The sequence below is a fragment of the Dendronephthya gigantea genome, unplaced genomic scaffold (genome assembly GCF_004324835.1).
Source record: "Dendronephthya gigantea isolate DGI-Jeju-01 unplaced genomic scaffold, DenGig_1.0 000005F, whole genome shotgun sequence".
Lineage (NCBI taxonomy): Eukaryota > Metazoa > Cnidaria > Anthozoa > Malacalcyonacea > Nephtheidae > Dendronephthya > Dendronephthya gigantea.
The window spans coordinates 3,447,583-3,881,657 of NW_021163015.1; the positions used below are offsets into that span (position 1 = coordinate 3,447,583).

General features: G+C 37.3%; 72 protein-coding genes, 4 long non-coding RNA genes and 1 pseudogene across 119 annotated transcripts; 40 read left to right on the plus strand and 37 right to left on the minus strand.

Moving 5' to 3' along the window:
* Positions 1–9,003: 9,003 nt before the first annotated feature.
* Positions 9,004–14,412, minus strand: LOC114515824. The gene is made up of 9 exons (XR_003686249.1): positions 13,037–14,412; positions 12,787–12,896; positions 12,175–12,242; positions 11,962–12,071; positions 11,732–11,781; positions 11,423–11,471; positions 10,205–11,282; positions 9,470–9,596; positions 9,004–9,109 (listed from the first exon to the last, which is right to left on the minus strand). It is a non-coding gene; the product is annotated as an uncharacterized LOC114515824 (long non-coding RNA).
* Positions 14,413–24,225: 9,813 nt separating this feature from the next.
* On the plus strand, positions 24,226–27,383 carry LOC114516169 (sideroflexin-2-like). The gene is made up of 11 exons (XM_028535571.1): positions 24,226–24,308; positions 24,776–24,954; positions 25,044–25,214; positions 25,294–25,392; positions 25,467–25,542; positions 25,615–25,700; positions 25,830–25,957; positions 26,102–26,151; positions 26,262–26,311; positions 26,401–26,448; positions 26,560–27,383. The coding sequence occupies exons 2-11, from the start codon at positions 24,776–24,778 to the stop codon at positions 26,657–26,659; spliced, it is 987 nt and encodes a 328-aa protein (XP_028391372.1). The 5' UTR covers positions 24,226–24,308; the 3' UTR covers positions 26,660–27,383.
* A 423-nt stretch (positions 27,384–27,806) lies between these two features.
* On the plus strand, positions 27,807–29,220 carry LOC114516170 (protein phosphatase 1 regulatory subunit 3C-like). The gene has a single exon (XM_028535572.1). It carries the CDS (start codon positions 27,910–27,912, stop codon positions 28,645–28,647), a length of 738 nt encoding a protein of 245 aa, XP_028391373.1. The 5' UTR covers positions 27,807–27,909; the 3' UTR covers positions 28,648–29,220.
* Positions 29,221–29,601: 381 nt separating this feature from the next.
* Positions 29,602–34,998, minus strand: LOC114516251. Its single transcript, XM_028535674.1, has 9 exons — positions 34,689–34,998; positions 34,412–34,498; positions 33,321–34,136; positions 32,496–33,248; positions 32,252–32,299; positions 32,128–32,169; positions 31,901–32,023; positions 31,266–31,805; positions 29,602–31,095 (listed from the first exon to the last, which is right to left on the minus strand). Exons 2-9 carry the CDS (start codon positions 34,479–34,481, stop codon positions 30,488–30,490), a joined length of 3,000 nt encoding a protein of 999 aa, XP_028391475.1. The 5' UTR covers positions 34,482–34,498; positions 34,689–34,998; the 3' UTR covers positions 29,602–30,487.
* Positions 34,999–36,132: 1,134 nt separating this feature from the next.
* LOC114516224 (fibroblast growth factor receptor 2-like) lies at positions 36,133–46,905 on the plus strand. Of its 4 annotated transcripts, none has more exons than XM_028535643.1 (17): positions 36,133–36,805; positions 40,819–40,983; positions 42,197–42,232; positions 42,406–42,678; positions 42,895–42,930; positions 43,101–43,373; positions 43,465–43,809; positions 44,123–44,173; positions 44,281–44,775; positions 44,873–44,983; positions 45,052–45,272; positions 45,368–45,490; positions 45,568–45,638; positions 45,728–45,768; positions 45,882–45,978; positions 46,048–46,153; positions 46,252–46,905. In XM_028535643.1, the coding sequence occupies exons 2-17, from the start codon at positions 40,887–40,889 to the stop codon at positions 46,501–46,503; spliced, it is 2,628 nt and encodes an 875-aa protein (XP_028391444.1). In that variant the 5' UTR covers positions 36,133–36,805; positions 40,819–40,886; the 3' UTR covers positions 46,504–46,905. The 4 variants fall into 4 exon arrangements, with proteins under 4 accessions (XP_028391444.1, XP_028391447.1, XP_028391446.1 ...); XM_028535644.1 differs by lacking the exon at positions 36,133–36,805 and adding an exon at positions 40,071–40,171; XM_028535646.1 differs by lacking the exons at positions 42,895–42,930; positions 43,101–43,373.
* Positions 46,906–47,052: 147 nt separating this feature from the next.
* LOC114515754 (putative pre-mRNA-splicing factor ATP-dependent RNA helicase PRP1) lies at positions 47,053–51,688 on the plus strand. Of its 2 annotated transcripts, XM_028535046.1 has the most exons (13): positions 47,053–47,182; positions 47,913–48,108; positions 48,294–48,478; positions 48,579–48,711; positions 48,817–49,062; positions 49,239–49,493; positions 49,681–49,939; positions 50,068–50,259; positions 50,338–50,460; positions 50,532–50,722; positions 50,925–50,975; positions 51,089–51,207; positions 51,275–51,688. In XM_028535046.1, the coding sequence occupies exons 1-13, from the start codon at positions 47,130–47,132 to the stop codon at positions 51,378–51,380; spliced, it is 2,109 nt and encodes a 702-aa protein (XP_028390847.1). In that variant the 5' UTR covers positions 47,053–47,129; the 3' UTR covers positions 51,381–51,688. The 2 variants fall into 2 exon arrangements, 1 of the variants encoding a protein (XP_028390847.1); XR_003686245.1 differs by lacking the exon at positions 51,275–51,688 and having other exon boundaries at positions 50,869–50,975; positions 51,089–51,137.
* A 221-nt stretch (positions 51,689–51,909) lies between these two features.
* On the minus strand, positions 51,910–58,039 carry LOC114515755 (shootin-1-like). Of its 2 annotated transcripts, XM_028535047.1 has the most exons (19): positions 57,057–58,039; positions 56,865–56,917; positions 56,618–56,678; positions 55,767–55,861; positions 55,573–55,656; positions 55,399–55,477; positions 55,240–55,316; positions 55,091–55,172; positions 54,920–55,014; positions 54,511–54,546; positions 54,134–54,280; positions 53,990–54,044; positions 53,797–53,895; positions 53,617–53,728; positions 53,482–53,531; positions 53,165–53,268; positions 52,897–52,959; positions 52,542–52,812; positions 51,910–52,402 (listed from the first exon to the last, which is right to left on the minus strand). In XM_028535047.1, exons 1-19 carry the CDS (start codon positions 57,157–57,159, stop codon positions 52,314–52,316), a joined length of 1,755 nt encoding a protein of 584 aa, XP_028390848.1. In that variant the 5' UTR covers positions 57,160–58,039; the 3' UTR covers positions 51,910–52,313. The 2 variants fall into 2 exon arrangements, with proteins under 2 accessions (XP_028390848.1, XP_028390849.1); XM_028535048.1 differs by lacking the exon at positions 54,511–54,546 and having other exon boundaries at positions 57,057–58,038.
* A 585-nt stretch (positions 58,040–58,624) lies between these two features.
* On the plus strand, positions 58,625–60,606 carry LOC114515757 (nanos homolog 1-like). The gene has a single exon (XM_028535049.1). It carries the CDS (start codon positions 58,807–58,809, stop codon positions 59,554–59,556), a length of 750 nt encoding a protein of 249 aa, XP_028390850.1. The 5' UTR covers positions 58,625–58,806; the 3' UTR covers positions 59,557–60,606.
* A 1,287-nt stretch (positions 60,607–61,893) lies between these two features.
* Positions 61,894–63,878, minus strand: LOC114516111 (carbohydrate sulfotransferase 5-like). Its single transcript, XM_028535490.1, has 2 exons — positions 63,802–63,878; positions 61,894–63,711 (listed from the first exon to the last, which is right to left on the minus strand). Exon 2 carries the CDS (start codon positions 63,701–63,703, stop codon positions 62,174–62,176), a length of 1,530 nt encoding a protein of 509 aa, XP_028391291.1. The 5' UTR covers positions 63,704–63,711; positions 63,802–63,878; the 3' UTR covers positions 61,894–62,173.
* Positions 63,879–64,105: 227 nt separating this feature from the next.
* On the plus strand, positions 64,106–65,792 carry LOC114516112 (serine protease HTRA2, mitochondrial-like). Of its 2 annotated transcripts, XM_028535493.1 has the most exons (6): positions 64,259–64,340; positions 64,504–64,700; positions 64,783–64,977; positions 65,065–65,097; positions 65,174–65,436; positions 65,510–65,786. In XM_028535493.1, the coding sequence occupies exons 2-6, from the start codon at positions 64,509–64,511 to the stop codon at positions 65,673–65,675; spliced, it is 849 nt and encodes a 282-aa protein (XP_028391294.1). In that variant the 5' UTR covers positions 64,259–64,340; positions 64,504–64,508; the 3' UTR covers positions 65,676–65,786. The 2 variants fall into 2 exon arrangements, with proteins under 2 accessions (XP_028391292.1, XP_028391294.1); XM_028535491.1 differs by having other exon boundaries at positions 64,106–64,700; positions 65,510–65,792.
* LOC114516113 (protein RTF2 homolog) lies at positions 65,695–66,842 on the minus strand. The gene has a single exon (XM_028535494.1). It carries the CDS (start codon positions 66,773–66,775, stop codon positions 65,834–65,836), a length of 942 nt encoding a protein of 313 aa, XP_028391295.1. The 5' UTR covers positions 66,776–66,842; the 3' UTR covers positions 65,695–65,833.
* Positions 66,843–67,345: 503 nt separating this feature from the next.
* LOC114516278 (transmembrane prolyl 4-hydroxylase-like) lies at positions 67,346–73,131 on the plus strand. Of its 2 annotated transcripts, XM_028535706.1 has the most exons (10): positions 69,398–70,288; positions 70,547–70,625; positions 70,723–70,904; positions 71,187–71,248; positions 71,337–71,371; positions 71,458–71,641; positions 71,820–71,877; positions 72,000–72,112; positions 72,378–72,468; positions 72,673–73,131. In XM_028535706.1, the coding sequence occupies exons 1-10, from the start codon at positions 70,058–70,060 to the stop codon at positions 72,946–72,948; spliced, it is 1,311 nt and encodes a 436-aa protein (XP_028391507.1). In that variant the 5' UTR covers positions 69,398–70,057; the 3' UTR covers positions 72,949–73,131. The 2 variants fall into 2 exon arrangements, 1 of the variants encoding a protein (XP_028391507.1); XR_003686282.1 differs by lacking the exons at positions 70,723–70,904; positions 71,187–71,248; positions 71,337–71,371; ... (3 more) ...; positions 72,378–72,468; positions 72,673–73,131 and adding exons at positions 67,346–67,512; positions 67,676–67,821; positions 67,926–68,060; ... (2 more) ...; positions 68,564–68,832; positions 68,941–69,095 and having other exon boundaries at positions 69,333–70,288; positions 70,547–70,616.
* A 102-nt stretch (positions 73,132–73,233) lies between these two features.
* Positions 73,234–75,118, plus strand: LOC114516260 (protein FAM204A-like). The gene is made up of 5 exons (XM_028535684.1): positions 73,234–73,488; positions 73,749–73,842; positions 73,976–74,015; positions 74,086–74,188; positions 74,315–75,118. The coding sequence occupies exons 1-5, from the start codon at positions 73,336–73,338 to the stop codon at positions 74,552–74,554; spliced, it is 630 nt and encodes a 209-aa protein (XP_028391485.1). The 5' UTR covers positions 73,234–73,335; the 3' UTR covers positions 74,555–75,118.
* On the minus strand, positions 75,043–76,332 carry LOC114516261 (protein phosphatase 1 regulatory subunit 3B-like). The gene has a single exon (XM_028535685.1). It carries the CDS (start codon positions 75,937–75,939, stop codon positions 75,313–75,315), a length of 627 nt encoding a protein of 208 aa, XP_028391486.1. The 5' UTR covers positions 75,940–76,332; the 3' UTR covers positions 75,043–75,312.
* A 2,699-nt stretch (positions 76,333–79,031) lies between these two features.
* On the minus strand, positions 79,032–80,524 carry LOC114516010 (protein phosphatase 1 regulatory subunit 3B-like). Its single transcript, XM_028535355.1, has one exon. The coding sequence runs from the start codon at positions 80,261–80,263 to the stop codon at positions 79,562–79,564; it is 702 nt and encodes a 233-aa protein (XP_028391156.1). The 5' UTR covers positions 80,264–80,524; the 3' UTR covers positions 79,032–79,561.
* Positions 80,525–85,400: 4,876 nt separating this feature from the next.
* On the minus strand, positions 85,401–88,701 carry LOC114516195 (nuclear transcription factor Y subunit A-4-like). Its single transcript, XM_028535600.1, has 4 exons — positions 88,306–88,701; positions 87,040–87,186; positions 86,748–86,902; positions 85,401–86,623 (listed from the first exon to the last, which is right to left on the minus strand). The coding sequence occupies exons 1-4, from the start codon at positions 88,585–88,587 to the stop codon at positions 86,518–86,520; spliced, it is 690 nt and encodes a 229-aa protein (XP_028391401.1). The 5' UTR covers positions 88,588–88,701; the 3' UTR covers positions 85,401–86,517.
* A 331-nt stretch (positions 88,702–89,032) lies between these two features.
* LOC114516196 (U4/U6.U5 small nuclear ribonucleoprotein 27 kDa protein-like) lies at positions 89,033–90,663 on the minus strand. The gene is made up of 9 exons (XM_028535601.1): positions 90,526–90,663; positions 90,202–90,282; positions 90,050–90,131; positions 89,940–89,975; positions 89,786–89,824; positions 89,665–89,705; positions 89,507–89,583; positions 89,366–89,430; positions 89,033–89,283 (listed from the first exon to the last, which is right to left on the minus strand). The coding sequence occupies exons 1-9, from the start codon at positions 90,569–90,571 to the stop codon at positions 89,229–89,231; spliced, it is 522 nt and encodes a 173-aa protein (XP_028391402.1). The 5' UTR covers positions 90,572–90,663; the 3' UTR covers positions 89,033–89,228.
* A 255-nt stretch (positions 90,664–90,918) lies between these two features.
* LOC114516059 lies at positions 90,919–93,018 on the minus strand. 2 transcript variants are annotated; one of them, XM_028535419.1, is made up of 3 exons: positions 92,828–93,018; positions 92,102–92,254; positions 90,919–92,018 (listed from the first exon to the last, which is right to left on the minus strand). In XM_028535419.1, the coding sequence occupies exons 2-3, from the start codon at positions 92,220–92,222 to the stop codon at positions 91,036–91,038; spliced, it is 1,104 nt and encodes a 367-aa protein (XP_028391220.1). In that variant the 5' UTR covers positions 92,223–92,254; positions 92,828–93,018; the 3' UTR covers positions 90,919–91,035. The 2 variants fall into 2 exon arrangements, with proteins under 2 accessions (XP_028391220.1, XP_028391221.1); XM_028535420.1 differs by lacking the exon at positions 92,828–93,018 and adding an exon at positions 92,475–92,649.
* A 202-nt stretch (positions 93,019–93,220) lies between these two features.
* Positions 93,221–99,290, plus strand: LOC114515758 (DNA-directed RNA polymerase II subunit RPB2). The gene is made up of 22 exons (XM_028535050.1): positions 93,221–93,377; positions 93,604–93,830; positions 93,968–94,080; positions 94,190–94,733; positions 94,907–95,103; positions 95,185–95,304; positions 95,398–95,868; positions 95,937–96,048; positions 96,151–96,305; positions 96,382–96,580; positions 96,653–96,821; positions 96,905–97,001; positions 97,071–97,165; positions 97,239–97,360; positions 97,489–97,569; positions 97,662–97,709; positions 97,796–97,885; positions 97,962–98,069; positions 98,146–98,259; positions 98,394–98,554; positions 98,737–98,932; positions 99,029–99,290. The coding sequence occupies exons 1-22, from the start codon at positions 93,359–93,361 to the stop codon at positions 99,128–99,130; spliced, it is 3,540 nt and encodes a 1,179-aa protein (XP_028390851.1). The 5' UTR covers positions 93,221–93,358; the 3' UTR covers positions 99,131–99,290.
* Positions 99,291–99,704: 414 nt separating this feature from the next.
* LOC114515759 (ras-like GTP-binding protein YPT1) lies at positions 99,705–100,973 on the plus strand. The gene is made up of 2 exons (XM_028535052.1): positions 99,705–99,996; positions 100,222–100,973. Exons 1-2 carry the CDS (start codon positions 99,786–99,788, stop codon positions 100,653–100,655), a joined length of 645 nt encoding a protein of 214 aa, XP_028390853.1. The 5' UTR covers positions 99,705–99,785; the 3' UTR covers positions 100,656–100,973.
* Positions 100,974–101,138: 165 nt separating this feature from the next.
* LOC114516027 (PC-esterase domain-containing protein 1B-like) lies at positions 101,139–104,198 on the plus strand. Its single transcript, XM_028535374.1, has 4 exons — positions 101,139–101,240; positions 102,142–102,256; positions 102,357–102,436; positions 102,516–104,198. The coding sequence occupies exons 2-4, from the start codon at positions 102,175–102,177 to the stop codon at positions 103,842–103,844; spliced, it is 1,491 nt and encodes a 496-aa protein (XP_028391175.1). The 5' UTR covers positions 101,139–101,240; positions 102,142–102,174; the 3' UTR covers positions 103,845–104,198.
* Positions 104,199–104,385: 187 nt separating this feature from the next.
* Positions 104,386–118,818, plus strand: LOC114515808. 3 transcript variants are annotated; one of them, XM_028535121.1, is made up of 37 exons: positions 104,386–104,735; positions 105,493–105,651; positions 105,730–105,809; positions 105,956–105,992; positions 106,161–106,266; positions 106,390–106,429; positions 106,535–106,592; positions 106,673–106,754; positions 106,842–106,963; positions 107,040–107,197; positions 107,289–109,941; positions 110,073–112,764; positions 112,914–113,192; positions 113,302–113,351; positions 113,431–113,546; positions 113,663–113,760; positions 113,892–114,005; positions 114,081–114,236; positions 114,318–114,419; positions 114,526–114,708; positions 114,898–115,431; positions 115,527–115,915; positions 116,056–116,131; positions 116,205–116,300; positions 116,377–116,423; positions 116,508–116,551; positions 116,624–116,698; positions 116,841–116,896; positions 116,974–117,044; positions 117,182–117,236; positions 117,407–117,480; positions 117,598–117,660; positions 117,736–117,792; positions 117,939–118,058; positions 118,134–118,187; positions 118,287–118,367; positions 118,435–118,818. In XM_028535121.1, the coding sequence occupies exons 1-37, from the start codon at positions 104,520–104,522 to the stop codon at positions 118,522–118,524; spliced, it is 9,483 nt and encodes a 3,160-aa protein (XP_028390922.1). In that variant the 5' UTR covers positions 104,386–104,519; the 3' UTR covers positions 118,525–118,818. The 3 variants fall into 3 exon arrangements, with proteins under 3 accessions (XP_028390922.1, XP_028390924.1, XP_028390923.1); XM_028535123.1 differs by having other exon boundaries at positions 114,904–115,431; XM_028535122.1 differs by having other exon boundaries at positions 114,321–114,419.
* A 706-nt stretch (positions 118,819–119,524) lies between these two features.
* LOC114516353 (5-hydroxytryptamine receptor 1A-alpha-like) lies at positions 119,525–137,009 on the minus strand. 8 transcript variants are annotated; one of them, XM_028535797.1, is made up of 5 exons: positions 136,992–137,009; positions 136,567–136,692; positions 132,142–132,357; positions 124,104–124,234; positions 119,525–121,440 (listed from the first exon to the last, which is right to left on the minus strand). In XM_028535797.1, exon 5 carries the CDS (start codon positions 121,362–121,364, stop codon positions 120,225–120,227), a length of 1,140 nt encoding a protein of 379 aa, XP_028391598.1. In that variant the 5' UTR covers positions 121,365–121,440; positions 124,104–124,234; positions 132,142–132,357; positions 136,567–136,692; positions 136,992–137,009; the 3' UTR covers positions 119,525–120,224. The 8 variants fall into 8 exon arrangements, with proteins under 8 accessions (XP_028391598.1, XP_028391597.1, XP_028391599.1 ...); XM_028535796.1 differs by lacking the exon at positions 136,992–137,009 and having other exon boundaries at positions 136,567–136,968; XM_028535798.1 differs by lacking the exons at positions 136,567–136,692; positions 136,992–137,009 and adding an exon at positions 133,482–133,712.
* A 205-nt stretch (positions 137,010–137,214) lies between these two features.
* LOC114516076 (cytochrome c oxidase assembly protein COX15 homolog) lies at positions 137,215–140,219 on the minus strand. The gene is made up of 10 exons (XM_028535442.1): positions 140,026–140,219; positions 139,692–139,754; positions 139,502–139,595; positions 139,202–139,388; positions 138,857–139,043; positions 138,424–138,594; positions 138,175–138,256; positions 137,932–138,086; positions 137,736–137,849; positions 137,215–137,626 (listed from the first exon to the last, which is right to left on the minus strand). Exons 1-10 carry the CDS (start codon positions 140,086–140,088, stop codon positions 137,483–137,485), a joined length of 1,260 nt encoding a protein of 419 aa, XP_028391243.1. The 5' UTR covers positions 140,089–140,219; the 3' UTR covers positions 137,215–137,482.
* Positions 140,220–140,272: 53 nt separating this feature from the next.
* Positions 140,273–143,660, plus strand: LOC114516074 (tRNA pseudouridine synthase A-like). 5 transcript variants are annotated; one of them, XM_028535440.1, is made up of 15 exons: positions 140,273–140,352; positions 140,492–141,014; positions 141,261–141,354; positions 141,438–141,506; positions 141,622–141,688; positions 141,765–141,865; positions 141,961–141,988; positions 142,071–142,149; positions 142,221–142,269; positions 142,388–142,481; positions 142,592–142,662; positions 142,742–142,786; positions 142,865–142,939; positions 143,006–143,076; positions 143,167–143,660. In XM_028535440.1, the coding sequence occupies exons 2-15, from the start codon at positions 140,503–140,505 to the stop codon at positions 143,273–143,275; spliced, it is 1,464 nt and encodes a 487-aa protein (XP_028391241.1). In that variant the 5' UTR covers positions 140,273–140,352; positions 140,492–140,502; the 3' UTR covers positions 143,276–143,660. The 5 variants fall into 5 exon arrangements, 3 of the variants coding, with proteins under 3 accessions (XP_028391241.1, XP_028391242.1, XP_028391240.1); XR_003686263.1 differs by having other exon boundaries at positions 140,314–141,014; positions 142,865–142,928; positions 143,167–143,194; XM_028535439.1 differs by having other exon boundaries at positions 140,316–141,014; positions 143,167–143,659.
* A 6,561-nt stretch (positions 143,661–150,221) lies between these two features.
* LOC114516392 lies at positions 150,222–151,936 on the minus strand. The gene is made up of 3 exons (XR_003686291.1): positions 151,771–151,936; positions 151,410–151,585; positions 150,222–150,274 (listed from the first exon to the last, which is right to left on the minus strand). It is a non-coding gene; the product is annotated as an uncharacterized LOC114516392 (long non-coding RNA).
* Positions 151,937–152,749: 813 nt separating this feature from the next.
* LOC114515912 (enolase 4-like) lies at positions 152,750–156,519 on the minus strand. Its single transcript, XM_028535229.1, has 11 exons — positions 156,372–156,519; positions 156,241–156,285; positions 156,061–156,144; positions 155,600–155,835; positions 155,253–155,514; positions 154,946–155,074; positions 153,963–154,019; positions 153,699–153,863; positions 153,502–153,627; positions 153,147–153,407; positions 152,750–152,941 (listed from the first exon to the last, which is right to left on the minus strand). Exons 1-11 carry the CDS (start codon positions 156,513–156,515, stop codon positions 152,750–152,752), a joined length of 1,701 nt encoding a protein of 566 aa, XP_028391030.1. The 5' UTR covers positions 156,516–156,519.
* Positions 156,520–159,193: 2,674 nt separating this feature from the next.
* On the plus strand, positions 159,194–160,329 carry LOC114516181. Its single transcript, XM_028535582.1, has 2 exons — positions 159,194–159,385; positions 159,674–160,329. Exons 1-2 carry the CDS (start codon positions 159,207–159,209, stop codon positions 159,897–159,899), a joined length of 405 nt encoding a protein of 134 aa, XP_028391383.1. The 5' UTR covers positions 159,194–159,206; the 3' UTR covers positions 159,900–160,329.
* Positions 160,330–162,409: 2,080 nt separating this feature from the next.
* Positions 162,410–164,080, minus strand: LOC114516175. Its single transcript, XM_028535577.1, has 4 exons — positions 163,876–164,080; positions 163,091–163,201; positions 162,790–162,951; positions 162,410–162,591 (listed from the first exon to the last, which is right to left on the minus strand). Exons 1-4 carry the CDS (start codon positions 163,934–163,936, stop codon positions 162,515–162,517), a joined length of 411 nt encoding a protein of 136 aa, XP_028391378.1. The 5' UTR covers positions 163,937–164,080; the 3' UTR covers positions 162,410–162,514.
* A 3,465-nt stretch (positions 164,081–167,545) lies between these two features.
* LOC114516268 (tetratricopeptide repeat protein 14-like) lies at positions 167,546–169,946 on the minus strand. Its single transcript, XM_028535695.1, has 9 exons — positions 169,857–169,946; positions 169,637–169,728; positions 169,505–169,539; positions 169,291–169,434; positions 168,851–168,919; positions 168,580–168,699; positions 168,381–168,503; positions 168,119–168,242; positions 167,546–167,675 (listed from the first exon to the last, which is right to left on the minus strand). The coding sequence occupies exons 1-9, from the start codon at positions 169,873–169,875 to the stop codon at positions 167,610–167,612; spliced, it is 792 nt and encodes a 263-aa protein (XP_028391496.1). The 5' UTR covers positions 169,876–169,946; the 3' UTR covers positions 167,546–167,609.
* A 55-nt stretch (positions 169,947–170,001) lies between these two features.
* LOC114516269 lies at positions 170,002–170,746 on the minus strand. Its single transcript, XR_003686281.1, has 4 exons — positions 170,558–170,746; positions 170,363–170,472; positions 170,194–170,279; positions 170,002–170,086 (listed from the first exon to the last, which is right to left on the minus strand). It is a non-coding gene; the product is annotated as an uncharacterized LOC114516269 (long non-coding RNA).
* Positions 170,747–171,165: 419 nt separating this feature from the next.
* LOC114516105 (CDK2-associated and cullin domain-containing protein 1-like) lies at positions 171,166–173,324 on the minus strand. 2 transcript variants are annotated; one of them, XM_028535481.1, is made up of 8 exons: positions 172,979–173,324; positions 172,786–172,888; positions 172,588–172,683; positions 172,326–172,422; positions 172,077–172,166; positions 171,854–171,989; positions 171,677–171,738; positions 171,166–171,603 (listed from the first exon to the last, which is right to left on the minus strand). In XM_028535481.1, the coding sequence occupies exons 1-8, from the start codon at positions 173,110–173,112 to the stop codon at positions 171,572–171,574; spliced, it is 750 nt and encodes a 249-aa protein (XP_028391282.1). In that variant the 5' UTR covers positions 173,113–173,324; the 3' UTR covers positions 171,166–171,571. The 2 variants fall into 2 exon arrangements, with proteins under 2 accessions (XP_028391282.1, XP_028391283.1); XM_028535482.1 differs by lacking the exon at positions 172,786–172,888 and having other exon boundaries at positions 172,979–173,070.
* A 1,286-nt stretch (positions 173,325–174,610) lies between these two features.
* Positions 174,611–178,196, plus strand: LOC114516360 (WD repeat-containing protein 54-like). Its single transcript, XM_028535810.1, has 8 exons — positions 174,611–175,442; positions 175,928–175,990; positions 176,140–176,209; positions 176,365–176,421; positions 176,708–176,915; positions 177,148–177,310; positions 177,432–177,497; positions 177,777–178,196. The coding sequence occupies exons 1-8, from the start codon at positions 175,230–175,232 to the stop codon at positions 177,906–177,908; spliced, it is 972 nt and encodes a 323-aa protein (XP_028391611.1). The 5' UTR covers positions 174,611–175,229; the 3' UTR covers positions 177,909–178,196.
* A 141-nt stretch (positions 178,197–178,337) lies between these two features.
* Positions 178,338–180,413, plus strand: LOC114515806 (fibrinogen C domain-containing protein 1-A-like). 2 transcript variants are annotated; one of them, XM_028535119.1, is made up of 5 exons: positions 178,338–178,445; positions 178,852–178,939; positions 179,010–179,136; positions 179,206–179,635; positions 179,853–180,413. In XM_028535119.1, the coding sequence occupies exons 2-5, from the start codon at positions 178,874–178,876 to the stop codon at positions 179,854–179,856; spliced, it is 627 nt and encodes a 208-aa protein (XP_028390920.1). In that variant the 5' UTR covers positions 178,338–178,445; positions 178,852–178,873; the 3' UTR covers positions 179,857–180,413. The 2 variants fall into 2 exon arrangements, with proteins under 2 accessions (XP_028390920.1, XP_028390919.1); XM_028535118.1 differs by having other exon boundaries at positions 179,206–179,700; positions 179,853–180,409.
* Positions 180,414–180,440: 27 nt separating this feature from the next.
* Positions 180,441–191,821, minus strand: LOC114515804 (regulator of G-protein signaling 12-like). 4 transcript variants are annotated; one of them, XM_028535113.1, is made up of 17 exons: positions 191,649–191,821; positions 189,650–191,377; positions 187,200–187,227; positions 186,953–187,101; positions 186,656–186,742; positions 186,413–186,559; positions 186,158–186,316; positions 185,752–185,835; positions 185,301–185,400; positions 185,066–185,098; positions 184,790–184,887; positions 184,525–184,704; positions 184,307–184,389; positions 184,106–184,229; positions 183,847–183,937; positions 183,222–183,572; positions 180,441–181,719 (listed from the first exon to the last, which is right to left on the minus strand). In XM_028535113.1, exons 2-17 carry the CDS (start codon positions 191,270–191,272, stop codon positions 180,584–180,586), a joined length of 4,473 nt encoding a protein of 1,490 aa, XP_028390914.1. In that variant the 5' UTR covers positions 191,273–191,377; positions 191,649–191,821; the 3' UTR covers positions 180,441–180,583. The 4 variants fall into 4 exon arrangements, with proteins under 4 accessions (XP_028390914.1, XP_028390913.1, XP_028390915.1 ...); XM_028535112.1 differs by having other exon boundaries at positions 189,650–191,426; XM_028535115.1 differs by lacking the exon at positions 180,441–181,719 and adding an exon at positions 182,533–182,747 and having other exon boundaries at positions 189,650–191,784.
* A 375-nt stretch (positions 191,822–192,196) lies between these two features.
* Positions 192,197–194,802, minus strand: LOC114515805 (E3 ubiquitin-protein transferase MAEA-like). Its single transcript, XM_028535117.1, has 9 exons — positions 194,725–194,802; positions 194,331–194,516; positions 193,915–194,118; positions 193,720–193,842; positions 193,568–193,644; positions 193,330–193,438; positions 193,100–193,233; positions 192,817–193,006; positions 192,197–192,569 (listed from the first exon to the last, which is right to left on the minus strand). The coding sequence occupies exons 1-9, from the start codon at positions 194,761–194,763 to the stop codon at positions 192,468–192,470; spliced, it is 1,164 nt and encodes a 387-aa protein (XP_028390918.1). The 5' UTR covers positions 194,764–194,802; the 3' UTR covers positions 192,197–192,467.
* A 164-nt stretch (positions 194,803–194,966) lies between these two features.
* Positions 194,967–204,420, minus strand: LOC114515785 (attractin-like). 2 transcript variants are annotated; one of them, XM_028535085.1, is made up of 28 exons: positions 204,121–204,420; positions 202,884–202,973; positions 202,586–202,699; positions 202,350–202,487; positions 201,975–202,153; positions 201,809–201,871; positions 201,523–201,719; positions 201,199–201,436; positions 200,873–201,053; positions 200,474–200,625; positions 200,299–200,383; positions 200,120–200,184; positions 199,871–199,993; positions 199,608–199,696; positions 199,382–199,514; positions 199,090–199,254; positions 198,734–198,901; positions 198,535–198,609; positions 198,192–198,257; positions 197,944–198,034; positions 197,696–197,748; positions 197,405–197,484; positions 197,134–197,218; positions 196,849–196,997; positions 196,704–196,768; positions 196,471–196,549; positions 196,251–196,340; positions 194,967–196,119 (listed from the first exon to the last, which is right to left on the minus strand). In XM_028535085.1, the coding sequence occupies exons 1-28, from the start codon at positions 204,324–204,326 to the stop codon at positions 195,889–195,891; spliced, it is 3,450 nt and encodes a 1,149-aa protein (XP_028390886.1). In that variant the 5' UTR covers positions 204,327–204,420; the 3' UTR covers positions 194,967–195,888. The 2 variants fall into 2 exon arrangements, with proteins under 2 accessions (XP_028390886.1, XP_028390885.1); XM_028535084.1 differs by having other exon boundaries at positions 199,382–199,526.
* A 4-nt stretch (positions 204,421–204,424) lies between these two features.
* LOC114515913 (mitochondria-eating protein-like) lies at positions 204,425–207,459 on the minus strand. The gene is made up of 6 exons (XM_028535230.1): positions 206,620–207,459; positions 206,136–206,502; positions 205,835–205,994; positions 205,539–205,755; positions 205,214–205,387; positions 204,425–204,980 (listed from the first exon to the last, which is right to left on the minus strand). The coding sequence occupies exons 1-6, from the start codon at positions 207,457–207,459 to the stop codon at positions 204,696–204,698; spliced, it is 2,043 nt and encodes a 680-aa protein (XP_028391031.1). The 3' UTR covers positions 204,425–204,695.
* A 1,567-nt stretch (positions 207,460–209,026) lies between these two features.
* Positions 209,027–214,008, plus strand: LOC114515786 (heat shock 70 kDa protein 12A-like). Its single transcript, XM_028535087.1, has 6 exons — positions 209,027–209,576; positions 210,294–211,145; positions 211,522–211,743; positions 212,035–212,206; positions 212,619–212,747; positions 212,858–214,008. The coding sequence occupies exons 1-6, from the start codon at positions 209,226–209,228 to the stop codon at positions 213,838–213,840; spliced, it is 2,709 nt and encodes a 902-aa protein (XP_028390888.1). The 5' UTR covers positions 209,027–209,225; the 3' UTR covers positions 213,841–214,008.
* Positions 214,009–217,073: 3,065 nt separating this feature from the next.
* On the minus strand, positions 217,074–221,362 carry LOC114515988 (leucine-rich repeat-containing protein 27-like). Of its 2 annotated transcripts, XM_028535321.1 has the most exons (11): positions 221,221–221,362; positions 221,000–221,130; positions 220,714–220,772; positions 220,545–220,630; positions 220,416–220,467; positions 220,184–220,249; positions 218,264–218,633; positions 217,909–218,000; positions 217,697–217,823; positions 217,498–217,621; positions 217,074–217,248 (listed from the first exon to the last, which is right to left on the minus strand). In XM_028535321.1, the coding sequence occupies exons 1-11, from the start codon at positions 221,359–221,361 to the stop codon at positions 217,135–217,137; spliced, it is 1,362 nt and encodes a 453-aa protein (XP_028391122.1). In that variant the 5' UTR covers position 221,362; the 3' UTR covers positions 217,074–217,134. The 2 variants fall into 2 exon arrangements, with proteins under 2 accessions (XP_028391122.1, XP_028391121.1); XM_028535320.1 differs by lacking the exons at positions 217,074–217,248; positions 217,498–217,621; positions 217,697–217,823; positions 217,909–218,000; positions 218,264–218,633 and adding an exon at positions 218,853–219,812.
* A 120-nt stretch (positions 221,363–221,482) lies between these two features.
* LOC114515989 (collagen alpha-1(XXVII) chain-like) lies at positions 221,483–224,489 on the minus strand. Its single transcript, XM_028535322.1, has 5 exons — positions 223,888–224,489; positions 223,106–223,189; positions 222,971–223,006; positions 222,622–222,859; positions 221,483–222,283 (listed from the first exon to the last, which is right to left on the minus strand). Exons 1-5 carry the CDS (start codon positions 224,017–224,019, stop codon positions 221,649–221,651), a joined length of 1,125 nt encoding a protein of 374 aa, XP_028391123.1. The 5' UTR covers positions 224,020–224,489; the 3' UTR covers positions 221,483–221,648.
* Positions 224,490–225,300: 811 nt separating this feature from the next.
* Positions 225,301–227,812, plus strand: LOC114515990. The gene is made up of 3 exons (XM_028535323.1): positions 225,301–225,543; positions 225,781–226,068; positions 226,185–227,812. The coding sequence occupies exons 1-3, from the start codon at positions 225,473–225,475 to the stop codon at positions 226,936–226,938; spliced, it is 1,113 nt and encodes a 370-aa protein (XP_028391124.1). The 5' UTR covers positions 225,301–225,472; the 3' UTR covers positions 226,939–227,812.
* A 107-nt stretch (positions 227,813–227,919) lies between these two features.
* Positions 227,920–230,184, plus strand: LOC114516045. The gene is made up of 3 exons (XM_028535397.1): positions 227,920–228,256; positions 229,026–229,340; positions 229,414–230,184. Exons 2-3 carry the CDS (start codon positions 229,027–229,029, stop codon positions 230,177–230,179), a joined length of 1,080 nt encoding a protein of 359 aa, XP_028391198.1. The 5' UTR covers positions 227,920–228,256; position 229,026; the 3' UTR covers positions 230,180–230,184.
* Positions 230,185–230,333: 149 nt separating this feature from the next.
* Positions 230,334–234,547, minus strand: LOC114516044. The gene is made up of 7 exons (XM_028535396.1): positions 233,951–234,547; positions 232,565–233,050; positions 231,987–232,204; positions 231,444–231,829; positions 231,080–231,216; positions 230,921–230,992; positions 230,334–230,764 (listed from the first exon to the last, which is right to left on the minus strand). Exons 2-7 carry the CDS (start codon positions 232,827–232,829, stop codon positions 230,664–230,666), a joined length of 1,179 nt encoding a protein of 392 aa, XP_028391197.1. The 5' UTR covers positions 232,830–233,050; positions 233,951–234,547; the 3' UTR covers positions 230,334–230,663.
* Positions 234,548–234,567: 20 nt separating this feature from the next.
* LOC114515914 lies at positions 234,568–240,206 on the plus strand. Its single transcript, XM_028535232.1, has one exon. It carries the CDS (start codon positions 234,912–234,914, stop codon positions 240,204–240,206), a length of 5,295 nt encoding a protein of 1,764 aa, XP_028391033.1. The 5' UTR covers positions 234,568–234,911.
* A 1,687-nt stretch (positions 240,207–241,893) lies between these two features.
* Positions 241,894–245,920, plus strand: LOC114516047 (SH3 and PX domain-containing protein 2A-like). Its single transcript, XM_028535401.1, is given in 13 exon segments — positions 241,894–241,987; positions 242,480–242,560; positions 242,846–242,921; positions 243,002–243,078; positions 243,158–243,261; positions 243,335–243,366; positions 243,444–243,572; positions 243,666–243,776; positions 243,897–244,014; positions 244,177–244,334; positions 244,424–244,461; positions 244,854–244,948; positions 244,951–245,920. Coding segments are annotated over 13 exon segments (2,040 nt in total). The 5' UTR covers positions 241,894–241,915; the 3' UTR covers positions 245,900–245,920.
* A 160-nt stretch (positions 245,921–246,080) lies between these two features.
* On the minus strand, positions 246,081–247,062 carry LOC114516046. The gene is made up of 2 exons (XM_028535398.1): positions 246,822–247,062; positions 246,081–246,745 (listed from the first exon to the last, which is right to left on the minus strand). Exons 1-2 carry the CDS (start codon positions 246,922–246,924, stop codon positions 246,102–246,104), a joined length of 747 nt encoding a protein of 248 aa, XP_028391199.1. The 5' UTR covers positions 246,925–247,062; the 3' UTR covers positions 246,081–246,101.
* A 2,152-nt stretch (positions 247,063–249,214) lies between these two features.
* On the plus strand, positions 249,215–255,354 carry LOC114515915 (dual specificity protein phosphatase 4-like; the record flags this gene model as incomplete). The annotated part of the gene is made up of 4 exons (XM_028535233.1): positions 249,215–249,308; positions 249,684–250,025; positions 252,452–252,835; positions 254,274–255,354. Coding segments are annotated over 4 exons (1,182 nt in total), but the record flags the coding sequence as incomplete, so codon positions are not given.
* A 442-nt stretch (positions 255,355–255,796) lies between these two features.
* On the plus strand, positions 255,797–259,590 carry LOC114516066 (endoplasmic reticulum-Golgi intermediate compartment protein 1-like). The gene is made up of 14 exons (XM_028535429.1): positions 255,797–255,878; positions 256,527–256,588; positions 256,666–256,738; positions 257,079–257,170; positions 257,267–257,300; positions 257,485–257,537; positions 257,633–257,670; positions 258,094–258,138; positions 258,306–258,365; positions 258,453–258,513; positions 258,613–258,713; positions 258,872–258,911; positions 258,996–259,078; positions 259,204–259,590. Exons 1-14 carry the CDS (start codon positions 255,859–255,861, stop codon positions 259,309–259,311), a joined length of 870 nt encoding a protein of 289 aa, XP_028391230.1. The 5' UTR covers positions 255,797–255,858; the 3' UTR covers positions 259,312–259,590.
* Positions 259,591–260,899: 1,309 nt separating this feature from the next.
* Positions 260,900–263,273, minus strand: LOC114516002 (fumarylacetoacetate hydrolase domain-containing protein 2-like). Its single transcript, XM_028535345.1, has 7 exons — positions 263,052–263,273; positions 262,405–262,621; positions 262,264–262,323; positions 261,975–262,137; positions 261,789–261,897; positions 261,563–261,650; positions 260,900–261,472 (listed from the first exon to the last, which is right to left on the minus strand). The coding sequence occupies exons 1-7, from the start codon at positions 263,210–263,212 to the stop codon at positions 261,410–261,412; spliced, it is 861 nt and encodes a 286-aa protein (XP_028391146.1). The 5' UTR covers positions 263,213–263,273; the 3' UTR covers positions 260,900–261,409.
* A 111-nt stretch (positions 263,274–263,384) lies between these two features.
* LOC114516280 (nucleolar protein 56-like) lies at positions 263,385–266,345 on the plus strand. Its single transcript, XM_028535707.1, has 9 exons — positions 263,385–263,455; positions 263,523–263,724; positions 264,005–264,371; positions 264,447–264,634; positions 264,758–264,909; positions 264,992–265,092; positions 265,219–265,367; positions 265,542–265,823; positions 265,930–266,345. The coding sequence occupies exons 1-9, from the start codon at positions 263,453–263,455 to the stop codon at positions 266,136–266,138; spliced, it is 1,653 nt and encodes a 550-aa protein (XP_028391508.1). The 5' UTR covers positions 263,385–263,452; the 3' UTR covers positions 266,139–266,345.
* A 13,625-nt stretch (positions 266,346–279,970) lies between these two features.
* Positions 279,971–281,196, plus strand: LOC114515830 (sprouty-related, EVH1 domain-containing protein 2-like). The gene has a single exon (XM_028535154.1). It carries the CDS (start codon positions 280,117–280,119, stop codon positions 280,942–280,944), a length of 828 nt encoding a protein of 275 aa, XP_028390955.1. The 5' UTR covers positions 279,971–280,116; the 3' UTR covers positions 280,945–281,196.
* A 2,309-nt stretch (positions 281,197–283,505) lies between these two features.
* On the minus strand, positions 283,506–295,458 carry LOC114516193 (fibroblast growth factor 8b-like). 2 transcript variants are annotated; one of them, XM_028535597.1, is made up of 5 exons: positions 295,087–295,458; positions 294,943–294,979; positions 294,652–294,811; positions 285,254–285,357; positions 283,506–285,173 (listed from the first exon to the last, which is right to left on the minus strand). In XM_028535597.1, the coding sequence occupies exons 1-5, from the start codon at positions 295,122–295,124 to the stop codon at positions 284,724–284,726; spliced, it is 789 nt and encodes a 262-aa protein (XP_028391398.1). In that variant the 5' UTR covers positions 295,125–295,458; the 3' UTR covers positions 283,506–284,723. The 2 variants fall into 2 exon arrangements, with proteins under 2 accessions (XP_028391398.1, XP_028391397.1); XM_028535596.1 differs by having other exon boundaries at positions 294,652–294,814; positions 295,087–295,457.
* A 1,509-nt stretch (positions 295,459–296,967) lies between these two features.
* LOC114516077 (eukaryotic translation initiation factor 2-alpha kinase 3-like) lies at positions 296,968–303,085 on the plus strand. Of its 2 annotated transcripts, none has more exons than XM_028535444.1 (22): positions 296,968–297,502; positions 297,850–297,979; positions 298,117–298,197; positions 298,290–298,406; positions 298,513–298,637; positions 298,723–299,024; positions 299,116–299,346; positions 299,442–299,571; positions 299,706–299,790; positions 299,881–299,958; positions 300,071–300,123; positions 300,198–300,320; positions 300,408–300,554; positions 300,854–301,202; positions 301,274–301,346; positions 301,509–301,639; positions 301,794–301,850; positions 301,958–302,060; positions 302,142–302,212; positions 302,286–302,387; positions 302,479–302,541; positions 302,691–303,085. In XM_028535444.1, exons 1-22 carry the CDS (start codon positions 297,354–297,356, stop codon positions 302,841–302,843), a joined length of 2,853 nt encoding a protein of 950 aa, XP_028391245.1. In that variant the 5' UTR covers positions 296,968–297,353; the 3' UTR covers positions 302,844–303,085. The 2 variants fall into 2 exon arrangements, with proteins under 2 accessions (XP_028391245.1, XP_028391246.1); XM_028535445.1 differs by lacking the exon at positions 296,968–297,502 and adding an exon at positions 297,542–297,634.
* A 694-nt stretch (positions 303,086–303,779) lies between these two features.
* LOC114516078 lies at positions 303,780–306,557 on the plus strand. The gene is made up of 3 exons (XM_028535446.1): positions 303,780–304,657; positions 304,738–305,890; positions 305,974–306,557. The coding sequence occupies exons 1-3, from the start codon at positions 304,259–304,261 to the stop codon at positions 306,273–306,275; spliced, it is 1,854 nt and encodes a 617-aa protein (XP_028391247.1). The 5' UTR covers positions 303,780–304,258; the 3' UTR covers positions 306,276–306,557.
* An 89-nt stretch (positions 306,558–306,646) lies between these two features.
* Positions 306,647–309,794, plus strand: LOC114516231 (peptide chain release factor 1-like). Its single transcript, XM_028535654.1, has 13 exons — positions 306,647–306,864; positions 307,099–307,193; positions 307,274–307,375; positions 307,467–307,568; positions 307,679–307,751; positions 307,929–307,986; positions 308,078–308,147; positions 308,338–308,385; positions 308,471–308,575; positions 308,664–308,719; positions 308,857–308,959; positions 309,057–309,203; positions 309,279–309,794. Exons 1-13 carry the CDS (start codon positions 306,771–306,773, stop codon positions 309,555–309,557), a joined length of 1,332 nt encoding a protein of 443 aa, XP_028391455.1. The 5' UTR covers positions 306,647–306,770; the 3' UTR covers positions 309,558–309,794.
* LOC114516230 (stimulator of interferon genes protein-like) lies at positions 309,354–311,452 on the plus strand. Of its 2 annotated transcripts, none has more exons than XM_028535653.1 (2): positions 309,354–309,441; positions 309,803–311,452. In XM_028535653.1, the coding sequence occupies exon 2, from the start codon at positions 309,891–309,893 to the stop codon at positions 311,172–311,174; it is 1,284 nt and encodes a 427-aa protein (XP_028391454.1). In that variant the 5' UTR covers positions 309,354–309,441; positions 309,803–309,890; the 3' UTR covers positions 311,175–311,452. The 2 variants fall into 2 exon arrangements, with proteins under 2 accessions (XP_028391454.1, XP_028391453.1); XM_028535652.1 differs by having other exon boundaries at positions 309,360–309,452.
* A 488-nt stretch (positions 311,453–311,940) lies between these two features.
* On the plus strand, positions 311,941–336,930 carry LOC114515783. 2 transcript variants are annotated; one of them, XR_003686247.1, is made up of 3 exons: positions 311,941–312,030; positions 312,471–312,624; positions 336,863–336,930. It is a non-coding gene; the product is annotated as an uncharacterized LOC114515783 (long non-coding RNA). The 2 variants fall into 2 exon arrangements; XR_003686248.1 differs by lacking the exon at positions 336,863–336,930 and adding an exon at positions 317,995–318,276.
* LOC114515775 lies at positions 312,024–314,553 on the minus strand. Its single transcript, XM_028535075.1, has 4 exons — positions 314,385–314,553; positions 313,364–313,702; positions 312,919–313,126; positions 312,024–312,762 (listed from the first exon to the last, which is right to left on the minus strand). The coding sequence occupies exons 1-4, from the start codon at positions 314,414–314,416 to the stop codon at positions 312,190–312,192; spliced, it is 1,152 nt and encodes a 383-aa protein (XP_028390876.1). The 5' UTR covers positions 314,417–314,553; the 3' UTR covers positions 312,024–312,189.
* LOC114515776 lies at positions 315,256–317,806 on the minus strand. Its single transcript, XM_028535077.1, has 3 exons — positions 317,358–317,806; positions 316,582–316,917; positions 315,256–316,138 (listed from the first exon to the last, which is right to left on the minus strand). Exons 2-3 carry the CDS (start codon positions 316,902–316,904, stop codon positions 315,376–315,378), a joined length of 1,086 nt encoding a protein of 361 aa, XP_028390878.1. The 5' UTR covers positions 316,905–316,917; positions 317,358–317,806; the 3' UTR covers positions 315,256–315,375.
* LOC114515773 lies at positions 318,921–326,448 on the minus strand. 6 transcript variants are annotated; one of them, XM_028535073.1, is made up of 7 exons: positions 326,343–326,448; positions 323,980–324,052; positions 323,223–323,714; positions 323,080–323,112; positions 321,830–322,980; positions 320,116–320,436; positions 318,921–319,975 (listed from the first exon to the last, which is right to left on the minus strand). In XM_028535073.1, the coding sequence occupies exons 5-7, from the start codon at positions 321,991–321,993 to the stop codon at positions 319,201–319,203; spliced, it is 1,260 nt and encodes a 419-aa protein (XP_028390874.1). In that variant the 5' UTR covers positions 321,994–322,980; positions 323,080–323,112; positions 323,223–323,714; positions 323,980–324,052; positions 326,343–326,448; the 3' UTR covers positions 318,921–319,200. The 6 variants fall into 6 exon arrangements, with proteins under 6 accessions (XP_028390874.1, XP_028390870.1, XP_028390871.1 ...); XM_028535069.1 differs by having other exon boundaries at positions 323,080–323,115; XM_028535070.1 differs by lacking the exon at positions 326,343–326,448 and adding an exon at positions 324,387–324,479 and having other exon boundaries at positions 323,080–323,115.
* LOC114515770 (HEAT repeat-containing protein 4-like) lies at positions 327,115–332,170 on the minus strand. The gene is made up of 13 exons (XM_028535066.1): positions 331,714–332,170; positions 330,340–331,580; positions 330,144–330,258; positions 329,732–329,902; positions 329,490–329,650; positions 328,992–329,183; positions 328,804–328,908; positions 328,578–328,676; positions 328,414–328,485; positions 328,243–328,338; positions 328,070–328,172; positions 327,816–328,005; positions 327,115–327,695 (listed from the first exon to the last, which is right to left on the minus strand). Exons 1-13 carry the CDS (start codon positions 331,763–331,765, stop codon positions 327,173–327,175), a joined length of 3,120 nt encoding a protein of 1,039 aa, XP_028390867.1. The 5' UTR covers positions 331,766–332,170; the 3' UTR covers positions 327,115–327,172.
* Positions 332,758–335,046, plus strand: LOC114515780 (fructose-1-phosphate phosphatase YqaB-like). The gene is made up of 3 exons (XM_028535082.1): positions 332,758–333,326; positions 334,109–334,256; positions 334,574–335,046. Exons 1-3 carry the CDS (start codon positions 332,915–332,917, stop codon positions 334,653–334,655), a joined length of 642 nt encoding a protein of 213 aa, XP_028390883.1. The 5' UTR covers positions 332,758–332,914; the 3' UTR covers positions 334,656–335,046.
* On the minus strand, positions 335,090–337,030 carry LOC114515777 (DDRGK domain-containing protein 1-like). Its single transcript, XM_028535078.1, has 8 exons — positions 336,848–337,030; positions 336,459–336,584; positions 336,279–336,388; positions 336,084–336,185; positions 335,880–336,002; positions 335,741–335,779; positions 335,522–335,627; positions 335,090–335,443 (listed from the first exon to the last, which is right to left on the minus strand). The coding sequence occupies exons 1-8, from the start codon at positions 336,954–336,956 to the stop codon at positions 335,262–335,264; spliced, it is 897 nt and encodes a 298-aa protein (XP_028390879.1). The 5' UTR covers positions 336,957–337,030; the 3' UTR covers positions 335,090–335,261.
* A 45-nt stretch (positions 337,031–337,075) lies between these two features.
* On the plus strand, positions 337,076–339,480 carry LOC114515779 (schlafen-like protein 1). 2 transcript variants are annotated; one of them, XM_028535080.1, is made up of 9 exons: positions 337,076–337,122; positions 337,490–337,630; positions 337,718–337,929; positions 338,004–338,100; positions 338,201–338,273; positions 338,408–338,516; positions 338,694–338,814; positions 338,938–339,021; positions 339,171–339,480. In XM_028535080.1, exons 2-9 carry the CDS (start codon positions 337,517–337,519, stop codon positions 339,216–339,218), a joined length of 858 nt encoding a protein of 285 aa, XP_028390881.1. In that variant the 5' UTR covers positions 337,076–337,122; positions 337,490–337,516; the 3' UTR covers positions 339,219–339,480. The 2 variants fall into 2 exon arrangements, with proteins under 2 accessions (XP_028390881.1, XP_028390882.1); XM_028535081.1 differs by lacking the exon at positions 337,076–337,122 and adding an exon at positions 337,123–337,255.
* Positions 339,481–342,285: 2,805 nt separating this feature from the next.
* On the plus strand, positions 342,286–346,883 carry LOC114515772. Its single transcript, XM_028535068.1, has 15 exons — positions 342,286–342,455; positions 343,536–343,673; positions 344,007–344,094; positions 344,183–344,257; positions 344,342–344,430; positions 344,531–344,641; positions 344,765–344,891; positions 344,978–345,057; positions 345,223–345,303; positions 345,445–345,559; positions 345,634–345,710; positions 345,794–345,860; positions 346,037–346,125; positions 346,242–346,319; positions 346,552–346,883. The coding sequence occupies exons 2-15, from the start codon at positions 343,542–343,544 to the stop codon at positions 346,621–346,623; spliced, it is 1,281 nt and encodes a 426-aa protein (XP_028390869.1). The 5' UTR covers positions 342,286–342,455; positions 343,536–343,541; the 3' UTR covers positions 346,624–346,883.
* A 104-nt stretch (positions 346,884–346,987) lies between these two features.
* LOC114515771 (sushi domain-containing protein 2-like) lies at positions 346,988–353,634 on the minus strand. Its single transcript, XM_028535067.1, has 14 exons — positions 353,386–353,634; positions 351,912–352,223; positions 351,535–351,660; positions 351,121–351,283; positions 350,446–350,700; positions 350,051–350,297; positions 349,730–349,965; positions 349,499–349,646; positions 349,153–349,391; positions 348,833–349,041; positions 348,527–348,743; positions 348,329–348,451; positions 347,849–348,115; positions 346,988–347,681 (listed from the first exon to the last, which is right to left on the minus strand). Exons 1-14 carry the CDS (start codon positions 353,584–353,586, stop codon positions 347,347–347,349), a joined length of 3,078 nt encoding a protein of 1,025 aa, XP_028390868.1. The 5' UTR covers positions 353,587–353,634; the 3' UTR covers positions 346,988–347,346.
* On the plus strand, positions 347,937–356,141 carry LOC114515778 (proline-rich protein 5-like). The gene is made up of 5 exons (XM_028535079.1): positions 347,937–348,080; positions 348,161–348,211; positions 354,099–354,316; positions 354,582–355,342; positions 355,800–356,141. The coding sequence occupies exons 4-5, from the start codon at positions 354,794–354,796 to the stop codon at positions 356,118–356,120; spliced, it is 870 nt and encodes a 289-aa protein (XP_028390880.1). The 5' UTR covers positions 347,937–348,080; positions 348,161–348,211; positions 354,099–354,316; positions 354,582–354,793; the 3' UTR covers positions 356,121–356,141.
* A 160-nt stretch (positions 356,142–356,301) lies between these two features.
* On the minus strand, positions 356,302–362,921 carry LOC114515781 (annotated as a pseudogene).
* On the plus strand, positions 362,814–369,108 carry LOC114515769 (protein FAM184A-like). Of its 2 annotated transcripts, none has more exons than XM_028535064.1 (14): positions 362,814–364,115; positions 364,422–364,603; positions 364,728–365,219; positions 365,302–365,423; positions 365,493–365,643; positions 365,728–365,940; positions 366,016–366,297; positions 366,447–366,631; positions 366,708–366,854; positions 366,957–367,074; positions 367,234–367,341; positions 367,414–368,246; positions 368,324–368,659; positions 368,737–369,108. In XM_028535064.1, exons 1-12 carry the CDS (start codon positions 362,945–362,947, stop codon positions 367,594–367,596), a joined length of 3,354 nt encoding a protein of 1,117 aa, XP_028390865.1. In that variant the 5' UTR covers positions 362,814–362,944; the 3' UTR covers positions 367,597–368,246; positions 368,324–368,659; positions 368,737–369,108. The 2 variants fall into 2 exon arrangements, with proteins under 2 accessions (XP_028390865.1, XP_028390866.1); XM_028535065.1 differs by having other exon boundaries at positions 367,414–368,111.
* Positions 369,109–375,432: 6,324 nt separating this feature from the next.
* Positions 375,433–377,651, plus strand: LOC114516362 (cell wall protein IFF6-like). Of its 2 annotated transcripts, XM_028535812.1 has the most exons (5): positions 375,433–376,019; positions 376,182–376,443; positions 376,540–376,685; positions 376,892–377,299; positions 377,430–377,651. In XM_028535812.1, the coding sequence occupies exons 1-5, from the start codon at positions 375,687–375,689 to the stop codon at positions 377,448–377,450; spliced, it is 1,170 nt and encodes a 389-aa protein (XP_028391613.1). In that variant the 5' UTR covers positions 375,433–375,686; the 3' UTR covers positions 377,451–377,651. The 2 variants fall into 2 exon arrangements, with proteins under 2 accessions (XP_028391613.1, XP_028391612.1); XM_028535811.1 differs by having other exon boundaries at positions 376,182–376,685.
* A 435-nt stretch (positions 377,652–378,086) lies between these two features.
* On the plus strand, positions 378,087–382,432 carry LOC114515918 (mucin-17-like). Its single transcript, XM_028535236.1, has 7 exons — positions 378,087–378,165; positions 380,198–380,251; positions 380,385–380,683; positions 380,920–381,226; positions 381,395–381,850; positions 381,942–381,995; positions 382,063–382,432. The coding sequence occupies exons 1-7, from the start codon at positions 378,126–378,128 to the stop codon at positions 382,425–382,427; spliced, it is 1,575 nt and encodes a 524-aa protein (XP_028391037.1). The 5' UTR covers positions 378,087–378,125; the 3' UTR covers positions 382,428–382,432.
* A 114-nt stretch (positions 382,433–382,546) lies between these two features.
* LOC114516266 (DNA mismatch repair protein Mlh1-like) lies at positions 382,547–385,356 on the minus strand. Its single transcript, XM_028535692.1, has 5 exons — positions 384,241–385,356; positions 384,046–384,172; positions 383,743–383,849; positions 383,109–383,653; positions 382,547–382,946 (listed from the first exon to the last, which is right to left on the minus strand). Exons 1-5 carry the CDS (start codon positions 385,331–385,333, stop codon positions 382,686–382,688), a joined length of 2,133 nt encoding a protein of 710 aa, XP_028391493.1. The 5' UTR covers positions 385,334–385,356; the 3' UTR covers positions 382,547–382,685.
* Positions 385,357–385,459: 103 nt separating this feature from the next.
* LOC114516262 (PAN2-PAN3 deadenylation complex catalytic subunit PAN2-like) lies at positions 385,460–392,825 on the plus strand. Its single transcript, XM_028535686.1, has 32 exons — positions 385,460–385,677; positions 385,962–386,128; positions 386,207–386,327; positions 386,561–386,635; positions 386,703–386,821; positions 386,905–386,980; positions 387,069–387,140; positions 387,270–387,414; positions 387,482–387,564; positions 387,641–387,714; positions 387,940–387,990; positions 388,073–388,169; positions 388,244–388,307; positions 388,384–388,452; positions 388,641–388,735; positions 388,839–388,967; positions 389,039–389,188; positions 389,348–389,391; positions 389,512–389,648; positions 389,773–389,867; positions 390,025–390,126; positions 390,211–390,356; positions 390,513–390,615; positions 390,738–390,881; positions 390,967–391,026; positions 391,108–391,198; positions 391,301–391,461; positions 391,613–391,698; positions 391,873–391,930; positions 392,018–392,197; positions 392,289–392,382; positions 392,581–392,825. The coding sequence occupies exons 1-32, from the start codon at positions 385,540–385,542 to the stop codon at positions 392,748–392,750; spliced, it is 3,396 nt and encodes a 1,131-aa protein (XP_028391487.1). The 5' UTR covers positions 385,460–385,539; the 3' UTR covers positions 392,751–392,825.
* A 172-nt stretch (positions 392,826–392,997) lies between these two features.
* LOC114516263 (protein FAM193A-like) lies at positions 392,998–400,246 on the plus strand. 3 transcript variants are annotated; one of them, XM_028535689.1, is made up of 25 exons: positions 392,998–393,309; positions 394,043–394,096; positions 394,204–394,291; positions 394,387–394,439; positions 394,604–394,678; positions 394,760–394,869; positions 395,014–395,056; positions 395,225–395,291; positions 395,401–395,461; positions 395,710–395,763; positions 395,836–395,995; positions 396,073–396,200; positions 396,360–396,437; positions 396,509–396,596; positions 396,665–396,712; positions 396,787–396,815; positions 396,917–397,187; positions 397,308–397,635; positions 397,846–398,018; positions 398,101–398,181; positions 398,313–398,486; positions 398,571–399,111; positions 399,207–399,238; positions 399,404–399,459; positions 399,558–400,246. In XM_028535689.1, the coding sequence occupies exons 1-25, from the start codon at positions 393,202–393,204 to the stop codon at positions 399,649–399,651; spliced, it is 2,994 nt and encodes a 997-aa protein (XP_028391490.1). In that variant the 5' UTR covers positions 392,998–393,201; the 3' UTR covers positions 399,652–400,246. The 3 variants fall into 3 exon arrangements, with proteins under 3 accessions (XP_028391490.1, XP_028391488.1, XP_028391489.1); XM_028535687.1 differs by having other exon boundaries at positions 398,310–398,486; positions 399,558–400,245; XM_028535688.1 differs by having other exon boundaries at positions 394,390–394,439; positions 398,310–398,486; positions 399,558–400,245.
* Positions 400,247–400,297: 51 nt separating this feature from the next.
* On the plus strand, positions 400,298–404,982 carry LOC114516265. Of its 2 annotated transcripts, none has more exons than XM_028535690.1 (5): positions 400,298–400,635; positions 401,689–401,837; positions 402,483–403,242; positions 403,349–404,040; positions 404,131–404,982. In XM_028535690.1, the coding sequence occupies exons 1-5, from the start codon at positions 400,499–400,501 to the stop codon at positions 404,589–404,591; spliced, it is 2,199 nt and encodes a 732-aa protein (XP_028391491.1). In that variant the 5' UTR covers positions 400,298–400,498; the 3' UTR covers positions 404,592–404,982. The 2 variants fall into 2 exon arrangements, with proteins under 2 accessions (XP_028391491.1, XP_028391492.1); XM_028535691.1 differs by having other exon boundaries at positions 401,689–401,831.
* A 44-nt stretch (positions 404,983–405,026) lies between these two features.
* On the minus strand, positions 405,027–414,763 carry LOC114516267 (ventral anterior homeobox 2b-like). The gene is made up of 4 exons (XM_028535694.1): positions 414,508–414,763; positions 412,244–412,312; positions 409,322–409,593; positions 405,027–405,299 (listed from the first exon to the last, which is right to left on the minus strand). Exons 2-4 carry the CDS (start codon positions 412,270–412,272, stop codon positions 405,052–405,054), a joined length of 549 nt encoding a protein of 182 aa, XP_028391495.1. The 5' UTR covers positions 412,273–412,312; positions 414,508–414,763; the 3' UTR covers positions 405,027–405,051.
* Positions 414,764–434,075: the final 19,312 nt, after the last annotated feature.

A 434,075-nucleotide genomic window follows, 5' to 3' on the forward strand; every position in this document is an offset into this window, starting at 1 on the left:
TCTTTGAACATTTTACGATAAAGATTTACTCTGTTATCTGCCGCTGTTGGAAGATCCTTTGCCTTTGAACATTTTACTATAAAGATTTACTCTGTTATCTGCCGCTGTTGGAAGATCCTTTGCCTTTGAACATTTTACTGAAGATTTTCTTTGTAATCTGCCGCTGTTGGAAGATCCTTTGCTTTTGAACATTTTACTATAAATATTTACTCTGTTATCTGCCGCTGTTGGAAGATCCTTTGCCTTTGAACATTTTACTGAAGATTTCTTTGTAATCTGCCGCTGTTGGAAGATCCTTTGCCTTTGAACATTTTACTATAAATATTTACTCTGTTATCTGCCGCTGTTGGAAGATCCTTTGCCTTTGAACATTTTACTGAAGATTTTCTTTGTAATCTGCCGCTGTTGGAAGATCCTTTTTCTTTGAACATTTTACGATAAAGATTTACTCTGTTATCTGCCGCTGTTGGAAGATCCTTTGCCTTGGAACATTTTACTATAAAGATTTACTCTGTTATCTGCCGCTGTTGGAAGATCCTTTGCCTTTGAACATTTTACTATAAAGATTTACTCTGTTGTCTGCCGCTGTTGGAAGATCCTTTCCCTTTGAACATTTTACTATAAAGATTTACTCTGTTATCTGCCGCTGTTGGAAGATCCTTTGCCTTTGAACATTTTACTATAAAGATTTACTCTGTTATCTGCCGCTGTTGGAAGATCCTTTGCCTTTGAACATTTTACTATAAAGATTTACTCTGTTATCTGCTGCTGTTGGAAGATCCTTTCCCTTTAAACATATTAATATAAAGATTTACTGTGTTATCTGCCGCTGTTGGAAGATCCTTTCCTTTGAACATTTTACTGCAGATTTACCCTGTTATCTGCCGCTGTTGGAAGATCCATTGCCTTTGAACATTTTACTATAAAGATTTATTCTGTTATTTGCCGCTGTTGGAAGATCCATTGCCTTTGAACATTTTACTATGAAAATTTACTCTGTTATCTGCCGCTGTTAGAAGATCCTTTGCCTTTGAACATTTTACTATAAAGATTTACTCTGTTATCTGCCGCTGTTGGAAGATCCTTTGCCTTTGAACATTTTACATTGAAGATTTACTCTGTTATCTGCCGCTGTCAGAAGATCCATTGCCTTTGAACATTTTACTATAAAGATTTACTCTGTTATCTGCCGCTGTTGGAAGGTCCTTTGCCTTTGAACATTTTACTGAAGATTTACTCTGTTATCTGCCGCTGTTGGAAGATCCTTTGCCTTTGAACATTTTACTATAAAGATTTCCTATGTTATCTGCCGCTGTTGGAAGATCCTTTGCCTTTGAACATTTTACTTTAAAGATTTATTCGGTTATCTGCCGGTGTTGGAAGATCCTTTGCCTTTGGACATTTTACTATAAAGATTTACTCTGTTATCTGCCGCTGTCAGAAGATTTTTTCCTTTGAACATTTTACTATAAAGATTTACTCTGTTGTCTGCCGCTGTTGGAAGATCCTTTGCCTTTGAACATTTTACTATAAAGATTTACTCTGTTATCTGCCGCTGTCAGAAGATCCTTTGCCTTTGAACATTTTACTATAAAGATTTACTCTGTTATCTGCCGCTGTTGGAAGATCCTTTTTCTTTGAACATTTTACGATAAAGATTTACTCTGTTATCTGCCGCTGTTGGAAGATCCTTTGCCTTGGAACATTTTACTATAAAGATTTACTCTGTTATCTGCCGCTGTTGGAAGATCCTTTGCCTTTGAACATTTTACTGAAGATTTTCTTTGTAATCTGCCGCTGTTGGAAGATCCTTTGCCTTTGAACATTTTACTATAAATATTTACTCTGTTATCTGCCGCTGTTGGAAGATCCTTTGCCTTTGAACATTTTACTGAAGATTTTCTTTGTAATCTGCCGCTGTTGGAAGATCCTTTTTCTTTGAACATTTTACGATAAAGATTTACTCTGTTATCTGCCGCTGTTGGAAGATCCTTTGCCTTGGAACATTTTACTATAAAGATTTACTCTGTTATGTGCCGCTGTTGGAAGATCCTTTGCCTTTGAACATTTTACTATAAAGATTTACTCTGTTATCTGCCGCTGTTGGAAGATCCGTTGCCTTTGAACATTTTACTATAAAGAGTTACTCTGTTATCTGCCGCTGTTGGAAGATTCTTTGCCTTTGAACATTTTACTATAAAGATTTACTCTGTTATCTGCCGCTGTCAGAAGATCCATTGCCTTTGAACATTTTACTATAAAGATTTACTTTGTTATCTGCCGCTGTTGGAAGATCCGTTGCCTTTGAACATTTTACTATAAAGATTTACTTTGTTATCTGCCGCTGTTGGAAGATCCTTTGCCTTTGAACAATTTACTATAAAGATTTCCTCTGTTATCTGCCGCTGTCAGAAGATCCTTTGCCTTTGAACATTTTACTATAAAGATTTACTCTGTTATCTGCCGCTGTCAGAAGATCCTTTGCCTTTGAACATTTTACTGAAGATTTTCTTTGTTATCTGCCGCTGTTGGAAGATCCTTTGCCTTTGAACATTTTATTTTACTCTGTTATCTGCCGCTTTCAGAAGATCCTTTTCATTTGAACACTTTACTATAAAGATTTACTCTGTTATCTGCCGCTGTTGGAAGATGTTTTGCCTTTGAACAATTTACTATAAAGATTTACTCTGTTATCTGCCGCTGTTGGAAGATCCTTTGCCTTTGAACATTTTACTATAAAGATTTACTCTGTTATCTGCCGCTGTTGGAAGATCCTTTTTCTTTGAACATTTTACGATAAAGATTTACTCTGTTATCTGCCGCTGTTGGAAGATCCTTTGCCTTGGAACATTTTACTATAAAGATTTACTCTGTTATCTGCCGCTGTTGGAAGATCCTTTGCCTTTGAACATTTTACTGAAGATTTTCTTTGTAATCTGCCGCTGTTGGAAGATCCTTTGCCTTTGAACATTTTACTATAAATATTTACTCTGTTATCTGCCGCTGTTGGAAGATCCTTTGCCTTTGAACATTTTACTGAAGATTTTCTTTGTAATCTGCCGCTGTTGGAAGATCCTTTTTCTTTGAACATTTTACGATAAAGATTTACTCTGTTATCTGCCGCTGTTGGAAGATCCTTTGCCTTGGAACATTTTACTATAAAGATTTACTCTGTTATGTGCCGCTGTTGGAAGATCCTTTGCCTTTGAACATTTTACTATAAAGATTTACTCTGTTATCTGCCGCTGTTGGAAGATCCGTGGCCTTTGAACATTTTACTATAAAGAGTTACTCTGTTATCTGCCGCTGTTGGAAGATTCTTTGCCTTTGAACATTTTACTATAAAGATTTACTCTGTTATCTGCCGCTGTCAGAAGATCCATTGCCTTTGAACATTTTACTATAAAGATTTACTTTGTTATCTGCCGCTGTTGGAAGATCCTTTGCCTTTGAACAATTTACTATAAAGATTTCCTCTGTTATCTGCCGCTGTTGGAAGATCCATTGCCTTTGAACATTTTACTATAAAGATTTACTCTGTTATCTGCCGCTGTTGGAAGATCCGTTGCCTTTGAACATTTTACTATAAAGATTTACTTTGTTATCTGCCGCTGTTGGAAGATCCTTTGCCTTTGAACAATTTACTATAAAGATTTCCTCTGTTATCTGCCGCTGTCAGAAGATCCTTTGCCTTTGAACATTTTACTATAAAGATTTACTCTGTTATCTGCCGCTGTCAGAAGATCCTTTGCCTTTGAACATTTTACTATAAAGATTTACTCTGTTATCTGCCGCTGTTGGAAGATCCTTTGCCTTTGAACATTTTATTTTACTCTGTTATCTGCCGCTTTCAGAAGATCCTTTTCATTTGAACACTTTACTATAAAGATTTACTCTGTTATCTGCCGCTGTTGGAAGATGTTTTGCCTTTGAACAATTTACTATAAAGATTTACTCTGTTATCTGCCGCTGTTGGAAGATCCTTTGCCTTTGAACATTTTACTATAAAGATTTACTCTGTTATCTGCCGCTGTCAGAAGATCCTTTCCCTTTGAACATTTTACTATAAAGATTTACTCTGTTATCTGCCGCTGTCAGAAGATCCTTTCCCTTTGAACATTTTACTATAAAGATTTACTCTGTTATCTGCCGCTGTTGGAAGATCCTTTGCTTTTGAACATTTTACTATAAAGATTTACTCTGTTATCTGCCGCTGTCAGAAGATCCTTTGCCTTTGAACATTTTACTGAAGATTTTCTTTGTTATCTGCCGCTGTTGGAAGATCCTTTGCCTTTGAACATTTTATTTTACTCTGTTATCTGCCGCTTTCAGAAGATCCTTTTCATTTGAACACTTTACTATAAAGATTTACTCTGTTATCTGCCGCTGTTGGAAGATGTTTTGCCTTTGAACAATTTACTATAAAGATTTACTCTGTTATCTGCCGCTGTTGGAAGATCCTTTGCCTTTGAACATTTTACTATAAAGATTTACTCTGTTATCTGCCGCTGTCAGAAGATCCTTTCCCTTTGAACATTTTACTATAAAGATTTACTCTGTTATCTGCCGCTGTTGGAAGATCCATTGCCTTTGAACATTTTACTATAAAGATTTACTCTGTTATCTGCCGCTGTTGGAAGATCCATTGCCTTTGAACATTTTACTATAAAGATTTACTCTGTTATCTGCCGCTGTTGGAAGATCCATTGCCTTTGAACATTTTACTATAAAGATTTACTCTGTTATCTGCCGCTGTTGGAAGATCCATTGCCTTTGAAAATTTACTATAAAGATTTACTCTGTTATCTGCCGCTGTCAGAAGATCCATTGCCTTTGAACATTTTACTATAAAGATTTACTCTGTTATCTGCCGCTGTTGGAAGATCCTTTGCCTTTGAACATTTTACTGAAGATTTACTCTGTTATCTGCCGCTGTTGGAAGATCCTTTGCCTTTGAACATTTTACTATAAAGATTTACTTTGTTATCTGCCGCTGTTGGAAGATGTTTTGCCTTTGAACAATTTACTATAAAGATTTACTTTGTTATCTGCCGCTGTCAGAAGATCCATTGCCTTTGAACATTTTACTATAAACATTTACTCTGTTATCTGCCGCTGTTGGAAGATCCTTTGCCTTTGAACATTTTACTATAAACATTTACTCTGTTATCTGCCGCTGTTGGAAGATGTTTTGCCTTTGAACAATTTACTATAAAGATTTACTCTGTTATCTGCCGCTGTTGGAAGATCCTTTGCCTTTGAACATTTTACTATAAAGATTTACTTTGTTATCTGCCGCTGTCAGAAGATCCTTTGCCTTTGAACATTTTACTATAAAAATTTACTCTGTTATCTGCCGCTGTTGGAAGATCCTTTGCCTTTGAACATTTTACTATAAAGATTTACTCTGTTATCTGCCGCTGTCAGAAGATCCATTTTCTTTGAACATTTTACTATAAAGATTTACTCTGTTATTTGCCGCTGTTGGAAGATCCTTTCCCTTTGAACAATATACTATAAAGATTTACTCTGTTACCTGCCACTGGTGGAAGATCCTTTACCTTTGAACATTTTCCTAAAGATTTACTTTGTTATCAGGACGTTTTCCGACGAGTTGATATAGCCGGAAAAGTCGGCTTGTGATATTTTTTTTTCCGGCTGGTCTATTTATGGCTTTGAAATCAGGTATATTCAGTATTTTATGCTTGTTTTAATGGTGTGTTAATGTAGTGAATTTTTGATGTATTGTTGCTTTTTTGTTTCAAATAACAGAGGTTTTTTCTTCTTTTTTTCGTGTCTTTTTTGCATACTATTGGCGCAAAACGCAGGAAATCGCATATGTGGGATCCTAGATTTTCCCGGACCCGCGTATATTTATGCGAGACGTACGATTGTGCACTGGTCACGAAATTACCTAGATCCGCCCCTGCTTTAACCTCCTGTGTTTTGCCTTCATGTAAGTCAATGATTTAACTGTTACTTGTTGTTTTTTATAGGCGATGAAGAAAGTGAAAATGAGGAAAAGGGTGTATTGAAAATAATGATTTGCTGGTAGAAGAGCCTGCCATTGTGTCTTCAGACGATAACAATTCATTTCAAGGTTTGCCTTTTTTCGTAAAGTTAATATAATCGTTGGCGGTTGGTTTTATTTAATCAATAATAAACCTACTAATAAGTAGCTAATGAGCTTTAACGGTCAAACAATGGGTGAATGTCACTTCATGAGTCTAAACATAGTCATAGACAAGTAACATTAAATCACCGTTTTGCAGAGAAGAATCGGAGAAATTCAACGTTTGGATTGCCTTGTTGTTAAACTTGGAAAACTCATACGGTACTGAGCTCAATTGTGAAAGTATTTCAGAGAGCATTGGAGCCGAATGAACTAAAAGAAGTGTTTGTCTGATATCTACGTTGGATGTGGTTGGCTCAGATAAATTTTGGTGCTTGGACGTTGTGACAATCATATGATGACAATAGCCCTTTTGGGGGGTAGCGGGGGGTAGTCGTATGCCATTTGTCACTGCTGATGGACGCCGCTGTTAATATGTGTTTGCACATGTTTGCAATGCAATGCTTGATTTCAAACACGTGCAAACCTGGCAGCATGTGGGAAAACTTTACTCCTTTTACTGGATGATATTTCAACGTATTAAGTATCAAAAAAGAGCAGATATTTGGTCAATTTATGTTGATGTTTTGGCGAAGAACGAGGACTTGGCCGCTTCGAGGTAGGTTGGGCAGCTCATGTTATGTTTTAACACATTCTTTTGGCTACAGGGGCCGGTTGTATCAAGCCCGTTTTTATAGCTCTCAACGGTGGAAAAGTCAAAATTGAATAACTCTCTCGAATAAGTCAATTTAAATATTATGCACTGAATATGTATTTGTAAACAGTGTCTTTGTATTAAGGTTAAAAACATTTAGTTTGCTTGTTGGAGAGAACAATGGACTTGCTTTCTATTTTGAACTGTATTAAGCTATTAAACGGGCTTGAATGCTTGATATATTAAGAACTTACTGACTGAGAGTGAGGTCTGTACGGTAAAATATCAAACCGAGGTCGTGCCGTATTGACCGAGCGATAGCGAGGTCAATACACCAAGACCGAGGTTTGATATTTTACCGTACAGACCGAACAGTCGAAGTCAGTAAGTTTTTTATTATATGGCATAATTCATGCAGACATTGTAATGATTAATTCTTTATGAGTAATTTTAATGATAAATATCTCATCTGGGCACACAACACCAAAACATCGAAAGTGAAAAAAAACACTCTATTTTGTAAAATATAAATTTATTATTTTTATTTCAAATTCATTATTTTACGTTTAAGAATTTAATCTGTTTTTCAGTTTAAATTTAGTCAGTTTTTGCCGTGAGTTTTGCCTTGTTTTCACAGGGCAATAAGAATTGCGTATTGCCCGTGGGCAATACGGGGAAATCCAGACCTGTCAGCAGCCAATCAAATTGCAGAATTAACCAAAACAAACGCTTGCCATATAATAAAATATATTATTAAACCTGTCCCTGAACTTTCTTTGCCAACTGTATCCGCGTTTTTTACATTTGCGTTCAGTTTTACACTCCTACTTTTTGCCATTTCAGGCGTCTACTCGTCGTCAATTTGCCTTCGAAGAAGATGAAATTCATCTTCAAAAAAGATTTCGACTTTGAAAAAACATGATGATGATAGTATGGTTGAAAACGTCAAGAAAATGACAGAAGATTTTGTGCGAAACAAGGCTGGCTAAAGGTTTGATCACATTACAACTTTTTCTACCTTATTAAACTTTGACATAATATAACAACTAGATGGATATAGAAAGGAATTTTTGAGTTTTGACAGTTTTTTTGCACATTGAAAGATATTTGAATTTGGAACACCCTGTTTCATGAAGTCAAAAGAATCGAGAGTTGGCTTAACCGAAGCAGCCTGTTTGTAAAAAACCATGAGATTGGGAAGTTGTGAGACAAAACTGTCAAAACAAAACAAAAGGATGTATTTAAAAGATAAAGATATCATTGATGCTCTTTAAGGTATGACAAAGTGTAAATATTTGTTGTTATGCTGGCATATATTCCTCTTTCAATTCCTATTTCTATACAATATGATTTTGAAAATTTGGCCGAATTTACTTTCACAATCAGTTTTACATTTGAGCATTTTCAAAAAAGTTTGATTTTTGAGCATTTTGGATTAAAAGCAACTGAATTATTCTCATGTCCATCTGGTTGCATTGCTGGCCGGTTATTATTATATAATGACTTGATTATTGTTATTTTTGATATCACCCATTTTTTATCATGATCGATTTTCAAATGGTCCTTAGTATAATCCTTGCTTTTAGATTATTGATCATTGTTTAGCAAAATTTGTAGTACTTTTTATTAAAAAAGGCATTTTGCACTAGCTCTTTATAGTATCAAAACCTAGACCTCGTGATATTCACATTTTTCGTAGGTATATATAATATATATACAATAATTTCTTCATGTGTCACAAATGTGATATTGATTTTTGACAATTTAATGAGATAAGTGTTGAGATGAATGTTTAACTCATAATAGGTTTATCACAAATTTCCCAACTCAACATAATACATGTGCTCATGTCAACTACAGTGTGGTTTTAAGTATTTTCGGTAAAATGTTTATGTGACCATAGCATGTGATTATACATGACAGATTTACCTTCTTAAACAAATAAGTATTAATGTTTATCAATGTGTTCTGCGTAGAGTAGAGTCTTAATTAAGGAATGTTTTAATCCCTGCTGAGACAGAAGCATTGTAATCAATAAGGGTTAGAGTGAATTTCTAAGTATTGCTGTCTGTAACCATGCAAATGAATTGTCATTTAACCTGCAAACATGAATAAGAAAAACACATAAGAATAACATTGAAATATTGTAGGATATTCCAAAAATATGGAGACAATTAAAACAAAATATTAAAGTACATTTATACTGCTAGTATGTAATAACCACTATAGCAGGTATATGCTCTAATTGAGTACTTACACCATCGTACGTTGTAAATTGTGATATGAATCAGCCACACACCAGATCAAATATTGTGATCGTTCCTGCATGTTCGTAGGATAAACTATATGATGCCACAATTACAATAAAAAGCAATTTACAAGTCTGATTAAGCGCTGTATTAGCATTGTTCAATCGCTGTATCAGTGCTACATCACCTTTACTTCTAGTGTATATATTTTCCTCTGATTTTTTAGTGGGGTTAGAATTAGGTTATAATTGTTAATCGCTATGGCCTAAAATTCTTAGAATACAAATAACATTAAAAATTATCTTGGTATATTTCAAAAACATGGAAACAATTAAAACAAAGGACTTAAAACAGAGGGAATTAGGCTAGGGAGAGTTGCACCTTCTTCGATGGTACCTACTAGATTTCATAATTGAAGAATGTTGTTCAATTACAATGCCTATATATAGCTACCTTCAATGTCCACAACTTTGACACAACTCTTTGACACAACTTATTCACTGCCACCCCTTACGCTTGCCTTCCATGTTCAGAATGCAGCAGTGAAAAATCTCCCAGTTAGTATTGGAGATTTAGTATTCTAATAAGTATAACAGAAAAAATATATAAAAGATTTTGTCCCACCCACTTCTAAAAATAAATTAATTTTATAAATTTTACTGTAATTTTGCTATAAATTTTACTTCACAGCCATTGGTTTATTAGGAATAATAAAAATAGTTGGGGTTTTTTTAAGAAATGTCCAAGTTTAGGAAATCATTGCGCATTAAAACGTTTGACACAGCTTTTCCACTGCCTTCTGTGTTCAGAAAAAATATTGTAGTATATTTCAAGAACATGGAATCAATCAAAACAAAATATTAAAGTACATCATTACTACTAGAATGGAATTGTTCATTGTTAAGTGTTTCCATTTATTAACTCACAGTGAGGATTAATTAACATACAAAAACTGATTTAACAGAACGTTAACTCACAGGATAAACATACAAAACTGATTGAATTAACAGAAAGATAACTCACATGATATACATACAAAACTGATTGATGAAAATGAAAACAGCTAATGTAAATATAAAAGGTAAAATAAAAAGACCATATTGAAGGGTGCAGGGAATTAGGCTAGAGAGAGTTAAGCTTTTCGGATGGTATGAGTTTAATTATAATGTTCAATTACAATACCTATACCTTTAATTTCTGGTTCACATGGCTTTTCCACTGCGACTCCTTGCGCTTGCCTCCCCGTCATACGAGATCTCATACTTATCTAATAAGAATAACAGTAAAAATTATCATAGTATATTTCAAAAACATGGAGACAATTAAAACAAAATATTGAAGTACATCATTACTGCTAGAATATGGGATAACTACAACAGGAAATATGACTGTGATATACATGTGTACCTTTACCCGTAACGTTGCACCGTAAAACCGGGTGTGTCCGTGTCCCAGAGACCATTAGCAAACTAGCACTTGGGTACTTCAGGCTTGCACCATCGTCGTAATATCAAGCAGTCCCACACCAGTGAAGTTTTGGAATATATATTTCCTTCTATGTACAGCTTTGTATACAGGTATATCTCTTGTTAGTCTTGTATATTTCTCTCTTTTTTGTATGTAATTGCGCGAGCGTTTGTATAGTGCTCGCCCTCCTTAGATCTGACGTAAATGGGGCGCAAACTATGGTAATACAATCCGATCCTCCGATAACTAAGATACTGCTATTACCATAGAAGGCAATTCATTAGCTCGAGTTAGCGCGGTGTTAGCACTGTTCAAGCGCTGTTTTAGCGCTGCGTTACTTGTACATCTAGCGCAATAGTTGTTCTTCTGACTTCCGTTTAAGCTGTGTTCTAACGCTGCCAGAAGTACGTCATCAATGCAAACCGCTACGTCGTATAACTGCTGAGATTATGCACTATACTTATACATACATACATATGCATATTCAAATCTACGCTACACCTTAATCAAATGCTAGTTGTTAACTTTTCATGTCTACAGGCCCGGCCCTTTCAAGAAAAGTTATATTTATTACTTCGCCTTCTGCAAAAAATGCTTGATACAAATTTTATAATGGCTATCATAAGGCTAGATTGTTATAAGCAAACAGAAAACCAAATTTGGGGTTTTTCTTGATATTCCTGAATTATTTTGAAAACATTTTGTTTTTGGCTTTTTCACTGCCACCCCTTGCGTTTCCCTTTTGTGTCCAGGAGGCGATTGTTGAAAACCTCCCCGTCATACGCGATCTCGTACTTCTCTAATAAGAATAACAGTAAAAATCATTAAATTATCATAGTATATTTCAAAAACAGGAGACAATTAAAAGAAAATATTAAAGTATATCATTACTGCTAGAATGTAATAACCACTATAGCAGGTATATTGACTGTGGTTTACCTTTATCAAATGCTTCTTTTAGTTTATTTCTTTTCCTTTTCCCCAGCCGCTAAGGAATAAATTAAGAGATGTAATTTAGTTAAACTAACTGACATGCACAGCTGGGAGTATTCATAAGAAACCTGTGTGCATCCGGAGGGTGAGACCCAAGGCCAATAAATGTATTATGGAATATTCAAAATATCAAGTCTATATATATCCAAGGATGCAGCCATGCAGGGAATTAGAGTACTAAGGGTAAGGGAGCTAAGTTGAGCTCTCTCTTGTAATTGAAGAATGTTGTTTAATTACAATATTAAATGTCCACACCTTTAATTTTTGTTTAACACGGCTTTTGCTTTATTAAGTTGTTCTGGTTGCTAAGGAATTAAGAAATGTATTGAGTTAAATTGTATTATGGAATATTTAAAATATCAAGTCTATATATATCCAAGGCTGCAGGGAATTAGGGTACTAAGGGTAAATAAGGGAGCTAGCTGAGTTGAGCTTTCTCTTATAATTGAAGAATGTTGTTTAATTACAATATTAAATGTCCATACCTTCAATTTGCGTTTAACACGGCTTTTCCACTGCCACCCCTGGTGTTTGCCTCTTGTGTCCAGGATGCGACAGTTGAAAACCTCCCCATCATACGCGATCTTGTACTTCTCTAATAAGAATAACAGTAAAAATTATACATGGTATATTTCAAAAACAGCTGCTAGAATGTAATAACCACTGTAGCAGGTATATTGACTGTGGTTTACGTTTACCGAACACTTCTTTTAGTTTATTTATCTCCGCCCCCTTCAAGGTGACAAACATTTGGTACTTTGGCATTCTGCAAAAAATGGTTGACACAAATTGAAATGGCCATCATTATAAGCTATAAAATGTTAAGCAAAATGATCTTAATATTCCACCAAGGCCAGTATTTTTTCATTTCATGGCAGAATTATTTTGTATTTTTTAACAATTGTGGTAATTAACCTTTTTGAGATCTTTCCCGTTTTCCCGAATGATCTCTGATCTATTATAGTTTATTTAACTGTACTATATAATATAGGGAGCCGCCTTATGAGAACTTGTGAATGTGCCATGCGCGTGCGTATAGCGTGCAATTCACGTGAAAAGTTAATATAAACTTTTAAGAGAAAAATGGAAGATGGAAGACTGGAAGTATTCATATATAGGCAACCTGTGTGCATCCGAAGGGTGAGATCCAAGGCCAATAAATGTATTATGGAATATTCAAAATATCAAGTCTATATATATCCAAGGCTGCAAGGAATTAGGGTATTAAGGGTAAATAAGGGAGCTAGCTGAGTTGAGCTTTCTCTTATAATTGAAGCATGTTGTTTAATTACAATATTAAATGTCCCTACCTTCAATTTGCGTTTAACGCGACTTTTCCACTGCCACCCCTTGTGTTTGCCTCTTGTGTCCAGGAGGGGACAGCGGAAAACCTCCCCGTCATACGAGATCTCGTACTTCTCTAATAAGAATAACAGTAAAAATTATTAAATTATCATAGTATATTCCAAAACCAGGAGACAATTAAAACAAAATATTAAAGTATATCATTACTGCTAGAATGTAATAACCACTATAGCAGGTATATTGACTGTGGTTTACCCTTGCCAAACACTTCTTGTAGTTTATTCATTTCAGCCCCCTTCAAGGGGACTGACATTTCATACTTGGGCATTCTGCAAAAAATGGTTGATACAAATTGTAATGGCCATCATTATAAGCTAAAATGTTAAGCAAAATTATCTTAATATTCCACCAAGGCCAGTATTTTTTCATTTCATGGCAGAATTATTTTGTATTCTTTAGCAACTGTGGTAATTTTGCAATTTTTCCTGTTTTCCTGAATGATCTCTGATCTATTATTTTTTTAACTGTACTATATAGGGAGCCGCCTTATGAGAACTTGTGAATGTGCCATGCGCGTGCGTATAGCCTGCAATTCACGTGAAAAGTTGTTATAAACTTTTAAGAGAAAAGTTAAGTGTGGGCTGTGTGGCCGCTTTTATCCATCCCCGACTACAATTCTGTCCTTAATTATACGTGCTTTAGCTAAAAAATCTAGGAAAATGTCTGATTTAAATGTTTTTTTGAGGTCAAATGCAACTGGCGAAACGGCAGAGGAGAGCGCGCACGGACGCCCGTAGTCGCTCTCAATCATCTCTTTCTCGGCTTTCTTGACAAAAAATACAATTAAAACTATGATGGAATAAAACATTGTACGTGTTCATGATTCTGTACTATGCATAAGCGTTTTTTTTTCACCAAAAATTCCTTAGTTAAAAGAATTATTTAGGTCCTTCCTTGCTTTATTTCACTACAAGTGATATAAAAGTACAGCGAAATACCATTTTAAATATATCTTACTTTTAGTACGAAAATGAGAAATTTGTAAAATAAATTCAACTAAACCAAACAGAATATCATATCCAAGCATTTCTTCGCGAATAAAAAACGGACAACAAAGAATATTTGTAAAAATTTAACGTTGCAAATTTAGGAAGACGAGCGAAGCGAAAGCATGGAGGAACATGAGGCCGAATTAAACACAAAATTTAATCACTTTTATGCCATGAATATGGAGTTCTTTACAATAAACTATAAAACACCAGAACATACCTCTTTTTTGTCAGCGTCAGGATTGACTTTAAGTCTCTGTGAAAGTGAAGTGAAGTTTTAAACTTGGAAAACGACAAAAAACGACTCGCCTTGCCTCGCCCAGTGATTGCATTGCAGAATGAACTGGCCTCGCCCGCTAGGCTCGTGTCACATGTTCAAAAATACTGTCACATGACAACGAATCACTAATCCTATTGGACAAATGTTAAAAATACTGTCACATGACTACGAATCACTAATCCTATTGGACAAATTATTATTCTGCTGTGGCTGGTTGTACAAAAGCTGTCATTCCTAGGCTGCTGAAATGGAGGACAGTATAGATGGAGGCTCATTGTGTTGCAGGACGCTATGCCATCAGATCATGCAATAAAATAAAATAATATATAATATAAATAAAATAATATAAGTAATATAATATACAAGTAATATAAAAGTTGCGAGGAATCTATGCTTCATATTTCTATATCTAATGTTATGTTAATAGTAAAGCACGGAGACTGTGGATTATTTAGGAATAGATATATATTAGTACACAAATATCAGCTATTTGGTCACTAATTTTTGATAATTTTAATGTTTGAAAAATTTTCTTAGTCTCACTCTTTTCGGCACCGATCAGAAGCAGCTTCAATGCCGCTCCTCACTTCTCCATCAAGACGACAACCTTCGCCAGGTGCATCACCATTTATGCCTCATTCTGCTGTTGTGTAAATTAAAGAAAAAGTTGATTTAGGGACACACAATCGATTAGAGGATTAACTTATAAATAGTGACTAAAACTGTTTAGTTAATAGTTTATGAACTACAAGAAGTTAATTCACACCACGCGTATAGAATAGCTCCATTTTCCGTAGCCATTCTTGTCTCCTGCTCCGGCAAATAATTCGGCGAAGAAATGAAAGGAGGACTAGATAGGAAAAATCAGCATCGTTCTACTTTTCTCTAGGTATATAACTGGTATAAATAAGTTACTTAATCTCGCTTATACTAAGTATTTATAATTGTCCGGCGACCTTCCATTGATTGTGCACACTACCAGAATACGATGAGTGTTAAAAATATAAACGTCACTAGTCTCAAACGCTCGTATAAACGACTCAGGAACGGCAGAAAAGTTGATGCTGGACACCAAAATTTAATGTAAAATTTGGTCGTGAGGCCGTTTATACCAGAACTTCTCAATAACAATTTCAGCAACACTTTCTTAGTCACTTACTCTTTACACTTGATACACTTGATTTAGCTTTAATGCTGCTCCTGACTCCTCCATCATTCTTACCACTTTTGCCAGAGGCATCACCATTGATGCGTCATTCTCCTTTGTGCAAAGTAAAGAAAATACCACAACTAATGCAGTGATTTATTATTCATTATATAAGATATATAAAAAAAATAAAATAATCATATAATATAACATAAGTAATATGATATACAAGTAATATAACAATAATTTGTAGTAAATTTAATGTTCGGGGAACGAGATTACTATTTACTGCATGTGTTTGAAATCATTACCTTCGGACAAGGGAATCTCCATTTATCCGCTCCAAATCCATGGCTGGAGTAAATAAATACAGCGTAGCAGTTGGGCTTTAGTAATTTTTTGAATTTTTCTAAACAGGCCTTCAACAGCTTAACTGTTTTTGGCCGGTATTTCAGGATGAGCTTTTAAGAAAAAAGTGAAATGTAAAGACATGGCTATAATTATGCATGAAGTTAATGGCCACATATAAGTGTAAACATCTGCGCGATACTGCGCACGAATTTTTGCCAAGAGTGGAGGGGCAGGGAAGCACTGATAACTTTTTTAAAGTCAATATGATAAAATGGCCGAGTCATCTTACCTCGAAGAGGATTAAGTTGTCCCTTTATTAAAGTGGATACCAGTTCTGCCTTCTGTTCCATCCCGAACATACAGGCTGCGTTCTCTCTGATTTCTATGCATATCCTTTCCAGTATTTCGAAATCCTCTCCAGTATTACCAGAATGTATATATAGTATCGTATAAAATAAAATAATACATAATACAAGTAATATAACATACAAGTAATATAAAAGTTGCGACGAATCTATGCTTCATATTTCTATACCTAATGTATGTTAATAGTAAAGCTCTATCGATATCCTCTCCAGTATTTCGGTTACAGACATTTCCCACCGCAAACCAAAGAGTAACGCCCTTGGAAAAACGTCGGTCTACGAATACTCGTTCGAACGGCTAGAAAACACAAACAAAACTTCTGAGTGCTGTTGAGTGTTATTGACTTGGAATTGCTTTCTCAACATGATTCTCAGGCCTTCAACGGCTTAACTGTTTTTGGTCGGTATCTCAGGATTACCTTAAATCCTTTCCGGACCAGCGTATCTCTGACCATCTCAATGTCTGCCCATTTTCCGGTGTCAACTACCGCTTTGGAAATGATCATGGCTACCTGCAGTATTCGCGGCTGGTTCCTCTGGCGGGATGACTGGTTCCTCTGGCGGGATGAAACATTTTACCCGGACTGCTGTAGGCACGTTGTATAGCCTGCACGTGTTTCTTATTGCTGTTTCACGTACTTCTCTCTCCCCCATTCTGCATCCGACAACAATGGAGAGTCTGTGGTCTCCTCGACTTCGGTTCCATATTTTAGAAAAAAATTCATTGTCATTCTCCTTTGTGCAAAGTAAAGAAAATACCACAACTAATGCAGTGATTTATTCAGGATATATAGTATAATATAAATATAAAATAAAATAATCATATAATATAACATAAATAATATATAATATACAAGTAATATAACAATAATTTCTAGTAAATTTAATGTTCGGGGAACGAGATTACTATTTACTACATGCATGTGTTTGAAATCATTACCTTCGGACAAGGGAATCTCCATTTATCCGTACCAAATCCATGGCTGGAGTAAATGAATACAGCGTAGCAGTTGGGCTTTAGTGATTTTTTGAATTTTTCTAAACAGGCCTTCAACGGCGTAACTGTTTTTGGTCTGTATCTCAGGATTACCTTAAATCCTTTCCGGACCAGCGTATCTCTGACCATCTCAATGTCTGCACATTTTCCGGTGTCAACTACCGCATTGGAAATGATCAGGGCTACCTTCAGTATTCGCGGCTATATTAATCAAACACGATTACATCAAATAGTCCTTGTTGTGGTTCCTTGGCTGGTTCCTCTGGCGGGATGACTGGTTCCTTGGCTGGTTTTTCTGGCGGGATGACTGGTTCCTCTGGCGGGATGACTGGTTTCCTAGCTGGTTCCGTGGGCATATAAACGAAAATTAAAACAAAGACTCAAAAAAAACATTTCACTGCACAGTGTTTAAGGCGTAGATGCAGTGAAGAAGCTATTTTAGTGTCGTACCTGACGACAAGGAGTCTTCTTCTCTTCCTCTTAACAACTAGGCCGCTTCCTCTTGTTGATTTTTGCCTTTCTGCAAGTCTCTGAAGAATAAAAAGATGTTCTTTAGTCAAACTGACATGCACGTGTGTGCGTGTCTAGGGGGAGACCCCAGCTTTTACCGTTTGAAAAGCAGGTCAGCACTTTTTCAGCACTTCGGGATTTAACCCTCGAATCGGTACCCGAAGGCTGTGCTTCGACATTCTGTAAAAAAGGTTGATGAAATTCGTGATAGAACTATGTTAACTAAAAACAGGAAATAATCCGCCAGTGCATGCCAGTGTTTTTTTTTTTTGTTTTCCTAAATTCTCCCTTCGAGTTAAGCCCTTCGAGTTTAACCATGGCCTTAACTCGTTTGTGTTTAAAGAATGGCTTACCTTCCATTCACATTGCTTTAAAGTTGTTTTACATCCAAATATTTGTATAAAAAGGGGATAATTATATATTGAATATATAGTGCAAACGTCTAAAATTGATTTGCTTTCGACTTTCGGAATTGATACAGCCGATTCAGGTTGAGCGTTTAGCGGAAGTGTTGATGACGTTCGTTGTGGGCGTTGCAACGTGACGTTTCTAAGGGGCCAATTACACGTTTCTATGCAAAGAACGTTGCGTCGAAATATAAAGCACATGCTATGCGTTGTATATATTTTCTCTATAAAAATGTCTTTAATTCAGATTAAAGTTGTGTACAATTACTATTCAAGTAAGAGGATAACACCAATTTACATATTGGACGGAGAATTAGAGAGCTTTTCGTTTGAAATGTTTAAAATGCGTGTACTTAAAGATGTCCCACACTTGGCGAAAGCTGCTTCTTTGCGTTGGACCATAGACGATGATGGACTTGAAGTGGACTTGTCGCCAAGTTACTTCAATGTCCAAATGAGAGGAATTTTAGAAAAAGAAAAGAGCATTAGAATATACGCGATCGAATTCGAATCACCGATAGTGACAACATCTACATCGTCTTCGAAGGAAGCTTCTGGTATAAAGTCATGCACGATCAGCGCCGATGTCAAAAAGCCAAACCTAAAGCAAAATATACGCGCACGAAGGACATTAGTTCTACCGGAGCAAGATGAATCGAAGCTGGATTTTGTCTTTGGAGGAGAATCAGACGTGGACACGGACGACGAAAATACCGAAGAAAACGAACCACGTATGATGCCTCTTGAAAGGTACGCTTTGAAACAAAAAGAGACGATAGAAAAAATTTCGACAGAGCTACAAGAAGGAACTCGCCAATTGCAAAAGTTTGATGAAAAAATTCGTCGAGCATCGTCCCAAAATGAGGGAAGTTTATCTACGTGTGGGATTGTCACATGAAACTTGGCCACACAAAAAAAATATGTACCTTCTCTCCGTGTAAATCCGCATTTTCTTGTGGCATTCTGTCCAAGCACATGAATGAAAAGGCCCAACGTACAGCTATAGAAAGAGACATTGGCCGTTTGCGTGTTAAATTGAATAAGGCACGAAAGGAAGTGGAAGATGCCGGTCGAGCTGCGGACAAACTAACTCATTCCGTTGCCAAACGAATTGAAGATATTGTTATCGCCGAGCAACCAGACAGATACGTCAGTTTTGGGCTACGAAACTGGGCACTATTAAATAAGGATGTGGCTACTCTACAAAAAAATCTCAAAGGGAAGCTCCCCTCACGAGAAAATGTTATGAAACATATTCATGAAGTTGTTAAAAATACGTCGAATCATGAGAGTAAACCAAAGCAAAGATCTAGTTCCACGGCCAGTAGGGCGCCGGTTTTGAGCGAGACAGATCACAGGATGAGTTCGCACAAGCGTCTTTTGGCTGAGAATTATGGCATAAAATTTCCTAGCAAAGGAAAGACACAAACATCATCAGTCATCTGCTCTGGTGACGAGTTGAAAGGCTTCAAACTCGCACTTCAACTTCAACAGGAAGAAATGGAGTCCCCACCAAAAAGTTCAATACCAATGGAGAGTAAGGAGAGTTCGACGGCGTCGATGCAAAATACACGCAACGACCGAATCATGATAGATGATGAAAATTCCAATCCTGTCCCATTCCAAGAACCCTTCGGCTCCGAACTAGCATCAAATGATCCAGTTGCGGTAAAACGGACAGTCGAGAATATCGAATTTGAAGCCGACGCTGCAGCTGCCCTGCTGCAGTTGAAACGCCGCCGAGAGTCACAGTCCTAGACGTTGAAATCGACATTTACAGTACAGTTGTACAGGTATAAAGACAATATAAACGTAAAGTAAATTTATATTATTAGTTGGCTCATTTTCCTATTGCAAACAGGGCGAATTTGATAAGCTTCAAGACGGACTAATACGTAATGTTTATATTGTGTTTTTTTGTTTAGAGTAGTCAGATTATAATAGTCAGACTCAGACTCTCAGATAAATGACTAATGGAGTTTGTTTTGACAGGCACTTCGTTGCTTAATTAACTCCAAACGTTTTACCGTAAAATAACGCCATTTAACAATTGACGTAAAATAATTTCATTTATATAGGCTCCTTGATTGAAAATAATAGTTTTGAAACATGTCTATCCTATTGCATTAAATAACCAGTAATCTCATAAAAAGATTGCATGTCACCAGGTGTTATGAAATTAATAGCAGTGTATAAAGCCTCCTTTAAGTCCGTGTTTGTCATTTCCCAAAATCTGTATTTGAGCAAATATTTTAATTTGCCAAAAATACTCAGTGGGGTTAAAATCCGGGCTGTAAGCGGGCATATAAACTAACTCGATGTTCAAATCTTGAAGAAATTCTCGTAGAACGCGTTCACCTTCGTAATGATGTATTGGACAGTTGTCCATAACAATTGTATCGCCGACTTCAAGACATGGTCTGCCTGTTGCTGGGTTTACAGAAGTATATGCTTCTTCAAAAAACCTTAGAAATTCCAAAGTGTTAGACGGGCCATCTATTACATTCATATACGTTACCCCGGTAAGAGCACACATGAGATTTACAGTTGTGTTTGATGTTTCACAGTATCGCTTAATTTCAATTGCCCTTTCTCCTAAAGGAGCGTGTCCGTAAAATCTTGTGCCGTTGGTGGGTAACTTAACACCGCATTCATCAAAATATTTCAGGGTGTAAGGATCTTTTTCGTGTAAATAGTCCACAAACAATTGTGTGTATGCCATGTTTTGCACAGTAAACCTTTCCTGTGCCACGTGAGTTACTTTTTTATAGCTAAATGCTTCGCCACTCGGCATTCTTTTTCGAACAGCATTGCTAAGAGCTGTGGTTGAAGTACTTCCAAGGGGAAGGTCGCCAACTTCAATAAGAATATTTTCAATTTCCGAATAACTAATCGAAGGTTTTTGTGTTTTCAGGACTTCAATTAATTGGAGATCTCCGTCTGAAAGACCGCTTTTATTCCCCCCACCATGTTTTAGAGGGCTTAAAGACTTGTCCTCGACAAACTGCTTCCAAATTTTAGAAACAACTGGAGGGGACAAATTTAATTCATTTGCGATATCGGCATATCGTCCGCGAAAATGACCATTAGTCATATTTCCACCCCTCTCAATAATCTTATCAATAATAGTAGCTCTTAAATCGGATGACAAAGCTTTTCCTGGCCTATACGACCGCCCTTTACTGCTAACCTTCCACATTTTGTTTATGTTAAATATAGAACAACAATATAAATTCATAATTTCGCGCCGCGCCTCAAAAAAACGCAACGTTCTTTGCATAGAAACGTGTAATTGGCCCCTTAGAAACGTCACATTGCAACGCCCACAACGAACGTCATCAACACTTCCGCTAAACGCTTAACCTGAATCGGCTGTAATTTGTCCTCTGAAAAACATGCTTTCTTGCCTTTGATCCCGCTAGTCAATAATGTAAGTCACTTACCGGTCAATAATGAGTTTCCCCAAATTACAAAACAAGTAAGCCTAAAAACAAGTAATTCTGCATCGTGCGGGCGTTTATTACTAAGGTTTAATATTATGGTAACGTGTGTATAAGGTTTAATATTATGGAACTGTGTGTGTGTGCGTGTCTAGGGGGAGACCCCAGCTTTTACCGTTTGAAAAGCAGGTCAGCACTTTTTCAGCACTTCGGGATTTAACCCTCGAATGCGCACCCGAAGGCTGTGTTCCGACATTCTGTAAAAAAGGTTGATGAAATTCGTGATAGAACTATGTTAACAAAAAACAGGAAATAATCCGCCAGTGCATGCCAGTGTTTTTTTTTTGTTTTCCTAAATTCGCCCTTCGAGTTTAACCAGATCACGTTCATGACACGCCGTTTTTGTAATGCCTTAACGTTGTGTTTAAAGAATGGCTATAGCTATATACACTATTTTTTTTACCTTCCATTCACATTGCTTTAAAGTTGTTTTACATCCAAATATTTGTTTAAAAAGGGGATAATTATATATTGACTATAGTGCAAATGTTTAAAATTGGTATGCTTTCGACTTTCGGAATTGATAATTTGTCCTCGCGTGATGATTTGACTTACCGGTCAATGATAAATACTTGCCTAAAAACAATTAATTCTTTCGGTGTTTAGGGAGGTAATAACCACTGTAATAACCACTATATTGCAGATACTTGCATGACCATTGTCATAAATTAAGTAAACAAGACTAATGTAATAATATACCAATTTCATGGAACGCCTGTTTTAAAACCTCTTCATTCAACCCACGAATGGGTACCCAAATGCTGTGCTTCGACATTCTGTAAAAAAGATTGATACAACTCATGATACAACTATATTAGCTAAAAACAGCAAATAATCCGCCAGTGTGCATGTCAGTGTTTTTATTCGTTTTCCTAAATTCTCGCTTCGAGTTAAGCCCTTTTCGAGCTTAACCCAGACCAGATACACATATTGTCAAGCGAAAAATTAGCTAGCTATATTTTAACTGCATGTGGTCTAGTATATATTTATATTTATTCATTTTATTTTCGTTAAAATCATGATTTTCTGGTTTTTCGTTCTGTTAATGACTTTGTGCGCATATAAAATAATATAACATATAAAATATAATATAATATACAGTATAATATAGATAAATGTGCTATATAAAATATAGTACAGAACTTAATGAATATCGTCACGTTAGGCATTATTTCTCCTTTCACATGCACGCACCCCTTTTATCATAAGATGGTTCATGTTACGTGTTTATTCATGCAACTTTTTCTTCATCTTAAAGTATTATATTATTGTTATAGTAATAAGTAATAACTGTCATAAGATTAATCATGTCCACTTATTGTATGGTCTACATAAGTTTCCGATGACAGAGCCAGCCGGTCGGATTTCTATACTACAATAAAACTTTTATTCCTGGGTTTCAACATGTCAATATCCAGGTCATGTTTTGGTACTGATGTTCTGAGTAAAATGCCTGAGTTATATATTTAGATATTAAATTTATGATCTAATTGCAAGGAGTACCCCTGGACCAACTTGTATTAGAAAAGTTAATACAATCGAAAATCGTTAGCTTTTATTACCTTGCAATGCTCCCAGATGGACTTATGAAGAAATTGATATTTCACGTTATCTACCAAAAAAAGACTAAAGTTAAACGCTGTCAAAAAATTGAGAGAATAATTCAGGCTCTAGTCGTTGCAACATTGTGCGCCAGTCTTGGTATAAAAAGATCAATGCCAGTTTTAGATATTTTTCTCATCACAACATTTGATACATTTTGTCAACCTTTAACTATCTGAATTATCTGGTGTTCTATGTGCTTCCTTATTTGTGTTCGTCTGTGGTCTTCTGTGAATGTATCTGTGTTTTTTTATAACTTAACTTGATGTGTGTAATCGTTTATAATTATCTTTGTTTCTTCAGACTTAACCTTCTTTCTGTTCAATCAGTGTTGTATTGTGTTGTATGTTTATCCTGTGTGTTATCTTTCTTTTCAATCAGTTTTGTATGTTATCTTTCTGTTTCAGTGTGAAGTTATCTTTCTGTTAAATCAGTTTGTATGTTTATCGTGTTTTAATCTTTCTGTAAATAAATGGAAATACATGTTTATTTTGAGTTTAGCTTAAAGTTTAATAAATCATTCAATTTGACTTGTGCGTGTTTCTTTGTAATTTTCTAATTTTCTTTGCTGGTGGGATTCTTCGACCGGACAGTTATGCGTTCCAAACCGATGGACAGTTTTTTAGGGTATCTGATCTGTTTTCACAGAAGATTCTTTGTGTAAAACCAGCCTCACAACGGCAACGAATTATTCCCAACGGCAACGAAACGCTTGGTCTTAAACCCCTCATACTAGAGTCTCGGCCAGCAAGAAGATAGGCAATACGAACAAGCCCAATCTCGTTCCCCGAGCCCGCGATTCCTCTGGCGAGAAAACGAAGGCTCTGGGATAATCCAAACCAGAAATGATTCTGATTGGTTGTTCACGCCGTTTTAATTTTGAAATACAAAAAACCGTTACAAATCGCAAGCCAGGATTTCTGGCTTCCGGTTTGGATTATCCCAGAGCCTTCGTTTTCTCGCCAGAGGAATCGCGGGCTCGGGGAACGAGATTGGAACAAGCCTCTTTGTCATTTCCCCCGTGCCCCATAGTTACTGGATTGGTTAATCAGAATCATGCATTTCGGGCCACGATTTTCACCAAAATGCACGTTTTCAAAAAACGAGCCACCGTTAGCCAATCAAAACTGTTTCAATTAACCAATCAGAACGGCTGCTATTTCCGCAGGTGTGAATTGTGGGCGTGAATCTGGCGTGTGAGCGGCGAGAGGCTGGAAACCAATCTTTTAAGTAAATATTTTGGTTTATGTTGCAATTTATTAAGTGAAACTGCTTCTGATTCAAGATTTCAATTTTGCAATAAGAAGAATAGATCAGAGGTAATTTAATATGAACATTTATTCTTCCAAATTTGTTATTTGAAATGGTATTAAAATTTCATATCTGAGATTTAACGATTCGTAAATGAACTGATTTATAGCTACATGTAGCTCATCTGTCTTCATCAGAAAAAATCTTTACACGTGGCATATTACTGAATCTTTATTTGCAATCATTTGAGCAGTGTTTGCATGTGGTTAATTTAGAAGTGTTTGTTCCACATTATGATTAACAGACTAAATAAATGTAAAGAGTTTGTTGTGTTTAAATTATCCTCCTGCATGCCAACCTATAGTCCACCCTGACCAAGCTCTGTTCCTCTGCCTACTCTAAAACATGTCCTTAAGATGGTATTGATAAATTGTATGTGCAGTAAAACTAAATGAAACAGTCATTGTATATTTTCTTATGTCTTACTGTTCTCACTTATAATTGAGTGACCATGTATTTTTATTCTGACTATTAGATGAATACAGCATCAACCATTCAAGAGGAACCCAAAAGGATAGATCTTGATTCCCCAAGATGGGATCAAAGCACATTTTCAGGACGTTTCCAACATTTTGCTGGGATCACAAACATGCTGCTTTCCTTAAAGTCTGATAAAGAGTTAAATGATGCTCAAAATCTACTCAATTTATACAGGTACAATAAATATTACTTCATGGTTTTCAATATATTGATTTGATCAAAATGAAAACATAGCTAATGCAAAACCTTCTTTGGGCCACAAGGGAGAAGAAAGAACCTCCAGGAACAACAGAAGATCAAGTCTGGAATGCAAAAACTCTTTATGAATCTGCATTTCATCCTGACTCAGGCGAAAAGATGAACCTCTTTGGACGGATGTCATTTCAAGTTCCTGGTGGTATGCTGCTTACTGGTGCTCTGCTGCAGTTTTACAGGTAATTTTGCATTTTGGTTGCATGTGACAACTAATTATATCACTGAAAATTAACATTCAATAATTTTATATCATCTTAGAACTGTGCCACAGGTTGTATTCTGGCAATGGGTTAATCAATCTTTCAATGCTTTGGTGAATTACACAAACAGAAATGCTAAATCATCAATTACTGGAAAGTGAGTATGTTGAGATTTACACAGGGTAGTTTCATTTAAAGGAAATCACAGAAATTTATTTTAAATTGATTCAGGCAGATTGGTGTGGCATATGTTTCCAGTACAACTACAGCTGTTGCTGTATCAGTTGGACTCAATTCACTTGTAAAGGTAAATAAATATACACTTACCATTCCTGGAGTAAAAAGATAATGTTGGACTAAACTAGATTTCATTTACTAGCGTGCTCCACCTTTGGTTGCCCGATATGTGCCATTTGTGGCTGTTGCTGCTGCTAATTGTGTGAATATCCCATTATCTAGACAGAGGTGGGCACTCTTGTCATAGCACTTGTATACTAGCAAATTTTGGGCCTCTTCTGAGAAAATTCATTTTGAATAAAAAGAAGTGAATCCTTAATTGTAATGTAGCTTCATGGAAAAATCATTCATTTTCAGTGAAATAATAAATGGAATAAAAGTGTATAACAAAGATGGCGAAGAACTTGGCCATTCAAAACGTGCAGCTGTTAAAGGAATTTCACAAGTTGTCGAGTCGAGGATTGCAATGGCTGCCCCAGGAATGCGTAAGTAACTTTGATTGATACTAAGAAAATTATGCATGGTATGACAGATTTAATTTTCCATGCTTTGAAAGATATCTAATTTCGTTTGAAACAAAATCATTCAGGCAGTTGAATTTTCACAAATTGAATTTTAATATCTTGTAGTGATAATTCCTATTATCATGGAAAAACTAGAAAAATATCGATGGATGCAGGTAGATTTTGTGTTGTGTAATTTATAACTTGTTAACTATAGAAACCATTCAGTAAATTCATTAGAAAAAGATGACCTAATTAATCTTTGGAAACAATAATTCATTTTCAGAGAATAAAAGTTCTGCATATGCCAATTCAAGTTCTTTTGTGTGGAGTCAGGTAAAAATACAGTGAATTTTTTTTCTTGTATTGCATCTAGAGTAAAGCTTTGCACTAAAGCAAAAACTAACTTCTCGTTTTCATGACAGTTTGACGTTTATGGTTCCCGCCGCCTGTTCACTATTCCCACAAAAATGGTACGTACAGGTTGAAAACAGGTTGAACGTCTCCAAGCATTAACACTTTGTTGTGGTAGCTAGCCTGATATTTGAGTGTTTGATATCTAAAATGACATATTTTTTATTCAGTTCAATGAAAGTGGAGCATCTTGAGCCAGAACTTCGCGAGAAAATAAAAGAAAGTAAAAATGCGGACATTGATACGGTGTACTTCAACAAGGGACTTTAAATGAAGCAAGGGAAGTAATAATAGTAATTTACGTCAATTAATTTACACGTCTAAACTTTATATATATTGATATAAGCCAGTGGCAGTGTAGATAGCGTAGCAGTCAAGATTAGCATGATGACGTGATGTGACTATGGTAGAAGAAGGGGAACTTTTGATTGAACATGTCAACGTTTTTGTTTCGTTAGTTTGGATTGTCTATGCAGTTTAGTTGCGTTTAAACTTGCATTTTATGATGACAGTGTCAAGGGGGTCAATTTCGTTTCTGAGATCTGGATAGTTGTCAACGATAGTTTAAATCTTCAGATGTAATAGGATCCTTCATCATCTGCACTACCGCAACTTGCCCAATCGTTTCCATCTATCAAAAAAAAAGAAGAAAATTGCGTAGAAAATTGCAAGTGTAAACTACTAAACTGCTTTAATCACTCGTGACCGCTGTTTGTGAAACACAAACAGTAACTAAATGACAAATGTTTTTCCTGTCGCATTTAAATGTCAAAATGAGGAATGAGGACAGAGGACGTACTGCAAATAAAGCGACCATCACACTAGAACTAAACTAATTTAAAAGAGAAGAAATATAACAATTTTTAACTTAAATAGAATATTCAAACATCGTAAGAGGAAAAGTAGAAAATCCTTTACAAGCACACAATTTGATGAAATATAAAAAACGCAAGGAAAGCGAAACGAATTGAGTTTGCACAATTCTGATTCGAAATTTGTTTCGGTTCACATTTCCTGGTAGGCTTGCTACATAAATTATAGAAGGTTTTATAAATGTAAATTTAGCTCTATTATGAGTGATTTAGCAAGTTAGTTCCGGTTTTCAGATTAGGCTATTGTTCCTCGGCAACCTTTAACCCAACCGTTCTCCGGATCTTGAAGTAAAAGTACTTGAAAACACGGTTGCCTGGTAATGCTGAAATTGGTGTGACGTAGCTCGTGTCCAGCTCGTGTGGGTAATTATTTGAGTAATTGATATTTGGCAAGCTCTCCTATTGGCTGAAATAACAATAAATGAATATGTATCAAGCAAAGTGTGCCAATGATCGGAAGGAACCAAGTGAAGGGACTTCCCGTGTCTATTTGCACGTTTTGAATGTTTAAATCATCACGTGATTTCTTTATTTCAACACTTCAAAATAAAATCTTCGTGCTCGGTGCGGGGTTGTATCAGGCCTGACAAGCAAAACAACATATCGGAGATTTTATAAACCTTCAAACATGTGAAGTGTAAGCACTTAATGATGGCTACGGCCACTGCATCGCGCAACTTCAAATGGACTGAACAGCCCAGAGATTTGTTCAAACAGTTTAGCTGCAATAACAAACCAGCTCGAACTATCAGACCAAACAGCAGCTTTCCGAAAATAACACGAAGTCTTAGCTTCGGTTCTCCAACCTTTCCAAGGCGAAAACCGTCGCCTATCAGACATAAGTCAAAGTCTGTGCATTTTGCCGACTCGAAAGGCCTCGATCTTGTCTCCGTTTTGACTTTTAGCGAAGAAAATGAACTCCGCGAACAATTCTCAAAGATTGTTTGTCCATCTGTGGGAGGTCGGCAGAGACGCGGGCATGATTCGTACAGAAGTAAAAAGAGCAACGATTCAAGAGTTGATAAACTGTCGGAGAATCTCATCAGACAGCTAGCTTGGCAGAAAGTTTGCGTCGAGAAAACTGAGCTTGAAAAAACTGGCCACATTCGGGGAGAAGTCTTTGTTGCGAATCTCGCTTTTGAGAAGCAAGTTAAAGCCCGTTTTACTCTCGATTCTTGGCAAACTCATGACGAAATTGAAGGGGAATTTCTTTCAAATTGCACCAAGGATGTCGATAGGTTTGTGTTTAAGATTCCCATCCCAAGAGACGATGCAATAAAGAAGTTTAAAGTTGAATTTGCCGTGAGTTACACGGTGCTCGGGGATACTTTCTGGGACAATAACAACGGATTTAATTACCATGTTTTGTTGCCAACACATAAATAGTAATCTGAATGATGTGGATATAATGTTTCATGATGTAAATGTTAAGAAATAGTTTATAAAGTTAAAACCTCGACGAAGTCGTGAGAACATTGAATAATGTAGCAATTAACGTGGTTATATAATAATGTTAGTAATTTGAATTGCACAGGCTAGGTATGTCTTTATTACACTTGTAAGATCAGTTAAAACCCGGTTTCCCATTTTCACTAATTGAGAAATTTAATCTGCTAACGGAGACATTTCGGGCTGGTTTCCATTTAATCGTATAATTGTCGTGAACATGTCAAGGCGGCTGATGTGAATATTTCTGTGTGCGTGCTGTCCAACAATGGCTGATCTTTAAACAGAAATAAAGACAATTGCATCCGGACTATTAATCATCGGTGAAAATGGCTTATCACGACAATTACGACGTCGTATATAGCCGTAGATAAGAAAGACCTTAGTACTAATTGTTCTGGTTGTATGACTTGCTACTGCCCTAAATTGCTTAAGTCAATCACCGCTTGTATATATATAGACTTTTATAGTAAAATAAATCAATTATGGATGACTGGGCTGTATGAATATCGTTTCATTTGTTAAATATTGTACAATTACGTATTCAAAACAACAATATCAATGCTTTAAGGCTTTGAGGTGAATATCGCCAATACCCGAGATTTTGTATGGTTTTGGAACGAACTTGTAAAATCACGTTTGAATCAAGTACGAATATGAAAGACGCTATACCTGCCAACACAATAATAACAAAGATTAATTTAGTATTCTTTCCGAGACCCCGGCAGCCGCAGTGGCTTTGTTTTTACATAGAATAAGCAAACTTTTGTAAACGGATTGTTGAAATTTTTTGCTGCAAAATGCTGACTGTTGTTTTACATTTGTTTCCACGAATGCGGAACTCTCTTTGAGTGAGTGTTTCCTGAGATTTGTTCATGGCAATATTGAATTCATCGTGTTGATAATCGTGAAGTCAAACTTTGAAGCTTTTGCATATAAAACAATAATGATGAATCTAAAGAAGGAACCCCGTTGGCAAACAAGTTGTTTTTGTCTAGATGAAAAAATTTCGTCTGCTTTTTTTATTTAATGATATTAAATGATTTGAATATTTTTTCGTGCAATATTCATCTACCCTTGCGTACCATCACCAATACTTTATTCATAAATTGTAGCTCGTAACTAACAGTTGAGGATACATCTGAAGTTGTGGTTAAAGATGGCCCCAACTGTCATAAAAGGTTCATTATCGCTTATTCTCGTAAATACTGTTAATTGTCTTTGACAGTGACAATACTTTGTCCATATCTTAAGTGTTTTGATATTTTGGCTTTAGTTTGGGTGGTATTTTAAGACGAGTAAAGCAATTGAGCCTGGTGCATTTGAGTTAGTTTTTCTATCGAAATTCAGGTTCTTCACTTCTTCCAAGTGTTTATCATCAAAATGTTCTGCCTGGTTTTACATATGCTTGTTTAGTATCATATAAAAACAAACTGGATAATGAAAGAACAAAGATACAATGTGAACTTTGTTTTGAATGTTCAACTACTTCATCTCTTCATTATTACGCGGTTAGCACTCAACTCTTTTAAAGATACGAGATTGAAACTTTCTTTGTCTATATTGCTGAATAACAACCGGCAATGATCGTTATCTCCCGGCCTGAAAATATGGTAAGTATTAGAAGAATGGCTGAATACATTAGAAGCAGTCATTTGCAACGCCTTCATTTTTCACTATTTACCTAATCTCGCCTATTTTCGAACTAATCGGTTTGACCGGATTACCAGATCGTGAAATTTTACAGGTTTTCTTCATCGAGTCGATGGATGAACCCAATTTAGTCCAACGGAACATGGACCGTGAACGACACCAACTTAGGATGATCTGGACAATATTTCATGATGTACGATATTTCAGAAGCTTCGAGCTCCCAGTTATATAACACAAATTCGTCCATATATCCTCCCGGAAACTGGACACGACTTCCGTCTCCTCCAATCTTAATCTCGCTCCAGTCCTCTGCTATAGGGACTTTTTTTGCGGTCTTTGTTAACGCTTTTTGGTGTCCATCGATGAATATCTTCGCTTGACCCTGAAGTGAGTCAAATGTTGCAACAATATGAACCCAGACGCCTTCTGGAACTACGGCTTGCGTGGTCGCCATATTAAATATTGCGTTATGATCTTTATTATGCCCTTTCCATTGTAGTTTTCCATCCGTCACAAGGAGTTCGAGTAGCGTCGAATTTGAGATAGATTCTGTGACGCTGAATAAGGGATGCGCGCCAATAGTGGAGTTGAGATTAAACCATGCTCCTACAGAGATGGCTTTTGTCGGTCTGTGTTTGAAATGTTCCGCTTTGATTGTTAACCGAGGATTGCTCTCAGCGTTGAGGTCTAGGCACGAGCCACACTTGTCACAACCGCTGTCCATCACACGCGCGTCTGCAACACACAAGACATAACCTTGGTTATAACTGACTGTGCCATGGTTGGTTTCACATTGTTTAACTTCTTAGTTCTATACCTCTGTATAAAAACGCATGCACTAGATCGTTACCCAGGTCGTAAGCCTGGTTTTAAAACTTTTCACAAGTTAAATCTGGTGCACTAACCTCCCTGAAGTTGAGCAATATTTTGCAAACCCGACTGATCAAACACCAGGCCTGCTGTTCTGTTGATCTTCTGAAAACCATAATGTAAAACCATTCTGTTGAACTCGCAGTTATCGTATAGCGTCCTCACTTCTTTCGGGTCCAATGCCCGCGCGAACATGTATACCTCATCAACTGCTATCAAACTGTCGTCCCCAAAATCAGGCCCAATTCCTGCGGGTGTAAAGTCCGCGGGTACCGTCTCCTGTTGCCTGTTGACTTTCTCAGTCTGTAGTTGCCCGTCGACGTAAATCCGCGTGATGCCGGTCGAGCTGTTGAAGGTACCACAAAGGTGCGTCCAAACGTTTTTGTGTACAAGTGGGTATTGCGTGTGCGTGTTAAACTCGCGTGATTGTTCCGAATCTCGCGCGAACCATTTGACATAACCTGTGGCATTGGTGCGCACCCACATTGCCAGAGTGATAGCCTTCGTTGGTTTCTTGTATTTGTTCGTGAAACGCAGATTACCAGAATTCAGAATCAAGGCTTCCCCACATGAGCCTGTTATAAGAAACGTTGGAAGAATAGTTCATCAACTATATCTTGGTCATGACAGCAGAGAAAGTGCCGCTAGGCTGGCTCTAGGAGGCACTTACCATATTTTCGGGACGAGGCGTGAGCTCTTCCCAAGACTGAGGCATCGTTGAAGTGGCCTGAAAGATCTTTCACCAATTTATCATTTCGTTGATCAAAACTGAGGTACATCGCTGCATCTTTACCTGGGAAAGAAACAGAAATAAAGTTGATAAATTTCTCATTTTCTTTCAGAGAGCTGTCCTGGGCTAACAGCAGCTACAAAATGATTAAACTCATCAGTTCTTACCCAGTGAACGAGCGACGCGGCGTTCCTGTATCTTAACCAAGGCTGTCAAAATCAACAATAATTTACTTCTTAGGTAAGTCGTAAACTCGTCTGTCATTCTCAGAACTGTGTTAGCTTGACTTACCTCTGTTTAACTTTCTTAGAAGTTGCGATGCGATAGAGGGCCAGTTTCCTAGAAAATGTAGGCGTTAAAAAAATTAACCACCAGAAAACTGTTTCACTTTTTGTCTATTCCTTTTCGTCATTTCCTAACCTAAGACAATATGAGAATTCTGGGAATAATACTGTCAGATTTAAACGATGATAGTAACTAAATATGCAAGAGCAGTATTGTGCTGATCATGGATTATAGAGAGATGGTATTTTACCCTCGTCTTTAGTTGTATTTATTGTTTTCTTCAACTCCATATCTTTCTCTTTATCGGCGTGATCATGTTTCATTACATTGCGCCATTCCTTGCCTATCGTGAATGGCTGACTAGCTCCGGGCTTAGAATTGAACTTTTTAAGAACACCAGAGAGCCGTTTCTGTAAAAGCGTCAGTGATTTCTCACTTGGTTTGTTTTGTGCTATTTTGCCTAATGATTCTTCTTTTTTCTGTAGTTTTAACTTCGACTGTCCTTGTTTCTTCTTCATCTTTCCTTCCAATTTTGAGATAATGTTTGTCAGCCTTGACTGAAGTGTTTTGAGCGTTTCTTTGTCGATTTCATCCTTTTTCTCCGACTCCATTTTTACCTTTTCTGTGTGTTTCGTCTCCGATCCTGTCGAAAGCTGGTCCAATTTTATTGCATTTGCATCATCGTCTTCGCGTATTCTCGCATTAGAATTGACTATTTTAGTATTTTTCAATCGTGTTATTTTATCATCAAGAAGCCTCAAAGGAACTTGTGTGAATTTGATAGCATCTTTTTCTCTTTCTTCTTCAGGTATCAGCTTAAACTTGCTTACCTGGTTCTCACTTGCTGTAAACCGGTTTGACTGGTCATTCAACCTGACAAGCAAGTTTCCAATATCGGGACCGCGAAAGGCGCTTGTGGTGTCGGGTGATGTCTGGGTTGGCGTTGTCACAGGTAAATTAGACCGTGATGTTCCCAAGATTTCGGGCTGTACTAATTGAGGAGCTAGATAATATAAAGTTTATCATCGGAATCGAGTTAAACTCTTAAATATATGCATTTTGAAGGTTCACTTACTTTGTGAAACCACCGCAACAGATGGTGGTGAAATTAATGGTGTTTGAACCTTCACTGGTACCATTGCTACCACTCTGTTACCATCTATACCACTAACGTCACTCCTTGCACTCAAATCACCAATAGTGTTCTGTGCTGGTACAACAGTATTTAATGTTTGCAGCGGTACTGTCTGAAGACCAGCAACAGAACCAAATATAGGTAATGATGCCTCATCAAGTGAGCTGCTCTCCTGACGCTTTACCCGATACTCCTGGCTCTGCGTGTTCTGTTCGAGTATTTCAGCTCTTCCAGGCAAACTCGTGATCTTTGCAGGCATGCTGTTCCCAAAATCGTTAGTTTTATCGTCATCAGGTTTTATATAAATTACGCTGTCGTATTTTATCAAAGCATCAGATGGTTTATTGTTTGCCTGATGATATGAATGTCGTATTCGGCGATGCCTTGGTATCCACTGTGGAATTTGAAATCTTTTTGCAGTGTTGTATTCTTGCTTCTTGACATTCTCCACGGGAGGTTTTGCTGCTCCTAAATCAACAAAGTACACATTGGGTTTTGACAGAGCGAAAGAAATTGCTGGTTTTTCGTCGTCACTCTCTGGTAGAGCTTCCGTCGACTTCTTCGTCCCTTGTTCTTCCTTCGCTGGTAATATTGTTAAATGCTCCTTCTTTCTCTTCATAATTATTTTGTTTTCATTTTCCAAAATTTGTGAAAAAAATTTCTTTGCATCCTTTTGTGGAATCTCACCAATCACCTTGTCAAGCAACTTGTCCAATCCATTTTGTTTTTGTTTGTTGACTTTGTTTATAGAGTTCTCTAAAGAAATGGTATATGATACGTTGTCAGATCGAGACATTGGGAAAGAACGTCGCACAGAAGTTAGACTCTCGGAGGTATAGTTATTCATGGCACTGTATATAACGTTTGGTTAGGAATTGTGTGAGATAGCTATTTAGATAACAAGCATCATCATATCAGTTCCAGCGATTTACCATAATTAATGCATGCATCGGCAAGCGGCCGGCTTCTTCAGTAGCAAAAAATTAATAGAAATTAATATCTGATTTTTTTTTCATATCGTTGTAACTTACTGGATTGTGAAGAAAAGGCTTCAGAAGAACATATCACGACAACTATGGCAAGAAAATTGGCGATCTTCATTGTCCATATGATGAAATCTAAAACAATCAAGGTAAGTCATCTGGCTGCATGCATGTTGAAATAACTTCAGGGAAGAATAATTCATTAAAATGTCCCTGAACGCTTACGCTGACGATAACAGTCACAAAATACAACGTTGGGGCTGTTTAAATAAGTCTTGTTTAATTTATGAAAGGTATATGATTTAAATGTAATATATAAACTAACCTTTAGTAACTTCTACGCCGGTACCATTAGAGAGTAGTCAGATAAGCTAGGTACGAAGTTCATAAGCTAACGATCCTTTATCTTAACCTCATGGTTTTCAAGCCATATTTTCTGTAATAAAGTGCCTTACTACATGTAATTATATTTCGATCATTTCGTTGCATATCATAAAAGTTCAAGCCTTAACGCTTGGTCGAGCTAACAGGTATTCCTGTCACCTTTCCGGGATATTCCGATCAACTCCGACAGTTATAGGATGTGTCTTATAACACTGTTCCAATAATACTCAGTTACAAGATAATGTTTTCAGTATATAGGATTGTTTATGATGTCACGGTGCATCTTCTGATCTTTTTAATGCATTCACTTGCTCTGAATTTGCATGATTGACTGACTGAATTTTGAGCTGTATTAATGGTTTGTTTCCATAAGACTGATTTGTTGACATATCCGGCTTTGAAGAAGTGTAGTCAACATATTGAAGTGTCTATTATTGTTGGACGGGCGTATATAGGAAGCTTCGTTTCAATGAATTTTGTGTCCCTAATATATATAAATATATTTGAGCGTTGATTTGTAAACTCGTGCGTACGAACAAACTTAATGATTGAATCATGCAGTGTAATTGTTTTACGAATCAATTGTGTGTGTTCAAAGTGACTTAGAATAGGTCTATGAGTATATGCAGTTCCGTTCTCCATATAGGAACAAATTAGTTCAAATCTTTCTATTTGTTTTTATTTAGCTGTTTCACAGCATGCATGCATGCATGAGGAAAAGGTTTAATGCAGAGCAATGGAAATCTCACTTGAACATGCTCCAATTGATCGTATCTCGAGGATGTTTTTCTCCATTGTTGATTATGCATGGTACTGGCAAAATTGATGGGAAATTGATTTCTTGCATGCATGCGTCATCCAAGATAGAAATTACTTGATCTATTATTAACATGACGTGAACTGCCTGTTGAGATCCGATGACTACGAAGCAAATGCTCGATCACTTACTGGGCTTGTGGTAAGTGCATTTCATCCAGAGAATGATGGATTGTTCATGATCTCCAAATGAAAATTGAGATACTTAGTTGTAAGTATAGCTCGTAAAATATTAAAATTTACTTATGCTATAAAAAGCTGTCAGCTTGAAGTTAAATTTAAGTGGTAAAAAATTCGTAAACATATCCTAATTGACTTGTATTTCTTGACAAGCGATTTCCGTCCAATTTTATTATCTTCCACGAAAATTAATCACGATTCGTGTAATGAAGGAATCATCTTCAGCCAATTAAATGCAAGTGACGCGCGTCGCAGGTGCTGCGAGTGATATTCTAATCATCCTTAGAAGCTAATTGAAGCGATATTTTAGACACAAGCTAATTTGAAATTATAAAAGTGTTAAGTTGGGATAGTCCGCTATAAGAATGGTTTATGAGAAACAATCGTTTAATCATTCAAAGATATCTAACAGAAATATCTTTCACTGTCGCATATATACCATGAAGTTAACCAATTGAAATGTCTTTTTCGTGCAGGATCAGTGCATGCATGTGTTCTGCGCTGGCGATGATTTACGAGTGTATTCAGTGCAAAGCTTAGCTAAATACTTGTCTAGAAGAGGAAACGATTTTATTTGGATAAACAATCAAACAAAAGCATGCATACGGAATGTTTTGCAATATTTCCTTAAATCTACATCGGAATTATCTAGCTATATATAAGCGTTTCATATATGGCATTCGTAATATGACTAATATCCCACGGTATATACGCATGAAATGTTTTTTATATATACGTCTAATTGAAGTTACCGTTCTGTTGCATACATGGGAAAAAGAAATCTTTTTACTGAAGCACGTGCATTGAGAGGAGCACAGCATGAGACTAAAAGCATCTTTGTTAGGTGTAGGATGAACCGGAGATATCTCAGCATGTGTTAGACTCATATCGTAACCGTTAACTGCGCAGCCTCCATCAACGGGAGTCCTCGACGGGCGATTATAAACTTTATTTTTCCACTCAAAATCAAATAGCAACAAGTTCCGTTCACGTTCACATCTAGAGCGAAGATTTGGTTATCGGATTAAAGTCTCTCATCGTGAGCGCCGTTACAGTACGCGGGTACGTCTTAGTGGTATGGTTTGTTTATAATTATAAATATTATCCTTTTTTAATTATTCTTCAAGTAAAATCATAATTAACTTTAGTATAGAGTTCAGGAAAATAATTGACATCAGTTAGAGGAAACATCAAGACAGTCGTTTTTATATAGTTATGACATAGTACCGTAGTAATATGAATGGCCATAATGAAGTGGTAGTTTTGATATGGTAAATTACTGTAAGGAACGAACTTCTATAACTGCAGTGGTTATTTTCTCATCTCTGACTCAAGTAGTATAAGAAAACGGCCATAGTCTTCAGTATACATACACTTGAAAAACAAAGTTGGTCTTACAGTCTCTTGTATAAGAAGCTGTCCCAGACGAAATATACATTGCTGCATGTGTATATTCGTCTTGATAATTGTGTACGAATGATGGGAATGTCTGCATAGTGTGCACGATACAATCTTAGTCTTAGATGCAGCTAATTGATTTCGTATGGGTTTAATAACCGTAATCCTGAATTAAGTCCAATTTTGTAGGAGTATATATATGACAAAACAAAGAATAAGTGATTGTTAATAAGCGGTCATCGAGAGATTATCTTCTTAAGACGTGAAAAAATACCCTGTGGTATGTTACAATTATACCCTTCAGTTGCAGTTCATGAAGCATTTTATTTGCAGTGCGCAGAGATTTGAATATACATTGAGTCCATGCATGCACTAATATGATACTGTCCCTAGTATATCTTAATAAGGCTTTACTAAATATAATGTATTGTATGAGGCTCAATATCCAGCAATTTTTCTGCAATCTTTAGCCGGAAATGCCAAAGGCCATGTTTTACCTCGGAATTACAATAAATTTGTACTGATGATTCCCATAGGTTTAGGAATATCCGTAATGTTCAACCTTTATTGGATAGTACGGCATGTGTTACTTAGCTTCAACATCTAAGTGTTGGATAACTTGGATCGACTCATTTATAGAGTTCTCTTGTTAAAATCTTTCATTTTTTAGCAGCCTCTATTCTGTAATGTCCCCTCCTCCATTTCCTAATCTCATCCGTTATCTTTGAATTGACCTAAAACGCACATGGTTGGGTGTTCAAAATCCCCCGCTTCAACTAAGTTCATTGTATTTAAAATTACAGTCAAGTACTTATAGTGCATTACTAAATACGTCCTTATATATATTGTTCCAATCATAACGTAAAGATAAAATCTTCACTTTAAAATTCTGGAGCAGGCGAATAGACCAAGAATTACTGGAGCAAAACATAGCTAACGGTTTATTTTTAAAATAATAACTGAAACCATTTATCAATCTAGTGTTGAACTATCTCACTTTGACAGCTTCGAAATACAAATCAATTTAAAAAGAGTGACCAATTAATTTGAACTTTTTGTTAAGCTTTTAAAGAACAATTGACGCGTTTCTTTCATATATAATGGCAAAATAAACAGTTAAAGTTATTTAATTATTTAAGCATGTAGAATGCTATAGATTCACATGCAGATGGCGAAGTGAACGCGAATAATAATATGCCTAATTCTAAATCAATGTTTAATCGTATAAAGTTGATGATAGAGTAAAACAGTATTTTGTATATATTATAGCGACATTATTATTGAATATTTTGACGTTTCCAAAGTCAACCTGCTCCCCCCCGCGTCGTCTCGCACGCACGTGCGTCACTAAATAATTTTGAAATTTAAACTTCTCCCGAAAAGAGGAGTGGCGAACAGTTTATCTCGTTAACGGTTAAATGTATTTATTTTACCGCCATTTTCATTCACATCCTTAATTGATTCTTTTTAAAAATGTTCTCATTTTTTACTAATTTGCAACATTCCTGTTTATTTGAGGCAATGTAAAGTGATCATTATCTATTTCACTCCGGCTTTAGTGAAATGATTATAACCATTTTGTTCTACATGAGTATCTAAGAAGATGATATGATGCCTCAATTTTTGTAAGCTATTGAATTTAATTGACCATCACCACAAATGATTTTTTACTGTCATTTCTGTTTGTTATTGTGGCAACTTTTTTTCGTACCTCAGGGTTCAATTTTAACTGTACCTGACTTTGGTTATGTTGATGTTTGGCGCATGCATAGAGAAGAAATAGAAGAGTAAATTTTGTTTTTTTAAAAAAAAAGTACATTTAAGGCGCGACATGAGTGCATTCGGAACCTGTTAAGCTCCTGGGTGGTTACTGGTTTGTCCTGCAATAAAATAATTTGGCACGCAAAACGTAAAAGAAGAATTTTTCAATCCGAACACGATTTATTCATTCGTTTCACACGAGAATCGTTGAACTAATCAGTTTCCTTGTGGACAGTTTTGTAAAGTTGACAGTTATAGCCTCAGGCGAGAGCTGAGTGTTTGCATGACATATTGACAGGTCAGGTAGGCTGTAGTTAAACAGGACTTTTTCAAGGTCACTACATTTACAAGGTCAAGTTTATTTGTCTCATATTTTCACAGTTTTCACGCTCGATTATATTTCGTGATTGTTCAGTTTTCGTTGGTATTAAAAGGAGCTATTTCTTGGACTAAGTGTCTTCTCAGGCATTTGTAAAACATTCAAAACTTCACGCAGTCTGGGCGGGCCAGACGGTTAACAGGCGCCAGTCATTTCTGCCACAAGATAAAAATACTCTATAGTGAAAAATACCTTTATATAGATTAGTGTTCTGTCTTATCTATGACTATATCCCACTATATTCTAATCTATAACTACGATTTATCATGCATGTATATATAGATTTTTATCCTCCTTGTAAAGTGTAAAACATAGCGGAATTAGGCTATCAGGAAATTGTACAACCATTTCTATTCACACTGTATAATTATGTAATGGAGAAACCACGAAATAATGTCCTTTATTTTGTCTTATTGATACACAAGATTCAAGGGTTTTTGCCAATCAAAACACAAGCGTTGTTGATTGCAGCCAGACAGTAATGCAAAGTCATTCTTATTACAATCATTGACGTTAAATAATTGATCTTGTTCATGATTTGCTTTTTGGCATTTAACTCTTAAGATGTGGAATATTTTGCATATATTTATGTCGACCTTCCTAACTAATTCATTGAATAGTATTTAGCAATTAGTTAGATTACTTATGACTTGGCTTGCTTGCGGTTTTTGTAAATGCATTATGTAAAGTTCACGCAAATTGTCCGTGCACGTTTTGAGCAATTTCATTGTCTGACTAAGCAAAGCCAGCGAAGCTTATTAATATATACTGACCCCTGACAGACGTGCATGCATGGTCGTGGGTGAAATATCGCACCCCAACGATGAAACATTTTCTGAATTGGAGTGACTCGTGTATGTGATTTGTATGAGAAGAAAGATTCTACGAAGGTAATCTTTTTCTAAGTCTGTTCTGCAACGTATTTGCGCACACATGCAGTATATGTAGGCTGAGTCTGTATTATTAATTAGTTTCATGTTTTCAAATGTTTTGGCGCAACAGCGAGGCTGTTTGCTCCGTAATATACTGTCGTTTTGAAAACATATTGGCGAAGAAATTTTGCAATTTCTTTGCGAAAAAGGTTTTTTTCTTTCATTCAAAGTCTTCGACCTTTCATTTGTGGAGATGTTTATATATCCGGAGTCTCTTTTTTTCATTACCCTTTCGGCTGCCATATGTGATTTATAAGATACACCGTACTCTGCAGTTTATTAATCAATATTCATCTTCAATAATGTTTATCAGCTAGTATAGAAATAAGCTCGGTTTATAAAAAGAGTTAGTTAGCTTAGACGCGTGATAGAGCGCTGTACATAGTTGTACAAATAAGCTTAGTTTAGGTTTCGTCTTGTGATAACACTGAAGCAATTGGACGCGGTCTTTGACTTCTGATCAATCAAAGAGGAATGGTTTGAAAATTGTTGTACTTTCGGGCTAACAGTTACCGTATATAACCAGTTCAAGTATTACGCTTACACTACATATGATAGTCTTGAAACTTGCATGAATCAGGCTTACACACGTCTCTGCTTTTCAGGATTAATTAAAAGAATTAAAAGATCCCGAAGATCCTGTTGGAATTAAAGGTTCCAAAATTGTTGATCAATGATGAGAAGACGTAACGTTACGCTTGCTTCAAGCACACGAAATCTGGTCTTGTTGGGATATTTTTTCATTTATTTCGTCTTCAATATATTTGCAGGTAGGAGAAATTACTGTAATATATGAATAAGCTAAATGTCTCTCGGGAATATAATTTAAATATCAAATTATGATATTGGATGGAGAACACGGAAATCAACTGCTTGGAACATATTAATTGAAAATCCCTGATCCTAATTACGGGGGATCATATTTCCAACGCTCGTATGGAAATTACATTGGTCGTCCAATCATACAGAAAGCCTGGGAGTATTCTTTGGTTTTATGTTTTGGAAGACTTACCCAGCAATAAACGTTATATCTGGAGCTTTTATACGTTTCACAGCCTTTCCCGCGGTCTAAACAACGCGAGTTTTTTCCTATCATAAAAAACCTTGTGTTTCGTCTTTAGAAAGAGGGATGTCTTATCTTGTTTTTCTGAGTTTACTTAATCTTCTTGTCTGATTTTGCGGTGTCATTACTGTCTTCGCATCAAGTCAAGCGAAATCTCAACTGATATCTAACATTAATATTTGAAATTTTATCCAGACGGGCAAATGTGGGGAAAAAAGTTGTCTGCCTGTAAAAACGTGGGCCCAACACAGGGTTTTAATTGTTGCTATAATCCAACATTCGTAAATATCTCTTCGTGGTTAACCCTCTTCATTTATAAGTTCATTTAGGTCTTACTTATTTAAATTTAGTTGTGCATAATAAATATTGAGTACGGTTGTTTTCCATCAACAAGGTTATATGAACGCAATTTTTGTCCCAAGACTCGAGTCTTGTAAATATCTTGTTTTCCAAACGCTTTATCACATGAACATCCATATTTTATATCAATGGCAGATGTTTTTTTGTTTTGGCAATGTTTGCCTTGTGTCGAGAATGAAACTGTGTCAAATATTGATCGTTGAGGTACACCGCACTTCGTTTGACGTTAGACAACCTTCCTCCCATCTTATTAAATATTTTGATGTAAATTTACTTTTTCGTGAATATATTACGTCCATGCAATGGCTTGGTCATATAGCCTTTCTTTGTACACAGATTAGAAGTTACTTCATCATAATTCCGTACTTAGTTTTGCATGAAATGTCGACAAATGCTTTTATATGTAATAGAAATCAAATTAATTCATTTCATTCCATGCAGTGACCACTGTCCACTGCAATTATAGTAATATCATCTGAAGTTTGCATGCGTGTATATAGTGGATATATTATGACTTAAAAATCACTTTCAGTTTATCCATTTTTTATATTCTAATTCAGCTCCAACGCCGACTCCCAAAGCCATGAAACCTCCAGGTAAGACTTCAGTTTCTTGGAAAGCATCTCGTTAACTTCACCCATTCCTTTCAGTTGTTCAGTTCATCTTTTAATGCACGGCGGGCCGAATCACGCCTCCTGAACATCCACGTTCTTGCAACGGCGCTGTTTGTAATCGATTATTATATTCAAAATAATATTTATTTTTTCAGTATTTCTCTCGCAACCTGGCCGTTATGAGTACAATCTTTCTTTGCCTCGCTCAGAATCAACCACGTTGAATTGCTCTGTCCAAAACCCATCAGAAACAAACATCACATGGTACAAAGTCAGAGTGAGATCAAGAAAAACTTCTATTATCCACCCGGGGAAAAACGATCTATTCATAAAAAAATTGCGAAATGTGAAGAAAACAGTAGAATTCAAGTGCAACGTTAGTAATTCAGCTGGTTACAAGATACGAACTTTTAGGATAATGGTTCATCGTAAGTATAAGAAGATACTCATTTTAACTTGTCTATGTAACTCCCCATTTCAATAATCCATTTTAAAAGGAATCTCTTATTGATTTTGTAAAATTTTTTGTAACAAAACCACTCGTTCAAGATCTTTTTAACGTGACGTTGCATGCGTGTGCATAGTGGATATATTATGACTTAAAAATCACTTTCAGTTTATCGATTTTTTATATTCTAATTCAGCTTCAACGCCGACCCCCAAAGCCATGAAACCTCCAGGTAAGACTTCAGTTTCTTGGAAAGCATCTCGTTAGCTTCACCCATTCCTTTCAATTGTTTCATCTTTTAATGCACGGCGGGTCGAATCACGTCTCTTGAACATCCACGTTCTTGAAACAGCGCTGTTTGTATTCGAATTATTATATTCAAAATATAATTTATTTTTTCAGTATTTCTCTCGCAACCTGGCCGTTATGAGTACAATCTTCCTTTGCCTCACTCAAAATCAACCACGTTGAATTGCTCTGTCCAAAACCCATCAGAAACAACCATTACATGGTATAAAATCGAAGTAAAATCAAGAAAAAATTTTACTGTCCAGCCGGGGAAAAACGATCCATTCATAAAAAAGTTGCGAAATGTAAAGAAAACAGTAGAATTCAAGTGCAACGTCAGTAATTCAGTTGGCTACAAAATACGAACTTTTAAGATAATGGTTCATCGTAAGTATAAGAAGATGCTCACTTTAACTTGTCTATGTAACTCCCCATTTCAATAATCCATTTTAAAAGGAATCTCTTACTGATTTTGTAGAATTTTTTGTAACAAAACCACTCGTTCAAGATCTTTTTAACGTAACGGTACAAGAAGGAGAGACGGCGAAGTTTGCTTGTCTTGCTGCCGGAGATGCTTTGCCTCATATTAAGTTCGTTCAGACACTCAACGGCACAGATTACGAAGTGAGAAAACTTCATAAATTTGAAAATCGTACAAGAACACAAACCATTTCGACGAATAAGAAGATTGAGTTTTACAAACATTATTTGTGGATATACAACGTGACTTTGAACGATACAGGGAAATATGTATGCAAGGCTGGCAATTCCATTGGAATCACAAGAAAGAATTTGTTTCTTCATGTTGTGACAGGCGAGACTGGTGAGTATTGACCAAGTACTAAAATACTGTTGTTTAACTTTATTTATACTACCTAATGTTACTTCACCAAACTCATCTCGCTGGTTATAAATCAAGCAATCTTGGTTGACCATACAGAACAACTTTCATTGTCGTCTGTGGGTTTATAACACATACCACCCACCACTCCATATTAAATAACAATTGAGGAGAAAACTGGATAATTTGTCGTCCAAGGTCAACAAAACACACGATAAAAAACCTCGTAAATCAACTCTGAAATCTAGTCTATCCGAATTTAAATTATGCTGATGTTCAACTTCCTAATTTTTAGCCACAGACGTAGTCACGAAGGGACTGACAACTTTGGGCGATACAAAGTCATGTAAGTCTATACAAAAAAAATCTGCAGGTCGTTTTGAGGAAAGCTAAATTCCTCTTGGATCAGAATGGCTGGAAAATACCTTGACGCTATTTTCTTTTAATATTCAGCTACAAGATCCACAACTCCTCACCAGGCTTCTGCGAAATCATTGCCGTCGTCTGGAATGAAGAGCTGGGAACTGGGTATTGTCATAAGTGTGGCCTTGGTTTTTGTGTTCGCATTTGTTGGAGTTTGTATTCTTTACCGCTGGCATCTCAACCGAAGGCTTAATAAGAAGGAGCAAGAGATTCGTATTGCGTATGAAGCTGAGAGCAAGAGCCTTCCCATGTCTCCTGCCAGGCGTTTCCTAGCGATGAACTCCGCCCAGTCCTCCTCCGGCTCTCTCACAGGCGAATTTATTTTTCGCGGCAAAGTTGGTAGCTATGGCGACGACTTTGCGCACATCAGCATACCGCTGGATAGGAAATGGGAAATAAACAGGGAGCAGTTGAGGGTAGATGGACAGCTTGGGGAAGGAGCATTTGGACGAGTTCTCAGGGCAACAGCACTTGGTGTTCCTGGTATCCCTCAGAAACACACGGTGGCCATCAAGACTTTGAAAGGTGAGACTATTTGATACAACAGATTTCTGCGCAAATGGGTAAGTCGTCAGTCAACCGTTGCAACACTAATCGGCGACTTTCTATTTTGCGTATCTAGAAAATTCCACTGAAGCTGAACTGGTAGACTTGCTTTCAGAGATGAACATGATGAAGAATATAGGGAAACACAAAAATATTGTGAATCTCATCGGTTGCTGTACACAAAATGGTAAGAATTCTTTTGCATTCTAAGGAAATGATTAAAGAATATTTATATCATGGAATTTCATTCGAAAGGTCCTCTTCTTATGGTCATTGAGTATGCAAAGTTCGGCAACTTGCGACAATTTCTACGGGATCGCAGACCAACTCATGGAGAGTTTATTGACACGTCCACAGAAGAAGACAGCTCAGCAGACGGGGAAAAACGGAACAGCGAAGACTCCATAACTTTATCTGATCTTGTCTCGTTTGCTTTCCAAATTGCGCGAGGAATGGAATACTTGGAAAGTAAAAAGGTAAAAAGATACTTCTAATCTATATCCTCTGGTTGTCCACTCAGTTCTGAAAACAATTCTAAGCTTGACTAGGAAAGAATGTTTCTAATTTCTAGTGTGTTCATCGTGATTTGGCTGCGAGAAATATTCTTGTGTCTGAAGACAAAGTTTTAAAAGTTGCTGACTTCGGTCTGGCTCGAGACGTACACGCGATGGATTATTACAGAAAAACGACGGATGTAAGATGAAATATTTATGCACCTGAATATACACAAATCACAAATAATATTCAATAATGTCTTGATGAATTATATAGGGTCGTTTGCCGGTCAAGTGGATGGCCATCGAGGCTCTGTTTGATCGCGTTTACTCTTCCAAAAGCGACGTGTAAGTTGCGTATATCATCAGCTGTTCCAACATGCGCAATCTAGTGATATTCAAATAGTTTCATTCAAGTTGTTTTTTGAATCTTTTAGATGGGGCTTTGGTGTTGTTCTGTGGGAAATAATGACCTTTGGTAAGCTTAATATAGCGGCGTGCAAGTACAGTTTGGTCGTTTGAGCAAACAAGCAACGTTGAACAATGTTTGCTAAAATTTGAATAATTTTAGTTCTCTTTCTTAATTTCAAGGTGGCACTCCCTATCCAAGCTTGCCAGTGGAGGACTTGTTCGAACTTCTTCAGTCAGGATACCGGATGGAAAAACCTCATAACTGTCCAAACAATATGTAAGCAAATAATCATGGCAAAAACTCGGTTTTGTGAATGCAATTACTTTATTCACTGTTTCTTTCTAGTTACGAAATTATGCAGAATTGTTGGGTAGAGAACCCTATCAATAGACCAACATTCACACATCTCGTTCAAATATTTGACTCCATTCTCACAAATCTTTTATCCTCGGTAAGAATTGCTCTGGATACATTCCTTCAGATACCGTGTATTTCAATTGGCCAAAAGGCGTAACATCGCCTAAATCTCATTCCTATGTTACTCCACAGCAATATATAGATACTGGATCGTCAACATGCGAGAGGTTGTTGTCAGGAGCTAGTGATGAGTCTACCAGCGAGCAAATCCCGCACTTGATTGCTTTATCCAATGATAGCGTCTTTCGTCGAGACAGTGAAGCGACACAAGAGGGATACACAAGGCATAAAGGACAGCAAACTTCTTCCACATCTGATAGTCATCCTTCGTCTTCGTATGAACTGTTATCAGCGAGGTGTGCTCCTCATGAGAGTGATGTCTAATGCCGTAATGAAAAGTTGAAATGGTTTGGCACTTTGGCTTCTGTTTCAAAGAAACGACAGAGCCTAACACAGTGTGCAATCACGCATCATCACAAGACCGTCTCTAATCTTCTATAAACCAACAAATTTTTTTCAGAAGATTTATAAAAGAGTACACTTGTGTGGTGTCTTAAATTACTCCCACATCATGATTTAATACAGCTTGATTTAGGTCGATAACTGATCATAAGTTGGTAATTTTTAGAATATGGTCAGATTCCATCTTCCCAGGGCACAAACGTAATGGTCAACTTCAGAAGTAATATTCAGTAATGCGTCGCATGAACCTCTGTATACTCATGCTAGTGCTTGCTTGTGCACATATCCTCAAAATATAATCTTTCTAAATATTGTAAATAAAATATATCCCTAATGATATCGTTTTCGATTGAGTTTACAGTTTATACTGAGGTCAGAAATGATTCTAAAATTTGCATATTTTCCGCTTTCTTCGCCCAGTCTCCTCTGTCAGCGCGGCCGTGGACGGAGAACTCTGGGAAGGTACTCGATTTCGAAAAAGATTACAGAAATTTTGTACAAAACGTGGTCGAGGGAACTCTGCCCTCGTTTAAAAAAACACTCTGAGAATGTCTAAGCGAAGGCTTGATGTCGACGATGTTAAGAAATCGAAAGAGATGGCGTAAGTATAAAGTCGTTTACTTTATCATATCTGTTAGATTTGCTCACAAAATGGAAATAGAACGAGTTCTTGTGCAAATATCTGGTTTTACTTTACCGGTGAGGTATAAAAACGTTAAGTTGGTGTTTGATTTTATAAAGATAACATACCATTCATTTTGAGTTTTCTTGCACGGAAGCTGAAAATTTGTTTAGGAACCTAAATCATGTTGAACGCCCTTTTTGGAAATGAATGTATTGCCATTTATGTCAGTTGTTTCTGTGTTTTGAATGACTTGTGTCGTGTGATAGTTGCCAGTCTTCGTGTCATTGCTGTTTTAATATAGAAGTTGTTTCTATAAGGAATGCTTGCACTGCTTTTTTGCAACATGCAGGACAGGCACTAGCCATTGCTTGTTTAGAAAATGTTCTACAAGAAGTGTTTGTTTTCTGCATTGTCACAAAACATTGTAACAACATCAGTAAGTGACAGTACCTGTTGACAATGTCTTAATAAGCCCAGGTCAAATGAAGGTGTAAGTTGATGCAAATCAATAGGTTGTACCTGCTTGTGTCCATCAACTTCCAACTTTATTAATTCACATCAAATGTGAGCTGTATGAATTAAACTGCAGATCAAACTTTAATATTTGTCAATGGGTGCTCAGAGTAAAGTGCAACTTTCATCTCACATTCTTGCATGACCAGAGTCATCCAATCAATAAAACACCTCTGTTTTGTTTCTTGTTTAGTGATTTTGAAAATCTGAAGTTAAAAATTAAACTTAATCCACATTCTGGCCGGCCCTACACAGATAGATATTATGAAATCCTTAAGAAACGTCTTCAGTTGCCGGTGTGGGAATATAAAGAAAGGTTTATGGATATGCTAGATAAAAATCAATGCATAGTCTTAGTTGGTGAAACAGGGTCTGGGAAGACAACACAGGTAATATTGTAATCTTTTACCTCTGTAGTTCATTCTTAGGTTGCAGTTTTAACTTCCGTTGAAAAGTAAAATCATATAGTTATAGGTGGAATGAAATACTAGTAATCCAACAGATCTTTCTACAAGGAATAACAGGGGAAGTTTTGAGACTTAACTTGATTGATATGAAATATTTCATTGTAAAGATTCCTCAATGGTGTGTGGAAGGCAGAAAAGATCAGCGGAAAGGTGTAGCTTGCACACAACCCAGAAGAGTGGCAGCCATGAGTGTTGCACAACGTGTTGCAGATGAAATGGATGTCATTATTGGCCAAGAAGTTGGATACAGCATTCGATTTGAAGATTGTACAAGTGCTAGAACAGTCATGAAGTAGGCATTGCCATTCTTTATAGCATTGTCTTTGAGTAAAAATCCTTCATACAATTTTCTACATATTTTTCCTAAAATGAATGGGGTTTAACTTCTACAGATATATGACTGATGGTATGCTTCTTCGAGAAGCAATGACTGATCCACTGTTGGATAAATATGACTGTATTTTGCTTGATGAAGCTCACGAGAGAACTTTGGCAACAGATATACTCATGGGATTACTGAAAGAGGTATGATGTACTCTATTGCTTACAAAATCCAATCTACTTACAATTTAAATGATACCATATCTTTTTGAAAGTTTTAATGATATCTCACATTTACTTAATACTCAGGTTGTTGCACAAAGAAAAGACATCAGAGTAGTCGTCATGAGTGCCACACTTGATGCTGGCAAGTTTCAAGAATACTTCAACAATTGTCCATTATTGAATGTTCCTGGACGTACACATCCTGTCGAGATCTTCTACACACCAGAACCTGAACGAGACTATCTTGAGGCAGCCATACGAACTGTTGTACAGATTCACATGTGTGAAGAAGTCGAGGGTGATTTATTGCTTTTCCTCACTGGTCAAGAGGTGAGAGTGACCTATTGATTTGGTAGATGTGATTGAGTGGATGGTTAAATAAAATCAAGGCCCGCAATCAACAACTAAATGCTCTCACCCACTCATCGTAAAAACTAAGCTGCGAACTTGCGAGTTTTATTTTGTGGTGGGTGGAAAAGATCCTTAAATCTTTCAACTGCTTCTAGGAAATTGAGGAAGCTTGCAAACGTATCCGAAAAGAAATAGATAATCTTGGTGGGGAAGTTGGGGAATTAAAGTGTATCCCACTGTACTCCACATTACCCCCCCAGCTACAACAACGCATTTTCGAATCAGCCCCAGAGAATCGTCCAAATGGTGCAATAAGTCGCAAGATTGTTGTCTCAACCAATATTGCAGAGACATCATTGACTATTGACGGTGTTGTCTTTGTTATTGACCCAGGATTTTCTAAACAAAAGGTTTGTATTTGGTAATATTTTTACATAAAATATTCATCGCGAAGTTCGTACATTAGCGTGCTAGAAAATTACTCATTTATCTATTTTTATTTATAATTTATTATGGAAGAGAATCTTTGAATCCTGAGGGTAAAAATGAGCATTTTGTTTCGTTCAAATATTGAAATAATTCCATCCTATTTCAAAGGTTTACAATCCTCGTATCCGAGTGGAATCCTTGCTTGTGTCTGCTATTTCCAAAGCAAGCGCCCAGCAACGGGCAGGAAGAGCTGGTCGAACAAAACCTGGCAAATGTTTTCGTTTGTACACGGAGAAAGCTTTCCAAACAGAGATGCAAGACAACACGTATCCTGAAATATTGAGATCAAATCTTGGGACGGTTGTTTTACATCTTAAAAAACTTGGAATTGACGATCTTGTGCATTTTGATTTTATGGATCCGCCTGGTATGTTCCTTCACTTGTTTTCGATCAAACTTATACAGCAAGTACTCGCTGTTTTTCTGAAGAAACTCTGAATCGATTTAAACTTTTTATGCGATGCAATAGAGAACAATATTTACTGTTTGTTCTAGCGCCAGAGACGCTGATGAGAGCCCTGGAATTGTTGAATTATCTCGGTGCGTTGGACGACAATGGTGATTTGACGGAGCTTGGTTCAATGATGGCTGAGTTTCCACTGGATCCTCAACTTGCCAAGATGGTCATCGCAAGTTGTGAATTCAACTGCTCCAACGAGATTCTCTCTATAACAGCCATGTTATCAGGTGAGCATATCCCTGTTTTAACTACGAAGATATGTCTCATGTGGTCGTGTTAAGATACTCAATGTCTTTCTTTTCTAGTTCCACAATGTTTCCTTCGTCCAAACGAGGCTAAAAAGGCGGCAGACGAGGCTAAGATGAAGTTCGCTCATATTGACGGAGATCATCTGACGCTTCTTAATGTTTACCACGCTTTCAAACAAAGTAAGTTGGAAATATCCTATCACTACAACTATTTTATCTTCATTCACCCAGCATGTCATGATCACGTGTAGATCACGAGGATTCGCAATGGTGTTACGATAACTTCGTGCAGTTCCGTTCGCTGAAGTCAGCCGACAGTGTCCGAGATCAACTCGTTCGAATCATGGATCGTTTCAATCTTGCCCGACGTAGCACAGACTTCAACAGCAAAGATTATTATATAAACATAAGAAAAGCACTTGTATCTGGATTTTTTATGCAGGTATTGTAATATTGTTATATTCCAGGGGGGTAACACTCGCTTTTCATTACTTGTAAGCTAAGCCAACTCCCGTCCCCTCCCTTCTTCGGTACCTCCCGGTTACGTCATGGCGAGGATCTATATAAGTTAGCCAATGACGTTTGTAGTTCTGTAGATGATTACTGACCGTTAAATATCATTGCACGTGAACTCTGCGAGACAGGTTGCGCATCTTGAGAGGTCTGGCCACTACTTGACAGTCAAGGACAACCAGGTAAGCGTTCTTCAATAGTTCAATTTACTCTGTCGAATCGATTCCAATTCGTACCAGGCGAAACAAAACGTGAATAAGACTTTCTTAAACCGTTGTGAGTATCTTGTCTTTAGGTTGTACAACTCCACCCGTCTACTGTGTTAGACCATAAACCTGAATGGGTGTTGTACAACGAGTTTGTTCTTACAACGAAGAATTACATCAGAACTTGTACCGAAGTTAAACCCGAGTGGTGAGTTTGGTTTGACTTGTCGAAAATGGCTTTTCACTTGTCTGAAAACTTGTTTTCTTCATCCTAGGCTAGTGAAGGTGGCCCCACAGTATTACGACATGAGGAATTTCCCGAATTGCGAGGCAAGGAGGATCTTAGAACGTGTTATTGAAAGACTCATGAAAGGACGTTAAGGTGTAGTCGTTAACAGTTTCATTGACTTTGCTAAATACTATAGCAGTTGTAATATTGTTTATCACCTGATACTCTGCTTGAATCTTGTTTCAAGAGGATCGTCAAGTAGACTGCTTGTTCGGAAAGTTCTTATATGTACTGAGACAATATTGTAGATGGCATTTATTTTCACTCCATGAACAGTTCGGCTATCGATAGTCCACCTGCCGTTCATCGTGAAATTAAATGCATCTAATTCATTTCAAAATTCTGTTCAAAATGCTTGTCCATACGTGTCCTGCTGGAACTAAACGTAATTCCTTGATTCCTGAGCAATGGAATGGCAGATTACTACCAGAGAATAAGGGACACATAAACACATTTTTCGCTCGTTTGTTTGACGAATCTTGCTTCTCTTGCTGAAGTCAGACTAACATATGTTGTGTATGAGAAGTTTAATGCTAAATTGTTTGTACAGCTAGTTCAATAATCTCCATAATACACCACTTCAATAAAACATAACGCAAAGAAAAATACATTGTGGGCATAAATATTATTACATAGAGTTCCTCTCTGTTTTACAGAGCGTATATTAAACATTAACATCAATTGATTCAATATTCAATATGGCGTTCACAAAACTTTAAATGGCGAACCCTGGAATTAATGTCAATGTTTTTACAGAAATGAATGAAACATAAATCTAAAATTTCGAAAGGTCTATATTTCAACTTCGATGGAGCAGCCAGGACATGCTCTAGCTCACTAATTTTTTTGCCTTTTGAAATGTTTTCAACAGTACTGCAAGAACGTGAAATTGACGTTTGTCAACCCGCAATTCGTATTCTTATTCTTATAAATTCCAGCAAATCTGGGCAACCATTTCACCAGGAATCCGGCCAGTTACAAGCTTATTCGGGCCTGCGATATAATTAAATATTTATGTAAAAATTTCATTCAACTTTTCCATTTTCCGTCTCGTTACCGTCTTGTCCATTCGTTGTTGTTTCTGTGGGACTTTTCTGTTCTGATTCTTTATTATCTGATAAAAAAAATTAATGTACAAGCTTTGGTATAATTCTAAACAGAGGCTATACTAGACCTTGTAGCTTTGGTATACGACTTCTCTACCTAAGGCTCGTAGCCAATATTCGTCTGTCATAGCGAGTGACTTGTCATACCTCTCTCAGAAGCAGCTTTTCGTTTCTTCATCAACTTAAACAAATCTTCATCCATTTCATTTTCATCCTCTAACATGTCCCCTGTCGATTGACTCCGAGGTTTGCTACGTAAAGTCACTGATCTAAAGTCACTTTCTGGACCAGTCGATTCTGAACACGATCTAGGTTTTCGGTCGTTTGCTTTGCGTAGTTGTACACCAAAATTGACCGGTTTTTGTCCCTCGTTCTCTCCTCCATTCGCGCCTTGTGTTGGCGGCCGTTTCATGGCTTTCTACAATGAAATACGATTTCAAAAAAAAAGTTTTTTCCTTTGTCATATTTGACCATGATCCAAATCTTAAGAGTACACACTTACGAGAACGTCTCTCAGGTTTTCCATAGCTGAGCCATCGCCGTCTCCTCCCTCAGGCGCCGTGGCCTGTCAGAAATGAACAAATTTTTACACAAACTAACATTTGATTTCATTCATGCAATTTCTATATTTGCATTCATTGTACCGCAAACAAACAAATCATTTCAAAACAACATGATTGAATCTTGTTTGGTCAATGGTAAGATCATTATTTACAAGATTTTTAGAGATATTACTGGGGATATTTTGTATGGCAGGTGATAATCCTAACCTGGCGTTGAACGGTTTTTCTGAGTTCAACTTTTCCACACCTGATTCTGTCCATCATCTCAGACATCGCTTTTATGCGTGGATCTTCCTTTGTTTGTGATTTACCTAATGAACAGTTGAAGACCTCTCAATCAGTTTTATCAAAAGACACAACAAGAAAGCCGTGAACAAAGCGGGGGACTGGTGAGAAATTAAAGCAACTTATTAGATTGTCCGTGGTGAGTATAGTTCCATCATCACCCCCCCCGTAATGGTCATCAAATGAATCTATCTGTACTGCAATTTGAGAATGACCAATTGAAAGAATTTATGTTTTACTTTTTTTCAGTTGCTTTTTTCCACCGGAGCTGACAATTCCAACAAATTTCCTGTGAAAAAAGTGCTGTTTCAACGATACGTTCAATGAAGGTAAATTCATATGATTTTCAGTGTTCGGATAACGTTGCAACTTACTTCAGTAGCTGTGATGGTGCGGGGGGTGGAGGAGGTGGAGGGGGTAATGGGGGTGGTGGAGGGGCCTCGGGGGCTTCTTTAGCTTGCTTCAGAAGCTCCTCAAATTTCTTGGCTGTAAGCAAAAGAGATGAAAGTGAATTTATTGATCGGAGTAGGAAAGTTCAAGTAGTTTGCGCTAACCTTTAGCCTCTGCTTCGCTCGCGCGTGTTTGAGCTTGAGTCAATCGTGCCTCCAGTGTCTCCATTCCTTGTGCAAATGTGTTTATCTTTTCTTCCAAACCTAAATTGTTTGAAACCAGTGAATAACAAAAACCATCCCAATACGGAAGGCGTGTTATGATTTCATGTTCTGAATCTTGAGAGTTTATACTCACTTTTCAATTTGCACACATCATTTGACGAAGCCAGTTCATTCTCGAGGTCTTTTACCTGAGATTTGACGATGAAGAAATCATGGGTCACAGGCTGCCTCATCCTAACTGCGATTCATCGCTGAAAATTGAAAGTTTATTCTTTACCTTTTCATCAAATTCTGTTCTTTGTTCATGCAATTTCTTCGTGAGATTACTTATTTCTTCCAGAGCTTCTTTCAACTTATCTTTTCCCGAGAGTTCTTTTGAAATCAATTCACTCTGTTTTACCGCAGCTTCATGTTCCCGATTCGCCTGGAATTGTTGAAAAAGAAATGAATGAAGTTTTCTAACGAGATTTCGTATCGTCGTGCATCAGTGTTGAGAGTTATAGTAGGAGGAAATGATGGAAAACACTAGGAGGATGGTCAATCTTTTTTGCATTGATTCTCTATTGCAGTTCGTATTTCTCCCCTGTGAAACGAATCATTGTAGATTGCGGTTCAAATTACTTCATGACGCCCGTGCATGCTGCGAATACTTGCCGTGGGGTTCCTGGTCTCACCGGGTTCTTCAGACTCCTAAAATTGGAATTAATCAGCTCCATTCCTTCAAAACGGTGCTGATTGTGCGAGTGAAGTGCGTATTAACTTAATTTCCTCCAGTTGTGTGAAGAGCAGCGAACAAATGAACACTTTTGAACAGTGTTTGATAGAATACTCCTCACTAAAAAGAGTTCAGCTTTCCGCTTGGATCAGATGGAAGGAACACCAAACAAGATGACTTTGTTGTCGTCTTCGTTTTGATCGTAATGCAAAACAACCATTAATGATTTCCTATCCAACTTTTCTGTCTTTTCAGACAGGTCATTGAAGACGAAAACCCGTTCGTTGTTTCCGTCTCTAATTTTTCTATTAGACGCATTTAGTTTTTAAAGAAATGCCTTATGCCTACCTCAGCAGCTAGTTTTTCAGCCTGGGCTCGACATTGCATTTCCACAGCATATTTCCGCTGTAAGTTTGAATAATCATCCAGAGCAAGCAGGGAAACTGCAGGAAGAAGAAATAGCATTAAGTGCCTCGCACAATAAATGTGTTTAAGCTCATGGAACATAGGTATCTTCACCTCGATTCAACTGTTTGAAATTTGCTCTGTTATTCTCTAATTCCTCCTTTGTTTTCTTGTGTTCTTCCGTTTCTTTACTAAGCTGTAAAATATACAAGTTATTTGATCTCCATATACAAGGAAGGATTGATTGAAGTATTCCTACAAACCATTTCTTCTGTGTGGTGTAATGTTTTGGTCAGCTCTTCCATCTTTATTTGAAGCGACTCTACTTGTTCTTTTAGACCTGTTTTAAGCAAAAATTTATCATTTTTGCTCTGTGATAGCATACTGAAGGATTGCTGCTTCCCATTAGAATAAATAACTACCTTCAATTTGTTTGTTACAGACCCCATGGTCATCTGTGGAGGAATCGTCACTTACATCTGTTTTACCTGAAAGCTCTTCCTATAAGATAGAAATACATGTTGACAGAAATCACAGTTGAGTTGTTGTTTTTAAAGCTGCTTCTGTGAAATCAAACTACTGAGAGATCTACAAACCAAATCAAAGTCAACAGCCTTAGCCACCAGAGTATTCAACAAGATAGTACTTTGTCTTTTCAGTTGTTTATTCTGTTTGACTTGCTATGAAAAATATTAAGATATTTAACATAAGAAACATAGTGTTTAACATGTTACACCTGTCTGAGTTATTCTCTCCTGGCAGAATAGGCAAAGGTTTCAATGATAAGTACCTGTTTAGCATATTCTTCTGCCTTGTCTCTGCATTCCTGTTCAATTTCAAACTTCCTGTGAAGGTTGTCATACTCACCCAAAGCTTCACCAGATACTAAAAGATTGCCAAGTTTTACTATATTAGTTGTAGTTTAAGAATTTGTGCAGCCTTGTCTCCAGCACCTACAATTTGCCTATAATCTTCTGATGAGGATGAATTTTGCAACAGGATATCTAGCATGCTGGACAAATCAATTGGATTAATGAATGCTCTTCCTCATACCAGGAAAAGTTTTTAAAATGATATTTCTAAACAGTGTGCATACATGTTTTAAAGATTTTCACTTTAATTCTTCTACACTTAATTAATATTCCCAATGCTGCAGTAAGTAAACAAAATAAATATATGGATAATTATGGGCTTAAGATATATTACTTTGGCTTGCTTTGTTAAAACTTTGCAAAGTTCTGAATTGCCCAAATGATTTGACAAAATAAATAGTTTACACTAGCTAGGTATATTCAGGGACTTGTATATTGGGTGAATAGAGTGAAATACAATATTTAATTGCTAGAAAATCAGTTTGGGGAACCCCAATGCACACATGCGTCCAATTAGTGAGGCGGCAAGCTTTCACATTACGTTAATAATTAATGCGTGAACTGTTAATAATTTACTAGAAACCAGATGATTTTTTTTTAAAAATATACTTATTACAAATCTTGATGATATAAATACCCGCTTCGGGCTATAAAATCTGACTAAAATTTGTTTTATTGCTCATTTGTAGGGAAATATTTGGATCCGTGTTTATGCGTTTCCTTGTGAAAGTGATATTGTATAAACAGTTGATATAAATTTTTTTCCAACCTTCCTTGAGTACGTCCAATTCCTTTTTTGTACGTAAATAATTCTCACGTTCTTCCAAATACTGCAAAAAACACGTCGAAATTTACAAGAACGATAGCTCAGCAACGTGGGGAAACTAGCTCGAGGACATCTAAACATTCCTACGTTGATTCATCAGCATGCAAGCATGCATCGATTGCAACACTGACCAAAGGGGTAACAAATAAAAGCAATAAATTAAGATTCGAATCTTGTATCAAAATCTAACCTTGCTATAGTTTTCTTCACACTTCTTCTGAAGATCCTCAAACTCGCTGATAGCTGTAAAAGAAGGCGATTTTTTAGCGTCAACAGTAAAGCCTCATTCTGACTTCCGCGTTATGATCTATTTGACAAACTTACGCTATATTATTATAGATATATTGCCGCAAGAAATCGATTTTTACTGCTGATATATTACCCTTCAATGAAATAATCCTCAGCGTGTTGAATTTGCCTTCGTAATCGTTTTTGTCCGCGTTTTTGCTATTGCAAAGCTTGGAATCCTGTTTCTTCGACCCCATGATTTCAGATTGCGATGAAACGAAACATAAAGTCACAAATCACAATAACAAAGGCTTGGAATATTTTGCAGCGACTCTGAACTTCCGGTTCGAAATTGATCAAATCAGTTTGCATGCGTCAGCTCCGGGGGGAGTGCTAACTTCATCTTCATGGAATGTCAGGTTAATAACTGTGGGTTAATCAAGTGCAGAGATTCCTAGAAATCTGCCAACTGAAATACTCCTTATATATATATACTGGAAGAAACCTAGCCCTATAAAATCTCAATTATACTCTATTGAATAATTTTAATTCAGTGTCCAACCGGAGCTATTCAAATCACAATAAATCAGACTTTACTAAAGGTCGCATTACACACTACTGACATTACTATTTTTATACACATTGTGCGATTGCACGTTTCTCATTCTTTCAAGTAAATGCTTCATATGGAAATGACTAGATCTAAGACACGATTTCTAGTACAACATTTAGGATGTTTTCCGGCGTTTTTGTGTTTGTACCTGAGTAAATCATAAATATTACCGTAAACAAAATCTAACTTCGGGTATTGACGTTGCTTTGAAAACAACTCAAACAGAAATATTCTATAATTTCGTTGTTTTGAAATTCAAAGAGCGACTCTGAATCTCTGATCCTTTGACCTATTGTCCGGTTTTTTTGACACACATCACGGCAAAGACCGGATTGATGTATTTGGCAAATAGCCATAAATACAAGTCAGAATTTGCGCAGTCGTGGTTAGCTTTCTATCCACATAGCATCGCTAATTATAGAATGCAAATCCTCGCCTGAAAAAAAGCTGTTCGCGTAAGTGCAATTTAAACACTGTAAGGTGGTCCTTTAGTTTTATGCAACTGTTCTTTGTCGACACAAACCCGCAGGAATCAGAGCTGTATCATGCGATAACAAATTAATACCTAAAGATCGAATTTCCTGAAGCATTTATGGAGGGGCTGTTTGAATACGGCATATGTATTTGTGATAAGGGCTACCTTTATCATCATCGATCGCTATTAGCTTTGATGCATAAAGTTTTATTCGGACGGATATGCAGTGAGTTTGTTTGCACCAAAATTGCAGTTGTTGTTTTGAAATGAACAAGGAAAGCGGAAGCCATTTCAGTGCAAACTGCTTTTAAAATTCAAAAAAATTGAAAGAAATAATCGCCGATCGCAATGCTTTGGCTTGGGGATTAATTTTCCCTGGTTTTAATGGTTATTTACCTTTCATAATCCCTTTGCTTTGTTCATGATTGGTCCATTTTAATTAGGGGTGTAATTTGAAGGATTTTTCGGAAGTGATTGACGTGAAAGAGCGAAAAAATATTTATTTTATTTTGTTGCAAAAAATATTTTGCCGCGAGAACCACTGGAAGAACTGTACTGCGCACGCGCGTGTATATTGAGCATGCGCTGTCATGGAGATTTTCATTGATAAAGAGCCCACGCCTCCAATGATATGGTCATTGTAGTGTGGTCCTGCTGTGAACTGGAAATATTCGCATTTCCCGCAATCGTAATCTGAAGAGGCTCAGCGAAGGCGACGATATTGCTTTGGAGTTAACAACTGTCATCAAGTTGACGGTCCGCAAGGCGAGCGTGTGTCGAAGTAACCGAGGATAGACAACTTACGATCCAAGAAGAATGTCGTTGAGTGAACTAGTTTTGAAGACCCTAATGCCAAGTAACTTTCTCGATTCGGACGACGATGATGCGAAATCGATAACGGACAGTGTCTCGGGGCTTAACAAGAATGAGTTCAATGTGTTTAATGATTACTTCGGACTGATAAATCTCGTGCAAAAGTGCAAACAAAACGCCATTCCGAGTAGCGAGATGGGCTTTTTCGAAGTCGATGAGTTCAGCAGATTTCCTCGGCGCGATCGGTTCGACAGTATCGACTCGGAGAATTCGTCTTCTGGCAGCTGCGATTCCTTCACAGATTTGGGATTGACTGTTGGCGACACCAGTGGCTTTCAACCATTTCCCAACGCGAGTACATTTCCTGGTAGTGGCAGTACATATCGACGAAGGGCTGATTCCTTGACAAGCTTGTCTCGTCGCGGGAAGGGAACAACAGCAACGTCAAGTCTCCCTCGTGCTTTTAATACTCCGTCGGCAAATCTACCTCAAGTTTGTGTGTTTTGTCGTAACAACGGGGAGCCTGAAGAGCTATATTCATCGCACGTTTTAAAAGGTCCTGATGGCAAAACAACCTGTCCGATCTTGCGAGCGTACACATGCCCTATCTGTAAAGCAAGTGGGGGTGATTCTCACACGATCAAGTACTGCCCTCAAAACCAACAACCTGCGCCAGTATTTGTGAATGGAGCACAAGTTACTCGTGTGGGACCACGGCCAAATCGCACTGTCGGACACAGAAAGACCCGCTGATGTGATCCGTCGCTGATTTTTACATGACGAAAGTCACAGTGAGGGTAATAAAGCTTATAGCAATAAACTCTTGAGGACTTTTACAACCACAATATCGCATTATGATCGCCAGAGCTTATTGCTGGCTAAGCTTTTTTATTGAACTCGAGAATTTTAAGCGATAAATGAAATTTTAAATCTTGAGAATATTTTGAAATTATTTAGCCTTTTTTATATATTTAGTTACTGTAAGTATAACAATTTGTAGCTCGGATTTTAGGGCACAACATGCGGTTTTGTAAAGCAAGTATAAAGCATGTATAATTGAACATATCTTTGAAGTGTTTTGCCTTGGAGGCCTATAGAGCTTTCCGCTTGTGAAACTAATTCGATATCCGCTCATTGACTTTTCCAAGAGTCGGCAATATTATTGTATTTAAAATTTTTATAATAATTTGAATGATACTAGGTACCGTTGTTTTGAAAGTAGAGAGGTATATATACTCTACTAAAATGACCTACATTGAATATTTGAAATATAAGAGTTCGTTAGATAATTGGCAAACATAAGTTTATTTATTCACTTCTAAAATTTCATAATGTAAATTCCTTAGGATGTCTGCTTTGTGTCAGTAACTTTGATCGCTTTGATTTCTCTGCAGTTATTGAACACGATCGTTCTGTCTTTTGAAAAAGCGGCTCTTTTGAACAGTGAAATAAATAACCAAAATTTTATTGTTGCAAACTACAACGATTTCGATGAGTTTTTATGTACAGACTTTGCACCGCACTAAGGAAGTGAAATAATATATGATAGAAATTTTGTATTGAAGAATTGTTGTAAACTTTAAATATTAATGTTAGAATTTTATTGATATCATGTTTTGTAAAATATTGACAATACTTTTTATTGAGTTATGTAGGGGCAATCTTTAACTGTTTGAACTCTTTTAGAAGACCCAGTTTAACTTTTTATAAGAGAATTTATATAAGAAATGAATTGTTGTTAAACAGGAAATAAAGGTAAATTTTGTAATATGGTAAATGCCTTCGCTTTCGTTCAAATAAATATTTTAATGGAGGTTATTATGCCGTGAATATTTTTCGCGTTCTGGTCCTATATCACGTTTCGTAATTCCTGACAGCATTGTTTACTTAATATTTCTTGGCTTTTGACGGACTTGCTGGTTTGAAGTGTTTTTTGTGATTACATAAACTAGACAGTAAGATATTCTTCATCGATCCGCTTAGGGGGTCTTTATATTCGGAGGTTGAGAGTTTTCGCTATAATTTTCCTGTTTCGCACACTACTTGTGTAAATTCTTATCTTACGCAAGCTTGTGAATTTGTGCCAAAGTCCTTCTTTGGTCGTCGTTGGGTCCGAAGGTACTTGAATGAAATACAATGCCAATTACAATTCTACTTTGCAAATTTTCTCCTATTAGTGTTGACATCAATTATTACAAGTTGTCATTTACGTATTTTAATGTCGGTTGGCCATTGTTTTCGGTGTGGTCGCCTTTTCTAGCATTTTCATATCGAGTTTCTTAAATGGTTGAGATTACTTCGGCATTTTATAGTCTGGTCATTGTCTGCGAATTTCCTTTGACGGAGAAAATAATTGTTCACATTTCAAGAGTTTTCCGACAGCAGGATGTAACGGATGTAACTTCATACTAAAAATCGAGTTGTAAATATTCAAATTTAATAAATATGCCGACTTGCTGAAAGTGTTATTTGAACGTAAAAGTAATGTCTTAGCAACGTCTGGTCATGGTAAATCCTATTTAAAATTTTGTGCATGTCATCACCTCAGAATGGGGCATTTACTTTTAGCCTTGAATGCAGCTAAAATCTAAAATCGTTATGAAAACAACTCGACAGTCTCGATGGGAAGCATAATAGGCCGTTACTACGTTTAGAATTCAGTATACTGTGCCCCTCCGCTATTACGATAGAATAGAAGGGAAAATTAGTGAAATTTCAATGTTTTATTTCAGTGAATAACCCGCATACCAAGTATTTTTCCTGCCGGTTTCTCTGATTAATAAATTAATTTTACTTTTAAGTTTATTATAATATTGTTTATATTCCATTGTTGCTTAGAAACCTAAAACTCTTTTAACCTTTCAGTCCAGTAAAGGGACCGCAAATTTTTCATTTTACAGTGAAAATAACGAGTCAGGCACTGCTTATATTTTAAAATTTTCCTACACACATAGCATTTCTTATAGTTAGTGTCGCAGTATTTACAACATTTAAAAATGTTAAAATCTAGATTTTATATATGATATATATAATTATATATATATATATATTATATATATAATATATAATTATATATATATACGTCCTGTTTTGCCTTTGTCTGTCAAAAGGTTGGTAAATAAACGCGACCGGAACAAAGGTCATTCCAAGTTAATTTGCATAATTTCCGCTCACTCGTGCGTCATTTCCAGGGCCATAATTTGAAGTTCTAGAATATCATTTGTCCAATATCCATTAACTGTGGTTATATGGAGAGTTTGAACTAAATAAAAGACATGTTTTCATTTCTGTATAAGCATGAGAAAACACCTTTATCGGCACAGAAAACACCTTTTTGAGAACTAGTTACCAACTATAATTTTAAGAGTTTTTACCATTTAATCACAGAATGGTTTAAAAAGGAAGGCCATTTATAATTCTCCTTTAAATCCCGTATTTTGTTCAAGTACAAAGGCTTGGTCATGTCACCTAATATACTTTCAGAGCCGTTGGTCGGTATGTACCCGAGGTACTTCATGATACGTGAACACCTTGTTTCGACGATTTTCAGTAATTGCTTGGGTATTTTCTTTCGCCACGAGTTAATCGCCAAGGTGGCATTTCGCGAAAGTGAAACTAGAGCCCGCTTTACAGGTTCGCTGGTTTTGCTTCGAATCCATTTGAATACCTCTTTCGACGGAGAAATATGAAGTTCTCGGAATAAATGCCGAACCAATCCTTCTGGATCTGTCGCCAGTTCCTCGTAACGAACTAATTTAATCCGATCAGGGTTGAGCAGAACCTCCCCGAGACTCAGTTCAATCGTATTGCATAAGTTCTTTACAACCTCGTCAGCTTCTCCACTCTCAAGAGCGAACTCCCGGCGGTCGCGCGGAGCAACCCAACCCAAATGATAGCGAGAGTAAATCATTGCTCGTGGATCACGAACTAAATATAGTACATAGACTCTCCCATTCCATGGGATCCTCGGTACCTGTACAGTAGGCTGAAGACCCATAGATGAAGATAGAACTGAAGTGATGTTTAAACTGCTGACGCTTAAAAGCCAGGACAAGTCAGCCGGTTCTATACGTTCAAGGAGAATTTTCGAGGCAACATTTACATGTTTACGACAAATATTGTTCAGTACCTCCGCAGAGATACCTTCATTGCACAAACTCCAATTTCGATTCGCAACAAAATTCGTTGCTTCATCGTATGTGGTTTTACAGAACGGCGGCGATACAAGAGACCTGGACGCCGCACGCCAGAGAAATTTGCGCGACTGCGATTTCAGGAACATATCATCTTTAAACTGACAGTTGAGAACAGCGTTCACAACATAGTCAACGTTTTCAAGATAACTATCAGAACTTTGATCCACAATGTTCTTTAGTTGTCTCAACGGCTCGTAAACAAAGAAGAAATCTGGATGTGAGTTGAAAATTCCTCCAAAGAATGATGATCCAGATCGCCCATGCGCAACAATAATCACTCTCACGCCGCTTGTGGTCTTAAATTCAGTTGTTTCGTCGCCATTCCTAAATTCTTTCGACAGTTTTTGCCACAGATCTGGTCGCTCTTTCTTCGAGATAATTGGGGGGTGGGAAAATGTCTCGGTACTTGAATAACTTGGATGGCTCGTCTGGGCTGGTTTATTGGTCTCAGCCTGCTGAGGTTCTTCAGTCGCTTCTTCTGAACTGGGATATACAGTTCTGACATTACGTGTCCGAATATATTTTGGTGAACGAGTTCTTGTGAAAACAGGGAAAAACACTGAAAGGTCTTGTCTAAACCCTGATACTGAGTAGTAAATTTTGTTCTTCAGTATTGTAGACTTCTCTTTTAGCGAAAATTGAAAAAATATGTATATTCCCGATGCCAGCAACAGAACTAGGCCAAATCGAAGTTTACGACGCATCCTCTGACCTGTGACACGAAATGAATTAACAGACTCTCGACTGAATATTATTATTTAATTATATTTAAACAACACTAATTGTTATTCATTCACCTCACCTGATTTGTTTAATTCCCGTTATCAAACTCAACTTTATGGCTAAAAAAATAACAGTTATAATACCACAATGAATAAGTACACTGTACAATCACTTAGGTACAATGTGTACTTGTTCTGTTGTTTAAGCCACAGCGTCAACTCGCGCAAAGATTATGCAAAACAATAGGTGACTCTCCCACTAAAAACCACTTCATTTGCTGACAGACATTTACCATTTTAGCATGCAATCTTGAAACCAGAGCCCGCGATCCATCGGGGGGATTAACATGTTGTGCGCGCAGTGGTTACCAGGCTCATCGCGAAATCGAACATGGCTGTTTTTGAATGGCTGGTAAAATTGTTCACACGTGCTCAGGTTCCTGGAATAAACTTCAAAGCAGGAAAGGAATTTTTGAACACTTGTCATGCTTCAACAAATCTAAAGCTTCGAGTTTTGGTCAACTCCACGAACAACAGAATTGAAAAATATGACAATATTTGGAGCAAGTGTGTGCTCTGTTTTGGAGTTTGTTTTGGAGGATTCCAGCTTTTTGATTGGGTAAAAACTAAAAACTTTCGAATAAATTGCACCAGTTTTATGGTACATGCAAAGACCAAAAACTTAAAATCAAAGCAGTTTAATTTTGTTGCTGATGTTGTTGAGATAATTGCCCCAGCTGTGGTACATATTGAAGGTCACGGTCGCCATGATGGGTTCCTAGGTCGCATGATATCTTCATCATCAGGATCAGGGTTTTTGGTATCCGAGGAAGGTCTGGTACTTACCAATGCACATGTTGTACAGAATATGAAAAATGTTACAGTAACCCTTGCAGATGGTTCATCCCTTGTTGGTGATATTGTGAGTCTCGATCCTGCAACCGATCTGGCAGTCGTACAGTTACGAAATCCAAAACAGGTAAGATTCTGACAGGATTGAAGTTTATGAAAAATTATCTATTTTAAAACATAACATTGATTAATGATTTTCATTCTTTTAGAGAAAGTTTGAGACAATAAAACTTGGTGATTCGTCAGTGATCCGACCGGGTGAATTTGTTGTGGCAATGGGTAGCCCGCTACGTCTGAGCAATACTGTAACATCTGGTATCGTCAGTACGGTCCATCGCGCAGCTGGTGACCTGAGTCATCGTTTACCTCATGTTGAGTATATTCAGACAGATGCAGCTATCAATGTATGAATTTGATTGTTACTGTTTTTCTTGGAACTAGAACTGATTGAAATTGTCATAGTTGTACAAACTAAAATGTTTAGTTCCTAGGTTGGAAATTCAGGCGGACCTCTTGTCAACTTGGTAAGACTGCTTTGGTCATCCCCATTTATAGAAGGCTAGGATATTAATAACCTAAGTGAATTTTGAATATTTTCAGGATGGTGAAGTGATTGGCATTAACTCAATGACAGTAAAAGATGCTGTTGGAATTTCATTTGCAATTCCTGTCAACATTGTAAAGGAGTTTCTTGAATCAACCAAGCAAAAGAAACCAAAACTTGGCAAAGGTTATATTGGCATTCACATGCTAACACTTACACCTGGAATTATTGATGAATTACTGGGTAGACTCTCTGGTTTTCCAAATGTCAAAAGTGGGGTGTTCATACCAGAGGTCATCTACGACTCGCCGTCACACAGGTATTTGTAGTTTATCAGCTCATAAAATCTAACAGCATAGGTATTGGTAAAACCTATTCTCATTTCTTCATAGAGCTGGTATTTACCCTGGAGATATCATAACAAGCATTAATGGAACAAAGGTGACTAGTTCTCAACAAGTCTACGACTTTGTTGCAAAGGGAGATTTATTGACAATTGAGATTTTACGAGGGCTCAAACGACTAAGGGTGGTTGTACAACCAGAAACTGTACTGTGAAGGAATTGAAAATGTATAATTTCTCGAACAAGCTTATTTATTTCAATATTTAACATGTAATAAACTAGGCTAGTCCTCTAAATAAGCAACACAAAGTTTATTAGTTTTTAACAGCAGTTTAATTAGTATCTGGTATGCCCTCAATATATACAAGTTCTTTAGCAGTGATATGATTGATATGTGACCCAATGTGCCTTAGATTGTCCAGGTTTTTCTTTATGACTGGAACTGAATAATGACTTGAACACTTTGCTTGCATCAGGATTCTCAGCAACAGATTTATATTTTGAGTAAGCATGAGTGTCTCCATTTGAGGAACTTTGTGGTTTGGTAATTGTTGATGATGATATCTTGGGTTTAGATTTTGGTTGTTTCATGGTTGACTCAGATCTCAAACTATTTGATTCAATTTGGGAAACTGGTGTTGGTGTATCAATTTTCAATTTCTTAGAATCTTTAGAAGCATCTAAGGATTGGCCATTTGCTCTCTTCATCTTTTTTGCTTTCTTCTCCTCCTTTGCTTTTTGGTGGCGTTCAAGCATTCTCTCCTTCATCTTTGTAAGATCTTGCTCATCTCCATTGATAATAACCAAATCTTCTTCCATGAAAGGTGTTCCACAACTGTGACATGTGGTAGAAGGCACCTCCTTAAGTCCACGTTCTGAGAACACACATCCGCATTTCCAGGAAAAACAGAAACGGTAGCGGCCATTCATTTCCAGACCAGAAACAGGACAGATAAAGTTGGATGCCTGGAAATCAAGGTAGGAATCTGCCGCATGGCCATTGGGTTTCCCGTCCCTTGGTTCTTTCGAGATCTTTTTGGTCAAAACCAGTTCTTTAACATCTTTAAGGCTGCGGATATGTTTTGCAATATCGGTTGTGGCTTTGGATTTATCCAACAGATATTCCAACACAGATTCCTTACGATAAAGATTGCCGAGTTCACAACATACAATTGGTTCACAGAGTTCTTGTTGTGTGATAGCGCAGTGATTCCATTTGGCATTTAACTCGATTTCTTTATCGACTTTTTCCGGTTTTTTCTTTTCACGAACAAGTTCGCATCTCTTGGGTATCGTTCCACCATCGCAACCCATGGTTTGGTCTTAGAAAATAGTGAAAAATTCGGCAAAAAGAAAGTGTAAAATATATTTGTATTTTGATTGACACAAAACAACATGAATTTGGCGAGGAACCTGGGGATAGAGAACAAAGATGACGTCACTGTCGTGATCTTTCTGTATTTTGAACATTTTGAATAAGCAATTTTTAATATATATTAATAACTGAAATTACTGTGAAAAATACAACTGCAATATCCTCGTTATTAGTGTCTTTCGTGCCTGAAAAACTTGCTAAATTTCTTTGCTAATTGTGCTCGAAAATATATAAAATATGTCACAATTTTTTTTAAATTTTAGGTAGGTGTTTCCAGTTGAATTTACTGCAAAGTTTAATTTTGGCAAAATTTCTGCCATAGTTAAAACTTTTACGTTTAAAAAAGTTTAACTTTTGCGCTTTGATGCTCAGTTAATAGTAAACAAAAAACAGAGTTTATAGTTGAAAAAGTAATATTGATGAACGAACTTAATCCAAACGAGACTATTCTTTGAGAAAAATACCCAAACTTCAAAATATAGAAATTTTCAGGGGGGTTTTCAGTGATGCTCATGGAAGCATAGTTGTAAACAAAACAAGATGGAGTCCTGTTTGATTGTTGAAAAAGAAGAAGAGAAACTTTCCAAGAAATATAAAGCTTTCCGGGAACATACTGAAGCTTCCTTGGAAGATACGTTAAAGCATCTTTCTAGTCTCCGTGAAGAATTATCTAAAGGTGCGGGAAAGCTTTATAAATTGGTTTTTTAACTAATTAAACTGGCCTTAATTTACTAGTAAATTTAATAGTAATTGTAATTGACGTTTTGATGTGAGTTGTTTGTGATTATACTATGCTTGTTTTTTCCTTAAAAACGTTTTGAACTTTCATACATGTTTAGTTGATACTGAAAATGAGTTAACCAGTACACAGCTTGAAATTCTTGGTGAGATTTCAAAGAAAGTGGATAACATAGTTTCACAAGTTGCTGGTGAGCATAAAGATCTACATGGCGCTCTTTCAAGGATTGGAAAATCAATTGATAGGGTGAGTTGGGATAATTGATAGGGTAGAGTGAGTGAAATTTGTCTAGCAGTAGGACTGTAGTTGGTTTCTCTAACCAATTAACATCCATTTAATTAAACATCTAGAATTTTGTTCAAGACAATACTGGTGTTAGCCAGCCTGGTGTGTTTGTTGGGGAGAAATTCTCAACTTTAAATGAAGTTTTATGTCAACATTTCTTTCGCCAAGGAAGGCTGGACATCGGTGAAAGTTTGGTGAAGGTAATTTTGCACAGTTTCTCAATCCACATGCGGTAATCTGGGAGTTCAATCTTACATGAATTAAACTTTACAGGAAGCTGATCTTGATATCGATGAGACTAAGAAACTCCCATTTACGGAACTAAACTTCATCCTTGATGCTTGTCGCCAGAGATGTTTGGACCCAGCCCTGAGGTACGGTATTAACTCTTTATTTAAAATAGTATGTATTGATCATTTCATGATTCATCCCTGAGAGTTCCTACCACTTCTATTAATACACACGCAGGTGGTGCCAAGAACACAGGACACAGTTAGAAGAGAAAGGAAGTTCGTTGGAGTTTAAACTTCATAGATTAAAATACATCAATCTATTAATCCAAGGCAATATTACAGCTGCTCTTTGCTATGCAAACAACTTTGTACCATTTTCAAAACAGAACTCGAAAGGTTGGTATTTGAAAGGAAGAATCCCTCTTCTATTAATTGGCTCTAGCTCATTATTCTCTCCATTTTTTTTCCAGAAATCCAACAGTTAATGGCATGCTTAGCCTACTGTAAATCAGGCATAGAGAACTCCCCTTATGCAAACTTGCTGGATCCTGTGCATTGGAGTGAAATTTGTGAAATATTTACCCGTGATGCTTGTGGCTTGCTTGGCTTGTCTCTTGAGAGCCCACTAGAGGTGTGTGTTTTAGCAGGTTGCCAGGCTCTACCTTCATTACTGCAGATAAAACAAGTGATGCAGCAAAGACAATGCTCTGGTGTTTGGACGTCAAAAGATGAGCTACCTGTGAGTAATACTATCGTAAAACTACCCTGCTAAAAGAGCTTGCCTTATGGTTATTTATCATCTTCTTGTAATTGCCTTATTTATTCACTTGTTTTATTTTCTTTCAAGATTGAAATTGATTTGGGTTCAGAGCATCGTTATCACTCGCTCTTTGCTTGTCCAATATTACGTCAGCAGTGTACGGATAGCAACCCCCCACAACGCCTGCAATGTGGTCATGCCATCTCAAAGGATGCATTAACCAAACTTACCAACGGCAACAAGTAAGTCATGAGAAATACAATTGTCAAAACAGACCCATTTAACCATCAGCTTGCAATGCACCCAAATGTGGCTTACTTTAGTATTTTACTTTGTCTATTGCAAGATGTCATCAGTGGTCGAAGACTACTGTACTACTATCAGCTTATAAGATAAGGGAAATCAAGGCTTTTGTGTATTTTTAAGAAGCGCTGCTTTATTGCATGAATAAAATATGTTTACAATATTTGTTTTGCTAGGATCAAATGTCCATATTGTCCGAAGGAAATGTCGCCAAGTGAAGCTAGAGAGCTCCACTTCTATTAAAAGCAGTAGAAACGTATCATCATCTTCATATGGTCGTCATCTTCTTATGAAACGTCTTGCAGTTCACATGCAGAACGCGTTAACAACAGTATAGATAACGTTTGAGATGCCTCATCACGGTATATTGTTGCTAATGCGTTAGTCCAGGAGAGACACGACGATGTAGAAATATGGTGATAATTCCAAAGTTTTCGTCAGAACTGCCGATTGTTAATGAAAATTGGCTTACCGTGTGCAGATTGGCTCAAGAGACAGTCATTCTTACCAGACCTCCCGCCTTAGCGCTAAGAAGCGGTTTAAAATGAAAGCGAAAATTCGTCGTTGGCACGTTGCTGTATTTTTTATGCTGTTATTACAACAACAACGTCTGGGGTAATGAATGACTGATGATAAGAATATATATTCTCTAAGCCATTGATATATATTTGCATGTAAATTGGGCATAACTTTGTATAATCACCTGTCAGTTTGAAGTAAAAATGTAAATTATATTATCGCATCTAATTCTTCGTCTTCCTCTCTGGACGAAAGTATAATTGCCCTGTGTAGATATACTGCGATATATTCTACTGCATGTGGGTAAGTTTTTTGTGTGTCTCTGGGTTCGGGTGTACCTGCTCTGACAGATATCAATAAAGCTCATCTTGCTCAGCCAACTATGAAAACCATATTTAAATTCTCGTCGTCGTTGCGAATTTTATGGCCGAGTCTTATTTTATTCATGCATTTTGCTAACTCTGTTTCAAACAATTCAACAAAATGTTATCGACGTTTTAAATACACTTTACCCTCGTGGTCAAAGTGTGATGCTGGAAGAGGTAGCAACGACCAAACAGCGGATTTCAATGATAAAGAGACGATGCGATTGCCTCGTATTGATCCAGTCAAAGTAAGTAAAGTTTCTTTATTTTTGTTCTGAAATTACTCATTGTGACTCCAACTAGAATACGAGTTCCTCGTCTTTTAAAACGTCGTTGAAATTAACTTATTTCTGTATAATTCGTACAATTAACTAATAACTCAGCCTTGACACATGCAGAAAGTCTAGGCAATTACCATTTTCTGATAATGTAATGTACGCCTTTAAAGTAAAATGGCACGATTAGTTTATGTTTATGCATGTAATTAATTGTTTTTTTTCCATCAGATTGGGTTTATCAGAGAAGTACAGCATAAAGATATAATATATACGTTGAAAACGCTTAGCCTAAGACCACCAATATTTGGTAAGAAAACAGTTAATTCTTTATTTCATTGCGTTCTTGTTTCGAGCTTGAAACGAATACAATATTTTTCCTAGAAAAAGTTTTCAAATTTTCGTAGAAATTCAAAACTTCCTCAGTGATGATGAATGCGATATGATTATTGAAATGGCGAAGTCGGACGGAATGGTAACCAGTGAAACTTTATGGAGTAAAACTGACGAGGTTCTCTCAGAAGGAAATTTTCGTGCTGTTTTCCAAAGCCTAGATGTCAATAATGATAACGGTCTTGATTATCATGAAGTAAGTGTTGACAAGAACTCCTTCGCTTCGTCAATGAAAACCTTTGGTTTTTTTCATTTTGTTCACATCTCTCCTGCAACATCCGGCTTAGTTTGATTATTATTACTTGATTTACCTCCATTTCTTTAATACCTGTTTTTTTACCTGCTTTTTTCAAATTCCAAATTTTATACTTGTTGGTTTCAATCTTTATCTTTAACCTTCCTCGTGTCGCCGCAAGCTATAGCGATAACAGCTGTATTTGTTTTATTGTGTGAGAAAAACAAACTTTTCATATTCCAGTTAACTTCTGCTGTGTCGGGTATCAAAGATATTCAAGTCGACAAAGATGATTTACAAGAAATGTAAGATCTAAAAACAGTCCTCAATATGTTTAGAACCTTTGTAGTTTCTCGTGCATCATTAAGATCAGATTATTCCTTTGAATTTTAGGTTTCAAAATTTCGGTCTTGATTTCTTTGATGATGGTATGAAAATCATTTGAAATAACTTATAATATATGATCATGATTTACCATCGTAAAGATAATTGGGTAAAAACTCTTTTGTCATAGATAAGGTCACTTTCAGCGAATTTGAAATATTAGTAAGCCCTGATGTTTATGAACAAATCAAGTCTTACTTGGTTAGTTTGGAAGGAAGAAAATCAAGCATAAAAAGTCGCAAAAGTTTCTCCACATTTCTGGATCCTTTTACCGACAATCATCGACAGGAATTCTTTGAAAAACTTCACCAGAGGTATGGGCCATGTATCTTTTTGTCAATAGGGTATAACCTTAAGCTTTTCATTTCTCGTCAATGACCATAAAAATTGCCTGGTCGATAGCCGAAATGAGCTTGCATGCAGCCCTAACTTTGTAACGTTGAGTCTCTCCTCCTCCTAGTGGATAAAAAACTCTCATATTTTCCATTTTAGAATTGCCAAGGTGACGCAGTTACCGATAGAAATGATTAGAAGCAGTGAAGCCTTACAAGTGAGTTCTTAGACAGTTAGACATTTCACGACATTTCAATTCGTACTTTTCACCTACAACTCACGTCAGTTTGAGATCACAAGTGGCAGCTAATTTTAACCAAGGGATCGCATCGTTTTTAGGTAATCAAATATGAAGTCGGGGGTCATTATCACGCCCATCACGACTCTGATGATGGCGAATACGCTCCATGTTGTCACTTGGTGTCCGGTGATGAGCTCTGCCGACCTTGTAGGTGAGACTTGGAGGAAAATATATCCTCTTAGGGTCCAATTGGACCTGAGTTAATGAAATCTTTCCAAATTCGTTTCATCTTATTATCTCATCTTCTGGATTTTCACCTATCACTAAAGCTTGAGAATTTTTGCTTTCCACTTTCCAGTTTCGACGATCCTCTTGTTTCCTCTGGATCCACGGCTATCAGTCTGGATCCCGCATTCCAATATTTTCCTCGTGTATCTTGACTATTCTCAATATTCTAACGAACCGTCATCTTGTAGATACGCGACGATGTTTTATTATTTAAACGAGCCAACAAAAGGAGGAGGAACAGCGTTTCCGTTTGCAGATAACATCACCTACGATATCTCGGTAGTAATTCTCAATTATTTATTTGTTCGCTAATCGGATGTGCTGAAACTTCACCTAGGGTTTTACTGGCTTGTTTTCACATTTACAAAGATATTTTTAAGAGAACGTTAAGTGATTAGAAGTTAATACAGAGCTCTGAGCTGTACGATTTCTCTGGGGTGAAACGAATGCAAAATATGAATCTGTGGTGATATGTTATTTTAGAAAACTACTCGTGATGAAAAATATCGTCTAAATTTGAGCGATCATTGTGATAAGGCAAATCTCGTGTACATGCCCAAGAAAGGGGCAGCTTTGTTCTGGTATAATCACGTGATTGATGACGACACTGGTTGGTTGGGAGAACTTGATGAAATGTCAAGTCATGGTGGCTGTGACGTCATTCAAGGAGTAAAATGGGCGGCAAACAATTGGTTCAATGCCGTTGATGATCGCAACGCTGACCTTGAAGTTTGGAAGAATTACGGAAATGCTCATTAAATTACTACCTTGGTTGGTCAACCGACTTGGGAAGTTGTAACTGCGACTGCGCTCAATTACTCTCATACCCAGGTCTTTTCACACGCAGCACGCGGAAAGACCTGGGTAGGAGGATGCGATGAAACTTTTTGGCGTAAAATTATAGCGTAATACAAATTTTGTCATTCATTTTCATTAGATTTAATCATGTACTCTTCAGATTGTTTCATCTTGCCTAAAATTGATGTATTCGTGTATTCAAAACTTGGTCACCACGTGATCTTAAATTGTAACATCTTATGATGGTACTCAGTCTCTTAAAATTTGCGCGGTCTATTTAAATGGAGGCATTTAAACTTTAAAGTTTGTACTGCTTTAAACAGTAAAAAGAACGAGTCTCAGCTTCTTATGTACTCGCAAGTTGCACCGCCAGAAAGCATTTCTTTCACGGAAGATGAAGAAAGAGATGTTCGTGAAAATCTTTGTGAACAAGGAAAGGAGAGTTTGACAGATAAACATTTGAAAGAGAAGCCCTCCAATGTTGCAGCAGAGAAATGGCTGGTATTAAAAGTTATGAATAAACCACCGCAATTAGTGGTTGTAAGAGGGGATGTGGGGAGGGTAAACTGGAGGGAGGGAAGAGGGGTGAGGGAGGCAAGAGAGTGAATGAAAGGGAAGGAATGCAGGGAGGGATAAGGAAAGGGGGAGGGGATGGTTCCTCCAAGGATAGAGTGTTGGGGGGGGTTGCAATAAAGAAATAATGATATCAATACAGGAAAGGATTTAAAGATGAGAATCTTGTTCATCTTTGAAATTATTAGAAATTTCAAAAGTTAAAAGAAAGACGGCAAGAAATGTGCAAAGCATTGCCTGAAAAGACAAGACGGAAACGGCCGAGGAAGACCATCAATGATGGTCAGTGTTGAAACAAACCATAAATCATTTTAATAAAGAAAATCTTTAGTTGTGCAACAGATCATCTAGCATTTTGCTAATTGAGGGCCGCACAAACTATTTGAATTTCAATACCTGTTTTTTGTTACTCAAGATGATGCATGCAGTTCACAAACAGTAAAGAAATCCACCAGGTGAGAGTTTATTGATCTTTTATATTCCCTATATTTATTGTGATTCTAACTCTATCTAAACATCTTTTAGGGAAATACTGAAAGACAACAGAGAACCTTGGAGTGAGCTTTCCTCAAATATCGATGCTAATATTCATTTAAATCAAGATAGTACTTCAAAACAAAAATCAAAGGTTAATATTATGAGTTTTATTATATATTTTAAGCTCAGTAAAATGACTAATGATTTTACAAACCTGTCTGTCATCACTGCCTGTTAGTTGGATTAATTTTACTTTATTTGTATTGGTTCCACTTAGTCAAAGCTGGAAGAGAGACTAGATGAAGCCCTGATGGAGGGTAATTTCTCTGAAGCAGAAAAATTAAGTGATGAGATATCTGAACAAGAACTGAGTGTAAAGATTGCAGATGCCATTGAAGTAAGAGAATACAAGAAACAAAAAGAACTTGAAGAAAAACTGAAAAAATCTAAAAAGAAGAAGAAATTGCTTTGGGGATTTGAACAGAAAGAGAAGTGGGAGAGTAAAGGAAATATGTGAAGAGATATATCTAAAGTTCCGTATTAAAAAAACTTCAAACGTACGTGATGTGGATCTTAGTTGTTCTTTAAACATTGAACAGAATTGATTTTTTCCGTGTGTCTACGTGCGAGTGAAGCTCCACGAAGCAGCGTCTTTGGATCAAGCGATTAGAAAGAAACCATAGTGACGGAAATAAAACAAGAAATATTTGACAAGATATTTGACAGCACGAGAGCTCGAGAGAGAAAGACTTTGTTGTATTATTCAGACTTGCATAAAATTTCTTGTTACTGATCTCAGAATGGATTTTACCCGTCTTAAAATGGCTGTATTTTAATAAAGTGAAAGAAGCCATTATGATTCCGTGGGTTTGTGTCTGTCTGTCATTATGATTAACGGCAAACGATGTTGACCATTACTAGCCCACGTGAACAGCACTTAAACTTCACGTGCAGCCAATGTGATAGAACACTTTCTAGATAAAATTGTACATACACGTGAGCGGTAAAAAAAAAAATTTATTTAATGACACATAAGTTAAGCAGTTTAAAACGCAATTCCCTACCTACGCATCCTAAAAGCAATGAATAAATAGTTTCTAATTTTTTTAATTCCTTAGAATATATAATTTCTTAGTTTTATTCCATGCACACCAGGAAACAGGATACTTCACCTATTGACGTAAATCGCCTGACAGTCTGTTCTGCAAAAAGCTTTGTGACTCGTTCAGCCTCAAGGACTGTCAAAGGCCACCGGTGATCTATGTTGCAATTCATTCACGCTGATCGATATATCAACCTGTAGTTATCACCGAAGTTATTATCCCAATAAATACCCCAGTTCACCTTGTAGCAAAATGCAAACTCTAATTTTTGCCCACATGAGTTCTCTAAGTTCGGAACTGGTCGAGGAATATGAAAGAAGAACGTATCTGTGTCTTCTATACTAGCGCCTGGAATGAAGCTCGCCTTGCTCTCTTCAAACGTCTTCCAGGAATCGAAAGTGTATCTCACGGAGACGTCTTTCTCAAATGCTATATTCTTAACTTGTAGTCGACCGTAGACTCCATTCTCGTTGCAGTATGTTTTCTCTAAACATATATTATTCTTTTGAATGTTCTCTTCAAATTCTCTGGCTGGAATCGGTGATTTGTAGTTGAGTAAGGTCGAAATTTCCCCATTAGATTTAGCTTGTCTGAAGCCGATGAATGCCGTTGCCAATCTTCTCCATTGCTCTTTCTTGCTGGGAATATTGAGTGACGTTCTTTCCTTCGTGAAGAAAAAGGTTGAAACGAGCGCAAGTCCTTTCGTATCGGCAAAATGAACAGACTTTCTACTTCGTGTGATATTCAAGGTAGAGTCAACATTGGTGATATGCCTCGGTGAGCAGTTAACTGCAGTCATATTGATTTGGATGAATTTCTACTGCTTGGCTCTCCGCACTAGTTTGATTGACGGCAGTCTGCTGTGAAGTAACATCACTTTATAACTTCACTTTGTTTTGTTTCTTCTCGAAATGTTTAATATTTCTTGCCCAAGTTTGTTATATAACGATGTGTAATTATATAATGTCATTTGTGCCAATCACCAAGCGTTTTTTAAAGTGTTCCCGTGAAAGACACGCCGTGCGCATTTGCTCCCTGCCTGCTGGGATATTCAGACTAGCGTGGGAGGTTACTATGGTGAACTTCATATTTTATTGTTGCGAATATGGCTTTTCGGAATTAGTGTCACAACAGGTCAACTTTGGTATTGCATTCCCTCGTCAGGTCTGACCAATTACCAGTGGAGACACAGGCATTTGATTAATCATTAATCAGCCTCGTTGTAGTGTTTGTTAGTGTAGCCATACCGAACAAAAGGCAGTAATTCATATCATTCAAGAATTTGTTACCTGAAGAGAAAGGTTAAAAAAAATTGTGATCACATCTATTGGTGACAAAAAGCAGGAATTTGGAACTTCCAAAGATTCATATTTTCACGTTCTTAAATCTCAGGCGGGAAGATGTAAAGTTTCCCTGGGCGCTTATGATGCTTGACTAATGCTGAAAAACATATAAATCAATACAATATTGTCTTGTATTCTTAATATATTCTCCAACATGACAGATATAAATCAGTTTAATCGCACAAAATGTCAATAGCGGTCCCCCCTTAACTTAAGTGTTGTTGTACAACGTTTTCTTTAAAAACTGACCTCCCTCGCGACTCGAGTATCGCCGAGGGAAATTTCCATCATCAAAGTGTGTCCATGCTTCCCCTATTCCTTGTTTCTTTGTGCATAATACGCTGTAAATGACTGTCTATTTTTTGAGAAACTGCGCACGAAGTTAAAACTCTTGGATATAAGCAGATGTCAGATGTAAAATCAGTACTGTACTTGACTGATTTTCCGTTTAAACCGGATCTGGCTTCTTTGCCACTTATCCTATTTGTCCGATTTATTCAAACAAGCAGCTTAAAATTCGTAGCATTCCGGAACCGTTGTAACCAGAACCTTCTGAATGATTATTGAAGAGTGATTTGGAAACAGGGAATAAAGCTCCAAAACATTGCTGAAACGTTATCTAAATTGATATTTCTGAAATACCTCGTAAAATGAAGTTCATATTCGTGTAGGGACTTTGCCTTACTTCAAAATTAGTTTATCCCACCTTTTGCCCAAAGATGGAACCGTTTCGTTAAAGCCTTCATTCAAGACTAGCGAGTCATCAAGTCATAACGATCTACATTACGCATGAGCAGAAAACTTCATGCAGTAATAATTATTATCAACCTTAATTGCAATTTATATTTAGATCATAGGTATTAGATTTTGACGACTTTTTAATTCAATGGTTTCATTTTCCTACTTTCACTAGAATTGCAAAATATAACAAATACCTGCACGAATGTTAACATGTGGAAAAAGCTTTGGGTAGCTATATAGAATATTGGTTAATTATAGGAAAGTTTTTTACCAATGCAATCCTGCTGTGCGTGCGCTCAGTCTAATGTCAACTTTTATATATTCTATAAATATTGCTGTTTTTGGATTGCTTACAAGATGGAATCATGGAATCAGTATAATATGGGTCATAGGTTTGTTCATTCGCAGATTCACTGAATGTTCGCTTGTCCTTATACTATTATGAGTAACAGCTTCCGAATAACAACACGTGAATATTTATTTTACTCAGATCAAAACATGATAGCATCAACATGCACGCACGCTTTTAAAGCGTGCTATTTAAAGCTAGCTATGCGGCATTTTTGAACAATTAAAAAAATGATTTTCAATTAAGCTAGAAGTCGTTGAATGTTTTTTTATAGACCAATAATATACTCCATTTAGAATTACTCTGAAATTATCAGCGCCAACATTTCAAAACAACAGATTCCAGGCGTGTTTCTACGCACGAATATGTTCCACTTTTTCTGTTTTGAAATATTATATTTCTCAGCTGCTTTCACAACTGCTGATATAAAGAATCAGAGCCATAGTCTGTATAGATGTCAAAACAAACGCATTATACACAAGACCTTTTTTTAATCGGAATGCATTTCTTTGCTGCACATTGTTTAACGCATGTCGCAGTTGAATATAGTTCGCTGCATGCATCTGGGTTTTTTGCTTCTATTTCTAAGTCTTCTATTTCTTGAACTATTTCTTGAATAGATGCATGCTTTCACGCGGGTCTAATATTGTCGCTATGACAGCACATTTAAAGAATAAATGCATGGAAAATCTCAGACAAAACTTATCAGATGAAACGGAACTATTGTATGCGGTGATAACTAGTTCACTTTTAACTTGTATATAAAACTATATATGAATGATTCATTCTGTTTGATGCTCAGGTATAGAACTCTCTCTCTTCCCAATTCTGGCTCTCTGTGGAGTGCAAGCATTACAAGACTACGTGGATCTTTTTTTTTATCAAAAACACACGGCACAGCGCAACATGTTTTAGGATAACTAGAAGAGTTTGTAGAAATGCAGATAGAACTGAGTTAGATTGTGAGATATATTGGTTAGTTTTAGTTGTACAGTAAACTCATTCACCTGCTTTTATTTTTGTGTGCTGTACTGTACATGCATGTATGCATGCATGATGCGCAGTCATAGATAGCGCAAGTATATGCAAGCTTGATCTAGCCATTCTTATGTCTTGAATGTAATCAATGTATCCCCTCTTCTTTCATGTAAGGATATATGCTGGCGAATGACGTGGAACAAGAATTAAAGGAGAAACGACTATCATTAGCAAACATGTGAGTTATCTAACAGCAGACATTTTGGTCGTTATATACTGATATAAATTAATTTAGAATCCTAATGAACTTAATTGCAAAATGAACTGTGCTAAGAGACAGACTCATGCAGTGTAGATCACTCATTCACTAGCAAGCATCATTCATTACACCAGCAAGCATGGAAGAACTAGAAATCTTATTCGGTTATTTCATTTCGCTTTACTCGACCTTCCGACCAATTAGTTTACACAATTTTACAGTCTTCAAGATTGGATAAAGCGGCAGATGGCCTTGGAAGTTAAGGATGTCATAAAAACGAGATGTTAATAAAATAAGAAATACAGATGCGCATATCTTATATTAAAAAGCTAGCCTTTAATCAATTTTAACACGTCTTCCGGAGCTATATCGATGTTTTTCTGTCCACAATCTTCAAAGCACCAAACCTTATTCTCTAGTAGCAGGCCAGGTGAAGCGTAAATTGATGACATTTGTTGACTTTCAAAGCCGAGGGATTATAAAGGACTTACGCCAACTTTTCTTTTTGCTTATTTTATTTACAAAACTTTAAAAGGCTTTATGATTATGCAGTTACACTGGGAAATTTCAATTCTATACAAAGCTCTATCTACACAAATGATATCAACTTGAGTTCACACTCGGCTGTCGTATCTCATTCTTTCCGCGACATTCAACAAGAATTTTCAGTCGACGATCATTCTCTACAACATTACACATCTTCACTCACACAATAACTCTATATTATACTATCATTCATTGGGCAATAATCCTAGATATTTCTATCAGGAAGATCATTATGCAAAGACAGATCCGTTGTGAGTTTCGTAGTCTTGTAGTAGACCAAACGATAATTATCGCCGAAATTGTTGTCCCAAAATTCTTGACCACAAACCCGATAACGGATTGCAAATTCCATCTTGCGGTCAGTGCCAGTGGTTGTCTTTGGCGGACGAATATGGAAGAAGAAAGTGTCTGTGGTGTCAGTACTTGCTCCATAAATGTATTTCGCTGTTTCCTCTTTACTTGACTGCCATGCATCAAAGGTGTATCTCACAGATACGAGTTTCTCATACGCAATGTTCTTCACGCGAATTCGCCCGTAGATTCCAAACGTGTAGCAAATTATAATCTCAAAGCAAACGTTTGTCGTTTCAACTTTATTTTGAATCTCTTTATACGAGGTATTTAAAGTAAAGTTGAGCAATCTTGCTGCAGGTTGACCTGGTTCACTTTGCTGTTTGTTGTCTTTTATTCGTGTACAGGCTGACCTACGACGCGTCACAGGAGGCGATAGATCATCTTTCGTGAAGAAGAACGTCGATGTTAAAGCCAGACCTTTCGTATCTGCAAACGATACCGACTTGCATCGTCTTTTTTCCGTCTTCTTCTCAATCTTATGAGATATTTCTTTGTTGTTCACTTCAAGATCTTTCGAAAGCCTACAAAACACGTCCACAGAACTGACAACCATCACATAGCAAATTCCTGTATGACTGATGGGGATCTGTTTCTTTCTCTGTACGCAAAAACTGATCACTTGTGTCGTGATTGTCCTTCTGTACGAGAAAGCGCTCAGATCTTGGCAGACCCTTGCCTAACCTGTACTGCCAAGTTGCACGATTTTGACATCCGTATTTAATGTAATCCTCAAAATGTAAATAATACTCTGGCAAAGGTCTAAAATTTATTCATGACACGGCATTTAAATATGAGTGGGGATCGACAGTCCAACCAATCACATCCCAGAGACGTGTTCGCCCCCACGTATCCACGCATATATTGTTTTAGATTCTGGAAAGAAAAATAGCAAGAATCGTTGAGATGTTTCATCGATGAACGTCAATGCAGTTCAATGCCCCACAGGGGTCGTATTAACTTGATCGAGGCGCTATAAACACTGCAAAATTATCGATAATTTAGGAACAAAAATACATGCACGGCTTAATTTAACGTAAGTGCAAATGATTCAGGTTATATTTGAAGTACGCATTCGACCCCGTTTAGCGCTAGCAGTTCCCATACCTAAGCCGGGCGTACACGAAAGATATTGGCAGAGCTTTCGATCTTAATAGGGAAGTTAATTTGGAAACTCCGAGAAATCTTTTCACACAAAAGCAGCTGCCAGCCGCGTTCAATTAAATTATCTGCTCCTCAAAATAATCCGCACATATGACTAAAACCTGCTGATGCCATAACGTGTATACGCTAATAACTGCCGTGCAGCACAGCAGCAGCACTTTTAGCACACAAAATATCGTGTACTACTCTGGATTAAAGCCAAATCATGTTATTCGACAGTCAATATCAGCTATGTATGTACTCTTTCACTTCTTTACAACCGCAGCTCAGACTCTCAGTTGCAGCACGAAGAAGACGAGTGTCAGGTGCGAATAAAGAACGATGATTCAAGCTGCTTGGAGGGTCTTTCAAGGCGCATGTCGTACGACATGACTTGCAGGATATTTTTAATACCATGGAGAAAATATCACTCGGATGTACCATAAATATACAGGAAGTACTTATGATTATGACGAATATTACAAACGGAGTTTAGCGGCATGATGAGAGAATGATAGAACTTAAATAAGGAACCATTACGCTTTGACAAGTGAATTTGAATTATTTGATGCACCTGAGTCCTAACCTATTTTCGTATTGTGAGGATAGCGCTGCACCACAAAGAACTAGATCATCGCTGTTTCCCATTAAACAGCCAGGCCGGGCAGAGAGAAGACTTTTTTAACTTGTTATTGAGACGAACACCAGAAAGAAAAAACAAACTTAAGAATATAATCCTTTTTCTACTTGACATGTTGTCAAGAAGAAGTGGTCAATGAAATTCACGGCCCACATGCACGCACTGATCTGGTGCTGATTTCCCTTCAGAATTATAAGACTATAAGAAAGACTATATGTTCTGTAAAAAACGAAAATTCTCCTCTCATCTTGCCGCGTCGTGTCCGGTTTTTTTAGACTTTAAATGGTATGGTGATGATCTGATCATCTGTTGCATTACGTGCTTAGAAAACACTAACATATCCTCCTGTCACCGTTTATTCGCACCTGAATCAGCTTACATGAAGTCTTCCTGTAGAGATGGTCAGAAAAGTGATATCAGTGTAAAGTCTACTGCTGGGCACAAACCACTGAGCTACACGGCTAAAAACGATCAGGTTGATGCAACATTGATATGAACAACATCGAACAATGTTGTGCTGCCCACATTGTTCAGAGTTGTTATCAACTTGGAACAATATTGTTGGAACTGAATCGGGTGTAACAATATTGTTCCAAGTTGATAACAACTCTGAACAATATGGGCAGCACAACATTGTTCGATGTTGATGCAACAACCTGATGAGTTTTTAGCCGTGTATAATATAATTCCTGGAGGACCGGCTCGCGACCAAAAAGTGAAGCAAAAAACATGGCGGATTTCGGCGTTTGCTGACGCCAGATTGACGCCACTGGTTCCTATTCGCCATGGTAGTTACCACTGACCAAGGCTCAATTCTGAGCCCGCTACAAATGCACTGGTCCCCCCTGGTTTTTGTTAAAAATAGTATTCAGTTCTCATTATTATATTTTCCGAAAAAAATTTAAACGTCAGTCAATATTTTTGAACTGAAAACTTTTTGATGAGATATCGTTCGACGTTTTTGTGAAGATATGAAAGTCGTACACGTTACTTCTGTCAAAAACAGGAAACAAATACCAGAGTCCAGATATATAATAAAACTTCAAGAAATTTGCCGAAACGAAAATGCAGTTGACTGACAGGTAAATATATTATTCATAAATTTCATTTTTTCGATAAAATTTCACCATTTTTTTTCGTTAACAGTCTTTAGATAGATGTCGTTGCTTATATATTTTAATATTTGACCAAAAGACGGCGGCACGAGAAGTCAAATGTATAGTTTGAAGTTTGAACAACTACTAAAAAGATTACCCTATAGTTTGGAAGTAATTTATTTTACATATTACATACATATATTACAGGCATTTTCTTCCAAAGAACGCTAAAAGGTAACATAATGTAAATTCAAGTCCAAAGAAACAGAGGCTAAGAATCATTGGGAGGATGAAGATGTGCAATTTCAACCAAGGGTAGCCTGCCTATTTGTTTAGCTGGATTTCATTAGCCAGAAGAAATAGTTTTTCTGTACTGAACTATATCAGCATATATCATGTATATTGATGAGCTTATTAGCTTATACCTATAAGGATGAACTATTAAATTGAAAGCTTCCAGGAGTCAGCACCATGCAGTGGTCAACACTATAATTGTCTGACTGCACAGGCTATGCTCTCAGGGCCATAGCTAGACCGCTTAATTGGGGGGGTGTATATTTATATATTCATGTTTATATACCATAGGAACAATAGCATACAAAAGAAATCATTCGGGCATACGACGAATATATGAATATGCACCCCCCCAATTAAGCTTCTAGCTATGGCCCTGTATGCTCTTTCCATGGTATAAAACCAATAATTATGGCCCCTGTGCAGGTCATATGCTTTTCTATATTTGCAAATGATAATGCAGAGGCTGCATTAAGGAAGATTAGAACCAGGGATGTTTATAGGCCAAGATAGCCATGGTAATTATTATTGATTATATGCAAAAGGGGCTAACCAGCTTCTGTCAGATTAGCCTGCAATGACTGGAAAGGTTCTTTGGAAATGAAATAAACAAAGGCTTACCAATTGTAATATTTATTTTCTTTTAATAAAACATTGTAAGTTGTAAAAATAATAAAACAGTTTCTGTATTTAAGAATGTGTGTAGTTCATGGGTATAATAGTATGGTTGTCTGAATTTAATTCTCCAGAATTTTGCATAACATGCCTCCACTTGATCTACCAAACCCTATGTTATGCCTGCAAAAAGAAAGATATGTCAGAGATTAACTGTATGTATAATACACCCTGTAAGTGTTGACAAAATTAGTACAGATAATTTAGTGTCAGCCACTGAGGCCATGATGATGCCTCAGTTGGAAGTGTGAGTGAATTTAGGCAAGTTATTCTCAGACCTTGCTCCTTCAGATTATATTTTTGTTCCTATTGCATCCTTTATATACTTTGATCTAATATATCTTGTATGATTTTTCATGAAAAGATGGGCTATAGACACATTGATGATTGATCTGGTTAGACCTTAGTTTTGGCTCAACTACATGGATTTAAATCAGTGTAAAATATAATGGATAAACAAATATTAATAGAAATATGTTTAGTTAAACAAATTAAATGTTAGTAAATTTATCATTTCTGTTTTCAGATCTTTCATAGCCGTCGAACTACGAAGCTATATTTTTTACTTGACGTTCAGAGTTCAAACATCAAAATTGCGAAAGCCTTTTTAAAACTCTTACCTGAGTGCAAATCGCCAAAAATTTCCTCTTTAATGAGTAAATTGCGGTAGGAACAAGCAGAGCAAATAGCTGCTTCTTTGTTGAAGTTGAAAAGAACCAGCAAAAAAGGAAAAAAAATCATGTTTTTGTTCAAAAACAAAAAATTTCGTAAAAACAAAATCCTGTTTTTATCGAAAACCAGGAGGGTGCTCGCATTTTTTCATGCTTTGGATCGCGGTTGGTCAGTGGTAACTACCATTGCAAATAAGAACCAGTGGCGTCAATCTGGCGTCAGCAAAGGCCAAAATCCGCCATGTTTTTTGCTTCACTTTTTGTATTTCAAAACATTAGGAGCCGGTCCTCCAGGAATTATATTATAGCTCAGTGGCACAAACCCGCAGCAAAACACGTACACCTCGACGTCCAACTGTGGCAAAACACTCATGCACGATTATCTACGCCTCCATGTCACGTTTTCTGCATCTGAGGGATTTCGAAAGGTGAGCCTACGCTAATGGTAAGGAAATCATTACGATAGTTCGGGTAGGACTAGTCTCGCACCTGGGCTTTCTGCCTGTTTTTCGCCTACACATACAGCTACGGCTTTCATCAAACCAACAACCAAATCAGGATGATTTTAATAGGTGATTTGTAGAGGCGAACCTTAACAATGACTTGGTCAGGTAAATTGTTCATACTGAACAGTGAAAAGATTCTTTGTTGCATTCAAGAATAACTATTTCAGATTTGCACTTAAGATTGTATCTTCATTATCATCCCAATCATATTTTTTTGCAGTATGTAGCTCTGGAAGCCCAGACCCAGCTGGTGTAGCTATTCTTTGGACTGAATGTAGTTCTAGTGTTCGATAAGCCAGGACTATTTTTACTCACATAAACAACTTTATTGAACCTCGAAACAAAAACAGTTTAATTTAGACAAATGTAATTGCAGGAACGGTTAATGGGTTTATTCCATTTTTTTATGATGTTATCGATATAATTTAACTTCTGACGTACATAAGCAGACTCGTCTGTCTGTCGGCTAAATTTAGGAGCTCAATATCCGTGCGGTTTCTGTTCTTTTCATCCCCGGCAATTCAGAATCTTTCATTTCAATTATCGGGAAGCAAGCTTATGCGTCAATTACGATTGCCTGACTGACGTTAAAAGCGACAAGACGTGCGAGAGATCACGACTGTTTTATCAGGCTATCGCAGTGTATTATAGAATAAAGTATTCATTTTAATAAAGAGTGGTGTTATGGAAAGACTTGATTTAGTTTAGACATTTCGGGGTTAACCTCCAGGCGTTTATCAGGCAATTAATTTTAATTGAGGAGGGGGGGGTTGCTGCCCAATTTTTAATCGGGGGCGTCTTTGTCACGCAGGCTGGCAGACTGCAAGTAGGGAGTGTCCACGTTCACTCAGTTTTCCCAGCAGTATAGGATGTGCAGAAGGTCTAGCGCAGTCGTATGCATCTCTCCGCAAGTATGTTTTATTCGTAGTCTTCTTGAGTGTAAAACAGAGAGAAATAGGTCTAAAGGCCTAGTGTCTAGGCTGGGGACTGGGTACGACGACAGACACGCTGTGCCTGTGGTTTAACCTGGAATTATTAATATTGTTTTACCTCAGATGTATCTCACATAATAGTTGGTCTTATTTTTCACTTAATATAACTGAACGTTTTATGAATACTTTACATTTATAATACATTGATCTGATAAGGCAATATTACACACCAAAGTAAACTTTGATATGAACCGTAATATGAAAAGATCTTGCTGGTAACTGATCATGCAGTAGTGGTGTTTCAATGGTACTAATCAATGGTATACTGGCTGGAAGGAGAGTTTCTACATCCCCAATTTAGTTCTATGGCCATCACAGAGGAGAGATGATACAGAGATGTAAAGAAAATGTTCTGAAAGAAAGAAAATTCCTGAGTGACTCAAGGGTGAGTGACTCGTGTAGTATGCTAGTTTCTCGCATAGATGGTTGTTCAACACAACAGCAGCCAAAATATTGGACACCAGCATCAAATATTGGTTATTGGTTAGTGCATTACATCTCTGCATCATCTCTACTCTGTCCCCACTATTATTATTATTGAGAAAGCTCTCAGAAAAGATATAAGCTTATAATTATAATATGTTCCATATAATAAATGTTTCTGAGTCTTCAACAAATGTTTCTACCCAATGCCTTCCTGTAGAGAACTGGCAAGAACACAATGAAAGTTCACTTGTGATATTATTATTCCTTAACTATGACAACCTTTTGTACTCCTCAGAAGCATTGCTCTTACAATAAGACTCTTAAATATATCATCAATATATACATTTATTACCAATGTTCATCAACTTATGTGTTTGGGTTTGGTATCAATACTTGTTCAGCAGCTGTCACTTGTGACTGAAGAGCTGCCGTTGTCACTGGTACCTGCATATTGGCCACTGCAAGTGGTTGACTAGAAGTTAATAATATAACAGAGTTAAGCATTTAGGAAATAATTTCATTTATAAAGGTTAATAATATATCTCATTTAGCATTCATCAAGCTAACTGTCACATGAAACAGAACCAACTTCATACCTTTCTGTTCTGTTCTGATTTGTTAGATCAATTGTCGAGGGATCATTATGTAAGCCGGACATATTCAAAAGGTCACCAGGTTTTGTAACAAACCTACCACCATCACTTCTCTTGCGACGACATGCATGCATGTGTCGAGACTCATGCAAATATTTCTAGGAAAATGAGTGTAAGTATTTTGAGTGTCAAAATACAAGATAACTAGATAAGATGGGCAGTTAGGGCAATATTTTTGAGGCATAACTCTGTCAACCACACTATGCAAGATTAATTAGCAAAAAAACTAAAGTACCTTTCTTTGTTTTGGGATTTTGCCTTCCGCTTCGAGTTTCGCTCTTGCCTGACGACGTTTTATAATTCTGTGATACTGCTTGGCATTTACGTACAAAGGCTCATCTAAGGTTTCCATAGCAACCGGCAGTCGCTGTGCGGCAAGGGGCTAAATGTATGAAAATTTAAAATCATGTAATTGCTACCATTGGGAGTGGTCATTATACATAGTCTATAATCTAACCATTCAATTTGTTCACATTTATGACTGCTGTTTTTATTAAAGAATAATATGCTGTCTGTGCATCTAAAACGGTATTGGTTTGCTATGCTTCTGAATGAATTATGAACTAGGGTTTGTGTCCAAAACATATGGCAAAATTTGATCAATTTTTAAATTATTGGGGTCTCCATTGATAAGTAGAAAAGAATGCAAAAAACTGTTATGCTCTTGTATACTAAGTATACTAAAATACTAAGTGTCATTCTAGACAAGGATGGGAAAAAATAATAGCATTACAATGTGGAAAAATCTTCATTTGGTTGAAAGTGAAACATGATGTGAAATAAATAATAGGGGCTTATTCGAATATTAATTAAGAATTTATGCCAAAGGCATAAAATTCATGTCAAAATGAAAGCATTTTACCAGCTTTTTAACCCTAAAATTTCGCCCAGCTTATGATAAAAAGAGTTTATATTTGTAGGGAATCTTAGGCGTTTTTAAACGATGGCAAAATGTGTATTTGTTCAGCTGGCATTTCATATATAAAGCCCGCACAGCGAACGCCAAGAGAATTTTCATGGCCGCGATAAACATGTCTGAAAATACAATAAATGGAACTCAAACTTCGGCGATAAAGGGGATGTGTTTTTGTAATTCGCTCTCCTTGACACAAAACCTTTTATATTTATCGCTTGATGAGAGAAAAACAAAGATTATCCAATGAAGATGAAGAAGATCTTGGATTGGTACATTTCACACAAGGCGACATTCGACCAATGAGCGAACATTGAAAGAGAAGCTCATGTCTGGATTGGTTCTCTCATTTTGGTTAAAATTCTTTAACCTGTTCAATGTTTTCATTACAATTCAATAGAAACACAATGTTTAACCGTTTTACGCTAAAAAAAGCGATCAAACCGTAGTAGATTCTTGTAGAAAAGAGGCTGTCGCTTGGACGCGAAAGCGGATGATATCTTCCGCGTCGAAGTTCTCATGCAGGCCTTTGTCTCAAGGGATAGTTTTTGGCAGAATTTAAATGGTAATAACGTTGTTTTTACTCACAACTGTCAGCTGTGGGTTGCCATTTGGGAGAGCGCTTGTTGTTAATGTTCCAGTCACAGGATTGTATTCAACAGAATTCGCAACAAAGCGTTGATCGGGAGCAAACATTTGTATGTGTTGTGCTTGACTTGGATCCACAATGTACGTGAGGCTTTTGTTTTGGTCTTGTGCGATAAGATTCACGGCTGTAGGATGGCTCACAGTTGTTGTCTGTGCCGTCGCCGCTACAGTGCCTTGCTGGGCAAAGTTGATCTGAGGAGAAGATGCGGTGACTGTCTCCATGTTTTGTAGTTTTTCGAAGTTTTTATACGAAGCGCGGTGGGAGCAAATTTTCTTTCGAAGCCAATTACTAAATGAGCGTCATCAAAATTACCAAAACAAAGAAAAAATTACCAAATTTTGTGGCAATAAAAATTACCCGTAAATCCAGGAATTTATGGTAAAATTCGACTATGAAGCATTTTTTAGCCTTTATAATGTTCAACAATACTAACTTTATTTGCATGAGTTTTGACAATATTTTAACCAAAAGTCTTGCTTGTTATCCCACCCACCTTAAGGCATGGGATTCCACTACTTAGGGCAGTGGGTCTTGCTATTATGACTATCTCTAAGTGTATCCTTAAAGATTATCCTTTATGAATAATTCTGTTTACTATCATACTATCATAGAAATATTTCTCTAAGTTAAAATTAATATATAACCACAAAGGAAAGTTTCTGTTTTTTTATCGATTTATTGATATTCACATTTTTTCAAACTATTTTACATAATTTTGCACAAATGTACCAATAATCACTCCCATCCTTCACCGCAAAGGTTACTATGAGTGTCCAGCTGTATTTTGTAGTGTCTTCTTTTGAAATAAAATACAATATAAAGTGTGTTGTATCGTCTTATATACATCAGAGGAAATATATAGTTAGTTGACATAATCCAATGGTCGGTTGAACCCTCCTCTACGGTTCATATACTGTCTGGAAATAGAAAATATAGAGGTTTACATTCAGTACCAGTAAAGGCTTGAGTAAATGTTCAGTTTCCATTTGTGATTTTTACCTGTATTTTCTTGGTTTAGTTATGTTCACATAGCTTGCATTTGCAGCTCCTGATGTGAATTTTCCCTGAATATTTAAGGATTGAGTTGAAATCAAATACGAAATGTTGAAAGTAATTTTAAAATAATTTGCTACATCATACTTTAGTTGTATCAAAATTAGAGAATCCCATGATCTTTTTCATCTCGAGACTTTCTTTGTCATCTGGCTCGGCAGCTTCTGAAGTGCAAGTTAAAGGGAAGTGTAATAGTAAATCCAATAGCCAAATATTTCTAGAAATGATTTGATATTATTGCACACCTTCCACATCCATTTCAGCAGGACCTTTTTCGTCTTTATCACTGGAATGGGAAACACTCTGATTCCAAACATAGCTGGGATATATTTTATGGAATATTTGGGAAAAATAAGTACACATTACCGTGGTTTATCCCTTCTATCTCCGTCGTCTTGTGGTCGGCTAAAGAAGCAGGTTGACAAGGAATTGAACAACTGAAGTAAAAATTTCCCAGCAAGAAAATTGTCTAGCACTAGTTTATGAAAGGATATACTAATATAAAATGAGTCTGGCTGACCTGCTGTGAGAAGGTTTTCTTCGTGGTGATCTGGATCTAAAGTAGTAGTTTATATTTAGTTGGAAAGAAATCACATGGTAACAAAGTGTTAAGTATAATGGACCAAGCACCTTGGTCTTCTTGGAGACCGGGACCTTCGCCTTGGGGATCTTGATCGATGTCTTCTAGGTGGTGAGCGACTGCGTCGTCGTTCTACATAAATCAGACTTCATTAATTGCAGTTATGAAAAATGGTTGGAATATGGAATGTTGACAAGAGTACCAAAATCATCACGTCTTCTGTCCTTGTCTCTTGGTGGATCTTTGGCATCTCTCTCTCGAGAGTGAGATCTCTTTCTTTCAACTATGTTGATAGAGAAAGCATTCATAATAAATATGCTCATATATACTCATAAGAATGCATCCGTATTATGTAAGGTGAAGGCTGACAGCAAAGTTGGACGCACAGTTATTCAAGATGTTAACGCAAACTTATGATAAAGTGGAGATGACTTGACAAAATGGAAAGTCATTTTCATCACCCTAATTATGAAACATGAAAAATAACGACATGTTGACTTTTCGCAGCCTTTTCTTTAACTATTACCTCTCTTAGAGTCCGGTGAACGACTACGACTTCTGCTGCGAACCATTTCAATAAATAAAAAACAATTTTTTGGTCAAAAATTAAGACTAACACACGCTTTTATAGTGTGCCTGTTGTTGTGACTTGACTGGTTCCCAGGCCCAGGACTGCCGCTCGGATTAACCTCTGGAGGATCTAAAATACCCCACGTTCCCCCACGTCTCAAAGTTAGGTACATCCCTCCCTTCGGGCTACCTAGGGGTGAAGGTGCGGTGCGGTGGGGGTGCGTGAAAATACGGTGAAGGTTTAGGGCTGTTTATAACGATCTGTTTTCTTACCCTGTTCTCGTTTTTTTGGTCGCCGTAATTGCATCCAGAAATTGAAACTTTACGTATATCAAGATTTGAAACAAATTTACTTAGCCTTCAAAATGCTGCGTTTTAAATTAGCAAGAAATTGCCAGGACTATTGTCAGTATTATATCTTTAAGTTACGCACATAAGTTATGTTACAGTAAATATTTAAATAACATTACGTTCGTCTACTTGACAAAGGGCTTGACAGTAATTCTCTGCGTCCATAATTTGGACTAAAGGCTAAAGATTTACGAAAATACAGTGGAGTAATATTGTCTGGATGTGTTCTAGGAATTTGACTTCTAGAATTCAGTGATGAATTGAGTGAAACATCGTCTTTTGTTTTCCTTGTAAGGTGAGGAAAATGTAGTTCTTTCTGTGGCAATGAACGAACACTGCTGTTCATTGAACTGCTGCCGTGACCATCTCTCAAATGTCTCTGAGCAGTTGGTGGTCTACTAACAGGGGTGGTATAGTCCTCTCTGTGTGGTCTATATTGTTCTCTGAACACTGGAGCACCTCTCTGCTGATGAGCCCGTGAATTTGGATCAATTCTCCTCAACACCTGCGCACCACTTGGAGGTCTTGGTGTTAACTGAGTATGTTGCAGTTGCGATTGTCTACTAGTGGTTCTTTGCATTGGTGGGCCTCTAGTTGCACTGAGTTTCTGATACTGTGGCGACATCATAGCAGGACGAATCATGTCTAAATATAGCTTGTGATTCACTCTCCTTCTTTTATCATTCTTGGCATCACCTGCCGAGGATCTTGGTAGAGTGTTAGCCTTTGTTTGTCTTGCAGGGAGATGATAGTCCATGGGAGTTCTGAGACGCGATGGAACCGTCATTCCATACTTTGGATCACGAGCAGGAGTTTGGTGAAGTAAACTCATGTATAAGTTTTGTTTTGTTTTCTGTTGTTTAGGGATGATACCATTCGATAGGGTACTCCTCTGATGCGATGAGTTAAGAGTTGATGAAGATTGTGTAGGTTTTTTAAGCACAACATAGGCACTTCTTGGTCGTGCTTGTCTGGCATAGTTGCTATGGAGGTAATCATTATGTGCTATGGTCTGTTCTTTAGGTTTCTTTTCCAATATTCGAATTGCAGTTGCAAGCAGTGAAAGTGGTTGTTTCTTTGGGACCAGTTGCAAGTCATCTGGAAGCAACATTGGACAAATTGTTTTCAGTAAAGTATAAGTAAGAAATAAGACTTGTGCTTCTAGGTAACATCAGACAAACCTGGAAAGGGTTTTTCATCACCATCATCATATTTCACTACTTTGTCAAACTTCACCTCAATTGGTTCAGAAGGTTTGTATTTCTTGGCAGCTGCATAGTTAATACTTGCTGTTGCACCCATTTCTGCTTCCTCACAACAGAATCTGTTAAAATCTATTAAATATTTCAATTGATTTAAACCAGAAATGTAATTCTGCTTATTTAAACTATCTACTTTCCTTAATCTTATGTCCCTAACAACCAAAGTAATACCCTAAGCCTGTAAATATTATTGCAATATAGGCGACAAGGAAGAATGCTTTCATAAACTGAATGTATAAAGCTTAATTTGTAACATGATGTAACAAATTAGAACGCACGAAGTTGCAATTACCGCAGGTGTTGTAACAGATTTCGTTGAATGTCTTTTTGCTGAACACCTAATGTTTGTTTACAGAACGCGTTCTAAAAAAGTGTACTTAGTTCAACTTTAGCATTAAATTACGAATAAAAATGATAAGAAATGATTTGAATAACTATCTATAATTGTAAGACAAAACGTTTGACGCGTGACTGTTAAATCAGTGAAACATTCCGACGTGACGCTTCTAGTTAGCAACAGTGATTACACGCCAAACAACACCAAGGCTATACAAACTACCGGCAAATTTATACAACACTGCGTTTTCTACTGAAGTTTGTACTTTTTCTTCGCGATAAACTTGAGAAAACTCTTAGTTTACTTACCGCTTCCTCTCAGGGATGATATAACATGGATCGGTTGAGCAATTAATGAAAAACAATCATTTTAGTTCGATACAAATCCGCAATCTTTTGTTGTCTACAAACGCGCAAAGAACATGACCTTTCGCATGCAACATCGGTCAAAAATGTCGCGACATTTTGCAGACGCAACTGGAAATTCAGGGATTAATTTATCAATGACTGCGCTGCATGGCCTGCATGCATATGCTTGGAAGAATCTCTTATTTTTTGCAAACTTTTATTATTTTGCAAAGCTTACAACTATTAGTGTTTTGTGTTTACTAGAAAAAAAGTTTTGCACATTTTTGTCCGGAAATTTTTGCCGGTTGTGCTCCGAGCTGGTGACTGGAACGAGTGTTTATAAATAGACATTTCAGTAACATTTGAAGTTGCTCGTGCTTGAGGGGAAGTTGTTTGTCGAGGTATTCGTTGTTTTCTTTGTTTTTTATGGTTAAAATAGCAATCTAAGGAACTTGTTTTGATCGCAGAAGATCCCCAAGACATCTCGGAATCATGTTTGACCCAGATGATGGTAAGTTACCGTTGAAATATATATTTTATATGATTGCAATAAGGCTGCACTAGTCAGTAGCAAATTATGGTTGAAAAGAACAGTTTTAGGTACTTTTGGTGCCTGGAAAACATCTGAGTGCTTCGTTGGCTGTTTTGTTACGGTATATTTTCGAGTAGATATCTTTCACTGCAGCTATTAAAAAGTGAAGTGATAGATTTTACCCAGTTTTTTTATGTAACTTCAGATGGTGCATATGGTGATGAAGAGGGTGAAGAAATTACCCCAGATTTATGGCAGGAGGCATGTTGGATTGTCATCAGCTCATATTTTGAGGAGAAAGGCCTGGTCAGGCAACAACTTGATTCATTTGATGAGTTCATTCAGATGTCAGTTCAGAGAATTGTTGAGGATTCACCCGAGATTGAGTTGCAAGCGGAATCACAACATATGACTTCAGATATGGAAGAACCTGTAAGTTTATTGTCTGCTAGGGTAACAAATCTGACTGTTTAATGATTTATTGTGCATTTTATTAGGCAAATCTTCCTTGTCCTAATCATTTAGGCCCTTTACCAGTTACTTGAACATCATGATTATTTGTATTTTAGCCAAAGTACACCTTGAAGTTTGAGCAAATTTACCTTTCAAAGCCAACTCACTGGGAGAAAGATGGTGCTCCCACAGCTATGATGCCTAATGAAGCAAGACTTCGAAATCTGACGTAAGTTGGAAAACTAATCATGACCCTAGTGTGATATTTTATCATTAAAATCATGTCCTGGGATCAACTTCAGAGGATGCGAGAGTTTTCTTTCATTTCAATAATTTAGGTACTCTGCTCCGCTGTATGTTGATATTACAAAGACAATGCATAAGGAAGGCCAGGAACCTCAAGTCCAAGAAAATGGCAAAACATTTATTGGGAAAATCCCAATCATGCTTCGTTCTACGTACTGTTTGCTAAGTAACCTCTTAGATCGTGATTTGACAGAACTTAATGAATGTCCATTAGACCCTGGTGGTTATTTCATTATTAATGGATCTGAGAAGGTTCTGATAGCTCAAGAAAAGATGGCGACGAATACTGTTTATGTGTTCGCAAAGAAAGACTCGAAGTACTCCTACACTGCGGAAATTCGGTCATGTATTGAACATTCGTCTCGGCCAACAAGCACAATGTGGGTGTCTATGCTGGCTAAAGGAAGCCAGGGTGGAAAGAAGAGTGCTATTGGTCAACGTATTATTGCAACATTGCCTTACATCAAACAGGAAATTCCAGTTATGATCGTGTTCCGAGCTCTGGGTTTTGTCGCAGATCGTGACATTTTGGAGCATATTATTTATGATTTTGAAGATCAAGAAATGATGGAATTGGTAAGTACTTGTTGCTATGCTGACACACATGTGACCTCAGTGCAAATACTGTAAGCATTTATTGAATACCATACATTTTGCAACACTGCATGTTTGTGACCAGATAACATGGTTAACTTGCATTACAAAGTCATGGTAAAAAAACTATAATTTTAAACTTGATTTTTTTTCAGGTGAAGCCATCCTTGGATGAGGCATTTGTTGTCCAAGAACAAAACGTTGCACTCAACTTTATTGGAACTCGTGGAGCAAGACCAGGGGTGACCAAAGAAAGACGTATCAAATATGCGCGCGAAATTCTTCAGAAGGAAATGCTTCCCCACGTTGGTGTGAGTGACTTCTGTGAGACAAAGAAAGCTTATTTTCTTGGGTAAGAAATAACATGAAACTTCAACCAACGTAACAGCGACAGCCATGTCCTGATATGATGGTTATTTATATTTGTTTTCAGGTACATGGTCCATCGTTTGTTGCTGGCATCTTTGGGAAGAAGGGAGCTTGATGATCGTGATCATTATGGCAACAAGAGACTGGATCTTGCTGGACCACTTTTGGCTTTTCTTTTCCGAGGGTAAGCTACCATAAACCTGCTTCATGCAAATATAGATCACGCAAGTGTTCCACTGATATACAATTCTTACAATTCCATCTCTTTTTCCTGCAGTTTATTTCGTAATCTCATGAAAGAAGTTCGTCTTTATGCTCAAAAGTTCATTGATAAAGGCAAAGACTTTAATTTGGAGTTGGCTATTAAAACCAAGACGATTACAGATGGTCTGAAATACTCCCTTGCGACAGGAAATTGGGGTGATCAGAAGAAAGCCCACCAAACGAGAGCTGGAGTATCTCAGGTCTTGAATCGTCTCACCTTTGCGTCAACGTTATCCCATTTGAGGCGTCTTAACTCACCTATTGGTCGAGAAGGCAAACTTGCAAGACCTCGTCAGTTGCATAACACTCATTGGGGTATGATATGCCCAGCCGAGACCCCAGAAGGCCATGCTGTGGGACTGGTGAAGAATCTAGCCTTGATGGCGTATATATCAGTCGGTTCTCAGCCCAGTCCTATCTTGGAGTTCTTGGAAGAATGGACCATGGAGAATCTGGAGGAAATTACACCATCTGCAATTCATAAGTAAGCTAAGTGTTAGTTAGTTTTATTACTGAGGTTGTTTTCCAACCAGATTCCGTTGTGTATTTTAGTGCTACCAAGATCTTTGTGAATGGATGCTGGGTTGGAATCCATCGAGATCCTGATCAACTTATGTCAACTTTACGAAAACTGCGACGACAGATGGACATCGTTGTGTCAGAGGTAAAGAACGATTCAGAATATTTTTCTTGTCTTGCCATCAAGGTGTTCATCCACACAACTGGATCTAGTTGTTTATCGTCTCATTTCTCATCGTTCAATTAGGTTTCAATGGTACGCGATTTCCGAGAAAAGGAGATTCGAATTTACACCGACGCTGGTCGTATCTGTCGACCTCTATTGATCGTTGAGAACCAGAAACTGCTTTTGAAGAAGCAACATATAGAAATGTTGAAAGAAAGAGAGTACAACGAATATGGGTAGGTATTACGTCATCATAATACGTCATCATATGACGTGTCATCACATTACATCATCGTTATATTTCGTATTCAGGTGGCAAGACTTGGTAGCCAATGGCGTTGTGGAATATATTGATGTGAACGAGGAGGAATCAGTGATGGTTGCCATGACGCCAGAAGATTTGATTGACAAAGGCGTGATTTATTGTTCAACCTACACTCATTGTGAAATCCATCCCTCAATGATCCTTGGTGTCTGTGCTTCAATTATACCATTTCCAGATCACAATCAGGTGCGTTTTTCTATGAGTTTAGCTCAACTCATACCAGAACTTCACAAATGAAACGATAATTATTTCTCTCAGTCTCCTCGTAACACATACCAGTCCGCTATGGGTAAACAAGCCATGGGAGTGTACATCACGAACTTCCATGTACGTATGGATACACTTGCACATGTCCTCTACTATCCACAAAAGCCGCTGGTTACCACTCGTTCTATGGAGTATCTTCGTTTCAGAGAGTTGCCCGCTGGTAAGAACTGCCTGAACTGTTATTATTCAAAGATGATTGGTAGCATAAACAAAATTAAAATTAAAGTGGTGATTGTTTCCAAGGTATTAACGCTATTGTTGCAATCGCCTCTTACACTGGGTACAATCAAGAAGATTCTGTCATCATGAATGCTTCGGGAATTGACCGTGGTTTGTACAGGTACGAAATGCAGTCAAACGTATGCCTTATGCCGGGTTTGTTGTGTGACATCGTAATATTTCGTCCTAGGTCCGTGTTTTATCGTTCTTATCGCGAACAAGAATCTAAGAAGGGTTTGGAGTCGGAAGAACTGTTTGAAAGACCTTCCAGGGAGGAATGTCAAGGTTTGTAACAATGTTGAATGCAGGTACTGAAGTTTTCACTGCTTTCAAAACGTTGTTTTCATTCGTACTTTAGGCATGCGCAATGCAATCTACGACAAGCTTGACGACGACGGACTTATCGCCCCAGGAACACGCGTCAGCGGTGATGATGTTGTCATTGGTAAAACTATGACACTTCCAGAAATTGAGGACGAGGTGAGATATTTCTGTCTATTTTCCTGGAACGTTCAACGTCAGAATACCTAGTATATGACAATACCTACATAACATAAAACTCCTTTTTGATAATTGGATAAACGTTTTTTTTCTGTTATTTTACACAGTTTCAAAGCAGCAACAGACGTTTCACGAAGAAAGATGCCAGTACGTTTCTGAGAGCGAGCGAAACTGGCATTGTAGATCAAGTAATTATCGTTTTTTTGTTCTACGCATTTTGTATTTAAAGAATTGATTAAAACTAGAAAGAGATTGTAATTTCTCCTTCGTTTAAATCCAGGTTCTTGTCACAATAAACCAAGATGGTAACAAGTTTACAAAAGTCAAGGTACGCTAATTCTTAATTACCTTAAACCGGCCTCATGTGTCTCTCATCTTCCATCATTTCTTCTGATTCATCCTTCATTTTATCAGGTTCGGTCCGTACGGGTTCCTCAGATTGGGGATAAGTTTGCCAGTCGTCATGGACAAAAGGGAACATGCGGGATAACCTACAGACAAGAGGTGGGTTGATAATGTTGGACAATCGCTTGATAATGATCATTTTAAATACGATTTTTATTTTTTTTTTCAATCTTAGGACATGCCATTCACCTGTGAAGGAATTACACCTGATGTCATTATAAATCCTCACGCCATCCCAAGTCGTATGACAATCGGTCATTTGATTGAATGCCTTCAGGGAAAGGTAAGCAATGGCTACAAAGTTCTCACGTCGACATGGGTCACTATATAGATTGAGTATATTTTGCGTTATTTTGTAGGTCTCGGCCAATAAAGGAGAGATTGGAGATGCTACGCCATTTAATGATGCTGTAAATGTACAGAAAATCTCCCAGCTTCTTGCTGAGTATGGCTACCATTTGAGAGGAAATGAGGTGAAATATTCTGCATTTAAAAAGGCTTTTTATCATACATACATTGGCTTCGAATTTTCAAACTTTGTGAGGGTGGCAAGAGGCGAGAATCGCTTCCAGGCTTGAGACTCATGGGTCTTGTTGTTTGTGTTAAGGTTCTATACAACGGTTTTACTGGTAGGAAAATGAACGCTCAAGTGTTCATTGGACCAACATATTATCAGCGTCTCAAACACATGGTGGATGACAAGATTCATTCTCGAGCAAGAGGACCCTTGCAGATACTCACGAGACAACCCATGGAGGGTAGATCACGGTAGGTTGAGATGTTCGGTTGAGGAAACATTTTATCCATGTTTCTTCCCGTGAGCTTGCAGAACGCTGCACTACAAGAGTTGATTGTGTTACTCCAAGGAGTTTGGTTTATGATTCATGCATGCTGTAGTACCACTGGACCAAAGAATGACAAGATTTTAATGGTATTATTGAATATTTTAGCGATGGTGGTTTGCGTTTTGGTGAAATGGAACGGGATTGTCAAATCTCTCATGGCGCAGCTCAGTTTCTTAATGAACGTTTGTTTGAATGTTCAGATGCATACAGCTGCCATGTTTGTGATCTTTGCGGTCTGATTGCCATCGCAAATCTCAGAAATAACACATACGAGTGCCGTGGATGCAAAAACAAGACACAGGTAAAAATACCATTCTCACGACAAAAACACTCACCCCAGGATAGAAGAGAGCTGAAGTATCAATTCTTTAACTTTATTTTTACGTGTTTTGTTTAGATTTCTCGTATTCGTATTCCTTATGCGGCAAAGTTGCTCTACCAGGAGCTCATGTCAATGTCAATCTCTCCACGTATGATGACTGTGGAGCCTGTAAAATAAATTTAGACTTGTTGTAATCACCAGTAACTTGTTTTATACCACCAGAGACCCACAAGTCTCTCAAAAAACATTCTCAGAAAACCTTTCGTTTGACAGTAATTCGGTAGTTTTACAAATTCTTCAACAGGTTTACTTTATGAAAGGTTTGTTGGGGAAACGTTGCAATAACTGAAATAGATATATCTAACAAACAACACTATAACCTTTTTAGCATATTTGTTGAGAATTTATGTAAAAAACAAGTTGTCCTTGTCTTTTGGATTAGAGGTTCAGTTTTGACAGATTACTCACGAGTTAGGCTCTGTTGGGATTAGATCAGTGATTTTATATAGGATTACGGATTATTTTTTATTCCGAAAGAGGATTACAGAACAATAGGGTAGTATTTTGTATTTTAATTTTGTTATGGTTGATTTCTTGTGACATGCAATGTAGATGTTTTCATTTCTGGGGTATATTTGTACTCCTACCAGACAAATATTGGCAATTTTTGTTGTAAAAATAATTCGAGTGCGAAATTTGATTGCCCTCTAAAGGCTATGTTGGGTTCTAATAAAAAAATCGAAACCTAAAACCATCTCTATATAAACGTGTTTTCGTTCACGCAGAGACGTATTAAATATAAATTTGTGAAAGTGAAAATTACCTACAATTTATGGATCACAACCAAAATAACCACAAGGAAAACGAGTATTTATTTAAAGTGTTGATTATAGGCGACGTAGCAGTTGGGAAATCTTGTATTTTGAAGAGATTTGCTGAAAATGTTTTTGACTCTAAATATGGCTCAACAATTGGAGTGGACTTCAAAGCAAAGAAACTAAATCTTCGTGGGAAATCTGTCAAGCTACAGATTTGGGATACAGGTATATTTAATCTTATATCAGATATCTATGAAATAGTGGTTTTTGTAGAGGGTATCTGCTATCACAAGGTCACAACCCTGAAAATATTCAACACTCAAAAAATTAAGGGTGATTTTATCAACTGACAGTGACAACGGTTAAAGCTGGGTTGTTTGCTTTGGACCAGATGCATTTTAACCAACCATTCAATAACAGAGTTCTTGATGTTGTTACATTTTTTTGTAGCTGGGCATGAGAGATTTCGAAGTATGACGTCTGCCTTCTACCGTGGGGCTCATGGGATTGTGTTGGTTTATGATGTTACAAGGATGGAAACTTTCACCAATATTCCAAAATGGTTGAAAGAACTTGATCTTCAGGACTGTAATTGCACGGTTAAAATTTTGTTTGGAAACAAGAGTGACCTGTCTATAGAAAGAACCGTACCCAGAGAAATGGCTTTTAAATATGCAGATGCTCATAATATGTTCTTGTTTGAGACAAGTGCAAAGACTGGTGACAGTGTGCATGAAGCATTTGAACATTTAGTGTCTAGAATGCTTATACTTTTTCATGAGAAGGAGACTTCACCCAAGAAGCCACCATGTTCAGCTGGTGTTCTGCCAACATGCATATTGTCAGGACAGGAAAATGTTGCACAATCTAGTTGTTCATGTTAGAAAAATATTTGTTTATTGATATTGTACTATAACAGAGTGTAGTGCTTATTTTTTGGGCAAAATATTTTAAGTATTTTATAGTACAAATCAGATTATCTTCTTTTGACATTATTCATGAGTAAGTCCCTATTTGCCTCAGTTTCATCACCAATTCATATATACCACCATGATAAGGCTGAATATATTGGAATATGGTATATCCGACCATGGTAGTGATGGTACTGAATGTTATGTTCTGGAATATGGTAGCCTTTTGGTAGGATCTTCATAACATAGAAATACGGGGAAAACAAACAAGACACTTGTTAAATATGATCTGCTGAGTTTAATTCAAATTACATTTCTTCAGTAGTGTTTTCATTTTTTTTTAATTAAATTTGAACGATTTTTGTTTATTGAGTTTTTTTGGCGCGAAAAGGTTTCATTTTGGATTCTGATCACGTGAACAGGGTTCTCAAATCTCAAATCTCAATCGTACGCATCGTCCGGGTCGAGTGTTTCATCAAAACATATTGTAGAAGGTGGCACAGAAAATAGTATTTTTGTGGATGAGGAGACCTATTTTATTCCGTTTCGGGGATGTCGGTAAGTTATAAGTATAGTATAAACATATTTAATCCATTAAAACCCAATAAAGTGATGGGTTTCCGTACGAAAATCGAGCAACTATGTCCAAAGTCTGTAATGTGATCTGTGATTCGGCATGATTTGGCACAACATATTAAATCTCTGATTAATAGCTATTTTAAATACTAAAATGGTTATTTCAGGTTCGTGGGAAAGTGAACGATGTCTTTCTTGTTTGTCTTGAAACACTTGCGTCAGGGAGTGTTGTAGTAAAAAGTCTAAAATGAAAATGATGTTATATCTAAGATCTGAGTCGTGTCACTTGATCAGGATCATGTGTCATTCATCATATTTCATTAAAAAGTATTGCACAAGCGTGTGGAATGAAGCCTTATCTCTGTGGGATATAAACACTCTTAACTTTAGGAATGTCCTTTTTTGATTAGCTTTAAATAATTGTATTTCCATTGTGTTCTATGGGGCAATACCTTGCAAAAATGATTACAAAATAAACATCTTGAGAAATACCACAGAATCTCAACATTGTTAAGCTCATTGTTGCCATTTGTTGGTAGCATAACACATGCATGATGTCTTCCCACACATAAAAATGACAGCACTCCTTATAGGTTTCACAAAAATCTTTAGAGATTGATTTTTTAATAGTCAATCGAAATCTTACTAAGATCTTACTAAGATCTTTAAAAAAAGCACAACACCGGCCAACTCATCTTTTCAATAGCAAAATGTATGACATCCATGCATCTTTATACCAGGTGTGTGATAAGACCAGGTGATTTATAAACTAATTATGCCTTCAGGAGGTGGTCATTATTAAACAACTTGCTACTGTAGCTTTGCTGTTATCAAAATATGCTTCTCAGGAATAATGAATGGCTGATCAATTTTACTCTTATAGAATTCCTAGCCTGTGTTTGTGGTGTTTTGTACGATGGCAGATGTTGGACATTTCACCTCTGAGGATATACAATTGTTATTTAAAGATAAACATGTTGTTGTTATCGGTGATTCAGGTGGGTGGAGGTATTTCAGTGTTTAAAAGGGTTACCTTAGGGTCATATCATTCAATTGAGAATGCTTTTTATTGCAACTAAACATGGACACTTTTTATAGTTCAAAGGTCTGTGTACAAGGATCTAGTTTGTTTACTAAGAGAAGACAGGTTATTAACACTTGAGGAATTAAAAGAAAAGGTTTGTTAAATTGTTATGACTTTACTACTCTACTTCCACTCAGCCAACCAGTTACATAGTATTTGAATGGTGATTTTAGGGTGAGGAGAGTTTTCAAGAAGATACCCTAGTTGAGGGTGGTGTCAAAACTGGTCTTCACAATGGTACAAACTACAGAGAAGTGCGCAAATATGAACAGGATAAAACCACGATAATGTTCTATTTTGTGACACGGTGTTATGGGGAATATATGCAGGATATTCTAGATGAGTTTAAACTGGATCCACCTCATGTTATCATAATGAACTCTTGTCTTTGGGATCTTCATCGTTATGGAAAAACTGCAAATGCAGAATACATCACGAACATTTCAGAACTGATAGATGCCATTGATCTTGCTGTGCCTTATGAAGATCGACTGTTTATATGGAACGCTACCTTACCTGTGAGAGAAACAGTCAAAGCAGGTTTTCTTCCTCCTGGTGTTGATCACACTTTACCAGCAGAAGACATCCGCAAGGCAAATCTCTATGTGCGGGATCAAACCAACGAGTATGGAAACAGATTCATCTTTCTTGATCTTCATCAGACTTTTTACAAGCATCTGTACCTGAGAGTAAAGGATGGCGTCCATTGGAACGATTTTGCTCACAGAAAAATAACTTGCCTTATACTTAGTGAGATTTCAAAACATTGGAATTTTGAGTTACCATCAGAATTATCAATGCCAAATGAGGAAGCAACATCTGTGAGCAATGGTTGTTCCATGAACGCCCTCCCACAGTCCAAGCAACCACGACCCCTGTTAGATTATCCTCCCCCAAGAAATGGTTATGTTGGGAATGGTCCCATGATGAACGGTGGTCCTCCAAGAAGTGTGTGTTTTCCAGGTAATTCTAGGTGTCCTCCCAGACCACCTGCCCTTGGGCAGCGTGGCTATCCTGGCCCAAGGATCAGGAGTCCCCCTGTCCTAAGGAATGGTACCCCAGCTAGGTCAGGGGCTTCTTCTCACCCTATGCAGAACGGCCATTTCGAACCACGGGCCTCATGCGTAGGGGTTCGTGGTCCAAGAAATAGCTGTCCTCCTGGGCCCCCTCCCCCTAGATTCCGAATGAATCGCCCGCTCAGACCTCAGGGGGAGAGTCCTGTAACTAATGGTACTTTGAGGAATGGTCCCTTAGGAAATGCACACATGAGAGGTGGTAGAGACCGTCGTGGTAGATCTCGCAGTGCTACTGTAAATCCTGTTGGTCCCAGACACCCTCCACCCCGCAGATGGTTCAATGGTCGTCCGCGTTTTCTCAATAACAATGAGTATTTGCCTCCTCGATTCAATTTGAATGAGACCTTTCCTCCAGCCTTTCCTGGGAAACGAAAATATATGGAAGAAGATGATTTTCACAGGCCCTATAAATTTCCACGCAAATGATTGTATTAAAAATGACTATAGAGAGTATTTATTATGTAAAAACTTCTGTTTTGTTAAAGTTTTGTTTGTACAGACTGAAAAAGTGAATTTCTATTCTTTGTTTTAACGAAGAATAATTCATTATTTAGAATCACGATTCGTGTGACAAAAATGAATGTACTTTGTGGTTCAGGGATAAGTTTGCTTTTGTGTTAACAACCTTTCATTTGCCAATGGATTGCATTCTGCATGGTGTTTTTTACAAATCCTTGACAGATGAAATGGAAATTGGAAAAAATAGAGGGTTAAATGGTACAGCAAATAGTTCACGTTAAGAGGAGAAAAAATCTCGAATGTTTTATGAGTTTATTAATAGCGTCAAAAGTTGTAGTTTGATTATTAATAAATGTATTTATATTTTTATAAAAATTATTATCTAATTTTTGACCATTGAGTGTGTCTCTCAAGGAAAATTTTCTTTACCCCCAAGGAAAATTGTTTTGATTGGTGGAAGCAATACTGGTGCTCAGTCCCGAGGTATCGGCTCGGTCACCAGAAAAAAGTAAACGGAACGGTTCACTGAATAATTTTTTGAAGGTTTTTGCAAAAATATATAAAATAAATGGCTAATATTTAGCGATCGCGTTTGTTGTTTACGATCGTTGTGAGCATGATATGTAAAACGTACGTTCTGGCATGAGTAGAAACGATGAAAGGGAATCAAGAGATTTATACGAACAACGAACGACCATGTTTCCAATAAGACAAGAGCTTGTTGGTAAACGATTTATCGTGATCAGCGAAGAGGCAAGTCGCCGCTCTGCAAAAAATCCTCACTTTGAAAATTATAATTGGAAACAAGGTTATGTACGTGCTTGTTCAGTCCAAGATATTCAAGACAAGGAGTTACAGGTATTTCAAATCTCCGCTATTACCTTTTTATTAACCACGGCAAAGCAACTGGAAATAGATACGATGGCATTTGGGTTTTTGTAAAAATATTATATTCAGCAGTAGTAGGAATTTCTGTTGCGTGTTTGAGTTACTTTTTGAATGATTTTATTAAGCAGGAAATGGAGTTCTTTATCATAGCAGATACAGCTATATCTTTAGGAGAAACACGAGCTTCAAGAGTGTGTGTGCATGCATTTGTGCACATACAAATCTTGTCAAGTGTAAAACGAGATTACTTGAACGTTTACTGCAACTAATTAGCAACATAAGAAGTATCTACTTGAGAATTTCACTGCAAGTTGCATGAGGAAATGCATTATTGTTGTTTCTGTATTAACCTAGCTGTGAACTGTGTTAAAAGACTGTTTACTTCTAGTTGCAATTAAAATTTTGAATCATGTGTAAGCTCAGATATTTATTTGAGCTCTGTGATTGCATTCCAACGCCAAGACATTTTGATTTCCCCCTTGGGAACAGGATGATCCTGCCTTGTGAGAAATAATTTCTATTCCAGAATTACAGTTGCTTTACGTACTTTCTGAGCATTTATTTTCCAATTGAAATTCTCTACAATATTAATGCTGTGACTTGACAACAAACATTGAATGCTTAACAACAAACCAACATTCACAGATTAGAATGAAGAGACCACATCTTTGGTCCATCAAAGTAAAAGATATTAAAATAATCCTCATTTGTTTTTTTTTTGCTAAAGGTGCTGGTTGAGTTTGATGGAGCCAGTTGGGAATATAGGCAATGGATAAAGATCTATGAACAGACAAAGGCATTCTTTGTTGAAAAGACTTTAGTTTGGGCTACAAGAGTTTACCACAGAAATAGTAGTCATCGAAATGCTATACCCTGGCCTGCTTTGGTAAGTGTAAATTGCCTGTGCTTTCCATTTTATGGGTTTTCATAAAAAACATATTACATAATGATTAATATATTCCAGCTCTTTTTTCCTTTGGTTGATTACTTGGGACTGGAGGAAGATCCGAAACATCCAGTTGAATATTTTGGTGACAAACAGTTGTAAGTGTCCTGATAATGTTAATATAATTTTGAATACCGTTCTGTTAACCTTCAGTAAAGCCAGCAACCTCTTTAATCTGTGAATAATTCCCTTAACGTTGCATGTTTGTGATGGCTGATTCCATTTTTTCACTTCCGTTTTGTAGGGTTTTTCTAAAGGAAAATGAAATACAGTGGTACCAGGTATTAGGCATGTTTGAGAATAATACAAATGCTATTCATTTTATCCTCAATTGTACTTCATTGGACTTCACAATATATTCTGCTGAATCCGCTAACGTACATTTACTGCCTGGTAATAAAATATTAATCTCTGAGATTATTAAGAAATGCATTAATCTCTTAATCTAGGATTGTGATGAAAATCTAAAGAAAGTAAACTGTTTGAATGCACTGGTTCAAGGTGACCTAGATGGGTGGCAAAGATTGCAAAAGACACAAGCTTGTTTGATGAAAGGTTTGGAAGATATTCTGCTCAGATTATGAAATAATCCTTATGTATTTGACGTTTACATTATGTCTTATATGTATTTAAGTTTACATTCATACTATTTTGGCATAACTAAGTGTGTTTTTTTAGGTGCACGTACATTGACTGGTGCAAGAGTGACGGTATATAGGTATGACAGAGCGTTTTAAACCTAATGATAAGAGCTTGTGTTAGTCTTTGGTAACATATTGCCTGTTGGTTTACAACTGAGATTAACTTTCTGTTGAATTACCAGATTGGAACTACGTCAGTGGTACACAGGATGTATTACCGCACATAATTTGACGACCAGGGTAAGTTGATATCAATCTGGTCTTTAGAGTTATCTAACTGACTCTAGTTTCCAAGCTAATCTATTTTTTTCTTTTCTCAGGAACTTCATGTGATGGATGATAACGTTCTACAAACACATCCTGTTCACCCGGCGCTGGTTCAGATCAACCTCATTGCTAATAGTATGTTGGGAAACTCATTCACTTGCAGCCCATTTACTTGACCAAAATAAGTTGATTATCCATGTTGACTTTTGATTTATCTTCTAGATGATGAACTGCATCAAATATTACTGGGTGAACAAATAAAAATGCTTCCCACAAGAAGCCAAAGAACACCTCAGATATATTTTCAGTCAAATTGTCCACAGCAGAAGGCACCACATGGAGGGGTGAGACTACTTTACTTACTCTAAATTCCTACATAGATTCCTTCACTGTTAACAAAATTTTCATCATGTTTACTAGAACTGGCACATGATGCATGAATTGAATAACTCTCAAACCAAAGCTGTCTGGAGTCGTCCTTCAGTTGTGCATTCTGTCAGCCAAGGAAAAGCTGCCTTTGGTAGCCCAAGTGGTGGTAATCACGAGTTTAATGGTAACCAGAAAACCTCAGCTCAAAGGTATGGTTATATTTGGGATGGTATGAATCCACCTTGAAAATTATCTTTTATCCATTATTTTTTTGCTAAGAAAATACATGTTTCATTGCAGCGTTTGCAAGCAGAATGCCTCATTGAGTGCGGAGAAAAATACTGAAATATTGCCTGGTAGCCATTCTTTGTCAAAAGTCAAAGTTCATAAACCAATTCCTGTCGTTCTGAAACCATCGGATAACCTTCCCTATTCCCATTACACCCCACAACATCCTCAACCAAGCAGCTCCCCCCTCCTGTCATCCCTAAGCACCCCACCCTCTCCACTTCAAACCCAGCATACCCCCTCTCCTCTAAGTGGCCAGCTAACACCCTCACCCCAGTCAATGAGAAACCAAACCCCTCCCCTAAACGAATCTCCGTTTAGCATATCATTATGCGACCAGCCCTCTGCGCGTGCAGCGGCAGAGAAAGGATTGGGACGAGCTGGAATTCGTGAGAATAAACGAACCAATCGCAACTCTCAAAATTCCCTGATGACGTCATCGCGGAAAACGAGTGTAATTGAAACACCAGAGAAGAACAAAGCTAACTCCAGATTGGTCTGCAGTCCTCCATCCTCACCTTCCTCCAATAATAATACTGCTAATGGAAACTCTCAAGGTTTTCCCCCCGGTGTGGAGCCCACACCCGTTGCCACACCGCCGTCGACGTGTGAGACTCAAAATGGTGGGCATCCAGCGCGCACCTCTTCCTCTGACTCGGACACGACCTCGAGAACCGCTGCTGTGAATACACCCGGAGTTCATGCCTACCGGAAGAAGAAGTCCGGGAAGAATTCAGCTATGGGAAAAGCAACCCCCCCGACGAGAGTGGTTCCAGCTGATGCCCAGAAACAACCTGCCAAGAATCAGAAACATCCACTTGAGAAATTTCGCTCAAGTCGTAAGGAAAACGGGAGCATGCAACTAGAACCCGTGGAAAAGCAGGGGGATAGCAGAGGATCCGGAGGAACACAAGCTGATAGCACAGAACCCAGACGAACGCAAGTTGATAGCTGTGGGTCCAGTGTCATTCAAGATGAGAGCACCGGATCCAAAGGAACGCAAGTTGATGGTACAGGATCCAGAGGAACGAAAATTGAGAACACGGGATCTAGAGGAACGCAAGTTGAGAGTATAGGATCCAGAGGAACGCAAGTTGAGAACACGGGATCTAGAGGAACGCATGTTGACTTAATGGGGTCTAAAGGAACGCAGGTTGATTTAACGGGATCTAGAGGAACACAGGTTGATTTAACGGGATCTAGGGGAACGCAGGTTGATTTAACGGGACCTAGAGGAACGCAGGTTGATTTAACGGGATCCAGAGGAACGCAGTCCGAGAGTATGGGGTCTAAAGGAACGCCAGTAGAGTTTACAGGATCCAGAGGGACGCTAGCTGATAGCACAGTACCGAGAGAAACGCAAACAGACAGCACGGGATCACGGGGAATGCAATCCGGAAGCATGGGACCTCGGGGATCGCATGTTGAGAGCTCAGGATCCAGAGAAACACAACCGGATAGCACGGGACCTAGAGGAACACTAACAGATGGCACAGGATCTAGGGAGGCGCAAGCTGAATGCTCGGGATCTCGGGGGACTCATGTCAACACACCCTCCTGTTCTCATCTCCGAACCATTGCAGAAATTCAGCTGGAATATTTGATATTTCTTGAAGCATTAGTGAGATTTCAACACAGAATGATTATGGAAGCTATTAACACAATAAATCAACCCATAACAGAAGAACAGTTCTTCTTCGTCGCTGACTTCTTTTGCAAGTTAGTCGAAGGCAACAGGCATACGGAGAACATATTTCGCGAAGCTAATTTCACGCGACAAGAGAGACAGCGAGTGGAGCATCAACGACACCAGCCACAAGCCGCTTCTCCCAAACGCGTTGTTACTTGCTTGTCTGACGAAATCAAGGCGAGGTTGAGATCCGCGCAGGAGGCTGTCAGCAGGGAACGTGAGCAAGTTTTGAGTGTCGTTCTCCCTAATTTCGATGAAATACAAAAGAAAGAACAGCAGCAAAGAGAGTGGGAGGCTTTCAAGCAACAACTTCAAAAACAACAGAAGGCTTTTCATCGTGAAGGTATTCAGAAACAAAACTCGTTCGAAGAAAGAATGCCTTATCAGGCACAGTCTGATCCACAAAATAATCTTCAAGGCTATCAAGATAAAACACGAAATCAGGGAATAACAGGTTCCCTTGGGGATAACTTTGCCCCTCCGTTCCCTTTCGATCCCCCCAACCAAGTACCAGCAGAAATGATTGAGCGACAAAGAATGCATGCGCAGCAACCAGACGAGGCTCCACAAGCTGTTGAAGCAACCACGACTCAAGCTGGTAGTATACACTCGCCCATTCAGGAAGGATGTACACTTCTTCCACAACAGCAAACGAGGTCAGATTTACTCGGCGCACCTCAACACCTCCAGCAGCTGCGATCATCCTTACTACTGCAACGTGAACAATTATACGAACAGCAGAAATACGAAAAGGTGCAAAAAAGAATGCTGGATGAACTTTTCCAAATGAAAGACGTCGAGCAAAAGACAGTCCTTCTTCAGCACATCGTACAAGAACTACAGAGTCAGAAAGCTTCATCCAGAGATGTATTGAAGTCACCGCCTACCATCAGCACTGGCTTTGGCTGTAGAACGACAGAAAGCCAACTAACAAAAGTTCAAAGTCGCCGGATTCAGAGCTCTGCTCCACGACAGGTATGTACTCGTACGCTTGTACTAACCCTGTATATTACGGGCGATAGTTCTTTAGCTTAACAATCAAATTTAGGCTTAGCGAGATCAGCAAATCTCGAATTCTAATCTCTGCACGATTCTTTCTGTTGTAGGCAAATGAAACGCCAGCTCCGCAACCTGTGTCGACAGCCACTGACGCTTCATATATCTCAGCAGAACAGCTTTTATCCAGTCTTACAACATCGCCATTGAAAAAACCAAATGTCTGGAGCATTGCTGATACTATCGGAGTTGGATCGAGTGGAAGATCTGAGACACAATCCACACCAGCAAGTGATAAAGTTTCCAGGAATCCTGACCAATCAAGCTCTTCTGGATTGCATACAGGAAATGCTGATTCGAATCTAAGTGGAAGCACGTCGCCACGTCATGACGCAACGCTGGGTGTGGATATAGCAGGTGAAGTTGGAACTATGATGGATAAAACAACTAAGGCGAATGATAGTCGCGCCAAAAAGAGAAGAACGCCATCTCTCGTTGTGTCCGATGACTCGGAGGAAACGAGAAAACCAAAACGTCATCGAAAGAACTCCAAGAAAAAGCACGTCTCTGAGAATACAGGTCATTCTCACCACCCTGATTGGATACCGCGCAGTAAGCAAATAATGCCTGTAAGGAGCGTCCCCCCGGGGGAGGAAGTAACTTTAACCATGACAAGCGATGATCGTGATGTAAATCCCGTCAAAGCGAACTGCACGCAGTATTATCCCAGGTCGATATCCAAAGGTATCGGATTTGTTCCAATTGAGCCTTCTACAGAGGCCAGTACCTCGTTGCTGATGACAACAACAGCAAGCCAACCGCTTGACGTCTTGGCTTCAATCAGTGCGTCATTAAGAACAAACGATTTACCTCAGAGTACACTAGACGTTACCAGAACAACTGCACGTAGTGTGATTCAATCAGTTCCCGGGAAGAACCGACTTTCCGCCAACGAAAACCGACAGCATTCCGAGCTTTCTCCGACACATGTCCGTCGTGAACAACATGCAACCGAGGAAGACCGACAACGTACCGATGGCATTGGTAAGACTACGAACGCTGTCCGACAGGGTGTCGAAAACATTCAAATATCCAACGCCAGAGGTCAAGCTCAAGAATTTGGAGTAAGCGCCGATCCTAGTGCGACTGTAAGCGAGAAACAAACGTCGTCTGTCGGAAAGAAATCGGCAGGAGAATCTGGCCAGTCAGCCGCATCTGAAGGATCGCATATGGCAGTCACTGGTAGTAATCTTGTTGATCTGCTCATTCAAGATAAACGACAGTCAATTCAGAACCCAATGGAGCAAGTAATGACTATCCTTGATTCGTCAGGAAAAGATAAAACTCACGACGTTGTTAATAAACAAAAGAAACGAAAAAGAGACAGACAGAAAAAGGATAAAAAGTCGGGAAACAAAGACGTTGAAGCCGCCACTGCTGAGAACAAAGACAGCCTACCGAATACCGCTTTAAACATGTCTCTGCTGTTTTTCATCGCTAATGAAAAGAAAAATAACTCGAATAATGTTTTCCCAGTCACAGAACAGCTTGTACAGTCGATTTCAGAACGTGGAGACAAAACTAAACAGAATTCTTTTCCTATCAACGATCTTTCAAATCAGGACAGTTCCAAACCAATAGATCCTACTTGTGCTGTGATATCACAAGATGTTCAGCCGTTTAATGTCGTTGATAATTTACTCGCGTCGACAGAACTTCTCATTTCAAAAGAAAAACAGAAGAAGAAAGAAATCGACGGTGTTTCGAAGGCGAAAAGGAAAGAGAAAAAATCAAAACACGATGGAAGTAAGACCAAGAAATCCGCCGAGAAGAAATCAGTGGAGAATAAAACAAAAGACAGTCAAACTGATAGAAAGGGAGACGCTTTAAAAACTGACAAGAGTTCAACGAAATTCGCAAAGCCAAGTAAAACTGATGACAAACAAGTCAGTGAAGAATGGAATCTTGACCGGCTGGGCAGTGGTAGTAACTATAGTGTTGAAGGTGAACTATCTGCTGGCGTTAATGCTGACGAAATATCGCCGAGTATGAGCGCTGAAGATACGGTCGTGATAGAAATTTCCCAACCAGAGAATAATATTGAAATTTTGCCCAGTGAGGGTGAACTTGGAGAGGGTAAAGTGGATGTCGTTAGTTTGGATGCAAGTGTAAAACCAACCGAAGCTGTCCCACTACAACTATTGGACACCGAGGTTGAGGATATTTCTCAGAAATTAAAGGAGAGCAAACTGGAACACAACAAGAACGTTAACGATAAGGTTGAAACTGTTGTTCAAAATGTTGCACCCGAAATTCCAGGAAAGTTTGCGTTTATCGGTTCTCCCAAGAAACAGAAAAATGACTCCACTAAATCGCATGGTAAGAAATCTTCAACCGAGAAGAACCGAAAGAAATCAACGAAGGAAGCGAAAAGTAAGAAAAATACCAAGAAAACTGACAGGAAATCAGATAAGAATAACCTCAAGTCTTTGGATAAAGAGAAAGAACAGACTCGTGTGAGTTCCCAGGAAGTTGTTGTTCAAGTCAACGGAATATTGACTCCTCCAGGAACGGAACAGGAACGTCCAGGCGTAGAGCTTGGAATAGCGGACGCCATCTTGAAAGAGAATGGACTGGAGAAAGAGCAAGGGGATATCCTGTTTATTAACGATCAATCTGTAAAGAATATTGTGAATGCTGACGATGAAAATGATGACGTGTTCTCGGAACGGCTTTTAGACCGGAAGCGAAAACGCTGTAAAAGTCCACAAGAAAATAATTCAGTTCTCTTGGAAAATAATGGTACGGATTATCATGTTTTACATTAGCTCTAGTTTCAAAACCGTTCGGGATAAACTATTCTTAAACTTCTATTCTACAAATGCATTTATTGCTAAAACTTGTTTGCTTGCTAGACGATTAACCACAGAATATCCTCGGATTTATTTCAGATATTGTGTGCAGCGTTCTTGGCGTGAACAAGGAAACCACCAGCGCCACAAACAGCCTGGTATCGAGCAAGAAAACGGGCTCTAAAAAGTCGTCTGAAAATGGCGAGAAAAAAGAAACAAAAGTTCGAAAGAAGAAAGCCAAAAAGGACGAGGAACCGAAGAACGACAGCGCCATTGCCATGGAGACGGACACGTCAGCGGTGGATAACTCCGTGAAACAAGAGGAGAAAAAAGAGTCTGGTGAAGAGGCTAAGAAGAAAGTTAAAAAACCGAAAGAAAGTGAGTGTTGTGAGAGACGAATGTTTGCCGGAAACTTATGGTTGACCAATACGTGTAGGTTTCATCATTTGAGAGAGAAAAATTTGTTAAAAACTGTTCTTCTTTATAGAAAAAGTTCGAGAGAAAATACCGAAGGAAGAATGGGTCTATTCACTCCAGGTATAACTGCGTGCTTGAGAATATTTCCTTTCGTTTGATGCTAAAACTAATCAGTTTGTGTTGTGTATTTTTATCGTAGCGAGGTAGTTGTAAATCTCTACCGACCATGCCTCAGTGCCGCGAATGTCGTAATTACGAGACGGAAGAAGAAGCGGTTCTAAACAAGAGTTGCTGTCGTTTTGACATGTTCAGAAGGTAGGGAAATACTGCTGCTTGTCTGTCGAAATATCGCTATATATAAATTCCTAATTGGATGCAGAATCCATAACTTGACAGTAAATGTCTCTACACTCTGATTTCTATTGCTTCAGATGTCGTTCAAAGTCGAACAAATTCGAAATGGCTGGTTTCTCGTCTTCGGAACATACCCACAGTGATGATTTTCTACCTTGGGTCGCTGGAAAGGACAGTAAGTGGTCACAAGCTTTGTCATTCCTCGACAAGTTTCTGTCGTGGTTTTGTTATGAAAGCTTCACCTTTCTCACGCGTCTTTTGATGGTGTTAAACTTCACGAAATGTTTTCTTTTTCATCTATTTTAGTCAGTCAATTTCTTTCGTTGGACGTCTCCAAGTACATCTTGTTGAATGTCGGTGATGAGTTCTGCAATTTGGTACAACAGGAGGAGAAAGCATTCTCCTGGGAAACTAAGAAAGGTGCATGAGGAAATTGAACGGTCATGAAAATGTTTTGACAGACTTCTGACAGCTTGCTTTTCGTCTCTATTGCAGACACGGTCGCGTGGAAACGCGCAGTTCGTGGAATTCGCGAGATGTGTGATGCTTGCGCGACAACGATATTTAACGTACATTGGGTCTGTCCGAAATGTGGCTTTGGCGTCTGTTTGGATTGCTATAAGACGAAGTTAAACATTTCCATCGCCCCAGGTAATTGAAGGATGCATCTTAGATGAAGTCGATTAAACAGAGAATATGTTTGCTTTCAGCTTTGTTTTGTTATATTACTAGCAGAAGCTGGTCGTGCGAAGAGATTCTTATGGGTAAGATGCTCTGCAAACACAAGTCATCGCCCTCAGCGCTTGGTCCTAACTCATATCATTCCGAAAGAAAGTGAGTAATTAATATATTTCCCATGCTTTTTTAAAGGATACAGCTAAATAGATAACATCAAAAGGCTTTTATAGATAGATTAACGTTGTCTTTGTTGTCGTTTTAGCTCTTCATGAAATCGATGAACAGCTACATCAAGCTCGAGAGTATTGGGGGATTGGTGAAAACTGTCCGTGCAAAGGTCAAAGAAAGAAGCTGAAAGACAGCGCCACGATAAAGGAACTCCGTGAAGATGAGAAGGAAAATATCGTTGACAACAGCGGTGAAAATTGTCCCGTACCAGAGAAAGGTATGCTCTATATATTGACGTGCTTACTTTGTTTATAAGTGCAGCAAACTTTTGATGAATAACAGTTATATGTAGCGCCATATGTGGCACAGTTATTTTGTTGATTCGTGCGTTTAACATCCAATCATCACGACATTGCATGTTTCCGTGCATCCGAACTGTTCTCTGAATGATTTAACATTGTTTTGCTTTCAGACAATGTCGAGCTGGCAGATAAGACAGAACAGAAATCCGAACAACCAATGGAGGTTGACGCTATGAAAATAGACGGAAAGAAAGACGAGGAGTCGTTAACAGCCGAAGATAAAAATGGCGAGATTGTAAAACCTGAAGTTCTGGGTTCAAATGAAAGTGTTGCTATACAGTTTGAAAGCATTACTGGGGAATTACCTGAGGATGAGACCAAAAAACAGCTCGAAGTTGACAAAATATCAGAGCAAGAATGCTGCGCTAACGAGTCACCCGTCGACGATAAAGTGCTTCAGTCAAACACACAGAAAATATCAGGACAAAGTGAGGAACCGCCATCTTCAAACGTGTCTAGCAAACCTCCTGATGTCTGCGAAAACACCGAAGCTTGCGAAGAGGATAGCTGTGATGTGAGGGTAGATAGGGATAATATTGGTGCTTTGGGTTTTCTCATGGATTACGAATCACCTGTGTCCTCTCCTGCCGCATCACCACAGCCAAATATGGACTTCGAAGAGATCTCTATCACTCCAGGTAAACTTATACTTAAATTATCGTTTGACGTTTCAACTTTACAGAAGGAATCATCATCTATAGCTCTATAATATTTTAACTCTTTCCATCAACAGCAGAGGAAGCGCTCCTATCACGACCTTCTACAACCCAGGGAGAATCCTCGGTAATGACCAGCACATCTTTGGAAACAGCCGTTGAACCTTCGGTTGCAACCGACACGACGTCGAAACTCGCCGATGAGAATTCCCCAATTATCGGTGAATGCTCGGAAGTTGTTGTGGAATCGCTAGCGATGACCTTTGAAAGTTTGACGAGCGAAACATCGGAATTGACCGGCTATTTACCGGCCGTAGACGATATAAACGTTCGTGTTGCTCCGAGGATAAGCGACGAGATTCCGGCGCCACATTCGTGGATTTGTCGTCGGCCAATGCTGAGACTTCATGATCCTCATCATGAGGGAAACCTCCTGGCTTTTCAGTCGAGATGGGAGAAAGGAGAGGTAAGCAAGGATAAGGCAGGATAGAACGTGTTTAATAGGGGTAATATTGCCGAGATTGTTTATGAAAGGTGTGTATGGTTGCGTCAAGCAATCTCAAATTTATTTCTCGAGTATTGAAGCTCACATAACTTTTCTTTTAGCCCGTTCTTGTTAGTGGCGTGGACAAGCGAATGACGAGTCATCTGTGGACGCCAGAAGGATTTGAAAACGAATTTGGTACGACGACACTCTCAAAATCTCCCAGTTGTAATAGGCTCGCGTCTAAAACATGATATGATCTGATATTTAGGTTCTGAGAAGGCTGATGTTGTGAATTGTAAAACAGGAGGAACACTGGAGAAGATGGAGATTGGAACCTTCTGGCGAGGGTTTGAAAGTGTTAAAGGTATTTTATTTTAACGCATTTAAAAACGCTGCAATGAATTAGATACGAGGTTTAAATATATTTACCTGTATTTTAGATCGTCCACTGGATAATAAGGGAGAACCAACTCTTTTGAAATTGAAGGTACTGAGTTTTATCTAAAGATAATGAGTCTTTCAGGAAAATATTTTGTAAAAATCAATGTGCATTTTCTGTTTATCTGTCAAGGATTGGCCACCTGAAGCTGATTTCGTTGAGAAAATGCCAACAAGGTTAGTTGAAGGTAAAATTTGAGTTGGTTGTTAACAAGCGAAGTAAAGTTAATGTCAACATATTGTTTGTAGATTCAAAGATTTAATGGATGCTTTGCCTCTACCCGAATACACAAGCAGGGATGGATCAAGAAATCTTGTCTCAAGGTACGAAATATTGATCCAAGATCCGCGACAGGACTTACTCTATGTTCCCTTTCATGACTTCGTATCAGTAATGCTTGTAGTATTTGTATAGCTGTACGAGTTTCAGATCGGAAAATCGTCAAAAAGATTTTCATTTTTTTAGGCTGCCAGACTTCTTTGTCAAGCCAGATCTGGGGCCGAAGATGTACAATGCTTATGGTAAATAGATTTCCCGTTCTTGCTTTAAGATATGTGAGGTATTATTAAAACGGCATTCCCTACTTTCTCTTCATAAGGTAATGCAGCATTCCCAAGCGCCGGAACAACCAATCTTCATGTTGATATGTCTGATGCAGTGAACGTTATGGTTGGTCGCTTGTTATTAATGCTTGGATTTCATTTTCAATTTCTGTCTTTTGAGAAATGTGAACGAGCGTTGTGAATGCTCTGTTTCGCAGGCGCCCTTACACCTAAAATTTGACACAGAATTACGCTTCTTGACAGGTTTATGTCGGAGTTCCTTTTGATGACAGAGAGTATGGCGAGCAGGAACGAAGGGGTAAGTTAGGAACATCGTGGTATGTTCGTGTCAATTGACGTTCTGTGTCACTGTGTGACTGTGTACATCAGGGGATATAAGACAGTTCTGGGAGAAAATTTAGGACAAAATTGCTCAATTGCTAAGCATATCGTACCCAGCCAGACTCATTCATTTTTATTGCTTTTTAGATTCTGTTGCGTGTGTTGACGTCGCTTGTGACGAAGTTCAGCAACACAGAGCTCGGAATGGAAAAGAGAAGTTGGTAGGTTTTTAAAGCTTTGCTGACCGCCTAAAGAATGTAGTTTTGATAGAGTTTCATGGATGTGTTTTTGGTGTGTTTCTGTAGCATAAGTTAACTACCGGTTTTTCTTATTTCCAGGGAGCATTGTGGCATATCTTTGCAGCTGAAGATGCAAACAAGATTCGAGCTTTATTTCACAAGGTACAATGTCACTTGCTGTTCTTGCATTTCTGTGTGTGGTGGTATTCATTGCTAACTATCATTCATTTCCATCAGGTTTGTTGTGAGAAGAACATGAAGTATCCAGCCAGCCATGATCCGATACATGACCAGGTATATTGTGTTTACTCAGGACTCTGACTCCCCCCTCGCCCCTCGCCCAGGTCTCTCCCCGGCTCCCCCCCCAGTGTGTACAACAGCCCTCGCAGAAAAGCAGGATTGAAACAACTCGTTTTAAAATAGAAATGTCGTTATTGTAGTGTTTTTATCTGGACGAACCGCTGCTTAAAAGGCTCAAGGACGAATACGGAGTTGTTGGTTGGCCGATTGCCCAATTCCTTGGTGACGCCGTATTCATTCCTGCTGGCGCTCCACACCAGGTAAATACACTAACCTGCGAACAAGTTGATTGTTCTTCTGAGCGCAGTTTCTACACGCATGTCTTATTCTTGCAGGTGCGAAATTTGCACAGCTGCGTAAAAGCTGCAGAAGACTTTGTTTCGCCTGAGGTAGGTTTTGCATCCGACATGCTGTTCCGTTAAGCTCAAGATATTTCACTCTCAAACACGACAATCATTCTTACATCTTCTTCAATTTACCACCACCAGCACGTTGGCCATTGTTTTAAATTGACCGAAGAGTTCCGACATTTATCCGACAAGCACACGAACCACGAGGACAAGTTACAAGTAAGTTCTGCAAAACTTTTCATCGCCTGGAGTGCGCGATAATTAATAAACTCTTCGTCAATTTCAGGTCAAGAATATTATTTATCACGCAGTCAAGGACGCAGTGAGTGTTCTTCGACATCACGAGTTTCCAAGGCAACAAGAAGAGAGTGTATAATGACGTATTAGTGCACAAATGTATATTGTATAATAATCAAAAAGCTTTGAATATATTTTTGTACAGACTTTAAGCATTCGCCATCTACGCAAACTTATATATGACAAGTATAAAATGTAATATTTATAAACAACACTAGGCATATTCAGTATCACGTCACAAAAATTGTTTTATCGCTTGCAAAATTTCTGCATATTTGAGAGGAATTTTGGTGAATGGATCTTATAATATTAGCCTCATTAGCTATAATATACTTCTGTCGTTTCCTAATCTTATTAAATAAACACTACACGATGGGTAATGAACTTTTTAAAAAAAGATGTGAATTTTTTTGCTAGATATTTTACGCGCTATAGTTGTCTGTCATTGCTCTCCACTTGAGAAATCTGAGCAAATCCCACGGCAGACTTTCATTTTGTCTAGATTTCTCTAGCAATCACAGACATAGCAAGAACAAAAAAAATTAAAAGGAGGATTACTATGAAAAATGCCATAGATGGGTAAAGACTCACGGTAAATTTGCCATAAATCACGTAACGGTTGTCGGAAGTGCTTTCTTCATCACCAACAACTAATAATACATCGCGGACTGTATGAGACCGGGCGTAAACATCGTGGTTCTCATTAGAATTTTTAGGTCAACCAGATAGAATTCCTCATTTATTGTTCCAATACAATTGCCGAATTGGGGCTTGTTTTAATAAGGAAGCTATCGTGTCCGAGAGTCACTACGGATACATGAAAACAATGGATAATTAGTTTATACATTTGCATTCCTAATCGTTAGGTACAGTACATGGTCATGGAAAGTACAGCTTCGACCTTCGCCACGAAGTCAGCCTGAGTTTTACTACGTTTGAACTCAATCTTTGTACATTTAATTCTTTACTTGAGCCACCAAAGCGTTACACAATGTTTTCTTTATACGTTTTGGATGGATGATAGTTGGAGTAAAGGACTCGAGTGATGAAATAAAAGAAAGAAATCAAGTACTCGCATATCTCAAAGCAGGCTCGGTAAATATAAATTTTATTACTGAAACGAATTCAAGAGTTTACATATAATAAAACTGTACAACGTGTAAACACACCAGAGTTTAGACTACGAGTAGGTCACACTTCTGCCATAACTGCTAAGTTTAAACGCTTGTGTTCGTTTAGTTCAGTTGTACTTTGCAGAGTCTGGTTAGGATTGAAGTGCAAAATATCAGAAGACATATCTCATAATCAAACTAAAATCTAAAGCTCCTTATTGTCAATATTCATATCTGTGTTTCTTCGCATGATAAACGACTGCTCAGAAAGCTTAATTCTCTTCTTTTTAAAATCTTCTTGGCTTCGGTCCATAATGGCCGCTTTATCTAACATTCAGTGAAGGGTCAGACACAAAACATATGCAAATGAATGCTTCACTTTAAATCCTCGTAGTTAGACAATCTCTGAGGTAAATCGTGCTGGGATCAGTGTCCTCGATAAAATCGCACAGTCAAAAGTCAAGTGCTCGTTTAAAAGTGTACAAGATTTTAACCTAAGGTGATGAAAGTTCACGCAGCGAGTGAGTGTTCGCTATTTATTAGCAAAACAACAAGACGTCAAAGACGACGTCGCATCACGACTGAACTTCGAAAGTATTATCAGCAATCCCAGCAACTCTTGCGCATGCGATGCCTTCTGTAGCAATGATATCTCAAGTGTTTTGCCTCATGAAGTAAAACTCCCATGAGCTAGTGTACTAGATTTCCTTCGTCTTCCTGCAACAGACGCCAGCATCGACGATGATCTTCTGTCCAGCGCAGGTAAATCAGACTCGTTGATGTCATCACGAATCCCGACCCTAAGAGCGCACTGCAGTAAAATACGGGTGAAACCATCACGAAAGTCTTTGTTCATTCTGGCGTAAATCAGCGGGTTTAGGACGCTGTTGACATAATGAAACCATTTCGCAGCAATGATAATATCTTGTCGTAAGGACGCATAACAACTGCGGCAAATCGCGTAGAAATTAAGCACGAAGAATGGGCTCCAACATATAAAAAATGCCGAGATAACAATACCCAGTGTCTTCGCTGCTTTTATCTCTTTCCTCAAACGGAACTTCTTCGTTGTTCCACCATTCATAGGAATATCAATCTTCTTGACTTGTTTACAAGCCACGCGAAAAATCATGGAGTACATTATGACCATAATCAATAGCGGAATAAAGAAGCCAATGACGGTGAACATAACCTCGAACACAACAACCGTATCTTGAAATATACCACGCGATGCAGCCAGTAATGTAGCGAAGACCCACATACAGGCGATTATTATGATTGCTCTTCGTCCGCCCATTCGTTGGTAATAACGAAGAGGCGAAGAAATACAAATATATCTTTCAATACTGATACAAGTGAGATTGAAGATACTCGTCAGTCCGCAAATAATGTCAGTTAGAGTCCAAACAACGAGCGCCGACCTGTCTATCTTCTCCCAGTTTGGATCTGGCCCAGTGACAACGTGTATTGCCCACGTAGGCATTGAAAGCATGCTTATTAAAATATCACTGATTGCCAACGACACCACAAAGTAGTTTGTAACTGTGCGGAGTTTATGGTATCTTCGAAATGCTATGACGACCAGGGAATTGCCGAAGATTGAGAGCGCCATTATGGCAAATATTATGGTTGCGCTGATGATTTTGTACGATTCGGAATAAGTTTGATGGGGTGGGAGTGTGTTGTTCCGACCTGGGGCGATGACGGTCGTGTTGATCAGTGTGTTGTTGCTGAGGGTGGTAGGTGTGAAGGTTCCGAATAACTCCGTGCTTGTTGCGAAAGATGATGACGTTGCGTTTTCTGACATGGTCTGGTCTAGTAGCAGTCTTTCACTTAGTTTCTTTCTTCTGATTTGAACACTCTCTTAGAACTTGTCCTGAATGCTAGTGAAGAAAATAAATGCAATTAGAAATACGACTTAAAGCTCTGCAAGTTAAACTCCAGTTAAACATCAGTTCGTTTATTCTTTTAGGATTCCCACCCTGAATTTTTACCGCGATTTATCACGACAATATACGAAAGCCTTCCTACCTAAACGGACTACAGTACAAGCTTCTTCAGAGAAACGATTCATTTCAGGTTCGTAGGCGTAGAATTCATTATGTTGTTATGACTAAAGTATTTGCCAAAATCCTTTTTTCTGATTACCCAACCAAGATTAAATTTTTCTTGTACTCAACGAAACGTGACAAACTGAATCACTATCGCAGGGTATTCAAGAGTACACTTTGGACGCTATAATCATTAGCCTTTCTTCATGTATTGTGCCTCTCCATCAAATATTTGGCATCCGGATATGATTACTGTTTCTAGATTGTAAAACCAATTAGCAGTGGCTTGATAACCATGCCAAAAATGGAAAAGCAGTAGAACGCAAAATAGCTTTTAGCAAAAACAAGTGTTTTATAACGCATTTCTTGCCTCATTTTAAATTCGTCATTCTTATCTGTTATGATTGACAAGTTTATATATCACGTTATTATGCATCCATTTATCAAGACGACAAAGAAATTAGTCTGCTTGACTTTATCTACGCTTCCCCGGCAGTGCGCTGGATGACGAAGGAATGTTCGCAAATTAAGTTATATTTTTGTGTCTGTGCAGCTTGGAATTGAGCAATCATTTCAAGTAAACGTGGTGGTCATTGCTTTCGTTCAATCTGAGTGTCACGGACTTCAAAGCTGCGCATTTCAACAATGAGTATCGTTTTACAGAGTACTTCAATAATTTCAATGTGTATTTTTATAGTCCATTAGCGACTTGTTAGTGTTATACACATCCGATATGCTCGTGTGAAAATCATACAACGTTAAATATTATTAAAAAGGTTTCTGCATGCTTACAAACAGTAAGTTCATAGGAGGGGGGCTGTTTATAGTTTGCGGGACACAGAACTAACCACACATTATTACACAAAGCCAGTTTGCGCGCGCAAACTCCGCCTACATTCGAGGGAATTCCAAATTCCAGGTGGGTCCTGAAAGCAGGCTGTTACTAGTGCCTTCCTACTGATATTTTAGTCAAACCGTGTCCGTTGTAACTAGCATGAACTAATAAAATCATCTGGCAAATGTCATGTTCTGGATTAATCTGATTTTTTGGTGTTATTCTGCGACAGATTTCATAGTCTGATCACGGAAGCTTTAATTTTCTTCATATTTACCAAAACCAACCCTGAGTTGATAATGTTGTATTGAAATTAAGCTTTCTATCAGCTTTTTAACAATTCTTGCCGAAATGCGTTCCTCGACTGCTTCTGTGTAAACTCAGTGTTTGCATGCCTGCTCTGATTTCACGATAATCAAAACTCACACCACATGTCCAAAATGATTGTTCCTTGCCTCAGTTTTTTAGTTTTCACGCGATCTTTGACATGCTTGAGATATTATATAGGGCACAGAATCATTTATTTTCTACGGTATTTTGAGAAAACACGCAAACTTTGCGCCCAATTTACTAAAATCAACGCCATTTAACGCAAGGCCTGGTTCGAATTAACTTTGTTGTTTTTCAACTATTCTGAATTCTTGTTGCATCTTTATCATGTAATGTTAAAGCACATTTTTCAAGTGCACTCATTTAAATATTTTGCATTGCCTGTTTTGTCTCGCCATAGAAATAAAAGTTCATAAATTGTAGTCATGTTGGAAAAGCATCTCACCCAGCATGGGCTGAGCTGTAATCATCAGTAAATACATTTAAATGTAGATTTGATTGGATAACTATTAATGGTTTGTGGAAGTTCTCCCTGTTCCCCATCAGGGTGTATCATGGACCATTAACTATAGATGATGGAAATGCCAAAGACTGTAAAGCAACGTACTGTCTCTTTTTGCTTTTTGAAATTCAGAAATTGTAAGCTGCTCCAGGCAAATATATAGGTATCAGAATTACTGATATACAATTATTGTTATGCACGATTTATGAACGCCTTTGGCTTGCGAGAGGAAACATCTTTAGTAATTAGTAGATAAATAACAATCATATAAAGTTCAAAGCTAATTTCAAAAAGTCCCACTAGTTAAATGAAAGAGTAATCTCTCGATTGCCTGAGCGATGTTGGATGTTGCACTGAAATAAATAGCTACCAGAAACACTTCCATCCTCAATAATCTAAGCAATCTCGTTCCAAAAACAAGAGGAGGAAATGTAGCTGTGATGGCGAATTAAACAAGGCTAGCGATAAATTAGGCTATGCTTCCAATAGACAGCTATACGATCTTCAACATTAGACTGGATAATGTTTCTCTATAAAGTCCTGTTGTTTACGGAATTTTCAAACCATAAATTTGGTTTGCACATTCTGATGTATTGTAATTCATAGTGGCTCGACTATATATATATATGAGAAAATTTTACTCCGAACAATAATATGAATAATATGGCCTCATAAAATAAAGCAATCACCTTATGTTTCCGGACCATATAAAAAAAACAGTCAGGAATGTGTAGTTTGCTTCAATAGAGTATAGTGAAGGGCTATGGTATATAAACAACTTATTACAAACATCATTTGCAAATCAAACATGGATTAAACTTTACTGACCTGAGCTCCGTGGGACAACGGCTAAAACATCGTATATAGAGAGCCGGGCTTTTTTTCTTAATCCAGTTCTTAGTTTAGTAATCCACTTCAACGAAGGATCAAAATCTTCATACAATTCTTTACTTTAATTTCTAGGGAAGAGAGTTGGAAAACGTAAGCCAAAAACTGCGGAACAGAAAGCGCTCCACCGGCGCGAGATATCCTGATAGCAAGAATAATATCATCAAGCTGCAGCGAGCCTATTTAAAATAGGTGTTTTATCGCTGGGCTGAAGATTGACGTACCCAAATGATAAGGTAAGTTTTGACCTCAGGTCAACACATATTAGGCATTCCTGTTTGGCGCGCATTTAAAGGCCTCGATCGACTCGCAACAGCTGACAGAGACCCACATTAATTAGCTCGCTTTCTGCGTAATACCGCGAGTTTGTTTTGCGCACAGATAAATGTTTGATATCCTAAATGCGGATCCGGTCTGTCCTTCTTGCGGCTGTTCCCACGAATAATATAACACCAGTGTGTCTTTCTACACGCCACAAATGCTGCAACTATAGAGTCTATAATTACCAGCAGGAAAAGCAAACAGTATATCTGATGCATAAAGGATAGAGTAATGAGATTGAGAGACGATTCAATCCTGAAAAGATTAATTTAAGGAAAGAAAGTTCACTTATTTGGAATAGTTTTTTTCTCCGTTTTCATCTCAACGCACCATTCTCAGTTTCTCACGATTTATCAGCTTTGGCGTAACAAACAAGATGACCCATGCTCTATATAAAACCGCATATATTCCTTGCAGACATCTGCATCGCTGGCGATCTTCCATGCATATAAAAATTTTAAAAAAATGTTACAGTCGCATACCAAATCTCCTGCGATACTTTGATCTACTTTATTATTGCACTCCTTATTTATCCTTCAAAGAGTACAACTTTAAGTTGTTCATTTTTTTAAAGTTTTTTTAAGGCAGTTTCCGAAAATCTTATTGGCACCTGATGTTAGCAGGTGATAGCATGAAGGATACTAGTTTATGTAGCATGAAAGCTTTTTTAGGCATATGTGACAACTTATACATAATTTGTGGCTATTTTGAGCGAAATATATCGAAAGGAAATAGCCTTGCATGAGATGAATGTCAAACTGACCCGATTGATAGATATGCCTCTTAATTTTCGCGTCTGCACATGGATTTTGGCAAAATTATACTCATCTCATTCAAGGTTTTAGTCTAAGAAGGAAAGGAAATTGACAGCATAAAGACGGATTTAAAATTATTGTGTCTAACTTTGTTATACGACAAACACACTTTAGTATATTTGGCACCATGTAAGCTGCAATTAAAACCCAATAAGATTTTAATCCATTTCAAAACCTCAGGCTAAACGTTTGTTTGAAGGGTACACACCCATTTTGGTTAACCTTGAAATTTGTCCACGAATTAAACTACGCTAAAAAAGCATATTTTGTTTATGTGTACATGTTTCCTAGCTCTATATCACCACAGCTCTATATCAAGAACTTACTCATAATACTATTAAAAAACTGAATATATATTAAACCAGAAAATACCACTTCCCCACGCAAGGCCTAAAAGTATTTACCAAAGCTCATCTGAAATTCGTAAATTTCTATTAACCAATTAGAGTTTGACATTGGCCTCTGATAGAAGAGATAACTTGTTTAATTTAAATCAATTTTTATCAACAAACAGTTTTTAGTTTTCATGCTACGTGCATGGAGTCAAACCAACGCAAAGACTAGCTAACTGCAGTCTATACTCCGTAGAGAAATGTATAAAATGCTGCATTATGTAAAGTGAAATGAATTTACAATTTTATTTGAATTCACACAAAGGGTATATCAACTTTTCATTTAGAAGATTATTATATACGCCTACAAGGGTTATATTAACTAACGTCCTACGCAGTTTAATTCAAGCTCTCATGCATGCACGGAACCCGACATTGAGTGGAGATCTTTTGAATTAGGCTCTAAAATTAGTGCTCTAGAACGCCACATTGTTTTGATATTGCATGTGAATTGATTATGACTTGAAAAAAAACTTTCGCTCGCAGATGTCTCGTGTTGATACGTTACTTAAAAAGTCTGTCGAATTTTGGTTGCGAAAACGCGCAACGGAACGCACTTTTACATAACATGCGTCAGCTTTGCCGTGCATGCATGGCAAGAATTTCACAAGCTTTTAACATCATTTTAATATAATTGCATTTAGTTTTAAAAAAATGTTATCTACGTTGTGTTTCTAAACAGATAAGCCGAAAGATATTATGAGGTGTCCTTCAGGCGAGCGTATATATATATACACTGTCTATTACAATGCTTTCTGGAAGGATATGTTTGAGCTACATACTCTATATATAGTATTGATTTAAACCTCGTTTTCGCCTTTAAAGTATATTAAACGCCAATTAATAATCTTTTAAAACGCAATATACGGATCAGTTCAGTTCAATATTTATAATGGGGAAATACAGTTCAGTCAACAAGAAAATGAGCATTTTTGTCTACCTCTGAATTTGTTATGAATTTGTTATTTTTTCAGGTTTATAACCGTAAGAATTATCTTAATACATCAATGAGAAAGTGTTCCTCGTAAATTGAGAAACACAACCCTTCTCTTCTATTTTAATAAAAGTCTACACTTTTAAAGGTCAGTCGAAGAATTAAGACACATGCAGCAACTAAGAGTGTTGTAAAAATTAATATTTTCTTTCACCATGGACGCCTATTATATACGCATTTTCAGTCGAAATTAAATACGAATTTCCGTAAAAATTGAATTCGACCTTATGCGCCTATAATCCTGCAGAAAACAAAATAGGGCCTAAACTATTTATAAGAACATTTCAGCGTTAAGATCTGTAGGTGTCTAGAGAGGATAGCTGTGCGACCTGCTGAACTCTGCTGGATTCAACCTGATTCGATGAGATGTGCATAAAATAATTTATTAAATTTATCTTTTGTTGTAGTGATATTAACGTTTCGTAATTAAACGACATAGAATTTGGTGAATATTACGGAAGATAAGCTTTGTTGAGATGACTTTTAGAAGAGATTACATGCACTATTCAGATTATTTTTAATAAGAAAGTGACTTCAAATCCTTTCCCAATGAATTAAGCGCCCTAGAGAGTTTGATCTATGAAATGAAATCTTGATTCATGAAAGCAAAAACTAACCTTCGGCTTAGCTCTAACAAGGAAATCAATCAAACGGCAACAATAGAACGATTCCGATAGATCACTGCTTCGATTCCCTCAGTATCTTTGCCTCAGTGCGCTGATTATGTTTGTAAGAGAGAAAAGCTAAGCCAGTGTTTTCATTCTTCTACAAATTTGCATGCAAAAGCTCTCTTTATTCTGTTCGTGCAAGTGATTCTCATCTTAAACGTAAACTATAAATGTCCTGGATTTCGGGGGAAAGCCGATAAGGAATAATCTCAGTTTAAAACCTGCAATAATTTTCTCAAAGCGTAGGGGAAAATAATGATGGGCAAATTTGAAGAAACAGGAATGGCAGAATATTATAGAAATAATAAAGTATATCTTGTATTAATGTCGGCGACATGAATTTGCTAACTTTCGATCGAAAATTAAATTAATAGACTTGCAATGAAATATCTTATTACCACGCATATTGTGAGAATACTGACTGAAACAGTAAAATACATGACTTACACGAAATTCATCGATGACTAGCGTCCTCTGTGATAAGCAAATCTAATCTACTTGAACATTGATTGCTCTTCAATAAAGTTGTTCCCCGACGTCTGCAATGGCTATGCCAAGCGCATGGATGAAGCGAATATTTGTAATTAAAATTTATAACGGTGACAATGCGCACAAAGGGCTTGTCCCATAATTTATAAGTGATTGCCACTCAAGAGAACAATTAGTATTGAAAATCTTTTCAATCATGTGGCAATCATGTCGAATCAATATTTAGCCTTGTATAGAAATCTATTTTCTGTGCATATATACGACTCTATGGCTCATTAATTCACAGCCTGAACGCGCTTTTCACTGTGCGCAATGCATCATGTCGAGGTTTAAAACACGTCACAGATTCACGATGCTCTGCTGCGCATGTCATTACAATCGGTCACTAATTCCCATACCACAATCATGATACAGAACTTGAGGTCAGATCTGCGTATGTATGATCTGTGTTTTTACGTCTGAAGGTGAGAATATGTCTCAGTCCTGAAATTGAAATCGTGTTTTTAACTTATTACAAGATCAAATAAATCAGATTATTATCGAATTAGTTGTATATAGTGGTGCGATCATTGCGTTCTAATGGGCGATTGGCGAACATAATGATATCATGCATGGATCCAGGACCCGTCACTAGCGCCATGATCGGGAGGGGGCGCATGCGCAACAGTCCTGTTGAAATCCTATGAATGTATCGTATGAATATTTTCAAGCTCCTAGTCAAAACTGGTATCACTAAAACCTAAAACGCCTCGAAAACAATTACAAAGTCTGTCTTGGGTAATCTCTGTCATCATTCCTCGTGTCAACCTACTGCAGAGCGTTTGGTTTAAGCATGGGACGTCAGTGTTGTTGAATGTTGACCAAAAGCACTCCAACTTATCTCAAGTATAAGTGTAATTATATACTTAGTTTCTGTCAAAAGTAGGACTAATATTGCCAATCACTGAGTCCAGAAATAGAGCGACTAGCAACACAGATGTTCAGATTCACACGCGGATTTGGTGGCGAAGGAAATCCAAAAAACATGCGTATAGAAGCTTCAAGAGAAATAAAATTTTTTGTTTCTTCAATATTAGATAGACCTTCTCCTGGCTAGGTTAAAATATAAACTTATTTGCGCGAAGTTCTGATGCAATCTACGCGTGACGACATCGGGTGAAATATGAATTGCAAAACAACCTTAGTGATGTCATCATGGCAGAAGAAATATGATTCAGCCGGAGCGTTATCAAACGGTATCAGATATATTAAAACTCTGATAATCCAATACATGAGTTGTATTAGTTTCGTATTAAAATGAAAAACAAAAAATTAATTTAAGGACGTGCAGAACGTCGCTTGTTCGCGTGTCAAAACTTGTGGTAAGGAATTGAAACACACAGGCTTTGAGACAGTCAAAATAACTGGTTTGCTAGGGTCAGATTTTAAAGACCATGAAACATCAGTAGATGTAGTCTTCCCTTCCCAGTTATATTCCTGATAGCTCTCTTTTATTTATACTTAAGATGTCGATAAGAGTTGCAGAAATAGAACTGCATTAATCATGTGACTTTTATGTTCCGTTGATCCTATGATTTATACGATATTGTGGTCACATAACAGTCTACATTACTTTCGTCCCATCTTTAACGAAGTTTGCTCATTTTGTCACGCCTATATAATTCCTTATACGATAAGTTTCGATTATAGCCTATCGATAATCATTGCGCCGTTTTGCAAATATAGATATCAACATAAAAAAATCAGATGTAGTAAAGTTTTGATGTGGCTTCAACATGTAAAATATTAAGAAATAGTAGGTTTTAGTTTTAAATACAAAACAATAGAGAATAGAAAAACTTTGGTTAATACAAGACAATGTAGTCAATCAATATGTAAGAATCCGTACGGAGCTGGTAAACTGCAACCTTAGGTCGCCGTTTTGAGACTTCTCATGAATATATTAGGCAAGTGATGAAACTATATTATATTATTTAGAAATGTATATATAGCTGCAGGGTATAGAGCTAGTGCACTCACATGTATTCATCACGGTAAATAATGGTGCACTTACCAATATGATGATATATCTCTCTGTATTTACATTATATTAAACCACGTTGAAACAAAATTGTACAGTACATGCTCAAGGAGACATCTTGCAGACTCGCAGTTTTAAAGATTAATTCTAATTGCAATTCCTCGACATTTTATTAGATCGGCTTGGTTTTGTGGTTGCCATATCTTTGCCAATGTCTGTCAATTCATGCCAAATATCTGCCGACATTACTTTTTTTCCTAAGCTGTTGCTTGCATACTTATAGGATTAGTTGCTGGCGGTGTTTTTAATGATTCATCTTCCAACACAACTCATTAAAGAGTCTAGCTATTTCTGTCTTCTATTTACATTTCTAACCATATACTGATATAGCTAGCGAAAAACAAGAATTTCTTTTTCGTATCATCGTTTTGATCGATAAGAATGATCTAGAAACAATAGATGTTTTCTTTTCAAACTGACAGATGCTGAAAGTTTATATCCTCTCATATATGATCATTGATTTGTGACTAAATTTCCCAAGATTTCAAGTGCATGCAGCAGCATTGTTATATCATAACACGAACAAGCTGCTTGTTGTGAAACTAGTTCCTATTTTCCTTAAAATATAACTTTTGAAAACAATGTTGAGTGGATTAATTTTTTCTAATTTTTTCTGTATCGGTGTCATATATTGACGCGGTGTTTTGAAACGAACCGCGCAGGGTTCCTATTATAGATAATTATAGTTTGATTATTAAACATCCAGGATAGATTAGACGATTATATATACAAAGCTCAACGTAAACTCTGAATGTTTGCCCGCGGGAAACTCCGTACTCAGTTCCACTCGTATCTGGCTCAATCTTACTGGAGTTTTTTTTATCCTCAGCACCTGCTGTGATTAAAGATATACTATTTTTCTTTTGCATAAAATAAGTTGATATTCACTCTGATTTCCTCATGCAAACAATCTTTGAGGCGATCTCAATGAGCCTTCAAACAGCTGAAGAGTTAAGGGCCTATCAGAATTATTGAATGATACAAAATATTCGCATCTTCGAATTTGATAGGGGCTGGACTTGGATAAGAAACGATATCAGATGAAAAGGTTAAAAATAAATTGCTTAGACTATCAAGGAAGATGTATCCATAAACTCCTACACCATTGTTATGATGAAAACAGAACAGAAAAATGATAATGATTTTAATATTCATATTGATTAAGGATAACCATTTAGGCAAATGGGCAGCCTGTATGTCAAGATTTCTTACGATTTTACTTCGTTTTCGACAGGATATAGCAAACCTTGTCCTGTGAAAAGCAGGTTATATCTCAGTCAATTATAGGAAATGGCGATAGGAAATGCATTTAGGATGAGTCGTATAATCTTCCAAGTCAAGTTTAGCTCTTGAGACATATAACTTTAACAATTTTTTGATCCCTCAGAGCATTTTATCCCTACAAGAATTCACGGCTCGTTATCTTGAGTGTGTACAATCAACTGGGTGTGCAGCAAACATTGATATCAAAAGCTCACGCGTGCAGTACCTGAAAATCCTTGTGTAGAATAACGCCAGAGGCATTGGCAATCATGTATTTACATTTATCTCTGCGTCCAACTTGCAATTTGTGACAGATCTCTTGCGTTAAATGTCAGTTGTAACTATTAAAAGCTTCTAATTTGATTCATTAATTCTAATTTCGTAGATGAATAGAACAACATTTGTTCATGCGCATGATATGGTAATTAGACGACGCTGCAATTAAATTAAACTTCTTTACCTCATCTATGCGCAGTATTTTTTAGGATTACAAAATATTTAAATTCATTTCGTATAAGAGGATTATAACCCTACGTAAGCAGAACACTGGTCTTTGTTTGAGAGGGTGTTGTATCAGTTGATAAGACACTCCACTCATCCCATATTTGTGATTTCGAATCGATCCGCAGTGTAAAAATATTTGAATGCTGTCAATTCTTGCAAGACGATAGTGGTTTCGAGAATTCGATTACATAGTTCGTTCTTATCACAGGATTTAGCTTAGAAAATCATCTTAAACTGACGGCGCGTTAAGAAAACTGACACGCTGAATTAACTAAACGAATAGCTTGGGCGTTGTGCTTCATATCGTATCCCAATTTATGCCCTCAAGATTTATTTTGTGGTTATGTCGTGTCCTATATATTCTTAGAGCTAAATTATCGTGCAAAAAAGATTCAGCCTAGCTTAAAAATTTTGGAACACTAGAAGAATGTATATCTAAGTGCAAGACTTACCTTAGATGAAATATTTCTCCGCACAGATTCAATGATAGCTGTTCGTCTCCGGCTGTTTGCAATTAAATGATGCCTAAATCCTCCCAAAGTCTTATATATATGATGATATGTCAAGATAAGTCGAGTACACCTTGTGTTGATTGAGTCAAAACATCCTGCCTCTATCTTGTTTTTCCTTTTAAAACTGGCATAATCGTCCCAATTGCAAAAAGTGGGCTGAAAATATGAAGAGAACTGATATATATATATATTATTTCTCGCCAGATTAGCCCTGTGGAGGTGATCAAGTTCACCAGCTGCAGGGACTTACTCAAGATTTTAAACAAGATTGCATGGCTTGCATGTCATTGAAAAATATAGAGAACGTTGGGTTAATGTTGTAGAATAATTGTGCAATTTATGTTAAAAATTCGTCAATAACTCAACAGTGTCGCGACAGACTTATATATGACATATATCTCATATCCGAGCCCTTATTTTTGTGTTAAAAACATTAAAAATTCATAGGATTTTTGGCGAATCCTGCCAGGCATTATATGTCACATGAAGTGGCTTTAGCCCTGATAAAATTCATCTTTCACGTATTATTAGTTAAAAAAAGAATATTTCTGAGCCGCTTTTGCAGACAGTTTTAATAATTCTGCTGTTGGTGTTCTTATCCCAAATACCACTCGTGTCTCAGCGCTGGTTTTTCCCTTGCGTTTTCACACTATTAACCAACATCAAAAACTCGCTCTGATGTCTCAGGTCATTTATTGAATAATACAGATATGTATATGAAATCCGTTAAAAGAAGATGGCAAGAAATATCTCATTCGACAAAGCTATTCCATTCCAAATACGATAGCACAGTTTCAGAAATGAATTTAACACCACGTTATATAGTGGCTTGCTCACTGGGGCCCCATACACGGTTATTATTCTAGGAACCTTTATATCATAATACAAAAGCATAGAGTAGGAATGAGAATGAAAATATGTGTGAGATTAGAATATACAGCGGTGACTAAAAGTCTAGAAATTTCAACACTGAAATTTCAATTCATAATGATTTGAATTTCTGGTTCAGGTCATTTAATATGCTTCACCTGCAACCGGATCAATGAAAGTATATCAAGAGACATTTACGGGGATATATTACCGCCATAATGACAATCCTATAATATTTAACGAAACAAGCGACGAGCCAAACTGGGAATTTATAAATTACAGTTTTCAAGCATGCTTGTTCTTCTAATTGGGTACTGATAATAACGCCTCAGATAATGACTCTATCACTGCACATCTAGATTTTTATCTTGTTTTGCAAAAGCCGCATAAATTCCATTTGTAAATATTACCTTTTTTGATGGCAGAGTATCCGGTGATCAGAATGGAGAAATGTGACTGTGAGAGAACGCAGATGCCTAGATTTGGTTGTTATGATGTTTCTTAGTGCGAGACGACTCGTTGTCAAAGGAAATGTTAGCTAATTATATTGCTACAATTTTGATTATTCGGATAATGTAATCTTATATTAGTGCTCAATATGACACCGCAGAAATTGGTGTTTAAGACGTTTCAACCCGAAAATCTAATCGCTGGTTCACAATTGTGCATTTCTGTATCGCCCTATCAAAGAGAAACCTTTTGAATATCTTAAAAAAGTTCAATTTTTTTTCTGAATACGCATTCTGCAATCTTTTGACAGCTCATCATACACATCTGACCGCTGTGAAATGGCCATTTTGAGGCTTAAAGTATACACAAAGTTATTAATTCAGACGATTCGTTTTTACCGTGAGCAAGCTTCAAATTTTTTGTGCAAGACATATTTTCTTGAATATTTATAAATCTTTTTCCTCACCAAGTTTGAAGTCTAAGTATCGAGAATTGCGGCTAAGCCTATACCAATTTCCGCGGTGTCGCTCAATATCCACCCATTCACGGTCATTCTTACGTAGACCAATGGCCAAGCTTGGGCCTTTAGGAACGAACGACAGCAGTTAATTCGGGACAAAATGAATAGGAAAGAAGTCGAAACATGAAACACCAGAGCCATGTAGTTCACAGCCAAATATTCACTACGCAGTGTCGAGACTAATCTAGTAGGTTTTCATTTCCCCCCCTAACACCTCGAGCGTTCTCCACCCCCTGAAAATGTTTATCATTGTATCAATTCTTTCGCCTGCTATGGTCGTTACTTCGTTCAAACTCTCTTTTCCAGATGTCTGACTGGTGCTAATGACGGTATAATTAGAAGAGAATCGTTTGTCTTGATAAGTGGCGCGCGTTTTTCTACCTATGTGTTTCCATCTGAGGTTGTTTCATCGTGTCATTATCTCCACAGAGAGCCTAATTAGCATATTGTCCGTTAGCGTACTCAGGCTTTTCTTAATAAAGGTTTGTGACCTTGAAATCCGCTTACAATCTCGCCAAGCTTTATTGATAAAGCTCTGCCTTAATATGATAATATAAGAGTTTTAATCCTCACAAACAATTCCCCACTTGTCGATGTTTTTGTTAAACGGCGCGATTAGTACGATTTGAAAAAACAAAACAGTTGGATCTAACAACCGAGCCGTTATCGTAGATATATTTGTTGCGACCATGGTATCTTTATTGTTCCAACGACGATCATGCCTGCAGCCTGCCTGAACATATCTTCCAACTGACTCAGCAATCTCTTCCAGAAAATTTCTTTAATTAGTACATATAGAAGTGCCTAAGATTACATCGCAGATCTGATCTAAATACGTTGACATACTATTTCTCATTTATTCAAAAGATGCTCGGATCTTGAGCAAGAACGAATATTCAAGAGGGTGACCCGTGTCCTTAAGAAACAATTTCCTTTCACAATTTTTCGCGAGATCACACCAATTAATGTTAACACAAAACCCGCGCCACCTTCATGACAGCCGACTGTATTTGACATCACATCGGTAATACTTTGTAAACAAATTCAAGCCGTGAAAATATCCAAACCAGCAAATACAGGCACGAAAATTGATTGAGCAAGCAAACAAGCACAGTCACACGTTATAACAAAGTGTCTTCTTTAAATAGAGGGAAATTTTCATGTGAACGGCATTCATTTTGCAGTTTAGTCACGAAAGTTAAGGTCACTGCTAGTGCTAGTGAATTCCCTCTATGAAGTATACTCCCAAACAGTTTTCATGATAATTTGAGACCTCCCAGATTCATAGCACTCTGGGGTCAGATATATAATAGTTCACAAAGATATATATAGTTGATAGTTCACCATCTAAGTTCATCCTGAAACTGTCTAATCACCTCTCCTTTGAACAGCCAAATATTTGATAGTTTCGAAAAACTTAAACTGAGTTAACAAAACGAGCATGACCAGAAAAAACGGAACTCGATGAAAATAATGATAGATTCAATTTTTCCGAAAAGGAAGCTTGAGGCTCAACAGTTATCAAAATGATCCGACATCTGATAATACCCAAGTCTCGTTATATGCGCCAGTTCAAAATGCGAGAATAGTTAAGATTTTTGTAATTCTGCAATTTCTAGTGGATTTCTAATCATAGACAGCCAGCATTGGTGAACAAACGAACACATGATAAAGTTCCTCTATTTATCACATGCGTAGAAACGAAGTCGCGGGATGTACGTACGTCGGGAATTACGATGTAGACACAAACGTTTATTTTTTAATCACGTAATTGCTTTTTTCGTTTAAGAAGTGGATCTTACTGAGCGGTATTCCTAAATCCTAAGCGAGCAGATATATTTTCTGGAGCGCCTTTTCGCACCGGAGCATTCATAGTTTTTGAAAGAGAACGTAAGCCGAAGACGGTGGAGCCATATGTATTATCTAACGTCATTTCGTTTTTTTTGTCTCTTTGGCTTCATTTTATTGAATGTCTCCTGGTTGCTCTCTGGTTATACAGTCCTCCTACTGTGAATTACATTACGCTTGTTTTATTGTTGAGTATCTAGAACACCAGAGGCCATACCATGTTTGCGCTGTTTGACACAGTCAGCATATTGCGAGGTCTTTTCCTGGCTATTTCAGCAATGTCAATACAACTAAATGAGTTATTCTGTAATCATTGTTTAGGCCAGATCAATGTAAATATGTAGATAGTGTTTTCTATATGATAATAATTAGGTGGCTTAAACAGTCTGTATGGAGATAATATAGCGATATTACGTTGCTGAACATTGATAGGCCCATGGCTTAGTCCGAAATATTGTTACACATGGATTTTTCAGCTTCCGGAGGATGTTTTAAGCAATCTAATGAAGGAAATAACGGACAAAGGCAATATACAAACATAATTACATTACCAAAATGCAATCATTTAGATACATTTTCTGTGTTAGACCGCAATACAACGCAGTGAGGTCTTCGCTGAAAATCGCTGCATTAACGATAACATTAAGATATGCTTTGCATGCACCTGGGCAACATACCTCTTTACCAAAACAAAACACTTTAACGCGCCACCAAAATTCTTTTTCTATCTTTAATGTCGAACTCCACTTCTGGAGGCTAGTGTTCCTTCTTTGGTAGTGCTAAACTATCTTCGTTAATGAGTCCTTAGAATAATTGATCAAAAAGGCGATTACTTTGCGATTAAGTTGCTCGGTCTCTGTTTAGTTTCATCGACAATGAGATATTATCACAGCCAGGGGTAAGGCGGTGTGGAAAAGTTATGCACAGCACGTTTTCAGTACCAGATCTATGCAGTATGCGGTTGTTCGTTGCAAAAAGAAGGTCTAAAGGTGCACTGGTGAACGTTTAAAATTCTTAACGCTTCGGAAATTTCTCCTTTTGCATTTAACCTCGTGCTGAAGTGAAGCAAAAATTCAAACACAAAACATTCCTATCAAATTACCTTAGCTTTCGTGTGGAGGCGTGAAAGTTATCTAAATTCACAAAGAAAGGAACATAACAAGAAACTGTCCCGCCTGTTAAAAGGCGATATTAACCACTCAGCAGTGGAGAAGGCTCGTTATTTTAATCCGTTTAAAATACCACAGTTGTTGTAATGGCTCGTGTTCCCTCGGCTGTGGCCTTTACCTTGCCAAGAAACACACACACGTTTTAAAACGCTCTTGTTTCTCAATATATTTGTTTTTGTAGCTTTTAAGTTTAATTCGCAACAGGAAACGAGAGTCTGAAACGTTCATATGAGCTTTGACAATTCCATTAATTTTTTTACAACGCTAAAATTTGCGGTATTTGGTTATTAGGATGATAATTTTCGTCAAATGCCTTAACACTATAAGTTTTATTTATGAGGTCATGTTATTATTTTTTTTTCTTTGTAACTACACAATAAGAGTTCCTTATTCAGTCAAACACCGCTGTTATTGTCTCTTTAACTTAAATTTTCGGCAACAGCTTGTTCTTTTTAATTTCGTGTCCAAACCAGAGAGTAAATGTGAGGAGAGCTAAGGAGCCTGATTGATGTAGCGCGGCCAGAGGAACTGGAACATAATATAGCAAGGTTGATATTCCGAGCAGCACCTGTAAATGAATTTAGAAAAATCAGACTTAAACATGGAAAGAACCAGATTCTGTAGTGAAATAATATTATTCATTCTGAATGGGCTAAATTGTGTTTATTGAAACACACCTGCACTCCAGCCATTGCAAGGGTACTGTTAACTGCAAGCCTAGCTCGACGTGGTAGATCCACAGGTCTAGCCAGTGCCCAGAGACCGACCACAGCAGACAGTGTTACCATACCCTGGAAATATAAATCGAGATGTTTCGAAAGCCTCGAAAACGGTCAAAATACTCTTCTGTACATAAGATAAGGACAACTTTACCAGAATACGATGATCGAATTGCACTGTTGTTGCGTTTTCAAAGAAGTTCTTAATCTTAGGTTTCATCACCATCAGATCGTCTGGAATCCAGCGATCAGCAAACTTTGGAAATGAATTATAAACCAAGCCTGCATCTAAACCTGCTACAAATGCGCCTAGGAACATAATAAATATTACATTTTAAATTACTAGCTCAATTCATTACTGGTAGTTTCAAATTAACACATAAAAACAGGTTCGTACCTGACAAAGCTGTAAGGAAAACAAGCGTAAGGGCGCCATGTGTGTATATGCGAAGACGTTTTAGATTCTTCGTGTTTGCAAGCTAAAATATCAAAGAGTTACATAATTTTAGAATGGTTTAATTTATTCTTTAGTTGTATCACTACAATAGTGAGGCTAACTTCTTGAAGAACGCTTCTAGCCCTCTACGGTTAAATTTCACCTAAGGCGCGCGTTATTGACGGGTTGGTTTTCATCTGATCCACTGACCTGCTGTGCTGGAACAAGATGAGTTAACGCCTGCCAGAACATCAATGAATAAAGTGCAAATGCTGATCCAAGATGGGCTGCCAGACGGTATTGACTAACACGGGGTATCTGAGTTTTGCTTATTTTCTCCTCATCCAAACCACTTTTCACCATATACCAGCCAAGTAGGCCCTGAGAAAGTATTGATTGCTCGCATTTTACCTCAAATCCTCGTACTTTCCTAACCAATTTTTAACAATTTCACAACTAGTACTTAGGGTTAGGTATGTGATCGAACGACAAACAAGCCCGCGCCAGTGAGAACGCTGATGATAACGAAATATGAAGACTGGTATAATTTATAAGATATTGTGCTAAGTTTTCAGGTTTATTTGAACCACAAACGATTCTCCACTCTTTTAAGTTAATTCGATCCTGTGATGTGGAAAACTACCTGGAATGCTAACAATCCTCCATAAATAAACAGCCTGGGCCGTAACGATTTTGAGACCCATCCCTTGTACGCAAAAAAAACAGCAGGTAGAAAGAAAACAGCGCCAATTGAACGACCCCACATTCTGTGTGCGTATTCCATGTAAAATATTCTCTTGAATTCTGATAATGTCATTCCTTCATTTAAACTAGCAACGTAAATGTGAATATATATTGGGATTTTATATTAGTAAAAAACTGAATTTTCTGATCAGTTGGCATGTGTAATAAGGGTCACCTAACAAGTGATCTTAGGGAGAAATCCTGGAGTTTTGTGTTCTTATAATCATCTGTATTATTGACCTACTATTTGTACTCAGGAAAGTTTTGATATTTCTTGAACTCTTCTTCCCATTCTTGCTGACTTCTTGGTGGCTTCATTCCTTTAATAAGATGCCAGTCAACCATGGAAAGACCAGATTCTGTCAACCTTGTCACACCACCCAACATGACAGCACCATATACCATACCACTGCATCCAAGCAACCAATAACCTTCAAACACAAATCTTTTGTTTAACCCAGTATAACCAATGCAAGCATACTTAGAGAAATTGCAAGCAACGTATGTCAGCTAGGAAATCGATCAACATAAACCTTGTACAAACCTATAATTTTTCTAGTTCGTTCATTTTGAATAGCGTCGGTTGTGTTTTGTGTTGTGTACCATTTGCGAAGTTGAGCAAGCTTGTTTCTAATTGGCTGATATTATATAAACAAGGAACAAGTTGCATAAAATATCATAGATTGGTGTATTAATAAATGAATATATTGAAATTCAAACCACAACAAGCATACCAATGTTTTCCTGGCAGCTTTTGAGATGAATGTGGTGAAACCGAAACATCTTTGACTGTTGACCTAACAGACAATTAGAAATTTGGATGAGCCCAGAGGGTGGGGCCCAGCATGATTGAGGTCTACCCTGGGATAGTTACACAAATGCATAGTCAAGGTGGGGGGTGCTTATGCACACTGATAAAATAAAATAACCATAGATCCAACATGCCCATTGCCACTGGGCGCGCATATAGTGTCAACTATATTCTGTTTCCCCACAGCAACATTACGTCACGTATTCACCCCAAGAATGACGTAATTGTATAGTCATAAAAACACACATGAAGCAAACCTGTCTGATGTAACATCTTTGCATTAGTAGCATAGTTCGCGTACGACAGCTGCTGAATATCATAATGTTTTAGGAAAAGAGCCCAAATAATGCAGGAAATCTGAGAAAGCTACGCTCTGAAACCTGATAACTGTCGAAATCGTCCTTCCGAAATTTGTTTACAACCACACTTCGTAGTCTTCGTTTGACAATTGACGCAGTACAGTGCAATCATATAGTTCAGTAACCTGTGATATATGATGACATAAGGGGACATATGGGGACGTATGGTGATATAAAGTGTTATATGGTGCCAACACACGTGCAATGAGAAGAAATGGAGGAAAGGTTTGAATTTAAGTTTTAGTGCAATTGAGTGTTGTACCGCTTAAAACCTTTAAAATTAACAATCGTGGATATATATATTTGCCGTACTGAGGAGATTTTCAATATTTTTACTCTGTTCTAATATTGCACTTTTAAAAAGTTGGAGAACAAATGGAGTGTGGAGCACAAATGGAGAACAATAATAGTGCAAGTGAAGAACAAGAGAATGAGAACAGTTTGAAAAGATCTATTGATGAGGTTGAGGATTGTGCAACAAACTCTAGTGAAAAAAAGATAGATGTAAAGTTAGAATCAGCAGCAGAGATAAGCGTCAGTTCTGTAGAACAAGCAAAGTGTCCCAGTGAAATGGAAATAAATGAAACTACAGAGAGTAAAGATGCTGAATCAAAAATAGAATGGGAGAGTGAGAAGAGTATAAAAAGATCTATTGATGAAGTTGAGGATTGTGCAACAAACCCTAGTGAAAAAAAAATGGATCTAAAGTTGGAATCAGCATACACTGCAGAGACAAGCGTCAGTTCTGTAGAACAAGTGAAGTGTCCCAGTGAAGTAATTGAGACTAGAGAGAGTAAAGATGCTGAATCAAAGATAGATTATAGAAGAAAAAGGAAATGTGTGCTACTATTGTCGTATTGTGGGAAGGGTTACAATGGCATGCAAAGGTGAGATGGTTTTAATCCTCATTGGCGTGCGGCAGCTGGGGCCTTGCATGGCAGGAATATAGAGGGAAAGAGATATATGAGACATCCACTTAATGTAGATAGGCTTGCCATCACATGGATTAAGCTGGATGAGTTAACTTGAGTCAACCACATAAGCATTGTCAACAAATTTGCTTTCATTAAGACCATACCATATCTTATAACCTTTATCAATCAAACCTTATCTTAAAACCCTTAACATTGCAGAAATCCTGGAGTAAGAACAATTGAGGAGGACCTAACCAATGCATTGCTTAAAGCCAGAGCAATTTCAGAGGATGCATCAAGAAATTATTCAATTGTGTGTAAATATGTACTTTAATTTGGTTAGCATTCAACACTGTTTCATGGCGTCTTTAATTAAAATGTTTGAAATATTATTAGATGTCGTTCCAAAGATGTGCAAGAACTGACAAAGGTGTTTCAGCAGCGCGTCAAGTTGTTTCTTTAAAGATAAGTATAAACTGTAAAATAATCTTTTTTCTTTGTATAAATATTGCAGTCACCCATAAAATCATTTGTTATAAAGAGTCCCATTGTGTTATCTTCTAATTAATATTTTCAGCACATGGTTCCCTACAAAGAGCTAATTCCTGAAATCAACAAACATTTGGAACCACAGATACGGGTATTTGGTAAGCTTGAATCAAACACATATAACCTCATTTTGTCCTTCGGTTTAATACTGTGTATTTATATATTTTTTTCTAGCTTTGAAACAAGTAACGCGTGGCTTCGATTGTAAAAGCAGATGTTCATCCAGGACATACAAGTACATTTTGCCGACATTTGCGTTTGCACCAAGTTATGCTGTAAGATTCATAAAACAACATGCTTTTTAAAACTTAATAAACATTTCTCCCAATCTTTTATAGACTGATTGTAATCTATTATCCTTGTTTTTTAGCATACAACAAAGTATTTTAGGATGACAGGTACAGTAATGTATATATAAATGTCCCTTTCTGCTATTATATATTTTCCTTAGAAATCATTTAGATTTTTTTTCCATGAAAGATGAGATCCTAGAGGAACTGAATTTGGTACTGAAGACTTATGAAGGCACAAAAAACTTTCATAACTTTACATCAGGAAAGTAAGTTATCAGCAAAAATGACACAGTTTAGGCATGTCACAGTTTTTTAAATCTAAGTGTTTATCTTGTAGGGATTTCAAGGAGGAAAGTGCCAAAAGATACATAATTCAGTTCAATGTGGTAAGCAACATTTATTTCTTGATTTTATAAAGTACACATTTCTGCACAAATATTTGTCAAATGCTTCAGCCTAGCAGTGGTTAAATAATTGTTCAATTTGATTTGATATTTGTTTCAGGATGGTACACCATTAGTGGAAGGTGACATGGAGTTTTTAGTCCTTAAAGTTCAAGGACAAAGCTTCATGCAACACCAAATTAGGAAAATGATAGGTTTGTAATAAAGAAGTATTTTGATAAAGCTAGGGGAGTATATATATATTTTTACAAGAAAAATACAGTCCTCACATGGTTACCATTTCCAATCAATTGTGTTAACTTAGGTTTGGTTATTGCGATAATGAAGAAATTCACTGACGTGGGTGCTTTACAAAGGGCATTCCTGCAGCCAAAGGTAATTTTTAACAACATTTGATTTCCTCTTGAAACATACCTAACTTACACTAGGAATTAATGATACAGTTTTTTTACAGATGGACGTTCCAAGAGCTCCTGGCCTTGGGCTTATTTTAGATCAGGTATGTATATCATTCTTCAGATACTAAATTCTATTCCTAAATACAACATGGTCAATATTTCATAATTACGTTCTCCAGGTTTATTTCAACAGTTACAATGAAAGGTTTGGACATGATGGTCTTCATGAACCATTAGAATGGAGTGAGTGTGAGGTATATATTGTTATATTATGTGTCTTGCTTCTTTTATATTGGATCTCATAGTTTCTCCTTTTGCAGGACAAAATTGAGGAATTCCGAAAGAAGTATATTTATAATGATATTATAAAGACAGAAACAGCCACTAATTCGTATCCTTGTTTTACGTTTTCAATATTTCATAGGAAAAAATATTTTGTGTGTTAACTTTTTCTTTTTTGACCTTAATTGTTCTAAATCAGAATGATGAAATGGTTAGGCACACTGAAGCTTCATACATTCAACAGCGACAGAATGACGGAACTGACAAAATCAGAAGAAAACAAAACAGCAGAGACAGTGAAAACTTAAGCTTTAGAAGACAGTTGTTAAAACAACGTTGGGTGGTAATTCAGCTATTGAACCATGTAGAAGACATTTGACATAAAGATATTTGTACTGATTATCTGTATCATATACACAGTATATACCACACAAAAGTGATTTCTTTTCATTTAAAAGTTTCCAAATGAAATAAATAACTATAGTCTTCCGCCACCAGAACTGATGGAGCCCTGAGTGGTTAAGCTGATGGCCTATAATGTGGAAAGCAACCTTTTGATTTTCTAACCCGATTATTATTTCATTTATTATTCTTTAGAATTGAAGGTGAAAAAAAAAATTACATCGCTTCGCTATCAGCTTTGCTGGCCGAGTTGTAAAGGTTTGTCAAATTCTTATTTAATTTCAAAGATAAGCCTTACCATTTTGGTCAATTTTGACGACTTTTTGAACTGTTCAAAAACTGTCTTAAAATGCTAAAAATATCTTTCTAAGACTAATATCTTTCATTTTAGAGCATATTTGGTTGGTTTTTGGAACATTGAAAAAGTCGTCAATTTTGACCAAAATGGTAAGGCTTACCCCTTACCATTTTGGTCAATTTTGACGACTTTTTCAACTGTTCAAAAACTGTCTTAAAATGCTAAAAATATCTTTCTAAGACTAATATCTTTCATTTTAGAGCATATTTAGTTGGTTTTTGGAACATTGAAAAAGTCGTCAATTTTGACCAAAATGATAAGGCTTACCCCTTACCATTTTGGTCAATTTTGACGACGTTTTGAACTGTTCAAAAACTGTCTTAAAATGCTAAAAATGACTTCCCAAGATTAATATCTTTCATTTTAGAGCATATTTGGTTGGTTTTTGGAACATTGAAAAAGTCGTCAATTTTGACCAAAATGGTAAGGCTTAAGGCTTACCCCTTACCATTTTGGTCAATTTTGACGACTTTTTGAACTGTTCAAAAACGGTCTTTAAATGCTAAAAATGACTTCCTAAGACTAATATCTTTCATTTTAAAGCATATTTGGTTGGTTTTTCGAACATTGAAAAATTCGTCAATTTTGACCAAAATGGTAAGGCTTACCCCTTACCATTTTGGTCAACTTTGACGACTTTTTCAACGGTTCAAAAACTGTCTTAAAATGCCAGAAATGAATTCCTAAGACTAATATCTTTCATTTTAGAGCATATTTGGTTGGTTTTTGGAACATTGAAAAACTCGTCAATTTTGATCAAAATGATAAGGCTTACCCCTTACCATTTTGGTCAATTTTGACGACTTTTTCAACTGTTCAAAAACTGTCTTAAAATGCTAAAAATGACTTCTAAGACTAATATCTTTCATTTTAGAGCATATTTAGTTGGTTTTTGGAACATTGAAAAAGTCGTCAATTTTGACCAAAATGATAAGGCTTACCCCTTACCATTTTGGTCAATTTTGACGACGTTTTGAACTGTTCAAAAACTGTCTTAAAATGCTAAAAATGACTTCCCAAGACTAATATCTTTCATTTTAGAGCATATTTGGTTGGTTTTTGGAACATTGAAAAAGTCGTCAATTTTGACCAAAATGGTAAGGCTTAAGGCTTACCCCTTACCATTTTGGTCAATTTTGACGACTTTTTGAACTGTTCAAAAACGGTCTTAAAATGCTAAAAATGACTTCCTAAGACTAATATCTTTCATTTTAGAGCATATTTGGTTGGTTTTTCGAACATTGAAAAATTCGTCAATTTTGACCAAAATGGTAAGGCTTACCCTTTACCATTTTGGTCAATTTGACGACTTTTTCAACGTTCAAAAACTGTCTTAAAATGCTAAAAATGACTTCCTAAGACTAATATCTTTCATTTTAGAGCATATTTCGTTGGTTTTTGGAACATTGAAAAACTCGTCAATTTTGACCAAAATGATAAGGCTTACCCCTTACCATTTTGGTCAATTTTGACGACGTTTTGAACTGTTCAAAAACTGTCTTAAAATGCTGAAAATGACTTCCCAAGACTAATATCTTTCATTTTAGAGCATATTTGGTTGGTTTTTGGAACATTGAAAAAGTCGTCAATTTTGACCAAAATAAGGCTTACCCCTTACCATTTTGGTCAATTTTGACGACTTTTGAACTGTTCAAAAACTGTCTTAAAATGCTAAAATGACTTCCCAAGACTAATATCTTTCATTTTAGAGCATATTTGGTTGGTTTTTGGAACATTGAAAAAGTCGTCAATTTTGACCAAAATGGTAAGGCTTACCCCTTACCATTTTGGTCAATTTTGACGACTTTTTGAACTGTTCAAAAACGGTCTTAAAATGCTAAAATGACTTCCTAAGACTAATATCTTTCATTTTAGAGCATATTTGGTTGGTTTTGGAACATTGAAAAAGTCGTCAATTTTGACCAAAATGGTAAGGCTTACCCCTTACCATTTTGGTCAATTTTGACGACTTTTTCCAACTGTTCAAAAACGGTCTTAAAATGCTAAAAATATCTTTCTAAGACTAATATCTTTCATTTTAGAGCATATTTGGTTGGTTTTTGGAACATTGAAAAAATCGTCAAAATTGACCAAAATGGTAAGGCTTACCCCTTACCATTTTGGTCAATTTTGACGACTTTTTGAACTGTTCAAAAACGGTCTTAAAATGCTAAAAATGACTTCCTAAGACTAATATCTTTCATTTTAGAGCATATTTGGTTGGTTTTTGGAACGTTGAAAGGGTCGTCAATTTTGCCTTCAAGTATTAAAATGTATTATTTTATGACAAGTATCAAAACACTATGCGGTGGCCTAGTGGTTAAGGCTACCGCCCCACGGGGTTGTGAGCGTAGGTTCGAATCCTGCAAGGAAAAGTGCAATTTTTCCCACTTGAATTGCTATTTAATTTAAAATTCTGCAAATAGGATTAAGTAAATAAAGAACAAGGGCATTTGATAAGTGATGCTGTGGCCCAGTTGTTAAGGCTACGGACTACCAGGTTGTAAACCTAGGTTCGAATCCTGCATGGGAAAGGTTCGATTTTTCCCATCGAAGTTATTCTTTAATTTAAACTTTATCGAAAAGGATTAGGTTAAATAAAGAACAATAGCTTTCGACAAATGATGCGGTGGTCTAATGGTTCAGACGTTCGTCTCTCAATCCGAGGACTAACGTTTCAACTCCTGGCAATGCAACAAAATTAGCCTGAAAAATTTCGATGTGATTTGGAATGTTTAAAACAGTTAAAAGACTTCTCGGTCTTTGCAAAAGACCGTAAATTGAAAAAAATTTGAAATATAAAAACCAAAAAAAATTTATCGCCTTCAAAAGTACCTGAAAATTGAAAGAAAAGCACAAGTAAAAAAGGTTTTAAAAACACGTGTCTTCTAAAAAGCCTGAAAATGAAGAAAATCAGACGGAAAAAAAATTAACAATTTCCCGCTTTTAAAAAACTCATGTTTACTTAACTTAATTTTTTTTCACGAAAATTTGACAGGGTGATTTTCTCGAGCGTGAAAAAATTTAATTTTTTTCACTTTTTTGAAATTCTCTTAGATTTTTTTTTTACGAAGATGCATTTTGTCTTGGGCTACCTGTGTCTGTCTTGGGCTACTGTGTCTGGCTTGACACGGTAGCCCAAGACATAATACTTCTTCTTAAAAAAAAAATCTCGGAGAATTTGAAAAAAGTGAAAAAACCTCTTTGAAGAAGAAGTATTATGTCTTGGGCTACCTGTGTCAAGCCAGACACAGGTAGCCCAAGACAGACACAGGTAGCCCAAGACAAAATGCATCTTCGTAAAAAAAAATCTAAGAGAATTTCAAAAAAGTGAAAAAAATTAAATTTTTTCACGCTCGAGAAAATCACCCTGTCAAATTTTCGTGAAAAAAAATTAAGTTAAGTAAACATGAGTTTTTTAAAAGCGGGAAATTGTTAATTTTTTTCCGTCTGATTTTCTTCATTTTCAGGCTTTTTAGAAGACACGTGTTTTTAAAACCTTTTTTACTTGTGCTTTTCTTTCAATTTTCAGGTACTTTTGAAGGCGATAAATTTTTTTTGGTTTTTATATTTCAAATTTTTTTCAATTTACGGTCTTTTGCAAAGACCGAGAAGTCTTTTAACTGTTTTAAACATTCCAAATCACACCGAAATTTTTCAGGCTAATTTTGTTGCATTGCCAGGAGTTGAAACGTTAGTCCTCGGATTGAGAGATGAACGTCTGAACCATTAGACCACCGCATCATTTGTCGAAAGCTATTGTTCTTTATTTGACCTAATCCTTTTCGATAAAGTTTAAATTAAAGAATAACTTCGATGGGAAAAATCGAACCTTTCCCATGCAGGATTCGAACCTAGGTTTACAACCTGGTAGTCCGTAGCCTTAACCACTGGGCCACAGTATCACTTATCAAATGCCCTTGTTCTTTATTTACTTAATCCTATTTGCATAGCAATTCAAGTGGGAAAAATTGCACTTTTCCTTGCAGGATTCGAACCTACGCTCACAACCTGGTGGGGCGGTAACCTTAACCACTATGCCACCGCATAGTGTTTTGATACTTGTCATAAAATAATACATTTTAATACTTGAAGGCAAAATTGACGACCTTTTAAACGTTCCAAAAACCAACGAAATATGCTCTAAAATGAAAGATATTAGTCTTAGGAACTCATTTTTAGCATTTTAAGACAGTTTTTGAACAGTTGAAAAAGTCGTCAAAATTGACCAAAATGGTAAGGGGTAAGCCTTACCATTTAGGTCAAAATTGACGACTTTTTCAATGTTCCAAAAACCAACCAAATATGCTCTGAAATAAAAGATATTATTCTTAGAAAGATATTTTTAGCATTTTAAGACAGTTTTTGAACAGTTGAAAAAGTCGTCAAAATTGACCAAAATGGTAAGGGGTAAGCCTTACCATTTTGGTCAATTTTGACGATTTCTTCAATGTTCCAAAAACCAACCAAATATGCTCTAAAATGAAAGATATTAGTCTTAGAAAGATATTTTAGCATTTTAAGACAGTTTTTGAACAGTTGGAAAAAGTCGTCAAAATTGACCAAAATGAAGGGGTAAGCCTTACCATTTTGGTCAATTTAACGATTTTTCAATGTTCCAAAAACCAACCAAATATGCTCTAAAATGAAAGATATTAGTCTTAGAAAGATATTTTAGCATTTTAAGACAGTTTTTGAACAGTTGGAAAAAGTCGTCAAAATTGACCAAAATGATAAGGGGTAAGCCTTACCATTTTGGTCAATCTTAACTATTTTTCAATGTTCCAAAAACCAACGAAATATGCTCTAAAATGAAAGATATTAGTCTTAGGAAGTCATTTTTAGCATTTTAAGACCGTTTTTGAACAGTTGAAAAAGTCGTCAAAATTGACCAAAATGGTAAGGGGTAAGCCTTACCATTTAGGTCAAAATTGACGACTTTTTCAATGTTCCAAAAACCAACCAAATATGCTCTGAAATAAAAATTATTCTTAGAAGATTTTTAGCATTTTAAGACAGTTTTTGAACCGTTGAAAAAGTCGTCAAAATTGACCAAAATGGTAAGGGGTAAGCCTTACCATTTTGGTCAATTTTGACGATTTTTTCAATGTTCCAAAAACCAACCAAATATGCTCTAAAATGAAAGATATTAGTCTTAGAAAGATATTTTTAGCATTTTAAGACAGTTTTTGAACAGTTGGAAAAAGTCGTCAAAATTGACCAAAATGAAGGGGTAAGCCTTACCATTTTGGTCAATCTTAACTATGTTTCAATGTTCCAAAAACCAACCAAATATGCTCTAAAATGAAAGATATTAGTCTTAGGAAGCCATTTTTAGCATCTTAAGACAGTTTTTGAACAGTTCAAAAAGTCGTCAAAATTGACCAAAATGGTAAGGGGTAAGCCTTACCATTTTGGTCAAAATTGACGACTTTTTCAATGTTCCAAAAACCAACCAAATATGCTCTAAAATAAAAGATATTATCTTAGAAGATATTTTTAGCATTTTAAGACAGTTTTTGAACAGTTGAAAAAGTCGTCAAAATTGACCAAAATGGTAAGGGGTAAGCCTTACCATTTTGGTCAATTTTGACGATTTTTCAATGTTCCAAAAACCAACCAAATATGCTCTAAAATGAAAGATATTAGTCTTAGAAAGATATTTTTAGCATTTTAAGACAGTTTTTGAACAGTTGGAAAAAGTCGTCAAAATTGACCAAAATGAAAGGGGTAAGCCTTACCATTTTGGTCAATCTTAACTATTTTTCAATGTTCCAAAAACCAACGAAATATGCTCTAAAATGAAAGATATTAGTCTTAGGAAGTCATTTTTAGCATTTAAGACCGTTTTTGAACAGTTCAAAAAGTCGTCAAAATTGACCAAAATGGTAAGGGGTAAGCCTTACCATTTTGGTCAAAATTGACGACTTTTTCAATGTTCCAAAAACCAACCAAATATGCTCTAAAATAAAGATATTATTCTTAGAAAGATATTTTTAGCATTTTAAGACAGTTTTTGAACAGTTGAAAAAGTCGTCAAAATTGACCAAAATGATAAGGGGTAAGCCTTACCATTTTGGTCAATCTTAACGATTTTTCAATGTTCCAAAACCAACGAAATATGCTCTAAAATGAAAAATATTAGTCTTAGGAAGTCATTTTTAGCATTTTAAGACCGTTTTTGAACAGGTCAAAAAGTCGTCAAAATTGACCAAAATGGTAAGGGGTAAGCCTTACCATTTTGGTCAAAATTGACGACTTTTTCAATGTTCCAAAAACCAACCAAATATGCTCTAAAATGAAAGATATTAGTCTTAGAAAGATATTTTTAGCATTTTAAGACATTTTTGAACAGTTCAAAAAGTCGTCAAAATTGACCAAATGGTAAGGGGTAAGCCTTCGAATGAAGCAATAGGCAGCAAACACGTCGCTAAAGTTTTTAGTCTTTATTTGTTTCAAACTTTAGCTATTACAAAGTTCAAGTAAATAGCAAGTGTTGACTGATCTCCATCACGTCAACGCTTCTTGTTCTTCATTCGATACTATTCTAAGAAAATGACAGAGAAGATTTAGTTGACGAATTTCACAATACGAGGGGACCCCCGGGGGACTTAGTGCATGTGTCATGTAAAAAAAAATTGATTTCAAACTTCAGCTATTACAAGTTAATTAAAGAAGATGGTAACAATCTAAGAAAATGACTGAGAACATTTAGTTGGCGAAATTCACTGTACGAGGTGACCCCCGGGGACTTAATGCAAGTGTCATGTGAGAAAAAACACGTCACAACAGTTTTTCGTCTTTATTGATTTCAAAATTTAGTCATACAAGTATAAATGAACTGAGTATAAATAAATTCATATAGAGGACCCATGGACTAAATTAGAACTGAATAATTATTTTTTAAAGAAAATAAAATGACGCTAAACACTTTCAAGCACATATATGTATATACGTATTAAATGTATATAAAGCACATATAATTATGCATTTTATTTCGATTCTTGTGTGCGTGTGTGTGTTTATCCTAGTTTTCAAATTTAACAAATATAATCCTAACTTCATTTTCAATATAATGCAATAAAATATCATGTTCAATAGTACTATAGATCAACTTAAAAAAGCTGGGCTGCCTCTGCGGTAGAGCGCGTTTTACGAATATACGCACCTATGTATTAATAGACACGAAATATCGTTTATAATTTATCAAATATGCCGAGTTATCATTCTACAGACTTATACCCGAACCTAATTTTTATATCATATTAAAATTTAAGGGGCACTCGCCCACTTATCAGCGCGTCCAATCGCAAAAACCCTCGGTAACGAGGTTGGTTCAATCGCTTAATGCGCACCTCGCTTAAGGCGATTTCATGTGCAAATTTTCACATTGAAAATGTGCGCACAGCGCGTTAAATACATGCACATCATGAACTCATGATGAACATACGTGATGATACATGATACAAACAAACATGATATAAATCGTAAGCACACAACAACACACTTCCCCTGGTGGTCCACAATACGTGGAAAAATAAAAACTAGCAAATTTTTCATGCAGTTCTCATAATATGCTTTTTCATCACATTACCGAACTTCCCTAAAACATGCAACAATTTTGACAGGTAAGGCACGAGAATATATATACCGCACTTTTCACCACCAGGGGTTACTCTAACCTTATAACGTCTTCCTTTTACTTGAGTTGAGCCGTATGTTGCTTGTAATAATCCACAGTTAATAATCCACAGTTAATAATCCACAGTTAATAATCCACAGTTTATAATCCACACATTGATATAATAATTACCAAACGTGGTAATGGCCAGGTTGAGGCCTTCACGGATTTTTCGATCTGAAACGGAAGAGAATATAAAAGATGTAAGTCTTTGATATATAAGTATAATCTTTCCAGAACATTTAATGAAACGAAACAGAGCAAAAAGCAACTTATCAAACGCTCTGGCTAAAGCGACCTCATGTACCATCAACAGTATAATATTTAAAGCAACAAAGCCTGGTTCATTAATAAACTAATACCTTCTGCAGATCGACTTCAGAGCAATACCAGACGATACAGAGATAAGAATTGTTGAAGATGCAAATACAGATTGATTTAGTTTAGTTTTTATAAATTCATCAAAGCGAGAAATCTTTGCCTTTTCACGATGACTGCCACAACACAATGTGCCATTGACAAAGTGATACTGGTGATGCCCATCCTGAACACGCGTGCGTGTCGTGTCACTAAATCTGCTTTCCTATTGGCTTTACGTTGTTCATCGAGGAATATACAGTGCTCTCATTGGCTGGAAATATGCAAATTTCATTGGTACAAACATCGCCGAGAATTCGTGTTGTTTCTTCACTTCGATTGTACCCGAGCGCTCGTTATAATTCATCAACAAATTTGATTGTTAAATGCAATGCAGAAATTAGATTATAATGGTACCAGAGTTGGCAGATTAGCTAGCTACCTGCTTTGTCCTTTTGTTCTATCCTTTTGTCTCCTTTTAGTTTTCTTGACAACAGTTGTAGTTATAATTAATTACCGCATGTACAGGCCTAGGGGAGACCGATTGCTCTGAACTGAAGCGTTGAGTATAAATGATACGTCACAGAAACAATACACTGTGGCTTATTTGAATTTCAAAGACTAGCGCGGTTTTTTGAGACTCGTGTATTAAAAAGTTTTCTCTTCGAAATCTGCACTGTCAGGGATTTTTTAACCTTTGAACTATATTTTCCGGCGTTGTTTGAACGCACAACAAAGAACCTATAACCCTTCGACTCTTTGTCTGTTCTGCATGATAGCACTAGAAATACCAACCAAGGGATATCCCAAATCCGTTTACACTACAAAAGTCAAGTTCAAAGAAACATCTATAAGCAGGCTAGGAAACAAAGACTACTCTCTGTCGAGCTTTTCTCGTCTGAAACGAGCTGTATAAATGATTAAAAAGGTTATAACAAATTTTACAACAAAATCGTTGATAAGAATCGTAAGATTTCAAGATCACTATGTTTCACTCTTCTCCGTCTCAATCTCAGTTTGAGGGCTTGTGGTGTGAGGTAATAATGGTTCTTTAGCCACAAGAAGATCTCGTTTGTTCAACTCGTTTACAATCGACAGCAATCGGTTGTATTTTCCGATGTTTTCTGACCTCCCAGGACCTCCAAGTATAAGAAAATCAGCCTCAACTGCAACAGCCTAGAAAAAGAAATATCTCGTGAATTCGGCTCCATTCTGTTCTGAAGCTCTTGAAGAGAAAGAATTCGGTGTTCTAAACATTGCTGGGTTTTCGTCAGTTTTTCTATGTTTTTCCTTTTCAAAGAATAAATATTATATGTGCGTGTCTGTGTCTTAGAGAATATGGCTCTAACAAATGGAGAAGCGAGCGTTCCTACTCACTCACCACATCAACTATAAAACGTTCATCTGTGTCAACTTCATTTGGAGAAATGAAAAGGATTCTGGAACAATCTTCGATAGTTTTCGTTTGTTCCAAGAACTGGTGAATTGTCGATACGTTTTCTGTTTTCACAACGTTTCCAGAAACGAATCCTTTCTTTAAAATCTTTCCAAAAACTTTGCAATTATTAGAGAATGTTTCTTGGTTGATTAGAAAACAATTTCCTCTTATTCTCTCGCTTAGTTTTCCAAATGATTCACGGTCCTAAAATGAACAAGTCTTCGATGTATTTTTACATATTCAATGAAAAAGGTAAAAGCAGAAATAGTGACAGCGGAAAAGTGATATTTCAACATACCTCAGGAGCAAATGGATCCACCAGAACTTTAATCTCAGGATAATGATCACACAAATCGACATAAAAGTTGATCAACTCATCACAAGATTTAAATGTATTTGAAGATACCTCATACTTCTGTTTATCCTAAAGCAGTAAAAGTTCGTCGTGAATAGTATAGCTATGAATATCCCAACAGTAGTAATGGTCAGTTTTACCTTGTCATAAATATCTTTACATGCACAGGTTATGGCAACAGCCACATCTTCCTCAAAGCTGTATCCTGCAGCAGAAATCCCATCACGAATAAGATCAAGGCCTTGTTCTGCTTTATCCACAGCAGGAGTTAAAGCACCATTGTCTGCCATCATATTTGATATTGGCTAAAATGAAAAAAACATTTCAAATAACAGTTATTTAAAATATTGCAGTCACCTCAGTGCATGTAGATTTGAAATAAAATTTATTCAATCTTTAATTACCTTTTGTTGTACAATCAACTCCAGCTGTTGGTAAATTTCTGTCATATTTTTCAAAGACTAAAATAAATCAATTATAATAACTTGTAGGTACACCACGTAAGTATTAAATACTGCAAAGCTTTCGGTCCGTTAACCCGGACCTTCATCAGTGCAATTACTTGAATACACGTTTGCGCGTCACTTAAATATCATGTTAGTCGTGATTAGTTTGCTCGCGCTATTAATTAAACGGTTTCATTTAATTAAGTTCTAACTAATGCGCGCGCCCTAGACAAGTATTTGACTAAGAGACACCGAAAAGAGCACGCCACGTACTATTAAGTGGCTTTCCCTCTTGGACGATAGTTTGATGTTTATAAATTTCAATAGATTCTCTCATTTTACGAGAGACAGTAAACTTATCGTTTGCTAAAATGGTAGCATCGTTCCATTTAATGCGATGATCATAAGTCCATGCATGGTGAGCTACTGCAGACTTATCCAGTTTACCTTTCTCGCAGTTCGTCTTATGTTCTTTAAGACGTATTGAGAGATTTCTACCGGTCTCTCCAATGTAAACCAAACCACATTCACATGGAATGCGGTACACACCAGGTTTCTGTTGTTCATCGACGCCATCCTTGTGTGTGTAAAGAGCGCGAAACAATTTGTTATTGCTAGAATGGTAAACTTGTATTCCAACTTCTTTTAAAATCCTAACGATTTTATATGAAGCTGGGCCAATATATGGTAAACAGACAGAGGATAACGTGTATTCAAGTAATTGCACTGATGAAGGTCCGGGTTAACGGACCGAAAGCTTTGCAGTATTTAATACTTACGTGGTGTACCTACAAGTTATTATAATTACTAAAGTCGCCATGCAATCATACAAGAAAATTATTAAAATAAATCAGCCGGAAATTAAAATAAACTAATTAGTACAATCATAAGTTATAGCTAGTTCAAAACCATATCCACCAGTGACATATACAATTGCTAACCTGCATTGCTGGTGTATTTTTCTTCATAAAAATCATCACATCTTTGAACATGTACAGCTTTCCTGCAGTTCTTCTGTCACATCTTAACACATTCATCAATGGTGTGGGCAATGAAAGAGAGGTTGGCTCCTGCAATAAAGGACAATCTCTGAGAGTTGTACCATTTTATCTCCAAGAGAACATGCACATTGTTTCAGAGAACATGCATTTGTGTTCCAATATAACCAAGGAGCAGCTTTGCAATGTCTCTAAACAACTTTACATCAAATGTGGTCTAATATGTTCACCAACACACCACAAACCGTACCTCATTATGTATTGTTTTATACAAATATTGGTACAGCTGACATTTTTGTAAATAACTTGCAGACTGAACAAGAGCCATTGATATAGTCAGGATGTCCAAGTGAACAGCTGGTTCAGTAGAGCTGTCTTCCTCTGGCTCCATTTCATCATTTGGAAGAGCTTCATCCTCCTTTATCACCTTTTCATTTTCAGATGAAACGTCTTCTTTTACACACATTGTTGAATTTTGAGCTATATCTGTCAATCTTTGTGAGATGATCTCCCTTTGCAGCAAGAGTGAAAAAATCAAATTTAAATTTCTTTAATCCACTGGTACACACTAACAGAACATCAGAATCTAACTCTTACTCTAAAGTTTTGTTAATTTCTTCTTGATCATAAAGTTGACACCCAAGAAGCAAAGGTTTGATAAAATCATGAATATTTTGAATAACTGCTTGTATTCCATCTTCCGGATCTTCTGGCGAACATTGTCCATCTGTTTTGGAAAGTTTAGAATCCACAGGAGCAGGGCTTTTACCTTTCACGGCAGGTTTTGCTTCGGCTGGTTTACCATCCCATGGTGCTTTACAGCTACCCAGGGTCTGGAATAAATTTGAAACCTTTTGGTAATCTTTGAAATATATTGCTTGGATAATCTGACCTGTAAAGATTTCATGCACAAGGTTCCGCTATAAATTACTTTCAAATTAACCACAGTTTGTGCCTGAATTATTATTGATTGCATGGTGCCTGCAGAATCCTTGCAAAGGAGAATTGACAATATGTTATTGATTGAGAATGATCATGAGTATAATTCCTCAACAAACCATGATATTTCCATGAACTAAAGCCTGAATTTCCACTTGGAAACTAGGATATCGTCTGGTACTGAAGACCTCTGAAGTTATTACCTACAATAGATCGATTAATAAAATCATATCACTGAGGTACTAACCAAAGATATAAAACAATAGACTAGTTCAAAATTTGATAAAACTGAGACTCACATTTGCTATTGTCGGCGGTTTGGATTCCCTGGCAAAATATTCTGCCTAAAACAAAGTGTTAAAAAGTTTATATTTTAAAAAGAGCTAGTAAAGACCTGTGCATGACCTCCAGTTTTATGAAAATTCCATACCATGTAACCAAAGATATCATCAGGCCTTTTAACTACTACATCGTTTAGTAGTCTTTGAAAGCGTTTTGGGACTTCGTTGTCTTTTAAATATCGAACTGCAGCACGTTTTCTGTCAAGATATTTTGCTTCGGTTTCGGCCGCCATTTTGAAAGCGTCAGAGTTTGTCATGGCAACCATGGGTAGGACCGCAGTGTACGTGTATTACGGACTCAAGACGACCAGAAAGTCAGCCACCATCGATTATACCAGCCACGCTCCATGGTCGAGCATACCGGAAAATGGTATATTCGACCATGGTCGAGTATCCCCGTATAAAGGAAAGCGCCCATAGATACTGAGACCTTTTTCGAGACCTCACCAGTTACCCCATATGCTCTTAATTAACATTTCGTGCATATAAGATCATATAGATCAGTGGCAATCTTTGTTGTAGTTCTTCATCCCTCCCCTGATGGGGGCGAGCCTGCTTAAAATGTTGAAAAACAGACCGATTGAAAATGCCAAGGATGCCTGCATCTCTTTGCATGCCATATTTCACGATTGGTGTGCTTTCTTCATTTAGAAACGCGCCCTTGCTGCCTGCATGCTGTTCAAAAAGTCATGCCGCGAACATCATGTTGCAATGTGTCATTTTTAACTTAATTTTGAAAGAGAAATTGTTTATGGCAGCAAGTGAACAACTTTTTCATCTTGTTTAATGTGATGAGTGTTGTTTTGTATCAACTAATCTGACAGAGATAGTTGAGACTTCTGCAAAAATGATTCCCTGCGGCCTGCTCTTAACCTTAGCTATCGCTACCCCATGTAGAGAAAATACAAAGATTAGAGTTACTTTGAACAGAACGGTGCCAAACAATAAAATCTTGGCCAATCACCACTTTCCACCGTCGTCTAGATGTCAGTGTTTACTCATGCAAGAAAATAATTCGGATGCAAATTTTGTGAAGCTCCGCATTTATTGCTTGGACACGGAGTCGATAACAGTCTGGAAGAAAAGTCTTTCCAGAATATACTTTTGATTCTGATTTTACAGTCCTGAACTGACAAGATATGAAAATGAAGTGTATTCATCTTGTTTTTGTAGCGATCGTTACTCTTTCAAATGTATTTGGCATTGTTGCAGAGGAAGACGACTGGATCTCAATGAAGAAAAAAGATCTTTGCCCAGTTTTACACAAAGAAGCAATGTGTACTGACAACATCATCAACTTTGACGATGTTGCTGAAAGTATAAAGAACATGGGAGAAAAAACACAATAGAAGACGACCAGGCCAAGGAAGGTGAAAAGGCTGCCAAGTGCGGGGATCCACTGAAAAATGCAATCTGTTCGAAAGACCAAGTCCGTTATGTCTGGAGGACCGTACATCAGGTGATGACAGTGCTGAGAGGCGTGTGTGTACAGACCTTTACAAGAAATGCCCATCAATTTCGGACCGAGAAAATTTGGACTATACAACCGAATGTGTTAAATATCTGAAAAGAGAATTTTCTGACATGACATGCAAAACAGTCGGAGGTGATTTTAAAGAGGGAGTTTGTCCCCGTCCAAACAGAAAGGTAAGATAACGCAAGACTTAGCTAGATCAGATTTTTCGTTCGTTGTTACCGTAAGTCATTTAAAGACAAAAGAATTCAACCGTAAAGAATTCACAAGGAATGCTGGTTGCTTCAGTAACTTAAACAACACAAGTACATTTTATAATGAGTAAGCAGACGTCTTGTCTCTTTTCTCATTAAATATAATTCTTTTACTTGACCGAATTTTGTTGTACAATTCCTGCTCTGCGTACCAACGATCATGTGGCCTCATCCACCGCCAAGTGCCAATATATATTCTTTTGCATCTTCCGGAGTATGACGGACGAATTGACTTCATTTTCGATCCTAAAATGATCAGTTTTGTACGCAAAATATGTTTTTTCACACAATGAGCACGCAGGTGCCTATTTTGAACAAGTTAACTGAATGACCAGGCAATAAAGCATGCGACTTTGACTAGTATATAGCAGTCGTTCTGTTTAGTTTACTTTTCTAAATCCGTTTGGACAACAAACAAAGAGCTTTGAGCCTATAAATAGTTTGATATTGTATGCAAGTAATTTGCCTATGACAAACATTTAGGAAAACAGTTCCCCTTTTAAAAAATGGTTTCTAATTATTCATATAGCGTCAAAATCATTCATATAGCGTCAAAATCATTCATATAGTGTCAAAATCATTCATATAGTGTCAAAATCATTCATATAGCGTCAAAATCATTCATATAGCGTCAAAATCATTCATATAGTGTCAAAATCATTCATATAGTGTCAAAATCATTCATATGGTGTCAAAAGTTAGACTTGTTACAGAGATCTCATCGCAATGTCCCACTTCCGTCGAGAAATTCAGAGCATGCTCTTTCACTGACCAATATCAACATATAATAACATGAGAGAACTTAATTAATGCATTTGCATATGTTGGCCTCAAGTTTGAAAACAGTTAAGATCAACTGATTAAAAGCAGCTGCAGACAGAGCATTTTACACTTACACCAATATTTAAATTTAAACACATTGAGGCACGATATAAAATACCCGCGTACTAAACAAATTCATTTCCTGAATGACTGGCTATATAGCATATACATTAACTCAGGACTTTACTCTGCACTGCAGGAGACTGCAGAGAAACCTCATCATTGAAACATCAGTAAGCGTTTCAAAACAGTTTAAGTATATCACGCTGAGTATACCAATCAATTATTTACGAATCCCTTCACTGATCGCCTCTTATTAATTTTTCAAGATGCCAGAAGCCTACATCCAAGTATACCAGGCACAAACCAATGTCATGAAACCGGTGAAAGACTTGCTTGATAAGGCAAACGATATAGTTGATAATGTTTGGGATGATAATTGTCTGAAAACTGTGCGAGAGTTGCCGTGTATGCCAATATACTGCTCAGAAAATGATGATAATATTGTTGAAATGAAAAACAAGAGAAAGGATTGCACTAAAGCTATGGAATGGTGAGTTGCGGTTGGTATAGTTTGTAACATCGGGAGGGAAACTAAAGGTTTGGGCAAAAAGAAACTGGTTTACTGCAACTAAAATAAACGCTTTACCTATCATAAAAAAACAACAACACATTACTGGAACACCTGTTGAGTACTGACTAAATTTAGCAGCAAAGAGATGCTCAATATTCCAAGAATGCACAACCTGACGCCATTTCGACTACCTGACTCCACAACCTACCCATGCATGCATTGCAAGTCATTTCATTGTTAACTTAAATTCTCATCTCAATTCAACAGCGTTTCCAAGTCAACAGAAAAGTTAAACTCGATCACGGGAAAAGCGTTGGAAAGTGTGGTGGATGAATTACGTGATGCCATTAAGGATAGCTGTGAAACCATCATTAAAACCTTTGAAGATCTTAGCAAGCCATCAGCCAAAGAAGCTAGCGGAGTGTCAGATGTACAGATTACGATCTCCTTAACCTTAGTCCCTGTATTTCTTTGCTTTAAAATGCTGTACTAACAATATTTTGCATCATTTTGACTTTTAATTATCATATGATATCATACTGTAGTTTTTACATGCAAGAAGCATCTCTGTCGTTTAAAAAGAAATATGAGAAATAGCTAGACGATGTAAATCGTTTTAAAAACGTTTTAATTGGCATTAAATGCTCTTAGTTAGAAGTGGATCTTATAGAACCGCAGTATTCATATAGCATAAATACTTTATATATTCATCAAGACTGACACGAAATTCTTTATGTGCAGTTATTATGATTATGATTAGTAAATGACTACTACTAGGGAGAAAGTAGGACATTTTATATAACATATCTTGTGATCCTGCATCGTGGATAACATCAAGCGCGTCAAACATAGTTTCACAAGCACAGGGAAGTTTGTTCACTAGACAAAAAAGTAAATTTAAATAAACTTTTAGATATGATCTATATAAGCTCATCGAATTCTTGCTGTTCTCACATTGCTTTGCAGTAGCCCACCGTAATTTGTGATTCTGCGCATTGATTCATTGCGCAAAATATGTTAAAATTAATGACGTCACTGTAGTAGCTTGACAGAACTCTTCGCTGCGCTTTCTCTCTTTCTCGCGTCGCAACAACTCAAGGCGGGGTCTTTAATGAAATTGCCTTCAGCTCGCAGTTCAAGTCCAAGAAAATATAAAAAAAAAAATGGGGAAACTTACTGAGGGGTCAGACCTTTTACATCCATTTCCCTGATTCACCGAAGACGCAAAGATTAGAAAAAAGATTAAGAATATTTGGAGCTGTAAGTCAAGCTTTCTCAGATCACAGCCGCTGCCTGCATTTCAGTGATGTGTATTTGTTGTTGCTGTGTCACTTTTTGCCTTCACATACTTGTGATATTCTGTGACAAATCTTAAACAGGTGGTTGACAAGTTTTTCACAAAGATATAAATTTTGTGATAACAACGGAACAACAACGTCTTGAAAACAGAGAATACGAAACGCGAGGCAGACAAGCATCAAGACATAACACAATTAAAACAAAATATGTAAGTAAGACTTACTTATCAAAGATGGTTTCCCTGGTTGTCAAATTCAGGATGGATTAAAAAACATTTATTCCGAGTAAAAAGCAGACGAAAAAGACTTCATATAAATACAGTTTCGTAATCCTGAAATACAAAAAAGTAAATAATTTGGAGTATTTCCTTGTTCACTGTCATATATATTCCTCTAACAGGCAACTCGTTCTAGCTCCGTTCTCAAGAAAGTCAATTTGAAATATTCTTGCCAGTATCATGAGATTATCACAGCTGCAAAAAATTGGGGCATCAAAATAAAATCCCTGCCTGCTGTCAATCAATGGCTAAGTGATGTTGAAAAACGAATGAAAGCTAGTGAAAAACTCAGAGAAACACCTCGTGTCAGACGACTCAAAGGGACCTTTATTAAAGTTGAAGATTTTCATGGGTAAGACTGAACTATGAAGGGATATCTCAGACCACGAGGTGGACATGTTTACATGAACAATATTAGAAAAAGATTATTGTTTTTTCAGGTCGTATAGACCGTTGGTGAAGGAAATGATTGAATGGCCGACACTTCATATTGATTCCCGGCCTTGTCCATTTGACAAAGGAACTAGAGCAAACCAGATGAAGCACAAAGGAAAGATTTCGAAAGGCAAGCTCAAGCAATCAGGTTAGCATAATGAATGCTGCCTCTATCATGCAAGTAGATCACAACCAATGCCATGTTATCTGTCTGCAACGTGGACGTAAAGAGATATTGCAGTCTAATCCTACGGTTTCATAGTGCAAATTAAAAATGCAGACAAAACAAAGCCAGCGCGGTATGCCAAAACAAATTAACTTTGAATTCCCAAACAAACAGCGGCTGTTTTTATGTCTCGCTTGCGCCTCGTAGACTTGATGCATCTTAATAATTTGTTATTGCCAAAAGCCTTCGAGTAGGCGAGTTTATTTGCTAAATTTCAAAAGAATGCATTGTCTATATTCTCAAGCCTGCGGGTCAATTAATCTATAAGAACTATCACAAAGGAGTCCAACCAATTATTGCTTCTAAAAATACTGATATTTTTTCCGCAGGATATTGTGAGCCTTGTCAAGTGACGTACGAAGATCTTCTTAAACATCTGGATGGATACCAGCACAAAAAATACGCGAGAAATCACGCCAACTTTAAGTCCCTCGATGCGCTTATTCGCCGAGGACCGAGTATCGAGGATTTACGAAAGGCGACGAATTGAGAACGGCCGTACGTCGGAAGTAGACGGCTATAAGGACTAATGCATTGCGCAGAACTTGCTGAACAAAATTCAGATTCCAATGAGGATCGCATAAGATCCGAGCCCGCAAAACTGCAACGTCAGTTTGTTTCAATGTTTCAAATTATTATTCATTGATAAAATATTATGCACAAATTTAGTCAGTGTTTCGACCACTGATCTCTACATACATTTTACTCTAAATGTACAATATGTTGAACTAAGACGTATAACTTTTCTAGGTCTATAAAAACACTTCAGATGATGTTTAGGTCAGTGCACTGGCGTGATCATGCGTTTACCCATGCATGCTCGCCATGGTTCACGCATGGTAGTCGTTCCGTTCTCAGAAAGGAAGATGTTTTATTTTCCAAGATACCCAGCCCCAGGTATACCTATTCCCCAAAAATTGCTTTCTTTCTCCTTACATGTCCAATCAGCTAAAAAAGGCATAGAAAATTAGCATTCTTCACCGGCACCGAGAAATTGAACCCTTAACATGTTCATCTCGAATTTAACATTACATATTATATATATATATAGCATTGTATACTATAACCTAAAGCATGATATCAATAATCACAGCAATATTTCATGTTAACAGAAGAGGTAAGGTACAAGATGAACGGCGTACTTACAAGAGCAAACATGAGGAGCACAGCAATTCTGATCCTTACAAGATTGTCCATACAAACTGCAACCAAGATCATTTATGATGTCGATCGGTGGCTGGATAGCTTCGCCTGGTTTATTATTAGTCTGTGGATTGTCCGTGCCAAAAGCACAGATCTGACGATCACCTGAAGAACAAACGGAACGATGTCAGAAACCACTTTCAAGTTTCAACCCAACGAATTCATCGATTGGATCTAAGCTATCCATCAATTGCCTTTACAAACATATGCATGCGTGAGACTGATAAAAACGTTATTTGCTTACCAGTATCAATGCATCTCATGTAACCACAGCATTCCTCGTGTGTCGTACAATTAACAAACCAGCCAGTGCAATCGTCATCATCATCTGAGTTTGCAAAGGATAGTACACCACCTTCATGAAGAGAAATGGATGTTTTAGTTTTGGGGTATGGTATAATCTAAGAATAAACCCAAGGCAAAGGAACGAACGACCATTATATAAACACAAATCTTTTATCAGCTTAATTAGGAAATCTTGAGAGAAGAGTTTGACCACAAATTACGTCTTTGATGCCTGGATTACCTGCCTGACGGAATATGAAGAACGGGTTGTCCCCAAAATTACTCGACAGCGCGGAAATTGCTTCAATCCTCTATGACTACAATTGTCACGCAATCGAAGTTGACATTGTTTTCAACAGAGATCAAACATATACTTTTGAAACTACAAATTCTCAACCGCCATTTGAAGGGTCCATGCTACCTTGTTATGCGTGATAATTTGTCGAAGATGATTAAAACTCAGTCACACTTTTTTATTGCCACATAAAGGTCTCAAATTTACGCAAACGTTTTGTCCAATTAAGCCGAATAAGACAATATTCTTGCACAATTTGTACTAAACAATTTGTACTTGATTTAGTATTTGAACTGAACACGGTTTGAAACACGTTAGAGCTTGTAAAATGACAAATTTCGCACATATTTTATGGAGCTGTCGGTTTAACACCTATTTGGTCGTAATAAATATGTTTGATCGACCCTTTGAGTCTGGGGTAAATACGATAGGAAAGAGGCTACACTTACCATATGTGATTGCGATGATTTGGAACAGGACAAGAACAGATAACTTTGCCAACATTTTCATAAAGTTTTAAACAACGAACTTTCAGTTTTCTTACTTCTCTTTACTTGAAGTTCTTCACACAACTGATCAGAGCCAAAGCAGACTCTCTATTTATACTCTCCTAAATCCTCAGGAGGGTTACCATTGACATGTCAAAAATGTGCCATTCCCGCAGATGTTTGGGTTAGGCATGGTTGACGCACTTGAGAAGATCAAATTTCTCATTTGTCGCACCCAACTCTCGTCAAATGAACAGTTCCGTTCCAAATTGAAAACGTCTTTTGTCGCCATGTCCATGATGCACGGCTATCAGTCCAGGCTAAACTATGGCTAAATAAAGCTATTTCGCTGCTCCCTATTAAAACAAATGCAGAGACGTGTATCAGAGCAAATTTACTATAGAAAACACAGGGAAATCATTCGCATCATTTAAATTACAAACCTTTTCCAAATAAGGCATGCTGTAACTAGTGTTTATCGGAAGCAGTGTTATTCAGGAAACACATGTTGACATAACTTTTGTTGTTTGTTGAAAAAACGTTTGCACGTTTGCAAAAACGCGGCAGAAAAAACGATCCAAAATATTTAATTTCAAGTGGACACTATATAGTTCCTCTTCTGAACCTCTGGTGAGAGTCTTCCTTAAAGTTAAAATCCAACGCAAAATTGCTCTTAAAAAGCATAAAAAGATACAAAAAATAAGTCAAAATTGCTGTAAACATATTTGTGGACATTTACCTAATTAATTCCTTGATGAGGAAGCAGTTTCATCTCAACCTCGTACCCAGAATCTGAAAAACATCCAGGGGTTCAATGTAGATATACGAAGACAAGTCACTACATAAATATCACACACACTGAGATAAGACTGGCTAGTGAAACCACAGAAACCTTACAGTTTAGTACAGTCCTGAAGTAAGCATCGTTATCTATAGACTATAAAAAACAATTTTATGATCATCCCATGCAGTACTTCAGTCAAGGGGATTATTAGGCCATAATATAGCGGCTTAGTTCAATTTTCCAAACGTGTAGATTGTAATGTGTATTTTTGTACATGATCAGTCTTTAATCTAAATATCGTAACAATGCACTATAAAAACTTTTTTTCATGATTTTTCTAATCAAATTATTTAACGCACATTGACTTATGTCCACAGTGACAGAGTCACTATGTGCATTAAAACTGCTGAATGGATGGCGAGTTAACTTTCTTAGCATCGCCAGTAATATGGAGACAAAATTTCTATTATTGACATTGTGGTTTTCGGGTTTATACGTTGTATAAATGAACTGTTTTTAAGTGGCAAACATATACGATGTTTATTAGATTAAAATGTGCTTGTATTGCGGCCGCTGTGACTGCCAAAGAATTTTCTATTGTTGTCTGATAGCACTCAGATTTCAGAGCCTCACCGGTCGACATTATAAACTTAACCTGATGATAACCTCTCTATAACATCGCTGCGTGACCACAACGACGTTCTGTGATGAATTATATAATTAGATATTACTGTTTTTCCGCGTATATTGGACTTCCAGGCGCTGCTAGAACATCCGACTTGCTGGCAAATATTTGATTTACGAATTTTGAAACGGAATACGTACTTTGCGCACTATATCATGACACCTTACAACACACGTCATTTCACAAAAATCAACGTCTTGTGTATGATTATTTCAATATGTGAAACCTTTACTGCGACGCTATACTTGTGACCCTTAAAAACGTATTCTTATTCATCTGTATAATAACTGACAGCGAAGTTTAATTCTTGCATCTCAATTCGATAAAAGTACGCACTGTTGTCTCTGCGTAATTTCATTTCCACGAAAATAATTTTACAGCTTCAAAAATGGCAGTAGAAATTCTCCTTATAGCTAGAATAAGCCGCTGATACGCCGCTCTATTTGATGGACTGTTCTATGAAAAATATACACGCATTAGTATGGACTGATGTGATGATTCATTCGCATATCCATCCATCATCACTTATCAATATTTCGCAAGACGGAAGTGATTTTATTGATAAAAAAGGGAAGAGCGTCATTATGATAAGCAGGATTATTCCATGACGATCACTTGAACTTGTTCATTGATCCATTACTTCCGATATTTTATCCCCTTCTTCGATTCAACGACTTAATGCGTATAATAGGATTGGCAACGACCATGGACCGTCGACCAGTCTTGTGACTCCTGCCTAGCTTCGAAGCTACTGTGTGTGGTTCATAAAAGAAAAGTTGTTGCCTCAAATGAGCAAGAATCAAGGCGTATAAATTCAAGTATAGGAAGAGATTTGATATGGCATTTTATGTATTTCATTTTAATATTTCATTCGTGACGTTTCTCAACATACTTGGTGCAGGTGTGACAGAAGAAACGGAAAGACAAACATGTTGATGTAGACTAAGGCGTCTCAGTCTAAGGGCTCATAATGCACTTGCTGAAAGATAGCAAACACGATATATGTTTGAGTCACGATGACAAGGAACATATTTGACAATTCACAGACAAAATTATTGACAGCGATAAACAATACATATCATCATTAGTTCAATGATATTATTAGTCTACTACAACCTTAGATATAGTGTTTAATTCCCATCACTTGAAGTTTTTTCCTACGTATCTCTTTGACCACAAATGTCTTTACTTCTTTGCCGTCTTTCATCATACCTAACTGAACCTTGCTGACCACTTCTATCCCTACTTCTCCGTCTTCTACCCTGACCTCCATCACTTGGTTTCCTCGTGCTACTGTTACTTGGACTTCGTTGTCCTTCTCTATCCCTAACTGTACCCTGCCGACCATCACTATCCCTACGCGCTCTCGTGATCCTAGACTTATCACGGCTCAAACTACTGCTTCTTGATCGCTCTCTTCCACTTCGATCACTACTTGTCCTTCTTCCACCCCTCTCTCCCCTAATTACCCTGGACCTATCCCTATCTGAACTATTGCTTCTCCTAACACTGCAACCTTTTCTTGAACTGCTGCTTCTTCTTTTACGATCTCGTCTTCTTCCGTCCCAACTCTCTCCACTACCAGCAGCATCACTTTCACTTGTTTTCATTCCACTACTTATAGCACTCCTTCTCCTCACCAGGCTCCCATCTTCTTTTCCACGAGATCTACTTCTTGAACGAGAGGCCTGGAAACAGTCACGCCTACTCGCAGGTGACATTTCTTTAGTTACATAATTTTCACTCACAATTACATTCCTTCCTCCAATGCTCTCTCTTATTTCCCTTATTTGTTGAACAGGATCAAACAATTGTTCTTGAAATCTTTCTTTTTTGTCAAGTTCGTATGGCTGTGAAGTGGACGAAGAAGTGACATTTGAATGCATGGCTTGAGTTTGACTGTCTGTTGTGGAGATTTCTTTTTTCTCAAGTTTTTTAGGCGAATTCTTCTTCAGGTTTCTTTCAATCCATTCATCACCAGAACAATCCTGACTTCCTTCACTTGCTGTACTTGTTGTTTCACTGTCGCTTCTGCGATGCCGTTTTTTGCTTTTCCCTTTCTTAACCTTCTTCTTCTTTTTCCTGCAACAAAATTCCATTATATCAATCAAAGAGTTTCGCCAAATCGCGTAATCAGACGGCTCCAAGTTTGAGCAAACCCACCTTTTCTTTTTTCGCCGGCTCTTGACGACGTCCGGGTCCGATTTGATTAATTTTCGTACATGGTCAAATTTTCGACCTTCTTGTCGCGAACTTGCAGCTTTGCGGAGCCCGACTCTCTTCCTCCGCCAACTCCGAGAAGCAAAACATTTTTAAACAAACACAATCCGAAATTGTTGAACGAGAAATAAAGACAGCGATATACGGAACAAAAACAAAACATTTACGAGTATAGTTCAAAACAGAAGAGGAGTAAAATTGTAAAAGATTACCAGAGTATACGTGTAGACACAAGTTGATTATTGGGGATACAAGATGATGCACAAACCATTCATACATGCGATAATACAAACCACGGGAATTTGCGTAATTCAATCATGAATTAGTCGAATATTTAGCAGCCACCATATCATGTCATAGAGTTGATGAAATGATGATAATTTTCGATAAATTCCAGGCCAAGACATCGTTATCGAACAGGAGGTAAACGCCAGTCAGCAGAGAAAAAAAGGCAAGATCAAATCAGGCTGGGTTATAAATGTATGAGTCATTACATCAATCATGTTTTGCTGTACCTTTGCTGCTAACGTAGATTTCAACTCGTTTAAGTGTTCCTGGCTTTCTGTACTGCGAGGGTCCAGTTCTAACACTTCCTCAAACACACCAATTGCGTCTTTTATGTTACCAACATCTTTTAACCTTTATGAAGAAGAAAACGAGTTATTTCAACAAAATACTGTATGTTTAAACACTTGCATGGTGATGCATGCTAATAAAGAAACACATTAACTCGTTTAGATTTATGTATGTGGAGGAACGACTGACGGTTGAACTAACCGTGTTGCTTTCTCGAACAATGTTTCTATGAGATATTTCCTTGCGTTGTGATGCTTTGGATAAAGTTTTAAGGCTTCCTTGAAATTTTTAATCGCATATTCCAACTTGTTTTGATTGGCGTACCTAAACGACAATTGATTTCTAACGAAAGACCATTCAATATAAAGCAATGATAGCAATGAGATTTCTCAATTCTTACAGCGCTCCTCTGGCTACCAATGCCTCGCAGTTTTCTTCGTAAATCTTTAAAGCATGATTGAAATATTTCAAAGCCTTCTCGTGGTCTCCGTTTTTGAAGCTTTCAACACCAGTCGCGGTTCTAAAAATGGACGAATGATGGCGAATGATTATCACCAAAATGTAGTGTTCATATCACCCTGGTTTTCAATTATTTCTTACACATGGTGACATTAATTACGACACGATTTTGAATTATTTGACTTAAACTTTAAAATCAAAATTACACTAACGTCTCCATCGACCATTTTTTAGACTGTTGTTTTCTCAAACTCTCTGCTTCGTTGTCAATAAACTTCCATCTGCAAAATAAAAAAAATTGTCATACAAAGTCAGCATCAGTGGTCAGCATTTGTGAGTACGTCTGCCATTCATGCATGACAAGGGCATTAAGGGGCCAGGAGTTGGCCAGGAGATCATTAGCGTTAGGTATACTCAAGGATAAACAAGGGCATGTAGGCATCAAAAGATCATTAGGATCAAGGACACTCATGGATCAACAAGGACACTTAGAGATCTAGAGATCATTACGGTCAGGGACACTCAGGGGATCAACAAGGACTCTTAGGGATCAACTTAATAAAATGGTCAAGAATACTCATGGATCAACTAGGGCAGGTCAGGTGCACACATGGATGCATGAATAAGGACAAATAGGAAGTAATTCTCATACCGTTGGCACAATCTCAGTAATGAGTTTGGAGGTCTGCTATCAATTCCCAGAATGTCAAGCAAAGTTTGAACATTTGTTGGATTAGAAAAACCAGGATCTTTTCTCAAATGTTCATTATACTCCATGTCATCAAATGATTTGGCTCTATGAGACAGAACAGAATATTCATTTTCTTGTAAAATCATTTTGTCACGTTAAAGAAAACCTTTCTAACCTTAAGTTCTTTTCTTCCAAGTCCTCAATAACCCCCTAGACAGATATTCCAAATTTCCAATAAACGACTGAAACATTCACATACGAAAATAGTTCAACACACATGTACAAAAAACAATTTCTGTGACTTTACCAATTCAATATCTCCATATTCTGAGGGGAGCTTTGAAGAACGAAAAGATATAGCGATTCTTTCCTCATCTTTTGATATAGAACAAATCACGCCTGGCAAAAAATTTAAATCTTAGAATAAACTGATCCTTTTGAACAAAGTGTTTGATAGAAGAATATAAAACTACAAAATGCAAAGTAGAAGGCATATTATATGTAACTAAATATCCTATTATTCTGACCTTGAACAATGTCATCCATATCAAAGTCATCAATTGGATCTAGATGTTCGCGTGTTTTGTGATCTTTTTCCAACTCTGATTTTGGACATAAAGCCTATTATAGTCAGAGAACCATATATTAACAGATCATAATAGCACAGCAACAAACCAGAGAAAGGATCCTTCACAAAAACACCAAAGGGGCGTTTTCCAACAACTTTTCCAACAACAATATCACCAATTTTTAATAGCTGATCCAATAAGATTGTGAATAAAATCCTTGTTAATGAATTGTTCTGTGTATATAAACTGTTCTCTCAAGGAACAAGGTTTTGTTATCACCAATTGTTCTTATTACCTCAAAAATCTGAGCTCTTCTTTCCACAACTGATATTTGCATTCCACTCTCCAGTGGAGGGAGGGGAAATGCAAAAATACTGTAAACTTAACAAAATAGAAATATATCTCAGTATTTTTTAAGTCCAATCATCATTTGGAGGCCCAATTTAAGTTATTTAACTACATACCCTCCTGAGCTCTGTCCACATTGTAGTCAATTCCACTTCTCAGTCGTTCCTTTCCTTTTAGTTTGAATAATAAGTCTGCTTTTGATGCGACAAAATGTTGGATTTTGTTCCTAAAACATTATCAGCTTTAATATTTCATGGCAAAAGGTATAGGGGAACATTGCCACTGCCATATTTAATACATTTGCCCCTCACCTGTATTGTCCGTCTTCTAAATAAGTCATTTGTTTATGCACTACTAGAAAGGAAACCAGAATGAAATCAGCAAACTGCGGTTTGTATTTCCTTTCTATTACAAGACAAGCATAAACTATGTTCAGGAAATATCACAAGATGACATGATTTGTAGTTTATATAAATCAGATTGTAGATATTTCTGCAAAGCCATAGTAACTCAAATTATGCGTGATAATTTGAACGCGAGAAATTTTTCGGCAACTTGTCAATATGGTGTAATAATACATAATTAATAATTACATTAATACTGCATTAATGTAAAAAAAAGGTCATTTCCTGTCATCCACCGACATCTGCCGTCATTTCTCGCGTTCAAATTATCACGTAAATTTGGGCCCCCGGAGTGACTGACCATCACACCAATACAGTGACCAATACCACCAATAGCACCATGACCATTATTTCCACTGGCAAGACAAATAAGATTAGACCATGCACCGGAATTGGATGGGAAGTAAAGCATTATGGCAAAAGTGGGGCATTACATGAGGGGTATTTCACCCAGTTCCCATAGGTCACTGACTGTTCGTCAAGCCTAAACCACTGGAGAATAAATTGATCCCTTGTTATTTTGAATATAATTTCTTTATCACACACCACCAACATTGTTATACATGATGGCCTGATGGCCGACTGTGATTACTATTAATGAGAACCAGACTTGAAGTTATATTATCACCATTACAACACTTATGGTGCTTAAGTTTTAATATTACTATGCTATCGTCCAAGAAATATTTAAATCTTATGTATTTCCAATTCATATTTTCATATGTCCACGCTATGTTATATACTCTGCTTATGCAGAATAAGGAGCTGATTTTAAATAGAAGTATACATTTATACAGACGGACATATCGAGGATTCTTAATCCAATATTAGCACTTGTCTATTTACACATCAAACCACTGAATCTGTCAGTTGGCATATCCATTACACTAGTAAATAAGAAAATCACTGCACTTGTAATGTTTATGTCATTGGCTCATATTTCTTCACGGGACCTTAAAAGACAAAAAAACTTTACAGGTTTTGCTACAAAATAGCAGCTTAGAAAGGTTAGGGAAATAAAATTACCATCCATTGATATTTCTGCAACATCAATGCTTCGTTTAAGTCCAGATTCTTCTCTAAAATCTCTAAAAAGAAATATATATGTTAATTTATGTATTTGTTTTTTGATACTAAACAAGCTTGCCAATATAATCACTGATATAATCGATGATGTTGCTTTGTTAACTTTGATAATTATACCTTAAAAATTCTTCCTTATTTCGTAGGGTTTCTTGCAATGCTTTTGTTTCCTGTATCTCCTGATCCAAGGAGCTTGCATGACCAACAAGATTTGGTATAAACCGGGAGAATAAATCTCGGTTCTTTTCTGCAAATTCTTCCGTTAGAAGAGATAGATACAAATATATTTTACTTTCAGTAAAGCCGAACAAGTTTTCTAACCAATGAAACAATACTACTTTACCAGGTTTAAGCATGTAAAGCCCTTGGACAATTGACATTAAGATTTTTGGATCAGATGAAAATGGTTGAGCTGCACTGTGATTGAGAATATCTGAAAATGGACAGTTGATATTTAATTAAATTCTTCAATCTAATTTAATTATTTTACGATATTTAATTACGTTCACTGCTTTCTCAAAAATGTAAACTGACAGGCAATGAACTAAACTGACAGGCAACAAACAAAACTGACAGGCAATGAACATCATACCAAAAAGTTTCTCATTATCAGCAATTGATGCTGAAAATAATGTTAATAACTCAGCCTTGAGTTCACTGTTTTTCTTTGGCTTCACATAAAATCGATTCTACAATAGAGCAAATGCAGCATTTGATAACGGTTTACAGACTGCATGTAAATGCTCAAAAGCATGGTATTATAGACCATCATGAATACATCCAGGTGGATAGCTGTTATTGTTAGTTATTGCAGTACTGACCCAAAGAGAAAGGCCAATATGAGCACATCTTACCATGTAATTGAATATGGCTGCAATTCCTTCAACGCTTTGCAAATATTGTGACATTATATATGCAAATCTGTTCAAGTACATGTCTATGGGTTGGCTCTAAAAAATGCCATAAATGTATTTATATATATATCATGAGAAATCAATCAGAGAGCTGTGCTACATACAACAAATCCACAAAGTACAAATAGTTTTTAAAACCTCTAGTTCCTCCCTGATTCTGGCGAGTATATTACTGATTAATATCATCAAATTTCCATACAATCTTTCTGAATGTTGCTGGCACACGCATTTGTAAACAGCACTATAACGATATGCAAGCATCATACAGAAATCGTTTACAATGATTACAATTTACAAATCATTTTAATATTGAAACGAATGTCATACATACCTATACGTTTCTTCATATGATATTGGGATGAATTCTCCTGGGTTTTGCTGCAAAATTAAGTTGATAGCGGACTCCAGTTTGGGCCAGTAATGGCTATGAAAGTCGTCCTCACTAATGGAAAAAATTCCTGCCATTACGGAGTAATTCTTCGCAACATTTTCACAAAATATCCGCGCAAATTCCAAATGAATTGAAAAATTTCTTTCTTTCCAAAAACGAAAGCGCTAAACTGTAATTACTGTTGTTTTTATTCCAAATTACAGATGACTTCTATCACAACAGGCTCAAAAACTGTCATCGGACCACTTTCCTTTAGAGGGGAGGCTAAGGGAGGCTGGGAAGGGAGGGGAGGCCAGGCCAGGGAGAGACCCAACCAAAACCAACACCGTCATATCATGGATAGTTAGTAAAAGAAATAAAGAAGAATAAAAATAGAAAAATACAACAGAATCAACGAAGATAAAAAAATAAAAACTTGTGAAATAAATACATACAATTTAGGCCCAAAGTGTACCGGCGAATCAAGCGGCTATACTAAACACAAAATTAACAAAACATTTTAGTAAACTAAGCCGTTCACTCATTTATATTGACTTTCCTTTCGAGAACGATGACTATTTTGACGTTAAAAACCAACAAGGATTGTTTCAAAACACTAAAATTTCTAAAAGAATATAAAAACACTAAAGTTTCTCGCTAAAAACACTTAAAAAACGTTTAGGTGTTTAAATCTTAACATTTCCAAGCGTGTGCCTTATTAGTCGTTTTCTGTGCATATACTTGTTAGGGACCGCCCCCCCGAGACCAGGAAAAGCTTAAATACGTTAAATTTATCTTCGCTCTCAGGGCTAGCCACTGTAGCTGATTCGTCTATGACGCTAGGCTTGTGGCAATGCATACTCTGTTTCTCACTGAGACGTAACGGTTAGGTGCACATACATCATGGTCTGGGGGCCGTAGTGCATCTCCCCCCTAGACGGCCGTTAAGATGTGAGTTATGGGGGGGAGTTCTTCCTATAGCAACCGCCTTGCACCTTTCGTAGTTGTAACTATGCTGAATATTGCAGCCGGTTGTATAACCAGGTTAGATTGTGGCATAGGCTGGATGATCTCTTTTGCTGGGTGTTTTTACGCTCTTTCCAAATTTCTTTTTTGGCGTGCTTTCCAAGTTTTTCTTTTACATACAAGAAAATACTGTTATTAAACATATATGGAACTGATATGGTTGGAAAAAAAAATCATATCGACTAAAAACCACCTTAATTAACCCCTGAATACTCTCCCCAGTCTCTGCATGGCTGAGTCACAGGCTGAGTCTCTGAATGAAACAATACCAGACAGAGATCATTCATAAATATCAAACATTCGTTTTACATCTTCATCAATCTTACAGCAGTAAAACAGCGACAAAGACATTCAGACAGTCAACTCTGCATTCTAGTTAGTGCCTTCAGCCCCGAGAACTGTCAATCAAAAGTCTCCTCTGTGTCGGAACTGTCTCGGGCTTGTCTCGTACTAACTGACTGAGGAATCCCTAGGGGGACAGGAGAACAGGGAAATTTATACCGAAAACCAACTTTTTTGTTGAAATCAAGAGTGAAGATAACACTTTAATATACCCATTACTTTTTTTAATGGGGTTATGCAATAACCAAGGTTAACAACGAGGAAACCGGTCAGTGACGTCAGGTAACCACGTGACCGAAGGGGAGGGGCGAGTGGAGGCAAGGTGCGGAGCAGAGCCCGCAGAGGGCATTAACAACCCGTCGGCGAACGAGCGACAACGTCGACAACAGCAGCTTGTGGTAAAGTGCTATTAGTAAATTTCTTTCTTTCTTCTTTGGTTTACTCCCTTCATTTGCCTGTCTTTTCCACCAACAAAGTTGGTGTGAAGGGTTAGCTCTCGGCGTGGGGAGGGGGTGCGTGCTCAGCTTAAGATACCGTAGGGATCTCAACCTGGCTCCAAGTAACAGCACTCGTTCCAAGCCACCCCTCCCGCGAGCGACGAGCTAACACCTAACCATCCAATCGGGTAAGTAAGATGGACGAAGGTGTTAAATACAATTAGTGGATAAGCTGGAAATAATTTACTCAAATATTCCCAATCTTCCTTGTCCGATAGTTTCCGATTGTGGACCGGGAAGCCACGGTTGTGAACAGCAACCAAGGTTCATAAACAACCAAACTTCTAGCATTTTTATCTTTTTACATCTTTTCATTTTCCCGTTATTTATTGCAAAATTTTGCGAGGATGTACAAGAAGCAGGCATCGATGGCCTTAAAAGGCACACCTTCAATGCTTCCTAATAATATGGCTACAAACAAAACGAAGCATTTATCGTATGCAGTTGTACACAAGTCTGTTGTTTGTGTCAACACGATAGTCGCAGCTGGTTCATCGCCTGTGCAAAAGCAGATTGCATGCAAAGGAGATGGCTCAGCAGGGAATGTTACTGTTATGCAGGTGCAGATTTTGTCTTGATTTATGGCTTTTTATTAGGTCTCCTACAAGTGGAATTATATCAGGCACATTATGTTATGGAAGCTAGCCCAGGGCAGGTGGCAATTTCAAGTCTGTGCGCATTATGCTTTGTGTTTTATCGAGTTCTGGAATAAATCACTATTGCATATGCAATTTATTTGTGAGTCAGCATGGTTGCTGCTCACACAAAAACATTAGCTTCCATTTATGAATTATTTTTACTACACTGAGTACACTCTATCTAATGCCAGATGATTTTGTTTGTCATTGGAAGGGTATTGTTACTACTGTGCTACAGTACTACCAGTTAATGATTACCAAAACAACTCGTCAATATATATAAACCTAAAACTGACAAGTTGCCTAATGTCGCACAAGTCCTTCTTCCTCCTGCTGAGCTGTAGATAAAGATAATGGTTCATCTTGTATGAATATACACCCCAACAACTCATTTACAATTGCTTTAGGCCAAGTGGTGTCATGTATCAGGCAGAGACATCCTGGTAATTGCTTCTGCGAAAGGAGTGCAGGTAGCATAAATTGCATTAGTTACAATTTTCGTTTTTTTAAATATTATACAGACAAGATGCTACATAGGGGTATACCAATCAATCGTTTCGACAAACTGTACATTAAGAGCTGAGGCTTGATCTTCATCCCTAAATCATTATTTTTTAAGATGTATGAACAAGATGGTTCAATTATGATATTCTGGCATTCCGTCTCCCAGCAACAGCTGGAAAATAAATGTAAGTTGAAGCACAGAATTCTTGCACAAAATTGATTCTCTTGCTGACCTGACATATGTGAAACCTAACTCTCTGGAAACTTTTTGTCATCTTGTTTCCAGTAATAGCTTAACTAGTAAATGTATATTAAAATTTATAAAACCATATTTTTACAGCATTCTCATATTTTGCAAGAGGAATTTGTTCTACCTTAAATAAATACCTGTGCATTGGTAAGGCTTGGTTGTAATATTAATGCTGTTGCTGAAAAGAGCTTTATCATATTTCAGTCAGCAAATGCAAATCTATCAAAGCATTTTGCATGATAAAAAGTGAAATCAAACATGCGTATGTCTTCCTGTAGTGCCTGTAGCAATGGCACCTAGGCACTGATTGCAAAAAAGATATCATAGATTTTCATCAACTGGTTTAGTCAGGACACAAACACAAGCTTCACTTCCAATTCTCATGTTCATTTCCTGTGTTATGTTCAATTTCTCTCACCTATATTCTCTGAAGGAACATGCACTGGGTCAATTCTGGTGTTTGACATTCCATCGCAAGGCACAACGATAACTCTACACAAAACCTTAGACCATCATAATGTTGGCATCACAGACCTAGCAAGTGTAAAGGATAAATTAGTTTCCGCTGACGAGGATGGTAATATTGTGGTGTGGCAATGTGATCAGACAATGAAGAAAATTACAGAAATACGAGGCTCAGGGTAATTTATCCTTCAAACTTCTCATGGCCTCCTGCTTTCAACATTTGAGAGGTTTATTTATGATATATTATGGCCATCAATCCTCGTCATAGGACTACTCTGATCTTTGGGTAGTGGTCGGAGGTACCACTTTCCTGTCCCCCCTTTCCTACCCCATCTACCTGGCTCAACGTACATTTTTGAATCTTACACTGGCACACGACATCCCAACATTGCAATGTTTTTACTTCAGAACACCATGTACAAGTCTTGCTCTGTGGAATGGCTTCATCCTAGCAGCCTATAGTTCGGGGCATATTCGTATATACGACTTGGCTCTTGGGATACTGAAAATTGAGATATGCGCTCATTCGAGATGCATCAATTCATTAGATATCGCGTCTGAATCTTGTCTGGTGAGTCTTGTCCACATATACACCTTCATATCCTCATATATTCCTTTTTCTCCCATCTATCATCCACTTCATCCCAAACCCGAACTCCTATCCTAAAACGTGTCATCTTGTTATTTCACAGCTGTTATCAGTCAGCGAAGACTCCTTCGTCAGAGTTTGGGCGTTACCAAAAGACTCATCTAACAAGGTTAGTAATTGCTACTCTCGTAATTGCGACATGCGCCAGGCTTCCAAACCAATCTCACAATTGTAGCAACAGCGCAGTGAGTGTCAAGCAATCAAGCTAACTTAAAAGGTTTACGATAGAGAGATCGCGATACTATCCAAAAAAAAACCTGTATAAGGTCTGCGTTATAACGTAGTTTGCTAACGAGGCATGTTTCTGATTGGCCACTGTACTTCGTCTATACTAGATAATTGTACACCGATCTAATAATTGATGCATTTGGTATTTCATCCCAATTAGGTGGAGTTAGTTTTCCAAGCTCCTGTGTCGGACAGCCAGCTGTGTGGTGGACGTTTTCTAGACGACGCTGGTCAATCCTTTGGTGTCAGCGGTTATGATTTAGCAGAAATAGTTGTCTTTGGCAAAAAATAGCTTATAAACATTGAATTAAACCTTTCAGCATTGATCTTTCTTATTTCGTCACAAGAATAGATTATTTATCCTATCAATAAATTCTGTAATTACAATTACAATCTATACTGTAATTACAATGCATAGAAGAATACTCTGGATTGTGTAAACTATTTTAATCATGCGAGCATAAAATGTTTAGTCGTGGTGACTTCTATAATATGGTATTTTAAATTTAGGGAAAATTAAATTATACACTAGAGAAAAAATAAATTATTGTGTATACCTGAGTTAAGAAGACGTTTTAAATAAACACCTTTAAACAAACACTTGTCTGGTAGTGTGATTATTCTAAGAAATTTAAATGAAAGCTGAGTTTTACGTAAGAATTGAGCACTATTACACTCGCAGCTGGATAATGGCTTAACTACATAACTGTCATTACTCCAGACCAGGCGACTGTATCAGGCTAAATAACTTTATATTTCTGTTGATGATCAGTTAAAAGACTCACATCTTGCTCTTTTCGATTTCAAACAAGACATAAAGATATTACAGGTATTTATAATTGATTAGTTAAACGTGTTTATTATCTTGAGAATTGAGAAGATTCATATCCCCGTAGTTTTCTTCAACGTTTTGCTATTAGCCATAACGATGGCCTAAGATACATAACACTTCTTGAGTTTAAACTGGCTTGCCTGAATCGGGAGAGTTTGTGAGAACTCACCTTGCCTTTGCCCTGAGGTTGAAACGTTTGAGAAGTGTTTTCTGTCCATTTGAGCAATTGTTATATCACATTTGATTAAAAGTTTATAGCTCTGATTAATAATCACAATGCGCTGGTGGGTATCGCGCTGAACAGCTTACCATATCGTCTTCATTCCGCTCCAGAAATATGCCCAGAAACAATCATATTGTCAAAGCTAGTTTTTTCACTTCATCACATTCAATTATATTGTAGAAATCTATCAGATAACGTCGAGATGAATCTTATATTGTCTGTTGTCGTGTTTACCTCAGTGATGTCATACACATCAGAACCACTGAAGGTAAGTTTGCCCTTGTTTTTTCTCCAGGAAGCTTTGGGTGATTCTGTATCATCGTAAATCTTCTCCACAGGAAAATTCGTATGTCAACCAGCTCATTGAAAGCTACGAGAAAAAGATGGATGCGGATCTCGCCAATTTGAAATCTCAAATACTCAACTATCTTGACAAGAAAGAAAACATAGCTTGTCTTACAACAGGTTTGAAATCCATTTACTTTCATTTCACAAATATAGATTAGAATACTACCTTATTCCTTATTCTGTTAGTTCCACCAACAACCACTCCTAAACCAACTACTGGTCAATCAACCACTCCTAAACCAACTACTGGTAAACCGACATCTGACAAACATACCTCGACAACAATGCAACCTGTGCCAGGAAACAGCAGTTGTGCGACTTTATTTAAATCTGGTGAAAGGAAAGATGGTGTTTATACCATCAATCCTGATAATCTCGGAGCGTTCCAAGTCAGATGTGATATGACGTCTGATGGTGGCGGATGGACGGTGTTTCAAAGAAGAGTGAGCGGTAGTGTTGACTTCTATCGTAACTGGCAAAATTACTCCGATGGTTTTGGTGATCTTACTGGGAATTTATGGCTCGGCTTGGATAAAATACATCGTTTGACAGAATCAGGGCAAAATGTTCTAAGGGTGGATCTGATGAACTTTGATAACGAAACAGCCTATGCAAAGTATGTGACGTTTGCTGTGGCTCCAGAGTCTAGCAATTATACATTGAGTGTTGATGATTATTCAGGTAAAAAGAAGAGAATATAACTCCCGGAATATATGTAAATTACTATAACTCTTCTCGATTATATTATAACTTATCATACACAATACAAAGACTGATAATGATCCCATATATCTGCGCTCCAAGCTCTAAGTGCAATTATTATTCGTTACAAGGTAATGCTACTAACTCCTTAAGTTATCACGACGGACGTTATTTCTCAACCTACGACAGAAATGATGATAACCGTTGCGCTAGCGGCTACAAGGCAGCGTGGTGGTTCTATGAATGCTATCAGTCCAGTCTGAACGGTCTGTACTTTAGCGATGGACGTAGTTCTGATTTTGGAATAAGATGGAATGGATGGTCACTAAATTCTCTGAAAAAAGCCGAGATGAAAATCCGTCCTGCTTAAATTTAGCACGACGACAAAGTTTTTTTCAGGAACTATATGAAATGCTCATTTTCTTTATGTCTACTCCGTCAAAAGTCGAAAAATTTAGATGAAAAGATAACGATTCTCGTGTGCTAGTCTAATATTTGGAACATTTAAATAACTATTTGTAAAGATTTTAAAGTTTAATTATTGAAAAATGTGTTCTAAGCATTTTACCGCATAACCTTTCATCTGTGTTCCAAGAGTTGCAATTATCAGACAAGGTGTAATGTATCAAATATTTATAAATCTATTTCAATTTATATCAGTATAAATGAGGCCCCCTTATATGCATGAATACATTTTATTTACACAATATAATATTAAGATATTATTTTACAGGACATGATTGGTCATATTTGTTACAGATTATATCTGGAAAATAAGATTTGTAGAAATTTCATTTTAGATTCTTGTTAAAATAATTCTTTGAAGTTATTCGTGAACGTTCTCCAGCGTGTTCACGTAACTTCACACAAACGTGACACGGACATTCACCTCCTCGTTCTTTTGTTCACTCGCTTCCCAACAAACTCGGGGTTCGACGGCGCGTTCATTGATCGCGGAGTTTGTTTGGCCGAGGTGCTCTGCCGTGGAATAGGAGTTTCCAGGGGGGATAAACAAAGGACACTTTAAAGGGGTGCCATTTCTTGGGGACGAAGTGTCAGGAGGAGGATCTTGCTCCGGGGTTAATTGGGAAAATAATCGCGAAGGTTTTAGTTCATCTCGTAAAAAGGAATTATCAAGTATCGCTCCACGATCGTTACCCGAAGTTAAATCGCGAGCTGCAGACTGCTCGGCGAGCGTGCGCACATGCCGTCTAGCGGTCGCCATATTCTCGCAAAAATACGGACCCTCCGAAACCGCGCGATCACGGAGAGGTACGACACTTCCCGACACGGCAAAGCGATCAGCGTTCGTTATTCCTTTAGGAATAATCACTTCGGTTTTTTGAAAATTTCCACCTTCGTCATCGGTCGTGCTTTCGTACCCCGCGTCTCCTGAACGATCCATTTTATTTGACGCACGCATGCGATTCTTGTTCAATGTGTTGGAGACCCAAACCACCTCAGTGTTGTTATTTAACGACGTTTCGCTTTCATAATGATAGCGATTCCGAGTTCTAAGTTCACTGACGCCTGCTGGATCATAACAGCGGTCATCAGGATGAGTATACGGCAAAGATCCTGCTCGTAAGCGGCCAGCGGTTTCATTTTGTGTACTCTTGAAAAATCGCTTCCGATCTATGGTCTGAGTTTCAGTGACCGTTTCAATGTGAACCTTTGCGCGGCCTTGGGCCGAACCTGACCAATTTCGTGTAAATCTTGAGAGAGTTTCGCGGGAACCCTCGTTGATAACTTTTGGTCGAGATTCTCGTAGTTTATTCACCCAAGTAGCGTAACTGGGGGGCGACGACGTTGTTTTCTGCAATGGCTGATGTACTGACCGGGGGGAGGGAACGCCAACTGAAAAAGGACTGGGTTTCGTCTTTGATGGTACATCGTGAGTTTTCAGGAAATCTGGTAGTTGGATTTTTTTATGATCGAGGAGCCCGCGTTGATCGTCCATGCGGCTGTTCTGGGAGCGGTGAAGGAGAACAAAAAATTCTGGAATAGGAAGATCGCGGTGGTAAATATATACAAAAAGGAATGTTGATGGATATCTGATGTTTCATGAATCAGTATCCACCAAAGTATGTTAGTAACCCAGAAATCAATCGTAATTACAGTTGGAAAATAGTAATTAAAAGCGCTGAATCAATAATCAATAGCAAATCAACGCAATCAATTGATTAATCATCAGCGTAATCTATTATTGATCAATCGCAAACCAATGCAATCAAATGTTAATCAATAGCAAATCAACGCAATCAATTGATTAATCATCAGCGTAATCTATTATTGATCAATCGCAAACCAATGCAATCAAATGTTAATCAATAGCAAATCAACGCAATCAATTGATTACTCATCAGCGTAATCTATTATTGATCAATCACAAACCAATGCAATCAAATGTTAATCAATAACAAATCAACGCAATCAATTGATTAATCATCAGCGTAATCTATTATTGATCAATCGCAAACCAATGCAATCAAATGTTAATCAATAGCAAATCAACGCAATCAATTGATTAATCATCAGCGTAATCTATTATTGATCAATCACAAACCAATGCAATCAAATGTTAATCAATAGCAAATCAACGCAATCAATTGATTACTCATCAGCGTAATCTATTATTGATCAATCACAAACCAATGCAATCAAATGTTAATCAATAACAAATCAGCGTAATCATTTGTTAATCAATAGCAAATCAACCTCGCATGGTCAAATATCACAGACCCTACTTATAAACAAAAATTCAATTAATAAATTAGTGACTGAATATTATTAGCAACACATTTATTACAAGTCATTAGTGGAATAAATTATTATTAGTATAAATTACATCGTTATTAATAATTAGGAACATTAATGATTATTGGAATCAAATTTAAACGACTTTCTATTTCTATACAAGAGAAAGTTATTTTACAATATTTTATATCTTTCTTATGATAGTTTGCTGGAAGTAAGTTACAAGAACGATAAAATTTTCTTCACAATAAATAGTTACCCATCGAAATCTAAACAAAGCAGGAAATAGATTATCAACGGCAATTTAAAAACATAAATATGATCAAATACCAGCGACTCTTCAACATTATAAACGAAAGTACATACAGGTATTTATATAATACTTCGCAAAAAGGCTCAATCGCTTTTGAAATTGAAGAAAAATTTGCTTGTCATCAGGATTGGTTAAAAAGTACGTCTATGTAGATACCATAGCCACTTGTCCTAATCCTATCAATCAAACTGATAGCCTTATCATGTTGGAGTTTGCTTTGTATGTTTTGATCGGTGTGTAAAGCCAAACAAGCCAGCCTTGTCGCAAAGGAGTAAACTGCAGTTTCACCGTATCGTTTTTTAGAGTCTGGTATATTTGTTTAATCAAATGAAAGATATAAAAGATTGAAAAATAACTTTTTTAAATGTGTTTTAGGAGTGGATAAATGAACGGATAAGAATCAACGAGGTAAAGCATCGAGATAACCTACCTTCAGTATTTTTCTTGTCTTCTTGAAGGTATGTGCGAAATGTTGATGTACTTTGTGTCACGCTTCGAACACTTCTCTTCGTTTTCCGAAACAATGCTGGACTCCGCGAGATTTTATCCTGGCCAGCTACAGTGAGAGCTTCTCGACTGCCGGAGGACTGCAACTTAACGACGGGGACAAAAACGCCCGTATCATCAAAACGAAACCCCGACATTGACTGACGTTTACCTGTCATGATTCCTTCAAATACCTTGTGATCGATCGCCGTTATCGACTTGGTTGGACTGTTTTGAGCGTACGCTTTTGCAAGATGTTCTTTAGCAGTCAACGCTGGTTTCACACTGCTTGGAACTGGATAAAAATACGAACAACAACTGTACAAAACTATCCAGAAACTATCGAGTAAAAATCGTTGATAATTGTTAGGCTCATGTATGAACCTTGATGCCTACAGACCGAGGCATTTGGACACAAAATGGATTATCTTAAGGCCGAGTTATCTTATTGAAATAATCTTATTTACTGAAGAGAGGTTTATTACCTCCAAACTATCCTCCGAAGGGGATCTGTGAGGGCAACATTTCATCACTAAGATTAGAATAATGCTAAGCAAGAAAGTCCTTACTGCTACTGACTGATTTTTCCCTCACAATCACGTGTTGTCGATGAAGAAGCGACACTGAGGCACTGGTGCTGAGAGGCTCGTTGCTCGTGCGCTAAAATTGACAAGGAAGATTTTTAATCACGTGTCATATCTTTGGTTTCAGAACTCCCTCAAACAAACAAACAAGTTACAATCGAATCTTTGTCTCTGGCATTTCCTAGTGTCTCACAGCATTGACTTACTTCCAGAGAAGGTCTGTTCGGCTATCATTGTGACTTACCAGATAAATGTCGTGTTCTTTTATATCCAGACCAGATTGCTGAAGAATCGGTTCTAAAATTTCTTCAATGCTCTTTTCCTCGTCAGCCTGGATGCCAATGGTCCGATCTTTAGGAAGCTCTAGCCTGAGGAATGAATAAACCATTTGATTCAAACACATTATTTTGAAACACATTATTTCCGTATAGAATTTGTGCTGTACCTGAAAAGGATTTTCTGCTTCAGAATAATTTCCTTGTTGATAAATCGAGTGAGCTTTTTCTGAAGATCTTCTTTTGTCAATTTCTACAAGAACATGGTGAAAGAGAGTCATTACAATAAGAGACCGGCCGTAAATTGAGCTTAAGTATTGAGCTTAAGATAACAGTAATAAATCATCAGACTTCATGCTCTCAGAAGAAGGCACTCATCAGAGCTTACCCTATCAGCGAGATATACATCTAGGGACGGTAGAGAATATTCCTTGTTTTCGCATAACTTTGATAGACCCTCTTTTAAACTTCGTGTACTTTTGCAGAATAGATACATGAGCGAGCTGTCTGGTAAAATAACTTTACATGACGGTGGAGCTTGTTCTTTGCCGTCAGAATCATTGAGGGCCTGTAACAGATGAACGGTAAAGATCGTTATTTTGGGCCGTCACGTGACGGTCCTCTTAAAAGACAGACTACCAGTGAAAATTCACCTCATCTGAGTTGGTGATGTTGGATGAAAATACTGAGTCAGATAGCGATGACAGAGAGCTTCTTGTGCTGCTGGCTTGACTGTCAGAACTGCGATTTGCTGAAGAAAATGAATCGTAAAAGATTAAGAATATAAGGAAGAAGCTACTGAAACCAATGTGGATTGGCTTTGTGGACATGTCAAAATAACTAACCCAAGAACTCAAATTATTGTGGCGATGCAAACTTATTCATATCAAATTTGAATAAACCCACTATCTTAGCAAGATTATACTTACTATGTCGTTTAGGTTGGTCACTTTTCAATCTCCCTAGATGAAATATTAAAAGAAAATGAAGAATCTCGTATAGACCTCAGGAATGTTCAACGATAAAATAAATTAATTAAAGAGAAAAGAGTTGAAGATCGACTTAAAACAACAACAATGAACTATAATATGTAAGTTAGCGTTCACGAGTTCAGACTGTCTGTAGAGTGAACGTTCTGTTGTGAAAATGAATGAAAGCGACTACCTCGCCAAGGAAGAATCGATTTCTTTTTACTATCGTCAGTCTCGATGCTTGTTTGTGATTTCGGGGCTGCCTTTCGACCTTTTCCTTTTGTGCTGCTGAACTAAACAATGTCAAAAGTCACTGTGATAAAAAATGATGAAAGAAAAAGATGTTTGTGTTGGTCCTGCGGACGAGGCTATCAAGTTATTTAGAATTTAAATTGGAGTTATAAGATTTAGTTGTTGAATTTCGGACGTCCCAACTCGAAAGTAGGATTTACAGACTAAAAGATCGTTTATTTCAAGCTCAACAATTTAGACACACACATTTGACTATTTATTTCTTAAAGTATAGTTATTAATGGTGTGGAAAGAGACGACGTTTGGTTAATCATTAATGTTGAAATAAATACATGGTTTGGTTTACTAAAAGATTACAGTTCATATCGTTTAGTATTTTATTATTAAGTTACCTTAGGCGAGTGATGAATATTAAGATCATCGTCCTTGAGACAGTCATCAATTTCAAGGTCACCACATTGTAATGTAAGTTTCACCTGGTAATATTTGACAATCAAGGCAGCGTAATTTATGGTTTTTACCGTTTATTCATAGATATTTAATTTAATGGTTATGATATTTTGTGTCAGGCAGTAATTTAAAGATATTATAGTAAAACTGAGCTACATTTGAGCCTTCAGTAATGTAATCTCTCACATATTTATTCCCGTTTCATCTAAATACTTCCAACAACATACTTCATTCAGATTACTGCTATACGAGTTCAAACGCGGAGAGTTACGTGATGTTTGATTGGCTGGTTTGTTTTGTGAGGCCAATCAAACCTCGTGTAACATATTACTTCAGTTCTCAACTCACCATTCTCTTCAAAGTACTCGTTCCCTCCTCTTCTTCCTTCTTTTCCTCTTGGCTCACAACTGGCAATGGCTTCCCCTCCATCTCACACACAACACATTGACGGTAAAGCTCGGATTTTAAAAACCGCGCATAACTGTCGAACTTCATTAAAGTATAAACCTATGAAAGCGATAAAAGCATGGACCTTCAAAATGCCGGAAATCGATGGAATACGAGAATGACAAGAAAGCTGAAGTTGGGATTAAAACAATCTACCTGATACTGCAGAGATGAGAACAACTCTGAAGATGGTGTTTCTAGATTACCCTCAACATCTTTGATCGCTGTTGAGTCAACGTTCACTGGTAAACTCGCGCAGGGTTTTAGATGTTCTTCATAGATCTCTTTAGCTTTACTCGTCAGCTTTGTGGATGAGAATGGAAAGTTAGCACCTTGAGTGACCTCATACAAGACTGTTGACTTAATGAGACTTAAACAAAAAACAAATTTGTCACCAACCTCCTTCTCATCCTCAAGAGTCTTGAATTTCTCACACGCTAACCAGAATATCAAATTCTCTTCACTGAATTCCTTCTTCAGAAAACTCTAAAAAAAGAATGAAACTTGACAGTTGAACGACTAAGGAAATCAGGAGATCAAGAACGACCAATCACCCACACTCAATTCCACACAATGATGTGGAAAAAACGCCTGTTGCCTGCACTGCCTGTAAATGATCGTGCTCAGGAAATGTTCTTTTTTCGTTTGAATATATCAGAGAATTTGTTATTCGTTACATGTCTATCATTATCATACCCTGAAAACGTCTAAACCAGTTTTGTCTTCCAACAGGCGATCAAAAGAAACCGCCCATCTTGCAACCTTTCCCTCAGCACGAGGTTTGATCGTGTTTCCAGCAAGCACAGTTGATGATGATGCATGGTAAAGTTGACGAACTCCATTACCTAGAGAAGAATGATAGCAGAAGAAAATAAAATTTGTGCTTGTTATTTCAAAGGCTGAAGTCAACGGTCTTGTTTCCTTGGTATAAAACATATCTTACCAATCTGTAAGTCTTGAGAATTATAGCACTATACAAAGATACAACAATAAAACTTGTAAGAATATTTCCATATATTCATTAAAATCCGCCAAAAATTACCGTCCTAAGGACGTTGGAATTATTTTCATACAATCATTTTGGCTGCGTCCATCATTATCAATTTACGAAGCTCACACAAATTGTCAGAGTAACAGAAACTCTTCAAAATATTCATTTTCTTTGTTTTGACAGAAGAAACGAGTTTTTACCGAACCGTGTCCTTTTTTTCCATTTTCTATCGTCAAGTATTAGTGACAATCCCAGTCACTCTACTTACTGTGATTTTAAAGTGGTCTATCTCTGCAGGGAACCTTAAAAAAAGCGAGCTTTAAAAATTATCCTGCTGTTGTGACTTGGACGACAGAGATCTATGCTAAGCTTACAGCTATTCAAATAAACACAAAAGGAAGTGTGTGTTGTGTATACGCAAGGAGCAGTTGCAATGGAATCTGTTTCAACCTCTTTACATAAGAACATTTTGGCGTACATGCTTAAAAAGGTTTTGGTATGGATGCTATTTTATAGCGCCGGACTAACTTTTTCACATTTCGCTAAGCTGAAAGAAGCTCTATACGCATGTACTATACGTTTTGGACAAAGCTAGCCAGGATTGGAACTGTAGAGACCATTATTATCTAGCATATATCTAAAGCCAAGGATTAATACGATGACAGATTAATTATGTGATTATGTTGTCACCAAACGAATATAGATTTTTCGAATTCAGCAGGCAGATTAGTTTATTTTATGAGCCTTCGACGTAACTTACAATCTATTGCTAAATTAAATGAATATAGTCGATGACGGGAAATTTAAAATGACACAGATCAATGCAAAATTAAAACGCATATTGACGGATGAAAAATGTAACAGAATGTAACAAATTACTGTCCCTTTAAAAACGAACAAATTCTTGTTACAGGTGTACTGTATATATTCTTAAAACATCGCACAGCGATCGCTTTATTCTTTCATACAAATGCTGTTGAACCGAGCGAGGAAAGTATACTTGAAACTAAATCTCTATTTTGCATGAAGTTGTTCTTCATTTTAAATATTAATTTCAATTTATTCTGAGATGCAATTACGGAAAAACATTTGGGTTTTAATTTGCTTCTAAAAATATATGCAAACACGCTCTTTTATACGTGACGATTCCGGGTTTTGGCCTATCAATAATGTATAATTTAAACCGCTTCCTTGCAGCTTACGCATTTAGCTATTTAAGTATTTAAGCGATTTTTGTATGGATAAGACAATACAAAATAAGAAGACGACACTTGACATTTTCAAGTAACCTATTCAAATTCAGGAAATATTTGACTATTAAGAGGTGCATTTTTAAGTGCCATCAGGTAATTATCAGGAAGTAATGACTTATTCAGTAGGTAGGAATATAGCAAATTTATTAGCTTCCCAATGGCATAAACATAAAAAAAATAATTCCACTCTGGGCATTTTTTCGATAACTGGTTGCTAAGGAGAGTTTACAGAAGAAATATATCTGTGAAAATGCATAGGAAACAGCACTATCTTACATTTATCATAATATGGATCAAGACCAATTAACAATTAGCAGACCTTGACTTAATGCTATAGCTACTTTACTGTGTTTGAATACTACAAAACATGGCTTTAGAGTTCTGTGAAAAATTGAAAGCACTTTAAGGCCCAGTGGAATGCTAACTGATTTAATGATATAATTGCCAAATTACGAGTTGCTAATTAATTTCATATCTGGACATGTTTAATAAAACATTGTGTCTTATTTTAAAGCAAGAGTGTACATAGTTTAGTAAGCAGTGATCATTCAATAGGGTAAACTAGTATTATTAGTGGTATAATTTTACTCCAGTATTCAATGGGCAAAACATGAAATATTCACTTGCACCACCATATGTCAAGGATATTTTGATAGGATAATGTTACAGGTTAAATTGAATGACATTAAACCTCATACAATATATTCCTAAAAAGTTTGAAACTATACAACATTCTAATTTCACAATGTTTAATTTATGGTAGGAATTTCAGTATGAAATCTATAGGACTGATTTTTTTCCTAATGAAAAGGAATTCTCATATTAGCAATCTTACAGATTTGCATTGCTTACCCACTGTTTATTTAGGAATGATGCATCATAAAAAGCAACTAATCTAAGCAAGGGTATCTAAGAGTTAAAAAGGAAATCCTATACACCTTCTATTTTGACATTTACAGAATGAACACTTATAAATTAGGCCAGTTATCTAGGTATGGGATGCACTCTCAATTTCTGACCAATGGCTATTCTTGGCTGGTGGGGGAAACAACTCAAACAAGGCAATAAGACAAATTAGGATAAGTAATGGCCTTGTCCTATGATTGTGACAGTCTGATGTTTGAATGACATTAAAGAATAATACCTTACCTCAACTGTTTGTGTTGCAGCCACCACAGCAGCAGCTGCTGCTTGGGCTTGTAGTGCATTCTTCACATTACTAGCAAGAGAATGTGACCGTTGATGAATCAGTGTCTTATGACCAGTTCTTGAAACCTTTCCATGTTCATGAGGTTTGAAAAACTCTCTGCCAGCCATGTTGGTGTTCTCTGCACTTGATGTTGTAATGCTGTTGTTATGATGTGATGTGTGAATTGTAGAACCAGATTGCTGGATAGTTACTGCCTGCTCTTTACCACAAATCTCTAAGTTGTAATCTTCTTTATTACGATAATCTGTTTCCTTATCTTTCATACTAGCCTCACTGTGTAAAGGTAGTAAATAAAGACACAGAATTTGCTTGGCTTCCTTTCCATCCTGCTGTGACTTTATATGACCGTCCAATAAAGAACACAAATGATCACTTTTAATTAATTCCTGAGGGGTAATAACCCCTAATTCCCGCAAAATTTCAACTTCGGTCCCATAGGAATTTACGTTGGAATAGTCAAAGTTCGTGGACGCGATTTGCGTCAAAGATCGTTGTAAAATATCTTGGAGCGCGTTCAGGATTGTGTTGCTTGACGTAGGGAAGGATCGCTGACAGCTTCCGGTCGTGGGGTCACACGGCAGCTGAAAACTATCCATCAATATTTTGTGGTTTTCATGACGGACAAAGCAGGGTTTGATCACAAATACATGACAAGAACAATTTAAGTTGCAATCTGATGTAATTGCAACATCGTTATCGATCGACTCGTTCGAAGCATTCGAATTTAAATCCGCTGTAAAAAGAGCGAAAATTTGTTTGTTCTCACGGCAAATGCCAAAGTATACTAAGGAATTTAGGGAGCTCATCATAATGATTTGTTTGCTTGAATTCCTGACATAGATTCCCGAAGAACCGATCTCTAATAAAACCCACACTGAAGAGCTCTTTTTCACGTGCAGATGTGTAACAGAACCCATAGAACAATTTGTTATCATGGGTCGTTTTATCGAGCCCAAATACCCCACTAGAACTTTCAGGGAAGGCGATTTTTTGGACAAACCATTGTTCAATTTTAAATTAAGTGTTATAGGTGATGAAATATCGGCAGTCAGAATGGTATTTGTGCTTGTTCTGACCGGCGAAAAGTTCGCTTTTAAGTCTTCATCACTTGCAACATCGTAGCCATGTAATACAGTCAGGTCGGGACCTTTCTGCTTTGTTGATGTCTGAACGTCCGGTTCCTTTAAACCTTCGACTATGCGATCGACGGCATGCGACAAATCGTTGCAATTCCTTGTACGCAAGTCTTCGGATACAGACCTGTGAACATTATGACCCGATTTCAAAGTTTTGGCCCCTAAAAGTCTACGAATTCTTAGCTCAGTGACTCCGTCGCTACCGGGTGTAATAAAAGTCGCTACACAATTATGTTTTAAATCTTCAACATTGACTCCATTCACTTCAATAAGTTCATCGCCCTCTCGAATACCTGCTTTTTCCGCTGGGCTGCCATGTTGAATTTTCACAAGTTGACAAGGATATTGACCGATCAGAGTGAAGCCAAATCGATCGTCGCCATCAGTAAGGACACGAAACACTTTAGTTCCATGTTTGGTACTCATTTTTTGTCTCCATATTATAAGTACAGTAACCCAGCTTCCATCACACTCGAATAACTCTTTTAAAGTGTTGCGGATATTGCTGGATGACTTCGTAGTGACACGCCACTATGAAGGGCGAAAATATATCGAATGAAACAATCGACGCTTTGACCACCTTTGAAGGGATATTGAATTCAGGCTTTTAAAGTAGTTCGTGAGATTTTGCGACGATAACAGCAACAAGCAAACGGCTAGTTTATAGTCATTTAAATCGCCAGCATGCCCTAATACAAACAAAATATTCAGCTGTTCTTTTGCCAACAAAAGCCAATATCGCGTCTTTGTCAGAGGTCAAGATATATTATAGTAGGTTTTTTACACGTGAATAAATATTTACCGCTTGATTTTTGTCACTCTAGGAAGATTCTTGAACTATTTTTTTATAAAGGCCAACAGATTTTTCAACTCCTCCAATAGTACCCCCTACTCGATTTCCGAGGCCAGGAAGAAAAACCGTTGACAGATTTGGATGAAGATTTCAAAAATTGTTGTGCATAATAATCGACAATAATCGACGCTTCTTGACTAACTTGAGATTCAAGAATTAATATTTCGATATTAATAAAGCGGCCTCACAACTTTATAATTGCTCTTTCAAACGTCTTTTAAATATTGACAAAAATCAAAACATTGTCGTTGCCAGAATATATCTGAATAGGCTTTGAGCTGCGAAAGTATTTCGAAAATATTCATGAAATTTGATCGATCCTTCAAAAATATGTGAATAATAATATGCATGGGTTTAAATCTGGGGACTTCCGCTAAATCCTTCCAGGCCAAAAAGAATTGATAAAATATACTTTTATAGAACGATGAACCATTGCAAAAGTAAACTCTCGTGAGAATAGCGCCATAAACAAAGATTTCACAATAAAATATATTTACATTTTTAATCCAGGTTACAGGCAATTTGAGAGCAAAGGAAAGAAACACTGTATGATCTATAGTGCTACTATCCAGTTTCTTTAGATATATACAATGTAATTTTTTTTAAATCTTTGCATGCAACTATGAGTTCTGAGGAACTATCTGAGATGATGCATTACTTTGTCATGCCTTGTAAGATGAAAATATGTTGAATATTAAGAGTCACAACATTCTTTCTTTTCCAACAGTAATCCTCCAAAAAGTGTTGTATTCACTCTGACATTGATCTTTACATGACAAACACCTTTTCAGCTTCTTCCATTTTAAATTGTTCCTTAGTTTTTACGCAGGTCACAATGTCATTGTTGTTCTTTGCCATAGCAAGAAGAGACTGCGAGGAAAATAGAGAAGAAATTGAAAAAATATCAATTGCTATCAAAGATTTCATTGGCACAAAATATATAGGTTAAATGACATTAATTTTTTTAACTGATTAATATCATTGTTTGCTTAGGAGAAACCGGTTTCAAGTACTATCTAAACATTTTAAGGAAGCACTTAAAAGAATGAATATTTAGCAGTAGTTCTGTCCTATCTCACTTATCCTCTTTCACTGCTATTATCTTAATATTACTCACATTTTCCCCATAAACATATCCATTTGGTAAAACCATAGGGGGGTTATTTTCATTCATTACTTCACCAGAGATTGGACAGACCAATCTTGACTGAGCACAGTGTGAATATGGTAGAGTGCTTGCTAACTCAAATAGTTGTTTTGAACATACAGGGCACTCAGTACTTGTGTGACCATCTATACCACAATGTCTGAACAATTGTTAAGAAAACTCTCTTGTACTATGTGATATTTCTCAGGAATAACTTCACTCATATCACCTTTTTACATTTCTTAAAGGATACGGTGTTTTAAGAGCAGACAAACCAGTCTGTAATGTCACTGATAATGTTGACTCAGAGCTCAAATGATGCAAAGCAAAGTTATCTCTCTTAAATTGCTTCGCAAGCTCATTCCATCTGTTTATGTCGAAAAAATCCTGGAAAACAATGGTATATGGAAACGTCATCAATAAATCTTTACATTCCTGGGGGAAATGAGTTCACAAATGGCAACAGATGGATGTAATAGATACCTTGTATTTATCACAAACTGTTTCTGGTCGAAAGGCCAACAGCGCCATAATCTTCCGTAGCTCCTCGGGAGGTGTAACATCAACACTGCCGAAATGTTTACGAGCATACCTGAAAACGAGAATCATCAAGAACAGTTATTCATTTTAAGTAAATTTATATTTACAAACTTTATCTCACATGATTTATATACAAACACAATTTAAAAAAGTCAATCATATTCAGAAGAAGAACAAGTACCTAACTGCCTCTTGTCTCTCATTTGCTCGGATAAATTCAATAAATTCTTGTGTTCTCACATTGAACTCTAGTGTACTCTTGAAAAAGAAACATTAGAAAATCATTATAACACAAATATTTGTACACTCTGATGTCAGACAGGAAAAACATACCTTCAACTTTCTTAGCCTTGATTTGTGTTCATGGCACCATGTCAAGCATGGTGTTGCATTATGATCCTCCAGTGCTTTTTCTACTTTATTTGCTGTCACAAACAAATCAACATCTACCAGTTCCTATGAAAAAACACAGATGCTCTGGCTTCCAGTTCTATTTGCAACAACTAAAACTTTTTGAGAATTGAATACCTCAATTTGTGCATCTCTTGCCAATCTCCCAGCGCTCTCATAATATCCAGCTCTTAGCAGATGATCAACAAGCATTCTATCGAGGCGTTTCTTTTTCCATAAAAGCATGGAACCCTTTCCCTCATCTGTGTGCTCTTTGAGATGATCCAGGCGGGTGTGAAGATGGTTGGTGCACTTCTCTTCAGCAGAGACACATTCCTCAGCCTGAAAGCAATTATTGAAACTATTTTAGTATTTCCAGCTTAGAAGGGTAACAAAAGCTAGTTTTTTAGTTTAAGAGAATTACCAGTTAAGGTTTTATGGCCTCAATGAATGAAATCTACCATAGGTAGCCCAGAAATCTACACACAGAAAAGCTGACCATATCGAAGGCTGAGTACAAACAGATTTCTGGGCTACCTATGAATCCACATTACCTTTCGCTTCAAGACCTGTAACTCTTCAATGACCCGATCAAGAATACCAGTGACATCAGAGACTTTGACTGACTCTTTCTTAACAATGTTTGACAGATCTGAATTAGCAGTCAAGACATGAGAGACCTCACGATCGATAATTTTTTGCGCAGTTCTGAACTTTTTATTCAAAACCTCGTACGGAACCTAGAGAAGAAACAATTTAGACGCATTCTTGCATAAACGTTTTCGATGCAATTAAACAATGAATGATAACTGTCACATACTTCTTATTTGACCCTGCAAATAAGTAGCCCGGACGATTCTTTTTACATATCTCAGAAATACCTTATATCATCTAATGTATTTTAGCCTTTTTACGACTTTTCAAAGGATACAAAAGTGAAATATTTACCTTCAAAGTTGAGTATTCAAGTGTTTTTACATCAGCCATTTTTTATCATTCACTCTCAGGCCTTCGAGTTAATCACGCTTCTCTCAGTTCTCTGGCTGTCACTCGTAGGGGATTTTCCCTACGGTGGGGGATAAATAAGTATTGTTGAGGATCCACCTACGGGAACACAGGTATTTTGTAGGGGAACTCAGGGGGGGTGCGTGAGAAAAGATATGCAACGCTCCGTAAAAAAAGACACAAGACACATTTCAAACGTTTCTAGTAATTTTTAAATATTAATATAAATAAGGATAAAATTTGCTTCTATGCACGCATACATAATACATCATTTAGTTCAGTCACACTTATCAATTCATTGGGCTTATCGCGACCTAATTACAGCCATTACCTATTATACTGTTATAAATTTGAATATAGAATTATATCAAAAATATGAAATAGTAATATGCGCTATTTATATGGAGTTCTAAGGGACATGCGCGGGAGTACAGGAACTGCAGTGCACGAGGAGGGAGGGGAGAGAGGGTGCCCTTTATTTAAGAAGCCCCACCGCAAAGAAGGTAGAACCCTGGATATGTACGTGAACCTCCTGAGGTATCTATCGTTCCCCTCTGGCAGTAATCCTGCACTCCTGGTGTCCCAACCTGGGCGAAAACGTGAACTATTGATTTGTGAAAATAACTCATCTGCCTCTTTTGAAACAGCACGCTTTAGATTTTCATGCTAGCTAAGAAAATTTACATCGATGAAAATAATTGGAAGGAGAATATACATTAGAGGCGTTTCTTCATTACTTACACTCGTGAATACCCCATGCAATGATTTAAAAAATAAAACATTAGGATGCTCTGTTGTAATGGATCCATTATGGAATGTGTGTTTGTCCTTATTGTTTGTTTTCTATCTTGTTTTTGCTTAGCGGAGAAAATCATGCAGATGAGAGTTTTAAGGTTATAAAGAGTAGCTTGAGTCGAGCTGTTGCCTGCAAGGGAAACGTCTCATGAATCTGGGCTAAAACCCTGCCGCAGTCTTGATGCACGAGTCTTCTAACCATAAATATATAGATTTGTTATGCCTTGCAGGCCCTTGATATGCAAAAGGACTAAACACAATTCAAGTGGATCTATTACAAAGAATGCATCATAAATTATTCCTCAAAATATTTTAACCCGGTGTAGAGCGAAAAGGGTTTCGTCTTCGTTTGATATTTTTCATATAGTTTACCATCTTAGAACTATGATGTTCACTATAATTGACCAACGTACTCCCCAAACAAAGAGACGCTCCTCCACTGGAGGTCTCCGTCTGCGCACAAACTGGTAAGCGGACTAACACCGTGACGACAGCGGCTTTGCTTCCTCGGCATATCTCTGACGTCAGTGGCGATGGTTTACTCTGGTAGAGAAATTTATCAAAAATGAGCAAATGTCGAGGAATGTTTCAAAAAAGTTTCAACGGCTGATCTCAGAGCTTGGTACAATCACTTCATAGGTCGAACTGCAAGTCATTCGAGTATTTAAACCAACCTTCATAGGGACATGACCTGGTTTATCGACACAGATGGGAACAGACGCAAACGGGCGATTGGTCATATAAACTAATTCAACATTTCGTCTCTACAAGAAACAGCAGAACACAGGGTTAGCCATTAAAGTTGTAGCTACTGTAGTTAAGGAGAGAAAACATAAAGCATAATAGCATAATAAGTTACTTCAAGCATGGAAATGCGTTTTCAAAATCACTCACCCTCGTCCTTCTGAATGTGTCAAGGAATACTTTCGCTTTCCAAAAAACGACAGCGAAAAACAACAAACCAATGAAGCACCTTAAAAAAATACGACATCAAAGACTGAGAGTTTATATGGAGAAAAAAGGGAAGTTTTTTAGAGAAGGGATATCATGTTTTACTATAGTTCAGTTATGAACTGAATCCACAACACTGCAACTTAAGACAGAATATATAAAGTCATAAAACTTACGCTAAAAATATTATGAAGAACTTCAAAAGATTGATTCCATTCTCGTTGGGCTGGTGAACTGATACCTGGGAATAAAATATTTGGTTCAGTCCATAAACGAATTATTGGGGTAATTTCTTGAATGAATTAGATCGTAAGTACTCACAGAAACTGATGAATATTGTGGAATATTGTAAACGTAGATTTTAAAATGGAAATTGTTGGAACCAAATGGATAGTTATCCTTTGAAAACTTCTCTTCATATTTTGATGTTAACTCTACGTTTGTTATATGAAAGACCTCTTCCAACACATCTGAAATTGAAAGATATTGAGTAAGACTTCACATGAGCCCGGTCACCGAGATTTAACGAAGCGCGTGTAGTGGACTTTTGAGATATTGAGTAAATAACACGGATCATTTAATGGTGAAAGAATTGATGAAACTCACCACTTCCAATGGAGACATTCAGCAAGGCAGGATGGAGCGGATCCCCCTTAACAATGCTCACACTCACAATTGTATTCTTATCATCCTAAAATAGAGAGAAGTTACAGTATGTTGCAATGTCAAAAAGGGTTCAGCAAGAATGTTCCCAGACACAAAATATGGATGAGTGTCAGGTCAGCATCGCTTGTAGCTAAGATCTGTATACTTAATAATTTCTCCTTCGATACTGAATAATGAGAATATCCTTGGTTACAAAGCAGTTGTTACAAACCTCTCTTGGCGAACAAATAAAATTGAATATTGTTTTTGAAGAGACATTGATCCTGTATAAGTAATCAGGCGTAAGACGATCTGTAAAAATATTTTGAAAATATCGAAATGAGCGGATATATTACAAGCGTTTCGAGAACGTTTCTGTCTTGTTAACCAACGCACGTAACGAGCTATTAAACAGCTCAGACAAAATATATCATAATTGCCGGAATAAAAATCTTTAGAATGTCATAAACAATTTTTTAAAAAGAAGAAAGACATTGTTGAACTAAAACATTGATGAACTCACAGTAACAATAACCGCCGTTGGTTGAATTTCCATCATATTGGCTTGATTGACACCTTAACAGAAACAATTTATTATAGTGGGAAGGTGATGGATAAATGGGGTGGTTAAAGAAGATGTAACATAACAATATAGCGAGGCACAGCTTATGGAAAGAAAATACCACTGTTCTCTGTGGTTAAAGTTGTGCATTGATCTTGATCCAACTCGTTGTGAAGAGCTCAGAGAGAACTTCTGATATAAATTCTTACTTTTCACAGTGATCTCCTGTTGCACCTTTCATGTTGCATGAACACTTTCCTTCTGAATCACAAGTATCTGCATGACCGTTGCATTGACAGGCTATAATAAAGATTGATACATTGATTGACTGAAACCGTAGTGATTATCCCTTCTAATTAGGATGTTCTAATGTTCTAATTACCAATTATGTTGTTCTTATGATGAGTACCAGTGTTCTTAATTTAGATGTTTTCTCTAACATCTGTAACAAACTTACGTTTGCATTTCTCGCCATTAAGTGATTTACCATAATACCCATAAGCACAAGTTTCACATTTCTCTCCTACAAATTTGAAGAAAGAGTGATGTAAAGACATCCTTTATGAAAGAATCGACTTTCTTAGGGCGTTTTCTTGGTCTCTAAACCTCAAACAAGGGTAAAAAGTATAACTGAGCTCATGCAAGATAAACGGCGATCTAGTGGTTGTTTGCATGCATTAGAGCTTTTTGAAAACTGAAAATAAATCCTTTTATCGTTGCACTATCATGGAACCATGAGAGAGGAGGATTACAAGACGACACACACCTACACACACATGCATGGTTTTGTATGATTTTACCTGTTGCATGATCACGACAGTTCAGACAGACACTGGAATTGACAGAACAATTGCTATGCCCATTACATTGACACACTGAAGTTAAATGCATGAAAATACGGATGGTTAAATAACGTTGGATTGAATTTCACTTCCCCAAAGATATACCCGTTCTCAAAGCTCAAATGATATAGGGAAACTACATGTGCCCACGACTTACATGGACAGTCAATAAAATGCCAGTAACCATAATTCGAGCCATCTCTAGGACCGCTTGCGCTTCCTTCAAGACAATCACCAGCTCCACTTCTCATCGGAGTTTCTCTCCAACCACAGCTGGGGAGTGTCAGACAATCACGACAAGTAACCATACTCTCACATGTTATAACTAAACGAGAGTTTGTTAGTTAGTCCATTGATGAACACCATATAAAACGAACTACTCATCAAAAGCCAGCATTGATGGAACATGTGAATAGATCCTTAACAGTGGCATGCAGATATCACCAGAAATACACCACCACTCAATCTACAAGATCTCAGAGAGCAAGTCATACAAGCTTAAAGACTACTAACCTTCATGATCGCTCTTACGAGTTGTCCATTCAAAACACTGTCCATAAGGATAATAAACAACGTACATATCATCATGAACACAGCGCTGAATATTCTCGCACCAAATACACGACCGAGACACACATGTTTGCGGTGATTTGAGATCAGTACATGTGCTGCTGCAATCTATGGGAAACCATGTGGAACAAATATTTTAGACCTTGCATGACTCGGTCAATTCTGGAGGTATAAAGGAGGCGGTAGAAAAGTCTATTGCTAACAGTTTCTCCTCGAGAAAACAAGGTTCCCTTACTGTGATTATTTCTGTCTTTTCGACATCCTTTGCTGTCGTTCCAGTAACATCCAGCAGTCTTACAACTGGCACAGTTGGAGAAGAATGGACAAATATCTTCAGAGATTATCGGACATTTCTTGCTCCCGTGTGCCTGTGAAGACACCTAACAATTCAGTCGTTAGTTTATTATTCGGGCAGATAATTTTATGGTCAATCTTATATAGCGTTGCGATTAAGCTTTTACCTGACAAGTCTCGTTAGTCCAGCCACATTTAGGATTGGAGCTACATTCATCACAAGATTTCGTCTCATTGCAAGGTGTTTGATACATGACTAAAACACAAGAAGAAATTATGTTTTTATCAGAAAATGTCTATAGCATCCGCCCCTTTTATTCATGTGCAAACTTCATGCGAGTGGCTGAAATCAGGTTCCTGAAAAGAGTATATAATGTTGGGGATATTTTATGAGAACATTCGGTGAGTTAGAACTCAGTGAAACTAATACCTGGACATTGTGGAGAAGACTTTAAACTTTCCTTGTTCACGCATTTCGTTTTGTTCCAATAGCATCCAGCAGAAAAATATTTTCCCATGCACTCTGATTTGTTTAATATTCGCTCACAATCACCTGTTAGAACAATCAAAATAGCAGCAGAGAAGTGACGGGGGTTCGTCTGTCTCTTGAGAATAAGCTTGCGGTGAATCGCAACTTTATCATCGACAGAAACATATTTCAAATATTTTAAAATCATACCGTGAGTGTAGGTTAATACGTCATTGAAAAGCGCACCATTGAAACCGCCAAAAATATACATTGTTCTACGCAAGAATGTGAGTATTGTAAGACAACAAGAAGGTTGTAATACCTCAAGGTGTAGTCTAGAAATGAGAATTTCCAATGACACTAATGGACAGTAAAATATGACCACTAACCTTTCTTTATCGACAGCTGTGTGTCCATAGCGTGCCATAGTTTGAACAACTTGTGGTAGATTTTCAGAGTACCACTTTTGACAAGCTAAAAGAGTTGTTATATATTTCTTAAATAATCTGTTTTTTTGGTATAGTAACAATACATTTTACAAAGATACAAAGAAAGATAACTCACTCAGATCATATACGTGAAGTTTTGTCGTGTGACATTTGGCTGGGTGGGTTTTATAATCAAGATAAGGGTTTCCACCAAAAACAACCATCATGCGATCAATTAGAACAGCTGAATGGAGAGTCTGACGATATTTACTTGCCGCTAATTCAGCCCTGGAGAAAAATTAATTCAAAATGTCGAAGATAGTTTTTTTTTCACTACTGTTAAAAAACTTTGATGGGTTTATCTAAAGACGTAAAGTTTATAGAACGAGGAAGACCAAGGAAGACGAGGAATAATTTTTTTTGCATTCCTAAAACATCTTGTTTAAGGCAGTTTATAAGAAATATGGAATATTTGTTGCACAGACAAGTCGTAACTTTCATCATTCAAAGTTCCCCAACAAGGTTCTGCATTTACCAAGTTCTAGAATGTGGAAAATAAACCATCAAGCTATCCGAAGCGACGAATGAATTCTTCTCCATGACAACACCACCATAAACATAGATTCGTCTGGAAAACGGATCGTAAACACTGGAGTGACCATGTCGTGGATTACCACGAGCTGATGTGTCTTGAATTATGTTCCATTTAGCGTTCACTAAAGAAAGTAAATTGATTTTAAGACTTTTTTACGTGCAGAATTCTATGCCATAAAAAAAGAAATCAAAGATGACTTTATGTTTCTCATTTCATAACTTGAATTAGCTCAAATATCACTGGCAAACGCTTCTGCGCAGTCTTACCAATATCATATTCCTGTATTCCAGGAAATAATCCAGTTTTAGTTAAACCAAAGATGACAATCATTTTATCCTCAACTAGTGTAGCAGTATGACCAGTAACAGCAATGGGATGGATTGATTGACTGGAATTTAACAGATCTGGATAACTCCATTGACTAGAGTTTGTATCAAATACTGCCAGCGTATTCAATATTCTTGCATCTTTAATCCGTTCACCACCAAATACAATGAGCTTTCCCTGGAAAATGTAAAAAAACTTATGTTCAGAAAGAAACTAATCTCAAATGTTTTGAAGCGTCTGTGAAGGAGAGAGCTGGAACTAACCTGATAAACAATCATTGAATGACCCCATATTAATTCATTCTCTTGTGTCAACCTTGACCAAGTCTTGTCCTTGAGATTGTATTTGTACAAGTCTTGGTGTTTACGTTTAGGGTCCGAGAACCTGTATCCATTATACACCCACATGTGATCCCCAATGATCCCAGCTGTGTGCGAGGATCTTGGAGGAATATCAACATCTGTACATAGAGGATGAGAATTTCCTTGTTATTTAAAAGATGATGAATGAAAAAACATGGTTTAAAATTGATATTGATATACAACTTGCCTGACTTTCTTATTTTTAGACTGGTCCAATAAGATGATGTGACAGATTGACTGCAATCATCACCTGTAACGAAATTACCCACAGAAACAAAAATTACCTTACATTTTCATTTTCACTTGGCTATAGGCATGAAACTGATGATAGAGATAATTAAAGATTTACCTACCTGTAAAACCGTCATTGCAAACACAGATTCCTAATGTGTTATTACAAACACCATTCGTACATGAAGTACTTGAACAATTTCTTCTCATATTACAGAGAGCACCAGTCCAGCCAGCATCACATGTACACAGACCTGCTGTGGTACAACTCCCATTGAGACAAGGACAATTTTCTATTATTCTGAAAGATATTAAAGAAATAAAAAATTTACCTTAATAATAATAAGTGGTACTTCACAGCTAAAATTGTCTAACATTAGATGGAACAAAATGCATACAACAAACATTCACAACTAGGTGCTTCAGAAATATAACAGGGTAAACATATGATTGATATGATGCCAGATGATTATAGACTATATTCAAAAATTTTATACCTATATGAAATATTGAATCCTTTTCTGGCGACTCCAAGGTCACTATAGAAATATATGAAGGCTTTTCCAGATTTTGCAATGATTTTTTGTGGTATCCGTCCAAGATGAGTCGAATTAACATCACTTGTCAAATGGCCACTGAAAAAGATTTAATGTTGACAGGTATCTAAAGCTGATATGTGATGCAACTTGTCTGGAAATAATCATTTCCCAGCTGATTTGCACAGCTTCCTTACTTTAAAGTGGCCAGGAGAGGTGAATATGTGGAGTCTCCATCAAAAATATATAAATAATCCCAATTACACTCGGTAAAAAATTCCTCGATTTGAAAATGGATGTTAGCATTCAATCTAAAATACAGAAACATTGAAGTAATATGTTAAACATATTTCAATAATATTAAATAAACATCTATCATGATTTTTTTTCGAGACTAATTGGGGGAGAATGATGCTTATCTTTCAAGGAAAATCATAATACAGCGATGCAATTTAAATTTTGTGTAAATATTGAAAAATCCTTCATGGTATTTACCTATTTCCAGCATCAATTAGCCACATAAATTTGGAATGAACAGAATAATCACCAATGCCTTCTGTTATGTACCCTGATTCACTAGTCAGTCTAAAATATTAAATGATAATTATGAATTAATTCCAAAAATATTCTTAAAAGCCATAATTAGTGCTTCAGTTTTGCCATAGGATACCTATACAAGATGAGTGTAAAAATAGTGCGTGGGTAAATTAATTTAGGTATATAGGAAAGTATTTCTTGATATATAACAGATAAAAGCCTTTTAAGTGCATAAGGAACTGTTGAACAAAGCCCTTTTTATAGAGATAATGACGAAGGAAATAATAATATGGAAATCAGGCCAAATTATAGACAAAAATCATCTAAGCTGTGAGTCACATACTATATTACATAACCAATGTCAGTATACCCACATAGGTTATCATAATATCTTTATTTCAAAAACTCCACCTCTCAATTTACATGTACTTTTAAACAGGTAATTCAGTCTTGTGACACTATGTCAAAAAATATTCTACAGTATTTCTCCTGACAATATATCAACACCGATGTTGCATTCATTCCCCTTGCTTTCAAAAAATAGTTGTACTAGTTTTATTACTATTTGTAAGAAGAACAAAACAGATTTGCAGCATTGGAGATATTTGCAACATGATTGATACAAATTATGTCAATGTCAGAGAAGACCTGCAGAAAATGATTCAAAATATAAACTTGACAGCAAAGTAACTCATCGTTGGATAGTCTTCAACAATAATATTTTAAACAAACACTCAGTCTTTATTTTTCCTTTTAAAAAATTAATTAAGCATTTCAGAAATGTTTAATAAAATCTTGAACAACTGTCAGCCAGAAATAAACTATAACATTCAAGTTTAAATATAAAAACAATAATTTTAAAGCGGTATTAGCCCAGGGTCCGAATATCATATTCTATGTATTGTATTAACAATATATACAATATAAAATATAACAAAATTGTGTTCTTTGAGATGTTTAATAAAACAAGTTTAGAAAGTTGAACGTTTCGACCACTTTGTAGTAGAATTATCTCAAGTAATAATACTCAAAATTGCAAATTTTGAACAGTTAAAAATGCAATTACTTTTAAAACTGTAGCTGATTTTGAGTGTTTGGCACTGTTTGCCGAGCAGTAGGCAAATATTAGGTCAAATTTAATAGACGAACTATGTCGCTCAAGCTTTTAAATTAGTAAAGAAACAGGGAGAAGTACCTTATCCGTCCAAATTCGCATTTTTTTCCCCAATATCCATTATTGCAAACGACTTTGCAACCGGTTTGTTGTGAACATTTGGCATTCGCTACGACCCGTTCACACTTACAATTAGCCGTGGACGAAGATAACGAGTCTATTTCAACCACAATAATGAAGATTGAAAGCAGTAAGCCATGGTTTTTCGGGAGGTTATAACACCACATCCCTCTGATTAAAGTTCTTTTATTCCACGATTAAATTTCATATTGTTGTGTTGTGTTTTGTGGTCAATATTACAGACACACACCATATTGTCAGTGAAATATCATTTTAATATGCAATATCGTTACCCTAATGACGTCATGTATTTTGCGCTGCGCAATGTATGCAGAATATGATGGCATGGACAGATTTGCGGCAAAAACTAACCAATGAACTCTACTATAAACGAAATTATCAAAATATTAATGTTGTGTTGAACAAGCTTTACAAGTCCGTTCGACACGGAAGAAAACGAGCTTCGCAAAATCTGCCCCTTGCTGCGACATAGCTATTCGTCACTCCTTGGCCTGCAGTGGAACGAGGGGCGAAAACTACGTTGTCACAATGCCTTTAAATAAGACTGCGTTTGTCTGGCTGTCTAATAACGCTGGCCAGACATGATATCTTATTGCGTTGCGATCTTTATCAGAGTTATGAGATTTGCTGTGGCTTGATGACGTAAAGCTTGTATCGTCGTAACTTAATATCAGCGGTTGAACACGAGTTGAAATAGTCCATGAGAATCGTACACAGGCCTCCGCGAAATGCCGTAATTGCTGACACAAAGAGAGCTCAGAGAACTCAAACATTGTTGATAATAGTCCATCCAATACTTCCTAAATAGAAAATCAGTACGTTCATTATGAACTGTCTGGATGACGTGATGAAACAGTACGAGTGACTATAACAAAACCTGCAACGATAATGCCTATAGTTCAAAACTATACTTCGGGCATTGAAATCAGAAAAGCCATGTTCAATTTTGGCATCAAAAAAGATGGTGGCGTAATTATCGTTCCAGGTTTTATTACAATTCACTGAACAGTATATCGTATTATGTTCAGCTTACATCAACAATATGTTTGAGATCAATTTCACTTGCAGATTTCCTAAACTGAAGTGTGATCTCGTTTTTTAAAGAAGCATACTCGTCTTCGTCTTTTTTCTCCTGTTTGATTCCAAGGAGAGCGTAAATCTTCATTTTTCTGCTCTCAAGTTCTTGTCCAACAAGATGGAAAGATACCTAATAAAATTCTCTTTTCAATGCCATTACATTCTCAGGTAAATCCTACAATCAATTGCCTGTATTGGTTGAAATCAAATGGGTCAAATTCACAAAATTGAGCTCGATTATCAATCACTGAAATCCTAATTGGTCGAGTTGAAAAACTTACCACCATAACTGCAAATGTTATTTGTGATTTGATCTCATCACTTCTCTCGAGACAATTCAAACTCCCAATGTCATCCAAATCGTCCATCGCCTCAAGTCGTGATTGAGAATACAAGTCATCATATTCCCTAATCAGTTGTTCCGTTCGTGGAAACTCTGCAGAAACGTTCTCAAATTTCTCGCTTTTCAACAAATGGTTCTTGGCTTGTGCTGTTAATCTGGAATATGATAACATGAAACGAATTACAGAAAATTCCCTATTGCTGCAAACCAGCCACACACACAGTTTTATGTTACTTTTCCAACAACTGTTCCTCGCGTTTCTTCAAGTTCTTTACCAAAGCTCGTGTTTCTGTCAGTTGTTTATCTTTCATTTCCAGTTTCTCTTTTAACTTCGACTCTTGAACTTCACTCTCGTTCTTGTGATGAACTCTTGGTAAAATTTCTGCTCGCTTTTCTAAAAACAAGATCAAAGACTGCATTCGCAGGAACCAATCAAGTAAATATATACAAACCACATGAATCGTGAATAATTTGAAGAAATAAATTTGGCAATTAAAGGTCATTCTTTGTTACCAGGGTTCTTATTCTTCTTTACCTGAGCCTGGCTCTTTGCAAGAATGTGTCCTTAGGGGCCGTCTCGCTTTCAAACGTCGGTAAAACGGTGAGGGCGTCGTAACGTCAATCTTCAGGCCATTATTAACCAGCCCAGTTTGTGTGTCCTCCGTGGTTGGCTTTTCTTCCTTTTTGAAAGTACATTTCTCGTCGTCCTCCGTTCTAGAAATACCATCGCGTTTTTGGCCAGATTCCTCAGTCTCAATTAAATTTGCTTCATTTAAAGACGCTACTGATGAAAGAAGTGTGTCGTATGAATTTATAAAATGGCTGAGAATTCTTTCCAGTTTGATATGAGCGAAACACGGACTTGATATTTGTGAAGAGAGCTCAGATATGGCATCTAGAAACTAAAACCAGAAAATATTATATAAATTTTAGAGCGAAACGTTCAGTTGGTTTTAGCAGTATGTTGGTAATCATACAAGAGATGATGACACAAACTGTCACAAAGAAAGGAAACATACTTTATTGTCATTCTCGACTAGTTCTTTTAAATTTTGAAGCAAGCGTGGCCCTTGTTCAATATCCTCCTTGCAAGGTTCAATAACATCCAGTACAGCCTGGTTAAACACCAGTCTCTTGCGTACTCGCTCCACACTTCCTCTGTGTGAGGTAACATCTGTGACCAATGACTTTGAGCGCGTGAGGTGACTGGAGTTGTATCGTGTTTTACTGGTTTTCCTTGGAGTATCGTGTCCCCCCTTGTACACCACTGTACATCCTTTACCCTCACTGTGCTTCCTCTTGCTTACTCTGATAAGAGACTCAAGATTATGAATAAAGAAATGATATTTTGTCAAACAAGTTTGAAGATTGCTTTTGATGTCATCCACGTCGAAACCGTAATCCGTTATCAACGTTTTGCAATTCTGATAATGTTCAAGCGCGGATTTTAACCTGGTACCATAACTTGTTAGTTCCTCAACAACGCTCCTGTCCATTGAGAATGTCACCTGCATTATGTGACCAATCAAATCTTCGCATTCCATGTTCCGTTCCAACCCACCAATCAAAGCATTTTCAACCTCAAATTGAATAAAGTTTCTCAAGAGAAAATCCACCTTAAACACATGGCGTATTATCAATCTTCCCTCGTCTTTGTCGGTCGCAAACAACATAAACTTTGCGTATAGCTTCTCTAAAAGTACCAAACTTGTCGGCAAATCCTGATTCAGAGATTTGAAAGGTAAAACTTGCAACGCATCTTGTAAATCATCGTAGTTTTGAATCACTGCAAGCTCTTCCAGGGCATCCTCGTAGTTCTTTTGTTTTAAAACTGCGATCAAAGTTGCCCACTTCGTCATGCTGTGGTCAAAACGTGAAACTGAATGAGAAAGATGTTGTGAACAAGCTGACTACAGAAGCAGTGTAGTCACATTGTGACCAAAATACTAAGCTATATATCTTCGATTTACCTGAATTAGAGAATATTCCTATCGTTACAAAATTATGTAAATATGGTTACACAAAAGCTTACGGATTTTCGGTTTTAAATTTCGGGATTTGTTTTCCCAAGGATTAAATGATCTCGTGGATATTCATCGAAAGCTATAATCAATTTTCACATCGTGTGTGTTTCCGAATTCACAATCTGCTTAATTTCAGTTCAAACTTTTCCTAACAAACAATTAGAGGTTTACATCGCTTGTCAGTGTTAACTAACGGATACTTTAAACAGTTAGAAAAATTCCCATTAATGGCTTTTCTTCCTTAAAACATGCATCCGCTACGTCGCTATGAAACTTTCCTGACTACATCGATACCCACCTTGATATTAATACGAGTAAATCATCACTAACATGACGAAGCACTCAATAATCAATCGAGTTTTTTTCGCGACCTGTTCCTTCCATCGTCTTCACTACAAAAACCCAACTGGTAGGACAACAAACGAGGCTTTGCACTACGTTTGTCTAGCTCAATGGTATTTATTAATTACACTGACGCCAGCGTTTACGCAAACATTAATTAAGGCGACTCGAAATGGGACCTAGGAGTCGCGGTCTTTAAAACTGAGGTCGGCTATTTTGCATGTGCACCGTGCACACATTCTTTGTATTCTTTTTTTTGGCTAATTGTTTTTGATTCGCACCTTGGCAACAAAAAACGGCAACATTTTTAACAATATAACCAGGGAGCAGCGTCTTCAAACAACTTAGCATCAAATGTGGTATAACAACTGTTATAACAACTCTCCTGACGAAGGCCCTCAAGGTCGAAACGTCGAGAAGTGTTTTGTCTATTTTAGGCAGTTGTTATACCACATTTGATGCTAAAGCATCCTTAACAGTTTGATCTATTAATAGTCATTTCTTATGCATGTCTTCAAGCCAAATTTTCCAACAGAGATGAAAGGCTTATTTTCCAACAGTATTTCCTGCCACCTCACCGTCGTCTTGGAAAGGTTAACCAATTCTGTCGTTGCTCGTAGTCTGAATTCCGTAACCATTAAAACAAACTTCAAATTTGATGCAAGGCTGGCAAGAGCAAAAGACTCTGGGTAATTGTTTAAAAACAGAAACTGATTCATTATTAAAATATCACGCAATACATCATAATATTCAGCACGTTAAATATGTATTATGACAAAGATCTTATTCAGAAATGCAAAAACTCATGCTGGGCGCTTGATGAGACTGCCAACTTTACAGAAAACTTTACTAAATCTAGTTGATTCCTAGCGCTTTGTCCCCAAACTACCATCTAATTAATGGATCTTTCTACAAAAATAAAATTCATTTAAAAATATCCATTTTTTTATAATTTTTAGAATGTTAAATGTATGGTTATAAATTATACTTTTGTTAATTGACAAATTTAGCCAGCAGGATACCAGTGTTTATTTGTGCACCTTAGCTGTGCTTAGCAAGATTAAATCCAGAGGTTCACACACTCGCGACATCTCAAGAAAGCGTAAAAGATCATCTATTATATCGTTGTTTGCTAAGCTAACAGCCAAGTCATTTCGCAAGGAGATTACGAGTGATTAACGATGACAATCGGCTGTCGTGATTGATAAACACTAAGATATTTTCCGCGTTGTTTTGTGTGTGTGAAAATTAAGTGAAATATGGAACCTGATAAAGGAGGGACCACATTAGCGACAAGCTACCCCTCTGACGGTGAAGAATTTGATGCTGAAGAAATATTATCAATTTCCTCGGACGAAGAAGGACTAAAAGATCAAAAAAGGTCGGACGAATCTTGGACAGGTATTGAAGACAGATTGACGTTGCCAAAAGATGAGATAGATGGTGATTCATCGCTGTACTCTGTCAGTGATTTAGAAGAAGATAACAATTCTGACATAAGCTTTGCTGATGTACCATCTTTGATCACCATGGAAGAAGAACACGATAGGAACTCAAACGTCTCCATTTCGCGGATAGTTTCACAAACCAGCCTTGAACATTCCAAGGGGGTAAGCTAAATTCCTTAATCACACTCCTAACAAAATATTCAAATAGTTTTCGGTTAGCTCGTTGGAAAATCTATCTTTCGTTCAAATAAAATAAACGAAATATGAAATTAAAACCAGCCATAGGACATTCTTCAGGCGATTACAGACTTTACAACCAATTGTCTGTAAATAGACTTAATATTGCTTCTTTAATTCTCCTGCTGAAATCTCAACTATATGTTGTTCAGAGAAATCTTGTAGCTTATAAACAGCGAATGGGTTTGATGCCAGATCAGAATTGGTCAGGTATTTAAGGGGTCATGCAGTTTAACTCTCTCTCTACTAAGTTGTTTCGTGTTTTAAATTAGTAAGCATTCTCGTAATCAATCATGCATGCGGCTGGTGACAGATAAATGATAATTGTCACAAGAGTTTCATAACCGGTCACGATTTCTATACGGCTATAACGACTCCAAACTCCATCAAAACGAATCATTTTATTCTGATTTAGGAAAATAAGACGTTGAGCTCATCTCAGAGAGGAAAAACGTTTCTCATATGTTAAATCAAATATTTTTATTTTGATATAAAATATTTTCAACAAATGTTATATAACTACCTCCTCAGATAAACGAAAAGTTATACAGTTGTTATACGACATTTGATGAGAAGGTATACGAAGTGGTTACAAGGGTTCTCTAGAACAATTCTGGAATATTTCGAATATTATGTTTTCAGATTTTGTCAGTCTCGAAACAAACGCATTCCAGTGAGAGTTTGAACGAAAATGAGGAGACGATTGAAGCTTGTCTTGTGGGAGAAATTTTGAATGAAGACAAGCCTGGAGATACCGAAACACAAGACACAGAAGACGATGATATCGTCCAGGAACCACAAATACCAACTATGGAGGCAACTTTGCAAGCAAGCTCTTCAAAATCAAGCATGGAAAACGAAGACAGTGCATCTCCTGCAGAGTATCCACTATCAGAGGCAGTCATTTGGAACAGTAATGATTCAGATAATGTAAATGAGAAACACTACACCTCCACAGACATTCATCAAACTGCTGTAAACACGGAATTCGTTGAGACAAAAACATTTTCGGATAGCAATGATTCTGTGCTAGATAACTCGACAGACGGCGAGGGATCCAGTCATAAAGAAGTTTTTATTGACTACACAACAAGTCTAAAACGTAAAGGTTCACAAAGCAGTAAAAGTTCAGAAACATCGTCTGTCGATCGTGACTCGATGCAAGGTTCCTACGATTCTGGTTTACCAACACGCGATGCGATAACATTATCAAAATACCTGGTCATAGCTGCGATTGATTTTGGCACGACATATAGCGGGTATGCCTTCGCCTTTACCCGTGACCCTGAGAGCATTCATATGATGCGGCGATGGGAAGGGGGGGACCCTGGAGTTAGCAACACGAAGACACCCACCACCCTGCTTCTGACACCTGATAAACATTTTCATTCCTTCGGCTTTGGCGCTAGAGATTTCTACCACGATCTGGAGCCGGCTGAAGCGAAGAAATACTTGTACTTCGAGAAATTTAAAATGAAATTGTATGATAACGAGGTATATATTTTATTTTCATTATCATATTTTATCTGGGTATTAGATAGGAATGAGCTAAACGGTTTTTGATTTAGGAAAATGAAAATAGATTGCTATTAGAATGAAACTGATGTACAAGAGCATGCAGAGATTAAAATCCCGGATGTCGATAACTCGAAGTTTCCGAAACCGCTTGTTCAAATGCATGGAATTTCCTGATTCGACGATTTCTTTTCATCTTGACAGGAAACTTGTCAGATTTGTTTTTTTATTTTCTAAATTAACCAAAAGAGGAGAACACACCGATATGCTTAAAGATTCATCTTAATTCTTAAATATAAGAACATTTCGTTCGTATTAAGAATAAATTTACGAGTATTACCACTTTTTTTTTCAGAGTCTAAGCGAGGAGACGGAAATTAAAGCAGCCAATGGTAAATCCATCAAAGCTATCGATGTCTTCAGCTTTTCACTGCGGTTTTTCAAAGACCACGTCCTGGAGGAATTGTCGGATCAAATGTCCACAAAGCTTGTTTCTAATGATATATGTTGGGTGATTACAGTCCCCGCAATATGGAAGGCTGGCGCTAAACAGTTCATGAGAAAAGCAGCTTACAATGTAATTGTATAAGTTGATCAAATGAGGGGCTGTTTACATGATCCCGCTTAGCCGAGATTCAACGAAGCGTAAGATGACTTTGAGGTATTGAAATGAATATATAAGATGATCCTGGCAGTCGTGTAGTCATTCCAATAATAACATGTGCTTGTTTGGTTTCATAAAGACTAATTTCAATACCTCAAAATCATCTCGTGCTTCGTTGAATCTCGGGTATTTAATCTACGAAGCAAGCAAACCCTTCAAGAGTTGGGGTGAAGAGACTAACACCGTTTTGATGAACTTGTTTAGGCTGGTCTGACAGAATACGACAATCCAGAACGAGTGATCATCGCGCTGGAACCAGAAGCTGCATCGATATTCTGCCGAAAGCTGCGTATGAGAGACTGTGTTCTAGACGAGGTGAAACGAAAGTCTGTGGTGGGGGCGATGATGGACTGGGAGATTGGAAGCGAGTTTGAAGGTACATCAGATTATGACTGCACAAGAAATGTGCGCGAAAAATTCGTCTGTGGCTTGTGAGAAAAAATTATTCTCAGTGGACAAAAATGAGCTCAGATGGGAATTGAGTCGACTATTATGACTCTGGGGCTGTTTACATAAGCCCGGTTACCCGAGATTCAACGAAGCGTGAGATGATTTTGAGGTATTGAAATGAGTAGATAACATGATCTTGGCAGTCGTATAATCACCACAACAATAGCATGTGCTTGTTTGGTGTCATAAAGACTTATTTCAATACCTCAAAGGCCTCTCGTGCTTCGTTGAATCTCGGGTAACCGGGCTCATGTAAACAGCCCCTCTGAATGTTAGAATGAATGTTGATCAATTTCGTTTCATGATATTTTATCGCAGAAATCTTGTTTTTCTCACAGGAAAGACAAAATACGTGGTTGTTGATTGTGGAGGAGGAACGGTTGATCTGACAGTTCATGAGCTCGATAATGATTCTGGAGTGTTGAGAGAACTCCACAAAGGAACTGGAGGACCTTGTGGTGCTACTGGTAAGATATTCTTGTAAAGATTTCACTACTAAGGTGTTGCATGAGGTAGTTTGCAAAGAAAGACCGTTTAAACGTCGTGGTTTATGAAATACATAATGATCTTATTACAGGCGTTGATGATCAATTTGAGACCCTACTCAAGAAAATATTCGGCAAAGATTTCATCGAGCAATTCAAATTAAAACGTCCGTCAGGCTGGGTTGATCTTATGATTGCGTTTGAGGCGAAGAAACGAAACAGCAGTCCAAGTAAGAACAACTGGATGAATCTAGGAATGCCTTTCTCTTTCATCGATTATTATAAAAAAAATCACAAAACATCGAGTATTGAATCAGCTGTGAAGAAATATAGCAATCCTAACGTGAAGTGGTCGAGTCAAGGTATGCTACGGTTAGCTCCTGAGATCATGTATGAACTATTCAATCCAGTTCTACAAGACATTGTAAGACATGTTCGGGATTTATTGAACAGCCCGAACGTGAACGACGTGAAGTTTCTGTTTCTTGTTGGTGGTTTTGCGGAGTCGCCGCTTCTCCAACACGCAATACGCGACGCATTCTCCTCCCAGGTGCGAGTTATCATACCAAATGATGTCGGATTAACCATCCTGAAAGGTGCGGTCTTGTTTGGCCTCGATCCAACTGTGATTAGAGTCCGACGCTCTGTGTTGACGTATGGGGTCGGCGTCCTTAACAAATTCATCCCGGGGAAACATCCCCGGGAGAAAATCGTGCGTAGAAACGGGATAATGTGGTGCACAGATGTCTTTGATAAGTTCGTGATAGCGGATCAGGCTATCACCCTCGGAGATAAGGTCACACGGAGTTATGCCCCTGCTAAGAAAGGTCTGAACTACACAACGCTCAATCTTTACTGCACGGAAGACAAGGAGGTGATGTTTATAACGGACGACAATGTGCGCAAGTGCGGTCAACTGAGAATTGAGTTGCCTGAGGTAGAAACCGTTGACCAGGATAAACCACGTGAACTGCAGGCGACAATGACATTTTGGGATACAGAAATTAAGGTCAGCGGTATGGACGTACGTACTGGAAAAGAAGCGCGCGCACGAATTGATTTTCTAACCAGCTAATGTAATGGAATACTAACTAGGATGAGCCTTTCACTGCCATGGGCAAAATGGGCTTAATGTTCAAATATATACTACAGCAAACATTATATTTCCATGTTCGCATAATATATACATTACTACAGACATAGTATAGGGAATGTATGAATTAAATCTCTTTATAATTTTGTCTTTAGTATGTATATGTAATATTCTACAGTTTTAATGTGCACTTTTCTTTACAATATTAACAACTGATTGTCTGCAAGCTTTAACAGGTTGATTGTTTTTCTTCTTGTGAGCCAATTTGCAAATGAGAAGCTTGAATGAAATATTTACTAACATTATCTTTCCATTGAGATTGTAAACGTTGCAGTGTTGGCATGCATTCAGAAATGTTGAATTGGAACTTGTTTTCATTTGTGCAGAGAATAACAATGTTTATTTATAAATATATTGTATCATTTAAATAGTCCTTTAATATGTGCATGCACGCAGCCTCCATGATGAGCAATCTGTTAGCTGATGTGATGATTGTGTCTCGTTTTACTAGAGAGCTGTCTGCACACACAGATTGTATATACCTCAATTAAAATCAGGGATGTCATCGTAAGAAAATCCTCGGTAGCCTTTCCACGCATAGTATGCAATCCTGACATGATAGAAACCAGGGATGAACATCAGAGAGCCAAGAATTAGCATGGGATAAGTTCTGTCAGCATACTAGAAAAAATTAAAAATATTAGAAATATACAATGTTTCAAATATTTTACAATTTACATCAGACAAGCAAATGAGAGGAATTTGATAGAGAACTACAAATAAATGAATTATAGATTGAAGAGTTGAAGAATTGACTGTTGGAGGTTAAGGAATGGGTTGTATTATTAGGGGCCACAGAGAGGTTGATGGAGAAGAATATAGAAAGGTTATAAGGGAGGAGTGTTCGAAGGGAAGGGAAATAGGTTTCATTTGAAAACACAAGAAGCATGTAAATACCTTGACATCAAAATAACCACTGAAGAGCAAGGAGCCAACAACTAGCAAAATAGTTCCCACAAAAAAAAGACCACTAGCCAAACAGATAGCTTTTACAGGTACTTTTGGTGGTGGCTTTCTGAACTAGAATTGATAGAAACAGTTCTAAATCAGGGTCCATTTCATGCTCCAAGGTGTGACGTTGATGGAATGCACTCTGGATGAAGACTTCGAGCTCAATTAGCAGGATAAAACAGTGTTTCTTACTTAAAAGCTACGAGTTTATACCTGAGCATCCACATAACCATCAGTGTCGTTCACACGATGATATTTTACCCTCGGATTTGTAGGCATTGCACTGGAATAAACAAATGATTGAAATGAATGACTGGTAAAAAATGAATTATCAATTATGAATTATCCAGTAAGAGACTAAGAGTGATTTGTGCGCAGCGCAGTAGTTATTCAATATAATACAGAATATGCGAAAGTTTTATTTAAAAAAATATAGTATACTTCCAAAAATACGATTACACTTACCATAAGTTTCTTTAAAAAACTAGTTCCAGTCGTAAAAACAAATAAAATGAATAAAATATTTGATTTTAAAAATTGAAACTTTCATTTTAAATTTTGAATAACATGCGCCCACACTACCTTTAATCAACATACTTCATGATACACAAAATTTACAAAACATTTTAGATTTATATTGAGTTTCCTTTCGAGAAAATGACTATTTGGACGTTAAAAACCAACAAGGATTGTTTCAAAACAATAAGATTTCTAATAGAATATAAAAACACTAAAATTTCTCGCTAAAAACACTTAAAAACGTTTAGGCGTTTAAATCTTGACATTTCCAAGCGTGCCCTATTAGTCGTTTTCTATCAATATACTTTTTACGAACCACCTCCCGAGACCAGAAAAAGCTTAAATACGTTAAATTTATCTTCGCTCTAAGGGCTCGCCACGTATCTGATCGTCTATGACGCGCTAGGATTGGGGCACAAAGTATACGGTTAGGTGCACAAACATGGTCTGGGGAAAAATGGCAAATGGTCGGACGACCATTTCTCGCTAAAAACACTTAAAAAACGTTTAGGCGTTTAAATCTTTACATTTCCAAGCGTGTGCATTATTTGTCGTTTTCTATGCATATACTTGTTAGGGACCGCCCCCCGAGACCAGGAAAAGCTTAAATACGTTAAATTTATCTTCGCTCTCAAGGCTTGCCACTGTAGCTGATTCGTCTATGACGCGCTAGGCGTGTGGCATACAGCCCACTCTGTTTCTCACTGAGACGTAACGGTTAGGTGCACATACATCATGGTCTGGGGGCCGTAGTGCATCTCCCCCTTAGACGGCCGTTAAGATGTGAGTTATGGGGGGGAGTTCTTCCTATAGCAACTGTCCTTGCACCTTTCGTAGTTGTAACTATGCTGTATATTGCAGCCGGTTGTATAACCAGGTTAGATTGTGGCATAGGCTGGATGATCTCTTTTGGGTGTTTTTAGGTTCTTTCAAATTTTTTTTTTCAAATTTTTCTTTTACATACAAAAAAATACTGTTAATAAACAAACGGATATAATTCGAAGAAAAATTTATATCGACTAAAAACCACCTCAATTAACTCATGAATACTCTCCCCAGTCTCTGCATGGCTGAGTCTCTGAATTAAACGATACCAGAGATCATTCATAAACATTTATTATCAACATTTTCATCAACTTTACAGGAACAACAGTGGCGTAGCCAGAATGATAATTGGGGGGGCCAATATTCATATATTCGTGATACGCAGGTTTAATTTCTTTTCAAATCAATTGTCTTTACAGACTGTTAACATGAATATATGAATATGGGCCCCCCCAATTATCGATGCTGGCTACGCCACTGAGGAACAAAGACATTCAGACAGTCAACTCTGCATTCTCGTTAGTGCCTTCAGACCGAGAACTATCAAAAAGGATACTAAAGAATGGAAGTTTTGTGTAGAATGTGAATGTCATAAGATGACAGAAGTTGTATCAAATAGATCCGTTTTTGACTGTACCAAATATCGTTGATTTTACTTTTGAGGGCATTTTAACTCAGTTATATAGATTTTCTCTTTCGAGCCGTGATGAAATTTCATCAGTTTGCTTGTGTGAACTTGTGGAGATGAAATTTTCATTGGATTTCCCGGATGAACTCTTAAACAACCGGGCAAACTCGTGAACGTTTCATGATTCGTAAACATACATTTGTTAAAAACATGATTGATAATTTTATTGAACTGCAGTAGAACAACTCTCTGTACATTACATATATTAAATACTATATTCCAGTGTTCAAATATTACCTATGGTTTTTATAATATCTAGAATTCAGCACAAAATCATCGCCAGTAAATGCCCGTAGACGATACTCCATCTCCCTCTTTTCATTCAGTTCCTCGTGCAACTTGTGAGCCTGAAAAACAAAACAGCAAGTCTTAGATTTTAATTTTACGTAAGTACATGGTTTCGGGGAGGAGGGTGATGGATACCCTGGCCCCAGGCTCAAGACAGGCCCCACAGACACCGACGACAAAGAAGGGAAGAAGACTACTCCCCACTGAAATTGATCTTTGCCCCAGGCTGCCTTGCCCGGCGTATCTATCAAAGATAAACTTTGAAACGAAGGCGTTTAAAGCTTTATTTCAACAAGGTCTTTACTTACTAATTCCAAATTGTTTTTTGTTTCTTCGACCTCTTCTGAGATGGGCTGAGATGGCCTTCGTTGCTCGTGTATCTTTTCAATGTGATTCCTTATTCGTGTTTCCAGTTCACGATCTTTGAGAACTCTGCGAAATAGGAAAACCGTTTTAAAACATCATGTCAGAAATATTTAAAATATTTCATTTCGTATCTGAACTCACTTTTTCGTAATTTCCTTGTCGTTAAGTTCCAACAATTCCTGCAACTTTTTGTTATATTCGTGAACTTTTCTTTGAGTTCCGTTTGTTTTCTCCGTATCTTCAGTGGCAAAAGGCGAAGGTACTTTGACTGAAAAATATTCGAAAATAAAGACGTTGCATCTTATAAACATGGCAAAAATTGACAGAAGAGCGTGATCTTCAAAGATGAACACCTTTTGTAACGCCTTTTCTCAAGGCTTGATATTGCTTTTTTTGTTGTAAGCTTCTCGTTGTATTTCTCCAGTCGTCTAACGCCAGTTTGTTTCTTGAAATAAAAATAAGATTATTGATATCTTGACAACACGATTGAAGCAAGATTTTGAAACAAAATACTCGGGATATGATAGTACACAATGTGTCCTATGACAGAGTAGTTCCAGCATAATTATAAAGAGTTTTTTGTGTGAAAATGACTCGAGATGAAAGTATAGTTAGGTTGGTTTATGAGTTAGGATACGAAAGCATAAATGTGTATTTTTATGTGTATGTTCACAGACCCAACTCTAAAAGTAAAATCATTCCACTTACTTTATTCGTTGTTGCAAAACAGATTCTTTCTGGTTTAAAGATGCAGTTCGTCTCAGTCTTCTTTCTCGTGACGCCTTTGCCTCTCTCAGGGTGGTCGCACTGGCTGGAGTCGTGACGGAATCTAATTTCTTTCTTTGGCGCCTTGTGTCGCTTAGAGTCTGATCTGAAACTTCGTCAACACTAGCTCTTCTACGAGGAACATAACGTCCTCGGCTTTCTTCGGAACCCGAGGAAGATACTCGTAACTTGTCGTATTCATATCGTAGCTGGTCGATTCTCTTCGGAGGTGGATGGAATGTCGATGGTGTGTTCAAAGGCTCGGGAAAGTCGTGTGTTGTGTATAAAGGTTGCAACGTGCCTTTCCTGTGATCTAGAGATATAATTTTGAAAGATATTTTAATGAATTGCACCATCTTAACTCTATCTACAATGATGCGTGTAGACTAGCATCATTATCAGCAGAGGGCTTGACTGGGAATGTCAAAGTGCATGTTCATACTCTGATAAAGTCCCATTTTTGGCCAAATTTTACAAAGAAAACATTTTAAGGTTTAAGAAAATATAATTATCTTTCTACAGTAATGAATGAACGTCCACCTTTCGTGAACACTTACAAAAATACAAATACAAAATTATATATCATTACATATATCACTGAAGCACACTTGTAATGCATTGTCCCTTAGTAACTACAGTTCTGTGAATATTTAGTTCTTGAATCAAGAGGAAGATCTTTCTATCATCTGTCGTATTCTTATAGCAGTACTGGGTGACAAACTTCCATTAGATTGCATTTGAAATTTACATAAAATATTCTCGATGGAAACTTTCCTAAGATAAGGACTGCTGCGGCTCATCATTGGTCGAAATGTTCCATCATATGTTCCAGTGTAGTAATGCACCAAAGTCTCGTTTCTTTCGTCAATTTCCCCAACAACTTTCCCAACACAAGGCTGACCTTTGATAAAATGTTCCTCGGGAACTCTTATGGCAACAAAATCTCCAAGAACAAGTGATATTAAAGCATTTTCACCGCTTGCATCCACTGTGTCAGTTGTATTAGAATTTTCATCTTGACGCTCGTCATCATCAATACGTCCAGCAATGTTATCAGGCTCGTATTTTGATAATGGTGGCAAATGTTCACTCTTCATTCTCCTCTTCTTGATTTTCTTTGATGATTTTTTTGTCTTCGTTTTATTTGAGCAATCCGCTGGTCTCTCATCTCGACTGCCTGCCTCCTCAGGTTCTTTCGCTTCTTCAGTTCGTTTCTCACGTCGTTTCCATGGTAACGGTATACGCGTATCACTAAATGACGTCATAATTGTCTCCCAGGTCGAGCGCCGCGCTGGCTCAAATTGTTTCACCGTTTTTCCTTTGACGATCTCGCGTTCGGAATTACTTCGTCGTACAGTCGTGGCATTTCGCACAATTGGTGGCAGTTTGAATGATGATATTTTTCTTGGGTTGTCGTCAAGACTACAAGGCTGGTCAGAGCCCGGAGGAGATTCGCCCGCGCGCGGGAGCTCTGTACCCGGGAATTCCTCATCTGCAGACGAGAATGGAACGAAGGAATTAAAATGATGATTATAGTTTGATGAAAGATCCGGCATATGTTTTAAAACCACTGATTTCACAATACAAGCCAGTGAAATTGATGCGCATTTTAACTTTTCCTTTGGTAAAATAAATGTTCAATAATTGTTATACATCAAACGGTGATTTTATGATAATATAAAATTTTGTTCAAATATACTTCGTTCCACTCTCGTCTTAAGCCATGATAATGCGCACAATTTAAGAAAATTATCATTGATTTTCATGCAACAAACTTGTGTTTTTTTTTCATATTAGAAACTACAGAATTGTTGAGATTATCAGTTAAGAATTCCTTTAAAATCATTTCTGAGTGTTGCTTACTTGAAGTATTGTCTGTGTCATCTGATTCCTCATCACTTTGAGCCCCTGGAAGTGGATTTACTTCATCTAAAATGGAAAATCATCATTCATAGCAACCCCACACACAGACACTCTCTATAACCCCTTCCGTGACTACAGTGTGTAAAGTGGAAAATGACAGGCAATGCTCTACCAGTTGAGTGGTGGATTCAGGTTTGCAAAGTTATCATTCGCTTTCTTTCAATATTCTTACCTTTAGTCCAAGCAGAGTTGTCACACATTTCTCTCAAATACTTCAAGATTTCCTAGAAACATGTAAACATTATTTAGCACACAATTAGCAGTGATATGGTATTGGAAATTAGGGAATGTTATGGTTCACCTTTGTTCCTTTCTGAATAATTTCAGATGGAGGAAATTCCAGTGGATTACCAGATAAACTGAGCCCACATATTGACCTTGTCATTCCTGAAAAATATGTAACATAACAATTCTCCATAGTTTATCCCACGACAACATATTTTATCCTACTACAAATGTAGTTAAATTACCTAATTCACAAGGCAAATGAGTCAGTGAATTCCCTTCCAACAACAAACTGCGTAATGTCCTGAAAGATAATGAGAGAGTATATTTCATCACATTGCAATGATCCAGGTAATCGAAAATGGTGGGAATTTATTGGACTAGTTTTCAAATGTAAATCTATTTCCTCGTTGAAACAACTTAATAACCCTTGAAATATACTTTATTTCAGTTCTAAATTTATGTTAGAGCCATAATCGCAAAATTTTGACAAGGAATAACAAAATATATAGAGTTAGGACTTAGGAATACCTGTGTTTTCCCACCGAAACGGGAAGAGAACTTAATCGATTATTCCTCAAATCCAGCCATTTTAAATTTGTCAGCTTCAAGAAGAATTCGTCAGGTAGCTCGGTTATATAGTTAGATTGAAGATGAAGAGACTAGGCAATAAATTAAACTGGTTATGTTTTGAAATTTGAATGATAAAATACAAGCACAAACATTTACCATAGTCTACGGGATAAACCTACCTCTAAATGTTTTAAATTTAGTATCTCGTTTGGAATTTTATAAATACATTTAGATCCGAGATCTAAAGTCTCGCTTCGCAACGCAGAGGCGCTGTTTATCATGCGAATAACAAGATCTTCTTCTTCACTTTCTACCGCCATCTTGGGAAACATTTGTTGTCATAGTTACCTCTGAGAGTGCTCTTCACTATCCAACATGGCGGCGAGTTGGTCACACTGAGGTTTATCAAGGTTATGTTATATTTAGGTTCATTGATCATGACAATGCCGTTAATAACAAACAATTGTATTTAAAATCACACAGATTTTCGCAAATTATATAGAGTGTTGATTGTATTTTCACGCATTAAAAACTATGTCGATTATTAGGTTCAGAAGAATTATTAGGAAAAAAGTTCAGAAGTTTATAGTCTGTGCTGACAACGAGCTCAGCGAACCATCATCCATATTGGTGTATTCATGGCGCAGTACCCTGCAATACATTTTTGCCCGGCACATTCATTATTGTCAGCGTAGAGATAAAAATTCGACGTATCCTTGCTGTTCCAGATGTTTATCCATTTGTCTGTCTGACCAAAACCTTCTGACAACAGTCCGTTCGAGGATTGAAAGACCAGATTATCAATAGAATAGTAAAATACTGCAGGTGTTCGTCTGCCCATATTTACAGACGGACTGAATTTGTAAAAGCCATCAACTTGTTGTCCAGAACTGTCCATCGATTTACCCATCAAAAACTTATCAAAGTTTATCTTTCCTTGGCCAGGGCTTCCACCTGCACGGTTGTAAATAACCCGAATGCTGTTGTCGTCGCTAAATCTGAACATAACTTCACGCCAGTCGCTCATGTCTGGGTGGATATGACTCTGGGCATCACTGTGTAGTGTCGACGCTGATTTTTCGTAGAAACGGTCGGAGATTAGGCGCGCCCCCAAGGATTTCTTTGTGCCAACGAGTGTCCAGCCACCTTTGTCCGTCTCCATGTCACAAAATGCCTCAAATGAATCATCTGGTGAACCGCCATTAGGATCTATCCAGTATAAATCACTTCCATGACTGTTGCCTGGAATGGTGAAATGAAAAAAAGATGAAACGAATTCTGACGGAATTCGTTTCATCTTTTTTCCCTGGTGCATATCATGGATGAACACGAAACAAGATCAAACTAACGACTAACTTTTATCGGGAATATGCCATAAATTGGGAAGTACTAGTAGAAAAAGAAGGCAAAAATTACACCAGCTTGATTTATACATGGTGTTTAGCAGAAAGTAGAAACTGTTATCCCGTTTGGTTGCCGTCAAGCTGAATGAAAATATTCGTGGTTTTGGGTCTCGGAGATGACTGGCGAGCGAGATGAAATGAACTAAGGCCAAGTTAATCTTACGGTAAGATTCTTACCTGTTTCTAAGATATCCCTGCATGATTTTCCAGGCCGATGTTTCAATCGTCCTATCGTCTCAAGTGATACTGCCAGCCATTGCTCCCCATTGCACAGTTGTACGACCCGATATGTTCTGTTATATCTGATAGTACCCGCAGTATACATATCACATATAGCATATGTCTCGCCAAGACGTAGTGTACTGCCTGGACCTATACCTGCTGGACCTTGTTTGCCTGGTAAACCCATCTCTCCCTAAATTTTAATGGCAAAATATCAAACGCTGTTTGCAGCAACTATGCATAGATGAAGTCTCGAAGATTAGGATCGTGTCTTTATACCATTCCTTAATACAATTGCGCTCACCTGAGGTCCAGGAGGTCCCGGTGGTCCCTCGGGGCCCTGGGAACATAATATCAAACAGATTATTTAACCATAATATCACTACGCTACTGCTCTGAGTCAAGCAAAATTCTTATTTAAGTAAATAATAATGCATACCATTACACCATCTTTTCCATTCAGCCCGTTTCTGCCATTTTCACCGTTGTTACAATTACAAAACTGACTGCCATACTTCGTGAACTGAAGTTATAACAAAAGTAACTTCATTACTTCAAGGTTTATTAAAAGAGTCGAAACAACCTGATCTTGCATGTTTCGTTTGAAGTAAAAACAGCTTGACACAGCTTATTCAAATATGTTTAAACATATAGCCCTGAATAATCCCTTGTTCTCTTCACAAACTTATCCATCAATCAACAGAGTGAAAAATAATAAAACTGTTGCGGAAAATATAGTCAAGATGTGCGGAAACTGAAGATTTACGATGAAGTAGCCAACATACGTCAATAGCATTCCTGGCTAGCATGGTAATAAGGTTACGTTTAAACATTTTTATACAGAATCCGAGGGGGGAATTGGCCGTACACCATAAAATCCCCTATATCTAGATGATTTTTTCCCGGATTAACCTTGAAACGGAAGTTTGAATTCTAGATCTCATTGTGGTGCTAATCCATTTGCTGGTTCGTAAGTTCCATTTCTGGAAACATACAACTAAATGATATTAGCAACCTGCCCGAAAGTCTGATGAGGTATTGATTAATACAGAAGTAACATGAAAGAAAATATTGGAATGTACATCACAGAACCCTGGAGTTCAACCTGGAGTTTAAGGTTTAACTATGAAAGTTGAAGTAGAGCCAATATTGACCCAAAATATTGCATTAAATTACCCGCGCGCTGCAATTGCTTAATATCTAAGAATATCGGGCGCTTACCGATTGAAATAATGCGTCACATTTGTCCTCTCCTAATTGTTGAAGCTCAGCTTTTAATGGCGGTGCTTCAGTTCCGTTGATTTCAGCAAGTGTCTGAGAGACAACTAGCAATAGCATAATGTAAGTGATCATCTCGCGCCTGAGTGTCTCACTGCTTTGAGAGTTTCGAGTCCTTCTGTCCGATGCGCGAACGCAAATTATTCTGATTTAAGTAGCGTCAGGGTATCGCAACATGACACAGGGAATGAATTAGCCTGAACCAATCAAATCACTTTTGAAATTTGATGCAGAGTCGTGTTTATTTTAATCGGTGTCGTAATTAATAACGTATTGAATTATTCTTAACAAATGTTCAGATTTCCTGCCCAAACTTCGCCGCTACCAACCATGCCTTTCAACTCCCGTTTTGGTCTTTAAAATGTGATCTGAGAAAAAAGCCAAACGCGTTGGGGTCAGTCTTGTGCCAGGCGCTTTAACAGTAAAATATACGGGTGATGCGAGGAGGTGCTTTGAACTGCTTTGATTCCACGCGGCAAGTTGTGACATGATGAGTTTCGTATGTACATAATGTTCATTTTATTCATACATTTTACTAAAAGAGACATAGGGTAGAAGCACAAGTCGTAAAATCGCAGTGTTTTGGCAACTGCAGTTCATTGAATTTTAGGAATGACTCAAAGCATGCGGAAGATTTTTGCTCTGTAATAAACAAATCATCTTTTTTAAGCATTCATCTTTTTTTCAATCTCATTGAGAGTGCATTCAGCATTCGTACGCCATTATTATTTTCCATTTGCTCGCCTATTAACATTTTTATCATACCTCGCGAGATTTTATCATATGTAGCGAGAATCAGTTGCCAATTTTACATTCAGGAACGTCCTGAACTTCCTAATTGGCTCTTCATACACGCAGCTAATACTTCCAACACACCGATACATTGATACCAATCCTCTCAACTTCAATTATTCAGGAAACAGAGATCAATGACGTATTGATAGGCGTCTTCACTTTACGCACGTATGATCTAGTTAGCAATGGCAAGAAATTCCGCTGGGTTATGTAACAGTGTTTACGCTAAAACCACATGCATTGTCAGCAAGTTAGCCGAACCCTGCAAACCATGACAACAGGTTTAAACTGATGAATATGACGTACGTATAGAGCACGTTTGACACGGACAAAGTGAGTTTAAAGATCACAGCTACGTGATTATAAATACGCATCAGTTGAGTTTATTTTCATTGAGTTATTTTTTGACATAAGATATTTTCATAAAACCTTTTTGAGTTTCTACGATTCACTTTGTGAAAATTGTCGAAAAGATAAAAGGCAGAAGTCACCCTTCAAAATCTACATCAGTCGTCTATTTTTCCCAATGTTTTTAATTTGGCTGGTTCGCTGGCGACGCTTAACAAGTTAATTGAATGTTTGCAGCCCCCGCGTTATTGTTTAGCGCTGAAAGAACCGCCTTCGTACGACATGAGCTCTTCCAGCTATTCTCATCCGCATTCCGTCACCTTGTTTAACCTCGTTGAGATAATAAAGAGGCAAACACAATAAACACACTACAGTCACGCACACCATGTCTGATATCTCAGAAACTCCTGTGTCGCAAAGATATAAAAAAATCGACTTCGAGAAACTGGGCAAAAAGTAAGTTTAAATTTTTTGATTTTCGTGATAGTTTGTAGCAGAGAATGAATGCAATAAGATGGTGTAAATAATGCGATTATATCAAGAATTTAAATTGTCGTGTGCCAGTCAAAGGATAAGTGATGCATGTTCAGGGTTGTTATCGTACAACAGTTTCTAAGAATTTTCAACTCTAATCGAAGGATTTAATGACCGAAGATCACTGACTTGACTAAGACATTAAACATTCTGTTTTAGACAAGACATAATTCTTGCAGAAGCTGCTGTTTTAAATGAAATCAACGAAGATTCTTTCCATCGCGTTTCTCCTCTGGTCACTGACGTGTTTCAAGAGCTCGGAAATTACGACATTAAATTTGACTTCGATCCTTTCTCGGTAGACGATTGTCGTTGTAACAACGTATCTGCGCGTGAAATAAACGTGTTGTGTTCGTTAAAACACGTTCCTCTTCACGCATTGATTATTGAAGAAAGCGACCTTCCTGGAGGTGTGAAACTCAAAGTAAAAGACGACTTCGTTCAGAGGTACAAAAGCAAAATTTTACTGAATTGCAAATGTTTTCAAGCAAAATTAAAATTCCAACTATAGTTTAACTTGTTACACAATATCCTTCAATTTCTATTTTTTTTCACTCATTTAGATTCGATGAAGTTTCCTGGGATGATTTTATTACGACGACAACTGATGGTCGGTTTCTTGACCCGACGAAAGTACATCAAATATTTTTGGATGCACTCATCTTTGCCGTGGGAGAGGTTCAGGCCAACACAACGAATGCATCGATCGCTATTTTTAAAGCAAGCTCAGCAATAAGTTTACGGTTCCGATTCAGTCCAGAAGATGATTATTACAAAGTCAATCTGTTTCCCTCCATTCGTGCAACTCACTCCTGCGCGAATTACCAAAATTTGTTGAAAATTTTCTCGAGTGTTCCGAAAACAGTTCTTAGGGAATGTCGCGTTGAGCAAGGCATCCATGTTGTGGCAAAACCAGCAGCTGTTGATTCACAGGAAGATTCTTTCTGGAGTATTACTTTCAACGATATTGAAAAACGAGTTGTACTTTCAGAGAGGTTCGAGTGCGCTAAAGACGCACTTCATTGTCTTAACGATAAGCTTACGAACACACTCAGCCAGGGAAAACAACTTTCTCATTATCAAATCCGAGCGTTTGTTTTGCTTGAAATCTTCAGGAAACCCGACGCGAAAGCTTGGATGAGAACACGTTTACAGAAGAGGGTGGCCGGAGTTTTGAAATCTTTGGAAATCGGTCTACAGAAAGGAAGATGTCCTCATGTGTTTACAGGCGTGAACTTATTTGCAGGAATGACTCAGGAGGTTCTTCAGGAAATATCTTCAGGAATCAGTGAATATTGTGATATAAGGCATCGGTAGTAATTAAAGTTACCGTGGCCTCGACTGTGGCTTCATCTCTTCCAAATTTGTGGCATACTGCTGCTTTCCTATTTACTGTCATTAATCTATATTGTGCATTCCAAAATAATATAAAGTAGCTATAATATGTAGGCGGTATTTGCGGTTACTTTTATACCACTTCATTTTGAGGAGAAAAAATCTCACAAAAACAGTTTAATGCGATAGAGATTAGGCTAGATAAAGATATTAACTAAGGATAAAGTTTTAGTGCATATTTTAGTTGATAGTAATCAGTATTTATAACGACGATGTATGCATGTATATAATTATACATATAATTAAATAAGCCATATATAATATATAGTGTATGTATATCCCGGATTAGTTCAAGAACAGCACACTGTAACTCACAGTTTCTATACCACATTTAATAATATTGCCGAATAAACAGGTTCAACAGCATGCCAGTGAATTCAAAATCTCAGTAGGCAGAAGAGTTTTATTAATTACCCCAATTATAACAACAAAACTTCACGATGTTAAAACGATTGTAAGATAAAGAGAAATAAAAGATAGATAAAGCATGTATGGGAAAGGTAACGTTTATATATTAACTGAGCTTCCGTTGTCTAATCATTCTGTATTTGGATATATCTATGAGTTTGATAAGTAAGGATGAGAGTGTCATTCCTTTAATAGAAATGTTTTCCATTTGCCAGAGTTCTAACCTATTGCGGGCACATTAACTATACCAGTTCAGTGGAGGATCAATACCGAATGTCCTGCAATGCCAATGTCTTCATAGTTGATTCAAAGTTGTTTGCCAATATCGAGTGATATTGTTCAACAACAGCCTTTGCTTGGAAACTCATTTTTAATATGGTTTGATATATAGTTCTGACAATAGCACGTTTAGTTTACAAGATTATTGTCCTTGTTTCTAAGGTGATCTTTAATTGCCTTTTTATTATCAATGCTCTGAATTGTCGAGTTTTGTTCACTTTTGTTGTGGTCAAGCTATTAACTGGGTTTCCGTATGAAGTAAAGAGTTTTTTATCAACGCAAGCCCTAACAATCTTTAGATAACCGGCGTTTGAGAGAACCGGAGTTCCGATTAATATTATGTTAGATATCCTACGATATTGTAGGGCTTTAAACTTGCAGTCAATAAAGTTTGGGAAAGTCGTGAAAGTGTGACTTTAGTGTATACAAATCGGTTGGTTTGGGTTTCTATGCAGGCTGTGTGCTGACTCGTTTTTGACAGTCGAGTTTTTCTGATGGTTGAGCGTGACAGCGTGTGTTTATAATTACATATCCACAGTTACCCAGGAATAAGGTAAGTCTTAAATTTATGATTCAAATGATGTGTGAATGCTAACCTGATGATATACTCACAATTGAAACTAGTATTACTTAATATTGAAATTAGTATTACTTAATATTGAAATTGGTATTATTTAATATTATTATATTATACAAAATGCCTATTGCCGAGTTTGAGCAATAAAAAATACTAAAATTTGTTCACTTTGACCAAATAATGATATGTTTATTTTTGACAACTAAGTGATCGGCAGTCTCCCTTAATTCCAACATTAGTCGTTCATATTGAGACAATCTACATCAGTGAACTCAGTTCCAATGGTGTTAAACCGTTACAGGGGAACCTCTACTCCGCTAGTAAATTGCAACATGTATTACAAAGAAACAACTACAATATGAACACGCATCAACAATTTGTTGGCATTTTCAGCAACCTAATCCAGCAGCTGTGTTGTCAGCTCGGTCATCTAATTGCCGTCGTTAGCATTGATGATTACCGCAAATTTAACTGACGTCTCTCTTGTTTGAACTGTTTTAACAAACATTCGGTGTCTTTTAACATTCATACGATGTATACATGATGCTAGTATATGAATTACATTGTTTACAAGATTGGACATGTGAGAGCTAGCTTCTTCTAATTCCTCACGGCACATAACTTAATTATTTTTTCTTATTTTTTCACCTTCTGCGTCAAGGAGAATATCGTTAAAATATATCAGACATTTATACTCGGAGTGAATTTACTGTTCATACTTCACAGCTCTAAAATTACTTCGCAGGATGGCGTCAAAGAACAAGATGGATATTTTCAAGAGTGTCAATTTTTTCTTGCGACAAAGCGAGGAACGAATGCGCCGACAGTTCAACAAGGCAGCAGTATGTATCAACGACCTCTTCATGACCATGAGTAATTATGATGTCAGATTCCACTTTGATCCAGTCTGCTTGGACGACTGTCGCTGTGAGATGATGTCCATGAATCAAGTCAATTTGTTGTGTACTATGAAGGAGTTTCCAAGGCAAAGCTGTGTGTTAGAAGGGGATGTCAAAAGTGGAGCTGTGATGATCAGGATTGATGATCATTATACTTCAAGGTGAATTTGCATCACAGAGTTTGCCATTTAGCCTAATGCTTTTAGTCTAAACCAAACTGTCTCCAATCTTTAGGCCTGATATGGCAAGCTGGGAAGATATCATCATCCAAGGTCCTACAAATGGTCGTTACCTCAGCACAACAAAACTACTTCAGTCCTTAATGAATGTTATCGAACGATCAATTCAGGAAATTTCACAAGAAAGCCAAGAAAATTTTATCACATGTCGCTCCTGGCCTGACCAGATCAGTCTGTTTATCCTTTTGGATCCTTCAACCAAATTCCGGGTCAATCTCCTACCAATGATACGCATGCGTCGCAGTATTGAGCCATTCAGAAATTTGGACAAAAAAATCCAGCGTGTGTTCCAGTCCTTTCATTTGCAAGACGAAAACATCGATTCAATTTCTCTCGTAGCGAAGCCGAATTCTACAGAACAACAGTTTTTATGGAGGATAACTTTTAACGACTTGGAAAATAGAATTCTCAGTAATCCTCAATTTCTCTGTGCTATGCATTGTTTATATGTGCTAGACAAGCTTCGTACACGTTTCTGCAAAAGAACTGGTAGCCAGATACTTCGGTATCACTTGCAAACCGTACTGCTAGCCGAGTTACAAACGCGCCCTCATCCAAAGTACTGGACGCCAAAAAAGTTTCAAGGTCGCTTGAAAGGCGTCGTGATGTCACTCCGCGAGAGCTTGCGAGCGAGAAAATGTCTGAACGTTTTCACAGAGGTAAACGTGTTCTCTTATTTTGATGATGAAAATTCAAAACTCTTCGCTGAACTATTGTCCAAATTCAAAGCAGATCAGACTCAACTATCAAATCTCTTTTAAGGATCTTTTTCTCTTGATAATTAAAACGCGTGCTAGGTAAATTTAAAATAGCAAAATTGTTGGTGTTGCTGTGGTATCACGCGAGGCACGAAGCATCGCGTATATTGCAGGCCTGAATGCCAAGTTTAAAATTGTGTCAGCGAAGGAACAAAGAACAAATCTTCACGCTTGCATGTATATTCATGATTTCAGACTGATATTCTGGAGAACAGTATTAATAATCAATTTAATACTTTCCATCAGTTTGTTTGTTTTATGTGGATTTTGTATATTTTAAAGATTTTCAGCAAAGCATTTTTTATGTAAAATGTCATCATTCAAATGAAATGGAGGGTCTGATTTCATTAACGAGTTCTGAAATATAAAGTAAATTTCAAAACTGATACTACTAATCTTGCTAGTGTTCTTATACTTTCTTGTGATACAGCCCTTTGAAACTAAAAGTGAACCCAGTTCTTTTATTAAAACTCTTTCATTCACCCTTTTAATGCAAGCTTAAAATCCTTCTTAATTTTCTTCGCGTTGTTTCCCCTTTGCCTCGTGATGAGCCCGCTGTTGACGAGTCTGTGGCTTTGTTTTGCTTATCTGAATGAAAAAGGTAGGTGTGGGAACATTAAGATATCTACCATGCAATAACGTGTCCACATGCGGCATGCGCGGTCAATCAACATTGTTTGCTCGGTTCAGAGGCTACGACCTAGGCTAGTCGTTGAGCTGTTTATTGGATGTTCGTATACTAACCATAATTGCCTTCTTTGCTAACATTTTCAACTTCTCTTGATGTATTCTTTCTCACAAGTTTTCCAAATATGCCTAAAACAACGAAAGAATTAAAAAGCTAAAATCTCTTCTAAGAATAGTTGTTTACAGTACAGAAACACATTTATGTAGCCGTCGTACTTGAAGATTGTCTGAAATCAGAGATGCTTTTGCTAGTGGACTGGGTTTTAGCGATGCTGGATATTTCTGGAAACAGTTTGGTTGTCGATGGTTGACTTGACTGAGTTCGAGATACTTTTCTCTTTGGCAATGAAAATCTGCAAGAAATATGTAAAACTGTTAGTGAAACTGTAATTTCTGGAGTGTTTCCATTTTTCCCTCAATGGCTGCAATTAGACTCTTAATTGGTGAGAATGCATATGCATATATTCCCCTAGTGTCTGAAATCTGAATGGTATGTTTTCAAAACGTTTTTTTTACGTGAACATGAATGATGAATCTTCCCTAAAATTATCTTATCAGTTTTAGCTTTGGTTTCTCTCACCTCTGTGCGTCAAATAATTTATCTTCTTTCATTCGGTGGCTATAGTTCATTGCATTGGAGTGCATATTCTTTCTCGCTCTTGGAGGTGTTGTTAAGATGGGTCGGACCAATGAAGGAGATGAGACTGCAACATCACTGGGTGGCCTGGGCTTCCAGTTGTACGCTTGTGTTGATCTCATCGACTTTGCGACATTTTCAGTGGAGTTGATGAGAAGTGATGGTGTGATGCCTTGCGAGGTGCTGCTCTCTGTAACCTTTGGCGTTGTTCGATATTTCAGTTGATCGAGGTGAACTGAAGGTTTCGAGGAGCTGATGGGACTCAAGGATCTCAGGAGTGGACGTTTTGATTGCGTTCTAGTAGAGTCATCAGAGGACCTGAAGAGATCCTTAAAATATTGTTTTACAGTTACTTGCCTGAAGCAAATACTAAATATCGTGATCTATAGCACAGAACACCATATGTATTTATGTCTATAGTCAAACGGCTTTTAATAAAGTGCCTTAATTGCTTTAAGACCTCTAAGTTTCGCCTTAGTTTTCTACCTTAGCATCATTGTTTGATTTGAAATATCTTTGGATGTCGTTGTATTTCTTTGTCTCGTTAACGCTCAATGTCGTCTTCCGAAATGTCATCTCACATGGCGGAGGACTAATAGACATTTGTGGTGGATAGCGACCCTCCTCGTCACTCCAATATTCCAGCGAAATCATGGAATTATTGTCAGATTGATTGCTCACTTTTTCCACGAAACTATCTCGGGCTATGAATGCAAACTTGTACACATGAGTCTCGTGATTGTATGTTAGGGATTGCAGACCACTTAAACACTGAGGTTTTGAGCAAAGCCCCTGCATGTATATATGCATCTATACAGTCAGCAGTTACCCCAAAGTCATCATCTCATTTATATGTTCATAACCAATAAATGCACCGAGGTAGTTATGCGGTTTCTCTCATTACTCATTCTTCAAACTATCAGATGAAGTTCATTTGCCTTCGGAGTTCCTTTTAGCTTTATCGATTTTATTATCGGAAAACATGGCTTTTATTCCAAACAGAAAAGTTTTAGATTAGAAATTTGGAAAAGATATATAGACGTAGAAACATTTTCTGAGCTTACCGTTTACTTGACCCTCTTGAGGAGTATCGCCAGTTTTGTTAACAGGGCTTGCTCTTTCAGAAAACACAGAGAGTGCTTTCAAAACATCAGCATCAGTACAATATTTGTTTGTGCTCAAATCTGATTCTAGCTCGTCCAAGCTTTGCAAAGATTGTCGCCTCTTAATTAGGTCATTTTTTTCACTTGGAACTGGCGTTTGGTTCCCATCATTCACCGTTAGTTTAAAGACTTTGTCATTTATGAATTGTGTTTTGTTCGGCTCCATTCCGTCGTCAAATGCAGGAGTGATGATTGGAAATTGAGTTCTCGAGTCGTACAAGGCTGAGATCTCTTCAGGTTCATGAATAAAGCAATTAGACACGTCTTGTCTGTCGCGAGGAAAATTGATGTCAGATTTCACATTGTTCAAGAACTCGGCCTCGTCTGGAGAGCTTGCATAATCTGTGAGATCAGTCTTCTTTGCATCGCATATATCAGAGTTTTTTACTAAAATTTAAATGGAGAAGAATGGTATTAAACTTTTATTAAAACAACAGAGATAAGTCTGTAACGTGTTTGTTTTGTGTGGATATGAATGATCTGTAAACAATCTTTCACATTTTCTGATTTTTTAATATTTAGTTTTCGAAGCAGGTTGACGCAAATCATGATATGCCCAACAACCGGGTATCTAAGATTTGCTTATGATAAAGTTTCTGCCTCACACTCTATTAAAATCTTTTCATAACTTCTTTCACAATTAGAGACTTGTTACAAACGTATATTGGAAAAAAATAGAAAATATGTTTATTTTGGATGTAATTTGGGCATGATATCGGACGACCAAATCAATTGGCAAATTCGTTTTGATTCGTTTTGCTATCTCGCATTTTCCCAGCCATTTCACTCTTCACCGTCAATCACTTCATATTTTTCAAGTTTGTAAGATCCATTGGCGAGAGTTTCAAAGATAAGCTCAATCGTTTTTTCTCCTTTCAACTTTCATATTTAAACACCTGCCTGGCAGAATGTTAATTTCCTCTGAAAGTCTTGTTTCATCAGACATTTGCATGTTAACTCCGACTCCACTATCTGATATTAATTCATTAGATTTTGTTTCCTGCCGAAGAATAATCAACTTATATCCACTTTTCATTAAAATTCTGTCCTTTTAAAACATTCATGACCGTCAAAAGCGTTGTTACAAATCCTCCCAGTATTCACTATGTTTCGGGCAAGATTTAAATATACGGTGAATACAAAATGAGCAGTTTTAACCCCTCACACCTTTTTTCAAATGACAGATGCTTTTGCGAGCTTTAATTGTAATTCAACATTCAACACGCTGTTACGCTCAAACGGTATCATGTTTATCCCCACATATTACGTTCATTAATAATCACTTACTTTTGCTGGGAAACCAAGTGTTGAATCAACGAAATTTGTTCTGTTTTCATGACAAACTATTATTTATCCAGCTATCATTGACGTCTCTATCTGCGCACGCCTGACAAAGTCACGTCCATGAGTTTAACGTTTACAAATGGAAATTTGCCCCAGTTTCACAATTACGCCTGTCGTTTAATGACGAATATGAACAGCCATATGCTGTCTCGACTCCACGGGGGAGATTAATAACGCTGTTGTTTAAATTAAAAAATAAAACCGAATATAACTTCATAGTCTGACGACGAACCATTAACTGAGAATTGAAATGAATAATTGGAGATAAAATGAGTTTGTTTTAATTTTTTGCCTCGATAATTCGTAAGTCATTTTCATTTCATTTTCAAATATTCAGATGAACAATTGAAAACCTGCAGTTTATTTTCAATCTGCTGGGTATAGCGTCATTGATATGCCTGCACAGTGATGCCAGTGATAACACTCCCGGTCAAATCTCGACTTAATAACACCATTTTCCTAAAAATAGCAGATCGTTATGTTATTTGAGTTTCCAAATGCTAAGATAGCCTCAAGGCTCAAAAAGCCGATGGTATGCATTTGTTCGTACAAATCGACAACGGGGCGCACGAAATAATAGGTGATGACACGCACTGCACAGAAATGGGAAGCAATATGGGTAAAATAAGGGATCTGCACAAAATTGAGTCAGTTGGTGATAGAGGGTCATAGTGTGCGAAACGGTCTGTCTCGAGAGACGCGATATTAATTCGACATAGCTGCAACGTGAATTTTGGGTGAAGATTTAGTATAACTTTTAATTTTATTTGTTAATTCAATATATTTCATAAACCCAATCGAATTGTGTGAATTGAGACTTGTCGAGGACAAAACGATACTGAACGGAGGCTAATTCTCGACACCTGGCACCTCCGAGACGGGATTGCGAACTCGTTGAACAACGATGGAAGAAGAAAAAGAGAGTACTGCTGGAGAGACAGTTACGGAGATGGCCGTTCAACCAACGGGAGAAAGTATACCTCCAGAATTGACAAAGGAAGACATCGAATTGGAGACGAAATTATCCCAGCTGAAATTGGTTACGAGAAGGTCAGATAAAATCCTGGCAACAGGTAAGCGTGAAACTATAAAACGCCATATCGAAACACTGCAATCTGTAAACACCGCGGCTAACGAGTGCAAGCGCAAAGTTGAGGAACAGAAAATCGCGAGAAAAACAAGCATGAGCGAAATTTCCGATTGGAGCGACAGTGTTGAGGCGACACTCGAAGTAGCTGATTTACAGATTTCAAAGTTGAGCGATTGGTTAGCTGAAGAGAAACGTAACGCTAAGGCTGCAGGACTAGAGCAGCAACGTGAAGCAGAACTAAAGTTGCATGAACAGAAACTACGCATGCAAAGGGAAATGACCCCACCCAAACCGGAAACTCAGGAATGCCCAAGTCGAAACGCAAAGCTACCGAAACTTGTGATCACGAAGTTTAATGGGTCATTTAAGGACTGGCCTAGGTTTTGGGGACAATTTACCGAAGGGATTGATAAGAGTTCCGTGGCCCCCATTACCAAGTTTACGTATTTGTTAGAATTATTGGGTCCAAAGGTCAAAACATGCGTCGAGTCCCTGCCCTTTTCAACCGAAGGTTACAATAGAGCCAAAGCCATTCTCCAAGACAATTACGGCAAGGAATCCGAGATTGTCAAAAGCTATATAAGGGAGATTCTCGATCTACCTCATATTACGAACAGTAACCCCCGTAGAATTGCCGAATTTAGTGAGACTTTGACCTATTGCGTGCGAGCCTTGCAGACCTTGAGGAAACTCGATCAGGTTAACGGAAATGTCTCGATGACATTAGATAAATTGTCAGGTATCAGGGGCGATTTAGTTAGAACCGATCCTGAATGGGAAACATGGGATTTCGAGAAGTTAGCTGAGGCATTGCGACAGTGGGTAAAACGCAATCCGGTAAACGAAAGCGACCCTCCGCGCAAAGATGATTACCGTAAGAAGTTGTTTCGCGCGAGCGGAAATGAACAAAAACTTTTGGGCTGTGTTTATTGCGGCGATCTTGGCCATAAGGCGGTTTCATGCACAAATGTCGTGAATCCCAGTGACCGAAAGCAAATTTTAGCAAGAAAGGGTTTGTGCTTTAACTGCGCTACGAAATTTCACCGAGCTTCGGACTGTGCCAGCAAGACGTCTTGTGGGCATTGCAACAAGCGTCATCACTCATCCATCTGCGAACAGTACAAGCATGAACGCGACGAAAGGTCTGGTCAAGATCATACAAAAGAAGGGGACCAATCACCCGGGGCTAAGAAAGTGATGACAGATGGGGCAAGCGCGGAAGGGATATTTCCAGTTGTTGTTGTGAAAGTTAATGGTGTAATGACTCGCGCACTTATTGATTCTGGCGCCGGCAGTTCCTATGCGTCCGCGAAGCTTGTCAACGCGTTAAACATTAAACCCAGCGAAATAAAGAGCCAGCGAATAGACATGTTGATGACTTCGCAAACAAAGCGAATAGAAGTTTTCGATGTAGAAGTTAGTTCCTTGGACGATTCGTGCAAAATAAACGTGAGCTTGAACAAAGTTGAAAAGAGCGAGCTTCTGACAACTAGTAACCCCAATTACGACCAACTCGTGAGACGATATAAACATTTGAATTCGGTCAAAATGGACGAACGCGACACAAAGAGTGAGCTACCCATTCACCTCGTGCTGGGAAACGGCGAGTATGCTCGGATAAAAACAAGGACCAAACCCCTGGTAGGAAAGGACGGTGATCCCGTGGCGGAATTTACAAGGTTTGGTTGGATGATCATGAGTCCTGGAATCGAGTTGGACCAGAATACGATGCTACTGACCACAACATCTCAAAACGATTTCGAGCGATTGTGTCGGTTAGACGTCCTCGGTCTTGAAGATCCCACCGAGGAAGGCTCTCAAGCGATTTACGATGATTTTAAAGACGAGCTCACACGCGACAAAGAAGGCTGGTACGAGACTAGCTTACCGTGGAAATCGCATCATCCACACCTTCCGTCGAACGAAAGAGGAAGCATAAGGAGACTTAACAACCTGGTGAAACGTCTCGAGAAAAGAGGAATTTACAAAGAGTACAACGACATTATTCAAGATCAGCTCGTGAAAGGTATTGTCGAACCAGCACCTGCCACAGCAAAGGGTAAAGAGTTTTACATTCCCCACAAGCCCGTCGTAAAGGAGACCGCAGAGACGACGAAACTTCGGGTCGTTTACGACGCGTCCGCCAAAGAATCGGCATCTGATCCATCCTTGAACGAATGCTTGAACCCTGGCCCACCACTCCAGAACCACCTGTGGGATATTTTAGTTCGTCTACGTTTCCTCCCCATCGTGCTGACCGCTGATCTCGAGAAAGCCTTCCTGCAAGTCCGGATACGCGAAAACCAACGAGATTCCCTACGCTTCCATTGGAAGGCACCAGATAGTGACGACCTCACAGTCTATCGGTTTACTAGGGCGCTGTTTGGGCTGACCTGTTCTCCCTTCCTTCTTGGAGGTGTCCTGAACGAACACCTAAAGAGTTGGGAGAAAAGATATCCGGCTCTGGTGGAAGAGATAAAAGGCGGCCTGTATGTCGATGATGTGATGGAGGGAGGTGATAATGTTGAAGAGGTCAAAGAGAAGAAAGCGAAGACGGTTAGTATTTTTGAGGATGCCACTTTCCACCTGCATAAATGGCACTCAAACGCCTCTGAACTCGAGGATACCGACCAGAGCGCCAATGAAGGCAACGTGGGCAACCCGGAAACTACCTTCGCGAAACAGCAGCTGGGCACAAAGGGGACTGAGACAAAGATCCTCGGTATGGGTTGGAACAAAGCTCAAGACCGTTTAAGTGTTGTAGTAAACAAAGAACGAGACGCAGCATCTACGAAAAGGGAGGCCCTGTCGCAGGTTGCAAGTGTGTACGACCCACTCGGCCTGGTTTCCCCAACTACCCTAGTAGCAAAACTACTGTACCGTGAAATGTGTGAAGAGCAACTTGCCTGGGATGAAGAACTTAACGGTTCTTTGAAGAGACGGTGGAAAGAGTGGTACGAAAACCTGCCAGGCCAGTACACGGTCCCTCGAACTTTAGCCCCTCACAGAGAGCCAGTACAGTCAATCACCCTTCACGGATTCGGGGATGCCAGTAAGAACGGAGTTTCTGCGGTCGTCTACGCAGTCGCAGAGCAAGAGAGCGGAACAACCCAAGGTATCGTGTGTGCAAAGTCCAGACTTGCGAAGAAGAGCCTCACGATTCCCCGTTTAGAGCTTGTCGCTGGTCATATGACCGCAAACTTAGTGACGAACGTCGAGCGAGCGATCGGAATGGAGAAGGTGACCGAGATACACTGTTGGTTGGACTCGACAGTCGCGTTATATTGGATCAATGGACAAGGCGAGTACCGGCAATTCGTATCCAACCGAGTGAAAAAGGTCAAAGAACTCGACCGGATCAGATGGCATCACGTCCCAACGAACGAGAATCCCGCTGACCTAGGGAGCCGCGGAGGAGATGTGGTGGGAAACGAGTTATGGAAGCACGGTCCTACGTGGCTTAACAACCAGGAGACGTGGCCACCGGAAGTTGTGCCTGTGGCGAGTTCGGATTCGAAGCAAGAGGAAAAACCGTCGACGCGAGTTTTGGTCACGATGAATCAAACGGCACACGGGGTGTTTGACCAACTACTAGAGCGGTATACGTTGCGGAAAACCCTTCGAATTTGTGCTTGGATTAACCGCTTCATTCAACACACCCAAAGGAAAGCGAAGTCCCTGGGACCGATAAAGACGCAGGAGATCGAAGACGCACGGTTGTGGTGGATTAAACGAGTTCAAGATGGAGCTAGGGACGCACCGGAATTCGAGAGTACGAAAATCGAGCTAAACCTCCAACCTAACCAGAACGGAATTCTAGAGTGTCGCGGGCGAATCGAAGGCGAGTATCCGGTATACTTGCCTGCAAATTCGCAGTTTTCAAAGAAACTAGTCGAACAAGCGCACATCATCACTCTTCACGGGGGAGTACCGGCGACCATGGCTGAAGTTCGTGAGCGATACTGGATACCTAGACTACGTCGCCTTGTGAAGCAGGTACGAAGCAAATGTCATGGATGTGTGCGATTCCGCGCTCGTGCGTATCACAGACCACCGCCTGGACGACTACCAGTTACGCGAACGCAAGGAGAAACCCCGTTCCAAGTGATAGGAGTCGACTTCGCTGGACCAATCAAATACAAAACAGCAGGAAAAGCGGAAAAGAAAGCGTATCTGGTACTTTACGCGTGCAGCCTCACAAGAGCAGTTCATTTGGAGCTGTTGAAATCATTGGAGGTTGTCCAATTTCTGCCTAGCCTAAAAAGATTGATCGCTCGAAGGGGGAGACCACAAATCATATACTCAGATAATGCCACTACGTTCAAGGCTGCGGCAAACTGGCTGAAAAAGGCAATTGGAAATGAGATCATAAACGGTTTTCTTACGGACAAGGAGATCCATTGGAGGTTTAACCTGAGTCGCGCACCCTGGTGGGGTGGACAGTTCGAGCGGTTGATCGGGCTCTTTAAACGATGTTTTTATAAAAGTATCGGGAACGGTAATCTAACCTTTGAAGAATTATCAGACGTGATCCTAGACATAGAAGTTGTAATGAACAATCGACCGTTAACATACGTTGAAGACGACGTAGAACAAACTGTTCTCACCCCCGCAAGAATGTTGCAGATAAATCCAGTTATCTTACCTGAAGTGGAATCTTATCACGTTGAGGACCACAGCCTTCGGAAGAGAGCGAAGTTTCTTCGTAGATGCAAGGATTTGTTGTGGAGACGGTGGTATAGAGAATACGTTCGTGGGCTAAGAGATCGACACCGACAAGATAATGGGAAAAACGCAGATCATCCCAACCGTGGTGATGCTGTTATCATCGAAGGAGAGGAGAAGAACAGAAATTTATGGAAGATGGGCGTAGTCGAAGAGCTGATTCGAGGGCGTGATGACGTAGTACGGGGAGCAAAGATCAGGACGCCAAATGGAATTCTTGAACGTGCAATACAGCAACTCTACCCGATAGAACTTTCCTGTGACTTACCACCTCCAACCACGTTAAACCCAGACACCCCTCCCTTCCAACCCCGACCGAAACGTGATGCAGCAGCAGCGGCAGCAATCCGCTTACGGGATCAAGCAGAAGAAGATGAACGGTGACACTTATCCATATTAGGACACTAATATTAGATTGCATTTAAGCTTGAATCAGTAGCACTAGCTCAGACCCTTTGTAGACATATATCACAGCACTAAGATATATGGGGGGAGTGTGTCGGGACTGAGCGACAACGGGGCGCACGAAATAATAGGTGATGACACGCACTGCACAGAAATGGGAAGCAATATGGGTAAAATAAGGGATCTGCACAAAATTGAGTCAGTTGGTGATAGAGGGTCATAGTGTGCGAAACGGTCTGTCTCGAGAGACGCGATATTAATTCGACATAGCTGCAACGTGAATTTTGGGTGAAGATTTAGTATAACTTTTAATTTTATTTGTTAATTCAATATATTTCATAAACCCAATCGAATTGTGTGAATTGAGACTTGTCGAGGACAAAACGATACTGAACGGAGGCTAATTCTCGACATTACTTTTGCTGGGAAACCAAGTGTTGAATCAACGAAATTTGTTCTGTTTTCATGACAAACTATTATTTATCCAGCTATCATTGACGTCTCTATCTGCGCACGCCTGACAAAGTCACGTCCATGAGTTTAACGTTTACAAATGGAAATTTGCCCCAGTTTCACAATTACGCCTGTCGTTTAATGACGAATATGAACAGCCATATGCTGTCTCGACTCCACGGGGGAGATTAATAACGCTGTTGTTTAAATTAAAAAATAAAACCGAATATAACTTCATAGTCTGACGACGAACCATTAACTGAGAATTGAAATGAATAATTGGAGATAAAATGAGTTTGTTTTAATTTTTTGCCTCGATAATTCGTAAGTCATTTTCATTTCATTTTCAAATATTCAGATGAACAATTGAAAACCTGCAGTTTATTTTCAATCTGCTGGGTATAGCGTCATTGATATGCCTGCACAGTGATGCCAGTGATAACACTCCCGGTCAAATCTCGACTTAATAACACCATTTTCCTAAAAATAGCAGATCGTTATGTTATTTGAGTTTCCAAATGCTAAGATAGCCTCAAGGCTCAAAAAGCCGATGGTATGCATTTGTTCGTACAAATCCTCTTATTAATCAAATTGTGTTTGAGAAAAATTTATCTAATTTTGGACAAGACTTTCAGATGATGGGCGGACAAGACAAACTGTCTGTGGGAAGGTAAAGGATGCCTTTACCAAAGTAGGAGACAATGACCAGCCTGTTTGGAAACGACGGCCATTCATGTCTGAGCCTAGTCTGAGGGGGTGTGAAAGAAGGCCAAGCCCCCACTCCATTCACTTCCTACTTTGCCATTTTGAGGAGGACAAATAGTGAACGCTTCTCAATTGCTTCCCCGAGTGGGCGATACGCCCGGAGAAGAGATTACTCCCCCGGAGAAGAGATTCGTAGTGTTCAGCTTCGGTTCGGTACACACCGACAGTTGTGTTACGGCTTAACCAGAGATTATGGGATTAAAATCTGCAAACGTCTATCCATGTCTAAAATTATACCTTCCTAAGTTCACAAATGACAAATATTTCGGAGTATTCCCCCCGCATAATAGCCACATCACATAACAATTTGCCCTTTGAAACTGGTATTATCCCGGGGGGTGATTCCACGTCAGGAAATGTCGGAAGTGAAGGCAAAGCGTAATTTTGTGCTTGTCAAACCTAAATGATGCATTATTGACCAGTCATCCGATTGTTGATGGAATATTTCGACATCTTTTGAAGCTGGAAAGATGAACCCAAGGAGTGTCAAAAATGCTGTTGTGGTAGAATATCAGAAAAGAAGAAAACCGACCAAACATTATGTATGTATTGTTTTTTAATCTGTTTCTATGTATAGCCCACTATAGTATTGCCTTTCTTTTTGACTCTTGACTTTAAATTGATTTCGGCAAGCGTGCAACGTTTTTAAGATTCAAAATAAAGCTTGATAGTTCTAATGAGTCAATGTGGTAAGTCTCAAATTGTGGGATTAACTCATTTAACTCGGATATTTAATTAATATTTGAGTAAATTATTAAAAGTATCAGCATAATTCGTTATTCTATAACAACCATGAAGAATTCAATAAACATAATTTCACACATATCTTCTCCTCTAGCATATCAAACATTTCTGTCCAACATCATAGAGTATATATATTTATACATATCGATATTTAGAAAAAAAATCAAATTTTGCTTTCTATTTATATTAAAATTGCAACAGTTTCCAACAATAATAGAACATGAATTGCAACAATAGTTGTTCTTTCAATGTTGTTATTGCAATTGCTGTAATTTGCTGTTTCATTTTAGGTTTATGTTATCAATGTCACTTGGTCAGACAATAGTGTGGTAGTTATTTTTAGAAGATACAGTAATTTTTTTGATTTGCAGGTATAAAAAATTAATAATATGTTAAGAATGTATTATGTTGTCCTTAATAATTTATAAAATCATCACCAAAAAATCATCCCAAAATACATATATCCAAGTTGCAAACATTGAACTATTTAAAGTATCGGTTGTTAGTAACCTTCAACAATTGAGCTTCAACGTCTTTGTTTATTAAGCCACAATATGCCCAGTTGTACTTTCATTTTTAAATTCAATTTACCTTATAACTTTTGAATATTTGCAAGTCAGAAACCTTAATATTGGTGGATATCAATTGTTTTTTAGACAAAATTATTTGAAGATTTTCCAGATGAAGGTGGTGTTAGGGATCCTTCTTTGAGGTCTCTCCCATTTCTACCAGGTAAGATTTCAAGCAACAAATTGAATCATGGTGGTTGAATCAGGACGACGGTGTTTACTGAGCTTTTATTTTTATGACAGGAAAAATCATCTTTGGTCGAAGCAACATACGTGATGTTGCAGAGAAAAGGAAGGAACCCATTAATGAATATTGCCAGGTCAGTGCTCTTTGCATTCTCAGAAAGAAAAATCAACAAATCAGAATACAAACAATGTTATTTTTTATTTTGTTGATAGAATTTGATCAAACTTCCTGCAAAGATCTCTCAATCAGATGTGGTTTTGGACTTCTTTGAGCCTACAAATGAGGACATCACATCAATGGAACCAGAAACTGAACAGTATGTCAAATATATTTTGAAATCACTTGTTCTTTACTTTCTTCAATTGCTCACTCATGTCATTTGTTGATAGGAAAGACAAAAAGAAACCAAAGGAGGAGAAAGGTACTGGAAGTTTAGTGAAGGTGCAGAAACTGATAGTATACATTTGACTAACAAATTTATCATGTTTTGTTTTGAAGGGAAAGTGATTTCAGAGCCAATGCAATTGGATCAGTATATAGTGATTGCTGATTATCAGAAGCAGAACAAAAGTGAAGTCAGTGTCTTGGCAGGAGATATAGTTGAAGTCATTGAAAAGAATGAAAATGGTTAGATTCATTGTTCTTTCTTAACATATGACATGGTGTGTTGTACTGTTCCTTGAGGAGTAGAATATAATCAAGTGGGTTGATTTACTGTAGGCTGGTGGTTTGTGAATATGGATGAAGAACAAGGCTGGGTACCAGCTTCGTATCTTGAGCCAGAGGATGGTAGTGTTGAAAGTGCTATTGCCACTAAATATAAACCTGGAGGTATCTGTGGAAATCTTTTTTATATTAAGACCCACAGTTTTTTTTTGCATAAAACACTAAGCAGTGTAGGAACAAATGGACAAGAACAGCAACTAAACCTTATTTGAATGTATTTTTCAGAGGAGCGCTACATTGCTTCCTCAGCTTACACTGCAAATGAACCAGATGAAATTGGTTTCCAGAAAGGTGTTGTTGTTGATGTGCTTGAAAAGAATGTTGATGGATGGTGGCTCATTAGGTACAAAAATGTACATTGTAAAACTCACATCAACTGTTATCCCAAACTGTCATTTTTAAACTGCTTAAAATATATAAAGAGTGTTCTCTCGTTGGACGAACAAAGCTTAAAGGCTGAAGCTATGATCGTGTTTAACACCCAATATAATTCTTTCTGTTTTAGGTACAATGGGAAAGATGGTTGGGCACCGTCTATCTACTTAAAGAAATTTGATCCCAACCAGCCTTTACCAACACCTCATGGTTACGAGAACGTCACGTTATCCAACGAACATGCACTCTCGAATAAACCACGACGAAATCCGAAAGAAAACCAAGGAGGTATGTAACTATGATATTTGAACGAAAAATACTGTAAATTGAAAGAAAATTATGGCAGTTAATTTCGTCTTCATGTTTTTTTCATTCAGGGAGTCAGTCAAGCAAACCACCGCCAAGAAAAAGTTCTGTAAGTACCTTAGAAATTGCTTTCAAGGAAAATAGTTCCATGCCGATAGTATGGGCCTAATTCCACGGGCGCTTTCTCTTAGCAAAATGCGAAATATTTCGCCTGTTTCTTTTGAATTGATTAATTCTGCTTCATTGCTCACAATTCAAAAGAAGAAGCAGGCGAAATATTTCGCATTTCGCTTGAAAATTTAGCCTGTCGAATTAGGGCTTATGGTATCACCAATCTGCTTTTTCACAAGTCAACGTACTACAACCATACAGTGACAACTCTTCGTTGAAGACTTTAAGTTTTTATCATGAGAGATTGTTATCATTGACTCTGTATTTCGGCTAAAATCTCATAGAGTGAAATAATAAGGTCTTGATGTTGAATTTACTTCCTTATTAAAGGTACGTAAGTCTCACAAGGTAAAAAACAGAGTAAGATCGCCTCCGTCACGTGATCAGGGTTCTGCGTCATCTCTAACGAGGCTATATTGTCCACAATGTCAGACTATCGTGCCCAGGGCGTCAACGGGGGACTGAGTGTCGAGCAAGGTGTGTCCGTGACCATCATTGAGAAGTCACCCAATGGTTGGTGGTATTGTAGAATAGGTAATGAGGAGGGTTGGGTACCATCGTCTTATATTGAACGGCGGGAAAAGATTAATCATCCGGAGGTAGCAAAACCCGGGGGTTCAAGACCCGTGATATCGAAACCTGCACCAAACCCAAGGGCACCAAAACCAAGGGGCGCGAGTCCTGGGGGTGGAAAGCCAGCCGTGGCAAAGCGGACCGAAGCGGGGGGAGAGTATGTTGTCATCAGCGATTACCATGATGACGACATCCTAAATATATCATTGAAAGAAGGCGCGCCTGTCAAGGTACTGGAGAAGAGCAATTCAGGTTGGTGGTACGTGCAATCGTGTGGCGCAGAGGGTTGGGCCCCATCAACGTATCTTGCAGAAAAATCAAAAGAGAAACCGAAGCCTCCAGTTAAGGCTCATCTATCGAATGACAAACCACAACCGCAAAATAACCGTCCTTTATCTAGCATAATTCCGCGTCCGCAAACTAACCGTCCACCGCCCGCAAGGCCTTCCCCGCCCGCACGACCTAAGAACATTCCAGGTGGCGTAAAGAAGGGTGGTCCACCTATTCCAAGTCGGGTCAAAAAACCCACCTTGACCAGGAATCAGAACTCTGGTAGCATTGAAAATATCAGTCGATTGAAATCACATGCTGCGGTGAAACAAACACGCAGCACGGAGAATTTAGCACGACCCAGCAGCACGCAATATTATCACGTGATTGCGAATTATTCCGATGACTCGCAAGACACACTGGATATGAAAAGAGGTGACAGAGTCGAGGTGATGAAGAAAGACGAAGGAGGCTGGTGGCTAGCGAGATTAGGAACTCGAACTGGTTGGGTACCGTCAAACTATCTGGAATAAATTTTGTAAATAATAACACAAGGTCACTAATATAACATACAACAATCAAACTTTATTGAATGAAATGAAGTCGATCTTTGTCACGGACAATTTTAATCCACACATTATACAATTTTTTTCGAAAAACTACCGTTTGTTTTATACCCAAGTAAAGTTTGTTCTGCAATCAACGCAGCTTTAATATATTGTAATTTATTTTATATTAAACATGTTTAAGTTGGTAGAGTTGTGTAACTTCATCAGCTGTTAAAGCTTTCTTGAACAATTTCACTTCATCAATGTAACCATAAAAGAATTCATGTGCCATACCATGACCAGCTTGGCCAATTACGACATCGTTACTTTTGTTGATGAGGTTGCCTTTACAACAATTAGACGAGCCATTCTTTTTTTGGTTATCGATATAAAAGTTTAGAGTCGTTCCATCGTACGTCATTGCAACATGATGCCAGTGATTGAGACTAGCCGTCGTTTGGTAATTCCAAGTTTGAAGAGAATTTGACGTCACAACTCCTCCGCCAATCATTTGCCCGGAACTTTCTCGACCCATTCTGATCTCCCAACTTCCGTACGAATAATAACCATTGTTTATGATCCCTTGATAGTTGCCTGTCTGACCAGTACGTTTAAACCAAAGACTTACAGAGAATTGGTATCCCCATTGATAGCCATTAAGGCTTGGTATACGAAGTTTGCTTGCCCCGTTGAAAAATGCAGCTCCTTTGTTAACTCCGGCGGACTCTGATAAAGTCACTGCACCAACATTTAGTCCATTATGACCATAGCACACGTCTCGAAATGAACGATCAAATTTGTAGTATGCAATCAGGTCTTTGCTGCAGGGATCTGGTGAAAGAGATGTGAATTATACATGAGAAAACTGTGATATAAATAATTGACAAATAAAATGGAAAATCTTTACCTTGGTTGCAGCAACTAGAGCATTGTTCAGAGCTAGCTAGCACAAGAGTTGAAGCCAGTAAACACTGAAGAATGAGAACTGAGACCACCACAGGTTTATTCATACTTTGAAGCGCAAAAAAATCGACAAAAAACGAGATATGAATCAATCTTGTACCAAGGGTCTTTCGTGGAAGGATATGAATTGGTCTTTCCAACGTTGAAGCCAGCACGCTACTGCTGTTTGAAACGTTAGTTTGCGTTTTTATTCATGCAAAACAGGATGTTATTTACACTATTTGAGAGTGCTTTCAGGATGTTGTTTAGCTTGTTTTGACGTGCAACAACTCTTTGTTTACGCAAACACTATTCATATACAAATCAAATCAAAAGGTATCAATGAGTGATGGAATCCAGGACAAAGGTAAGAGGTTGTTCATTTGTTCCTGGTAAATATGACCAATAAAGAATAAATCTCCACTAAAAACAATTATTCTGGTATTTAAGATGATTCTAGGGTAGAGCTTTGTTACACAATATAGATATAAGATTAGATCAAGCAATAAGAAAAATGAGGCGATAAGCGACAAAAACGTGTGTTCATGTTCTGACGTCATAAACTAAATACAACCTCCGAGCTCTCTTATGATCTGACGGGATCTGACGGGATCTGACCTATCTGAACTTACGACGTCCACGTTAAAACCACATGACAGAGTTAAGTTTCATTCCCATTGTGTTGTTTTCGACTGCGCTGTTTACTATGTTAGTATAAGGTCATGTTTAAATCTATTTTAGAAAGCCATGTCTAGATACGATCTGTTTTGCGTAGTTTGAACCTCATGACGCAGCATTAATCAAGGCATGCGATGCCATTGTGTCTTTAAAAGCTGAAACATGACAAATATTGCTAAATCATTTTACTTCCCCGTCATGCTAAGAGTAAGAGTGTAGGAACTTTATATTTGTTCCGTCAACTTTCTTTGTCCATCAAACATTTTAAATACGTTAAACTCTGGATGATTTGAGAAAGATCAAGGCTGTTACGATCTGAATTAAAGCCAACCTCGTACCCAGGGTCTTTAATAAAAGCAGCCATTGCAAGGTCTCGTAATTCTGATTTCCTGGGCCTTATAAATCTTCATTTTCGTTTATGTATGCAGCTAGATCAAATGCGAGCTTTACAACAGCAAGTAAGGCCTATAACATTCCATTATTAAGCATTTCATGATGAACTGATTCCGTGCGCGGATGTCGGACGAATCACAAACGTTCCCAATCTCTTCATCTCTGTGTCTTATGGTTTCCCACTATTAAAAAAATGCCGCTTTGCTCTTCAGAGTTTCCTTTTAGGTTACTAATTAGCTCCGTGACCGACATTTCTTGGCTTGCATTAAGGTTAGTTTGTCTCATTACAAGATTAGTTGGAAATAATTATACTCGTGTTAACAAGATATGCCAATTGTTACCAAAAATATGTGGCTAATAAACATTCCTCACAGGACACCTGAGAATCCCCAAGTTCAGAGTTCACCAGAAATATTTGTCTTTAAATAGCTTTTTTAAAAACCGATTTGGTTCTGAGCGGAGGAAATTAAACCTAATATCCATTCATATATACTAGTAAATTCCGGTTTTGTCTTGTCACGAATCCGAAATTTTCACACGTGCCAGCGAAATTTACCTTTGGTACTAAGATTATCGTTGTATCAGGTATCTTTCTCACCCAAAACTGTGCCTGAAATTACTGTCTCATGTTTCTTATGTTTCAGACTTGTTCTTCGTAAGTTTCTTATATTGTATTTCCTGCGAAAGATGACGATACACAAGTGATGGATCTGCTAGTTTATAATATTCATGGTTCATGACTAACTGTGGTCTGTTAAATCACTAAAATGGGTCTAAATCTCTTCTTTCTTGGTGGCAATGATCTCAGTTCATCATTCTCCGAAGTGATGACACATTTTGTTCGCCTTAGACATTCCTAAAGTTTACCAAAAGATTCCTGCTGGCAAAAATTTCCTGAAGATATTTAAGAACCTAAAAAAGAAGAAGCAATATAGGAATTCTAGTTGCATGCACAATGCATTTTTAATTGAGCTTGCAAACTTAATTTTCTAAAGGATCCTGTTGGCCTTTAATAAGTTTAATTCCATATGAATTTCTCTCTTCTTCTTTTGATAGAGAAGCGCAGTTTAACTAGTCATATCTCAGTCATATGGTATTTTGTTGTGTTATAGTTGAGAAGTTAAGTTTCGTTTTGCATGAGACATTGTCGGGTTAGTTTCAAGCAAATGTCCTTTGGTTTTGAGTTTTGTGAACTTTCTCTTCAATTGTAAGTTTTTTTAGTCTCATGACAGCGATGATTCGCGAGCATCGAGTGCTTGATTGATTACTCTTTACTATTTTTTTCTTTGTGTTTTAAAAGTCCGTTTCCGTAGAAAGAGAAAGAAGGCTTGCAATACGAGGATACGAAGACCAGACTCAAACATTGTCTCACTGACATCAGGTTAGTCCGGTTTTACAAACGTGACAACAGAAACAGTAGGTGATCATTTAATTATACTTCATTCACTATATTTATGGAATGATGTTAGAGGCAATCTATTCTACATTGTCAGCGTGGTGACGCGTGCGCGCTTTGTCTCCATCACGGGGTTTTGCTGGCCGGAATGTGAATCTATTAATACCTACGTCATTTGGCGACGCAGCTAAAAATAGCACTGATGTTCCCCGTACCACAAGTGGCTGGATATAAAATGCGCATATTTAATACCACCGCAAACAAAGAAAGTCGCAAAAGCATAGGAGCTAATGCTAAATATTTGTATTGATTGAAAGATGACAATAATGAATTATACTAGAATTTCATCTATAACTTCAGCTGGCCTTTTGGAACTGTTCAAGGATCCTAAGACGTTCAAAACGATTGATTGTCGTTCATATACAGCACACAATAGTGGGCATATCAAGCAAGCTATAAACATATGCTGTCCAACATTGTTGAGGCGGAGATTACGAAAGAATAACGCGTCACTAGAGACATTAATATCTTGTCAAACAACATTGAACAGCCTGCGAGATAGTCATGTTAAAACAATTGTCCTCTACAATGACGGAGCACAAAATGATGTATTCGAGTTAGGCAATACCAGTCCAAACACTCTTTCGCTTCTTGGGTCGATGCTGGCAAATGAACTGAAGAAGAAGATCTACTATTTAAAAGGTTGGTGTGATATGAAGTTACTTCAGTATAAATCGTCCTATAGTAATGTAATCTTCGCTACAATATACTTGAAGTCTAACACATAAGTTGTGCTTCGGTTACAAATAGTTGTAGTCATTTATGGTTTTATTAGTAGTTTTTTATACCACGCACAACAATCCTGAACATTTTACATGCTCATCATTCATATACGCGAATGTCTAAAGTCTAAAGAGGATTTGAGGGAAACGTTTGCGAATTTAGAAGTATATAATTATATCGAACAGCAGGAGAGAAATGTTTTTGAAATTCTTAACACGCGATGCAATATAAAAAGATGTTGGACCCATCTTAGCTGCGGTCACATCATAGGTATTCTCTTTCATCTTCAACTTTCTGTTGTGTGCTGTCAGGGGAAATAAAGCAGGACTATAAGTATTATATAGGATAATTATGGATAGAATAATTCTTTAGGATTTCTTGACGTGTATAAATTTGGAACTGATGTTTTAATAACAGTGCTTGAATGTGGTGGAACGATAACAATAGAATTCCGGCTAAGTGCATGTGATTTGTCTCGTTTTCAAATAGTTGAAGAATGCACATGATAGCTAGTTGTCGCATTTATCACACAACGATTAAGTTTATAAAAAATTAACTTTAAATAGCTAGTTAGTTTGTTCGACTTTGACGTATAATTTTAGTTAGTTTTTGGAAGGTTTGTGGTGCCTTCTCCGTGTGGTAAGTTTCTACAACGCAAGCATATCTTGCTTACCTTCGGGGAAAATGTGCCAGGTCCGTAATTTGAAACAGATCTTGTGTTAAAACAGGAATTTCGGGGGCGACGTGTCATATTTTATTATAGAATTATGTTATTAAGTGCTTCATTACCATCTTCGGAAAATTAGACGGAATTCTCCCAATATCTTTGCACAATTTTTACAACGTCACTGTCATCGTTGAAGAATTTTAAGAATGGGAAAAAGTTATAGTTCAGGCCGGTGTATTTAGTGCATTTTTTCATCAGAATGTCTGCCATAATCCAGATTTCGGACTAAAAATGATACTAAATATGAAGAGAGAAAGATCATTTACGAATTCCATTGATTATGAAACTCAACCCAATCCTTTTCAGTTTACAAGGCTGTCTAGCCTGTCTTCTAGTTTAAGGTTTAGGGTAAGCGCATGCCCAACTTAACACGTAAACCAGATTAGTACCGGGATTGTCTAATCTTATCAATGTAGGAGGTACTGATTGTGGTAATCAAAGTTCTGCTCACGTTGTTCAATGTAATGAAGCATTCTTTCTTGGGGAAGAAATTCAATACTTGAACGTCCTGTTCAAGGAACGTCCCTGTTCCTATACATGAACGTATATCAATCTTTAGACAAGAACTTGTTTGGCTCAAGACTCGCTCTGATTCACTTCATTTGTTTTGTTTTCTGAAGAAGTCAACTTAGAATCCTCTCGCATGGTTAACTTGTGTACTGTTGTTGATTTGAGCAAATTTACACGTTCTGTGCTTCGCTTTGGGCTATCCAACATCGCGAGGGGAACTTTCTTTCCGCTTAATTTTTAGGTTTCAGCCTGTTCCTATCTAAAATACATTGAAATAATCATCATATTACAGAATAACCCGGCAAGGATGTATGACATTTTATTTCAACAAGTAGCTGTTGTATTTTTATTTGATGTGTAAAAATAGTAACCGTTGTGGCGTGAATTAGATCAAACAGCCTCATCCAGTCTTCTCGCTTTCAACACCTCTCGTGCGAGGCAATTAAGCGCCCCGTGTCAGAGGTTGTTTTAATAAGGAGACCAGCTCATTAATACAGATGAAACAGTACGATGTGTTGTTCATTATCTTAAGACAATACAAAGCGTGTGTCCTTTTCAAAATCAGCTGCGAAGCATTGCTTATTACACACGTGGTTACGTCTCGATGGTCAGAACGAAAACTAAAACAACAGTTCAAGGTGATGATTGGCTCATTTTGCTACCAGTTTTGCAAACGTGTGACCGCGTGTAACGATTCATTATTTATCACTTTGCAAACTCATCTTTCTTCTCGCATCGCGAATTTACCTATTACATCATTTGGTTTGAACGTACAAGGAATTATTGACGATATTTTGAACGCTTAAGGGCTATATGACCTTTTTTAACGAGCTGTTGCCAGACTATCGTTCAAATTGGATACTTCAACAAACATTTATTGGGCTCGGTTGCTATCTTTCCACGATTGGTGCTTCTAGCTAGTCATCAGTTGTAAGTCGCACGCTTTTCAATCTTTCAATCAGGAAAATAGTTTTACCGTGAAATCTTACACTGACTATAATTTCAAGAGGGACTATATTAATTCAAGAAAAGAGGAGGGGATGCTTTGAAAATCGCAGCATTTTGGTTCCCGCCTTTTGTTTACTATAAACTATACATGCTCTTTCAGGTGGCTTTCAAGAGTTCAAGGCTAAACATCCAACGATGTGTGAATGGACCCAATCTTCATCGAAAGATTTGAGCCAAATGGCTGCTAGTCGTGGTCCTGCATCGCTGCATTTAGACTTCAATAAAAGAAATGATAGCGAAAGCTCCGAGGAGTCGGATGAAAAATCAGCACCAGTCGAAATACTTCCTTTTCTATTCCTTGGAAATGAATCACATTGCTCTTCAAGAGATGTGCTTGATAAGCTTGGTGTGACTGCAGTAATGAACGTATCAAAAACTATCAATAACCATTTCCAAGGCAGTTTTCTATACAAGAATGTTCCGGTTGATGACAGCTATAATGCAGATATTAGTCGTTGGTTCAGCGTCGCAGTTGACTTCATAGGTAAGTTTAAGGCCAATATTTGCACGCAAGGTTCCTATCGGAGGAGAGGGGGGGGGGGAAGGTGAGTCGTCAGTTAACTTAGGATATTCATTTATTTCTAGTGCAGGCGAAGGTCCAAAATTGGTTATCAATCTTCTTTTTAAAAAAAAAGTTGTTTGCCTATTGCATGTTAGCCTTACGATACTAGGGACAATTGTACTTCCCCGCGGTACAGGAAATTAAACACGCTGACAAACAGTGGTCTGTAATGTCCGTTTGTATTATATAAGATAAATTCTACGCCTGTTTCCTTTCGCTGTATCAAGACCATTACATAGTTCTAGATCAAACAACGAACGTGCTTTTTAATGCCAATATGTCGTAAGCAAATATATCCATTTGTTAGTTTCCTGCGGAAACCATCTTGCTGCACTCTAGTCTCTGGCACACCGTTTTATTGGTCGCTTCACACTTTTTTGCTCCCTCCCTCTCTCAAATTGCTCAAATTATCGCAATGCATGCTTAATTATTCTTAAAGACCTCAAGGTTTATCACGCGAACTCCACTGACTTGAAACTAAACTCTTTCTCGGCGTCTATTTAAATACATGATGTTTGGAATACTAAACATTGTCGCTGAAGGAGTCTTGGTTTTCGGCACTTCAACCAGCTTTCCGTTACTAGAACATTGTTTTTATCAAATAAACAACGATATTGAACATTTTGTCGTTATTCGTAGCTACGGATATTAGCTCTTACGGTTTTGAGCTTTGGTATTAAAGCATACTTCCTTCTGATGTTTATTAAACATCAAAGCATGCTCAAATTATCGCTGTAAAGTCTTTGATAAAAGTGGGGCTTATAATTTGTATGGTTTTTGTACATTAGGGCAAAACACAGGTTTAATTATGCGATAATTTGTACTCGAGGATATCTGCAGCTGCTCTGGAAGGGCACTTTTCACGCATAAACCACGCCTTGTAGATGAGTCATCTTTCGAAATATGATGACCTGTCTTGCTAGCGGGATACGAAAGTGGAATAGAACTCGATATTGCATCTTCATGATAATGCAGTGCAGTTTTCTTTTCTCAAATTCGATGAAGATATCAGCGTCGGAGTGCAATTGAAAATATAGTAGATTTAATGAGAAAAATTGTTCCCGCTGATAAAACAGTGATTTCATCATTAATAGCCTTGAGCTAGAATGTAAAATGTCTGATATAATGATTTCAATTATATCTTCTACATTTACATAAATAAATATAGCCGGCTTGTGTTCAGTAAACTGACCTGTGTTTTGTTTCAAAATTTCCACAACACTGCATCATACGATAGCGACTTGTTAAAAAGCCTTTTAGATATAGTTTAGAAATTAACCTTTTGGTTTCAAATTGAACAAACCTAAACGCTGTACTTTGCATGACAGACAACTAATCGCGCCTGTTATCTTTTTTGTAGACTCGGTTGAAACATCTGGTGGCAAAGTTCTTATTCATTGTCAAGCTGGTATTTCCCGTTCCGTGACTATATGCTTAGCATACTTGATGAGCAAACGACAGTACACTTTAGAACAAGCATACGATTACGTCAAGGCGAGACGCTCAGTTATTTCACCTAATTTTCATTTTATGGGGCAATTATTAAATTGGGAACGAGAAATTAGAACTCTTAATACGACACTATCTCCTGATAGACTTTCGCCTACACCGTCCCAATGCGGCCTATTCAGTTACTCAAATATGGCTGCGTCAACTCCAGATTCACGACAGAATAGTCTTCACAAAAACAGTTGTTTTGTTACTGTTTCCACACCAACGTAAAGTCGATGATGAGTGGGATATTTCATAGAAATACCATAAATTCTTAGCTAGAAATGGCAAGAGACAGATGTACCAGGATTGGAAAGCTACGGTCTTTATAAAAAGAATATCATTCATAACTTTATTTAGATTTCAGAATTAAGTTAACATATACATGATACATGACTGGTTATTATCCACCAGAAGCAAGAGTATCGTGTGTATTGCCTCGTCATTTCTTTTCAATCTGATTCCTAATAAGGGTAAAATGATTTCAAGGAATGAAGTAGGTATCTATCTATATATATATATTTATCAACCTTTGCAAAATCCAAATTGATTATAAGACAAAGGAATCTTTGATCGCATTTAGTAAAGTACGCATTCACGATGTTCCTAAAATAAACTTGATTTCTAGTGTTGCTATGTTTGTACCATCACAAACGAAGAACACTCTCAAAGTAAATTCTAGAGGTTTAAAGGGTCTTCAAGGTGGTTTATAGGTCGAAGAGGACCTATAGTTCACTGTTCCTGGCTTGAATTAGAAGTGTGTATAATTCCACTCGAAATTAAGACCCTTTAAACCCCTAGAATTTACATGTATTGAGAGAAGTGCCAAAAATCATGATTTACCGTCTCTAAGTAATAATTCCCACTCTCTCATTTCATATTGTTTTGTGTAGATATATTTTTGTAAATAGTGCATGCACATTATATAATTTATGGGCATTAAAACTATATTAGGATTGTTTGAATTTGAATTAAATGTTTTGTGGAAATTTAAAAGATATTGCTTTAATTTTGAATTCTTTTTTCAATCGAAGACAGGATTGTTACAAGTACATACTAATGGTAATCCGTATTAGAAATCCACGAGCAAAGATTTCACTGACTTATCGCCGATACTTACGTCATTTACAATTGTATCCGATAAACCACGTGTCTACCATGTGATAGACATGGCGAAAGACCAGGTTTCTGCTCGGTTTTGGAGGCTCGCTATATTGACCAATGATATCAACCGATATTGACCAATAGGCATTGAACAGGCGCATACCAAACTCGGGCGATATTGACCAATCAGATTGAGCGAAATTGTCCAATAGGAAGTGAGCACGTGTTGTTTTGGTTCAGCTGACCAGCCTCACATCGCAGGCGCATGCTAAACAAAATAAACTTTAAAAAACTTTTCAAAGAAACATCAAACTACAGATCAAAATTTATTATATTTGCTGAAAATAAAGATGCAATTTGATATCAGAAGGTAGGATTCATTGAATTAAACTGTTAATATAGCAGGAAAATTAATGTAGTCAGGTAGAATAGTCCACAAGTGGTTGCTTTTAAGCCATGTTTTGTCCTAGTCGACTTGCATCTTCCAGCTTGCTCGTATTGTAGATACTTGGCAATGTTTGTTATAAATTTAATTTATAATTTAATCATTGAATTAGCTAAATTCAGGCTTGTTTTATTACTCATTTTAGCTTGGTAAAATACTTTCATAAATGATTTAATAAAACTGTGTAAGAAAGTGATATAACGGAAAAATAAAATTGTACAATTATATCTTTTATATATATGCAAGTGTCAACGTGTTATTACCGTGGCTTTTTGCCAGATGTCTGAAGTTGTCATGGAAATAATTGATGGACAACAGACACATTGCACTTGCAATAAAAATATGGAAAAAATGATATGATATATGTGTTTTTGTGCAACTCACCATATCATACAGCCATACAGGACTGAACTTCTGTCTCTATTGCATGTCTCTATTGTAATGATTGCATCCAGTATGCATCCATTTTGAATATAATGGGTATACTTCCTTGAACATATTTTGTCTCAACTACTATTTTTTGTCTTCATTCATTCCATAACTTTATTTCAAAATTGTTAACCACATTTATAGGTTTGATATTTATCGGAAAATTCCTAAAGACCTGACACAGCCTACTCATGCTGGTGCAATAAGTAAGACTCTCTAATTCTCTTTATTTTCATTCTCCTTCATTCCACATCTGAACTCATTTATATCTTTTCTCAATAAGTCTCAATTCTTAGTGCTCTGGTCATGGTATTCCTTTTTCTATCAGAATTTTATAGCTTCATTTCCCCTGAAATGTAAGTAAAATAATATAGATTAACTCATTACCTGACAGAGGTTCAAAGGGTCTTAATTTTGTGTGGAATTATACACACTTCAAATTCCACTTGAAATTAAAACCCTTTTAACCTCTAGAATTTACCTGCATCTAGTGAAATGCTAAAAATCATAGTTGGTTTACCCTCGTTAACTGACAGTACTCTTCCACTGATAAGTTAAATCATCTGGCATTAGACAAAGTAGGGAACATATGGGTGCATTGCAAGCTAATGGTTAACCTTTTGGTGTATAAGTCTGTACAATGTACATTCAAAAGTACTTCAAGCACTAAGAAATGAAATTGTTATAAAATTTCAGTGTTAGTGAATTGTTTGTTGATATGGCTGGATCATCAAAAGAGAGAATGAAGACTAGTCTTAATTTAACACTACCAAGGATGAAATGTGATGGTACGTAATGCACATAACAAGAAATTCTTTATAATTCAGTCAATTCTGTATTGATGTTGTAAATGTGTTAAAGTTTGTGCAATATTTATTATGTAGTCGTTGGTTTGGATATCCAAGATGAAATGGGAAGGTAATTGCTTGTGATCACTAAACTTCATTTCCCCAAAAGCATGTGAAGAGACCTTATTTTGACATTCTTCATAAGACAAATCTTCATGTGACAATCAACAAAAGTATTCATAAACTCCACTACAAAGTTGTAAAACAGTGAAAGGTTTTTTATTTCATATTTAAGTTTTTTATGTACCTTCAAGGCATGAGGTTGGTTTTCAAGAAAATACTCAAAAGTGGGAAATAAATGACGGAGGTATATGATGGAAATTTTGAAACGTTGGACGTACTCTACAAATGATTTTTTTAAATGTACCTTTGGACAAAGTTTATAATGATTTAATTTTATAGAGGGATGTAAATTTCAAGGACGATTTGAGATAAACAAGGTACAGTATATAATTGTGATGAATTAATGGTAAATAAAGTGAAAAGCTTTTCATCTCATCTCCGTGCTGTGGCTTTCGTAGATGCGCTGAAAGAGATCCTGTCAAAGTCAATAGTTTTTAACCCCTTGTTCTGAAACTAAGAAAATATCGAGAGTATTATTTCACGTCCGCGTCGTAGATTTGGTCTCTCTCTTAAACTCGCTAATTTATCTGTTAGTGCGTCCATGAAAGGCGCCGTTAAGTAGAGAGATAATGCACGGTAGAGACTAGCTACCTGACCACCGAGTTGTTCTAGCATTTCAACATTAGGTAGTATCGACTTACTCCAGCAAGACGGCCAAGACCTACTTCGTTCTTTGAACATTAGAATCAGCAATGGTAAATGCAAGATTCTTCTTTATTTTTTTAAAAAAATCTTTCCAGGTTCCAGGAAATTTTCATGTTTCAACTCATGGTGCTGGACAGCAGGTGTGGATGTGGAACAATTGTCAGATGATTAGAATTTAGAAAGGAGTAGAAACGTGACATATCGTGCAGATTCACAGCTTCAAGCCATGTTATGTCATGAGTATACATCGCGTATTTCTCGGAATAACACCGTTTTGCAGCTGTTTCAACGATGTTCTTCTTTATAGCCGGATTCAGTAGACATGGCTCATGTGATTGATGGCTTACGATTTGGTGATGAGATTCATGTGAGTGTACTGTGAACATTTCCCCATACGACAAAACTGTGATGTACAAAAGTGTTGAAGTTTTAACGAGTATTTCCGATTTACCAGATGGAAAATATCGATGCGGCGTTTGTATCTTTGAATAATTTAAACAAGGAAGATTCGAATGGTAAGATGATAGCGAGCATGACAGAAGATAGAAGGCACTAGTGACACTAGTGAGAGACACTAGTTTGACTTAATTTTCTGCTCGTATCGTGATTTATAGGTCTGTCCTCACATGACTATGTCTTGAGGGTCGTTCCAACAATTTACGAGAAATTGGATGGAACTCAGCTGTATTCATTTCAGTACACTTGGGCATATAAGGTAATAGTAATACCCTACGAGGGATTGAAATAGGTACGTATAGCGTACAGTAATCCACATCGAAATACGCCACTGAAAGGGAGCTTGTTTATGAAGAATTTGGGAGTAATCTTGTCAACTATTAAGCTCTAGTAATTCAATGCATTTTAAAACTTCAGGACTATGTTTCATATGGCCACGGTGGACGAGTTATGCCAGGTATACTGAATGTCCTCAGTTTTTGGAATTTATAGATACAAAGTGTCATTAAATATATGTGTAAAATTTCATATGTTATTCTAGCGATATGGTTCCGTTATGACCTAAGCCCAATTACAGTGAAATATGTGGAAAGACGGAAACCATTTTATCACTTTATCACAACTGTAAGTGGCAAGATTTTCTCCTGATTTAGTTCATTAAATATCAACTGCTGGCCGGCTATTTTCCACAACTACACAGATCCTTTTCAAGTGCGATTATTTCACCCAATCGTATCAATATTTTTCAGGTTTTTGCAATCGTAGGTGGAACTTTCACAGTTGCCGGAATTATCGACTCGTTGCTTTTTACAGCTTCTGAGGTTTACAAGAAATTTCAACTGGGTAAGCTTACTTAGGTCCAGTAAGAATTAAAATTCTCATCGTGCATCGGCATCTGAAGCAAAAACTCTCGTTGCAAACATTTCGTAGTATCTATTTTAAAAAAATGCAGTGTTTTGAACATGCTTTAACAATAAAAACGATTGAAGAAGATATTTTTCTCGCGCGTGATACAATCATGACTGGAAATTGACCAATCATCTGCATTCGAACCGTTCTAATAGTGAGCTTAAGCAAGCGACGTTTTTGACAACACAAACGGCATGAGTAACGCCAAAAGACTGGGTCAAGGATTGTGATTGGTGAAAAATAAAAACTTTACTTCCGGTCAACGTACGTGTTGTCAAAAACGTCACTTGCTTAAGCTCACTAATATCTGCTTAGATTCTTATAATTGTAACTAAATTGTGAACAATACTGTCTTCTTAAATGACTGGAGTGATGTGGTGACCTGATCTGCTTATAAAGTTTTAGCAGAGATCCGCCTTATTCTACATCGTGGAACACTTGAACCTGACTTGTTTACAAGATTTAGGATCTAATAGAAACCAGACATTATTTATTTATTATAATCAGTAAAGCTAGGTATATGGTTATACACCCTCTTTGTATAATTCATAAATATTTCTCATTGTCGAAGTTGTTGGTGGTAATATCTTTCTAATGAAATTATTCTTCATTACCTCTCTGCACAAAGATTATTATTCTCCAACCAGGTCATGCTAGGTTAAACGCAATAAAATGACCGGTCCTGGCGAAGCTAGTTTGTATGATACAATAGCTACCCCGTTGATTATGCATATCATTTCATGCATGATTTTCTCTTAAACAAACGAACATATTAAGAAGGATTTGAAAGCATTAATCGTGATGGGTTAATTTGCTAACAAATTATGCGTTGTGCATTCATTTAAAAATTCAAACGACTTCAAAAAGTACGCTGGACGTTGTTCCGCATGTTCCTGGGTTATTTCATTCTTTGAATCGAGCGAAACAGCTGATGAAATGAAAATTATGCTGGACTTTTGTCGACAAGTGGGTCTCGGTCAATACTGAGATAAACAAAATATGAATTCCTCGGTTACATCGTTCGTTGCCGGCGGTGTTGTCTCAAAATCGGTCGATGATTTCAGCGATGCTGTGGGAAAACTAGACTTCTCCAGCGACACAATTTCTGGCTTAACACCTCCAAAATGCAGCGATGATGAGTACAAAAGACTTTTAAAATACAGAGAAAAGCTACGTGTTCAACATTTGAAAATGGAAGCCGACAGACAGGCGATGAGGCGGAAAATTTTAAAGAAATATGGAATCAAGGAGGGCGAGCGACACAAGAGCCTGCTGAGCTCAGGAATTGATGAAAAATCTTTGCTTTTCAGCGCCGACGAAGACAGCAGTCAACAGGAGAATGAGTCGTGTTTGTCTTGTTTCTCGTGTTGTTTTAAGACGAAATGAATAATCGTATTTTGATCAGATTTCTCGTATGATTTTGATAGCAGAGTTTCTAATTGCGTCCAGGAAATCTATCAATTCGGTTACTCTTTTGACGGAAAGGCTACTGAGAGAGAGAGAGAAATTAGGTTTATATATTTCATTCTAGCTTCATGACAAACATTTAACAACATATACATTATGGGATCCCAAAGTAAACTTTTCTTCCAACTTCAATAAGCGATAAAACGATCCATCCGGTGGTACGATTGAGGTCAGTTGATGGCGTCGGGGACAGGATTCCTCCAAAGGATGAACAGTGTCCATGACAAAGCTTTTGTTTCCCCGATACTCCAAACTTGGGAGTTAAGGATCTTTGTTTTTTCCAACTTGACCGGATTATAAAGTCTCTTATATACATGTCAAGAAATATTCGAATTTGCATCTATCATTGATTTCATACAATCAAGCCAATATGTCTATTCATGAGGATCGTATATGCCTTTGGATAGGTCAAAATTAAAAGATAACTAAAACGTATTTATAGAGTTAAAAATGAACTTCAACTTTGTAGAAATATTGTAATATTTTTGCTCTTAAGCTAAATTATTTAGTCAAAAATTTATTATAAATTATTATATCTATTTGTAAGTTTATGAATTGTGCATTTTATTCGCTGCAACTTTATCCGACTGTGTTCCGAAGAGTTCCGATCTCGTCAATTTCAACTTCAACCACATCTCCTTTCTAAATCAAAGAAATAGAAAAATGTAGCCATGTCTGTTTATAGATCCAATGAACAACGGGTCTACGAGGATTTTAGTCAAATAGATTTACCTTGAGAAATACAGGAGGTTTCCTAAAACACCCAACTCCCGGTGGAGTTCCAGTCAAAATAACATCGCCTGGTTTCAGTGTCATAAATCTTTATCAAGTAAAAGACATTAAAGTGAATTCAGCTGTTAATGATATCGCCGTTTTTCAATCTTGATCAACCAATCAGGGATGATAGATTTCGGCCAATTGTTGAACAGCAAGACGAACCAATAGTAATCCTACTTACTGTGATATATACGACACTGCTGCAGCTGTTTTAAACACCATTTTTTCTGTATTTGAATTTTGCATCGTCTCACCGTTAATACGACATCTGATGCCCAGCTTGTGTGGATCTAAATTGAGAAGCAGAGAATCCAAGTTGATCGTTTCTTATTTCTTTACGATTTAAGAACAGCAAGTGTTTAGGTACCTGATACACCATTTTTGTGGACAATACAAGGACCAAGAGGACAGAACGTGTCAAATGATTTTCCTAATCCCCATTGACCGTTATTTTTACGTAGTTGCCAGTCCCTGGCGCTTACATCATGTGCAACAGTGTAGCCAAAAACGTGATCCATTGCCTCAGATTCCTTTAAAAATAACGAAAATATACCAGCTTTTTTACTTCGTCAAACAAAATAGATGCTTGCTAAAGGAAATATGAGATCGTTTTAACGTTAGCAGTATGAAATCGTAGCCGTTTTCAATTTACAAACCTTCAGATGGTGTCCTGTCTTGCCAATCATGATCGCCAATTCTACTTCATAGTCCAATTCCTATACATCAAATAAGTTTTAGAGACGCAGAAACAGAGAAACTGAGTTATGATAACCAGAAGCCACGCTGTCTTTACTAACTTTGACTATATCTGGGCAAACAATGATATCTTCAGCACCAATAACTGCGCTTGGTAGTTTAAAAAATAATATGGGAGTTTCAGGTATTGGCTGATTTTGTTCCACACAGTGATCAACATAATTCATTCCTAAACAAATTATTTTCTCTGGACTCTGTATGGGAGCTTTGATTTTTACATCTTCTCTTTTGATGACACATTTTCCACTTGAAGCAGCTCTAAAGAAAAGCGTTTGATTAGCTGCGACAGGTCTTGTGCACGAACGTAATGTGCACGACAAGGGTTTTCCCTGTAAAAGACCCTGGGTATGAAGCTGGATTTTCCCTTGTTACATTAATGACTTCCCTCGCTAATTATGCACACGTACGCTCACATGAATTACAAACATTTTCAACGATCTTTACAGTTTTAAATATGATAACAGCCAGAAATTAGCCTTCACAGAGTGTGCAATAAAATACACTATTGTAGTATCGAGTTTAACTCAATGACAATCAGTCCACTGTATTAAAAAGCCTGAAGATTTACAATAACACGTAGCATAGAAATGTAACATTATATGCTTCATAGATTCATCCATAGTTCGTACTTTATATTGTAAATCATTCTTAGGAAATAATCATATTCAAATGATTGCAATATAGCTACCGGCGAGCGGCTGTGAGCGCGCTGTCTCCTGCCTCCAAAAATGATCTTGTATCGTTCGGAATCGAGGCATCGACAGCCGTTATATCGACAATGTCGCCATTCTCAGAAACTTCAACTCCAATTCTGGTGTTATTATTGTGAAAAAACTGGACAAGACGCATACTTTCAGAGTAAATACGACGACAATTTGTGGTGCGATCTTCTTCAATCTTCCTATTAGATTGAAATACCGGAGAAAAGGACATGGATCTCCGGGAACATACATCCGCTAGAGTATATAGTTCCCCTCGTGACACGCGAGGTCTTCACACGTGTCGTGACACACCTGCGAGACGCGTGGGGCATGTGTTTCCCACGCGAGACTGTAAACTCATGAAGATAGAAAAGCACGAGGGAAGAAAATGGTACGTTTATATTTTCTTTAAAATTTATAAAAACTCTCAATTTTTCTAACATGATTTCACGCTTTAGGTTCTTTACATTATCTACGAACATGCCTCTGGCTATGGTATCTTCAAAGTCGTTGCACAAGAAGAAATCGGCGTGTTATTACCTGAAGTACAAGAGGCTCAAACTGATTTGGCTCGGTTTGGGAAACTTGTAAAATTGGTCGCTTTTATGCCTTTCAAGTCTGCTGCAAATGCTCTGGATAATATTAACTGTGTCTCGGAAGGTAAGGAGTTGAATGAAGAGTTTATACTTGTGTAGTTTGTGCATTTTATTCCAGGACAAGAGATTGAGATCAAGAGATTTGATTTGGCTAAAATCTTCCAATAATTTTTAGTATACATGTTTATATTTTGGTCACAAACGTTTATTATACATGTGTTGGTTACCAGTTGTTTCACAGAAATCAGAGTCCAAGAGAGAGGAACAATTCTGCACTTAAATACTAAAGGATTCCTTGTCTGAGTGATCAAGAGACAATGAAACATATTCCTTGTTCTTTTTAGGTGTCATTCATGATGATCTCAAAGTCTTCCTGGAGAGCAACATTCCAGTTGGCAAAAAGAAATCAAAAGTCAGTTTAGGTGTCTCGGATCCAAAGCTTGGTGCAGCCATCCAGGAATCATGTGAGATCTTTTGCGAGGCTGGTGAGATTGTCAATGAGGTCATTCGTGGGATAAGACTGTATTTTCACAAAATGATAACAGGTCTATCAGATATCATGGCTGGAAAAGCTCAGCTTGGCTTAGGGCACAGTTATTCTCGTGCTAAAGTGAAATTCAATGTTCATCGAGCTGATAACATGATCATCCAGTCAATTAGTTTATTAGATCAGCTTGACAAAGACGTCAATACTTTCTCCATGCGAATCAGGTGAGATACGTGTTGGTTTGGAGGGATTCCTGCTAAAACATTGAATAACTAAATGAATAATTTTCCATTTAATAGGGAATGGTATTCTTACCACTTTCCAGAACTAGTGAAGATCATTGCAGATAATCTTCTCTATGCTCGGGTAGTGAAGTATATCAAATCTCGTAAAGATTTAACTGAAGATAAACTTGAAGGACTTGAAGAGATTGTTGAAGATGAAGCAAAGACAAAGGCAATCTATGATGCTTCCCGGTCCTCCATGGGTAAGCAAACAACAGCAACTTTTTTAACAGTTTTACACTCTTCAAACTTTCCAGGTGCATATCACTGTACTTCACTATATACTGTACCTGTGATCTTGTAAGAAAACTATAATTTATTTCTAGGTATGGATATATCTCCCATTGATTTGATCAACATCCAGTCCTTTGCATCAAAAGTGATTGGTCTTACAGAGTACAGGACAAAACTCCACAATTATCTCGTTTCAAAAATGGGTTCAGTTGCTCCTAATTTGACTGCACTTATTGGTGAACAGGTATGGTACATCCTGCCTTGGGCATTCAGGAAGTCCCCTTTGAAATCAACAATTTAGTGAGCTTTATTTGTCTATATTCCAGGTTGGTGCTCGTCTTATTTCTCATGCTGGTAGCCTCACCAACCTTGCCAAATATCCAGCATCAACAGTACAAATACTTGGTGCAGAAAAAGCACTTTTCAGGTTTGAAATAAAAATGATAACTTACCAATACATTTACCTCTCAACTGTACTCAAAAGCTTGCATAAATATTGGTCCAGTTATAATCAGAAGTTCATTAAAATGATATGTTTCCACCATTGTTTCAGGGCATTGAAGAAGAAAGGCAACACGCCAAAATATGGATTGATTTTTCATTCTTCATTCATTGGCCGTGCTGCGTCACAAAACAAAGGACGTATTTCTAGATATCTTGCTAACAAATGCTCAATTGCTTCAAGAATTGATTGCTTCTCAGGTAACCTTCTCCAGTGATAATGTTTTGATCTAAACAAATATGTATTGTGGTCTGATGTGGTCTGTTTATCAACTGCCTAAACAGATCTGATAATTTGTACTTTAGTTTCTTTTGTTTCCAAGCACGAAATGTTCTGTCTTGTGACCTTAAGTTGCTATTTCTACATGTCAACAGAAACACAATCGTGCATATTTGGTGATAAGATGCACGAACAAGTTGAAGAGCGTCTAAAATTCTACGAAAGTGGCGAAGCTCCTAGAAAGAATATTGATGTAATGAAAGAAGCGATTTCAGAAGTGACTTCCAGTCAGACTTCTGAGAAAAAGAAGAAGAGGAAAAAGAAAAAAGAGAAAAATGGATTGAATGAAACGACTGATGGGCAGGAAAGTTTAGTGGAGACTCCTGTTGAGAAGGCCTCAACGAAGAAAAAGAAATCCAGTGAAGATATGGAAGAGGGTAAAAACCATTTTATGTCTTTTAATGTTGTTTTCTTCTCTGCTGAAATGAGCTGTTGATGTAGAAGTGGGATTGTTAAATAAATCAGAATATTCTTTCTCACAAGATGCAGTAGAATTGCCGGAGGAAACGCCAAAATCAAAGAAGAAAAAGAAAAAAGAGCAAAGTGCTGATACGGAGGAAACACCAAAAGAAAAGAAGAGAAAAAGAAAAAGAAGTGAAGTGGAAAATGAGGAAACAACGGAGGAACAGGAACGACCAAAATCTTTGAAAAAGAAGAAAAAGAAAAAGTCGATTTCGACAGAAGATGATTAAGCTTCAAGTTGAGAAATTCAATTAAATCGCTTCCAAAATTCAAGATCTTTCAACTTTAATCATTTTTTTTTGAAATGGTGGATAAGAAGAAGAGAAGGTGTCTTGTATATATTTTTCACAACGTTCGAAAAGATTTCTTGGTCAAATATGATGGTTATATATAGAGATGACAGAAACTTTTTTAAAATAAAGCATTGTTGTTGTGAAACAAAACATTTTTCTTGTGTTTGTTATTTTTGTATGCCTTAACGAAATGCTTTCTGAATTTATCAAAATAGATCCTTTTCTTTTTCATAAATGGACTGGCAAGATTGTGTGTGGCAGCTTATAACCACAGTAAGACTTCAATCTCCACAGCACCCCAATATATTATCGTAGAATTTTGCTCAGATTCGATGGATATATATTTTAACCAGCTTCGTGCTCGTACAAAACCAAATAAACTTGATTCTGTATATATTCGCACGGGAAATACCACCGCAAGCTGAAGGTTCAATAACTCCCACCCACTGTGAAATAAAGAATTCCAATCGTTTCCGAAAACAACGTATTTCACGGCTTTAAAGTTGACAAAAATTAACACTTGCTAGATATTTTAATTGGTTGGACCACGTTGTGTCCGTTTTAACTGAAGCTAATAATATTCGTCAGTGACAAAATGACATGTTTGACAGTCGGTCATGAGTTCTAAATTCCGTTTATTTCCTTTCTGAAAACACCTGAGTTTAGAAGAGGTTTCCTGCGTGCAAAATTAATGTCTATTCCTTCAATCGCGTTCCATGTGTTGCTTATGTCATTTTCAACGATCATGAAAAGCTTTAAGATAACTTCAAACTAAATATCCGATGTAATAAATGCTTACTATATTTATCTAAAGGGGAGTTTGGAGGAAATACCAGCCACCTACTATAACTCGTTCTGATCTCATTGTGCTAATGATATTTCAGTTCTGTAAAAAAGATTTGTCGAATAATATCCTGCACGGATTTCCATCAAGACATTTCACAGCTTATCAGTTTACAACCGTGAAAAGATAGGATCTTTGATTGCAGCTGCCCCACGTTGTAACGATGCTATGTGTTTTAATCAATTCCCTGCGACGAACTTCGTAATGAGTTCTTAAATTAATCAAGGACCCATTTCCACCATCGCCTGGCTTAAACGCACGTCTGCAACCTAAGTTTTTAAATTATTAATTTGACGTAAAAGCATAAAAATTACCCACAGAACACGAGCTTATACATTTATTCATTTAATTTTTTTTCAAATGTATCATTTAAAGTGTTTTAACTTTACGTGCGTGTTCATACGTCTACAGGACTAGACATTGGAATGATCAATCCTAAGGATTGAAGATTCATTTGTCAGGTAAAACCATTCTTGTGTCGGATTACTCCGGGATATTTTGAAATTTTTCTCCTAGAAGAGAGAGTTCCGACTTCAGATAGACCATAAGGCTCCCAATTGGGCGCGTGTGTGTAAATAAAAAAACAAATATAAGAAAAAAGAAAAGCAAATTAAGAACAAGGTTCTTAGATGATGTCAAAACATCTCCTTGACATCTTAGGTGATGTGTTCTGCATCTTGAGTACTCGAGTGTATTGACGTGAGGAATGGTCAAGGCCAGAATCATTTAGTTAAATGATGAAATAACTGTGTTCATCCAGTGTACGAGAGTTGAAGAAACGATTTAGAAGTGATTTTTATTCCGCATTCCGTCAACAAGAATTACCTTAAAACGGTCACCAAAAGCTTGGCTTTTGAACATATCCTGACTTGATTTCCTCGTTTTCTAGAGTCTGTGAGAGGCAAAACATTTAAATCTGTAAGTTTTAATGCATTTACTCTTAGTTTTCATTTTCTTCTTGACTTAACCACATAATGGTAGTAGTTTGATCATTAGGATTGGCAAGGTCGGTTTAGGATTTGTGGTAGTCCTTGATTTAAGAGATGTAGGTCGCGTTCAGCGTGTTCATATTGATTCAGACTATAATATAGATCAGAAACGGCTGGGCAAACCTCGAAATGAAATGTATTAACTATATTAACCTAAACGCGGTGTCCTCGATCTATCTTGCGAAAAGGTTTATTTTTTATTGCTTTCGTAAAAATAGCTGGCACCTTGCAAATAAAATGTTGATAATAAATGAGGCCATGCAGAGTCCCGGGGAAGCTAGCGTCCGCCCCTAGAAATTGAAGTAATTGTGTTCACGAATAAAGATTAGAAATGCATGGTGTATCAGTTAATCCAAGCCTTCTGTTTCCACACCATTAAAACACCATCTTTGCCGTGGATATTTCGATATCCACTTTTATATTTGTTGTTCTAATTTAGCAATACGCCAACGATCACTCGGTGCATGTAATGCACACGCGTTTCATCATTTGTGCGTTAAGTTCACATGCAGACTTCGGAATCTGCTTTTATAGTTAATCCCATGGAGGTCTTTAGATCGTGTGCTGAGGACTATAAATCTAGTTGCATGTCTTATAATCTGGGAAACGAAGCGTTGAGTTGGAAAAAGGGGATTTCGTGATCAAAAAAGAAAAGCATTTTAATATGAAAAAAAAACTACCGGATGCACTGCGCAAAAGATAGCCACAACAATCCAAAGGGCTTCAATCATGAATCATCTGAGAGATCTTCTATCCTTGTCCTTGTACACGCATGATCTTAAATACCGTATTAGAAACATAATTTTGTCGAATGAGAAGATGTATAAATGAGTTGAAATTCGCGAGTCTGGTCCGATCTGCGGTTTCACACAGGACGCGTGTCCTTACTCTGATACGGATTAAATTTCCTAGCCACTTGCCCCAGGTAACACTATGCTGTCACCATACTGGTCGACATTCGTTATTACCTGCAAAAATTGTCCTTTTTCGTTATTTATAGATGAATTATGCAGTTTTTTAAACGCGGGCATCGTATAGCATATATACAGCATGCGAATAACATATCTGAACTACTTGGAACTGCGCGAATTGATTTCGCTGCTTATAGCGATTCCGTTTCCAACGTTCCCATTGACATTTTTTGTCGAGAAGACGACGAAGTAATAAATATCTTTTCCGTTCACACCATTTTCCTCAGAGCTTTTCATCTCTTGGTAGACAATCGCCAGCCAGTCTCTTGTCTACCTCTGAAGTCTACCTGTATGTCTTAGCCTCTGAATCTAAAACAAACAAATTGAGCGCAAGTAACGAGTGTCTAATTCCTTGTTTTGACCGTATAAAAATTATGCAATTTAAGTATCATGATTGATATTTTTAACTCAGGGTGCGACCGCGGCTGGTCGATACGCACAACAGGTTTGTTTGAAATCTTAACTTAAAGTCAAACCCAGGTTAGTTTTTATTTGTAAACATTTTTAAAACCGGGCTAATTTAAACCCTGTTTCCAAGACATGTCATTCTGCCGGTGATAACCCGGCTATTGGCGTCAAACACGAAAAACTGACTCTTTTGAGAAAGCTAGCTCAAGTTGTTCCGGGTTTTCTGTGTAATGCAAACAGGACTTAGTGGAATGAGAATTACGATGTTCGTTCTTCATCAGTTAAAAAAGTATCTCTCCGTGGGTATGGATTCCATTTAATTAATCGACAACAGTGGATTAGCACCTCCTTAAGGCTCCTAATATCATGACTGTTTTATGTCTATAACTTTACCTTAGGATATACATAAGAAAAGATGTGTTTCTTTCAGACTGTGCCACACACAAACACACTTCACGTGTGTTTCTAATCATTTCAACAAGACTTAACGTTTACTCCAAAGCGAGTTGATATTTAAGGATCCAGTATTGCATTTTCTGACCACTATATCTCCCTCAAAATGAATTATATTGTCATTAGAATATTCTCAATTTTTCAAAGTAACTACCATTATTACAAAACTTTTTAGGGTTGAACAAAAGCTCAAGGGTAACTCAAGGGTAACTCCAAGTTAATATTGGTCTTCTATCATTAATTTATGCAAAAGAAAACCGGAACTTTCATCTGCATAGCATTTCGGAAGTAGATTTATTTCAAATATTTTCATATTTGTTTCGTCGTATGAAATATTCGGAAAATGTTCAGGACGGTTAATCTATATTTCATGAAGGTAGTAGCACTGAATCTTCATGCTCGACCTAAGATAGTTCTTCATCAGTTTTGCATCTTTCTGATCATCATATTTTCTTCAAATGGTACTTTACTAGAAGCTGTAGTTCGACTGACGCAACGATTGACGCAGTTCGACTGCCACTGCATGAAAAACGCGTTTTGAACAGAAATAAAATTGCAGTTTAATCTCAACAGGTAGAGTTATGACAAGTGTGATGAAATGATAAGTCTTAGATATCGGCTACAGTCACTGGATTGTTCCACCGCTATAGCTCTGGTTGGGTAAACTAGACATTAGGACAAAAATACATCATTATCTGACTATTTGATCTCTATCAGCCTTTGTGTTTAAACACTCCTGGAATTATCTGCAAAGTACTTTCACAATTGCGTAATTTCGACTTGTCTAATTTGGGGAGAGGCGGAACAAAGAAGATTGATCCAGAGGGTTTTTTTTAACAGAATTACACGCATCTGCTTATTCAACATGCAATTTCGCACAGACTATACATTTGAAAGTAAATTTTAACATGTTTCGAGGCAGACATGATTAAGGCCATTCCCAGGCTACACGCATTTTTTACTTCCTGAAAAACAAACTTCTCGTTCCATTCCCTGCGTTGATATCCCGGCCACCTAGTGTGACCAAAGAATAGGTGAGCCGAAGGTAGCATTTTGAATTTTCCTTGTTCTTAAAATGGAAAAAAGGTGGCGCCATTATGGCCGGCATCACTATGGCATTGTCTTCAACTTCCTCTTCTCTCAAAAGAGGCCCAAGTGTGAGACATGGCTGTCCTAATGTATGCTTTGTTCTTGCCTAATTGTCGGCGAGAAATTAGAAATAAGAAACTTGAGACTAAAATTACTCTGTTTACAAACTGCTGTGGGCTCTTAGAAGCCGCACATATGATGTAAACAACGCTAAAATGCGTGATTTAAAGGGAAATGATATTTTGAAAACAAGAAGTAATTCATTGCTAACGTCAGAGTTCGTCAGAATGATGTGTTGAATTTGTTGAGAAGGATGTCGAATTTTGAAGCAGTGAAATTAGTACTTACTATTAATACAACAAATTAGATTTGCCCCGACAACACGGAAATGATAGGATAAAGACTTTTGTTCACTGAAATAATAGCTCTCTTTCATAACCCGATCTCTCACGCTATATTATTTAGTTTCGACATTCTTCCTATCCTGATTAAACTACGCCATTTACAACAGCGCCAAAATTGCGAGGAACTTGATAGGAAAGGTTATGCTGTTGTTCAAGATTGGTTTAGTTTCATAAACCACATATTTCTTTTGGAAAAGAAGCTCAGTGCTTGTCTCAAGGGGCTGAACTTTAACAGGATTTACGTATTCATATAACGAACTTCTCTTCACATTGACCAATCAGGGCTGATAAAATTTACCGCCATTTTCTCGTTAACATGGTATCCAAGTTCAAGGACTTCAAATATAAAGGTACTTAAGTATTAATACTAACTCTACACTGACCGGGAAATCACTGAAGTAAGCCTGCTTGCTATTCAACGCTTGATACACTATACTATTCGTACGTATAACGTATTATTTTATGAAGCTGACGATGTTAAGCCAGTTTTGAGGTGAGAGACGTTTTAATTTTTTTACAAGGGTAAACCTATATATTCTTCATAGACACCACTCAGCTCAAGTTTCGCTCGAGGCAAGTGTTGCAAATTATGGTTGAAATGTTGAGAAATATCTAACTTCTCCTGTTTATACAGCTATACTCCTGCTGAGATTAATGTATAGAGATCACTGTATTCGCCCATTGCTTTAACAAATTTGTACAAACTATATCTCACTAGATTCATTAAAATGCAAAGACGATAGTAAAAAAAAAATGATGAGCATAACATAACAACTGGATTTTCCTGCATGACAAAAGCGTTAAAGCCAATTATAGAGCGTGCAAGTGATGTATAAAGAATTGCTCGTTAATGATACCAATATTTGCTTTGATATTTCAATCTCATCTTCTTCACACCAACACATGCATATACTGCTGCGGCTGAGAATAGTATTTTTCTTTGTACAAACATCTTTACTAAACATGGCGAAATACAAACAAGCTTCTCAGGATCAGACCCCAGTACAAACATATGTAATTCCTGGTAACACCTTTATGTACCTTGGAGCGTTGAAGAATTAAAGAATAAACTTGCTTAGTATCTCTTAAGCTATCTCTGTACTAGTCAGTTTTTGGCGACGCTCGTGTGGTTTTGCGTGACAAATGCATTGTTTGCGAGGCTATAACAACTTGTTTTTCCTTATTTTCCAAAGCATGCAACTTTAATTAAAACTTGTCGTTTTGTTTAATAACCAAACCCCGGTTCAAAGCTGATTTTTTAATTAAATACGGCGGATAAATCAAGGCAACTCGATTTAAGGCCATTTTAACTTCATTCAAAATCGATACAAGCATGCAAATGAAGTTAGATAAGGGACAAAACATATATCTTCACTGCCTGAATGTTTTCCCCGCGGAAGAACAAGCATAATTCCAACTTACAACACAAGGATGTCCATTGTGTGTAGCCATTTCCTTTCGTAAATTTACAGCCAGGCGTATGATAAAGACAGGATATAATAATATGTCTCGGTAAACTGATATTCTGCCTGAAGTAATATTTCATGAAGGATTTGTTTTTATGCTCATTATTTCCTGACCAAAGGCAAACGTACACGGACGGGATAGGCTCTTCTGGGCTCATCATTATCAATCTATCGAAAACGTTTATTTTTTTCTACTTCCTGATCTTAACACGTCGCCTTTTTGCCCGACTAGCGGCAAGCCATAAAGCAATCTCTTGTGTTGTTGTTTTCAGGAGAGGAAACAGAATTTTGTGTTCATCAATAAGTGCAAGACATAAAGATTTGTTATACTTCGACGGTTATTTGGTAAGGAAACATACCATTCGATATTTTATGAATGTTAGTTACAGAACTGTCATGTCTGCATTCAGTGCATTGGTCGCTAGCGCAGCATGCCTGCCTGAACTGCCAGAATCGCTCATCGTGTTTGTCGGTATTTCGACAGGGTTTTCATTAATTTCAAATATATTGATATTGTGTCCTGTGTGATTTATCATTGGAATCCGTTTCCTCGGCATCATTGTGGTAAATGGCTAATATTGGGGGGTTTATTTGAGAACCTTAAAATACCACGAGGCTTTAAAGTCTTCATCTGGCAATAACGTCTATCACATGATTTGGAATTTGCGCAACCTTTTATAAGGCTGTCAAATGTATTACGGCCTCGCGCAAAATATTTGTACATTTATATATTGTACAAGCTTCAACTAAACGCATTATTATATTAATTAAACAGCTGTCTGAGAAGGACAAAAAAATTCTCGACTTTTCGATGTAATTAATGGATTCGTCTGGGGGAATAGTGCATGTAAGCCCGAGGTCACGTTGGAAACGTCGAGAAGTGTTTTTGTCTATTTTAGACAGTTGTTATACCACATTTGATGAGGAGTTATTTGTCAAGGCAATGTCGGCTGCTCCTTGATTATTTGGAAACACGAATTACAATGAAGCATTTGTGTGCTGTTTCGCGAATGTGTAGGAGGAATTCAGTATTCGTGATAAAGGCGTCAGACCTACATAAGGCTATATCAATCCATTACTAGTTGTGTTGATCGCCAAAAGTCAGGCCTGTGGTTATAGCGCATTTTTGCAATCGAATTTAGCTTTGTTCGTGTCTGTGTGGCTTTGATTCCGTAACCCGAGGGTGTTTTCAATTGTTGATGATATCTGGGATACGTTACCTCCCTTAGAATGATTGATCAAATGCAGCTTTGCGAGGTGAAATTGTATCTTTAATAAAATCAATTTGACATCAAAATCAAGGATCGTTACGTCGAAAAACAGTCCATTATGAATAGTCAAGGAAGTCAAGGAAATTACATAAAAAAGGATTTTTTATCATTACCTTAATGCACGATGTGTTGCAATGTTTTTTCCTCAAATATTCTCATTTCCCATATTTAACCAGGAAGCAAGCGTGCATGTGACTAAACATTTTACCTCCGGGCTTAACAAAAGATTAAAGGATATATAACGGATTAAGATAAATAAAAGATTCCCTTTCTAAAGATTTCTGTCAATATATATTTCATGTTAAGTACTTATTGGTTTGACTGAGAATTTGTAAAGTTCATTGGGAGCTAATTTTGTACAAAAAACGAGACGATTAACTAAAAACAGCCTGAGCATATCTCACAGGCAGGGAGAACGGGGCACAGACAGGCGTATAGCTTAGTTTAAACATTCAGTTGGGTGTTTTTTAGCTGTTCAAATATTATTGAACGCAGGGAACGCGATGAAATCAGCAGAATCTTGTTGATTTCAACCAAATGCTTGAAGTACGTGGCATCAATGGTGAGGTGTTAAAACAGGAAATATCTGAATGCCAAACAAAAAGCATTAGATTCCTGCTTGCACTTGGTCAAGGAAGTTCTGATCATTTTTGACGGAAAACTATTATAATGATATCCATGGATTTGACACAATCCTGACATAGAAAAAGTCGTTTGTCATAATTAGATTAATACAGAGATTTAATATGGTGATGCTGTTTTCAATTTATCAACTTAATAAGCGCTTTAACGGGTGAATACTGCATGATATTCCCTGAGTTTGCCACAATCTTTATGATCCTTTCCAAGCAATTGACATTTAATTGTACGCCAGGCTCATTGAATCAAAAACTACTCGATTGCATTGCTCAACTTTGGTCTGTTCTTCCTCGCCTTAGGCAAATGATTAACAGCAGTTGTTATATAATCACATTGACTTACTTTCGACGTAATATTAAGTGAGTTATTGGTCTATTGTTTAAAAGCAGTAATGGCTAGGTGAATCTTTTAGTTCGGGTGGAAACTGTTTGGGATGTTGAAATGTTGAACAGTTTATTTTAGATTTTACTGAAGAAAACTCGAAATAAATAGCATTTTATTTCAGTATAGGCATAAAAACATTCACCAGATAACTTCTCAAGTGTAATGTTTCAAAATACCTTTAAAATTTTTGGCAAGGAAATTAATTTTATCCCTCATTGAACACTAAATAGATTTTAGTTAAACTTGACCAAGGTCAGGACGTGAATTGTCTCATTAACGGCAGCATCATCCTGATATTTTGATAGTTTTCCTTGCATGTTAAAAACACAGTCTTAGAGAATTCTTAGTTGTACCAAATTCTATAGATGAAACCTCATTTTAACCATTTTCCCAACACGATTGCCCACATAATTATATTATAGGATATTTGTCTATAATATTTTGGCTCTCTTTGAGCAATTACGTGGGATTTCAAAGCATAATTGCTTCTCGAAAGTCTCCTGTATGATCGTGTATATTCTACAGTGAGGTTCCGACTTCCTCACCCACGCTGCTTTGTGTGAAAATAACTGCACTTTACAAACCAATTACTCTTTCTTTAGATTTTATACGAACACGAATGCTTTTAAAAGCTTTTAGAATTTTTTGCCTTTTTTGGAGTATTTCTCACGGCTCTTTTCTTTTAAAACGAAAGATCAATATAACCTTGGCTGATGTAAATATTTTTAATATAATAGCCAAATATAGGAAATTGTTCGAAAACCAGGTCTCGCCGTTTGATTTGATATTTGTCGTTTGTATTTTTGCCAAGATATTGATGTTTTGATTAAGACCTGTAGGAAGACATAAGACATATTGTTTACTGTACAAAATGAGCGCATGAAAGCGATGGTTCACAAGATTCATGTCTGTTACTTTTATTGTAGAAAAGAGGCTTGTCTTTTGAAGGAAAATTTAATATAAACCAATGCATGCATGTGAGTTTTAGGAGTTGAAATACCGCATACATCAGAAGTGACTGAGGCAATCGTACCAAGCAGTATTATAGAATCTGTAACACGGAGTTTCTCTTTTTTAAAATTTTGAATTATACTAGAGGAATAAGTCTTACCTAGTTTGGTCACGTGGTATACCCAATGGTGAGATTTAAACGTTTGGCCTGGACCCCACCGCGCGTAAGTTGACCATCCATTAACCAGCTTGACCGGAAACTAATCCTGTCAGTCCTGTATTCTAACACTTATAAGTACAGACTGACTGCGTGTCGTGAAATTGTTCACACGTCGTAATCTACAAGCACAATTTTGAATTCTTCTCACCCCTAATAATGTGGCATGCACCAAATTCTTCAGACATTATAATGAAGGTTTTTACGAGGAAAGCACCGTGGGGACAGAAGTGAAGTGCTGCTTGCTTTTATATAAAACATTTGAGAGACAGTAATGATTGGTCAATGATTGATTCTGACCATATGGAGACACTTGTGGGCTATTTTTATCTCGATAACTATACAACCATACTGCGCTAGTAAAACACATTTCAAGATTTCTTCTTTTTTTTCCTGCTTAACTTTCAACGCATCAAGAAATTAAAATATCGAAATAATTAAGGTTCGACTTTCATAATACGTGCGTTAAGATTACAATAATTCTGATTTTGATTGAATGACTGACCAACTGAACCCCCGACATGCATAATGGAACAAATCTTAAATAAAAGATAAAATTGTGAAATTCTGATAACAAAATCTAAAATGATTTTTTAGATCTCCGAGCTTGGAGTTTGTAACATAAATTAAGCTTAAAGGATTTGATTATCCATATAATCTGTTTTGTTTGACGATTTACGAACCATTCTAGTAATCCTGGTATGCACGGATACGACGATACAATCCCAAGGCAATTGGAAATTCGCATGCCTACAATTGAAAATTACTCTCAAGAATTTTGAATTGTGATTTATGAAAATATGTAATCTGGTCGTCCAGTGATAACCGACACCGTTTTATCCTTGCACAAGTCGAGCTTCCAAAACAAGCTCTGGCTGACAGCTCGTTTCCGGTTGTAAGAAAAAGCGAGGATTGCTTTATCAAACAGAGTCAATTTTAGGATTAATTGAGTCAGTTGAAGGGGCAAGAGAATTTGATGCGATATTTAGTCTTCTTGGTATTGTCGTGAGTTCAGTGTACTCAGTGATGCACCGCTGATCATTAAACACCAGCGTTTTGAGTAGACAGACTACAAGGCATTCACATCGGATATTTTACAGACAAATTACTTTAATGAATGGCCAGCCATAACTTTGACATACTCAAGTGCATGAATAGCAAAAGAATATTGCAATAAATTTTCTGAAAATCATCAAAATGTTCAAGAGCATGTTTCCATCATAGTCTTGTGTCCGGATCATGTCAAAGCGAAGTGATGTAGTGATGATGAAGTTCCAACCCGGCTGTGAATTCCTTGTTTTTCCCTACAACAATACAGATTCATTCCTAATCTTATCTGATTACCTGGTTAAGGTATACACTGCGTCCAAATAGGTCAGTTTCTATGGCATGGTGGTTGGATGTGATCATTGTGATGGCGCTTTTAGTGCACTCAAGGGTTAACTGTCATTTTTGATTAACAGAGACGATATAGTTTGATTTCACACATTTCAAATGAAAATCTTACGTAAATTCCTCTCTTGTGGCTCTTTGAACTAATCGAGTGGTTTTGTGTTCTGCTTCTTAGATTTTATTACGAACAATTTACTATTCAAAGAATTTCTTTTTCTTTTTTCCATTGCGAGAAATAATTTCCCAACTATAAATTTTCTTTACCAAAAGGAAAGTTGAATAACTTGAATTAGTTCAGCAACTGCCCAGTGAAATGATGGCGAAAACGAGAGGATTTTCTTCTGTTTTCTATAAAGCTTTGTTAAAACAACCCGACTTGGATAATATTCTGGGTATCTCTCAGGTACCTGCTCGTCATCCTGAAAAAGTCAGTCTTAGTAATTCACGTGTGGTTTTGTGGTTATCCTTCTCATTTTGATTATTGTTTAGATTACATAATATAGATATATACGAATTTCATTTCATGTTTAACTCCGGCGGCTGAACAGCGTCTTGAAAAGATTTTATCTAACCGTACAAACATACACATACACTGCTGAAAATATATTAAAGAGTTTATCTGTTATCATATTGAGACCTAAATTACGCACTTTATTTCTATGGCTACCGGCTAAATTAAGAAAACGACGGAAATTTAGTTTTATATTATATTGAATCTACAATAAATACAATAAATATCGTTTATCACTACTGACTATTTTTGCTCATTTTTCAATCGAATTTATGACATAAGAGGTAGACGTGGCCGAAGGTTCACATGCACAGGATGAAAACAAGAAAACATGAAACATAATACAAGAGAAGCAAAACATTATAAAACAAAGACTTAGATATGATGATTAATGAAAGCATCTTCCTTCGTTTAGAAAATTATTTTAAGTATATAAAAAATGACGGAAATATTACTCATTAGTCTCGCTACTGCGTAAATAATTCAAAGTCGATAACATTGTATTTTCCGTCAAGCCATGGCACAAATCATGCCCTTGCTATTTGTAATGTCGATTTAAAATAAACAGCCGGAAAGTTTAATGTAGAAAGGATTCCTGTTCTGTGTCTGTTTTTTATCACCACTAGACATTTATATGAGATAGTTCTTATTAAAATTAACTGTAGCATTAAAATGCGCATTAGTTTCCGGAGTGTTTTGTATCAAAATTCAAAGACCTATCCAGTTTATAAAGACAATGAGAGTTTCAAATCTAAACTATTGAAGCCTAAATTATCGCAGGGTTTAAAAGTTCACAAAGCGAATTGAAGCCTCTGCGAATGTTAATCCTGTGTCTGTAGAGTAAATAGTCATTGTGCCTTATTGATCTCGGCTCAATACGCCGGAAATGGCACCCCAATGCGCACAGATAGGTTGTCGCTGTATTGGGTAAGTTCATTTTGAAATAATAAAAGTAGCTGATACGTAAGTACAAGAGGTTGACTGTTGTTGAAGAGTGCAATAGTCTCGTAGTGCATTACGTGTAGCTTGATATTCCATATATCAGCTCGTGAATTGTATTTGGGCTCGAACTAACGAATATACGAGTCTTTATGAAAACAGACACAAAGTTTATGAAGGAGACATTTAATCTTCTCTTGTCAGTTGAAACGCATTCTAGCGTGACGTCATCACGGCTAGAGCAAATAAGCGTTCGTCTTTTAATTGGCAGGTGGGCGGGCATGGAATATTATTCTTAAGGTGTCTGGTTTGGCTCGTATAAATCTCCAAAGTGACTGTTCATTTTGAGCTAAGTTGACTACCCGAAACTACCAGGCATTTTATGCGTCCCTACCCTAGAAACGCCAGCAGTGATTTTGCCAAAAGTGGCAATGGCTTATGAATTAGTCATATTAGCCATCCGATATGTTTATTACTAAGGATTGCTCACGGTAAAGGCTTGGGGGTCCGGAAACTAAAAATTCCAACGTTTCCTGACTGTCTTATTGGATGTTTCATTTGCTTTCGGACGGCTCTCGATCGATAGCCAATGTATACCTCTTACAACGAAAGAAGGGGAATTGTTGAAGCGATACTGGCTAATTTAGATTTTTTCAGCTCTGGTAAGTTTTGTAAGTGATATGGCATTTGTTTGTTCATGTCTTCGGCCTGTTGATTGCGGACTGTGCGATTCGTATTTAATGAAATGAAGCTATAGGTCACCCTATATGATAGTTCTTATACTCATTTGTTGCTCACCATACAAATAAACCGAATAATAACGGAGATTTTTTATTTGCAGAAATTTCAACGAGTTCAACCGCTTGGTCGTTTGGTTTATGTTTACACGTAATTTATGCTGTCCATTGATACATTCTCGATACGATTGTTGATAAAGGAATCGATGTGAAAACGTGTGTATATTATTATAAATCGTGAACAGATAAAATGGATGTGCATGAGGACGACCAATTGATAATTCGTGAAAACCCATTTGATTCGGACCACTATGATGTTATATGGAAGCCTCGCAAGACGTTTGCAGCGAAGGAATATCGTTCCAGGCAAAAGCCATCTACTGTTGAAAATAAACTGAAGTCTTACAATGATAAGACTAGCAACGATATCAAAAATAATAAGGATAAGGCGATAAACTATACTTACATCGATGAATACTGTAGGGTGTCTGGTCCAGGCAAGACGAGAAACGAGGAATCGAGACCTGCGACGTTGAAAACAACTACGGGGGAATTCGGTCGTCCAAAGGTGTCCTTTGATACATTTGTACGACATCATATTGGCGGAGGCGGTACCGAACGTACTGAATATACCACAGCACAACCCCTAACCAAGGAAACCCGCGAATGTCAAAGAGCTCAAGGAAACACATTCTACAGATGTTCGGGAAACCGCGAAACTACGCCGTTAAGGGACTGTTATGAACAAGATGAGATTACTTTGAAATGCTGCGGTCATAATGTCGAAACATTAGTGGACTACTGTACTTGCATGTTTTGTGTTAAGGGTATTTTCTACCACTGCGCTGAAGATTCGTCTCGTTCTGACAGGGTATTAGACAATCCTTGCTCGTGTTCACCTGTGAACACGGGTTGTTTCGCTCGTTGGAGCTTGTTGGGATTACTTTCTGTATTTCTACCATGTCTCATGTGTTACCCGGTGGCAAGAGGTTGCACGGGTGTTTGCAAATGCTACAAAGAAGGAGAGTCACGTCGAAAGAACCGACATAATCTTCAAAATCGTGAAATACCAACGTAACCCCCTGTCTGTAAAAGTCGGACGAAAGAAATTACATATCGACTTCACGTCGACGTTACAGGTTTGTGGTCAAAGTTTGGCATGAGTTTCCCGCAGAAGCGATATGGGGATCAAATTACTTTGAAACTGCAAGAAAATTACGCAGCTGATATATGTACAGTGTACATAGTACGAATTAAAATGTTAACCATCAACCGTCTTCTCAAACATATTTATACAGCCAGATATTGTGCTTGTAAATAATAAATTTGTAAAACTCTGTTTTGCATTGGAGTTTGTTATATGGTATACCTAGTTGCAAGGTACGCGATATGATGGTAAAATACCACGCTTTACCATTTAGTGATGGTTTAAAGTGTGTAGCCGTGGATAAGTGTCATTGATTGTGTACAATGTGATTGCGCTGCATGCAAGTAATGTACCGGGCTGTACTCTGTTGAAGGACGACTCAACTGACCTATATAATTGCTACAGTCTTTCACACCACATCATTCGCTACAACTCTTTCATTTTTTTTACGACGATGCAGGCAACGTTTAAATCTGAAACATTTTCGTCTTGGGTTGCGTTCAATAATATCTTTGTGATCGATCTCATTCATTTCCCAAACTTACTTAACGTAAATATCAGCAATTATAATAAGGCATCTTTTAACGGCTAGCAGACGAATACTTTTTAAATCTACAATTTCAAGTACCCGTTGACCCTGTCTGTGCCTTTATAAAGGTTTAATTAAGAGAAATCACAGGCTCGCCTGGTTTACGAAAAATATGTTTTCCTCAAATGCTAACAACGTTTGAGCGCGTGTGTTTGATGCAATATGGTCCTGTTTTCGTGCCATTGAAATGACGGATTAAGTTCGGACTATTAGCGCGTCTGTAAACTTGTAATTCATGGTGTAACATGAGTGAATGAGGTTGAATCGTTATCAAAGACAGTGCTGATGTTGGACACAACAGGCGGTAAGTTAAGACATGATGAACTCCAGTCGATCACGCCACATGTGCGAAGGTATAGCGCTGTGTTTTGAAGCTCAGGTCCGGAAATTACGCGAAGCGTTTTCGAAGTTAAGCTGGGATATAAAAGGACAAGTCTAAGGCACCCTACGTATCTTAGCTCGATATGTTGGTCGCTGGTCCATTATAAGGACCTTGCGGTGAAAGAGGATCCGGAACACTTCAAAAATCAGATAGCGTTCAAGGATGTTGTTCGCTTGTTCTTACGCTCAGAACGCCAAGGTCAAGTCAATGAACTTCAATAGTGTACGTTAATTGTACAAGAATAGAAAGTATATATGAACCCCTGCAGTATGAAGCTGCAGGATGTCATTGCTCGTGGCGCGCATCTCGCTAGGTTTGTCCAAGTTTTAATCGTCTTAATCATGTTTGCTTCAATAAAGAGCTTTGGGAACCATCTTGGAAAGTTCTCGAACAAACTACGGAAGTAAAAATATCACAACCTACACAGTGATTCTTTTTGTTAACTTCCCTATCACTTATAAATTGTCAAAACGCCTTCTTCACGTTCTGTTTTACAGCTAAGTCGAAAAAGGTTTTTCTGCGAAAAGTTAAACTCTAAGTGGGCAGAGTATAGTGAGAAACTGAATACACAGGTCAGCTTTTGTGCCGTCACTTGTTGATCAAAAAATCTGAAAAAGAGCAAAACCGATCACAATACATACGCTTTCAGGCTGTATATTTCACTGAAGTTCCTGTGGAACGAAAACTGAATTTTTTTCCATTTCCTTTCCTAATTATTTTCCATTCTATTGTAAAACTTTCGCCTTAAGATTCCATTCCTTAAAACTCGCCAATCACCAAAACTCCGTCCTTCTTTTAAAACTTCCCCATAAAAAATCTTCTCTTTTAAAACTTCCCCTAAATCTTATAAAGTTTTTTTCAGGAGAGGTTCCGGAAAGTCCTTCATAGCTCCATTCTCTTCTTCCTCTTCTTCCTCTCTCTTAAAGCTTCCCCACTGCTACACGGCTCCCTCTCTCTCTTACAGCTCAATGCTACAGCTTCCTTTCTCCTAGACCCCACGCTGCTTCAGCCCTCTCTTCTAAAGCTCCTAACAGCTACAAACCCCTCTCTCCCAGAACTACCCCACTGCTATAAACCCCCTCGTTCACAAACTCTCCCACTATTACAGCTCCCGGAACTTCCCCACTGCAACAGCTCCCTCGTAAAACCTTCCCTTGTCTCAAGCTTCGCATTCGCTTAAACTCCTCTTTCTACATCCCACAGCTAGCCTCTTCTCGGTAATGCTCTACCCTCTTCCTCCTCCTTTTCTAATGCTACCCCTTCTAAGCTCCTCTCTTCTAAGGCTGCCCTCTCTTCTAAGGCTTCCTCCTCTGAAAGTCCACATGAAGTCAAAGAAATCGAAGATCAACTGAATTGTATCTTTTCCACAGAGCAAACCCCTTTGCCCAGCATAATGTAAATCGGTTAGAACTCAACCCCTACCACACCTCTTCCCTTCCTTTTCTCATTATCACAGCAATCATTATCACACTAAGGAAATTAAATAATAAATAACTTTATTTGACATCAAATTGTCTACTTTTTGTTATGTCTTGTTTATATTTTTTTACTCTATGTATGTTCTGTATTCATTTGGCATGCAAAGCCTATTTAATTTGTACGTATTCTTGTGCCTAAGTGAAGATACCCCGAACTATAATCGTATATATTGATATAAATCTTGTCAGAATGATTTCTTCATTCATTCGTTTGCAGGTATCTCAACTTGTAAATATTGTTTTGATAGCGATACTCAAAAAGCGATCAATCTTGTTATATCATTGATCAGAGAGAAATACCGCGGCGCACACAGTCAGATTTTGGAACTCCAACCTAAACAAACTGCAAGTTAGGTACTTATTAACTCTAAACACCATTCTCTCGTTTGCTTCACTGGGATAACTTTCAACCGTTCATTGTGCCTGATGGGGCAGAAATTACTTTCATGGTGTCCAAGAATATTATTGAGAGCAGATGCAGGCAGTGAAAGTCAGCCTTAGGAATAGAAGTTGGTTGGTTCACAAGTGAAAAATGATCAACAAAGATACTCGCAGTAAGATATAACCTTTTGGTATTCATCCTTGGTACATTACAACCTCAGGGTTCTGAACTGTTGGAATAGAAATATCGTGACTCTGGATAAGATTCATTTGTATACGGATTGAGCAGAGAAAATGAATTGAAGAAATTTTGAAGACGAAGGTTTGAAAATAGGAAGCTCAATGTGACGTTTTTGAAAGGATCAGTTCCCATCGCTTTATGTTCGCTGATTTATATGTTTGAATATGTTCTCTAAAATACCGTTTATATTACTGCTAGTATTTACAGAACTCTTGTATATTCGCATTTTTATATACGATAAATGTTTTAAAGAATAAGTACATCTCTCTATGGCACAAAATATATCCGTAGCGTTAACCACCCTCCCAGGTTATACACTGAACTTATCTCGTATTTTATCGCTTGTCTGGTATAAACTGAACTTGTTTTCATCGTGCTTCTTAGGAATTAAGCCGTTTTTGAAGTATTTTGATTTATTCTACGTTTCCCTTTCCTCAACATTTCCATACTGAACCCAGTTATTCAGCCAGTGTAATTCAGTTTATATCAAACAAGTCAGTAAAACATTTTTCGAGCAACAGGCAGTCATAAATCGGCCTTTTTGATATTGAGCTTTGCCGGCTACGAAACAGGAATACGATCGTGTGGACAGCGATCATACTCTCTGAAATATTCATTTCTCTTGTAGAGGACTGGACACTATTCTTCTGCACATTTACACCTGCAGTTCTTCCGTCTAAGCAGTCGTCTACATCTGCTTATCAACTTTATAATTTCTCCACGTCTCAAATTTCTCCAATTTTTTTGCCGCATGCACTTTATGTATCGCTTGCAAATCTTTCCATTCCGTCTGTCTTTACGTCTTTTTTTAGCTTCGAGTGGAAACTCATGTTTCATTAAATGTCTTCGTATATTACGCTTTACGTGTCTTTTTTTCGACTTAAGCATGTACATGAGAAATTTTGTCGCGTGCTGGTTTTCGCCAAAGACTTTTGAAAAGACCTTTGGTTCTCCCCCACCTCTGAACGCTAAATAGCGCGATACATTCTTCTTTCGTCCGTATTTATCTGATATAAACTGTATGTATCCGTCTTCTCTGAACCTCGGCCTAAAAACACATCGTCTTACATGTTTTCCTTTCTTTTCTGCCTGGAATATTAAAAATAACATTCAAACGTCAAAAACAAATGAGATGAAATGGTGCGTACTTAAAGAATGCTTTTACTTACCAATCCAGCAGTTTCCCCTTTTACATTTAAACAAATGTAATAATTGCTTTTGTAATGTCGAATACGAACTTTTCCAAACGTGTCACTTTCAACAATTAGCTTCGCTAGAAAATGGACCAAAAACATGGTAAATTATCAATGCCTAGAGGAGTCCTTTGAGGAGACGAGCTGGTCTAGTTAAGTTAGAGAATACGGGGATATTTTAGGCTTATTGTGTATCTCCATGACGAGGAGAGACTGGGATCTTTCTTCTAATTCTCAGCCTCCTAAAACGATGCGTAGACATCTCATAGATTTTCCTCCCATAACACATGCATCCCCAAGCACCATAGAACTTTGGGTTTTTCTTGTTCAAATACCCTTTAGTGATGTATATGATTGCATCTGGCATTCCTAATACCATCAAAAAGCGACCACATTGTATAGTGTTCAGTAATAGCAATGACAGGAATTAGAGAGATGTCCGATTGCATTAGTAAATTCCAACATAATGATTAGCATAATATGCTCGGTAATTAGCAGAGTAAAGCATTTACAAATAATAAGTCGTTGCATTCTTCCGCTCATTTTAACACTGAGATGCTCTAACGCGTTTGTGTTCATAAGCTGCTCAAATTCTACCTCATGCAAACATTGCAAAGTATTTTTGGAGTTAAAACATCGGCCATACACAGACAAAGTAAATACCCCCCTCAACGAAACTAAATACTCTTTAACTTAAAAGGTAAAATAAGGAACATGCGTATACCAAATGCCTGGAAAATGTAACTCTTTTGTTGAATAGCTATAAAAATGTGAATCGAATCGCAGGAAGAAGGAAAATGGAGAAGCCAATGAACGTCTCGAAACAAAACCTGACCATTCATACACTTTCCCCAATCCTAAAGGGGAAACTCTCTCCTTTCGTGTACTTCGTGATGATTTTGATTGGGCGCTTTTAACGTCAATCGGGAGTATTCTCAGCGAAATATGAATGTTTGTATTGTAAACAGTATGGTTTCAAGAAATCATTGGCATCATTATTGCGTGAAAAACATCTTGGGAGGGTAAAGTTGCCGGGAGTGAAAATATAATTAACGAAAACAGACTGCTTGAAATATTCATTCATTTCATTTCAGATATTGCAACAGCTCAATTATATTTGGGGTGACAAGAGGTAGGGGTCCTGACGATAAGGGTCCCTTCCATTTTGTCGAGTGGAGTGTCGGGAGTGAAGAAAGAGCCTGTTGTATTCGGTGTGGTCTCAAAATTCTAAACACGACAAAGGCTAGGAAGTTGTGAGCTTGTAGCCTACACGCAGACAAAATGCATTTTAGGTATATCAGGCTAATAAATACACTGGACCCATCAACCATTCTTTACTAAATTGAAGATGACTGCCCAGTATGAAATATTCACACGACCCAGTGAAAATTTATCACAAAGGTCATTTCTTAACCTAATCAGTTTTTTTCTGCCACCCTTCGATGGACTGAGTGTTCTTGTTTCGTGTGGCTATTTCATTATCTCAAATCACGTTCAGTGAAACATGCCCTTCAATATAAATGGCAGACACACATAGAATATCAAACAAAAAACCTTTGTCGGTATAAAAATATTTACGGAATGTTTGTTTTAAAGTTTACAATGTAAACAGGGAAAAAATAAAGAGCATGTTACCGATTTTGTAACTTCATGGCGAGTTCTCGCTGTTTCTGAATGCTCTCTTTAATTGGTCCTTGTTTTTTGACATAATTCCTTTTAAGCTTGAGCTCAGTGTGTGTAAAAACAAGATGGTTTGTTTTTGTTGTTGGCCTTCGTTTCACAAGCCGTGACAAGGTCACTTGCTCCAGCCAAATAATTAGTGTTGAGCTAACACAAACATATGACTCTGTTTATCTGACTGAGTTTGAATAAACAGTAAAAAGGTGGCCAAACTAATATTAAATATAGACTGATGTTAATGCTTACTGAAATGCAAGTATTTGTGATAAAATTATTTTGGGATTGGTTCAATTTAAGCAAGTGCTTGCAACAACTGTAATTAGCTGTCATTCCACGCGTGCGTCATTGACTCCAATGAGAAAATCTGCGTGCTGGAACTAGCCAATGAAATGCCGTGCAGCAAACGGAAATTATCCAATCAGCTTCAAGCAATACCTATGTGCAAAAACTGACATCAAACACAAATTCTACCAACTTGTTACGTTCGTATCTACCGAATAGATTTATTCTAAACTGAATATATTCTTCTTGCTTACACTTATGCTGTCTTAGACTGTGGCTCGGAAATGAGCCGTGGTTTGCATATTTTCCTCCATTGTTTCAAATCATCTTCATGCAGATTTCATTACTGCAAATATTCCTGAATGCATTCAAACACGTAAAAAAACTGGCATCAGAAGAAAATCTATCATTACCACCTTATAAGGTAAACATTCAACTTACGCTAGTCAAAGAAAACAGAAAGGAACCATTAGCAAAAATCCAAATATTTGTGTGTGTTTGTGAAGAGATATTTTGACAGTACAAAGAACGCCCAGCATAATGACATTTATCTTAGTTTGCACTACGACTTTTGTTTTTTCCGAAATCATAAAGTATTCCCAGGCCCAGGAGCACACTTTGAAATGCCCAGCGCTAATCGTAAAATCATTTGAACCATTTGCATGTCATTAATGACATAACTTAACAAAGATTTTAGCAAAGCAAAATGTCCTGTCAATAATTCCCACGATGGTCAGCCGTTTTTTCTCATTTTAAGTTGCATCACACAAATACAATACGGAAACGTTTTGAATATCTGAGCAAATCATTTTTCAAATAGTCTTCGTTTTGTTTTTGTTCCCTGTACGTTATGAGAGGGCACTTCAACAATAAAAGCACAATCTGTGAATGCATTAAGCACCTTCACGAGCTGCATTGAAGTTACCTCATCATTGAAGTGTTCACAACGGCGCAATCTGCGGAATAATCTTATTTCTAAGAGCAAAACTAGCAGGCTTTTTCACAGAGCTCTTAGCCTATTCAAGGTCTGTTTTCTGGAAACATCGATGAACGAAGCGTGGAAGTAAGATTCAGTTGTTTGGAGAGAACAATAAAAGGTACACCACGTATTAAACTGAATTCTACAATGTCATGTACAAAAACAATCGAGAGACGTTTTGAGGTCGACTTGAGAGTGTTCTTCTGAACGACGGTAAAGGTGGAACGATGCACTGTTTCTTACAAAGGCTTCACTGTGTTTTAAACCGGAGACCAGAGAAATATTCATGCAAGGTAACGAAATTTCCTACAAACTATTCTAGACTAAATTTCTTGCTATTTTGTGCACAAAAAGGTAGAATTATGCCTTTGAGTCTCAGTTACCAAAGGCGTGGTGAATTTTTGGCGTATACATGTAACATGTTCTGTATAAATGAAGCATGTTTGATGTTTTCTATAATCTGTTGCAAGGGATGCGCGCTCCAAGTTTCGTTCCCATATTTCGTGATATGTACAGCGTTTCCACAATCCATAATGTCGAACCCACGTTTTTTCGCAATCGGTATCGACTTATCTTGCGTCTAAATAGATCTCCCATTGTTTTAGCCAGCGGGTTGCAATGACATCCGTAGATTAGATAATTTATGCCATTTTCCTAATCTGCTTGTTTTCCGTTTTTACACATTTATAGATTTATCTGATAACTGAAAGGTCTAGCCGCAAAAAGCATGCTTTTAATCCGGTAAATATTGAATAGTTTTATTAATGTTAGGTCATGTTAGTGTCCAAATTATGTGCCTCTTTGACAGCAAAACCGTGCACAAAAATATTGATTTAATTTAAAAGGTTACGACACACAAAACTCGAGTTCGCCAACTACCCACGCTATTATTGTGGTCATTTTGAGAATACCTACTCAGAGGCATTACATTGCGCACGCGCACACTACGTAACTAAAGGCATTTGGATTCATGCCGGGCAAAGCGGCAGGAAAAGCCAATGAAGTAAAGACTTCGTTGTAATTTTTAATTTAATTCGTAAGCGTAAATTGTTGACTAGTGAAATGAATTAAACGAAATCGCTTCCATATGGTCTGAGAGTTAGAATGATAAATCAGGCAGAGAATTTAAATATTTTCTTGCGTCAATTGACTTAATGTATCAATTAGGTCGTCTATAGATTTTCACCTTTTAATTCAGTTCCAATTTAAGTAATGCAAGGAATGGAATGGAAGGGTCAGTTACGTCAACTCAACTAGAGTCCGAAATCTGCTTCACCGTAATACAGGAAAAACAACTGTTTTCAAGATTGTATATTCAATTGTATAGACGTATTTTACAGTGGTGAAATTTTCATCGTTATTTAATAATCCGAGTAATGAACGCAGGATAAATTATAACGCATGGTTTACACACGTGCAAAATTTTGCAACAGCATTCAACAACATCCGATGTTACATAGATTTGAGAACTGTGCGAAAATTGAACAGAGTACACTGTATTGAAAGAGACAAAACCTCACAGAATTGCGGCAAAAATCACAGTGATTTTGAAGTGAAACGCAGTAGGGAAAAACAAATAAAGTGTTTGTATCGTTCAATACCAAACACATGGAGAAAATTTAGCTCATGTACCGTTGAAATAACTTTGCCTGAATCACACATCGTGTAAAATGTTATTGAAGGCAAAGCTAAAGTTATGACCCTTGGCGTTTTATAACACGATAGTCTTAGAAATGCTTAACATCACGTTTAATGTCTGAATGAATATCTCGATCCTCCCACATCGACTTTCTGTCTCTGCGATATTTAAATCAAGATAACTGTGAACCCCGCGACGAATATCACACAAGTACATAGCAGGGTACATTCTCTGTTTATTACAAGAAAGAATCTTTTTCCTCCTAGAGTTTAAAAAAACGCTATGGATATACGAAATGTTTCTAAAGAGGTTATCCGGAGTTTTATAAAGCAAACGTTGATCGACCGTTTGTCTTGTATGAAACCGTGGTATGTAAAAGCTTTCAGTTAGAAAGATCAAAGTGTGATGCCGTGACTACAAACATTACAATCTGTCTGTTCTTTAATCTGGTTTACAATTCTTTTACATTCAAATTATTCTGTGTGCAGTATTCTCCTAATGACAGATACTGATGGGAGGAATCATTGGGAGGGGTGAATTGTTGATACTGATAATTATGATAACTGATAACTCTCACCATACTTTCCAACACTCGTGCAAAGAACATGGCTAATTAACATAATTGGCGTAAATCATAACAGATTTGCAGGCCAATCTAAACACGTGTACCTACATAGTTCGCCTTCCGTCATTCTTGGCACATCTTTAGAGAAATAACAGCGAAATTTATTCAAATAACTGAAATGGTGCACGCGGTGCTCTCAGGAACGCCCTGTAGACGCCTGCAGGAAACTGCCGGAGGTAAAGTGTTATTGCATTTTAAACATGCTATTTTGAAAATAAAGATCATATCCTCTCTAATCTTTGCTCGATTGTTAGATTGTTTTTTATATAAATACAATTTTGTCCTGTGTCAAAACTCTTCTCCAAAAGACTATAATATATCAGGCGTCTTATAATATAAATTTAAAAAGTCGTGTACTTTGTCGTCTAAATTGCCGTATAAAAACTAGGCGTGTCAAGACTTAATAAAGTCAGCTTTTTCTCTGTTAGGGCTATTCATTTGTATGTTCAAACCATTCAATTTTACAGGCAATTTATGTTAAGTGTGTGTCTGGTTTTTGCTAATGTCCAATTTCAACATCACATTAGTTTGTTAGCTCACGAAGATCACTGATTTCCAAAATAACAGCATGTACACTGTATGTCTGTAACGGGTTGTAACTGCTCTTCATTAAATGGTCGGTTAAGAAATGTTGTTGGACTCAACATGGGTTATCATAACGAAGAAAAAACCACAGATGAACAGGAAGGAACCTTGTTCTTTCCCACGTGGCAGGAGTCAAAACTTTCTGATAAAATAATCATCTTAATACGCGATAAATTGATTAGCTACAAAATAATTAGAATTACGGAAGAGAAATTTGAGTTTCCACAGTCATTCAATCAAAACAGGTCTGCGATGCGAAGTCTAAAGAAAGTTCAAATTGGCTTACGTTTCTTATAAATTGGCTTACCTCGAATCAAATTATTTGAATTGGTTTAAATGTCTCAATACTTAATTTAACCATTATAAACATAGATAATAGCATCATGACAAATTATAGCAACAATCATATTTGTCAGGCATGCAGCGATGTTGTTATATGAAAGAGTTTTTAAAGCGGTGCTTATACCCCATCATGCAGTTGACGTTCATCGTTTGCAAACACTTTAAAGAAACGAATAAAGTTAAATAACTTTTATAAAAATGTGGAAACTCTAGTCGATATTTTCTGGAAATGTCTTTGCCCTTTCGAGTATTGAGCCGTGTCTTGGATGGGCATTGAAAGATACCAATTTTGGTCAAAAGACTTTTTACCCTGAAGCGCATTTTTTGATGCATATATTACCTCCCTCTGAGAATAAGGTCGATAAAGGTGGCTTTTGCTTGATTAACGAATTATCAAAACACACCATACACTAAACTGATTAGTCTTACTCACGAAACCGAACGATGTGGGCTTGTGTTGGAAAGTGTAGAGTTTTTTACTGAGCCCGAACCTTGTGTGTGTGGGAGATAGGAAGATAATCACAATCGAGCAGAGTTACGAAGGATACCTAGGTTGAGGTTCTGTCGATGAGGTTAACGGTGGTCAACCACAACTTAATTGAAGGGTGGAATTTATTATGAAAGGGAAATAAATTATTAAAGCTTCTGTTGCAACGCTACTTGTGTCGAAACACAAGATCAATGTATGCGCAGTGATTGCTTTAAATAGTCACTCCAATTACTGTTTTTTAAGGAAATAATAAGACAGTTCATGACGTACAACGCACGAGATGCCAGCGCAACGCAGGATCAATCAAAAGCAATCTCATTTCCCAAGTAGCATACACAAACCAGCTGTCAATATCGGCTATTCCCCTGATTTATTGCTCAATGCTTTTATAGTAGAGAGATAAAACATTATTATTGCAATAAAAACCAATAAACCTTGATGCCGGAAGATTTTGATGCCGCAAGATTTATTCGCAGAAAAGGAATTCCATTTAAAATATTTCGACGTAAAAACTGCGCGAAGCATTTCAGGAAATAAAACCAAACGAGGAAATCCCACCATGTTTCTCCTCTTAAATGTTATTCTTAACTAGCATGACTGCGAATGTCAGGCCTTTTTATTTTCAGGCTCAGCTTTAAAGGCTATTTTTAGTTTTTATTGTAAATATTCGAGATTTTGAAGACGTGATTTCATCTCATGGTATTTCATTTCATACTTGTTTCAAACTAAGTTCTACCAACATTGTCTTTCGTATCAATTGAATTAAAAGTGATGATCATTTAGTAAATAAATCCAATTTGATCTTTAGGTTCATTGTTAAATACTTATTCCGTTATTCACGGATGAGGTCGAGGCTATGTGGTTGTAATTATATGAATATCATTAGTCTTAATTAACATGCGTAGTTTATCATCAGTTAGTCTGTCGAAAGATAAGCCTTTATCGCAAGTATTTTTATAAATGTAGCAATGACGGACCACAAAGCTAGTACTTCAAAGTATTCGCGGTTATATATTTCTTTAAAAGTGTGTGATAAATCAACTTTTATAACTAAACTCATACCTGTCAAATCTCAAGTGCTGCATAAAAGGTGCTCAGATATTTGTATACTTTAATGCATTAGTGTAATAGTATATTTTGCTAGGTAGGCGAATATTTGCATTGTCTGGAGTGGTTTGGACGATCTTAATGCCAAAAGGAGAATTGTTGAGCGTGGGCAAATGCTGTTTAGACACTCCCAAAGACTTCAACAGCACCTTCACCTTTTTAAAACAACTTTTCATAGCGTTGAGTTAGCATAACATGCTTTGCAAGACAGTGTTATCACGACTGGATCCATTCATAACTGGGAATAAAAAATTGAACTGATTTATGTCTTCCGTCTTCAAAATATACTTCTGATCATTGATGTGAAGTACGTGTGTTAAGAGGTTTTATGCTTATGAAGTCTACAGTATATAAGTATGTTATAATAAAAGACTAAAAAACGCACAATACTGCCGAACCTAAACTTTTTTGGGGTCGCTGGATAAAGTTATTCCTAAATTTACTTTGGCTTTTTGCCTTGGTTTTAATCTCATATGTGTAGCAAAGAGCTTCACGAAAATGACTTATTTCTGGTTAAAACAACAGCATTGAGATTCCTTGATCCTCTTTAGACTACACAAGTGCTTTCCATATATATAGATTGCTTCTAGAAGTGTCTATGAGTTTGTATAAACAAGGGTGTCCTTATTTGTAAAGGATTAGCCATTTAGCAGTAATAACAAATAATGTTTTATTGCATAAATAACAAAGCCCGCTTGAAGACAAGAAACCATTTGTTAAAGTCGCGGTAATCAAGGAATTCCAACCCCTAACGCGAACTAACGATTGCTTGTTCCGTTGCGGTGATTCACTCAAGTTTGAAAATTAATTGTCTGTCCATGAACGTCGGTAAAGGAAGCCCGGAGGATGAAATCATGTTTATAATACTATTTAGCTTCAGAAGAAGCGGTTGGATATCTGCATGGTAACGCAAACTATGCTAAACAAGTAAGACAACGCGTACGCTGCTAATGTTTCCGCCGCGTTCGTAATCAGCAGCGCATCCTATTTTTGGCGTGAAAAATGCGCAATCATTACATTCATTCCGTCTGTTAGAAGTCAAAGCTTTGACGTGTAATGTTATGATATTGCGGTCGCAAGACCTTGCCTTAGAGGTGCTGTAATATTGCCAATTAAAGCATTTCCTATAGTCTCTGCCAAATGCCGCCCTTTATTTCAACACGGTCTCGCTGATGGAAGCTCGAAAACGGCTTTCCCTCATTAAATCTTGTTATCAAACCATCTAGATATAACGTGTTGGAAAATACACATGACACACGATGCTAGACCACACATTATAAAGAAAATTGCTCGCAACAGGACAAGAGGAGCCCGAACAAAAGCAAAACGACCATGTTGGGCGAATGCTATCCGGTTACAATGTGTTGAGTATCACTGCAGTTATTAGCTTTTCTTTACTGAAGCTGCGCAGAAATAAAATTCCTTGTTTGGATCAAAATGTGATTGGACTGCATTCCAAACAAGCGTAACAAGATCCTTCTTGAACGACGAATTAGGTTTTTGAATGCATGCAAGTTTTATTTTGAACACCTGTTGTGGCCTGCCTGTAGTATAAAGCTTGTCTATTTAACCCCATAATCTTAATAGAAACCCGACTTTACCAATTTACCAACGCTGATACCATCATAAAATAGAAGCCACTCACCAGCATCACTTTTTGCATCAGCGCTTGCATTCACCGTTCTTCCTAATACTTGTACATATTTCGAACTGGCTTTTGAATAGAGTTGAACAGTTTTTGAATACGACGGAGTTGTCTTATCAGTTTTCTGTCGCTGAACGTCATAATGCTTTCCAAGTATGTCCTGCTGTTTCAACCGTGCGACAGAAAGAAAAGTAAAAATTGAGTTGCTTACGAAGGGAAAACGATACTGCTCTAGGCCCGATCCCATAGTCGTGAGATATGACAGCTTATTGAAGTATAGCTAACACTTACCGAGGTTTCGGTCCGAGCCAGGATCAATAATAAATATCTGAAACAAAAACACAGAAAGATAAACGTCCATTTATCAGAATGGCCAAAACAGAAGCAAGCGAAAGGTCATGAGTGCTTTTGAAATTTGATGTATCAAAAACCCACGTGTAAAATGACGCAGTGGTAGAGCCGTAAACACGCATTTCAATTTCCCTCCTTCAACGTTTTGTACGACCAGTAATCGTCGTTTTGTGTAAGATTTGTAAACCTTTCTTGGACGTTGCGTTCACTCATTTGCCACATGTCTAGCTTGTCCGCTTGTGAAATCAATATTTGTGCTCATCCCCGGGGGTAGTGGGCTATACGTTCACTCGCCTTCAAACTGTACCTAAGCAGTGCATCTTATGTACACAGGTTGTGCGCACGACTCCCGTCGTTCAACGAAACATTGGAAACGTCAAGGTTCATATAAGATTTCAATGTCCCGTCGCTGGACAAATATAAACATCATCTCAATTGTCACATTCAAGTTTCACCGCGCAGCTATCACATAATGCCAACTCGTTTCCTGTTCCATTCAAACTGTCATATCGAAGCGCGCGCGCACATCCGAGAGACCGCTTTGGGAGATAGCGTCCAGGCTTCCACAGATACGGTCGGAAAATACAAAACGAAGAACGCACTACATATTCAAGGGGAGCGTGTGTGAGAGAAGAAATGCGCGCAAGCTATGCAAAATTGGTGCATTTTTTCGCAATCAAAGAATGTTTATTTTACAAGTGTTAAAACGTCAGATAAACACAGTCTTGGAACAGTTAATTAGCGTAATGAAGTCTATCTTTGTGTTCTTGTTTTTCTAGCTTGTTTTACGATCAACAGCGAAGGTGACAAGCGATGAGTATTACACATCTGTGATGTGTACCTGGAGAACTGGTATTTCCACACAAGAACCACAGCTGTCTCTTTAGACATTCAATGCTCAAGATAGTTACAGTAAAAGCTCCTACAGTGAGTGTTTATGTAACGTTGTGGGAGCGCAAGAGCCCACAGGCTTTACTTCGTGAATCAGCAGCGAGAATTGACGACAAGCAGTGTGTTTGAGTTGATGTAAAACCAGACAAACAGGATGACTGGACTCTGCTGCTAACCTGGAAGCAAAACTCAGCTTACAGAAATGCAATAAACTAAACTAATTATCACCAAAATTTTAGGCAGAGTAACCTTCCTAATTTATCTCGTGTTTCAGAAACTTCATTAATTGGTTCGAGATAACTCAAATGAACGAGAAAATCAAATGAACTTTTTCGGAAGAAATAGCTTAACCTAGAACAAACGAGGATAGTGTTTTCCCCAGTCAAGAAATACCAAGCCAAATTGTCTGCATCAATGTCCCTAGTGTTGATCCCCTTTTGGGAATGCATATTTATCATGTGATCTCATCGTTTGTCAACTCCAAGTTAGAGCCTCATGTGATCCATTGCTAATAGATGATTGGTTAATGAAATGACGAAGCACTGGTCAAACAGGAATGGTTGGGTTTGACCATAATCATGAACCAGACGCGTTTTCGTTTAACACGCCGCCCCGGAAGCCAGAAATGAAGAAACGTTACGAAACAATGTTTAATTGTTCTCCCATCTTTTTATGAGAATATTCTCCTGTGGTGTTTCATGGGAAACTTTTCAATATTTGTTAAAAATAAATATTTTGACGTAGCTGTCTATAAAAGTAAGTTTGCGTCCCAAGGTTAAACACATATTCAGGTCAAAAGTGCATTGCACGTGAGGAATTAAAAACAAAAGATTTTTTCCCTAAAATTTCCTCTCTCAGACCACAAAAACAACAAATAAGGAAAACAGAAAACAAGTCATCAAGTGACCGTCATCGAAACCAGAAATGAAAAAGCCATAATTGAGGATGGCATTGCACTGGATTTTGGATCGAATCATCGGGAAACGTGCAAGAAAAATGAATACCTCTTTGATTCTTCCAATCATTTTTACACAAAACAAATGTTCTGTCTGCGCGCGCAGCTCCTGATTACATGGGTCGGTAGCACTGGTCTGTGGTCTGTAGTCTGTACCATTAACTAGTCGTTATGCGCGCATTTTAATAGGGGTAGCTCCTGACCATTCAGTATCTCATAAATTGAAGAAATTGTATCATTGTATACCACCACAATGGATATAGCAAATTAAACCAGTTTCGTTCATCGCAAATGGTTACTTTTAATGTGAGGTTCTGTCAATACCATATGGCCTTTCTCACAATGACGTAATGCTACTTTTTATAGAATGACGCAATGTTCGCAAAACACGCGTTCGTCTTTCAGCCAATCAGCGACGAGGAACGATTACACGTTTCTTTCCAGGAGGGTGAATTTTAAATTGCAAATGGCTGCTGAGGTAAATAAACATTAAAAAGTGAAAAACATGAAGAGATTTGCAGACAGATCCATTGCTCTGGGCTTGTATTCGTTACTCACAGCTTTTTCAGCGATAACAGTTACTAATGGCTCAGAAAACGGTGAAGAAAATGGACATTCGTTGGCGTTAAGTCACGAGAATCGTCGATTTACAGAGTATGTACTATTAAAGATAACATATTTAATATGTTTATATTGTACAAACATTGCAAATCTGGGGACTTTGAATGAAAATGATCGCTTTTAAATAAAGAATAAGATCACAGATTTGTGAGATGGTCTTTCAAGGTTCGTGATGAGTGTTTATAAACGAGTCTTTGTTGGTTTATTTCACTTATTTTGTGTTCTGTGTAACAACTAACAAGTACTTAGAGAAAAGAATTTCGACGATATCAGCAAACAGTTATCATTAATAGTATTTATACTACAGATTTTTGTTGATATTGATTTGATTTAGCACCAAACACAGTGACTGATTTAAGTGATTTTGAAATTTACTGTAGAAGTCTTGTGATTGTTGGTACTTTGGATGGTAAACTGGAGGGTTTAGACCCACATAATAATGGTATGACGAAATGGAAAATATCTTTATCAGATGAACCTCTCTTGTCCTCCAGCTTGAGTTCTGTACAGGTAATACATGGACCTAATTAATACCTGATGTTAAATATTTATATTTAAACCAGCGAAAAATGCTCATATCAGATTATCTGAGTACTTACTATGCATATAACAAGAATGGTTGAAATTATTGTCTTTCTAATTGATAGATGCAGAAAGAGTTTACTAGTTATCGTCTTATACCATCACTGAATGGTGGCTTGTATCAATTCACATGGGATAGTATTGAGGTATGTATTTCTGGTTTCTTAATTGCATATTGTACCTTGCCCATTGTGTATATGGGACTAGAGTTCATGAGACAAACTTTCAATAATTTTAGGCAATGCCTTGGAATGCTGATACCTTACTTCGTTCATCATTTAAATTTACTGATGGTACGGGTATGGTTGGCAGTAAGAATGTTCAACATACGGGTATAGATCCCAAGACTGGGCAGGTTTGACTGATTCAACTCTATAATATGTCTCTATTTAATAATGTTTAGTAGCCAGTGAGATTTTTAGGCTTACTCAGTAAATATTTATCAATGATTTACTTTTCAGATGCTGTACTCATGTTCTGATGATGGATGTGATGGCAGTGGAGTGGACTCATTGAGGGATATTCTTGTTTTAAAACGGACTCAGAGAACAATTCGAGCTGTGAATGAGAGAACTGGGGCTGCAAGGTAAGAGTAACCCTACCAATGTTACAGCAAAGTTGATCATTAATTTATACCAACTCTTAATGGCTTAACTTTTTGCTCGATTTAGATGGAATTTCTCTGTTGGGGAACACAAACTTAGCCTTCTAAAAGTTCAATCTGATATTCCACATCATTACTTACCTGAAGACTCAATTCTAAAACAAGGCATACAAGTTTCAATTCCTGAGCGAATAGTAGCAATTGTTCAAAAATCAGAAGAGAAAATCATTTTATGGAAGAAATTTGATACTCCAGTGGCTGCTGTGTGGATTTTGCATAATGGTGTCCTGGAGGAAATGGATTTACTGAAGATCTCAGTTCCACCACATTCATTGAATGAAAATGTCGAGATGCCATTGTATTATATTGGTAAATGTATAGAGTATTAAGAATGCTCAAAAGCAATAATATATGTTGCCAAAATAAACAGAGTATTTTTTATTAAATCTTTTTATTTCAGGCTCCCATGAGGATCAACTATACATTCATCCTTCAGACAAAATGAAGGAGGCTGTGAGAATTGCAATTGACAAAATGACATCCAGTTCAAGCGATGATGATCATGCTTTAGTTGATCCTAGGAAAAGACTGATTTGGAAGCCATATCTAGCGACATCTTCATCACGCACACCCGCCATTGTTGGACAAACTGAGCTGTCGATTCGTCAACGTCCTCTTGAGTATCCTTTCGGTTAGTAGATACATAATTTGTACCTATCTGGTATAGTTCGACGTATGAAAATGACATTAAAGATATGAGCTGATTTCTTTTTTCATTAACTCCAGATAATGGTCAGTATTTCTTTGTACAAACAAAAGAAGGCGAGTGTCTTAACAACATCACAAAACCACAAAGTCTGAGAGACGAGGAGCGAGGAGTGCTGATGAAATTGAAGAATTCTGTTTTCAAATGGTGGTAAGAAAGACCTTTCTGATCTGAACTGAACAGTTGAATGTTTTCCTTATATGATAAAACAAAAATATGCAAAGTATACTTCATCATGTGCTCTTTACGATTATCTACAAATATCTTTTCTTTCTTCATCTTAGGAGAGAACTTCTGATATTTGTCTTCACGTTTGGTTTCTTCACCCGGCAGATATTCAAATATTGGCGATCAAAACATTCGGGACTCGTACGTGTCTGACTCTTCGTCCTAAAAAAAGTTTCGTTTAAACGTGAAGTCGGTGAAGACGTATTAATTTTTAAAATCTTCGTTTTCAAGGAAAAGAAAACTTTAACTTTGAATTTACCTTGTGGCGATCTTGAACTGGAGGTCAGACCGAAATGTAATGAAAATAAGGTAAAGAAATGTTTTTAAATGAAACAAGATTGAATGATATATCCTCTAAAACCCTGCGACCATTTTAGTGAGAATTTTCATATTTTTTTTTCTTTCATCCACTGTCTTATAGGCTGCTGTAAATTCACCGTTATCGCCTCAATCACCCGAAAATTTCGTGTCAAGGTAAATATTAGTATTTTAATACTGTTTTGAATTGAGATTTTGTGGGGATCGACGAGGCATTGTGTCTACACTAGGTACGAGTTGGATTTTGACCATGAAACGTGTCTGGGAAGCGGAGCATTTGGTCTGGTTTTTCAAGCCCGAAATAAACTGGACGATTGCCAATACGCTGTTAAAAGAATCAGACTACCAAATAAGTATGTTTCCCCATTCAAAACTTGAACGGTTTATTTGAGAGGACGAGTTAAACGTATCTATCTTTGTGTTTATTTCATCGTTTCTAGTCAAAAAGCTCGAGAGAAAGTGATGAGAGAAGTGAAAGTTTTGGCAAGTTTGGAGCATCCAGGTATCGTGAGGTATTATAACTCCTGGTGTGAAGAAACTCCGGTTAAATGGTTGAGAGAATGGGACGATAAGTTACAGGAGGATAGGTAAAGATTATAATGGATATAATCCAGTATTCATTTTCCTTCTCTTTGAAGCCTAGTTTCAAACTTTCACCCTGTTAGGAAATACAATTTTCGTGTGTCTTTGATATTTAAGACACAAACGAAGAGTATATACAGACTATGCACTCTTGTAATTATCTTGAACATCGGGAACAGAAGACGTCTATTTTTGGAACTTGGTCTATTTAGGTTTTCCACTTATACTATACTGTCCAGCTTAATCCTCTTTACTTCTGTTTTTGGTAAACCATTAAGAGCATCTCTCGATATTTTTTCGATAGTAAATGCCCGACCATCAACACAGCAAGTCCGTCCTACACAAGTCCTTCATCAAATGCAGACATGCAGTTGCAGGAAATGTCTTTGAATGATCAACTCTCAGATTATGAACGACGTGTTGACATCACACAAAGCAGATCTCGACTAAGACATGATACAATTACAGTGGAGAATGAAGACAGTCTTAATGATATGGAGTGGTCTTCAGGGCGCTATGATGAGATTGAGCACTCTGAGGAAGCTGACAGTTCGTTTGACGTTGCGTTTGAACGAGACAAATCCCAGCTTTCAACAGGGAATAATAATGGCAGGAAAATAGATGATGAGAGTTCTGGAGTTGTCTTTCGTCATGTGAGTGTTCTTTAACTGGATACTATATATCTTTTATGTATTCTTGTATAATTTTATTGATCGTATTGTAGAGTTCTGCTGCAAGAACTGAAACATCTCCATCAAATCAATCTGGAATTGAGGAGATGGAAGCACAGACTTCAGGTGCGTGTGGAATCCAGAAACTTAAAAACTCTTTTTTTATTTAATTTGAACTGAAAAAAAGTAACGTAACCCCAAAGTAACCCTGGAATTACGTGTTTACGACCTTAATCTTAAATTTAAGTACACATTTTACGTCATTTTCATTTTTTTTTTCAATTTTAGTAAAAGGAAACTCTCCTTCACATCTGCTGTACATTCAGATGCAATTATGTCGAAAAGACAGTTTAAAAGATTGGCTCGTTGACAACGCATTTAACAGAAACTTCTCACACAGTATTGATATATTTAGACAGGTATTGCATTGACCAAGACTGTTCTCGTGAATAAGGATTTCTCTTCATCCATTCAATTTGTCCCCACTCTTCCTCGTTGTCCGTTTTCCCACCTGATCTGTTCCTCTAAATAAGGTGAACTAACTAAACAAATACATTACTTATTGTGTTCTAGCTTGTTGTAGCGGTGGATTACATACATCAGAAAGGTCATATACATCGAGACCTCAAGGTAAGAACTTCGTGAAGTAATCTTTCAAACAATCAATGAAAACTTGCTCTAAATATTGATTTTTTAATGTAACCTCAGCATGTAATGTGGCCTCTTTTTCCTTGTAGCCATCGAATATATTGTTTGCTCTTGATGGTACCGTTAAAGTGGGTGATTTTGGTCTGGTGGCTGCTTGTCAGTCGCCATCCAACGATGACAGTGGTTTTGAAGGTTTGCTTTTCTCTCAAATTTTAATATTACATGGCTCTCTTGGACAGTAATGGTTCACTTTTTTCTTCACTGCTTTTTCAGAATCAACGCGTTCATCTAACCAAAATTTGACAGGTCAAGTTGGCACACAGCTTTATGCCAGCCCTGAACAGGTAACTAGATTCCACTGCCTGTATTTTAATTCCGAGCACGAAATTGACTGAATCACATCATTTTTGTTCGCAGGAAGCTGGCACAAATTACTGCTTTCGCGCAGACATATTTTCACTGGGAATTATTTTCTTTGAACTGTTCCATATCTTTGAGACACAGATGGAACGACTTGAGGTATAATAGACCTTGCCCTTGGTGTTTTGCGTCTTGTGCATGATGGTGGTGAGGCGTTCTATCACTTCAAGCTGCATGCCTTTTTCTTTAGATTTTAAAAGGTGTGCGAAGAAGAAATATTCCAGATAATTTTACCGAGGAAATGCCGTTACAGGTGTGTAGATTTTGGAAACGTTTAATAAATTATGAACTGGGTAATATCATAGATGTCTACAATTCCATAAGGGCTTGATACTTGCTAGAATTATCTACATTATGTACATTTGTTTACAGCGATTAATGGGAATTTTTTTGTCTTTTCAGAGCGAACTTGCTGTGTGGCTTCTTGCAGAGAAACCATCTGATAGACCATCTGCTCACGCTATCTCAAAGAGTCAACTTTTTTCAGAACTGTTGAACAAACTATCAACATTTCCGCAATCTACGACAACTACCGACACGCCAAATGCCTCGTGAGACCCTGGGGGCAAGGTCTCGAGTTGTGAAATACCAGGGCACACCAGGGTCTCTTAGAGGTGGGGGGGGGGCTCAAAATGATTCTTCAGGTAGACAACGTGGACATGAGCCATTGCTGAGTGGTCCCTGGACTCCCTGGACTACTAGTGAATTAGAAATTCGTCATTTTGATGTTTATTTTATTGTAAATATTGTGTTGTACACATAAAAAACACGCCAACAAAGCTATGATCTAAAAGGTATGGTGATTCGTTTATTATCTACGCTGTTGGTAACTGTTTTGCTACACCATCGATGACATCTAAAGGTTCATTCAAGGTTTGTGACATTCTTGTCAGGCAAATATCACATTGTTCTTTATAAGACTCCAAAGTTGCAAGAGTTTCAGGGTTGAACATCGTTGCAACGTCGATGTTAAGTTTGTGAGCACGAACTGTAAATGAAGATTAACAATCTTTAATACTTGCTGACTGTTCCTGACTAAATGACAGCGCAATGGTTTAAAGCAAATACACAAATATTCAAACAGAATCACAGAGCAATGTCTTGTGTGATACTGAGGATTCTGACTAACTTGATGCATCGTTCAATCTTGTCTTCATTTGAGTCAGTTCCCTTTGCAGTTTCTCTAGATTTTTCATTTGTCTGCCGTGTTCCTCGGTATCTGCTTTCAAAATAGTTTCAACAAACAACTTGAGAAGAGAACAGAGTTGTCATTTTCGAGACAATGTTGACAGACTCTTACAGAGGTAGTAATGGTTAAAAAAAGTTTATTTACCTTCAGATACGTAATTATTTGCGGGTTGATTGTCTCTCAAGTCCTGCAATTGAAAATAATCATAAGTGAAATGTATATTTGAATGGCTTTTGCATTGAAAACACCGCCTGGCTTATTACTTACAGCTACATTAGAGTTCTTCATTCGTTGAAAATAATGAAAGAATTCAAAGAAGAGGAAAAGTGACAGAATATTTAGGTTGTGTTTAATAGTGTTTTTACCATTCACCTGAGAAGCAACTTGTCTCTCTGACATCATGTAACTATCTTTAGTCCTTTCTCGTGGTTTTGTTGTTATTTTAGAAAAGTAAAGCCAGATTTTTTTCTGTATTTTTCGTTTCTTTTTTCAGAAAATGCAGAAAACATTCATCAAGTATTAACAGCTGCGTCAGTGAAGGTGTTTTATTGGCCAATTTCGACCAATCACAGAGCGCTTTATATGCATTCGCCAATAGAATTCAGCCTTGATTAACAGAATAAATTAAGTGGTTTTCAAACATGGCTGCTTGAAGTGTTTTTGTAATAACGTGACATTGAATGGAAACAATTCAAACAAATGCTAAAATGTCCAAATTGTCGCCTAGAAGTTGAAGATGGAATTGTAGAAAGAACGCAGCTTTCGTCAATGCGCATAGAAAATGCCTGATGTTATTGTAATCTCGAGCGATGAGGAAGAAAATGAGAGTGGTTTTACCAACATCAAGACAAAAATATCTGACAAGACGAATCTAGTTGATGTAATAGACTTGACTGTCAATGACAAAGACTGCGGATTTACTCTCAGCAAATCGAAACTGAGAGCCTTAAAGCAGAATAGATTGTGCAGCACAAGAACTATCAGTCATGAAAAGATCAAGGCTATCAACGAAAAAAGTCCAAAAACAGATCTGGACAAGTCTCCTGTCAAGATGCCCACTTCACCATTCAAAATTAGTCCGGATAAATTGAACCATTTGAGGCCTTTACTAAGTATAGAATTGGGAAAATTTTCTGAAAGTGTACTGGTAAAAAGTCCTAAAGCAAAGAAAGAGAACATGGTAAAGTTAAATGTTGCTTTCAATTTCTGATGATAAATTATTCATGTAATTTTAATACTTACCTTTGCTTTTCTTTTCAGGATGATGACATGGATACTTTACCAAAAGGAATTGGATCTCCTGCGAAGAATAAAACAGTAAAATCAGCTAGCCCATCACCATGCAAGGTATCAGAAAAAAAGCAAAAAAATCTATTAGAATATCTTAAATCATCACCTAAACGGTGCTGTTTGAAAGATGAGTTTGACAAGATGAAGTTATCTCCAACCATGAGTCTGGAGACAACACCAACTAAAACTCAATCTACGCTTGAACATTGGGCAACTCCAACGAAGAGGATGAGGGTGATGGAAGAACCTGCAGTTACCCCAAGCACTGATATAAGTTCAAGACGAAATGAACTTGTCTGGCCACCTCGTCATGTCCTGTTAGGGAATGAAGATTTCATCAAAAGGCTGTACAAAAGCTCGCGGGACTTCCCTACTTCTTATCAGTACCTTATTGAGAGCCTACAAGATGAGGAACTACATTTTTTAATGATTAGGAGTTGTGAAAACGTGATGAGTAATGATTATGCACCACCATGTGTAGTTATTAGGAATTTAATTGGCATCATGGCATCAAAGAAGTCCACTTCAGGACTTGTTAGCATGGCATATTCTTTGCTAAATGATATTCTGGAAAGATATCCTACCAAATGTGTGGCCATACATGTAACATGGGAAGATATTGAAAAGTACCTCAACGATACAAGACCATGTAGCAGGCTAGCATTTGGATATCTTCTCTCTGTGCTTTCTGTTGAACTGAAAGCAGGTGCACTAAAGTCAAAACAGAGGCGACTTTCAAAGCACTTTTCCGCTGATTTTAACATACAACGTGTTAAGGACGTTATTTCGTGTCTTAAGAAATGCCTTCAAAATCACACGGGAAGGGCGGAATTTTTAGAGATACTGCAAAACTTTTTAAAACTGTTCATGATTGTGAGCTTGAATAAAGGTTATGTTGCCGTGCGCTTGGCAGATGAACTCTTGGGTCTCTATATTGGGCTACCCAACCTGGAGCAACGTGTATTGCTGTTACGATCAATGCAGTCGCACCTTGTCCGTGAACACTTGATCAGCATTTTGCTTGTGAACTATTGTGAATTACCCAAAGCTTTCAAACTGACTGATGAATTACAGTTATGCATGAAGAAAATCTTGTTGCAAGACTTTAACAGAAAGCCTCCAAGTAAGTGCTGTTTATATCAAAATATACCAAACAGGATTTGTGCCAGTGAGATTTGTTATCAACCAAATTGCTTTTGCATTTAGAACGAAGTGGTGGACTTAGTTATTCAGCTGAAGATGTGGAGGAGTATGTCACACTCTTAGCGTATCTTCTTCAAAGCTACGTCGTCATACACATGCCAAGTTTGCATGGTTATCATAATGATTATTCATTGTGTTATCACGATGATGTGAAAGAGTTCAGCCAGGAGGATCTTAGCTATTTGAAGGATTTAGAGTCCTACATATCAAAACTTCAAGGGAGATGTGAAGAATTTCTCAAAGAAGATCATCATTTATCCCTTCGAACAGTCTTACTTTTTCACATGATGAGAGCAATTATATGATTTCATCATATACATAGTTTTATATAGTTAAATGAATGTTTTTATAAGGGTAGAACAAATGTAAGATGTGAGAACAGATTTTTAGGATTTCCACTATCAATTGTGAACCATCTCAATTAATGTAGGCAGGACGATGTATTGAAAACTCTTTTGTTGGTGAATTGTGTTTTGTTTTGTCTAAAATAATTGGGCGTTTTGTTCCTGGTCTCAAACCAATTGTTTCTGCAAAATGAACAATAAACAATCTGTCATAGAGATACAGTGTATATATCTTTTACCATAAAATTATACCATTAACACATCAAATAATAAATTAATTTTAACCAACAACCAACTGGAAGTATTTGATATTACTCATATTAGGGCCTCGGTCGAAATCAAGATGGCGGACGATATAACGTCAGGCCTCATTGTGAGAATTTGTATGATATTCGGTTTATTTTCTCCTGTTTCTGTCACTGAGCTTCAATATTTATTCCTAAATACAGTTTTAGGATGCTTTTATTTCGTGCAATATGTGGACGATTGTGTGGTTCTGGCATTGTGAAAGTTAGATGGTTTAGGAGTAGTTCATTTTTGAACTTCACAGGTAAGATACTGGAGAAGTAATTAAGTATTATCAGGAAACACCACATTACTGTTGTAGTAATGAAAATGCAAATAATTAGAGTACTTTGGAGTTTGGATACAGCGTCTTGAGCGCTCAGCATAATCATTGCAGAAAGCCTCAAGTAAAGGTGTGTTTCAAGAGGGTAGGATTGGTCACCCCAGCTAGACCCTGGTCAAGAAAGCAGATTCCTAGGGTTTATTTTCTTTTCTTTAGAGAAACATAAACTAGGAATCACTAGTGGTATTCAGGAATATCTGAAACATGTTGTAAAACAGCATTCTGAACTTACACAACTTTTAGCAACACAGGTACAAAGTTAAAGTTGAAATCCTACTACAGATTGATTGGTCTCTGAACTATGGTCTGCATCTTTTTAATTTTTTTTCAGGGAAATGGACTACAGGCTGATAAACGCCGTGCAGTTGGTAAAACATTGTCCAAATATTCACCTCTGGTTAAAATTGTGATCAATATAAATAAGAAACAAGAGGTAAAGGGGTATTCTTTATGTTTGAAACTATTTGGGCAATGCTTGTGTGATGCTTTCAAGGATTTTTAAAGAGCATAAATTTTTTAATAAGGAACTGAGTGAATTAGACCAATTAGTGCTTGAAGATGAGGATATGAAGGAACTTGCTCAAGAAGAAAGATCTATGCATCATCAAGAACTGAATGAAATGAAAGTAATTGAGATTAACCTTGCTGAGTGTTTAGTTTCAATATTGAAAAGAAAATGGATTTTTCTCTCACAAAATAAAACTACCAAACAATGATAGCTGCTGTTTTACCCCAGGATTTATTGTTTGACAATCTTGTTCCTCCTGAAGATGAAGATAACAATGATGTTATCCTGGAAGTACGGGCAGGTTTGAATTAATAATACGTTATATATCCAAGAAATATGTACTAATATGTAATGTGTTCAAGAAATCTGACCACAATGAATATTGGTCAAGACATTCAGTAATCCAGATTTCAATTTTACTTTCAATCTTTGATATAATTACCAATGGTAACATCATTACCATGTATGTGTTGTTTAGGAACTGGTGGGCAAGAGGCATGCCTCTTTACCATGGACATGTTCCAAATGTATCAAAGGTAAATTAATCTATCAATGTATCTAAATGACACAGACAGATTTCAAATGATACAAACTTTACTCAGTATTAAAAAATTCCCCTATTTTCAGATTTTCTATCCACAAGCATTGGAAATTCTCAGTCATTCACATCAATAAAAGTGAAAGTGGTGGCTTTAAGGTATGTTTTATGAAAACTTTCATTTACACAAAATACACTCAATACCTAAATCACTGGTCAGAAATCTAAAGTTGAAACCAGATCTCCCTTTCTCTCTGTTTGTCAGTGTGGGTCTGTGTGGCTTTAAATTAACTCATGCTGACATAGTCATAGCCACATTGTGTTCAGCTTAATTTGTTTTATTTCATAGGAGGCAAGCGCAAGTATTTCTGGAGACAGTGTATTTGGAAATTTGAAAGTAAGTATAACTTTCATTCTATCTTAGTTTCTTTGATACATAATTTCATAATGTGTCTTCCTTTGTGATGTGTCGATTCTTTTAGTATGAGATTGGGGTCCATCGTGTCCAACGGGTACCAGCGACAGAGGCTTTGGGAAGACTGCATACCAGTACTATGACTGTAGCCGTTCTACCTGAACCAGAAGAGGTTGGTGACTAGAATATTGGGATATGCAACAAGAATAAGCTAATAATTTATTGAAAATTCTTGAAAATCCGCGCTTCTCTTGTCACAGATTGACATAACCTTAAACCAACAAGATCTTAAAATTGACACATTTCGTTCGTCTGGGTAAGTTTGAATAGTTTTCCTTGGCTTTTTACCCTTAATTTATAACGTTTTCTCGTCTCATTTATAAACTCTTCTCGAAGTTGGTACTGAATCAATCACACAATGGAGTTCATTGCATATTTGTTTGATTTCTTTAGTGCTGGTGGTCAACATGTTAATACAACTGACAGTGCCGTTAGGATCACCCACTTACCAACTGGAATAGTCGTTTCTAACCAGGATGAAAGATCACAGATAAAGGTAGTATCAATCCCGCATGTTTACAAGAAATTTTGGTGAATTACGCTGTGCTTTCTTTCACGTATTTTACATTTCAAATTATTTTTGTCCATTATAGAATAAACAGAAAGCTCTCCGCGTTTTGAGAGCAAAACTATTTCAAATTGAACGCGAGTCTGCTCATAAGGAGCGATCAGCAGCGAGAAGACGTCAGGTCGGGACCGCAGAAAGATCTGAGAAAATCCGAACTTATAATTTTCCACAGGTAAGCGCAGCGTTGATATCTTCTTCAGCCAGCGAAACCCCCGACGTTTTTTCACATGCTTGTATTTCTCTTAAGAGCCGCGTGACCGACCATCGTGCTGGCGTCAGCAGCAATAACATTGACGATTTCATGAAAGGAGGCGAGGAATTACAAGACATTATCACAGCCCTACAGACCCATCACAAAAAGCCATCGCACTGGATCACATCCTTCAAAATTACAAGGAAAGTGAATGAAGGTTGTCTGTTGGTATGTGATATTAGTAAAATATTTGTTCAGGCCGTAGCTAGAACTGATTCCCCGACTGTTTTCCTGTGTACGTTATTGTTATATGAATATACACCCTCCTTTTAATCAAATCAATCAACCCATTTGGTCTTTACTACTATGTTCTACTGCCCTTGCAATAGAAGTAAATTATTTCATTCATGATAATTGATAAATTACATGATCAATGTTTTCATTCATAAGGAAAATGAAAATGTATTAACCAATTCTCAGTGATAAGTAGTTGCGATCTTGGAACGACAATTATCAAGAAATGTCCTGTTTATTTAAATTCCTGTGTATGCAAATAAGCAAAATTGATATTTATTTAGGTAAACATTTCAGTTTCATTTGGAACTGTTTAAAAACGAGACGAGTTCTGTGTTTGTAGTTAAATGCTGTTTAATCCCTGGTTTACAAATGTATGGTTCATACACGGAAGATTTTTCTCAGCCAGAAACTAACATGGCAGAATCCGCGATTGTTTTTGATGAATATGACACAGTTTCTGAAGATGATGTTGACAACCACGGCTTTGGTCCCATACCTGAAAAACGGCAGAAAAGAGCAGCTTTTGTGTCTGTTGGCCTGTCGTTTATCATAATGGTTGTTCTGCTCGGAACATTTACGAAACAAACAGAGAAATTATTCGCTTTCGAAGGAAACACATCATTGCTTCAGAAGGATGAGATGTTCTGCAAAAAGGACACACGACACGTTCATGTTGGTATCTTTATTTGGTCCTTAAATCTTGTTGGGATCGTCTTGGGAGAGTTTATGAATCGATTGTGTCTCGTGTTTGAAGAGTATTTTCATTTATATACACGGTATAATGGAAGCAAGATGAGAATGTTTTCTGCCTGCTTCAGTGATATATCATTTAGAGCAGTTTTCTTTGCTACGATTGTCGCTTTCATTATCATTTGTTCAACGCTGCTCTCTCAAGGAACAGGATATTTCAAGTTTGAATATATTGAAATTATTCTCAGTGGCGTCGGAAGCAGTACTCTGGTTTTGTATCTTCTCAGCATGGATACCTTGTCACGCGTCCAGATATCCTCCCTGATGGAGAATAACAATAGACTTGTCGCGAATGGCTTAGCATGGTCCTATTACTTCGGTTACCTAAGGTTAATCCTGCCCAGCCTGGGAAGGAGAATATCAGAATCGAAATGGGCTGGTATTTTGTCTTCCAGGAAATTGTTTATCATGATGCCTCGTGACTGTTGGGCGTATGGAAAGCTTTCAGACGAGGCTAAAGATGATAAAATTGAATGTCTTGCAGATGGAGTTATCGAAATTAATGTTTCAAGAGCGGGGATTGCAAATAGATCGTACCGTAACAACATTTACAGGGTAAAAATCGATGAATCTGATTCTCCCTTGTATGTCCTTGCTGAGTATGCCACACCGCTCTGCTCCATGCATGACATGAGTCATTCAGCCGAGGCAAACCTGACCGTTGAAGACCGCGATGAGCAAGCCAAGCTGTTTGTGCGCACGCTCGAAGCTATCTTAAGAAATCCAGCCGATCCCGAAGCCAGAGATATGTGTGTTTTGGTTCCGTATGCAAGAGGAAGGGGCGTGGATGTTTCCAGAATCCTAGCTGATGCCGTCTTGCAAGATATGAATGGAAACACTTCATTGGATATGGATAGTCTTGATGGAGTTAACCATGAGAACGAAACTAGTTTTAATGCATGAATAAAAACACTTCATTGGATTGTCTTGATGGAGTTAACCATGAGAACGAAACTAGATTTGATGCATGAATAGAAACACTTCATTGGATAGCCTTCGTGGAGTTAGTAATCAGAAGGGAACTAAATTTGTTGAGGGGGAATACCTCCATACCTCTGGTTAATAATATTAATGGTTACTTATAGATGGGTTTAATGAATAGTGGGGACATACGCATAGGCTTGACTATTATTTAGATATTATGATATTTAGTAAAAATTGGGGTAAAGTTATAAAAAATTAAAGACTTTCTATGAGCAAAATAGTGGCAAACATTGCAATGATTTTTTTGCTTGGGTTAGCCTTTGAGGAGATTGCTGTCCTTCACAACTGGTTGGCTAAATCAGATTTAAATCAGGCTTTTCAATAGTGTAAACGCTTAGATGTGTTTTGCACAAAGCAGGTTTACATCAGTTGTAAACTGGTGATACACAAGGCACTGAAGACTAGCTTTTGGTAAAATTATTAAGGGCCTATCATGACAGAATAATGAGAGAACTAGAAGGCCCACTCAGTGTGCAATAATATGCAATAAACTAGCCAGGAGGCGGAGCAACCACTTAGTATTTATTGCCCAAAAAAGTTCATCAACTGGTTATGAAAATGGCGGACAATATTCGTAATGTAAAGTTGTAAAGTACTAAAGTGCGACTTTTCCCAGGACTTTAGCAGTAGCTAATTCTGCAATCTGATTGGTTGAAGTTGAGCTTTTAAATATCAAAAACAAGATGGCCGACTTTTTTGGCAACTCCCTTCATAGTCTCCGAGCTAATTTCAAAAAGACGTCTGTACAATGCAGTAAAATGTGAAATATTTAGTGGTAAGTAAAGCAAACAAAAAAACAACTTCCAGGAACGTGGGCTTCTGAATTTAATCTGTCTGATATTAATGTGTGATACAAGTCAGGTTTTGAAAACGTCTGTGCATTTTTATAGTCAGGTAACTTTACTTTTGTTTGCAAGTCAAATGGTCGTATTATCTAGCTAAAATATTTTCTAAATTCAACCCTTACTCTTTCTACATCATCTAAGAGTTCTCCAAGATTGTCTTTAGCACGATGGGCGACGATGTTCACCCCAGTCAAAATATTCTTTAAATCTTTTTTATACAAATGCTCTTCCAAACTACGGAGAATGCTCTCAACACGAACTGTGAAATATTTCGATTTCCAATTGTTCAAGTTTGGATATTTTAAGAACTCTTCCAGGAGTGCCATACGAGTCAAGTATTGAGGAACTAAACCTTTGTTCTTCTTTTCAGAAAAGAGTTGCTCGTTCATATGAGTAAGAGCAAAAAGACAATGATTTCCGCATTCAGTTGAATCAAATATCTGGCGAACTATACTTTCTTCAATGTTATTAACTGTTATACGCCACAGTTTCTCAGGATGTTTTTGTAAAGGTTTGGCGACAAGGTAAGCAGTTTCCGTTGTTTCTATTTTCATATGTTTTGTAATTCTTGTGATTCTGCTGTCCATGGATAAAGACTTCATGATTCCTTCGTTGAGAGGAACACAGGGGAGTAAATTAAATCGATGACAGCAGTCGGACACCTAAAAAATTTGCATGAAAACAAGGGTAGTTGATTAGCAAATGTTGACTAAATATTACAAGTAGATATATGAAGAAGCATTGCAATTCTTATACTTCTTATTGGTTCCATCAAATGACTTTCTCCCTTCCTCCTAAAACCATGAATATCTATCTACCTTAACTTCAAGATAGACCATGTCGTTTTTCTGTTTACAACTCAAGGATTTCTCTTTATCGTTGTTTTCGCCATCAGTAGGAATGACATCATGAATGGCATGTTTAAGTCTTGCAATGAGAACCTGAAGTAGCCTGGTTGTGCTGAAATATCGACATCCTTTTTCATCTGGTGGTAAACTGATGTCTTCCCAGGAAACCTTATCAATGCTACATCAAAAAAGAAATAAAATACTCATTTTAACTCTGTCTACTGTTCAAATCATCCACCTCTTTCCCTTCATTTCACTATCCTCATATCACCCTAATCGTGCCCTATCACCTTACCTGTTTGTATTTACCCTAACTATCCCCATATCACCCTACCTGTCCTCATTTACCCTAACCATTCCCTAAATCACCCCATCTATCCCCACATTGACCCTAACCATCCTCATATTTCCCTACCTGTCCTCGTATGTCCGGCTTAATCTTACAGCCAATGCTCCGGTAGAATTTTTCCCCTCCAATCTCAAATGTTCTTCAGGTAGTTCCTTCAAAGGGCACAAAATGGTGTACTCCTTCTCCATAATCTTCTCAACCTTGCACGAATCAAGAGACAGCTCGCTGAACTCAAATCTTATATCGTAGTTTGCCAGCGCGTGAAATACTTCGTTGACTAATGGAGCGACTTCATCAAATGCCCTTTGCGTTTTCGCTTTATCCTCATGCATTAAGGAATTCACGCTTTCCAAAATCTTGTTGTTCATTTCAGCTTCTTTGTCTTTTCTTGAGGTTACAATGTAACTAAACACAGGAAAAACAAGTCGTCTTTCATGTCTTCTTCAATCTTCAGCGTCAGTTTTAATCAAAGTCTAGTCTGTGCACGGGCAATACACGGTCTTATAACGTTCACTGTACGTGAATATTTATTTGTGGTGAATATATCTCATTATTTTTTTATGACCTGAGAAGTATACAAGCACGTAATAGCATGAATGATAACACAAACTACTGAAGACTGTCGCACAATACCAGATTCACACAATCACGATATCAAGAATACACGATGATTTTTGTAAAGTGTCTGATGTATGGGAATGTATGATTGTAGTTCAGGAAAGCTCTAAACATTCACTTCGTTCAATCAAAAAGAAAGTAGACCATCTGTAAAATAGCACTAGAAAGACCACAGTTTTGGTCAACGTAAAGTTGTTGCCGTTATTGCGGTAGTATTGTATACGTCATTGAACAAACTCGTTGCAATATTGTCATTGTGAATAGTCATGGTTTGATAACTCCGTTTTTTTTACTATCAGACGAGTGGAACAAGTTTTCATCGCTCAAACTAACGCGAAAATGAAGAGCACAGAAATATACACTTGTTGGATTTCGAAGCAGCTTGCGTCATGAACGTGAACTATTAATAAATGTACTCCAGATGAAAGTAACTGTACAAAATGATAGTATTTAGAGTTTAGACCTGTACCTTCTCTTGTGCTGCTGTAGTCGAAGCATCATATTCCACGCATTTTCACCGTTGTTTGAAACAACATATCGTGCGTTTAGGATAAACGAAACTTTACTGAAATATGTCAATATCTCAAATCTCTCTCTATGGTTTCCAAATAGTTATTAGGCTCGTATAAACTTCATTACATAATGTTTAATGTTGTCATTGACTCTCAAATGAAAAAAAAGCTCAAACGCAAATGAACTATCTTGACGAGATATATAAAAGTCGGCAGAAAGGAATCTTCCAGACTTTTAACTGAACATATCTTCCAAAATTAGATTGCGTGTTTGATTTCCAAAACAAAAATAAATAATCATTTGTGATATAATCAAAGCTCCTCGTAAGAAAGTAGAACCCCAGCTGTGAGCTGTACATAATTTGCATCTTGTATCATTGAAATACTAAAATGCTCAAGACAATGTAATTTTATCACATATGGTTGTGAGCGTAGGTAGGTCACAGCAGGTCGCGGGAAAATGCCTTAATACTCGTAGTTCTATGGACTATAAATTTAGTTACACAAGCAATTAACCCTTGATGATAAAAGGTTATAATTGTGATCGTTATTCCCAATCTTCAAAATAACTAAGATCTGACATATTTGACTCAATTGACTGCCCTGTTTACACTGCACTCAATTTTTTTTGGCACGAGTATAAAGTCTACCCTCGACTACCCGTCCAATTTCATCCTTACTCGGCTTTTATGTTGGTAAATAAAATTGTTTACTGGTACCAATTCTAGCCGCGCTGCGCCAATAAATCGATTGTACTATTCAACAAAATATTCTTTCATATCTATCATAGAACTTTACTCACTTATTTTGTTATATAAAATACACGTTTGATAAATCTCTGATAATATTCTTTTTAACATCGGTCTATAATCTGAACAAGGCTTTGCTAAGTGAACTAATTTTAAGAATAGTTTATTTTTTTCCAAAGATTGCGATATTTTCAATTGTTCAAGACAGCAAAAATATTTGCTTGTTGAATTTTCTTATTCGACTGAATTCTCGACCTAACAGCTTCAAATCTCTCTTGTTGCAATTGCCAAGGATATTGACATGCGTGAAGATGTTATTGTTGGTTTTCTGATTCAAAGCTGTTTTGATTGACTTCAGCATGGCATCCAGACGAACGCCAAATCTTCCTGCTGACCACTCCTTCGGCTGTGGGTTCCTTAATATTTCTCGCAAAGTAATCAAACGAATGTTATACAGAGATAAACTAGGAAGGCTTTTAGCGCGAAGGTGTTTCTTTTGAAGGGAATGTATGGCAAAGATACAATGCTGAACGCAGAAGAATTTTTTAAGATTCAGGATTCTGTTTTCCAGATCGTTGAAGGTGATCCTCCAAAGTGTGTCTTGAAGCGTCGCGGTTGGTCGGGCTACAATTTGAATGCATTCAACACAGTCGGTGTCGTCCAGAGTGTTAAACACGTGAGCAATTCTTTCATCAAATTTCTTTAAAGCAGAGCACTTCCTGCTCACCCACATCGCTGGTAATAAGTTAAATTTATAAACACCATTGAGGTGAAGATTTACAACCAAAGTAATAAACCCGCATTTCGTCTGGCAGATGATAGACGCACCCTCTTGATTTTCACATGATAATATTGTTTGTATCGCACGGTGCAAGGAAAGACGGATCTTATTTGTATCCAGATAGCGTTCTGTTGATCCAGGACACTGTGAACACACGTCTACCCAGCATACTTTGTCGTAACTGTAAAAAAAGAAAAATGCGAATGATGTTTCCAATTACGGAATGTGCCGTAGTGTGTTCGGTTGGTCGAAGTCGGGCCGAAGTCAGACCGAACTCATTAGTTTTGTCTGGGCACTATGGAAACTAAGAGTTAGGTTTTGCTACGTTATGAAGGTGTAGAGAAAAACAGCTTTGTTCTATTCTTTTGTACATGGTTGTGATTATCATATTGGGATAACAACAAAGCAATTCCTGACGAGATTGTAGCTACTACTGTAATCCTTCGTTTCTGAATGAAATAGACGGTCACAAATACTTTTTTTTTAAAAAAAAGTTTTGGACTACAAGTTTACCAACAGTTCTCTGTCCAAAACCTGTTGCATGGAAGGGTTATCTTAGGGTCCGCTTCAACGCTTCTTGAGCCGGAGCATTCAAATGAGTTCACAAAAGAAAATATCGCTAACCTGTCTCGATAACTCTCAGCCAATTTAACTTTGACCGCTCCACAACTTGCATCTCCTTCCAAATCCATCTCTTCATACGGCAGATGCTTCAAGGTACACATCAAGTTGAACTCGTTGAGTGCCACTTTCTCGCATCTGCAGTCATCCAGCGACACAGGATCAAACTCAAACCTTATATCAATGCTTGTAAGATCACAAAATAAGCCATTTACGAAGGCAGCTGCTCTGTCGAATCCAGCACGGGCTCTGGTGAGGTCTTCGTGCATAAGACGTTGAACGTTGTGGAATAAAATATCTTCACCGTCCGATATTTCGGCGGCCATGTTTAATATAAATCTATAAATGAAAACGCTTCCGAGTTGAAATCCTTTATTGATATTGGCACACTTTTAATGTCTTATTGTTGTTGCAGGACTTTTGTCCATACATGTTTTATTAATAATTAATTTCATGCATATTATAAAGTATGTTTTTCATATACAAGGGGATATCATATCTTTAAGTTTTTATACTCTATCATGGGAAAGGAATATCAGACTGCCAAAAACTACAGCTGCACAAGAACGTTTTTAAGTTCAGCTATTAAGAACTAAAAGTTAAACTATTAAAGCAGTTTAGGGCGCAATTAAAGCTAGATAATTTCGTAGTTTATCAAAGCATTTTCTCTCATTAGCATGTACTGCCAAAGCTCGTGCATTACTTATTCATTGTAGCTGAGGCATATGATTATGAAATAATGCCATATGGTTCTATATCACTTGGAAATTGAAAATTACCTCAGACTGGCGATGTTTTTGCTGTCGTGATCTTAGGCAATATCTTCTCGCTTTGTTTTGGACCAGTTTCTTGTCTTGAGAAACACGCAATGAACTTTCAACACGAAATGTAAACACAATTTATCACAGAAAGGCCCAGAAAGCTGACAGCTCAACCACTTCCCCAAAGATTAACAACAATCTTTAATATATAGCTTTTGAGACAGCGTCTTCACGTCTTTGAACGCACTGTCCTCTGAACAATCAGTGATATCTCACGCCACGAGTGTGTCTTAATTCTGACATGACACTCAATTCCTGTTCAAGTACTTAAGGTGAATACACAAAGTTTGTTCCTGGTCAATATCGCATCCTGGTTGGCCTTCCTGTTTTCAAATTTCACAATACATTGCCTGTCATTTTTTGGTCGAATTGCTGACTGTAACTTTGTAGGCTTTGATTTTATGTAAGTCTTAGTGTTTGAAAGACTTGGCCTTTCTTCTTTGATTAATGAAAAGCATGCATCTGCCTGTTTCATAGACTCCAACAGGTGAAAGGCTTTTATTAGAAGTCTGAATATTTACATATCTCTGTCTTATGACAATGTGCATGTTAAGGTTTTCATCTGCAATAATTTCTGTTTTATTCTCTTCGACAGAAAAAAATATATTTCGGCTAGGGATATGCATGATATCATTTTCGTGTGTTCATTTCTGTTTCCATCGGCGAAAACGGATGTACCCATTATCAATCTACGGTAGAAATTGGAGCTAATTCAACATATATTGGACACACTTTCCGTCTTTCCCTTGGCCTTGAGAGAACAAGCTGGCGTCAAGACAATAAAAGACGCTTTTAATTAGCCTTTCTCACGATGACGAATATGCCGCCATTTTTGGGGTACTTTTTTCAAAAACCGTGAGCGTAAGACTTGGTAACGGCGACTGTCTTTAATTTTATGTTGAATTTATTCTTCAAATGGTCTGTTTATTCTAAGAAAATGCTTTTGATGTTTAAACATAATTTTTAAACCCATTTCAGAAAATTAAAAGTACCCCAAAACGTCATCGTGAGAAAGGCTAATCGATCATCATGTTAAGCCTTATAAACGATGACATAATGATAAGTTAGCAACACAAGTTTCTTTCCTGTTTCTTTAACTGTACATGTAATTATCGCTTTCATATGAATCCAAATGATATCTTAAAAGCTTGGATCATTAAATTCTGTGTAGCTCTTTCATGATGATTAAATTTCAAACTTTCAAATCAAATAAAATTTCTTTTGCAAGAAACTACATCAATCAGTTTAATTGGCATTATTGAAGCTAAGTACTTTGTTTTGCGAACGAGGTTTAAAAGAGATTTTAAGTTAACTTAAAGAAAACAAGACTATAATTAAAAATAGCTGCTATTGCCTGCGGTTACGGGTAGCCCATTCACATGCATATCAACTCTTGAAACTCAAGGATCGCGGAAATTCCGGTTAAAAAGATGCCTTAAAAGTCTTTAACTTTTGCTTTTAAGGATTTAGAAATGATCAGCGAATGCTTTAATCATAACTGGATTTAGATATCTGGATATTTTTTCACCAAATATTTGAACGAAATATATTTCTTTATATTTTGAGTAATAGTTAATATTTACAAGAAATCCAGGTGGATCAATATTCGTGATATATACAGTACTTCACTTGCTTCTTAACTTCTGGTTGATAGTGTCATATATTAGAAGCTGCATGAATTGGGAGATTACAAAGAGTGAAACTGATTATTAGAATGTATATTATTTTTTTATATGCCAATTTCAAGTTCTTGGAAGTCGCGTCTCTAGATCTTAAAGATCTCGTCTTGCTCTCCGGATAGCTACACGGACACGCGCGCTAATTTTTCTCTGCATTTTGTGTTGGCGTGTTCCACATCTTTCGCCAGAACTTTCAAAGATTTCAAGTCAAACTGCGCGAATACGTTTGCCCCTGAAAATTGATTGACGCATGTACCCTCTCTTAAGCAAGATTTGAGTGACATCATTGTTCCCGTAAGACGTTTGATAAATTTAGCTGGAGTCCAGTCCTTTGCTTCAGGATGTTGCGCGTACTGTTGTATGACAGCCAGCTGTAGATGAGACAAAGTCAGCGCTCGGATTCCGCATCGAGGAGTCTTGGACGAGAGAAGCAAATGACGTAATGCGTGTAAACACACGCGCCCACAGATAAATTGCTCAGCGTTCATAATCCTATTCTCTAAAGTTGTAAACGAAAGCTGCCAAGATTCGTCCTGGAAATAACGGTTTGGTTGCGCGGTCGCATAAATTGTCGAAAAGTATTCTTCCTTTTCTCCCAGGCCTTTGAGAAGCTCTGATTTCGTGTCCAGTCCCTTGACCGCACTCTCCGTTAGCTTGATCGCAGGGATTAACGAAACTGTAAAAAATCCGGTATCAGGAATATCAACATAAATTCGAGCTTGGTTCCCGGAAACCCGGTACACTAGGCCAACGTTCCGGTGTTTGTTCCATACGTCACGAACCGCTCGTCCCAGGGCTGTGGTGAAGACCTCCAGCACAGTTCGTGTGTTTAGAAAATCTTTGTCTGTTCTCTGGTTCCGTTTGCTGCATACGTCATCCCAAGAGACAATGTCGTATCTACAATGATGATAAGAGAAGCAATGATGATGATTGATTGTCAAGGATCGATAATTAGTGATGTCGATAATCAATGATAACAGATGCTGATCAAAGATAATAATCACTGAATTACATTGTAGAAATACAATGAATCGTACCTATGAACATCGTCACGTAATCTGATCTGAACTCTGCCATCTGATGCTTCACCGTCGACCTCGTAGCTGAATTTAGAAAGATGTTTGAGTTCACAAATCACCCTCAGTTCACTCGGTGAGACAATCTCACACTGGTAGTCATCAATGGACATTGGATCAAAGTGAAATCTCGCATCATAATTAGCCAAAGCAAGGAATACTTCGTTGATATATTCTGCCACTTTCTCATATCTGCTTTTTGATATTCTCAATTCTCGTCTGTAAACACGATGAACCGAATTATAGATCTCTTCATCCTTTAAATCTGTTGACTGGCTGCCTCTGTATGAATAAAAACATCAAAGTTAAAAATATTGCTCCGAGGTGCGTTTGAACCTGGAAAACGGCCCTAAATTTGCATTCGAGTCATGTTCAATTAACTTAATAACAGTTTTCTGTCAAGTTATCGCTAGAATTGTTGGTAAAATAGTTTTTACTAGAGGGAGACCAAATGACGTAATTACTTCATTGCTTAAACAAGGCCAATCGTCATCACGAGTCTCGTCAACAGTACTAATAAGGATGAATGTTGGTTTTGCTATTTCCCACGTTTTTAGGCCAATCTTAGCTGTATTGCGAAACCTGTAAACTTCAGAACTGCGTTTATAAGACACGTTCGGAATCGCTACAAAACGCTTTGAAGATTATACCAATATAAGGTATCGTTTGAAGCGAGTCCTTTCTCTAATGATACTAAATTAACTCCCAAAGACAAAGACAGAAACGATCAAATCTGCGTGGGTCTCTCATCGTCACGATATTGCTACAATGATAAACCGACTCCTTCAGATTGACGGCTTATAGAATATTATGATACAACCATAATCGGCAATTCTCTCCTGTTTTTAAATCTTTATCGTTCCAGTGTAATATATCGTCTTTTTTACATTCGTAAAGGTATTTTATAGTGAATATTCCGGTGATGTTTTGTGATATGGTAATATTCTGTATGTTTGTCTTAATATACACACGTTAAACGAGGGATAAGCCGCGGCAAACGAAAGTTAGACAATACTCCCATTCGTCAACCAACATAATCTCCACATTGTCGGCGCAGCTATGACATCATTTGTATGTTTCGTGTTATCGGTTGTCATGACAACATGCAAACGTGATCAATATGAGGGAAACGACAACACAACGGAACAAAAAAAAGTCAGGCGGAAAGAATCATTTCGTGCTTCATTTCTGACCGTTGTTTTGACGGCAATGAAGATACGTGTTAACTCAAAACTAATATTTGAGTAAACCTTCTTTACCTTCTCTTTGACTTTGTCAACTTTATCGCTTAGTCCAAGACCTTAGATGTGAAAGGTTTTGTCTCAACTGATCACATTTTGAAGTGTTTTTAACTAACAAAGATATCTCAGTATTTAGAAACCCTTTACATCAACCTAACGATTGCATAGACTGATAGACTCCACACAAAATGACAATTCAAAGTTCCTATTTTACCACAAGGCTGCGAACAATTACATTCATTTATATTCAGTTTGCACTTATCCAATGAGTAATTTTGATTTATATTGAAATAAAGCACTGAATTCGGTTTCAAAACTATAGATAGTGGAGCTCAGAGTATGCCCTTATGAAATCTTGAGGATCCGACGAAACTAAAAACGTTGCTGTACACATGTTTGTACTATCATAATAATGATGAAGTCGTTAAACAAACCTTAATCCACGCAAGGAGAATTGTCTTCTTATTCTCATAATCTCCAACGTTTTCCCAATCAGCCAAGTATTGATGCCATCAAGATCAAACATCAATACTGGTTTGTTGATTTTACAACTGTCCATATGTCCTGCTTCTCCCGCGCGTCGTATATCTTCAAACATACAAATATGGCAACATACCGGAGATTTTGAGTATATCTTACTGAGGACGTACGAAGCACGACGATAAACAAGGCATGCCCTTCCGCCGTTGTACTGTACTGCCCACACACTCTTGAATGCCTTCCTTTGAGAGAGACTTCCTTTCTAGGATATATAGCTACGACTCCAAACATAAAAACCGCCAATAAATTATGTTAGAAAAATAAGTTTGATAAGTTATGATATGACTCTTAGGAATATTTTTACCTTGAAGAATACTTGTGTTCAGTACATTTCACAATATATTTGAATGTAGGCGGTAAGATGCATTTGGCTAATATTGAGAGTATGTATAGTTTAGTAACAATTTATTTATTTGTTTACATAAAAGTATGTCATGAATCTGGCAAGATATAAACGAGGAAATACAACGTACAAGTAAAATAAACGTATATTTAGAAAGTTAAATGACAATATCTACACTTGATAATTCTGAATGTCGAGGCATTCACTACACCGTTGGTTCTAAATAATGTGAACTACTATATAAACTGAGTACAGTTCTTACCTATATGAGCTACGTTTATTTGCAGGCAAACGTTTTAGACTGCGTTTTATGTTTCTTTAACTTAAATATTTCGACCTGAGGAGTTTAAGTGACGAAGCAAAGAGAGACGAGGATTATCATCCAGCAAGCAAACTGGAATGAAATGAACGATGCTTCTGAGAAATTGTCGTTGCACAAATTGGTCTTGCAGCAAGTGAAACTGCATTCCTTGTCCTTGATGGCACCATTTATTTCTTGAGTTTTGTTATGATATCGGCAAGCATCGTCACTGGACACGCCTTCTTTACAGTATTCTTCAACAGCACAATCTTTTCCAATTGATTGATCGCCATTCTTGAATTTGAAGTTGTAGTCAATGCAATATTTTCCATCTGAGTTGCATTTCTTTGATTTCTTTTCGCAGTGTCCTGTCTGGTTGTATTTGCAATAATAGCAAGACACTAGGAAAATAAAAAATAATGTGCGTAAGGCTCGTGGGACTTTGCATACGTGCGGTAAATTAATTTATGAAATAAGACATTTATTATTTGTTCACTTACGCGGGTTGGTAGAGACAGAAGACGACTGGGGTCCTGCTGGAATTCGAGGGATAAAAATGAATTAGGAGGAGTACCAATGTACATCGTGTATATATTTGCAGCTGAGCAATTTCTCAGATATTTATATTATAAAGAATATGTACCTGCTTTTGATTGAGTTGGCACAATATTGCTGGTCATTGCTGCAGCATTTGAACTAGACTCTGGTTGAGGTTGTGAAGCACTGGCCCAAACTGAAGTCTGCTGTACGTTTGAAGCAGCTGTGTTTTCAGGAAGAGATGTCAAAGATGTGGTCTCTCCAGAAGCACCGACATTCCCAACTGAACTGGCAGGTTTGACAGAAACTGACGTAGCTTCAGCACCGACATTCCCTGTTGAACTGGCAGGTTGAACTTGAAGGTTTACAGCAGCTGACGTAGTTTTAGCACTGATAGAATTGACAGAGATTGATGAAGCTACAACATTGACATTCTCTGTTGAGTTCGCAGAATTGACAGCAGCAATACTGGATGACGCGATGATAACGATGGAAGCCGATGCGTGAGGTGTTGAATTTGCAAACGTCATGGTGCTGTTTTCTGCAATCCCAATTGAACTTGTGTTGTTTTGTGAAACAACTTTGGAAAATAGTGTAGCTGTGGAAAAAAAACAGAAAATCAGTTTCTCTTTTCAATTTAACATGAAACGCGAAAAGTTTGCAGAGCCAATCAAAAATTTCGTGCAACATCGGACGTCATTATGAGCGGGAAGGTCTTGGGTTGATATGGTGATAAAAATGTCCTTGCAAACAATAAATTATCATCAAACTGGACGAAATACTCGTCTTGTACTTCATCGTTGTAAACATTTGTGAATTCTGAAGTTGAGAACACATTGAGCAAACATATCTTAAAAACTTACTTGCAAGGAATACGCAGGAAAGAAAAACGATGTTTGAGAGTGTCTTCATGGCTTACGCGAGTCTGGTCTGTTGCTATAGTGAAAAAAATTGAGAATAGTTAGTTTATTCCTGTGGAAACATTTTAAAACTTCTTGGATAATGGCTAAAAAAGTGAAAACGTAAACATAAACCAAACATAAACAAGCTTTTTGATGTTCTTATTAGGTGTATACTGAGTGACACAATGACAAAAAACGTCGTCTGCCATTGAGAGAAATGATCAATAGCAACTGTTTTACATCACAAATTTGATGCATCTATTCGAACCTCTTGCCGATCTAGAATTTCCAAACCTTAATTTTCAGCAGGTAACCCCGCGCTAGTGTCAACACTCTATGCACTTCAGTGTAAATTAACGGGTGCCTACCAGGCTATGTGTGCGTTTTCCAAGACTTCAAAGCGTTTTCACCGCTCACATATTCAGCAAACTAAAGATGCTTCAAGTTGACGACGCGGTCGAGACAACCGCTACACCGCCGCTGTTGCTTTGAATACGATTTTGTTTTGGATACACCTTTTAATGTATGTTTAATGTTTAGTGATTGGAGAACTAATTACTTTCTATCCTCGTAACAAACATTCATTGACAGTCTTATTTTATCCTATCATCCGCCTCTTTGCTATTGATATAATCTCTAGATTTATTTTATTACCTAACATCTTAGTTCTCAATCATTTTCAGCGTCGAAAAACTCAGACCAAAAGCTGTTTCAAACATGTTTTCTTCTCTGTTAAATGCCGACCGAATTTGCATGACAATAGATAATTCATTGCAACGCTCCATGAACCATGATCTATTGCTGTCAATGCAATCAATACAGGGAAATGCTCAACGCAATTACGACAAGAGAGATATCTATCAATTGATTTTAATGCAATCGGTCCATGAAATCGCATGCTTATAGTTTCGAAAATAGACCATTTGAGTTTCACCTCAATTGTTATCTTCAAGTGAAAACTGTTGATAAATCCTTTAAGACATTCTTTAATTTTCCAAACTTGCGGCACTTTTAGTTTAATTTAAAGTAATCTAAACCGTTGTCTCCGCTCAAATACCATTATTACTAAGGTGTATTTATAGGAATTAACCGCTTTCGCTTGCTCCAAGCATTTTGCTTGACCTGCTCAAGGTTCATGTATTTTTAATTTTTACTATGAATGGAAATTTCGAGTGTAATGGTAACCTCAAAAGCAGCTGTTTCCGTGAGGCGCAGCTAGAATAGTACGCTAGTTTACGCCTTCTCTGAGAAAGGCGAGCGGCGTTTGTGGGCAAGCAAAGATGAATCTAGAATAATAGGTGTATGGCTTGGTTACCAGGTTCAATGAAAACTGCAAGTGACATTGGATAGGTCTGAATTGGGGACCCTCAGTGATAAATACAAGGTTCCAGTTTTTATTGCGAGACATATAGAGAAGTTTAATCTTCTCTTGTTTCATGTTTTTTTGCTCAGACGCTACAGGAGACCGGCATACGCTGTTACAAGCAATAATTGCAAGCTTTTGTGACGTATCATCGTAAGTCGTTTCTAATCTTTAAAGGTACAAACTGTCTGATTTTATATGTTTCCATGATATAAAGAGATGAAACTTGCCGATGAGTCGCCTGGGTTGAACATATTATAAACTAAAACAACATTTGACCAAATATTTTATTCATTATATAGCATTCGGCTGGGGCGGCCCGAAGTACTTGTTGAAGGATATCCCTCTGATGGCCCATTGAAAGCCTATTTTACATGTTTAAGCCTGCCTATAGGTCGATCGCATAGCTGAGAGCTCTTAAATAAAAAGTATTTGGAAAAACCGTCTTTTAGTTTCTAATCGGAGCGAAAACTGTTAATTGGAATCGGGCAGCTGTCTAATAAATTAAGATTATCTATGCTGACGATCGCAAGGAAAGAAAACGTTAAATGAAATACGGAACAATTATCAATAAATTGTGCCCATTTGGTGCATTTGTTCTCTGAAAAAAAACCCAGCTTTATATGTGTCACTTTTTTACTTAGCTTCTTGTATACTGAATGTCAAAGTGTAAACAGGGGCGGTTTTGTCCGGAAATATCCGTAAAAGATCACAAGGAAACCTTGAAGTAAAGGTGCCCAAATTAAACCACCCTTTACACACATATATATTTATATAGATGTAACAAGCCGACATTATGTGTCCGGACGGGAAACTTTGTAGCGCGACTGAAAATTTTCGTGAAGGTGAATTATGAAAAATCTTCAAGGTGAAACGTTTCAAGCAAATGGCCTCATTCATTGATATCCTAATATCATATAGATGACAGATATAATAAACATCGAGAAACACAAAAACCCACCTGAAAATTCTTCTAAATACTCCCGCTTTTGAATTGCGTGTTGTGTCCTGACCTGGCAACGTATGTCCAATCTTGCCCAAGGAGAACTCTAATTTTTGTCACAGTTTCATTGCTATGGCAACATAATAACAACCTTGCCGCTTTCTTTTCACCCTTTTTAATAATGTTTCATTATCGTCGGCAAATTAAAACAGGTTGTTTTTGTAGTTTAAAAAATCAGCTTTAAATATGCCATATTGTCTTCTGAGCAATTTTCGATGCATTTTAACATGTTATATTATACACAGCAGGTGTGTGGACAAAGATAGTACTGTTCATGGATATTACTTCTAAAATGACACGATGTGGCAATATAATTTGTCCCATTCTTGGGTTACATATGTTGCGTCATAGGTTCTGGTTCAGTGGGCTGAATTCGAAGTTGGAATCTGTACCCAGCTATTGCAAGCTGAACACAGCACATGAGGCACTTGTGACTAACGTTTCAATGAGAGCATAATGAGAATAGCACAATGAAACACAAATAGTGTAAGAGCATAGGTCACCGGTAGAGGTAATGGCTATTTATCAGTGATCACTGAGGAATGATTGTTTTTTGAATAAACATGATAAAAATCTCCAGAATGGTTGCAAACACCAGGATAAAAGTTACATGTAATTGGTGAACAGGGAAACGCTCAAAAACAATGTTTGTGTGTACATAGGCTTATAGAGCTTAAAGAACATTCAGACACTTTCTATTTCAAAGTATATACCACTTTTGTTTTACATCCTTGTCAAAGTATTAACACTTAAAGTGATAGGATAATATTAATACTGATTCAGTTTAATTATGAGATATTTTCAGCAGAATCATCTTTCTGATCTATAGTTATAACTGGATAATTTTCACCATCAACCGCATCGGTTTCGTCAACAGTCGTTGATCTTGACCTCATTGAATCTGGATACGAGTCTAGCTCTGACTTAGTCCTTTCACTTCCTTCAGACGTTGCGCTGTTCAGGTCGACGGGTAATCGTGATCGCTCCATTCTCATCACCATTGGTGGACTGGGCTCGGACAAGGCAGAACGTGCGCGAAATCCAGCGAGGATTGGATTCCAGCCTTCGCTAGATTTCACGGACCTTTCCGACGCATGCGCTGATTCCTTACAGCTGAGCGGCGTTTTGACATCGGCCGCGATCAGACGCTCAAAGTCTCTGTTATAATCTTCTTGTTTATCACGTTGTAAAATACACGAGATGACGTTGTCTTTTTTACACAGGCGTTTCACTTCGGATTGTATCGCATTCAACATTTCTAAATCTCCTGTGAATTCCACTTCTAGACTCTTCAACGCTCGCTCAGCTTCGCTAATAACGGAGGAGAGGTTGAGTTAAACGCAGAAAGTCTGATATTATTTATTAAGTTTGATTATAGATTTGATGAAGGTTGCATTAACTCTCTAGTCATGCACTACTCTCCAGACTTACATTCGTACGATTTCATCTGTTTCAACGATCAATCTGTCTTGTAGCACACTCAATGCGCGTCGATCTTTGAGGCCAAGTTTTGCAACAGCATTACATGCTTCAGCACGTACAGCGGCCTCTTTGCTATAACGCATGCTCCATGCCAACATTTCTATGACGCCATCCGTTACTTTTCCGATTTTTCCTAAAGCTGTAAGAGGAAATTCTAATAACGATATGGACAGAAAGAGACACACAAACTCTTCATATTTTACCATTTATTGAATGAGCTTTGACCTTCCAACTGTGATCTTCGCTGGCGAGGTCAACCAAGGCAGCGACGATCCTGTCATCCGGGGTATTGATAGCTCCAGAAGCCTGGGGAAAGGAATACGTCATCAGTATAACCCTAAAGTTTAGCGTAAACGTGAACTATGGCAACTCCTACCGTAGCAACTTCTAATCTCACAGAAACAAACTCGCTCTTGAAGCAGGACAGGAAGGCTGGTAGCAAGTGGACCGTCATGATGCCCAAGTTGGCCAACTAAAAATCACACGAACGACAAATTTAATGTGGTAAATTAAATTCATGATGAAAATCAAACTGAAGCGGATGTACCTTGCGAAGAGCATCAGTCTTCACCCTTTCGTTGTCTTCCTGAAGTCTTTTCAATAATGCGTCATGAACAAGCTTTATAATGAAGCAATAATGAGGGTCATCCAGTTGCTAATATATATCAGTCGTCTAATCAAGTTTCCCCCAGCGGTCAGTCACTGGCTTACCTTGCCATTCCCGGTCCGCCCCAGGGCCTGCGCCGCCGCAGTTCGCACGGATTTCTCCCAATCATTCCACATCATGTAGGAAAGCTTCTGAGCAATATCCTAGAGAAGAAGTTTGCATATTTTGAGCCGCTCTTTCTCCCCAGCCTCCCACTTTTTAACAGACTGAGCACTGTAGTTTCGTATCTGATCTCTCGTCCTATAGTCTTTAGCATATCTTTCGCCATACCTTATTTAAAGATCCTTTCAAACGAGGTAAAAGTCGGCAAGCCACAAGTCTATCATGACAACTGCTGCTGTTTAGTAACTCTGCGACCACCGAATGAACCAGCGACTGACGAAACAAGAAGAAATAATTATTTTTTCGCAGTTTTAATCGGAAAGGATCCTCTCAGAACGTACGGCCTCCAAACGTACCGAATGATGGCTTAATTTCCACAGTAAAACAGCGGCTTGCTCTTGTCGAACGAGATCTGTGCTGGATGTCTGCGATAATAATTCTGTGATAATATAATCAGCAGAATGTCCTGATAGGGCCAGACACTGAGCAGATAACCAGCGTTCAATATCGTTGCCATTTTGGACACAATCTTTTAAAATCTCCACCGCCTAAAAGATGAATGGTTATGGGAGAAGAGGATATATGAATACCCAGCCTAAAATAGACAAAACACTTCTGGACGTTTCGACCTGATGGCCTTCGTCAGGAGAGTTTATAGTAGCTTACTAACTCTCCTGACGAAGCCCCTCAGGTCGAAACGTCGAGCAGTGTTTTGTCTCTTTTAGGCAGTTGTTATACCACATTTGATGCTAAGTTGTTTGAAGACGCTGCCACGCTGGTTATATCGGAACGTATCTATATGAATATCCAGTTTATGATTCTCCGCGTGTGGTTTTGAACGAAATTTTGCTTACCTTTGGTTCAGAAATATCCAGTGAACACAAGGTTACAGCTGCAGTCAGTTGCACCTGCTTGCAACTATCATCAAGTAAATTTGAAATACAATCTAAAAGCTCTGGTTCCAATTCCTTCTTCATCTTTTCAGCGTCCAAACTCGCTTTATCCGGTCGTAAAACTAGACAAGAAATCAAATCAAGTATTCACGAGGATGTACATACAAGGACTAATCATCAATCTCCAGTTCGAAATTTCTCACCAAATCCTTGTTCAGCTCGCCTGCGCTGCCTGAGTTCAGCAGCTTTGTTGCAAGCAGCCACAGCCGCTAGTCTTACGTGATCGTTGATGTCTTTCATTCCACGAATGAGCTCCTCAGTTGAAGCGGTTTGCCAGCGCTTTTCCAACATCCATTTAGTTCTCCATTCTTCACCTAAAACAACCACGAAATCTAAATATTTAACTATTCTGAATACTGCATTCATTCAGGTTTAATCGTCAAAATCGGGATGATTCGGGAGACACAGAAATGCTTCTTTTCAAAGACAAATGCTCAGGAAGAGTTGAGTTTGTTTTGGGCACGATAAGTAGTGGTTTGTGTCGTGAAAAGCAAGGACTTTACAGCGTTTAAAAGAGTGATATTCCTGCAGGAAAACGTGAATAAATATCTTTACCAATACGTAGTATATTGTTATCCTCCCGTGTTTTATGAGCAGACATCAATTCTATCTCTCGTAATGTTTTCTTCGGTTTTTCAAATGTTTGAAATGAAGGAACATACGTGTCGTCCTGTAACAAATATTCAGTTTAAGTCATCAAACATCGCGCGGAAAACTGACCTAAACACTCCTCTACAGTACAGGTTCTCACCTGCAGCAACGCTGGTAACTCATTCCATCTTTGCAAACCTTTCACGACCTTTCCGGGTAACTTCGCCGCTTTCTGGTTTTTTCCTTTTGACCATTTGTTCGGATCTTCTGGAAAATTCGCTTGAAGTTTCTTTTCAAATTTCAAATGCGAGTTCGTGTCGAGGACAATGCTCTTACGAGGCGCTCGGCCAGTCCTAACAGGAAACGCGCCAGCCATCATCTCTTGTTGAAAGATATTATCCGTAGTAAATTTCTTTTTTCCAACCGCAGGAGGTAAAGTGAACGATGGGGAATAATGTGGCTCAAAATTTGCATCGGTTAAAACTTTATCAAGCTCTTCGCCAAATTTACTGTTTTCTCTTTTATGTGTTTCGTCTTTCAACTGCGTAGCTGATGCGGACTCGTCGTCTTCCTTATTCTCCATCTTTTCATAACGATTCTTTAAAAAGTTTACCAACCGAGTTTGTTCAGGGCCGCTGGATAATTCATCACTCAGCCATCTTGCTGTAGACTGACTGAGCAAGGCTAAAACATATTCATCCCATTCAGGACTATCCTCCGCTGACTTTTCAGATTGTTCGAATTTTCCAACACTAGATCTAAAAGGTCTCGTGGATTTTGCAACCGAGTACAATATCTCCTCAAATTCATGTTTCATTTGTTTGTCAATCTCAACAAAAGCTTTTGGCTTATGTACAAGTTTATTTTGTTCGTGCTCGTTAAGATGACATAACGTATGTTTTGGGGGAAATCCAGTAGGTGAAGGTTGATCTCTTCGTTTCTGCCTACGACTCCGCGATCCTTGATACACAGTTTTGTTAATCGTCTCTTCATCATAATCGATCAAATGAGAGCAACGAAATGCCATTACATCTTGTGAAAAGCTCATGCCGCTGCTTATTTCTTTCATTTTTTGTTGTTTTTGCTTCTTTCCTCTCTTTTTCCCAACATCCGGAAGATATAAGCGGGTTTGAGGCAGCAATTCCTGCAAACTCGCCACAGACGTGTGAGCAAATGGGTCCACAACATCGCCAAGGAGCCTGGTCTTTTGAGGTGACTTCTTTTTCGATTTTTGTGCAGGCAATTCATCAGCTATAAATGATGTGTCTGACAAGTTAGTTGGCGTTGGATGAAGATCATGGTGTTCTTTAGACGCAATAAATGTTGAGTCAGCTTGACCTACATAGGGAGCTTGGACACCAGAGGCACAAGGAAATAGTTCAGCACCATGCTTCTTCCAATCTATATTGTTGGGAAGAGTTATTTGATTATAGATTAAGCAATATTCTGTCATTAATACTCATTTGTGTGCATTTTATCGCATATCTCTTTCCACATTGTACTTGAAAACACATCGATTCTACTTTGTACTTACTCTCCTTCAAAGAACTGTCGTTTGACTTGATACTATTTTGATTAATAATCATATTATATCATTTATAATCCATTCGGTTAGTGGAATTTCGAGGAAAACACAGCACAACCTGATTTTATGGATATTTAACGTGTATTTTGGCCGCCATATTGTTTAATACCCGTTGCTGCGCAACCGGTTAGCTTTGCTTCGGAGACTATCGGCACGGCTCGTGCTTGCTCGTGTTACATTCGGGAAAGGATTATGTAACTACCGTTGCATTCTCCCAACAAACGAACATCACATCGATGTTCCCACAAATCAATAAAATTCCACGGTTGTCAAAATACGAGTGTTGTGGAGTAACAGGGGGTAACTGGACTTTAATCCTTTTATCTCCTAAACACGTCATCGCAACCGGCTCTTTCAAATTTCAATCAAGGGCAATATATAGATAGAGGAAGCGCAGTACAGGAACAACAATCACTAAATTTGGAACCTTTTAGATCAAGTCAGGACAATCAGCACGCATTAAACGCTTATAGATTTCCGTTGAAAGACGTTTTTCATGTTGCTATGAACACAAACAAACCCGTACCCCGCCTCCTTACTGTCCATATATGGAACATAATTTGCAACATCGCTATAACTGTATTTCCAGCGAAATCAAAGAATTTAGCTTAATTCTTCTCTATAAATCACATAACTTGTTCACCCGCAAAACACAGAACTTAGCCTGATGATTGCATGTGGTTATAATGCAAGATGTGATATTTTCAGAGATGAATTTTTCATTCAATGAACAGGGAGACCAAAGTCCACGATTGTCGGCGGAAATGCTTTCACACAATGGAGACTATTAACACTGTGTGAATGCAAAATTTTGCAGCAAAATTTCCCCGTCTGACTTCGTTATAGCAGATCTAAGTCTCCTAAAAAGAATCGCAGTTTAAATCCAATAGAAGCTTGATGAAATATCTCTTCAAAGTCAAACGTGCCACGAAACATATTTGACGTGACGTCACCCATGGACAGATGTAAATAGATACCTTTATGTTGCAAATTAAAGGTTCAAATGAATGATGATCTCAACGTGGACGCACGAAACTCTAGATTCTCCGTCGTAAAGAGAGAATATCACAAGAGGGAATAGAATAATCTTCAAAACTAGGATAATCTACAAATATTGTCAATTGGAGTTCGTTTTTCTTGATATTTGTCAATGAAGTCGAACGACGAAATGGATCGCATTCCTCCCTTACCCAACGATATCGAAGCTATAATCTTCGATTGTGATGGAACACTCGTAGATACAATGCCTTTTCATTTACAAGCTTGGGCACAAATCTGTGATGAAACAGGACTGTTTTACTCCAAGGAGAGTTTCATTGCCAAGGCTGGAATCCCTGGAAGAGAGATTATACGAACGATGGCTAAGAGTCAAGGAATTTATTTGGACGTTATGAATGTTTACAATCGCAAGAAAGCTTTATATTTACAAGGAATAAGAAGAGCGACTCCCGCGTCTCTTCCAGTATCCTGCGTTGTCAACTTTGCCGTTGAGGCAAAGTCTATCAATGATTCCATATTATTTGGTGTTGCAACGGGTAGTTCTCGTTATCAAGTCGAGGAAGGTATTGCGTTATTGTACTTCGAAAAAATGTGTACAAACAAGTATAGGTTGGGTCATAAGTATAAGCCTTAAAAAGAAAATGATCAGATTTCCTATGCAATGAAAATAGAGTTAGGGACAATTCCTGTTTAAGGAGGTCATATTCCAAGTACAAAGTCCATAATCAGATGATATCAGTTCTATTTTCCCTTCGTAATGCCTTTGTTGTGATCTCAAAAATGGCATATTCTCATCGCAAAATGATCCTAATCAGACCAGGGTTCTTCTAGAGAAATTTTGGTTAGCTTTTCTGTGTGGGAAAGCGCAGAGCTTTGCTTTCGAAATCAGAAAATATTTAAACAGCGTAGGCGTTTGGGGGGTGTGACGATGTGTGTCACAGAAATCAAGCTTGACAAATAACTCGTTTATTTCTTTTCACATTCATTTGAAATCATCACAAAACAGGTTTCACTTAAAGTAGCTATATATAGGAGAACTTTTAGCCGTACAAGCCTACAAGGGAAACATTCAGACCGAAATATGCAACTAAGCAAAAACGGGTTTCCCCCAGTTTGTTGTCTATCAAATTGCATGATAATCGTATGGTAACTTGCATTCTTCTTCCGATGATTAGCATTGCTACATTCTTTAAGCATTTCAAAAGGGCATTCTTTGCCCGTTTTGCATTGCAAATCCCAATATCAGTTTGCATACTCATTTTCCAATTCCTCGCAACAAATGTTTTTACAAACAATATTTTTAAAAATATTTTTCAATTCATTAAATATTTGCCACCCGTTGTAGTTCTTGGATTAGCTGGACTACGCCATCTGTTCGACGTTGTTGTTGGCAATGAAGATTATTCGCTTCATAAACCAAATCCCGACGCCTTTTTGACGGCTTGTGAAAAATTAAACGTCGACCCGACAAAATGTTGGGGTTTCGAGGATACGTATGTATTTTATATCATTTTTTAAACTTTTTTTATCATTTTTAAATATCGGGCCTACGGTACCCTACGTGAGCGATAAACGGGCGTACCCTACGTGGGCGATAAACACCCACACAGACCCTAGGGGAAGCAGCTCGTACCCACTCGTGTCATTTAAAACGTTTTGGTTGAAAACTACGTGACAAATGTCACTTCATATTTCATATCCTCCGCACTTCATATGCAGAAACAAGTACCACCTTTGATCTGGTTTCTTTTGTTTTCAAGAGGTTTTGTCAAAACAGGAAACTTATCATTTCATCGCATATTCTTTTTAGAGAGATCGGTCTAGAGTCTATCAGAAGTGCGGGTTTTAACAAAGCCATAGACGTGCGATTACTATCTGGTTATCCAGCGTGAAACACTTTCACAACACCAGACACCATCAAGTTATCTTTCTTACACCCACAGAGTCTTTGTTTGATCTTTTTGACACATCAAAAAACAGAACTTGTGCGAGGAAGTGACATATCTATGGGGAGTAGGGTGTGTTTCTACTGGACGTCTTTTGAAGGTATCTTACCCATGCAGGACAGGACAAATTCATACAATCCTCGGGTACACGAACACTGGAGTAATGACGGCGTCTGTCAAACATTGTTGTCCACCTTGTATTTATTGCAACACGAGGAGATATCTTAATATATATTTACCAAATGTATTTAAACAGGGTTATTGTTGAGAGAGTCGAATGCTAAATTGTTACAAAATGTTGCAAATTACGATCAAAATAATGAAAATCTGAACTTCACAGGTTGACGCGTATCAATAATGCGTGCATTTCTCTGATTCATCTGATCTCATAATTGCGCTAATTTACCACTTTTTCAATGGCATTCAATTACAGGTAAGTATGTCCTTTTAGACCATGTGCCATAATGAGAATAACTTTCTGCTAGCCTTGCCGTTTATTGTCTTTCATATATTTTATTCAAACATCTGTAACGTACTAAGATTAACTTAAAGTTAGGCAGGAGTCTCTATATTCACATCTCTTGTTTGAAGAGCTGCCTCAAGATTGATAAGAGTGTTACTAGAATCAGATATGTCACTTATTGAAACTCTTCCTCGTTGTTTGATAAACTTTGCTACAGCTTCAAGTTCTTCTTGTGAAATATAAATGAACTTCCCTCTGTCATCCACAACACCTAAGAAAATATTAAACCACATCAGAACTGCTTCAAATGATGCAATACCTGGCTCTTCACCACCCAACTGCTACATACCTGTTAGTCTACCAACTTCCTGAAGGACTTGAACTCTGTTAATGGCATCTTGTGTGCGTAAATTAAAATGAGCTGCAAGATCCTCCAGAAGAACTACCTTGGTGTTCTAAAACCATTGATAAATTCATCATTATACAATCCCACTTATAGCGCATCAATGTCCCCATGCATTGGAGCTACAATTTAAATCAAACTTTGCAGTTATAACTTCACATGTACCTTGATGTAGTCAATAAATTCTTGTAGCAAGGATTGAGACTAAAAGGAAATGTTTCAGAAGTTTAGTATTTTAGGCAGGGGTGTTTTACTTCACCCCTTGTCCATCATGAAAACCCATGCGTTGCATCACAACTGTTACCTCCTCTTCCAACTCCTTTTCCCCACTTCCTTCTCCCTCCACAGAAAAACTTTCTTTCAGTTTTAAATATTCTTCATGCTCTAATCTTTCTTGTTCCTCCTTACGTTTCTTCTCTTCCTCTTCCTTTATTAAAACAAAATTCATAAAATAAAGTTTACACATCAGTAGTCCATATCAATTCACACAAGAAGCTGAAAAAAGAACCTCTTTTTCTTTCTGTTTCTTGCGTATTTTCTCCTGACGTTTTGCTTCTTCTTCTAACATTTTCTGCCGTTGTTTTTTGTCCTCTCGTTCCATCTCCATTTCCTATTTTTCCAGATTAATAAAGACTGATAAATAGGAAAGAATCCAGGATTATTCTTACCAGTAATCTCACATCAAAGCAATGCATATTTGTACCTGTCTCAAAGCTTTCTTCTCAGCTTTCATTTCGAGTTTTTTCATCTTTTTTGTTCCAATTTTTCCAGTTTGTTCATTCGGATCAAAAGGCAAACCGTAGTTATCATCCTCTGGAAATCAAAAAGGTATGAATCAGTGGTGGAAGGAACTCTATAGTTAATCTGTGAATTTACCACAAACCTTCTTCTTCACTTTCTTCCTGTTCTTGCATTCGTCTCCTCATCATGTCTGCTCCACGTCGTCTCCGTTGTCCAGGTGCTCTCTCATTTCTATCATTGCCTGCTGCTGCAGGTGGCTTATCTTTCTCTATATAACGGTTGAGGTGGTAACGAAAGATCAATAATAAAATAATTAAATGGAATATGAAGCATATTAGAACAATTTAGCGCCAATCAAACACTATTTTCTTAGTCTAATGTTAATAAAAACGTTTTAACTGATCTACACCATAAGAGAGGTAGACTGGAAGCATTTTTCTACAGTAAACAAACCGTATGATAATGATTAAATAGACTAAAATAGTAACTCGTATTTGGGGTCAAGTATAAATAGAGCCATGTTGTATTTACTTTTTTTATCGGAAGGCTTCACAAAAAACGACGTGATGAATAAAACAATAAAAACAAGAGCAGCCAAGCCAAGCCATATTCCGGCTGCTACAAATGATGGTTCCTCCATAGATTATTCCCTTTAAACTAGAAAACAATAAACAAGTTGAACTTTAAAACAAGATGGCCGCCAAGTGCTGACGATGATTTTGAATAAATTATCATAAAGAACGTAGGATTATATCCAGTGTAAATATTGAGCTCAGAGGAACGCATTCTCTGTGGATTCTATGGCGGTAAGTTCGAATGTATTTTATTATATTTTTACGTTTTAAACCGAAAATTTCTGGCGATCAAGCGAATTGTGTGAAGATCAAAAATATGTAGGGCTTTTGTATTAATCTTCTCATTGTGATTTGTGATTTAGCGGTAAATATGTTTATTTGTATTGGTTAATAAAAGGCTGTAAAGAACGCCAGTCATATGACAGCTTATTTTGCGCAAAAAAACAACTTATGCGCGTGTTTAGAGGCAGAAAATTGTATTTTGTGCACATTACCTGGTTTGAGAATACATAATAAAAGTGATCTAGTTCATGGCCTTTCCCACAATGACACCATATGAAGTCTGAAAAAATATAAACAGTTATCATAAAATTTTAAGGTGAAAGTTTGCTGATAATCTGCAAAGATGTTAAACCGAGCTATAAACTTCTTGAAACGGAAGAGAAATGAGAAAGAAGAGAAGAGCGTAAATGATGGGACGAGTCAGGCAATAGTACCATATAGCGCCACCCAGAATCAGGTTGGTATTTGTGATGCATCATTGATCACAGATGATGCCCAATTCAACTATACCTCATTTTATCATCTTGTTTATTTGAAATTTTAGAAAGACAATGTTCCAAAAAAAGAGGTTAAAAGTGAAGGCTTATTCGCAAGGGCCTTTCGTAGGATTAAGAGAAGAATCTTTCGTGTTTGCCAACCACACGTTCCTGCAATTTGTTTGTGTAAAACGCCGGCAAATGGTACTAGAACCCAGGCAAGATATGAGATCACGCCACATCCTAGAGATCAATCAGACCTTAAAAGTTTATTACCACGGTAAAAATTCTTGAAATGATATGAAAGCTATTGATGCAATGTGAAGTTTATTTTGATATTTCCTACTCTTACAGAGCATACTATTTCAACCATTATGTTTCAATGCGTGAATCAAGAACATTTGAATTTAAAACTGGTGGTGGTGCTTATCCAATCCAAATACTGCCAGAGGTAGACAGATTATAACTTCGGAGTGTTCCACTTTTTGAAAATATCTATGGTTATCAAAATCATCTTTTACCATTGATGGTTTTTGGACATGTTTTTTCAGCACATCAGAAAATATGGAACAGCATTTTTAAACTCCAATGGTGGAATTTTGATTGCTGGGATCTTAGATAATGGTAATTGTTTGATTTATCACAAACCTTCTTCGCTTTCTTTCTGTTCTTGCATTCGTCTCCTAATCTAAAACATCCTGCCTGATTCATCACGAACTTACTGTGCATAAAATTCAAAATAATTTCACTTTGTTAAGGCCTTATTAAAGGGATTTATTGCGACCGCAGAATGGAAGATAGGATCAGATCAACTTTGGAAAAAGAAGTGTCTCAATTTTATCCACCGGTTGATAGATCGTTGTACAGGTAAATAAGGAGTGTTTCTGTTGGGGGTTTTTATCTGAACTTCGTCAGCTTTGCTTGTGAATCACATTAGGCGTAAAAACATAAAGTTAAATGGACACTCAACCGGGCAAAACGAGAGAGAATGAACACACACCTCTGGCCTTCAACCACATACCAATCATCTTCTGCTATTTTTAGCGTAAATTTTGTTCCCGTGTACGACCAGATGGCGGGACAGTATATCTTTAACCGAAAAATTGTTGAGATCATCTTCAAAGGAGGCGAACCTTTGGCGTTATATGAATCTGGTGATCACAAGGTAAAGAGTCGACATTCAAATTTTTAAGGAAGAGATTGAAGTCTACGATAGCGTGAACGATTTCTATTTTATCTTAGTGTGAATCTTCCCAGGTTTAAATGTATGGTCTTCTATTTTACTCAGGTATTTTTAAAGCGAGAAGGAAGTGTTGAAGGCCCGCTATCGCCGCTACAGATAAAAGATGTTGTGCTGAGGAAATATCGCACCGTATGTTAATGATTTTGTTTTGAAACCAACCTCGTACGCAGGGTTCTTTCTCGTTCGCGCGACGGAGACTCTGGGTACATGGTTGTTTATAAAAAAAACTAACAATACCATAGCGAGAAAAGTTATACCAAGAATTTCTTTTTTGAAAGGTTTTGGCTGAAAGGAGAGAACAGAATCTGACATTGCTATCACCTTGACTTCAGTCTTAATATGCGATTAGGATTCTCTTGAAGACTAACTATGTTTTTTTTCCGGGAATGAGCTGGCGAAAATCCAAATTTACGGATCTTACAGCGCCTGCAGGCTTCAGCAAAATGATGTCGCTGCTTTGCCTTGTGTCTTGCATACCAGGCAGTTTTTTTTCCGGGAAGATATTTTGATATCTAATGCCCCCGGATTAAACGAAGGTCATATATAGTTTTCTATAGTGTAATATAACGCACACATCTCTACTCTGAATCGTTTTTCTATTTTGATGGCTCATTTCGAAGGCTACCATTAATCGGAAACTTGCATTGAGGAATCTCGTTTTCCCATTTTGATGGCATAAGGCAACTTCCCCAGTTCGGGGAAATCTTTTTCGTATTATATTACATTTACCCTTCGAAGGCTACCACTAATCGGAAACTTGCATTGGGGAATCTCGTTTTCCTATTTTCTCGTTTTCCTATTTTTGGCAGTTACCAATACAAGGTAACTTCCCCAGTTCGGAGAAATCTTTTTCGTATAATATTACATCATGTTATGTGTATCAGTATATATATAGCTATCCTTCGAAGGCTACCATTGATCGGAGACTTGCTCTCGATAAACTCTTGGTTTGGTCGGTTGATAAAACTTTCTTGGTGTTGGCTTGAAGAATTCTAATTTGCTATACGGTACGTATAATTATTGCTTATACTTAATTGGTATGTTAACATAAGGCGCCGTTAAGCAAACTCACGACTAGTAAAATATACCTGAACAATTTAGCAAGCCAATGTGTATACATGAAATTTTCAAGTCGCTTGTTCGTTTTCTATTGCCAAACATCAAGGTTACAATTAAATACGCAGAATTTATATTTCTCAGTCGTCAGTATAAGAATTTACCATGTGCCATCTCAATGTGTAGCAATTCGAGTCTCATGTGACTACAGTGATGTGACCAGTGGATGTGACCAAGTCATTCTTTTTTAAGTGTGACGTATCTTACACCGTAAACAACTTCAAGTATATTTGCAGAAATACGTTTAGATAAGAACATCATTGGTTGGGCTCCCAGTCCCCACAATTGTAATACCAACTACTGTAATTTATACTAATGGTAACTAATTGAACACCATTTCGTCCCGTCGAACTTCTTATAAATCCAAATACTAACGTGGGGTGTTGGTATTTCTTGTCTGAAAGATCGTCATGGCACAAATCCAATTATGTACCCAGGCTTTTTTGTGTTGGAATTTTTAATGCTTTGTTGCGATTTTTAAGCTTTTGTTTTAATTTTTGTTACATTTTTAGATGTCTTCCGAGAAAGCCAATCGAAAGGCGATTAGGGGCACTCTTGAGGTGGCTTCCCTTGAGGAAAATGATACAAGATATCTACATGTCGGTACAGGTGATATGTCTTATGTGACAGAGGTTGCTGGTGAGTTGCGCCAAGAAATGCTATAGATCTATTTAATAGTGTTTTGTTTATCACAAGTTGTCTATTTAGAATCCACCTGAGGATTCCTATACGGATTAACTACTACAGTATTTACGTTCCAATATAACCAGGGAACAGCGTGGCTGCGTCTTCAAACAACTTAGCATCAAATGTGGTATAACAACTGCCTAAAATAGACAAAACACTTCTCGACGTTACGACCTGAGGGCCTTCGTCAGGAGAGTTATAGTATGAAAATAAATAGGGGAGAATACATGTTTTGTATGGGGGCAAAACACGTGATAAAAATAGGGCCAATAGAAAACAAAAAATCAAAAATTGGAATACATTACGTTGCCAAAGAGACGCCTACTACAGTATTTGTTCTACCTATGTGATATAATATTGAGCACTCCTGTATTTCATGAACTAAGCTAATTCTACTAAAATCATTTCTACTTTATTTTTAGGTCATCAACTGGTGCTAGCCGGTGCTAATGCAAGTGCAGAGGTAGCTTCAACCCAAGCGACAGCTGAAGTCACAGCAATTCAAGCTAGTGCTACCGCCAGAGCAGCAGGTCCAGAAGCGGAAGCAAATGCCATATTTCTCCAGGGAGTTTTTGAAGCCAACTCCAAAGCTGTTTCAGCTGAAGCTACTGCTACTGCAGGTGTAGGATTAGAAACTCTTGGTGCTAAGGCTGAAGCAAATGCTGTCGTTGGCAAAGTCTGCGCAGGTATTAAACATACTCCTCTCAAGGTTCATGCTCAAGGGCCTGGGGCTTCTGCTGAGACTGGAGTGTCCTGGGATTATTCTGGAGCCAATGTTGCGGCCAGTCTTGGTAAGTATATTAACGATTTATGTTAACAAAACGTACAGATCTTGCCTAGAGAGTTTTCAGAGGTTCAGTTTTCTAAGAAAATGCTGATCAATGCATTTATATTTCACCGCAAGGCCTAGCTATTATTGCTCTTCAGTAAGATTTTGTCCAGAAAAATCAGGAGCCATGGCCAACTGGCGATCGGAACTGGTTTCTCAATTATAATCGAGAACCTTTAAATACATTATAAAGGTGAAGCAAGAGCTGGGCCGTTTGCTGCAAGAGCTGGAGTTAAATTTGGAGCAGGAATCAGAAATGGAGTACCTGAAGTTGATCTGGGTCCTGTTACAGTCCCTTGTAGTATTATGTAAGAAATCACAAAGAAAACGCTACTTTCATGGATTTATTATTACACCTATCGCATTTCTAATCTTTGTGAATGACACTGCACTAAACATATTCTGTTATGTTGGGTAGAACCATATTTTACCTTATTGTCAAATATTGAAAAGATTTTTGAAACATATTCGTTATTTTTAAATATTATGTCTTAACTAAATATATATATAGGCATGATGTCTGGACATGATAGCCATGATATATAGGCGTCATTTGCTGTAAAAAAATATTCAATTGTACGCAAGTTAACAGAGATGGTTGCGCATCACTTCTTCGTAACCTGTGAGAAACCAAAGATCTATTAATAAGTTATTCATTTTCTTTACGAAAAGCCAAGTCATTAACCTGTTTTTTTCCTGTTAACATTGCATTAGGGGAAAACCCTTTTATCTATTATAAAATCATAGCATGACCCATCATCACAACAACACTGGACTTTAATACATGGCCATTCTTAGAAAATCCTGACCAATCACAATTTTACTTTCACTTCTACAAAGGAAACTCTCGTTCGTTTGTTTACCTCGAACTCCATCAATTTTATGTGGGGCTAAAATAAAGGAGTAGCTATCTTATCAAGACGTAGTAAACGTGAGTATTGATCTATATGGTTTATATTGACATGCGTCTTCCAGAGTACTGAGAGCGGACTGTATATACCATTAATTCCTCAATCCATATTGCGTAAAACAGTCAGTACAGAGATGCCTATATTTTCATTACATTCCGTACTGCGCTTTGTCAATTCCTATTACAAATACTTGAATGTAATTGTAGCCTGAATTTCAAGAACGGACAAAGCATCTAATTTTACTTGCCCCTTCGTGTTTAATACTCGTACAATTAAAATTGCTTGCTTGGCGTAATGGGTTTAGAAAAGACGACGACACAGCATTCTTGAAATGCTGTTTAATAGGTTGTCTAGCGCAAGCATGGTTTCTCTTAATGTCGTTCTTGCAAAGTTTTATGAATCTCGTGACATTTTCAACAGAAACTTTATCTTCTAAGGTGACTATATAGTCATGCGACTACATTGTCATCATTGTTAAATTTAAGCTTTTGGCAAGAATGTCAGCGTGCGGTGAGTCAATTGCAGAGTTCAGTGGTGAACTGTGCGTCAATTTCTTATTCATAATATCACTAATTCTGTCGAATAACGATTGTTTATGTCTGCCATGAAGAACGAAACTTAGAGCTGTCTGGGTCATTCATCATGAGTCGTCATTTTTCAAAACCCAAAAGCTGAAAGACCAGCTTTTTAGTAAATTTAGTAAAAGTGTTAATTTTACAGCGCAGAGTTGACTTGACGCTGAGTGGCTCTACAATTGAAACGAAACGAAAACGAAGTTATAATTTAAACTGCGACATTTGTTTTCCACGAAAAACCTGCAACGACCTGAGTCTTTTGCCTTTATCTTATTCTGTCTCCTGATTGGTTCAGATTTTTTTATCCTTTATTTATTGTGATGTTTCGCTGACTCCGACGCAGATACTTCTGCTACAAGAAACTCCTTTCCATCCCTAATACTCACCTTTCTCTACCCCTACGACGCGCTGTTGAATTAATAATAGCTTATTATCGCCTACAGGAACGGGTTGAGCAAAAAGGAGTTTGAGAGTTCAATAACAGCTAGTGGACAGCTCTGACCACTTGCGATTTCTAAAATTTAGTTAACAATGCCGCTGGATACAGTATTGTGCTTGGACACTTCAGGATCAATGGCTGGTCGAGGTATGAGAGAACTAAAGCGAGCGGCCGAACAATTTCTTGAAGGCATCCAAGAAACAGCAAAACAGTCTGATTTGAAGGTTTGTTAAGTGAAATGCTTCCTTATATCTAAGCGAAAATATTCATTTGCCTGGTGTTTGTCAATAAAGTCAATAGACGATGTTTGCGCTAAACTATTTCCCGGTAAACCTCGAAAATATTTTCTGCTTCATCTTCCAAGAATAAACACGCTGTGTTAACCGCAACAGCTTCAAATTTGCATTTCCAATAGTTGTGTTGAATTTTTGTTCAAGGCTTCAAGCAACAAAATTCTGAAGAAATTAAGCAAAAAAAGAGTTTAGAAACTCAATAATTGCCTCGCAATGCATGGCAAGATACCTGTTCCAAATATATATACGGTTTTGTAATTTCAGGAAAACGTTGCTATTGTGGAATTTGGAGGAAATACTCGGATTGTGAAGAATTTGTCAACAGATTACGTTGGTTTGAGAAGATCTATCAGTAAGCTTAACCCAATTACCCTCCAATGCTCCTCGCTAGGCCTCTACCGTTGTGACATAATAATCACGTTATTGAACTCTGATTTCAGACAGTTTGTCAGCAAATGGCCGAACACCAATGAAGGAAGGTCTCACTCTTGCAATGAAAGAGATTCTTGAACATGGTAAGATTAAAGATTTGTGTTTAAACTTATTGCTGGGGTAGTAAAGCTGAAGAGCGATGCTGGAAAATTAGATTGTTTTAACAGGTGGAGTGGTGAACGTAAATGGTTTGAAGCTTTCTCCGCGCATCGTGTTAATGACGGATGGAAAGCCCACAGGCGAAACAGAAACTCAGGTATAAGGATTTGTTTTTCTGCAATCAAGGTTTAAGAATTGTTAGGTACAGTAGTTGAGTCTATTGTCCTATTTTATCATACGTGTGTATTATGTTTCAGGCTATAACTGAGGTTTTAACAGTCGCTGCGTTGTTTGGTCAACATTGGAGACAGGTTGGTCTTCCTCATCCAATTCCCATCGCTTGTGTTGGCTGTGGTGATGCTGATAAGGTGAGAAAAGTACCATGAAGTACTGTACCATGAGATACCATGAAGTTAATACCACAAATATGTATAATTGTGGCATTCTCTCTGAGGAACACATCCTTACACCTTGACCTTGTTCTATTGCAGAAACTTCTTGAAGGTATTGCCAAAATAACCAAAGGCATGTTCACTATGGTTGACAGTATGGAGGAATTGAGCACCTTCTTCCGCAGACAAGTTATTCTGTCAAGATTCGTTGCGCAATTTTCTCATGGTTAGTTCAGTTTGTTTTGGATTAATTTAGTGGAGAGTAGGGCATGCAGTGAGCTGGTTGGTTGAATATTCCTCCTATAACTTCAGACATGTCGCAGTTACGATCATTGCTGGCTCTACAACAGTTCATGAGAGCTTGTGGGGAAGCCGTAGAAGAAGCAGAAGCGGTGAGATGGTTTTTCGCTTGTTACCGCTCCCATATCGCAGGCTTTCCAAGGGTGTTACTATACATAACTGTACCATACCGTGCCTAACTGTACCTTACTGCACCATACGATACCATACCATACTTTTCTAGCATTATTTTTTCAACAATTTCTTGTGTTTTTCAGCGTTCTCTTCGTGGCCTTCTTGGTGCAATGTTAATTGGAGCAGCTTTGGAAGACAGCGATGATGAGGACGGAGATAGTTCAGTAAGTTTTATGCCTTGAATTTGTTGCTTCCAGTCTAAATAGCAAACGGAGTATCCTCGCCTAGATATCAGATGTCGAGTATCGTCTGCATGTAGGCTTGTAGTATAGTTTCTCTGTCATGTTCGTTGATCTGTTCTATAGTCTTATCCTACCCCTCCACCACTGGGAACTCGTATACGTCGAGGACCTCAATGGAAATGGGGGGATCAAGATGGAAATGGAGTGGGCACTATTGTCAAACACTCTGATACAAAAGGTGAGTGAAATACTGATCTTAAAATCATAACTGAATGGTACATTTCTCAGATAGATAATGCATTTTGTATCCAGGCTGGGTCGATGTTCGTTGGGATAATGGCAGGAAGAATTCGTATCGTTTTGGTAAAGACAATGCAATGGACGTAAAGGTAAACTTTAAAAGCTAAAAAAGGAATTCATTGGTGCCCTTGTGTCCGAATTAAAGAAAGGATTTCTTGATACTGTCATCTAGGTTGTAAACGAGCCTCGTAAAGTGACATTTCATGAAGGCATTAAAGTTGGTGTGCGTGTTGTTCGAGGTAGATCAGTTCAAATACATTGATAATAATTGTAGGATTGAGTTGTATTCTTTTCGCTCAAACACTCAACCAAACCAGCTAGAAGCACTTTAGTAGTGAAAAACGACTCAATAATCCTTGTAACTAAGCGTTACAGGCAAGATCTCTGAGGTGAAACTTATCTAATGTTGTCTCAGGTAAAGACTGGAAATGGTCAAATCAAGATGGCGGAACTGGGTCAAAAGGATACGTTTATGATGTCAGTGAGATGACTGGAGTTTGCAAAGTAAGATTAACGAGATATAGCTGGATAACTTAAACATGATGTTACGTTTCATAAGTCAAAGAGCTGTAGAACACGAGAGGAATAAAATTATATTTATAGAAGACTTTATACTTCAGGTCCGTTGGGAAGATGGCAGCACAAATACGTATCGAAATGGTGCAGAAGGAGCCTTTGATTTACGTGTCTTGCCTGAGGTAAGAGAAGGTCGTGAGGGGAAATAGAGGTGAGACAAGGGATGCGTGAGGTGGTGTAAGAGGGGATATCTAGGATGAGTTAAGGATTATGTGGAGGGAATATGCAGGATAATGTATGGAACATATACGTGGTGGGTAAGGGGGGTATGTGGGGTAAGCGGATATGTTGTGGTATACTGATAAAAAGAAACAAACGCGCGACTGATCTCGCTTGCATTTTCTCCGCGTATAGGACGTGAGTGGTATGGGAACTAAACCAACCCCAGGAGCTAATAGGGACCCTGAGGATTGTACAGTGATGTAGAAGTTAGCTTTCTTCAAGGAAGGCCTGTCTCGACGATGCAGCCGGTCGAGAGTTTGAAGTAGAGGGCCACAATATACAGTATTAACGTGTCAATATTCATCGATATAAAAGTCTTCACGAAACTATCAAGTATATAATATTCAGTAAAATTTTCCGTTAGTGACGTTTAGTTAAATATCTAGGAAAATTAGTGTTCCTTGTATAGACGGTTAGAACATTGAAACCAGAGTTGACAGTTAAATTGGTTAAAAAATTACGTAAATTTTTTAATATGTAAAATTGTAAAAGCACAACAATATTCTTGTTTGATATTAAAAAGTGCAGATATTCTATCTGAGATAAGATAAACGAAGTTCATAGAAATCTCTCAATGATGTCCAAACGAATTATGCAAATTTCTGCGCTGGGAAGCACAATAATGCAATATCGGTACTATACCGTAGTAGAGTTTGCGCTGTTATTTCTAATTTTAGAAATTGCATTCTATAAGACCTTTTTTTCATTGCAACCTCAGAAAAAAAATTTATGTTATTTAATTAATATAATTGATATATAATAACGTCAAATCCATGCTTTATATATAACCATAAATACACGTCAAGTTTCACCAAATATTTAGAGGGCACCACAAATGTTACACTTTTCGATAAATTTAAGCGTTCCGTTATTTGTCTGACAAGTTCGATTACAATTAGAACCAATTAAGAGCATTCTAATTCTACGTTATTGATGCATCGCAGAGTCGCGTTTAGATTCGGGGAACGCCGGCAGTACAAACGCCATTACGGTTGGTTCCGATGTAGGTTTTTCCCCTTCTTCCCTTGGTTTAGGTTTCACCTCAGGTTTTGGCGGGAGCTTTGGTGGCTCTGGTTCTTTATGAACTCTGTATATGTAGTAAAACACAATAACACAAGCAATCACGCATGCGAGGATGCCAAATAGGACCGAGAGAACGATAACAACTGTGTGATCCGATTCTGAAACACACATATGATGACAAGCCTTGCATGGACCAGACACTTTCACCCCATCACAGTTGAAGTAAAGAGGGACACGAACTAAAATTGACGGAGGAAAAAATTGAATTGAGAAGAGATTATACAATACCAGTATATACCATATCCCAGTAAATTTCCAACTTTTGCTATTTTTTATTACCAGTCGAATGTACCATGCATATACTGGTATATTTGATTGAGAGAAAGAGCTGGTGGTATGTCGTTACCTATGCTAATATTCTTTTTCCTTTCGGTGAAATGTTCCACAGATTTTTTGGTAGCAATGGCAAAACTCAAGCTACCACTTGCAGCAATATCGAAAAGACATTCCTTAACTCCACCACAAGCTGCTCTGGCTTGTATTTCCTGAGCTTTGTCACTGAACAGAGTGTCGAGTTCATCAAAGAACATAGGTTTATACGACTTGTTCACGAAATCTTCGTATTTTGTATCTTCATGGTAGGTAAATAATGATTCTTTTGAACTGAGCAACCCTGAGTGAAATAAAATGATGTTAAAAGAAGTAACTTTTTTGACAGGTCACCCCAAGTGCATGGAAAATCAACGAACACTTTTGAACAACAAGCAAGGTTAGTACCAGAAAGAAATGTTCTGTCAGAAAATGTTTCTTACTAGTCCATATATCACTCCAGGCTATTTTGAGGACACAGCCCACCCTGATAACCTATGCCGGCAACCCAACTTACATTTTTGTCCAAATTTGTGTATTTTTCGCGACTTTGAATTTATGTCCATTTGTTCACCAGAGGGTAGTGTTAAATCATTCTTCTTATCGTCGTCCCAAACTCCAAGCAAACCTTTAGTCTTCCCTGAAACACAACGTATTTAGTTAAAAGAATTATCTCTAAAAAAAACACGGCAAAATTCCAAGTGTTGACACCAACCTTTGAAAGTTTCTGGAAACAAAGTCTCGAAAGAGAGTGAAAAATCGTTCTTGCTGACGCTAACACTTATTTCAGATCGAAACATGACTTGCAGGTCGGATTCATTTTGTCTCGTTAAAATAACGTTATCAAACTCCATTAATGTTGTGTTGGTGTCAAAAGATTCCTCAACGCCGTTTACATAGATGGCCAGCTGTTTCAGAGAATTCATTTCAACCTAGGATAAAAACGTAAAACAAAATTATGAGCTACAAAAACCACACGAACATTACAAAACCACAAGTGCCTTTCTAATGTCGTACAAACCTGAACAGTATCACTGTAGTCATCTTGAAGAACAAAGGCCATTAAAAATGTTCCCCGCGAATTCGTTCCCTTTGTTTTTATCGGCTGCATTCGTGCTTGGAATTTAAAACCAATTTCATCAATGTTCACCATCGTGTACTCGCCATATCCGTTGAATGTGTATTGGAAGCCATCAAGAGTAACCAAATGAGGATCTCCAAACGTTGTGGCTGCACAATATGAAAGAAATCATTAATACCTGAAGCAAGCTTATGTTTTTAATGGGGAGGAAAGAAGCAACTTGAAAGTCTTCAAAGCGTTCCCTGGCGTTCATTACTTACCAATCTGTGGCGGAGTGTATCGAGTACCATTCTCTGATGGTCTGCTAGCGTAGTACAAGCCACAACTCTTGCTTAATCTACAGCAAAGGTACCAGGGGTAAATATCTTCTTTGAGATGTTGCAACGTGGAAAAGCGTGAACTGCCTGCATGATATCTGTCAACTGTCCCTCCACCAGGTGGACCAACCACTAGTCTGCCCTGTTTTGTGTAGCAACACTGCTGACCAGCTCCATTTGGGCTGTAAGAAGAACAGAGTAGGTGAATAATATTCCTTCAATCATATGGCTTTCTTTAGTTTGGTATCTTTAGAGTTAGTAAACTTGAGATAAAAAGTACGGTTCTCACTTTGGAAAAACAGATCGAAAGCAATGATATGAACCATTGTGATACGCTATACACGATGTTGTTCTTGGAGGTTTACAATAATCATCTGACATAAATCTGTTGTCTGCTTCAGCTTGCTCCAGACTTTTTGGACACCCAATCAACCCATCTAAATTAGAAATATAATTCGCTCACCTAAAGCACAAAGAAAGTACATTACCGAGTACCATCACCGTCAACACAAAACCTTACCTAAAGCACGTCTGACATTAAAATTATCATCCCCAAACCAATCTTTACACCTCTGAGGAATCGCAAGTTTATCATAAGTAGCCTTGATCTTTTTTGTTATGTTTTTAACTGGAATGGCTAGAAATGGTTCGCTGTACAGCCGTGCAGGAAAACCTCTTGCTGGTTTGGGAGCGCTTATTGTTACGATTGATAACGGCGAGACGTATCTTTCTGAGTTGTTTAGACTTACAGGCGGCCTGTCAGAAAAAAGTATTTACATTTTATCACGTTCTAGCTTTCTACAGTAAAGTAAATGTCTCTTTTAACCAATATATTACTCACATATGATAAACAGTCTGGACTAAATCACGGACAACCTCAAAACCAAAGTTCGCAGTATTTGCTTTTACAACAGTCTTATTCTCCAGTAACTCGAAGGTTTCCCAATCAAACTTCGCGACTTCAATGTTAATAGGTTCGCGCGTTCTTAAGCTATGAGGGTTCCAGCCGATGACGAGTGTGTCGATTTGTCTTGTCCAATCCTTTGACATTAATCCTGAGATGCCTGGCCCATGTCGTCCAAGAGCAACTGTTTAGAAAAACAACAAATGGTTTAATACATGCATGCAGGTGCATGACAGATAAAACTTTGAAGAAAAGCAAGCATATGTCAGTTAAGCAAATTAAGAGGAACTGCCAGTGAGAATTTTACAAAACTGTAAAGTAAATAGACTAACCTGAAGTAAATTGTGATGTGAAGTTGTATGTTATACCATCATCCAAGGATAATTCCACCGACATTCGTCCAATATCAATCAAAGGTGGAGTAACACAAGAAGCCTTATATCTATCAATTATATTTCCCTCAGCTATTATTTTCCCATTGAAACGACATACGACAGCATCAGATGTTACATTAAAGCAAGGACCAGATAGCTCCACAATAGTTCCACCGAGAACGAGACCACTTCTTGGTGAAAGAGTTAAACCTCCTGCAAGGAAAATATTCAAAATATTGTCGCCTGATGGTGAGACAGATATATTTATGGGACCATTAAACCAAGCTACATTTCTCATAGGAAAATTATTCTTGCTACTTTGGAAATGGGGACACGCGACTGCAACAATATCTTCAATGTTTTTCTGTCTTAGTGATCAGACAGTTTTATTTATAAGTCGAAGGGTCCTCTTGAAGAGAGAATGAATTTGAATATCTGGTTGTTTGTCGCTTCATTCCTTCTCTGGCCTCTGAGATTCCCAAACATTGTCTCTGCCATGGACAAGACAGGACGAGTTTCATCTTTCACACACTCCAGCACTATACACTGGTCTAAACAAGGTCTGAAGCTCTTTTTTAACCGTTATTTTAAGGAGAATACTTTAGATATGGACAAGATATATCCAGTTCTGACCTGCTGTATTGCAGCCTCCATTTGTAATCTCAGCCTCGTCTACCCTAAACACGAACATTCCTGGAACACCAACGTTAGAAAGCGTCGGCAACTGCCTGATAAGATCCGTCTGAGAACCACGAACGCTGTAGTATCTCGTTCCATCACCAAAATTAAAACCAGCCTAAAGAATAAATGAGGGGAAACAGATTTAAGAGAAAGGCCACCTCTTCTTGGGTCAAGTGAATTGAACACTTATTTTTCTCAATCGAGTGTCTGAAGTGTTTATATCACATTAGATACGCCAATCTAGATTATTTTTGGAATTTTTGTGGTTAGTATGTCGCCTTTCAACAAGGAGTTAAGACTGTTCTACAAAATGTCGATGACGTGCATGGTACTCGCTAAAATTAATTGCCTTCTCAACTGCTTTACCTGGGCAGGAATCCCGCCATAGATGCTCTTACTTGCATCCCCAGTAGTCCATTCAATTTTTTCATAGTAAAACAAAGCGAACGAGTGACGTCCATTTGTGATGAGAACAACTTGAAACGTGTTTTTCTACAATAAATATTAGTGCAAGTTTAGTGATGAATGTAGTATTAAGGTACTTGATATGATGTTGTTCCGGGGAACTAGACGTTTCGTGTCTATGTCTTCTTCTCCACTTGCCATACCACTCAAACGTGGACAAACCAGGAAACACTTCCCAGGGAGATCCTCACATTTGCATGAGAGCGAAATGACAGAAAAGGGTTGGTAGTTGCAAAGAAATTTTTGTCAACTGCCGGAAATAGGAAGAAAAAACTTACCAGGGGATCACCAAATCCAGAATATATAGATCTGCTTCTTCTAAAACGTGAGACATTCTGCCAAGTGGCTATGAAGACCCACGATGCTTGGAACGAGGGAAACTGTCCAGGGAAATATTTCTTGACATCATTCGTCGCTCGTTGAAATAATTCAACACTGGTTGACTGACGATAGAAGACCTCTCCTCCGTTACGTGTGTCTACGTCAGCCCAATACGGTGCGATCATTGGCTGGTTATTTTTCTTTGGAAATGTAATTGGAGTAAACTCTTCAACACTGTCTTTGAATGAGATAACTCCATTTGTGTTAACCTAAAGAAATATCATCAAATATATGTGAGAACAGATCTCATCGAGGTGGCCAATATTTATGAACAGAAGTTTTAAATAGATTGTGAAATTTTGCAATCATTTGCTTTTAACAATTTCTAAGATTCTTTTGTCTTTTATCGCGAAATCTCGATCTGAGAAATGTCAGCTTGTTCACCTGACCTGGCGACGAGATGAAACTAGTGCTTGTTTTCCTACTTCCTAGACGAGTTCACTCAAGAATCACTGCCGTTTATGAGACGAACATTTTTATTCCAGTTAAATTGATCAAAGTAATCATACTTAATTTTTACCCACAGGTAAAGTTGATTACAGAGAATGATTTTTCCAGATTGCTTTAACAAGAAACCTCAGCCATGTATCTTCACTGGCCAATATAACTAAGGTCAAGAAGATTGCATGCATCAATCTTTCTACCCTCACGAATTCATCTGGTAACCCTTAGAAACCACTAGGCTTCGTCAGCGATTTAAAACTCGCTAAATATGCATCAGAAAGAATTGCAAACAAGGCCGGAGGCCATTTTGTTGCCAGAATGTCTTGTTAAGACATGCTTAATGCATGTTATCGTTGTATTACAAACTGAATGTTTTGTCTGCCATATTTGTTTTTTAAGATATATTCAACAACGCGTCTTCAGTCTGCCACAGATGACGCCGGAAACTTGCTAAACCAATTAGTGAACTCGCTAATCTTGGATTGAACTACTGAACCGCCTCTTATCACAGCTAAGTGTTTCGGTGTATACGAGGCTTTATTATTTCGTCGAAGCAAACTATGGATACACAAGCATAGGGATTTTAAAATGTGTATTTAAAATGTACAGGAATGTACTATATGTGCCAATGTTTTCAAACACTTCAACGGTCTTTATACTCCGTCTTGAAACCCCCAGTTACACAAAAAATATTAAGTATATGATGAATTTCAGAAGCAATTAAACTCGCTGGTAAGATATCAACTATGAAATTATATTGCCACGATTTTTTAAAGAAAACACACTACTCCGCTATACGCTACTAAACGGCTAACACTTGCCTTCGCATGTAACTTTATTTCATCACTTATATAGGCAGGTAGGCTTTGTAAACTAATGTTAAACATTTTTTTAAAATATACAACATAAAATGACCGTTCTACTTACAAACAAACGCTGATATTTTGACTTGAAGAATGGGAATGGCACAGATAAAGTTAACTCGCCAGAACTACCATCATCATTCGCTGGCAATTTCGCGTCCGTAAATCGACTGAATGGATAAAATTCTCTGACCGACACACCCTGTACAATAAAACACTGAACAAAAACGAACAAAAGACACAATCCGATTAGTCTCGTCTCCATTTTGAAGACCCGTTAGGCTCGTATTCGACTAAATGTTTAGAACCAAAACTTATATTGTCGGGAAGGCAAAAGAAACTGCGCAACCCTTTTTAAATGGAAGGCGCATATTGCGAGCCACTTCAAGTGAAGTGTCTTACCTTGTTGTTGTGGAGATAAAATTTGGTAGTAAAAACACACAGTTCAAAATGACGAGTTTGTCGAACGCAATATTATAACTATGATGTTTATTGGGCTTTATGTAGTAATAGTCTATGTCATGTTTCTTGAGTGAAAAAACGTGAGCAGTCCTTTCAATCAGGCGCGTGGGAGGGCTGGATGAGTTGACTTTTATGGAAGCGATCACCATTGAACATTTAAACGCTGACGAACTTTACTATATATGACAAATTAATATTTTCAACTTTTGCAATGCATGCAACCTTAAATCCAACGAAGAACTGCCTGCAATTATTTCCAACAGCGACTTTCAATATATTTAATAATCCCATCAAAATAATTAATACATGTTTTAGGAAACAGTAAAGGCTGTACGATCAAAGGATCCATCAGGAAATTGCAGCTAATTCTTGCCAAGTGCCGTTGGAATCAAGTGTGGGAAATTAAGTGTTTCCTGGCATTATATGAGAGATCTTTGGCGACATTGAACAGTTTCTAACACTTAATATGGATATCTTGAAAGTGGGACACAAAGAAGAGATATTCTAGAGCAATCTTTCACAGCTTGTCATTGGTAATTATCAGACGAATTTAGATGAATTATTGATCAATTTTAACTGGTGATATCTCTATAATAAACCTATCACACTCAATTTCATAATCATAGTGCGTACGACATAATTTTCACAGGAGTCTGTCATGTCATATGCCTATGGGTCATTGATATAGCGCATCCCTAACCCCCACTGCAGATTGCCCTGACGATGCAATTTTTTGTTGGGCAAGTTTTCCCTCGTGAATATTACAACTCCTTTTTGCTCTTATTCTCATTACTGTAGGCTGTATAACGCAATAACAAAGATGAACTATCGGGTATTGTGATTGCGTTGTAACTCCCAGGAAATACGAATATAATTTCATCGCCTCTCATAGTTCTGAATAACATGAAGTATTCCTTCCTTTGCGAAGAAGAACTTTTTCCAAATCAAAGCAGAAAATCTTCAGAAAAAGCGTCATTTTTCAGTGTTTTATTGCATTTGTATTCTTCATTATGACAACACGTTGTTCAAGTGCATCAAATTTGAGCGATTTAATCCGCAGGGATAACTCAGTGACTGTTCCTGGGGTGGGAAAATCACGAACATTTGGATGTCAACTCTCAACGTTGGCTGCCAATGATTGGCAAGATGTTGTTAATCAAGTTACGACGCTATTTCAAACCAAAAGGATGTCGATGAAGCTTCATGAGCTAACAGAGAAAGTAAAAAACGTCAAGTCTGAGGCGGGTAATGCAATAAACGAACTTTACCGGGAGTCAGTTTTAAAGAAAGGCATGATTATCTTGCGAGAGGAAGTGAGAGAGAAATCTGGTGATTATTTGCAAAAGTTAGCTTATTGTTGGACCGTTTTCTTTTGCAATATCTTGCCAACGTTGCAAGCTGTATTTGCTTCCTTGCCTCAGTCAAACGGGCTCGCAGTACGGGAGATATCTCTGGTGTATTTCAGAGATATTGTGGTCTTGAAAACGAAGTTGGATGAGGTGATCGGTGAAGGAAGAGAGGTTCCCCCCCGGATTGTGCAAATGTTGCTCGTGCTGCAGGTAAGGAAATGCTGCATGTCAGGGGGGTTAACTTGATGACAGCATGCATTCTAGGATTTGGTGAGATTTCAAAGTTCTAGGATTTAACGCAGACTCTAGAGTTTATTTATTTATATTTACCTAATTTATCTATATTAGAGGCTAATAGACTGTTGGTCTAGTCACCTAATATCACCTTAAAAAATAAAATAATATGAGTTATAAGCTTCTTAAATGAATTCACACATCATATTCAAACAGACATATTATTTTCTGCTGCATCATCTTCTTTAGCTGAAATCTAACAGCTCCATTTCATAAAACAGACGGTTAACAAATCTCTCAGTGCCATGAATGATGTTAAAAACAGACTAGTCATGTTAGTCCAGACTTTACATTACTTTAGAAACACTTTAGATTACTTCAGAGACTTATTTGTTGTCAATGAAAGTTGAAGTGTTGAAGTGTTATTTTCCAGAGTGTTCATGATAGCAATGTTGAGAACTATCAGAAATTGGAAAGAATTGTGGCAAAAACAGTTCATCCCTATCTCAGTACTTCAATATTGTCCCTTACAAAAGCCAAGATATCAAACATAGAGACTGATCCAATAGAACTACAGCATCAACCTAAACATTTCATGGTTGGAAATGAACGACTTGACCCTGTAATTGAAGTTGACGTTGGATCACAGAGATCCTCTGTGTCGTCCACGTCGAATGAAAGTATGACTCTGGCTCCATCCTCGCTTAAAGTACAAAACAATGAACCTGGTTATTCTCATAGTACCCCTTTGTGATAAACAAAATCTCAATTATTTTCTTCATCCATGCCTGGGAAAACAAACAGACAGACAAACAGAAAGTACCTAATTAAAGACATCAGTCCTCTTTTTACTTTTATTCATGTTTATTCCATATCAATTGTCATTGAAAATTTAAGAATAATACATCATTAAAGAATATAAATTAATTCTCAAACCAGATCCTAATTTTAATCCCGTAATCCATTATGATAAACCCCAACTGGATTTATAAAAATGTGTTGCAATAAACACTAATATAGTATATACTAAATATGGTATGAATATGTACATTAAAAGTTCACCATGGGATTTAGAATCCTACAAAACATACAAAAACAAAAATTTCAAATATTTTCACTTTCAGCTAAACAAAAGCCTCTTGCTGCGTGTTGCGAATTCGCTTTCGAAGATCTTTAGAAAATTTCTTTGACATTTGTGGATCACCTCCTGATTCTTAAATGACAAAGAAAGAAATGATTGTCAATAATGAATATCACAGCATAAACTAGTAACGCAATATTCAAATATATACCTGTGACTGCTTCTTTGCAAATTTTCGCTATCTCATTTTCGTTCATATGACTAATTGATGCCAATTGGGTGATGAAGTTCTTTTCGTGGATCTATTAAAATAAGGACCGTAGTCTTCAAGTTTTTTGTCAAAGGCAATCCAATACCGGGACTACAAACCTGTAATTCTTCCAAGAGTTTCTCTTCCATTATGCGGTTTAATTCCTCCTTTTGTTTTGAAAGCTCTAAGTCCATTTCCCGTCGTAATTCCTGAAAACGGTTATTTTAGTTCCGGGAATTAGGTAGTGTTTTGGATACACGAAGGATGTTAGGTCTTTTTTTATGCGACTACGGTAAAAGGTAAGAATATTACCTCAAGTTTATGCTTCAGTTGTGTTTGAGCGAGAGCATTTATCATCACTCTAGTTGCTGATCTGTGGATTTTGTTGGAAACAAAAATAGGTTAATGCAATGTTCATATTATCATGCAGATTTAAATAAACGGCTTTAGTTTGACATTTAGTAACTGTTTTATGTACGCACGCACGCAGATACAGTATCAAATATCCTCGCGTGCTAAAGATCACGCCTCATCTCAACAACATATTAGATACGAGTTGTTTATTGAATAATAACTTATAATACACAACCTCACGCCCTGCTTCTTTTGTTGTTCAGCCTTCTCTTGGACCTCGGCAGATAAAGCTCTGTAAGATATTCAAAACAGAAAACTGGTTACCTTCCATTTTCACAGATTGATAAAACTATACATCAGCAAATGCTGTGATTGAGAAATACGGAATTTCGTTCGTGATCATCCACGGATATTGACGAAGGTTTTTACCTTTCTTTCTTCAATCTTTTTGCCTCAAGTTTCTGGTACATATTACGCTCTTGAATTTCCTTTGCTCTGGAATCAAATAAAATTATTTTGGAATAAGAAAAGAAAGAAAATCTAGTAGAAAAGGACAGAAGAAATAAATGCAAATGATATGAGAGCGTGTATTACTCGTTAATTTTTATTTCCAATGTTTTAATTTGACGCTGATGTTGCTTTAAGATTTTATCCGTGGCATTTCAGCAAACGTTCCTCTTTTGTTAATTTATCCACCATTTTCTCCTGTGCAGAGGAAGAAGATGTGAAATTTGCTGTTTCAATCGTATCGTCACAAATCTTGCAAAGATTTTGATCTTAAAAATCTTAATTTTAACTTGAACAAAGTCAAATTAAACGAGTTATGAACCTCGATGGCTTTAATAGTTTCATTCTGTCTTCGGATGATTTCATCTCGCCTTGCAACGCCAACCTAAATATCACAGATTTTATCAAAAAGGATTCACAGCTTATAAGAAATGTAATTTTAAAGCCTATTTTGAGACTATATTAAGAAATATTTTTCGGTAAAAAGTAAGATTTATTTCAAAAGACATTTGTAAAAACAGAAACGACTTGCATGAATTTGAAAGCGCAGCAATATTTACTTGAAGGGGTACTTCAAATGCCGTGGGAACGTTAGTTATATTACAAGATTACTCTCGCTTACTTGATGTTTGCCTAAGATCTCTCCTAGTCTTTTATCCTGCTCCTTCAAAGCTTCCTCGGTTTCCAATGCCAACCGCCTGAACACAAGCCATAAGAATATTACTATATAAAACCTAATATTGTACCAGAAAAACATAACCACTTGAGTAGCTTTTAAATATCCTGTCTTACTTGCAATTTAAAAAAGTTTTTCTTTCTATAATATTTTGTTCACACTCGCGCTGTTGTGTACCTTCTTAGATCCTCCAAAGCTTTGTCGTGGTCGTTTTCTAACTTCTTTATTTCTTCCTCATAAGCTTTATTCTAAAATACAGGCAAAACATAAGCGTTAGAAATAGTATTTCACGGAAAGAAACTGACATAAATAAGGTGATGTTGGACCGTGATGTTGGATTGTCGCGCTTCAAAGCGCATGATGTCTCCCAGCAGTGATGATTTGAAAAGGTACAGTACTTTGAATCTTCCTTGTGGTAACTAATGAAGTACATACATCCACCAACCTGTTCTCTCGCAAGATTTTCCTGTTTTTCCGGATCATTCTTGGATAATTCCTGTTCTTGGGCTTTCTTCATCTCCGCCAGTTTTGCTTTGCGTTGAGCCAATCTTTCCTCCAGTCTGTCGCGATTAATATCAGTTTATTTACCAGAACAAGCAGCATAAAATGCTAAACATGTGGTTTAAACCACACAAATGTTTCTTACCGTTTTTGTTGTCGTAATCGCGTGATTTGTAAATGATTATTCAAGTTCATTAAATTTTGTTCATGCTCAGCCATAACTTGTTTTCTCGCCCTTAAATAAACGAAATAGATAGGAACTAATCAAATACAATAAGTGTATCAGATTGACCAATCACAAGCACGGTAACGGTCAAACTAGCCAATCAAAAGAGCCACGTCTCGTACATACTCTTCTGTAAGACCAACTTGCATCTTCAAGACTTGATCAATGACCTCCTCTTGTTGAGTTATCAATTGTGTTTGTTCATTCTTGTGCTGAGCTCGTTCACGCTCCAGTTTTACTTTACGAGCTTCAATTCGTTCTTTCAACTGTAACCGTTGCTTATTCCTCGTTTCCTCTTGTTTCTCTGCAGACAAATTCAATCCAGCGTTAGAGAGGCAAAGCTCAGAGTGCAGAAAATGTAAACGTAAAAGTGCAAATCTATTTGGTATTTAAACTCACCGTTATATGAAGCCATGTCTCTTCTGTGATCTTCCATAAACTGTTCAACGTCTTGGTCTGACGACTGCGCCATGGTTTCCATCTTCTTCACAATGGCCTCTTCATATGATTGGATCTTTTCCTCTCTCTCTTCAACAAGATGCTGAAAGGTAATTGCAAGGTTTAGCAGAAGGAAAACTACTGGTATTCATCATCATCTCTTGTGCAATCCAAACCGCACACACCTGTCTCAACCTCTCCAACTCCTCTGCCTCGGTCTTATCAGCCTGTTGCTCTTCTTCCTCTCGTTCCATTGTGTGTTTCTTCTTCAGTTTAGTTTGTTCCTCTACGAAAGCTTCCAAATTCATTTCACCTTCAGACACTTGTTGGCATGTCTAAATGAAACACAAGAATACTTCTCAATACTTCTTCCTTTGATCTAAAATTTTGTCTGTAATTTTCACGCAGAGTAATTTCCTAAGTAACCTGTTTGTAGTGTTCTTCACTCTCTTCTTGCTGTTTCAAAGCTAGCATTCGCATCCTTTGCTCTCGTTTCTCTTTCAATCTAAGTGACAGCTTGTTTTGCTGAGCAAGAACATCTAAAAACGAGAGTAAATCATGGTCTCGTCAAAGGTTTGTTGATGGAGGCTGTTTGTCTACGATTGACCTGTCCCAGGTCAACCACTAGCTCCATATGACAGCCTGATTTCTGTGGAATCCTCACTGAGGGAAGAAACTTACTGTATTCGTGATTCTCCTGGAGTCGAGCTAAACTTTGTTCGTATTCTGATAAAATCCTTTAAAATAGAGCAAAAGAAAATAAGTTTCAGAAACGATTTCAAACGTAGTCTTGAACAATCAAATTATTACTCGTCTCGTTGCGATTCGAGGTTGTTATCGTCCTGACAAAGTTTGTCAAAGGCTTCCTTGTGTTTCTTTGGTAGATCTTCTATCACATCTTTTTCCTAGAAAAGCACACATTAAAATCTTCAAGAACACACAAAAACACTTAAAGTTCTTAGTCATGCAATACCTGGTCATTCATTTGATCGCGCAATTGAACCAGTGCCTGTCGACGTAGCAACTTTTCTTGTAAAACCTAAAAAGCAAAAGCCTTATATAGGATGTACTTGTGAGAGTAAAAGGATGTTGTTTACCTCTATTTTGTTAAGGAATCTACTTAAAATTTTTAGCAGACGAACGATACTGACCATGCTTTGTCTTGTCTGTTCTTCAACAAAGAATTTCTCACTCGCTGCCAAATTACTTTGTATCTTCATTATTATTCCATTTGCCTAACAAAAACAAAAGCTTTCCATATAAAATCACTTTATTCTAATTTATGATAAATATCAGGTGAATATCCCAATAGTTCACCTCTTCCTCTGACAATTGTGACTTTTCTTTAAAATCATTCGCGGCCGAATTTTGTAGCTCTGTTAATTCAGCCACAGTTTTCTTGCTGTACTTGCTGTGTAAGCTCTCTAGAGCTTCCTCAAGTTCATTCGGGTCTTTAATCTCTGACTTTAATCTCTGAAAACATCACAAAATCGTCTTCATTTTATGAAGTATCGTGTTGAGAGAAGACGTAACTTCATCACAAATAAATTCTCTGAGCATGCAGGATATCCCATGACAAACCTTGATTTCCTTCTCGTGTTCCAACTTATTATTTCTGTGAATATCTTCGACCGCCTAGGAATAAATTTGAACTATTTTCCACAAGATTTCTGGGTTATTGAGAGGTTTGTATAACAAAGAGGCGAACCTGCTCTAATCTTGCAATTGATTCTCGCCGATATATCTCTGAAATTCGACCTTTGTTGAAAAGAACGTCCAAAATCATCCTCCATATATGCAAAAATGTCTGCAAGAAAAGAAAAAAAAGATATTTGATATGCATGTACATTTTTAAGCATCGTTTTAAGCTATCAATCGTACATATAAATGATATAATTTGCAAACCAACCTCCCCCTTTTGCTTCAGAAGTTTGTCCTCCATTTCGAGAACAGATTTGAGATCCTGACCTTGAAGTTCCACCTCCATCTGTTCACTAAACGATGAAAGTAAATGAAATAAAATAAATGAATTGAGAACTGGCCAAAAAAAATTAAATTCGACTACGCCGTCTACGAAACAAATGCCATCACGTTTCTTCTGATCAAACTTGCTTAAGAAAAGACAGATGAAAGCAGAGAGTTGAAAGAGCCTTTGAACACGCTACCAACCTTGACATTTTCGTCAAGATTTCAATGATTGAGAAGCCATATTCCTGTGTGTCAATTGTCGGGTTTTCGTTCTCAGGAATATCCACAGAACTTCGTAAACTTGGCAGGCTTGTTCCTGTGGTTTTAGATCCAGCGTCGTCCTGGATAAAACCTGATCCATTTTCGTCAACAGGAGGAAGAGGCGAAATTTTATTTCGAGTGAAACCCTAAAAGAATTTCGTACACACAAAGTTTCGTACACACAATCAGTATCGTATTTCAATCTTGTTTTTTGCTTGATGCCAAACAAACGCCATCTTCCTTAACATACAAGCGACACTTAAAGCGACATATCACACTGACCGTTTTAGACCGTAGTTGACCATCTTGCATAGTTGGTGAAGATTTGTCAATGTTTACCATCACTATATTTTCTTTTCTCTTTTTCTTCTGGTTTTGTCGTTTTCGTTCTTTGTTTTCCTAGATAACGGAGTTTATAATATTTCTTTGTCACCAACTCGTTCAGCAACATGTGCTACAATTCTAATTCATACTTCAATTCTAATTGAATTCTAATTCAATATTTCAGTTCTAATTTTACAATTATATGTCACTTTTATCTATCGATAAAAAGTGTTATGTGTCATGTGTGTTACTCCTCAATGGAAAGTATGCAAACTGCGTTTGATATCTCTGTTGCGCGATACAAACTTTATCTCACTATACTGATTTTTCGTTGATTTGAATTGTCTTTTAATTTTTTTTTAATTTTTTAATTTTAAATTATGTATTATTCTGATTGCATGATAGTTCGTATATTATTTAAGTTGAGTTTAGTAGGATAATAAGTTAAATTTTATTTACCTCATATCTACGGTTTAATGCCTGGAACATCCCAGGAAACATAATACATCTAAGCGCCAAATATCCAACAATTGGCAACAAAAGAAGAGCTACCAAGATTGCCCAGAGCCAATCTGACGCTGAAAATTTGTTTGACATATGCTTCTCGCTGCGTCTTTTTTCTCCTTCTTCCCGCCCGGCAAACACGACTAATACCACAAGAAGATTGAGAAGAAAGACGCATAGCAATGCAAACACGATTACGATATAAACTTTATATCCAAAAATCCAAACATGTTTCGAAGGATCGCGAACGGCTGAAGTCGTAGTTTCCTTTCTACGCTTCGCCTCGACTTCACGGGCCACACAGCGCACGACAAGAAGTGCGAGAATAGCTCCGATTACAAAGAAGCCTAGGAACGTTAAAACTACAAATCCTGGCAAGGTATCGTCTTTTGGTAGCCATTCAATAACGTTTAAAACAGTACAATCACTAGGAACGTACTGTGATGAAGCGGCCATATTGCCTGTGTTGACAGATCGTCGCCATTGCCATGGCAACAATACGACGATTTATTTACACAAGAAAGATGGCGGCGACGAAGTCGACAACGTTTGGTAAAATGCCGCATAAAAATGGTACTTTCATCGGGAATTTCAAGGCAGGAAACACTACAGATGTCTCACCAGATCTTCATCTTAAAATGTCCAAAAAGATCGCACAGCTTACTAAGGTTGTTTATGCTTTAAACACGAAAAACGACGAGCAAGACAGTATCGTAGGGTACCTAAAGGAACGTCATGAAAATGAAATGCAGGAATTACTTAGGGAAACAAAAGGGAGAGTGAACGAACTTCAGCAGAGAATTGAAATATATGAACAGCAGAAGGCAGATGTGCGCAATTTAGAGCAGCGATTTCGCGAAGAAAGCGAAAAAAGGTCGCTTGTTGTAAGGGAATTTGAACAGTACAAGATTTCTGTCAAAGAAAAAGAGGAGACTCTACGAACAGAGAGAGAAATGAAGGCTAACGAGAACGTGAAACAACTTTTAGAAACAAAGAATAGTTTTGAGAAGCAGCTAGAGGATTTTAGAAAAACCCGAGAGCTTTTAGAGAAGGATAAAGATAAAGCAATGGAAGAACTGGTTGGTAAACATCACGAAGAGCTGGAAGAACTCATGAAAGCACATAGAGTGAGGTATGATGAGGTTGTTAAGGACAAAGAAAAACTAAAACAAGATCTTGAAGCAAAAATCAAAGATCTTAGTAATTCTCCGGAAGTTTTTCGTGCTGAACGCGAGAAGATTGAACGAGAATACATCGCAAAGTTGGACAAACTTAAAACACTCTACGAGAGGGAATTAGGCCATGCTAAAGAAGCGACAATAAAAGCTGAAGCATCTGTTAAAACTTTTCAACAAAAGGAGATTGATTTGAGAAACTCATGGAAGAATCAAGAGAAACAATATAAAGATAGAATTTTATCTTTGCGTAAAGATCTTGATTCTACAAAAGATCAAATTTTAGAGCTGGAAGGACAATTATCTGATGTTTCAAAAGAGGCAGCACTGAAAGGGGAGGGTAGTATGGAGATGAAAGGAAAATTGGATGAAGCTGTAAAAAGTGTTAATTCACTGACGAACGAATTGAGACAGTCAAAAAATGAATTGCAAGTGTTGATGAAACGTTCAGAAGGTTTAACTGATGAACTATCAAATAAAACACGTGAGTAAAACAAAGTGTCATGTCAAATAAACTGTCACGATAATTATTCTGTTTTTTATTAAAAAAACTATTGCCGTAATTTGTTTAATCAAATTACACTTGCCTCTGTATGGTTGTTAATCTAATTAGAGTTAATTTATGCACAAAATTTTCTAGTTGTAACATACTAATTAAATATTAAATGTAACATGTAATTAAATATTAATCCAGGTTACAATTATGTGACTGTAGTGTATTCTCAGCACTTATTATGGATCAATTTTTTAAATTATTTTATTTCTAATTTATAATGAAATATGTGTTTAGGTTCTCATCACAAACTAGAAGCAACATGTTTGAATCAAGAACAATCAATAAATGAATTGAAGAAACAGCTAGACTTATCCAAAGACAAGTCTTCCAAGCTTGAGTCTGATTTGAAATTGCTTGAGAATAATAAGGAAAGTTTAGCTACAGATTCTCAACAACAATTGCGCAAACTGGAGAAGGTAATCACACTTGTACACTACTGTATAATATTCAAACGATGTTGCAATCATATGTCTCTATTTCCAATCTTAAGCTTCTGTTTTTGATCATTTGTGTTCTAATTAAATATTATATTCTATGTAGAATGTTGAAGCCCTTGAGAAAGAGAAACAAGATATTAAATTTAAATATATCCAAGAAGTAGTTCTTACTAAAGATGAATCTGCCAAGAAGGAAAACAACTTGAAATCCCAGCATGAACAAGAACTGGTAAACTTAAAAAACAAATATGAACAAGCACTTGAAGAATTTAAGATGAGTTCAGAGACATTGTTAAGTCAGCAAAAAGCACAGCTGGATATGCAGTCCCAACAAGAACAAGAAAAACTTATGTTAGAAAAAGACGCTGTAATTGAGGCAAAGAACAGCGAACTTCAAAAAGTTCAGAAATTGTGTGAGGAAACATATATTAAGGTAGAGGCACTTTCTGGTCAAATACATGAAAGTGAAATTGGCCTTGGCTCAGCATCGTCAAGAATATCACGTTTGAATGAAATTGTGAAACAAAAACAAACAGAAATCAGTTCTTTGGAGGCGGAACTGGCATCATCGAAGACTTCAGTGGACAGTTTGAAGGTAAGAGCTAAATTTTATGGTACTTCTTGAATTTGTTTTTGATATAATACTGGTGCTACATTACAATTTCTTTTTATCTTAGAACGAAATTGAGGCGACCAATAACTCTTTAGAAAAAGAAAGAAAAAACGCGAAACTTTCGCATCAAAGGAATTTGGAAGAACTGAGGAAGGAATTAACTCAAGAATGGAGCGAAAGATTGAAGTAAGATTTTTAATATTTCACAGAATGTTTTACTTTTTGTGGAAATCTGGAAATATTTTTTTATCGTAGATCAGAGAACTCGTCGCTGCGAGCTTTGCTTAATCAACAACACGAAGATGGTCAACATGCGGCATTGAGACAACTCTCAGAGTTAAAGGAAGAGGAAAAGGAAGAGATTCGAGTGAACTCAGAGAAAAATATGGCCATTCTTCAGTCAAAGGTACATACGCCATTCCTTTCGTGTTTCATATCAGTAGCTATGTTTTCTTGAAGTGGCGTCTTTAACTGAGATCCCAACTTCTAGATCTGTCAACTTGAACAAGAACTAAAGGAAACTTCATCAAGACTTGTTTCATCTGAGAGAACGTTCAGGGAAAGCGCGAGTCAACAGCGAAGGACAATTGAAGAACAACGGTCCAGAGAAACCTTGGAATACAACGAAAAACTAAAGAATATTGAAGAGAAATATCGAGACGAAATTGCTCTTTTAAAAGAAATCAAAGAACAAGAATTAAAGGTAGAGATCTTTTAATACCATTCTGTCCAAACCTTTATTCTGGTTTTGTAAATTAATTATGTTTTCAACACGCAGGAATTGGAAACTAAATTAAAGAACACGCACGATGAGGAGACTTTGTCACAACTCAAAGCGTCTCAACTGAGTTTAGAAGTTGTTAGATCACAAGCTGAGATTGAAAGCAATAAGAAAATGGCTGAAGAACGAGTGAAGTTTGAAAAAGAAAAGGACGTTCTTGAGGGTGAACTTTTACGACGACGGAGAGAAGAAATTGGAAAGGTGAAGAATGATTTCGAGACACAGTTGAGTGTTTTGAAGTTGCAAGTTGAGAAAAGTGATGAGTTACGTACGAAAGAGGTACAGTAAGCTTTCGGCTGCTTTCCTGTCTCATTCCTTTGCATGGACGTCAAACTACACCTACCTGATTTCTCAGAGAAAGGATTTGTGCTTTCCAGGCCTTTACCAACTGATAATGATATATAATGTATACCTTCCTCTTTATTCAGACGGACAGACATGCAGCTCAAATCGAAGAATTGAGCAGTACCATTCGTCAGAATCAACTTCAAATTAGTGAACTTGACCGAGAACTTTCTGAAAGTAAAAACCAAACGAAACAACTTCATCGAGAAATTGAATTGAAAGGTCAAGAAATTTTGAATGTCAGACGAGAAGCGAATAGTCACATAAGGTAAGAGTTTTTATAGTCTGGATGACTTGAAAAAGGACGATATTTTTTAGTAATGTGTACGGCTCCTGTGCTTTAGGAAAAGTGAGGAAAAATTAGCAAAAGCGCACCAAAAAGAAATGGATTCCCAAGTTGCTGAACATCTGAGAGAAACACAAAATATGGTGAATGAATTTAACCGAGCTCAAGAACTGTTAAAAGACAAAGTCTCTGCTTTGCAACTCATGTAAGGTCTAAATTAGAACGTGTTGTTCATTATTGATATTCTTGGGCTTGTTCAGATTGCAACAACAGCGATTTACGTGACGTAAATATATTTCATTTTTAGGCTCGAAGAAGCAGAAGCTCGCTTCAGAAATCGACCATCAAGAGATGAGGACGTCGAGGTTCTGCAAAGTTTGAAAACAGCTTTAACTGAGAGAGACCTCGAACTCAAGAAGATGCTGGTACGTACACTACAACGTTGCTTCTGGTTCGTGCTGGGATAATGGCTAATATAGGATAATTTGGGATAATGTAGGATCATATAGGATAATAACTAATATATGATAATATAGGATAATGTGGAATAATTCAGTGTTGATTTTTTGGATTTTATTCTTCAGGATGAAAAGAGGTATTATCAGTTGGAACTATTAAACCGAGAGACAAATTTCAATAAAGTGTTCAAATCTGCACCTAATATTGGCGTGATCAACCCATTACAACACAAGGTAAGACCATAACCATTTTGTGTTGTGCCATCATCAGACCTGACGTTCATACATCTTCCTTTATATTCTCAGAAAAAACAAGGCAAAGAACAATATTCAGGCCAAGGAAGCACCATGATGCTGACGTCATCAAGACTTGAGCCCATGCCCGTCTCAAACCTCTCGGTCCACGAGAAGAAGCTGAACAATACCAGTCCCCTGCCCCCCGCGCCACCCAAGAAAATGAGCGCAACAAAAAGAACAACTGTGTACTAAACTGGAGTGAGAAACCACTCTTGAATTAGCAGAAATTTCGAGTGTAGATAATAATGCGCGTGAGATAACATAACATGTCTATGTTTATTCGACTATCGCGGCTGAAATAAATTGTAGATTTATCTGTTTGCGATTTAATTAGACTTTGATCTTTGTGATCGCGTGTACACTTATAGCAAGTCTATTAAAACTCTTCGGACGAGCGTCTAAGAGGTGTGGTAATACAGCTGATTATAACAGCAGGAATATTGTGAATGAAGTTTTAATTCATCGGCATCGGGACGTTTAATTAAAAATGACGCAAGGTAGCGCCCATGTTTTGCCTTTTGCGTCATGGTCGCTTGGTGATCTTCAACACAAGATGGTTCTCCACTCCATAATGCGTCGTAGAAAAAATTTTTTTGCACTCTAGATATTCTTAACCTGTTCAGTAAACGAGAGAATAGCTTATGGTTTGCCAGTTTGGTGAGATGGATGATCATTTGTATGCGATTGAAGCATTAATCCTACTTGAGGTAATTGCAGTGCGTTGAACGTAATTTGAAGCATGGGAGTGTTTTGAGAGAGATCACGTATCATTAGATCTCTATAAAAGCGACTCGATCTTGCTATCACACCAAGCATTTGGTACAAGCAAGAGTTCTAGGACGGTAAGTGGAATTATCAAATCAGTGTTACAATTGTGGTATATACGCCAGCAGCTTAACAGACTCTGTTTTGCTTATAGGTAAAGTTGAAGCAGTTGTACTAGGAATTTAAAACAAATACGAATACAGAAATGAGGATTTTGGTATATATTTGTGTTTACATTGTTATCCTAACTCAATCGTTGCCTTCACTGGAATGTCTTCCTATAACGAAATGCCTTGGGCAGGACGGATGCGATGAACTGAAAGAAATTAGGACGAATGCACCAACGCAAATTACACCAACGACAACAAGTTATTGGTCTTTTCCTAGAGCAATTTGCCCACCTTTTTTCCCAGATTTGAAAGAAACATTTCTGGAATTAGAGAGAATGCTTTACGAGAAAACAAGACAAGGTTATGATGCTGCAAAAGAGGTAAATACTTCATATTTCACAGCATGATCAAGAGTTCTTCTTTTATGCGATGTTATAACGTACTCTATATTTTCTAGCTCTTCAATCCCAGACAGGACCCTGAAACACGCAGCGTTGAAATGTCGACCAGCACTCAGCCAAGCGTGGAGATACGAACGACCGTGTTGGCACCAACAACTGCAGACCTTGATCAACCCTCACCGAGTGAATTCCCTCATTTACTATCTTAGGAATCGACGCAAATCGACGCAAATTACTTTTAAACCAAGTAATGAATTCAGACGATTTTAGATGTCATATTTTATTATTTAATTGATCAATACCTATATACATCGTTATTATCCATCCAAAAGTGTACTGAGACAAAATTGAATAAAGATGTGATGATGTGACGTGCAGTTTTTTCTGTCGATTTTGTTATTTATGTAATCACAGAGTTATTGTATTAAATTTGTTCCCATAAAAACTGAGTGGTTTCTCCTTCAACTTTCGCAGGCTACTTAGCGATTTGCCCAGACGTTGTTGGTAGTATTTTGTTTTACACATCTTCCTTGCGGCATTTGCCATTGAGGTTTGTTATTTGTGTCGCACACCAAACCCTTATCACAAGTGCCATCTGTTCCCCAAAAACCATTGCAAGTTTCACCCAGGATCTTGGCACAAATTTGAGAGCAACCACATTCATCCCAGGCCAGACCACCTTTGCATTTCAAACTCTGGACGCTCTTGCATGGCCAGTACATATACTCACAAAAACATTCATACGCTTGACACGACGCAGAAAAGGCAATAAGGAACAACAAGACGTAGGCAAGCTTTTTGTTCATCTTTTAATCTAAATTAAATGATAGAACCGGTTTGTTTATTTTTTTAATACAGGACACTTCACGAGATTCTAGGCTAAATCTTTCCAAAGTCACACACACACACTTCCTTTCAAAGCTGGATATTTTAATAAAATACCTTTCATCCCAGTTCAGCAATGATTTTTATGACAGAGCAGGAGGATTTTCTTCACAATACAAGTTTCAACAGTACTTATTGCGTTCAACGAAGGAAAACACTTCCTAATCGTGACCTCACGGACCACGGCTGGATGTTACGTCGTTTGAGACGCAGCGAGATACTTGCATTTGCTCCGATTTCCGGATTTCTTGCCGCACCCTAATCTTTATGCTTTCCATATTTCGCGATAATAATGAATTAATAAACTGTTGTTTAGAGGCATTTAGGCTTTCGTAGTCGTTGTCAGTTATTCAGACGTTAAGCCGGTTTTCCACTAGCGATATTTTTCGCGCGAAGCGACATTTTACTTTTGTTTCAGAGCTCTCAACTGCAACCATCTGGAACGAATTGCTCAAATACAAAGGAATAAAGTCGCTTCGCGCGAAGAATATCGCTAGTGGAAAACCGGCTTAAAGTGTTTGAAGTGTTGATCCACATAGTTAGGGTAAGTCTTGCAAACCGGGTAGATATAGTTAGTGACCTTGTAAAGCTGTACGAGTTGAGAGCAATGCTCAGAATAATGATCGTACAGTACAATTGTCCCGAATAAGCCAACATTCCTCCTCTCGAGTGTGAAAAACCCTGTTCAAAACACCGGCATTTTATTGACCACTGCAATGGACAATAGAAATATGCAAAACATATTGCCCTGAGAGTGTAAAACTTTGCCTCATTTATTCCGGGCTATTCTTCCAAACTGGGTCGGGGAAATTACATTATTTGCATGAGGCTTTTACTGTAAAGTGTTATCGATGCATAAGTTGCATTGTTCTTTGGAATGTCGATGATCTCACCCAATCGAAGAGTCGTGTGGCAGATGAGTTGAGGCAATAAAACGTGGTTGAATTCGGGAAAGAATTCATAATGTGGTGATAGTCTCGAAGAAGAAGGATCTTGAAAAGAAGCTTCGGGAAAAGTTGGAAGAATCCTGCTCAGGTACATGCTTCTGGTTGTTTTAAAGAATCTGTTGGCTTGATCTTTGGCTTTGCAAATTAATTCCTTGCCGTGTTGATTTGAATAGACAGAAGACATTAGTGCATGGAGGCATATTCTTGCTGATTTTCACTGCTATATCTTCTATATTTCGATTGAAAAATGCCAAATGCAAGTGAGCTGTTAACTTGATTATGTTTTTTCTTTCTTACTTGATTTCAGAACGAACTACGGCGCCGAAAGATGGGGAAGGAGAAACACAAACGCTTGCTCGCAGCGAATAATAGGTATTGTTCTGTTAATATATGTGTATTTTGCATTTGTGACTTGAAAAAACACGTTTGTACTTTGTACACGGACAGTCACGGTGGACGAAACTTAGAATAGTTTTGATATATAGAAAGGAATTCGAAGTTTATGACCGTAACTAACTTTCCCGGCTGGCCCTATTCGTTTTTCGGACAGGGTTGTCATATCGGGAATACTCGTTTTGAAGAAGAAAGACGGATTGAAACTCAATGCCTATATAATTATTTGTATTGTTATATGAATGTACTATGCTAGACTTCCCTGTCCTTTTGTTTTACCGAAGTTCTGTTTTTGTAGAACGAAAGAATCGTAAAGAGATGTCGGACCTGCCTTGGGACATTTATGCACGCAAATACAAAACTCGATTTCGACAATATGCATGAGTTAAAATTGCATGGAATTTGGCTTTTGACTGAGATATAAACTGAACACTCTTCTGTTTACCTCCTTCATTTTCAAGTTTTCCGCCTGTGCATGATTTTTGCATGAAGTCTGGTCGTATCAAGCGCATGCGGAGTGAATACAAGTGATTCTGGGGCCCCAATCACTTGTGTTTTCTCCATCTTGACGACTATATAGTCCGGACAAAAATATCGCTCAGAGAGCGCCTAAAACATAAAAACATGAAATATGTATTTCTAGAAGGAGATGATAGTCCAGTGTTCTTGCTTTCTTGTACAAAAACGTGCATGACATTTTGTATTAAAACGTGCATGACATTTTGTATTAAAACGTGCATGACATTTTGTACCAAAACGTGCATGAAATTTTGTATTAAAACGTGCATGGCATTTTGTATTAAAACGTGCGTGACATTTTGTTTTAAAACGTTCATGACATTTTGTATTTAAAACGTGCATGACATTTTGTATTTAAAACGTGCATGACATTTTGTACCAAAACGTGCATGACATTTTATACCAAAACGTGCATGACATTTTATACCAAAACGTGCATGACATTTTGTATTAAAACGTGCATGACATTTTGTATTAAAACGTGCATGACATTTTGTATTAAAACGTGCATGACATTTTGTATTAAAACGTGCATGACATTTTGTATTCGCGTGCGCAATGCGAAGGCCTTACGAGTGACTTACGTTGGAGTGTTGGAGGTTCGGTATAATTTATCCTTGAGTGCTTTATACATAAGTGACATTTCTCTCTTGGAAATTATTCATATCACACTTTTGTTGTCAGATGATGAAGGATCGTCGCAGGATCAGATGTTGAAGGATCGTCGCAGGATCAAATGGTATGGTATTAGCACCCAAGTGGTATTTGTGACTTGGAAATTAATATCATATCTTTGTGATGAAGGATCGTCGCAGGATCAGATGTTGAAAGATCGTCGCAGGATCAGATGTATGTTGAAAGATGGTCGCAGGATCAGAAGGATCGTCGCAGGATCAGATGTTGGTCGATGAAACAGATTTACAAGTAGAAGCTGGTTGAGGTATTATTACATACCATAGGCAGAGTAATGCATGATTAATGTAGTGCATGATTATTGATTAATGTAGTGCATGATTAATGTAATGCATGATTAATGTAGTGCATGGTTTATTCCTGCTGGTGGTCTAACCTAGTATATTCACACACCAAGTGACATTTTCACTCTTTCGACAATGCATGATAACAGGAAATTTCTCACAGCTCTTATGAGAGCGTTTTTGAGGTTTCTCGAGGAAAAGTTTTGTCACTTGGTGTGAACGACTTAAGTTTATATTCTTGCCTTATAAGACCACCTTAATGCTACTGCGGGAGCATAATGCATGAGGGGCTTTAAAGCGTTGAAATAAAAATAAGAAAATGCAATTAGCATTTATGATATTATCGAATTCGTATTAGCCTAATTTTAGATTAATACGAATGTAATCGCGAGTACTTATATGATTACATAAGTTCTCTGTTCAGCTTATTATAATGCGAGCATTTCGAAGGACCGTCCGTCTATGGCAACAAAAATTATACTTTTGCGGCATGGAATTTAACCGAATTTCGAAGTTTGAAATGAAGAAGAAAAAATGACCATTTGATGTTTAGACACTACACTCTTCTGTCTCTCTTGTTTATTATTAATTTTTCGGATTGCAGTTCAGCTCTCGAGAAAGTAAACGTCCAAAATATAATCTTTGCTTTGACTTGTATGAAAAAGAAAATATACCTCCTACATTACATTACATGATATATTTCATTGCACTGACTTGCCTAAAAAGACTGATTAGCCCTCTTAATAGCCTTTGCATTTTGACACACTTACTATGTTGTTTAATTTTTTACACGCTCCACCGTCGAGATGTGGTTGAAGAACTCAACTGTTTGGGATGAAGCAAAGAAGCGCTGAGTGAAATGCTGTATTTGTACGGCGCGAATCAAGGTAAAGAACGTTATATTGATTACCCATACTTTGAGTAAGCTGCATGTTGATTACCCATATTGAGTAAGTTGCATGCCCAATTTTCGACTCCCTTAAACGAGAGCATAAAAAAAGATAAAATTATGCATGAGTATTAATACATTAGGTTGCAAGTCGTACTACATGAGGTGCATGCATGACCTAACAGAAGAGTGTTGTTGTCTCTACCGACCGTGCATGAATACGAATCATTTCTTCCAAAATGCCGGATTTCCAAAAAAGCATGAACATTTGAATAATTGAAATAATTTTTGTTGCCATTGTCGGACAAAGCGCAAGCGCAGTTAAATTAATCCTAGCCGCTGCTGTTTTGCAACATACACCATATGCGCGCTTCGTTTGTTAGACCACCACCAGAAATAATTGACGAAGCCGAAAAATTGCATGACGATTTCTGAAAAATAGCGGATCTCAAACAGTCAACTAAGATAAAAACTGAGGTGTCGTGTACTTGTTTCTATTGCGGACGGTTTCTAAATAAAAATACCAAATTCGGACCGCCGGTCAGGTAACCTGAAATTCAGGTTACCTTTGGAGGGTTTTTCACCGGGCACTCCGGTTTCCCTCCTTTTCTTTTGGCTTTAAAAAACAGTGTCCATGTCTGGGGCCAAACCAAAACGTGTTCGTTGATAGTGAAAAGATTTCTAGCATTTTTTAAAAAAAAATAACATGCATGAACTGCAAGTTAAAAAGGCATGTGTTTGGCTTCTGGGTTGAATTCCCAGAGCACTGACGTAAAAGAATTGAACATGTGGGAGACTGGGCTGAATCTTGTTGAAAATTGCATTCCCATGACGCAATATATACAATAATGCAAAGTTGTTTTTGAGATAAAAGCACGTTGAAAGCAATATATCAATACAAAATATTAATATAAACATGGATTGCAATGAGCAGTTCCATAGTGTGAAATGGAAAACTAAAAGCATGCCAAAACTTTTCGAATTGAAGTCCGCAAATTTCCAAAATGACCATATTGCAGCTTGTGGCGGTATAAGACAAACTACATCACACTGCACTGCGCGAACGTGAGAAAGAATCTCGTACACGCGTATATAATGATAAATGAAGACAGAAGCTGAGGCAGGATGTGATACATTGTGTTCCTAAGCGACTTCCCGCTTGAATATTGCTTCCTAAGCTATTTCATCCCAGGCAAGGCAAAAATGCACCGGCGAGATACAAACATGCACGCAAATATATTTGATCAATTCCAGGTTCTGTTTGACGTATGGGGAAACAATACATAATCCTGACACAATCGGATGAGTCAACATCGTATGTTTCAACATATTGGTAAATTATATGCGCAAAAATAGCCTCTTAACCGATTTAACCCTTTTCTGTTATCAACTTATCAAGTCTGTAGCCTTCATTCACATTCAGGGCACTTCAGAAGTCTATATATATATTTAGTATTTCGTAAATCGATTTTATATTAAAGCGATCATTTCTTTAAGTTGCTTATGAGCCCGGCTGCTTATGAGCATATCTGGTGGCGCTTACTGGTCATGTTGTTGAATGAAAGACATTTTAATTACCAATATGAATTTATGGTTGGATCCCCTCTTAACCCGTTAAACATCATTCTATTATTATAAAGTGCGACTGATGAAGGCGTTATTAAAAAACAAAGAATAATCCAAAGATTAGTATCTTGAACCTAAAATTAGGTGAAGATTTTCACCGATTATATTTTTAGATATCAGTCTGGCTGATGACGATTTAGAAATAAAATCGAAATATCATGATACACGAACTCATTGGGTGTCTTGTTTGCTGTGTTCCCGCCTATATTTCACGTTTCCAGATGTGAAACCTCACCCTTTGTTGCTTTATATCATTAAAGTATTTCTGCACGTATTCTTCGGCTCTTTCAGATCAAAATTGGGCTGAAGAGGATGTCTGAATACGTGTAAGTATTTGCAATTGAATACAACAATGCGGATAAGTTATGACGTTTGCGTTGCTGGATCCCAGGAGGGAGATGCAAGGTGATGATGAATACTGTCAACGACTTCAAACATTTCTACGCAAACAAGGCGCAAAATAACGCAGCGTTGACGCAAAACCCAGGCTATAAAACTTGCGTATACATCATGAAAATCCCCAAACAGTTTTGTCTTTGTGTGTTTCAACATTTACGAAGTCTCGAATTCTAGTTCGCGCTATTGACTCGTTCAATCAATCAAGGTGAACGCTAGCTGACACTTGTTATCAGGAAATCATTGCTGAAAACGTATCAGATTTCCTGTCCGTACCTTATATAAGTTAACGTTGGTCAAGGTCGCAATATAATTATTGTCGCATCATTAGAAGACTTTGGTCCGCAAGGGAATTAAAAAACTCGGGCGTTAATATGAACACACTTATAGGCGTTATCACGTTGTTTTTTCTCTCAGTCTATGGGGCTGAAGGACTCAGTTGCCAATGTCGTGAAGAAATGTGCGACACTCTAGATATACTGAAACAAAAATGTAAGGGAGGTTTAGTGTCTGATGCTTGTCACTGCTGTAAAACATGTGCCAAACTGGAAGGTGAAAGATGTGGTGGAATGTTCAACCTTCATGGAAGATGCGACCAAGGTCTAATTTGTCAATATTCTTCGTGGATATTTTATCATAGAAATGGTTTTTGTAGATTGAGAAATCAAGTCGTAAGAACCGAAACACCGCCAACAAAAGCTACTGTGGTATGTAGAAACTTTATATATTTTATAAATATTTCTGTCCCTTCTTCTCTTTCCCACTTCAATCGAATCGTATTGTTGTATTTGATCAAATTATCCTTTTCTTTCCAAACTTTCGTGTTGTCGATTTTTATAAGAACACTTTTATATATGTTCATAATATAGCTTCCAAGAAAATGGCACAAGATATTAATAAAAACTGTTGAAAATACTAAGCTTTCCTTTGGCTCTGGGGATGATGATCAGGAATCTGCAGTTAAGGCTCGAACGCCAAATACCGAAACATATTTTGAAGAGGGAACAAGTCCAGTTCAAACAGAACAACCTAGTAAAACAGACTTGTATCTTGAAGAAGAATTGAGAACAACTCAGCTTCCAGACCATGAAACTGAACAACCTACTGAAGTTATTGATTTATTCTCTGGAGATGCGGACGACGACGATGATGATTCCAAAACAACTACTCAACTTCCAGACCATGAAACTGAACAACCTACTGAAGTTATTGATTTATTCTCTGGAGATACGGACGACGACGATGATGATTCCAAAACAACTACTCAAGCCACTCAAAAGCCAACTGAAATCACTGAATTATCCTATGAAGAATTAAAAACAACTTCCACGACACGACAACCACACTCTGAAACAACAACTGCAGAAAATAAGGTGAGCAATATGGTTTAATTGCATCCTGTGTCCTTGTTAAAAACCAGCTGTCACATGCACGTATTAAATCGACTGAGTTTCCGTACCTACTCAATTAAATAAACAGGAATATGGAAGATCGTATGATAATAACAATTTTTTATATCTTGTAGGATATACATTGTATACATTTTATAAGAACCATTTTATATATGTTCATAATATAGCTTACAAGAAAATGGCACAAAACATTAATAAAAACTGCTGAAAATACTGAGTTTTCCTCTGGCTCTGGGGATGATGATCAGGAATCTGCAGTTAACGCTCGAACGCCAAATACCGAAACGTATTTTGAAGAAGGAACAAGTCAGGTTCAAACAGAACAACCTACTAAAACAGACTTGTATCTTGAAGAAGAATTGAGAACAACTCAGCTTCCAGACCATGAAACAGAACAGCCTACTGAAGTTATTGATTTGTTCTCTGGAGATGCGGACGACGACGATGATGATTCCAAAACGACTACTCAAGCCACTCAAGAGCCAACTGAAATCACTGAATTATCCTATGAAGAATTAAAAACAACTTCAACGACACGACAACCACACTCTGAAACAACAACTGCAGAAAATAAGGTGAGCAATATGGTTGAATTCCATCCTGTGTCCTTATTATGTATTAATCGACTGAGTTTCCTTACCTACTCAATTCAATAGATAGGAAGATGAAAGATCGTTTGATAACCTTTTTTTTTATATCTTGCAGGATATACAGATCATCTTCTAATCAAATTGAGGAATTGATATCTGCCTTGTAAACACAATTATGATGGTTCACAGCATACATTCATCTCAATATCGAACTGCTTGTTTGCAATTGTATTTATGATACAAAGAGTAATGTTAATTATAGGTACTTGAACATAAAAATATTGAAACTGTCAGAATGCATGGAGAAATTGAAAAAGAAATATATGTTAAAAAAGTAGTTTTTGTAAACGTGTGAAAGATATTTTGTTAATAGAGGTTTACATCACTCCGCACTTAGCCGAGATTCAACGAAGCGTGAGTTGACTTTGAGGTAATAAAAGAGTATAAAATACGATCCTGGCAGTGTTGTAGACACATTATACGGCGGTAACAGCGTCAATGACAGCTTGCTTCATCCAACCGAAAAGGGCAGATGGTTATGTGCTCGAGCAGTTTAGGTTAACGATCATAGATATGATATTTATATATCGCTTGCATCCTCTTAACGAGAATGATATTGTTTGCAAGAAAACAAGGTCGAGCTAATTGCTCAGAGAATTTTATTCATGGTGTGCTCAGCAAGTTTGTGGTCGAAGTACAACAGAGATGTTAATCATTTCACTTATTTTAAATTGTTTTATACACGCGATTTGTAGTTCATCATGCTAATGCATGCTCAGGAGAGGACGTCTTCTTCCCAAGGTAAAATCATATGTTGGAAATGGCATTCAGGACGTTTTTTTCCGTAACAGGTGAGTCTGTTGTGCATGTGTGGATGAAATTCATGACTTTGTCAAATATCCGCGATTATTTTAAAACCGGTCCTTATTTGGCGTGAATTTTGTGGAAGTGATCAAGCTCATAGGATTTGTCAGAATATTTTATCCACATTCCCAAGCATATCAAACGAAAACACAAAAGAATACAAATCAGTTGTGGGCGGTGTACCTATTTTCATATGGATTAAATGCCCTCCTATTCCATTAATCCGTTTTGCTAAACTGTTGATGTAACGAGTTATGTTTCATTAGTTTCTACCCATATTTAGTCTGCTATTTGAAATAGCTGTGGAAATATTTCGTCAATTTTCCCGTGTCAACTCTTGACGCGTCGGTTAACGTCGAAATTTCCAACGAAAGAGTTCAAAATGGTTGTGTTTTGACACGAAGAATCTGTATTTTGGGATAATTGTATTGGAATATAGTACAAAACTGGCATTTCCTGACGATTTTCCATGTTTCAGAAGCTATAAGCTGAGTGTGCGGTTTGTGGTTTATTGAATATTCATTAAGGCCATCATTTCCTAGGGAGAAAACTATTTTTATTCAAAATGATGCAATCTAACGTATTTATAGAACTCAAGACCACTATATAACCTACAGTGGCTCACAGCCACAGGAGTCAAAATAGACAAAAACCAAATTCCAAATATAAGGATGTCTCTCCAGATTCGAAACTCACAATTCAAAATTGTCAACTCAGAGTTGCTCTTTAAACAACTCTCGCGCTGGCATAGTCGCGCTGGCATAGTCCATATCACGACGCAGGAAGAATGATATTCTATCGTATGGTTTTCCACACTTAGATTTGTATCTATACAATACAAATTCTTCATCAGTTTCTTTCAGCTTATCAACAATTGTTCCGTCCAGGTATAGAATTTAGTACTCTGCCTTGACTAAGTCCTCAGAATGTGCCATATGCTTGTCTGTTGCGATTTTTAAAAGCCATTTTTGTTGTATTCTTTTTCAAACTGCTGATATACAACCCTTTACCACGTTGTTTTTTAAGTCCAATGGAATCATCATATAGCATAATGCCAATGTTTACTCGGACACTCTCATCATAATCTTCAGCTGGCCGTTTTCTCTTTCCTTTGACTGATCTAAACAAGGGCGTATGAAAGATTAATATTATCGTGTGAGATATTCAAAATGTATGGTTTACTGATAGATCTGAGTTTACGACTATTGTCTTCGTTAGGGACACACACATTATTCCCAAAAATCTACCTATTATTCTATTCCCTTATTCCCAAATCTTTACCCCATTGTTCTTAAAATTTCTTCCGATTATTTTCAAAATTGTTCTCGAAATCGTATTCTGCATTTGAATTTTGAATAATCCAACAAAGACGCCATGTGCAAAACAACTGCCAAAAATTTCATTTTACACAAAGTACTTCAGCTCGGTGCTCTGCAGTCCGAAGACCGCTAACACTGCTGAAATTTGTTTATTACAATGACGTCATGTGGAAAAATTTGCCTATTCTCATTATCAATTCCATTTTTACAATTAATCTCGCTTTCAAAAAAGTCCCCTATTATTCTAAAAGAAATTCCGGAATAATGTGCGTGTCTTACATATTTGCTTGCAGATTAAACCTATACATTTGGAAGTTTAATGTATACTGTATTTCTATATTATTTTAAGATCTTGCTAATCTTGCGCGCGTCATACTTTGTCATACGCCGTACTTTTTCAAATGGTATATTGTTTTAGAAACATACAGATAACTCATGTAATTCCTCCTTTACATGAGTTACCTCCATTCTTGCCATATTTTCCATAGAATCGTTATTTCCACGGAAAATCTTTTACCTCCTTTTCCTCAGTGTTTAAGCTCACTTGTACCTCCTTAGGCTCTATACCAGTATTCAATTTAGATACACTCAAAATTAGCATTTAGCATGGTCTGACAAAATCCTCAGATTTTAGGCGACTTTTACCTTTCTCTTCAATCTTGTATCTTCTTCTTAAAACACACTGTTCTTCTTTCTTTAGTTCTTATTGGAATTTTAAAGTTGAGTTCAGGTTCATGGCCTGATCCTTGGACAAGTAAGTAATAAAATTATCCTGAAAGAAATATGAATGGTGCAAGAGTACAACCTTGAATCTCTTGCCTTCAATCTTTCCATTCCGTTGCCATCTTTTTAACAAAGAAACTCACTTTGGTTTTGTATGATTATAGATTGTATTCAAAATCCAATTGATTTAGTATTTCTCTTGGATGGCTCCGGAAGTGTTGGAAGAAGTCGTTTTGGTTCATTTAAGATGTTTGTGCAGAAACTGATTCTTCGGTTGAACGTCGTTGAGGAAGGAACCAGGGTCGCACTGGTTCAATTTAGTGACGTGAAGGAAACGAAATTTGAATTTGGAATTACCAATTACACGGATGTTGGGGAAATGCTTAATGCAATTGAGAAGATAGAATATCAATACGGGAGCTTGCAAAAGACTGAGATTGCATTGCGACTAGCTGAGACTAAGGTAAGGTCTAATCTTCAGGCAGGGAGACATTTTTTTGGAAGAATCTCTCGCCTAGCATATCTTACGAAAAGAGTTTTACAAGCAGGAAATATTGTTTCCGGCAAAGTATGTCTTTTGTAAAGTTCCAAAACGATGCTTCCTTTCAAGCTATGTTTCGTGGCTGAACTATGCTTTCAATGGTGCCGTAAACAGAGGACGCTTTGTATTCTACTTTAATCAGCGTTTGTTTAATTTAGGTTTTCAATGGTGAAAATACAACAGACAGAGCCTGGGCTCCTAATGTTGTGGTATTGATATCTGAGGGGACGTCGACTTATCCTGTAAAGAATGTTCTACAAGAAGCAAAGCACTTAAAAGCCGCTGGAGTTCACTTAGTTGCTATTGGTGTAGGTAGACGAATATCGTCACCTGAATTTCAAAAAGAGCTGTATTCTCTGGCAAGCAGTCCACAAGATGTCTTTTGGTCCTCAGACGATGATATACTGTACTTGGTAGAGGATTTAGACACAACTCTTTGCCCAAACATCACTGTGGTCTCTTCAGGTATTGGTGTAATAAATTTTGTTTCAGTGTGTCTTAAGCTTGAGGATTAATTAGGTCGTGGTAAAGGGATAAAAAAGTCATGCATTTCCGCTTCTGAGAATCAACTAATGTTTAATCCCTTTAACTGCTTTACTCTAACGAAAATTCCTGTGTCTTTTGCTACACTAGTTGACGAAACAACACAGGTTTTACCCACAACATTTCCAACAATTCCTGACCAAATTGTCACCTCTGTAATTATCAAGACTATGACAGTATGGATGACGTCATATGTTACTGTGCCAGCAATTTGTGAGACATCAATGAGCCCAACCCCGAGTCACACCTCTAGCATCACCTCGAGCCACTCCTCTAGCTCCACCTCTAGTCCCACCTCTAGCCCCACCTGGAGCCACTCTTCTAGCCCCACTTCTAGCCCCACCTCGAGCTACTCTTCTAGCCCCACCTCTAGTCCCACCTCTAGCCCCACCTGGAGCCACTCTTCTAGCCCCACCTCGAGCTACTCCTCTAGCCCCACCTCTAGTCCCACCTCTAGCCCCACCTGGAGCTTCTTCACCTCTAGCCCCACCACGTCAAGCCAGTTTATTAAAGTCACAACAACATCGTTTAAAATCCCAACAGTCGGTAATGTGTTTGTTTAATGTTTCTGGTTGTTTTCCATTCCGTGTCTATTAATAATCTAATCCACTAAAAGTCTTTTTAAAACTCTCATTAGTTCAAGAGAAAAAAATTAAGAAGAAAAGAAAGAATACTTCGAAAAAGGATGCAGGTAAAACAAAGACTATATTAGTCTACCAATATCCCGGGTACTTGTTTCAAGTATTCTTGTTTTGCAGGAAAACTGTTGAAGTGTTTTACGTGTACTTACGATGAAGACGTTTCAAAAGAGTTTTCTATCGATTGTAAACAACTGGATTGTGCCCCCGATGAAATTTACTGCGCAGACGCAGTACTAGAGCATGCTGGAAGAAAATTCGTGCGCAAGAGATGCGCAACAAGTCAGTTTTGTAATACAACCTCGGACCAGTGTGTGCTCGACTTTGGGCATACCGCTGAATACACGGACTGCGGCATTACGTGTTGCGGTGAAAATCTCTGCAATCCTTACAGTCATGCCAACAACGTCTTCATGCCCGCTCACATGATTTTCCTCGTAACTCTAGTCGTGTTGCTGGCAGGAATGATCGTGGACAACCATTGAGTATGGGACAGGCAAGAAAACAATGAACAGAATCGTTTTATTGGGTAGGATAATTCGCCAGCTGTCCAATCTGGTCAAACATCCAAAACATACACTGTTTACTGTTTACATACATTGCATTAAGCTTTCAGTAACATTTATTGAGCCAATAACAATAGTTTAAATTATAAAGAAACATGATAATATGAACACTTGTGAATCAAAATTAGCAACTCAAAAGAGTGTTCTGCTCTAGGCAAAGTAATATATTGCTAAAAGTCAACATCGTTCAAAAACTTTGTATAAATCAGGAAGGTTAGCGACCTGAAGTAAAGTGCCATCTTCAGCGAGATGTTTTGGTGGCACGAGCCCAACACGAAACGCAGGGAAAAGGACGTGTTCAACTGTCCATTTCCAGTTTTTGTCATGACTATTTTCATTATCTTCTTCTCCAGTAAAAGGATCAGGTTTGAACGCGTAGAACAAGCCACATTCTTTGGCAAATGATTGGAAACATTCCTTCTCCTTTTCCCAGTCAACCTGTAAAAGATAATTCTATGAGATATATCCCAGCAATTACTATCATTCATAAATACCAGATGGCTTTATCAGATCTACTGAAAACTGTGTTTTTCTTCCTGTAATCTGTAGTATGACAGGATCGTCAAGTTGTTTCCATTGCTAAATTAGTTAGTTACGCACCTCAGTGGCTAAACGTAACACAAACTTTGGCAGTTCATTAAGATTAGGAACGTAATCATGTAATAAGAGAGGTAATGACTTCAACTTTCCATCTGCATCGATCACCATGGAAAAATAATCGCCCAACATTTCAGATTTCTCTTTCAGGATTTTCACAATGTATTCCGCCAGTTCTTCCTTTGGACCGTCGTTTTCGCTCCAGCCTGAATTTGGAGCATTTAGGGCAAGAAGTGCTAGTTCATAGATAGATGCAGGTGGGTTCAGGTTGATATATCCAAAGTTACCAAATGCAAAGAGAACAATTTGGTAGAAGAACTCTGTGCTAAGGGAAGTGACGTTAGTCAGGTATAGTCCAGTACCATGCTGCATTAAAGCAAACGATTTTTCAACACAACCAACAAATTTATGATTTTGAAACATTTCTTTAAGATCTTTGTGTTCAGCTTCGTCAATCTCATCTCGTAGTTCTAGGACGCTTGCCAAACGAATTTCACGTCGCTGTGGGTAGAGCGATGATTTGTCTGAAGATTTACGCGTTGTGGTGTCTAAAAAGAAAGTAAACACACTCGGATCTCTTGTGGTATAATAACACTTTCACCTCTTTCAATAAAGAATCATGAAACATTTCAACTACCAGAAGTCTCCATTGATGTTTCATCTCCATCTTCAACTTCAATAATTTCGTTTTCATTATTTGAATCAATGACAGAGTCTTCTTTTGTTTGATTCTCAGTCTTTTCACTGCAAGGAAATAGCTCACAGATACTGCATGTGCAAATATATAACATAATAAATGATGACACATCAAGACAAGCTTATTATATGTTTTCTGTTTTCATCAGGTTGAGTTGAAATGTTGTTCAGTATTCAGGTGATAATCCCGGTCAGATCACGGTGTACCTGGTTGTGTGAATCAGCCTGTGCTTCAGAAACTCACCTTGTGTTTAAAACTGCAGTTGATTGAGGTTTAACAAAAGCATGAAGCGTTTGTTCTCTGCTGTCAGTCCGCACCAACTGATGGTCATAGACTCTTTGATTTGTTTTGTTGTTACTGACACTCTCTCCTAAAACACAAATGCAATAGTTAGCCATTTTTTATGTATGGTCGCCAAAACTTTCCCAGTCTACCTACCTGGCAATATATCACTTGTTTCTAGGATTGCATTCGGCAACAACTTCTGGGTGTAATATGTTCGTGAGGAATTACAGCCAAGTAGCTTCTCTTCAAATTGCTTTTGGATAATCTCAATGATGGAGTTTTCATGCAAGAAATGGACTTCGTGTTTTGTTGGGTGAACATTAACATCAACATTCAAAGGATTAATTTCAAGACTCAGGTACACAAATGGGTGTGTCCCTTTTGGAAGGTATGCAGAATATACAGCATCAATTGCTTTACGGATTGCACTAGAATCTACCAAGCGATGATTGATAAAAAGTAGGAATGTCAGTCGCTTCATAGAATAGTTAACATTGGTTATATAACCACTCATTGTAAAGCCATATTGTTGATTGTCACAAGATATCTCAAGAATTTCCTTAACAACATTTGTACCATAAATTGTTGATATATTATCAACAATGCTAGACTGGTTTAAGGTCCTCACATCTCCCAGATTCTGACCATGTTTCTTGACAGTGAAAGCAACCCCAGAATTGTGAATAGCATACTTGCCAACAACATCAACAATTTTGGCATACTCCTCACCAGGGCTTTTTAAAGCTTTTTTCCTTGTCGTAATATTGTAAAACAGATCCTCAACAGTTATCTGTGTCCCTCTGTTGCCTGCACAGGGTTTTGGATCGCTTTTTGGTTTCCCGTCAGAATACAGTGCTTTGTATGCACAGTTGGACTCTGCAGTCTTTGTAATGATTGAAATATGTGCTACATGGCTTATACTTGCCAAAGCTTCTCCGCGAAAACCATACGTTGCAATCTTATTTAAATCTTCAAATTTACATAGTTTGCTCGTAGTAAACCGCTCGCAAACAATGCCCATATCTTCTTTACGAATTCCGCAACCATTATCTTGTATTTGTAAGAACTTGAGACCACCAGATTTTACCGTGACTTGAATGGCGGTTGCTTTTGCGTCCAAACAATTCTCTATCATTTCTTTAACAGCATTCACCGGTCGTTGTATTACTTCGCCGGCCGCAATTCGATTCACTACAGTTTCATCTAGTTTCCGAATTGTTGGCGTCGCCCCTGACGAAGCCGCCATCTTGCATTGGATTTTTTAGCAAAATTGGTAAGTGATGGTGGTGGCATGTGATTGGTGGAAACGATATAGTGGTGGCATGTGATTGGTGGAAATGAGATGGTGGAGGACAACTTTCTCAGGGCTGCTCGGTGAAATCCAATATGGCTGCCAATACAGAGGAGGGAATTTGGAAATCCAGAATATAGCGAAACGTTCGTTTCTTCAACATGGATATGACATCGACCGTTGTTGGCGAGGAAATTGGAGAATTATGTAGTATTTTGATGGATGGAGGAGATCGTTTTGGTGTATCTACTGTCCTTTTTGACTCACACGAGGAGTTGATATGGGTTGGCAATGAAGAGGTGTGTACAGTACATTGTGTTTTGCTATTGCAATATTATATTCTATCATCAATACACTCTAGTTTTTAAAGCATGTAATAAATGGCATACCAATCTTCATTAACAACATTAAACATCTAAGTCAGACTGAATAGAAGTTTCTGTATAGGTGCATGTAGTTGTGTTGTTACTATTGTAGTGTTTCATGTAATATGTTTTCATAAGTATGTACATCCAGCTCAATTTTCCATCAGCTATAAACCCTCTAGATCATAATAGTCTTGGTAACTTCTATGCCTTTCCAGGGACATATCACATCCTACTTTGGTTCAGAGATGCAGAAATATACATCATTTCAAGCTCACGAGAATGAAATCCGTCATTTACTAACAAATGATGCTGGTGTGTTGTCACTAACAAACAATGAGATCAGATTCACAAAAAGACAAGGACTCAAACTATTTAGCCTCAGGTGGGTGTCATGCGCATTATGTAGAAGTCATAATGAACATTTTGTGCAAGTAATAAAACCCAATGGTTTATTTTTCAGTGGTTCGAACATGACTGATATGCAATGTATGTTGCAAAGAGATGATGCAACATTGCTTATTGCTGGTCATCAGGATGAGATATTTGAGCTAGATCTTAACCGTCATAAAATTTTAAAAGAAGTATGTTATTGCAATTCATTTAAATTCCATTAAAGCTACTCTTGTTTAAACAATAAAAGTAAGATTATCACACAAAGATATGAGTAATGAAAAAATACTACAGGATGATTCTCTGGTCACACACCTGACATTTCTGTTTCTTCATATTTTGCATGTAACAAAAAAGAATAACATTGTCACATGTGTGACCAGAGAATCACCCTACAAGTGTTCTCATGTCTGCTAATTTTTAGTACACAGTTGAACCAGGGACTTGTATCATGAAAGTTTCATCAAAATATTTGTGTTGTGGAGACACATCAGGCAAGGTAAACATGTTTCATTTCCTCGTAACATTTCTTGCCGTCCCAGTCAAGGTTGATTTCTTTCCTTCAGATACGTTTAAGAGATCCAAAAAGTTTGAAATGTGAGCATGTTCTGTCTGCTCATTCTGGAACATTGTCTGATTTTGATGTCCTGGGAAATACGCTGATTACTTGTGGGTTTTCCAGCAGGTAGTAACTAACACATTACAGTAATAAACCTCTCTAGTTTAGTCTTTGAAATATATACCACAGTACCTCTTGTGGTTTATCAGACTAGGTCATTTGGCAACGGATCGTTTTTTGATGATGTATGATATGAGAATGTTGAGAAGTTTACAACCTCTTCAGGTACATTTTGCTGCTAAATCTTGTTTCATATGAATGCAAACATGGAGTGTTTATATAAAAAATCAGTTCATTGTCTTTCCTCTTCCAGACGCCAATGCTAGAACCGTTCATGTTGAAATTTTCTGGTACAATGTCATCCACAGTTCAAGTTGCTTCCCATGTAAGTCAATAAAGCATGTTAGTATGTGTTTAGAACATCTGTTGTACAGGGTAATCCAATTAATTCCCTTGAATAAAATTTGCTCTTTATACATTTTATACAAGATTTTTTAATTATTTTTTATGTTAGAGTGGTCAACTGCAGTTTCTTGATATTGGTGGAAGCATGACAGCAAGATCCATGTATGTTTATCACGTGAACACACAGGGAGGGATGCTGACTGGTTTTGACATTTCACCCAATGGTCAAGCATCAGTATTTGGTGATTCTGCTGGTAAACTTTGTTATTATCTTGCAGTGATCTCTAAGCCTCCAGGATTCATTAGAATATCCTCCTATAGGTGTGGTCCATCTTTGGGTTGACCATGGCATGGAGCATTTGAATTTTAATATCTATTCAAGACCAACAAACTTTGCTGATGAGGTGAATGACTTTCTTGTATCCCTACTGATCTAAAATGTAATTCTTGCCTTAACTCAAATTTTTCATTTGTTTCCAGATTCATCATTCCCATCCATTGGCAATTGATGATGACAGTGTTCCATATTCCTCATTCCCTCTTCCTCACTGCAGGTAATGGATTTAAGAAGCAGGCCTGTATATTAACAATGTATTAGTCACAATTTGATAATCATTAGTATCAATTATCAAGTAATTATTAACTATATAGAGTATCAATTAGTCAGAGTAATCTATAAAATTGCAAATTATTGCATGAAGATTAGTCATTGAACAACTCTCATGAGGACCTCATTTTCATGATTTTCCAGAGCCCTCCATATTTTTCTGTGTTTTTAGTGAACCATTGCTTTCTGACTGGCCAAGAAAATTCTTGAAACGACGGGACAGGTAACGAGAGTCGAGTGAATAATTTCATTTTTCATTTCTCAGAAATTAATTTTCATTTCTAAAAATTAATTTTATTTCCCAGACCCACTCCTCCAATCGACCCGGAGATATTGAGAACGATGGTAATGAAAGGTTTCATAGGACAAGCTCCTAACCCTGGAAATCGGCTACGAAATCAGGTTGAATACTTCATGTCTTCTTTCTGAACAGAAGCATTTCAGGATTTGATAGTTTTTTTTAAATTATTATCCAGGTTCCTGACATATGGCTTTCAACAAAACAAAAACGTCAAGTCCCAGAATCTCCGATGAACAGAGGTGAGAATAATTCACATCTCACTAAAGCTCTCGTTTCGTTTCGCTGATAATTTGTTTCGTGAATATCTTCATATAGAGAAAAATCCTTTTTCATTCCTTGTGCCAAAAATATACCGACGTGTGGAGATGAGATACTCCAAGTTAGGTACGAATATTAATGATTAGTTCTGGGGTATACTCAATATTATTGATTATGCGAGTATTGATCAATATTATTGATTAATCTAGTATCGTGATAGAATATGTGTTGATGTTCTTTGAAAGACATCATCTAAGCGTGATTTTGTTTTTTGGTCACAGCATAAAACGTGATAAAACATCTTTCTATGCCAGGTGTCGATGATTTTAATTTTCATCATTATAATAAAACGTCATTTGCTGGTCTTGAGATCCACATTCCTAATGCTTATTGTAACTCCATGTTACAGGTAAGAAATATTCCTCGCTAACAGTATTTTGGGTTCTGGATGTTTCGTAAAAGTTTGACGTGTTTTATGAGAGACAAAAACAATCTGAGGTTTGATTTTTTAGATATTCTACTTTCTGGAGCCGCTCAAAGTTTCTCTTCAAAATCATTTGTGTAAAAAGGAATTTTGCTTGGCTTGTGAGCTGGGATTTCTTTTCGACATGTTGGATCAATCCTCTGGTCAAACCTGTCAAGTAAGTCTCAATGAAAAACAATGTCAACTTTAGTATCTCAACTTAAACCTGTTCTTCTTGTTTCCTCCCAGGCGAGTAACTTTCTTCGCGCGTTCCGCACATTACGAGAGGCCTCGGCACTAGGTTTACTGCTGCCTGACACGGATGAGTCCCTGGGACGAGTGAACTTCTCTCGGCTGATTCAAAGTTGGCAGAGATTCGTTCTGCAGCAGCTTCATAGGGTGGGTGAGACTGAGAATGAATGAATTATTTGATGCTTTAAAAAGTAAGCAACAGTCTGCGCTTTTAGACCACGAGAGAGCTTATTTTATTTCGTGAATGGAAAGTGTGGATAACAGAAGAATTTTTCCAGCTTAATTTGATTTCTTTAATCGTTTCAGGATACAGAAATTAAAGAAGAAATGGGTGAAGAAAAGGAAATAAGGTACGTGCTTATTATTTTTAGTCAACTCTTTCTCCTGGCCTGTAGTAAATTGTCTCATATTCGCCAGATTTCAATCACATATGTTCACAATTTTTATTTCGTTTCTTTCCTCGTTTATAGGGAGACGTCTGTCATCAACTCGTTATTTGGATGTGAAGTCCAAAGAACAAGTCAGTGTAGTCAATGTGGCGCCCAGACCACGCGGGATGAAATCACTTTACTGACAGCTCTGGCTTATCCTGACAATAACGAAAAACGTATGTAGTAAAATTAGTTTTAACACGAGAACCCTGATCTCTCGAAGAGAACTGTTTTCTTTGTCTCCTGAATGGTTAGATGATTGAGATGAGATAAAACGAGTGAATATTTCTCTTCCAATAGAAGCCGTCAGTTTTGTGAATGTTTTGCAGTCCAGTTTACTTGGTATCCAGACGAGCCCAGCGTGGTGTGAAAATTGCAATAAATTCCAATCTACGGTAATATTGTTATGTTTTTCTAGAGAGGGTAAATCAGTTATGATTTTGGGCACTTTACTTGATTTAGAATACTTTCTAAAAGTTTCAATTTCGACCGTATCACAGACTGTGTTTCACCGAGGTTTAACCTGGGATGCTGTCCTCTGTATATTTCTAGATTCACAGTAAGAATTTGAAAAGATTACCAGACGTTTTAACGATAAACTGTCAAGTTGATGCAAGCAAACATAAAGAATTTTGGAACCAAAGTAATGTTAATGTACGTACATAATAACTGAGGTTGAAGATTGAGCATGAAGTGAGGAGGTTCAGACGTTGATGTTGGCAACTTAACTTGTTTTAGTTAGAAGAGAAGAAAGCGATAAACCCACCTTCTCAAAACACTCGATCAAGTTCAAACATTCCTTGTCGTTTTGGAGATGGCTGTACACGACCTGGTTGCACGTTCCGGCACCCAAAAGATGAAGAGAAGACTGGGACTGAACCAGGGTAAGTGACACTCAAATAACGACTGAGATTTCTCCAGTCAAGGTGGCTAATAATCAACAAGCATTCGTCACCTCTCACTGTCCATTTTCCGCTATTTCGAGCGCTGACTGACCTGTCGTTTTTAGTCAAACTCTGATTGCATTATTTCTTTTCTAGACCGATTTTTGAAAGTTCTAAAGAAGATTGTAAACTAACCTGGGTTCCATTCTCTTTGAAACTAAGAGTAGCGAATGACGGGACATTAGTTTGCTCAGAATTGGTGCGTGTAATGTTATCTTATGTGAGCAATTAAGACAGGGTGAAAAAAATATTGGTATTGTCTAAAGTTTTTAAGCAAGCGTTAAATGTGAATTATTGATGTGAGTTGCTTGTTTATCTCAGGATTCTGTAGAGGAAAGTTCAGAGGACGCTGAATACATTATTTACGATCTCAAATCATCAGTTGCTCATATCCAAGATTATAATTCACCCGGCAACCTCGTTGCGATGATAAACGTGGAGAAGTCGTATTGCAAAGAACCAACGGTATTGATTTCTTGTCGCAACTGAATGAATTCCGGCCATATTATAACTTTCGAAAGTTAACAATATTATAATGCCTCTTGTGTAGACTGATCAACACTGTGGTTGGCATCTTTTCAATGATTTTGGAGTTTGTGAAATTAGCCAGGTACATATGAAAATATTCTTTCCATGAACTGCGTTTATTTACTCTCCTGAATGTCAACCTAAAATCATTTTATTTGTTTAGGCAGAAGCGGTTGAGTTTGATTTGTCGTGGAAAACACCGTGTGTTCTTCAGTTCGTCCGTAGAAATATGAAAACAGACTATGATCTTAACGGTATTGTATGGATGACTATGTTTAGATACGGTGCTAGCGAGATTTTCCCCTCCTCTCTCTCCCCACACGTATTATTAACGGTGGCTATTCTTTCAACTTCAGTGTTTCGCGCTATTGATAAACAGATGATACTCGCCGATGTTTCCCTTGCTCAGCGCCACAATCCATCAACACAGAAAACGTTCACACCTCTTAATCTAAACGAAGTAGTACAAGAAGGATTTGTCGTTGGAATCGATTGTGAGTTCGTCACATTAAATCAGGTAAATTTAGCCAATTTCGGTAGATTTGAGTGAATGTTCTTTGTGTGTTCAGAATGATGCATAGTTGTTGCATGCAAGTGCTGTTGTTTGTGACTTTGTGCCCATATTATAGTAGATTAGTTTGTGATTGTATTTCTTTCAATATTTACAGGAGGAATCTGAAATAAAGAGCGACGGAACTCGTTCAACTATAAAACCAAGCCACATGAGCGTCGCTAGGGTCACTTGTATACGAGGGTGAGTTTGCGGAGTTCACATATCATTGTTCCAGATGAACCCTCTCTCACTCCTAAATAACCCATAGAATCCAGAGGGGGAGATCAGAGGTGGGGGATTGGGGAGTGCAGGCCAACTGCAGATCTATCTCAGAGTCAAGCTAAATATTTACTGTAAAAATTATCATCTTTCTAGCGAGGGACAATTGAAAGGAATTCCATTTATTGATGACTATATTTCTACGTCTGAACAGGTATGGTAAATATTTTTAATCTTGTGGATATAAGTTAATTCATCTAACATCACTCTCCAATCAAACTTAACCGCTTTATTCTTCCAGGTCGTGGATTACCTCACGGAGTTTTCTGGTATTAGTCCTGGTGATCTGGATATAACGATCTCTACCAAGCATCTTACAACATTAAAAACAACTTATTTAAAACTAAAATACTTGTTACAGCATAACGTGCTGTTTGTGGGACATGGACTAAAGAAGGACTTCAGGGTGCTAAATATCATGGTAAATTTTGTGTATAATTGTGCAGTATATATCATTCACGAGGTTTTGATTTTTAATTTACGTTTCATTTAAACGAATTATGCTTTTCCAGGTGCCAAAGTCGCAAATTGTTGATACAGTTGAACTGTTTCATCTTCGACAGCAAAGATATATTTCGCTACGGTTTCTCGCCTGGTATTTTTTCGGTGAGTTTTATTCTTAGGTGTACTGGCTTGTATAAACTTTTCAGAGTGACAGTTGTCTGTGGTAGATTGTAATGATTATGAGTGTACAGGGAGAATACGTTGGATAGGATCAGAGGGAGCCAAACGAACGGTTGAAGCCTAGTTTCCTGTTAATAATCCAAGAAGGTATTGATTGTATATGTTTTGTGTCGTATTCAGGTATAACAATTCAGTCAAACACCCACGACAGTACAGAGGACGCGTGTACGGCACTCAGGTTGTATCAACGTTATAAAGAATTGATGCAGAAAGGTGAACACGAGTTTCATGGAACTTTAAATCGACTGTATGAGACTGGTCGAAGTTTAGGTTGGCAAGTCGAAGACTGAATTTAAATAAGACTGGAAATTGGAATAGAATGTAAATAATGTGTAGAGATGTTTTATAGTAAAAGGAAATTCATTCGCAAAGTAGATTCCTTTATATGTAGCCACTTTCGCGCGTTCAAGAACGGAGAAAAACGAAAAGAAGTTGTTGGGTTTTAGACATTTTTGACAGGATTTTGATGTTCCTAAGAAGGACTGTTGGTAGTGATGGCGCGAAGGAGTCTGGGACAGTAATGTGGAGCCATATTGATTTTATATAAGGGTGGATGGTATGAAGATATCGATTATTTCTCGTGTTTTTGTAGTATTTCTTTGTGAATTTTTGTTATTTTCTTCTCATCTACAACACCTTTAATATCTTGCCAAGGTATTTCAGCAAGCTGACACCAGATAAGTTCGTTGAACGAGCATCAATTATTGTGCCACATTGATAAACTATCTCTACTGTCCGACGATGTCTGCAGCTTCAGAAAGTAAACGAAGCAATAGAAAGGCGAAAAAGAAGCGATCTGCACAGCAAACGAAGGAAAGTCAGACATCCAAAGTGAATGCAACAAGCAAGGTAAGAGATTTTCCTTCAAAACTGCATGTTGCGAGTACAAGCACTATTTCACCAGAATCAGAGGTCCTTGTGTTGTTTATAAAGTCGGACAAAATCATATAAATTTGCTTCAGGACTTTAAAAGACCTGCGTTTTTTCGGTGCTATCACTTTTCCCGATTTTTTTCTTTTATTTTACCTATTTTTTAATCAAACATACAGCCAATTGCAGGATTTATTTATGTACGAATATTGAAATGTACATTTTTGCGTGTTTGTTCATGAGTATCTCTATATATGTCATTTGATACAGGTAGTTGTTTTGAACTTTAAACAACCGATAAAAATGCTTTGTAGAGATCTGGGTTATGGATATATGTCTCGAAGTGTACATTGTCAAATATTTAAGGTTATGAAAGTCACATTAGTTTGAAAATATTATTGTTCTCAAATCTTACGATAGCGAGTAATGGGTATATTTTCTATGTTTTGTTATTTTACGAGGTCAATTTTTCCATTAGGAATTTATCAATCAATTATTGAATGCAGTGATTTCTCGCATTTCAGTTAACACCAAGACAAATTCTACCCTGGATTGTGTTAAATTTTCATCTTTGCTTCATTGGATCAAAGCACAAATACCCAGAGGGCATCCCAAATCCCTATATATTTTAGAGAATACCTCCCTCCCTACAGAGTTTCAGCTTAGAACCAGTTATAAACTGATGTGTGAAATATCTTGTTGTAATTTATAGAAAACTGGACCTTTTGCTAATGCAGGTTTAGATGCAAGTATTGCATTATCTCAGGTAGACAATTGTTGATATTTATCATCAAATAATTTTCTTCACTACAACACATTTTAATATGAACAATTCTACTAAATATTGTGTACATTATTATACAATGTTATTAGGTTGTAAACAAGTCCAGTTTCACCCCATTTTTGGATGGTGAAAGGTGCATTTTATGTCATCAAGAGAGGCCGACCATCACACGAAAAGGTGGCTGACTTTGTTTTCTACAAAGTTAATATGATAAAATTACTTTTCCCAGTGTGAGTTTAATTGAGACTAATCTTTCACATATTTTTTGACAGCAGAGAACCCTAATGCTGATATTTTGCCTGGTACACAACAATTTGTTGATAAGGTAAAAAAATATGAATTAATATATTATATTGGAACAATATGTTGTCTGTTAATCTATATAACTGCTCTAAGTATAAGTTGTATAACATCCAACTTTTTTATCAACCATGAAAGGATATAATCTACCAATGTGTGTTGTTAATTATAATTTTAAATATTTTCAAGTTACCACTATGGGTGTGTCCAGAATGTCGTAAGAGAGTTGAAGAAGATGAACAGAAGACTGGATTGAATACACTGGTATGGTGCTTTTCATTTCTCTAAGTATTTGATCCTTGAAAGATAACATGTTAATATAATCCTGATGATGTGATATTATAGAATAATGATATGCTATTTCAACCATTGGATGGTGTAGCTTTGAACTCATCTGTGTCTGAAGGCATTCCTAATAAAGATTTATGTAACTGTCATATCTGTTCTGGTAAAAGGTGGGTGAATATCACTCTGTCGTACATGCCTAGGCATTTTGTAGTGACAACTATGTCCTAAGAGCAATTCTCAACTATTGCACAGGCATTTGACAACAATCTTTACCACTGTAATAAATCATGTGTGATTTTTTTTAAAACCAGGCATTTAGTCCCAGCCAAAACTAAAGAGTTTGGAGAGCTACAGGTAATAGCCAATATTTCATAATTTTGCTACCTTCAAAATTCAAATGTATATATGTACTAATTGTTAAAATGTGAGTGTATCTATGTATTTATTTGCTATGCGATTTCATGATCGAAGGAAGCGCATAAATAAATTGTTTTGTTGCATCAAAATATTTTTCATTTTCAGTTTTCATGGTTTGAAGTGAAACACTTTGTAAGATGTGTTTACAGAAAAGCTGGTACAACCTTAGCAGGTATTGTGAAAATTATATTTCCTTCCTTATTAAGGAAGCCCTGTCTTCCATAAAACTTTTTTACATGATGATAATGATTTTCTTTCATGTCATTTATGTTAAATGATAGATGATGATAAACTAACCAAAACTTCACTGGACATTGATAGGATGAAGAAACATACTAAGAAGTATTATATATTGATTTTATTTCAAGTGCTCGCTGTTGCCCTCTTAGTAGTTGAACTATTTATGAGCTTGTAATTGAGAATCATACTTAATATCTGGCTGAATTTTTAGTGCCTAAATTTGTGTCCCAAATGCCACCTAAATAGATTGTCTCAGCTTAATGCCCCATGTCTCCGCTATTATACCAAATAAGATGGGATGAAGATAATTCATATTGAGTATATATCAAACTGGCATGTTATTTCTTTAGATTGACTTCACGAGATTCTTATCAGCTCTATGAAAGATTAGAAGCTCAAACAAGGTATATAAAGTCTTTCTTTAGAGAGATAGAAATTTGTTTCAGCATAGTAATTGCCTTCTTGTCATCTCTCAGGGAGTACTTGACTGAAGTTCGAGTGAGTCTTATCAAGTTTTTCTCATCATCTTTCTCAAACACTCCACAACATGCGAGAGACTGTGTCATGACATTGCTGGAGGAGTATCAATCTCTGTGTGTTGCCATTGATATACTCAAACCATTCTTTCAAAAACTTGTGAGTGGATTGTTCATATCTCCTCTTTCATTGAAGAAGAATCAAGTTTATGACAAAATCTTTGCTTTTTGTTTCAGGATTCAGACTACTTAAGCTGCTTCAAATGGTCCTGGGAACTCATGAACAAAGAGTTATTTAAAGAAGAGATATTTAACGACTCTGTAATGCGTGTTAATCTACCTTTGCTGTTTGAGAGATTAGTCAGGTTTGTAGTCTACTGGGTTAGTGTTAAATTAAATTGTCTTTCATTTCTTTTTATTTCATTTCATTTTATTTCATTTCATTTCATCAGTTGTAAAGTAATGGTAGTCAATGTTCTTGCTTCTTAGAGTGGACTTTGTTAATGTTATTTTTTCTTATTCAGAGGAAACTTGACTGGACCATTGCATGGAATTCCTGTATTAGACAGAACCAACAATCCTAACGCTGATGTTATTGAAAGGTCAGCATTTCTTGGTTTTTCCACATATGATTTGTTATCCATCTTAACGTGTATAAACTGGTTGTGAACAGGTTTCAAGCGTTGACATGGGAAATGACCGAGGCAGATAACTGTTGGTTGGTTGCTGAGCCGCTGAGGGAGAAATATGATGAAGAAAAGGTAAGTGAAATGTGAAAGAGGTTGCTTGTGTATCATTATGCTGAATTTCATCGTCGTTTCTTGAATAGAATTTACATGAAAGAGAAGAGTATGAGAACTGGGACGAATGTTTGAAGGTAAATAAGTTAGATTTGATTGATTTTAGTTTATTGATGTGATGGAACTAACATTGATTTCCACTTCTTGACAGGAAACCAAGCAAGAGAAAGACGGAGAAATGTAAGAACAATATAGAAAGTTATTTCTTATCCTTGACAACCCATCCATTTTCTTCGCACTGTCTAATGACATCCTCACATTAAATGCGTTCTTTTCTTTAGCTGCGGTTGTGAACAAAATCACCTCACGTCACCACATGATGCCCAAAGTTCCTTATTATCCCTTAAACGTTCCCTATCATCCACGTCGTCCTCCAGCTCACACAGTTCCAACCAGTACTGCTCGAGGCATGCGCAAAATAGTTCAGGTGATAGCGAGGATCTTTCCAATCCAACCCAACTTCTACCAACAGCGTTGTTTCTTAATCGTTTGACTAATTCAAAGTGTGCACCATGCATCCGTGAAGCTCTTCATTCATTTTGCTTTGATCAGGTACGTCTTCGTTTGTTCAATTACTCACCGACTGTTTTCAAACATTGAGGTTAAAGCTTTTTCCTCTAACGACAACCTGCCATCAGGGCCCAAGTTATCTGTTTGTTTTCTGTGATTCAGAACACGCCGTCTACAAAATGTCAACACGAAGAACATGGTCTACCTTCTTCACCAAACAGCAAACTATCAGGTTGCAACAACCACAGCTCTCATGATCCCTTCTGGTACAATCACGATACGCCTCCCCCGGAAACTGCGTCGTCCATACAGAGTTTGGTACTTAATGGTAACTCACCAGGAGGGGGTCACTGCAAGAACCACGCTTGCTGTACCGAATGGGATAACGATGATGAGAGAGACGATAATGGATATGATGATGATCATGAAGGACACGATGGGTGTCAGGAGCAGCATAAAGGACCTTTTACACCCAATATTATGATCCCAGGTAAAGTTGGCTTTCTCCTGAATTTAAATATAACAACAGTGGTGTCTTATTGCAGTAAAGTCCAGAACAGAAGTTTCGCATAGTTTGAAAGTTTCATCAATGAAGCCTATTAACTATTATTGAATATTATGGATTGTTATTGAGTTCTTAGGTTCTGCTTATGATTTATTTATTTGTTAAAATGGATTTTTCTCGCGTGTTTCACCCCAGGCAATGACGTGGATGTCGAAGCTCCTCCATCATCACCCTCGAGTGATCGTAGCGTGGGAGATGGTAGTTCTTGTGACACTCCAACTAGTCGAAGCTCTTTATCTGAAGATGGCAAATCAAATAATGGAAAATATTGTGATTGTTGTTACTGCGAATTCTTTGGACATGGCACTGTAAGTGTAGGAAGATCTTTCTCTGAACATGCACTCCAATGAAATATCTTTGTTATACTGATTTATCCGCTTTCCTTTCCAGCCACCAGTAGCTCAGACCAGCCACAATTTTGTTGAAATAAGAGAAAAGTTAAGATTACGATTGAAAGAAAGAGGGAAGAAGGTAAATGAACTCGGAGAGATGAAAGACGCACAGATTTATCTGTATTTAAGAATAAACTGTGTGAGGGTGAACTACACTGCACGGTAGACAAGATACAGCAAGTATAAATATTTTTATTCATTTTCCAGCAGACTTCGGAGTTCACAGATCATCCGAAAGGCCTCAGTTGTATCGCCGACACTCGTTCTGTTGATGAATTACTCACGTATATCAACGGAGATAAGAAAACACAAGATGTGACTCAAAATATTCCAATCAAATCTAGTTCAAAGGCTGCGAAACGACAAAGACAGAAACAAAAAAAGGTTAATTGAAATACTTTCTTTTATTTCTGAAATATATGATGCAATAAATATCGTGGTATATAGCAGTGTTTTCGTTCATTTTAGGCAGCGGAAAAGGTGGTTTCGGTGCCTGAGGCAAACGACAAGGGATGTTTATTAAACAAGGATGAAATCATTTGCGAGAAACCACCATTCTGTGAGGAAAAATGCAAGAAGAGTAACAGACAAAGGCAAGCTGGCAATAACAAATCACAAGAAGATCTAACAGATAAAGAAAATGCTAAGAATCATGAGAAATCTTTAACGAACGATTTGAAACAGAATACGAATGCTCAGAGATACCCTGAGGATGAGAAACCCGCGGTAGAAAAACAGAGGCCTGAGACTGGGAATCATTTGGATAAACGAAAGAAAGGCAAGGATAAAAAGATCCCGATGAATAAGTCGGATGCCGAAGAAAGACGGGTCATTGTAAATGGGCAGGAGTCGTGTTCTTACGTGGAACATACGCGAGGTTCGAGATTGCCGGTACGTGAGGAAGCTGAACCAAAGCATTGTGGGGAGGAGGCTGCAGCACAGGAGAGCCAAACACAAAATCAAGGAAAAAAGACAAAAAATCGAAAGAAGAAGAAGGGGCAATATTTAGGTTAGACACGAGGAAAACTAGGAAGAGAATGAGTTAAAATACTGACTTATTTATACAATGGATACAACTTATTGTACGTGCATTTTCCTTTGCAGATGATGTGTTCCTCCCGAAAGAAAACCTTATGGTAAATATTTGCTTAGAGAGAGTTTTAATTCAAATTATAATCTTAAGTCCAGACTGGTTCAAAGTTACTTATTATTGGATAGTAATTCCCTGTCCAAAATCCACGAATATAACGGAATTACTAGCTACATTGGGTAATTCGTTGAACGTACTTGATTTTTCCTAGAACGGACATAATGTTGAAGTGGATGAGGCTGAACGAGAAGTCGAAGAATTCAAACGGTATGAAACAAAATATAATCAAAACTGATAGTTTACTGCATGTCCATTCAACTCTCATTTTATCATCACGTCTCATTTTCATTCTTTGACAATCTCAGATTCTGCGCCAGTGTTGCTCCAGTAACAACGAAGCTCAAATTACCTGCAAATGTCAACCTGAAAAACCTCAATCTGGGTGTGAAGAAAAGCTGACTATTTCTCTGTTGGACAGCAATTAATGCACGAAGACTGTTCGTGTAATAAAATATATTAATTGAAGCTGTTTATTGTTTTACTACAATACGTATTTCGTTTTTTCTTCCGCAGAACTCTTCTGAGCTGTCAGATGACTCATGACTGGTTGTGGTTTTTCATAGTTATCAATCAGTTCACATAGTTATATTCCTCAACCTAATAAGGAGATGATAAATGTCATAACCTGACCATCTCGGGCTTTCCTACACATTTATACCTTTTGTTTTTCTCAGCTCTCGAGCGGGCGATTACTTCAAACGTTTTATCAGGCAGTGCAGCTCAACACTGTAGAGAAACCTGTCCATTGATTCATCCCGTGAACAAGTTGGTGACAACTTGAACGGGTTAGTGACAAACAACTTGTTCCAACCTGATAGTTTTAAGACATGTTGGATCAAGCTTGTTAGAAGAACAGCACCGTTGACAGCAAGTTGGGTTCTTTAGTTCCTGTGATTCTTATTAAATTGTCGATCGCTGTTCGACCTGCCTTCAACAAGGTGGACTAACTGTGGTGATAGCCGGTCAAAACCTGATACTTTTTTCATTCGTGTTCTTCCGTCCAGTGAATAATTAATGATGGCTAATTATAAGGTCGAAACGTGTATTGAATATGTATATTTTATTAGCTTTCCAATTTCCTCCTGCATTTCAGTGTTATCTTGAGAAGTGTATTCATGTTGGTATACTTCCTTTTAAACCATGCTTACATACATGCTTTACCAGTTCCGTTTTTTGCTGAGGTGACGATTAAGCCGTATTTATACCAAAGTTTATGTGAAGCGCGTATCACGTTTCATGCGGGATTATGGCAGTCAACGTAGCAAGACGAAAGCGAATAATCGCGATAATTTTTGCGATTTGTCTTGTTACTGCATTATTTTTATACGGTAGAAGAGAGGGAGGAATGTATAATGTCAACACAGATCATGCGGATACTTCACGGTAAGAAATGTCTCAGTTTTTTTAAATGAAACTGTCGAGTCTGTCGTCAAACATCTGGTTCAGTATGACTGTGTATGTATAATATAATTAAAATTATCCACCCTGAAGCTTTTACATAATCTTCTTTACATGGATTTAGTAACCGTAGTTAAACAGATACATTGTATGTTGGGAAATGTATACAGTTCTCACCTCGGTTCTCACAGCATAGACACACGATTCTTTTTATATCTACGTGGGATAGGATTGTTTTTAAAGTGGTATTAAATCCTCCTAATGTATTGACTCAATACTTCGAAAGCAGACTACAATAATTAGGCCGCTAGCCGGCGTAGCCGTTAGGAGGAAAGTACAATTAAGTTGACGCTAACAAAGCTTTGAATTACCTGAAACTAAATTACTAGAGTCAGTGTGGCTAACCCACAGCAAATTAAGAATTGTTTTTGATCATATGATAGCAGGATTATTGTCGGCATAGGTCAAAAGGTTTGAACCATAGCCATTTTGTATTATTTTAATTCATGTGCATAATTATTCTATCACCTGTTCTTATTCTCACATTTTTTAAACGTCTCTCTGTTTATGTTTAACGATTAGTAATTATCATACCCTGCGATCATCAATGTATCTATATTTTGCTACTTGTTTTTCATACGGTTTAAAACTAGTGTTAAATTTGTTGGGCTTGTCATTTGACAGAATATACGACTGCTTCCTTCTTATAAACCTCATTATTCAGCTGAATCAAGTTTACAGAATTTGCATATATCCATATTTACAATGCTTGACTTTCGCCCCGACGCCTGACGAAAAGAGCTTTCGAAAAACGATAATGAAATGTACTGATGAATATATTTTAACTATTGCATAAAATACAAAACAATAGATCCACACGTGCGAATTATTCATTCGTGTGTTCCTCCTTGCGTTTCTTGTGAACGAAAAAGAATTAAAATCATCACGAGTTTTTAATATGTGAAGAATGAAGCTAAGGTAAATGCTGGTTGAAATCGCTTTTGAACTAAGGCTAAAGGCTAAAGTTCTATGTTTCAGGGCTGGTTTATCCGAAGAAATGACAACAGTGAAGGCAACGAATCCATTACCGACCCGAAAGTATTCTGTGGTTTACTTTACGGAAAAAACAGACAAGAATAGTGCTGAAGATACGAAATTAAAAAATACTGTCAAAAACGAAGGTTCGGGTAATAAAGAATCTCGTAGAAAGGAAGAAGAATTTCGTAAAAACAAAGCATCGCTTAGGAAAGAAGAGGAATCTCGTAGAAAGCATGAAGAAGCTCGTAGGGAAGAAGAGGAATCTCGTAGAAAGCATAAAGAAACTCGTAGGAAGGACGAATCTTTGAGGAAGGAGGACGAATCTCGTAGAAAGCATGAAGAATCTCGTAGGAAGGACGAATCTCGTCGGAAGAAAGAAGAATCTCGTAGGAAGGAAGAATCTCGTAGGAGGGAAGAAGAATCTCGTAGGAAGGAAGAATCTCGTAGGAGGGAAGAAGAATCTCGTAGGAAGGAAGAATCTCGTCGGAAGGAAGAATCTCGTAGGAAGGAAGAATCTCGTAGGAAGGAAGAATCTCGTCGGAAGGAAGAATCTCGTAGGAAGGAAGACGAATCTCGTAGGAAGGAAGAAGAATCTCGTAGGAGGGAAGAAGAATCTCGTAGGAAGGAAGAAGAATCTCGTAGGAAGGAAGAATCACGTAGGAAGGAAGAATCTCGTAGGAAGAAGTCTTCTTCACTCGAGTTAAACCCTTCTCTTCCCAGGCAACTAGCGCCAACGATTGGCGTTAAAACAGCGAAAACCATCAAAGCTAAAGATATCACTGTTCCCGTTGTAGATGTTACTACGACAAAACCTTCTTTGTCTAAAAAGACAACGAAAATGAGTAATCCACGTTTAAGAAAGACACGAGAACCTACAAAGATGGCATCTGTCAGTTCTCCAGAGGAACCCTTAGTTTGTAAGATACCAGCTTTGGATCCGTTTCATCCGCATGTTGCACGTCTTCAGAACAACGTTGGCACAAATTTAAGAAAGATTTGTAGAGGCATGCATCCATACACTCCAGCGTTCAAAGTGGTCAACAATAAACTAGTTTTGAAAAAAAATGTGAATCAAAACAGCGTAGTTAAAAGTTCTATTGAACTTAAGAAAATAAAAAGACAAGGTGACCAAAGTTTTAGTTATGAGAAAACCATTAAGCCATTTGTTGGGATGCTGGACATACATGAAAGTAAGGATATTGGACAGTCTGATTTCTTTCGTGTGGAGTATAGGATTGACGGGAGAAGATCCTCTGATTTGTATGCTCGCGTTTCACCCAGACTTGATCTAATTGAAAAACAAAATAAAATAGCTGAAGGATTTCGAGACAAAGGTCTGCAGTTGAATGTGCTTATTCTAGGTTTTGATTCAACTTCACGAGCTAATTTTGTAAGAAAACTTCCGCGAGTAAAGTCTTTTCTAGAAACAGAGTTAAACACGTATTTTATGGAAGGAATGTCCATCGTGGGTGATGCGACCACCCCTGTACTGACTGCAATGCTTACTGGAAAGGATGAGACAAAACTACCAGAGGGACGAACCTCATTTGGAGGGTAAGTGTAACATACACCCTTCCCCCGTTATGTATTCGAGCAATGAAGATACTATCTTGAATTACTTGTGGCCCATGATTGTACGTTCTTTTAATGTATCTTTCAGGAAACCTATTGATAACTGGCCATGGGTAATGAGAGATTACGAGAGACAGGGCTACATAACATTGTATGCTGAAGACGATCCTAGCGTTAGCGCATTCAACCTGCGCCTTGAAGGATTTTCTCAGCAACCTACTCATCATTATATGAGACCGTTCTGGCTTTCTTTAGAAGATATGCACGAGCGAGACGAGCCTGGGAGATGCTCAAAATCTGAATCAATGGTCAATCACACTTTGAAATATATTAATAGCTTCTTTGATGCTTATCCTTCATCGAGAAAGTTTGCGTTTACCTTTCATTCATATTTAGCGCATGCTCACCCAAACCACCTGAGTTTCGCTGAAGATGATCTCATGTGGCTACTGAGGACGTTCGTGGATAAAGGTTATCTTAAAGATACGATGTTGGTTATCATGGGTGATCATGGGTCAAGAAACTCAGAGTACAGGGATACAATGCAAGGAAAATTAGAAGAGCGACTACCATGGTTCTCAATATCCTTGCCTTCCGAGTTTCACCGAAAGTTTCCCGAACTCGCGGCGAACTTACAAAAGAATCAAGCCGTTATCACGTCATCATTTGATGTCCACGCAACATTACGTCATATATTAACCTATCCCAGTACGCCAAGCGGCGAGCAGACTCAAAGTCTGTTTGAGAGGTTACCACGCAACCGAACTTGTAAAGATGCGGGTAAGTTGTGGTGTTATTATTACTCATGTACGTTCAGTATAGTTTTACAGGGGAAACTTCAATAAATAATGTGCATAACAATTGTTTTAGGCATAGCTGAACACTGGTGCCCATGCTTCCATTGGTTGCCCACGGATGCGAACTCTACAGACGCTCAAAGGATAGCTGCTTCAGCGCTGAAAGTCATTAATGATAAATTATCTAAAGAAACAGTGTTGCACAGTTCATGCCATAAACTGACTCTGGATGGTGTCCTCGACGCCATAATCTTGCAAGCTAATAAAAAAGTTCGAACGTTTGATTCCACTGATCAAGATGGAGATCGAAGAGTTTCTTATGGAGGAAGGACTAAAGATTTGAAGAGGTTTCAGATTATATTCAAAACTCAACCAAACGGAGCCAAATACGAAGTTACAGCACATGTATCAAAACAACAAATCACGATCAATCCAGAAATCAGTCGACTTAACCGCTATAATGATCAACCAGCTTGCATTGCGAAACAGTATCCTTATGCTAGGAAGTTTTGTTATTGCAAAACACAGGGGTGATGATGCTTACTTTCTATTGTCATCGCTGGATACCATTCTGAAGACTGGCACAGCACAGAGTGCATGCTCAATCCCGGACGCTCGTGGAAGCAAGCAACAAGTCAGATTGTTCATTTAGGACATTTTAAATTTATTCCAAGCAATATTTACAAGCAAAATTTGCGTACGTATGATTTAGTTAGAATGTATTGATATGTCACAAATGGGGGAATCTCTTTAGAAATATCTATTATCTACACATACATTTTCAGTTGAAATTTATGAAGAGGAAGATTTATTATAAATAGGTAGACATCAATTTACCACTATGGTCTATATTTTTGAATTTACGTATATTATGAAGTTTCTGTGTTCGTTAAATACTTACTTTTTAAAAATTTGTACAAAAACAGCTTGCGCAACAAATGCTAACTAAGTTCATTCTCTGTGTTTACAGAATGCGCATGCTAATTTGTCCTCTCTACCAGTAGCTATTCACGGCAGCCATTCTTTTGTTGTGAATCCGCTGACAAACTCTCTTGTACTTCATCCGACGATTTTGGTACCAGACCTTGATCTGTTTCTCGGTCAGGCCCAGTTCTCTGGCAAGACGCATTCTTTTCATACCAACGGCGTACTTATCTTGTTCAAACTCCTCTTCAAGTCTCCCCAGTTGACAGGTCGTGAATGACGTGCGAAATCTTTTCTGTCTCTCGGTCAGCAACCGTTCTGTAAAACATATGAACATTTAACCAGATTAATCAGCGTTCAAAACTTATGTCATTGGAGAACCTTTCACCAGATTTAAACCCTTTTAAATTAAAGGTTGTTTAGAAATCAAGCACTGTATTTGTTTTTGTAATATCAAGCAAACAGGTAGCAACATTCATAAATGATAATTAGAGTAATATGTCGTAGTTGATAAAATAAACTACTTGAAAAACCGAACCTCTTTCGTTTGAATGTTTGGAAAATAGGCAAGGTAAAATACATGTGCTTTGAAAAGATTTTAAGAAACATTAATAAGTTATCGTTCTTCGGTTCGTGCAATAACATACCCTGACATACTTGCGAAAGATTGATTAGAAATCTTCTAATCCGTATAAAAAAAACGCTTCTGGCAATTACATAACTACTTGTTTACAAGCAAAGTCTACAACCTTCATTCCTAATCTAATTTTATTATCAGCGCAAAGGCGCGGAATTCTCTCAATCGTTTGTATCTTTTGTTTATCGGAAACTGTGGCTTTTAATGGAGATTCTGCTCGAGGCTTTTTATTGTGATTTAAAAGACAAAACCGAAGTTGTAACAAAATATATTAGATGAAAAATGACAACAGGAAACTAGGCGAAACTTGTTTATTATTTCTTGCTTTCCAGTTTCCTCGGCCTTCTTTTATAAACGAGTTTCTCGTTTTCACAAAATGGTTTGTGGTATCAACAACCGAACGAAGTATTTATCATGTCTTACGCACATCCACTTCAACAACCTTGGCGATGTCATAGCTTTATTCACTCATTATCCCTTCCCTATGTAATCAAACTTGATCATAGATTTATGCAATTTTGAAAGAATCTCCGCCCTGGGTTATCTAAGAGTGTACACTCTTTCAAATCTGTTTCAAAGATAATTCTGTTATATAAAGTATATCTGATTTTCACATCTAAATATTCGTGTGGCTTTCGTTATCAAAAATTCTTTTGTGTTTTCCGCATTGACATTCGCAATAGCCTCTGGGCACAAGTTAATGGAAAGAGATTTGGCAATTAAGGCGCATTTTTTCATTTCAAAACAATTTTAAATTGACTTTGATTTATTTGAGTGCTTTGTTCAGAGATCTCCCTCGTTTTCTATATTCCTTTAAATCAATGAAACAATATTGATTTTGGAGCACTTGGCTAGTCACAAAAAAGCTTCAAGTTATATCTACCAGAGAACGAGATTTTATCTACCCAGTGATTTTGGATTTCGCTCCGAAATGTTTTATTCAACAATTTCTGAAACAGTGATATATATATATATATATATGTATCAATCGTGTTCGCAAAACGTCAAACATGGTGAACAAGGAAAGTTATATGCATCCTCATTTCACTATTGTCCCCTGAGAACATCCGGTTTTACAATGGTGGCAAAATGCCGAGTGAAATATCGTCGTTTTTGGTAACAATGTCAGTAAAACAACAGCTGATAATTCCAGGTGCAATGCAATGCGATTGTTTCTAAAAATGGTCATGAAAAGCGAGCTTGATCGACTATAATACGATTTAATTTTCTGACAAGTATTGTGTTTACTTTTGAGTCATAGCCTACTCTTTCCATTAAGGTAACCAACCCCTTGGCCATGTTCTCGGTTACAAAGAGGTCAATTTTTTTCAAATGTCGCTATATATATCATAGACACTGTTGTAACTCCTGCGTCATATATTCACACTTGCTAATTTAATCCACGCAAAATCCAAGTACAAACATCAAAATTACTAAAACAAACAACTTAGGTTGCTTGTGCAGTTGGCCGGTTCCCACGGTAAACTAATTCGTTTGTACTTTATTTAAATTCAAGTTTAAAAATATTTCAATATGTACAATTTGCATTTTCTGCGCTTTTAAAATGTCTATGGTGCTTTAAATGAATTGCACGCCCACAACGAAATTCCATGACAATTTAAGTTTATATTTGCACCGAGACTATAAAATCTTTAAATACCAATTGCGTATTTACGTTTAGGGTTAAAAAAAGTAATCAGTCACAATATTTGATAGTGTTTTGACCTTTTCTTACTACTCTGACCCTTCAGGCAATACTTTAGCGGTACTTTGGAGCGATATTGCTAGACACAACACAGCGTAAAACAAGGAAACCTTCTTGCGGTGAGTGCCACACAAAGAGCGTAAATTTACAAACTAGTTTGTAGTGATTTTGACAGTGTGATTGAGTACAGCACACATGACGTACTGCACGCACAAACTTATATCATATTCGATACGCGATATTTACTTTTTTTAAAATTACTGTTGCTTTGAATTACTGTTATCACCGCTTAGTTTTCATCCCTCCGAAGCTAAATTTTTACGCATTTTTCAAACGCGCTACAATATTATGTAGGTCATCACAAGAAGACCTTTTTCAACCAGGAAATTCTGACGCATGTATAGAAACAGCTGCGCAAAATAAAATCGTGTCAAATGTCCATAAAATATGATTCCGTCACTGTTAATTTTGGTTCATGGTCTCAGATCTAGTTCTGAGTCACGAGTATGATTTTGAAAGGCGCAGTCGATCAAATTTTATGTTCGAATTTTATGTTCGTTTTATGATATACTTTACTGCCACTAACCAGTGGTCGGTGTTACCTGCGAAAATACCGGCAAATGATATCATATTTTAATTAAACAATTCATGTTCTAGAAAATTCAAATTTCCAGCAAAATTGATGATTCCTACAGGTTATAAATACCGCAAGAAATACATCCTATTTCAGAATCCAAGTCTATTCGAGAATACCTTAGCGTGATCACAATGAACGATTCAATAGCGTGATTTTTAATATAAGATTAAATTAATAAGGATTATCTGTGCTATTTATAACCTGTTAAGGAAAACACTTCAATTTAAAGTGGTATTGAAAGGTGAAAAAAGCTGAACGTAAAATCTTAAAGAGGTCATTGCCAATGAGAGACATAAGGGATTTCTTTATGCTTCAAGGTTATTCTAACGGTACCTTTATATTGAGAGATACATGGATTTTAATTCGTACAAACCTAGGAGTATACATCATTCATATGCTCTTTAACATCGAGAATACATGCAAGTAATTAACTATGATTTATTGAAGTAATGAAGGAAATCATGACTGGAAAATAAGCAATGAAAAATTGCTGTAATATACTCATTTGTATCTAATTGATCTGGGTTGAATGAGGCCTATTGATTGCTTTAGTATAAGTTCGAATTGGTGAGCGACTGTCCTGCTAAATTGTATATTGCCTTAACAGCTAAAAATTTTTCGTGTGTGTTAAGTCGATTATAGTCGATAGGAACGGCGCCGTAGTTTTGATGACAAAGATTATTGTAATTTTGTTTATCTTATATATACTGAAAGTCAGGACAGCAAAGGTGAGATATTTTATTAACACCTGTAGGCTATAAAACTCAATGAATATGACAAAGAGTCATAAAGAGTCATGTTCTGACTGATAAATAGTAAGAGTGCTTCAAATAACGGCAAAACTTGGGGTGAAATATCCTGAAAAACAAGTCCTAAATTCCCAACGGAGATATCGTCATTGAAAACTAAACACAAGCTGGACCTCATCTTGCTCTCAGTGAGAAGTGAGAGCGTAAATATGGGTGAGGAATAAGCCTACTTATTTAACTGCATATAATTCCTGTGTATTGGCAAAATCCTATGGCTTAAAGTTGACGTATACTAGCTAGCGAAATACTCCGATAAATACCCATAACGTATGGTTTTCATAACGGAATATTGTTGGTGAGAAATTCATCCAACTCTATTGATTGCCTTTTTACAACTGTTTTAGGCCACTTTGAACCTGAATTTTAAATTGTAGACACCATTTCCGTCTTCGCAACTGCCGCGCTTTGAAATGATATTTCGTAGTTTAAAGCGTTGATTCGTGTCCTGAAGCTGAATTTGATTTCGTGAATTTTACGTCATGTGTTTTAAAAATGAAGTGCGAGGGAGTTCTTGAGCTAATAAAGCATATTAATGCCAGTATTGAATTGTACCTTTTCTGTTCAACTGAAGTTCTTGCATCGTTTCACGAGCGTCATAATCTTGTGGATCATGGCTCAGTGGAACCGTACGATACCAGCTAAGCATCTCCTCTTGATCAATCTGAGGTAACTCTCTGATACCAGCTGGATACGAGAAAACGGCTTCACTTGGACTGTTTTGTTTATTTTGGTTTATCGGGTCAGTTGGTGGCCATTGAAATGAATTTGAGTTATAATCCATGTTCTGATCACGGTGAAACTGTCCTGACTGTTTATTATACTCACTATAATATGAATAGATGGACATCATATTAGCATAAAGCGCGCTGGCTCGAGATGGGCGGAGTTTCTTCGATCAATGCACCACTAAATCATTTGTAAATATACCAACCCTCTTGTGGGTAACTTGTATTTATACCGCGTGGACGAGTTAAACCAATTGACGCATGACACAGCATGACTTCGTGTCCTTGTGCATGATATATTTAAGCGAACAAGGAGACCTGGGGAGCTCGGTATATAGAGCCTGGGCACGAGTCGTATAATGACAGTCAGTTGCACATGATGTGAAGGTTAATTCGTATTATAAAAATTCGTATTATCAAAGTTGCTGGGCGCTAAAAATTGTTGCAAGCTCCTCTAGCAGTTACAATAGTTCACAACAACGGTAAACTTTGGTAGTATTTCGAATACCTCGGCAGAGGAAGAAGGAAATTACGTCTTATAATCAAAACATTTACAGTATCACCTCCGTTTTATCTTTGTGTGAAATTTCTACACACACGCGTACATGGCGCGTACAAAATGTTAATTTCGTTCCACATCAATGGGAGGCATACGTAGTAACAAATGTCGAATAATAGTCTATTATCATCCTAATCTCGAACCAAATCCAAAGTTATGCGGTCTCGATATCCGAAAGTTTTGAAGAATGTTATTAAATTTTCCGGTTTCTTTAAATTCATATTAGCCTCGAGTCAAATTCGCGCGAAGCCTTCCGACTTGCGTGGTCAGAAGAATATGTTAAGCTTAATCGGGAAACCAGGATAATGTGTCAAGCGGTACAGTAGAAAATATGAATTAATATTATACGTGTTGTTGTAAAACAGTCTCCTTGCATATTCATCACGCAATGAGTTTCTGGAATGCGAAGAATGGGCGTATTGTACGATTCTTATAAAAACAAAATTACTTGGGATTTTGCCAAAAAACGCTCGTCACGCGATGCTGAATTTGAACAATAAAAACATCTGGGATTATCAAGCGACTAAAATCTCAGAAGAATTTCTTGGTACTGTACGTCTGGGTCGTGATTTCACACGCGATATCTGTCCGGCGCCTTATAAACACTTCAAGAAAAACTTAGTTTGAATGTCTCGTTTTCAGGAGAATTCATCACTGCTGAAACTGCTTTAATGTCAGCAAGGAAATCCCAGCATATCCCCTTAACTGGGCTAATCTTTTGTTGCTAGCTTTCCGTGTCCCGTCTGCGTCGTATTGAGGAACCTGTTTCCATTTTTTATATGCATCACTTCTTTATTTACCAAAAAATTTAAGGATCGTAAAATTCTGTTATTGAATATGTTGTAAAACAACTGGAAATAATCATCAATACTTTGCATGGCTATCGTTAAAGCAATACATTTTCCCAAGCTGGTAATTCAGTGAATCTTAAATAGTATGTTAACCAAACTATTTTATCTGAAAAATGTGTTTATCCCTTTTTATCAACTCTATCTAAATCTATCTTAAAGCATTGCAGGAATTCTTCATACCACGTCCGTAGACTAAAAGTTTTGTTTAGGACGCGTTTTACTCACAAGAGGTTTAACGGAGGTTTTCAATTAAATGAGGCCGCTTGTTTGAGCAATTCATCACGATACAGCACATTAATTAAAGAACGACGTCATATCGTGAATAACATGCAAGGTCACATCCTAAGGATCGTGTATCCCGAGGCATTGGAAAGACCGAAGAAAACATTTGTCTTTCTTGCGCGAATTGCGCATGCCCAAGACTAGTCTTCACATGCGGTAAGATTGCATGAGTGAAGTTTGATCAAGCGCGGGAATAAACATTAACAATTAACATACGTTCCAGTATTTTTTGCGAGTTCATTTGTTTCCTGTGTATTCCAATCAATAATTAATATTTTAGTGTCTATTGGTTTGATATCAGAGCGTCGTGCGCGTAGACACTGAAGAGCGGATTTCTGTAATTAGTTTAAACCGATTGAAAACTACCATTTTGCTTAATTAATTCACATGGTTGTTTCTGAGATGAAGATCAGTTAGTTTTTCCGTTTAGATAAGGAATTATATAACCTTGGATACGCCTACTAACTCTAACTTCTAACGCCCTCTGTTCCTCACTTTACTGTCATTGCTGCGAAAAGTATTTCAATGTTGAGAGAGCGAGAGGGAAAGCGAGACTCGCTCATGTAATATTTGTTATCAGCCTTAGCATGACAGTGTTGTCAATCAGAGACAGTTGATTGATTGGAATGTTCCATTGTTCTCATCAGTAATTTTTCTCAACTGTTGGTGTTTACTGATTAACTTTTGGCATAGCCTCTGTTGTTGAAACTTACAACAGTTTAAACGTTGGAAGTTGAAGATTAAGAAAGAAAAATAACTGAGTTTGTTCTTCATCATCCCGGAATGATTTATACATTAATACTTTGATGATTCAAGTAGGCGCAATTGACGCAAACATTAAACATTATCCTATTTGGCAGAACAAATTCCAAGTTTATGGTAAAAAGTAAAATAAACAGTCTCAATAAGTCGACAGTGAAAACTGGATTTGAATCTGGGTATATTTTCCAGACAAGTGGATGCATAACCTCTCGCATTAGGCGTGATCAAAATTCAACATGAAAATGGTTTCAGATCGTTCCCTCCCTGAATAACACGGACAGGTATTAAAACTAACCTTACGTTTCCTGGAAGCACCTTCTTCATTTGGGTGAATTTCTTGTGTCTCTGTGGTTCCAAGGATTGTCTGAAATTCAATATAGCGTTATGTGGTTGTATTAATCTGAAAAAATAGATCAGTTTTATCTAAATATTTATATCCAGTATTCAGTATAGGCGGCTTCTATAGGATTACCAGGACCGCCTGTGCTTTTGGGATTTCGAGTGTTTTCATATATCCCTTCCCACAATCCCTTTCAAAAGAAATCATTTGGCTATAAGGCGAGTATGAGAATGTACACCTAAGCTAAACATCAAGGACCGACTCTGCTCAAGTTTTTTATCTCCTTTGACGCAGGTAACAGGAAGGCCAAGAAACCTGAGGTACAGCTTCCCTCCGGACAATCAGTGATTCACGGACAAGTAAACAGGAAAAAAGTTGATTTTTATTGCACCTAGATTGTATTGAACATTTTTAAAAAGCACAGAGGCAGGCCTAAAATCAGAAACATTAAATCAAAATACTTTTTGTTTTTGACCTTGTATAACCGTCACAGAAATGTCGCATTGCCCCACTGTACATAAGTGGTAAAAAAAATGCTTCGTCATGTAGTCAGAAAAAATGCAATGGTTCCCCGATCCCTGAGCAGAAATTAGGCTCCCGTGTGAATCCACGGATGCGTGAACACAATGGAATAGGATGCGCGTAATTTTTTTTCTTGTTTATCAAACAATCAGTTTACTGACGACATTGCCACGCATACAATTCAGTTCCATTGTAATCACGCCTCTCTGTCATCCTCAATTTAAATAACAAAACAACCAACTATGACCTAACTTTCAAAAGAAGGTTTTAACCATGTGAGGCTTGGCAAGTCGCAAGACGTTTCATGGTTGTCTTGGCAAACTCTGATTATAAACTGATAAAACCATATCACAAAGTGAGCATTTGTGACTTAAAGAATCAAATAAATAAGTTACTTTGATGTTACCTAAACAAGAACCATGAAATTCCTACAATATCAGTACAGGAAGCTGTTGATACTGAGCAAAGTTTTATGATTGGTAAGAAGAATTTGAATGTTAGTAAGGTTAAACTGTTCGGTCATAAACGTTGAGATGAAAGTCTGTTTCATAGTTATTATATCCAGCATTACTGGGAGTTTTCTATGGTTTACAACCACTGTTCTGAACTTTATCTTACCATTAAACTATCTCCTCAAGCATAACAATCCGACTCTTGATAACCTGCATGTTCTGCGGTAGGTATTGATGAACTATAAAGACATGCTTGAGGCTTGTAAATTTGATAAAAAATTGTCCCGTGGAAGTACTTTCATATCCGTTAGTTTTAAAGCAAGCTGCGACTGCAAGCGCTATTTCCTTGAGGCAATTCTGTATTTTTAAGAAGGTGATTTGTCTTTTAAATTGTGGAATGAGAGATGCTTTTATGATGTTCACTTATGATATTACACACGGCATATTATCGAAATGTCACCATAAATACAGGACGGACATACATTTTATATTCGATTTACTCAGTATTCTGGAGTTCTTTATTAAGAAGTCAGACTTATTTGTGTTCTTTGATTTCAATAATGTCATTATTGTGTTTGATGCAGACGGCTTATTGCAGTACCATTGTCGACTTATGACTTTAATTTATTGTGTCAATATTATGTGATCTGATGTGAACTATTGAACTGAGCCTATCCCAAATTAACGCAGCGTACATATAAATGTACAGTGTGTAAAATACAGTACATTTTCATTGTTGTACAGCATACAGTAAGGGCTTGATTGAGTACAAGGCAGAATATAGTTCGTCTGATCACATGCAGAGTAAGAATCGATAAGATAGCAAGTACAGTGTCTAGTTAGTTCAAGAATAATTGCAAAATACTCTTGCAGCGCAATCTGTTAAATACGCTACGTGATTTGAGCATTGACAAAGGTATATACGAGCAGATATTATTATAATCATCACACACGAGGCGATATTATCTTCCTTCAAACGTTGCTTATTCAGGAAATTGAGTAATGTGTAAATATTTAGATATTGTCCATGAATACTTTTCTATAGTTTCGTACTTACAAAACAACTTGGGTATTGACAAACCCCCTGAGTTCCTTAATAACCCACGAGGTTGTAACTGCGATGATCACTCAAGCTGGAACCTCCAGCGAGTATTTATGTGCATTTTCACTTTGTTTCAAAGCTGTTGAAAAATATATGCCAGCATTTTGTAGATGGATCCCGTCAAAGATTAATGTTTTACTCACCCTGAGTTAAAAAGAGTCCTTCGTCAATCTTTGTTTGTTGATCTGAAGTTTGAAGTATGTGATATGTTACAATACCCACACAGTTTTATTGTGTTGTCTCAACAGCAATTCACTTAATTTAGTCTTTCATTGACGCGTCTCTCCCAACGAAACGACCTATATACTCGTCCCAGAAACAATCTCTCCTGAAAATGCAAACCGAAATGTTTTTGAAATGAAATCAAAACGCGGTACCGTTTGAAGGTGGTTTACCTGAACGCATTTTACGCTGATTTGACCGCAATCGCCACAGGGGCTATTCAAATAGCGCAATGTCATAGCGTAGATTATTCTTATTGGCTTCTACGCGCATACCTATGACGAAATCTCTTTAAATGCGAATATATGAAGTGCTTTGTTTTCGAGTAAGCCTTGGAAAGTACTCAGAAATTCGGAGAACACTTGATTTCTAGAAAGTATTTATATGTCGCACAATGTTTGAACACTAAGTTATTTAGGGAGTTCGTAATGAAAATGTTTCCTTTCCCAGTTATTCCCAGTCTGTATGATGACAGCAAGTGACTTTCAAAGACCTTGTTTACTAAATTGCAATTCATATAAAGGATAATATTGACTCGTTATTCACTCATTTTTTATCACTCAAACCCTTCTTGAGAACTGTGTTTCGATGTTTGAAGAACACGTCTATTGTATCCTTGTGAAAATTGCCGAGAATTTCTTCGAGTGATTTTTATACTGTAAGATAATATTCTGTCTTTTTATAAGACAATTAATTGCTGAGATGGTTGATATTAAACAGGTTTTGTCAGTGACCAGATTATGAATCCTTCTGCTGAGTTTTCTAAGGCACATCCCGTGCAGACTTTATGACTATTGGGATAAATTTCTAAAACAAACAAATCCTTGCAAATGCGTGAAAATGACACGTTATCATCATCTGCTGGAATAGATTCCCACCAATTTTAACACCTCGTGGTATATTTATGTGAACAACGTTTGAAACAACTAAATATAGATCGAAAGGAAGACGTTTGAACCGCTCCCTGCTGGGGTACACAATTGATACTTCGTCGTGAAGAAAGGAACTGACGCCTTTTAGGTTTAAATGATACATTATCTTGTGGTGTGGTCAGGCTCTGCTCATTTATGGTTCCACTCTTTTGAACTTTATAAGTCTTTAGCTTGAGTCAGGGTAATGCATCCCAGTATCAGTATCCTAAATATACCCAAGTGTACCTACTTGACACCTTATCTTGACGTGTACTATAAATTGATGTAAACATTTTTAAATTGAAAACAAAGATGACCATTTGTGACCTTGTCATTAATGTCCCACAGTGAATTTTGATTGTTGCATATCAATCGCGGCAGGTTATGTGTACAATACAGTAAAAATATTATTGATAATAATGCCAAGGCTCCATTCAGTCAAGGGTAGATTAAGCTCCACAAACTAAAGATGATTCATTGCCGGCTTATGCAGCATCAGAAGATGCTATTTCCTATAACACACAATGCATATTATAAAAAAATATTTTCCTCTTTGGCAAGAACCTAATTGCAATGCTGTCGATCATTTCGAGATTGTAAAAGTCTGCCAAGTGCGTGACATGTGCGCATGCAAAGACAATAAACGGAATAAATCGCGTGACTGGTTCCCAGTAGTGAGCCATGGCGCCAATTGTCTTTACCGGGCGGTGAAAATACGCACAACAATGTGGGAAAACACTTTTGCCAGTATCGTTGAGAAATTTAAAAAAGTGTGGGCTGACGTAAACATAACAAATAAGACGGGAATGATAGCTACGTGATTAATTAAAAATGCTATCGCTGGGTAATTGATGACGAGGTTATATGAGGGTGATATGAAATAGATAAAAGGTTTTGCGTCAAGGTCAAGCAAAATTGATTCCTGGTTATTTGCATTGAGATGTTCTTTTGCATTTTGCCGCCCGCAAAACAGAATTTCAAACTTCCCTTTTGAACATCTGGGGATGATTTAAGAAACTCTCAACCACTTTTAATTATCAATTACTCAAGTGAATCGTTGTTGACGGGAGAGTCCCTGATTTTGATTGCACTATGATTATCTTAACTACTTCATGCAACTGATCCCAGATTTCATTTTACTAAAGTTTTTTGGCTTAGTGTATCCTGTGACCGGCAAAAGTTATGTGTGTATACGATATTGAAAGCGTTACTGTAATCCTTTCCTGATCTTAAAGACGTCATTCTGCAAGTATACTATAAACAGGAAATGATTAGTTACCACGCTTGTATGCATGTTACTTAATTAGTTAATGAATACACCAACGTGTATATGGTTTATGTCTTCACTAATGCATGGCAAAGGTGAACCAGCAATTCCTGCTTGTTGAAAAAAAGATCCATTTTCACTTTGAGACGATCATCATTCATATAATGCTTAAACGTTCCGAGGTTATTAATTTGGTTATATGATTACGCAGGTTATATGTTTGCTTAAAAAATATGGTTTATGAATTCGCTTCAATGTTCTTTTTTTTTAAAGATTTTAATTTTATAATTTACTTATAGTGTTAGGTCAACTTCCCCCTCTAGTTAACATCTAATATGGTACTTTTCACGGCTGCACGTTGGCTTAGCTCTGCTATTATAGGAAGCCAGGAGACAAAAGAAATTGCTAAAACTTCTTAATCTTTCAAGAAGATAAACCAACAACCTTCCGCCAGAGACCTACCAAGGCCAACCGAACAGTTATAAGAAATTATTTCAGTATATCTCTGCTTTTGTTAGGCCAGGAATTTCGCGTTCATAAAAACTTATCCAGGCAAAGCAAATTAATGTATATGCAGACTATAATTTTGAATCTGAAAGTATATCATATAATTCTGGGGCTCATCTATACCACAGCGCTACTATGGTGAATCCTGTGATGTATTCACTGAACTCTATAGCCTTAGATCTAGATGACATTACAAGTATATATATAATGTTCGGTTTTTGCCCTACCCATGTGGTTTTTAGGGCAAATTGTGACGCTATTTTTGGCATGAATATGACAGCAGAATGCCATCATGCATGGGCTGTGTTCAAGTGATGAAAGTCATCCTATTTTATCTACGTTACGTTGAAACAATCTGAAACGATTCTGCTGATCTAGAAACAAATTATATGTTCTTCAAATTCCAATTAACATGAACTAGGAAACGAGATGTGGTCAAACCTTTTTTTAATCGTCAACTGGTAGTACTGTGTTTCCGGGGTGTTATGTCCTGATTACGGCTGATTTCACGTCAATATTCCAAACACCTTTCTAATTAGTTTGTACTAGAAAATATTCTATATATGTTCATACAACTTCACCATCTTATATGCATCAGTTCACCTCGTGTCTACATTTCGTCAATATTAATAGTTGAACAACTTCGCTCAATTTAGGTTAATAAAGTTCTTCGTGACAATATTTCTGCATTCCAGTAAGAATTGTTAGCCATAAAATAATTTGACCAGAGACTAAGATTGCTTAACACCTCGTGTTTAGAGGATTACGTTAAGATAATAAGAAGGATGATTTTTAAAGTACAATATCAATCAAGTATCTTTCACACCACGGAGCGGGCTATCGTGTGGTTTAACAAGATTACAAATTAAAATTTACGTAGTTTGGGACTTTTAGTTAAATTAAACTATTTCCATCACATTCTCCAAAATTAATTTGACTTTTAAGGAAGCTGTGAACTTGGCAGTCAGTTGGTCTTTTACATTTGAAAACGATGAAATAGGAAGTTGTAGCTAAGATGTGCATTTAGCACAGATTACCAATATCATCGCGGCTTTTTTTCCCAACCACATTGAAGGCGATACTTCTATAATCAGTCTCAGTATATAAACAGTTTTATAGGGCTGCTTTTCACTATCGGATTTTTTTACACATCCACCTACATGCACGCACGTAAAAGTCTAAATCCGTAAATATATCATATTTGAAAAAGCTAAGCCGGCAAATAAATCGAAAGAACTAAGTTCTCTGAATATTTTATAGTGTGCATTTGTTGACCCATTCGTTAAATGATAAAAATTTGGAGGCACTTAAAGTTTTCCGCGCTTAAAAAACGCCACAGTGGAAAACAGTCGTTGCTACTGTGACAAAGGTTTTTGATATATTGTCAAGAATCATTAAAGAATGGACGTTTCGGCAGGCAGGCAGCTCTGATCAAGATCAATCGTAAAGCTAAGCTAGCTATTTAACCTCTTAAACTGGTTATTTTATCACATTACTGTGGATTAATAATGCACACGAACAAAGTCCAAAAAACACACGCGCCAAAAACTATATGTTTCAAATATGTGCCGTCATGAATACACAAAAATTTAAACGATAACAAATGGAAGAGATATGTGTTCCAATATAATCAGAGTGAAACTCGGCAACGTCTCTAAATAATAAAATATGTTCAAGAAATATCGAGAGTTTCATGAATCATCAGTTATAGTGAGCTGCAAGTTTAAGAAAAGTTTGTTTTTTCAGATGGCTGCATCTAGGTATACATTTTCCTTTTCAGGGCAATGAGATGCGTTATTTTTCTCACGAGAGCTGCCCTATTTCGTAGATTTACCAATGCTTGTGTTTCTTTTCTCTTTTTTGACTCAATCCAAAATCCTCGTTTCTTTATAAGGAGAAGGCAAATCACCACCTTGGCGTCCAGCTGTAAGAACATCACTTAGTTTAGGGATAGTGTTGAGTTACTGGCTCTCATCGTTTGCTACTCTATGTCAAGATTTATCTTTTAAAACATTCTGGTGATAAAAGCTGCAATGTTATGATAACACGCACGTCAGTACCACTTCAACAAAGCTGTTAGGTTTGCTGGTAGGGACTATAATAACAACGTTATATCTGCGCTGCAAATCTTCCTGATATTCAAAAAAGTTCACAAAGCATTTAATTATATGTTAGAAATTATTTCGTATTCTCGAATCCAACTTTTCACTCAATGCTGTCTAATGCACGAATAACTACGTACATCCTTAAAAAGGATTTAGCAATTTTGAAAGGTGTGTCAAAAAACTTGTAAGTCAGTTATCGATGAATAAGCATCTTAATTAATCCCAGGGAAGAGCATTCATTATGAGTACAAAAAATATAGATGATGAAATTTATCATCATGCACAACCTTGTGGCAATGAGAAACTAAGAAGTGCATCGAAAAAAGGATTGGGATTTCTGAATATCGCACTAATATCTGAAAAAAAGCCAAAACATTTTTCAAAGACGACTATAGATCCCCAACAATAACCCTGGTTACCAATGCCCTTAAGGACGAACTTTAACTATGTTTTAACTACAGTTCATGCCAACTGCGTTTTTATTAGACTGGCTTAACTACTTGATTAAAGTTAATTACATTTTAACGACAATCAGGCGACCCCAGCTAATCCTTGAACTTCTTTCAACAGTCCTTGTACGCAGCGGGTTTCTCTTTTTTCAAACTGAAATACTTCATAAATTATGAGATGAAGTACAATTAATATTTCAGACCATGATGCTTTGCCGCACTTGCTGATTGCAAGATGATACCTGCAAAGCATTCTGGTCCTATATTAATTTAATAATGCATTGAAATGTCATAATTTTATGATCTTAGATGGAATTTAAACAGAGGCGCCTGTGATAACCAAATGTGCCTCACAACACTCTTATGTTCCTCAAATGTGCCTCACAACAAACTAATGTGTATATATTAATAATTTTGTTGAAATTTGCTTGCAACAACTGAACATTGAACTAAATCATTTGTTGCTTGATGATAAAAAGTCTGTTTGTATTATTTAAAACAAACGCTGTTATCAATCTAAAACTGATTAATGATAAAGTCAGGTTTAGAATTCTCCATTGAGACTGCTTGCTGTTCAAACGGTTAACGTCACGACGATGTCACAAAACTCGACATTTTGGCGACCATATTTGACATTTTTTGAATCTTTTATGCTTTATTTAGTACGATAAAAGTTTTAAAATAATCTTATTGACCTCGCCTTGTAACTTATACGATGTACGTGCGTCAATATGCATGCTATCATTTGTTAAACACAATTCAATCATAAATTGACAACCCCATACCAACTCAATGTGACCTCGTCGGCCGCCTCAGACAAACCGATTAGATTCTGCCACAGTATACGAAGTCATTTTAGCGATATTGTTTGTTCAACCCAGGGGATGTTTCAGTATTGGAGAATGAAATGTCTAGAAAATCATCAAACATGTACCATTGAAAAGTCCCATAGTCTAGTATAGGGTGTAGAATGTGGCATATATGCAATACATTGTGCATCAGATAGAGTTGGCATGATACAGCTTGATTGAGTTAAAATGTCTAGATACGGACGATGAATTCAAGGAGATGTTCAAGAGTCTATTTTAAAGTTGTCCAAATTGCGAATATCTTCACGATAGTAATTGAATAAAACCCATTAGCTAAATACTTGGTTGCAAGAGTATTTTGATAAATAACTATAGGTACTCATATCATCTAAGAAAGCGACAGGCATCATCGGCTTTTAACTTAGTCAAAACTCAGACATTGTTTAGTTATCTCCATAGTTATAGATTTGCCAATCGTAAACATAGCTAATTGTAAACGACTACTCTTGATCGATTTTTATCAGGGAATTTATATCAAGATAGTGTTGAAACATAAATTAATGGCCAAATGGTTTCCCGAAGTATAACGACTCTGATACTGTAGTGAAGTCCTTATATATACGACAGCCTGTTCAAGTATAACTCTCGAATTCAGCGACACAAAGTGCAGCAGTAGGTTAACTTTCTTGCTTCTGAGGTGCTGGCATCCACACCATGCTTGCTGTTTAATGAGAGTGAAGTAAATCAGTTCAAAGGGGATATTTAATTTTCGCTATTCTTTGTTTATGGGCATATGGAAATATCATTCAATCGTAAAGATAACAAAATTCTAAACAGAGCTAATTGTTTAAACTAATCTTGATAGATTCTGTCTCGATATTGTCAGTCTGAGGGTCGCCATAAGTAAGTGTGGCGTCGTGATAATATCCTACTACGATAAATTAGCTTATTTTCATCACTGTAACTTTCGATCCTTTCACCTGCCCCGAAGCTATAGAGGGTTAAATATACCCCACCTTCCTATTGTCCAGAAAGAAGGTCAACCTGCAGTATTGTTCGATCTTAACTAAAATAAGATGTGGAAATACCGTTAATCTATTCCAGCGAAGTTCGTATTTGGATCGTTAATCCAGCAAGTAGAAATAAGCTGGTTCTAGAAGCCTCTTTTATTGAATTGGTTTCGTATTGGGTCAGGTTTTAAAAAAGTTTTAAACCCATAAAAAAGTTCTTTAGTCCCTGAACAAAGTGGCTAAATGTAACTCTGTATAGGCCATTAATAACTGCGGGTATTTATGGGCCATCGTGGATAGCACTGCATGTGCACCATAGAATTGCAATTCATGCCTCGTAAATATATAGAAAAAGCTTTGGTCCTATTTTCCAATGCCAATTATGGACTATAAGCAAGATTCTTGTGATTAACTGTTCATTTTCTTGCTCATATAAATCAGTATATAGAAATGACCTTGAACAACCATGGTTATGATATTTATGGGGGGGGGGATTCGTCTCAAATTTTTAATTTCCACGTGAATCACGGAAAATCTGTGGTATCCTTATAGTGTTCAGTACAGAACGACTTAGTACACTTACTGATGCTTATGTATTGTTGCAATGAACTACGAGGCTATTTATTTTTCCCAGAATGCATGCAGTTAAAATAAATGACTCATTCTTATTAATAAGGAAAGGTATATTTCTCGTGTGAAAGTGTCAAGCCGTTAATAATGATTGTTGGTTTTGCACGGCTAATGTTTTTTCTCAGTACGGTGTGGTGTGAATGTGGGTGGGTGATATGTTTTATCTGACAGCTTTTAAGATCTTACGAATGCGGCCTTTACACAACCATCTGTTTTTAAAGATTTTCTCATGTCGGTCTAACCCTTTATTCTGTTCCCGACGGATTAAGCTATCACTTTCGATAATTTACTTGGCAATTTGTGTAGTATTCTCTTGAGATGTGGCTCCCCTCTGCGAACTTTGCCTTGGCAGAATCAGCCTGGGTTTTGTAAGTGGAAAAAAACTGCATTAGCAGTAAATTTTACGATGATTCGCCGGACTTTCAAATAAGAATCTAGCAAGGAAAATATTCACAAAAATACCGCAAAGACTTCAACAATTATTGTCTCAATATTCTGTAAAGACTGTAATGCAACGAGACAGAATGCCTGACTTTAGTGACATGCTGTATTTACTTATGTTTAGATAAGTTTAGGCCATTCCTGCTTATGACGCCTTTATGGCTGTATATAGAGTAATTGAAATAAAAATATTGATCGACGAAATGGTCGTTTAACAGTCTATAAACATGATTAATCTGCTGGTGGTGGGAGATTTACTTACTCTAATAATCTAAGTCAGAAGATAAGTTAAACGCTGCACATCAAATTAGACTTTTTATATTTTCTCTAAACTGAACCAAAATATAAATAAATTGGCAGGTTTGAAATTCTTCAGTCATGTAATAATATTTCAACAAGGATTCATAAACAGCCTTCAAGGAAAAGTACATAAGATTTTGATGAAGTGCCAGGTTTGTAAAACAAAGAACAATTATGATTTGATACTGTCTTGCGTTTCCATTATCTTAAGTACATTATTTCATTACAACATGTATTCTAATGGTTTTAGACTTGATCTAATTTGCATATGGCGCGCGAACTTGATACTTGTTGTAGTACAATTAGAGAAGTATCTTAGCTCAAACATCTCCTATTGTGGAAACTTTGTTTACAATCAGACGCCATTTATATTATGATGAGCTCGGTATAAAAGTAGGTGCATGTTCTCGCAGGAAATACGCGAGTTTAGAATCTTATCTGTTGCTACATCTTAAAGTGACAAACGCTAGCACAGCACACGTCAGATTAAACCTTCACCAATCATCTTGCACTTCCGACTCAATATTTCTCTTTGTTAACCATCTGCTTTGAGAAACAAAACTTACCCTTTCGGCAACGTTCTGCTGACAAATCCCCCTTGTAGAGCTTGACATCAACTCCTTACTGTACAGAAAAATCTCTCACGCGAAGATTAGGAATCACGCAGGGCCTCGAACAATGATGTTTAACTGCTAAATCAATAATTGTCGACGGGAAACACTTTTGGCCTTTAGACAAGAAAATAATTTGAATCATCTGTGAAAACGGGCAAAACCTACTCGATTATTCATGAAATTAGTAGAAGCACAAAGGCAGATATAACTAGAAATATATTGTTTTAGTTTTACGACCTAGACTTGTGTGAATTGTGTTTGAATGAGTTCATTGTTCTCCAAGCGATGAAGTGGAAATTGACCTCAGAATAAAAGAAATATTGTATGCGTGGATAGGTGGAATAGGAAAGGTTATCTTCAAAATCAACATCGCACTAGCTATGTTTATTACATTTCCTTTCCGTTTTAATAACTATACTAGGTTCAATACTTCAAATTTTTGTTGGCATGAGTAATTCTTGAAACATTGTCATTAAAAGGAAATCCTTGAGGAAATGCTCGAAATTGAAAACAAATTTCACATTTCACGCAGTGGTGTTCAGTGTATCGAAAGTTGTCATTTTAATCCTGTTTGATGAAAGCTCAGTTCTTCCATGATATTGCGAAGGAAATTGTAGAAATCCCAAACTGTCATTTTTTTGCTTATCTGGTGAAATATACGAAGCATCAATGTAGGAATTAAACAGAAAAGAGACAAGTTTTGATCAGTTTTAGAATTGTTTTAACAGAATTGATTTAACAGAATTCCAGTTTTTTATCCAACGTTATCATTGCGTGCATGATCGTCGTTAACGATTTGCTGTGAATAAAACTTTTTATATCCCATTTCTTTAAGATGAAAAGAATGAAAATAAAGTTCTCCAAAGTTCTCAAGCCTCAATTCGTCTTCAGTCAAAGTTTCACGTCGTTCAACAGTCGTTTGAGTAGGCCCGTGTTCAATTGATTGCCTCAAATATAAACCAGATGTCGGTGCCTCACGTCGCGACATTTTGTCGGTGGTGATATTAACTTGAGACTAGATCCTGTAGTTACTGACATGAACAAGGAAACAAGACGGAATTACTCAAGTCGTCTTTCACGGCGTATCATTCGCGAGTTCACTGAGTTGACACAGCTGGCTCGTATCGAGGGACTGTGAGTTAAGTTTAGGTCTCACAAGAACATTCTGAATTGATCATTTTAATTGCCAGTCTCGATTGCACAAAAAATTCTTTCAAACAACAGTGGCTGGTCGTACATATTCATTCCAAAAGCCCACCACGTATACCAAAGTTGTAGGACTAGTTTTAATCCTTATAGGAACACGCGTGCTCTGTACCTGTTCTAACAGGTAAATAGTCTAAAGTGCCTCAGGATTCTTGCTTTTTTACGAGGATTAACTGCAAGTCGATCCATTTTCAGTACGATATTTAAAAATAGGATGAAACAGGTTTCGAAAGTAGGGTGCGTCGCATATTTTGCAGGCGATGGCTATCATTGTATCTATTTTAGTCATTCATGCTACATTCACCGTGTTTGAAGAAACACAGAAGTCCTAAATTAAATTGCAAGCTTTTAGAAATATACTGTTCGCATCTTGACCTTTGAGTGGCGGAACGAACCACATTGATGGCCAGAAATTTACTTTAATTTGATAACAAGTGTTTCTGACATTGAAACTGATAAAGAAAGTAACGAAATATTCGCTTCGTTTCATCTTTTTCACTCCTAATCAGAACCGGTGAAAAGCATTAAGTATTACTTCAAAACGATTCTTTTTGCCTACATCTTCTTCCATTTATGCAGCAACTAACTTCAGGAAAAAACTCCTAAAAATGTCGTAAAACACTTCACTTTAATCACTTAAGGCGGCATCAATGTTTACGACAAATATGGTTGCAGATGATAGCTCAAGTGGAAAAAATTTTGCGCGTCGCAAATCCATGGCAACGATTTGCGCATATATTGTATATATAATGTCCAAACATATTATTTTAGCTGCCGTATATTTGTCTTGATGTGTTTTATATTCTGCTTATCAAGTTTCAACAATGTGTGTAAATGAATCTTTCTGTCATATAGATTTGCACAAAACGTATTTCCTATTGTTTTTTTCACGGTGCGCGCAAATGTAATTAATTTTTCATGGCAAAATGTAATCGCGCGCACTTTATGTTAATTAATGCTAAACGAGGTGCCCACGCGACGATCTTATCTGGTTCACGTCATTCTGGTATAAAGCTGAACCCGAGCCAGGAGGGAGGGCAGAAGTCATCTGAAAGTCAAGGCTCGCCAAACTCAACTATGCTCGACAGTTTCGCAATGAACAGGCCGATAAACAATAATGAAATTGAAGTATTCCTGCGCTCATTCTCGTATCCTGAGATTTGTCACGAGCTTGCAGCCGCAACGGGGAACACGGCTGAAATACATCCCAGCAATCAGATGAGCGAAAATCAGCCAGCATTCTTTCATAATGAACTACCAACTCACGATGTTTTCAACCTCAGGCAAAATCAAGCGATTGTTGACGAAGCAAATAAAGGTGGGTTATGAAACTTTTTTTATCAATATTGATTTTTGATTACAAACTACGAGGGGTATAAAACAACTACTTAAGTTGCTTCCTGACTTCTTTACTAAGATTATGTGAAAACGTTTTAAACCCTAGAGTACATATAATCAGTCTCCAATTTCCAAGGTAAAAATACTTTCTTTACAGAGTAGCTGACTTGGTTTTGAAATTTGCTTGAGAATATTAATTATTGTACTGCACCTACGATGGTTAAAACTGTGGTATTTCCTCATGAAATTGTGTGAAGTGTATAAAGGTCTTTACTAAAGGCGAAAAGCAGACAGTACTTTGTACAATGATTCTGTAGTGGGCACAGGGTTAATTACTAATAAGATTATAGACTGTTTTAAGATTTGCGTTCTTTGCTGAATGACTGAGACAAATCAAGGTTTAGAAATATATTAGGCAATTACTAATAATCAGAAATCTCTGGGCGAATGGTGGCGTGTGTGTCGCACTCGTTTAATGGTTAATTGCCGCAACCGTGCGGTTAAGTCGGTGTTTATAGTCGCTGCTGGGAGCTCGACCTAACCCCGATAATGGCAAACAGAGAATCACTGAGCATAATTCTAGTCTAGTCTGCGCTTTGGCGACTTGAAAAATTAAGCATTGTGGTGTTGATAGTATAAACAATGATTAATTATTGCATTTATACCATCTAATTATTAGGAACATTGAATTTAAGATTATTATGTTGTATCACACAGGAAACAGTTCACAATATTTTTTACTCAAATTTGCGCAAATTAACTGTGTCATTCTCACAAATTAGGAAGTTTTAAAATGCCCAATATTAGTTGTTGATAGTATGTTTTGTTTGCCAAATTCCAAACACAAAATGTTAAATGTATGTATCCTGATGAGTGATTGCGAAGTATAATCAAGTTTTTAACTCCATTAGCTCTGCTTTGCAGACTCGCAATCCATTTGAAACGATACGCGGTCTTACATGAGTGAGACTAGAGTTACTTCAATGTATCGTGTTTGTTTAACTATGTGTTAATGTGATGTATATATAATTTGCAATTTCGCGACACATTCTTGAATGCACTCCTTCAAGTAGATCAGTACATAGATACGATTTTATGCTTTGTCCCTCCGAGAGTTATTGTGTACAATAATTCCATTGAATACCCTTTGATCTTGAAATGATTTTGTCACTCAGAGATTAACTGCTGCAGCCGTATAAGTATTCTGCAATGACATTCAATTTCAGCTTCTGTTGTTTATCTGCAGTCTAATATGTTATTCTTAGAATGGATAAAACTTTGTTGGGGTGGAATTTAGGCAGACAAGGACCTGTTAATCATCTTAACACTATACCTTAAATTACAAACGTTCCTTATACTCGACAAACAAAGAATCGATTTCCGAACAGTTTTAACAAATTACACTTCTGTCTTATGACACGAACCAGCGCGAAACTGGCTATGTAAATATTTTAGCATAAATTGCGTACTCGCGTGCTGTTGTTCTGTGCGGCAAACAATGTTTGCTTACTGAGTTTGTATATCTGATCATCATGAAGCAGTTCCATTATATTTTCAAGGGTTAAAAGGTGTGTATAGCGTTATATTTAATCCCCTTAAAACTTCATTAATTAAACTCAGGCCTGTATATGAACTCTTGTGACTGCTCAATCTAATTTACTTGTCAAAACAGCATAAAAGACCACAGGGCATGGCCATGGACGTTCAGATTTATGGTTTCAACTTTAAACATTTTCTTCTTAAAGTCTTAGTAGGGTTTGAGAAGTCTAAGAACGCAAATTTCATGCATACCGAGTATACATCCTGTCTCAAAACATTTTACAATCCCGTTTGCAGAGACTTCTCGTAATATTAACAACACCAGTCTTGTGCAATTCCTAATTGTGTTTATAAAACTATAGTTCAGGAAATACTTTGGATTAAACTTTCGTCGTTTTATTTAAACCACTGAGTTTAAACGTATAATTAAATGTTGAGAGGCGAAGGCAGAAACATGCGATTATTAGGCGAAGACTGATCTTGAAAGACCATCAACAATTATAGTTCGGTAAAGTTTACTATCCCGGTAAAACAAGATTAGATTTTCTCGTACGAAAAAAAACCTTTTTTATCGGTACTTGTGTTGATCTTTCGCACGGTGTGAGCAAAGGATGCCGTGTTTTTAATGAACTACGGTGCAATGAGGTTATATAATATAAAAACCGCAATAAATGAATCAGCATATCCGAACTTGTTTATAGTTGGTTTTGTGAGATTGTCCAGTATTGTATAGTGATTGTATGAGATCTTATAATCATCTTGTTTACCGGTGTTTTTGAAAACATTCCCAGTTCCAGTTCTTCACATTTTTTATGTACATCATCTCTCGATATATCGCAAACTTTACAATCGAAAGTCCCCCCCGGACTCACCCTGAGAAATATGGGTGTGTCTTTGTATCCCCGCCATAATGTCTGTGCTAAAAATATTCGCACTCCTTCCTTTTTCACGGCTAATTTGCACTCTATAGAGTTAACAACCCCATTAGTAGTAAATTACGATCTCTTCTTTGTATTTAATATTTCCAAGTCACAAATCATAAAAGAAAAGGGCTTTTTTTCAGAAGAAAAAATAAAGAGCAGACAATGTCTCCTAGTTAGTTTCCGCCCCTGTCTCGTTAAAGATTATCAAAATTTTAAGCTATCATCGCTCAGTCGTTGAATTGACGTAAAATAGGTATCCTAGAGTTGATTTTTTATTTTTAAGTTTGATTTGGTTGGAAGCCAACAAAATGCTCGGGAAGTGGGTGGGGAGCCTCCAGGCATTCCATAGAGACATGGTTGAGTGAATTAATATTTCACCTTCCTGAAATGTGGATGTAAACAAGTATACTCGGTAGTATAAAACAAGAAGAACCAGAGACTAAACTTTACTGGTTACATGTTTTCAAGAACACCTAGACTGCTCCAGTATCACTGCACAAACTCTCTATATTTGCCCATGACTAAGGAGACATTGCTAAGGAGATAGAGGTATCCAGTTAATAATAATAAGTTCAGATTTCCTCCAGCATTAACGCTAGATCAATAAGAGATGATCCTTACTGAATCTCTCCGGTAGAACAGTGTTAAACCGATAGAACTATCCAATATAAATAAACTTGGTCTTCTTTTGCATCTTTGAGAGTTTATCCCTATTAAAAATTTAGGGAAGAGCAACAGCAGATTAACCTCGCTGTACGTCTAGGAAGAAGAGTTTAGCGCTAATAAAACTATTTGTGAGTAGAGTTTGTTTAGTTTAGGTACCTTTCTGTAGCAAAACTGATTATTGCTTTCGTCGAAACCTAATGATAACATACCGGGAGTCAATATACAGTAATACCCTAGAATCCACTTTCTATCCTCATTTATCCATGATTATCCTTAACTCTACTGTAGTATTTTCGGTCGTGCATTACCTAATTATTATTTCCAGTCCAGTTTCGGAGATGAAATTCATTCCTGTATGCTGATATGTAGACGAGAAGTGCCATTGTCTTTCATTAAGAGAATTTGACATATTTGCCTAAGTATCATTCACATTTGTCCTAAGAATCGCGCCGATTCTTAATGATAAAAAGCTTTGTCTGTCGGAAAAAAACAATAGATCGTGGATTCTTTGGACTGACGTGAACAAGGCTTAAGTAATCATCTTTGCAAGATGAGAAACGATATAAAAGCATGGCATTTTAGTCAGAGCTGACTACACCTGCTTATGTATGTGACTTTACTAAGTGTAAATACAGTCGTAGTCAGTCGTAGGTTCGTTTAGAAAAGAAATATTTAGAACTCGGAATTATTTATTATGTCAGGTCCCAGCCTTGAGACATGAGAATTTAGAAGTTTGTTGATGTCTAAGGGTGCACTTCAAGATGCTTAGGAAATGTCTAGTTTCATTCGATATATCATAACAATAGCTTTAAACTTGACGTTCCTAAAAGAAAATTTGTTGATTGTCGACTATTATCGTTCGGTAGATCAACGAGTATTAAACTGCTTTTATCGGGATGAGATGATAATCTTTCATTGGATCGTGAGAAATTGAGGAATTAATACATAATGTAATTTACGAGTATTGAGTATCTCGTAGAACAGTTACAATCCATTCCTGACTATGATTCCTGCATCTTCTCTTGCATCAGCTTCCTATCCAGGGACAAAGTCATTTCGAGGCGACCTTAGTAGCTACAAGCACAGCTGTTAAAACTGTTTACGGTAGTGCGTACTTTCTCAGGAAACAGGAAAGAAAAGGTTTCCGTTGTTGAATAGTATTGTAATCGTTATATTTGTAAAATATTACAGCCGTGTGTTGCTTTATGGGTGTGTCATATGGTATTAAGTGTCGTTTGTATTATCTAGGAGTGGCGCTATAACGAATGTAGCATTCTAATGTTGCTACAAGGAATATTATAAGGATTTTTATACTTGATTGTGATCGGATGGTTGATAACTCTATTTAAAAACAGCCTTAAAAGCATTACAAAAACCAAGCATAGATGAAGGCAGGCATTTTAAGCAGGGTTTTCCCTATATTGTAATTTGATATGGGGTCAAATTTTTTAGTAAGGAGTGGCTAATGTAATGAAAGCGGGGGGATGTTCTTCGTGGAGAACTTTTGAGAGACTTGGAGTTTTAGTTCGTGAGCCTAGAGGATCAATGCCAAGATATGGGATCAAATGGGGGAGTGGTTGTATAACAGCGATTATATTTCGATGTGTGTGGTTAAGAATTGGGTGTTTAGGGTTGAGCTAGGTTGACAGAGGATCAAATTTAGGATTATCATATTATATATAGAACTTAAATTTTAGTGTCATGACTAATATAAGAAGTTAGGCAATGCATAATAACCACAAGATAAGACGTGAACTCTTATTCCATTCCATTCCACTTATTTTTTCTAATTTGTTCAGAAATGCCCAAGGCTACAACAACAAGTGCCAGTGATAAACGCAAAAGAACTCTTTTTACTCCAATGCAACTGACCCGTATGGAGGAAGAATTTCGTCAGAATATGTATGTTGTTGGATTGAAAAGATGGCGTCTTGCTACGGAGCTTTGTTTAACAGAAAAACAAATTAAAATTTGGTTCCAGAACAGAAGAATGAAACTGAAAAGAGAACAAGTCAAAAGTAGATGTCTGAAGACAGGATTTCCATGGTATTAAACTGTTTCATCTTGGTTCGTGTGGAGGGATTCATTGAAAAACGTGAAATTCCGAAAATGTTCCGCACAAAAATTGAAGAAGAAAACTGAGAATTCAGGGAATTTTCGAAAGTTTTTTACCCTGAGAATACGGCAAATAATGAAGTTGTATTTAACTTTCCGGTACAGTCCGGTTTTAAAACAGGAATTTATTTACTGCAGGCCTGTCAGACCGTGGGTATAAAGAAAAGATGCATTGTGTATAGATAAACATGTGGCTTTTGAGTTGGCATCGACAAAAAGTTAACAAATCTACGTCTTGTTTGATTCCAAATAATTCTCGTTCATTGACAAAGCAATTAGCTTAAAGTACCCGTGTAAATATATCCTCAGATTTCTATCATTTAATATGGATAATAATACAGTAATGAAATATTTCGCTATTATTCCTAAAGTTATAGTTTAGATTGAAATTATATATGGAAAAGGTTACAAGAATTGACGCGACAGTCGTCTATTTGAATTTTCGTAGAACTGCTTCGGAAAAATCTCTGTGAATCTATAGAAATGGCAATTTTATCAAACCGTTTTTTCTATGGCTTCTTCCTAATTTATCTGTAAATAAATACCAAATAAATTGATTTTTGTTTAGAATACAATTTTGCCCAATTTCACCTTACAACTGCACTGTTTATACTTCGTTTACCAGCGATTTTCTAATGTAAATCCACGCCCGTGATGAAAGCCGCGGTTAAAATAGGCGCTGCGCTGTCTTACCAAGCCTTCAGGTCCAGAACATGGTTGGTATTCGCTTGAGATCAGTGTGCTTCAGTTGCTTGTGTAAGATGACTCTTTTCTTTGTTCCCAGGATCTTCTCTGCTCTCCGAATACGTCTCTCTAATATCAATCCTTACGAAATAACGAGCCCACAGTATTTGGCTAGCAGTTGTACGCTCTCCACTGTTGCCAAGTTGAATAAAAAAGTCGAAAGAAGCACTAGTCCAGTTCAATAATGAGGTCAAAGAGAGTAATCCTAACCTTGGCTCCAGTTTGAACGACTCAAGAGAGTTGTAACCTTGAACTTTCTTTATAATTAAAAGTTTTTTAATTCTCTACATCTTGTCCACTTTCGTGGTAACAACCACGCTGTAGTGAAGTGCAACACTTGATGTAATATGCAGGTAATTGGCTTGAGATAGATAAGAAAATCGTGGATGGCGTGGGTACCATATCGCTCTTTGCGATCACAATTAAACTATTGCTGGAATGAAATATATCGCTTTGATGATTAATATGTAATAAATCCCAACTATTCATGCCAAATCTCGTCACTCAAATTCCCGGAGCTTGAGTCTTTCCAATTATTTTATCGATGAAAAACCTTCAGATTAAACCTACACATATTCTGTCTCCCACAGTCTGTGAACGAGACTGAGTTCACATAATTTGCAGCTTCTAATGATAGCTTCTTCTCCCTGTTTTGGGGGCTATTTGAACTCTCATATAAACGACTAAGTCCTGCTAATTCGCCGCTTAATTATTTAAGACAAAAGGCGCAAATTTGCTCCACAATTTAGGAATTTCAAACATTTATAATGCGAGAGTATTTATGGACGCTTTATGTGTAAATCCTAAATTGTCTTTACAGTCATTTCCTCTAAAAGAGTTTTCTGAGCAGGCAGTAAGATTGGAGTAGCAAAGTGTGGTAATTCACCTGCGGAATGAAAGAACTATTTAGACGGAATGAATGATTAATGGGGTCGTTTAGTTGACGGCTCCTTCTGTTGTTACCCAAGAGTTTTGGACAAATATGGGGTGAACTGTATTTGACCTCTTGAGCGAACAGTTGGAATGAACTGATAGAGTTGGGAAATGTTTACGATTGCGGGGGAGAAACACTGCATGATCTAACATAATCATGCATAGTGAGCGTTAATTGATTATCAACCAAGACCTTATTATCTGTGTGCTGTAACATGACTCTCTCGTGAAGGTATGCGTGGGCTGGCCATGAATGTTTGGCATTGCACATCATATCTTGAAAAAAATCACCAGGTGTCTGGAAACAATGTTAATTGTGCATCCCCGGAATTTCATCTACATTTCGTAGAGCTGTTTCACTACGTTTATGTTCCTTTGTTTTTGATTATATCCTTTCTAGACCTTCTTGAATCAAACATTCTCATCTTATTAAAGCAGGCTCTATCTTAGAAATATTGCAAGTATCTCTCGCTTGCATGCATTGCTGTTTAACCATTCTCTAATACAGACGTCTTTCTACAAAGTACCTCTCAAATACGGACACCTCTCTAATACGGAGGCTTCTCTAATACTAACCTCACTCTAACATACGCACTCCTCCTAAACGGCCATCTCTCTATTTCCAGCCTGGCGCTTACAAGGACATATTTCTCATGGACATGGATTGAGAGAACTCGCCCACGAACACGAGAAAACACGCACATTCCTGTAATTCAGACACAGATACCTCTCTCTCTCTCTCAACTGTCTGCAGTTCCCTGCGAAAATTTTATTTTGATATTCCAATTATTATTTTCCCTGCTCCTTGAATGGAATCTGATTAAATCACCTGTCTTGTGTGTCATTTTTTTATCCTTTGTCCACAAATTGAACAAATTATGAAGATAAATGCGCTTCATTCCTGATCAATAGTGAAGTATTCTACTCCAGATTTGGTCGAGTCATGATTGCATGTTATAAAATCAATATTATGATTGTCAGA

What these genes read in the sequence shown, in the direction of transcription:
- LOC114516169 (XM_028535571.1), top strand. Translation starts at nt 24,776, where the DNA reads ATGAATACAGCATCAACCATTCAAGAGGAACCCAAAAGGATAGATCTT. An exon ending in GACTCAATTCACTTGTAAAG is followed by an intron (nt 25,543 to 25,614) that starts GTAAATAAATAT and finishes TTCATTTACTAG; the next exon opens with CGTGCTCCACCTTTGGTTGC. An exon ending in AATGGCTGCCCCAGGAATGC is followed by an intron (nt 25,958 to 26,101) that starts GTAAGTAACTTT and finishes AATATCTTGTAG; the next exon opens with TGATAATTCCTATTATCATG.
- LOC114516170 (XM_028535572.1), top strand. Translation starts at nt 27,910, where the DNA reads ATGATGGCTACGGCCACTGCATCGCGCAACTTCAAATGGACTGAACAG.
- LOC114516251 (XM_028535674.1), bottom strand. Translation starts at nt 34,481, where the DNA reads ATGAAGATCGCCAATTTTCTTGCCATAGTTGTCGTGATATGTTCTTCT. An exon ending in AGCCTTTTCTTCACAATCCA is followed by an intron (nt 34,137 to 34,411) that starts GTAAGTTACAAC and finishes CCATTTCTTTAG; the next exon opens with AGAACTCTATAAACAAAGTC. An exon ending in AAATACAACTAAAGACGAGG is followed by an intron (nt 32,300 to 32,495) that starts GTAAAATACCAT and finishes TACATTTTCTAG; the next exon opens with GAAACTGGCCCTCTATCGCA.
- LOC114516224 (XM_028535643.1), top strand. Translation starts at nt 40,887, where the DNA reads ATGATGAGAAGACGTAACGTTACGCTTGCTTCAAGCACACGAAATCTG. An exon ending in CGTCTTCAATATATTTGCAG is followed by an intron (nt 40,984 to 42,196) that starts GTAGGAGAAATT and finishes ATTCTAATTCAG; the next exon opens with CTCCAACGCCGACTCCCAAA. An exon ending in CAAAGCCATGAAACCTCCAG is followed by an intron (nt 42,931 to 43,100) that starts GTAAGACTTCAG and finishes TTATTTTTTCAG; the next exon opens with TATTTCTCTCGCAACCTGGC.
- LOC114515754 (XM_028535046.1), top strand. Translation starts at nt 47,130, where the DNA reads ATGTCTAAGCGAAGGCTTGATGTCGACGATGTTAAGAAATCGAAAGAG. An exon ending in TCATGGGATTACTGAAAGAG is followed by an intron (nt 48,712 to 48,816) that starts GTATGATGTACT and finishes CTTAATACTCAG; the next exon opens with GTTGTTGCACAAAGAAAAGA. An exon ending in TTTTCCTCACTGGTCAAGAG is followed by an intron (nt 49,063 to 49,238) that starts GTGAGAGTGACC and finishes AACTGCTTCTAG; the next exon opens with GAAATTGAGGAAGCTTGCAA.
- LOC114515755 (XM_028535047.1), bottom strand. Translation starts at nt 57,159, where the DNA reads ATGGGGTCGAAGAAACAGGATTCCAAGCTTTGCAATAGCAAAAACGCG. An exon ending in TGATGTGTGCAAATTGAAAA is followed by an intron (nt 53,896 to 53,989) that starts GTGAGTATAAAC and finishes CAAACAATTTAG; the next exon opens with GTTTGGAAGAAAAGATAAAC. An exon ending in AAAAGCTGCTTCTGAGAGAG is followed by an intron (nt 52,403 to 52,541) that starts GTATGACAAGTC and finishes TTTTTTTATCAG; the next exon opens with ATAATAAAGAATCAGAACAG.
- LOC114515757 (XM_028535049.1), top strand. Translation starts at nt 58,807, where the DNA reads ATGTCGTTGAGTGAACTAGTTTTGAAGACCCTAATGCCAAGTAACTTT.
- LOC114516111 (XM_028535490.1), bottom strand. Translation starts at nt 63,703, where the DNA reads ATGCGTCGTAAACTTCGATTTGGCCTAGTTCTGTTGCTGGCATCGGGA.
- LOC114516112 (XM_028535491.1), top strand. Translation starts at nt 64,113, where the DNA reads ATGGCTGTTTTTGAATGGCTGGTAAAATTGTTCACACGTGCTCAGGTT. An exon ending in AGTTACGAAATCCAAAACAG is followed by an intron (nt 64,701 to 64,782) that starts GTAAGATTCTGA and finishes TCATTCTTTTAG; the next exon opens with AGAAAGTTTGAGACAATAAA. An exon ending in GCGGACCTCTTGTCAACTTG is followed by an intron (nt 65,098 to 65,173) that starts GTAAGACTGCTT and finishes GAATATTTTCAG; the next exon opens with GATGGTGAAGTGATTGGCAT.
- LOC114516113 (XM_028535494.1), bottom strand. Translation starts at nt 66,775, where the DNA reads ATGGGTTGCGATGGTGGAACGATACCCAAGAGATGCGAACTTGTTCGT.
- LOC114516278 (XM_028535706.1), top strand. Translation starts at nt 70,058, where the DNA reads ATGAAAACCATATTTAAATTCTCGTCGTCGTTGCGAATTTTATGGCCG. An exon ending in CCTAAGACCACCAATATTTG is followed by an intron (nt 70,626 to 70,722) that starts GTAAGAAAACAG and finishes AAATTTTCGTAG; the next exon opens with AAATTCAAAACTTCCTCAGT. An exon ending in ACATCACCTACGATATCTCG is followed by an intron (nt 72,469 to 72,672) that starts GTAGTAATTCTC and finishes ATGTTATTTTAG; the next exon opens with AAAACTACTCGTGATGAAAA.
- LOC114516260 (XM_028535684.1), top strand. Translation starts at nt 73,336, where the DNA reads ATGTACTCGCAAGTTGCACCGCCAGAAAGCATTTCTTTCACGGAAGAT. An exon ending in GAGGAAGACCATCAATGATG is followed by an intron (nt 73,843 to 73,975) that starts GTCAGTGTTGAA and finishes TTGTTACTCAAG; the next exon opens with ATGATGCATGCAGTTCACAA. An exon ending in CTTCAAAACAAAAATCAAAG is followed by an intron (nt 74,189 to 74,314) that starts GTTAATATTATG and finishes GGTTCCACTTAG; the next exon opens with TCAAAGCTGGAAGAGAGACT.
- LOC114516261 (XM_028535685.1), bottom strand. Translation starts at nt 75,939, where the DNA reads ATGACTGCAGTTAACTGCTCACCGAGGCATATCACCAATGTTGACTCT.
- LOC114516010 (XM_028535355.1), bottom strand. Translation starts at nt 80,263, where the DNA reads ATGGTTGTCAGTTCTGTGGACGTGTTTTGTAGGCTTTCGAAAGATCTT.
- LOC114516195 (XM_028535600.1), bottom strand. Translation starts at nt 88,587, where the DNA reads ATGGAGACAGTCACCGCATCTTCTCCTCAGATCAACTTTGCCCAGCAA. An exon ending in GCAACCCACAGCTGACAGTT is followed by an intron (nt 87,187 to 88,305) that starts GTGAGTAAAAAC and finishes TCATACATTTAG; the next exon opens with CCCCTTGCCGCACAGCGACT. An exon ending in AAATCCCAAAACAAAGAAAG is followed by an intron (nt 86,903 to 87,039) that starts GTACTTTAGTTT and finishes TCATTTTCCTAG; the next exon opens with AAATATTTGCATGAGTCTCG.
- LOC114516196 (XM_028535601.1), bottom strand. Translation starts at nt 90,571, where the DNA reads ATGGTTCGCAGCAGAAGTCGTAGTCGTTCACCGGACTCTAAGAGAG. An exon ending in GATAGAAGGGATAAACCACG is followed by an intron (nt 89,706 to 89,785) that starts GTAATGTGTACT and finishes TTCCCATTCCAG; the next exon opens with TGATAAAGACGAAAAAGGTC. An exon ending in TGCTGAAATGGATGTGGAAG is followed by an intron (nt 89,584 to 89,664) that starts GTGTGCAATAAT and finishes CTTGCACTTCAG; the next exon opens with AAGCTGCCGAGCCAGATGAC.
- LOC114516059 (XM_028535419.1), bottom strand. Translation starts at nt 92,222, where the DNA reads ATGGGTGCAACAGCAAGTATTAACTATGCAGCTGCCAAGAAATACAAA. An exon ending in TGATGAAAAACCCTTTCCAG is followed by an intron (nt 92,019 to 92,101) that starts GTTTGTCTGATG and finishes TGTTGCTTCCAG; the next exon opens with ATGACTTGCAACTGGTCCCA.
- LOC114515758 (XM_028535050.1), top strand. An exon ending in TTCCAGAAATTGAGGACGAG is followed by an intron (nt 97,361 to 97,488) that starts GTGAGATATTTC and finishes TATTTTACACAG; the next exon opens with TTTCAAAGCAGCAACAGACG. An exon ending in TTGAATGCCTTCAGGGAAAG is followed by an intron (nt 98,070 to 98,145) that starts GTAAGCAATGGC and finishes GTTATTTTGTAG; the next exon opens with GTCTCGGCCAATAAAGGAGA.
- LOC114515759 (XM_028535052.1), top strand. Translation starts at nt 99,786, where the DNA reads ATGGATCACAACCAAAATAACCACAAGGAAAACGAGTATTTATTTAAA. An exon ending in GCTACAGATTTGGGATACAG is followed by an intron (nt 99,997 to 100,221) that starts GTATATTTAATC and finishes ATTTTTTTGTAG; the next exon opens with CTGGGCATGAGAGATTTCGA.
- LOC114516027 (XM_028535374.1), top strand. Translation starts at nt 102,175, where the DNA reads ATGGCAGATGTTGGACATTTCACCTCTGAGGATATACAATTGTTATTT. An exon ending in TGTTGTTATCGGTGATTCAG is followed by an intron (nt 102,257 to 102,356) that starts GTGGGTGGAGGT and finishes CACTTTTTATAG; the next exon opens with TTCAAAGGTCTGTGTACAAG. An exon ending in TTGAGGAATTAAAAGAAAAG is followed by an intron (nt 102,437 to 102,515) that starts GTTTGTTAAATT and finishes TGGTGATTTTAG; the next exon opens with GGTGAGGAGAGTTTTCAAGA.
- LOC114515808 (XM_028535121.1), top strand. Translation starts at nt 104,520, where the DNA reads ATGAGTAGAAACGATGAAAGGGAATCAAGAGATTTATACGAACAACGA. An exon ending in GATCAACCTCATTGCTAATA is followed by an intron (nt 106,755 to 106,841) that starts GTATGTTGGGAA and finishes TTTATCTTCTAG; the next exon opens with ATGATGAACTGCATCAAATA. An exon ending in AGGGTTTGAAAGTGTTAAAG is followed by an intron (nt 116,301 to 116,376) that starts GTATTTTATTTT and finishes CCTGTATTTTAG; the next exon opens with ATCGTCCACTGGATAATAAG.
- LOC114516353 (XM_028535797.1), bottom strand. Translation starts at nt 121,364, where the DNA reads ATGTCAGAAAACGCAACGTCATCATCTTTCGCAACAAGCACGGAGTTA.
- LOC114516076 (XM_028535442.1), bottom strand. Translation starts at nt 140,088, where the DNA reads ATGATATTCAGCAGCTGTCGTACGCGAACTATGCTACTAATGCAAAGA. An exon ending in AACTTTCCTGAGTACAAATA is followed by an intron (nt 139,044 to 139,201) that starts GTAGGTCAATAA and finishes TTACGTTGCTAG; the next exon opens with TTTAAATGAAGGAATGACAT. An exon ending in TTTCCTTACAGCTTTGTCAG is followed by an intron (nt 138,087 to 138,174) that starts GTACGAACCTGT and finishes TTATGTTCCTAG; the next exon opens with GCGCATTTGTAGCAGGTTTA.
- LOC114516074 (XM_028535440.1), top strand. Translation starts at nt 140,503, where the DNA reads ATGGAGTGTGGAGCACAAATGGAGAACAATAATAGTGCAAGTGAAGAA. An exon ending in CCAAATTAGGAAAATGATAG is followed by an intron (nt 142,482 to 142,591) that starts GTTTGTAATAAA and finishes GTGTTAACTTAG; the next exon opens with GTTTGGTTATTGCGATAATG. An exon ending in GGGCATTCCTGCAGCCAAAG is followed by an intron (nt 142,663 to 142,741) that starts GTAATTTTTAAC and finishes GTTTTTTTACAG; the next exon opens with ATGGACGTTCCAAGAGCTCC.
- LOC114515912 (XM_028535229.1), bottom strand. Translation starts at nt 156,515, where the DNA reads ATGGCGGCCGAAACCGAAGCAAAATATCTTGACAGAAAACGTGCTGCA. An exon ending in TGGATCCATTTGCTCCTGAG is followed by an intron (nt 153,408 to 153,501) that starts GTATGTTGAAAT and finishes TGTTCATTTTAG; the next exon opens with GACCGTGAATCATTTGGAAA. An exon ending in AACGTTTTATAGTTGATGTG is followed by an intron (nt 152,942 to 153,146) that starts GTGAGTGAGTAG and finishes TTCTTTTTCTAG; the next exon opens with GCTGTTGCAGTTGAGGCTGA.
- LOC114516181 (XM_028535582.1), top strand. Translation starts at nt 159,207, where the DNA reads ATGAAACCGGTGAAAGACTTGCTTGATAAGGCAAACGATATAGTTGAT. An exon ending in TGCACTAAAGCTATGGAATG is followed by an intron (nt 159,386 to 159,673) that starts GTGAGTTGCGGT and finishes TCAATTCAACAG; the next exon opens with CGTTTCCAAGTCAACAGAAA.
- LOC114516175 (XM_028535577.1), bottom strand. Translation starts at nt 163,936, where the DNA reads ATGAAAATGTTGGCAAAGTTATCTGTTCTTGTCCTGTTCCAAATCATC. An exon ending in AATCATCGCAATCACATATG is followed by an intron (nt 163,202 to 163,875) that starts GTAAGTGTAGCC and finishes CTCTTCATGAAG; the next exon opens with GTGGTGTACTATCCTTTGCA. An exon ending in CATGAGATGCATTGATACTG is followed by an intron (nt 162,952 to 163,090) that starts GTAAGCAAATAA and finishes TTTGTTCTTCAG; the next exon opens with GTGATCGTCAGATCTGTGCT.
- LOC114516268 (XM_028535695.1), bottom strand. An exon ending in TTGGAAGAAAAGAACTTAAG is followed by an intron (nt 169,435 to 169,504) that starts GTTAGAAAGGTT and finishes TCTGTCTCATAG; the next exon opens with AGCCAAATCATTTGATGACA. An exon ending in AATCTACGTTAGCAGCAAAG is followed by an intron (nt 167,676 to 168,118) that starts GTACAGCAAAAC and finishes TGCTTCTCGGAG; the next exon opens with TTGGCGGAGGAAGAGAGTCG.
- LOC114516105 (XM_028535481.1), bottom strand. Translation starts at nt 173,112, where the DNA reads ATGGCAGGAATTTTTTCCATTAGTGAGGACGACTTTCATAGCCATTAC. An exon ending in CAGCCATATTCAATTACATG is followed by an intron (nt 172,423 to 172,587) that starts GTAAGATGTGCT and finishes GCTCTATTGTAG; the next exon opens with AATCGATTTTATGTGAAGCC. An exon ending in AATAAGGAAGAATTTTTAAG is followed by an intron (nt 171,739 to 171,853) that starts GTATAATTATCA and finishes ATTTCTTTTTAG; the next exon opens with AGATTTTAGAGAAGAATCTG.
- LOC114516360 (XM_028535810.1), top strand. Translation starts at nt 175,230, where the DNA reads ATGTACAAGAAGCAGGCATCGATGGCCTTAAAAGGCACACCTTCAATG. An exon ending in CTTCTGCGAAAGGAGTGCAG is followed by an intron (nt 175,991 to 176,139) that starts GTAGCATAAATT and finishes TTATTTTTTAAG; the next exon opens with ATGTATGAACAAGATGGTTC. An exon ending in AAATAAATACCTGTGCATTG is followed by an intron (nt 176,422 to 176,707) that starts GTAAGGCTTGGT and finishes TATTCTCTGAAG; the next exon opens with GAACATGCACTGGGTCAATT.
- LOC114515806 (XM_028535118.1), top strand. Translation starts at nt 178,874, where the DNA reads ATGAATCTTATATTGTCTGTTGTCGTGTTTACCTCAGTGATGTCATAC. An exon ending in CATAGCTTGTCTTACAACAG is followed by an intron (nt 179,137 to 179,205) that starts GTTTGAAATCCA and finishes TTATTCTGTTAG; the next exon opens with TTCCACCAACAACCACTCCT. An exon ending in GAGTGTTGATGATTATTCAG is followed by an intron (nt 179,701 to 179,852) that starts GTAAAAAGAAGA and finishes ATTCGTTACAAG; the next exon opens with GTAATGCTACTAACTCCTTA.
- LOC114515804 (XM_028535113.1), bottom strand. Translation starts at nt 191,272, where the DNA reads ATGAGTACCAAACATGGAACTAAAGTGTTTCGTGTCCTTACTGATGGC. An exon ending in CTGGTTTAGACGTTTTCAGG is followed by an intron (nt 186,743 to 186,952) that starts GTATGATAATGA and finishes TTCTTTTTTTAG; the next exon opens with AGTTTTCTGAAGAAGGAATT. An exon ending in TGACCAACCTAAACGACATA is followed by an intron (nt 184,888 to 185,065) that starts GTAAGTATAATC and finishes CATTTTCTTCAG; the next exon opens with CAAATCGCAGTTCTGACAGT.
- LOC114515805 (XM_028535117.1), bottom strand. Translation starts at nt 194,763, where the DNA reads ATGGCTGATGTAAAAACACTTGAATACTCAACTTTGAAG. An exon ending in TACAGGTCTTGAAGCGAAAG is followed by an intron (nt 194,119 to 194,330) that starts GTAATGTGGATT and finishes AATTGCTTTCAG; the next exon opens with GCTGAGGAATGTGTCTCTGC. An exon ending in CAAGGCTAAGAAAGTTGAAG is followed by an intron (nt 193,645 to 193,719) that starts GTATGTTTTTCC and finishes TTCTTTTTCAAG; the next exon opens with AGTACACTAGAGTTCAATGT.
- LOC114515785 (XM_028535084.1), bottom strand. Translation starts at nt 204,326, where the DNA reads ATGTGGTGTTATAACCTCCCGAAAAACCATGGCTTACTGCTTTCAATC. An exon ending in GAATGTCTCCATTGGAAGTG is followed by an intron (nt 196,998 to 197,133) that starts GTGAGTTTCATC and finishes TTTCAATTTCAG; the next exon opens with ATGTGTTGGAAGAGGTCTTT. An exon ending in CAGGTCATGTCCCTATGAAG is followed by an intron (nt 196,120 to 196,250) that starts GTTGGTTTAAAT and finishes TTTCTCTACCAG; the next exon opens with AGTAAACCATCGCCACTGAC.
- LOC114515913 (XM_028535230.1), bottom strand. Translation starts at nt 207,459, where the DNA reads ATGACGAAGTGGGCAACTTTGATCGCAGTTTTAAAACAAAAGAACTAC. An exon ending in TAGTCGAGAATGACAATAAA is followed by an intron (nt 206,503 to 206,619) that starts GTATGTTTCCTT and finishes TTCTGGTTTTAG; the next exon opens with TTTCTAGATGCCATATCTGA. An exon ending in ATCTCAAACATATTGTTGAT is followed by an intron (nt 204,981 to 205,213) that starts GTAAGCTGAACA and finishes TTTTCTATTTAG; the next exon opens with GAAGTATTGGATGGACTATT.
- LOC114515786 (XM_028535087.1), top strand. Translation starts at nt 209,226, where the DNA reads ATGGAACCTGATAAAGGAGGGACCACATTAGCGACAAGCTACCCCTCT. An exon ending in TGAGAAAAGCAGCTTACAAT is followed by an intron (nt 211,744 to 212,034) that starts GTAATTGTATAA and finishes GAACTTGTTTAG; the next exon opens with GCTGGTCTGACAGAATACGA. An exon ending in AGGACCTTGTGGTGCTACTG is followed by an intron (nt 212,748 to 212,857) that starts GTAAGATATTCT and finishes ATCTTATTACAG; the next exon opens with GCGTTGATGATCAATTTGAG.
- LOC114515988 (XM_028535320.1), bottom strand. Translation starts at nt 221,361, where the DNA reads ATGGCGGTAGAAAGTGAAGAAGAAGATCTTGTTATTCGCATGATAAAC. An exon ending in TCATTTGCCTTGTGAATTAG is followed by an intron (nt 220,631 to 220,713) that starts GTAATTTAACTA and finishes CATATTTTTCAG; the next exon opens with GAATGACAAGGTCAATATGT. An exon ending in CAACTCTGCTTGGACTAAAG is followed by an intron (nt 220,250 to 220,415) that starts GTAAGAATATTG and finishes TTTCCATTTTAG; the next exon opens with ATGAAGTAAATCCACTTCCA.
- LOC114515989 (XM_028535322.1), bottom strand. Translation starts at nt 224,019, where the DNA reads ATGATCACTTACATTATGCTATTGCTAGTTGTCTCTCAGACACTTGCT. An exon ending in ATGGAAAAGATGGTGTAATG is followed by an intron (nt 223,007 to 223,105) that starts GTATGCATTATT and finishes TTATGTTCCCAG; the next exon opens with GGCCCCGAGGGACCACCGGG. An exon ending in CAGGGATATCTTAGAAACAG is followed by an intron (nt 222,284 to 222,621) that starts GTAAGAATCTTA and finishes TCACCATTCCAG; the next exon opens with GCAACAGTCATGGAAGTGAT.
- LOC114515990 (XM_028535323.1), top strand. Translation starts at nt 225,473, where the DNA reads ATGTCTGATATCTCAGAAACTCCTGTGTCGCAAAGATATAAAAAAATC. An exon ending in TTCGAGAAACTGGGCAAAAA is followed by an intron (nt 225,544 to 225,780) that starts GTAAGTTTAAAT and finishes ATTCTGTTTTAG; the next exon opens with ACAAGACATAATTCTTGCAG. An exon ending in AAAGACGACTTCGTTCAGAG is followed by an intron (nt 226,069 to 226,184) that starts GTACAAAAGCAA and finishes TCACTCATTTAG; the next exon opens with ATTCGATGAAGTTTCCTGGG.
- LOC114516045 (XM_028535397.1), top strand. Translation starts at nt 229,027, where the DNA reads ATGGCGTCAAAGAACAAGATGGATATTTTCAAGAGTGTCAATTTTTTC. An exon ending in GATGATCATTATACTTCAAG is followed by an intron (nt 229,341 to 229,413) that starts GTGAATTTGCAT and finishes TCCAATCTTTAG; the next exon opens with GCCTGATATGGCAAGCTGGG.
- LOC114516044 (XM_028535396.1), bottom strand. Translation starts at nt 232,829, where the DNA reads ATGGAGCCGAACAAAACACAATTCATAAATGACAAAGTCTTTAAACTA. An exon ending in TCAAGAGGGTCAAGTAAACG is followed by an intron (nt 232,205 to 232,564) that starts GTAAGCTCAGAA and finishes TTGCATTCATAG; the next exon opens with CCCGAGATAGTTTCGTGGAA. An exon ending in TGATTTCAGACAATCTTCAA is followed by an intron (nt 230,993 to 231,079) that starts GTACGACGGCTA and finishes TCGTTGTTTTAG; the next exon opens with GCATATTTGGAAAACTTGTG.
- LOC114515914 (XM_028535232.1), top strand. Translation starts at nt 234,912, where the DNA reads ATGGAAGAAGAAAAAGAGAGTACTGCTGGAGAGACAGTTACGGAGATG.
- LOC114516046 (XM_028535398.1), bottom strand. Translation starts at nt 246,924, where the DNA reads ATGAATAAACCTGTGGTGGTCTCAGTTCTCATTCTTCAGTGTTTACTG. An exon ending in CTCTAGTTGCTGCAACCAAG is followed by an intron (nt 246,746 to 246,821) that starts GTAAAGATTTTC and finishes CTCTTTCACCAG; the next exon opens with ATCCCTGCAGCAAAGACCTG.
- LOC114516066 (XM_028535429.1), top strand. Translation starts at nt 255,859, where the DNA reads ATGCAATTTGATATCAGAAG. An exon ending in ATGCAATTTGATATCAGAAG is followed by an intron (nt 255,879 to 256,526) that starts GTAGGATTCATT and finishes CCACATTTATAG; the next exon opens with GTTTGATATTTATCGGAAAA. An exon ending in AGTACACTTGGGCATATAAG is followed by an intron (nt 258,714 to 258,871) that starts GTAATAGTAATA and finishes TTAAAACTTCAG; the next exon opens with GACTATGTTTCATATGGCCA.
- LOC114516002 (XM_028535345.1), bottom strand. Translation starts at nt 263,212, where the DNA reads ATGCGTCTTGTCCAGTTTTTTCACAATAATAACACCAGAATTGGAGTT. An exon ending in GCGCTCACAGCCGCTCGCCG is followed by an intron (nt 262,622 to 263,051) that starts GTAGCTATATTG and finishes GCTTTTCTTTAG; the next exon opens with AGCTGCTTCAAGTGGAAAAT. An exon ending in TTTGCCCAGATATAGTCAAA is followed by an intron (nt 262,324 to 262,404) that starts GTTAGTAAAGAC and finishes TTTGATGTATAG; the next exon opens with GAATTGGACTATGAAGTAGA.
- LOC114516280 (XM_028535707.1), top strand. An exon ending in TATTAACTGTGTCTCGGAAG is followed by an intron (nt 263,725 to 264,004) that starts GTAAGGAGTTGA and finishes TGTTCTTTTTAG; the next exon opens with GTGTCATTCATGATGATCTC. An exon ending in CAGTGAAGATATGGAAGAGG is followed by an intron (nt 265,824 to 265,929) that starts GTAAAAACCATT and finishes CTTTCTCACAAG; the next exon opens with ATGCAGTAGAATTGCCGGAG.
- LOC114515830 (XM_028535154.1), top strand. Translation starts at nt 280,117, where the DNA reads ATGGATGTGCATGAGGACGACCAATTGATAATTCGTGAAAACCCATTT.
- LOC114516193 (XM_028535596.1), bottom strand. Translation starts at nt 295,124, where the DNA reads ATGCGTGTTTACGGCTCTACCACTGCGTCATTTTACAC. An exon ending in ACCACTGCGTCATTTTACAC is followed by an intron (nt 294,980 to 295,086) that starts GTGGGTTTTTGA and finishes TTTTTGTTTCAG; the next exon opens with ATATTTATTATTGATCCTGG. An exon ending in AAGGGGAAACTGCTGGATTG is followed by an intron (nt 285,174 to 285,253) that starts GTAAGTAAAAGC and finishes TTAATATTCCAG; the next exon opens with GCAGAAAAGAAAGGAAAACA.
- LOC114516077 (XM_028535444.1), top strand. Translation starts at nt 297,354, where the DNA reads ATGAAGAGATTTGCAGACAGATCCATTGCTCTGGGCTTGTATTCGTTA. An exon ending in GATCAAAACATTCGGGACTC is followed by an intron (nt 299,791 to 299,880) that starts GTACGTGTCTGA and finishes TTCGTTTTCAAG; the next exon opens with GAAAAGAAAACTTTAACTTT. An exon ending in CCGAGGAAATGCCGTTACAG is followed by an intron (nt 302,542 to 302,690) that starts GTGTGTAGATTT and finishes TTGTCTTTTCAG; the next exon opens with AGCGAACTTGCTGTGTGGCT.
- LOC114516078 (XM_028535446.1), top strand. Translation starts at nt 304,259, where the DNA reads ATGCCTGATGTTATTGTAATCTCGAGCGATGAGGAAGAAAATGAGAGT. An exon ending in AAGCAAAGAAAGAGAACATG is followed by an intron (nt 304,658 to 304,737) that starts GTAAAGTTAAAT and finishes TTTTCTTTTCAG; the next exon opens with GATGATGACATGGATACTTT. An exon ending in CTTTAACAGAAAGCCTCCAA is followed by an intron (nt 305,891 to 305,973) that starts GTAAGTGCTGTT and finishes TTTTGCATTTAG; the next exon opens with AACGAAGTGGTGGACTTAGT.
- LOC114516231 (XM_028535654.1), top strand. Translation starts at nt 306,771, where the DNA reads ATGCTTTTATTTCGTGCAATATGTGGACGATTGTGTGGTTCTGGCATT. An exon ending in CACAACTTTTAGCAACACAG is followed by an intron (nt 307,194 to 307,273) that starts GTACAAAGTTAA and finishes ATTTTTTTTCAG; the next exon opens with GGAAATGGACTACAGGCTGA. An exon ending in GAACTTATAATTTTCCACAG is followed by an intron (nt 309,204 to 309,278) that starts GTAAGCGCAGCG and finishes ATTTCTCTTAAG; the next exon opens with AGCCGCGTGACCGACCATCG.
- LOC114516230 (XM_028535653.1), top strand. Translation starts at nt 309,891, where the DNA reads ATGTATGGTTCATACACGGAAGATTTTTCTCAGCCAGAAACTAACATG.
- LOC114515775 (XM_028535075.1), bottom strand. Translation starts at nt 314,416, where the DNA reads ATGATGCTTCGACTACAGCAGCACAAGAGAAG. An exon ending in AGCCGGACATACGAGGACAG is followed by an intron (nt 313,127 to 313,363) that starts GTAGGGAAATAT and finishes TTTTTGATGTAG; the next exon opens with CATTGATAAGGTTTCCTGGG. An exon ending in TGGTCTATCTTGAAGTTAAG is followed by an intron (nt 312,763 to 312,918) that starts GTAGATAGATAT and finishes CAAATTTTTTAG; the next exon opens with GTGTCCGACTGCTGTCATCG.
- LOC114515776 (XM_028535077.1), bottom strand. Translation starts at nt 316,904, where the DNA reads ATGGCCGCCGAAATATCGGACGGTGAAGATATTTTATTCCACAACGTT. An exon ending in GCTGAGAGTTATCGAGACAG is followed by an intron (nt 316,139 to 316,581) that starts GTTAGCGATATT and finishes CTTTTTTTACAG; the next exon opens with TTACGACAAAGTATGCTGGG.
- LOC114515773 (XM_028535073.1), bottom strand. Translation starts at nt 321,993, where the DNA reads ATGTTTGAAGATATACGACGCGCGGGAGAAGCAGGACATATGGACAGT. An exon ending in TTCTCCTTGCGTGGATTAAG is followed by an intron (nt 320,437 to 321,829) that starts GTTTGTTTAACG and finishes TTATTCATACAG; the next exon opens with AGGCAGCCAGTCAACAGATT. An exon ending in TTACGTGACGATGTTCATAG is followed by an intron (nt 319,976 to 320,115) that starts GTACGATTCATT and finishes TCATCATTGTAG; the next exon opens with ATACGACATTGTCTCTTGGG.
- LOC114515770 (XM_028535066.1), bottom strand. Translation starts at nt 331,765, where the DNA reads ATGATTATTAATCAAAATAGTATCAAGTCAAACGACAGTTCTTTGAAG. An exon ending in TGGATATTTCTGAACCAAAG is followed by an intron (nt 329,184 to 329,489) that starts GTAAGCAAAATT and finishes TTCATCTTTTAG; the next exon opens with GCGGTGGAGATTTTAAAAGA. An exon ending in AGACTGATGCTCTTCGCAAG is followed by an intron (nt 328,339 to 328,413) that starts GTACATCCGCTT and finishes TGTGATTTTTAG; the next exon opens with TTGGCCAACTTGGGCATCAT.
- LOC114515780 (XM_028535082.1), top strand. Translation starts at nt 332,915, where the DNA reads ATGAAGTCGAACGACGAAATGGATCGCATTCCTCCCTTACCCAACGAT. An exon ending in TCGTTATCAAGTCGAGGAAG is followed by an intron (nt 333,327 to 334,108) that starts GTATTGCGTTAT and finishes CACCCGTTGTAG; the next exon opens with TTCTTGGATTAGCTGGACTA. An exon ending in TGTTGGGGTTTCGAGGATAC is followed by an intron (nt 334,257 to 334,573) that starts GTATGTATTTTA and finishes TATTCTTTTTAG; the next exon opens with AGAGATCGGTCTAGAGTCTA.
- LOC114515777 (XM_028535078.1), bottom strand. Translation starts at nt 336,956, where the DNA reads ATGGAGGAACCATCATTTGTAGCAGCCGGAATATGGCTTGGCTTGGCT. An exon ending in AGAAACAGAAAGAAAAAGAG is followed by an intron (nt 336,003 to 336,083) that starts GTTCTTTTTTCA and finishes GTTTTAATAAAG; the next exon opens with GAAGAGGAAGAGAAGAAACG. An exon ending in AATTTATTGACTACATCAAG is followed by an intron (nt 335,628 to 335,740) that starts GTACATGTGAAG and finishes CAATGGTTTTAG; the next exon opens with AACACCAAGGTAGTTCTTCT.
- LOC114515779 (XM_028535080.1), top strand. Translation starts at nt 337,517, where the DNA reads ATGTTAAACCGAGCTATAAACTTCTTGAAACGGAAGAGAAATGAGAAA. An exon ending in CTTAAAAGTTTATTACCACG is followed by an intron (nt 337,930 to 338,003) that starts GTAAAAATTCTT and finishes CTACTCTTACAG; the next exon opens with AGCATACTATTTCAACCATT. An exon ending in TGCTGAGGAAATATCGCACC is followed by an intron (nt 339,022 to 339,170) that starts GTATGTTAATGA and finishes CTTTTTTGAAAG; the next exon opens with GTTTTGGCTGAAAGGAGAGA.
- LOC114515772 (XM_028535068.1), top strand. Translation starts at nt 343,542, where the DNA reads ATGCCGCTGGATACAGTATTGTGCTTGGACACTTCAGGATCAATGGCT. An exon ending in CAAACACTCTGATACAAAAG is followed by an intron (nt 345,560 to 345,633) that starts GTGAGTGAAATA and finishes TTTTGTATCCAG; the next exon opens with GCTGGGTCGATGTTCGTTGG. An exon ending in AGATGACTGGAGTTTGCAAA is followed by an intron (nt 346,126 to 346,241) that starts GTAAGATTAACG and finishes TTTATACTTCAG; the next exon opens with GTCCGTTGGGAAGATGGCAG.
- LOC114515771 (XM_028535067.1), bottom strand. Translation starts at nt 353,586, where the DNA reads ATGGAGACGAGACTAATCGGATTGTGTCTTTTGTTCGTTTTTGTTCAG. An exon ending in CAAAATATCAGCGTTTGTTT is followed by an intron (nt 352,224 to 353,385) that starts GTAAGTAGAACG and finishes ATATTTCTTTAG; the next exon opens with GTTAACACAAATGGAGTTAT. An exon ending in CTGGATTTGGTGATCCCCTG is followed by an intron (nt 351,661 to 351,911) that starts GTAAGTTTTTTC and finishes TATTTATTGTAG; the next exon opens with AAAAACACGTTTCAAGTTGT.
- LOC114515778 (XM_028535079.1), top strand. Translation starts at nt 354,794, where the DNA reads ATGACAACACGTTGTTCAAGTGCATCAAATTTGAGCGATTTAATCCGC. An exon ending in AAATGTTGCTCGTGCTGCAG is followed by an intron (nt 355,343 to 355,799) that starts GTAAGGAAATGC and finishes GTTATTTTCCAG; the next exon opens with AGTGTTCATGATAGCAATGT.
- LOC114515769 (XM_028535064.1), top strand. Translation starts at nt 362,945, where the DNA reads ATGGCAACAATACGACGATTTATTTACACAAGAAAGATGGCGGCGACG. An exon ending in TGAACTATCAAATAAAACAC is followed by an intron (nt 364,116 to 364,421) that starts GTGAGTAAAACA and finishes ATATGTGTTTAG; the next exon opens with GTTCTCATCACAAACTAGAA. An exon ending in TCAACCCATTACAACACAAG is followed by an intron (nt 367,342 to 367,413) that starts GTAAGACCATAA and finishes TTATATTCTCAG; the next exon opens with AAAAAACAAGGCAAAGAACA.
- LOC114516362 (XM_028535811.1), top strand. Translation starts at nt 375,687, where the DNA reads ATGAACACACTTATAGGCGTTATCACGTTGTTTTTTCTCTCAGTCTAT. An exon ending in CAACAACTGCAGAAAATAAG is followed by an intron (nt 376,686 to 376,891) that starts GTGAGCAATATG and finishes TTCATAATATAG; the next exon opens with CTTACAAGAAAATGGCACAA. An exon ending in CAACAACTGCAGAAAATAAG is followed by an intron (nt 377,300 to 377,429) that starts GTGAGCAATATG and finishes TATATCTTGCAG; the next exon opens with GATATACAGATCATCTTCTA.
- LOC114515918 (XM_028535236.1), top strand. Translation starts at nt 378,126, where the DNA reads ATGTTGGAAATGGCATTCAGGACGTTTTTTTCCGTAACAG. An exon ending in GACGTTTTTTTCCGTAACAG is followed by an intron (nt 378,166 to 380,197) that starts GTGAGTCTGTTG and finishes TTCTTTCTTTAG; the next exon opens with TTCTTATTGGAATTTTAAAG. An exon ending in CATCACTGTGGTCTCTTCAG is followed by an intron (nt 381,227 to 381,394) that starts GTATTGGTGTAA and finishes TTGCTACACTAG; the next exon opens with TTGACGAAACAACACAGGTT.
- LOC114516266 (XM_028535692.1), bottom strand. Translation starts at nt 385,333, where the DNA reads ATGGCGGCTTCGTCAGGGGCGACGCCAACAATTCGGAAACTAGATGAA. An exon ending in ACTGCAGTTTTAAACACAAG is followed by an intron (nt 383,850 to 384,045) that starts GTGAGTTTCTGA and finishes ATTTCCTTGCAG; the next exon opens with TGAAAAGACTGAGAATCAAA. An exon ending in TGTTACGTTTAGCCACTGAG is followed by an intron (nt 382,947 to 383,108) that starts GTGCGTAACTAA and finishes TATCTTTTACAG; the next exon opens with GTTGACTGGGAAAAGGAGAA.
- LOC114516262 (XM_028535686.1), top strand. Translation starts at nt 385,540, where the DNA reads ATGGATATGACATCGACCGTTGTTGGCGAGGAAATTGGAGAATTATGT. An exon ending in ACTTGTGGGTTTTCCAGCAG is followed by an intron (nt 386,822 to 386,904) that starts GTAGTAACTAAC and finishes GTGGTTTATCAG; the next exon opens with ACTAGGTCATTTGGCAACGG. An exon ending in AGTTCGTCACATTAAATCAG is followed by an intron (nt 391,462 to 391,612) that starts GTAAATTTAGCC and finishes CAATATTTACAG; the next exon opens with GAGGAATCTGAAATAAAGAG.
- LOC114516263 (XM_028535687.1), top strand. Translation starts at nt 393,202, where the DNA reads ATGTCTGCAGCTTCAGAAAGTAAACGAAGCAATAGAAAGGCGAAAAAG. An exon ending in CAAGTATTGCATTATCTCAG is followed by an intron (nt 394,097 to 394,203) that starts GTAGACAATTGT and finishes CAATGTTATTAG; the next exon opens with GTTGTAAACAAGTCCAGTTT. An exon ending in CATATCTGTTCTGGTAAAAG is followed by an intron (nt 394,870 to 395,013) that starts GTGGGTGAATAT and finishes TTTTAAAACCAG; the next exon opens with GCATTTAGTCCCAGCCAAAA.
- LOC114516265 (XM_028535690.1), top strand. Translation starts at nt 400,499, where the DNA reads ATGGCAGTCAACGTAGCAAGACGAAAGCGAATAATCGCGATAATTTTT. An exon ending in TGTCAAAAACGAAGGTTCGG is followed by an intron (nt 401,838 to 402,482) that starts GTAATAAAGAAT and finishes TTCCCGTTGTAG; the next exon opens with ATGTTACTACGACAAAACCT. An exon ending in CCGAACTTGTAAAGATGCGG is followed by an intron (nt 404,041 to 404,130) that starts GTAAGTTGTGGT and finishes CAATTGTTTTAG; the next exon opens with GCATAGCTGAACACTGGTGC.
- LOC114516267 (XM_028535694.1), bottom strand. Translation starts at nt 412,272, where the DNA reads ATGAAGAAGGTGCTTCCAGGAAACGTAAG. An exon ending in GTGCTTCCAGGAAACGTAAG is followed by an intron (nt 409,594 to 412,243) that starts GTTAGTTTTAAT and finishes TTCATATTATAG; the next exon opens with TGAGTATAATAAACAGTCAG. An exon ending in ACTTCAGTTGAACAGAAAAG is followed by an intron (nt 405,300 to 409,321) that starts GTACAATTCAAT and finishes TATGTTTTACAG; the next exon opens with AACGGTTGCTGACCGAGAGA.